The sequence below is a fragment of the Spermophilus citellus genome (genome assembly GCF_964194105.1).
Source record: "Spermophilus citellus genome assembly, chromosome: 4".
NCBI lineage: Eukaryota > Metazoa > Chordata > Mammalia > Rodentia > Sciuridae > Spermophilus > Spermophilus citellus.
This window is the reverse complement of record NC_138185.1, coordinates 104,269,034-104,756,620: the sequence shown is the minus strand read 5'-3', so window position 1 is coordinate 104,756,620 and position 487,587 is coordinate 104,269,034. Positions and strand designations below refer to the sequence as shown.

Below are 487,587 nucleotides of genomic sequence, written 5' to 3'. Positions count from 1 at the left end.
AGACGCTCCCAATAGAATATACTTCTTATCTGGCGGGAAATTTGCCAAAAAGCCATAAATAATTGAGACAGCTCTGATTAACCTCCCAGAAACCATACCAGAATTCACAATTCAACATTTAATTGAATGCTCTCCTTGCCCCTCATCCCGGAGCGGGCGAGGGTTTGAGAGAGAAACCCCGGCCCCACCCCGCGGGGACCCTGCGTGGGCTCCTTGGTGCCTCCCGTCTCCGAGTTTCAGGAGGTCTCCAATTCCTTCTTTAATGTGCGCGGGGACGAGCCAGCGGGATGTAAGCTCCAACTCCCCCGGGGTTTATGACTTCTAAACTCTCCCGAGATGGAAGAGCGCGACGCCCAGGTGAATGCGGGCACATCTTGTTCCAATTTGCCGGTGCCACCACAGGATTTCTCCTGGGACAGGGACCGCCTCCGGGATTTCCCGAGGCTCGGGGGTCACAAGCGAACAACACTGGGCCAAGGCGAAAGATCTCTGCTGGATCCACCCAGCCTGGAAAGTTGGTCGAACTGGATACAACTGAGGCAAAAGCAACAACTTTTGGGGGGCTTTAGAGCCCAGAATTTGAGTCAAATCGGAAAAAGCTGCCCAAGGCTCTGGGAAGCAGCAACATTTGAACGCTCAACGCAGTGGCCCAACCGTATTTCCTGCTCCTCGTATTTCCTGCAACTCGCTTCTCCCGGAGCTTAGCACGGCTTGTCCTCCCCCCCCCCCACCCCCACCCCCACACACACACACACAAACAGGCGCACACGTGTATACACACACACACACACCAGGATGTTAGAGCTGCCGCTTCCTGCCTGGTTCCGGAGCCTCTCCCGCCCTGCAGTTACTGGCAGTAGCGAGAGCTGTGACCTCGAATCCCGAACCGGCCCTCGTTGACCTAGGTCCTCACCTTCTCCTCCCCTAGACACCTTCTACCTTCCCCAGAGCAGCTGGGAAAACCACCTGGGTCATGTCTTCCAAGTCTCCTTGCCATGCTCTTGGGAAGTCTCAAGTCTCAATATGGGAAATCACTCCTCACTCTCCCTATTCTTTCCCTTCCCTTTCTGCTTCTCCTCTCTCGCCACCCAGCCCTGGGGTCTCCAATCTTCAAACCGCACCTTCACTCAAATATCCTGCTTCAAGGAAACTCTCAACCTTCCTGCTCCTCTCTGTGTTCACTCCCTGACCCACTCTCCCTGTGCCCCAAAGCTGCACTCACCAAGCACTCCTGCCTTCTGGAAACTTTGATGCTGGGGCCCCAAGTGCTTTATAATTTGAGCTGCTTCCCACTCCCCACATCTGGATCTCAATGGAGTTATTTTCTTATGCCCTTTCCTGCTGCCATTACTATACTCAATCTAGCTCTATTTATCTGCATCTTCTTCTATGCACAGTCTCCATCAACAAGGTGCTACTCTATAATTGGTCAAACAATCCTCATTATTGCACTTCATCTCAGTATTTTCAACAAAGTTTACCTTTACATCAATCAGACCCACATTTAAAAGCCTCTAATCTTCCCTCCATCAGCTTAATAAACTCTGAATTTCCTGCTTTTATCACAACTCCATTGGGAATTTACTTCTCTGCAAATAATTATTCATCCATTGTTTTCTCTTTCTAGCATGGTGCTATTCAACTAATTCTCTTGCTGTCTTTTGGTGAACACTCACATGGGAAAACAGGCTTACTAAATATGTGGCAGTTTAAACCCTTCCCTAGGCAGCAGAGGCAGAATCTCAAATTTTCTAATGACCAATCTTAAACAATGCCTTATTTAAACCGTCTTTGCAGTTCTGACAAAATTGAGATTTACAATATTCTATATTCAAAACTGAAAGGCTGATTTCTGTTCCACACCCATTAAATATTAAAGTTCATTGGGAATACTGCCACAGGGACTGAATTTCCCAGAATTATGCAGTCTTTCAATATGTATTAAATTGTGTGCCATAAACTTTTCCATCTCTGGGAATCCCTTTTCTGCCTCAATTTCTTTTTTTTTTAAAGAGAGAGTGAGAGAGGAGAGAGAGAGAGAGAGAGAGAATTTTTAATATTTATTTTTCAGTTCTGGGGGACACAACATCTTTGTTGGTACGTGGTGCTGAGGATCGAACCCGGGCCGCACGCATGCGAGGCGAGCGCGCTACCGCTTGAGCCACATCCCTAGCCCCTGCCTCAATTTCATAGAGCTACTCAAATTATTAGATAAATCTTCTGAGAAAATCTTATTCTGAAATATATCTAACTAAATAACTCACTCCAATTCTCCATCTATGGTGTCTCTTCTTGAATTGAGTTTTTACTACTCAAGTGGGTATCTCATGTTAAAAGTTCAGTTAGCATAAAATACAACACTTGTAATTGTTACAGGTAATTTAATTTACCGGGAAATCCCTACTGTATTACAGAGGATGTTTAAAGATGATCTGGGAACCAGTAAAACTGATATTTATTGAGGTAACTAACCAACCATAGATCTCAGACACCTCACCAGGAAACCATTGTAAGAAGGCTATAGAATGAACCCTTTTCTTGGAAACCAGCAAGGAAAACAATGCACCCTTTGGGTGGCTAGTAACAAGAGAAAAAGTTTATGATGTTTGACACAGTAATATAGAGAGATACAGGCATCCTAATATGCAGTAACCACTTTAACTGCGTAATTTCCCAATATTTGAAAAAAATGCTCATATAAATATTGTAAAGAGGAATTAGGTTTATGATCTATGGATGATGAGAGAAAAGATAATTGAAATTAAATAGGTAGATATTTCAATTCACAGCATTAAAATACTGCAGCCTGTCAAAAGCAAAAATTCAGAGCTAATTAACAATGACTAATGAAATTCTTTATTCAATAACCTGTTGTTTCCTTTTTAACAAAAAAAGAAAACCCAATAAATCAAAAGTTTTCAAAAGTAAGATTTATTGGAAGTTTAGTCCCAGTCAGGAGGTTAAAGAAGAAATCTGTATTTCTGCATGGGATGGAATGGTCTAAGTTAAGGGAATGAAGCCTCAAAGAACCTAACCCTGATTATTAAAACCGTTTCTGAGCACTTGAGAGGTAAAGCTGTTCCTCATTAACCCTGCATATCTCTTCCCTTATCTCTAAGTTTGCAGCACTATTTCCTAAATCCCAAAGAAGGGGAATGTTCTTTTTAATATTTGTGCTAGCATCACCTTGGCTTTCAGGAAATAAGATATAAACGTGGCTCAATTTTCCCACCTCTTCCCATTTTCTTTCAATAATTGCCAGCAAGCCTTCCATCTCCATTTGGGCTGGGAGTGGGGAGTGGATGAGTATGTGTGAAGGCATCCTGCCAAAAGTTCTGCTGAAAAACCCACAGTGGCCTCTGGCCAGGTACACTTAAATTTAAGGTTCTCTAACACAAGGCACCTATTCCTCTCTATCCAGCGACTGCAGCTGCCTCTTAGGCACATTTTTCCTTACTAAGCTTTTACCTGAGCTAGGATGGCAACTGTCCACCATTTAGTTAGGGCGTGGCCCTCTTTCACAACAACCCCTGTACAAAGAAGGAGGCACTGTGCGTCATTCAACTCTATGGACAAGGAAATGGAAACTCAACGCCAGAGATACTGGCTGGTAGGTAGTCTGGCAACTGCCTGAGTCCATCAAGTGAGGGCTGGTCTCCGGAAAGAACTGTCCTAGGCTGCCAAAGGGTTAAATACTTGTAAAGGGTAAAACCTGAGCCTACCGTTTTGTGTGTGTGTGCTTGCCCGGGGGCCTGCTGGAGATTCAGTATCTCTAGGTTATTTCCTGCGATCACGAAAGTCAGTTTTCAAGAAAACAAGTCGCAAGGGTTTGAAATGTCACACCAAGTGACCTGGGCACCGCATATCCAGGGGCCATTCCCAGCCCCCTTCCACCCGGGCCATCTCCTACCCCCTCCATTTCGGATCTGGAAAGAAAATAAACCAAGGACACGCCAGACTGGTTCTGGGTGGACTTATTTTCCCCGGCAGCAGCCATCCTAGAGGGGGCTTGTTGTGGCTCCTTCAGTGTATCGCTTGCAGGTGATGCCAAATGCAGATAAGGAGCCGCCGCCCGGCCTTCTCCTCTGTCTAGACTGGGGAATTAATAAATGCAGCGAGATTGATCATGTCGCGCATCCACTTCGGGACAGCACGGAGGACCGGGCATCGTGACCGCCGGATCTGGCCGGGGTCGGGCCCCCTGGTCACCCCGGGCCGGCCTCGATGCTTGGCGGCAGGGCCAGAGCTGCTGGGCAACGCGTCCGGGGCTTCCAGCCTTCCCTGGGAAAATAAGTGGCAAGAGGACCCGACTGCTGCAGGCCTAGAGTGCAGCGAGAACCCGAAGCCCCAGCCTCGGAGGGCGCCCAGGCGCAGTCAGCTTTAGGGCTGGGGAGGCACGAAATTGAGATGTGGCTGAGAGGGAATGAGACTCGCCCTCGAAAGCCTGAGCTTGCTTAGAAAGGAGTAGGTCGCGAAGCCGCCAGGGGCGTGCGGAGGGGGCCAAACAAGGCGGCCTCACGTGCCCGCGTACCTCCTCCGCGAGGCCCCCAGAGGCCGCAGGCAGCGAGCCCACGCCGGCTTCCGGAAGGGCCTCGGTGCTCGCACGCAGCTCCAGACGCACGGCCCCGCCCCCGCGTGACGTCCAATCCCCGCCAGGCCCGGCCAGCTGGGAGCCGGAGCTCGTTGGCCAGCGACTTGCGAAGCCAGGGAGTGAGCCCTGGAGCCCGGTGTGGAACGCAGAGGAACCCTAGAACCTGCATTGGTCCAGCCTCCCGCTGCTGCGCCAACAGCACACAGGAGCGTCTAGGCATTGGATTATTTTTTATTAAGATCAAAATATTCGTCCCACTATGAACTGGATGTTCTTACAATAAATAACAATAACTTACGTTTGTTTGTTCGGCAAAGGCTCACACAACTCTGTCCTCCGTCGACTGATAATTTAAACATTTTAAAGGAAAGTCTTGTTTCTACTTTTTCCCAGCAATCATGCGCTTTGGGGATTGAGTGTCTGTTCCTTTGGGTTATCCCTGTCCTCTTCCCCGCAAAACCCCAGGCGAAGCCGCCGGGCAGCGCTTGGGCAGATTTGGGGCAGGAGCCTGCCTGGCCCGGGAAGAGCCCTGCATGTTCTCCACGCCGAGGTGGTTATGTGGGTGGTGGAGTGGAGCGCGGGAAACGAGAGGGCAGAGCTAACCCTAGTAAATCCCAAATTCCGGTTTGGAAAAAAATAAAAGTCCTCGGAGCAGGGGTCTCCAGTCTTGGTGAAAGCAGGTTGCGTCCTGGCGCTTTTGGCTGTCCTGACCGTTTTTTTCTCGGTCTTCTCTCTTTAAATAATAATAATTACAAAGGCGAGAGAATTTTCGGAGCTGGAATGGCCTGAGCATGGGTGATTCTCATGCAGGGAGCATGCGAGGTCCACGGGCTGGCAGGGAGGGGTCCCCCCTCACGTCTCCACGGGACTCGGCACCATACTGTTGGGGGTGTCCGGGAGCTGGGAGGACAGGGAGGTCACGTCGCTGCCAGAGGAGTTGCCTAGGGAACCGGACTCGGAGAAGGAAACCTGGGGTGGGGTGGAGACATCAGGATGAAGCAGGTGAACCACACCGGAGCTGGCTCTCCGAGCCTTGCTCTCAGTGTCACGGAATGCCCCTAGGGGATAGCCGCCGGCTGAGAGCAAGCCCTGCGGAGGGAAAAGCAGGTCCGCTGCAGCACGCAGAGGAACCAGGACAGGGATGCGGGGTGCTGCCATCTGTCCTGTGTACGCTTAAATCCAGGGAGTCCTGGGTGAGAGCGTGTTGTGGGCTAGGTGAGACTGCAAGACCCGCTGCACTCTCCCCATTGCCAGCCCCACGTCCCATTGGTAGCCCCCTTCCCACTACAGCTAAAAGGCTAAATTCCCACCCCGAGAGTCCGGAGGTCGGGGCGGTAGGGCAGAGCCTCACCAGCTGCTGGAAGGCTGGTTGGTCCAGGTCACTCTGGAGTGCGAACTCGCTGAGTGCTTTCCATGGAGGCTGGTAGGTCTGCACCTCAACTGCGCTGCCCTGCACCGCGCTCTCGTGGCGAATGGGGCTGCCCGCCACCAGGGGCGTCCCGGTAAGTCCCTGCAGGCTCTGCGGACAAGCAAAAGACACTGGGCACTCAAGCTAGGACTTGCCTTTTACACCACCTTTGGAAACGGAGCTTCAGAATTTTAGGCCTGCACTGGTTTGGGGAGAAGCGCACACCCTACTGAAGGCGGAAGAGCCCTACTTTCCACAGAAATAACCAGAGGCCCGAAATGTGCAACCAGTCAGTGCTGGGAGCCAGACACTAGCAAGGGAAGAAGCCTGTGCTACCATCCCTCCCTGGGTATGCAGAGGATGTGTTCAAACCGAGCCATGCTGAAAGACACAACACGCCAGACCAAATTCCAGGCGCTGCACACACCCATGACGCCAGGGTTCCTCACTGTACCTCGGACCCCAAACTCTGGGCTGCTACTGGGACAAGACTACCCCACCTTAGACAAATTAATGAGGAAGCCTTAAACCCCAAGGCAAGTCTTGCTCTGATGGTACAAACACCTGCTATTGGAGAGTCCGGTTCCCCTTTGATCTCCCCAGAGCCCGCCCATAAAAGGGCACAGATACTGTGGTGGGAACCGAGGCCCACCCGACCCGTTCCTCTGGCGGCGCAGCCCCTCACCGTCTTGTCATTGTGCTGCTGTTGTTGCAGCTGCTTCATTAGAATGGATTTCTTCTTGTCCTTGCACCGCTTGTTCTGGAACCATACGCGGATGACCCGCGGGCTCAGGCCGGTCATCTCCACAAGTTGTTCCTTCATAAGCGCATCTGGCCGCGGGTTGGCGGCGTAGCACGTCCTCAGAGTGTGCAGCTGCTTCTCGTTGAGCACAGTCCGCACTCGGGTCGTCTTCTCCGTCTGCTTGTGCACGTGTGGACGCAGCGAGGGCTGTCGGCCCGACCCAGGGTCTGCGAGGACAGGGTGGGGCGACAGGTGAACGAAGGGCAGCCACCTACTCGCCCAAAGACTAACCTCCGGGCGGCAGAGCCCTCCAGGGCCCGATTTCGTTTCCCTTTTATTTCGTTTATTGTTCCTCTCTCAAAGGAACTTTGCGTTTTCCCCTTTTCCCTTGCTCCCAGGTGGAGTTGCCCTGCTGCGATCTCCCGGGGCTGGGGACCACAGTGACTATCCAGGTTATGCCTCCTCCACTCACCCGACCCTAGGAGAGCCGCTAGGGCCCCTTAGGGACTAGCAAAGTCCTCGGAAAGAAGTCGGAGTTTCCGAGGAAGAGACCGGAGGCGCGCCCGGGACTCTGGCGGGAGAAGGGAAACTAGCGTACCCGGGGTGAGGCGCGACTTTGGGATCGAGGGATGATCTCCCACTCCTGGGGTCCTGTGAGGGCCCTACCTCCTCGTTCAGAGCCCATTCCGTCAGGCCTACGCCACGCGTCTCAAAAACCAGGCCTGGGGCAAGGACCAGCCTCTAGGGCCCGACACAGTTCCTTCCTGCCTGCCTTGGGGCCTTTGAGCCCTAGGACCCTTCTCCCAAGGCTCCAGACTCCCCTGGCCCAGCGGGCGGAAAACGCTGGCACTCTCAATTAACCTCGGGTTCTCCCAATTCCTGGGAAATAGCCCGATTCCTGCAGCCTGCAGCAGACAGCCCGCCACAAACAAAGGGGAGCCCCTTCCAGATCCCAGACAGGGTTGCACTCAATATCTGCTTCATTTTGTACCACAGTCCTATCCAAACCTGGTCTACACACTCAAGGATACATGCTGTATTGATTAATGTTCCCCTAGGCATTTCTAGGTCCAGATAAATATTTACAAATAACCCATCCAGCCCAATTTCCTCTTTCTATAGGGAGGAAATCGAGATCCAGAGAGGGGAGGAGTGTTGCAAAGCCACACAGCACCCAGAGGCTCAACCTGATCTAAATATCTGTGCTATAATGCCACTGGCTAGCTGAGGCTGGGGTCCCAAGCTTTCTCACTTTCTCGGCCTGCCTATGGTTACATTAATATCCCGTTTGTAGGCAGCTCCTGATTAGCACACAGAATATCCTAGTGAGGGCTTTCTTTGATACAGGAATCTGCTGTGCCCTTATACTCTCTCCCCAAGAAGCATTTGACTAAGTTGTGTATCAAATTGGGCCTCAAAATACAAATTACAGAAACCTCTTTGTTGGATGGTTGGCCTTCGGTGGGCTCCTGACTGGCTGAGTGCCTTCCCAGCTCCCAGTTGGGAGCTGTATTACTTACATATACACCCCCAGGCAAACCTATCTTTCCTTTCCGACAATAACACATATTCCTGGAAGAAATTCCAAATACAAGTCCCTCCGACAGGCACCATTTAAAATCCCCTGTTGGCATTCACTTTCTGCTTCTCCTAGCAGTGTGTCCCACATATTCCCAGTCACGGAGAACACAATTCACAATTCCCCAAATTCATACATGCAATGTCTGCCTGACACAGACGAACACACAGCCTGGCTCTCAGCACACAGTTCCGCATTCATACTGAAAAACAGACACAGCAGACGGAACCTCACGGAACTGATCACCTCGGGTCAGGAGCATAGCACCCCAAACACACACGCACACCACTGACACCGACGCAGGCGGGAGGCGCAGCCCGAGCGCACGGCTTACCTGGCAGATGCAGGCCGCGGGCTCCGGGGAGAGGACCGGGGCTGCGCGGGCTGCCGGCTGCAGCGCGCTCAAGCAGGAGGCCGTGATCTGCGCGGCAGAGCAGTTCGTGCTCCCTCAGCGAGAACTCATCTCCTGGCAGCAGCTGGCGGCTGCACACGGAGCAGCGGAAGCACTCTATGTGGTACACGCTGTCCCGCGCCCGCATCACCAGGTCGCTGCTGCTGAAGCCCACCTGGCACTTGGCGCACTTGATGCCGAACAGCCTGGGGGCCCAAGGCACCAGCTGCGTCAGCGTGGAGCCTGCAGCCGGCCTCACCTCCCACGCCGCTATGGGGTCCGGGAGACTCTCGCCCCAGATGCTCTGTGGCTCACTGGGGGCTGCGGGGGACTTGCCCGCAGGGGTCCTGGGCCCGGAGTTGCGCCGACGCACCAGGGTTGGGACAGCCGTCTCCCGGGCCTGGTGGGAGCAGGAGGGCGGGTTGCCATCCCAGACCTGGGCCCGGCCCTAGCAGGCGGTACCGGAATCCCGAACTCCCTCCAGCCTCACCTTACGTAGTCCCGCTTGCAGTAGGTCTTCCCGTCTCTCACGAAGCACGTGCACGTCTCATCTAGGTACTGGCTGCACTCGGCGCACTTGAGGCAGGCGGCATGCCACTCGAGGTCGGGCGACACCCGAAGGATAAACTGGTCGTGGATCTGACTCCCGCAGCCCACGCACATGGCGGTCCCGGGCTTCTCTGCCGGGGAAGGGCGCAGGGCCCGCGTCAGGCCTGGCTGCCCGGACCCCGGCCGTCCTCGGCCACTCCAGCCCCAACCCAATCCGCTCGTTCTTTCACTCTTTCAAGAATTGTGAGCGCAAGGAAAAGATGAGCTTTCTAATGGTCCAGAAAATTGGAAACGAAAAAACAAAATATTCTGATTTTGTGAAGGCTTTTCGTCTCCCTCTCCAAATACTTTCGCTATCACATTCATTGAACACGGTCGTTGAATCAGTATATCTTGTAACTAAGCTCTGGGGTGAGACGAGAGTGACTACATAGTTCAGCACCAAAGACGCGACATCAATACTGAACGGTGATGTCCCGGCATTTCCGCCAGCACATTCCCACTCACTGCTACTCCCTCCTATCCCAACAGAGACACCTCAGCTTTCAGTGGAGTCCCTGCTCATTCTTCTGACATGTCTTAATTTAAATATCTCAGATCAAGCGAGATAAATCTTTCCAGCTTTGAGAGACCCAAAGACAAGGAAACAAACAAACAAAACCCCCACATCCCTAAATCAAATCGGATTGCCTTAGCGCAAAACAGAAGCAGAATTCACACCCTGAGGTCAGCCTATCTGGCTCGAGAAACAGTATTTAATTATAAAGCAAAACAACAGATTTCAAAGGATGAGCAGTCCTATAGGAGAAATGCACTCGTTTTATTTTTTTCCCCTCAAGCACCCTGTCAAATAGAATCCACTTGTAGAATCCACTAAACATTCTTCTGCATTAGAAATATTGCATATTAAGCACACTCATACACACCCACACAGAGAGAAAGACTTACTCTTGGAATGATCCCCCATAGCACCCAGAAAAGGATAATGAAAAATAATATCCACCATGCAGAAAGAGATGTGCGCAAAGTGTGCGACCAGGGGCAGAAGGATGAGGGTCGTGCGCCCAGCCTCGGTTCTTTGCTAACTAACTCCTCCTGCCCCGCGGAGTTGATGGAACGACTCCGCACCGGCCCGCACGCAGCATGACGTCAGCACGCACTCGCCCCGGGCCGGAGCTGAGGGCGGGACCTGTGGCGTCACCAAGCTTCCCCAGAATCGCTAGGGATGAGGGGGAGGTGATGGGGACCAGGGGGTTGATGGGCGGAGTGGGTTAGGGTAGAAGGAGGGGGTGAAGGGAGATTGGCTGGGAAGAAGAGGCCAAACCTGATTGGCTCCTAGTGAACAATGGAGCGCAGCCCCCTCCCCTCAAATCTACCGGGATCTGGTCTCCCGCCCCCGTCCGGCAATCCCAGCTGGACCCTGAGTCGCGCCAAGCTGGCTCTGCGGTAGCTGCAGCTCTGAGCTTCCTCTCGGGCTTGCTGGGCGGTTTCCCCAATCGGCCCCAGCAAGGTGATGGATACCTGGTGATAGATGGGTCCGACTCTCCTTTAGAAGCTTCTTTCTTTTATAAATTAAAAAAGAAGAAGAAAAATCCCCTGTAGAAACGAGTGACCTGGGGAAAAGGGGAACCGTTTGGAGGTGAACATCATCGTCCAATTGGTCACCTTTCTTTTCTCGTGTGCTTTTGTTCTCAGGATCCAAACTAGAGAGAGAGGTTAGGGAACGACCACTTGTGTCAACTCTTTTGAGACTTCACCACTCGAGTTGCCTGTAGAAAAACAAGTTGGAGGTGGGTAGCGCTAGAATGAAGAATCCAAAAACTCTGGGGACGGATCCTAATTTGATCCTTGCATCATTCGTGGCTTCTCCTATTTCTTCTCGTTCTTTTTCTCCTCCTTTTCCTCCTGGCTTTCTTTCTTCTTCTTTTTTCTTGTCTTTTTGCTTTTTGTTTGTTTGTTTTCAATTTGACATCAAACCTCCCCTATTCTTTCCCCACTCAAATTGCATAGCTCCTTCTAGGAAAACTGCTGGGATCTAATGTGTGTCCTACTTCCAGAATACAGTGATTTTTACAAACTCTGATTTTTCATAAACCAACTGCAACATCAATAAGCAGAGGAAAAAATATTGCTCGCGGGGTAATTTACTATCTACACAGTGGTTTGTCAGTCCTTAGAAAATCCCTGAATTCTAAGAAGAATCCAGGCATATTTTTTTCTTTTAAAAAAAATCTCTGTAGGTTTTGTTTGAAAGGGTTCATAAACCGGTTCATGAATTATAAATAACATTTGTCCGACCATGGTGTCTGTTGTTTTCCCATTAAAAGGCATATGGAGAACCTGTACGTGCCTGGGTGGGGCGCGGGTGAGCGCCTAGAGATAGAGTGTCCACCGGAATCCCAGACCCAAGCCCTGATCTCCGCGGGTGTGTCAGCCCAAAAACGGAGTCAAGCGCGCGCGGCTGCCAATCTATTAAGAACCAGAGGCTGGTGGGTTTAAGATCCCGGCTGCTCCCCGGAAATGGGTGCAGCCCAGAGCGCAGGGAGAGGCTTTGTAGAAAGCCGGGCTAGGCCCTGAGGGCTCACTAGGACCACCACTCAGTGAAGCTCCACCTCACCGTGAACGTTCGTTCTTGGATCTCCCGGGCAGGTTTGCGACCACCGCTTCCACCTTTGGAACGTCTTAGTCCTACTGGTCTGTTTCTTTGTCACTGCCTACCAAAGGCTCTGTCAACAGTTTCTGGCATCTCTGGCCACTAGATCCCCGAACAGCGTTCACGATGAATATGTGCAGAGTGCGTCAGGGGTAGAGAGAATGCTACATTTGCATTCCACAAATAAATGGGGAAAGAGGATAAGAGAGTATCTCTGCACGCGGAGCTGCCTCAGGCCACTTGTGTAACGTCAGGCATCTCATTTTAATTCTCCTGCCCTCAGTTTCCTCATCTACAATATGGGATATAAGAGTAGCAATGTCTCCTGTGTAAAAATTTAACTACTGGAAAAACCTTGGAACACTACCTGGCACATAGTAAGTGCTTGAAACAAGTTCACTCTAATGGTTATCATTATGGCTGTGGGGTGTGTGTGTGTGTGTGTGTGTGTGTGTGTGTGTGTGTGTGTTGGGATCCTCTTTCCAGTGCATGGTGCCTGTGTAGGTCTGGGCTTGTTGGAGAAGTCTTTATAAGTGAGTGAACTTATAAAGTCAGCTGAGATTCCTTTGTGTATTTGATGTGTGCTTTCCCTGAGGATGGGGGATGCCGTGTGTGCTCTGAGTATGAGCTTGATTCATAGGTAATGTCTGTGTATGTGAACATAGTCTCTACAGTGTGTGTTGGGTATAGAAAAAGGAAGTACACCCCATCAGGTGGCTTCCCCGTGGGGGCCCCTGGCCCAGGTCAGGCTCCCACCACAGGTCTTGCTCACCCTGCCAGGAGCAAGTAAATCAATCAGGGGTGCCAGTGGCCAGGAGGAGGCAGCTCCAAGCAAAATCCTAGACTCAACCTTTAACCCTCTCTTGCCCAGAGAAAGATCCCCTTCCTGACCAGGAAACCCAGTCCTCTGAGACTCTACCCAGAAGGAGCCTTTGGCAGAAGTTGGCCTCTTCCATGCCAGGAAGTCAAGTGAAGGACAATATTTGTTCTGCACCCACCAGTGCAAAGCCTGTGTTGTTAACTGCTTAGGCTTTCCAGCAGTGTCACCAGGTAGGTTGTGTTAAAACCATTTGTTCCAGGGGGAACTGAGTTACAGGGCCACAGCCACAGGGCAAGTCAGAGCTGGCAGTGAACTCAGGTCTGTCTGGATGCCCCTTCTCTCTCTCTCTCTCTCTCTCTCTCTCTCTCTCTCTCTCTCTCTCTTTCTTTCTTTTTCTTTTTTTTTCTTTCTTTCTTTTTTTTTATACTTGGGATTGAACCCAGGGGCACTTAACCACTGAGCCACATCCCCAGCCCCCACCTTTTTAATATTTTATTTAGAGACAGAGTCTCCCTGAGTTGCTTGGGGCCTCACTAAGTTGCTGAGGCTGGCTTTGAACTCACAACCCTCCTGCCTCAGCTTCCTGAGCTGCTGGGATTACAGGTGTGTGTACCACCGTGCTGGCTTCCTTGGTTTTTTATCACTGGGCCACTAATGACCCACTTGAGTGTGGCTTTATCACTCACACCTTCACTTCTCTACGGCTGTAAAACCAGTTTCATGGTCCCTCCATGTGGGTCTCCTGGGTCACAACCACCCCCAGAAGTCTAGCGCTAGGGTGGGAGAAAATCATACCTGCCATGCACGGCCACAGGGCACCTTCAATCTGGCCCTGCCCTGGTTCTTTGCCTCCTAGCTTCAGAGTACCCTATCCTTATTGGGATCGCTGCACAAGCTCCAAAACTAACACCAGCTATGACCCTCCTCCTAGAAAGGTTTCAGGAGCACAGAGACGTCTCCCTGGATTCTTTCTTCCCTAATCTCCCTCACTCCACCACTACTGCCTAAAACTGTTCACAAGGGCTGGGGGTGTGGCTCAATGGTGGAGCACTTGCCTAGCATGTGTGAGACACTGGGTTTGATGTTCAGCGCCACATAAAAATAAATAAATAAACACAACTAAAAAGAAAAAAATGAACTGTTCACAATTCCTCCCAAAGAAGATTTAGTGTACAAAGATCCCAGCAGGTGGGGGTGGGGGGCCTGGTGGAAAGCAGGTGGTCATTCACAGGCCACTAATGGCAGCTCCTAGCCTCAAAACAAGACCCATAGGGGAAAAGAAGACAGGAAAGTTCTCAGCCAGGGAATCAGGGGCTGGAAGAAAATTTCCAAAACAGGACAGATGACCCAAAACATACCAACTTTTATTATTTTATCTGTTTGCTGAGTCAGTCTTCCCATCCTTTCCCCCTCCCTTCTCCTTATTCTTATTTCCTTCTAGAATTCTGGAACCAGGAAACTGAGAGACACTTTGGAGATTCTTTCAGCCCCAATACAGCAATGGCAATGTTAAACCAACAAGGAGGTCTTTCTAAAGCACAGGGCCCATGTGACTGCACAGGTTACATTTCTGTGAAAGAAGTATTGAGGAAGGTTCTAAATCTTAGCAGCTCCTAAGTCAATAAACCAATAACTCATACCAATACAATTAGTAAGAGGATGGAGACCCAAACCCACACCCCACATCAGTTCACGAGATGAGTTATGAACTGGTGGTCCTTGCATCTGTCCAAATGGACATGATTTTGTCTGTCGTTTTTTTCATAGTGGGCAGACACAGGCCAAGGTTGCCCAGGTTATTCTATATTAAAACGAATAAGCCCATAAGCCACAGTGCTCTTGTCCTTGGGCAAGTCAGTGGTGAGGGGACCGATGTGAGAGGCAGATAAAAGTACCACATGGAGTCTTACAGAAAGAAGAAACAAATGAACCCTTTAAAAAAAAATACACGGAGAGTCTTTGTTTCCTCCCAAATCACACCCTGAAGGTAGCTGCAGGAACTGCCTCCCCAGTCCTAGATCCTGGGAGAGGAGTGGGCTGTGGGGAGGAGGGGTGCCTGTTGGCTTTGGGGAAAGTTGCATTTCCCCCCTCTTTCCAGAAGGGGGAACACAGCCAGCTCTGCTTGCCCAGGGCTCTGGAGTTTTTTGTCTCTTTTTAGCCAGCCTGCAGCCTCTAGGCCTGCCTGCCTTTTAGTGTTCTGTTTTCTTCTAGAAGCACCTCTCCCCTAGCCAAGATCCAGGTACTGGGTAAAATGAGAAGGAAGTGGAGGGAAGAAAGAAGAGAGAGATTGAGATCCAAAAGGAATGGATGCACTAAACCAGGATTGGATGGTGATTGTGCAGAGTGGCCAGCATCTTGCCAAATGATCCAGGTTTAGTGTTAGGGTCCTGTTTGTCCCTTTAACAGTATCTACATCCAAACTAGAGGAGCTGTACACTGTCAGAGCTCAGTCTGACTTGGTGCTAATGATGCTTATTTTTCAATTAATTTCCCCAGCAGGAAAACGGAATATTGTTCTAAGCTCCTTCATCCTGCATAAATGTATGTGGATTTAGGTTTTGCAGACTTTGGGGGCTTGTTTGAGTCTCTTTGCCCACCATGGATGCTTGCCCATATGATGCTAAAATAAATGAAGATTGATTGATCATATCATCTTCAACATGAGACTATCTCATAATAAAGTTATTGTCCTTTTAAAGGTTTAAAAAGATGTCTTCTATTCTTTCCAACATACATTTGTAAGAAATTAAATATGTGTGGGTTTTTTTCTCATAACAAGGACCGTAGATTCTTGTCTCATTTGCTTATTCATTATCTTGTAACGAAACAGGAGATGTAAATTTCATAACGTTTGGCACTAGCCGAAGCAGCAATTTTTCAAAAGAACTACGATGGATTCTCTTTCACTGAAAAACATCTTGTGGAGGTTTGATTTATCAGTAAATTCCAAAAATAGATAATAACATGAGATAATAGAATCTAGGTTGTCACCTCCTGTCCGATGGGATTATCCCAGGTCTGATCATGGGCAGATTGTGATTAATGTGATTGGGGATGGGGCATTAGTCCTCTGCAGGAGAGAATCCAGTCAGATTGTCATCTGCTCTGAATGTGTAATCGGTTTGGAGGCAGTAGAAAAGCAGCTTGTACCAGATTTTGCCACATCACTGCAATGAGGTCTATTTTGATCAGCTTGAGTTATGGACAATATAAATTATTTATGGCTGCTTTGGACATGCCTCACACTTGTAAAGACCTTCAGAACAAAGTAATAATGCTCCTCTGGTTGTTGTAGGAATCTCATTCTGCTAAATGTCGGCACCCACATCTTGTAAAGTGCAAGAAGGAGAAGAGATTGATGGCCGGGAGGTTCATCACCCACTGAACATCACAAGAGTCAAAGGGTTGCAGGAGGCTGGGTAGGCGAGGCCAAGCGGTGTGTGAAGAATGGGAAGGAGACCCAGACTCAGCACAGGCAATGAATGGTGAGGCTCAGACAGCTGGGTGTGGGGAAGACCTCCTCACACTAGACAGGCTTCTTGAGGGAGGTGGGATTTGATCTGTGCCTTTAAGGCTGAAAAAGCATCAGATGTGGCTTGCAAGTGTAGAGGGAGAGGGTTGGTAGCCAAGGGCAAATGTACAAATGTCCTGGTCAGCAGGGAGGGAAAAGGAAAGTGCTGTTATGTTCCTTCCGTGCAACCCCACTTCGTGCTGGGCACTGGCTAGGACTGCGTGCATCTCATTCAGTCTGCACATGTCAGATGAGTGCTTTGGGGTAAAAGAAAGCCCAGCTAAAACTGGCATAAGCAGAAAATGAGCTTGCTCAAACAAGCACAGAGCTAGGAGCAGCCCTGGAGTTGGGGGGACAACCATGTGATCAATTCTTAGTTCCTCTGCTTTACCGTCCACAGTCTCAGCTTCATTCTAAGGACTGTTCTTATTTGTGCTTGCAAAATGACTACCAAAATATCTAGGTGCATATGTCTCTTTGTCTGTGAGAGAAGCTGGTATCTTTGCAGAACCCTCTCCTCATCAAAAAACCCTTTTCTGTTCCCTTGGCCCAAATTAGCTTACTTCTGCCCATTCTGGAACCAAACACTGTCAAGGAATTTGGGATTCCCAATTGAGTTAGACTAATGAGCAAAGGCACAAACCAGTGAATACTGATAAATATTTAAGAACTTAGCCGGACATAGTGATGCCTGCCTGTAATGTCAGTGGCTCAGGGAGGCTGAGGCAGGAAGATTTCGAATTTAAAGCTAACCTCAGCAAAAGCAAGGCCCTAAGCAACTTAGTGAGACCCTGTCTCAAAATAAAATATGGAAAAGGGCTGGGGAGCTGGGGCTGTATTTCAGTGGCAGAGAACTTGCCTAGCATGTGTGAGGCACTGGGTTCGATCCTTAGCACCACATACAAATAAATAAAATAAAGCCATTCTGTCCATCTACAACTACAAAATTTAAGACTGGTTCTCTAGGAAAAAACTTGTCATGGATGTTTTCCAAACTTGGCCCACTTATGGTTGCATAAGTGTATAAAAAGTAAATATATTTCCTATAGCTTAGCATAAACAATTATAAAAAATAAACTAGAATTAGTATATTCCAAATAAAAATATTTAAAATTCTGTTATCAATTCAACAAGAAAGGTGTAAGTCTTCATGAAGAAAACAGTCTTGACTAAAGCTACATAAAGGAAAGCAAATACACAATCGTGCCACATTCTTTAGAAGGGTGGGGTTGCTTCTGCCCCAAATAACCTATAAAAGCATAAATCTATAAGTATAAATCAGTGTAGCACAAATATAATTAAATTGCCAATGGAATTTTACAAAATAATTCCAAAGACAAGGTGAAAGAAAAAATGTGTGAAAATAGTAAGGGATGTTTATAAAAGAAGAGAAATGAAAGGTGATTTTCCCCTTGAGATATTCAAATTCATTGTGAAGTTCTAATAATGAAAATAGTTTGACAGCAAAGCAGACCTGATAGATTTAAGGTAGCAGATTGAAATGGCAAAAATAGGCTTTTGATTTCCTAGTAATTAACTGGAAAAGTAGATGATTTTTTGGTGTGTGTTTGTTTCTTTTTCCAGTCTGGGGATGGAATCCAGGGCCTCTCACATGCCAGGCAAGTGCTCTGCCCCTGATCTAGCTACATCTCCAGCCTGGCAGATACTGTTGATACATTTGAAGAAAATTAAAGTTGGACTTCCCTGCACCCACCATTGACCAACATCTGCTTCACATGAATTGAAGATTCAAAGTAATGATAAAGCCACAGAGGTACTAGGTACAAATGCACGTAATTCTCCCTATAACCTCAGGATGAAAATGGGTCTTCCAAGTGGTACTACAAAAGGCAGCTCTGGTTGGAGAGACACAGGGGCTTGACCACAGTGCAATAGCTGTTTGTTGTTGATGATAGACTAAGGGAATGAGACCCTTAAAAAAAAACTCACTATGTTAAAAATTCAAATACCAATAAGAAAATTATGAACATTAACAATAACAACAACAACAACAACAAAACAGGAGCTGAGGTTGTGGCTCAGTGGTAGAGCACTTGCCTGGCATGGGTGAGGCCCTGGGTTTGATCCTCAGCACCACATAAAAATAAATAAATAAATAAACAAATAAATAATAAAATAAAAATTAAATCCTTAAAAAAAGGGGGTGTGTGTGGCATGTAGCTCAGTGGTAGAGCACTTGCCTGGCATGTGCAAGGCTCCAGGTTCAATCTCCAGCACCCCTCTTAACAAAAAATGGGCTGGAAAGAAGAAAAAAAAATCTGATCAATAACACATGGAAAACTGTAGTCTTGTAAGTGGTATTAGATATTTATTCTGCATTACAAATCTCTGCAAATTGTGACTTAAAACTACATGCATTCACTATCTCATAGACTCTGTAAGTCAGAAGGCTGAGCCTGGCTGCTGGGTGTGCTCAGATCCAGCCTGAGGTCCAGGGCAGCCAAGTTCATTCTCATATGGAGCCTTGATGGGAAGAATCCCAAGCCCCAAGCTCCTTCAGATTGGTGACAGAATCTTTTTTTTTTTTTTCAGCTTCATTTCATGATAGTTTGCTTCTTCAAAGGTAGGGAGAGGGAGAAGGGGGAAGGAGTGAGGAAGGCAGGAAGGGAGGGAGGGTTGGGGTGGGGGAGAGAGATTCTACTGCTTGAGTGTCTGAGTTCTTTGGAAGAGCTTGCCTGAGGCCCACCTAGGAAAATCTCCCTTTTGATTAATTCAATGTTAACTGATTAGGGACCTTAATTATATTTGCAAATTCCTTTCACTTCACTTTTGCCATATTCTACTCATTAGAAACAAGTCACAGGCATTCAAGGGGAGGTATTATACAAGGGCATGACTCATTGGAGGGCCACTTTATGTGTGTCTACTACATTAATAATCAATGAAAAGCCAATTAAAGCCCCATGAATTGCCATGTTTGGTTTCTCACATTAGCAAAAGTTTAGGAAAAAAAAAAAAAAGAAAATCTGAAAATTCCCAGTGTTGGCGCAGTATAGGAAAACTGGTCCTCTGATAGCCTATTGGAGGGAGTGTCAAACTGTCTAGCATCCTGAAAGCAGTTTGACCAAATTTGCCAAAGTCTTCACATGAATCTCTTTGACCCAACAAAACTTCTGCTAAAAATTATCCCAAGGAAGTACTTATGGATAATCGATGTAAAGATTTAACCACACAGCTATACACTGAAATTTTACTTATAATATCTAAAACAAAAAGGGAAATAAAAATAAACAGAAGAGGGGTTGGGGCTGGGGCTGGGGCTCAGTGGTAGAGTGCTCGCCTAGCATGTGTGAGACACTGGGTTTGATCCTCAGCACCACATAAAAATAAATAAATAAATGTTCACCTACAACTAAAAAAAAAAAATTAAAAATGAACCCTAAATCGTTAAAAAAAAATGTGGTACTCTCATACAATAGAAGTGCACTGACTCACACTATTTTAGAATTCAGGCTCTCCTGAAGGCTTCATCTGGGCTGAATTTGGGAACCACTGGGGTAGACTCCTAAGGAGAGTCCTTGAAATCCCTTTTCTGAACACTGAGAACGGAGCTATGAATAAGACAGATATGATTCCTGCCCTTTCTCAGGGAGGAAAAGACTCTGGGACAAGTGTCTTTCATGAAATCCATGAGAAAAGAGATGACATCTCCCCTTCACCCTCCACAGCACTAGAAGAGGAGAGCAAACTCAGCAAAGACCTACCAAACCACGAAGTCTCTAGGTGCCCTCAAAAGGCCAGCCAAGGGCATTAGCGGGAAAGCAGCCATCCAGTGGAACTTCGGCTGATATCTCTTGGGCACTTGCAAGGCTCTTCAGGATCAGAGAAAGTTCTGGTATCCATTTCTGTCCATGGGTATATTGGAAAGATATGCATGTTTTATTAAGCCCAGAATAAGACTTCAATATTTATATATAAATCTCAAACTTCCCTTCAGCATTAGGAAGGCTAGCAAGAAGCAAGGTTAATTTGATAATGTAGGCAAATCCCTTTGCCATTAATCCCATGAATCATATATGTCTCCTCTAAGAGTCTGAAATATTAATATTTTAGCACAAGCAAAGTATCAGGAAAGTAAAATCTCACTAATTGGAACAAACTGGGAAAAGTCAAAGTACATTCTAGAAGATTTTAAATTCAAGGTCACCTTTTTATATAGTACGTGCATGTTTATATGAACTTTACGTTGAAAGTAAAGTTAACAAAGTGAACAGGTCCTTTTCAGATAGAGGTCTTACCTTAGCTGTGTTCACATTGAACTTAGGAGCTCAGGAGTTTCAAAGCTTATTTGTTAGTATGCTTCTAGGTGCAACCAGTGTCTGAAAGAACTGTTTTGGAAAAACCACCCTTGCACAACTGTGGACTACAACAGCCTACTTAGTACATCTTTTTCTCCCAGACAATTATAATGGTTGTTGTCACTTCACTGGGATCCTTAGTACACATTCTCAGCTTCTAAGCCCAAAATTTCAGAGTGCTCTAACTTTAATGATCACATCTGGGGTTGGCGGGGGTTTCCTACTTTCCCAAGCACTTGGATCATGGCTGTGCCTTTAATTACCAAGAACTCCCTTTAGGAAGATTTTTTTTTCTTTCTCTTGGGGAGAAAATTTCTCTTTCTGGAATACCTACGATGGACCTCTAGAGTGAAAGCCCTTGAGGGCAAGTACTATATCTATATTCCTGGACCTAGAAGAGGCCTTACACACAATAAGTGCCCGGTAAATGGTTGTTGAATTAATGCTATCCAGCTATCCCTGAAGTGGGCCTTAAAAATGGGTGGTAGCCAGGTTCCAAAGTGGCCCCTAGTGATCCCTGATTCCTGCCATTTCCCCCGAGGGTAGTTATCTTCTACACTGTGCCAACACTGAATAATGTGATTGATCAACAGAATATGGCAACGGTGTTGGCATCTCATTACTGAGTTTAGGTGAGAGAAGGCTGAAGCCCCCTCCTCCACTACTTCGGAGAGAAGCCCTATATAGAGGTTCTTGGTGAGCAACAGCAGCCTCCTGCCCATAGCCACAAGTGAACCTGGAAGCAAATCTTACAGTCCCATTTCAGTCTCCAGAGACCACAGCCCTGGCCACTGCTTTGAATGCAGCTTCATGAGGCCACTGCTTTGAATGCAGCTTCATGAGAGACCCTGAGCCCCAGAACCACCCAGCTCAGCTACTCAATGATTCCTGAACCCCAGAAATGACATAAGGTAGTGAATGTTGTTTCAAGCTGCTAATTTTGCCTTCCTCATAGAATCCCACATGTTTCTTCCTCATGAGGAAGGCACTGGCCTCCCTCATCTACCAAGGAGGACTCAGGATCAGTGCAACAAAGATGCTTGTGTGAAACATCTCAGTTAAACCCCAAAATAAAAGAAAATGGATACAAACCCAGATCCCACACCTGTTGTCTCTCAGAGAACAAAATCATCACATTTCTCTTGCTCAAATAATCTTTCCCTTAAGTCTGTCACTCTGTTATCGTCTGGAATTTCAACATCTGGTAATAATAAGAGTAGTGATTATTAAAAATATACCAAGGGAAGCTGTTTGCATAACCCAGAAATGTTCGAGGTTTCATGGTCATGATTTTCAAGTAGAGAAATGACAACACATGGGAAGGAACAGATATGTTGAAAAGAGAATCTGAAAGCAGCACGGTTAGAATCATCTGTGAGTGTTTTTAGCACAAAGAAAGAAATCCTGTTGGCAGACATTGCTAAGAAGGTAGGTCCATTTTCATGTGCTGTACATAGAAAGGCAAAATGTCTTGCAAGATAATTGCTTGTTTGAGAACACAAAGGAGCATGGAAAATCTGAAGCAGGTTTCAGGAATATGGGCCTGTTTCTCCCCAGCCCACACTGAAATGGTGCAGGGGGACCACCCAGATGCAGTACTCTGGGGTCTCATCTCCACCAGCTTCCAAACATTCAGTAAAGACACTGGCTCTGCTGTGCAAACAGAGCTTCCAGACAAATCCCTGAGCCTCCTTCCTATCCAGAACTTCTGCAGCAGCCACAGGAAGTGGAACTGGAGCCATCCGGATGGATGGCACCAAGAACTGAAGGAGGCTGAGTGTGTCCCAGTGGCCCTTGTTCACGGAGCCCTGAAGCACTGGTGAGTGGAGATCAGCATGTGAGATGGCTACAAGATCTTTGTCAGATGACTACTTAAATTACTGGCTTTTCAAATAATTTTAATTTTTTTTAAGGATGGAAAATAAATGAGAGGACTTAAAACCTTTCTTCATTCTCACAGTGTTTGCCTGTGTTTCATAATATAAAATTCACAAGGATGCAATATATATATATACTTTTTTTAAACTTACTTATTTGGTACTGGGAATTGAAGCCAAAGGCACTCTACCGCTGAGCTATATCTCCACCCCTTTTTATTTTTTATTTTGAGACAGGGTCTCACTAAGTCGTCCAAGCAGGGCTCAAACTTGTAATCCTCCTGCCTCAGCCTTTCTATTAGCTGGGATTACAGATGTGCACCACCGGAACTGAAATTTACCCATTTAAAGTGCATGATTCAAGGGGTTTTTGTTTGCTTGTTTTGCATATTCTCAGAGCTGTGCCACTATAACCACAATTAATTTGGGGACATTTTCATGGTCTCTGAAAGAAAGCCCATACCTGTAAGCAGTCGTTTTCCATTCCTCTCTCCCTGGTCTCAGCCCCAAGCAACACTGTTGTACTTTCCACCTCATGGATTTGCCTATTCTGGACAATTCACATGAATGGATCATGCAACACAGTATGTGGTCTCTTGTGACTACTTTCTTTCATCTACCATAATGTTTTCAGGGTTCATCTTAGCTGTACCATGTGCCAGTACCTGAATTTATTAATGAATGATATTACATGGTATGGACGTACCACATTTTCTTTTTCAGTTTATCAATTGATGGACATTTGGGTTATCTTACTTTTCTGGCTATTATGAATAATGCTGTATGAACATTCATGTACACATTTTTTTTACATGTGGGGCTCAAACCTAGGGCCTTACAAATGTTAAGGAAGGGCTCTGACACTGAGTTATGGTCCCAGCCCCCATGTACAAGTTTTTAATGGGTCATACATTTTCATTTCTCTTAGGCGAATACTTAGGGATGGAATTGCTGAGTCATATGACAACTCAGTGTTCAGCATTTTGAGGAACTGCTGGACTATTTACCAAGCCAGCTGTACCATTTATGAGGGTTCCTACCAGCAATGTGATGGGTACCAGTTTCTCTAGATCCACATCAGTACTCTGTTGGGAAGGGGATGGGGCTACGGCGACGGGGTGTGATAGCTAGAAGGTATGAGGCTTCTTTTTAGTTGATGCAAGTGCTCAAAAGCTGTGATGGATTATACAATGGATTGTACAATATATGAATAAACATTGATTTGCATATATTAAATTAGTGAATTGTAGGGTATGTGAATTATATCTCAAGACAGCTATTGATGAAAACAATCAAACAAACAAAAACAGCAAATGCCAGAGGAATGAGGAAGAAGGAGAAATAAGTGCAGGCCAGGCAGTCAGAGAAGGCTTCTCAGGTAAAATGCCCCTCAGTTTACCCATGCATTCATTTGCTCATTCACAAGGACACATTGAGTACTTACCTGTGCCATGTGCCACATAGTATTTTAGGAGCCACGTCTACAACAGTGAGCAGAACAAAGTCCTTGCCTTGAAAAATAAAGCATAATAAAGAAATGGACAAAATAGGGAAGAGGTTAGATAAAGTGGTAAAGCCTCCTCTCCTAGGAGGTAGTAGCTAAGCTGAGACCTGAAGGAAGAGTGGGAGCCAGCCACAGAGAAGACCAGAAGGAAACGCATTCCAAACAGAAGGAATAGCAAATGCCAAGGCCCCAAGGCAGAACCATGCTTATGCATTGGAGGATGAGTGAGAGAAGGAGATCGGTTGGAAAGCCAGGGGCCAGATCAAGCTGGGATTTGAAGCCCTGGCAGGAGCTTGGGATCCTGCCCCCCGCCGCTGCCCCCAGCACAATGGGAGGGTTTTGAGAGGAGATGGTGTAAGGTGATTTATGTTTTAAGAGGATAATTATTTGTTTTGAAGCATATAGCCTGAGAAGGTAAGACTGAGGCTCAGTGCCCAGTTAAGAGGCTACTGTCGTCGTCCTAGTGACAGGGGATGGTGGCTTGGTCTTGGTAGAAGCAGAAAGCTAGAGCTAACAGGATTTGCCAGTGGAGTGAATGTAGGATCTGGGTCAGACTTAAAAATAAAATACTTACATTTATACTTCTCTCTACATTCTGGTTGTAAGTCATATAAGCAGAGGTTTCAAACTGGTGACCTGATATGTGTGTTCGAGTGACTGTGTTTTAGTCGGTTTTATTGAAACGAAACTTAATTACATCTAATAACATTCATTAATTTTTAAATCAGCAGTCTGGAGTTTTGATAAAGGTACACAGCTGTTGATGTACCAAAATCATGACGTAGAACATTTTTATCTCTCTAGAAAGTTCCCTTATGCCCATTTGCCATCAACCCCTTCCTTTCACGCCAGCTCGTGGCAACCACTGGTCTGCTTTCTGTCCCTCCAGTTTTAAGAATGTCATAGAAATGGAGTCGTATGTCTTTGTAGTCTGGCTTGTTACCATAGTGCTTCTGAGATCCATCCATATTGTTGCATGGATCAGGAGCATGGGCTTTTTTATGTTATACAGTGTAATACAACAGACCATAGATTTATTGATCAGTTAACAGGTATTTAGATTTTTTCCAATTTTCAGGTATGATAAAGTCAGCTGCTATAAACATCTGAGTATAATTTCAATCTAGGGCTACTGCTAAGCCATCCAACCCATGTGTGTTAGGACAGTCAGAATATTCAACTTCTATTTCTGACCAAAATTCAGAGAACTGACAATTGTCCATGAGAGTGAATGAAGTGTCCACCATTGACCCCGTGACACAATAACACACAATAGATTCAAAATATTTTCAGCATAGTACCTGGTGATGAACATGATGAATAACTGTAGGCTTTACATACATTATGTTTTCACAGCTTTCAAAGTTGTCCTTTTCTACTGCATACATATTATTGGCACCATCTGTTGATAGTATATCTTAGACGATTCCCCTCTTCAGGTTACACTGACTCAGTGTTGTCTCAACTTCTTTGAAAATATCCCATCGTTCCATTCAGACTCCTCACAAAGGCCAAGCATACAATCACTTTAAGCCTGGCCTTAGAATCTTTGAATAAACAGTATTCAAATAATAACAGTTATATCAGACAGTAATTCTACTCAACTAATATTGAGTAGAATTGGTAATATCTGTGAACTCATCCAAAGCCAAGGAAAACTGCTTGAAATAATTTGCTTGCTTTACAATTGATGATAGATGTTGTTCCCATGTCCTCCCCTCTTCTCACATAAAACCTCCTAGTATTAAAAAAGTTAATTTTCTCAGGACACATTTTTTTTCAGCTGCTATATTCAAACAGTTTTATCAGCTCACTATTAGTAAAATGACTCTCCTTGTTGAACAGATGAGGTGCTTGGAAACCTACTTTGGTTGCATTTTCTTTTCTTTTTTCTTTTTTTGGTACTGGGGATTGAACCCAGGGGCACTATATTACTGAGCCATATCCCCAGACCTTTTTTAAAAAATTATTTATTTTTTTAGTTGTAGATGGACACAGTATCTTTATTTATTTATTTTTATGTGGTTCTGAGTATCCCAGTGCCTCACATGTGCCAGGCAGGTATTCTACCACTAAGCTACAGCCCTAGCCCCCACCCCAGACCATTTTATTTTTTATTTTGAGATGGTGTCTTGCTAAGTTGCTTAGAGCCTTGCTAAATTGCTGAGGCTGGCCTTGAACTTGTGATGCTCCTATCTCAGTCTCCAGAGTCACTAGAATTACAGGCATGTGCCACCATGCCCAGCCATCTTCATCTTTATTCTTTACATTTATGAAGAAATTCTGATATAATGAGATAATCTATTTTAAATGTCTCACATAAGATAACATGTTCTACTTAAAATTTTCCAATTTTTCTGAAGGCTGCTCTCCTGAAAGTTGGGAATGTGTGGTAAGAGGTTAGTTTGTTAATGTACACATATATTCTTTCGGCATCACTGCACAATAATTTGTGCCACTCAATAACAGAATAATTCATGTTCCATTGGATTATTGTTCAGGCCTGTGTATGGGCCCAGCTTCTCCCTCTGCCCAGTTCTGCTTTCATCACATTTCTCACACAAGGGTGGATCCTAAGGGCATACCTTAATAATTATCTTGTATCTAAATTTGTCTCAAAGTCTGCTTCCAAAAGAAGCAAGAGTACATGAGCAGTCTGGAAGGGCAAGTGATAAGATGGGTTTGGGAACTATATTACTCTTTGCCAGATGAGCACCAAGGACTCCATCACGGCTGGTATCTGGACCACAGCTTCTAGCATAAGGTGGTGGTCCAATTGTTACAATTAATTGGTGGTGGTTTGAGATGGAATGCTCATGAAAGGGAATATACTGGACATTTGAGAAATATGGGTGAGATAGTAACTACAAGGACAATGGCATTGGGTGGCAACTGCTAACCTCCACAAGGATGCCCTAGGAAAATAATACAAAAGACTAGGAATGATTAACAGGTAAATGAGAGCCATGTATAAAAGCTGGAGGACCTCCTTGGCAGCAAACAATGAGGTGAACTTCAAGTATTTGAACTTTAAGGATCATTTCCCATTTAATTCACCAGTGTTGTTCCTGCAGAAATCGGACTGAAGCTGGAACATGATAGTAGACCTGTAAAGTACACAATCTCACACAAGTGGTAGCTGTGTGGCAGCCACCACACCAATTCTGGTATCTTTACTATCCTTACTATAGCAGGTGAACATGGTCTCAAGTACATTTTATGTGGGCAATGATTTGGCAAATGGGTTCTTTTCTATCCCTGTGAGAAAAGTGGATCCAAACCAATGTGCATTCACATGGAACAAAAACAGTATACATTTACAGTTTTGCCCCAGGGCCATTATCAACTTTCAGCATCTGTCATAACATGGCCTAAAGAGATCTGGACCATCTGGACACAGTGCAGAACATCACAATGATCCATTACATGGCTGACATCACACTCCGTCTGATGGACAAAAAATGGCTCGCACACCAGAGGTCTTGAACTGTCACATGTATTTCATAGGGTGGGAGATAAATCCTATAAATGTTATGGACCTGTTATATAAATAAGATGCTTAGGGGTCCAGAGTCGGGGCATGCCAGAATATCCCATCCAAAGAAAAAGACAAATTAAATTGGGCATGGTGGTATATGACTGGAATCCCAGTGACTGGGGAGGCTGAGGCAGAAGGATCACAAGTTTGAGGCAAGCCTCAGAAACTTAAGAGAAGCCCTAAGCAACTTAGTGAGACCCTGTCTCAAAATTAAAAAATAAAAAGGACTGGTGATGTGACTTAGTGTAAAGCACCTCTGAGTTCAATCCCATTATGCTCCCCTACAAAAGAGTACCTATTTAGGGTGGGTATTTCCCACAATAAAGAAGAAGCATATCACGGAAGATAGCTGAAAAGACCTTAAAGAAACACAAGGAAAGGATAGGGCACAGGTACTTTTCAGAATAACAAAGTTGAAGTCAAACCCACTATGATACCCCTTGAGAGCTCATGGCTATGCAGCTTCTAGGTCCTTATGATAGGCTAGGAGCTGGCAGAGGGTATAATAGCATTGGTGAGGAGCTGGTTTTGAGACGATGAGGCAATATGCCTGTGGTGGAGGGTAGGGAGGCTATGATGACTATGGTGGCTATAATATGGGGTCTGATAGATTTGGAAGAGACATCAGTTACTGCTTCTCAGGAATGTCTGATCATTTTTCCAGAGCACCACAGGGCATTCTGTATATATGAGGGGTTTGCCTTACAGAGCCACTGAGAATGATATTTACAATTTTTGTCTCACCTCTTAACCCCATGAGGGTACACATTGAAATTGGACCAGATGGCAGAGTAACTGGTGAGGCAGATGTTGAATTTGCTACTCATTAAGATGCTGTGGCAGTTATGGCAAAAGATAAAGCTAATATGCAACACAGATATGTGGAGCTCTTTTTGAATTCTACTGCAGAACAAGTGGAGGGGCTTATGATCACAGCTATGTGGAAGTCGTTTTGAATTCTAGAGCAGGGGTAAGTGGTGGTGCTTATGGTAGCCAAATGATGGGAGGAATGGTCTTACCCAATCAGTCTAGTTATGGGGGTCCTGCTAGCCAGCAGGTGAATGGTGTTTATAAGGTGGCTATGGTGGTCAGAGTAGTATGAGTGGCCATGACCAAGTTCTGCAGAAAACTCCAGTGACTATCAGTCGAACCTTGCGTAGGGAGAGAAAGAGCACTGAACAGCTACTACAGAAATAAAAGCTGTGCATTTATGGGAGCTGAAGAGAAGGGGAGGGATGTCTAGAATATCCAGTATGATTGGTAAGTGGGAAATAAAATGATTCTGATCACTCTTGGTCAACTTTCTTTCTCCTCTTTAAAGAAAACAAACAAAGTTAAGGTTTAACAGTTTCGTATTACACACTTGTGATTCATGCTTACTGTAAAGTGGAAGTCAAGATTGTTTTAAAACTTTTAAGTTTTCATTAGTTTTGAACACTGAAACATTCATCTAGGATGTAATAGCAAAGTTCATAACTGTTAGAACAACTTCCAGCTTTCCTCAAGTTAGTGATGTTGTAGGAGTATATCTAAGCAGCAAGCATATTTAGGTTAAAGCAGTTTCACTTATGTTGAAACTGCTTTAAATGAAACTGCTTTAACCTAAATATGCTTAGGGCGGGTTTTGTAGCTCAGTGGTAGAGTGCTTGCCTAGTATGTGTGAGGCCCTGGGTTCGATTCTCAGCTCCACATATAAATAAAATAAAGGTCCATTGACAACTAAAAAAATATTTTAAAAAAATGTTGGCCTTATACCACAATACATTGAAAACTTTAGCTGCGTGTTGAGAAACATGGTCTTCTGTAAAACTCAAATATAGGAGCTGTGTCTGTGACTCAAAGTGAAAATATTTGACATGTTTATTAATTCTAGCTTTTGATTTAATATCCTGGAAGGCATGTGAGTGTACACTTTCATTTTATTTTAAGATCTAAGACAATTTTGATCTGTAATACCAATACTTAGGAGTTTGGTCATGTCGTTTGTATGATATTCTGAGGCTTTCATTTAAATCTTTCCTTGTATTACAAGTTCCATTTAGATGTATTGTACCAAGTGAAACTTGTTAAATAAATCCTCCTTTTAAAAACTGGGGAAAAAAGAAGGAAGCATAATGCCCGATAAGTTTCTTTGGGTTTTGGACACAGTATATGCCACCTACAAATACTGCCCCAGACCATATGCCAGGTGACATGAAAGGCCACTAGCTGTAAGTGGAGCTCAGAGCAGAAGAGGTTTACAGCAGGTCCAGACTACAGTGCAGGCAGTCCTGCTACTTGGCCATTTGTGTTTGCATAGTGTTATCAGTGGCATAAAAAGGTGTTGTGTAGACTTTATGGCAAGCTCTGCCTGGTAAACTACAACACAGGCCCCCATGGGATTAGAGCTAGGTCATGCCATCTGCAGCAGAGATTTATGTTCTTTTGAAGAAAAAAATGTTGTGCTTGTGTGCTATTGGGTCTGCTTATGGGAAATCAAGTGACCACATGTCAGGTATTATCTGTAATAATCTGGGTTCCATTAAACCCAGATCATAATATCAGACAGGCAGCAACAATCCAGGGTAGGATGGAACTGGTACATCTGCGACTGAGCACAACCAGGACCAGAGGGCACACACATGTTCATGAGCTGGCATCCTAGACCCCATGACCGCTGCTATACCAGCCCCTCTCCCCAAGTTCCCACTTATGGCTATATGCAGGATACATTACAACCAGCTGACAAGAGAAGGAAAAATCCCATATGTGGCTTATGGGGGTTCTGCTCAGAATGGGATTTCAAATTGAAAATGGAGGGCAAGTGCTCTGTAGCCTCACATAAAGGCAGGGTTGAAAGAGAATGGTGAAGGAAAAATTTGAACGGGCAGGGCTTCAGGAGGGGCACTTGATCATCCACTTTGTGTGGACAGAGAGGTGCCCCAAGTTTACAATGCATATGAGCTCAGGGACAGTGATGAAAGGCCTCCTTGGCTAGCTAGGGGCCTAGAAGCAGAAAGATTTGAAGACTGAGGACAAGGAGACCTGGGATAGAAGCATGAGGTTGAATGTTAACACCCACCATAAAGCCGCCATGGAAGAGGTACCAAGAAGTCAAGAAGACAAAAATGTCCTGGCCACTTGATCTTGGCTAGCCTTTGTTATCAGCCACCTAGTGCAGACACTAAGGGCACATACATAAAATGACCACGGTGGCAGAAACAGTCTCCCTAACAGCATGGGCTGCCACTTATAGAGGCTAATCTAACTACTGCTGCTGATTGAACCCCACTGTAGACCAACTGGCCCTATGGGGGGCAAGTTGAGTATACTGAACCCCTTCCACCTTGGAAGAGCCATGATTCATCCTGTGGGGATTGACATATATTCTAGGTACTGTTTAATTTTCCTGCTCACAGAACCTTAGTATCACTGAGAAAGAATCAAGTATATATTTACCAGCACTGGATCTCACATAACAATTTACTGCAATGGTGGTGCAGAAATGAGTCTAGGATTCCCTAAGCATTCTACCATTTAGATATTCCTGGCACCTAAGTAGATATTCTGAGGTAGGTATTGGAATGGCCTGCTGAGAACCCAATTGTGGCAGTGGCTTGGTGACAGTACTTTACAAGGATGAGGATGCCATGTACATTTTTTTTTGTGGGGGGGTACTGGGGATTGAACTTGGGGGCACTCGGCCACTGAGACATATCCCCAGGCCTATTTTGTATTTTATTTAGGAACAGAGTTGTTTAGCACCTCACTTTTGCTGAGACTGGCTTTGAAATCTCGATCCTCTTGCCTCACCCTTCCAAGCTGCTGGGATTACAGACATGAGCCGGCACCTGGTGCCATGTACATCTTGAATCAAAGATGATGCTCTGACTTTGGGACCTGCTGGGCTAAAGGTCTTTGTATCCAAAGGAGGGATCGTCCACCAGATGACTCAGCAAGAGTCCTCTTGAGCTACAAGCTATAGATGACACCTGGGCACTTTGTGAACCCTATTTGCAGGAACCAGAAGTCAAGAAGAGTCATCAACATCTTGGCCAAGATGGATTCACTTTTAGCACTCTCTTGCCCAATCATGACAACAGAGAGGCAAGTGAAGTATAGCAATCCTAGTTTGAGAAGTGCCTGGTGGTCATCAAGGGACCACAAATCTCCAGAGTACAAGGCATCAGGTAAACCAGAACCCGGTGGAGATACTAGCAGAGAGAAGGGCATTCAGAATGGATGACAAGGAAGGAGACAATGAGCACCAGTGGTGGTGATCCCCAAATAACTGCAGCAGCTGGGGCTATAGTTTGTCCCAATAACCTTCCTCTTCAATTTCCAGCAAGAGTCCTAGAGGAGCTGCTCCTAAAATTGCCTGGGTGAAGCCAGTCTTCAAAGGCTGGCTGTGGCGACTCTTCCAGCTCTTTTTCTTCTTTTCTGTCTGGACAAACATTTCTACAAATGCTCGCTGAACAGCCACAAATAAGAGGCAGCTAATGGAAACTATGCATCCTGCCACCAAGACAGCACATAACTGAGTGAGAAAACACACACGTAAACATCTATGGGGAAAATCCTCTAACATCAATATTTTCATACACACATTTCTCTGGTACTTGACCTGCACGCACATTCCATACCCTTCCAAGGTCCCTGGGGAGCATCTCATGTGTGCCCAGAGCAAGTTTGGTCAGTTGTTACAGACTTTAGCTATTTTCTGTCTCTTCCTTTGCTCTGTCCTGCTCTGCCCGGAACCATCAAGTCCCATGGGCATTGTGCCTCTGCTGGGCAAGGCTGCTGCTGCTGATTCACTGGAGCCTGGGAAGTGCCAAAGCTGCCCGGTGGGGTAGGGGTGGGGAAGCTTCTCTCCCCTTTTGTGTTTTGCTTTGTCATGGGTGGGGAGACAGAGAAGAAGGTTAATTCATATCTCAATTTTTAAAAACATAGTTTTAAATAAAATCTTTCTTTCTTTCTCCACCCCTCCCCCCAAACCAGGGCTTTCTCTTTCTTTCAACTTAAAGTATCCTTCTCTTTTTCTTCCACTTCCATAAGACTTGGATTTGAGTCCAGAAACTGGGTTGGAAGGCAAATGCAGTGATAAATGGAATATTAAAAGGCTCCTCCCACAGCTATTTGTGGGGGGAAGTGGGGTCCACGGCCCTACTCCATTGCTCCTGTACAGATTTATGTTTAAGATGGGTTCTCGCTTTGTTCCTAGAACCAGGAGAGTGAAGAATAAAAGATTAATTCATGCAGGAGGATCAAGGATGCTCTTACACAAGAAATGTTACTTGAGCTGGGTTTTAAAGACGAAATAAAGATAAGTTTGTGAGGTTGGGAAAGGTTTAGAGGTGTAGAGGGACATCTGAGGAGACATCCCAGAAGGCGGATGGATATGGAGATTTGGTAGTCACTGGTATTGAAGTCAAGATGTGGGAGGCACTGCCCAGCAACAGCAGAGTGGAGAAAAGAGGGCCAGGGCGGGCTTCGAGTTCAAAGCCTTTCTCTGCCTGGGCAGCTCCAGCCGCCTCACCAGCCGCCTCACCAGCCGCCTCACCAGCCGCTATGCCTCCTGCAGGCGTGCACAGGGCATTCCGCCTTGTCCTTGCACCATCTCCCTTCCCTGTTGTGTCTAAGTGCATCTCCTAGAATCCAGCTCATATATAACCAGTTCGGTGAACCCCTCTTCCCATAATAGTAATATGCTTATGTTTTCTCCAGAATTCCTAAGGCCCCCAGGACAGGACAATACCTTAAGAATCCTTTTATTATGTTCCCCTCGCCTGGGAAAGTGTTTGGCACAAGTGCAGCACCGATACTGTGAATAAATGAGTGGGCAAAAGAATGAGTGGCGCAAGGGTGGCCTTCATCCGGAGAGCAGGGAAGCCAGGAAGGAACTGCGAAGTTGGCCGGTTCATCCTAAAAACTTTGCCCATTTTAGGGCTGGGAGACCGTCTGAGCCTCGGTCCCAAGCACCTCCTAGGCTCCGCCTGGGCAGCTCGGCGCCGGAACTCCCCCGCACCCTCCCAGCCAACTACCTCACCTTTGCCCCACTCCGAGCCCAGCCCCTAACTTTCCTCCGCCTCCATTGGCTGCGCGACCGCCCAATGGGCAGGCGGGAGCCTCAAGCTCGATTTCCTAGCAGAGGGCGTCCGTTCTCGTTCGCGGGTCTCGCGAGTGTTAGGGTGATTGGCGGAGGCGGTGCAGCTTCGCGGGGCTTGAGGTTGCTGAGGCCGAGGTGACAGCTTGGCCCACTAGAGCAGAGACTATGTTTCGGGTGGCGGCTCCAGGGCAGCTCCGGCGGGCGGTGAGTCCGGTCGGGGAGGGCCGAGCTGATGACTGTTCGATCTTAATCTGCCGTCCCTGTGAGGGTCTTGGCGAAGGTCACCGGCTCCTACAGCTCCGACAGGCCCAGGCCAGGCCCAGGGACTGCCCTTGACTTCTCCCGGGCCTCAGGCTTGGAGCAAAGATCGGGCGTCAGGCTGATCAAATAGTGAGCCTGCACTGCTCTGCTGCTGCTGCTGCTGTTCCTGCTGTTCCCCGGCCTACCTCCCCTTGCTCACTTCCTCACCTTTCTGGCCCGGACTTGGCTTTCTTGGCCACCCACGTTCTCCACACCTGCAGCTACCTCCCCGGTGAATCTTGATCCAAGGGAGCAAGATGTCGCTCTGGGGAATGCCCTCTGGAGAAAGTTTAAAACTCGGGTCCGCCCGGAACCCGACATTTCTGGAAGCATACTCACTTGGCGCTTACTGGCTGCTCTGACCCACTCGTGGTCAAGGGCTTGGGGGGGGGGGCGGGGTGTGGGAATGCCACGTTGCTCTGCTTTCTGCCTAATGGGCCAGCGCTGAGTTGAAGTGATCGTGTGTGCAAAGCCCGTGGATCAGTTTGAGGGCTTTGACTAATTTGAAGAAGCAGGTGTCTTTTAAACCAGGTTGTAGAAATAGCTAGGGAACTGTCAACGATAGTGGTACGTTTTTGATGTTTTCGGTAGTGACAAATCATGAGTTTGCATCATTTCTTTTTTTGTTGTTGTTGTGGATGGACACAATATTTTTATGTGGCGCGGAGGTTCGAACCCAGGGCCTCACGCATGCTAGGCAAGCGCTCTACCACTGAGCTACAACCCTAGCTGCATCATGTCTTTTTGTTGTTGTTGTGTCAGGGACTGACAGGAAATATATTTTTGCCCTAATGCTGTGGGAGAACAGTAATTGGAGACTGACAAACTACAAGTCAATTTATATTGTGGATTCTGTGGGTTTTCTAATTTACATTTAGGTTAAATGAGAAGCTAGGTTGCTAAACTCGCTAGGACGCTTGTCATCCTACCTACTTGGGAGACTGGGGCAGAAAGACCCCCAAGTTCCATGCCAGCCTAGGCAATTTAAAGAAACCTAGTCTCAAAATATAAAGCGCCTGTGTCTCCTTGGTAGAGCACTTGTCTAACATGTCCATGGCCTTGGGTTCAATCACCAATAAAAGAGATTGCTAACCTTGGGTTAAAAAATGTCCTGATGTTGTGCAACTTTCATACACGCACACACACCTTTTTTTTTTTTTTAGTGTATATGTAGTTTCCCATGCACCACTGAGATTTTTCCATAGCTGGTGGTCTTTTTGGGGTGTCTATAGACAGTTTTTTTCCTTGTACTTATTCCTTTCATAAAGTCCTGACCTCTTCCAAAAAGTTCAAGCAACTCACATCTTTCACCTCAGAGTCCTGTTTTTCCCTCAGGAGTCTTTTTTTTTTTTTTTTTTTTAACCCCCTTAAAGATCTGGACAGAAGTAAATGTCATGTTTTGGGGAAAATTCCAAGAACCAGAGCCAGAGTTGTAAAATACCTCTCTGTAGGAGTTGGAAGGCAGTTTTGTGGGCAGATTGCGCTTGTGGCATAATTGTGAGGGGATTTAGGACTCAGTAATTTTGGAGAGCTAATAAAAAGTGGAATGATTAGTTTAAGTAATTCTTAATATCCTACACAGTTGGCCAATATACATAGACAGTATTTCCAAACCTTTTTTGTGGCTTGCCAAGGACTTTGACCTTGACTTATTTTTAAAATTTGAAGTCAAATAGTAGAATAGTTGCTCTAAACTGATTAAGAATATTTTAGATTAGAATTTCAAGCATATAAAAAATGGTGGAAACTCTTCTAATACAGACATCTAGATACACATAACACATTTAGCTTTTTAAATTTTTAAGTAATTTCAAAATTGGAGAAAACTTGCAAGAATAGTACAAAGAATTCTCAGAATTCCCTTTCTAGGTTCACTAGTGGTTAACAGTTTGGCACATTTGCTTTCTCTTGCTACATATATATACAGGAAATATATTGACAGGAATTATTAATAATTATTAAATAATATAACTTATTATTTTTCCAAAGTACTTGAAATTATAATGCAGATATACCGTTTCCTCCTAAGTGATTCAGAGGGTATATCAAAAGAACAAAGGTTTCAGTTTCATAACCATAGTATAATTGGAAAAATCAGAAAGGTAACAGTGATACAGTGTTCTCATCTACATTCATATTTTGCCAACCTTGTTTATATTGTTTAGCAATTTTTGTTTTTATGGTCTAAGGTATGGTCCAGATGTCTTGCATGTGGTTTTCTTGTCCCTTTAGTCTTTGTTAGAAAATTTCTCCAGCCTTTCTTTGACTTTGATGACATTGACATTTTTGAAGAGTGCAGGTCTTCTATTTTGTAGACTGTTACCCAACTTAGTTTTTTTAAAAATATATATTTTTAGTTGTAGATGGACACAGTACCTTTATTTTGTTTATTTATTTTTATGTGGTCCTGAGGATCGAACTCAGTGCTTCACAAGTGTTAGGCAAGTGCTCTACCACTGAGCTACAACCCCAGCCCCCAACTTCATTTTGTTTGGTATTTCCCTCATGATTAGACTCTGGCCATGTACTCTTGGCAGGGATGTCACTAACGTAACATTCTGTCTCAGTGCATCATATTAAGAGGCACTTGGCGTTAGTTTGTCCCATTACTGGTGATGTTAACTTTAGTCACTTAGGTAGCAAGTTGTTTGCCAAGTTTCTCCACTGTCAAGTAATAACTCCTTCTCTGTAATTTTACTAGGTGGGGAGATACATTGAAACTATGTAACCTTCATGAATATCACCTACTAGTCTTAGGATTTGTTGATGAATCTTGCCTGAGAAATTATTGCTGTGATGCAAAATGGTGATTTTTCTAATTCCACTGTTTACATTTATTAGTTAGTATTCTATTCTGAGTAACAGTCCCTTCTTGCTTATTTATGTATTTAGGGATTCAGGAATTCTTATTTAGTAAGTTTTCATCTCTTTTTACCTGTATTTATTTTGATCCTCAAAGTGGGATTATTATGTTGTGAAAATAATATAAGTTCAATTTGATTTATTTTTTAAGCTCTTTTTTTTAGTTATAGATGGACACAATACCTTTATTTTATTCATTTATTTTTTTTTATGTGGTGCTGAGGATTGAACCTATTGCCTCATACATGCTAGGTGAACACTCTACCACCAAGCCACAACCTCAGCCCTGTGATTTTTAAAAAAATATTTTTAGTTGTAGATGAATACAATACCTTTATTTTATTTATTTATTTTTATCTGATGCTGAGGATTAAACATAGGGGTTAAATTTCATTCTGCCACATATGGATTTTTCAGTTTTCTCAGCACCATTTGTTGAGAGGCTATCTTTTCTCCAAAGTATGTTTATGACACCTTTGTCTAGTATGAGATAACTGTATGTACATGAGTTTGTCTCTGTGTCCTCTGTTTTATACCGTTGGTCTTTATATCTGTTTTGGTGCCAATACCATGCTGTTTTTGTTACTGGAACTCTATAGTATAATTGAAGGTCTGGTATTGTGATGCTCCTGCTTCACTTATCTTGCTGAGGATTGCTTTGATTATTCTGGGCCTCTTATTTTTCCAAATGAATTTCATGACTGCTTTTTCTATTTTTATGAGGAACATCATTGGAACTTTAATAGAATTGCATTCAGGGCTGGGGATGTGACTCAAGCTGTAACGCGCTCACCTGGCATGCTTGGGGCACTGGGTTCGATCCTTAGCACCACATAAAGATGTTGTGTCCACCGAAAAACTGAAAAATAAATATTAAAAAATTCTCTCTCTCTCTTCTCTCTCTCTTAAAAAAAGAAAAAGAAAAGAAAGGAAATTGCATTCAATCTGTATAGTGAGCGCTTTTGGTGGTATGGCCATTTTTACAATATTAATTCTGCCTATTCAAGAACATGGGAGATCTTGCCATCTTTTAAGTTCTTCTTGAATTTCTTTCTTTAGTATTCTGTAGCTTTCATTATAAAGGTTTTTCACCTCTTTTGTTAGATTTATTTCCAAGTATTATATTTTTTTGAGGGTATCGTGAATGGGAGAGTTTTCCTAACTTCTCTTTCAGCTGATTCATTATTGGTGTGTAGGAATGCAGTTGATTTATGGGTGTTAATTTTATATCCTGCTACTTTGCTGAATTCTTTTATGAGTTCTAGAAGCTTGGTTTTTTAAAACTATAATTTTTCAATAAATTAAAAAAGAAAAATTATTAAACTTTTACAATGTAAGTTAAATGACTCTTGTTTAGTATCTATATTCTGTTTCCAGTTTTGATTGATTTGTGCTACCAAGCAATGTCCTTCGTCTTGGGGAGGGATCCCCAAAGTCAGTTGTTAACAAAGGTGGTTATTACATCTATAATATAGAGCTGGAGAACACACTAAGGAGAAAATGGAGAGGCAGACAATTGAAATTGCAATTAGTTAACTTCTTTTTTTTTGGTAGTACTAGGGATTGAATCCAGGGTCTCTGCCACTGAGCTACATTCCCAGACCTTTTTATTTTTTATGTTGAGGCAGGACCTTGCTAAGTTGTCCAGGTTGGTCTCAAACTTGTGAATGAGATTTAACTCTAATTCACATGCAAATTTTAATTTCTTTTGAAAGAAGAAAGAGAGCCAATTTTGGTGTGGCTCTAAAAGAAAATTTATTGCATAAGGTGAATTTAGTAAAATTATGCTGCCTGCCAATGTATCTAAGAGTCTTGTCTGATTTTAAAATGAAGTAAATTGACTATGTTTTTAATATTGTAATCAATGTCATATGATGTTTCTAGTTATGATTAAAGGTGCTATATTTTATTACTAAGGAGGTTAAAGTATTTAGTTTAAGTATAGAAATGCAATATACATTTTATTATTATGAAATATTAAAATAGGGATAGGTGACTTTAATTATATGATTTATTCTTTTGAGAAGAACTTTGAAAGATTTTATAGCTTATAACTGTTTTTTTTTTAAATTAAGAAGCAAAAAACCCTTCCTCCACCTCCCCCATCCTAGTCCCTCATCCCACTTAGTTTTCAAAGAAAGTTGCTGGGAAGTAAGCTAAAATTATTCTAGCTGCTTAGGTTATGAATGGGTTTGTCAGGGTGAAGTAGGGAATTGGACTCCAGCTGTTTTTTCTTCTTCCAGCATCTGTGGTAGTTAATTGCATGAGCATGCGGTTAAAGTCACAGGAAGAACTCTAAAGAACTGTAGAAGTAAAAACTGTGTCAAGAACTATTGAGGTTAAATAAGAGAATGGCCAAATATATTCATTAGACTTGACTTTAGTATGGTTCTTGGTGACTTTGAAGAGGTCAGATTCAGTGTTGTGTTACAACTGAAAGCCAGGGTGCTGTTAGTAAAACAGAAGAAGGGAGGTGAGGCAATAGAATTGGTGTCTATGGTGTTATTTTTAAGTGGTTTGTCTCTGAAAGGGTGCAGAGAGAATTATGACCTCTTTAAACCCTAACCTCAAGAAGTATGCTATCACGTAAAGGCCCATCAATTTTAAAAAGGTATGCAGCTGGTAAACAGAAGAAAAATTTTCACATTTTGCTATTTGGAACCAAGTCTATTTAGTAGTCTAAATAATTCTCTAAAAGCAAATGGGGTGTCTGTTTTAGTGATTTAACAAGTTTATGTACTGCTGAGGTGCCCTTAAGTGTGTGTAGATGGTTATCAATGATATAGGAATAATTGCTTTTTAGTTTTTGATTATTTAGGAAAACTTTTTATGTAGTCTCTAAGCATTCATTGAATGCCAGCTATGGGCCAGGCTCAAAGGTAGGTACTGAGATCACAGTGCAGAACAAGTCACTTGTCCCTGCCCTTGTGCTGCAAATAGATTGAAGACAGATAATAAACATATTGAGTGTGGTTAGTATTGAGTAAGAATGAATATGGCATTTGGGGAGCATAAGATAGGGAGAGGGTCAATTTTGTTAGGAAGCTGGAAAAAGTAAAGCATCTCTGTGAAAGTACTTTGTAGGCCATGGGAGGAATGGAGGAACCTTTGGATTGGGCAGAGGGAAGGAGGGGGAGGGCTTATGAGAGTAGGAAAGATGGTGGAATGAGATGGACATCATTACCCTAGGTACACATATGATTGCATGAATGGTGTGACTCTACTTCATGTACAACCAGAGAAGTGAAAAATTGTCCTCCATTTGTGTACAATGAATCCAAGAGCTTTCTGCTGTCATGTATAACTGATTAGAACTAATAAAAATAAATTTAAATAAAAGAAAGTACTTTGTAAATTAAGGTCCTTCAAACTGTTTATTGTAGGATAAAGTAATAGTAAGGGTGAAGGATTTTCTTTAGATTAAAAATGTCATTTTGTTTTTTGAATTTTGTCTATCTTAAATCACTTTATCATTGTTTTGGTTCTGTTCATATCATATGTATTTTTTTAAGTTGTAGATGGACACAATATCTTTATTTATTTTTTATGTGGTACTGTGGATTGAGCCCAGTGCCTCACATATGCTAGGCAAACACTGTACCACTGAGCCACAACCCCAGCTCCTCATATGTGTTCTTATTAGATATGTATTTTACTTTTTTAAATACGGTATCATTTCTACTTCTGTTGAAGTAGAAAAAAATGAAAGCCTATTAGTTTGGTTATTCAAAATTAAAAACAAAAACTTATACCCATGTGGATTCTATCTAAAGTAATATGAAACACATTGAAGCAACCCTGGAAATTAGGAAAAAATAGTTCTAGAATAACTAGACATAATATGAAAAGGAAAATATCCGACCTCTCCTGTTTCAATTACCATCTCTGAGGGCTCATCCCAGCTTCAACAATCCCTAGGGATCAGCTGCAGTCTTTGTTTTGACAGTAGTGCAGTTCAGCTTCTCCCACTGCCCAGTGGTATTCCTTGATCGTTGTAGGTCTCAAGAATTTGCTCTAAGCACCTACCCTGCTACATACAAAAGGAAGATAACTGAAAGTTAAACATTTATAAGCATCCACAGTATATAATGAATCAATTTCTTACTTCTGTGTATACGGTTGTACTAACTATAATCATTTTTCAAAAAATTAAGAAATTTTAGTTATTCTCTGTGGTTCAAAGGAGTAGTGTTGAAGTATGGCTGAGTTAAAGTCTTAAAATTGCTTTTTACAGCTCAATTTATAGAGTAAAATTATAAAAATAATGTTCTTAAAACAATAAAGTTGTTTTTTTTTTAATTTTTGTACTGGGGATTGAATTCAGGGGCACTTTACCACTAAGCTACACGGAAGAACCTTAAATGCATTCTGCTTAGTGAAAAAAGCTAATCTCAAAAGAACTTTTTATTTTTTATTTTGAGACAAAGTCTTGCTAAGATGCTGGGGGTCTTGGTAAGTTGCAGAGGTTGACCTCTAAGTTGTGATTATCTTGCCTCAGCCTACTGAGTTTTTGAATTTCAGGCATGTGCCACCATGCTCAGCTATCACCAATGTGTTTTTAAAAGTAGATTATTTCTTAAAGAATTTTCAGGTTGACAGCAAAATCTGATCAAAGTTCAGAGAATTCTCATATATTCTTGACCCACACACCCACTACCACCCCCACTGTCAATATATAGCATCAGAGTTGTACATTTGTCATAGCTATAACCTACATTGACATTATTGTTATGCAAAGCCTGTAGTTTACATTAGGGTTCATTCTTGGTGTTGTACCTTCCGTGGGTTTGAACAAAAGTATAATGACATGTTATCTACCTCAATAGTATCAGATAAAATAGTTTCACTGTAAAAAATCTTCTGTGTTCTGCCTATTTATCCCTCTGTCCCTGTAAACCCTGGCAATCACTGATCCTATCGCTGTTCCCATAGCTTTACTTTTTCCAAAATGTCATATAGTTGGAATAATGCAGCATGTAGTCTTTTGAGACTGGCTTCTTTCACTAAGCAGTATGCATTTAAGGTTCTTCCATGTCTTTTCATAACTTGATAGCACATTTCTTTTTACTTTTGAATAATATTCTGTAGTATAAATGTACCATAGTTTTTTTCCCCTATTAAAATCATCTCGGTTGCTTTCAATTTTTGGTAGTTATAAATGAATGTGTGCAGATTTTTGTGTGGACATAAATTTTCAACTCATTTGGGATAAGTCCCAAGGTGTGTAATTGTTAGATTGTACGTCAAGAGTATGTTTAGTTGTATAAGAAAGTACCAAACTATCTTCCAAAGTGGCTATACCATTTTTCATTCCTATAGAAATTTATGAGAGTTGCTTCCGTTCCACATACTTGACAGCATTTGGTGTTCAGTGTTTTGGATTTTTGCCATTTAAAAAAATTTTTTTTTCATTATAGTTGGGTACAATATCTTTATTTTTTTTTTAAAGAGAGAGAGAGAGAGAGAGAGAGAGAGAGAGGGAGAGAGAGAGAGAATTTTTTAATATTTATTTTTCAGTTTTCAGTGGACACAACATATGTATTTTATTTTATGTGGTGCTCAGGCTCGAACCCAGAGCCCTGCGCATGCCAGGTGAGTGCGTTACCGCTTGAGCCACATCCCCAGCCCCAATACCTTTATTTTTTTATTTGTTTTTATTTTTTTATATGGTGCTGAGGATGGAACCCAGTGTCTTGCATGTGCTAGGGCGAGTGCTCCACTGCTGAGCCACAACCCCAGCCCCGATTTCTGCCATTTTAATAGGTGTATAGTAGTCTCATTGTTTTAATCTTCAATTCTGTAATGGCATATGATGTTGAGCATCTTTCATATGCTTACCAGCCATCTGTATATCTTTGGTGAGGTGTCTTTTCAATTCCTTTGCCCCTTTTTTTGGCGATTGAAACCAGGGCCTTGTGCATGCAAAACAGTTGCTTTATTATGAGCTACATCTCTAGCCCTACTTTGCCCATTTTAAAATCAAGTTGTTTCTTACTGTTGAGTTTTAAGAGTTCTTTGTATATTTTAGTTAGATAGCAGTCCTCTGTTGAATGTCTTTTGCAAATATCTCCCCTCAATCACTGGCTTTTCTTCCCATTATTTTAGTGAAGAAAATTTTAGAAAGATGTTCTGTTCATTCATTAGACATCTGCTCTGTACTGGATACTTAAGTAGAGGCTTGTGTTAATATTAGAAAAATCAAACATGACCCTATAGTCAATATCAGATGGGGAAGATAAGTTCATCAAATGAGTATAGTGCAATAATGAAGGCAAATACGGGTACCATTCGGTGCTAGCACAGCTAACTAGTTGTAGGAGATCCAAAAAAAGCTTTATATGTAGCTAATGTTTAATAAGCATTTAATATTTCCTGGCATTATTCTAAAATCTTTACATTTACTAATTTAATCCTCACAACAATTATGTGAGATCATCATATTCCCATTTTATAGGAAACTGAGGTAAAGAGAAGCGATGGTAGCGATGAGATTGAGACCTGGGCAGGATAACAGAGTCTGTGCTCTTTACCACTGCAGTCGTATGAAGGCTTTTAGGAGGAATTGTACTTTAAGCAGAAAACTTAAGAATAACTAATTAAAGGCTAATCAGGTAACAAGGTAAGAGGCCCTCTAGGCAGAGGGAATAATATGTTGGAAGACTTGAAGTCAGAGAGAGCAGGGTTGAGTTTAGGTAGCTAAAAATAAGGTGTAAACGAGTGAAGTATGTATGGTTAGGGAGGTAGATCAGGCCACAAAATCAATGTCTAGTAAATCAACCTGAGGAGTCTAGTTTACCATATGCTCAGGGGACAGGAAACAACTGAAGTGTTTTCAGCAGGGGAATAACATATTATATTTGTATTACGAATAGAGAAATGGATTGGAGGGGGGCAAAATTGGGTTGGGAAACTTTCAGAATAATAGAGGAATAATGGCATATTGGTATTGATGATGGAAAGGACTAATGAATATGGAAGATGCTCCATTTAGCAGGAAGAATTATTATGATTTCAGAGGCTGATCATATGTGAGGGTTGAGATCATGGTTTGGACAGCTTGGTAGAGAGTGGTGCATCCCTTGAAGAAGTTGGAAGAGAGGAATTATGGGGAGGGACTGGAGGAACATGGGGGAAAGATGAGGTAAGGTTGGGATTTGCTGAGTTGGAAAATGTTTTGATGAGACGGGCAGAGTGAGCACTTAGATATGCAGATGTAACCAATTATAGGTCTGTAGCACTTAGGAAAGAGATTTGAACTGGAGATATACACAGATGTGCAAAATATGGAAGTCATTCTCATATAGGTGGTAAATTAAGCCATGGATTGCAGAAGGAAATAGTCAATAATTTAAAACATTAGTGAGAACAAGTAAGGTAAAGCTTGAAAAGTGTTGGTATTTTTGGTGAGGGGCGGGAACCAGATGCAAGTAATTGAGGCATGATGAAACATGAGGGATTAGAGAAGGTAGTGGCTAGAGTGGAATGTGGGGCAGTGGCTTTAATACAGGAGTTCTTTAAAATTGGGAGAGCCTCAAACATGTTTCAAAGTTGATGAGAAGGAAGGAGAGGTAAGGGCAAGATTGGAAACACTACAGTGCTGAGTGGGAATTGCAGAAAGACATCTGAGTAGATTTGTAAGAATGGTATCTAGAGCCCAGGTGAAGGGATTAAGACCCAGGAGGAAGGGAGGACCTTCCTGTTTCCATTGTAATAGGGCAGGGTCAGGAATCTCTGTGTTCTGTCAGGAGGAGAAGCAAGTTCTGATGCTGGCTTTAGGTTCATTGAGAAGGAGGAGGTGAGGCCCTCTTAAAGTAGGTGCATAATGGTTGGCAGCTTGAGAAACATCAGGATATTTGAAATAGTTGACATGGAGGGTGAGAATGCTGACAAAGAAGGCATAGTAATATTGCTAAGGCAAGTTTTGTGGATTCCAGTAAGGCCAGTGACCAAAAATTTATGGATGTCACTGACCTGCATTAATGTATTTTAATATAATAAGCACTGTTTTGAAGAGATTGGGATTCCTTTTCTGGGCAGTCACATTGTTAAGTATTTCAGTAGTTATCTTTGAAGTTTAAGAATTTGGTTGTCTTTCCTCCTATAACCATTGTTTGTTTGTTTGTTTTGGTACTAGGAATTGAACCAGGGTGCTTTACCACTGAGCCACATCCACAGCCCTTTTTATTTCTTATTTTGAGACAGGGTCTCACTAAGTTACCTACAGCCTTGCTAAGTTGCTGAGGCTGGCTTTGAATTTGCGATCCTCCTGTGTCAGTCTACCGTGTCACTAGGATTACAGGCATGTGCCACTGCCCCTGGCCTCCCATAACTAAGAGGGTCCTAAAGTATAGAGAGGCAGTGGGTCATAAAATAATAAAATGAAAAATAATTTTGCTTTACAGCTTTTTCAGTAATGAATTGTTCTTGTTGACTCTTTATTCTGTACTACTCTCGTACTTAAAATAGGATTTTGGAGTGACAGAAGATTATTTGATAGAAATATTACCTGATATTTTCCTTTCTTCTTATTATTGTTATTTTTATTTTCTTTTTTCTTTTTGGTAGTAGAAATTGAACCCAGGGGCACTTTACCACTGAGCTACATTCACAGCCCTTTTTATTTTGAGACAGGGTCTTGCTAAATTGCAAGGCTGGCCTCAAACTTGTGATCATCCTGCCTCAGCCTCCAGAGTTGCTGGGATTACAGGCTTACGCCACGGTGCCTGGCCAGTGCTATTTTTTTTGTTGTTAAAGCAGGAACAGGGGTGGGGTTGTGACTCAGCAGTAGAGTGCTCACCTTGCACGTGTGAGACCCTGGGTTCGATCCTCAGCACCACATAAATAAAAAGCAAATAAACAAAATAAAGATATTGTGTCTGTGTATAACTAAAAAATATTTTTTAAAAAAGCAGGAACATATTTGCCAAGTGAAATCTTATAGGTCTCATATTTAAAACAGCTATAAATGGTGGTACTTTGATGTGAGCTAATAATTAAGAACCCAAACACTGGAGTCAAACTACCTGGAGTTAGAATATGCTTCCTAGATATGTAACCACACAAAAGTTCAGTTTCCTCCTCTGTAAAGTCAGGGTATAGTACTTGCATCATAAAGTTTTTATGTGTTTTAAATAAGATACTACCTTAAAGTAAAACTACTTTGTACAGTGCTCTATAATTGTTAATTTAATACATCTGGTTAAAACAAAGCTCAGGGGTGTGTTCTAGCAGCCCTGATTGCCTGGTCCCAACTTAACCTGTGTGGTGGTTCCTGAGGTGCCTTCCAGGAACTCTTCTATGAAGGGTAGTATGAAAACTTATGATCTAGTTCATCCTCCACCATTTCATATGAGGAAATTAGGCTTCAGATTGAGTACTAACATTTTAAAGATCACTAGGCTCCATACAACAGCTAACTGCTGAATTTAGCCACATAATTAAGATCTGAGGACAGAAAGGTAAAACACTGACTTAGAAGGAAGCTTAATATTTTTTAAATTATAAAGAAGTCAACTGAGGGGTTTATTCTGAGACCTATGGAGAGCTCAGCTGAAGTTCTGGATTTCAGATTTTTGTTCTGGATTTGAGATACTGCTTCCCCTACATTTAACAATCTCAGGACTCATGAAGAGAATGAGTTAAAAGCCAGCATCGTCAAATTAATGAGACCCTAAGAAACTCAAAGGGACCCTGTCTCTAAATAAAAATATAAAAAAAGGGGTGGGGATGGGAATCAGTGGATGAATGCCTTTGGGTTGAATTTCTGGTACCAAAAAGAAAACAACACAGACTCTCTCTCTCTCCCTCTCTCTCTCTCTCTCTCTCTCTCTCTCTCTCTCTCTCTCACACACACACACACACACACACACACACACACACACACACACACACACTAAATAAATAAATAAGTCAACTGATTATATAGCATGCCCTTTTGATGTATGTAGGTTTTTTAGTAAAAATCTGATCTGCTAGATGAACTGAGGGTTGGCTTTTTGTTTTGTTTTGTTTTGTTACTGGGGATTGAACCCAGGGATGCTTTACCACCAAGCTACATCCCCAGTCCTTTTTTATTTTTTGTTTGAGACAGAGTCTTGCTAAGTTGCTGAAGCTGGCCTCAAACTTGTGATCCTCCTGACTCAGCCTCTTGAATCACTGAGATTATAGGCATATGCCACTGTGCCTGATGTGAAAGGGTTCTCAACTATATTATTTTGTTGTTTACTTAGAAATTGAATTTTGAACAATCTTTTAAAAAGCATATGCAACTCTCACTGGAAGTTTAAAAAAGTCTCACACTTCCTTATGAGAACTACCCAACTTATTTTATGATAGAACTATAATTTTCAGCAAATATGGGCCTTCTGCCACCAAATCTTGGATTTATTCTTCAAATGGTGATGGAAATCTCATAATTTTTATGGTAAATGATGTGTGATACATAATAAAAAATATGATGTCTGATATATATTGGTAATAGTTACTAGCAATTCTTATGAAATAGTCAAATCATAAATTATGTTATTGGTTCTTAATTAGAAAGTCTTTTATATTGTGCTCTTCTGATTAAAAGAGAAAAAATATATAATTAATTCTTCAGATGTAAATTTTAAGAGTAACATTGTATTAGATGTTGAGCCTAGAAAAATGAACAGGTATGGTATTTGCTTTCCAAGAACTTCTTTCCATTCTAGAAATTGTGAATTCTTATGAATTGGCAAACACCCCCTAATCCCTACACTGGGTCACTTTACCATTGAGCTCCACTGTTGACATTTTTAATTAATTAATTAACTAATTTTAATTTTTTAGTTGTAGTTGGACACAATACCTTTATTTTACTTACTATTTTTATATGGTGCTGAGGATTGAACCCAAAGTCTTGCACATGCTCAGCAAGCACTCTACCGCCGAGCCATAACCCCAGCCCAGTTTTTAATTTATTTTTGAGGTAGGGTGTCACTAAGTTGCCCAGGCTGGCCTCAAACTTATGATCCTCTTGCCTCAGCCTTCTGTGTGCTGGGATTACAGGCCTGGCTAATACAAGAGTTTTGACAAACCATTTGTATCAGTCTTTATAAAAAGCCTTGAAAGCTTGCCTATTCTTCTTAATCAGCTATTTCTGGGAATTTGTCTTAAGAAAGGAATTGTGGGGGGGCCAGGTACTAGGAATTGAACCCAGGGGCACTTTACTACTGAGACACCGCCCCAGTCCTTTTTATTTTTTATTTTGAGACAGGGCCTTGCTAAGTTGCTGAGGCTGACCTGGAACTTGTGATCCTCCTGCCTCAGCCTCTTGAGTTGCTGGGATTACAGGTGTGTCCCACTGCACCCAGCAAGAAAGGAATCTTGAGATGTGCATAAAGATTTCTAATTTATTAAAAAAAATACTTATTTTTTAGTTTTAGGTGGACACAACATCTTTATTTTATTTTTATGTGGTGCTGAGGATCGAACCCAGCGCCCCGCGCATGCCAGGCAAGCGTGCTACCGCTTGAGCCACATCCCCAGCCCCGTAGATTTCTAATTTTTAATTTGAGCTGCCTCCTTTCTTACTAGAAATTTTTTATTTGTAAAAAAAGAAAAAAGTTCTATAAACAGGAACTTGATTTGGCAGTAAGCAATTCTCATTTTCTGTCGTTTCCTTGCTACCTTTGAGTAAACAATAAGGTGAGAAAAAGATAAGAAAAGACATCTACTGGTACCACAATGTAGTGACTGCATCCTGCTATGATGTCTTCTTTCTTCTTCCATCCTCAGGGTAGTGTGACCCTGAAGCATTTCTACCTCTTGTTGCATGTCCTAGGGTCTCGGGCCCTAGCCGTGATCTTGGTTCTTTGGGGGTAAAGCAAGTGTAGAAGGCTGGGGATGAAGTGGTAGGGATAAGTAGTTTAGGGAAATGAGGTATCCATCTTGCTGCAGGTTGGATAGAATCTGGCTTAGGAAATCAAAGTTTCCAGAATAAGTAAACGGGCCAAGTTCCAGTCAGAGGAAGGGCTGTTCTACACCAGAAGGAAATTTCATCTGTTGAGGTTGAGTACAAACATTTAATTAAGAGGATTGTCTTCTCTGCATTGCTTATAATAATAAAATATTGTGAATAATCCAGATCTTACAATGGTAAGCCTATATACTATGATAACAAAAAGGTGAAGAATATGATAACATAGCAATTGATATTTATAATATAATAAATGAAAAAAGCATAATTTTATGAAAACTGCGTATTAGTTGTGTAACCAGTATTATCCATTGTCTTATTCTGGCTTGCCTTCAGACCCTCCTTGTAAGTTTCTAGCTTTGAGTAAATTTCATACTATGCTTTTTTTTTAAATTTTTTAGTTGGAGATGGACACAATACCTTTATTTAGTATTTTTTATGTGGTGCTGGGGATTGATTGAACCCTTCGTCTCACCCACATGCTAGGCAAGCCCTCCACCATTGAGCCACAACCCCAGCCCTTACTATGCTTTCTTTATTCCAACTCCAGAGCTGAAAATTTTTGCTGAATTAAACTACACAACCATGCCATTTGATTCTCAGTTCCATTTTCTCATTTCATAGTGCCATTTTCCACAAGGGTAGTTCTAAAGCTTGTAGTGCTGACCTTCCTCATCTTTTCACATGACAGAAACACCTAAACTTCTTTCCTTTCCTTCCCTTGACTGTATTTCATGATCAGCAGACTTCATTTTGTTTCTCTTCATTATTTGAAAAATTCTTCTATTGTATAATGTACATGCATAAGTCTTATTTCTTGTGAAATCTTTGAGCATGGGGGTTACTATCTACAAGTATTTTTTTTTAATTCAGAGGCATATTTGAGCAGTTAAAATTCCAGTAAAATTGCTGTTTATTGTCATTTTTTTTTCTTTTCTCTTTTTCTTTTTTTTTTTTTTTTTTGGTATCGGGGATTGAGCTCAGAGGCACATAACCACTGAACCACACCCCAACCCTTTTTTGTATTTTTAATTTAGAGACAGGGTCTCACTGAGTTGCTTAGTGCCTCACTAAGTTGCTGAGGCTGGCTTTGAATTCTCGATCCTCCTACCTTAGTTTCCTGAGCTGCTGGGATTATAGTGTGCACCACCATGCCTGGCTATTGTCATATTTTAAAAATAGATTTCCTTTATAATTTTAGTATTGAATGTTTTTTGCTAAAAGCAATAGGAATCAACTTTAGTGCAAAATGTGGTAGCACGTACCTACAATCCCAGCAATTTGGGAGTCTGAGGCAGGAAGATCACAAGTTCAAAACAATTTTCAACAACTTAAAGAGGCCCTAAGCAACTTAGTGAGACCCTGTCTCTAAATAATAAATAAACAAATAAACAAACAAATAAGTAAATAAATAGATAGGGCTGGAGATGTAACTCAGTGGCTAAGTGCCCCTGGGTTCAATCCTTGGTACAAAAAAAAAAAAAAAAAGTATCAACTTTAGTAGTTGTTTTCAAACCCTTTATTTCTGAACTTATTATACTCTTTAGTATAGTGCTCCTTAGTGTGTAATTGGTGGTAGAATTTGACCAGTTCCTACTCTCATGATTAACATTTTCCATCTAAGGATTTTAAATTTAGGTATATATAACAGTTACACATTGGACATAGGCTAGTGGCAAAATTGTTTGAAATAATTTTTTTTTTAACATTTATTTATTCTTAGTTCTAGGCGGACACAACATCTTCGTTTGTATGTGGTGCTGAGGATCGAACCCGGGCCGCACGCACGCTAGGCGAGCGCGCTACCGCTTGAGCCACATCGCCAGCCCCTGAAATAATTTTTAAACATTTTCTAGCAATAGAAAACTCATCTGGGGGGCTGGAGTTGTAGCTTAGTGCTGGAGTGCTTGACTTGCATGTGTGGTTTGATCCTCAGACCATACAATCAATCAATCAATAAAAAATATTGTGTTCATCTACAACTAAAAATAAAAAAGAACTTATCTGCATTTCAGTTTTTATTAGGTGAGAATATTATTACAATGATAGACACAACCCAGTTTTTACTATTGATATAAATGTATTTCAGAAATACATTTACAGAGTATTAAGTACAGAATAGTTTTATTTAAAGCACAGAAACTTAACAATTAGAGTAAAAAAAAAAAACCCTATGAATAACTTTTTTTCTTTTCCCCCCTTTTTAGGCTTCATTGCTCCGATTTCAGAGTACCCTGGTAATAGCTGAGCATGCAGATGACTCTCTAGCACCTATTACCTTAAATACCATCACTGCAGCCAAACATCTTGGAGGTGAAGTGTCTTGCTTAGTAGCTGGAACCAAATGTGACAAGGTGAGAAATTTTTAAGGTCAGCCATAGCAAATATAATCTCCATCAAGAGACAGGAAAAGATGGCAACAGAGAATTATGCTGAGGACTATAACCCAAACTGGGCTCTAATCCCCATTAAATGGCCAGTGTCACAACCATTACTATGTGTGAAAAAGGAACTAAAAGGTTTGCTCACTAAGCATTTTATCTTTTGGAATGAGGTAGAATACTTGATTTAGTTCCACTGGCATCATCATATGCCATCAGGTACCAAGTAGAATGATAATATTTGAGTCCCCTTAAAGGTTAATAGCCAATCCCTTTTTGTGTTGATGAATATACTTACTAATTGCTTCTAATTCCTGAAAGTGGTAAATCTCGACAAAGTATCATGGGTGTTAATTTTTAATTGGTAGGAGAATTCAAATTTATTATTCTTACCAAATTATAGCTGGTACTAAAAAATGTTATTGTCATTGTTATAAATAAGATAATGAAAACTTTGAAAACCAACCCTCAGGAAAGATGCTGTAATGTGGGTTGCAGGGTCTGTGCACTGAGCTGCTGTGAAAATGAGTACTTCAGTATGTTCATGCCATTTGAGTCCTCTCATATTCTAAAGGAGTAGCCAAGTAGATGATTGAGAGTTTGAACCTCTTAGAAGAGTAAATCTGGACAGGGTATGTTTTTTCTTAGGCGATTTTATTTTATTTTTTTACTAAACTATCAATGCAGGGCATGTGATAATTCAGGTTCTGAATGCTAGTGTAATTCCTTATATGAAATTGGTATTTTCAAAGAACGTATCCTAGCAGGTTTAGGGTTAATGTGGACTCATTACCTAATAACTATTAACATTTATTGAATCTTATATAGTTGATATTAACCACAACATCTGACAATATGGCTGAACTATCTTTTTTGTTTACTCAATTTTCAGATACATACAAATTTTGGATTTGTCTTGCTATAATTTTAAATATTATTCTAATATTGTCTTAACAATATTTGAAATGATATCTACTTAGTTACAGTGTTATGTCATGTTCTAATCTTAAAGAAAACAACAAATGCCTATGAATAATGTAGGCAAATTTCAACTTTGTATTTTTTTTTTTTTTTGCTAGTTATCATAAATAGAAAGTGATTCTTTTGTGAGGTGCCAGAAGATAAAAGATAGGACAGATGTGTAATCCCAATGACTTGGAAGGCTGAGGTAGGAGGATCTCAAGTTTGAGATCCTCAGCAACTTAGCAAGACCCTGTTTCAAAATAAAAATAAAAAGGACTGGGGATGCAGTTCAGTGATAGAGAGCCCCTGGGTTCAATTCCCAGTACCTGCCCCCACCACCCAAAGAAAGAAAGATTTGAGCCAGGCATGGTGGTGCAGCAGCTTGGGAGGCCGAGGCAGGAGGATTGCAAGTTCAAAGCCAGCCTCAGCAATTTAGTAAGGCACTAAGCAACTCAGTGTGACCCTGTCTCTAAATAAAAATTTTTTAAAAAGGGCTGGAGATGTGGCTCAGTGGGAAAACATTCTGGGTGAAAGGAAGGAAGGAAGGAAGGAAGGAAGGGAGGGAGGGAGGGAGGGAGAAGATTTGATAGGAAAACTCTGTCCCCATTTTATTTCTAGGGAGCTATAGCTACTTTGGAATTAACTTGGTTTTGTAATTAGAAATTCTCTTAAAATTAGAGAAGCTAAATACAGATGCATCCATAATAATGGGCCTCCTGTACAAGATAGTGTACTTTCAGAAGGTGGACTTTTGTGTTGCATTCTTTCTTCATTGAATATTGTTGGACCATTGAGAGTGGGAAGGGGGCACAGCCTTTTATGCCCACTCATCAGTGGATCCCTGAATCATCTTGGAGGTATACAAGCAGATAGTAATATGTCTGGTATGACTCTGATAAACAGAAACTGATCCTGCTGTATTAAAGATACTAAAAGGGAGAATTCTGATTGCCTTCTATATATAGAAAATCTGAGTGCCAAAAAGCTTCCTTAGAAACCTATCTTGATTCCAAAGAGGAAAAATGAAAAATTAAAAAAGAAAATATGACAAATGTTTTATTATAGATAAATATATGTATGTGGGCAGAACTCAGCAGTTGACAGTAGGCTGTATTATAAGATTTTATTTGTTGCTCAGCATTATTAATTTTAATATCCAGTAAGATGCAGTGAATTTTAAAGTAAGATGTTTAAGACTTGTTTTTCACCTTTAGGAAACCCTAATTCTAAAATGTATTGACTGCATTATTAATATGAGAGAGAGCAATGTTGATTTTGGTTTATCAATTAGTACTTTTGTTTTTCAAGGTAGAATTTTTGTTGAAATTCTTTGTTGATAGAAGTTGGGGCTGGGATTGTGACTCAGTGTTAGAACACTTGCCTAACATGTGTGAGGCACTGGGTTTGATCCTCAGCATCACATAAAAATAAATAAATAAAATAAAGGTATCATGTCCATTTACAACTAAAAATATTTTAAAAGAAAAGTCTATGTAAGGTGAATACTTAGATCAGTTGGCAGAAGATTTTCTTTGTTTAAGGATTAAAAAAAAATAAAACAGGGCTGGGGATGTGGCTCAAGCGGTAGCGCGCTCGCCTGGCACGCGTGCAGCCTGGGTTCGATCCTCAGCACCACATACCAACAAAGATGTTGTGTCCGCCGAGAACTAAAAAATAAATATTAAAAATTCTCTCTCTCTCTCTCTCTCTCTCTCTCTCTCTCTCCTCTCTCTCTCTCCTCTCTCTCTCTCTCTCTCTCCTCTCTCACTCTCTCTTTAAAAAAAAAAATAAAAAAAATAAAACAACAACATTTGTTTTATTCCTAAGTGTCCCTTTTAATAGGAATGATTTTTGTAGTTAACTGTTAAAATTTTATGCTGTTGATGGTGCCTCTATTTGGATATTTCTGATAGATGGATGATTAGAAACTTATCTTTTAATCACAGGTGGCACAAGATCTCTGTAAAGTAGCAGGTGTAGCAAAAGTTCTGGTGGCTCAGCATGATGCTTACAAAGGCCTCCTTCCAGGTGAGGTTTTGCATTGGAAAAGTGTGAGTTATGCTTGATTATATGAATGTGAAAATATTATGAGATGCTTTTTTATCAAATGTGTTTAATTCTCAGAGGAACTAACACCATTGATTTTGGCAACTCAGAAGCAATTCAATTACACACATATCTGTGCTGGAGCATCTGCCTTTGGAAAGGTGAGAAGACTGGGAATGTGGAGTCTCATGTCACCTACTTGAAAGAGTTAGATTTCATTGTGTTAAAAATGTATAACAGGGGCTGGGGTTTTGGCTTAGTGGTATAGTGCTTGCCTAGCATGTGTGAGGCACTGGGTTCTATTCTCAGCACCGCATATAAATAAATAATTTAAAGGTCCATTGACAACTAAAAAACATTTTAAAAAAATGTACAACAGACTTTGTTTAGACAGGTGATCTAGATTTATCCACATTAATGGGGTACTTTTGCTACACTTTATTCTTTCAAAATTTTTGTCAAATTTTCTGTTAAAATGCCATTTACATATTTTCAAATTTTGTTACAGAGATCTCTTTTGTTCTCTCAAGATTTTGTCATATGAGAATGCTACTCTACGATTTTAAATTTTGCCTTGGAGAAAACTCTATTAAGGCCATTGTTAAATTATTTTTGTTTTAAAATATTTGAAAAACAGTTCATTTCTGTGTGTGTGTGTGTGTGTATGTGTGTGTGTGAATGTGTGTGTTGTTTCTATTAGTGACCCATCTTTTTTTCAACATATATTTTGGTACCAGGGATTGAACTCAGGAGTGCTCAGTCACGGAACTACAGTCTCAGCCCTTTTTATTTTTTATTTTGAGACAGGGTCTCACTAAGTTGCTTAGTCTTGCTAATTGGCTGAGATTGTCTTCGAATTTGTAATCCTCCTTTCTCAGCCTCCAGAGTTGCTGGGATTAAAGGAATGTGCCACCATGCCAAGTTCCTTATTTAGTTTTGGTGCATTACAGTTGTACATAATGGTGGGATTTGTTGTTATATATGCATACATGCACACAATATTTCCCCTTTCCTTTCCCTTCTCCCTCCCCCTGGTCCCTTTCCTCTACTTTATTGATCTTCCTTCGCTTTTCATAAGACACCCCCACTTCTTTTCTTTTTTCCTCTCTAGCATCTACATATGAGAGAAAATAAGACACTTGACTCCTGAATTTTGCTTATTTTGCTGAACATAATGCTTTTAAGTTGTTTCCATTTTCCTACAAATGACACTTTTATTTTTCTTTAAAGTTGAATAAAACTCCATGTGTATATGTATATATCAAATTTTCTTTATCCATTCATCTGTTAATGGGCACTAGGCAGATTCCTGTTAGTAACCTATCTTAAAAAGTGGTTTACTTGTGTGACTGATGGATATTTAGAGCAGAGCATGGTGGTGTGTGTCTGTAATCCCATCTACTTGGGAGGCCTAAGCAGAAGGATTAAACTTTCAGGCCAGTCTGGGCAACGTAGCAAGACTTCATCTTTACGAGGGGGAAAAAAAAAAACAGGAGGAGGAGGAAGGGAGGGAGGGAGGAGCAGAAGAACAAGAATTTGTTCATGGATTTTTGTTGTTCTCTCTGGCCACGTATCATCTTAGCTCCCTTTTCTTTTATTCTATCTTCATTAAACTATAGTTTATAATCTTAAAAAAATAGTAAGTTATACACAAATACATTCATAGAAAGGGTGCACATAGGATAGCAGTATGGAAAGGAAGGTATGAAGTCCCACCTTCCTTTTTTTTTTGATACCAGGATTGAACCATCCAGGGGTACTTTACCATGAGCTATATCCCCAACCTTTTTTTGTTTTGAGACAGAGTCTCTCTAAATTGCTTAGGGCCTTGTTAAATTGTTGAGGCTGGCCTCAAACTTGTGATGTTCATGCCTTAGCCTCCTGAGTAATTGGGATTACAGTTGTGGTGCTGCAGCACCAAGCTTGAGAGTCCCATCTTCTTATTCCCAATTCATCCTTCCCTCTTTAGAAGTATAACTGTTAGCAATTATGCATTGTTTTAGGTCTCTTTCTATAGATTTAAAAATTGTACATGTTCAGATATAGTTCTGCTTCTAAAATGGATAATAAAGCACCAAGTATTTTGTGACTAGTAGTTTTAACTTAAGAGTATGTCTTGAAAATATAAGCTCATAATGTGTATGGGTTTTTGTTTTTTTAAGTGGCTGTATCAATATTCCATATTTAACCAAGAATACTTAGATTTTTGGGGGTCCTTCGCATTTACAGACTTTGCTGCAAGGAAACATCTCTGTGCAATCATCTTTGAATACGTGCACTGGTATTTATTTAGAATAGAGTTCTAGAAGTGAAATAGGTGGGTTAAGAACTCTGTATTTTAGTGTGTGTGTGTGTGTGTGTGTGTGTGTGTGTGTGTATACACATACATACACATACACATATATACATATGTGTGTATATATATGTATATATATATATGTAGTTAAGTTGCCAAAACTTGCTATTACACATTTTAACACTTCCCCTGCCCCTACCTGATGGGTGAAAAGATCTCTGTGGACCATTCTATCTCTGAGAGTATTGTTTCTATGTTGGATGATTTAAAGAACTTTATAAATCTTGAGTTTCTGTGATGACAGTTTACCTACAAAATAGACCAAGCAAGGGTGTTTTTTTGTGTCTTGGTAGCTAGTTTTTAATCCTCTGGCTTTGACTAGTGTGTTGTGACAGGTGGGAGTTTTGAGAATAAGGATCACATAATAGAAGCTGATACCACAGACTGTAAATGGGCTTGGAAGGATAAAAGAGTCCATTAGAAGAAGCTAAATAAATCTGTTATGTTCCTTTACCAACTGTTAATTTTCTGTTGCTGTGACAAAATACTTGAGAAAATCAACTTAAAAGGAAGAATGATTTTTTTGGCTTATGGTTTCAGAGATTTCAGTCTCTGATTGTTGACCCAGTCCCTTTGGGCCTGTCATAGTGCTGAACATTTTGGTGGGGAGCACACTGTGGGACAGAACTGCCAGCTAGGATTTAAAAAGATAAAGAAGGACAAGTAGGGGTTCCAATATGTTTTTCAAGGGCACAACCCCAACAATTTTCCTCTTAAAGGTTCTCCCACCTCACAATACTGCCACAGGCTGATGACTAAGCCTTCAGCAGATGTCTTTGTGGGACATTTAAGATCAAAATTATAACACCAACTATGGCTTTAAGGTGATACACTTTTATATTGGTATGCTAGAATTTTGGGGATCTCATTTTTTTGTTTAAGGAAAGAACACTTTTTTCTTTTTCTTCTCAGGAGCCATGTGGTCAAACCTACACTATCAAAAGTCAGTGTACTTTTAAAAAAGACATAGTTTTATCCATATTCCATCCACTCTCAGGTATTTAGATAGAAGACAGACCCAGAAAAACATGATTTTAAGCACCAGGATGATTTTTTTTAAACAAAGAACATTTAAAGTACAAAAGATATTGCATTTCAAGCAATTAAGAAAGTTCTAAAACTTTAAAAGATGTATAGTCTAGCTAGGCACAGTGGTGCATTCCTGTCATCCTAGCTGCTCAGGAGGCTGAGGCAGGAGGATCATGAGTTCAAAGCCAGCCCTAGCAACTTAGTGAGGCATGCATGAGGCACTGGGTTCGATCCTCAGCACCACATAAAAATAAAATAAAAATATTGTGTCCACCTATAACTAAAAAATAAATATTAAAAAATGAAAAAAAATAAAGTAGATGTCTTCTAAAACCTTTCATTTAACTAAATTAGAACTATATTTAATGGCACTCTAATTGTTTTCCCAAACTCTTTTTTTTTTTCTGTGAGATCTTAATTTTTTTCTCATTGAGGTTTTACAAATTAAGATACTTCTCAGTAGCTCTTTTTTTTTTTTTTTTTTACAGTTGTAAGAAAGTTACTGTGTAATATAGGTAATGATAAAATGGAAATTAGAAAACCTCTCATATTGGAAAAATAGCAGGAGGGAAATTAACTCATTCTGTCAACCCTTGTTATCATCAGTTTATAGAGAACCACTTGTTAGATATGGGAGAGGAACATGAGAAATAGAAGGCACAGCCCCAAAAATCTATTTGAGGATAATATAAACCATATATTAAAATTATTCTAAAATAAAATGCATGTTAGGGCCACTTAATATAGTGTAATTTTACATGCATGTGAAAGGAGGCAGAGTAAAGTAGTAATTACAGGACAGTACTGGGAGATTTGTTAGAGAACAGAGAGGAACTTGAATGATGATATTGAGATTGTGCCCACTCGGTGCAGTATTGTACTAAGTTCAGGAGTAAGAACTAAGGTATTTGGGGGAAATCAGTGTATGGTTCAGCTTTTCTATTTGTATAATCAAATCATAGCATCTCACTTTAAAAAAATTACATACACAAAAGAACTTGAATCCAGAAAGTACTGGATTCATTCTTCATTAACTAACTTTTGTTTTAGAGCTTTAGGTCCTAGAGCTTTAAAGTAGAAGTGTAGAGATTATCTTCATTATGAGATGAAGATACTGAGGCCTGGAGAGATCATGACTTTCACAAAGATCCTGACCAGGATCTTTCTTTTTTCTTTGAGAGAAAAATTAGCACATATATTAATTCCAGAGATGTTAATTAATTCCAGATATATACTTGTGTTTTGTTGTTCTTTTTTTATATATAATACATAGGCTACTTGGTTCAGGTTCGTTTTGATCTTTTTATGAAATCATAACTTCAAAAACAAGTGAAATGTCTGCTGAAATATTTTCTCTCATATCCATTAGTAAATAAATCCAAGAATAGTCTTTTAAAGTATTTGAAAATTTGATTCTTCTAAATTTTTCTAAATTCAGTGATCCATAACTGTCACACTTCGATATTTATTAAAGCAAATAGTCATAATTTAACATACTGAATTTAGTTGACTTACTGCTGTAAAATGCGTACAACTCCAGTTAGAGTAATGGTAGGCAGTCACTTGCTTTCAAAGTCTATCCAAAAAGCTGTGCTTGACAATGTAGTATATGCAAATATGCATGTAAAATATGAAATATTTGATTTAAAATTTCTACTGAATATATATTTGGAAGATGTCATTGCTCATAATTTATAGCCATCCACCAGTATGTATGTGTGTAACTCACAGCTCATTTTCCTTTTAGAACCTTCTGCCCAGAATAGCAGCAAAACTTGATGTTGCCCCAATTTCTGACATCATTGCAATCAAGTCACCTGACACATTTGTGAGAACTATTTATGCAGGTGAGTTCCCAAGAAAGATAATTAATCAACGTGTTAAATTTCAGTTAGAAAGTATAAACAAGTCTTGAAGATGTGTTCTAAAGCCATACTATGCTTTAAATGGATCGTCTTACTCTAGCATTGCTGCTGGCTCATGACATGGCATTTTCTCTGAGATCCCAGTGCTTTCCTGCCTGCCCATTCAGTTTGCAGAATGAGATTTTTTTCCCAGTAGTCAATAAGAATTAGATTCAATTTATTTTATAAGTGACATCTGAGAAAGCAAAACTTTTTTTTTAATAGCATTCTCAATCTTCTTTGCTTTTCCTACTCCATTTCCATGTACATTAAGAAATTCATTTCAGTGCCTGTTTAGTTGATTGATTTTTTACTGAGCACACTGGTCTCTGGTGGGGTTGGAGAAGATGGAGAACTCTTTGTTCCATCTGATCAAACTTGTATGTTTCTGTGTAAATGGTCAGTTTTCAAATCAGACCTTTCATCTTTAGTAACATTTGAGGGCAAATATTTGATCATTGTTTAGGTAATTCTAAATGTGATTGCTAATCCATAAGAAATGTCTTAAATCCTTTTAAAATCTTGGTCCATCTGAACTTGTTTTTTATGTCCTAAAGTGTTTATATATATATATATATATATATATATATATATATCCTCCTTCAGCCTGCATAGCAGCTACAATCTCATTAAGTTGTTTCAGCTCATATTTTTAAGTTACTGAATGTGTGTTTTTAAGAGAAAGAAGCTTTGTTCAATATTTCTTTTTGTTCATATTCTTTTTAAAAATTATATTTATTTTTTAGTTGTAGTTGGACACAAAGGTATTATACCTTTATTTTTAAATTTATTTTAATGTGGTGCTGAGGATCAAACTCAGGGCCTCACACGTGTTAAGCGAGCACTCTTCTGCTGAGCCACAACCCCAGCCCCTCCTGTTTGTTTATATTCTTAGTGTGACTATTCCAGTGTTTCAATTTCTTGCTTCCAGGCTGTCAGCACCTGTCCTGTTTTTAAAGACAATAGGAGTTGTACTGATATCCACTGATACATTTTTTCACTCTTTTTTGAGATAAAGTATCTCTAAGTAGCTGAGGGCCTCAGTAAGTTGCTGAGGCTGGTCTTGAATTTGCAATCCTTGTGCCTCAGCCTCCCAAGTCACTGGGATTACAGGCATGTGCCACCATGCCCAGCTATTTCTTCAGTCCTTTTTTTTTTTTTAGGTGTAGTTGGACACAATGCCTTTATTTATTTATTTATTTTTATGTGGTGCTGAGGATCGAACCCAGGGCCTTGCACGTGCTAGGAGAGCGCTCTTCTGCTGAACTACAACCCCAGCCCTCTTCAGACTTATAGTCCTCTTTTTCCTCTACTTATTAGAGATAGAAAACAACTGGTCCATATATATTTATCGCCTTTTCTTTCTGAAGTAAATTCTGAGCCTGGAAGGAATATTTGTGTTTTACCTTTTGTGGTTGCTTTCAAAAAAATAATTTGTATGTTTCAGGAAATGCTTTATGTACAGTGAAGTGTGATGAGAAAGTGAAGGTGTTTTCTGTCCGAGGAACATCTTTTGAAGCTGCAGCAACAAGTGGAGGTAGTGCCAGTTCAGAAAAGGGTGAGTGATTCCCCCCAATCCCAATTCAATCCAGGGCCTCATGGCCTACATTCTATCACTGAGCTACATTTCCAACCCCATAGGAAACTATTTTTTTCCTTGTTTTTTAGTTCATAGATTCCATTAGATAAGAGATGACTTCTGGTTAAATTGCTAATGCAGAGTTCTTAAAAGTTATATCTAAATGATATTCCCAAGGTTATTCAAAAATAAGAAACAATTATGTCTTTTTCACATCATGTTTGGTACTAAAATAGTGCTTTGGTAGATCAAGAGAGTGAAAGAGGAGGTCTATCAAGATTAATCTGTTACATTGATGTTAGGACTTTTTACTCTTTCTTTCTTCCTTTCTTTCTTTCTTCTGAAGATTGAACCCAGCAGTCGCACATGCTAGGCAAGTGCTCCACTGATGAGCCACAACCCCAGCCCCATGACTTTTTACTTTCTTCTCACTATTTCTAATTATAATATTTGAATGATTCAATATAATAGAATAATGTAATAATGGCAAATACATGGGGGTGCATTTTATCATAGATAGCGTCTTATTTGAACCCCATAGAGAGATTTTTTGATTTTTATAGATTGACTCAGAGAATTAAATGATTTTTCTTATAGCTAATGAGGCAAAGCCTAGAGTCTTGTCCTCTTAAGACTTTTCATAATCAAATAAAATGAAATTTAAGAACACAGAAAATTCAGAGTAATTAATAAACTTAAATTTCATGGAATTATATATTTGTGTTTCTCTTAAAAATAATTATTTTAGGACTTGAAATTATTATCAGTTTTTTTATCATATGTATCAATGTATGTAGCATCAAGTACTTCACCAGTGGGAATGTCAGAGTGGCTTGACCAGAAGTTAACGAAAAGTGATCGACCAGAGCTAACTGGTGCCAAAGTAGTGGTGTCTGGTGGTAAGTACAATATTAATCTTAGAAGATGACTAAACTTCGCAATATTTTAATTTTTTAAAGTAGTTATTTTAAAGCAGAGCAGGTTTTTTTCCCCTCTAAATGTAAGAAGCTGATATTGCAAGTATTGTTCCCATTTTACCAATTAAGGAAAATAAAACTATGAGCTTAATACACAATTTGGATTTTCTGTTGCACATCTATGTCATTGGCACCAGGGGGAGCATGGTACAAATCTCATCTCTAACTTTGCCACTTAATAATTTGTCTTACTGATAGACTTCCATGTTATTCTGCAGTGCATGATTAGCTTCTGAATCATAGAAAAACTGTTGGACCCTCATTGCCATTTTGCATATAATGCTGCTCCTTCATTCTGCTTTCAAAGGACTTCCGGGGTTGTTTAGGTCTTTGTTATAACACTTTGAAAGGTTCTTAATGTTTAATATCAAAACTTAATATTGCACAAGACTTGCTTCTTTTTGTGTATTATGCTCCTTTTTTTAAAAAAAAACATAGCCTGACATTTTGAAAAAAATAAGGACTTTTTAAAAATATTTTTTAGTTCGTTGATGTACCTTAATTTTTTATTTATTTATATGTGGTGTTGAGGATCGAACCCAGTGCCTCACACATGCTAGGAAAGTGCTCTACCACTGAGTCATAACCCCAGCCATAACTACTGTGATTTTAAAATCTTTACAAATTAAACATCAAACAAAATAATTAGTCTCCCAGATACCTTTCTATTGCAAGTGACATTGAGAAGAAAAATTTAATTTTTTGAAAAAGATATATTTGACCTATTTATTCACTTACATATTCAGGAAATGTTTATGAAGTATTTGTTCTATGCCAGGCTTGTAGAAAATGCCTGGAGAAATAAAAATGACATGGAAAAGTGTTCTTACTCTCAAAGAGTTTAAAGTTTAGTGGGTGACTTCCATCCAAATAACCTCATTCAGTCACTCAGAATATATTTATTGAATACTACATACTGAATTTTACCAAATACTGCAAATATAGTAGTAACCTAGACAGATATGGAACCTGAAGTTGAAGAGTTTTCTTTCTAGTGGGAAGAATAGATATTGGAGATTACTCTGTTGCTTAAGTAGCTAATTAGTTGTAGCAGCATTGAATACTTTGTAGGAGAAATATATCGGTTTCATAGAAGTCAGAAAAGGTTTTACTGAGGACATGGTTTGCATAATATAGCAATTATATAATTTGAAAATTTATTCAGGTATGCAAAAATATCGAAATTTTTATGGAACAGAGTTTATATTTACTGGTTTTTTTTATTCTTTTTTAAAATGAGGTCGGGGTTTGAAGAGTGGAGAAAATTTTAAGCTATTGTATGACTTGGCAGATCAACTTCATGCTGCAGGTAAAGTTATTTTCAGTAGAATGATATTGCCTTTTTGTTGGAAACATTTTTCTTTATTACTCATTTACGTATAAGTGACTCACAGCTGCAAGCTATTTTATTTTCTGTGGTTTTCAGGTTTTTTCCTCTGAAATAATTTTTCTTAGGCCTTCCAATAAATGATCTAGAATTCAGTGAGAAGAGGATGTCCTAGTACTTTTATTCTTACATTTGCCAAATCTTACTAGTTCATTTATTTGTTTTTCACTTTTAAAATACTGAAAGGTCACTTTCAGTGCCTGATACAGATTCAGGAATTTTTTGTTATTTCATCTTTTGGGTAGTCTAATACACAAATAGAAGAACATTTAAAGTTGTTTCAGAATTATCATTAATTATTTACAGAAAAGAAAGACTTATTAAAAGTACATCAATGAGATGGAATTTTTTTCGAAAAATCTAAAATATTTCATTAGTTTTAAATTATACAATTACCATATTTTTATTTTATTAAAAAATCTGTCTTTCTCACATTTTAAGGATTTCATGGATAATTTACAGTTTTTCTATGCTTTCCTTATGTAATATACATACCCATCAAAATAATAATTACTTTAATCCTGATTCTTTATAACCAGTTTGGTGTTTGAGGATGTTTATTTCATTCATTGTTGCATTGAACAAATATTTATTAAATGTTTGCCATAAGGCTGGCACTATTTTAGGACCTAAGAAAATAGCAGTGAACAAAATAAATAAAAGTATCTGCCCTTGTGGAAATTAGGTCTCTATTTGGATAAGACATACCCTGTATTAGTTTCTTTTGGCTACTGTAACAAATTACTGCAAACTTGATGGCTTAAAATAACAAAGTTGTTCTCTCATTGTTCTGGAGGCCAGGAGTATGTTGAAATCAAGGTGTTGTCAAGGCCATACTCCCCCATAGAGACTCTCTTTTTTCTGGGGTAGATAATTTCTTATTTTCCAGCTTCTGGTCATTGCCCCAGTGTTCCTGGGCTTCTGGCAACATCACTCCAATCTCTGCTTCTGTCTTCATATCACTTTCTCTATGCATCTGGGTCTTTATCTACATCCCTGTTATTAGTGTACATGTACATCTTGGGCCCACCTAGATAATCCAGGATAAGCTCCTTGTCCCAAGATCCTGAACTTTATATCTTACCTGCTGCCACCTACTTAAGATTGACAAATTCTGGGGATTAAGAAGTGAATATGTGGGCTGGGGTTGTAGCTATGAGCACCTCTGAGGGAGATAGTTTAGGTAGAGGACCAGTAACATGTAAAAAGCCTGTTAAAGGTAGGAAAAATCTGACCTTTTTGGTGAGTAGCAAGGAGTCCAGAGTTGGAATTTAAAATGCAAAAGAGAAAGTAATAGGACATAAGATTGGGAGGTGATAGTGGGGCTAGATCACTCAGGGCCATCATAGGCCATTGTAAGGAAGTTGCTTTTCTCTGAATAAAATGGGGAACTATTGGAAGGTTTGAGTAGAAGAGTGTCATGAGCAAATGTATTTAAAAATTTTTTTTCTTTAAAAATTTTATCTTTATTTATTTATTTATTTTTAATGTGATGCTGAGTATCAAACCCAGTGCCTTACACGTGCGAGGCAGGCATTCTACCACTGAGCTACAGCCCCAGCCCCAGCCCCAGCCCCAAATACATTTTGAAAGGATCACTTCAGCTGCAATTTTGAGAATAAGGTGTAGAGGGATGAATGTAGTAACAGAGAGATCAAATTAGGAGGTGAGAGATACTGATAGGCTCCTGGACCAGAATAATGGCAGTAGATATGAGGAGAAATAGCTAGTTTGGATATATATACTTGAAGGTAGAGCCATCAGGGTTTCCCAACAGATCAGATTTGGATTATGAGAGAAAGTATCCTAGATGTTGATAGGCTGTAGTTAGTTGCGATTAGCTGAGATGGGGAAACCACAAGTGGAAGAGTTTCCAGAAAGAAAGATCATGAGTTCAGTTTTGGGCATATCAAATTTTGAGATGTCTAAGACAGACATGTAGAGATGTCAGTTAATCATTTGGTATAGGAATGTGAAGTTCATTGGAGAAATTTGGGCTGGTGTTATAAATTTGGGAATTGGTGACATTTTGATGGTATTTAAAGCCACCAGATTGGATAAAATCAGGGAGTGGATGTCAATTAAAAAAAAAAAAAAGGCATTACCAAAACTAAGCCATAGACACTGTAAGATTAAGAGCTAAGAAAGGGGGCTGGGGCTGTGGCGTCTACGGTAGAGCACTTGCCTAGCACACGTGGGGTGCTGGATTAGATCCTCAGCACCACATAAAAATAAAATAAAGGTCTTGTATCCAACTGCAACTAAAAAATAAATATTTTTTAAAAATGCATTTAAGCTGGGCCTGGTGTTGCATACATGTAACCCCTGCTAATTTGGAGGCCGAGGCAAGAAAATCTCAAGTTTGAAGCCAGTCTGGGCAACTTAGCAAATGAAATTCTGTCTCAAAATAAAATTTTAAAAAAGGCCTGGGGATGTAGCTCAGTAGTAGAGTGCTTGGCAGCATGCTTGCTTAAGCATATATGAGGACCTGGGTTCAATCCTTAGAACCAAAAAAAAAAAAAAAAAATCAAAAGGACAAACCCCCTCAACTGATAGAATTTAAGGAGAAATAGATGTTGGAGACTTCAATCTTCAGCCTGTTTTCAGAAATGGACAAAGCTAGTTGGCAAGAAAATCAGTTAAGGGCACAGTTGAATTCAATTCCATCTATCATCTGGATATAATTGTTATCTGTAGATTCATCCAACAACACACTCTTCTCAAGTTCATATAGATCATTCACCAAGGTAAACCACATTCTGAGCTGTAAATCACACCTTAACAAATTTAAGAATAGAGACCACACCATGTCTTTTCTCAAACTACCGTGAATTTTAACTAAAAATTAATAACAGAAGGGTAGTTGGGAAATCCTCAATACCTGAAGGTGGAAGAACACACTTTTAAGTAACACAGGAATAAATGAAGAAATATCCAGAGATATTTTAAAATATTTTGAACTAAGTAAAAATGAAGACATCAAAATGTGACTAAGTAGTCCTGAGAGGGTCTTTTATAGTACTGAATGCAAATATTAGAAGCTAAAAAAACCACTCATCAGAGCTTCTACCTTTGGAAACAAGAAAAAGAAGAGCAAATCAAATCCAAAGTAGGCAGAAATAAATAATAAATAAAAATTAGAGTATAAATGGGTGAAATTGAAAACAGGAAACCAATACAGAAAATCAGTGAAATCGAGATGGTTGCAGAGGATAATAATTACCCAGAATAGTCATTGTAAAATGAAGGGGATTGACCTACGGGTTGATAGACAATGACACAGTAGTAAAGGGTGGCATAATCTGATGACATGAGCTTCATAGCTGAAGGCTTTTATGGTGGAAAGAGGAAGAATTTTCTAAGTCCCACCTCCAGGCCCAGTGTTATGAAGGTGGTGGCAGACAAAGCTACCTCAGCTGGAGAGGATTGCAGGGAAGTTGGTGTCCTCAGGGAATATGTATGTTTTAGTTAGAACAGGAAAAAAAAAAAAGAATTTTGGCTTGCTGATGTCGGGATGAATTTCAGAAATCACAGTTCTGGGTTCCTAGAATTGAGGAGGAATAAAAGATGCCTGCAGATTAGGGAGCTTGAAAAGTGCTACAAGGAGCAGTGTAGGAATTATGAAGGTCTTGGGCTAGTCTGGGGCTTCTTGCAGGATGTCTTAAGGGTAGGATGTGATTAGTCCTGGCTGACTCTAGAGAGAGAGAGTGGTGGTGAGCCTGAGAGTGATGGGGGTAGTGAGTTATATTGTCTATTGCTCCCTCTTGTCCTCTCTAGCCAGTGATGAAGAGGCCTGAGGTTCATCCTTGATTCTTGCAGAGGGAAGGAGTGGTTTTACTCTAAGGATAAGTTTCCTTATTGACTCCTATTGAATAAGGATAGAAAACCAGTTAAATTTTTATTTGCTTATTTGAGAGCAAGCATTGGTTAAACTTTTATCTTGTGTTATATAGAATTCTTCATCTGGTCATAAGAGATATTAATATTTTAGTACCTTTATTCAAAAGTTGTGAAGTTATTACTTATTAAAGTTATTACTTTTTAAAGGAGCATTATATAGTGACATCCTATAGGATTATAATGTAGGTTTTATGAATGCCTTTTTGATAAAGCAAGCAAAAGAAGTCAAATTCAAAATCTGAAATTTGTGTGTATTAAGTAGAAGGTATTTTCTTGGAAAATGTACTATTAGTATTTAGAATTCTCATGACAGGGATTTTCTCAAAAGTAAGTCCTTTATAATAGATGTTTCTAACTTATTAATGTCTTTGTTTGCAATTGTTGAATATATCACTAGGTAAATAATAAAGCTTGAAAAAAAATTACCCTTTTTCCCTCCTTAGTTGGTGCTTCCCGTGCTGCTGTTGATGCTGGCTTTGTTCCCAATGACATGCAAGTTGGTCAGACAGGAAAAATAGTAGCACCAGTAAGTATTGCCATAAAATATGGCATGCAGAATTCTGTGGGGATAAGCACTGTATGTATTTGTTGAACAATAATCTCAGTGATTTATACCTTACTAAATGTTTCAGAGCAGTTTGCCATGCCCAGTGTGGATGTCTCCTTCCTACAAGGTCTGCAGATTTCTTGATCTCAATAAAATGTTTAGTAGTTTTTAAACCAGAATTATTTTTCAAATTTTTCAGACCAGCAGAACATTTCATTAAATGAAATCATATCATAACATTAACTATGAAACTTACAAAAGTAGCATTTTATTATTGTTATTGTTGTTACTTTTTGTGTGTATATATACAGTGCTGAGAATTCAACTTAAGGCTTTGCACATGCTAGGCAAGAGCTATATTCCCATCATTATTTTATTATTAACTTGACTTTGTAAATTCATATTGTTTGCCAGAAAGCCTTTAGAGTATAAAATCAATCAGTAAAAATTATAACCTCTTTTAATGAAGCCAGGGATTTTGCAGTTGGGAGCTGTGAATGACAATTTTTGTCTTATATCTTATATAAGACAATTTTTGTCTTATATCTTATATCTTCTTGAACACCTAGTTTATTTCTACATTTGTAGTAAAATTCTGATTCATGTAGATAAGTGATACTAGAATGTTACTTCCTGAGTTAAATCTTCCCAAAACTTGCACAGTAGGAAATTTTGATTTCAAAATTCACAAATAATATCTAATGACTGCTCACATTTATTAGGTAATAACAGTTTTTAGTGAACCTTATTTTCAGCCAGTTTAAACCTTTATTGCATGAGAAAATGTGTTTTATGTAATTAAAAGCAAAGTGTGTATGTTTTTTAAAAACATTTTTAGACCTTTATCTTTGTTTACTTTTTTTTTTATGTAGTGCTAGGGACCAAACCCTGTACCTCACACGTGCTAGGCAAGCATTCTGCTGCTCAGCCCCAGCCCCAGCCCGCAAAATGTGTTTTTTATTACTTCAAAACAAGATATTAAATCATATCCATTTAAAAAATATATCTCAGTGCCCTATTCACTGAAAATTTCAAAATAGCATAGTTTTTAAAGGCTTATCTTTGAAGTTTGTTTTGAACTATCTGCTTAAGTCTTTTGCCCTTTAAAATTGGGCTATTTGTTTCTTATTGTTTCTTTTTAAGAGTTCTTTACATAAAGTGTACAAATTATTTGGCAGATATGTATCCTGAGTTTATTTTAATTTCGATAAAGTCCAGTGAAGCGTCTTTCTTCTTTTGGCTTCTTTTTGTTATTCAGCTCATTTGAAGTCAGGTAAGATCTCAAAACTTAATACAGGCACTAAAACTATTCATAAATTAAGTCAAAACACCATGTGACCTGCTTGCTTGTCACACTACATTAGTCTGGCTGTGAGAGTGGATTTATTGAGCAGATGAGCTTGAGCCTTCCATGGCATTTAATTAGGTGTGGCACACATATATTTTTTGTGGAAATCTTGCTTGTCCAGTCTTACATGAGTAGACATCTTCAGGCCTGAATAAAGGATCATCAGCTCTCCTAATAAAAAATACTTCTACAAGAAATTCAGAGTTGAGGTGACAGACTTTTACTTATTTTGTCAGAAAACGAGCTTTTGTGGTTGTTTAATAACAGAGGGCAGGGAGTAACTGGTAGCATCCTTTTTTGTATGGAATTAATTCATAGAATCAGCTTTATCCAACATTGCTCTTATGAATATAGAATTATTAAATTTTTTGATAAGGAAAATATATATATTAAATACATTGAAGACTTTAATGTAAGTCATACACTCCCCAGAGAATTCTGATTTATTAACTCTGGAGTTAGGTATGGATATTTTGTGTGTATCTTTTTTTTTTTAATTCTAATTTTTTTTTAATAATCTCAAATTTCCAGAAGACTTTCAAGAACAGAACAAACCTTTTTTTAAAAAAAATATTTGGGGCTGGGGATGTGGCTCAAGCGGTAGCGCACTTACCTGGCATGCGCGGGGCACTGGGTTCAATCCTCAGCACCACATAAAGATAAAATAAAGATGTTGTGTCCACCAAAAACTAAAAAATAAATATAAAAAAATAATACCTTTATTGAAATGTAATTCACATATTATACAGTTCACCCATATAAAGTGTTTAAATTTAGTGTTTTGTTTTGTTTTTTTTTGTATTCGTGGAGTGGTATACTCAGTTTCAGATCATTTTCATTACTTCAAAAAGAAACTCCAGGCGCTGGGGTTGTAGCTCAGTGGTAGAGTACATGCCTAGCAAGTGTGAGGCACTGGGTTTGATCCTCAGCACCACATAAAAATAAATAAATAAAGATATTGTAACAATTTACAACAACAACAACAACAAAAAGAAACTCCATACATATTTTCTTTCCAACTCCCCTACTCTGGGCAATTTGCTAATCTACTTTCTGTGCATGCAGATTTGCTTTTTATATATGAAGTCAGAATATTTTATTTATTTGAAGTTTTTTATTTTATTTATATGAAATCAGAATATTTGGTTTTTTTGCATTTTCTTCCTATTTAGTATGATGTTTTGAAGATTCATCTATGTAGCATTCCTTTTTATTGACAAATAGTATTTCTTTGTATCATTTTATTTATCCATTCATCACTTGGTGGACATCTGTGTTGTTTATACTTCTTAACTATTATAAATAATGTTACTGTGAACATTCATGTACACATTTGTGTGCACATGTTTTCATTTCTCTTATTTATATACCTAGGAATGAAATTGATGAATCATATGGTAACTTAATGTTTAACCTTCTGAGGAATTGCCAGTTTTTCCAGAACAGTTATACCAACAATGAACCAACTTCCATGCTTGTTAATTGTTTTCCATTCTTTACCCATTTTCCATTTTATTAATTTATATTTTTTATTTCTTCCTTATAATTTGGGTTTACTATGCTTCTATTAATTTTGTATTTTTCTTGCTTTTAAATGTAAATAATAAAGCTGCCTACTTTTCTCTAAGCACCCATTTAGCTGCATTTCCCAAATTTTGCTGTGTTGTTCATCTCAAAGTATTTTTTTTAATATTTATTTTTTAGGTTTTAGTGGACATAATATCTTTATTTCACATTTATGTGGTTCTGAGGATCGAACCCAGTTGTCTCATGCATGCTAGGCGAGCACTCAACCACTGAGCCACAACCCCAGCCCCTCAAAGTATTTTCTAATTTAGAAAAATTTGCTTTCTAGATATTTGTAGTTTTTTCCTAGATATCTTTCTGTTATGGATTTCAAATTTAATTTCATAGTATTCAGAGAATAGCTCTTACTATGTTTTAGTCTTAAAATTTATTTAGATTTATTTTATGTCCCAACATAGGCACTATTTTGGTGAACATAATGTGTGCTCTGAGAAAGAATGTGTATTTTGCGCTTGTCAGGTGTGATGTTCTGTGAATATTAGTCAACAGGCCAAATCTGGACTGCTACCTGTTTTTGTACATGAAGTTTGTTGAAGTATACAGCCATGATCATTCATGTCCTTATTTTTCTGTGGCTGCCTTAGCTGTACAACAGAAAAGTTGGGTAGTTATGACAGAGATTCTAGAACTACACAGAACCCAAAGTATTTACTATCTAACCCTTTCCAGAAAATGTTTCCTGATGACTACTATATATCTTACATGTCCTATTGAATTATTTTTGTCTAGTTATACCATAGATGACTGGGAGAAGGTATTAAAATCTCCAACCATGATTGTGAAATTTTTGTTTCTTACTTTAATTCTACCAGTTCTTGCTTGATGTATTTTGAAACTCTTATCATTGGGCATTTGTATATTAATGATTATTGTCCTCCTGATAATATGGATCCATTTGTCATTATGTATTCCTCTCTTTATCTCTTTATCTTTGTCTTAAAGTCGACTTTATTTGAAACATCAAAATTAATATATACATTATATATATTACTATATATATTAATCTCAGACATTATAGTTTTTAATCTCTAGAAGTTTGATTTGGTCTTTTTATCTCTGCCTAACATTTTCAATCTTTACTTTCTTGAACATTCAGAATCTTGTTATAATTTTCATATACCACTTTGCCAGTTCTCTCATCTTTTTCATTTTGGGATAGATGTCAGTTGAATTTTTATTATGAGTCATATTTTACTGCACCTTTTCATGCCTGTAAATTTTTTCTTGGATGCCAGACATTGTGCATTCTACTTTGGAGAATGCTGGACATTTGTGTATTTCTGTATGCATTCTTGAGCTGAGATGCAGTTGAAGTTACTTGAAGCAGTTTGATCCTTTTAAATTTTGCCTTTGAGCTTCATTATGTTCGAGCAGAGCAACTGCCTTTAATCTATGACTAACTTTTCCTTTCTGCTGAGCCAGTCCCTTAGAGTACTCTGCATAATGTCCCATTAATTATGAGGCGTTCCACTGTTTCCACTAGGAATGTGAACTACTTCTGGGTCTTCATGAGCCTTTCTTTTCTGACAGTTCTTTCCCCAAACTAGTTTTTTTTTTCTTTTTACTTTCTTTAAAATAAATTTTTAGTTATAGATAGACACAATACCTTTATTTATTTTTATGTCATGCTGAGGATTGAACACAGTGCCTCATATGTGCTATGTAAATGCTCTGCCACTGAGCCATAACCCTAGCCCTTTAATTTTTTTTTTTTTAGTTGTTGTTGCACCTTGTATTTATTTATATATGGTGCTAAGAATCGAACCCAGTGCCTCATGCATGCTAGTCAGGTGCTCTACCACCGAGCCATAACTCTAGCCCACTAATACTAGTTTTTTTTTAAAGAGAGAGAGAGAGAGAGAGAGAGAGAGATAATGAATTTCAATATTTATTTTTCAGTTTTCGGTGGACACAACATCTCTGTTTGTATGTGGTGCTGAGGATCGAACCTCGGCCACACGCATGCCAGGCGAGAGCACTACCGCTTGAGCCACATCCCCAGCCCAATACTAGTTTTTATATTAAACATTCTGTATATTTTCAAGAAATTAAGATAGGAGAAGATACTTTTTATATTTATTACCACATATTTACCATTCTGGTAGTCCTAATTCCATCTGAAAATGAGTTTCCTTCTTATATCATTTCCTTCCAGTCTGAGGAACTTCCCCATTTCTTGTAGTACCGGTATGACAGTAATAAACTGTTTTCATTAATCTGAATATATCTTTATTACAACTTCCTACTTCAAAGACATTTTCCTAGACATAGACTTTCAGGTGGATTTTTCCCTAGTATTTGGAACACATTGTTCCATTATCTTCTGGTGTCTTATTTTTTTCCTAATGAGAATTCATTCATCATGTGTATTATTCTTCTCTATGTATTTCTTTGTTGCTTTCAAGATTTTCTTTTATCTTTCACTTTTAGAAGTTTGATTATGATGTACGTGGGGTATGTTTCTCTTTAAGTTCTAGGTTTTTTATTGGTTGTTTTTAAATTTTTTATTTCTCTGCTGATATTTCTTTTGTGCAATCATTATAAATATCTTTTCCCTTAGATGCTTGACCATAGATAGCTGCTTTAAAACCCACATATGCTAATTCTAAATCTCAGTAATTTGAGGACTGGTTTCTTTTGTGATTATATTTCACAACTTTTCCTGTTTCATCATATGTATAGGACCTCTTATTTTTGGGTTGTGTATGGCATTTGTTGATGTGTATCATATCTATCAATATTTATTGTATTAAATTAAAACAGAAAAATTTAAATATTTTCTAACTTATTTGAAAATAATAAAAGTGTTTGTTACATAAATAACATCTTTAATGAGAATAGTACTACCATTTTATATTTTTGGCTTGATTTCTGGCTTAATTCTCATTTCTGCTTCCGGTGGTATTATATATTGGTTTGAAAAGTATGAGGAAAATCTAGCATCACACAGATAGATCTTTACAAAAAGAAGAAGTATTTTGATACCATTTTTAGATAATCATGAATATTCTTTACTTATTGTATCCAAACTTGACATATATTAGTTTCCTAAAGTTTATTTGTAGTATAGAATCTGACACCACATCAGTGTACTTTTCATACTCTTAAATTGAAATCCACTGGTGTGTCTTACACTTTGAATGAGTCTTTTACTATTTTGTGACTTTATACATTGTTCATTTAGAAAATGATGATTTACTGAATTATTCATATCTTCCAAATGTTAACACATTTATTATTATATAAAAAAAAAAAAAAAACAGGTCTGGGATTGTGGCTCAGTGGTAGAGCACTTGCCTAGCATGTGTGAGGCACTGAGTTCAATTCTCAGCACAGCATATAAATAAATGAATAAAATAAAAGTCCATCAACACCTAAAAAAAATATTTAAAAAACCCCCACATTAGCTGGGCACAGTGGCACCTGCCCATAGCCTTAGTGGCTCAGGAGGCTGAGGCAGAATGATGGCGAGTTCAAAGCCAGCCTCAGCAAAAGCGAGGTTCTAAGCCAACTCAGTGAGACCCTGTCTCTAAATAAAATATAAGAAAGGGCTGGGGATGTGGCTCAGTGATTGAGTGCCCTGAGTTCAATTCCTGGTACCCCAACCCCACCCCCACCCTCCAAAGCCCCCACATTCATTAATATCACTACTCATCAGATGAGTCTTTGAGGCTCATAATCATGGATACAAGCTTTTTTTTTTTTTTTAAATTCTGATTCTTACTTAAAAGCTCAAATTTTGTTCTTGAGAAGAAATACTTTCAGTTGTTTTCTCAGAATTGACGTTTATTTTATTTTCAATAAAATGCCTGCCAAAAGCACAAATGTGTACCAGTTGTTCTTTGAAGTAAAAATGGTGTTTCATGACAAAGTGGCTAGTTTTGCTTACAACTCAAGCCATCACGAGTGTTGTTCCTCAAGACTGTCATTATGCTTTGGTATGCAGCACAAGTGCCCTCTGCATATTTCACTACTTGTCACCCAGAATATTAAAGATATGAGTAATCAGAGATCAAGACTTAGTGAAATTAATAATTCTTACTGCTTCATTTATCAAGGACATTCTTAAGTGAAATGGCTTCTTTTTTTTTTTTTTTTTTTTAACAACGGAATAAGTGGCCATGAAGAATATAATGAGGATGACTAGTCCAGTTGGTGCCACTGCCTTTGTTCATGCTGAGGCTGCAGCAGTTTGTCCCACCATTGTTTTCACATCATCAGCACAAATATCAGTGTAGTTTTTTCCAGTATATACCATGAGAGTAAAAAAAGTTGTTTAATATGTTAAGTATTTCAGCATCACTTGTGTTTGTTACCAAGCATTCACATCATTCACATAAAATAATTCCTCAGGACTGTGGATGTAGCACAGCAGTAGAACACTTGCCTAGCATGTGTGAAGTCCTGGTTCCATTCCCAACACTGAAAAAAAATATCTATTCTTCAGTGATTAGTTGGTGGTAGTGCTGGATAAATGCACGTAGAGCAGCAAACCCAATCACGTCTGTAGATTTGTCTGTTAGGCATCAGTACAATCTATAGATGATGTTGACTTAGTATTGATGTTTATAGCTAACTCTCTTACTGAGCAAGTTACTATACATTGGAATGTGTCAGAGCCATAGTTTCTTTTGCTAATTTTTATCAAACAGATATACAGCAAAGTCCCTTTTCTTAATCTTTACTTATATTGATAGTTACCTTTATTAATCTTCTTTGGACAATGAAAAATTGATAACTTAAGATGCTTCAGTGACTTTTTCAAGTTTGGAAAGTTAAATAAACTGCTTTTCAATGTCACATCTATGTTCAAATAAAATCTAGTTTATTTTACTTTAAATTCTGAATGATTGTTAAAATGGCTGTTGCTTTCCTTATCTAAGATACAGTAAATTATTAACATCTATAAAGCTAAGAGAAATATAACTTATTTTTGTTTCTTTATAATTTTATATAGTCATTTTTAGGGTAGATTCCTCTTTTCCATAAGTTAGAGAACTCTTTTCAGTTTCATCTTTTTCAGCATTTTTAGACATGGATATTGCAGCTGAGGGTTGAAAAAGTGAGTTGTGTTTATTTTAGTGTAAATATTATCAAAATCTAAAATAATAGTTTTAGAGGAAAATTTTAAATATCTTGAAGTTTTAAAAATTGTAAGCATTATTTCCATTTAAGACAACAAAGCGTGCGCTTCTTGCATTTCTTTGCAGGTGCAAGGAAATCATTGGGATTTTAAATACTGACATTGAATAATAATGAAATAGTAGAACTTATATAAGTTATAACTCTTAAGTGAACAAATTGCTGGATTATACTGACAACAAACTGAGTTAATCTCTAAGCACACATATATTTATACCTAAAGTGTCCTACCTTAAAAATTTTTAGGAAACATAAAAATATAGATGGATGCATTCTATTAGCCATCAGAATGGTGAATTCCTCAAAAGTCAGGTAGCCTCTGAAAAACTCCATTATATACTTGTGGGAGAATGAGAGAAAAAAGGGCATATATGTGTTATTGTGAAACTAATTGCAGACCCTCCGTAAGATCTTGGGCTCACAGGGCTATCTAGACCATCTTTTTAGAATTATTATCTAATATTGAAGGGTTAAATTGTAGAGATATTGAATAATGTGTTGTAGAATTTATGGACTATAATTTTATTGAGGATATTAATTTTTTGTTTTAGTGGACAGTTAATGGGCCTGAACTCTAACTCCAACCTCTGTCTTCTTTGTTCAGTTCTTTTAGTCCTAACTGGTGGCTTAGAGTCCACATCATATATGCCTAATGCAGGGGGCAGCCAGAGTTTTGAGTGACATAGATATCGAAAATTTGTCCTCTCCTTTTTGGAACTTTTTCCTCATTTTCAGCTTAAATAGCTCCTACAAATACTGTCTTCTCTGTGTTTTTCTCAATTAATAAGATTATAGATTTTTATCTGAATACCTGCTTTCTGATTGGGCTTTTATCCCTTTGGAGGATCTGCAAATGCCCCAACTGAAAAGAGGAGCAATCTAGACTCATTTCAATATGTCTCCCTCTCATATAGAGTTCTGGCTTCTCAGATGCTACCTATCTGGGTTGATCTCCAATGTATCTAAGCAGTTGCTATCTATCTAATTTTAAACAGGTTTTATATTGTTTTAGCAGAAGGGTAAGTCCAGTATGAGCTGTTCCCTCAGGTCGATAAGCAGGAGTCCTGAGTCCTAGAATTGAATGCATTACTTCCCCATGTGCTCTGACTAATACAGATTGTATTATTATCCCCTTAATAATATCTTAATTAATGCTCTTTAATGTTACATTAGGGGTTTGGCAGCCATATTCCATATTGGCAAGAATTACACTGGTAAACATCCAGAAATCTCTTCCCATTTGAATTGCCTACTAATAAACCACATCTCTCTCATCTAGTACTAATGCCGTGTTTCTTTGTAGGTAAAGCTGAATACAGTGTTTTCATTTATCCATATTTAATTTGGATCCGTTTTCCCTATCACGAAGCCTTTTGAATCTCCCCTTCCCCCTGTATTTGGGATTGAACCTGGATTGTTACTACTGAGCAACATTCTCAGCTCCCTGCCTCTTTTGTTTGAGACAGCAGCTCACTAAGTTGCTTAGGATGGCCTTGAATTTGTCATTCTCCTGTATCAGTCTCCCAAGTCCCTGGTATTAGAGGTGTGCACCTCCATGCCTGGCTGCCTTTTGAATCTTGTAAAACTTGATTTCTTTTCTACTCACTTTCAACTTTATTTTGAGGATAACTTTTATTTTGTGTTTTGTTGCTGTTTTGTAATGGCTTTGGAAAAACATAAACACTGTTCTGATGGTAAGTAGTAAATAGTTCTCTACTTCAAGTAAGGGAGCACATAAAGTCAGAGTTATTACCCTCACAAAAATAATAATTTTACTTTCATTTTTATTTATGTGAGAAAATATGTAATATTCAAAATATATTATGATTTTAGACTTTTAAATGCTTTGTCATTCACAAAAATTTACACATATGAAAGATTATTTGGCACATATATATGAAACAGTTTTTTAGTATCTTATGGATACTATTCTTATGGAGTCATGCTTCCTCTAATAATTCAGATCTAGTAATTGGAATCTACTAGTTCAGATCTTATTATTATGAAAAGATTCTTCTTTTTTTTTAAGAGAGAGAGAGAGAGAGAGAGAGAGAGAGAGAGAGAGAGAGAGAATTTTTAATATTTATTTCTTAGTTCTCGGCGGACACAACATCTTTGTTGGTATGTGGTGCTGAGGATCGAACCCGGGCCGCACGCATGCCAGACGAGCGCGCTACCGCTTGAGCCACATTCCCAGCCCTCTTCTTGTTTTTTAATTTAACTTTTTATTCAGAAGTAACTTCAAGCCAGGTATGGTGGCTCATACCTGTAATCTCAGTGGCTTGGGAGGCTGAGGTAGGAGGATCTCGAGTTCAAATCCAACCTCAGCAACTTAGCAAGGCCCTAAGCAACTTAACAAGACCCTGTCTCAAAAATGAAAAAAATAAAAAGGACTAGGGATGTGATTCAATGGCTAAGTGCCCTAGGTTCAATCCCCTGGTACGAAGGAGAAGGAGAAGGGAGAAGTGGGAAGGGAGAAGGAAGAAGAAGAAGAAAGAAATATCTTCAAACAAAAAAAATGAAATTACAAAATATTACAGTGGTGTGTGTGTGTGTGTGTGTGTGTGTGTGTACGTATGTGCACATATATGCATATACATATATTTTTCCTGAACTTTGACAATAGTAATAAAGTGGCACTTTGCCCGTGAATACCTCAGTGTATATTTCCTAAGAATAAAAATATTCTCTTATACATCCACAGTAATTATATTTTATGTGCCAGTTTTGTCAGTTCATTTTCAAATTACTGTTTTCTATATTTTATATTTCAATTTTATCTATTAGCCTAATAATATTAGTTACAGCCCCCCCACCCCCAATATAGATCTACTTTAGAGTCAAGTTTTGAATGTTGTCATATCCCTTTGTGGTTTAGTTCTTATGAGGGGATGATCTCAGTTCCTATTTAGCCTTACTTTTTAGCAGATCCTCTGTACCTAGACTTCAAGAGTTTCTCAGTGTTCTTGTCTTATTCCCCACATCTCTACTTATGGCAGCCAGACTCTGCCTTTATTTCTTGGTGGTGGGTGACAGTTTGAATGGTCTTGAGAAAAGATGTATTGAAACTAGGCAAGAGGTTTTTTTTCTTGTTGTTTGTTTGTTTGTTTTTTATACCAGGAACTGAACCCAGGGGCACTTAACCATTGAGTCATATCCCCATCCCTTTTTTAATTTTTATTTTGAGACTGGGTCTTCCTAAATTGCATATGGACGCACTAAGTTGCTGAGGCTGGTTTGAACTTGCGATCCCCCTGCCTCAGCCTCCCAAGCTGTTGGGATTACAGGCATGCACCACCATGCCTGGCTTAGAGGAGATATTTTAAATAAATTATATGTGGTCCTGTCCATTTGCTATATGTGGGCTGCAAATTTGGCATTAGGTTTTCTAGAAGCCAATTTCTATTGAGAAACAAGATCAGTGCCCTGATTAACAGTGTCCCAAAGGTAAAAACAAACTGTTACACATGGGAAGTATCATTTGGATTAGTATCAAGATCAAAGAGCTATGTATCCCTTGAGTCCTCATAAAGAGGACACTATTGATTGACATCCTCAACAATACCTTTACTATAAATAGGACAGTAGTTTCGTAGGACTGTTTTATAATGTCTCTGAATGTGGGCCGGTTGCCTAATATTAAGTGCATTTTCATGAAGGGCAGAAATTTGTGCATTTGTGTATGTGTGTCTTCTGTTTAGACTCGTGCTAGGGCAAAATTACAGACTGTCAATTTAATTGTAGGGCCCTTCTTCAAATGAAATTTTATCAGGAAGAGGTGAGATTGGGTGGTATATGTATTATGCTACTGGCACAGCTCTTTCTCCCTTTCTCATTTTTCTGAGGGAGTGAGTCTCTGCAGAATGACTAGCATGTAGAACACTTGTCCAGAAAAAAAATTGGTGAATTGCATAACCTCAGGTAGTTCTGCATAAATATGTCTACTTGAACTGAATTTTGGTTTTGTTCTTTAATATACTGCATTATCTTAAATATACTACATTATACTTTAATATACTATATTATCTTAAGATGTCACCAACTTTTAAAACACTTTTTTTATCATCATTCACTTTTTGTCAGACATTGACTTTTTCTTCTACTTCACAAATAAACTTACTATACTCTCTACAAAAGCAGAAATGACACAAAACAAAAACCCATGCTATCCATATGTGTTAAAGAACCACATGATCCTTTCTTTGTTTGATGCTAATCTCTCCCCCTGTCTTCTGGAGCCATCATTTTCTGCCTTCTTTGGGACAGTGTCCCATTTGTTACCCATTCCCTCTGGGTTCAGTGTCTCCCCTCCTCTACTGGCTCCTCTTTTGTAACCTCAGAAAGAGAACCCCCTGTTTAGCCAGCAGTCTCTTTTCCTTTCAAAGTACCCTTGAAAAAGTAGTTTACATTTACTAAATTCCTTTTCATTAAAATTTTTACATATGAATTTATATAAATACGTAAAATCATGTAGAAATACAACAGTGAATATTATGTTTCTACCACCAAACTTAAAAGCAATATTATAATCCAGTTGAAAGTCAGATCTTCTTCCTTAAATGCGTATCCTTCCCTACCCTTAATAGTAACAAGTATCTTACACTTGATGATGATTATTCCACTACATTTAGTTTTTGCTTTTACTATGTTTCTACAGACCCTTAAACAGTATGTAACTGAGCTTTCCAACTTGAATACTGGGGATGATAGAGGGCCAGATGTTGATTCTCTTGGCCTTCAGAACAGTAGACCAGCCTTATTCCTCTGCCGCAGTGTACCATACAGATGCTGTTTTCTGTGTGCTATGATGAAAAAAGTTGGGGAGCATTAAAACTTTATGTTGGTAGTAGCGTGTGTTGTTTTCTCTTATTTTAGTCAATTTTTGTATGAGATTCATCTGTTAATGCAGGTGGCATTTTTTCCCTTGTATTTCATTGACATCTGGTATTCCATCATATGAATATATCACATTTTACCCATTTTCTTATTAGTTGGTATTTATTTAGGTAGTTTATAATTTCTTGCTTCCAAATAATGTTGCCATGAAGACTCTTACATGTGTCTTCTTGTATGTATTTAACTAGAGAAATTCCAATGAAGGAAATTGTGCAGTTTTAGGGAATCTTCTGGAATCTTTACCAGAATCTGACACATTGTTTCTGAAGTGGTTATACCAATTTACATTTATCAACAGTTTTAAGTCACCTTTGTTTTCATCCTGTTCTGGAGATGGATGGTGGTGATAATTATGTAAGGTGAATATAAATTAATGATCTAGAATTGTAGACTTTAAAATGATCAGAATGGTAAATTTTGTCATATTTTACCACATTTTAAAGATGTCTTGTTAGTCTGATAACCATTAAATCTCACTATGCTTTTTATGTGTTCTTTCCTAATTGCTAGTGAGGTGTCTTCATATGCTAAATGTTCATTTATGGTCCTATCCCTGGGATATTTCATATGCATATCTTCTGCCATTTTTCTAGTGAATTGTTTGTACTTTTCTTATCAATTCTTGGAAGTTTGTTTTTTTAAATTTTAATTTGTTATATATGACAACATAATGTATTACAATTCATACTACATATATAGAGCACAATTTTTCATATCTCTGGTTGTACACAAAGTAGAGTCACATCCTTCGTGTCTTTACATATGTACTTAGGGTAATGAAGACCATTTCATTCCACTGTCTTTCCTACCCTTATTCCCTTTCCCTTCCCCTCCTTTCCCTTTTCCCCTTTGTTCTATCTAGAGTTCATTTAATCTCCGCCCCTGCAGCATATTATGAATCAGCATCCTTAAATCAGAGAAATCATTTGTTTTTTGGGATTGGCTAATTTCACTTAGCATTATATTCTCCAGATCCATCCATTTACCTGCAAATGCCATGATTTTATTCTCTTTTATTGCTGAATAATATTCCATTGTGTATAATGTACCACATTTTCTTTATCCATTCATCTACTGAAGGGCATCTAGGTTGGTTCCACAGTTTAGCTATTGTGATTGTGCTGCTATAAACACTGATGTGGTTGTGTCTCTGTAGTATGCTGTTTTAAAGGCCTTTGGTTATAGACTGAGGAGTGGGATAGCTGGGTCAAATGGTGGTTCCATTCCCAGTTTTCCAAGGATTCTCCATATTGCTTTCCATATTGGCTGCACCAATTTGCAGTCCCACCAGCAATGTATGAGTGTGCCTTTTCTCCCACATCCTAGCCAACACTTATTGTTGTTTGTATTCTTAATAGCTGCCATTCTGACTGGAGTGAGATGAAATCTTAGAGTAGTTTTGATTTTCATTTCTCTAATTATGTCTAGCTAAAAATATTTTGTTGATTGTATGTATTGTACACATTTTCTTTTAGTTCATGTCCCTATAGAATGTAGAAGGGCTTTTACCCCCACTAGATGTAAGATAAGAATTAATTGAAAATTTAAGCAAACTTAGGATCAAAGTAAAACCTTTTATTTTACCTCAAAGATGAAACTAAAGTTAAAAGAAGTAAATTGACTTAATGTATCACATTAGCAATGGACACAGCTCCTAAACTCACACCTTTCATTCAATTGCTGTTAGGTAGTAGACTTAGTAATGAGCTGTGAAACGTGAACCAACAACATAGCAGGATCATAGGGTTTCTCTGAATTGTCTTTAATGAACAATGAAGTAACTTGCAGAACAACAGGTGTACAAACCCTGAGAATAAATAGGTTGAAGCCAAGGGAGCCAATTAAGAAATATGTCAAGAAGAAAAGATCAATGGAGCTTACTCCTGACAGGATCTACTGAGGTCATTGTAAAATTAGGATATATGGTCATGTTTCTCAATGTATTTCAGAAGGAAATTTTCTTTAGTAGCACAGGTAAACTAAAGTTGGTCCAGTCACTGACCCCAATACCCATGTTAACATAGGATTGGCTTGTGGATAAAGTTTCCCTGAACAGGATGGTCACCATGACAATTCTGGAGAGGACCAACTATGGTTAAAAACTCCCCAGTCCAACATGAGGGAGGAGATGAGAATCTGATTGGTAAAGATTGCATAAAATGGACCCCAACTTTCAAGGAAAATATAAAACAACAATAAATTTGGAAGCAGCACTATTTCCTTTGCTGTTTTCTGCTCAGAGACGACCCACTCATTCTCTTGAGAGTGTACTTTGCTTGAGTCTTAATTTTCTCTTATTCATAATAAAATTATCTTGCTTGGATTTTCAAAAAAAAGGAAACATAGATATAACTTATTACCCAAATTTAGTCTATTCCAGAAATTTTGTAAACAATAAAGCTTCAAAGTATCCAGATCTATATTTTATTACCTTAAAAAACGAGTATTAATAACTAATTCCTAGTCCAAGCAAAACCTTAAATAATTTTCCCTAAGTTTCAAAATCTTCTTAAATACCTGATATAAAAATCTCAAGATTTTCTGCATAATATAAAGCATTTAAAATATCAGATGCTTAGTTATTTAACACTTACTAAATTCATTGGTTTGTGTGTTTTGGACAGATTACCATACATTATCAGATATTTCTTGTACACTGCTCCAACGTGCACTAGAGTGTAAATAATGAGAAAATGTTAAAGAGAGATGGTAAATGCAAATAACTACTAGCTAATATCCATATATTTTGTAACAAATATTCAGATAGCAAAATGTTAAATGAGGAACATTGGACGTAAAGGTTAATTTTGAGAGAGTTGTATCTTTGTAACGTTTGGTCTTCTACCTGTGACCATAATTTACTTATAAAGCCATTTTTAAGATGAAAGCATACTGATAGAAGAGTTGCCCATATGAGATTTGATGATGAGAGGTGAGACAGGGGTCTGTAATCCCATTTGTTGTTCAGTAGTTTCAAGGTGTATGGGAGTAAGCTAGAAGAGGGGCTCTCATCAGATTCAAAGGAAAGATAGATAGTTTCCTCCTCTGAGCTCCTGAAACTGCAGAGATAAATGACTGTGAAGCATTGTTAGACCAAGTGATGAGATGAAAAAAAAAATCTCAAAATGGATGTTTCTTTGTGTTGCTTTTGCTTGTAGTTACATTGGAGCATAAGATATGATCTTACCTCGAAAGTAGCTGAGATACAGCTGCTGAATAGACTGGATAGTCTCACTCAGATTCATAAGCAGCTTAAATATGCACTCAGGCTGATTCCTACTTTTGTTATATAGATATATAGATATGTAGGAATATAATTGATAGTTACTGTCTCTTTTTGGTAGATACCCTGTATCAGATTAGAAAAATTCCCACAACAAGGCAGTGTCACATAAATGGTTAAAGATGGTTAAGAGTCCAGATTTTCTTGCCAGGTTGCCTGGATTCTGCTCTTTTGCGTTACAATTTGTATACTGTTTGACCTTGGACAAATCACTTAACCTCTCTATACCAGTTTTCACAGCTGTACAATGGTGATGATAATAGTCCCCTTTTCATACAGTAAAGATTAAATTGGTACATATGTACACATATATACACACTTACATACATATATACATATACATACACACACATACATACGTATATACATACACTTAAAACTGTGCCTGGTATGTTGTATATGTTATACGTTGTCGATTTTTAGTTACTATTACAAATTCTCTTTTGTTAATAAGAGATTATTTTTTTCTTTTGAAATTGTGAACAAGCGTTGAATTATTTCTGTAACTGATGTTTGACATTTTCACTGGATTTTGTTAGCATATTAATATTCGTTGAGCTTAAGAATTTCAGATTTATTTTATGACTAGAATTTAATTAGTATAGCTTTTTAAAGGCTCAGCATTTTTGGTGGTAGTTCCTGTTTTATATTTATTTCTGGATTGCTTTCTTTTAGCTTTGTTGACGATGCTAACATTACCTTCTAACTATCAAAACATATAAGCATATTGCAATCATTAAAGAACCTGTTATCTGATGCCAGGGAAATGCGTTCTTACACTTGGTGCAACTTCTTAGTGGGGATAGATTACTTTGCCTGTATTTTGGTGTTTTACCAACAGACCAGCTGTTCATTTATAATTCTGAGATTAAGTGAATGGAGTCAGTTTATAGTTACCAGATGAATAAATAGTTTTGGGAGAATTTACCAAAACAATAAATTTTGTTGTTTTCTTTTGAAAGTTTTCTTTTGAAAGCTCGATAGTGTTGAGAAGTCTTCATAGAAACAAACTTTATAGAGTTATTTGTATACAACTGGGACTGAATTTATGAGCTGTCCTCTAACTTGCTAAAAAGCTGAAGATTGACAACCTCTTTCATACTGCATTATCTAGCTTGGCTTTTAACTCCAAGAGAACTGTGTTCACAAATTGATGCTCTGTTCCTTTGGGGTTGGTATAGAAGCATTAAATTGTACTAAAATATTCATATGTGAGTGCATTTAGCTGAAAGCAATTGATGTTCTATTCCCAAGAGGACAAAGAGAAATGCTGTAAGGACCTGCTGTCCAGAAAACACCTTAAGCATGCTTCTTAAAGGTAATTACATGGCCTGGATGATCAAAGCCCTTACGGTGAAGCTTAAAATGACAAAGGAGAAGTTGTAGAATTTATAAACTGTGGCTAGGATGTGTAAGTTATTTGGTTGTGCAATTTAATTGCCAAAAATTAGAAGTTCTAACTATGTCTTTGGTTTGTTTTCTCAGCTAATTTTTATTAGATTGCTTTTGCTAAAAATTTATTCCAGGGGACTAATATCATTGAAGTTTTTTTAAAATCCATTACCATTTCATTATATAAAGTTAAAAGTTTTAGAAGTTTCAGAGATTCTATTCTTTTTTTAAACATATATACTGTTAACTGCTAAAAGCATGCCACTGATATGATAAATTGACTTGTCTTATAGATAGTCAATCTAATTTAACAACTGGCATGGAAATCGATAAGAGTAGAGAGCAAGTCTATGTTGTAGCTATCTCGGTGTGGTAACTTAAAAGGAATAAAACTATTCTAAATTTCTGTTCTGAGAAACCAACACCATGTAATTTTGGTTCTTTTATACAAAAACTAATTTATTTTCTCATGTATAGCTTCAAGGTATGATAGAAATGCCTATGAATGTCAAAGAACCTAAGATGCTGTACCAAATGGAAATGTTTATTCAATAGATAATTCGTCATTTGGCATATGTGATTCAATACTTGTATTCACTTCAGAGCCAAAAAGAAGAGTACTAAGATTATTAAAGAGTATATTAATAAATTATGTTAACTCTATGTTAATGTTAACCAAACTTAGTGTGAAAGAGAATTTGGAAAATGATATTTGGGGTAGGGGAATGTATTCCATTTCCTTACAGTGAGATTGCTTTAGAGGATTTTCAGTTAGGTTGGATGCAGAGTAAATTTATTATTTTTCTACTGGCATTACCTTTTTCTATACTATCAGCTCTATTCCAATTCTTAAAACTTCAGAAGGTGCTTAAAGGAAGTTTTGTATAACTTGGGCTGAACTTCACAACTCAAGTTGCTTTAAAAAATAACTATTTTTAGAACAATTTTAGATTTATAGGCAAATTATGAAGATAGTACAGAGGATTCCCATAAATAGCATATCTGTTATAATTCCCTGTTAATATATGTGAACTTTTTATTTTTGATGATTATCAAAAAAATCTCAAGATTCTAGAATTTTCTTAAAGTAGAAAATTTTGTGATGGTTTCTGTCAAAGTGATCATTTTCTAATGGCTTTTCATTGTGGGAAAGCATAATATAAAATTTGCCATTTTAACCATTTTAAATGTCCAGTTCAGTAACACTAATTATCTTCCCAGTGTTATGCAACTATCATCACTGTCTGTTTCCAAAAATTTTCATCACCCCAACAAAAACTCTCTATCCATTTACCAATAAATAATTCTTTATTACTGTCTAACTCAACCTCTTTTAATTGCTAATCTACTTTCTGTCTCTGTGAAGTTGCCTACTCTAGTTATTTCATATAAGTAGAATCATAATTTTTTAAAAAAATTATTTACTGGGGCTGGAGTTTTGGCTCAGTGGTAGAGCACTTGCCTAGTATGTGTGAGGCACTGGGTTAGATCCCTGGCACCAAATAAAGGAATAAACAAATAAAATAGAGGTATAGGGGCTGGAGTTGTAGCTCAGCTATAGAGCACTTACCTCGTATGTGTGAGGCACTGCATTCAATTCCCAGAACCACATATAAATAAGCAAATAATATAAAGGTCCATTAATAATTTTAAAATATTTTAAAAATAAAGGCATAAAAAATATTTATTTATTTTTATGTGGTACTAAGGATCGAACCCAGTGCCTCATATATGCTAGGCAAATGCTCTGCTACTGAGCTATAGCCCCAGCCCCAATATTTGTCCTTTTGTGACTGACATTTAATTTAACTTATTTTCAGATTTCAACTATGTTGTACCATGTATCAGAATTTCATATCTTTTTATGGCTGAAGAATAGTCTAATAATTCATGAACATTTTGTTTAGTCATTCATCTGATGATGGATACTTGGGTTGTTTTATTTTTACCTCTTGGCCATCATAAATAATGCTGCTATGAACACTCATACAAATGTCTAATTATTTGAGTCTCTGTTGCCAGTTTTTTCGGGGATAGACCTAGAAGTAGAATTGCTGGGTCAAATGATAATTCTGTGTATAAGCTTTTGATATTTTTCTCTGGTTTGTTTATGACTCTCATGAGCTTCTTCCCACTTACCAAGTGGTGAAGGTTGGGAAACCTGGGTTCTAATGCTAGCTGTTTCCTGTGGCCTCAATTTTTTATTGATAAAGAGATAATATGTAGATACTCACAAAGGTTCCTCACAGTTCTAAAACCCTATATAAATATGTACAATTTAACATATTTTGACTTTGATCAGTTAAGAATCTTAATGATTAAAATTTGATATCAAAGTGAACTTTGTATATAATTTGTTAAAATGCAACTTTTGTAATAGACTTGTTTATATATCAAAGTATTTTGATGTCATATACCCAAGTTTTTCAGTATGAATTATCTATCTGAATATATTTGACCAAGTATACTTTCAGATATATTTGAAGTATATTTTCATATAATGAAAAATTTGAGAATTATTGTAGAAGCTAATTAGGTAAATGCAAATCAATTAAATATTAAAATTACATTTTAATGAGAAAATATTCACTTAAGAAAAACTTGTTTCAGATCCAGAACATTCTGTGTAACTGAAATCTGCAATTAAAAAACAGTATGAAAAGATTAAGGGCTGAAATTTCAGTTTTTCTGGTTTACATTTAAGTTTTGAATTGCATTTCACATTATAGTCAATGTTCATGTTTTAAAAAATTTGAACTTTGGGGCTGGGGTTGTAGCTCAGTGGTAGAGTCCTCACCACTGAGGAAGGCACTGGGTTCCATCCTCAGCACCACTTAAAATAAAGGTATTGTGTCCATCTACAACTAAAATAATTAACTTTGTATTTGAACAAATGGGTTATTAAATTAACATTTTGAACAAAAAATAGGTACATGATAAAATACGTGGTAGTGGTACAATAGTGGTATAAACTGCCGTCTGCTTTTGGCATATTTATAATTAGGCTAGTTGTGAAAAAGATATTAACTTGATTTCCTCTACTTAGGAAAAAAGATGGGCTGGTAAAAAGAATATGGAGGAATTTATATCTACGGATGAATTTACGGTTTCAGAAAACCTTAGACCAAAAAGTCCAAGCTACATATTCTCCGAGTAATAAGCACCAGTCCATCCGCTGTGCCATGAAATGTCCACTTATGTAAAAAATCTTCAGGGGCTAGGTGAGGACTACCATTTCTTCTCCCAACTAAATCTTCTGGCTTTGCTTCCTGACATTTCTTTTTTAAAAAAAAATCTTTATTTTGTTTGTTTATTTTTATGTGGTGCTGAGGATCGAACTCAGGGCCTCATATGCATGAGGCAAGCCCTCTGCCATGAGCCACAACCCCAGCCCCAACATTTCTTTTTAACAGTTATTTGAAACCAGTTATTGACTTCATTGAAAGCCAGATCCAAAATTTTAACCAAAAAGTATAAGCTAGTTTTCAGTACAGGCCTCATAAATTAAAACTAACAAGCATTATCAACTATAAAATCAAGAAATAGGGGCTGGGTTATAGCTAGCAGTAGAGCGCTCGCCTAGCACATGTGAGGCCCTGGGTTTGATCCTCAGCACCACATAAAAATAAATTAATAAAAAATACATATTGTGTCCAACTACAACAACAAAAAAATATATATATTTTTTAAATCAAGAAATAATTTCAGGGCTGGGGATGTGGCTCAAGTGGTAGCGCGCTCGCCTGGCATGCGTGCGGCCCGGGTTCGATCCTCAGCACCACATACCAACAAAGATGTTGTGTCCGCCGAGAACTAAAAAATAAATATTAAAAATTCTCTCTCTCTCTCTCTCTCTCTCTCTCTCTCTCTCTCTCCCACACACACACACACTCTCTCTCTTTAAAAAAAAAAAAAGAAATAATTTCACTTTTGCCCCTTCTGTGAGTCAGTCTCCTTGGTATCCTTGGAGCTGGTGCACATCTGTACTAGAGGCCTTCTCACTGACATGTGATCATTGTTAGAAAATAAAGCTAAAGGGTGTTGCTCAAGTCAATATTTCTGGTAAGGAGCCTAGAGATGATGTACAGACTAGTACTTCTAGTAGCACAGGGTTAAAGCTAAAATTAGCTAAAATTGACAGTACTGTTTTTTTAACATATGCAAATGTGTAATTTGGCTATTTATCTGATCTCATCTTCTTTTAGAGTTTTTCCCATCTAATATAGATATATTTGTTGGAGTTTTAATAGACTGGTGACATCAGTGAAGGCAGAGCTGTCCACATTGTGTGGTATAGTAGAAAAAATACTGAACATAGAATCAAAGGACTGAAGTTAACAAGTGCCTTTTAAGAGAGGAGCGTGGTGGGGGCTGGGGCTGTAGCTCAGTGGCAGAATGCTTGCCTAGCACAGGTGAGTCACTGGGTTCAATCCTCAGTACCACATAAAAACAAATAAATAAAGTTATAAAAAGAATATGTTAAAAAAAGCATGGTGGTTGCCAAGGGGTGAGGGAAATGGGAAATGTTGGTAAAAGTTTCAGTTGTTCAGGATGAATAAATTCTGGGGATTGAATGTACAGAATGGTGACCATAGCAAATAATGCTGGATCAAATCCTTGAAATTTGCGAAGAGAGTAAATCTTTGTGTGTGTGTGTGGTGCTGAGGATAGAACCCAGGGCCTTATGCATGCTTGACTATCCCTGAGCCTTGCCCTGGGCACTAAGAGATTAAATCTTATGTTCTTACTGCCAAAAAAGAAAAACAATAGGTAACTGTGAGGTGATGAGTATGTTAATTAGCTTTTTTGTGGTAATCTTTCACAACATATACATATATTAAATTGTACATTGTATGCTTTCCATTTTTTTTTCAAAAATACCTTAATAAAGGCTGGAGTAAAAGCCTGCCTTTCACTACATATATACCCTTGGAACACTTAGCAAGCCTGCCTGAGCCACTGCTGTCTTCTAGTAAATGCATATAATTTCTGCCCTATAAAGATGTTGTAGTTAAGTGAGATAATATATCTAAAATACAGTGTGGTTACTGGCAAATCATGGGCAGTGTATGCAGTTGTGGTGATTGGTAAGCTGTTTTGAATTCTGATAAAACATGAGCCCATCTCTGCAGGAACATTTTGTCTGATGGTTGGGACATAATTTCAGCTTCAAATCAAGAATGTGATTTAGCCAGAATCATGCCTGAGAGTCTCATAACACGGCAGAGGGCTGTTCTGAGAACAGAGCCATGGAGAATTGTACTCTCTTTTGGGGCCTCTTCCAAAAAGAAGAGTCTTAAACACAATTTGGCAAACAGAGGAAATAGTTTGGTCTTTTAAATGAGCAGCAGGATGAAATATGGCAAGATTAATGCACAGGAGGCTCTCAGTAATTAGAAAATAGAGTTCAGTCAATCTACTGCTCAAAGGCATTCATTATTTGCTATGATAAATTCATTTAACTCCTAACCTGGCATTTATCCTGTGTTATATGTATTATGTTTAGCTGTAACAGTTGCTATTTAAGGTTATGCCTAGAGTCTATTGAGTAAAGAAGGCTGAGAAAGTGTTTTGTTCTTTAGAACTCTTGTTCTATCTGAAACAGTTTAGGGATATTGTTTTTAATCATATAACAATCAACCTCCCTCCCTCCCTCCCTTCCTTCCTCCCTTCCTTCCTCCCTCCCTCCCACCTCCAGTACTGGGGATTGAACCCAGGAGTGTTCTACCATTGAGTTACATCCCCAGTTCTTTTTAACTTTTATTTTGAGATAGGTCTAGCTAAATTACTGAGGCTGGCCTTTAACTTATTATCCTCCTGCCTCAGCCTCCTGAGTTACTGAGACTACAAACATGCCACTGCACCCAGCAACATTGGACCTCTTAACTTCAGTAAGAAGTTTTAAAATTTTTTATTTAAAGAGATGCAGTTTTTCATATTTCTTGCCCAACTCTATCTAGAAAGGGAGACTGTTGGTAGAAAAGAAATTAAAAACCTTAGTTTTTAAAGAGGAAGCAATATTAACTTGGTTTTCCTGCTCCGAATGCTCCAGATTTAACCACTCCAAGCATCCCCATGTTTCATATAAACAAAAAGTTAATGTTTAATTCTTTCCATTAGTAAAGAGGATCTGAAGTTGCTGCAGGCAGAATACTGTTCCAGTTCTAGAGAAGTGAATTTATGAGTTTGTCTGTCATAAACTCATGATTTCAACTTTATTTATTTTTATTTTTTTTTACTATGTGATGTGTCTTGGTATCTGAATCTGGAGTGTGTATTTCTGCATGGATATTATTAAGAGATTTATTAAGAAATTTACTCCAACATCTTATGCCAGTTCTGCCTGGGAATTTGAATAGAGGTTCCAATGTAGCCCACCAAGTTTTTGCCCTCCTGTTTTTTCATGTGCATCTATGGTTATATAAATGTGTTTCTAAGTATCATGTGAGCTGCATCCCATAGGTTGTGACACACTCTGACATGTTTGGTGCTTTGTTCCAACTATTTTTTAATTTCTGTTTTAATTTTTCAACTCAAATACTTTAGGTGCTTATTTTGAGAGTTGTGGGGTTTTGAGGATAAAATTTTCAAGTCCTTATAGAGTTTTAAGAAAAAAATGTACAACTTACCAGAGAGAAGAATTTGGTCCTTGGAGTGTTGCTTTTCAAAATATAAAACTTCCTGTACCCTAGTTTTCAGCCACTATTGGTTTCCCTACAGGGGTGAGGGATTTGCATTATCTGTTGGTGACTCTGTCCCCTGGCTGCTCTTTGGCTCGGGCCTCCTGTCTCTGATCCTCATCTGCAGCTCTGCCACACATTGATTTTCCTCTCAGTCCACCCTCGCTGAGTTGAAAACAATCTATAGATGGATTTCTGAGCCAGTGCAAGCCATTCTGTCTCTAGATCTGCTGTTAGGCCATTGCACCCTAGTAGAGCTTATGTTCTATGATTATTTTAGATTAGTGCTCTTCAACTTGGTAACCACTAAGCCATATATGGTTTGAGGGCACTTGAGATGTGGTTAAGTCTGAACTGAGATTACATTAGAATTAGTTTTATTTTAATGTGACTACTAAAATTTTAAATTAAATATGTGTCTTATGAGATACTTATGTTGAATAGATCTGTTTGGGGCTTAACAGTAAATTGGACTAAAATTACAATGTGCAGCTAAGGGATGTCTTTCCCCATGGTTTCAGCACTGAACTGAAGCAGGGCTCAGGTAATACCCCTTAGAATCCAGGTTTCCTGCCCAAGGTTGGGTAAAGCAGGAGTGGAGCCAAAACCTAATCATCTACCATCGTTCTCTGACAGTGTTGAATCAGCCATTGTTAGATTTCTGTAAAAGTATTAAGATTTCAATCTGGTCGCCTTTTTGATTCTCAGGCATGAAGTTTTGTCATACAAGTAGGACCTTTAAAAAGCCTTTTGAAAAGCCCGAGGGAGCAGAGAGTAGATGGCAAGAGCAGGGTCCTGTTTGGCAAAGGGTACATATTTCACCCCCTGATCTGCTTCTTGCTCTTCAAACCCTTCCCACTCCCCAGAGGCAGGTGCAAGTGAGGGATTGCACAAGAGACCAGAGCCCTGTCACCCTTCTTTGCTATTTTCCTTTATTATGACCATGCTTGGCCTGTGTTGTTCGACTGTAAGCTTCTTGAGGACAGGGGACTGAAAATTTGTTATCCTTTATTAACTGTTAAGTACAAAAGAATGTTAATTAACAATAAAATCAGCTCACCAGCACCACTGACTATTCCCCTTTCATAGCACACTTAGAAAATTACAATATTTGTACCTCAAGGGGATTCTGGCTGCCTAGCATTTTTAGTAGTCCATTCAGTAACTCCTTTGTTTAAGTGTACAGCATACCCCATTCTGAAATCATTGTACTGCCATCTGTTGGAAAGTTATTGTAATAAAAATGCAGGTCAGTAAGTGTTTAGAATGGTGCCTCCCTCTAGAGTTGTTCAGTGTACAACCTGCTCAACTGTTTGTGGTCATCCTGGGACTACCCTAGGACCCCTCTCCACCACCCAGTGGGCTGAGGGAATTAATAATATTTGAATAAACCTTAATCCATGAGAGGCACACCAATATTTTAGGAAACTAGATAATTCTGTGAGCACTGAAGCCTTAATAGTAACCCCAAAAGTAGGAATTATTATAATCCCAGTTTTTCAGATGGGCAAGGGGGGATGAGATGTTAAATGACTGATTATTAGTTGGCAGAGCTGGAATTTGAACTTAAGCCATGAGACTGCAGAGCCTGGTTTTTAACCACAGCAATATATTCCTCTGGCAAACCTGTTAAAAACCACATCAGACGTAGCAGTTTCTAAGTCCTGTGGCTCAGTCCATTGTAAGACCTCAGCCCCGAGTTCTTTGGAAGAGTCCATGGTATTTTTCAGGTTTTGGCAAAGGAAGGGGGATCTGTGCTCTCTTTTGCCAGTGCTCGTCTGTGTTGGGTGAGTGCTGTTTCTTCTCTGCATTTCATGGTGCCCTGCGGTCCTCTTCCCATCAGGTGGCTTGGCTTCTTCCAAGGGTCCCCATTCTGGTACTACACAATGACCAGCCAGCACTGCTCCCAGCCATGTGGGTGGATCTGTCCTGCTCTCCTGGATTTCCTTCCTGCCTTTGCTAAAGCTTCGAGGACTATCTCCAAGACTACCCCTTCTTTTGGTGTCTGTTCTTTTCTTTAATCCCTCCTCTTTTTGAACCTTTAATTGCTGTTCTTCTTTGGAACATCTTTGCTCATTTTCTCTCCTGATTATTTTACTGATTTAGAAGGAAGGTGCCTCAGGGCAGGGATTGCCTTGTTATGTTGTGAAGCAGAATCTGAAGTGCTCCATAAATTAGCATCTGTAGAGAATTTTGTACATACTAATTATTATTATTGAAATACAGAAATGCTTTCTGAACCATGAGGAAGCATCTAGGATATTAGGCTAATTGCCTGTACGTGTTTTTAAAGAGGAAGAAGAAAGACTCCCTTCCTGCCTGAGAGAGCTGTCAGAGCCCCAGTGCAGCGGCCCAAATCCCTGCTGGCTTCTTGTTTCAGTGCTTTTGTTTTCATTCCCAGAACCATGTTTGCCAGACAGTGAAATGAAGTCCTGTTGGGCTATTTGTGCTGGTCAAAAAAAAAAAAAAAAAAAAAGGTAGATATGGCCCCAGGCACCTGTCTTTACTTGGCTTTGGTCTGGAATCTGTTATTTCTTTAGCACATTTATAGTTAAAGTCAATGGAATTCATTTTTGTGGGAGGGGGGGGACAGGAAGTTTAAAGCAGACATTTATACTATGTTTGTGTTTACTGCCAGAGTGAATCAACATTTTTATTAGCATTTCATGATGGAATTGGAGCTTTTAAGACTTGCTGCATTTTAATGCCGACATATATGTCAGAAGATTCATTTATAGGGCTATTTATAGGACTATTGATCTTCTCCAGTGCTTGCTTTAAGAGCATACCTAGACGAGTGGTTAGTGAGGCCCTTTCTATCTGTCTAAATAACTTGCTTTAAAAATCATTATGCTAAAATCTGTCGACTTGATTTTCTTGGACATGAACTTTATTAAATGTATTTTGATTAACAATTTAATGAGTGTCCCTTTATGAATGAAATCCTGGTCAGAATAAATTGAAATGACCTTAAAATCATCAATTGAAGTTACCTGTACATCTGAAATAGAAAATAGTGGTGCATATTCAAAGAAACTTGTTTATCATTCATTCGACTGCCCTGAGTCTGAGGAGACAGTATAGTGACAGGGCCTTATTGCGTTGTCCAGTTGCTCAGGGCATGATTGACACACCGGGTAGGTTCAAGATAGAGACAAGAAACCTATGTTAGCTTTTTACCCCTACATTTTACTTTCTGCAGGGACCTCCCCACCCTGAGACAGCCTCTTTAAACCACATTGCTTCAGGCTTTTGAGGGTAACTGTAGAACAAGTTGAATCAGAAAACAAGCTCAGCTCATTTTTTAGATGAATAACTTACTTTGGGGACTGTATTAATTTTTTTCTATGTTATATAGAGGTATCTAGCTGCTCTGGAAGCATTTGGGCATTTTATGCCTTTAAAGAGAAGGCCCAGGATTATACTACCAATATGCTGGACTGAGTCACAGGATTCAAGCTGCTGGAGAGCTGAGGGGTCTTGTCTCCTAGCGTTCCTCAGCTTTGGATGCTCTGTAGAGTATCTTGGGGAGCTTTTGGAAGAGCACCAATGCCAGGACCATTCCTCCTCTGTTCACAGTTAGGACAACTAAGACTCAGCATGGGGAATTGGCCATACACACTCGGGTGCTATAAAAATCATGACGTTAGGAGTCTTTAGCATTATTCCCAGAGCCTAATTGAGATGCTCTCTTGTTTTGGAGTGAGAAGTTGTTAAATTAGATCACAAGGGGTGCAGAACACAAGCTGGGACCACATGACACTGTCATTGGCTTGGAATTATCTGCCCTGTAATAAAACTAAGTAGGACAGAGCCACCTCAGGACTTTCTCCATGTTGTCCATCTTGATGAAAGCCTTAATGTCAGTTGTGACAAAACTATAGTGTCAGTCTGGCTATGTGGTAGGTGCATCTCCTACCCAAGCTGGGGCTTGTTAGTTCAGTTTATGTATGGGAAATGTTTTCAGCAAGACCTTTAATCATACCTAGTAGGTGGAATGCAACAGCTAAGTTCTTTAATTAAGCACTTGTTAAATCAGTTTTCCGTGATGGTAGTGAGTTTAATTTTCAAACATACATACTTTAAAAGTTTTAAATAAGGGGATAGAACAGTAGTCAGTCATCTTTCTCTTCTAATTATTAGGGGAAGAAGCTCAGGGAGAGGTGTAAATATCATCAACATTTACTGAGAAACTATGATGTGGGGTCCCTTTAGTTAGGTGCTGAAAATTTTCAGCCCATGTCTTTGAGAAATGTTATTTTTTTTTTGTTCTGGGAAATTGTGTGTGTGTGTGTGTGTGTGTGTGTGTGTGTGTGTAACCTCTTGACACTGATTTGTATTTCTACTCTTCCTAAATATGAAGTTTAATAAATATTTCCTAATTACCATTTTCTTCTTTTTACTTATTTATTTATAAATGGCAGCAGAATGTATTACAATTCTTATTACACATATAGAGCACAATTTTTCATATCTCTGGTTATATACAAAGCATATTCACATCAATTCGTGTCTTCATCCATGTACTTTGGATAATAATGTCCATCACATTCCACCATCATTTCTAACCCCATGCCCCCTCCCTTCCTGCCCTATCTAGAGTTCTTCTGTTCCTCCCATGCTCCCCCTCCCTACCCCACTATGAATCAGCCTCCTTAAATCAAAGGAAACATTCAGCATTTGGTTTTTTGGGATAGGCTAACCTAATTACCATTTTCACAAATACTCTCAGAGAAGGCAGACAGCTAAATCAAAACCTATTTTAATATATTTGAATATAGCATGCATATGTTAATATACAATGTGTACATATTGTGGATGGGACGATTCAGCACCTATGCTGCGCTGTAATATCTAAATGAGTGCCACAGGTAACAAGAAGATTTTTGTGAGATTAAGACAGTTGCTGTAAGATGCTTAGCACAGTGTTTGGTACATAGTAAATACTTAACAATTCTTATTATTCATGAACCTATTATTATACCACCACTGCTATAGGAATTCATTGGAAAAAAATAACTGGGTTAAGATTAGGGAAAAGGGAAAGCATAATTTAAGTAATGCATATTGCATCTATTTTACTTAACATATCTTTTGCCTAAAAATTTCTCATGACAAACACTTTGGGAGGTATGGTATAATATAAATATGCATTAATAATATGGTCTCTTGCTTCAGGAGCTGTATATTGCTGTCGGAATATCTGGAGCTATCCAACATTTAGCTGGGATGAAAGACAGCAAGGTAATTGTAAATAATAACTATGGTGCTTTGAGAAAAAATTTTCACTTTTTTTTTCCTTGTGGGTCTGGGGATTAAACCCACAGCCTACTGCACGCCAGGCAAGCGCTCTGCCACTGAGCCACATCCTCAGTCCCATGTTTAGGTTTCACTGCATTTCCGTGTAGTTTCAGTGTGTGTAGTTATCACTTAAGCTGGGACTGAACAAAATAGAAGCCACTGTTTACCGCCTGAAGATGTTCTGCTGGCAGGACGGTCAGTGCTTTGTCATGGGGGTGCCTGGCCCCAGTGGGGGCTCCACCACTAGCTTCCTACATGGCATGTCCTGTCTGGGCCTCAGAACACAAGTGTCAGGTGATGGCCATGAGCATCCTCTTCAGCTCTGACATTCTTTTTTTGGTGCTGAGGATCGAACCCAGGGCCTTGTGCATGCAAGGCAAGCACTCTGCCAACTGAGCTATATTCCCAGCCCTCAGCTCTGAGGTTCTATGTGTAGAAAACATTAGGCTTCAATAGCCTGATGAGGTTCTGGCCATCTCAGTGGTTTGTGAAGTCATCATCCCTGAATCTCTCTTTGTCCCTTCAGTCTGTCCCCTAATTGTTCTACTCTCATATGTCAGGAGAGTCCCTCTTCTGGGTTATTACCAAACAATGTGACTGGCACATTTTGGGTTGGAGTGTCTGGCTATTTTAATACCTCAGTAATTACCAAAAGTGTGCTGTGAGACAGAACACTTGATTTTAACTCACTGCATGGACTACTTCTGAAAGTCCTGTGTAATGACTCTGTGAACATATATTTCAGAATATGACACATTAATTCATGCATAACAATGTACAGTTTGAATTATGAACTTATCTTTCATGAAGTCGGAGATGCCTCTGACACTACTGCATTTATCCATTCAGATGGAAGCTTGATATAAAAGATAATAAAACTTTTAACAGGCTTAACTTCTGACTTGAAGAAATGCATGCACTACCTCTTTGTAGCTTCTAAATGAATTGGTCCAAAACCAGTCAGATTTCACAGTTGGATGGCAGGTTTCTTTACTAAGCTCTGAAAACATCAGTGCCAATAGGGAAAAATGTGATTTATGCATTTAAAAAAAAACTTGTATACCAGCAGCTTTAAAATATATCTTCAGGTAGACCAGTTCAGACAGATCTAGAATTCTGTTTCCCTAAAATAAAAATTCTACATGCCAAGAAGATCCTGGTAAAAATTCTCTTCCCATGCCAACAGGGCTAGATTGTGAAATAAACAAACAATAGTATATGCAAAACAAATAGAGAACAGTTGAAGTAAGGAGACCCATGTTGGGGGACAATCCATGAGAATAAAGTTCAGCTAAGACTTTGTTTCCATCCAGTCAACAAATATTTATTAACTATATCCCTTGTAATAGATGCTAGGGATAGTTAAATGACAAAGACAGTCCCTGTTGTCACTTTCTTTTGTGGGAGACAGATGATTTCTAGTTGTTATTTTGGTTAGGTTCTAAAATGGGGTATTAGAATGGCTTAAATCTAGCAGTCGCATTGCCTAATATAAGCTGCAATTTTAATTATCATCATGGTTTATTGAAAGAATTCGAGATTTGACTGTTACATCAAATGGGTCAATGTAATAAAAGCACTTTTTAACTATATACATAATAATATGGTTGAATATGATATGTGCATTTAAAAACTGTTTGGAAGAAGAGCTTGAATTTATAAGGAACTGTTGAAAGCTCTTAGACACAAGCAAGACTTTATCATAGTTGTTTACAGTTGATAATTCAGCAATATCATTTTAGTAATCTGAAAAATGATAAGCAATCCACATCTTTTTCCTTAAGTCACCATAGTGATTCTTTTCCACAATTAAGTGCTCTTTTAGAATAACTTTTGTTTAGTGGGATTAAAAAGCTTTCAGATGATTAAACTGTGGAGTTTTTTGAGTAGGTGACTTCCAGGAGAATCGTTAGCCATTACTAATTAAATAAATCTCTGCTTATAGCTGTGAAGCTGGCTATACATTCCCAGAAGAGAAACACTTAAGTGAAAATCAGTGCCTGTGATTTTAAGTATTTGTCCTTATGACTTTGAATTTGAGATTTATCTGAAACACCATTATCTCTTGATTAGCCATTGCCTGGACTATCCTGTGCTTCAGTCTCAGATATTCTGGCATATTCTGCCCATCCCTTTGAGGAGCCCTGCTTAGGGAATTACATGTAGCCTGTATTTTAGGTCAGACTATATCAAAATACTTAATATATTGATACTAGTGGTTTTCAAGGTGCACTAATAGGTTAAAGCTTTACTTCTAGAGATTTGAATTATTCTGATATCTATTAAAATAATACCATATTTGAGTCAGAACTCTAATTTTAAAAACTTGCAGTGGTCTTAGAAGGATCCATGGGGAATACCAAATTACTACTACTTTTTTTGTTTGTTTGTTTACAGTGCTGGGGATTGAACCCAGGGCCTTGTACATGCAAGGCAAGCACCCTACCAACTGAGTTATATCCCCAGCTGTTGAATTACTTCCTCTTACTTCACTGTTAATAATCTCACATCACCTTTCATTTTTTTTTTTTTTAATATTTATTTTTTTAGTTTTCGGCGGACACAACATCTTTGTTTGTATGTGGTGCTGAGGATCAAACCCGGGCCGCACGCATGCCAGGCGAGCGCGCTACCGCTTGAGCCACATCTCCAGCCCCCACCTTTCATTTTTAAGAATACATTTATAAGAAGTGTGAGAAGTGTTTGACAAGTTTGTAAGAGATACAGCAATTTGCTTGTTTTATGACATTTATTTTTTGCATACATAAGGACTTAATTTTTTAAAATTCTTTTTTTTTTTTTTTAAAGAGAGAGTGAGAGAGAGAGGGGGACAGAGAGAGAGAATTTTAATATTTATTTATTTTTTTCTTAGTTCTCGGCGGACACAACATCTTCGTTGGTATGTGGTGCTGAGGATCGAACCCGGGCCGCACGCATGCCAGGCGAGCGCGCTACCGCCTGAGCCACATCCCCAGCCCCTAAAATTCTTCTTTAATAACAGGTTGACAAGATAGTTAGCTTTTTTTTTCTTAATATTTTTACATTTATGTGATGCTGAGGATCGGATCCAGTACCTCATGCATGCAAGGCAAACACTCTACCATTGAGCCACAACCCCAGCCCCAAGAGTAGCTTTTTATTCTCATAACAGACCAATGATAATAATTTAAAGTAATAAATGGGACAGACTATATGGAGGACAAAATAGTTTGAACTACAATGGCTGTGAATTTGGGTGTACACTTGCTACCCTTTTTTAACCCAAAACCAAACACTATTTTTCACACAAAAAGAACTTTGTAAATAAATATTGATTTTAGGCCTGGGATTGTGGCTCAGTAGAGCGCTTTCCTTGCATGTGTCAGGCACTGGGTTCAATTCTCAGCATCACATATGAATAAATGAATAAAATAAAGGTCCATCAACAACTTAAAACTTTTTTTAAAAACAGTTACTTTTAAACTCTTTATATTGAGACAAACTAGTGGTGAGTATGAGATAATTTTACTATCATGCAACCCAGAAACTTCTAATACATTTATAATATTGGCATAGAAGCATCAAATTCATATTATTTGATAGACATTTTAAGAATGTTAGTATGTTGTAAGAGGGAAGTGAAAAATAGAACCACCAATCTGTGTGGTATGTTTTCTTGATAAAAACCAAATGCTTTGTTTTTATTTCATAGACAATTGTGGCTATCAACAAAGACCCAGAAGCTCCAATTTTCCAAGTTGCAGATTATGGAATAGTTGCAGATTTATTTAAGGTAAGATGGACTTGAGAGAAATTACTGTTGTCCAGATTGTCATCTAAGAATCTCTTAGAGTTGGTGAGGGATGAAGCTATTAAACAAAGACTCTGTGTTTGTGTACATACTATTAATATATCACACAGTTTTTTCCTCTACTTAAAGTTAAGTTGCCCAAATAAATATGTGTTGTTAATATAGGGCACTATAACTGTCCCCTTAAGGAGTCCAAATTGTCTTTAGAATATCCACATGGCTCTCGGCATCTCACTTAGCACACAACTCAAAGTGACTGGAGTCGCCATCACCTCGAATTGTATTTGGCAGCCACCCTGAAGAAAGACCATCAAGGCCACTCACTCAGGGTTGCTGAGAGTGGTGGAGCCTTTCAGGGGAAGAGCAGGCGCTTGAGGCCAGCATATCAGGAGAGCTTTGCTTGCTGTGTTTGAGGGTAAAACCTTCCACATGTAACAAGCTTAGGGAGAGCACTTCCTTCCCGCTCCTCACTCTCTTCACTTCTGAGCTTTCCTCTTACCCTGTCATCACCTCTGTATTTGCTTTCCCACAAGAAAAAGATACTTTAATCATTAAGCTATTTGTTCAAGTAGCAAGAATTTAGTTCTTACTATGGTGTGAATAGAGGGGTAAATATTTCTATTATTTAAAAGTGAAATGAAATTTTCTAAACCCTGACCATGTACCATATTGACATGTTTGCAAATAGGCATCTGCTATGGTTGCCTTTTGTTTTCTACAAGAGGATATTTCAATACATTTGTAAGTGATTTTGCTTATTTAAAGGTGTTTTTCTGTCTGCCAGTGCACTATGTATTGCAGCTCTCGTGGGGGGCTTACATGATAAATAGATGAAGTGTCTAACAGTTGGAAATTATCAGTGTTCATCCAGTGGATGGATATCTGCCTTGGGGCAGGAGCGTATTTTTAGCAGTTGTTGAGGGAATGGCACTGGACCCTGCCTCCTGCATTAAAAGCAGCCCTCAGTTTTAGCAGGAGAGAGAGAAAAAGGAAAGAGAAAGTCTGTGAACTCAGATATCTCAAATGAAAGAAAGTCCTAAGACAGCAAAGTGAACAGGGACCTTGAAACTTTCCACAACTGGATTTCCATCCTCAGGTTCTCAAGCTCTTTTCAAGCTCTTTTTGGTGTTGTAAGAGACCCACATTTGACTAGAGAGAGACTGTTGGGACCAAGACAGCACCTTACTTGGGTTTGGCTAGCATTGTATGAAGGCAGCAACCACCCCATGCTGCTCAGAAGTTCTTTCTATTTTTGTTTTGTGGTACTGGGGATTGAACCCAGGGCCTCATGCTAAGCAAGATCTACCTACCACTGAGCCACATCCCTGACCCTCAGAAGTTCTGAAATGCAGTTAAGATGTTTTGGATTAATACAAAGGTAGAGAAGTTACCCAGCCCTTACAATGAAGGTTGGAAAAAAAAAAAACAAGTTAATGACTATGAACATATTAAAATACTGCTTTAAGTACAGAGTCTCATTTACTACTACACAAATAAAACCAGCCAGGTATGTGCTTCTTTTTCTTGGCGGTATTGGGAATTGAACCCAAGCATACTCTACTACTCTTCCCTTTTAAACTTTGTTTTGAAACTGTCTGTCTAAATTACTAACATTGGTGCAAAATTATGATCCTCCTGCCTCAACCTCCCAAGTCACTGGGATTAGAGGCACACACAACCAAGCCCAGCCAAAGAGGATCTAGAGTTAATTTTGTGTAAAAATTTTAAATTGCAGACTATCATATGTAACAAGTATTAGACTAATAATTAATAATTAACAGTTATTAGACTAATAATTTCTGAGGTGATATTTAGCTCACCAAATGTAACCATATAAAGAATAAAAATTAGTATGCATAATATTTTATTCTTTTGTATTTACTGTTTTACTTCACCCTTCAATAATCAGGAATTAGAAAGGACAGGTTTCATACCCCTTCATAAAATATGAGAAGTATATGATACGGAGATTAAGAGCTTCAATTCAAATTCTCTGTTGGTCTCATACTAGATAAATTATCTTGGCCAGGTTAGTTAATCTCACTAAATGTCAGTTTCCTCCTTTGTAACACAGATACTACACTGCCCACCTTAAAGATTGTAAGAAAGATTAAATGAGATTATATAGTACCCAATACAGTCTGTGATAAATATTAGCCTACCTGATTATATTCTCTTCCATCCAGGTACATAGTAGGTGCTCAATAAAAATAATATAAAAGGAGTTAGAGTGAGGGGGCATAGTGTACTACCTGACTTTGCTTTTAATATAACAGCTTTACTGAGATATAATTCACATGTGATAAGATTCACTTTTTAAAAATGAATGAGTGGTTTTTAGTATATTCACAGAGTTATGCAAACTACTATCTAATTCCAGTACATTTTTTTATCACACTGAAAAGAAATCCCAAACTACTATCTAATTCCAGTACATTTTTTTATCACACTGAAAAGAAATCCCATACCCACAATACCTATTCCCATAATCTCTCCAATTCTGGGCAACCATTAATTTACTTTCTGTCTCTGTAGATTTGCCAGTCCTAGACATTTCATATAAATGGCATCATATACTATGTGGCCTTTTTTGGCTGACTTCTTTCACTTCACATAAGTTTTCAAGGTTCGTCTGTGTGCTAGCATGTGTCAGTAATTTCTTTTTTTTGCCAAATAATATCCATCATATGGATATGCCACATTTTGTCCATTCATCATTTGGTGGATATTTCAGTTGTTTCTACTTTTGGCTATTATGGATAATGCTGCTATAAACATTTGTGTATAAGATTTTGTGCATGCATTTTTTCCTTTGGGGTATATGTATAGAAGAAATAGAATTGCTGGGTCACACATGGTAACTGTATATTAACTGCCAAACTCTTTTCAGAATAGTTCTACCATTTTACATTCCAATAAAATATATATAAAGACTCCATTTTTTCCCATATACTTGCCAACACTTATTATTGTCTGTCTTTTTGATTGTAGCTGTGTATGTGTGTGTATGTGTATGTGTGTGAATGAGAGAGAGAGAGAGGGAGAGAGAGACAGAAGTGGTATCTCACTGTAGTTTTGAGCTCCTTTTCTCTCGTGGCTAGTGATGTTGAACTTCTTTTCCTGTGCTTATAGGCCACTTGGTTTGTTTTCTTTGTAGAAATGTCTATTCAGATTCTTTGCCCATTTTTAAATTGCATTGTCCTTTTGTTCTTGAGTTGTAAGGGTTCTTTACATATGCTGGAAACAAGTTTCTTATCAGCTAAATGATTTCTAAACATAAGCATTTCTCCCATTTGTTGAGTTGTCCTCACATTCTTTATGACATAAACATTTTAAACTTTGATGAAGTCCAACTCATCTTTTTTTTTTTTTTTTGGTCACCTGCACTCCAACAATTATATCTAAGAAACTTTTTCCTGATCTGATGTAGTGAAAAGTTTCTGTTCAAGTGCCTGTTTTCAGTTCCCTTGGGTGTATCTCTAGGAGTAGAATTGCTGGATCATAGGGTAATTCTATGTTTAGGGTTTTGGTGGGGTTTTTGTTTTTTTGTGGATTTTTTTTTTTTTTTTCGAGAGAGGATCTTACTAAGTTGCCCAGGCTGGCCTCAAACTTGCCATCCTCCTATCTCAGCCTTCCAAGTTGCTGGAATTATACGTGTATGTCACCATGCTCCCAACTATGTTTAACTTTTTGAAGGACCTCTGATTTGCCTACCATAGAGATTACACCATTTCACATTACTTTACTACTAGCAGTGTACAGCTGTTCCAGTTTTGCCACATCTTTACCAACACTTGTTATTTTCTATTTTTAGATTATAGCCATCCTAGTAGGTATGAAGTAATATCTCAAGTTGTAGTTTTGATTTACATTTCCCAAATGTCTAATGATGTTACGCTTATTGGCCATTTATATGTCTTTGAAGAAATGTCTAAGGTCCCCACCTCCCTGCCCCCCCAGTACTAAGGATCAAACCCAGGGCCTTGCACTTGAGCTACATCCCTGAGTCCTTTATCCATTATTTAGTTGGGTATATCTTTTTATTTGTTGACTTGAAGGAGCTCTTTATATTTTCTGAATACTAAATCATTACCAGATATGTGATTTTCAAATATTTTCTCTCGTTTAATAGATTTTTTCAGTTGTTGAATGTATAGTTGTCATTTTGACAATGTTCAAGTTAGCTATTTTTTCTTTTGTTGCTTGTACTTTTACAGTTACATTTAAGGATCCATTGCCAAATCAAAAGTAATGACTATTTACCCTGTACTTTCTTCAAAGAGATTTAAAGCTTTAGCTCAAATATTTAGATTATTGGTCCATTTTAACTGTTTTTTTATATGATGTGAGGTTGGGGCCCAGTTTTATTCTTTTTGCTTATGGATATCCATTTGTCCTCTGTTGAAGGGTCTATTCAGTCCCCATTGAATAAACTTAAATTAAGTTGCCTCTTTGATTTTAGTGAGTAGTGACCTGCCTCTGTAATATTAAAAAATAAAAATAAAAGAGGAAAAAGAATCTAGACTTTCAGATGCCCAGTGCATTAGACACTCAGTGAACCTAAGTTAAAATATTTCTTTTCCCTAAATAAGGCATTGTTTGGTGTCCTTGGAAAATTTGAGGTTGGTATAATTTAAAAAGTGTAATGATGGAAAGAGAAAGTCCCCTCAACCCTTTTGTGGGGAATGTGGTGGTGGGACATTCTATAAGGTCTTTTTCTTTTTTTTTAAATTTATTTTTTAGTTATAGGTGGACACAATACCTTTATTTTATTTTTATGTGGTGCTGAGGATTGAACCCAGTGCCTCACGCATACTCTTCCTCTGAGCCACAACCCCAGCCCCTCTATAAGGTCTTTAAAAATTGTGTATTCTACCTATGTTCAGTGGCACACATCTGTAATTCTATCGACTTAGGAGGCTGAGGCAGGAGGATCATGAATTCAAAACCAGCCTCAGTAATAGCAAGGCACTAAGCAACTCAGTCAGACCCTGTTTCTAAATAAATGAAAAATAGGGCTGGGGATATGGCTCAGTGGTCAAATGCCCCTGAGTTCAATCCCCAGAACAACAACAAAAAAAAATGTGTATTCTAATCCAAATTAATGTTTCACCTCCTGGGGAAATAAGTTGGGCTCTAGCCTATTTTTTTGCGAAAAACATTGATCCCACATGAGGCTCAGTTAGCATGTCATCTGTGTGACTGGCATGAGCTCATGGTCCCTCCACTGAGGAAAGCCAGGAGAAGCGGTGCCAGCACTTAATGCCACCCCTGAGCAAATGCCTGCTGGCTCCATGGTAAACATGGGCCTTTTAATAGGCTGGAGACAAAGTGACATTCGGAAGAAACAACATGTCGACAATTTCCTTAATAAATTTTGTACGAACACATTATTTCCACCTAATGGAAATGTAGCTCTCTTAAATAATTGAGAGGCTATATTCATCAGTGGCAAGTTCAACTGGGATCTTTGTGAGCTAGGGCAGCCGACAGCCCCTTGCAAGACTGGGTAATTGATATTTTACACAAGTGGCTGGGCTGGTGTTCAGAATGTCTGTGTGGCATTCCCCTGCAGTTCCCACGTACAGTTCGCTCTGTTGTCCAAGCCATTACAAAGCAGCTCCAGACTGGGAGTGCTAGTAGTTACTGAACTGCCAAGACTAAGGATTAGTAATTAATAATTTTAAAAATAGGAATCAACTCAGTCAGTTTCCCTTTGCTGTAATTTCTATTAACCCAGGGGCATTTTACCATTGAGCCACACCCCCAGCCCATTTTTATTTTTTATCTTGAGACAGGGTCTTGCTAGGTTGCCCAGAGCCTTGCTAAGTTGCTGAGGCTGGCATTGATTTTACGATCCTCTGCCTCAGCCTCCTGAGTTGCTGGGATTACAGGTGTGCATTTATTTATGTGCCACATGATAGTAATGTGCTCAGAAAGCAACTGAAATGTTTAGGAAATAAGTATGAATGAATAAATGAACAATGAGCGAGTAAGTGCTAGAGGATATTGGCAGGAGTCCTGACTAAGACGGTGACTTTGGTGTGGACTTTGAAGGGAAGTGGTGAATGAAGTAAGGGTAGGAAGAATGTGGGGAAAAACAAGAAGGTAAAAAATACACCAGATACAGAGGTTCCCCTATAATCTCAGCTATTCAGGAGGCTGAGGCAGGAGAATTGTAAGTTTGACACCAACCTCAGCAACAAAGCAAAAATAATAATAATAATAATAAAAGGGCTGGAGATGTAGTTCAGTGGTAGAGTGCCCCTGGGTTCAATTCCCAGCCAAAAAATTTTTTTAAATTAGAACAGCACTGTGGTTGTGGTTGTGTCAGAAAGGCTCCTAGGCATGAGTGTGTGGGCCCTGGGCGTTGCCAGCTCAGGGGTTTGTACTCTCCCGCGGTGAGTGGGGAGTGGCACTTGATACTCAGTGTTGTACTCTTTTAAAATTTTTTAAAATTAATTTTTTAATTTGTTCTAATTTGTTATATATGACAGCAGAATGCATTTCAGTTCATAGTACACAAATGAAGCACAATTTTTCTGTCTCTGATTGTACACAAAGTAGTCACACCATTCATGTCATCATACATGTACCTAGGGTAATGAGTGTTGGACCTTTTCTGGTGGCCTCCACGAGCTGCCAAGAGCTGGGGCTCTGTCACAGTGAAGGCTCTAATTGCTTATTACTGCTTTTTTTGTTTATTTGTTTTTGCAGGTGGTTCCTGAAATGACTGAACTATTGAAGAAAAAATGAATCATGCTCATGTGTCAAGAAGGAACACTATGTCAGAGTATTCAACTGAAATCACAGAAATTTACAATTTGATGAAAAAATTTAACAGCAGCCAGATGCTTTTTATGGGACTATTATTATATTTCTTTTTAATTATGTGTAGTTCCAAATAATTATTTTTTGAAATTTTCTAATTCTGTAATAAAATCTGTAATAAAGCCTTAACTACAGCTTTAAAGCTACTATCAGAGACATGCGCAACTTCTTAAAGAAAGAGAAGAAAGGGAGTGAAAGTCCACTTACCATTTTTCCTTCACCTGTCTTGTTCATGGAGTGCTTTGTTTCAGGCAGATTCTAAACATGAAAGTTCCCACCAGCCTGATCAATATAATGTAATTATGGAAGGACGTATCTCATAGGAGAAAGGAATGAGGTTGGTAAACCCAGAGTTTAAAAGCTGGCTACAAAGCAGGAGTATTACCCTAAACATACCCCAGTCTTCAGAAACCATTGCTAATGTGACAAAAGCAGACCTGACTTAAATCTGACCTTGTTGAATGTATTTAGTCGGCTTAAGATAAATATAATTTTCCAATTCATTTTAAGATTTTTTCAGTTTTTATGACTTATGTCTGTAAAGGAGGACAAGTGGAGGAGGGGCTGCTTTGAAAGCATGACCTCTTATGCAAACAGATAGTTTGATATTATTATAAATGTTTAAAATCCTGCTCAGAGAATGCTTTGCTCTTTCCTCTGCGCTCCTGGTGGCCTCCTTCGCGCTCTTGAGAAAGCAGCCAGGCCCGGGAACCAGCCTGTGTGGTCACCTCTGGCACTCTCTGCTGCCCTGGGGCACAGCCCAAACCTGGTGTGGCAGGGGCTACAAGCTAGTGGAGTGCAGGTATAAGGACAGGGGCAGGTGAGCCTTTGGCCAGGTCTGCAGAAAAATGTGGACAGCTATATGAAGTCGTAGAAAGACCAGGAGTTGACTGGCAAATAGAATAAAGAGAACTGTCATCAGGGAGCAGGAGAGATGGGAAACATGGCAGTTAAGAAGCAGCCCCAGTAGAAGTTGTGCTGGCTCAGGGAGGAGCATCCTGGGCGGTGCCTTCGGCTGGTTCCATGCCTGCAAGTTGAGCTGGTCGGTCCCTCTCCCTGTTGCTCACTGTTGTCATGGCTGCCCTGTCCATCCCAGCCCCAAGCAGCTGTTCAGTGAACCAGCATTTACTACATACAGTTCATTATCATCATCAGAGCATTAAGAACAGTCGTGTCACCTAATGAAGGGGTAAGTTCTGAGAAAGGTGGTGTTGATTCATCTTTGTGTGACTCTGCTAGCGTGCACTCACACACCTAGATGCCCTAGCCTAGCACACACCTAGTGTATGTCACCACATGTGTAGCTTTTATACGGTGCAGCACAATAGATTTCTTTCCACCAGCATCACCCAAACACATGAGTAGCATGTTGTACTGTGGTATCCCATGTGATAGGGATTTTTCGGCTCTGTTGTAATCTTATGATACCCCTGTCATACATGCCATCTGTCACTAACTGAAACATCACCATGCACTACAAAGCTTTGTAGTGGTTGCCATGTGCCAGGTGCTGTTCTGGCTCTTCACACATGTGCTGCCCCTTCATCCTCAGTAGCACTGTATAAGTTAGATGCTATGACTACCCTGTTTTACAGATGAGGAAGCTGGGGCTCAGAGAGATTATATAACTCACCCAAATTCAGACAGCCTAAAAATGACCCAGAATGTGAACCAGGAAGTCTGGCTCCATTGTGGTGACTTTGTTAGGGTGTGATTCTCCCTCACCTCCTCTCAAGAGACAGGGAGACTTGCTGCATGGTAACCTCAGGTAAAGAGCACCAGTGCTTTCTGCCAAGTGTGTGGAGTATATTTGGGACCCTGGTAGAAAAGGAGAGACAGTGTTCTGGGATGGTCTCACCAGCAGGATTTCACGCAACTTGAAAGTTCTCTCAGTGCCCAGTTAGATTGTACCTTCAAAAGTCAGTCATGGGGGGCTGGGCTTGTGGCTCAGTGGTAGAGTGCTTGCCTGGCATGTGTGAAGCCCTGAGTTCAATCCTCAGCACCACATATAAATAAGTAAATAAAATTAAAGATCAATTGACAATTAAGAAAAATTTAAAAAGTCAGTCATGGGGGGCTGTGGTTGTAGCTCAGTGGTAAGTGCTTGCCTAGCATGTTTCTAGCATGTTTGAGGCACTGGGTTAGATCCTCAGCACCACATAAAAATAGATAATCAAAATAAAGTTGCTTTTTTTTAAAGTCAGTCATGGGGGGGGCAAATTGTTGAAATTCATATATCCCAGAAGGTGCAATTTGAGGCACTTTTTCTCTGTTTTATTGGAAATCAAACTGTCTGTTCCTGCAGGTCCTCGGTGTGAACAGTACATACAGAGAGCGCTCCCTTTGTGGGTGGGCATGGCCCTTCCTCATGTATGGAAGAATGCGGGGGAGTGGGTAGAAGTGGAAACTTAACTGAGAGCTCACATGGTACTCAAGGCAGTGAAGGGCAGAAACGTGGCAATCGGGTGTTGGTTGGGAGTGATGGTTGAGACCAGTTTGTAGAGGACATTGACTGACAGGCTGAGGAGGCATTTTTCCTCATAGATCAGTGTTTCTCAGATGTTGTCCTCAAGGTACACTGCATTTCAGAAGCAGGACCAGTGATGGTAAAATGAAAGTCATACCACAGACATCTTTCCCTGATTTTTAAGAAAAGTTCATCAAAATGTACCCATCTTAAGTCTTGCATAATTTTAAACTCTGCTACCCCTTGTCTCCTTTGGAGTGTGAGCAGATCCCAAAGTGAATGGACAAAGGGCAGCTGATATTAACAAAGGTCAGCAGCCCCTGGCCCTTCACAGCTCTTGTTTTGTCTTATGGACATATGGGTGACTTTGTGGAATACTTAAAAATACCTTCTGCTAGATCCTTGTTTGCATGGCAGAGTTAAATATGTCAGTATAGTGAGTGTTCCACAAAGAGCTGCAAGCTTTCTGAGGCCCTGCCACCTGAGCAAGTCTTAAGAAGCACTCCCTGGCAATAGGGAGCCATTGACAGTTTTTGAGAAGGCCCTTAACCTCATCTGTGGGAAGCCATTCTCGCACGTGATTGGGCACCTCCCGGATTGGGTGTGAGGCACTCTGGCCAAACTGTGTTGGAGCTTTCCCCACCCTCTCCAGGTGCGAGAGCCTGTCCGTGTGGGGGTGTGATGACCACTGACCCTGAGGCCAATCACTGACCCTGACCTTGGAATGCTGCCCCCCTCGACCTTCATTGGATGGAATTTTCCCCTGAATTTCTTGTTCCCCAATAAAAGGCCACTCCCTGGCGTGCTCTCTCTCTCTCTCTCTCCTGCTAGCCCTGAGTAAGCTTTGCTGCCCTACTGGGTGGTTCGAGGTGTGAGCCAGAGAGGTGAGAGCTGTCTCGGACCTGGTCATAGAAAAAGGTAATTGAGTCTGTGTGTTTTATTTTGATCTCACTAGTTAACTTTTATGCCACAAACCTCTTTAATGAAACCAGTGTGCTGGTCGCCTGGTGGACTCATCTAGAGGAGTACCTACCCTGGTGGTATACTCAGGACAATGGTGAAGGAGGAGAAGGTGGAGGCACACCTAGGAGGCTCTTGCAGGAATCCTTTAGCTTATGTCCTGAATGGGTTTGACTAAAACCTCTTGGGCTACAGATGGGCCTCTGGAACCCGTGGAAGTGGGTCCAGCGTTGTGGGTGAGGTTTGCAGAGAGCAGAGCTCTCCCTCTAGAGCATGGGTGTGTCTGGGCTGGGCTGGAGGCTGGAAGCCCAGCCATAAATGCACTTTATGTTCTCCCTCTGAAAGGGATGGTCGGCTTGGCTGCTTTTCACGCTGACTCTGACTAGAGGTTTTGTTGTGGTCTATGGAAAGGTGGGTTGAAGAACCTGGGGAACCTAGAGAACCCTATTGATGGTCACAGATGGATTTGGTAGCCAGAGGCTTGGCTGATAACCTTGTGAAAAGTCCACAGAGGATGATACACTGCTTCAATTTCACGTGGCCCTCGGGTTCTTTAATTTTTGCAGGGAGCCCAAATGAAGAAGACTTCCAGATAATCCTTAGTGTACAAAGCACTTTTATGAATGGAATCCCAGTGGTGGGTGGAGAAGAGGAAATATTCAGATCAGGTACTGAGGCAAGGAAGCAGTTTTCTTCAGGGCACAGAGCAGGTAGTAGAATTGGAACAAACCAAAATTTTTAGCAAATGTTACTTACTAGGAATTCCCTATGTGTTGGGTATATTATGTGCCTTTATTAAAAAAAAAAAAAAGATCTCCAAAGTGAGTGTCACCACCCCTACTCTGTAGATGAAGAAGTGGGCCTAAGGGGTAATGACCAGAGGTGCTGGAGGAGCTGTGGGCCCCCACTGGTCTCCAGCTCTGGGGGATTTGGCCTTTTCCCCATCCCTGGCTGTCTCTCCACACCCCAGCTTCTCCAGGGCTCCGTTGTTTGGTGTGCATTGCCTCAAAGCAGCAAGCTTGTCACTAGAAGCAAGGAGCAATGGTGGACTTAGGATTTACTGGCACGCACTTGTGTGGCATCTGCAGTGTGAGAAGGAGGTCCTTGGAGGCTGCCCGGCCCCGGCTTCACCACCCATAACGGGTCATGTGGATCAAGGCAGGTTGCTGCTCCCTTCTGAGGGCTCTCTGTGAGCTCATGATCCTTTCCCAGTGTGGGGCTTCATGGGAGCCTTGAGCTGGTCACCAGAACACTTGGGTTCTCATCCTGCCTCTTGTACTGCCTCAGAGGCATCCTGGCCTCCTTCCGTCTCTTTTCAGGTTTCATTCTCTTCATGTGTGAAATGGTGACTTGAACTAGGTAATCTTTAAGCCTTAACTTGTGAATGTGCAGGCAGATCTCATACAGCCTGGGTGGATGGAGGGAATAATAGTCATTTTTTAGAGCTTTTTATGCCCAAGATGCTGTGCTCAGCCCTTTATATACAGGCTCTCATTTAATATAATGGCTTTAACAATGTGTAGTGTTGATTCCCACCTGGCAGACAGGAAACTAAAGCCTGTATAGTTTAAAGCATCTGCTAAATCTGCTGCCAACCACATGCCACATCCTGAGTCCTCTATGGAAGCACAGAGGACTTCCTATTCCAGCTGAGCTGGGGTGGGCTGAAGTTTAGGGACCAAGGTGTAGCAGCATAGCCACGGCCAGAACGGCTGTCAAAATCAACCAGATGAAAATGCATCCCAGGCAGAAGGCCCAGCATGGCAAAGCACAGAAGTTCCTAAAAGCATGACCAACTCAAGTTCTTTCTCTGGGAAGTGTAGGTGTTGGACCCTCGTTCCTGAGTCCCCTTCTACTTTGACCCTCTCCATTCTGAGCCACTCCTTACTCAGGAAGTAGCTGTCTTTGCACTGCATTGTGGGTCCAGGCCTGATGTTGGCTCCCTCTTGGGGCACTGAGTATGGCCCATACTGGGGATTGAACTCGGGGCCTTCTCGATGATAGACAAGTGCTCTTCTACTAGCTACACCCCCAGTATGTAACTGGGGTATACAGGGAGGGACCTGCTAAGTTGCCCAGGCTGGCCTCAGACTTGGAATCCTCCTGTCTCAGCCTCCAGAGCAGCTAGGATTATGGGTGTGGGCCACCTCACATGGCCCCCGCCCCTTCTTTAAGCAGTGAAGGTGGAAGTGAGTCCTCCTAGTTATGGGGTCTAAATTGATGTTGAGGAGGCTCCTAGAGTGCTCCGTGAAAGGTGCCCTGTAAATCTCAGGCACTGAAGAATTCTGCCACATTCATCACAGTGTTTAATGACTTGATTGATCTCCGGGGTAGTCAATTTCATTTGCTTGTTTCAGGATGAATAGGCAGCCTGCTCCCCTGTGCTGCAGCCTGGGGCTCTGCATAAAATTATGTCAGCGCTGTCTCTTTGGTAGCTTGCCGTAAATTAGCAGCGAATGTTCCATCATTTTCTTTTGATAATTAAATTAAATATTCACCAGGAGACAATACCAAACTTTTTAGCAGTAGAGAAAAAACTTCAGAATAGTTATGATTTCCTACACGTTGGTTAATATGGGGGATTTGTAGGTTTGGGCCAGTCCTAGAAAAGGGAGATGAAGGCAGGTAATGGGCCTCCTGTGTGGGGAACAATCGTGCTCTCTTGCCTGGCTCTGGTGACTTCAAGGTACTGTTTACAGGGGAACAAATGGGGGTGTATGGTGGGATGAGCTCAGGGCCTGCCGTTCTGGAAGGGGCAGGGCACACATCCCTCCCACTACCGTCCTCCCCATACCAAACTATCAGTGGCAACAAATGAAATAACCGCACATCTCCTGGGCATCTGCCCCAGAAGTGCTGAATGTGCACTGGCAGGAAAGCACCCCGGGCATCTATTATTTATAAGGATGCCTTCGGTTCGTGTCTCCCTTGAAACGTTCTCAGAGGGCTTTCCCTTCCATTATGTCATTAGTCATCCCAGCCACCCTCTCAGGGGCGGGTGCACAGGAGTTATTATTCTTGTTGTGCAGAGGGAAGAAGCAGCTCCACGGACTTGCTTGGAGCCACAGAGCAAGGCAGAAAGGGGGCTGGGCTAAGAATGCAGGTGCCAGGCTGTGGCACACCCTGGGTAAGCACCTGATTGGGTGGGAGGCAGGGGACCAGACTTCTCTCCAACCCTGAGATGTCCATTCAAAATTCGGGTTTGACTTGTTCAGCCCCCAGAATTTTGGGGTGTCTTTGTTAAGCAAACCTACACAAGTGTTGGGTGGGTACAACGTATTGAGGGTTTGGATCTCTCTCATTGGGGTTCTCAACAGTTCCGGGAACGGAGGGCCTTAACTCTTTAGAGATCAGCAAATGGCAACAGGACAGGAGCCTTGGTCTGCTGACTGTGGCTGCAGTCAGACGCTGCCCTGGGGGAGCTTGAGAAGGAGTTCCTGACGCAGGTCGGGTGGATGGAACCAGCACCCTCCAAAACGAATAGAATTCCAGGCCACTAGCTTCAAACCACACAGGGTCTGTAAGCAGCTTCTTTCAATCCCCTGGTCTGTATGACTTGACCTGAAAAACCAAGCTTTGGGTTGGAGGCCTGGCTCACAGCCGGGGAGGGCTAAGTTGTTCCCTTTAACAAAGGCCTACAGCTCCCCATCCTGGGTGGACTTTGGGCCAAGGCTGTGTGCCTCCAGCCAGCTCCCTGGGGCTGCCACCTGAACTATGGCTCTGAGTCTTGCTGTCCTTGCTCCCAGGTTTAGCATGTCAGGGTGTCCCCCTGGTCATGGGTCTAGCTCTTGGGGTGCCAGTGGCAAGGCTGAGCCTGGGGGCTGGTTCTGGAGGTGGCTGCAGGGTTACAGAGCTGGAGTCCTGATTTTTATCTCTGGCTTTCCAGATGGCACCAGGTTTGATTGACCATATCCAGCATGGCCCCTCACCCAGAGAGACCTGGGTTTAATTCCTACAACCATTAGTTAGCTGTGTGTACATGGGCAAATTGCTTAATCATTTGGTGGTGCCTCAGTTTACTTCCTTGCAAAGCAGGGAAAATAGCACCCGTCACCATGGGAATGAGTTAATGGGAGCCATTATTGTTACCAGCCTTCTGTTTCCTGCAATTGGTACCCAGGCCCTCTTCCCTTCTGGGAGAGCCCCAGACAGCTCCCTGGGGTTCCCAGCCTGGGCTCTCTGAAAGGGTGGATGAGCAGAGAAGCCATTTCCAGGGCAGCAAGCCTCCCAGGGAGTGCTCGGGCCCCATCTCCTCCAGCCCCCAGCTGCCACCGGCTGTAACTCTGGGCTACAGCCCTCGGGGGAGCTGTGAAAGCCTCAGCTTTTACCTTCATCTGGTGCACTCCAGGCCCTCAGGACCCACCCCAGGACCTGCAGAGGGATGGGATAAGATAGGCCTGGCCCCCACCCTCCACCAGGAAGGAAGGTAGGCAAGTTTGCAGAAAGAACTGCCTTGGAGGCTGGGGCTGGAGCTGCAGCTCAGCATTAGAGCATTGCCTAGCAAGAAGGAGACTCTGGGTCTATTCCCAGTGCCACCAAAACAAAAACAAAAACAAAAACAAAACCAACACAGCAGAGGAAAGAGTGGCATGCTTTCCGTCTGAGGCATCCTCCTCTGAGCCCTCAGGGTAATCCCAACAGCCCAGTCTGAGACACTGCAGACTGGCCTTGGTGGCTTCTCCTCCCTTGGCCACTTCCCTTCCCCTCACTCCGCATCCAGAGGGTGCCAAGACTAGTCCCGTCTCTCTGATGTCCCAGCTGCCCGTGGCCTTCATCCTCCTGCCCCTGTGAAGCTCCTGTGAACCCTGTGATCCCTCTAGACTCTGCCCTGCTTTGGCCCCTCCCTGGTCCCCCTGGTCACTCCTCTGCTGGCAGTCCTTTCTCTAAGGATGAAGGTCAACCCAGCCTGACCTTGAGGCTTTCCTCACTGTTCCACCGGTCTCCCCAGGGTGTCCCTCACAGGGCTCCTTCCCTCCCTGCTCACATCATCCTCTTCCTGCACAGACTTCTCTGGAGCCCAAGCAGCCCTCCCGACACCCCGCTGCTCCCCTGCCCGCAGTGCTGTCCTGCCCCATCCCCCTGCCATTCCCATTTGTTTTCAATGGTTTGACGCCTGACTCTAAGTCAGGGAGGCAATTCAAAATTCCCTGTTCACATTTTCTGGAAGTGGTCAATTTTACATCTCAGTGTTTAAACTACTGCATAAAAATCACTTTCATAAATCACAAAAATAAAAAAGCTAATTCTGGTATTCTTATTCTTTTAAAATCCCCCTTTAAAAGTTTCTGTCACTATGAGGTTTTCAGACATCCACAGGAAGGTGAGCAGCTTCTTCTGCCTGCACCTCTTGTGCTGTGACTTGTGGATGTCGGGGAGGCAGGGGCCACCTGTCCCTGGTCTGTATATTCCTGTGGCAGCTCTAACACCATGTGAAGGCCACAGCTGATTTCTTTCCAGGCACAGTGGCACACTCCTGTAATCCCAGTGACTTGGGAGGACAAAGGAGGAGGATCTCAATTTTGAGGCCACCCTCAGCAACTTAGTGAAGCTGTAAACAATGTAGTGACACAGTGTCTCAAAATAAAAAAATAAAAAGGGCTGGGGGTGTAACTTAGTAGTTAAAGCATCCCTGGGTTCAATCCCCAGAGCACAAGTGTGCGCATACACCACACACACACACACACACACACACACACACACGCTGATTTCTTGGGGCCTTCACAAGTTGCTGTGAGGCAAAACCCTGCCAGAGCATTCCCTGTTGACTTTACATGGCCCTAGAGCTGCCATGGGAGTACACAAAGACCAGGGACAGAGATGACGCTGCTTTCTGCCTTTCCTGTGGTTCTTCCCTGGAGTAGAGGTCCACAGCAGAGGTGAGTGCTGGCCAGTGGCTGGGGCTTGCCGTGCCCCTCTGGCCTGGACTCAGCTTACTGTGACATGTTGGAGTAGCTCTGGCTCAAGAGCTGAAGCAAAGGGAATTTGGCAAAGAAGGTGTCACAGCTCAGCAAGCTGGGCCTGGCTAGGAGGGCGGCTGTCGATCAACAGGCCCCTGCTCCTGTCCTGCAGATTATAAATCATGTGATGCCCTCTGGTTCATCACGTGGCAAAAGACAAGAATGACTTCTGAGCTTCTAAAAGCTCTAAACTCTGGGAGCCCCAGTGTCTTGCACAGTTCCAGGCAGATTTGGGCTCCCATTTCAGTGCATCTTGACTACTGTTTGACCCTCAGGAAGTTTCTTCAACCTCTCTGAGCCTCGGGTTCTTCATCTGTAAAATGGGGCTGTAATACCTGCCTCACAGGGTTGTAGACATGGGCACGGGCCTGAGGTTCCTTCCACTCTGTAACTAGCTGCTGGTGACCCAAGCTGCTCACGACAGCTGCTCTTGTCCTTTGCTTTGAAATCCTCCCCGTGGCAGGTCTTCTGGTGACATCCTGAGAGTGGGTTGGTTGAATGCTGCCACATTAATACCTTTTTTAGTTTGCAGTTGCTGGAGATAGGGCCCACAGCCTCACACGGGCTAAGCAAGCACTGTAACACTGAGCTGCAAGCCCAGCTCTTTTGACCAGGCGCGGTGGCGTATGCCTATAATCCCAGTGACTCAGGAGACTGAGGCAGGAGGATCACAAGTTCAAAGCCAGCCTCAGCAACTTATTGAGGCTCTAAGCAACCCAGCAATATCCTGTCTCTAAATAAAATATAAAAAAGAAAGAGCTGGGAATATAGATCAGTGGTTTAGCATCCCTGGGTTCAATCCCTGGTACTAAATAAATAAATTTATTTTGAGACAAGATCTCACTAAGTTAACCAGACTGGCCTCAAACTTGTTCTCCTTCAGCCTTAGCCTCCCAAGAACAGAATTACTGTGCCACCACCCTACTTTAACACTTTTTTTTGACAACTACTGATCTCCCCAAGAATCAGGAGGATGCTCTTTTCCAGCACATGGTAATTTCCCTTGCTTTTAATTCTGTCATTTTCTTTTTTTTGGGGGGGGGTACCGGTGATTGAACTCAGGGGAACTTGACCACTGAGCCACATCCCCAGCCTTATTTTGTATTCTATTAGAGACAGGATCCCACTGAGTTGCTTAGTTACTTTTGCTGAGGCTGGCTTTGAACTCAGAATCCTCCTGCCTTGGCCTCCTGGCTATGGGATTACAGGCCTGCACCACCGTGCCCAGCAATTCTACCATCTTCCTGAAAGACTCTGTGTCCTTTTTCAGGGTCCTGGACTGCCAACAGGACTCAGGCCTGAGCCAGGCTCTTGAGGCCTGGGAGGGAGGCAGGGCTGACGCTGACCACGCCATGGGATTACTGTAGTGTCAGGGTGAGTCCCAGGGGCCGCGGAATCCAGGAGGACACCTGACCCCCAAAGTGCAGGGGAGAAGGAATGGATTGGAGAGGAGGCCTGGGCCAGCTCACAAACAGCTGTGAGCCACACTCGAGCTCTCTGGCCGAAATAGGAGTCCTTAAAAAATAAGTTCCTACCTGCTGCACATAAAGAAAACATGATGATCATAAACACAAAACCAATGTGGGCCTTTACGCAGGGAAGATGAGGCTGAGCCTCCTGGAAGGATGATATGGGGGAGGGTCAATGGGAAGCCTACACCACCCAGCCCCGTGCAGATCTGAGCCGCAGTGAGGCTATGATGGGGCTGAGGACACATAATTTGGAAAGTAGAATGGCCAGGATTCAAGACTGCTCATAGGGGATGAGGAGGGAGCCAATGGACGCCATGTACATTTGTGACCAGCCAGATGACCGTACCTGGCTGGGAACCCTGTGGGTAAGTTTGGACCCGCTGAGTTTGAGGTCTCTATAGGGTCCCTGAGTCAGGGACTTGGTATGGGAGTCACGAGTGAGGAAGGCAGAATGTTGAGGTCCATTGTGGCAGGTGGAGGGGAGGGGACTAGCCTGAGGTCACATAACCAACAGGGCTTCCAGAGAGGAGCTGGCACTACCAGGGTGGGCTTGCACCAGACCAACCTGGCCCCGGGGGCCTCTCCGCATGCTCCACCTGGGCTAACAGCGGAAGGAAAACCTCGCCAACTGGGAGTCTCAGTGCAGCTGGTTTTTATTATTAAAGCCAAGGTCGGAAAATGGCTGTGCCCCTTCCCCGCCCCCCACCCTCCAGATCTGTCCGTCACATTGTGTGAAGGTGAAAACTAGATTTGTCTTGAAGAACTCAGAAATGCTCATGCCGGAATGAGAAATGAGGACAAATGAAATAGGCTCAGATGGTGGTCTGTGTCGGCTCCACCCAGGATTCCTGGAAAAGACGGCTTGGGGTGGGGCTGCAGCCCCTGCTCACAGTGCTGTTCCCGAGGGTCCAGGGTGGGCATCAGGAACGAAGGCAACGGAAGAGGCTGAGCTGGCCCCCGTACTCTACCCTGCTGAAACTGGGCCACAGGCTGGTTTTTGTAAAAATGGTTAAAAAAAAAAAACCATAAACAAAAACAAAACCCCAGCCATGAGCACCACCCTCCCCTGAGCAGGGCAAGAGGAGGCGCCAGCTTTGGGCTTTGAGGTCTGAGGCACGTGGCCTCCTGGTCTGGCATCACCTCCCTGGAGGCAGGCAGCACCCTGAGGGAGGCCAGGCAGGATCCTGGGCCCCTGTGTGGCCTTCGGTGGCCTCCGGGGTCCCGAGAGAGCTTCAAGATGGCTGTCTCCCCTCCTCCCCCAGTGAACTTGCAGGCTCTAGGCCTCAGGGACCCTGTGCAACTTTTGCTCTTTGGATTCCAAAGATCTGAACTTCTCCTCCAGCATGGCGGCGGCGGGCTGGAAGTGGATGACAGGCTTGATCTGAAAGACAGTGAAGCCCTCCTGGTTCTTCTGGTTGAACAGACTTACCCTGTGCTCCAGCTCAGGGCTGGCGTGGGCCGAGCCGGCTGGGCTGGGCCGGGCCAGGGGGGCTGGGTCCAAGGCCCTCTGGGACGGGCAGGGGTCCTCTGACAGGGAGGACAGCAGGTCCCGCACCGTGGCCTCTGCCATCTGCGGCTGGGGTGGGGGCGGCAGTGGCAGGGAAGAGGGGCCGGGCTCAGAGGATGGCTCTTCTCGGGCGGTGCTGCAGTCTGTGGAGGAGCCCAGGGTCTGGCTGCTGTCGCTCTGGGCCCAGGTGACTGAGCTGTGGGTGGCACCCTCCGAGGTGGCACTGGCGCAGGTGCCGTTGCCACCGAGCTTCAGGGGCACATCAACTGAGAAGAGGTCTGAGGAGATGTTGGGCTGGTGGATGTCGATGGCCGCCGTGGTGACCACACACACAGCCGGTTCTGGGACCCCGCTGTCTGCAAGGAAGGAGGCAATGTCGGTCACACCTCGCCTTTGGCCGTGCCTCGCCCAGCCCTGGTGTGAGCGGGGCTAGCAGTGGGGTTGGTGGGGTGGGCAGTGAGTGTGGGCAGCCTATGGGAGGCAGCCTGCAAGGAGGGAGGCCTCAGGGGAGCCCCAGTTCCTGGTCATTCTTCACTGCCGCTCATCTTGTCGAATTCAGGTGCAGATATGTGATATATTTTGATGTCATCTATGAGAAGTGACTTGTGGCACTTCTGAGTGAAAGTTTTATGAGCCAGTATCCTAGAGTCAATGGTGGCTGCTCTGTCTGTTGGGTACTGGGCAAAATGACCTGGGAGCAGAGCCCGAGGCTACTTGCCTTGGGCCACTGGTGCTTTATTTAAGCCACCCAGGGGCAGGGGCATTTGTTACACTAACCTAACCCAGTCCATCTTAACTCAGAGGGCACCATGTGCCCAGACAAGGGGCATGGACTTCTCAGTCTGCAGAGTCACTGGATGTTTTTGAGACCAGCGTGGGGAGTGGGGAGTGCCCGATCAGCACTGGTCTGCAGAAGATTGATTGGCCTGTCAGGAAGCATGACAGGGGCAGGGGACACTCCTCAGTTCTGCTCTGGGTGACACATATCAGGGGCTGACTGCATTGGGGGTAGGGAGGGAAGATGGGGAGAGGGGTCTGGACTAGAGACTGATGGTCTTTGAAACCAGCAGTTTGGATGAGGTTTGGAGAAGAGGAAAGAGGTCTTTAGGAGCCAAATGATAGAAAAGAAAAAATTCAAATACATCATACATTGTGCAACTTTAATATTCTGTCTCTACAATGGACATGCAAGGATTTAGGGGCTATGAATTCCAAACTTGGGGTTTAAGGTGTTGGCAAAAAGGAAACAAGATGCCAAAGGACAAGGCATTGTTTTAATACCTTGTCCAATCTTTCCTGTAAGTAAAACCCACTAGGCTTCCCTGAGACTTTATGGTAAGAAGGAAACAATCTGTTGCCCCTCGGCCCAGGCACGTGGCCTGAGCTCCCCTCCACCTGGCTCACCTGAGGGGGTTTCAGGATGAGGGGAGCCCATCTGGATCTCACCCCCCTTTCATTGCAAGGCTCCACTGCAGCTTTCATGGGTCAGTGATCACAAAACACCCCACTCCAGCACCCCCAGGCTCAGCCCGTGGCCACCCCAGCTCTGGCCCTGGAGTCTGCTGCCATCTCTGAAGCAGGACTGAGTTGTGCCGGCCCTCAGGTGTGGGGGTGAGGGGGTCGCAGGGACCTGGGGCTGCACAGTGGTTCATGCAGAACAGCTCTATCCCAGACTCACCGCTGCTGGGCCCGTTGTAGTACTGACTGATGTAGCTGTTCATGTCGTCCTTCACAGTGGCTTCTGTGGAGTGGGAACAGAGAAGAGTGCGTGGGGTGGCTTTCAGAGTCCAAGAGACAAGGACTGTGGCAAGTTCATGCTTCACCCCGACCTCCTGTCTGTACACCCATGGCCACGAGAAGAGGCACCTGTCTCTCAGAAGCCCTGCCTATGTGGGATGGAAGCCTCCTTGTTCTGCACAGAGCAATGTCTCAGAGTCCCAGGGTTGGGCTGTACCAGGAACCAGGGGACCCAGGTTCTGATGCATTATGTACCTTGATACCTGACCTGGACAGACCCTTTCCCTTCCTGTCCCCCAACTCTGAAATGAGTGGTATGGAAATAATTCCTCAGGACTTTTCCTGTCTAGATGCCCTCAGTGTCTAAATCTGCCTGAAGTTTTCAGGGTCACCAGAACTGCTGGTCTCAATGCAGGAGACCCAAGATGCTGTTAGCAGGAACACACAGCCAGCCACAGGACTGAGTATCCCTGACGACAGTCCCCCTGGGCTCAGTCCATCTGAGGCCTCTAGTCTTCCATGCCATTAACCCTGGGGGACAGTGCTGGGGATCCCTACTCAGTTCCTACTCTGTGTATTATTGTTGAGAAGGCTATTTAGTGGTTGAAGGCTGAATGGGTCAAGGGAGATGACATGAAACAGGGTCTTTAAAAAACATCAGTTCATTGTCCTGAGAGGAGTGAGGAGAGAAGGTAGGTGATTCCCAGAGTGGCCTGAGAGCAGGAGGAAACAATGGGTCATGGGAGACCCCCAACGCCATCCTGAGGAGCTTGGTCTGACCCAGTGAGGAGCCCCAGGAAGGTTTGAACATGGCCAGGTGGGATTTGGAGGGGTCACTCCTAAGGTTGCAGGGACAGTGTCTGGAAGGGGACAGTCTTCAGGCAGGGAACAAGAGGTGCAACGCCCCAGGGGGGGTGACAGGCTCTGAGGGTGGGCAGTGCCTCATGGGACAGGCAGGGATGGAGTCGAGTGATAACAAGAGAATCCTGGCAGGGGTTAGAGAGTGATGGGATAGGACCTCAGCTCAGACAGGCAACCTGTCAGGCTGGGATTGCTCACTCCACACCCCAGCTCCACTGTGAGTCTCTGAGCCTTGGTCTCGTGCCTATAAAATGGGGATGGCGACACCTAGTTTCCTGAGTTGTTATGGAGATAAAAGGAGCTAACCCTGAGTCAGATTTCTAGAGTGGGGCCAAGCCTTGCTCCTCCAGGCAACCCAGAGCCCGAGACCACACCCGCGGGGCTTCTCGGAGGAATGGAGCTCTGCAGACGTGATGCTCCTGAGGCCACCCTCCCGGCCACACCTGAGTTAGCTGCAGAAACCCATCTGCCCTCACACAAGGAGGCCAAGTGACAGCACAAGCAGAGGCCTGGCTCTTAAAAGCTTTTTTGGCCTCTTTTTATCTTTCAGTGCCTGCGGTCAGAGGTGTGTCTACAATAATGCAGGAGCTGAGGGTGTGGCCGGGGCTGGCTCCAGGCCCCCTCCAGCATTAGCCAGCAATAACGTTTGCTGTAAATGCTGTCTGGCCCTGCTGGCCACCCCGGGAAGCTGGAGGTGGCAGGCATGGCTGCTGTCATTCAAGCAGTAGAGGTAAAGGACCACCAGGCCCGCGGGCCAGGCAGGAGGACTTCACTCTAGCTGTGTCCTGGTGCTGCCAGGTCACATTCCCTCTCCAGGCCTTAGTTTCTTCATCTGCATCTCGGCTGGGGAGGCGCCTACAGATTATGATGTGGCAGTGTCGGATGGCTCTGAAGCTCTAAGAGGTGACACAGCAGAGGGGGAAGGGGCCGGAGGCATCTGGGCCATCCCCTTGACCCCCAGTGCAGGATCACCTCAGAGCCCTCTGCCAGGTGTTATGGAGGCCAGGAGTCCTGCCTCCAGGGAACATAGTTGGAGCCCCCTGGGCATCCACTCCAATCTCCATTTCATCAGGAAGTGCCTACTATGTGCAAAGCTTGAAGAGCCTGCTTCTGCCTTCCCCACTGGTACCAAGGAGAAGCCTGAGGCTACTCACAGTCTAGACAAAACACCTTCCAGCTCTTACAGGCCCCTCAGGCCCATCCTGAGCAGTGTCCTCTGCGGGTAGCCCCTGCCCAGCTCTGGCCCTCCCTACTTTCCAGCCTTTCCACATTGAATGCTTCACTGTGGGTTCCAGATGGGTACCGAGGCGGGGAGGAGGCAGGAAGGGAGCCCCAGTCCTAATCAGTGCCGCACACACTCATTTTGACCCTTAGCAGGGCCCTGCGTGATGGGGACTATTGAACAGACTGGTCTGGCGCCGTCATCCCCCCCCAACATCCTCTGTGTGTTGAGCAACCGCCCTCTCTACTGACTCACACGGAGCTTGGCTAGCATGGACGCCCAGGTCTCCTCTGAGGAGTGGGAGCCAGGCCAGGCCTCACGGCCCCACCAGGGCTTTGCATCCACTATCCCAGGTAAAGGTGGGCAAAGGTGGGCGTGTCCGTCTCAGCACTGAGGTGCAGCTTGCTGGAAGCATTCTGAGTGTGGGTTCAGCCTGCTGAGGTCTCTGGCCCCTCTCCCATACATATTTGAGGATGCTCACATCTTAATCCAAGTAAAGATAACCTGAGCCTGGTGACCTCCAGACCAGATCTCTTTTTTTAAAAAAATTTTTTTTAAAAATTGTAGGTGGGCACAATACCTTTATTTATTTATTTATTTGGTGCTAAGGATCAAACCCAGTGCCTCACACGCGCTAGGCAAGCGCTCAACCACTGAGCCCCAGCCCCCAGACCTCTCTTTTGAGCTTAGACTGGTCTGCCTGGTCCCTGGGCAACTTCTCCTGAATGGCCTCCAGCTACCTCTAACTCAACAAGTCCAAAATTGAACACAGCTTCTCCCTCCCCTCCAGCATCCTTCGCCTTGGTGACTTAGTTCCTCTGCCCACCTGTGGTGGGACCCTGGTCACTTCTCTGTGCCTCCTTTCTTTCTTTACCAACGACCCTGACTCCCACTAAGTTGTGGCCAGTCAAGGGACCCCTGAACCCTCTGCTGCAGCCCTGTGTCCAGCCTTAAGTGAGACCTCACATTTTCCCCTTTGGGCTCTTGCCCTACATGGGTTTGATGAATGGGATCACTCACTCGTTACAGGTGTCTGACAAAGAGCCTGGGCCCCAGGTAGCCACAGAAACTCTGACCAGTATGCACTTTCTCTCCCGCCCTCACTCTCTCTGATCCAGACCTGAGTCACAGTCTGGGAGGGGGCCTGTCCAGACATCCCTGGGAGTGCTGATGCGGGCTTCATCTGCCCTATGCTTCACACTGGCCCCCAGATTCTCACCTCCCAGAACTGACTCCTTGGGCTGGGGTTCTGTCTGCGCCCCCACAGGGGTCTCAGGAGTCACACTTTACTCAGATTCCCTGTCACTCAGTCTGGGGTTTGGCATATGACAGGTGCTGATGGTGGCCTGGACAGAAGGCTGTGGCTGAGTCAGAGGCCTGTAAGACTCCCTAGCCTCCCTGGCCCCACTCCAAGATGCCACAGGGCCACTGTGGGATGCTGTCTGCACTGGTCAGCCTGCAGCCTCACCCTTCCCACACTTTCTACTGAGAGACCCACAGGTGCTGGGTGTCTGGCAGCCAGGGAGACAGAACGGGAGGGGAGGCAGGTGCAGCCAGCCTCACAGAGCTGCCCTCTTCCACCTAAGCCCCTGCCGCAGGGTTTGTTTGGATTCAACGAAATAGACTGGGCACCAGCTCCAGCTCTGCAGGCACTTGCTCTGTGGCCTTAGGCAAATTCCTAGGACCAGCTTCCTCACTCATAAAATGGGAATAGCAAATACTTAGCTGCAGGTGCCCTGTAAAGATCCCAAGATGACAGTGGATCCAGAAGCTGAGGCAGGAGGATAACCAGTTCAAAGCCAGCCTCAGCAACTCATTGAGACCCTAAGCAACTTAGCGAGACCCTGTCTCAAAATAAAATACTGAAAAAGGGGCTGGGGATATGGCTCAGTGGTTAAGTGCCCTGAGTTAAAAAAACCCAAACAAAAACCGGAGATGATGCATGTCTAGCGGCCACAGTGCTTATCGCTGGCCCAAAGTCTCTGGTGGCTTCTGTGGCCGCTGCTCTCTGCCGCCTGGCGCCTTTCTTCTGGGGTGTGAGCACTTTCAAACCCACCTGACTAATCCTCCGAAAGCCCTTGGAGTGTGAGGTGCCAACACTCATTACGTGGGTTTTACTCCTTCAGCAGCCCCAACCTACTATTGAGGCAGAGAGGGCTGGTGAGTCAGCTGGACCAGGTTTCTGGAGGCGACAGAACCAGCCGTGCCTCACGTGCTCTGTGTGACAGAGTGGCAGGAGGTACCTGAGCTCACATCCTCTGAACACCCATGCCCCCAAGACCCAGGGGAAGCCCTGATTCCTGGTTTGGGGTTCTGAGTTTGCTGGCTTGGCAGCCCTCACTCAAGGGGACACTACACACTGAACACCTACTGTATACCAAGCATGAAAGCTAAGCACAGGATGGAATGCCCAACCCTCCTCAGCGAAAAGACACTGCTGCTGTCCTCATTCTGGGAAGGTTGGGGCTCAGAGGCAGGACCAGCCACATAATTTATAGGCCTCTCATTCAAAAAGTATTAAGAATTTCAAGAGGGCGACAGTAGAGCATCAAACCAAGCTCAGGTCCCTGTGGGATCATGCAGATCACGACCATGAAGCCGACCCAGCTCAGAGGTCAAAGAACTTGTTCAAGGCCAAGTTGAGACTCAGCTTGGACCTGAGTCCTGAACCATGTCCATAATTGCTTCAAATGCTACTCTGTGAGGCTCTCTCAGCTCCAGTGCTACAGATCTGGGGCTCCCTGGGACCCCAGTGCCCCCATCAGGCATACACACTTGGGGGCCAACAGAGGCACTTAGGAGTACACAGGTCCTGTCCTCTCCACAGGTAAACCCTGGAGCCAGCTCAGCTCCCTGCCCACTGCTCTTGTGGGGGGGGAGGTGCAGCCAGGGCTGGCCCGAGGCAACTCTGTGGCCATTTCCCTGGACGCTGGCGCAGTGTGGGGGGAGACGCCAAGGTCCGCTCGCTGTGATATACGGTGAAATCTGTGGCACTCCTACCAGGGGCTGTAATTCATAAGTTATGGGCGAGCTTCAAGACTAATAAATTTGGGAAAGAAGTATTAATGACTACACAGGGGCACTGTGAACTTGGCAGGCCCCAAAGCCTGGAACTTTGCAGCCCAGGTTTTAAAAATGATTTGTGCTACAGCAAGTCTAAACAGAAGCCCGTCCGCGTTGTCTAACTGTGACCTGCTTGCAATTGTTGAGACTGCAGAAGCCACTTTCTCTTCTCCAGGCTGAAACTGCTGCTGGGGCCGGCACCCCCACCCTCCCGGGGAGCAACAGCCTCACAGGGGAGGCGCTGGCCCCCTCCCAAGGTTCCTGTGACTCATCTCTCATGTCTGCAGGTTAATGTCCAGATCCTGTGTCCTATTGTGAATGCAGCAGGTCTCAGAGCCCTACTGGCCTGAAGGTCATGGAAGGCAACAAACGCTGCCCTTTCTTAATCTCCAGAGTGGCCCAGAATGCCCCCAGTTTGTCCGACCATAATTTCTAATGACCTGAAAATCCCTCCCTGAACACAGCTCCTGGTCAGAGAGAGCTCAGCTAGGGGATGCCCTGGGCCACTCAAGGCTGTGAATCCTTCATGCCTCCCATCCACCCCCACGTTCTGTCCTCAGCCTTAGAGGCACTGGCTGTGCTATTGAGGGCTCTGGGAATTGGCTGTGAAGTGGTAGATGGGGAATGTGTTACGTGGCTGCATAGATGGGCATGCGCAGGGCAGGTGAGCACCTGTGGAGCAGGAGGTGCCCAGGTGATGTTGCATAGGAGGTACTAGGCAGCCGAAGTGGGGTTCCAGGCCTGGGCAGGAGGGACATTTGCAATTGTTCCCAGGGGTCCAGGTTGGGTCCCTGTACAGGAAGCCTGAGCCTGCCTTATTTGGAATTCTCCCCCAGTGCTTAGGAGGGTGAGAGGTGAGTGCAGACCCCATGAAACCTGGCTAATGACATGCACCCAAAAAAGTTGACCCTTGAGCCTGCCTCTGCCTCCCTCTTCCTCCTGGAAGTTGCCACTATGTGGGCTGCTGACAGGAGGAGCAGGATGGACAGTGACTCAGAGCTTTGTTGCACTGCTAGAATGTGTGATGGGATTTGAAAGACTTGGTGTGTTTGGACCCAACTGTGGTTTCCAGTGTCCAGCATCTGCAGGCCACTGGCTAAGGGACAACAATCCCACTCTCATCTTCAGAGCCAAGAGCTCTGATGAGAGAGATGATAAGAGGCACTGGGGAGGGCAGAAGTGTTCAGACCTGCCTCAGGGAACTGGGCAGGCCCAAGCCCCATGAGCCTCAGCAGTGAGGCTTCAGCAGGGACAGAAGCACAGCAGCCTCTCACTCACTTTGCTCCACCAGGGAGGAAAATCCAGGATGGGTCTCATGACTGCAGATCAGCCCCTCCTTTTCTGTGGAAGCCAGACCAAGGGGTCAAAAGTTGTTGCTCTTTTCCAGAAGAACTTTCAGAAAGTTCTTCCCTTTCTTAGGAAGAGAGCAGGGGAAGTGGCACATGGCTGAGGAAGGGGGATGGCAAGTTTGAGGCTACCTCTGCAGCTTAGCAAGGCCCTAAGCAACTTAGTGAGATACTGGCTCAAAAAATCAAAAGGACTGGGGACGTAACTCAGTGGTAGAGTGCCCCTGGGTTCAATGCCCAGTACCGAAAAGAAAAAGATGGTTCCACAAGCCTCAGCTTGGGGAGTCAAGAGTTAGGAATTTGGGGTCTCTGGGTGTGGACTGTGTGGCAGCCACTGAACACCAAGAAAGCTGAGCTGCAGGGACCCAGAGGGGATGAAACCAGAGCCCTGCTTGGTTCAGTTATAGACTGGTAGACTCCATTCAGTCTATTTGAAGAGCTGCTGAGGCTCAGGCCTGGAGGAGCCCTGGAGACACAGGAGCCAGACAGATAGACAAACAGGGCAGTCCTGCATGGGGCCTAGTAGGAGTTGATGTGAGATCCCGAGGGCTGGGTGTGGTGATCCAGGAAGCACACAGAGTTGGGTTCCAAGGATGAGAAGTTTGGCACGGTCCAGTGCTGAGGGCCATTGCCAAGTAGGAATGACGCATCGAAATTTCCTTGCCAGCGTACCCCATGTTAAATGGACTTGCCTTGGAAATTCGCTGTGACATTGCATGTGTGTTTGAGAAAGGTGACCCTGCTCAAGGACCAGGGTGGATCCAGGATTAGGGTGTATCCTGCAGGTTTGAGGAAGTATCCGCTCCTTGGGTTTAGGGCGTTCCCGGTTTAAGACAAGTTTAAGGAGTTCCCAGTTTAAGACAATATGGGTTTTAGGCAAGTTGGATGTTGAAGATTATTGCTGCTGGGAATAGGGTGTTCCTGCTGCCTGAGCTCCCGTTGAGTTCTCGTGAGATTCAGAAAAAAAGTTTGGGAAAAAAGCCTCGTGGAGTAGGTGAATTGGGCGACGGCAGAACTTGGATTTCCCCAGAACGTGCCGGTGTGAGTTCCGGAATAAAGAATTGCTGTTTGAATCTACAAGGTGTGTGGTGGCTCGTGATTCAGTGCCCAGCCAAGTCTGCGGCAGTCCAGGCCATCCACTGAACAGTGTGTGGAAAGGCTCAGAACACTGACAGAGGCTCCTGGGTGAAAGCCAAGATGGGGCGAAGGAGGTGAGGTTGGGGATCAGCAGGGGTCTCCTGCCACCTATTAGGGGATGAACTACTGTGTTCCTCCCAAATTCATGATGTTGAAGTCTTCAACTCTAGTGCTGGAAGGTGATCTTATTTGAAATCAAGGTGGCTGCATGTGTAATTAGTCAATAGGAGATCATACTGGAGTAGGTAGCCCCGATCCAACATGAATGGGGCCTTTATAAAAAGAGGAAATTTGGACACAGACACAAGGGAGAACGCCATGTGCAGACAGAGATTGGGTGATGCTCCTACAAGCCAAGAAGGGCCAAGGAGTGCCAGCCACCACCAGAAGCTCAGGAATCACCTAGGAACCGGCTCTCTGTTGCAGCACTGAGAGGAACCAACCCTGCCAACCCCGTTCTCAGACTCCTAGTTTCCAGGACCATGAAACAACTTTCTGCTATTAAGACACCTAGTTGATGGCATTTTGTTATAGGGGTTCCAGAAAACCAATATACCACCCTAAAGGACTTGGGTGTTTTCCTGAGGGACCCAGGGAACCAGTCAAGGGTGTTAAGGCATGAAGTATTTTGGGAAGATGGCTGTACAGTGAGGAGAAGGGACTGCAGAAGGCACCTAGGGGACAAAGCTGAGATTAGGAAGCCTTGCAAGGTCCAGAAATGGTGAGGACTGAGTAGTGAAGATGAAGAAGGGAACATTTCAAGGTATATGTAGGAAGTAAACCCAGCAGGTACTGGTGATGGGCTGTGAATCCCATCTACTGGGCCCTGGAGTGAAGGCAGGACTTGACAAGCTATGGTGGAACACAGATTAGTGTCCAGTTCAGCATGGGAATATGAACAGCCAGTTGCTCGCAGGTGGGCTGCAGGGACAGGGGCTCCACAGAGCTATGTGTGGAGAGCGTGAAGCCTGGGTCTGCTGGGAGCTCAGGCCAGGGAGTCAGCACAAGGCTCAGGAGCCTTTGGACTTCATCTGGGAGTCTGGGGTCCAGAACAAAAAAGCAGGAATGGCCCCTCATTACTGTTCAGGCCTTGGAACTCCCAACAACTGCCTCAGTTCTGGATGTTACTCTGGAGAGCCCAGGGCAGGGAGAGTGAGCAAGAACCTGGAGAGTCTGTGCCCTGAGGACTGGCTGTGAGGATGCAGGTGACCATCCCCGGAGGGGAAAATAGTCTGTGAAAGGATGTCGCACCTGGGAGGGCACCTCTCTGTGCATAAAAACCACATCCACGAGGGGAAGGCAGGTGGGGGGCAGGCCTCAGCTCTGTCTCAGGAAGCATGTCTTAGAGCCATTTAAAGGAGGGTGGGCTGCTCAGGGAGGTGCTAAGTACCTCTTAGAGAAGGGTGAGCTGGGGCCTCATGGCCTCTTGGGGGAGTTAGAGATGGGCTTCTCTAACTAGTTTCAGCAGTCCCTTCTGGCCCCCAAATTCTGTGGTTCTAAGATCTGAAAATTTATCAGAACATCACAAAGCAAGCTCATTCCCCACACCCGTTCTCAGCAGCATCAGCCCGCAGAGCTTCCTCCCAGCCACCAGTTCCTCATACTTTCTGTGAGGCGGACAGAGCTAGAGCTGAGTCCACTTCATGGAAGGAGCACTGAAGCCTCAAGTCATGGGACTGGGGAGTGGCAGAGCCCATCCACAACCTGCTCATTGCTCCAGCAAGGGGACATGGCATGCCAAGGTGAAGTCACCACCAGACACTGCATCAAACTGGGGTTTTGGGTTCTGCAATCCAAGTTCCAAACCCAGTTCTACCATTTCCTGGATACAAGGCCCTGAGTACATCTTTCAACCACCCCATGAGGAAGGCTCACTTTGTTCCCATTCGACAGCTGGCCAAACCAAGGTGCATAAAGGTTAAATCCCTGCCCAATGCCACAGCTGGCTGACAGAAAACCTGGGATTTGGATCTAGAAACATCTCATTTCTCTACAATGCCCTGCCCTGGATTGTGGCCCCGGTTCCCATTTCCACCCACATTGTGGCCATAAATTTGCTACTATCTGCAAAGCTTAGGTGCTGGGCTGTTCTGGCCCCAAGACTGGACTTCTTAGCTGGGCCCTGGTAGGTGGCAGTACAATAGGAAAGTCCCAGGCATCGTCGCTCCACCTTCTTCGTGAGGTGTCTTTGGATGGCTTTCTTGTGTCTCCATCTCTTCCTCCATAAAACAGGGAAGTCATGCCTCCCCTGTCACTTGCAGTGTGAGCCCCCAAAAGCCTCAAAGAGTGGCCTGCACTGCTGGAGCACGCATCCAGTACAAGTCTCTAAGATCATGTTCTAGTTTGGATCAGGGTCACTTGACTAAATGCTCTGTCCTAGACTTGGAAAGGTACTCTTGAGGGCACTGACCTGGCGGTGCCTCCCAACCATAGGCAGAGGAGGGGGCGGAGTCCTGCAAGGAGCTCCACTGAGCCCCAGCATCTATGCGCAGAATGGGAGGCGGGGCCGGGTGGGAGCGAGGCAGGAAATGCCCTGAGACTCTGGGGACCCGGAACTCACCTTGCGAGGGCCGCAGCTCCTCCACGACGCTCTCCGCGGCTGTCTCCTCGTCCCACGTGCCGGCCTCCACCACCTTGTAACGACTCCTGGGCTGGCTGAGCACGTGCGGAGCCTGCAGCGCAGCCTCCCGCTCCGCCGCCAGATCCAGGTCCTGCTGCGCCAGGTGTGCCCGCAGTTGCCGAATCTCAAACTGCAAGAGGCAGAAGGGCTGGGCTGGGTGTGCCTGCAGAGGCAGGGGAGGAACAGGGACCTGTACCCTGACACTTTACTCCTGAATGGGGGACATAGGCGGGAGGAGAGGGCTGAGCATCCAAAGGCCGAATGCTGTGTGCTCCGAAGAAATATCCCAACAACGAGAGTTTCTTATGTTTATGGAGCCTTTTCCAAGTAGTAAGGTGTGATCCTGTGTCTCAGATACAGCATCGCGGGACCCCACTGTGAGGCCATGAGAAGAAACACAACCGTGGTTTGTGGGAAGACCCCTCGATGGGGAGTCAGGAAACTTGGGTTTCAATCTGGTGCTAGCTGCTTGCCCAGATGTACCACTCCCAGGGGTGCTTGACAAAATGAGAACCTTTGCCAGGTGCCTTGTACTGACAGGAGACCCAGGGAGACCCAGGGCCCATGCAACCAGCCCATCTTGGTATTACATGCCTGCTTGTCCATCCACTGGCTTCCCTTCCAGAAACATCATTTCCCTCTCCCATGAGGTGTTGGGGAGGATCCTCAGGCAGACAGGATTGGGCAGTGGTCCCTAGCCCTGTGGATGTGGCCTTAGGAATTTCCTTCACCTTCCCCAGTCTAGGTTTCCTTGTGTGTAAATGGAGTCTTCACCTGAGGACTTTAGCTGCTTCCTAAGGGTTTTGTAAAAAAAACAAAACAAAAAAACAAACAAACAAAAAAAACAAAACAAAAAAAAAAACTACACATTTTAATTTTGATTTCTTTCTTTATTTTTTGCTGGGGAGAGCTTCTTAGAAAGGCTTCCAGATGCCTCTTGGGTTTGTGGCTGGGATGGCTGTTCACACTCCCAGCCTTCCCAGGACTTCTGGGTGGAGGTGGGCTGACACTGAAGAGCCTTCACTGCCACCTAGTGTCCTGGGCTCCCATTGCGTTGCCTCTGTGCAGTGAGAATGGGCAGGAGGGAGGGGACTAGCAGAGTCCAGGGTGAGGTTCCTTCCCTAGAAGGTTCTCTAATTGCCACTCATGCCCAAAAGCATATCTCAAGCTCTGAACCACCACCCACAACCCCACCGGACTCTGGAATATCAGATTCACACCTTCAGCTACCTAGTGGCAGCACCATGTAGCAGTTCACAGGAGTTGCAAACTCAACCTGGCCAAAATAGGACTCCACTTTCCCCCAAACCTGCTCCTTGGGTGTTTTAATCTCATGTTAGTTGGAGTCAGTGTCCGGTCTGCTCCCCAGACCCAGCTCCACCTCCAAATGCTATGCCAAGCTGCCCACTTCCCACCTCTCCTGCCAGCTGTCACCTGGCCAGCTACAGCTTCTGCATCCCTCAACTGCCATCTGCAACAGGAGCCACAGGGATTCTGGCAGACCTAAACCACCTCATGACACCTGTCCATAGGCGTCGATGGTTTACCACCTCACTCAGGAGAAAACCCAATCTCCTCACCCTTGGTTCACAAATCGGGTGCATCATCTGGCTCTCCCCACCTGACCAACCGTATCTCAACTGATCTTCCCTTTCTCCGCCCCCACCACACAACCTTCTCATTGTTCCATGTGGACACCAAGCACAGGTGGTCTCAGGCCTCTTCCCCAGATGCTCCCCTAACCCAGATCACCTGGCCAACTCAGAAAGTCCTCAGAGGACTTTCCCTGACTCTCATACCACATCCACCCAGGCACTCAGTCACATCAACCTATGTGATTCTCTACATTTCACTTACCACATTCTGATGATTTTGTATGTTTACTTATTTATTTTAATATCTTTATTCCATTCATTCATTTTTTTGTGGTGCTGAGGATCAAACCCAGGGCCCCACACGTGCTAGGTGAGTGCTCTATGGCTTGAGCCACAACCCCAGCTTAATTACTTTTATTTTTATGAAAGTAGAATATACACATAACTAAGCATTTACTAACCCTATGGTGGCCAGGCAACAAACCAGCATTGGACAACTTCCCAGTGTCAGTGTCTGTGTGTTTTGGTCTTTGGGACCACTCAGGCTTTCCAGAATTCTCCAGCCTCCTGCCTGGGGATATTCTTCTGTTTGCCTCTGGGCTGGGAGCAGGGCAGGGAAGCAGGCTGAAGGTCACTACTCTAGGGGAAGGAGGCTCAGCCCTGCACCTCTCCCCAGACCCCCGCCTCACCCACTGCCTGTGTGTAGAGCCTCCTGGTTCAGTTTCTCCAGAGGGCAGACCTCCTGACTCTTGCAGGGTGGGGCATAGTCTCCTGGTCCTTTAGGATGTGGAAGGGGTTCTTAGGGATTTTTAAAACTGTGTGTGAAGAGTTTTAGCCAACCCCCTGCCTGGTGTCAATTCACACCACATCGCCCTCCTCCTAGAGCCTCAGGGTTTTACGGGGAGAATTATTCCTTTCCCCTCACCACCCTTCTTTGTAGGCACATTAATTATAAATTCTCCATTTTGCTAGATCAGTTACACTTTCTCATCTATTCTCCACCTTCCTAAATCCCCTGAAATCTCTCTCTTTTTTCTCCTGGTGGACAAAACTTAAAGAGACAGTTTACTTCTTATGCCTTTTCCACTTTCACTATCATTTTAGTGAAATGATAATGCAAAAAGAAAAACAGAAAGAAAAAAAACCAGATAACTATGTGTGGCTCCTCCACATTTTCTGTAAGATCTGTTTACCTCTCTTTCACTTTCAGTGGTGTGCTGATAAGAAAAAGAAGAAGAAAGCCTGATTCGCTGTGTATGATAATTTTATAATGTAAATACTCTTGCCATGACAAATTTCAAGTCACTGACATGATGCCATAGGGAATTTGGAAGAAATGTACACAAGCAAGGGACAACTCCCCCACCGCTGACACCCTTCACCACCACCACCCCCATAGAGTATAATCTCCAAAACAGCAGTGACCTTGCCTGTGTTGTTGCTTGGTACACAGGAAGCACTGGTAGATTGGCAAATGAAAGAAAGAATGAATGAATAAAACTAATTAGTTCTGTTCTGTGGTTTCAGATTGAGCCTAACCCCAGTCACAGCCAATGCTAGCCCAAAGCAGAGACAAAGACTGTGCCCTGACCCTGGCCATGCACTGAGCCCTGATCATAGTCCCATTCTGAGTCTTTACTTGGATCAGAAACAAAGGCAAATCCTGGTCATAGATTGAGCTCTAACTTTGGTCTCAGACAAGGCTCAGACTCTAGACCTCAACACCCAGCATGCAAATGGAGCTGAAAGTCTCAGAGAGAGTTGGTCTTGGAGTGGTCTTTTGTGCAGGGGGCAAGGGTGTGAGCCACCTCTCTGGCAGCAAGATCTTTTAGAGGTCATGGAAGGTCCATGAGGTAACCCTGCTGAGCTCTGCTGGGGCCGGGAGCCCCTCCTTCTCAGACTGATCTGAACTTCCCATGGGCACACCCAGCCTGCTTTCTCCAAGGCCACACAACTGGGCCTACAGGCCCTGCTAATGGCTTCCTAGGCCACTCTGAAGGGATGCATTATTGATGGCTTGTAATTGATATGGAGCTGCCCTAGAGAGTCCCCCTGGAATTCAGGCCAGACAGCTGGAGGCCAGGGCTTGCCCAGCCCCAAGCCCATATGTGCACGCACTGGCACACACAGAGAAACAAGTTTTAAACAAAAGATGTGAACTCCAAGTGTGCAGTAGTTCTCCCATTCATTCATTCACTAAGAGGTCAGGGGAAACCTTGTGCACACCATGTTAGAATTGTTATATATTTTGCAATGAAAATTCCCGTCCCAGCCCTTGAAGATGGATGGCTCCAGCAAGATGGGGTGCATGTGAAATCTGCTATACAACAGGGAACAAGTCCCCTATGAGAGTCACAAGAGCTGACCCTGGGGTGGTACTTATGACAGAGGAAACATGATATGTACAAGAGACAGATGATCAGCTGATGGCAGTGGGGGTGGGGATTGGCAGGTGCCACTGGGCAGAGTGTGTAGCCTTGGAGAGATGATTTAAGGATGTCCATCTTTATTTAAAGAGCAAGAAACCACTGGAATCTTTCACACAGAAGGGTGGAGCAGGGGCAGTGTTGGTGCAGTGACTCAAAGGAGCAGTTTGAAAGGAATACACAGAGGGGGATGGGTCGGATGAGACCTGGGGGATATGGGGAAACACACTGGGGTTACTGCAGTGTCCAGGTCAGAGAGGACCAGATTTGGACTAGGTGGAAACAGTGGAGATGGAGAGAGGAGGAAGACAAGAGAACTATTTAGGAGGTAAGAAAGTCAGCACAGGGCATGAACTGGGGTGGGGATGAGGGAGAGGGTACCTACTTATGGTACAGATTTTTATAAGCTTCATATCCAGAGGGAGAGGGGTGACAGCTGGATGCTCTCACCCTGAGAAAGAATGATTGCCTCCTGAGAGGGAAACTGCAGATGACCAAATGGCTCTCAACCCTGAGATAGGCCAGTGGTCTCAGGATGTTCTAGGGAGACCCTCAGAACCTGACTCCTCCCATACTTAATGTGGCTGCAGGTGCTTCCCCAGCCAACCAAAGGGCGATCAAAAGGTCCTAGGATGTCAGAACCTCTTCAGTCAGATGGGTAAATTGAGATCTGAAAGTGGGAAGGAGTCCCACGTGCTGGGGGAGAGGCTGAGGGAAAGGCTAGGACTACCTGGCACCTCAGCAGCAAGCAGGAAGCAGAGCCCGGGCCTCTGGCTTCCAGGCCCTATGTCCTTGGGTCACAGGTCTTGTAGCCTCATCAGTGAGATGGAAGGGACTCAGCCAGGGTATAGGGCAGCTTGATGGAATCAGGCTCCAGGAAAGAGCAAAGACAAAGCCAGGGCTGGAGGCAAGAGCCTGAGCTCTTGGCCTATTAGCCCTCCCTCATTCTGACTTTGACTAAGTTCCTTTTCCTCTCTGGGCCTCAATTCACTGTGTGTCCAATAAGAGGAAAGACTCGCGGAGTTCTGAGTCTCCAGGGAGCTCTGTACTAGCTCTGGGACCTGGGCTGGGAGGGATGAAGTGCAGGTGTTAGTTAATCCTGGCTGTCGCCTTTAGGGCCACCCTGTTCCCTGCTGAGATGTCCTACTCCTAGAGGACCTCCTCTTTAGAGAAAGATACATAATCCAGAACCTTTAAAATGCATCATCCATAATGCAGAGCATACAGTAAAAATTGCTGATCAGGCAAATCATCAGGGAAAAATGATCAGCTACCAAGACAAAGAGACCCATGTAAATACTTGAGTTAATAGTTAAAGACTTCAAAGTAACTATGCTTAACATGTTAAAGAAAATAGCAGAATAGAGGGACAAAGTGAATCCAGCATTCCAGCAGAGAAATAGAATCTAAAAAGCAATAGAGTAAAACTTTGAGAACATTAATATATAGTAACTCGGGGCTGGGGTTGTGGCTCAGTGGTAGAGTGCTTTTCTAGCGTGCACGAGGCACTGGGTTCGATCCTCAGCACCACTTAAATGCAAAATAAAGATATTGTGTTCACTTAAAACTAAAAAAAAATTTTAAAAAATATATAGTAACTGAAATTAAGCACCTAGTTGGATGGGGTGACAGCAGTCTGGACATAGGAGAAGACAGGGTTTTTGAATTTGAAGGTAGGCTTATAAGAATGCCAAAACTTATAACCCAGAAGGAGAGGGGCAGGAGAGGGAATGAATGCAGGATGGATGGAGAAAGATGTGAGATGTGCTCAGTCGACCTAACTTACAAAGTTAGAGTCCCAGAAGGAGAAGAAGGAAATAATGGGAGGCACAAAATAAAAAAAAATCACTGGGGCTAGGAGTGTAGCTCAGTGGTAGAGCATGTGCTTAGCATATGTGAGACCCTGGGTTGAATCCCCAGCACCAACAAAATCAAAACAAAAAAGAAATCATGGCCAAAAAGTTTAATGAAAAACAACAACCACAAATATCCTAAGCAGGATAAAAACCCTCACACCCAGACGCCTTGCAGTCAACATGCTGAAAACAAAAAGGGAGAAACACCACAGCCCTCCAGCTCCCCAGGGCTCAAATGGGCCTAGCCTCTGGGAGAAAAGGTGCACAGTGGCTTTGATGACGGAATGAAGCCAATCTTCCATTGGTAAACTGGACTGGCAGGAAAAAAAGACTATCCCCAGTCTTGGACAGAATTAAAGTGCAGTCACAGCCCCACTTAATGCACATCATTAGCAAAGCATTTCTAATCAGATAACCTGACCAGATCAGCTGAGATGCACAGGGAAGCCCGAAGCGTGCATTACTGGAGTGGATGGGCCCCTTCCGTGGGCTGGGTTTTTAATGCATGCCCTGGCAGGTCCAGACCCACTGGGGCCCAGGGTGGCCACACCCAGCTCTTCTCTGCCTTTAATGCTGTGGTTGTGGAGTCCAATTGACACGGGCCTTGGCCTGATCAATGCACACTTTGGCCAGAAGCTCGACGGTATCTAATGCAATGTAATAATTTTGCTCCATCCTATTAGTGCTGTCTGCACAGGCTGTCCTGCCTTCAAACCCATCTGCTATTGGGATGGCATCCAATGTTTATTTCCATTAGTTTTGCCATTGTTGGTAACAATAAAAATCAGGAGACAGTTGCAAACTAATGATTTAGGAGCAGGGTGAAGCTGAAATTGACCTTGGCCCCTTTCCATCCACTGTGAAGATGACGGGTAGTTGGCCATAAATTTAAATTATGGCAAAAGGATAACATAAGTTATTCCTCTGATGGCTAATTTTATCAGCTAAATAGGCTTGTCATTAAAGCTATCGGCTGTTTTACAAATCACTTCCCATGTTTAAAAAAAAAAAATTCACTTTCCACAGTAGAGATCTTGAATAATCCAGGTAACAAAGGCTATTGTATTAAGCTGGGGGCTTTTGGCCTTTGCAGGAAAAGAAGGAACTCTCTGGAACAAGCCATTGTCAAGCCCCCTCCTCACAGTCAGGGTTCTACCCCTTGCCTGTTGTTTTCCTGCTATTTCTGTCCTGCAAAGCTCCTTCCCCCAATTATGGAACCCTCTTCAAAGGTGAGTGGTTTGTGCAGATCTGTGGACATTCTCTCAGAGATGATGAGCACCAGGGTCCAGGGCAAGGCCAGAAAGGGAGGTGGGCCCCAGTTTCTATTCTAACCCCCCTGCACCTACCATGTCTGCCCTGCATGTGAGTATGGAAGGGAGTGGCCTGATATCACCTCCTTTCCCCGGCCTACCTCTAGCAGAAAGAGTCAAGATTACCACCATGGGTGCAGCTTAGTGATAGAGCATTTCCTGGGTTCAATACTCGGTGCTGAAAAAACATTGTCTTTTGTTTCTTCAAGAAACAGGCCAGGGAGCTGAGCTGTCCACCAGGCACCTGCTGTATGGGAATAAGGAAAGGGGAGGGAGTCCTTGAGCCTGTTTCTTTGGTTTATGGGTTAGGTGACTTCTATAGGTGACTGTTTTCTCTTCTTGGGCACACAGACCATTTCTGTCAGCATCTGGTACTTTAGGTGGGGGACCATGTAACTGAGTCTTGCCAATGAAATAGGGGCAGAAGCAACATCACCACTTCCAGGCCTGGCCAATAAAAGCCTGTGGTGCCCAATTCTCCAGTCTCCTTGCTCACGCACTGGCTGGCTTTGGAAGACCCAGTGGCCTTAGGGGAGCAAGCAGCCACAAGATGGAAGGAGCCTGGGGGCCAGAATGATTGTAGAACAGAGGATCCTCCATGCCCTACACATTGCAACCAGCCCATGCCATGCTGTTAGTGACAAATGCACTCTTGTATTAGGCTGCTGAAATTTCTGGATTTGTTTAATGTGGCAGCTAGTGGCACTCACCCTGACTAAAATGCCCCACATGGATGCCCTACTTCCACTTAGGGAGATGAGGCTTCAAGGTCTGTTCCCAGCCCTTCCTTGACAAAGTGTACCTGGGCAACCTCTGAGCCTCAGTCTTTCCACCTGTACAGGGGTTTAGTAGGACCTGGCTTCCCAACCTCAACCATCAACATCAATGTGAACACAAGTATATGACAGCACATTTGTAAATGTTAATCATTATGCAAATCAAATCAGTATTACCTGTACTCTTTCACACTTACCAAGAGCCTCTATATCTAGTACTAGATTTAGTGTAACACTCACAGCATCCACATGATACAGCCTTGTTGCCTATATTTATCCAATGAAAAGCCTGAGTCTTGGGGACAGAGGGTTGAACTGAGCCCACCAGCTCCCTGTGTAAGTGAATTTTCTCCACCCTCCAGCTACCTACAGGCAACTCCTCTTTTAGGAACTGAGGTTTATATAAGTTATAGACCTGTCCTAAGGGGCTTGCAGGTTCCATTGGTCTCATTGGAGGCTGGGTTCTAAGTCACCCTACATTGAAACCTCTGTTCCTCCCTCAGTATTTTGCTAACAGTCTCAGGCTGCCCAGGAAGGAAAAAGCAGAGAAGAGGGACTAATTCCCATAGTGAATCAGATTGGATCATATGATGTTGGACCAAAGGCTGTTGTAAGACCTAAAGGGCAGCCAGGCATGGTGGCACATGCCTGTAATCCCAGCAGCTTGGGAGGCTGAGGCAGGAGGATCATGAGTTCAAAGCCAGCCTCAGCAAAAGCTAGGTACTAAGCAACTCAGTGAGACCCTGTCTCTAAATAAAATACAAAACAGGACTGGGGATGTAATTCAGTGGCTGAGCGCCCCTGAGTTCAATCTTTGGCACCAAAAAAAAAAAAAAAATCCTTAAAGGGCAAAGGGCAGGTAGAAGAGGGGTTACAGAATGTGCTTCAGTATTAGAGCAAGATCCTGGGCATGGATGTACATAATATTTCAGAAGTGGGTTTGTAAGACGAGCCAGAAGAATTTAATGTTGCATTGATTTAACTGCTGCATCTAAGTTAACTTTGATTTCTGAAGCAGCCAGGACAAAGACAAAAAGTTCACACTGTCTCCCTGAGGGACAGCCACGAGAATCCCTCTATGTACCAGTGACACTAGAAACTTCTGGCTTCAATTGAGACAGAGAGCCAAGTAAAAGTGAGTACAAGAGCTTTCAGCTGAGCGGGTGTTGGATTTGGGGGTCTAAGGTGATTTGCCTCTGTCTTAGCAATGGACAGTCTGGATGCAGACTGTGAGGGTTGGCTAGAGCTCAAGAAGTGCCTTCCTCCCCTCCCTGGGTAGGTATCTTTTAGAGATGAAGTGCACACAGTGGGAATCATGGGAATGAGGGAAGCAGTGAATCCCTGTCACAACTGGAGGGACCCTGTGGTCCAGCATGGATGATACTGGAAAGAGCCACAGAGACCTCTGTTTCCATCCCACTCCCCAAACTGTGGTGCAACGTTGACTAGACCTTTCTCTTCTCTGGGCCTCGGGTTCCCCATCTGCAAATCTTGGTTTGGCCTCTTGTCTTTAATACAAGGTGTTCTGGGGCACTTTGGGCAGGGCCTGTGGCAAGAAACGAGCTGCTGTGTGGTACAGATGAAATGTAGAAGGTCTCATGCAAACTGGAAAGCCATGTCACCTGAGAGTCTCCACAGGGTCACAGTAAGAAACAATTTAATTTTTCTAAAAAGCTAAGATTAAAAAAAAAAGTAATTTTACAGTGGAGAAACATGACAGACTCTGCCTTGGCCAGGTGATGAAGGTCAACATTGACGGTGACAAATCACATTGACAGATATGTCCTTGATGTGATGTGATGAGAATGGCATTTTAACCTCTATGGTCTTCCTTCCCCAAACCCAAAACCTACGTTATCATGAGAAAAAATCTCACACGAACCCCAGTGAGATGTTCTGCAAGAATACTCTTGAGTGCACCTCAAAACCATTAATATCTTCAAAAACAAAGAAAAAACTGAGAAACAGGCAAGAGGAGCCCAAGGAGGTGTGACAACTAAATGCAATATGGGATTTAGAGAGGTTGGGAACTGTTCTGTTACAGAAGCTCTGGGAACTCTGGCAGGGAGAGAGAGAACAAGTTTGTGACAAAGGTGACTAAAATGTCAGGGGATGGGAACAGGCTGAGTGGGCAGCAGGCAGGAGACTGGAAACACCACGGAGACAACCCAGCAGGCGGGCTGGGAGGGAGAGCTGCTCTGAGCTGCTGACCGAGCTGCCCGGTCTGATCTGGGCAGTGTTTTCACGGAGCACTGAAAGGTGACTTGGGTAAATTGCCCCTCAGCAAGGTGGGCTGCGGGGGACAGTGTTCAGGACACTTGGATCTTTTCTGGCTGTCAGAGCCCTGAATGAGCTGAGTGCTCCTGGGCAAGTCACCACTCTTTGGATTTTTAATTTCTAAAACAGTGAGTGGGACAGCCAGGGCTTGGGTGGGTGTGGCGGGCCATTTGTGTTACTGTCACTATTTAAAATATCACAACCATCCTTCAAGGATTTTATCACTATCCCCATTTATCACATTAGCAAAACCAAGGTCTGAAGCCGTTTCCAAAATCACAAGATCAGTAAGTGGCAGGGCTGGTTTTGAACTTGGGTCTGTCCCTGAAGTCCATTTTTTTAAAAAAAATAATTTTTTTATAGTTGTAGACGGACAGAATGCCTTTATTTTATTTATTTTATTTTTATGTGGTACTAAGGATTGAACCCAGTGCCTCACCCCTGCTATGCAAGCGCTCTGCCACTGAGCTACAGCCCTGAACCCTGAAGTCCATTTTTAACTATTCCATGGGCTGCTCTCCTAGAGCAGATCCCCACATTCCACTGGCAATTTGTTCATCTCTTTAAGGGTACTTGTTGCCCAGTCAAGTCCCAAATCTGGTCTCAAAATACTGCTGAAAAGTCAGGGTCTCCCCATCCTTCCCCCTGGGGAGTGGGCACTGGAGCTTTGGAGAGTGGCCATCCTGGTTTCTCTGCAGAAGCTGGATAGCCCTGCTCACCCAGGCCTCCCCATGTCCCCCGGGATTCCAGCCCGTCTGGCCCCTTTAGCTGTCTTAACTGAGATGACAGCCTTCGGGTGTTTTTTAAATTAAAATAGCTTGTTTCTGTTCATCTCTTTTCCAGATGTCACTACCTAGAGGGAATCTGTCTTTATTTATTGGCTCTTTCCTGTGCAGAAGCCAAGGGAGCCTCCCTCTGGCTAAGACCCCCCGGGAAGGAGGCCACATGTGGGGAGCGATTTGAACTACAGAAACCTGGGGTCCCCAGGGGGCTCAGGACGGGGATCATGCTGGAGACTTGGGAGGTGAGTTTGCCATTAGGATTTTCCTCTGGGCATGTGGCACATGGCACATGTGCTGTGGATGTGAGGCGTATGGCAGGTTGGCATGTTCTCTGCTGAGTGCTATAAATTTACCAGGGGCGGATACAGCCCTGGGCCAGGGTCTTTCCCCTTGCCATCTGCAGCAGTGGATAGCACTCATCTGCCTATTACACAGTGGACTGAGAGCTACCTGATCACTTTCTAGTTGGTTTCATGTTGACACCCAGAATTGTCCTTTACCCCCATGGCCTACACTTCCCTTTGCCCAAACCCAGACCTGCTCTCACTTGGCTGGTTGCAATGGCCTCTCAACCTTGTCTTCCTGTCCCCCTTCTATCCTTTCCTGCCCATCCCCAGCTGCAGCCAGAAAATTCCACCAAAAACTCAAATTGGAGAAGACAGCTCTCACCCCTGCTTCCAGCCCTCTGGGATTCCTCTTCCCTGAGATGAAGCCCAAATGCCCTGGTCAGCCCAGAGCCCTTCCCAGGCCAACCCCAAGCCCTCTGGCTGTCCCCGCTTGCTCACACTGAGAACAGCCTCGTGCTCCCACCACAACACCCACGTCTGGGCTCGCACAGGCCCTTCCACTTGGCTCCCTTCCCAGGTGACCCTGCTCAAGGTCAGCTCCTCTGCAAACCCTTCCCCATCCTGGCCTACAGAGCCCCAGACAATTCCCCAAAGAAGCATGAAGGGCACCGTACTGCTGCTGTTGGTACATGGGCTGCCAAACTCCCTGAGTCACCGAATCCCATGAGGTCAGGGACCATGACCTGGCCGGCAGGAGGCACTGCTGAGAGAATGAATGAAGCCACTGTGTGGGGGCTGTGATGTTCCTTCTCAGTCTAGGACCCCCTATAGATTTCCCTGCTCCCAGGGTCCCTTGGACAATGTGCTCCTGTGGGTGGAGTCCCTGATGGCCCCTCTTGTCACTCAGAGGCACCCTATACTAAAATGAAAGGTTTTGTGTCCCCAAAGTAGATAAAAAGATTTGGTTTGTGACAGACATTCCAGGGGGATGATTTTGAAGATGCTACATGTGTGTTCCTGTGGGGACTTTTCCTGGGGTCACATTCCACAGACTTTCCACCCCCATCTGCTATGAGAGGTTGGGGAGGAGGACCAAGAGAATCACAGAATCTGCATTTAACCAGCCCCATCTCAAACAGAGCTGGGCTGGGCTGGGCTGGGGCACACATGTGAGCTAGCCAGGCCTACCCTGAGGGGCACCCAGTGCAGGGGACACGCTGCCCCTGTGTGCATGCCCACTCATGGTGGCGAGCACCCACCATATGAGAGCCACACTGGGAGCTGCCGGGCTAAGTGAGGACCCACTCTGCAGCCTTACTGCAGATCCCAGCTGGTACCCACCCCCTGAACACCCCAATCCCCCTCCTCTGAATTCCTGTAGAAGGGGCTGTCTTCCCCTCACATGAAAGCTACCCCTTCACTTTACAAATGAGGGCAGAGGTGGCATCATGTGGCTAAGTCCCCATGAGAGGGAGCTGTGGAGCTGCACCTTGTGCAGGTACTAGATTCTGGGGCAGTGTCCCACCTGGCCCAGCTGCCTGTTCCCCTTGGCTCCACTGGGCACGTCCTTGGTACACAGTGGTACCCAGCCACCCTTCACACACAGATTAGTGCCCGCCTGAGGGACTGTTCCTCTGAGAATACTCTGTGAATTGAGTTGGTAACTTGGCAGCTCAGGTTGGGGAGCTGAAGGGTCACCATGGTGTAATGACAAGGACCCTGGCATGGGAGTCAGGGCTGAGTCCAGGCCTGGTTGGGCTGAACACCAGTGACCATGGGGATGTGTTTTCCTTCCTGGGCCTTAGGTTCCCCATGAGCCCAGCCATGGGCCCCTGAGTTCTGACATGGGCTCAGGCACAGCAGTGTCCCCAGCAAGGCCTAGACATAAAAACAGAACTGAGAGTGGCAGTGCATTACCCCTTGCTCCTGACAGATCTGCGTCAGTCTCTCCAGCTGCTCGTCTTGGGTGACCTTGGCCTTCTCGTACTGCTGGATGACCATCTCCATCTCCACCTTCACTGGCAGGACATATGCTGGAAGAAAGAGACAGCCCGTGAAGAACTGGGTAGGGGCAGGGCTCAAGCTGGGGAGGAGTCGGCCCTCCATTTGGCCAGCATCAGCTCTGAGACCCTGGCTCAGTTCCCTGAAGATGGGAGGGGGGACATCTAGGTACCCCAGAAAGTACAACATGAACTTCTGGTGTCCAAGAGATCTGTGTTCCTCCTTTCCCATGGTGATAAAACCCTTCATTTTTGGAGATGTGCACAGCTGCTGGAATAATGAGTAATCCCCAGCCTGTGCAGCTACCAGTGGCCAAGACACATTCTGGACAATGGGGTGTCACTGGAGGAGGCATGCTGTGGCATCCAGAAGCCTTCCTTAAAAGGCAGCTGGGGTTGGTGGGGTGCAGTGGTGTTGGAACCCTCGTACATTGCTGTGGGTGCGACCACTTTGGAAAACAGTTTGGCAGTTCTCCAAAATATTAAGCAGAGAGTGGCCATAAGACCCAGCAATTCTATGCCTACATACCTAAGAGAAGTGGAAACATACAGCCACACAAACACTTGGACATGAGCCTTCCTGACAGCATCATTCATAATAGGCCTAAAGTGGCAACAATCCAAATGTTCATCAAGGGATGAAGGGATAGACACAATGTGTCCTGTCTCTACAAGGAGACACTCTGGGAAGAATGATGTACTGTTAAATGTGACAACACAGATGAGCCTTGAAAACAGTATGGTAAGCAAAAGCCACCAGACACAAAAGACTACATATCATATATCTGAAATGCCCAGAGTAGGCAACTTCACAGCAATGGACAGATGCATGTCCAGGGCTGAAGGGGCATGGAGGCGACTGCTCAAGAGTATCAGGCTTCTTTGTGGAGGAAGGAAAATGCTCTAACCTTAGGTTTTGGTGTTAGTTGCAAAACTCTATTTGTATACTAAAAATCGTTCAGCTGCTTACTTTAAATGGGTAGATTTTATGGCATGAGAATTACATCTCAATTTAGTTGTTTAAAAAGAAAAGATAGCTCTTGTACCCTGGCTCAAGATGGCAGACAAGGACACGTGTCCTGTGATGTTGTGTCTGGGATCCCAGAGCTGAAGGGTACCTGGACCCCAAAATTGTGAGTTATGGGTGTAGTGACTGAAGGAGAAATAGCAGTCCCTTCTCCACTATGTGGAGGACAACAAGAATGGACTATGATTGATTCTGACTGGAGTCCAACAAGGAAGGGGACCTTGTGGTTTGGAAATTGCTGGTACACCCATGACTCTTCAAATAGAAGTGTGACATCGAGTATGGGATTCCTATCACACATTCCACTACTGCTCTAGAAATTGCACTCCCTGCTGGATGGAAAGACAGTAAAGGTGTACAGGGGTGGAGAAATACACCTCAACAATCACTTCAAAGCTTCACGGGCTGGGAAGGCATCCAAGTTTGGACTGCCACATCTCGTGGCTGGTAGTAGAAATCCCTGATCTGATTCAGAAAGGCATGATCTCACACAGGGCACTGCAGCCAGTGAAAGATCACAGTGCTGAGGGCTACAAATGGGCTACCTTCCTGTTTCTCCACCATATCACTCTTTATATGCATCTAACTCCCCCCCCCTCCCCTCCCCTCTTCTTTTTCTGTGTGTGACACTGAGGATTGAATTCAAGGGTGCTCTATTCCTGAGCTATACCCCCAGCCCTTTTTATTTTTTATTTTGAGACAGAGTCGGGCTAAGTTTCCTGGCCTTAACCTTGTAATCCTCCTGCCTCCGCCTCCTGAGTTGCTGGGATTTCAAGTCTGCGTCGTCCACGTTAGTTCTTACTAATAGCTGCAGCAAGCATTGCTGGGGGGAAATAGTACCGGGTTGCTATGCTAGGCTGCACAGGAAGGGGAACGGCCTGGGCCTTGGAAAACCAACTGGCAATTTAAATCACCTTCCCAGGTGGAGCAAGGTGAGGTCCTGGAGGTGGGTAATGTGGGTAATGAGGACATAGTCTTTTTGGTTTCTGGAGACAACCCATCAACCAAAGCTGCTTTCTCAGATAAACACATAGCAGTCGGCCTTCCTTTTACTTATCTTCTTTCTCCTTTCTCCTGCCTACTGGCTATAATGAGGATGTGATGTCCAACATTGGAACAGTCATCTTAGGCCATGAGGTGACTTTGAAAAGTAGGCTATGTGCAGCAGAGTGACAAAATAGGAGCCTGGGGTCTTGACTGCAGAGAATGAGTGCCATGTCAATACCTGTCGGTAGTGATGGCTGCCATCTACTTGCAGACTTCCATGTGAGAGAAATAAGCTTCTGTTTTGTTTAGGTCATTGTTATTCTGGGCCCTTTATAGATGATCCTACTCATAACTCATACACACAGAAGACCCGGAGGAGAAAGCTAGATTCTGAGCATGAGGCCCCATGCTAGAAGCAGCCCCTGCATCCCTCCCTTGGCAGTTCTCTGAGTTTAGCAGCCATGGGCTCCTTGGAAGTGTCAGGATCAACTTAACCTGACCTCTGCCTGACCTTTACACCCTTCTCACCCCTCTCAGAACCCAGCCCTTCCTGATTCTTCGGAAACTTTGCTCAGATGTGTTTGGTCTTGCCACTGCATTCTAGAACTCTGCAGGTCCACACTCTGCAAGACCCCATTCCACCCACGGTGTCCCCACCTCCAGATGTTCTCTGGATATTTGAGGCATCATGCAAAGAAGAAAATCAGGACTTTTCTGTTTGCTTCTAGACTTAAGAATAGGGCACGTGTCCCTGAGACCTTTCTCCAGGTCCAGAAGCTGCCCGAACTATCACCTCCCAGCTCCTGATGAAGCCAGTTTACTCCAGGGTGAGAGTCGCAAATTAACACCCATTGCATTCACCAGTGAGTCTCCATTGTGAGGCTCCCAGTGCCTGAGGTGTCAGGGAAAAGGGGGAACAGCTGGGAAGGGTGTTCACAGTGGGGCTGTCAAAATCCATTAGTATGAGGGTGTGCAGCTGTCCACAGCTTGCAGAAGGAGCCAGAAGGCGCCGTTCCTGCACTGAAGGGAGCGGATGTTCTCATGGATGGAGCCAAGAGCAGAGCCCTGAGCAGATGGGGTGAAGTGAACCGCCAGAAGAACACCGGAGGGTGTCACAGGTCCTGGGCTCCACTTGTAAGCTCTGAGCCTGATTCACCGTGTGACCCCATTCCCTCTGGCCTCCATTTCCCCATCTGTCAAATGAGGGGAAGGGACCAGATGATCTCCAGAGCCTTCCCTGCCTTCCAAAGCTGGACCACGGCTCATTGGAGTTTGATGAAGATTCTGTGTTGGAGATGAGCTGACAGTGAGGAAACCCAGGATCAATGTGTGTTCACAGGGTGGGATGGAGGGTGGGGACCAGGGAGAGGCTGCCCTCCTGGGGAGGGGAAACCCTGAAGGCCATCCCTGCTGCCTTCAAGTGCTGGGCAAATGCTATTGGCCAATCTCATAGCCACAGTTCCTATCATTAGCAGTCAAAATTCAGGGCTGGAAAAGACCTTGACATCTATCCCAGTGGTTCTAAACTGTGCCCCAACTGCTCCTTAGAGGTGCCTTGGGACAAGGAGAGGGCATGGAGGTGGGCTCTGGGCTGTCTATTCTGAGTCGCTAAAGCTCCACTTTACACACCAGTGACTTTGGCACTGAAAAAAATAAAAGTTTGGGAATCACTGTGACAGAATTTCCTTGTCCCTCTAGGAGGGGACCTTGCTGGGAAAGGCAGACAACACCTCTGTGGTTGACGGAAAGTGACCTCTGCATCCAAGGAGCACCCTCTGAAATCCAGAGACCTGGGTCTTCCCTCCTCCCTGAGATGATGTCAGCCCCCCTTCCTGTGTCTTTGTCCTCTGTGTCCCCATCCCAACACCCCACACCATTTTTCGGGGTTGAGGTTTCTAGTTCCGTCCCCACCAAGGCTTCTCTCCTCTGGGTTGTCACCAATTCTAGAATATTAGAGCTGCCCAGATTTGGGCACAGCTCTCTAGGGATGAGTGGCTGAATGGGAAGGGCAGCCTCTGCCTTGACAGGAACAAAGGCAGCGACAAAGCCGGAGCAGATCAGACTCTTTCTGGGAATGAAAACCCAGAGATAGGAAGATGCCGAAAATGAGTGAAGCAAGGGCCCTAACCCAGCCTGAGCCAGCCGTTCCCATGGGGATGTTTTCTGCTTGTTGGCAGGTTGACAGGCTCGGGGCACCCACCTTGTCACTGAGGGACACAGACCTGGCAGGGGCAAGCCTCGACTTAATGACCTGGACAGACTCACCACTGACTCTGTGGGCCATGGGGTGTGGGGACAGCAGCAGGTGTGCGTCAAAACACCTGGGTTATAAAAAGTTGCTCTTCCCAGCATAGCAGGCCCTGCTGGAAGCTCTTATGTGAGGGGCTGGCCATGCGGGCACACAATACATGGTTGGGTCAGAATGAACGAGTGCCCTCTCAAGGGGTGTTTGGAAACTCAGGTGTGCACATGCAACACCTGAGCAGTGTGTGAGTGGATCCCAAATACACAATGCTGAATGGCAGGGGAAGGCTTAGCTCTCTCCCTGCTAACATGCCCCCCAACAAGGATGGGGACACCCCTGCCTCCCAGGGCTCTCTCCTCTTTCAGTTGATTGATCTGGTTTCTGTCAGTCTCATTGGCCCCTCTCAGGCCACTCACCATCAATGACCCTCTTGACACGCCAGATCCGGAGCATGATGATGAGGCTGATGGCATCCCAGGGGCTCCTGGGCCCATTGGCCACGGTAGACGCCACCATCGGGGCCAAGGACAGGATGATCACAGCCCCGTCAAACACCTGCAAAAGGAAGCATATTTCAGTGCTTTGGGCCATGCCACGTGTCCAGGACCAGAGAGCAGCCTGGCAGGCAGTTGGTGCTGGTCATCTTCTCCAGGGGTCCTGAGCCTGTCAGAAGGTCAACAGTCTCCAGCTGCCTCTCTTGACCCTCCTCAGTCCTAAGGAACCTCCTCACTGAACTGCTCCCAGGCATTTGGTCCTCCAAGTGACTGCAACCCATCTCCAGCTCTTGGTTCAGGTGGCCTTGGTTGGTCTTTGTCCCTTCTCAGGATGGGGCCTGCATTCTGTGCTCTGGACCCTGGGCAGAAGCTGAACTGAATCCCTGGCAGGGTGGAGGCTGATGTAGATGTGGGGGGTTCTCCTTTCTGCATGGGTAGCTGGAGTCCAGGGCCCACATGTCATCTCTAACAGGTTCAGAGTTCCTAACCCCGTGGAGAATGGGGGCAGGGCTAAGAAAGGAGGGGGCCCAGCTGGCACCACTGGGCCCTGACCCTCCCTTGCCTGCCCCAGCCTGGCCCTGGCCAGAGCTGTTCACAGGCTGGCTCTTCAAGTCAGCTTCCTGCACTGGGCCTGAGGGGAGGAAGGAGAGGGCAGCAGACCCTGGATACCTTGCATTTGCCTGAGTGCACAAAACTGCCTGCGACAGCCAGGGTTCCCTGCACCTCATCTCTACCCTGCCCCCCACCCAGCCCCTTTTACCTGAAGCAGAGCAGAAACCTAGGTGAGAGGGACTTTTAGTTTCCCTGTGCAGCTCCTGACCACTGTGTCATTTTGGAATGGAGTTATTTGTTTTAAAACACATTTCAAAAAATTTTCAAGTTGATTCAAAAATAATTTTGTTGTTGTTATTGTGCTAGGGATGGATCCCACCCCCTCAAGCATGCTGAGAAGATGCTCTACCACCAAGCTACACCCCCAGCCCAAGAATAAATTTTAAATGCTTATAGAACTTCAAGGAGAATGTTTTAGAATGTTCTTTTGCTTGAAACCATCTCAGCTCACTCCTTCCCAGCCTCCACCTCCTCCTCACCCCATCCCACGTGCACAGCTGAGGAGACTCTTGTAGTCAAGGGCAGAGAGGAGTTGAGCCTTTTGATGGTTCCCACACTAGAATGAATGGGACAGTGACACTTTCCAGCAGCCAGGATGTCTAGATTGGGGGTTGGGGAAGCCACTGATCTTTACCTCTATTTTGTTTTCAATGTAATCCCAGATCCCCAGGACCACGATCCGTAGAACAGTCTGAGGAGACGAAGTGAGAAAAATGGTTATTGTTCTGCAATGCCTCCCTGCAGCAGAGAAGATTCCAGAGCTCAGAATCCAGAGCAGCGTTTCCGCATTCAGCGATATGCCTTCCCCACTCCCATGCCCTCCCCATCCTCAATGCAAGTGGAGTGCCCACCTCCAGTTCTCATGGTGGCCCCTCTGCTCACAGGCTTGGCCCCTCCTATACATATTCGTGCCACTCCTGGCCACCATTCATGTCAGCCCTCACTCAAAACCCTTCAGAGCTCACAGTACATACAGAACACACTCCGATTCCCTCAGAATGAATCTCAGGACCTTGTCTCCCTCCCTCTCCAACGTCATCTCCTGCCACTCCCATTATAACACAAAACTCCTTACAAATCTTTGATCATGAAAACTCTCTTTCTTATTGCCTTGTTTTTGCATGTGGTAGAGGCTGAGGGTTGACTCCCCCCATATCTTGTCCATCTTAGGATGATTGCAGGTGAGGCTTGGCTGCCCAGCTAACAACTACATTTCCCAGCTGTCCTTGCATCAGGAGTGGGCATGTGACTAGATTCTGACCAATAGCCATTGAGCAGAAGCACTGTGCATAGCTTCTGGATTGTGCCCTTCAATAGACCAGGCTCTGCTTTTCTTCCTCTTTCCTTCTTCCCAAAGACTAGAATATGAGTGTCTGGGTGTGGTGGGGAGCCATCTTCAACCAGGAGGGGCCAGGTAATAAGATGGAAGACTTCTGGGTCTCCCAAAGCCCCCAGCCACCACCAGCCTTAAATGCCTACCCCGAAAATTGTCCTTCCATGAAAGATATGAACCTTGCCTTGTTGAAGCCCATGCTTTTGGTTTTCTTGTTAGAGCATCTTGGTCTGTGTCCTCTCCCCCCTTGTCCTTCTAGCCTCAAGTCACTTCTGTGAAGCTCTTTCCCATCCTCCTGGCTCCCTGGGTACCTCTTTCCTGTGGCTTTGTACACCATGCTCCCATAGCTCTGTGTCATGTCTTGTCATCACCCACCCCATCCCTTAGTGAAGGCTTGAGAGACCATGTGACCTCTCCCTCCCGTTTCTCCTCCCTGGCACGGTGCAGCCCTGCGTGGTGTGCATTGTGAGTGAACCAGTGCACGCCTGAGTGGATACTTCCTAATGTCGCTGCCTTTGGGAGTGGTTTTTCCACCACAGGGCACCTTCCCCCAGAGAAGGTTCTTAAAAGCTATCTTAGTGCATTTGTTGCAGGCTCTCCCTTGAGTCATGATGACTTTAATTCACACTGGATGGTGTCCTCCTTCCATGTGCCTTGGCACCAGGCCAGTCATCTGAACCCAGGGAAGCTGTGTGAGTCCACGGGTCACCAGCTTCATATGCTGAAAAAAGACTTGGCTGGTAAAATCTGCTTTTCCCCTTAAGGGACTATCCTGGTTTCCATGAAAGGATGAGAAGGGGGACCCTGGTGGCAGCCAGTTATGTCACCTTCTTTGAATGTAGAAGGGAACATGTGGCAGCCTGATAGCCATTCCTCTATACTTCCCAGTATCTGGGTTTGTTCAGCCAGGCTTAGCTTCAAGATAGCTCCTAAGGGCTGAAGAGATCTGGGTGGGGGCCCAAGATATCTTGAGGTTACAGTTCAGGAATGGGAATTGAATCCCCTCTCTGGGCCTCAGTTTCCCCTTCTGATAGAGAGGTGGTTAGATGATACAATTCTTTCAGTTATTGATGAGAATAACACCTGCCATGTGTGTATGCCAATAAGAGCCAGACCCCTGGGCCAGCCCTCCTTGCATGTGATTCTCAGTTTACAGAGAGGTTAAGGAAGCCACCCAAGGTCACACAGGCAGTTAGTAAAGAGGTCAGCATTTGGGTCCAGAGGCTTTCCACTCTGCATGGTGGACTCCAGCTGGGTAAGATCACCACATATTGTCTTGGTTATTTTGTTGTAATCTAATCCCTCTAATTGGCTGAACTTGAAACATGGTGCTTGTTTCCTCTGAAATGCTACATTGACCACATCCACCCCCAAATCCTAATTCTGGGGTTCCCAAAGCAAAAAGACCAGGCTAATCGAAACCAAAACATGTCCATCCAGATATGATTGCTGATGTTGTTTCTCCTCTTCCTTCTTTTTTTAGAATTGGGGTAAAACACACCACAGGGAGCTTATCCACTTTCTCCACTCTTAGTGCACAGTTCTGCCATATCCTGCTCACGTGGTTGTGCAATCATCCCCACCACCCATCTCCAGAACTTCCTCATCATTCCAAACTGAAATTCTGTACCCATTCTCCCCTCCCCAGCTCCTAGCAGTCTCCACTCTACTTTCATCTCTAGGAGGCTTATGTTGGAAACAGCAGTAAAAGGCAGCTGTAGAGAGGGCTGGGGACACACCTCAGAAGTGTGGCCTGGAGTCAGCTGCTCCGGTCAGGCTCAGAGCCAGAGTGGGAGCCCAACTCTGCAACAGCCACCCACTGGCTTATTCCCTGTAGCAACCGTCCTATCCCCAAACACCGTTTCTGAGAAGTCCCCTCTCCACAGAGACAGGGACTTGCTCCACCCTCTCTACCTGCCTGAGAATATAGGCTGACTTAGCCAATGTGCAGGTCTGACTCCTGCATCAGCAACACCAGGAGCTTTTGTTTTAAATTCCGGGTTTTTCTCTTGGAGACCCCAGATATCAGAATCTCTGAATTCAAGGCTTGGGATCTGCTTTTACAACAAAGTCCCATGGAACACCCAACAGAAACACTGGCCTGTGTAAGGTGACACTGGTCCGAGTTGTAACAGGAGAGACCACATGCCCAGCTACAACTAGAAAGAGCATTAGATGTGGTCAAAAGTCTGGTCCTTTTTCTGGCTCTCACTGTCCTCACTAACCACATGACATTGGCCAAACCCCCTCAGCCCAACTGGACTGGGAGTAGAACTACTGCCCCTGGTGCTGCCTGCCTCACTGGGGCTGCTGCAGAGCTCTCGTGGGAAGCTTCCGTGCAGGGCAGAGCAGGGATGGCTTTATCACCCACCCTACTTCAGTCTTATGTCCTGCCCACCCCTGAGAGTTGCAAGGGCCTTTAAGGGAGGACCTGAAGGAACTGGGCTCCTCAGCTCTAGTTGACCTTTTCCCACCTGGGGCCAGAGGTTTTTGGCTTCCTTCATTCCAATCCTGCCTCTGGAGGCTGCTCTGATAAGCGAGACAGGTCAGACCCAGCAAAACCTCAGGGATGCACCATTTTTTGAATTCTTACTCTGAGCCAAAATTTTCTGTCATTGACAGATGCAGAAATGGAGGCTTTGGTGGCAGGTAAATCTTTTGTCTCCTGGGTACCTCTCTCCTTCCACCTTGCTCTTCCAGGGAGAGACTCCCTTCATCTCTTCCAAGGAAGGAAAAGGTGACTTTCTCAAGGGAAAGGGTTCAGTCTTTGGGCAGCAGGAGAGGAGGGTGGGAATTTTGGCCCTTGTGTCTGGTCCAGGTCCTGCCTAAGTCAAGTGGCAGTGAGGATCTCCTGCCCTCCACCTATAGCCCTAATCCTTCCCCTCAATCAGCCTCTTTCCCTGGGAGGGGCCTGATGAGGCTCCTATAGTTTGGGAAACTTGGGGGATGCAGGCAGAAGCACCTGATAGTCTAGAAATTGGTTTTGTTCAAATTAAAAAAGAAAGCCTTGTCTTGGCAGAAGGAGATCCTTTGGCTCACTGCTTCATGAGCAGAATGGGGACTGGACACCTTTGTGCCCTGCAAAGCCACCCCAAAGTGGGGTCCCCAGCTGGGGAGAAGGGACCCCTGCAGGGCTAGCCCCTGAGCCTGTGACAGCATCCCTGGGGTCAGGGGACTGGTGGTGCATGAATCAGGGAGGTGGGGCTGACTCCTGGTGCTTCCTCTAGAAGCAGTCAGCTCTTGGGAAGGTTAAACTAAAATTGCAAGAGGAAGACATGGATCCCAGGATCGAGTTACAAAACAACAGTAAGAAATGTGGGCAACCAGTCTTGAACTGGTAAGTACTTGAGTTTTGCCAGGTGACTAGTGCTGTTTGACAGAATTGCGGGGCAGCCCAGGAGCACCCCCTGGGGATAGGAGTGGATAAAACAGGGGCTCGCAGAAGGGACCAAAGTCTCCAAACCCCTGAGAATTCAGGGCTGGTGACCCAGGACTGCCTCTTCCCAGGGTGCTGCTTTCTCTAGGATTGTGAAGGTGAACCCTCTGAGCAGACACAGTGGCTGATCCCTCCCAGGGGCCAGATTACTGTTTGTCTCTCCTTGTGCTGGGGTGGCAAATGACCAAATGTCTGTCAATTAAGGGACTGAGGTCAACTGAGGGCTCACAGTGCGTGGAGCACTGCCCTTGACCTTGAGTGAGGAGGAGAAAGACTGAAATACACAGGGTGTGTGAGCTTTAATTCCACAATTTCCTTGCGGAATAGGGTCATTCTCAAGTCTCCTGAATGCACCCACGACTCCCACTGACCCCAAGGCTCTCTCCCTTAAGACGCTGTCCTTCCTTTCTCGATCTCTCTCTCCTCCCCAGGCAGAGTCTTGAACAAAGCCTCTCCACATAACTGTTGTAACCTGACGTTAGCCCCTGCTGCTCAGGTAACCCGCTCACCCCTGGGCTACTGCACCCCTCATTGCTTCACCAGTCAGAGTGAAGAAGAGACTTATGTTCAAAGCACGTGGCTCTGCTGACTGCCTGGCTGGGAAAGGACACCTCCTTTTTTCCCCCAGAACATTCCCTACTCTGGTTTTTCCTCCTGTCTCCCTGGCTACACCTTCCTAGTCACCGCTATGGGTTTCTTGTCCTCTGCCCACAGCAAAATTGTTCCCCAGGGATCACTGTCTTCTCTCCTCAGTTTCCCTCTTCTATGGACAATCTTGACTTCAACTCACTCAATGGTCTGAAGCTCCCAAATCCATGTCTCTAGCCTGCTGCTCAGGAGAGAAGGGGGCATCACGGTACCCTTGTTGACTAAGCCAGACCCCTGGGAATCGAGCTGTCCTGCTCCTTGTCCCTCACACACTCCCCACCCCTCTTGGATCAGTCCTCCAACCCTGCCTGGTTTAGCTCCTTACTCTCTCTTCATCTCCACTGCCAGTTTTCTGGTTCAAACCTCTAATCCCTCTCAGCTGAACTGGACCTCCTCTGTCTCTAAATCACAGTCCACTCCCACCTCTAAGCCCTGCTCTACCCTGGCTGCCAGGGTGGTTACTCAGAAATGCCAACTTCATCATGCCCCACTCCTGCCTTGACCTCCCCTGTCTCTGGTCGCCAGGGACCCCACTTGCTATGAGGCTTGTCATCGGCTCCAGCCTCAGCAGTCTTTCTCCGCAGTTATGCAAAGTTACCATCCTAAACACCCTGCCCGGGACCTGTCCATTTGTCTGCTGTCAGTGCAGCCTGGTGTGTCCCCTATGTGGATCTGCGCTCTGTGGTTGGAATAAGAGCACACCAACAGCAGGAAAATAATCTGTCTCCCGACAGCCTGACAAATACCCATTAAATCATAATAGTTTAAGATAAACAAGTTTCATAGTGAGTTCATAAAATATTCCTCGACTCTGTTGCTACTCTCTACTTTAACGCTCACGGTCTTGTTTTCCTTACTAGTCAGTCCTAAAATTCATTAACAGAATGTTTCGATTTATTAAAAACAGCGTCAAATCCAGCTGTTCTATAAGCCAGCAGGACAGGAAGAGAGCAAGGCTTTGGACCTCAGTGGGTTCCCTCTGACAGAGTGACTTCACTGTTCACTTGTGGACAAACAAACACGGCACCTCACTGAACAAAACGAACACACCAAACTGTGCTTCACCTTTTGGAATAAAAAGTGGTAGTATTTCTCAAAGAATAAAAAGGTTTTAAAATGTCCACAGAATAGGCTAAGTGTAGAGTGTGTAAAAACAGTACTTGCTCGGCATTCGCAAAGCCGTATCTATTTGCGTTTTGTTCTATAGAATAATCGATACTCCGAGAATCAAATTTTGAAAATTTCTTTTAACAAATCAACTAGCAAGGCAATGAAATGAAAACTACCTCTTTCTCTTCTTGAAAATTGCTCCAAAGCACTAAAAAAAAGTGTAAACTCTCTGCATAAAGCCACCAGGCATCTATGCCTAAACCTCAAAATGTGAGGACAGAAAGCAGACGTAGAAATAGTGAATGATATGTCAGGGCGAAAGAAGGTACAGCCTAGGTGTTGGGGAAAGGAAAACCACTGGGAAGATAGTCCATCTGTCCAGCACAGTCCTGGTGAGCACAGGGGTTGTGGGGGAGGGCAAGACAAGGGACTGATACCTGGAGGCTGTTTTCAAATTTGTAATGAGTGAAGTCATCTCCTGAGACTTCTCAGCCCCAATAACTTTGTCAATTCCATGATGAATATATATTCATATTATTTATTGGTTTTGTTTCCCTGGAGAACTTTACATGCATTATTTCATTCATCACAAAAATTCCTCTAAGAGGGGCTTTTTAACTTTATCTCCGATGAGGGAAATTGAAGCTCAGAGCAGGGAAGTGACTTCCCCAGTATACACGCTGGTGAGAGGCTGCCCAGGGCCCTGCCTGTCCCTCCTGCCATACCACTGTTCCACATGAATGAACTGGTCCCTTGGGTGAGAAGTCATGACAATGGGTGACACCGGAAATGGTGCCAGCTGAGGGCAGGGGCTGAGAGAAATTTGGTACAGAGGAGCAGGCAAGGATGGAGTCACCCACACCTCACCTGAGGAGGTGCCAGGACGGAAGGATCACTGTGAGTCACTGTAAGTTTGGCTGAGAATCTAATTTCCTTTCTGCTTCTAAGAAGCTACTTTTAAATCAATGTTGGAGGTTGTCGAGATTGGGGTGAGCTTTCGGAGCTGGTGCCGTTTATGATAGCAGAAATATGGAGACATCCAAAAGTTGAGGTGAGAGTCAAAAAGGGACATGCTCATGATGGAGTTGTTAGAAATAGGGGAACAGTAATGTATGAAGTATGATATGTCAAGAGCTTTGTAATGTTGTGAACAACCAATAAAAAAAAAAAGAAATGGGGGAACAGACAGGGGAGATGTTAGGGCTTGACAGGGTGGGTGATGGGAACACAGGCGTGCATTAAATGACTCGCTGATTTTTGGTGTGCTCAAAATACTTCCTAATACTAGGTAGAATGCTCCTAAATATGTTGTCGAAAAGAAATGTAAAACAACATGGAAGGACATTTACAAAATACAACTGGACAAAAGGGAAAGTGAGGGAAACGTGTAGATACACAGGAGTGGGAAAGGCCTGGTGTTCTAAGATGAAATCAGTGGTGGTTATCTGCAGGTGATGAGACTATGAGGGGTTTTGGTTTTCTTATTTTGGCTTTGTGCATGTTTAATTTTATACAGCGGGAAGAATTATTATGGTAAACATCAAGACTTGTTTTTTTCCTACATCACAGTAATCACATAGAGTCTTGAGTCTCCCCTTGATGAGACGTCATCAAGATTGTGGCTTGGTGGGCTCCCAGCCCCTTCTGAATGTAACCCTGAGGGCTGAGGATCAGGCTCAGTCTGCTTCTGAGGCTGAGGGTTGGCAAGCATGTGCTTTTTCAAGAGAATGTTGTGGTAGGTAGAACATTCTGGATCTGGGTCTATTTCTAGAATCTCAGAGCTAGAAGGAGGATCTTAAGTATCATGTTGCATGGCCCAATCCCCTTCTAATGTTTTAAATCCTGTTCTAGCAGCTCAGCAAGTCGCCATCTAGCCTGAGCTTGTAGAGTTTGGCTAACCATGAGCGTGGTACTGTCTGAAGCAGTGCATTCCAATTTGCTTAGAGAAGTCATCTTTAGGAGCTGGGATTGTGGCTCAGCGGTAGAGCGTTTGCCTTGTACGGGCGGGACCTGGGTTTGATCCTCAGCACCACATAAAAATAAAGGCATTGTGTTGTGTCCATCTACACCTAAAAAATAAATATTAAAAAAAGAGAAGTCATCTTTATATTTGACCTGAAAGCCCGCCAAGATCATTGTCAAGGTGAAGGCAAAGAAAAAAGTGGGAGTGACATCCTAAAGAATTTCTCACAAACATACTGAATTTATGTGCTTCTTTGGTGGTGTGAGCCATATGCCCAGCCCCGTGCCAGGTGATAAAGGAAGACAGAAGACTATAATAAGGCCCAGTGGAGCTGGGGACAAAAACCTCTGCCCAAGGAGGAAACAACAATGGGTTACACCAACAAACTAAGAGCAGCGCTGGTCCATGTGAGGGACGGAGGAGCAGAGCTGAGCCTGAGAGGAGGGAAGGACTCAGAGACAGCACCAGTGGGAAGGTCTCTCCAGACAGAGAGCATAAGCCTGGGTACTTCCAAAACAAGAACATGGAGTCTGACAAGGCTGGTGCCAGCTCTTGTCTATTTACTGGAAAACTGTTAAAATATACTGACTTTTGAAAACTATGCATTTGACTGCCAGCTTCCAGGAAACTGTCATAATAAATAAACAAAGCTACAGCATGATCTGAACCATCTTTGCCATCTACGTGACTTTACACAGTGGGGCTGTTTTAAACTCTCTAACCAAGCTGGGCACGGTGACACAAACCTGTAATCCCAGTGGCTCAGGAGGCTAAGGCAGGAGGATCATGAGTTCAAAGCCAGCCGCATCAATGGCGAGGTGCTAAGCAACTCAATGAGACCCTGTCTCTAAATAAAATACAAAATAGGGCTGGGGATGTGGCTCAGTGGTTGAGTGTCCCTGAGTTTAATCCCCAGTACCAAAAAAAAAAAAAAAAAAAAAAAAATCTCCAACCAAGCATCACACAGGCCCTGTGGAGAAATTCCGAAGGTTTGCTCCAGTGCCCTCCCATTCAGGGCAGGGCAGAGTCTGGGGTCTGGGGAGGAGGAGTGAATCTTCTAGAATGAGGTCTGACTCTAAGAGAACAAATGTCGGCTGCTTGAGGTCCCGACCCACGTCCTCCTCTGGCAGAGCCATTTCAGGCATTATCAATCCTGCTGGGCTTGTCCTAACAGGTGGCAGCTACTGTTTATTTTGTGGATGGCAAAGTGAGGCTAGAAGTCCTTTCCAATGTTTTAACCTCTGGTCCAGTACCCCACAGACAGGGCTGGAGGGTCTGTGCAGGGGCTCTCACAGCTAGAGGGCAGCAGGCTTGGAACCCTGACTTCCCTGCACCATTCTCAACATTGGAGAGGGTGAGACAGAAAAGAAAACCTCTTCCCTGAAGCCTGACCACTGGCCCCACCTTCCAGAGGGTCAAGAAAACATGAGATTGGGTTTTCTCACTTCGATGCTGGGGAAGCGAGGAACAGGCCAGGACAGTGACTTATTCAAGGTCACAGGGTGACTGGCTCCTTCAGTTGGATACTGAAGGGAATGAATTCATCCTTCATCTCTCAGAGCTTGGAGCACAGCATCCCCCTCTCCCCTCTCAGCCAGGGATGGAAGCTCACCAGAGCCCTTCTAGAGAATGCATAGGCAGGAGAAAGACCCCTAGTATCCAGAATCTTGGGGTGGCTGCTGATGCCAAAAGATAAGGACCTTGCTATTTGGTTTGGCAATGGATGTCTCTTGGCAAATGGTACAGGTAGCCCAAAGGCCAAGCTCCTGTGTGACCCCAGTGCAGCCCTGGGACAACCCTAAGAGGCTGCTGTCGGGAGAAGGAGGTGGCTCAAATAGCTGATGTGAAGAGAAGATTTGATGGGTTGATGACCAGATAAACAAATGTGGTCTGTTCATACAGTGGAATATCATTCAGACATCACCAAAGTACTAACCCCTGCTAGGGTGGGAACAAACCACGTTATGTTAAAGTGACTGAAGCCAGACACAAAAGGCCACATAGTATATGGTTCCAGAAGAGTTAAGTTTCCAGAGACAGAAAGCAGATGAGTGGTTGACGGCGGCTGGGGTAGAGAGGGCACAGGGAGTGGCTACCTAGTGACTAAGAATCTCCTTTGGTGGTGGTGAAGATGCTTTGGAACTAGACAGAGATGATGGTTGCAGGACAGCTGTATGCACTGAATGTAGAAAGGGTTATGCTGTGGGAATCCCACCTGCGAAGGAGGCAGAGGCAGGAGCAGGGTGAGGGAAGCAGGTATGGGAAGGGGAAGAGAAGTAGCAGCAGCAGCAGCCACCCCACTGCCACTGCTACCACCACTGCCACCACCTTGAGGCTCCTATCTAGAAGGTCAGCCATGAGTCAGCTTTGTCCTCTCCCAGGGGAAAAAGCTGGGGCTGCTCAGGCCTTTCCATACCCTAAGATGGGGCCAACACCCCATGGCCTGCACTGCTGTGGGGTGGCCTGGCCTTGGTCAGGAGGTCCTAAGAATGTGTGCAATCTCAGGAAGAGTGAGGCCTCCTGGTTCCAAGTGGCCAGCTGGGCCAGGTCATGGCCAAGGGCGGGGCTGTGCTTTGGAAAAATCTTTTGCACAATTCTCCATTGGATTTCAAAGGCTCTGCTTGTTCTTGGTGCTGCAGGGATACATGGAAGGGCAGTGACCCCATCTGACCTAGCTGAGCAGGGCCCAGAAAGCCTGTGGGTACCTACTCTCACTGTGGGCCCCTACTAAGACTACCCCCACCCCTGGCCTTCCTGATTGAGCACCATTTCACTCCCTTGAGAAGTACCTGTCTTACTGTTCAACAGTGTGGACTGTTTGAACAGGTGTCCTCCAACTGAGCCCAAACCAGCCTCTCACCTCCATTCTGGGGCTAGCTCTGTCCTCTGGCAGGGCAGTGGACAGCTTGCCCAACACAGGTCTGCATCTGGCTCTCCACGGCATTCCTGCATGCCCTTGGCAGGTTTGCACTCCTCTCCAGCCCTCAGCTTCCCAATCTGTAACATGCTCTGCCCTTCTTTACAGGGCTGTCCGAGGCTCGGCTGAGGCAAGAGGACAGGCAAAGGGCTCCATGGAACAGGAGTCTTAGAGTGCAGACTTCTGGGAATTTGCATGTGCAGTACAGCCCACTCACTAGGCCCAGAAGGCCTGGAGTGACCCTTCACCCTTGGCTCTCAGCTGTACCCCTGGGTCCTGCCAGAGAAAGAAGGGGCCAGATCTGAAGGGTGACATTCATTTCTCCCAGAGGAAGAAGGAGGGCTGGTTGTTCTTGGGTTTTGGTCAGAGGTCTTGCTAGGTCAGACTTTTTCTTTCTTAATTCCTGGTCCTGGACTTTACCCCAGATTCCTAGTCCCCTCCCAACCTGCTGGCACCAAGGCCCACAGAGGAAGTCAGTGGTGTGAGACCAGGTGAAGTACCAGAGTCTTGGGTCCAGTTTTGGCCATAACTGGCCATGAAACTCAAGGCTGCTTTCCTGATGTGTGTGGGGTTTTTGTAAGGACCCTACTGGCATTTTTGACAGGAAAAAAGGCAGGTCTGATGGGCTGCTGAGGGACATTGGGCTCCCCCAGCCCTTCCTATTCCAGGACCCCAGTCATTGTGAGCACAAACAGCCTCATGCATTTCCAAACCCGGGGCAGGGACCCCTCTGACCATACCAGCACCAAAGTTCTGAAACTTGGTTCCCTGCAGTGCTCTGTGAGGCTGTATTGGTTAGATAGGCTGTTCCCATGTGAGGTCACCTTGCACCAGCCTCTTCATCCGCACTGGGCAGGGTGCTCTGGGGGAGGCAGGCAGCCCTGCTGCTGTGTTGCTGGCTTCAGTCCACCTTTACCAACTTCGACAAAGACCAAGGCAGGGACCAGCCTCTGTTGGCCTGTCTCCCCCTGCAGAGCCTGTGGGAAGCCCCAGCCCTGTCCACACTCTGGGAGGTGCTTGCTAGGGGGCTCTGAGGCTGCGATTCCTGCACATAGGCCCCTGTCTGTTTCAGGTGGCTCGTCTCCGACAGTGACAGGAAGGGAATGCCAAATTAACGCTGGGTAATAAATTCTGCAAAAGCCAACAAAACCAAAGCAGAGGGATAGAGGGGAAGAACCACAGCAACTGATTAAACATTTTTGTTGGCAGTGACAGACACATGGCACATTTTCCAAGGTTTGCATCAAGGAACCATCTGGCCCTGGCCCAGGTGTTTGTGGGAGGGAATCCCAGAGAGAAGAGACGAGGGCCAGGGAGGCCAGAACCCCCATAGGGGCACTAAGCCGGGGAGCAGCACCCCCAGGGCTGTGGTCTCAGGGAGCTCGTTGGGAAACTTCCCAGGAGGACAGGGTTGGGATCTGCTCCCGCAGTCTGAGCCTCAGGCCTAGGCTCACCGGCCAAGTCCACGAGCTGCAGGAGCTGAAGCCTGGGGAAGAGAATGTTCTGCTGTGCAGCCAGCACAACCCACACCCAGACTCGGGATTTTGTACTCAAGACCCAAGGCCCAGCTCTCCCCTCTTTTCTAGGGAGAGAGTTATCAGGGCCACTGGACCTCCAGAGCTGGCCCACAGGAGGCCCTTGGACTCCTGACTCCCTGGGTTCCCTGATCGTACCACAAAATGCTCTCTTCCTCTGTCCCCCAGCCCATGCTCTCCTACAGCATCCCTGCACCCTCCTCCCTCTGAGGCTGCATTATACTGTGAGGCCCAGAGCCCTGTGCCTTCAGGGTAGAAGAGCTGTATGTGTTTGTGTGTGTGTGTGTGTGTGTGTGTGTGTGTGTGTGTATGAGAGAGAGAGAGAGAGAGAGAGAGAGAGAGAGAGAGAGAGAGAGAGAAGGCTCTGAGCCTTACTTGTGTCTGCTTTTCTCTAAAAGGCCCCCCTGGGGCTCTGTGGGCTGATGTGTACCAGTGGTGAGAGGTGGGGACACATGAGTGGAGTGGGACAGTGGCCAGCTGACGTGGCCAGCCCTCGGCTCTATTAGAAGGAACTATTTTTCCACAGGATGCTCTCCTGACCCTCAAGGACCCCCCTCCCCCGGCTTTCAAACTTTCAGCCCCTCCAGGAGGTCCTGCCTGTAGCAGCTCCAAGCCAGTGTCCCCCAAATGCAAGCCAGAGTACCACTGTGATGGCCTGACAACTGCTCAAAAGAGAAGTCACTCACCCCACGTAAAAATAGAAGAATGTGCTAGAATTCCAGTTTCTTAAGCGTTTCAGTACCCACACGGGGGCTACTCCTGGACCCAGAGGCCCAGGAGCCTCCAGGTAGCTTTTCAGACATGGTTTTTATCCACTAACTCCAGAAACTCCAAGGAGACCTGATTCAACACTTCAGAAACATAACCCTTGGCCTAGTCACACCCTTTGCCCCTGGCAGGGCCTGCTCCAGTCCACTGTCCAGCCTTGTGACCGCATCCTCTGTCCTCTGCATGCCTCAGCCTTAGGGTCAGCCTGACTGTGGCCTTCCTAGCTGCTTCCCATCTCTAGCTTCAGTCGCGACCTGCCTGCTCCTTACCAGCCACACCAACCAATGCTATTCTTCAGCTCTGCCTACTCAGCCTCACCTTCACAAGGCCCACCCCTCACCTGGACAACCCCTGCTCATGCTCTGAGATTCCACTCAGAGGTCACCTGCTTAGGCCAAAGCTCCCTGGCTGGGTTGGCGGATGCTCCTGTGCGTCTCTGGCTCCTCCCTGAGCCATCACCTACTGTAGAACTCAGGTGCTTGGATTGTGTCCCTCTTTGAAGCCTCAAGCGCTAACAGAGGGCCTGACATATAAGAAATATGTGGAAAAGCAAAGCTTGGTTTCCCAGAAAGGAGTTGCTCTAAGGAAGAGGCATCAGGGCCCAAGTTTTTACCTACCTCTGAGAAGAACACAGACAGAATGACCAGACTGATCCAGTGGATGATGCTGGCAAACTGGAATGCACTGGAAACTGCAAGGAACATTGTAAGAGCCAATTTTAGGAGCAAGGAATTAGGTGCATTGGTAGGGGGCTTCACAGCATTGAGGGGGACCTCTGGGACTCTAGGGCCCACTCTGGTTGAAATTGGGTCAGAGAAGAAGGGCAGCTTTAGGAGTGCCTGTGGTGGAGGTCTGGGAGCCTGGTGGCCAATGGTGCTGTGGGCTGCTCTCCCTCCAGTCCCCGGGGCTCTTTGCTCCCCACAGGCCACCTCTCTGAGTTCCTGCTCAATCCTTGTGGGTTTCTTGCCATAGCCTGACTTCAGGAAAGGAGCCTCCAAGGGGGTTCTCAAAGACACCTGTGGCTATGGGACCTGTGCGGGCAGCTCAGTTAAGCCTGGATGGGCTTCAGAAGCTCACAGCACAGTGCACCCCCAAAGCACTGTGCACTGTTAGCGGGACTCAAGGCGGCTTCCCCTGACCATCACCCTGAAACTCTAAGTGGCAGAGATGGTCGCATCAGCAGCATGTTTTGGAGAGGTAGCTGGAGGGAGGCCTGAAAGAGGGGCTAGACATGGGACGAAACTAGCAGAACCTGCGGGCTGGGAGCTGCCAGAGTGCCATTCACCTTCCAGGCTCTGGAGTGAGAGTGGGGAGCTGTTGGCCACTGACGGCTTCAACTCCACCATCTGCTAACAGTCCTAGAAGTGAAGGCGCTGTCTCTGGGGGAGTCTTCTAAAGTCCAGGAAGCCAGGACCAGCCTCCGAGCCCTAGCAGGGTCTAGTTTACCAGTTAGTGAGTCCACAAGTGGGTGCTGTGGCAAGGGTCAGGTGAGTTTTGATGGAGACAGGGTGGGAGAGATTCCTCCCAGAGGCAGGCCTCAAAGAGATATGTAGACATCTTAGGGCAGTGGACAGAGCAGAGAGAGGGTCTGCACTGCCAACAGGTCTGCACTGCCTCCCTAGCGGGCCTGCTTGGTGTGCTGCTCAGAATCCCCTAGAGCTGACTGTAGAGGCCCAGTACCTTCAGTGGGGAAGGCTGGCCTCAAAGAGGAACCTTCGCCTTTCCTTATGTTCTGCGACTCCTGGGGGTCTGTAAAAACCAGGTCATGGAGTGAATCTAAGAGGGAGAAGGCTGCAGGTTCCAGGTGGGAGACCCTGGAGTCCCCTGGCTTTGGGCCTAGGTGACCCTCGAAGCTGAGCCCTGGAGATGCTGTGGATTCCTTCCCCTCCCCAGCCACAGGAATGCCAGTGGGAACCAAGAGGCTGAGGCCCGTTTGACTCTGAAAAGACCTCCAGATGATTCTGAAAACATAAAATCTCTCCCCATTATTTCTCAAATGAATTCCTGTGCCTTTTTTTACGGTTTGCTTTAGAAGAGCAATAAATCTCTGATTGTGCATTTTATGGAATTTAAGATGCCTTTTATGAGCTGCTATTGGATCTCCCACCAAAATCAATCTCCTGGATACTTAATTTTAAGCAAAATTCCAGTGTCGGCTGAGTTCTCAGTTCTATTCAATGCCTCGCAGCCGAGGGCCCCAACGACAATCCACCACAGGGAAAGAAAGACCCCGTTATGGTCAGATCTCATAAAAAGCAGACAGTATGGATGAGTGGGAGGGAAAGTCTACAACATGGTTTAATTGAAGACAGGTTGAGTGTAAACCCAGTGCTGGTCACTTTACGCTGGAAGATCCTTTAATTGGAACCAAGGGGCCACCAGCTGCATAAAACCCAACTAGGCTTATCAGACAAAAGCAATTCTGTGCTCGCCGTCATTCTCACTTAGAGAGCAGAGGAGGCTAATGTGACTTGGAGGGAGATTTGACAGACCCTGACGATGGATGATCCAGTAGAGGAATTGAGGGCACTGGAGAAAACAAAGCCCGTAACAACCAAATGGGTTTCGGGGTGACTGAATCTGCAGTCCTAGATTTTGTCAATGACGGGGAAGGAAATTTCTCTGGGGCCAATAATTTCACCTCTTTTTTATTTTCACTTCAATGACTCACTTTCTGAATCAGGAAAACAGGGAACCGAGATCCCAACCAGAAACCACTTACTCATTCAAGGCCAAGGGAGTCAAGACCCTTGGTCCCTGGCCCTCTGGTGTACCAAATGGCAGAGAGCAAGGGTCTGGGCAGGAAGTGGGCCTTCCACCCTGACAGCCAGGAGCCACAGCCAGGACAAGAGGAAGCGGCCAAGCCTCCTGCTGCCCTGTACATCAGGCTCCAGCAAATGTGAAGCTAGGACAAATCCCAAGAGGACCTACGCAGGAGGACGGGCCAAGCAGTAAAGTGATCCGGTGACTGGAAGACCCATTTCTGCTACCTCTGACCTAGGGCAAGTCTCTTAACTCATCCAAATCTTAATGTACTCTGCCATAAAATGGAATCATGTCAGTCTTGCCCATCTCACAGGGGGTCCTAGGATCAAATGTGTGTAAAAGTTCTTTCAAAACTATCACACTACATATAAGTAACACTGCCAACTTACAACTGCATAAAAACCCCGGGAATCTTAGCCTCATTGTAGCTGCTGTCATTATTAGTTACCACATGGTGATATGCCTCCACAGATGAGGACTCTCTTTACACTACAAAAAAACTCCAACCTGGAAAATTCTAAATGGGAACGATAAAAAAATAAAATGCACACAGGGGTCCCCAACATTTTTATCTCATCAGTTTTTGATCATGGAATGCTGGGGAAGGGGGCTGAAGAGGACACATTGGGCAGAGAGGAGCAAATGCTGCTGACCAAGAGAGAAGCTGCCAGACACATTTCCTCCCCAGCGGCAATCCCCATGAGCCCCCCGGGCCAGCGCCTTGGCAGTGGCATGCTGGTTGGGGACCCCTGATGGATGCAGATGCACAGTGAATATTGACATCATACGTATTTGCATATGTATCTCTCTGGCTACTCACACTGGAGAAGCTTTATATCTATTAGAAGTTCCAGAGTCAGGAGAATCACCACCAATATTACACAGGCTACCAGGAAACTGTTGAGACTTGCACTGAGCAAAAATACCTGCCATACGGCTGCTCTCTTCCCACAGCATGGCTTCAGCCAGTTAGACCTGTGGGGACAAAAGCAGGGAGAGGAGGGGCTGAGAATGGGAGGGGACAAGGGTAGATCCCGGCCACAGCCCTGCCTCAAACCCCAAGCCATACCCCTCCTGGGCTCTGCTTGGCTTCACCATGAACATGATCTTACTTCAGAGGCCACTGGATAGGGTCATAAAGAGATGGAGCTGGATTTGCATGCTAACTGTGGCAGCTCACAGCACCATCCTATGCTTCAGTCTCCTCATCTTTAAAATGGGTAGGAAACCCACACCCCATGGGTTAAATGTACAGTCTGCCTATGTGGCAACCGCTACACAAAAACGAGTTGTTATTCTATTTCTGTGTATCTTAGAACGTAGCTCGTCATTTAGGAGAAACTCAGTTTGCATTTAGTGCATGCTCAAGGAATTAGTGAATTGGTTTTCCGTTTTTCAGCTATATACAGAAAGACTTGAACTAGCATCCTGTTTTTCAAAGCAGGTTGTCTTCAGAACACTAGTTCCATAGAACGTTACAAGTTGTTACTTGATCTTAAAAAAAAGAATTCCATGGTTGGGAAAGTTTGGGAGAATTTGGGTCAAATAAAGTTCCATGGATATTTTTCTTTTCTTTTTTTTTAATTTTTTTTTAATTTTTTTATTTTTTAAATTTTTTTATTGGTTGTTCACAACATTACAAAGCTCTTGACATATCATATTTCATACATTAGATTGAAGTGGGTTATGAACCCCCAATTTTACCCCAAACCATGGATATTTTTCTAAGTGGGACATTTCGGTGCTTATTAGGCCAGGGTATCCTTTTGTCACAGAGTGCCTGGTGGGACTCATGTTCTGTGGACCATCTTTTGGGGAACCCTTGACTAGGTGATGGTGAACAGTCCCAGGAAAGATGAAGCCACAGACTATTTTCCAAGTAGGTTTGAAGTAGGGAGGGACCCACAGAAAAAAAAAAGCTGCCTGGGTCCCTTAGGGTATTTGATCTTCTTTCCTCAGGAACACAAGAGGGGCAGCTCTAAGGTGGGCAAGGAGCACCAGGCTGACTGTGCCGAGGTCAACTGTCATAGTTTGATTACAGGCTGGACCTGACTGCCCTTCCTTGCTAAGGAAGAACCAGGCATCCTGTAGAGGCACAGTGCCAGCCGGGGAGTCCTTACTTCTGGCTCTGCCTTTGGCCACTTGGGGGCCATATGCGAAGGTACTGGGCCACTCTGAGACTCTGCTTTTGGTTTGCAAAATAGGAATAATACTCCTTAACTCATAGGGTTATTGAAAGCTAAATGAGAGAATGTATCTGACCTGTTAAACACAATGTAGCTGAAATGGCGTGGTGGTGGTGGTGATGATGATGATGATGGTGGTAAAGTATCTGATGGCCCGTCACCCCCTGTCCTTCCCATCCAGAGAGAGCAAATCTGCTGCAGCCTGCCGCAAGGGGGCCAATGCCCACTTCCTGAAGATCCCGAGGGTATCACTGGGCTGGGAAGGCAGCTTGCTTTGAGGTTCTCCCTTCTCTCTGAAGGAACGTTGCGAATGCTTCCAGGTGGAGAGTTCTTCCTCACAATCCATCCAGGAAAAGCTTGAAGGACAGAGCCCAGCGCTCTTCAAGAAACTGGGCTCACTCAAGCCTTCCTAGATATTTTCTAATGCTTTGGTAATGGCAGGCTGGTCCTCGGCTCTGTGGGGGATAGAGAGTCTGGGGTTTGGTCCCCAGTGTTGGGAAGCTAATCCCAGAAAGAGAGAGAGGAGGATTTCGACAGGTAATGGAGGAAGGCAAGGAGGTTGTTTTGGACAGGCGGGAGGTTGATGTGGACCTCCATATGGCCCAAGAGCATGGGGCAAGGGATGAGGAGACTAGCCAGGTCAGAAGAGATGGCTTCTCTTGAGGAATAAGTGGAAAATGGGGAGAAAGTTCAGTGGGGGCAGACCGTGAAGACCATGGATGCCACAAGTGCCCCTTCATGGATTTCAGAGCACCACAGAGGCACCTTTCCATTTTTTTGTAGGCACCCAGGGCCAACCCACAAGCTAGAGGCTACCAGGCAGGCCCCACACAATGAAACCTCAGGGAGATCAGCAGGGTTGCCAGATCAAACACAGGCCATCCAGTGAAATTCAAATTTCAGATAAATAATGAGCAATATCCTAGTATGTCCCAAACATTACAGAGGATACATTATACTAAAAAATTATCTGCTGTCTATCTCAAATTCAAAATTTAACTAGGCATCCTGTATCCTTACTTGTGAGATCTTGCAGGTCTAAACTCGGAGCCAAGCATCTCAAGGGGGCCCGGTGAGGATGGCTGTGATGTGGTCAGAGAAATGCAGGAGCAGCCTTGGACACAAGAAGGAGCCAGGTGAGAAGGCCGCCTGACCCAGATGGGCAGGAGGGCGGGACTCAGACAGGGAAACCTCCACTGTGCATTCAGAGGGACATCCGCGCGCCCGCCTGCTGGAGGCCCCCAGAAGCCGAAGGCTGCTGCCCACAGGAGCAATTGCCACACAAAGATCCCTTGAAGGTTAAGGTCTCTGGGACTCTCATCACTGCCCTCCTCACCTCCGGATCCATCCCACCTGTCTCACTCCCCTGCTTCTTTTCCCACCATGTGACATTCCTGCCACCCCCTCGTCCCTATTTTCATCTTTCACACCTCTCACCTGCCCAGCCTCCCAGCTGCCTCAGCACCCCTGCAACTTTCTTTCCTCCCAGCCCCAGTCTATGAATCCTCTCCATGGCCACCGGCGCCGTCTTTTCCAGGGCCTGAAGAGACCTAGCTCCAACCCCACATCCTCCCTGAGACCCACCACAATGTTGGTGGCCCCTAAGACTGATGCCATTTCATTGTCATTTGAAACTGGAGCCAATCTGTAAATAGAAAGGGCAGTTATGAAGGCTGTGTGCCCAGGGGTGTCCCCTCTGGGCAGGGAGCCTCCTCACGGTCAACAGGTACAGTCAAATGTCTGCCCACCCTGTACCGTGTGCATCCAATGAGTGTGGGGTGCTCCCCGGAGAGACAGCCCCTTCTACCCTGAGAGGGGAGGCCCACAGGGAGAAGGGAATGAAGGGAACCCCAGCAACGTGACTTGAATCTTCACCCACTGCTGTGGGAGGGAAAGGCTGCTTTGTGCTGCTGTTTAAAATGTGTAAAGGTTGATTCTCTTCTTTTTAGGGTGTTTGAACTCAGGGGCACTTGACCATTGAGCCACATCCCCAGCCCTATTTTATATTTTATTTAGAGATAGGGTCTTACTGAATTGCTAAGCACCTTGCTTTTGAAGAGGCTGGCTTTGAACTCACCATACTCCTGCCTCAGCCTCCCAAGCCGCTGAGAAATACAGGTATGCGCCACTGTGCCCGGCAACTTGCCTCTTCTTTTGACAGATCTTTCTTTTTCTGAGCTGGAGTCTCTCTGTGTTGCCCAGGCTGATGATCTCCAATTCCTGGGTTTAAACTACTGTCCTGCCTCAGCCTTCCTTGTAGCTGGGACTGCAAGAGGCCCAACCCCCAACTTGAGATGCAGACAGGTATCTATTGTCACCTGTGGCCTAAAGTTAGCCAATGGCTGGCCTGGCTCTGAAATCTAAGCCAGGTAGAAGACCAGGCAGATAGCATGATTTACAGGCATGCTGGACACCCACCTGGTGCTAGGTGGCACTGTGAGCAAAACAGGGAACCCCCCACTCCCCGACTTTGGGCAGTTTGCACACTAGTGGAAGAGAGTCCAACAGTAAATGGAACAAGTTACAGCATGCTACAAGGAGATAGACACTGTAGGGAAAAGGCCAGAGATGGATTAGGAGGGATTAGGATGGTGAAGGGTGAGCTGACATTTTAAATAAGGTGGTCAGGGTAGGCCTCATTGAGAAAGTGACATTTGAGGAAGTTGAAGGGAGTGAGGCCTGCAAACAATTGGGGGGCAATCCAGGCATGGTCGGATTGTACATTTAATAAAAACTGTAATTGGTCAAATTCTACTCAGCCCCCCAAATACCTTCAGCACCAGAAGGACAGGAGACAGGAGTTGGGATGTGGGAAAGGACAGCAGTGGGTGTAGCTTACCAACCATTTACCCCTCAGGGCAGATGTGCTGGTGTTGCCAATGCTCTTGGCACAACCAACACAGCACCCCAGGAATCGCAAGGCAGCTACAAAATTGAGACTTACTGCTCTGGTCCTGCTCTTTCACTCCTATGCCATCTCAATTGGGCACCCACCATGAGCTTGGCCTTCAGCTACCAGTCGCTACCGAGCCAGTGTGATGGTCAGTTTACAGAGGCCCCTTTGCTACTCAACTTCTAGGGGATGCCATTTACATCACTTCTGTGTGGCCCTCCTTCTTCCCAGTGACAGCAGTGGACTCCACTGAAGCAGATGAGAGAGGTCTGCCTGGCAAGGAAGCCATAGTAATGGTATCAAGGGATCAGTATCTGGTGAGGATGGCTGCCTTGGGCAGGGAGGCAGGGAGGTATAGGGGTGGGTGGGAGCATGGATCTGCATCCAGGTCAGTGATTCTCAGCCTGGGATGCAATTAGAACCACCAAGAGAGCTATAAAAATCCCAGTGTCCAGGCTGCACACCACACCCCTTCAACCACCACCTCCAGGCTAGGACCCAGGCTTCAGTGGTATGTAACCTCCTCAGGTGATTCCAATGTGCAGTTGAGATGGAGAACCACTGTCCTGGGTCGTGACACTCTTGGGAACCATGGACCAGAGCCATCAGCATCACCTGGGATCTCATTGGAACTCCAGAAACTCAGCCCTCCCCTATGCCCACTGAATTAGGGAGTGCATTTTAGTGAGATCCCTGGTGGTATAGGTGAGAAACACTGCTTTATGGGGCAAGAGGTGATAGGTATCTTAGAAGGTGAACAATGTATGGCAAAGGGGGTTTAGGAGCAGGAGAGATGAAATGGCAGGGATCCAGTGAGCTCAAGGGTTGGGAAGCATCGACCTTGCACTGGGGGCCAGGCGAAGCAGGCAGGCTATGTGGATAGCTGTGAAGGGGTTGGGATGGGGACAAAATAGGCTCAGGGCTTTGAGCTTCTTTTTGAATAGCAGAGATGGGGGCAGAGCTACACTACTGCTATAGGGACATGGACCCCAAGGCCCTAGGACAGAGCCCCTAGTATAGATGGAGTTTTGCTTGAGTGGTGGGGCTGAAGCTGCGCATTTTCTGGCTGACTCCATATTTGGAAATCCCAAGCTGCTAATAAAATTTCCTCTAAAACTCAAATGACTCAGACATTCCTAGGAGACTGTGTTTTAGTAGCAAAACAAAATGTGTCCAGTTCCCAAAGATCCCTGAGTGGCTTACTAATGACTCAAGGGCCTTAATGGGCCACAGGGGTAATCAGCATCGACTGTTTAATTAGAGAAGGTGCTTGCCTCTATCTGAGGCATGTAGCACATGGAGGGCTGGCTCTCAGGGTCGTGTCATTCCTGAAATCACCACCAGAGGGCGGGTGTCTCCCTCTTTTCCATCTTGGTGCTGCAACAGCGAGGGGACCGCTTTGGGGACGGCTGGGGCTGCCAAACTCTGCAAATACCAACAACCAGATGGCTTTGCCTGGCAGGAGGACACATATTCTACCTTGAGGTTCTGCCAGTAACTCCTGAGTCCTCAGGGGAATCCTGGGGCGGAAGGGGAGGTAAGCATCTTTGCTGTTCCTGCTTTATATTCTTAGGCATTTGGATAAAAGTTTAAGAGAACAAACTCTAGAATATGAAAATGGACTTTGGCAAATTTCTGATGGTGTTTTTAGGGGCGATAAAGCCACAGGAGCAGCCTGAGAGGAGGTGGCTCAGGTCACTGCTACATTGGGCAGTGTTCCCAAGCCTGGCACTAAAAAAGGCCCATCCTGAAAGGTGAAGGAGAACCATGTGGCATGGGATGGCAAGGGCTTGGCTTGCTCCTGCAGCGCCCAGTCTCCCCCACCCCACAGTCCACTGTGCACTCAGGCTGCTATGGCTATCAGACTGGCTGGGGATAGAAGAATGCACGATGGGGCAGGGGTGGCTGCACTAATTCTCCTGGCCTGGAATTTGGGGAGGGGCTGGAGTATACTGTGTATAATTATAACAGGTGCACAGACTCCTTGAATCTCACAGATAGGTCATCTAAGGAGACCTGGGCTCCTGATTAAAATCCCATGGTTGGGTGGTCTGAGGCTCCTCCTGCTCTATGTGCTCCAACTCTATGATGCTCAGCACCTGTGTGCTGGGTGCCTTGCCAGACTTGGTGTTGGTTTTGATCATCAACAGCACATCCTGCCCCCCCCTTTACTTTACTGTGTATACTCCAGCTGAGTAAAATAATGTCAGAAAATCTAATTTTTTTCATTGACATGGGCTTCATTTTTATTGATTTAATTGGCACTTACATGGTACATCCTATGCACCAGGAGCTGTTCTGCACACTTACAAATGTTATTTCAGTTGTTCAAGAAGCAAGTCCTTCAACTTTCTTCTCTGGTGGGGAAGAGCTAGGCTTTTTCTCGCTTGGTTTCTGGGGGCAACTAGTGTCTACAAATCACAGCCTCACATTGACTGAACGCTGAGTGCAGTCTTTTTTTTTTAAACTAATGTATTAGTTGTTGATGGACCTTTATTTTATTCATTTATTTATATGCAGTGCTGAGAATCAAACCCAGTGCCTCACATATGCCAGGCAAGTGCTCTACCACTGAGCCACAACTTCATCCCCTGAGTGTGATCTTTGAGTCTTAGTTTCCTAATCTCCAAGGTGGAGATCTCTGCCTTTTCAGGGGTGTAGTGAAAGTTTAAAATATTAAAAAGAGCATATGTAAAGCATACACATTGCTTACCATGCACATCTATAACAATGATGGTTCAAATACAGGTACATTAAAAACGAATCTAATTATCTAACCCTGGGTAGTTTCAACAACCATTCTATTCCACATCTAGTTATTACGTGCCCACTGAATGCTAGGCACTGCGCTGGGCACATGAGGCAGAGAGGGCCTTTGTCTCCATGGAGGCTACAGCCTTGTAAGTGAACTCAGCCTGTGCAAGGAGCTCCTAGCCTTAGACCATGTGAGAAAGCAAAAACAACAAGCAAAAACATCCATAAAACCACCAAGGGAGAGAAAAGCAGGTGAAGGATGACCTATTACAACCACCTACCTAATACTTACAGGGACACCCTTTTACTGAATATGTGAAATGATTACTGGAACTTCTTCCTCCCTTTCTCAGGGAGACTAAAAAGAAAAGCACCACTGAGCTTTTCCTTTGTCCCTGTACCCATTTCTAAGATATCTAGAATTAGATTAGCTACCCAGAGTTAGATAATCAGTCCCCTTTCCTGTACCTGACTCATCATTGTTGGAGATATGTGCGGTAAGCAACATGTTATGCATTAATACATGCAAGCCACAGCAGCGCACATAGACCCAGGAACATGAGCACACAGCATTCTTCACGAAAGTACTCTCGGGGTGGAGGTGAGAGGTGACTCTCCCTGCCCTCTGGGGAACTAAATAAATTGCAGTTCTCAGGCAGACAGCTTCTGTTCCACAGTCGGAGCTAAAGGTTAGCCCCAATGCCATGGGGAGGAGGGAAAGGGACGGTGTGCAGCTGGGGTCGCCAGAGCCTGGCATTTGCTTGTCCCAGAATCTCACATGTTTTGCATCCTCAGAAATGTCAATTCTGGGAAAGACAGCAGGGTGTGGTGGCAAGAGCTCAGGGTTAGGAGGCAGGAACTATCACTCCACTTGGCAAGCTATTAACCTTCCAGCCCTCCTGGGAGGGAGTACAATGGCCAACATACACCATGAACTGGCTGTTCCTACCCAAGGGACCACAGGCGTCATCCACACATTTCTGAAGGGCTGCCATCTAGGTAGGATGTGGTCAAGAAATGGTTTCCCAGTTACTTGGCAAGGGGTTCAAGCTTGACTCAGGGGAGTGAGTGGGGTACTGCTGGACCAAGGGCCCATGAGGCCTCCTTTAACCCCTGGAATCCTCAATTCTGGGAACTGACCACAAGAATCTCCTTTGGGCTGTGCTTTGCAGGCAGGGCTGCCTGGTGAGGCTGCTTCCTAACTTAGTAGAGGTGACTTAGAAGTTGGCTGGAGCTTTCCAGCACACCCCTCTTCTCCACTGTGGAGCTCTCTGGGTTGGCTGTGGTTCTGCAAATCCTGGGTTGGCCATGTTCTCCCTCCTTCTCTTTGAAATCTGGATCCCAAGCACCTTCCAGGATGATTGGGGGGTGGGTGTCATTTTATCTCAGGTGCCATTAACTCTAGTGCCATTAACTCTGCTCATTTTCCTTGGGGAACCTGGCCTTACAATAAACTTTAAACTTTTCTCCCCTCCCTGTGGGCACCATGCACCACCCCCAGGTATCTGAGGCACTCTGCCGCCATCTAGTGGTCTCCCATGGCTGTCATGCATATGCGTAGGTGGCCATGGGTGGATATTTTGCTGAGAAATCAGGTATCTGAACTTATCGCCCTTTTCATGGGTCTTTAGGGTTCCTGGACTACAGGAAAATGAAATAGCATGCATTCACCAGGAAAATATTCTGATCTGAATTAAGCCTGTATTCACTGGTTGGGGTTTTGAGAGCTCTGGTGAAAGCCTGAGTCTTCTAAAATTATAAAGAGGGTCATGGATTTGCAAGGTCAGCTTGGGGACGGGGCAGCTGGTACACTAGAAGGGTGGTGTTTTCTTATAGACAAGTCTCACTGCATTAATAAAGTGGATTAATGAAGCTCTAACAGTCTTCACAAACCACGTGATGCAGAACTTCTGGACTTCCCATTCCCATGATCGTGGCTGGGTGAACTGTTAACCCTGAACCCCCAAAGGATTTTCCTTCTTCTAACAGGATGCTACTCTTACTAAGTGAAGCTGGCATGTTCTGTGGCAAATACTATTTCTTTTAGATTTTGTGGAGGGGGTGTGGAGTTAGCAAGGATGCTCAGAGTGAGTGCGGCCATCATGTCCTTCTTGACATCTGGGCATGAGAAGCCTGGTCCCTCCCATGTGGCTCTTCCTCTTACCAGCAGTCACCTCTCTCTGAGGGCACCTGACTCCCCCTTCTGTCTTCTGATCCTTATCTTTACCCAGCCCCACCCACTCACTCACTCATTCATAACAGGCTCAGTGTTCCAGCCCCTGGCCCAGTACTGGAGACAGACTTGGAAAGAGAGGAGGGGCTCAGGGTTGTTTCTGGGCATGGTGAAAATGAAGGCGAAGGACTGTGGGAGCACTGAGGTGGGGGCCCCCCGAGGCTGCGGGGGTGGGGGATGGGAGACTTTCTGGGAGGACCTGGTCCTTAAGCAAGACACTCTGGGAAGAGAGGGAGATATTTTGGGCCATGGCTTCACAGGCTGCTCCCCCTCCCTTTTCTTTGCCCCCAGCCTTTGCTTGCTGGCATATCTAAAATTACTTCAGTCCTTATTTAGAGATGTTTGCTATATTGGATCGTCTTATTTTTCTAACCTGACATCTCAAAAATATTCCTGTGCCCCCCTTATGTTGTCTTCCTCTTACTGTGAAATTTTGGCAGACATGTGCTGTTGGCATCATCTCTAAGTAACAGCACCCCTTTTGGCCTACCCAAGACCTGTACTTCCTCCAGCCTTCTGCTGTCTGGGAGTCCAGCCCTTACCTCTTTTAGGACCCAGTCCTGAACACTAGGAGAGAAATAATCACTTCACTAAATGTGGAAGAGCCTTCATTTCTTACTTTAATTTTGGACAAAGACTACTCCACAAACTCTTCCTTCACCCTCTCCACTCCCTTGTTTCACCAAAAAGAGCCCTGTCCCTCTACGTGACCAGGGCCTCATTTGTAGAAGGGGATGATGACTCTGCCTTGCACCACCTTCCTCTACACATGCGCAGTCACAGTGTCTCTCCTGTTGGGCTGCAGGCCTCTCTAGGGTAGAACTCTAGGCTTCTCTGAATTTTCTCTTTTGTGGCTTCTCGTCTTGCCCAGACCCAGCAAACCAACCATGCCTTCAGTGTCTTGTAGTTGGTTAAGAGAACATGGAAGTTCCAGTGTATGCCATGAGTTAGCTTCTTAGAAACTCAGTATCCCTCTTCCAAAGGTAGACAGTGTTTGCTGAGAATGGTTCTGTACCTCACTTTCCCACCACTGAATGGAGTGGTGTTCAATGCCAAAGAATGAGACCAAGGAATAAGGGGCTCTGGTTATGTGCAAACAGAAAGCTTCAGGATTGTCCACCAGGACAAGGACAGGTCAAATTGCACTGGGGTGAAAGAATCAAGATGACCGTTATTGAAGTCTAAGAGGGAGATTTTTCCCAAACTAAAAAAAATGACATGAAATTAAGGTTGAATTCTGAACTGAAAGCTAATAATGGAGAGTTGGCTCTCTTAAAGGATGTGATGCATGATGGGTGATTCCACACTAGTGCTGTCCCACTGGGGTAACTGCAATATATACTGGGAAATGGCACTGTTCAAAGGGTAGGCCTGATTGGCCTGTGGACTTCCCCATATCCCTTGTCATGAGACTCAGTTCTAGCCAATGAGACGTGAGGTGAAAGTGGCCAGAGGCTTCTGGGAAAGTTCTTTGTACTCTTAAAAAAATGATGGGCATCTGTCTTGCCGGATGTGAATGAGGAAAGATGTGGCCTAATTACGACAGGCAGCCCTCTAACAAACCTCAAGGGCACCTTACAGTGTCAAGAAGCCAGTGCTGTTGAGTGAGGAAAGGAATCCCACCCTTGTTGACACTGGCAAGTTGTTGGACCAACCTCAGAGCTGCTCAGAGCTGGCTCTAGACTCCATGTTACATGGTCTAGTGAATTTGTTACGCACAGTCCAAGACAACTGCATGATAGAGTTACTTATCTTTTGTGGAAGAATCTTTGGTTCAGTGAAGTGATATTATGGCAGTAAGGTAACAGAATGTGGGGCATGAGGGAGAAGAAACTGAGCTGGTCTCATGTTATGGATGCAGCCGGGCTTCATGACAGCCTCAGCTGGGGTCAGACACCCCCTCTGCTCCCCGTCTCCCCCTCTGCTGAGTGTCTCTTTACCCCTGTGGACATGCATGGAGGTTTTGTTATCACTATTGAGGGAGGGAGGCACTTGGTTGGGGGGACACAAATAGGAAGGGAAAGGAAGATGGCGGAGCCGGCCTGATGCGCCAGCACAGTGGATTGAACTGGACTGAATTAGAGTCCTGGATCTAGAGAGGTAATGGCCAGAAGCATAAAGGACCAGAGCCAAGGCCATAAGCAGCACATCAACAGCACTGTGTAGAGCTGGGCTGGGGAAAAACTTTTCTGGCTCACCCCGCATGCAGCCCATATTGCACTGGCTTTTGGTTCCCAAAGCTGCTGGACTTGGCACTAGCATTTCTATAATGGATGCCATCGGCAGTTATAGCTTCATGGGTACTAGAATGAGGATGAAAGGAGCCAGAGCAGAGGAGGAAAACAAAATCCAGGGCTGGCTGTAAGTGGCAGGCTTCACACAGCTCTGGTGTGTCTTGGAGGACACTGGTTCCTGTCAAGGCAAGAAGGAGGGTTTGGGTCTTTGTAAGTGACCATTGTATTTGCACGTGTGGCTCGCTTTGGTGATAATGGGTTGGTGAGGCCAGGCAATATCTAGGTTCCACTGGCTGGAGCCGTACATTCTGGGGATAAAACAGTCCCATTTGGGGCACACTGGGTTTGAGATGGCCAGAACAGGTGAGTTGTGGCTCCTTGGGCTGGATTTGAGGGCTGCCACAGAAAAGGCTATTTTTAGCAATGACTTAGGTGGAGACAAGAACAGTTCTCCTCTCACACATGCAGGCAACTTGGAGGCACCAGGGCAGATAATTGTGTGGAAGCTTGTCAGGAGTCTAAGGTGTTGTTAGGATCCCCATGAAGATGTTCAGGAGCCTAGGTGGATATATGTCAGGCGTTTGAGCGAGAGATTCAGGCTAGAGGTACGGCTTTGAACATCACCAGCTGAAGGATTTAATTTAAGTTATGGGAATGGATGAAATTACCCAGTGTGCAGAGTAAGTAGAGTGGAAATGGCCAAAGGCAGAAAATGGAGAACCCCAACATTTACAGAACATGCAGAGGAAAAACAATTTTAAAAAGGCCTAAAAGGAACAGTCAGGGGAGGAGGAAGAAAGTCCGGAGGGTTTATATGTGATGGCAGACAAGGAAGACTGCTTCAAGAGGGAGGCAGGGGCTGCCAGTTTCAAACGCTAGACAGAGGACAGTATCAGGATCCTAGCAGCAAAGAGGCAGTTGCTGTCCTTGAGGGGGACAGTTTCCAGGGCATGGATAAGGCTGAAGCTGGACTGCAGCAGACTGATAGATGGGAGGAGAGAGAGGGTTCTTGGCAGGTGCCAATAAGGCTTCTAAGAAGTTTGACTGCAAAGACAAGGAGGGGTGGTGGTGGACAATGGGGACGTGGGGTCAAGGGAGGACATGAGGGCCTTGAATGTGTGGTGAGACAGGGAGAGGCTATAGCTGATGGAACAAGGTTCCCCAGAAGGCGGAGGGGTGAAATCAGAGCTCAGCAGCTGAGACTGGGCCTGGAAGGGAGAGCCTGGGGGCTGCGGTGCAGCCCACGTGAGAGAGGAAGGAGGAGAGGGGGTCATCTGCTGGAGAAAAGATAGGATTGAGGAAAATGGAAGCAATGAGCTGCTGGGGACTGTCCAGGACCAGGGAGGAGGACTGTCAGGCATGACTGAAAAATCAAGCGGAGGCTGGAGACCCTGAGTCTGGGAGGAGCCAATTAGTACTGTTGTCTGACTCTCCTCCCTGGGCCCGGAGCAGCCTGACAGCACAGGTGACCAGGTGGACGGCAGACAGTGCTACAGTGTAGTGCTGCTAGGTGGACATGTCAGAAAGACAGAGGGTTCCTGGGCAGGTCAAGGAGCTGGACCCAGGCGGCTCTCCACCTGTGCCTCGGGGCTTAGCCTGAGTCAGGAGGACTGTTCCTTCCACTCACCTCCCAGGCTCTCAGGGAAATGCTCTTACAAGCACACCAAAGCAACTCATATGCATTAGGGTGGCTGCTACCATCCCCCCAAAACAGAGAATAACAGGTGTTAGTGAAGCTATAGGAAAATGGAATGCTTGTGCACAGTTGGTGCAAAGGTAGAATGGTACAGTCACATGGTGGACAGCCTGGCAGACTCTCAGACATTAAAAGCACAATCACCACATGATCCAGCAATCCACTTCTGGGTATGTATCCCAAAGAATCAAAAGCAAGGTTGCAAAGATGCTTGCTCATTTGTTCATAGCAGCATTGTTCACAATAGCCAAAATCTAGACGCAACCCACATGTCCACTGGCAGATGAACTGATAAGCAGACTGTGATATAGACAGACAATAGAATATTATTTGGCCCTAAAAAGGAAAGACATTCTTATATGTGCCTATAACTCAGATGAATTCTGAGGGCTTTATTCTCAGTGACATAAGCCACTCACAAATAGGCGTATATTATATGATTTCACTTATGTGAGGTACCTGGAGTAGTCAAAATCAAAGACAGAAGGAAGAATGGTGGGGGGAAGGGAATTGTTTAATGGGTACAGAGTTCTGGAGACAGATGGCAGTGATCATCATGTGGCACTGTGAAGACACTGAATCATACACTGAAGATGGTTAAGATCATAAATGGTATGTTATGTGTATTTAACCACAGTTTGAAAAAAATGCTTTTTTGGGAAAAAAACAACAACAAACACACTAAGAAGTTCAAGGTATTCATTCAACAGAGCAGCCTGGCAGTGGTATCTCATGGTCAGTGGAGGGTGCCCACAGCCATAGGAGTGACAGGTAAAGGGACAAGTGATAAATGGAAAAGCCCAGTGTGTTGGCCTAGATCAGGAGCCAGGAGATGGGGCTGTCCCTGTCTCTGTGTGATCTTGAGCAGGCTCCTTGCACTCTGGCCCAGTATCCTGTTAGGATGCTTAGAACATTCACCTTGCGAAGGTCTCCCCCAGCTCTAACTGTCTAAAACTTCAAAGCACTGACTGTCACTGAGCCCAAGAGACGTGAGTGCAGAGCAGCTGAGTCCCTGGGCACCTTCTCCGTGGTGTCCCTGAGAGCTTTTCATTTAAAATAGAAAAGATACATTCCTATCTAGAGCACTCCCCTTAGCAGGAAGAAGGGTTACGGAGGAGGAAGAGGCTTAACGGAGCTCAGCACTGTCAATACAGACCCTTCGTTTTGGTTTACATTGCTTTGGAAAGGGCCAAGCTGGAAATTTGGGAAAACCCCAGGAAACGTGGCACCAGCCAAGATTGTGAGGAGAGGCACTGTCCCTGCACAGTGTGCTCTTGTGCCTCTGTCCTGTGCCAGCTCTTCCTTCCTCCAGGAGGCCCTGTGGCTGCCAGTTGAGCCCCTCCATAGGCTGCTTCCTATTGACCCAACAGGAGCAGCTTCCTGGGCACACCTGGAGACCCAAATCAAACCAGGGCCTCTCTGCCTGCAGGCACTTCATTTGTATTCTCCCGCTGATTGGAAGAAAGACTTGCAGGCCCCATTTAAAAGCAAACTGAATGATAGAGCAAGGCCTTTCTGACAGCCTTTTCTTTGAGTTCAGGTGGGGGAGTGGCACACCTCAGTGTGGCATACCTGGGAGGGAGGGGTACACCTACGTGCAGTGACACACACGAGGGGAAGATGTGAACATTGCTCTGAAATACTCATCGGCAGTATTCCTGCCTCTCTCCACGCCCTTTCACTGTTGACTTGGAAAGAGTCTAAGGTACCCTCAAGCCAGGGCCGGGAATGAGTTTTAAGAACATCCATGGCATTCTAGGTGGCTGCACTACCCTGTTTGACCACCAGGGTGCAGTCACACAGAGACTTGCTGGGGGCTCAGAGAAAGACCCAGTGAATTTCAAAAGGAGAGACGGGCCTGGCTGTTGACAAGTGCTGAGCCTACTTCACAAAAGACAGCGCTGCCACCACCAAGCATCCCTCAGCTATCTCCTGCCTGCTTGCCTGTCTTTTTATTCCAAGGTCCTGCTGACTGTATGCACAATACTTGGAAAAATTATATTTTCAGTGAATGCCACTGGGGTATCATTTCTGCAAAAGAAAGTGTACGGTTTCACGATTGTTAGGCAGTTTATCTTGGGACCAGGAGAGCCCCTTCAGGAACGAAGCACAGGGAATCCAAGCTCTTCAAATCTAGCTATAGCTAAGACTTCTTGTTTGCTTCTAAAATACCCACAAACCTTAATTTTGTAATCAAAGCAGCCAGCATGTTCTAAGTTATTTACAGGTATCTGGGAGAGTCGCCCAGAATTGGCTCCTGAGGTCCTCACTGGTGTTTACAATTCTATGTCTAAGAGCTGCAGGGTTGGGCTGGGGAAAGCAATGTTGTGAGCTGCTGTGTGACCCTAGGACTTGTTCCTGCCCTTCTTGGGCCTTCAATTCTTCAACCTGCTACTGCTACCAAACAGGGCATCAAACATCCAGCTGGAACACTCTATCATTGCCCTGCAGAGAGTACATTGGTGAAGACAGATCAGGCTAATGAGAAGTTAATTGGGAAACAACTGATTGACAAGTTAGTATAGGATGATAAGGGCAAACTGTTCTGAATTAGGGACTAACATTTCCTGTTGTTCCTTTCTGGAAAAGGGGGCAGATACTGTCTGCAAGGTCCTAGTTGCATTCTGTTAAATTCCCTTACATGATGAGCATGTTCCTTCATGCAGAGGGCTTTGCTTGATAAAGAGAAGTGCAGTCCAAGTCCATCCTTATGGGCTCTGTGACTTGGGCAAATCCCTCATCCCTGTGGTTCTCCTGTTTCCCAAGTGTACAGAGGGGGAGTTGGATGGGCCATTTAAGGTCCTTCCAGACCTAAGATAGATTTTATTCTCTGAGTTCCAAGCAAAAGACACATAAGACATAAGAGGCTTTCTAGCAACAACAGGTATTTTCTGTGTCCAAAATCTTTTCCTGAGTAAATAATGTCTGAGGAGAAAAAGGGCCAGAGAGGCCTGGTGTGACCCTCTGCTCTCTCACTGTTCAGTATCTCTAATCTCTGTCCCTGGCTCTTGGGAGGGAGCCAAGGACACTCAGGGAGTCACACAGGAGACTCCTCAGCAGGCTCAGCGGCAGCACCTACCCTTCTCTTTGGTACTCTTCATCCAGATTTGACAGGAGCTGCGAGCCGGCCGTGGAGAGGTCGACGGCAGCCAGGGGCAAGTCCCGATAGGCAAATGTCACCAGCTGTGTGGGGGCCATGCTCTTGGTTTCTTCATCTACTTGTTGGGAGATGACCTCAACTTCAGAAATCCCTCCTTCGACAGCAGGCCTGAGTTGGAGAAGAGGAATGACAGGAAAGGTTAGCTTCTAGGACCAAAATACTTTGTCCATTCCAAGAGAGGAGAGCAGGGGTTCCAGAATCTACGCAGTGCTGTTGGAAGGCTGGGGAAGTGCAAGGTTGCCATTCTTCCCACGGGCCACCCAAAGACAGGACAAAGCCCTGACTAGTCCATTTTCTTCACCAGCTGTGAAGAAAGGGAGACGAGAAGAGGAATTGTTCATGTCTGGACACAGGCAGATCTTCTATCATGGGGTGGTAAAGACCTAGATGATAACTCTGCCAACCAGCAAAACCACGGCTCAGACTTCAGGACTCTGAGTCATTACCCTTTATATTGGAATAGTATGTTCTTTTTTTTTTTTAATTATTTTATTGTTGGTTGTTCAAAACATTACATAGTTCTTATTATACCATATTTCACAGATTGATTCAAGTGGGTTATGAACTCTTAAACTATCTTATGGGTTTTTGTGAAGGTCCTTTGAAATGTTTCTATCATCTGTGCCACAACTGGACATACTGCTGGTGGTTGGGACTCTCCTGGAGACCTGGAGGGCCCTTGTAGGCTTTGGGGTGGTGAGGGTGGGAGGGCGTCGGATGACTGGGGGTGCCTGCTGCCTTCCTACCTGAATTGGTCCTACCTTTTAAAGGTTGGGAGTAGGAAGTAGAAGTCGACTGATCAAACGTCTGAGAAACTCTGGGGCTCTGTGGGCACCTCAAAGAACCCACAACTCTGGCATTGCAGGATACCCCAGCCAGGGGCAGCACCACCTCCCAACCCACCAGCAGGTGTCTGGCAATTTGTGAGGCATTTTTTGGCAGTCACTGTTGACATCTGAACAGGGCAGGGATGTTATTAATTCTGCAGTATATTTAACAACTCTGCACCACCCTGACAAACTCTGTTGAGAGATGCTGGACAATTTTGCTTTTACTGCCTGGGTTGCCATTTTGGGTTCCTCCAACACATTCTTGACCCACTTTCATCCTGTAGAATCTGAGGCGTTGGGTCTTGTGCCTCTGGTCAAACAAGAAAGGTTAAAAAGTTAAAAAGTACAGATGAAGAAGTATAAAGATTAAATATTTGAGCCAAGTGCAGTGGTGCATGCCTGTAATCCCAGCAGCTCAGAAGGCTGAGGCAGGAGGATTCAAAGCCACCCTCAGCAACTTAACGAAACCCTGTTGTCTCTAACAAAAAAAAAAAAGCTGGGGGTTAAGCACCACTGGGTTCAATCCCTGGTACCAAAAAAAAAAAAAAAAAAAGAAAGAAAGAAAGAAAGAAAAAGATTAACTATTTGAAGGAACACTAGGGTCAGTGTCCAGGGAAAGGAGGCCAGTTTCAACACTGAGGTGAACAACCCAGGCCGCCCTGCAATATTTCTGGGCTCTGGGGCCAGCCCAAATATCTCCTTCAGTGGGGCTCTTCCTGGGCCTCAGTTTCTCCAACTGAAACATAAGGAGTTGAAATAGAGGCTTCCTAAGAGCCATTCCTCCTTAGTCTGGGATCTGATATGGATAAGAGGAACACACAGCAGGCTGGAGAGCTCTGAGTGACAAGCCCTGTCGCTTGGATGGGGAACTCTAAATTCCAAACTTTTCTAGCAACTGTTGAAACCTAACCAGTGACACCCAGAGGCAGTGATCCAGGAAGTTCAGAGATGAATCTGCCTACTTCTCCTTTTCTTGGATCACCCAGATTAATGGAGGGAAAAATAGGTTTTTTTTTTTTTTTTTATTTGAGTGCCACAGGTAGGCTGCCTACACTACCTGAATTCGCCAAGTAATTCCCAGAGCCCCAATTCTCTTTTGTAAGCCTTATTTAAACCTTTGCTTTTTGCTACCTGTCAAGTGCAGATAATAGTATTCATCACTGTGTGACATTTACAGAATGACTCGAGATCTTTAGGTGGAACAGTCATAGGATGTGCTGCTTCTATGTTTCTCAACAACTGATCTAAAAGCGTGGGTGTTTTATGGGGGGAATCCCACCTCCTCCAGATATTTCCAAAAATGTAGCTGCTGAATTGAAATTGTTCTCTTTTCTTTGAGACTATTGAAGGAAACTATGGATTTTTCAACTGTACAAATAGAACTTTCTGACCAACGAGGTGTTCAAGGAAGGCTAGAGAATTTCTAAGACCAGCAAATTATGGCTCCAAGAAGCATGGAACAAAATTACTTCTGCCTCTTAACTCTCCCACCCTCTGTTCCCAATCTGCCAATAGTCATACTGGACCAGCACCATCTATAGCCCAATGGTCATCTAAGCAGAGAGTATTGAAAGTCCCACAGTTCATGGCCTGAGTATTAAAACTACACCCTGGCCTTGGGTATGAAGTATAGTATGGTGAACAAAATGTGTTAATTCTTTATCCCTCCTTGATTACAGCCCTTTGCCGCATGACTTTACAGTCTGTCTCATCAAAAGGAAGAATAAATTTCCCCAACGTCTTATTCAGTCTTCTATTATGTGACTTGTTTTGACCAATAGTATATTAGCAGACATGATGCCAGTGAGGCATGATAAGGCATTTGTGAATTTCTGCCTGTGCTCTCGCCCCTCCAACATCACTATCAGAGGGTGACCAACCCAGGCTACTGAAAGATGAGTCACCTTGAAGAGTCCAGTCTCACCTAGATCAGCTGACAGCCAGGCCAGCCCCATATCCAAGGGTGAGTCCAAGCAAGATCAGAGCAATTACCCCAGACATGTGCACAATAAGCACCTATTGTTGATTCTACTGAGGTTGGCTGTCCTTCAGATAACAGGTTCATGCTGCAGATGACTGAGTAGCCAGGCCCATAGCTAGAGAGGCCAGGAGAGCGTGGTGTAATAGAAGGAGTGTTATTCTCATCTTAGCATTTTTACCAGTGAGTTGCAAAACACAAAATAAATCACCACCTGGTCACTTACCAAGCTGGTGCTTGGCAAGATAAAGTGGTTGGTCCACATGGTGCCTTAAGTCTGGGGAACTGAAAGCAATTCTCCCTGAAGAGTTCTGAGGCTGGTTTTAAAAACCCTTTCATGATTTCTAAATTTCCTTGAATTCCCATATTGTTAATTCCTTCAATTGCTTCCTAACCTTGTGTTGAGCTGGCTTTTGAAAGGTTTCCCCCATATTTTGTGGCCTCCCATTAAAGCAAATGTATACAGTGGTTGCCTGAGTAGAAGATCCTGGTCTTATGGAGATTTATAGCAACATTTTGGATGCAGAGAGCGGTTCCCAACAGTACTTACTGTGGATCTGTCATGTTGAAAGATGCAGCCAGAGCCATGGGTTTTCTTGGTGTCTAGTGGGGCTCAGCTGTCCTGAAGCCTGCTGTCAGCATTTCCAAGTGTGGGTTCTACAAGACACATACAAATATAGTGCCCTGAAAACAAAAATAGGAACTTATTACCTTCAGATGCCAAATCAAAGTCCTCCTAAGCTCATCTAAAAATGGGAATCCTTAGCACTTTCTCCCATGTAGCACTTTTCTTCATAGTAATGTTGAATAGATTTTTCCAATAACCCTATAGAGGGATAACAATAGCATAATTTTCATTTTTTTTAAGAGATGAGGAAATAGGACCAGACTGACAGAGTGACTTTTCTGTGTTACACAGAGATACAGGAAGAGCCAGGTTAGACCCAGGTTTTCTGGATTCTCATTCTTAGCGCTTTCACTAAGCTGCTATGCTCCCTGCCCCCCAAACCCAGCCTGAGCTGTAGTTCTCTCTATTCTTCTAGATTTTTCTTTCATCTTTTTAGTTGGAACTGCAATGACAAAAGATGCAGAGCAAAGTAGCTAAGAGGACAGACCCTGGAGGCAGACTGCCTAGGGCCAGACCTCACTCCCACTTACCTCTCTGTCCTCAGCTTCCCCAGCTACAAAATGAGGATAATAATAGAACTAACTAAATGAGGCAATGTATGTAAGATACTTAGAACAGTGCCTGGCACATAGTAAGTGCTATATAAGTGCTAGCTTTTAATTATCATAATTCTAACTTTTTATAAATTAAAATTGCAGTCTGTTGAACCTGAGCACATTCCAAAGCATTTGGAGGGCTGAATATAAGATTTCCTCCTAAAAATTTGGCCTAGGTAAACAGAATATTACTTTTCTATCAATGTGACAATGTGACAGTGCTACCCAAAAGTCTTCTGGGAGACAGTACAATTCAGCAGAAAGTACACAGACGCAGACGCACCCTGCTCCTGGGTGATCTTGAACAAGTTATTGGGGGAGGGGGCCAACTCCAATGGGGCCATTCTTTTACAAGTTGCACTCATCTGCAAAGTGAGGCTTCTACAAGAAATCAAGGCAGGATATAACCCACTCTCCCAATCCTGAAGCTCAGTGGGGCGGGGGAGGGAGGGTTCAACTAGGGAGCCCAACGGGGAGGATGGGTATGTCACGTGGGAGGGAAACTGCTCCCACCTTGAGACTTACTGGGGGATGGTGGTTCATGAGCAAAGAGAGGAAGCTCTCTTAAGTTCTGTGTAACTAGGAGAATACGGAGTTCAAGCTAAAAATGCTTCAAAAAATCCTGGAGAAGTTTGACTATAGAGTAAGTGGAAATAGAAGATGGGGAGCTTTTCTATTTGGGAAGAGTACCACCCAGTCCTGGAAACCATCAAATATTGGAGGGAGAAAGCTGGGACAAAGGGTCCAGGACAACACTAGGGAGCATCTGAGCAGATGTTTTGTAGTCACACCTTACAAGGATTTCACTTTGCCTTAGTTACCTTGGTAAGGAGGGTCTAAACAGGAAACAGAATTTCCTCTACAGTATTTAGAATTTTATATTAATTTATAAGTAATTATATAAAGTTCTCCATTCAATAATGAAGATTTAATTAGTCTCAACTTTTTTCCTGTTCTTTTCATAAGTTCTCAAGTTAACAGTCTTGAGCTAGGCATGTTGGCATCTCCCTGTAATCCCAGTGATCACAACCTCCAGGGGTAATCTTACAACCTCCAGTGTAATCTGGAGGTTGCAGCAGGAGGATTACAAGTTCGAGGCCAGCCTTAGCAACTTAGCAAGACCCTAAGCAACTTCGTGAGGCCCTGTCTCCAAGTTAAAAATAAAAAGGTTTGAGGATGTAGCTTGGTGGTTAATCACCTAAACAACAACAACAAAAAAAACCTCCAAATCTTCCTGGTCTAGAGTGATCATGTGATCTGTGTAAACTCTCCTGACAATAAAGTTAGGATGGAGATACTGCAACTGGAAGGTCAGGTGGGCAGTACCTGCTTCCAGAATGGTGTCTTAATAACTTGTATTTTCAAACTAGTGTTGAGATGCTAAAATAAAGTATTAGTGCTATGAAGGATACAGTAGGAGGGTCCTTATGTTCATGGATCATCCAGTATGGCTGGGTAGGCAAGTTTTAAAATACACAAAAATCTAAACTTTTTGCATATACTAACTAGTGAAGACAGGTAAAAATTGATAAATCTATGCATGCAAATAATAAGCATGAGCTACTACACTAACACATTATGGCCAATATAAAATGCATACATAAAGTAGAAATTAATATGATGCAAACCATTTTAATTTTAAGAAGGAAAATGTCAAACATACTATTGTAGAGAGCTGTATAAAGGGCCTTCATTTCCCTCCCTTCTGACTTCAGTTATCAGCTTATGATTGTCTTATTTTCTCTATATCCCCACTTACTCCCTACCACTATTGATTATTTTGAAAGAAATCCTAGATATCATATCATTCATCTGTGTCTGACTATGTAGCTCTAAGGAGAGGGACAAGGGCTATTTTTGAAAGACATACCACAAAATTATCATTGCCCCCAAGTCAACAATATTTTCTCAGTATCATTAAATATCCTTGTTTACATTTCCCTATTTTTTTAAAAAAATTTTTTTAGTTGTAGATGGACACCTTTTTTTTTTTTTTTTTAAATGTGGTGCTGAGGATCAAACCCAGCGCCTCTCACATGCTAGGCAAGCACTCTACCACTGAGCCAAACCCAGCCCACATTTCCCTGGTTTTGCCTATAATTTTTTAGAAGTATGTTAGATCTTTCAGACAGAGTCCACACATTTTGATTGGCTAATGTGACGTAAATCTTATTTAATCTGCAGTTTTCCCCTTCTATCTCATTTCCCCCATGCAGTATATTGGAAAAATGGATCATTTGTGTCACAAAGTTCCCACAGTCTGGGATTGGGGTGATGGTATCCCTTCAGTGGTGTTTGGCATATCCCTCTGTCCCCTACCTATATTTCCTGGAAATGTTGATCAGTCTGTAGACTTTTTAAAAAATATTTATTTTTTTAGTTGTAGCTGGACACAATACCTTTATTTTATTTATTTTTATGTGGTGCTGAGGATCGAACCCAGGGCCTTGAATGTGTTAGGTGAGCACTCTACCACTGAGCCACAACCCCAGCCTAATCTGTAGAATTTAACTAGATTCAAGTTTAAATTTTCTCATAAGGGTGTGTCATAACTTCCAGTAGGTGACATGCCATATCTTCTTGTCTCTATGATATGAACAGCCATTGATGATCTTTTCCTAGATAATTCATTCAAGTTTGCAGAATTGTGCTTTTAAAAATATATTCCCTTTTTCCTTTTTCTTCTCTCTCTCTACCCCATGCAAAATGGTGATATTCTAATTGGATCCCTCTTCATTAATTAGCTTCTATGAAGACAAACTTTGCCTGCTCAACAATTAGATTAGCCTTAGGTACAGTACATATAGGGAAAGGATAAATGCTTAACTTTCCTCTTTCATAATTTGATGCCATCTTATTTAATATTTATTTATTTAGTACCAGGGATTGAACCTGGGGTGCTTAATCACCGAGCTGCATCCCCAGCCTTTTTTATGTTTTATTGTGAAACAGGGTCTCACTAAGTTGCTTAGGGCCTCGATGAGTTGCTGAAATTGGCTTTGAACTTGCGCCCTCCTACCTCAACCTCCTGAGCAGCTAGGAGTATAGAGGGGCTGGCTATACTTTCCTCTTTTTATCTTTTGATTTTAAAAACAATGACTTGGTATCTCGTCATCTTTTGAAGTGATCAGTGAGGTGCTGGTTATTGTCTGGCAGCACCTGGATCCCCTCCCCAACTCTATAGCAGCTGTGGTGGGGGACAGAGGCCCTGAAGGGGAAGCAGTTTCCTGGAAGGGAGAGAGGGGTGTGGGGAAGAGACCCTACACCTCCTTCTTCCCCTTGTTTCCAGGAGAAGGGAAAAGATACGGAGGAGAGAGGGCAAAATTACATTACCAGAGAGTAAGTGCTTCAGCTGGGAGCTTCGATCCTTAACAAGCAGTGCATTTCTAGAAGGCAGAATGCCTGAAGATGGTGGGAATACTTAGCCTGTATGTTATTTTAAAATAATATTTTCCAAACAAAACCACCCCCAAAGCACAAGCCCAGCACAAAGCAGGTGTCGTCTAGCACTCTATAAATGAACATCTGAAGTGCAAACCTGCTGCCTCATAAACCTGGTAAAGGAAGAAGACAAAACCTGCTTTGGATCGACTGCTCTGGCTCTGACGGGTGATAAGGTTGCTTTATCGACTTTAGTAAAGTGACAGCCTCTTCCTCCTGTTGCTCACACGTCTGAGAAGTTTGTTAGTCTTAACCTTCACTAGCACCGTGTTTGCTTGTTGCAGCCAGGTCTGCAAAGTCTCCCCTTCCTGAGCTGGCGTCTCTGGAATTTTAGGGCTAAACAGGGCTGCTGAGACCAAATACTCAATTTCCTCATCTACAGGTGAAAAAAACCTTATGGCAGCTCCTCTGCCTCTGGAGACCCCCATGTCTATTTCTTATCCCTTACTTGAGTGACAGCCCCTTGGTGCATGTGACCTGTTTTCATACTCATTTTGTTGGTTCCCATGTCCGGTTTTACAGACCTTTCGGGAAATATAAATTTATAGGCCACATTGCAGAAATGCTGCAGGTAGAGTCTGAGAAGTCGGTTAGATGCCCCATGTGTTTCTGATGTGCAGCCACTCCACCTTGACCCTCAGATCAGTGGTTCACTGGGGTCCTATCAAAACCTGCTTTGCTCAGTCCACCCATGAAATATCTAATTTAGCATGGCTGGAGTGGGAACCTGGAAGTTTACGTTTCCAACAGATTTCTAGAGGACACTCAGCTGCTGATGCACACACCACACTCATCTCCTGAATCAGTTTGCTCGAGATCAAGTAGGCATTTTTATCTCTCCTTTGCAGATGGACATAACTGATTGCAAAGCTACTCTGGTGAAGTGACCAGCAGAACCTACTCTAGCCAGATGGTAGAACCAGGGAGGCACTGTATCAGCCAGAAAGGCTTTTGTTTATAAGTCATGGAATACCTCCTGTGGCCGAGGCAGTGAAGGCTGTCCTCATTTCTAACAGGGGGGCTGGAGGAAGGTGATTTCAGGACCAGAGCAGTGGATCAACAATACCATGGACCACACTCTTCCCCTCCCCCCCCAACCTTATTGAGGTATGACTGACAAAGAAAAATTGTATAAATTAGGGTGTAAAACATGCAGTTCTGGCAGTGGTGCCAGCCTATAGTCTCAACTACTCAGGAGCTGAGGTGGGAGGATCCCCTGAGCCCAGAAGCTCAAGTTCAATTTGAGTAGCACCCCATCTCAAGAAGACAACAAACCCCCCATATTTTGACATATGTATATATTGTGAAATGAGTATCACTATCTAGCTAGCTATCATCTCTATTACCTCAAAAATTTACTTTTTTTTTAAATGGTGATGAGGACACTTGAGATCTACTCTAATCAAATTTCAAGTACATGACACATTATCATTAGTCATTATTGGTCACCATGATATATACTTCAGGTCTCCAGGACTTATTCATCTTATAACTGAAAATTTGTACCCTTTTATCAACATCTTTTCTTTGGCCTCATCACCAGTCCCTGGTAACCAACATGCACATCTTTGTTCAACATTATTTTTAGATTTCACATGCAAGGGAGATCATGTAGTATTTGGCTTCCTATGCCAGGCATATTTCACTCAGCGTAATGTCTTCAAGTTTCACCTGTCTTGTTGCAAATGGAAAGATTTCCTTCCTTTTTAAGCCTGAATAATATTCCATTTGTGTATACGTGTATGCATCACATTTTCTTATCCATTCATCTGTTGGTGAAGGCTGGATATATATTTGGTTTGGATCTTAAGTGTCCCCCTAAGGCTCATGTGTTGAAGGCTTGATCCTCAGGGTGGTGCTACTGTGAGACTGTGGAGCCTTTAAGAGGTGGGGGCCTAGTGGGAGGGCCCTCAAACGGGGACAGTATGATCCTGGCCTCTTCCTTTTCCTTTTACTGCCTGGCCATGAGGAAAGCCATTTTGCTCCATGATGTGCTCTCGCCACTGCCATTCAGCACCCTATCCAAATGCCTAAAAGCAATGGGTCTGCTTGATCCTGTATTGCAACCTATAAAACAATGAGCCAAAATAAACCTTTTCTCTTTATAAGTTGATTAAAACTAACTCACACAGAGCCTCTCCTTATTTCCATGCCTTGGCTATTGTGAATAACGTTGCAATGAACGTGGGAGTGCAGGTATTGCTTCAAGATCGTGATTTTATTTCCTTTGGAGATGTGTGTGTGTGTGTGTGTGTATGTGCAAAAGTGGAATTGCTGGACAGATGGCAGTTTTATTTTTAATTTCCCTTATTGGTTTTTTCATTCTAGTTGTACTAATATACATATCTATCAACAGTGGACAAAGGTTCCCTTTTTTTCTATATCCTTGCCAACACATATTAATGTTTAAGCTTTTAATTCATTTTGAATAGATTTTTGTGTACAGGATAAGGGTTCAGCTTCATTTTAAAAATTTTTGCATGTGAGTATCCAGTATTCTGAGCACCAGTTATTGAGAATCTATTGTTTGCTTGGCACACTTTATTGAAAATCAGTTGACTATGTATGCACGGATTCATTGCTGCTGGCTATTGTGTCCCACTGATCTCTGTGTTTATTTTTGTACTAGTATCATACTATTTTGATTACAGTAGCTTTGTAATATGATTTGAAATCAGAAAGTATGATGCCTCCAACTTTTATTTTTCCCCACAAAATTGCTTTGGCTATTTGGAGTTTTTTGTGATTCCATGTGTATTTTAGTTTTTTTTTTCTCTCTCTGTTTGTGAAAAAAGCCCCTGGAATTTTGATATGGATTAGGTTGAATGTGTAGATATGACTTTGGGTACTACAGACATTTTAATAATATTCTTCTAATCCATGAACACAAGATACCTTTCCATTTATTTGTGAGTTCTATAATTTCTTTCCATTGATATTTTATAGGTTTCAGTGTACAGAGAACCCAAACTCTTTTTATCCTTCTCTTCTTCTATCTTGTATGTGATGCATTTCTCATGCTTGGTACCCCGTGTTTGCAGAATGGCTACTGTAGCCCCAGCTTTGCACATTCTCATACCAGTTTCCCAAACACAAAGATAATAGGCATTCTCTTTCTAAACTCTCCAGCCAACATCTCCTGATGTTTTCCTGGGCAGAGCTGTGTCACATGGTCACACGGCTGCAAAGGAGACTAGGACACAGGTAGTTGGCCAAAGGGATTAGTAATTCTATGAGAGCCTAAACCAGTCATGACTCATTTTGGGGGGGATGGATATGTTGTTTCCATAAGCATAATCTCAGTTCCCTTAGCAAGGAAAAAGTAGGAAGGAGTTGTTGCATAGGTAATTAGTGTCCATCAGACCCCATTCAGACACTTCCAATATGTTCTGAGACTCAGCTGAATAAGCTTCATATGAGATTGGACAAATGTTGGTGAGTGGCTGGTAGAAAATTTGAAGGATGTGCTCTTAAAAAAAAAAAAAAAACCCTGGGCCATTTTATTTGGAGATTGCATTGCTTGTATGTGAGGTTTAATCTGATACTCAGTTTGATGTTCATGCCCCTGGGAGAAGAAGGCTGGGTTTTTGTGCTAGATGAGAAGGTGTCTGTACAACAGCACAAGGTCATCCTTGTTGTTGCCTTGACCCATTAATACCTTGCTCAATGAACAAGAAGCTAAAATGAAGAAAATCAATCATGAACCAAAGTGTCCTCCTGCTCCAATCTCCAGTCTATTGCAAAATTCTTAACTGCAGACCTGCTAAACAAGTGACCAGAGAGCCCACAGTGGCTCTTTTTAGGTGCAGCAGGGTCTCCTGTGGACCCCTCTAACTTTCTAGTGTTAGCTCTTTTTCACTCACACAGTCTGTCTGTTACTACCAGTCTCACAAAGCAGGGGAAGCACAAAACAAGACCACACAAAACTGCTGGACTTGGTGCACGCCTGTAATCCCAGCAGCTCTGGTGGCTGAGGCAGGAGGATTGTGAGTTTAAAGCCAGCCTCAGCAACTTAGTGAGGCCTGTAAGTAAATCAGTGAGACCCTATCTCTAAATAAACTACAAAAAAAAAAAAAAGGGCTGGGGATGTGTCTCAGTTGTTGAGTGCCCCTGAGTTCAATCCCCGGTACCAAAAAATAAAATAATAATAATAATAATAATAATAAATCACATAAAACTAGATCAAACCATCCAAAGGTGCTCAGGTATTCTGAGGTGAAAAGTATGAGAACCATTATCATAATTCTTTTCTTCCCGTTAGTTCCTTTTTTCCAAGGTTGAGTTTCTCAACAAGCATTTCCTAAGCTGAACATACCATGTGACCCTGCTGGGACAAAAGATTCATTGGCTCCTTGCCCCTGGCTGGCTTACGCATAAGATAATGCCATCCAGCAAGCAGGCATTTCTCAATTCCAACCTGATGTCCTTTTCCTTCCAGAAACCTGCGGGGCTTCTGTGGAGCTCAAATAGCTATGACTTTGGGAACCACCATCAGTGAGTGGGGCTGCAGTGGCTAACTCTAACCCCTTTTTATCCCTGATGAAGCAAACCTTAAGTGTAAATGCCATATTTAAAGTACTCTCCAATTCTTCAAGGCAATGTTCTGCTGTATATGATGTTCAATAAAATATGTTAGAAACCCAGATAAAATTAACTTTTCCCTTGAATTCGACCTAGCACTATGCAAGTGACTATTTTTTAGTAAAAGTTCTCTTTCTTCTTCTTTTTTTTTTTTTTTGGTACCAGGGATTGAATGGGGACCCAGGGGCACTTAACCACTGAGCCACATCCCCAGCCGATTTTCTATTTTATTTAGAGACAGGGTCCGAGTTGCTTAGGGCCTCGCTAAATTGCTGAGGTTGGTTTTGAACTCATGATCCTCCTGCCTCAGCCTCTGAAGCCACTGGGATTACAGGAGTGGGCCACCGTGCCTGGCTCTTCAATATTTCTAATACAAAAGCATGGTAAGATTGTAAAAATGACTCCATTTCTTACCTGCATGTTTCAATGCCTTCTATCATGATACACTTTTCATTGCCCTTTTACCCTATCCCTGGACTTCACCAGGCGACTTGCTTTGCTTCAAGTAGATTGTCAACAAACATGAAAGCGCTCTGTGACCAGGCTTGCCCTTTCTCTTTGCACCTCTTCCATCACTACAACTACAACCTGGCGGCTGCCTGCTGGAGAAAGATGGTTGCCCCTGGTCACCCCAGCCAAGGCCAGTCAACAGTCAGTGGTCCCTCAGGCACGTGAGTGAGCTTAGCCAACACCAGAAGAGCTGTCCACTGTGTCCTGCTGAGATCATGAACCACAGTCTCATGAGCTAAATAAAGGGGTTTTGGAGTTTGTTTCTTGCCCTTTTAAAAAATCATTATTCCCCAGTCATTTATTAGCAACTTCTATATTCTAGGGACTATATTAAACATTGAAGTTATCAAGATAAATGAGACACATGGTCCCAGCACTCAAGAAACTCATGGGATAGTGGTGGAGAGAGAGTCAGAGATAGAAATGCAAAACAAACAATCAAACAAACAAAAAACAAAGTGAGAATAATGAAACAAAGGTTTTGAAAGCTGAAAAGTTCTCTACAAATATTAACCCATTGAGTTTTCAATTCTGTGAATATTTCAACAGAGTTGACACAAGTGTATTAAAATGGGTTGGGAATCACAATCTAGAGCTTATATGAATTAATATATATTATTATATAATTACATATTATATACTACATACTATATTTAAGGTTTTATACGTGTTCCACATATAGGATGATAGGACAGAACTGATTAAGCTCTGAATGCTTCCTACACTGGGAGACACACCTCCTTCTTCCTCCAGCTATCTGTTAGGGAAAGATTTGGGCTGAGCTCTGTGGCACACACCTGTAATCCCAGCAATTTGGGAGGCTGAGGCATGAGGATCACAAGTTCAAGGCCAGCCTCAGCAACTTAGTGGGACTGCCTCAAAATAAAAATTAAAAAAAATTTAAAAATGTCTGGGTATGTAGCTCAAGGGTAAAAGCACCATTGGTTCAGTCACCAGTACCAAAAAGTAAAATAATAAAGGAAAAAGATTTTTTTGAGCCCACTGTGTTTTTCATGGAGTTTGTTAAGGACATGTATTTTTAACTGAACCTCTTCCCACCCTCCATTGGAACCCTCTCCCTTCTGCGCTCCAACTCTTTAGGACCCTGTGTCAATCTCATGTATAGAAATCCTTGCTTGGGATTATGCCAGCATGTGCTATTATAAACAGGCTAGTTTTTGTGAGTTTGTGTTTTACAAAATAAAATTAGCTCTATACTTTGCTTTCATCACTTATCAACAAAAAGCTGGGCATCATTTTCCATCAGTATACAATAATTCACATTTTTTTTCTAATTTCTTAATTCGTACACACACACACACACACACACACACACACACATGAAAATCTATAACTTTGTGATAAAGTGGTGATAAACTCATGTTTTTAGTGGGGTCTTTTCCCTTTTGTGCTTGTTCCCCATCATGGCCCTACTGCTGGTCTCCTCCAACATGCATGTGAACTTGTACATACCAATGTTAACAACCTGTGTGTATATTTCTTTTTCTTTATGCTCATAAAACTGCATATTAAATATTTCATTGTTGGGGCTGGGGCTGGGGCTCAGCAGTAGAGCGCTCGCCTAGCATGTGTGAGGCACTGGGTTCGATCCTCAGCACCACATAAAAAATAAATAAATAAAATAAAGGTATAAAAAAATCTCATCAATCTTTAAAAAAAGTATTTCATTGTTTATTTTATATTTAAAATGTATGTTGTTCATTCTTACCTGCTTTTGATTTTCCCATTCAACAATATCTTGTAGAAATCTACCCTCCTAAGTAGGAACATTCTAATTCATTCTTTTATTAATAACTGCATTATATCCCATGGTATGAATGCTGCATAATTTAGTTAATAATTCCCCTTCTCATACCCAGTTTATTCTTAGTTTTTTTCTTTTTTCTTTTCTTTTTTCTTGCCACTGTGAAAAATGCTTGTATACATTTTGTTACATTCTGGTATTTTTACTTATATGAGATAAATTCCCAGTAGTGGCATTACTGGGCTAAAGAGTATGTACTTTAAATTTTAATAGTTAAAACAAAATTGCTTTCCAAGTTTTCACAGTCCACAGCACAGTGTGAAAGTTCCTCTTTGAGGGAGACTCTCTTAATCCATCACAAGCTGTTATGGAGCAGACAAGCCTGGCTACTTTCTTAGTTGTCTCCTCTTATCATGGAGCACTGGAGTTAAAACCAGAAAAATGGAGGGTAGTGGTAACACCAAACCTAGTAACAGATATCCTTACACCAAAAGAGAACACTTTGTCGGCTTAGGAATTACTCTCATCACAAAATTTCCATAACTTGTTTCAACAACAGCCAATTCCCTGAAGAACCTGTTTTCTTCCTTGTGCCATAAACCCTAACCCCCCAAACTAAACCAATCCCATAACCAGTTCTTGCCCTTGCTCTCCGCACACCCCAGGATGTACATGTTGGTAATGCGAGTGTATGCAATATAGCAGGCTTAAGTGTGATAGAGTGCTGGTCAACCAGATCAAAATCATCACCAAAGGAGGGGCACCTTAGGGAGAGTCATTCTCTTTCAACAACTAGCCTATCAGTATGGAGGGCAGTGCCTATTACTAGAAACTCTAAAGTGACACCAGAATTTCCTGGATTTGCCCCCTCCACTGTAGGGCATGCCTCTCCTCATTCCCAGGAAGTCAATCTATTATAGATCGCAGGTCCTGTGTGAGCACAAGGGTCAGGCAGTGGACACTGTTTTATTTGAACACTAGTGACGCAATGCCCCTTGGCATCAGGCAGAGCCTGGTTTAACTGAGGACCTGGGGAAGTGCCACTCACCAGCACCTCTCTTTAAAGAACAAGGTCTTTGTGGGAGCCCCCAAATCACAGCTGTCCTCTGCATGATGTTCTGATGTGATAATTCTCTATAAAAATCTCAGGGGATGCTGGAAGGATCTCAGTTCCTTGTAAACAATGTCATTCCCCAAAGAGTAGTGACTAGACAGCAAGATGTATTCTCAACAGGGTTTGCATTCAGATCCCCAAAACACAATAAAACTACTCTAAGATGCAAACTGGTCAAAACACCCACCTGGCCTCTCTTAATTAGCAACACAGACTACATGGGAGGTGGGTGTGAAAATGGGCTAGACAAAGTAGATGTGAAGCTGGCAAATTCCTGAGTCAGAACTCAGTTTTGTTACAAGTGAATGAAGATGTCTGACTGATCGACCTCAGGCACTCTGTCATATTTCACTTGATCCTGGTTCATGACAGAATAGTACAACATGTGAAGAATTTTTACTGTTACCACCACACTCCCTGTCTCTAAGAAGCCATCAATGTAAGGCACACAGTAAATTTAATAACAGCTTGTCAATGAAAAAGATTTATACACTGTCATATTAAATTTGTGCATCAAGACTCTGATCAGGATCCGGTGCAGTGGCTCATGCCCGTAATCCCAGCGACTCAGGAGGCTGAGGTAGGAGGTTTGTGAGTTCAAAACCAGTCTCAGCAACTTAGTGAAGCCCTGAGCAACTTAGTAAGACTCTGTCTCTAAATAAAATATAAAAAGAACTGGGGATGTGGCTCAGTGTTTAAATGCCTCTGGGTTCAATCCCCAGTACTGCTCCACTGCCCCCAAAAAAGACCCTGATCAATTCAACAAGGGGGAAATATGGAAAAGGGCTCTTGAATTCAACTTTCTCTAACTCAGGTCATTGCTTCCTTCTGGGGTCAGTGGGAGGAGCCATCTTTCCTTTCTCTTCTGCCCACTGCAATTGTCCCTCTCTCAAGGGTATGAATCACTTTTCTGCCTTACACTCATGTACCATCCACTCTAGGTTACACATCCCTTCAGGTCAGGGTTCACAATCAGCAAATTAAAAAAACATTCTCTCAGGCATATTTCTATCTGCCAGATTTTTAGTTCAATGGCTTTCTAAAGGCTGGAAAATAATGCAAGGCCCTTGGATAGCCTCATGCATGTGCTTTGTAAGTATTCCACAATAATACATCAAACTTGAAGGTCGGTTCTCAACAAGGTGATGCAATGCTGGGGACAGCTGGGTTGGAGGAGCCGTCAGCAGCAAATGTACAAGGCCATCTTTGCTCCAAGGAGAAATATAGTGGAGCATCTTCCCTTGGAAGTCAGTCACATGTTTAAAAAAAATTAGTGAAAAAAATTTTATAGAAGCTTTAGGTTTGCAAAAAAAAATTGATTAGAAAGTACAGAGCATTCTTACATGCTGCACTCTTGGCCTTCTACATTTTCCCCAATTATTAATATGTTGCATTAGTGTACTAAAGTTTATAGTTTATATTAGGGTTCACTCACTGTATTCAGCTAAATGGGTTTTGACAAGCCCATAATGTCAAGTATTCACCATCACAGTTATCATTCAGAAGAGTAAAACTATTAGCCCTAAAAATCCCCCCTTTTTCATGTCTTCTCCCTCTGTCCTCCCAAAATGTTTGGTAACCCCTGATCTTTTTTACGGTCTTGATACCTTTTCCAGAACATCATATAAGTGGAATTATATAATATGTAGCCTTCTCAGATTGTCTTCTTTCACTTAATAATATGGTGGCTCGATAACTGGCTGTCTCATTTCTGCTGAATAATATTGCATCAAATTCATCAATTGAAGGACATTTTGGTCACTTCCAGTTTTGGGCAATTATAACTATAAACATCCATGTGCAGGTTTTTGTGTGGACATAGTTTTCAACTCATTTGAGTAAATGCCAAGGAATGCAGTTGCTGGATCATACAGTAAGACTGTTTAGCTTTGCAACAAAATGCCAAACTGTCTTCCGAAGTGGCTGTACCATTTTGAATTCCCGCCAGCAATGAAATGAGAGTTCCTGTTGTTCCACATCCTTGCCAGCATCTGATGTTAGTAGCGTTCCAGATTTTAACTATTTTAATAAGTGTGTAGTAGTATCTCGTTTTAATTTACATTTCCCCGATGACAAATGATATTGAGCCTCTTTTTTCCGTGCTTATTTAACATCTGCATATCAATTTAGTGGTGTCTTTCAGATCTATTTAATTAGACTGATTTTTTTGTAGCCACAAGTTCTTTATCAGATCTGTTTGGCAAGTATTTTCTCCCAAGTTATGGCTTGTCTTTTCATCATATTTTTTTCATCATATTTGGGAAAATAACTACCACTGCAGACAGTCAGACTTGGGATATGTCTGACCTCCAGCATTTATGGGCAATCCTCTTTGGTGGTCTGTCTGTGGGTTTGTGCCTGGCTATATATGTGCCTTGAACAGAACTTAATTCACTAGCATCAAAAGAGAAACTAATTTTTAACTCAAAGATCTGCCATTACCACTTTTGGAGCATGCCAAGTGTGTAATCATTGCGAGCATGTGGAATCTTTTAATATGCTTGGTTATTACTGCTGTGTCTTTTTTGACCTTTGCGCGTTTATTCAACAAATGTTAGGGCCCTTGGAGACACTCAGAGCTGGGCCTGGCTCCTTGCTTGAAAAGCAATCACACTGCCCTTGTCACATGCCCTGGGCATAAGGTGATGAGGTGAGCCAGCATCTTTCTCCCTCAGGCCATGGACTGAGTTCAGAATGACTCAATACACCCCTCTGGGGGCCTCGCTAACTCTTGCACCATGGGTATTTCACTTCTATCCTCACCTTGCTATTCAGGTCTGGTATCTGCTGAGCCTTTCTGGTCCCAAACTGGGGTTCAGCCCACTATGCTTCTGATCCCAGCAGCACCTGCCACAAAGACAGCCCCAATTGTCCTAACCCGAGCTGAACTTGCTTTACACAGCTCATGTGGCTTCCTGCATGGGAACAAGAGAGATCCACAGGAGAAAAAGATACATCCTTGCTTCCCACAGTGTGGTTGGAAGACCAAGGTGTTGATGCAAGTGGTCTCTGATAAATGCCAGAGAACTCTACAGGTGGTAGATAAAGTTAGTACTATAGGGCATTGTACTGTGAGTTTAATTACACCCCCCCCCCAACACACACACCCCTCAGTCTTCTCACCTACAACAAAAGGCTGACAGGGATGGATTAGTCCCTTGCTTTCCAAGATGTGGTCTCTGCATCAGTAGGCACATTGGCATCACCTGGGAGCTTGTTAGAAATGCAGATTTTCAGACCCCATCCCACACTAGGTGAACCAGAAATCTATTTTATCAAGATCCCCAGGAGATTTGTAGGACATTATAGTTTGGAAAGTGCTGGGATGCATGATCTTTAAATTCTCTTTCAATTCTAAGCTTTGATAATCTGTGACATTTCTTATGACCCTGTCAGGAGGAGGCTGACTGGCTGGGCCCTGAGCAAGCCTGAGGGTGCCTCAGCAACCAGGCTCTGGTGCCAGGCATCCAGGCATGGCAGGCAGCCACTGGATGCTGGTCAACGTGACCCTCCTAGAGAGTCATGCTGCCCTCCTGCCAGGGAAACAGCTCGAGTTGTCACGATGGAACACGACCCTGAGATGGAAGCTGGGGGTGGTGCACTTTGCTCATCTGTGTGTGCTTTACTTGGAGACCTGGGCTCCTCATCGCACAGTCAGGCTCAGCTGCTCTGCTCGTCCTTTAGGTTGCTGGGCAGCCAGAGTAAGGAGAGGGGAAGGGAATTAACAAGGAAGACTTATGGCATGTCCTGAGGTCATGGACACAAGGGAAAGGGTACCTGTGAAACAGTCTCCTCTTGATACAAAGAAAGCTTCAGGTGTCAAAACTCCTGTGGTTTCTTGGGGCTCATCAATTGTTGGACAAAAGGGCAAGCAATAACAACAGCACACTGGGAACCAGCAAGGAGGGTTCTAGGCCCAGACTTTGCTCTCTTGAGTGATCTAGACCATTTTCCTTCCCTTTCTGGATCTGAATGTGCACATCTATAAAGTGAGACTTGATCTATCCATTCAATTATTTGAGCCCCTCGGACATGTGTGATATGTGAGTAGGTGCTGGGAAAAGGTGATGTCTATGGAGCTGAAGTTTGGGTAATTTTCTAAAGAACCTTTCAGCTCAAATATTATATTTTAAGGATAGGCTTTGAACTCAGATGTGGGTTACATATTTGAGCTTTGTGACTTACCAGTTGGGCACAAGCAACTCATTACTCAGTTTTCTCATACAGAAAATTGGGACAACAGTTCCTTTTTAGTAAGGATGCTGAGGATCAGAGGTAAATGGAAAGCACCCACAAGATAGCTCAGTGCAATCACTTATTGGACATTTACCTTGTGCCCTGCATGAGCTATATATTCCAGTATGGAAGCCATAAGCCATGTGTCTACTGAGCACTTGAAATGTAGCTTTTCCAGCTGAAATGTGCTATTCGTGTAAGAAACACACTTGATATAGAAGACCTAGCACAAGTAAAAGCAAAACATCTCCTTAATAATTTTATGTTGATAACATATTGAAATAATATTCTGAATATACTGATGAAATAAATGCATTAAAATTAATTTTTTTCTGTTTTTAGTTTTTAAAATGCTATTAAATATTTTAAAATTGTACACATGGCTTATGTTTTATCTGAATTAGATACCACTGGCCTGGATTAAGTGAAAGCAGAGTATGCTTCTTGTCCAGAGACATAACAGAGTATTCTGTTAGTGTATGATATGTTGGGAAGATAATGTGCACACCCGAACTCTTATCCAAGAGAATCCGCTGGAGGACAGGACTGGGGAGAAGGAGAAATGAGGACAAATTGGTGACTATAGGTAATATTAATTGAAAATTGCTAAGAAAGTAGATTTTACATGTTCTCACCCCCAAAGAATAAACATGTGAAATAATGTTTATGTTAATTAGTGTGACTTAGCCAATGTACAATGTATGCATGTTTTAAAACATCATGTTGTATACCATAAATATGTATAATTTTTGTGTCAATTAAAAAATAAACCATGCTGGAAAGGTAGCTCAGTACTTGCCTAGTATTTGTGAGGCCCTGGGTTCCATCTCCAGCACAACAAACAAACAAAGAAACAAAAACAAAGAAGTAGGAAGAAAGGGTGAAATCAGGTGGATTGGGAATCACAGAAAGGCTTAAGGAGGAGGTCATAGGTAGGCAAAGGGCACTCCCCGTGGGATGGACCAGACGGAGCTCCTTAAGGACGGCCATCTATGATTCTGTATCTTTCCTAACTTTTTTAGGGATAGTTGTCCTCTTAATATTCCCAGTGCTCTGCCGAAAACCTTTTTTTCTTTTTTTTCTCTTCAGTACTGGGGATTAAAACCAGGGGCAATCTACCACTGAGCTGCATCCCTACCCCTTTTTATTTTTTATTTTGAGGCAGGGTCTTGCTAAATTGCCCAGGCTGGCCTTGAACTTACGATCCTCCTGCCTCAGCCTTTGGAATCACAGGATGACAGGCAGGCCCCACTGTACCAGGCTTCACTGTGGCCATACTGCATTGTTGCCATGTGTTTTCATCTTTCTCTATGATACTCTGTCAACTCCTGGTGAGCCAGCTCTATGTTTTACTTATTGGCAACCTCAGCACCTGACACAGGTGTCACCACTAGAAGACACACCAATGGATGCAGAAGGAAAAAAAGGGGACAGAACCTGGGGGAATGATTATGTTCAGGGAGCAGGAAGAGGAACCCTGGTGGGGTGGTGTGAGTGTAACAGGGAACTTTTAGAGTCCCAAATGTCTATGGAAGAAAATTTCAGGGATCTGGTCAAATACTGCAGGGAGGTTGCAGGAGATGAGGCTGTCACTAATTAGGAAAGGCCTAATAGGTCACTAATTTGGAAAGGTCTCTGGCCACCTGTAGGACAAACATTCTAGTAGCATGAGAAGGGGTCATTGGAGGGGGTTGGGAGAAGGAGTGGGAGGAAGCAGCTCTTTCTGATCTGACCTCGGCAACACCTGAATCACTTTCCCCTTTTTTGGCTTCTATGACATGACATTTTAACATCTCCTCAGATTCCTTCAAGGGCTTCTTGTTCCCTCCTGCCCTTTAAATGTCAAGGTTTCCAGGATTCTGTTTTTAGCTCCTATTTCTGCTTCATCCATACACTTCCATTGATGATGATTTTAACGAGCCTCTTTCCTCATGACCCCATGTCCTTATTCCCAGTCCAGGACCTTCCTGGAGCCTCAGATCCATTGTTAGTTCTGCTCCTGACATGTAGCTGTCCCAAAAGAAAAACAACCCCAGCCTTTCTGAAATTCATTTCCAATTGCCAAAAATCCCCCCCCCCATAAATATCAAATATACCCACACCACCAAAGTTTTTTTGATGCTTCCCTCTAATCGCTTTTTATGTCTTGTCAATTCTGTCATCTCAATAATCCAGAAATTTATCCCCTGCTTTTCTAACCTCACTTGCTGTTGCTTAAGTTCTGGACCTAAAATTTCTCAGTTGCATTTCTACAGTCTTCCCGAGTCTACTCTCAATCTCCTCTACCATTCTTCATGTCACTTCCAAAGAAGTCTTTTTAACCTAGAACTTTTTTAAAAATCGGATGTATAATTTGCATACAGTGACACACATATTATAAGCCTACAGCTTGATAGGTGTGAACACAGCCAGCAATGCAATCAAAATTTAAAGCATTTCCATCACCCAGAAAATTTCCTGTGACTCTTTGCAGTCAGCTTCCATACCCAGAGGCAACAGCTGTCCTGATTTCTATCACCATAGATTAGTTTTGCCTGTTCTTGAACAGTATATAAATAGGATCATATGGTATGGGTTATTTTGTATCTGGATTCTTTAGCTCAACACAGTGTTGGTGAGATTCAGGTAGGTTATTGCATTTATCAGCAGTCTGCTCCTATACATCGCTGAGTAGTAGCCAAATGTATGGGTGTACAGGCCACACTTTATTTCTCCATTTACCTATTGATGGAAAATTCAATTATTTCCAGTTTTGACTCTTCTAAAAAAGTCATGAGTGTTTTTGCATAAATATTTGTATAGTAGAGATATTTTCATTTCTTTTAGGTAAATGTCTGGGTAGATTTGCCAGTTTGTTAGATCTAAGTTTAACTTTATAGGAAAATTACAAACATTATAGGAAAATCACAAACAGCTTTCCAGAGTGGTTACACCATTTTAGTACTGGAAATCAAATCCAGGACCTCCCACACACTAGCCAAGTCAAGTGCTTTACCACTGAGTTATTATCCCCAACCCTAAAGAAATCTTTTTAAAAATGAAATCTTACTGTGGTATTTCTTTACTTAAAACTCATCCCTTTCCAAATAGGCTTTAGTTCCACAGGAGATAGGCCAATTCTCCGTTATCTGGTCCTAATTCTCTGAACTCAGCTTTTCTGTGTCTCCATAAGCTCCATTTACTCCCAATCATAACCACCTCGCTCAGCTCACATCTTTGTTTAAGGCCCTTCCCTTTGCCATTCTCTCCCTTATCTGCATAGCTGGTGCCTATTCATCATATCAGAGGTGTTTGTGATTACTTTACACCGGCACCTCCATCCCCACCCCTATGAGTTTATTGCCACTATTCCATGTTCCCAAAACATACAGGGACTCCACCATAATGCTCTGCTCAAAGCATTGCAATATATTAGTTTCTCCTCTCTCCCTGACCTGCTCTTGTAAGATACCTTCTTTCCTTCCCTTTCTTCTGTCCCTGTTTGATGACAGCCCACAACCAGTCAGACACCATGCTAGGAAACATACATGTTTATTTACATACATAGGGATTTTACTTTACCAGTTATGTAAAGTAAAACAGCTATGATCCCTGCTCCCACAGAACTTAGGGTAGACTGGAAAAGACAGTCAAATGATTGCACTCCTAAGTGGAGAGTTAGAAACTAAATTAAGTATTCTGAACCAAGTGGGAAATGAGCCCACCAGTCTGCAAAAGAAATCCTACCTAAATGGGGTGGTAGTGTGGGGGTGGCAGGTTCTCTTGAGAAGAGAGTGCTTGAACTGGGAATTAGAGACAGAGGAGTTAAGTGGGTGATGTGTGCTCCCTCCCCATTGTGGGAATGAACATGAGACTTTTCGTGATATTGACTTTTCATGATATTGAAATTTCAAGACATTGAAATTCAGCTGAGATGGCTGGAGGAGAGAGACTGAGGGATCTTGAGCAAGAAAGGAGAGCTGGGCCAGGGCCAGGGCCAGATCAGAAGTTGCTAAAGATTTGTTCTTTATCTTGCACAAGAACAAAGAGCAGTTGGTATTATCCTCTGTCTACAACCTTGAGGGCTCCCTAGGCCTGTCACTGTACCTGTTAGTGGTCACATGTAATACATTTTTGTTAAATTCAAAAAGTCTGAAGTGATCAAGAAGTTTGACAGCTGAAGGAGTGAAAGGTACATGTAGCAAATTGAGTGGGCTGCAGGTTGAGGGAAGAGTGATCTTCTCCCTTTATCGGTGGGGCACCTGTTCCATAGACAGTACTAAATCCTATATCTACTACATTTTTCCTATCTATACATACCTATAATTAACTCACACTGAATTGTGCTTTGGGACCATTGTTCTGTAAAGTAGGGGTTACTTGAACACAACACTGTGACACTTGGACAGTTAATCTGATAACCCAGATAGATACTAAGTGACTAATGATGTGTACAGCATGGGTACAATGGATAGAGGGATGACTCACACCCAGGATGGGACGGGGTAGGACCCACTTCCTGTGAACTTTTGAGCTCAAAGCACAAATGTCAAGATAGTAACCAGAGCAATCACAGGTGGGGCTGCCCTTAAAAGAGAAATCTATCCCAACAGGAGAAAAGAGAAGCCTTTGGAATAATTTTCAGAATGTCCATGTAAAGCTACAAAGCTCTGAAGGTCCTGGGCCAGGAGACAGGTGGCCACACCAGCAAAGAACAGCAGGTGATGTGGGAACTGGCTCCACCCGTAGAGAGCAATACTGCTTCAGTAATCTCAGCTAGAGGAGGGCAGGGGAGCCCCGTGGGTAGGCAGTTGTTCCCAGTGTGGAATGAGGCTTTTAGGGACCTTAAGAGAAGGCACTTTGTGTCTCACTGCTGACACTTAATAGGGTGGCTTCTAATTCCTTCCATGCTTCCTTATGTTGTCTTATAGTTTCTACCACGCGGCCTGCGCAGTGGTTTCATTAATGAGGTTCTAGGCATTAAGTTAGTTAGAAGAGATCAAAATAAAACACACAGACAGTACCTTATTTTACATTGCTAGGTCCGAGACGGCTCGCCTCCCTGGTTCCCGCCTCCAGCTGCCCAGCAGGGCAGCGAGGATTACTCTGGGCTAGCAGGAGAGAGAGAGAGCAAACACGCTGGGGAGTAGCCTTTTATTTGGGGGACAAGAGATTCAGGGGAGAATTCCATCCAATGAAGGTTGAGGGGGGGCTGCACTCCAAGGTCAGGGTCAGTGATTGGGTCTCCGGGGTCAGTGGTCACGCACACCCCCACACGGATGGGCTCTCTCATCAGGAAAGGGTCGGGATAGCTCCGACACAGCCAGAGCGCCTCAGGCCCTTAACGGGAGTCACCCAATCACGTGTCAGAATGGCTCCCCACAATAGTTCTTGCACTTATAAGTTAAGAACTATTTAGTCTGTGCAGCACACTATTTATTTTGCCTGATCCAAGATGCACTCTGGCAGTGTTATCTTTTCCAATCGTCAGACCTGTAGTGGGTTGCATTTCCTGCCACCCCACCCCCCATGATATATGTCCATTCAGAACCTATGAATATGATCTTATTTAGAAATAGTGTCTTTGCATAGTTAGTTGAAATGAGGTCCTCCTGGATCAGGATGGGTCCTAAACCCAATGACAAATGCCCTTATAAGAAACAGAAGAGAAGCCATGGAGAAGCCATGTGAAGACTGAGGCAGACATTGGATGTATGTGTCCAAAAATCAAGGAATGCCTGGCTTTACTGAAAAAGACAAGGAAGGATTCTCCCCCAGAGGAGGTGGCAGACAAGAAGCTCAGCCCTGCTGACACCTGGATTTTGTACTTGTATTTCTCAGAACTGTGAGAGAATAAGATTCTGTTGTTTTAAGCAACTAGGTTTTTACTACCCAGTTTGTGACACAGTGTACTTTGTCACACCATCCATAGGAAACTCATGGAGGAGCTAAAGGGGCACATTAAGGAGCTCTCTCCAGCCCTTAGCAGTTCCTCTGTTTTCCACATGTGAGCACTAAGAAAAAAAAAATTCCTCAATACATATCCCAGATACTGATTTGAGGGAGAAGGGTGATATTCCCTGAGGTTGCAGAAGGATCAACAGTGACATTTGATAGTATCCGGAAGACCCAAAGGCTGCACATCAAAATCCCTGTGTGTCTTGAGCCTGGCAACTTTACTGCGTGTCAGGGTGGGACCTTTAATTTTGTCCATCTCAAGGTCACGTCAACCTTGATATTACTAGCTAAGGCATGCTAATCAAATTCACAAGCAAGAAAAATCAGGCTGAAAACTTTATCATCTCTATGTATGTGAGAAAGAGAGCAAACTTCTGGCATACAAAACCCTCGTGTTCTCTACCAAGGGCCCAGGGTCAGGCACCTGCAAGCTCATTGGCTAGTCATGTGGAATCAAAAGCAAAGAGGCAGGACCTTGAGGGGACTCCAGGCCATAGAAAAGCCCTCCCCGCTACCACAGCAAAGAATTTGTCTCCAACCACGACCAAGTTCAGGCCTGATAGTCTGAGACATTCACAGGAATGTGTAATTTTCTGGCTTTTCTTCTTTATATCCTGGGGCCACATGCCCTGCTTTCACCTACATAGCTTTCTCTAAACAGAGTGTTAAATAACTATTACTGGGTTACAATTATGTTTTGAACTTGCCTCCCTAATAGCACAAGGCAGGTCACCTTGAGTAAGGTATTGAGTTCTTCCAGTTCCACATTTACAATGTTTATTCCCAGAAGAACTAATACCACTCCTATCAGTTTCCTGTGGCTGCTATAAAAATTACCAGGAACTCAGTGGCTTAAAACAACAGAAATTTATTCTCTCAGAGTTCTGGGGGCCAGAAGTCCAAAATCAAGGTATCAGTCCAGTTGGGCTCCCTCTGAAGGCTCTGGGAAGAATCTGTTCCTTCTTCCATCTTCTGGTGGCTCTGGATATTCTTTGGCTTGTGGCTGCATCACTCTACTCTCTGTCTCCATAGTCATATTGGAATGTCTTCTTCTGTGTGGATCAAATCATTCTCTACCTCTTTCCTATAAGGACACTTGTCATGATATTTATGGCCCATCTGATAATCTAGGATTATTTCCTCAATATCCTTAGTTTAACAAATGGCCAAAACGTATATGAAAAAATGTTCACTATCTCTAGCAATCAGGGAAATGCAAATCAAAACTACACTAAGGCTGGGTGCAGTGGTGCACGCCTGTAATCCCAGTGGCTTGGCAGGCTGAGGCAGGACAATTGGAAGTTCAAAGCCAGCCTCAGCAACTCAGTGAGGCCTTAAAAAACTCAGCAAGATCCTGTCTCTAAATAAAATATAAAAAGGGCTGGGAATATGGCAATGATCAGTCAGAATGGCAATGATCAAGAATACAACAACAGCAGCTGAGTGCGGTGGCACACTCCTGAAATCCCAGTGGCTTGGGAGGCTGAGGCAGGAGGATTGCCGAGTTCAAAGCCAGCCTCAGCAAAAGCGAGGAGCTAAGCAACTCAGTGAAACCCTGTCTCTAAATAAAGTATAAAATAGGGCTGGGGATGTGCCTCAGTGGTTGAGGGCCCATGAATTCAATCCTCTGTCCCCCCTCAAAAAACAAACAAACAACAATAAATGCTGGTGAGGATGAGGGGAAAAGGGTACACTCATACATTGTTGTTGGGACTGCAGAGTAATATAACCACTTTGGAAAGCAGTGTGGAGATTCCTCAAAAATTTAGGATTGGAAATACCATAGAACCCAGCAATCCCGCTTCTTGGTATTTATTAAAAAAAAAAAAACCTAAAATCAGCTACCTCAATATTTATAGCAGCTCAATGCACAATAGCCAACATATGGAATCAACCCAGATGCCTGTCGACATATGCATGGGTCAAGAAAATGTGGTATATATACACAATGGAGTTTTACTCGTCCATAAAGAAGAATGAAATAATGGCATTTTCCTGTAAATGGATGGACATGGAGAACACCATGCTAAGTGAAATCAGGGGTTAAAAGTTTTCTCTTGTATGTGGAAGCTAAAGAAAAATGAGGGAAAGAAGGCAGTGGGAGAGAGGACTGGATATACAAAGATATAGGGAAGGTCAGTGGAGTAGAAGAAGAGTGAGAGGGAGGGAGGGGAGGAGGAAGAGAAAGGGAAAGAAATACAGAGTGAATTTAACAGAATCATGTTATATACATAGATAAATGTACCAAAGGTTATATCTGTTTTATGTATATGTAGAGAGTACCAGTCAAAAATAAATAAATAAAGGGGTGAAAGGAAGATCAGTAGAGGGAAGAGGGAGGAAAAGGCAGCATGAATGGGGATTGAAACCAAATTCCTTGTATGCATAATTATGTCAAAAGGAACCCAATACTATGTATAATTATAATGCTCTAATAAAAAAAATTCCTTACTTTAATTACATGAACAAAGACTCTTTTTCCAAATAAGGTAACATTCATAGAGTCCTGGATAACTTTTGGATGGGGCGAGGTCCATCTTTTGGCTGACCATCTCACTGTTTGTGGAAATTGAAGACAGGAGCCTTATCTGTTTTGATATACATCCTCAGTGTCTCACACATGAGTGAGAATAAATAGATAAATTAAGGAAATATTTCCCCCAAATTCTAAGGTACCTTACCATCGCTGTGCACTGCTAACATTCCTCTAAAAGACAATCTAGAACTTTTACACCATAGGTCCCTCAAGTACATGGATGGTTTCCTGGGTGTACAGGTTCAGTGTGAACTACCTCTGATGATGACTCTCTTCTGGCCAACCTGTCATATCAACTGTACTCTCACTGAGCATTACCTTAAAATTTGGTAACCAATAATCTCACATGGTTATCTTTTGCCACACCTGTTCAAATGCTAGCCCGCCTAGTGCGCCACCTTCCCAGGAATCCTTCATGACATTTTTTTGACCCCTTCTCATGATCTTGCTTCATCTGAGGTCTTGTTGCACTGCCTGTGTGTATCATGGCTACTTGAGACCTGGCAAACTCTTCCTGAATGGAATTTTCTTTCTTAAATAAGACTCAATGTATACTCAATTTTGGTAAAAAAAAAATCATTGCCTGATACATGAAAGGGAAACTAGTGACTGATAAAGCAGCCCAGAGTCTATACCAAAATAAGACCTTCTGTTATTCTGAGACAGCACAAAATCACCCATTTTCTTGAAGGGCCCAGGGAAGAGAGCATTTTGGACCAACTAACTTAGAAAATTCAATCATCTCCTGGAGGGTCATCCACCTCCTAGAGGTGTCTAGCATTTAGTGAGAAGAGGAAATACTCTTATGTACCTGGTAACTGGTGAGACAGGAAATGAGAGATGTGGGGTTTTTTTATGTTTTTAGTTGTAGATGAACACAATATTTTAATTTTATTTAATTAATTAGTTAATTTATGTGGTGCTGAGGATCAAACTCAGTACCTCACATGTTCTAAGTAAGCACTCTACCACTGAGCCAAAACCCCAGTCCGAGATGTGGTTTTCTTTCTTTCTTTTTTTAAAAAAATATTTATTTAGTTGTAGATGAATACCCAGTATCTATTTATTTTTATGTGGCTGAGAATTGAACCCATTGCCTCACATATGTGAGGCAAGCACTTTACCACTGAGCCCCAGCCCCAGCCCCAAGATGTGGTTTTCTATTGAGAAGTAAGACATTGATTTTCTAATAAATGGGGTTGTATAAAACTAAAAATCTTCTTTGTAGCAAAGGAAACAATCAAGAACATGAAGAGAGAGCCTACACTTGCACCTCAGATAGAGCACTAATCTTCAGTATATATAAAGAACTCAAAAAACTTACACACACACACACACACACACACACACACAAAATAAATGGCACAAGAACTGACACTTCACAGTATAAAAAAATACAAAGGTCAACAAACATAAGAAAAAGTGTTCAACATTTCTAGCAATTAGAGAAATGCAAATTAAAACTGCACTGAGATTCCATTAACTCCAGTCAGAATGGCAATTATCAAGAACACAAGTAACATTAAATGTTGGCAAGGATGTAGGGAAAAAGGCACACTCATATATGGTTGGTGGGACTGCAAATTGGTGCAACCACTCTGGAAAGCAAAATGGAGACCCCTCAGAAAACTTGGAATGGAACCACCATTTGACCCAGTTAACCCACTCCTTGGCACATGCCCAAAGGACTTAAAGTCAGCACAATTCACAATAGCCAAGCTATAGAACCAATCCAGGTGCCTTTCAACAGATGAATGGATAAAGAAAATGTGGTAATATACATAATGGAATATTACTCAGCCATAAAGAGGAATTAAATTATAGCATTTGCCAGTAAATGGATGGAACTGGAGGCTATCATGCTAAGTGAAAATAGCCAGTCCCCTCAAACCAAAGGCCAAATGTTCTCTGACATGAGGATGCTAACTCACAATAAGCAGGGGTAGGTAAAACAGAAGTTCACTAGAGGGCTGGGGTTGTGGCTCAGAGGTAGAGTGCTTGCCTAGCATGCGTGAGACACTGGGTTCAATCCTCAGCACCACATAAAATAAAAAATAAATAAATATTGTGTCCAACTATAACTCAAAAATAAGCATTTTTAAAAAAACGTTCACTGGATTAGACAAAGGGGAATGAAGGGAAGGCAGGGGGGATGGGAATAGGAAAGACAGTAGAATGAATCAGACATAACTTTCCTAAGTTCATATATGACTACATGACCAGTGTAATTCTACATCACATACAACCTCAAAAATGGGAAGTTATACTCCACATATGTTTCATATGTCAAAATACATTCTATTGTCATGTATAACTAAAAAGAACAAATAAAACTTTTTTAAAAAGATACTGATTTTCAGGAAGGAAAGTTGGCTCAAAGAGCTATCTTCTCCTCACTGACAGGTCTTGGAAAGGAATCTACATAGGCAGAATATAGTCCCAGTTTCAACGTGCATGTGAATAGAAGAATAGAACCCTAGAAAATGAAAAGACTTGGATCAGGCTCCCTATACAGCTCAGCCTTAGAATCCTAACCCGCTATGAGGCCAAGGGCTGTGGTGTGATTCATTTTAGTCACTCTCAATTCTTAAAAGAGTGTAAGGCACATAGGAAATCTTTGATAGGTGTCAGACCCATAACTGGAGCAATAAAGTGTAGGGGGATTGCTTGATTCAAGAGCCTCCAGTTAGTCATTCCACTTGGTTGTCACAGACTCTGATGTCTTACGTCTCATCTCAAGCCTAAACCATGACCTTCATTTCAATCTCTCAGACATACCATGCCACTTCAGACTCACTCACTCGTCTCCCTTGAAATACTTTATTTGCTTGGCTTTCAGGAGACCACACGGTCTGGGTTTTCTCTCTTCTCACTGGATGCTCCGTCCCAGTTTGCTTCACTGGGTCTTCCTCTCCCTTTTGGGCTCTCAATGTTGACATCCTTCATGCCTCATCCCTCTGACCTCTCTTCTTCATCTACCCCTTCTCCAGGGTTGAGGGGAGCTCATGAAGTCTCATGGCTTGAAATGTCACCCATATTGGCTATCTCTACAACTTCTATCTCGAGCCCCCATCTTCTCCCTTGAACTCTGGGCATCTCCTACTGCCTACTTGACATCTTCAATTAGATCTCTGATAGGCTGTAAAATGTGACATAATGGAAACAGAACTCTTCATTTCTCCCACTTAAAATGTGCTCCCCCTCCATCTCCACCTCAGCAACTGGCAATTCCATCCTTCCAGTTGTTCAGACCAAAGACCCTGAAGTCAATCTTGACTCCTCTCTTTCTTTTCCACTCCACATCCAATCCATCAGCAAATTCCACTGGTTCCACCTTCAAAATAGATCCAGAAACCAACCACTTGCCCCCTCTTCCGCTGATAGCACATATTCCAAGCCACCTTTTACCTGGGTTACTGAATCTCCTCTCTCCTATTTCCTCCTGATCCTCTGCAGTCCGTGTGTACATAGCAGCCATGTGACCTTCATGCCAAACGCAATCATGCCCCTCCACTGCCCCCACACTACAGAAGTGTCCCAGTACACTGTATGAAATCCAAATCCTTGCTATGGTCAATGGAGTCCGATAAGCTCCCTCTCCAGTTTTATTTCCTATCCCTTTAATTTTGGCATTCTCATTACATAGGCCTTCTTGCTATCCTCAGCAAGTTATTCAGTTGAATATATATTATAAAATACAATATAAAGAGGTAATCAGAGATATCAAAACATAAAGAGTGGGGGGTAGAAAGCTTGTGTTTAATGGATACGGAATTTCAGTTTTGAAAGATGAAAAAAGAGTTCTGGGCGTGGCAATGGTTGCATGACAGTGTTGATGTACTTAATACCACTTCAAAGAACTAAAAGGGCAAATTTTAGGTTGTGTGCATTTTACCACAATTAAAAATAATTTAAGGGGCTGGGGATGTGGCTCAAGCAGTAGCGCGCTCGCCTGGCATGCGTGCAGCCCGGGTTCGATCCTCAGCACCACATACACACAAAGATGTTGTGTCTGCCGAAAACTAAAAAATAAATATTAAAAAAATTAATAATTTAAGAACCATTCATTTAGGTATATATGTAAAATAAATTTGAAAGGACAGGCACAAAAATGGATCATAATTATCTATAGGCGGTAGGATTATAGGCAATCTTGTCTTATTACCAAAAAGGGTTTCTAATTTATCTACTCCTTATGTGTAATTTTTATACATTACTTATATAATAAAAATACATAATAAGCCATGCATAAAACTGATACCTAGTATGGCAATAGTGTTTGACTACAAACAAAATCTAGCAGCAAACCACATGTGTCACCAGCTATGGGCCTGAACCTTCCCATGGAGTATGGTCACTTTCAATGGCCTCATCTCTAGAGCAAGTGGAGAGGCCTTGAATCTAAATACAGGAGGGTTCAGGTTTTCAATGCAGACTTGGTCAAAAATCTGGAAGCACTGTGTCAGACACAGGCCAATCATGCCACAGATGAACAAGCTGTTGCAAAATTTTGACTCTCTCTCCGATGTGTCATTTGATAATGTGGCATCTTTTGACACAGACCAAGTTACAAAGCAGCCTACGGTGTATAATTAAGGGTTTCAGATAGACTAAGGTTTTCTCCTGCCAAATGCCATTCATCTATGCTTGACTCTTCCAACAAATATAACTGAAGTACAATTTGTAAAGCCAGCTCACTGTGTGAATTATTTTTTCCTGCTGTTTTAAGGCATGGCATGGTTTAGAAGAGTAGAGAAATTATTCTGGGATACCTAAACCTCAAAGCCCAATCCCATCAGTGGGCAGGAGAAGATGCCAGGGCCTGGAAAAGTTAAGCCACTTGTCTGAAGTTACACTCCTAGTTTGTGGAAGAGATAAGACTAGACTCCAGAAATCCTGATGCCTTAGTCTGGTGCTCCTTTTCAAAATTTGGAATAAGGCAGACCCTAGAGACATTGCAAATTCAGTTCCAGACCAACAAAGGGAGTAGCACAATAAAGACAGGCACATGAATTTTTTGGTTTCCCAAAAACATTATGTAAAAGTTATGTTTACACTGTAGTATTATTCTGTAGTCTATTACAAGTGTAATGATTTTACTTTTTTAAAAAAAACAATGTGTAAACCTTAATTTAAAATATTTTACAGCTAAAAAAATGCTAATAATCACCTGAGCTATAAGAAAATGGTGCCAGTAGACAAAAAGCCCCACAATATCTGTGAGGCTCAATAAAGTAAAGTGCAATAAAACATTTTTGGGAAAGATACAACCAGTAATAGTCAGAATATGATTGCAAGTTGACATGGCTTTATTTTTTCCCAACCTTTGTCTAGGAACTGGCTCCACTGGTTCTCTCTTCTACCCCCTGATAACAACTTTGACAGCCTCCATAGCTTTCGGGTTACTCACAATTTCAAGAACCACCTCATTTAAGGCTAATTTTCATATGTTAAAAAAAAATCTCACCAGGCATAGTGGCACACGACTGTAATCCCAGCGGCTCTGGAGGCTGAGGCAGGAGGATCAAGAGTTCAAAGCCAGCCTCAGCAACTCAGAGAGGCCCTAAGTAAATCAGTGAGACCCTGTCTCTAAATAAAATACAAAAAAGGGCTGGAGATGTGGCTCAGTGGTTGAGCATCCCTGGATTCACACCCCAGTACCAAAAAAAAAATTTAAAATCTCATCTAGTTTAAATCAAATCATCTTCAATCTCACATCCAAACTCCTCCCGCATCCTGGGACTGAGCCACAGCCTAAGACTTGAAGGGGACCAAGTCTGCTCCCTCTGTCCTTTTCCCCTTCCTCCACTGTTTCTGGCTTTCCAAGGTCAGCAGTGAGCCTGGGTGGGAATGGGAACTGAGTAAAGGAGAAAGTCTTCACTTTGCTTGTTTGTAGATATCCCCAGCTAAGGACATCCTCTGGATTGCAGATGTCCAAATGCTGAAAGGTCCAGAGGATGCAGCTATGGGTTCTCAAGAGGCCTGTGGGCATCTCTGGAGGGTCTGAGTCAGGAACACCACAAATGAGGGTGTCCCTCTTGAAACCTTCTCCCATGGTCAGGAGGAAAGAGCCTTCTCCCTGTACCTACTGGGAGAAGTAGAGACAGACCTTGGAAGTCTCCTCCACATTCTCCCAGGAAATCGACTCTCCCTGAATGTCTAGACTTTATTCACATAAGGCTACTGGTGGACAGTGGGGGCGATGAGCTCAACCCTCGTTTTACAAATCTGGAGGGATTCTGCCCAGCTGTTCCTCTATAGAAGGTGGGGATACTTGTCTCTTAACATCTTCACAAGATACTCCCTTCAAGATGCTGTCACAGGAACACTGAACCCTGGCTTTGGGGGAGTTGTACCTCTTTAGGGGAAGCCCTAAAACAATACCAGGAGGAAGCAACTACAGGGAAGACCCTGGGGGAGGATGGAATCTTTCCAGGGGCTGCTGGGGAAAGGAAGGATGCTTTGAAAGACAAACCCCTCACCCCACGGAAGGTCAAGGAGCCCAAGGAAAAGACTGAAGGCCTCTACTTCCAGGGACCAACCAGATTCCAAGGGTCTGCATGAGAAAAAATTCTGGCTCTGCCCCTCACCTACTGTGTGGCACTGACTGAGCCCTTTCTTCTCTATGGGCCTCAGTTTCCCCAGCTGAAAAACAGGAGATGATGCCTTTTTGTCACTTTTGGATGTCTAGCAATGGAAAGCCCCTTCTATTTGGAGGGATCCTAAAATAAAGTGATAGACAAACTCCCCTTTGCCCCACTGTGGAAGCCCCATGGGGAAGGGACATGTAGTCTTTCCCCTGGCTCTGCCATGTAGCTGCATTGGGTCACCAGGTCAGCATGTGCCCTGAGCTCACCCAAGGAAGGCCTGTGAATGCTTAACAAGAATGCAGAAGTCTAGCTGCGGTGGAATGAGAACTGGAGGGACCTGGGAGCAAGTGGTGCCTGGAAGCAGTCATCCCAGACTGGTGAGTAGTTCCCCATGCCCAGGGCTCACTAGCTGTGCCTGGCCACCCTGCTTATTTTCTGACTGGCTCTCCAACATCTTATGATTCTGTAGAAATGCCACGTTCTTCTATTATAAATATGCTGGTGTGGCTCACAACCCCTACTTCAGTCCATTTCTTCCTTATCTCCCTCTAATCTAGTGGCCAAAAAGCGAAATACTTGAATTATGAAACTCATTAGCATGAAGAAGTGATCATGTGATAATGTTCTGTCTAATGAATCAAGGAATAAGTTTCTTAATATGAAGGAAAGACCTGGAGAGGAAACGACTTTAACACTTCATTTTCATTCTTCCTCTTTCTTCCTAACTGGTATACTGATGAAAAGCCTGGAGGTGAAGCAGCCATCCATGACTATGAGGAATAACAAAAAAGCTAAAGAATATCAGCCTCTGATGACATCCTTAAGCAGCAGGACCAGCCAAGGACTGCTGTCTCCAGAATTATTACACAATGAAACAAGTTCCCTATTAAAGCCACAACTTCTCAGATTTTTTTCTATTTATTTCTATTGCTCTCAGATAACATATTCCTTCCTGATATACTTTCCAATAAACTTGATAAAAGTTGAGAATGGTATATAACATTTGTAAAATACTTTGTAGTTTATTTACTGTTGTATACTGCTTAAACCCATCAGGGTTTCTGTTGTTTACCACCAGAGACTGACTGGTACCACAAGCTTTCCAGGTCTCATCCAGCTCTGATATTCTGTCCTTATAAGAGGGACATATGTTCCTCTGACTATGCAAACTCACATCACTCACAGTTTTTATAACACAACAAAAAAGAAGAGCAATCATCTTCATCTTGCTCTCAGTGTCACCTGAGATGGTCCATCACTGATCCTGGGCCCCTACCTCCTCCTGCCTCTGTCTGATTCATTCCCTAAGGCTAAGGGCCAACCCCTAACCTAGTACTCTTACAGACCTACCTACTTGACAACATGACTGACTTACAATTTTCAGAGGCAGATTCCTGCTAACCATGCACAATCTGAGTTAAGTGTGGTATCGAGGATTGAACCCAGGGGAGATCAACCACTGAGCCACATCCCAGCCCTTTTTAAAAATATTTTATTTAGAGACAGGGTATTGCTGGATTGCTTAGGGCCTTGATAAGTGAGTATGACACATTTAAAAAGCATTTTGTAGTTTGGAAACTTAAACCTTTTTTGTACTTTGTCACTGACCCTCACAGCAATCCTAGATAAGGTAGGTATAAGAGTCTAGATGCAAGTATAAGATCCCTGATGCTCACAGAAATGATGCGCCATGGGTTGTAAAGACAATAAGAGCTCTGTGTGACCTCAGAAACTGTGCAGAGGGAAATGTGTGTTGCACTGGGAATCAGAAAGCACAGTTTCTAAGTGCTGGTCCCATCACTACTGGTATCTTGACCTCAGGCAAATCGGGTACCTCTCTAGGTCTCAGTCCCTCATCTGTACGATGAAGATGCTAGATATATTAGTTAGCTTGGGCTGCCATATCAAAACATCATAAACTGGGTGGAATAAACAATAGAAATTTATTTTCTCACACTTCTGGAAGCTGGAAGCCCAAGTAACAGCAAGGTTGAGTTCTGGTGAGGGCTATCTTCCTGGCTTGCAGATGGCCACCTTCTCCATGTCTTCACTTAGAGGAGGTAGAAACACAAGAATCATTCTTCCTCTTCTTATAAGGCCACAGTACTATATGATTAGGTCCCCACCCTATGAGCTCATTTGACCTTACTTACCTCCTAAAGAGCCTGTGCCCAGGTATAGTCACATTTGGGGATAGGGCTTGAACACATGTATTGTAGAAGGACACAATTCAGACCACAGCACTGGACATGATCTTTGGAGTTCTTTCCACCTGTTAGCTCAAGTCTAGAACATTGAAGGTGTTCCCAATCATTTGTGAAATGAGTAATGAATGCTTCCTTGCCTCATTGATTCAAGAAACTACCCAAGGGGCTACTGGGGTTGTGACTCAGCAGTAGAGTTCTTGCCTAGTATGTGTAAGGCACTGGGTTCGTCCTCAGTACCACATAAAAATAAATAAATAAAATAAAGGTATTCTGTCTTTCTACAACTAAAACTCTAAAGAAAAGAAAAAAAGAAATTACCCAAGACTATTTCTAGACTCTTGGGTAGGGAACATTTTGAAGGGCTTCTATGAATACTTTTCCTTCCCAAAGGCAATGAACAGTTCAGAGGTTCTTTGGTCAAAACAGGTCTCTCCCAAGGTTGGAGCTTTAAAGTTTTTCAGGAAGCATGTATTTATCTGTCACCCTCAGTCTTTGGGTGTGGCATGCAATTTCTGCAAGCACATTTCGAAAGAACATAATGGTGGCTGTCAATTTGAGTTAGGTTTTAAATCACAAGGCTATAGCTAAATTTTGTAACAGCCATGAAGATTACTGAGCAATTGTGGCTTTTCACCAAAGCACAAAATACCTTGTCACTCTGACTTCACCCTTGAAGCAGCTGAAGGTGCTGTCTTAGAGTGCGGCTATGTGGCCAGGAGCAAACTCCATGGGGAGAGCTGGCACACCTTAGGTGAAACATAATTCTTCCAATCGTAACCAACTATGATCTCTCTAGAAATGTTATTTTTGGTTTAAATACACTTATTGTCAAAATACCTAAAAGTATTTTGAGCATTTAAATACATGCCAAAAATACCCAAGAATGATTCTAATAGTCTCTGCATGTGCAGTTGCATCCAACCCCTGACCCACTGAGACCTTTAGGAGCAAGATAGTCTGAACTTGTATAACTACTTTGTTTACATCTTGTTATTTGTGCCATAATCTGTAACTGCTTTGAAACATGAAACTTTCCTTTTTTTTTTAGAGAGAGAGAGAGAGAGAGAGAGAGAGAGAGAGAGAGAGAGAGAGATTCAATATTTATTTTTCAGTTTTTGGCGGACACAACATCTTTGTTTGTATGTGGTGCTGAGGATCGAACCCGGGCCGCATGCATGCCAGGCGAGCGTGCTACCACTTGAGCCACATCCACAGCCCAAACTTTCCTTATTAGTAATTTCAAACTCAAATTTACCTTAATTTTATTATAATATTCATCTTCATTTGACCCAAACTATTCGAGTTCTATATTTTACAAACTGGGAAGATGTTGAGTTTTCTGTACTGATCCTTTAGGGCAGTGGTTCTCAACTGGGGGACAAATTTTGCACCCAAGGAACATTAGGCAAATTCTGGAGACATTTTTGGTTGTCACAGTGGGGAGGGGATTAGTGATAGTACTACTGGCATCTAGTGGAGAAGGGCCAGGGATGCTGTTAAGTACCCTACAGTGCTCAGAACAGCTCACAACAGTTATCTCAAGATGCAAAGAGCATGGTCCATAATGGCTTCCAGGGTGACAGAGAGAAAATTGTTTCATTAGCTGTTTAAGAAATTGTGACACTTCATGACCTCAGGGATATGGCAGATACTGATGTAAATGTAGGTTTTGCAAGGTTTTTCTTTGTTTTTTCCTTTCTTCCTCCTTCTCTCTGCCCACCCCCTTTCCTTCCAAGGTGGCCTGTCCTTTAATTTCCACCGAACTTCAGTGCTTTCTTCCCCTGGTACTGGGTAAAAAGAAAGCAGGACCAGAACGCAGAGGCTCAGCAGAAGGCCTGTGATATGGTCTGAAGGGTTTATATATTTACAGCTCTACGTCTGAGGGTAGAGGATGAGGATGGGGGAAAACAAAAACAACAACAACACACAAACACACACAACTCCAAATCTTAAGTAAATCAATAAATAAAAATTCTAACTGCTTTCACTTGGTGGGAGTTCAAGCTACTTTAAAAAAGCATTCAGGGCTGGGGTTGTGGGTCAGGGGTAGAGCGCTTGCCCAGTACGTGTGAGGCCCTGGGTTCAATCCTCAGCCCCACATATAAATAAATAAAATAAAGGTATTGTATCTACCCACAACTAGAAAAAAATGTTTAAAAAAGCGCATTCAATTAATTCCCTGTATTCCCATTATTTTAATTATTTCTAGATATTCTTTCTCACTCCAAAAGGGTTCACTGTTCCAATGATGTTGACTCAATTTTTCTCATAGAAAACTTAAATGGGCTCTGGAATGGAACTGACCAAGTCAGGTTTCAATTTAGGAGGGAAAAAAAGGATGGGGGAGGATCAAAGAAACTATTATACTTTGGCAGATAAAAGATGCGGATGCGAGGTAAATTCCTACTATGTGTAAACTAGAGCGCTAAATGCCAACGAAGGGTATTTTTTGTTGTTGTTGTTTTGTTTTTTGTTTTTTTAAGGCATTCATCACAACTGCTGTCCTTCCGTGATCTGCAGTCTGCCAAGGGGGGGCAGGATACCGGGCACTCTGTGCTCCTTCCTCCCCATAGGCGCATCCCTTAGACCCTCCCTCCTCTGGCTGTGAAGCGGGGGCAGAGAAGTAGGCGGTGAAGACCCTGCAGTGGGGACAGCACCGACTCAGAAGTCTCAGAAGTGGCAGAGCCTGGGAGAGGGCAGGGACTAAACTAGAAGGGAGCTAGGTCCAGGGAGTTAGTGTTTTATTCCAAGATACAAGGGCATCTAAAGTTATCTAAATAGAAAATCAGGTTGATCAAGGGTGATGTTTTGTGAGCACTTACTCTTTACTTGGAACACTTCATTTAATCGTTCTCCTGAGAATGCCATGATGTGGCTCCTCTTCTCCCTTTTTTACCGATAAGCATAAAGGAGCCAGCGGTGGCGGCAGGGATGGGAGGTGTTAAATGTCTTATTTAAAGTTACGGAGTTAGTAAGTGCTAGGGCCAGGATTCAGATCATGGGCAGAACCTATGCTTTTAACATGTCACCAGATGGCCTCTCTCTCTGGATAGAACAGGCAGGATGAGAGAGCAAAGGGGAGACCAGAGAGACAGAGGCACGGCCAGGAAGGAGCTGCCAACAGAGAGCATTTCAAGGAGTAGAAGAAGTCGATGGGGTCAGATGCTGCTGAGCCATCAGGAACGAAATCTGAGAAACGGCCATTGGATTTGTGATTAGGCAATCACCGGTGACCTTTAGGAGTTGTGTTTCAGTAGAGGGGCAGGGACAGGGGTTCCTTGTAGGGCATCAAGCAAGGAGTAATAGCAGACAGAGCTCTGGGTAAAAACTGGCAGTGTAAAGGCTGGGAGAGACAGAGAGAAATTGCCAAGACTTTCTTTTGAGATTCTGTCCTTAAACACTGGAACCTTTTCATTATTTGAGGTATTGCAATATGTTTCACCCTCTTTTGTTTTGATGGACAAACAGAACAAATTTTAGCAATTGTGGTAAAGGAGAATTAGGAAGTATCATAGAAGTTTTGTTGTTGTGTGGTGGTGTTTTTTTAATGCTGCATCATTCAAGTAAAATGCAAAGATTTAACTATTTTGAAGGAAACTGTTGCAGGGAAGGTTAATAGACCTTACACATTGCATGGGCTGGACAGAGCAGCAGTTTTATCGCTAAGGCAGGGTGGTGTGAGGGGATCCAGGATGTGATAACTTTCTTTGGACTTGTTTTGTGCCAAGCATCTCAGGCAATATGGTTTGATACTGAATCTGGAAAATAGTTGCCTGAACCCAGTTTTGGACTTCTAAAACCTGGGCTGCAAAACACAAAAATTCTCATAAAAAGTATTTGTTTTAATGAGAGTTGGGAACTGGGGTTATCAGCCTCTGCCTAGCTACTGGGCAGTTCCTATTACAAATCAAAAGCAGTTTTAGGGAAGCTGTGTTTTGAAGGGGAATTCTACTTATGAAAGATAATTCAGACCACAGACAGCAGCAATTAGAACCACCAGGAGGAAGAGGTGGTGGCAGCAGTAGCTACTCAGAGGCTGAAATACAGTTTCACCAGGACTTCTTCCCAGGATCACTAACTCCCTTCAGCATCCCAGTCTGGTCCATTCTAAAGTGTTTCAAAGTTGAATTAGTTCTTAAAATTTTGCTCAGCCCAAATGAACTCCTGAGAACTATAGATGTATGAAGGATATATGGATAAGAGTCTGGGGCTTCTTGGGCTGAAAGACCCTCAGATTACAATGCTCTTGGGATATGCTTCCTGCCAAAACATCTCAGACATACCAAGTAAGTGCTTTGGTAGTGAACTTCCACACCCTGGCTTAAACAGGCATTTATAATGCTTAAAAAACGGCAACAGGCTACTGTAGATAGTGCAGTGATCAACCTGCCTGGGTACAAAGCCGGTGTGTGTGACCAGAGATTCCTTCTTTTTATTTCTAGTGACTCAGGCCACTGGAAAAGTTGGTGGTTGGCAAAGAAGTCCAGTTGCCTTCTTTGGAAGTCTTCAAAAACCTTACGCACCTCCAGCAGAGGGAAACCCACACAGGTCTCTTCTCTATCATAGGCCTTCTCCCCACAAGCTTTTGCTACCTCGTCACACCTCCAATTTTCAGGTGACTTTCTTTCTGTCTTCACAGGACCTGACTCTACCTGGGAGGTTCCTCTCTCCCCAACACTGGCCCAAAGGAAGACAAATCTTCCCTGATTCTTTTCCACTTTCCCCAAACAACACATAAAGTCTTTGCATCTTAGAGGTTTCAATGCTCACTAGAGGGTACAGTAAGGCTAAAAAAAAAAAAAAAAACCAAAAAAACAAAAACAAAAACAAAAACCAAGAAGTATGAGAAACTGCAAAGATTCAAGAATGCAAAAGTGGCTTGTCAGTTCTTTTACAACAGAACCAAAGTCAGGGAGTGAACAAAACAAAAAAAACCTGTCTTCCAGAGTATTCACTCTATGGGGGAGATGGGCCATAAGCCTAAGAATGATTTAAAGCAGTATGCTAGGGCGTGCTATGAATACAAGACAGCGAGAAGGGCTAGGAATGCCTGTGGGGAGGTAGATTTAAAGGAGTGGTTAGACTTAAAGCCATGCCTAGAAGAAGTGAGATATCTTTCATGCAAATATCTTCAGGAAGAGAATTCCAGAAGAGGGGTACACTAATACTAAAACCCTGAGGTGGGGGAGCAGCAAGAAGGCAAGTGTGGCTGGGGCAGAACAGGATGGAGGCCAGAGAACTATGAGGCACAGAACAGTTTCTTCTTGCAATCAGAGCAGTAAAAGGGAAAGAACCTGGAGTCTGAGCTATGCTGACCTGGTCTTGAACCCCAGTTCTGTTCCTGTATCATCTCTCCTGTGCTCCATATCTCCTACTCTATAAACAGTTGAACACAAAACGTCACTGCAAAGGGATATGGAATGTGAAACTGCTTATCACAAGACACAGCCATGCAAGGTTCCCACTCATCAGTCACCAGTTCCCTCCTTCTTTCCTGGTTATAGGACTCTCCAACCCCACTTAGCTCCAACTCTGGCTGAATGGATGGTGTCTAGAAGAAGGCCATTCAAGGTCCTCCAAGAGGTCCCAGCTGTGTTACCAAGTACAAGAAAACAAACCACCAAACAACATTCATCTATGTATGTAGTATAGCATTGTTGGCAAACATTTTAATTTCCACATTCAAAAACCTGGAGGAATTTAGACTACACTATTAATAGTTGTCATTGTTGAAGGTGAAGATTACCAAAGATTTGGGACACTGACCTTCAACCATCTGTATTTCTGAAGTTTGAACATTCTACAAGCACGCGTTGCACTGGCAAAAAGAAATCACAACACAAGTGAGTGTTGACGCAAGGGAACATGTCTCTTGGACCTGCCTAGTATCAGCACTATGTAGTCCCTATCCCATCCCACACCCAAGGGAGCCTGGTATGGTCTGACTTCAGGAACTCTTAGAGCTTCTTTATGGAGAGACTGAACACAGAAGGAACCAAAGGGAGCTCTAGGGTTCTCAGGTGAGACCTGGACCACAAAAGATCTTGGGATGTATGAAACTGAGATGGACCTTGGCTGGTGTCTATGAATTCCAACTGGTTCCATTTGAATAGGGGTGGAAAGTGAAGCACTTTCTAAATTAAATCAAACACCCTTGTTACAGCTGCCACCAAGGAGAGAAATAGAGACTGATGAAAATCCAAGTATTTCAAAGTACAAAGCTGATTGTGAACATCTTTTGTGATTCAAGATTGCTGATGTTGAAAAAAAATTCACTTTAAAGAATACTAAATTAAGGGATACTAAGAGAAAAACTATATTTCACAACTAAGTGAAGCCTGCAAGGTCATCCAAGGAAAGACAAATATCCCTGTTGCCAGTGTCTTACTCAACAGTGTATCACAATGTGCATTATAACCAGTCACAGCAAGACATGTGAGTTACATCACTTGGAAAACTTTTAGTCCTCTCCCCCTCTCCAAAATATACATTCCTGGTGAGGGGAATAAAAAACAATGTCTAAGCATCTGTAATTGCCCATATGGCTTTCCCCAGTTTAAATATATGTTGCAAGAGAAAATGTAGTTCAGAAACATTTTTACATTCCCTGAATTGGCCTTTGCACCAAAAAAAAAAAAAAAAAAAAGTGCTCAACTCTGCATTAAATGAAATTCTGCTTGAATGGAAGATGATTGACTAGTACACCTCTCGTTTTGCAATTATAAGATTCCCGATTGGAGAAGACAGTGACACTTCCCACAGAAAAATCAATTCCCCCTCCCTCCCCAAAATTAAGCAATACCTCTCTTCTCTGCTTCTTCCCAGGTACCATCAGGACTCATCTTGAGTTTATCTTATCACAGACTGGAAATTCCCAGGGCAGAAAAATTCCAGTTCAGCATTTCCATAAGCACTCTTCCCAAACTGAGTGTTTTCCGTGAAACAAGATCACTATACAAATTGCTTTACTGACAACAGAACACAGAGCTGTATGATGAAAAAGGTAAAATATTGGTGCTCTAAAACCAGTCATATTGCCCGAGGAAGAAAATGAACTTATACAATTTACAAGAGGCAACCTTATATTTCCTGTTTAATATTATTCATCATTGGTCATTAAAAGCTTTAATGTCCATAGAATATACTTTTTAGATAATTCCTTATAGTCACCTATACCTTGCTAACTACATTCTCAATTTGTATGACCTGATTACAAAAGCTAGTAGCTCCATTGAGTGAAAGTTCCACTGATGCAACTATAGTATTTTTTTAATAAATTTATTTTTTGTAGTTGTATATACACAGAATGCCTTTGTTTTTTTATTTTTATTTTTTATGTGATGCTGAGGATCAAACCCAGTGCCTCATGCATGCTAGGCAAACACTCTGCCACTGAGTTACAGCCCCAGCCTAACTACAGTAATTTTTAAGTCCATGAGAACTGCTAGGAATGTGTAACAAAATCCAGTACCTGCATTATAATAATGCACTTGCAAAAAAAGATTAAATAATTGTCCATGAGTAAATATACAAATTCCAAGAACTTTAAATGAATAATTGCTATAGTCACAGACTATATGATCTGTGATTATGGTCCATGGTCCATGGCTAGTATGGATTCTTTCCCATTAAGGCACTCATACCAAAGTGTGATAGGCAGTGTTGTGAAGACCAGCAGTTAGATGAGAAGAGAGTGTGGGGGGCAGTAAGAAGGGTAAGAGTGGGACGAGATAATGAAAAATGATTCATTCTACTGGATTCATATACACTTAATAGGTTAATATTGGGAGTGAAACAACTTTTTGAACATAGCTGCTTGTGTGGGAAAGTTCAACAGAAGCATGTCTTAGACCCCAATTCTTAAAATAGGCTCAGGGCCACTGCAAAAAGTTCCACACAGACCCTTTCTGAAACAATGGTTTCTCTTATTGGAAAACCACAAAGTGTGTGAAATCTGTGAAGTGGAAAGTCAGATCTGGGCTAATGGTCTTGTGAATAAGTTTGATCTTAATGAAAAGGTAGAGGAACAGCAGCATTGGGGTTAAAGCTACCCTCTCTTCATTAATCAGATATTGTTGAGTTTGCATCCTTACCCTGTGCTGGACTGTGTGACCTTGGACAAGTCTGTTAACCTTTCTAAGTCTTAGCTTCAACTTCAACATGGAAATAACAGGTTTGGGAAGGGGCCGCCAGGAGATCATGCACAAATGGATTTCAGCTCAGTATCTGGTGCATATGAGCGTCCTTTTCATGATCAGATGTGGCACGACAGTCCAGCTGTCATATCCCAATATCTTGTGATAACCATTTTCATCTTATGCCACTAGCTCTTACTGTTCTTTTCACCACATTATTTGTGGGGGAGGAAAAGGGGTAAGCAGTTACATTCATCCCACTTTTCCCACTATTGCTCAAAACAAGATGAAAAGCCAGGGAAATAGGTAACGTACACTGAAAAGAAATTTAGTCCTTAGTATATGATGCTGTAGGAATATGGAATATAGACAAATCATATAATTTCAATCTATAACATAAGGCATCAAATCATTGGTAGGTTTTATTCTAAAAGAAACAAAAGCCAAGCATCATGAAAGAGGATAGAAGGCACACATATGGGCCTATGACTATCTCAATATTGGTGACTATGAAACAGGGATTGGGGGGATATAGTATGGGGGGACTCTTATGGGGTCTGACTTCCAACAGGTGGCTAGTTTTAGTCATCTTCAGATGCAAAGCCTTAATGAGTTTGAGTATTCAAGTCGTGGGGATTCTGTTCAAGGCCTCCTCTTAGCTATCAAGCAAGATAATTTCCTGGGTTAAAACCTCATTGGCAAGTTAGTAAGCAGGGAACTGTCTGCTGTACCTTACACCTGTCCCCTGAAAGGAATTCTGGCCTGATGGTGAAAACCCACCATTCTTTCCAAACAACCATCCGGCCGCTGGGGCGCCTCGCGACAGACGGGGGAAGCCCACTAGGAAGTGGTCACGATCAACCAAGCCACAAATCCCCAGGGTGTGGGATTTCCACCTCTATACCACGTCTAAAATCCGAAAATAGACACCCGCTTGCCATACTGCAATGGGATTCCCCCAGCAGCAACTCCCCCCCCCCCCCAGTTACATGTTTTATTAATAAATGCAAGATGGCACACGGAGGCAAAGAATGGGAGGTAAGGCATCTGCAGCTGGACCCGAACCAGGGCAGTTTGCAAAAATAAATAAGAAGCATGTGACAAGAAGCAGGTCCCCAGGCTGGAACTGAAGACCTGGGCTGCCCCACGCACCTTCGCCTGGCTTTCCCCACCAGGGGGATGAAGGTCAGCGGCAAGATCCCAGTCCTCCCGGGCACGCACCCTGCAAACCTTGACCGGTCCCTACCCCTTCCCCAGCCCCAGGACCCAGGCAGTGAGGCAGGGGAAACCCCGGCCGCAGCCGGCTGCGAGGACACATACCTGCTGCCCGGGCTCGGGATTCGCTCGGCTCTGCAGCGGCCCGGGCCCCGGCTCTCGCTCCCTGGGCTCCCCTCTCCGCCCCCCCGCCCCCTCGCGGCCCCGCGGCTCCCTCCGCCCCTCCGCCCACCGCGCTCAGGGGCGCGCGCGCGGCCTCGCGCCGGTGGCTCGCCCGGACCCGCGCCTGCGCCCTCGCCGCTCGCCGGTCGCGCGCGCGCCCCGGAGGCTGCGGAGCGGCGGCGCGGCTGTCTAGGAAACCGTGGCCTCGGCGGGCCCGGGCTGACTGCGGGATCCCCGCAGGGGGCGGGGGCCGGGTCTCAGCCGCCACAGGGGCCGAACACAGCGCGCGGGCTTCGTGGCGTGGGTGAGGCGGTCGCGGGGCAGGGCCGGGCGCCCGCGTGTGTGCATGTGGACAGAGGAGAGGGTCACGAAGGGGAGGTCTGAAGGTGGAGGCGCGCGGGGCGGAGAAGCAACAAGTGCCGAGGCCGAGGGGGCGCTCGGGGAAGCTGGGGGCCCAGCCGGGGCTTTCGTACAGCCGAGACTAGAGACTAGGAACCTCTTGTCGCTTTGGTGCAGCGCTTTGCGGCTTCCACAGCTCATTCCCAGTTGTGCGGTTTTATCCGCGCCCTGTGAAGAAGCGAACGGTATGCAGTGTCCTCTGAGTTTGAAGGCCACAGAGAGGACAGCACCTGTTTGTGGTTGAGGTCGTAGCAGAATGAAAGGGAGACCCCTGACTCTCAGTCTACTGTCTGGGAGAAAAACAACTGTCATTATTCTCATTTGATGGTCTCAACTCAGGACCTCTGTAAGGCAACGTTTCTCGCTCCATCTTCATTATCCGTAAGGCTTTGAAGACATTTCCCCCTCTCATTCCCACCCCCCGCGGTGAAATTCAACTATCACAGATGCAATGTGCACCTCTGCATGTACTGTATGTATATCAGTGCTTTATACACAAAAAAGTAAGATTTTGCCCTGAGCAGGTATCCTGCCCGGATTGAGAATGCTCGTTCTAGAGCCATGATCACTAGTTAACTGGTTGGGTAAGTGGAGTCACTGAGCAATCTGGATGCAACGACAAATAGTCTCTGTAGATTAAAAAAAGAAAAGTCCTCACGCATAAATGTACAACTCTTTCTAATGTCTGCAGGTACTGCTGTGAGCACAGTTATTTAAGCAGCTTCTGAGTTTATTGTAGCTTTAATTATTTGTTGTCTTTGTCAATTCACGTTAAAAAATATAGCCATTTTTCTTATGGAGACCTGGCCTTTTACGTTAAAATACTTGAACAGATTGGAAACACTCATCTCTAGGACATAAAGTTCTAGATGGCCTTTGTTCTCATAGCTCTTCTAAAGATTTTATTTAGTTAGGCCCATTTGGCCTCCCAGGAATGCCCTTTATCATTCTTGCTTCCTTTCCCGTCTCAGCTGTTCTAGTGAGATGATGGAAACTAGAAGACTTCCAACACCCAAGTCAGATTTGCCCCAGGAGCTTGCATCAAAATTTTCTTAGATATAGGAATATCTAGGTAGGGAGTGAGTATCTAATTTTGGCAAACTTGGAGTATCAAATTCCTCTTCAGTTCTCCTTCACCTGTCAGCATTTCTTACCCAACTGGAGTAAATTGTAGAATTTCAGGGGCAGGGGAACCTTGAAGGAGATATCAGTAGAAGCTGCCTCATTTGGTAAGGATTTTCCTTCACATGTTGAGAGGGAAGAAATATGGATTGGAAAGGAAAAAATGGGAGTGGGTTAAGAATACTTAATGGAGGATTCAATGGATGGGAGATATAGTTTTCTGGCAGGTGGTGGCAACATTTCAACTGCACTTGATCTTGAAAGAGCTTTGGCATAGCTCACCCAAGTTATTACCCACTCCATGTTTTCCCCACTTAGTAGAATTCTACTTAAGATTTGAATGCTTTTGATTTGAAAAGCATTCAGTTACAATGCTAATTAATTAAAGTAGAACAAGTATTTTTGAATCCTGTAGAGAGAAATTGGAAGACCACTTCAGCTTAACTGGCATCTTTGTATTCTAATACAATTAAAAAAATTTCAAATGAACATTTTTTTCCCTACAATGACTATCTATAAAGACCTAGAGAGATCTGCATAAAAATTACATGCTAACATATTTTACCCATGTGTTTTAAGGATGCTGTTTCTATCTCTGTTTCTCTCTGGTAATCTAAGTTCATGGAAATTGTAGGTGCAACCATTTTATGTTGTAGTGTGAAGTCAAAAATCCCCAAACATTTATAATTTGTCAGCTCTATGTTTCCCCCTGGTGGTGTGCTACTTCCATAGCACCTATCCAAAGTAAAATCTTCCTCTCTTTTGATAAATTCTTCAGGATGTTGAAAACCTAAATCAGAGGTGTAGAAGAGATGCCATTTGCTTTTCTCCATACTTGATCTTCTTTGTTTTCAAATATCCTAGGATCTAACATCTGGAGGAGGATTAGCCCTTGAGGTTGATCCGTGTAGAGGAACTATGAAGATCTACAGCTGGTTCCCCTTTTGCTTAGGGCACTATTTTTAAACTCACCTAGTTTTTAAGAATCAATGGGGAACACTTGTTTACAAATGATTCTGGAACCTCACCTCAAACCTAAAGCTATAAATAGTATAGGTGCTGCTTCAGTAGACTACAGGTGACTAATGAAAGGAATTTTGTTGGTTGAGCTAACCAACCAGGGTTTAGGAGATATAGAGCAGGAATGGAAGAAATGGTTTAAGCTTTGAATGTCACTTTCTTGCCAGATAGACCTGTTCCTAAGGTGGCTGTAATTGGCATGATCTCCTATACCAAGATAACATTTGAGGTAAGCTAGATTTTCCTTTTGTCAAAAATACTGACTTTTCAGAAATGCCAAGATCACATAAGCATAAAATTTATGTGTGTGTGCAGCTGCAAGGTTATGGGAGGGCAGATTGGAGATTATGTTGATCCTGTGAATGTCTGAAAAAGATTGATGTCAGAATTAAATTTTTTATTCTCTTGAAGTGGCTACTTGAAAAAATAGAACAAATGAATCTGATGCCACATGATTTTTTAAAGTTTGAATAATACCCAAAGTCAAATTGTTAATGTTTATGCAAATGTTAATATTTTGAAAGCTCTTCTAAATGTTGTTTTAGAAAGCTTCAATTATTTGGAATGTAGAGGGAGAAAGCCAATTTGAGTCAATGGAAAGCTTGCCGTGCAGAATATATGTAACTGTTATTTATTTTGAAATTTAAGTATGCACAGTTAACCAGAAGGGGTTTTAATTGAAATCCTTAATTAAAGTTTTTTAAGATAACTTAAATAAATGAAATTGACCTGTAATTAGCAACATCCTTGTATAAACAGTATATGTGGATACAACACAATACAATCCACTCAGTAGGCATTCAATAAACATTAATTGTGAAGAGGTTTTCTTACAACTAGGTTAAATATACTAACACAGCATTCTCATCTTTTTTTTAAAATCTTTATTTTGTTTGTTTGTTTATTTATTTATTTTTATGTGGTGCTGAGGATTGAACCCAGTACCTCACACATGTGAGGCAAGTGCTCTATTACTGAGCCACAACCCCAGCCCCATCAGCATGCTCATCTTAAAAACAATACCATACGGATAGATTTCACCTTGATAACTGGCATACCAACCTTGGGACACTTAAAAGCAGTCACCTTGGACAAAGGTGGTAATTCTTATTATGTGTAGATTAAAACTATAATAAGACCACTATCTGCATTTTATTGCCAGTAATTTTTATATATCAATAATTCTCTATGATGTTGGTGACAAAATACTCCTCCTTGAAAAATCTCATGTGGGGTCTAGGTTCTAAACAATTTAGACGATTCTGTTAAATTTTAGTAATATATGTAAGTTTCAAATTATCACATTTTGCTTGTGTAAGGCCCATTTTGCTTGTCCCCAGCCCCTTGCAAATAATTTATCAGATTGTAATGATTTATCCTTTAATAAACATTATATTTCATAAGGAAATTAATTTAGAGAACTACCTCTGATACAGTTGACTTTCACTAAACATAGACTCAAATACTGAATATGTTTCCAAGTAAATTCGTAAAAGTGTAAGGTAATTCAGTACTTCAGGCATAGTTCATGTAACAATCCCTTTGGTCCTACATAGCCTACATAGCCATGATAGTAAGAGTAAAGGAACAATTTGGTTATTTCAGTGTTGTCATCCTGTGTGACCACTTAAGTTTTTATTTCTATGTCAAATACAAGAGTTAGAAAAATGCAAACTGAGGTGTAATATTTTTGGTTATCAAGTGCAAATTTTATTTCATATGTGAAATTATTTTTTAAATTACCAAACTAGAGTATCTTTAACTTTGAAATTTATTCTTTTTTAATTGTTCATATTTGCTTTAAAACTGACTGAGTAAAAAAAATAAAATAAAACTGACTGAGTCTCAAGAAAATAGGAGATGTAATGTTTCTTACTACTGGAAAAGACCAATATGTAGGTATAAGTTTTTTTCCTTTTTTCAAAAACAATAAGTTATACATTTGGAACTACAATGTTTTATTTCAGATTGTCATGTAAGTGGAGCTAAATAAAAGAATTTTCAAGGGACTAGGGCTGTGGCTCAGAGGTAGCTCACTTGCCTGGCATGTGTGAGGCACTGGGTTTGATTCTCAGCACCACATATAAATACATAAATAAAATAAAGGTCTATGAACAACTTTTTTCCCCTGGCTACTGTTATTTCATGATCATTAAAGGAAATAGTCTCATCATATCAAAGAGGGGATATTAAAAAAAGATATTAAAAACGATCTGGATGTCAAATATTCTGAGTATACCACACTAGGCCCAAAGCATCACCAAATGAATGCTATTTAATTTTTAAGTGAGTTTTATTATGTGTTTAACATAGTGTTTTATTATGTGTTTGAAATTTACATGTACTTCATGATGAAATTGTTCCTTTGACTACATAATTCATGGGCCAAAATGAAATATCAACAAATATATATTTGGGAGCACAAAAAATGATCTAATGTTCCAATTAATGTAATTAGGTTACATTAAAACCTGGCAAAAACATGTCCATGTGTTTGTTATAGATCTTAATAATTGTAGACATTTATTGAATACTTACAATATGTTTGATATTATTTTATGTGTTTTAAATCTATATTTCATAATGATCCTTTTGGGAAGGTATATTTATTATCAGTTTCATTTTATCAAATGAGAAAACTAAGGCACAGATAGATGGATTTAGTAACTTGCCCAAGATCACACAGATAAGCAAATGAAGGAACCAAGATTCCAACGTGGGCAGTCTGGTTCAGAGACCCGAAGTTCAACCCAGGGTGTCTCACTGCCTCATATGTATATATAGAGTTATACCTACATAAGTTTAAGGAATCATTATATAGTGGGGAAGCCATTCTGGATTTAACTCATTTTGTAACCTACAGTAAGGCAATCAAGTGAATGTCTCTGATTTAGAGAAGTTCTAACTTAACTCCATGTAGAAATTCTTTTTGTTTTTTCTTCCCCAGAGTTATAGGCATGAATTTTATTGAAGGGAAAGGAAAAGGGGACACTCTCAAGGGAGACAGTAGGTCTCTCAGAAAAGAGAGGGACCCATATTTTTCTAGCTTTAAATTTTTATGATTATATGATTATTTTATGTAAAGAGTAAAATTTGACTTTTCACTTACTAACAGACTAAAAGTGAACCAGACAAAACCCAGCATGATTGAACTTGAAAGCAGATCAACTCTGATGTTTTGTGGTTGAAAAATACACTATTATTAAACCTATTATGTTCATTATATTACTGCATTCCAACAATTGGCTTGATATAAACATTTTTAATACTCATATACACCATTTTATATAATGAAGGTATTTGGAGCCACTGCCTTGATCTTCTTAGTGTCATACAGAATAAATGTTTTTTGGGAAAATGAGCTTTTTAAATTTTTATTTATTATTTTATTATTTTATTTATTATTATTTTTTTGCAGTATTAGAGATCAAACCCAAAGCCTTACATGTGCTAGGCAAATGCTCTATACTGATCTATATCCCCTACCTTTTCTAAAATTTTAATTTTTTTTGAGATGGCGTCTTGCTAAATTGCTGAGGCTGGCTTCAAACTCTCATCCTCTTGCTAGTCTCTCTAGTAGCTGGGCTTACAAGCATGCACCACTGTGCTGAACTGGGAAATGAACTTTTAAGTGGAGGACAGATTATAATATATACCAAGTTCCCCCATTTTTTTCTCATGAATTTTACTACTTTATTGAAATAATAATCCATATTAAGCCTTTATGAAAATGCATGTAAAATTATTTCTCAGGGGACACAACACAAAGACTAGCATTCATAGTAAAAAAATATATAATTCCTTGCCCTTTCCAAAAATCCCTACTTGTATGTTTGAAAGGACATCCCTCCCCTCCAATAATCTTTTTAATAAAATTCTTTTTCCTTTTTAACCCAACTTCTAGCCTTGTGTTTGGAAATAATAACAATAAATAGTTTTCTTGGGACCTTAAAAGATAGTAAAGAGGGCTGGTGTTGTGGCTCAGAGGTAGAGCACTCGCCCAGCATGAGTGAGGAACTGGGTTCAATCCTCGGCACCACATAAAGACATTGTGTCCACCTATAACTAAAAAAAAAATAAATAAATAAATAAATATTTTTTTAAAAAGATAGTAAAGAAGCAGGTAAAATTAAAATATTAACAAAGTGAAGCTTCTACTTATAAAGTCCTTTTAGGTATCACTAAGTAAAAGAAAAATTCATATGAAATTTATAAACATAGCCTACTGTCTTGTTTTTAAGCATTATTAAAATTGTTATATTTTGTATTAATTTTTTCCTTTATGGTGTCTACATTTCTTATTAAAGCAGAAGAAGTAGAGGTGAACCATAAAGAGAAAGTCAGTTTCCTTTTACTTTGCAATTTAGAAAAAATCTTTCATCCAAGAACAGAACAGGTAAGTAATTATTTATTCCTTCTTTTTAACACCTTAGGGCTGTATACGTCACCATAATTTGTTAATTATACTCCTAGATCATTGGTTTTCATTTAACTAAGAGACAATAAAGGTAGTCTCTGCAGAGTAAAAAATCTTGCAATTTGTAGTTTTACAAGCCTCAATTCTAATATTTGAGAACTCTATACGTATAGAACTATGTTCAATTGTATGTTAACTATTTATTTAAAAAAAAACAGGAACAACAAAATGCTGTAAGCTTGTTAAGTCTAAGCCCAGTCTTTGTGATTTAAAAATAATATGAATAGAATTGGAGAAAGTTTCAGAGAGTAAGAGTCTGGAGAAAGCCCAAGTTGTCTGCTTAGAAAATTGAAGGCTCAGGGTGACTATAGTGCTTTTCAAGTAGATAAGATGCTATTATTCTGAGAATGGTGCTGCCCTTTTTCAATATCCATAGCAGAAAAGTAGCAGGACAAACTTAGGTTAGAAAAGTCAGATTTTGAAATTAAGAATGCTCTAAGATTGGAATTATTTATCTTGGGAAGTTGAAGAATTCCCTTTCTAGAAGATCTTCTAAGTAGTGATTGGCTGCCAAGAATAGCTTATATATCTGCTTAAGTACCCACCATCAGACCTCCTAACCTTGTAATGCTATGGTTATTTTGAAAATCAGAGGGTGATTCAGGGCAACAGAACCTGACTTTAAGAATGTTATGGGGTGGGCACAGTGATGCACGCCTGTAATCCCAGCTGCTTTGGAGGTGAAACAGGAGGATTGCAAGTTCAAAGTCAGCCTCAGCAATTTAGCAAGTCTAAACAACTCAGTGAGACCCTGTCTCTAATTAAAATATAAAACAGGGTTAGGGATGTGGCTTGGTGGCTGAGTGCCCTGTATTCAATCCCCCAAAAAAGAATGTTATGGAAAAGTACAAAGTTATTTTGTGAGTAGAGATACAGTCATGTATTTTATTCCATTATTGACCTTATGACTATCATTAACACATTCCATTTTTCTGGTTTGTGTCATGTTCAAGTACATATATGTTAACATTGATAGAAATTGAATTGTGGACGCTTAATGAATCACCTCTACCAAGAGTAGAGAGGAAGGTAGGATAAATTTCAAGAAGAGTATGTAGGATTGTTGAGGCCTGTTCTCAAAAATGTGGGATAAGGTGGATATTTCAGACAGTGAGAAGTAGATCAGAATGTGTTAATCTGAGAATAGCATTTGGGAGCAAGGAAAAAGCTGTTCCTCATGTTTTACCATTGGGTCAGAGGAAAAGGACAAAATAAGGAGAAAATAGTTATATTGGAAAAGGCTCCTTGTGATATAAGGGAGAACAGATTGTCACTAGAGTGAAGTATCAAGAAATTAAAAATAAATTTATGACAGAGTTTGTCCTCAAAGAATTGACTTTCTAGTAGATATGATTGAAGGGTAGGATTGAGGGAGGAGGAGGAGGACCAAGAAGTTGAATTGTGTGTAGAGAAAGTGTGGCTGGGAGTGTTTAAATATGAAGATGTGAAGGTCAAAGGCAAAAGAGGCATGTGCTCAGAGGTCAAATAAAACAGAAACAAAAGAAAAAGAAGTCTTTGTGTAGGTGAGGAAGTAGAAAATTGTTAGAGGAACAGTAGTAGGACCATTATGATCTTTCTCATAAACAAGGAAATATGTGGATGATCATTTATGTATCTAAGGACAAAGTGGAGCAGGTGGAGAAATGGTAATTCAGGCCTGAGAAGGGCACACACATGTGAAAAGTCTCAAGGTGATTAGCTCCCTTATTTCATAGGGCAGTATTCAGAGATACATCCTATTGGTCTTTTTATTGATTGTAGTCAGAGTTTCTAGGCTTTGAGGACATAGGAAACCTCTAGGAAGATCAGGGTAAGGGACAAGTGCTGTAAGGGGATAATGGGGCTGGGAAGAAATATAATATCCCCCTTTTTGCCATTGTTGTACAGAGCTGCAGCATTTTGTAGGAAACATGCATAATTCAAGACTATTCCTGGCAGTAAAGAGTGGAAAGTTTCCTATTGTCAAGTGGTAGTAGTTTAAATGAGTTTATGAATCACTTACCAAATAACTTTGGTACTGTGACTTTTGATGAATTATTAATTTGGGGAAATTTTTATTTCATAGTTTTCATAAAAAGTTAATCTTTATTATCAAGTCATTTTTATATTACATAAAATATAGCCATTCGCAATTTAGGTTTTCTAATTAGGAGTAATGATGATGGTTGACACTCATTGAGCCCTTCTTAAGTTCCAGGCATTTGCATACACAAATTCTTTTTATACTCATATATCCTTTTGAAATAGGTGTAGGTTGAGCATCCCTTATCAGGAAAGCTTTTCAGATTTTGGAGTTTTTCAGACTTTGGAATATTTATCTAGATTTACTGGTTGAGCATCCATAATTTGAAAATTCAAAACCTGAAATGCTCCAAGATCCAATATCCAAAATTTGAGTGCTGACATGACACCCAAGAAATTTCAACTTTTGAGAATTATGGATTTTCAAATAAATAAAACTATTAATTTTACTATTACTCTGTTCCTCTTTCTGCCTTCATATATAGATGAGGAAACTAGGCCCAGAGTCACACCTGTTATGGAGTGGGATTTGCACTCTTATCAATCCTTCTGTCTTTAGATCCCAGATGTTGGATCCTGTATACTACATACCTTTAAAAAAATTATATATATTTAGTTGTTGATGTAACTTAATTTATTTATTTATATATGGTGCTGAGAATCAAATCCAGTGCCTTATACATGCTAGGCAAGTGCTCTACCACTGAGCCACAATGCTAACCCCATACCTTTTTTAACAGGTAAAAAGATGAGTTGAGGATAGGGTTACTTGCCAAGAATTATACTTTGAATGCTTGGTAACTTGAGCATATTTATGTTGGAACAATTTACACAAAAGTGGCTTTCGTGAGTTGCTACATAGAACGAGATTTATTGCTTCTATAAACATTCTACAAAAATTCAGTGATACTCAGTGATATGAAGGGCTGTTGTCTAGGGTAGGCCAGCTGCTATTATTCAAAAGAGCACATCAAGTGGTACAACCATAGTAAACTTACAAAGATCTTATCCTCAGTCTTGTGGTCCTGAAAACTCAAACTGGTAAGTAGGGTCCCAGAAAGGATAAAATTACTCCTACAACATGATGCACCTAATGCATAATGCCAGAGTACAAATTAATTAATTTACAATGAGATAAAACAGTTACATAAACCATGTACCAGGATGATCAGTATATTTTCTTCTGGGTGACCTAGATGAGAAACCAAATCAAAATCAAGATGTTTCTTAGTAAACAACAGGCACTTTGAATATGTTTTGTTTTTCTACAATCTTTATCTATTTGAGAAATTCTTCAAGGATTTCATCAATAATAGCTGCTATTGGCATGTGCTGTCAGTCTTTAACTTATAAAAATAGCCTCCACCTCTGGGCCCCACCACCAGGGGCTCTGCTGCCATAGAAACAGTTGTTAATAAACATGGGTATTTTAGAGAATATGTGGGTTCAGAATTGAAGGAAGGGAAGAATCTGTGCAAAGCAGAAGTCCCAAAGGGCACTCATTTCAGCAATAGATTCTAAATAGGATTAGTTTACTTAATTGGGGATCTCTTTACCTAAAACGTATTTCTGTAACACCACCTGAATCCTTTCCCCTCCACTTTTGTTATAGTGTCTAAAATTTCACCAAATAGCCGTTATTTGCTTAAAACTATAAATATCTATGTGTGCCGGATAATCTTGGTAGTTTCTCTAATACCCATTCTCCATTGCTTACCTTTATTTTCAGAGGGCAGCAGTGTGCCCAGAAAAAAAGCCCATACTAGTTGAAACCAGTCACGAGAATCCCATTTCCCTTTGCCAGTAATTGTGAAGGGAGAGTCTGCAGAGTTCTGGGAGGTCTTTGGCTTTCCTGACAAAAGGGGCCTTTAGTGGCTAGTATTATCCAATTTTCCCTTTCTTCATGTCTTAAATGCAAATGTGAAGCCTGGAACTGTAGCAGCCATCATGCAACCATGAAATGACAAGCATGAGGCTGCAAATGTGATTTCCACAAGGTGAGGGCTTTGAAGGAGAAAAATTGAAAGAGTCAGGGACATTGTTGAACTTCTGGACTTATAGGAAAAGGTAAGAAGAAGAAAGCTGTAGCCCTTGTTATTTGATAGCAAAACATTTGGTTAACCTGTGCCTGCTATTCCATGGATGGCTGACTTTGTGCAAATTGAGACTAATAGCATTAGGAGAAATGAGAGGAAAAATTTGGAATATTGTCAGGTGTTGGTTATCTCTTATGACTTTGGTAGAATCCTGCAGGAGGGTGTAACTCAAATGAGTGCTCAGCATGAAAGAGAGGGTGTGGGTAAAACATAGTTTTGCTTTAGAGGCACTCTGATTTTAGCTCCTACTCTAAATTGACAATGAGCCCCATAATTTGGAATTTTGGCTATTGTTGGAATTGCCTCAAGTCTATTATAAAAGTTCAGAGTCAACAGCTAAGAGATAACGTCTAGGCCCAAAGATTATTTGGAATATTTGAGTAGGGGGCGGGTTGCGGTATTCATACAAGGAATTGATCTGAAGCAAATAAAACAGAAGTTGGATATGTTTTTAAGAGAACTGTGAAACAAAGCTAGCAATTAGTTTGATCTTTTCCTTCCTTCCTTCCCTCCTTTCTTCCTTCCTTTCTTCCTTTTTTCCGTGGTGCTGGAGATCAAACCCAGGACCTCACACATGCTAGACTAACACTCTACCACTGAACTACACCCCCAGCCCTTACGAGGTTTTATTTTAACCTTCAAGCAATTTTCATCCTTACCTCCTTAATGAAACCAATGTAAGTAGCCTACAGAAGCTGTGGAGCTGTAGGAAGGGTATCCATTTTAAAATCTATCTTAGATAAGGTTGCAGAGCTTAATGACAAGATTCTCAGACTCAGATTAGAAACTACTATATTGTGTAATCAAAGAATTTGCTTTATTGCCTTCCAGGAAGTCTGTGATTTCTGTCTAGTGAGATATGATATGGATTGTGGACCATTGACCATTGTGTGCTTCCTATTATCCCCTTTTTCTGAATGGGAATTTTTATTGAGGTATCTCTGTTCTTTCTTTTTCATCATTATTTATATGGGAAAGGAGAAATTAAGAAACAGATGACTTTTAGCTGTATAGATAGGCAGATAAATGATGTCATAGTTGGGCTTGATAGACAAGAAAGAAAATCACCAAAGCTAGATATAGTAACTGGATGACATAGAGTTGTCTTTCTTCAAGAGACAATGGATATATTCTGTTTCATGCACAATATTTGCTGAGATTCCAGTAAACTCAAAGTTCTGTGGAAGCTTGGCAAACGCTTTCAAATGAACATACAGGAAGAAGTATGTGTGTATATAGGTTTGAGGACTATAGCAGATAATTTTTGTTGGCCAATCTAATGCCTGTTCCTTACCTCTACCATAAAAATTTAGAAAAGTATTTGATTTTCTAACATTTCTTACTCCTACAATGGCCATATTATGCAATTCTAGCCCATAAGTCTTCTGGAGGACCTCACAGAAGGCTTTCCTTTCTTTGTGGAAAAAAGGGTCAGATAGCAAAATCATAGAATTTGCAGGGAAATGGATGGCACTAGAGCAGATTATGCTTAGTGAAGCTAGCCAATCCCTAAAAAACAAATACCAAATGTCTTCTTTGATATAATGAGAGCAACTATGAACAGAGCAGGGAGGAAGAGCAGGAAGAAAAGATTAACATTAAACAGAGACATGAGATGGGAGGGAAAGGGTGAGAAAAGGGAAATTGCATGGAAATGAAGGGAGACCCTCATTGCTATACAAAATTACATACAAGAGGTTGTGAGGGGAATGGGAAAATAAACAAGGAGAGAAATGAATTACAGTAGATGGGGTAGAGAGAGAAGTTGGGAGGGGAGGGGAGGGGGGATAGTAGGGGATAGGAAAGGTAGCAGAATACAACAATTACCAATAGGGCATTATGTAAAATTGTGGATGTGTAACCGATGTGACTCTGCAATCTGCATTTGGGGTAAAATTGGGGGTTCATAACCCACTTCAGTCTAATGTATGAAGTATGATATGTCAAGAGCTTTGTAATGTTGTGAACAACCAATAAAAAAAAAAAAAAAGAAAAAAAAAAGTTTAGATGCCAGCAAATTATAGTAAAATAATTAGGAAGTAATACATTTGAGTATTTTAATACTGTAATTTTAAGTTTTTTATAATTTATTAATGATTGTGTTTAACACCTGGCTTGCAAATTTTCTGAAAATATAGCCGTTTTCATAAAAAAAAAAAAAGGGTCAGATAGGGCTGAGGTAACCCCTTTTGCTTGCTTTGACCTTAGATGTTGTGTTAGTTTTGCTTTACTGTGACCAAAATACCTGATGAGAACAACATAGAGAAGGGAAAGTTTATTTTGGCTGATGGTTCCAGAGATTTAGTCCATGGTCGATCAAGTTCCTTGCTCTGGTGAGGCACTACATCATGGTGGAAGGGCTTGCCAGAGGGAAGCTCTTTAGTTCATGGCAGCCAGGAAGCAGAGCAGGGAGGAAGGGGCTGCAGGGAAGATGAACCCTTCCAGGGCATGCCCCCAGTGGCCTGCCTCCTTCAGTCACACCTGCCTGCCTACAGTTACCATCTCAATAGTCCATTCAAACTAGGATGAACTGATTAGGTTATAGCTCTCACAAACCAATCATTTTGCCTCCAAATATTCCTGCATTAACACAGGAGCTTTTGGGGGTATAACTCACATACAAACCATAACATTCCATCCCTGGACCCCCCAAAGTCATGTCCATCTTACAATGCAAAATGCATTTAGTTCATCTCCAAGAGTTCCATAGTCTAATCAGTTCCAACATTGCTCCAAAGTCCAAGTTCAGAGTCTCTGAGACTCAAGGCAAACTCCTGGCTATGAACCCCTATAAAATCAAAATCAAGTTACACACACACACACACACACACACACACACATGCATAAAATCTCTCTCTCTCTCTCTCTCTCTCTCTCTCTCTCTCTCTCCAATATACAGTGGCACAGAGTAAACATTCCCATTCCTAAAGGGAGGAATAGGGGCATAGAAAGAGGGATGGGACCAAAACAAGACTGAAATCAAGTCAGCAAATAAACAAGTCTTATATAATGTCAAATAAAAGTATTATAATGTCTAGGACACATGGTAGTGAGACATTCTCTCCAGAGCCTTGAGCAGCTCCAACCCTTTGGCCTTGCTGGTTGCAGCATGTATGGGTTCTGTCCCTAGCTGGCAGCTTTGCTTGGCAGACAGTCCACATTACTGGCATCTCTTAATTCCTGAGGTCTCCATTCCAGCTTTGGCTTCATCATTACAGCTTCATGCATCATCCTCTTGGGCAGCACAGGAATTACCACCCTGATACACTTTGCTTAGCCTCCCAGACCTTTGAAATATAGAAGCCTCCCTGACCCCTTAACTCCAGCATCCTGCATTCCTGCAAAACCAGCATCACATAGATAATGCCAAGGTCTGAAGACTACTCGTATAATATCTGGTCCCCTTGAAGTTGCAGCAGCTTCTGAGTGCCTGTGTAACTGAACATTGTAAAACAACTTCCTAGGTCACCTGTGTGAGCAGGGTGACCCCATGATCTTTTCTCAAAGGAATTTTCCCTTCTACATCCTTGAACCTGCAATGGGTATGGTCTTTCAAATTCCTGAGATGCTCCAAAGTCATCTTTCCTATTGTCTCCACACAAAGAATTTACCATCTCTTTAGCAGCTATAATTTCTTTAACCACCACAACTTCCTTGGCCCCAGTTTTACTTGCAGTTTTCTGGTCAAACTGCAAGTATTTAATATCCTCTGGCTCTGTTACCATCCCCCCCCCCATTCTTAAGTAAACCTAGCTAAAAATCTGTCAGCAAAATTCATGCCACTAACTGCTGTGCTGTCTTGAAATTTCCTCCACCAGATTAAAGTCAGCCTCACACAAAGTCATGGGCAAAATGTAGGCAAGTTCTTTGCTAGAATGTAACATGAGTAGCCTCTACTCCAATTCCCAACTGAACACCCATTTTCTTCTGAAACTTTATGTACACAGTCTGCATTCCTATTGTCATTCTGGTCTTCTGAATTCCTACCAAAATAGCTGATTAACTCCATTTACAACATTCGAAGACTTCTCCAGCCTGCATCCCCAGACTTTTTCAGATTTCTCCCCCAAACTAGTTCCAAAGACTTCTGAACCACATGGTCAGGTTTCTCACAGCAACAACCCCACTCTTGGTACCAATTTTTTGTGTTACTTTACTTTGCATCCCGTGACCAAAACACCGGATAAGAACAAATTAGAGGAAGGAAAGTTTATTTTGGCTCACGATTTAGTCTGTGGCCAACCAAGTTCCTTGCTCTGGGCCAAAGGTGAGTCAGCACATCATGGTGGAAGGTCTTGACAGAGGGAAACTCTTATGTTCATGATAATAGCCAGGAAGCAGAGGAGGGGGTAAGGAACTGTAGGGAAGATGAACTTTTCCAGGGCGTGCCCCCAGTGGCCCATCTCCTTCAGTCACCCCACCTGCCTAGTTACCACATCTGTTATTCCATTCAAACTAGAATGGATTGATTTAGCTACAGCTCTCACAATCCAATCATTTTGCCTCCAAATATTTCTGCATTAACACAGGAGCTTTTGGGGGACCTCTCATATCCAAACCATAACAGACATGGTTCTTGAAGCTTCTGTGACTATTTTGGAACCATTAAGCAATAATCATGAGTGCAAAAAGTTAATAGGAGGATGGAGAAAAAATATTGGCAATATTGTTGACCTCAATGATTAGTAATGTTATGCTCGAATTCGGGACCCCCAAAAGACCACCAGAGACCAAGATCAATGTAAGCAGCAAAGAAGTGTTTATTTCGAGCTAGCTCAGTCCTCCGCGCACACACAGCAACTGGCAATGCTGAGAGGCCCCGAGCCCAGGGTTTGCAGCAGTTTTATGCACTCTTTGGGGAAGGCAGGGACTTCACAGAGCATCTCTTAGTAAATCATCACACACTGCGGAAAAAATCATAAAACAACTCTAAAACATGATTAGCACATTCACTGGCGGGAACAAGTTGGGTAGGGGTGACTGGTTACTACAAGAGGGGGATTCGTTTGAACTGATTGGTTTAAGCCAAGAGGGGTATACATTATCAACCACCATAAACTACTGGGAGGGGGGCTGGGTATGTGGCTCAAGTGGTAGAGCGCTCCCCTGGCATGTGTGCGGCCCGGGTTCGATCCTTAGCACCACATATAAACAAAGATGTTGTGTCTGCCAATAACTAAAAAATAAATATTAAAAAATTCTCGGGCTGGGGATGTGGCTCAAGCAGTAGCGCGCTCGCCTGGCATGCGTGCGGCCCAGGTTCGATCCTCAGCACCACATACAAACAAAGATGTTGTGTCCGCTGAAAACTAAAATAAATAAATATTAAAATTAAAAAAAAAATTCTTTCTTTTTCTCTCTAAATAAATAAATAAATAAACTACTGGGAGGATCATCTGGCATCCCAAGTATTTCCCTGTCTCATGCTGATTGGTGGCTGCTAGGGGGTTGCTATGGATCCCCACCTAGCCTGACTAAGTCAGGGACACCTGGTGCAGCAGATCTCTCCTGTTATTTGTAGATAAACAACTTAGCTGTATGGGAATGTGCCTAGGAGTGCTTTGTGGGTGTTTCCAAGGACAAGGGTCACACCCACTTCCTTGGACAGGCTTTGCTCTGAGGTACAGGCTGTTTCTCAGTAAACCAACCTTAGCAATTGCTCAAGTTTTCTTGCCTTATGAGAGAAATTAGTTCATATTTGCTTAAGGTATTGTGAACTGTGTACCTAATAGCTGATGGCATCCTAAGGGCCAGAGATGTGTGGGACAAAAATCATGTTTTAAAACAGGAAGCCAGAGGTTCATTCAGGGGCTGGGTTTGCTCTTGTAACAACATACTCTTAGGACAGCTTAGAGTTCCCATTAGAGCTATTTTAATTCCTTCTGAGGACAGCTCCCACCATGACCTAAGGACCTTGCACTCAGCTTCACCTTTTTTTTTTTTTTTAAATGAAGATTAACACACAAAGCAAATATTAAAACTCAGTGTAAATACCTGGACTGATATAATGTCCATTTTTGGATGATTTTTTCTTCTATTTAAATGTTTTTTTTTTCATCTCTAAAGAAATCTTAAAGTGCTAACTTTATATAAAACAGACAAATTGTTCAAGTAATTAAGCCAATTCTTATATAACTAAACAAGGAACTAAAAGTAAACGTTAAGTGAAACAGAAGATATACCTGGAGGAAAAAACTGACAAGTTGTATCTGGACAGAGCAATAGAATGCTATTATATCATTGATACTTAACTGGTCATTCCCCCAGTGTTAAAGATTAAACACTCAAGAAATGCCAAGGCAAGCATAGAAAGCAAGTTTTATTTAAGAGAGGGACGGAGATGCAGACTTTCCCAGAGAGAAGTGGGGCCCAAAGCTGAGTACTTATGGGAGGGGGTGGTCTTGTCTCTTATAGATCCAAGAATTCCCCTCTCACCTTCTCTTCTCCATGTACTTGTCTAAGGGCAAGAAGGAGCAGCACTGGGGGTAGTGGCTTGCATTGGAAGTATGAACCCTGGAGGTTGAACAGGGAAGTGAGATGGATTTGGAGGTTAGCTGTTAGTTACCCATTGTCTTTTCTTTGATAACCAGCCCTCATCTTCTCAACCCCTATCATTCATTCATTACCTACAGGGCCAGGCCTTCTGTCACTGCCTCAGTTTGTTGAGGAATGTGACATTTCCTGTTCCCTCAGGCCAGACAGGTCTGTGGGCACATTGCTTTTTGGCTAAGAAAGCATGTGGGGAGTCAGAACTGGGGGCTCATTTTATAGAATGATTCTCTTAACTTCACATTCTCATCTATTTGTCCCCTTACAACATTGTGGCCTTCTCATTTTGATTGAACACATAAGCTACAGTTAGGTATCTGCTAGTTTTAGTACACAAATTCCCTTGGATTTGCTAAAATGTGTACTACAATCAATAGGTACACATGAAATCCTAAGGAAAAGCATGTCTCTTAAAAAATCAACATTGCACACTAATTAAAGCAATCTTAAAAGATTGTTCTACTACTATAAACGAATCTAAAAAGTAATAGATCTTAACAAACTAAGAACTGCACTCTTGTCCAAAAGTTAATTACTCCTGCCCTTTCACTGCTTTTTCAAGGAAGTACATAGTAACAAATGGCAATTGAGGTATTTGCTATAATGTTTTTCCTTGCTAAAAGAAGGATCCCAAAAGATACAAACAAAATCTTCCTCAGTCACTTTGACTGCCAAGTCTTCCTTTGCATCTTTTGTACCAGCTTCTTGTGGAACTGGATGAGCCCCATGCTGAAACATTGTCATGTAGGTCTCTTCCATCATGACTGTGGATGCCTTTATCTTTATCAGTTTCCTGAGATTCTTTTACTGCCACAGTAACAGGAGGTAGGCTTTACCTTTTAAAGGTTTCACACCATTTCCCTACACTGCCACCCAGGACCAGGCTTCCCACACATGGATAACAAACCACAATCAAACCATAGCAACAGGCATCTTCTTAATATGTGGCCCAGTCTACATTTTTACTTTTTGGAATAGATTGTTGGCATAGCTCAGCCTTGCACTTTTAATATAATTAGGGAACACCATCTGAAATTTGGTTTCCCATATTGAATTGTATGAAATGCTGAAAATGTTTACAGCCACATAAAAATCTTCAGAAAGAAATTGCCAAGTCTAGTAGAATAGGTTTAATATAAAGTCATGGTTTTTGTATAGAGTAATCTTTTAGTTCTGCATTATCAACTGCTGGTAAATGTTTATTACTTCCAAAGTGATATTTTACTCTAAATGTTTTATATCAGAATATGTACTTTTCCTTCCAGTTGGTCCTTTAAAATGTTTTCATTGTTTCAGAAAATAATTTTTTCCAGTTGTTGACCTAACTCTATGGGGGTTCAAGATTTTGCTTTTCTATTTTTGCCCTTCTAAAAATTATTTAGTGGTAATAGTCATGTGGCCTGTGTTTTATACCTTAAAAAGATGCTTGAACATCAACCAGAGGGAAATCTGAGGTTAAGGAAAACAGACATCTTTCTTTGGATGCAATTTATAGAAAAACCATATTTTTTTAAAGAGAGAGTGAGAGAGGAGAGAGTGAGAGAGAGAGAATTTTTAATATTTATTTTTTAGTTCTCGGTGGACACAACATCTTTGTTGGTATGTGGTGCTGAGGATCGAACCCGGGCCGCACGCATGCCAGGCGAGCGTGCTACCGCTTGAGCCACCTCCCCAGCCCGAAAAATCATATTTGACCTTCAAGGAAAGGTAGTTTGTTGTTGTTGTTGTTGTTGCTGCTGCTTATTCACACATAGACAAGTTGGGATCTAAATTTTCCTAGAAAAATATTTTACTCCAAAGATTTTGTTCATTTAGATTGAAGCCTAAAATTGAAAGCTTTAAAAAATAATCTGAAGGGACATGGTACTGCAAATTATTACTAGATCTAAATGCATAAGAAATATTTGAGTGTTGAGATGTGTGGTCTTTACTGTGATTTTCTTGCTGCCTTCATACATAATAGCTTTGTTTTCCTTTCCTTACACACCTGAGTCAAGGTGGCAAAAACTACTAATGTTTTAATATTATCAATGTTAACATCTGACTGAGAGATTGAATGGATGTTATAACTGCCCCATCCTCTGCCCCTGGGGTACAAACTGTCAAATCTCAACCACTGTATAAAGGACTTAGAGTGAACTTTAACTTATTGCATTGCTCTGCCAAAAATAATAGCTTGTTATTTTAAAATCCAAATATTAGTGGTTTTTAATCATTCCTTTTTGAAAGCAATTCAAAGAAAAAAAGAGGCATTCTTAAAATTATAAAGCAAAATCCAATCAAATGTATTAAGCTGCAGTGTACACAAGGCAAAAAATTCTAGAGTGCATTAAAATTTAATTCTTCTCTTCTGTGTGACTATGTATTGTACCACAGTAGTTTCATAAAACAATAATATAAGAAAAGTAGGTATGGTAATGAGCTTTGAAGGAGAAAATTTAAGACCCATTACCTCTTTTTAGATATTTTGTAAGATCTCTTCCTCTGACTCAACAAGAAAATTTTAAGACCTTGATGAAATGACTTATTAATGTTTTATCTTTATGGAAATAGTATGTGACCCTTCTGCTGCTCCTCATTCCATTTTTTCTTTTCTATAATAATATAGTTAAAATCCTTGAAGTATAAAAATTATCTGAGAACCTTATAACTTAGATCATATAAAATATTTAGTTGCTAGATCCTGTGGACATGGAGTTAACAATAAACCATACCATCTTCTGCTCTGATAAGATTAGTTTATGTATATAACTTGGAAATCTTTTCTGTATTTTATATCATAGATGAGTCTTGTTTTTAGAAAACTCTTAGGAAGTGAAAAATAGAAAGGTCCACATGATATGATAAGCAACCATTGAAAAAAAAGCTTTTGTATCTGGCTTCCCTTTTGATGAAGAGAGGCTAGAGTGGCTCATTCCCATTCACTAGGTCCCTTTTAGTTACAGAGATGGGATAGAGTCATGAGGGGTTCTCATGATACTTTGGGCTCTGTTGCTACTATAGGGGAGGTCGTACCTAGTTGCTTCTTTATAATATATTGTATTTTAAACTCATCAATTGGAAATTTCTTGATGAATCTGCTCCTTTCTTAATGTTAACAGTATTTTGGTTAAAGAATAATTTATATACTGCAAAGTACACAGATCTTAAGAGTAGAGCTCAATCAATTTTGACATGTGTAGTGAAAGAATAAAATGTATTCTGTACACCCACAATGTATCTAGGACTTAGAGGCTGCTTTTGCTAAGAGTACTGGCTCTTCACCTGGACCCACAGATGCCCAGTGAATAACTAAAAGCAAGATAGTAGCTTAGTATCACTGCCTCCATTTTGCATCTGTCTCCTTTGCTCTGAGTCCTTCTTCTCTGAAGTAAATTGGATTAAAAAATGTCTGATGGATAATGAAAGCACAAATAACCAAGATGGGAGCAGACCTCAACAGATCCAGTGATTCCTTTTGTTAAGCCGCGAAGTCAATCAGTCAAGCATTGGAGGGGCTCATTTTCAGGGTAGAAAATGGCCACTAGTTACAAGAAGGGTCTGTATTTTATAGTAAATTACAGTGAGGGTTACTTACTCATTGGAGACTTCAGCATAACATGCCAGTCAGGAAATTATAAAAGTCTGAAACCCATTTTTGCTGGGAAAGGATGAAGTCTCAAGCCCAGAATTCACTACTTATCTTCTTCCTCCAGGGTCCATTGTCACTGAAAAAGGATTAATGTTTCCCTTCTTCCCAGGGATTTTCCATATCCTTCATATAAATATCATATGACAAGATTATGTACCAGATCCCATCTGACTAATTTGACCACAGTTTGACCAAGACTGCTTGATTATGCATGCTTTTTGCCCCATTCCTGCCCTGTTTTGTTCTGTGCACTATTTAAACTTGTAACTCATGTTAGTCCCCAGACAGGCTGAGGATGGTTGGTCCCCCTTGTCTTCCTCCCATAACTATATTGAATAAATTCACTTTCTGCCTTTCATCATTACTGTTTCCATTTGGTTTCTGGGGCAATTGGCTGGATCTGATTTGTTCGGAGTCCCTAAATTCAGGTCTAGACCTTCTGGCCTAGGGCTTCAGTTGCATTAATACTTCTGACATTAAATATGTGGATTTTCTACACCAAACAGTTTTCCAGTTTCCTATAGATACCATCTGAGTGGACTACAATTCAATTCTCTGACACTAATTACCCAGAGTTAGCACAGATCCCATGGATTAAGGTTTTGGCACCACAGTACTGTCCCTTAGGTGCCAATTGAAAGTCAGACCTCTACTGCACTTAATGATTGCTTGACTATAAATTGGGAGTTGCTATGACTTTCCCTTTGGGTTTGATAATTTGTTAGAATAGCTCATAGAACTTAGGAAAATAGTTTACTTATGATTACTGGTTTATTATAAAAATGTGTAATTCAAGAATAGCCAAATGGAAGATATGCATGGTGTAAGATACCACGGAAGGAGCACAGAGCTTCCATGAATTTCCTGGGCATTCCATTCTCTCCTAGCACTTATAGGTGTTCACCAACTTGGAAATTCTCCAAACTCTGTTATTTAGATTTTTTTTTTAGGTTCCATTACATAGACATTATTAAAATTAAATCATGAGTGTTTGTGATTTGAACTAAATATCTAGTTCTTTTCCCCTCCCTGAAAGTCTGGGAGTAGAGATTAAAGTACCAACTCCCTAATCACATGGTTGGACCAGCCTCATCCTGAAACTATCTAGAGGCCTCCAACCACTAGTTATATCATTAGCATACAAAAAGACACTTGTAACTCCAGAGAAATTGCAAATGTGGTTGTACCACTTAACATCCCCACCAGTAATAAATAAGAGCTCCATTTGTTCTGCATTCTCACTAACATTTGATGTTGTCAATCTTTTTGATTTTGGCCATTCTGGGGATGTGCCAGTGGTATCTTATTGTGGTTTTCATTTGCATTTCTCTGACATTGAGTATCTTTTCTTATGTTTATTGGCTTTTTGTGACACTTCTTTTGTGAAGTGTCAAAATCTTTCTATAAGAAGTCTATATATTTTCTTTATTTACCCATAATGTTTATTTATGTACACATATAAATGTATATATGTTATAAATTACTAAAGCAATATACAGGTATTGTAAGGGTCCGGCAAAGCGAAGGAGGAAGAGACCACAAGAGACTGGCTTCATGCAATAAGCAGGAGGGAGTTTATTGAACCAGCATGCTGGGGCTCCGTGCCCACTCAAGAAAGGAGAGCAGCCCAGAGCCCAGAGCAGAGGTCAAGCGGAGCTTAAGTACACTTTTTGGAGAGGGCGGGGGGCTTTGCATACATCAGAACAAATTATCATGAGGCGCGGGAAAATTGAACAACAACTCTGAGACATGATTAGTACATTCATTGGCTGGATCAGGCTGGGCAGGGGTGATTGGTCACTTCTAAGCGGGGTACACATTCAAACTGATTGGTTTTAGGGCCTAAAGGACTACGTGACAAACTACACAGAGTCCCAGGTTATTAGACAACCAGGGAGTCAGTGGGAATATTTACTGGGCAGTTCGGGTATTGTCCTAACAGAGGATTTTAACAATACCTGGTCCTTCACTTTTTAACTCAGGCCCTGCAGCTTGGAAACTTTACAATGCCCGGTCTTTTACACTTTAACTCAGGCTTTGCGGCTTAGAATCAGCTTAGAAATTTTACCCTTACAGTATTATATATAGGAAAGTTTTAAAATACAGGTAAACAACTTGGCATTTTTACAAAATGTTTTATATAATGCTTACAATTTTATAAATTAAATGTATCACTTAACATTTTGACACATTTATGAAATGACTTTTTTTAATTAAAAAAAACCCAGCCTCACTTTTATTTTTTTCTTCCTTTTTTTCTTTTTTATTGATTTTTTATTATATATGACAGTGAAATGCATTACAATTCATATTACACATATAGAGCACAATTTTTCATATTTCTGGTTGTATATAAAATATATTCACACCAATTCATATCTTCATACATGTACATTGGATAATGATGTTCATCACAATCCACCATCATTTAGAAATGATTTTGATGATGTCCCCCTGCCCCCTCTCTTCCCCTCCTGCCCCTCTACCCTATCTAGAGTTCATCTATTCCTCCTTGGCTCCCCTTCCCTACCCCACTATGGATCAATCTCCTTATATCAGAGAAAACATTCGGCATTTTTTTGGGGGGGGATTGGCTAAAGGAGTCTTTATATATATTTTCTATGTGAGTTCTTTGTTAGATATATGTGCTATGAATATTTTTGTTCATATTTGTGGCTAGCCTTTACTTTTTAAATCACATCTTTGAGGAGAAATTTAATTTCTTTTTTTTTCTTTTTTTTTCTTTTTTTTTTTTTTTGTAATGCTAGAGATTGAACGCAGGGCCTTGTGCAAGTAAGGCAAGCACTCTACCAACTGAGCTATATTCCCAGCCCAAATTTAAAATTTTGATGATGTCTTGATATAATTTTTCTTTAATGGTTAATGCTGTTTGGGTCCTAAGAAATCTTTATCCAAAATTGTGAAGATATTTCCTAAAGTTTTCTTTCAGAAGCTTTATAAATTTAACTTTCACATTTAGGTCTGTGCTGCATCATAAATTAATTTTTGTATAAGATGTGAGGTAGGAGGTTAAGTCAAAGTAAAGGTCTCCAGCTGGCATAGGTTTAACTTCTGTATTTGTTGGTCAGAAATTTCAAAAGGCTCCTCAGTTACAAGGAAGGGAGAGAAATTCCATATGTTGATGGAGTAAGACAGAAGGAGTTGATGTTGGCCATCTTTGGGACAGGCTACTGTGTTCCTACCTAGAGTGCAATTGATTTTTGATTATTGACCATGTATCCTGTGGTCTTATTCAATCCACTCATTAGTTTGAGTAGTTTGTTTGTAGGTTCTTTTGGATATTCCATACATAATTCTTCTATCTGTGACTATAATTTTACTTTCTTTCCAATTTTTAATGTTTTATTTTATGCTCCTAATGTGCTGGTTAAGACCTCTAGTATGTTGGTGACTAGAACTAGTGAAATTGAACATCTTTGCCTTGTTTATAATCTTAGGGAAAATACTGTCAACATTTCAACATTAAATGTGTTAACTGGAGATTTTCAGTAAATATTGAAGTAATTTCTTTTCTTTTTTTCTTTTTTTCAGTGTGGATCTATTAGTCAAAAATTTTCTCAGGTTTTGTTTTAAAGTAACATTATTTTTACCTTCATTTCCTAAAGAATGTTTTTTTATAGCATTCTAAGAGGAGGAATTTTTATTCTATGGACACTTGGAAGATATAATCTTGTTATTCTGAATTGAATGTTCAGTTATTTGTAAGACTTTAACCTATCCCTGTACATACTTCTAAGTCTGTAAATATCCCTCTAAATGCTGCGTTTTTTAAATCATAAGTTTTTTAAACATATTTTCACAATTAAAGTGTTCTAATATCTATTTTTAAATTTCTTTATCGACCCTTTCTTTCTAGTTTAATGTCATTGTGGTCAGAGAAATAATTCTGTATAATTTCATTCCTTTGAAATTGTTCAATATTTATTTCCTTTGATGTACACCTGGGAGTGGTATAGCTGGATCATGTGGTAGTTCTATTTTATTGTTTGGGGGAATTCTCATACTGTTTTCCATAATGACTAAAGTAATTTAAAGTCCTACCAACAGTGTATAAGGGTTCACTTTCCCCCACATCCTTGCCAGGATTTATTTTTCTTTGTTTTCTATAATAGTTATTCTGACTGGGGTGAGATGGAATTTCATTGTAGTTTTAGTCTGCATTTCCCTGCTAACTAAACATTTTTTCATATGCTTATTGGTCATTTGTACTTTTTTTTTTTTACACCAGGGATTGAAACCTGGGCGCTTATCCACTGAACCTCATTTCTAATCCTTTTTACTTTTTAGATTTTTTCCCACTTTTTTTTTACTGGTACATTATAGTTGTAAATATGATGGCATTTGTTGTTAGGTATTCATACATGCATACAATATAAAATATAACAAAGCAATTTGACCAAAATAACTCCTACCACTTCCCTCCTCATTCCCCATCTTCCACTCCTTGGACCTCATTTCCAGTCCTTTTTACTTTTTAGATTTTTTTCCCACATTTTTTTTTACTGTTACATTACAGTTTTACAAATGATGGCATTTATTATTAGATATTCATACATACATACAATATAACAAAGCAATTTGACCAAGATAACTCCCCAGCACTTCCCTCCTCATTCCCCATCTCCCATTCCTTGGACCCTTTCTTCCACTAATCTGCCTTTGATTTTCATGAGATTTGCTCTTATCTCTCTTTTCCTTTTCTTCTGTAGCTTCTGCATAGTAGAGAGAAATTCAACCCTTAACCTTCTGAGTTTGACTTATTTCTCTTAACATAGTATTTCCTAGTTCCATTCATTTTCTTGCAAATGACATAATTTAATTTTTCTTTATGGATGAATAGAACTCCCTTGTAAATATACCACATTTTCTTCATTCATTCATCTGTTGATGGACACCTAGGCTGGTTCCATAGTTTGACTATTGGGGATTGTGCTCCTATAAACATGGATATACAGGTACCACTGTAGTGTGGATCATGTGGTAGTTCTATTTTATTGTTTTGGGGAATTCTCATACTGTTTTCCATAATGACTAAAGTAATTTAAAGTCCTACCAACAGTGTATAAGGGTTCACTTTCCCCCCACATCCTTGCCAGGATTTATTTTTCTTTAAGATAAATATCAAGGAGTTCTGTAGCTGGCTCATATGGTGGTTCCATACCTAGCTTTCTGAGGAACCTCCATACTGATTTCCATTATGGTTGTACTAATGTACAATCTCATCAACAGTGTAAAAGTGTTCCTTTTTCTCCATATCCTCTCCAGCATTTATTATTATTTGTATTCTTGATGACTGCCACTCTGACTGGTATGACATGAAATCTTTGTATAGTTTTGATTTGCATTTCCCTAATTGCTAATGATGTTTAATATTTTTTCATACATGTGTTGGCATTTGTATTTATTCTTTTGAGAAGTGTCTGTTTAGTTAATTTGCCCATTTCTTAAAAAAAATTTTTAATATCTTTATTTATTTATTTGTGGTGCTGAGGATCAAACGTGTTAGGGGAGTGCTAGGCAAGTGCTAGGTGAGTGCTCTCCCACTGAGCCACAACCCCAGCCCCATCAGTTGCCCATTTCTTACTTGATCCTTTTTGATATAGAATTTTTTTGAGTTCTTTATATATTCTGGATATTAATCCTCTGTCAGGAGTAGCTAGCAAAGATTTTTTTCCCCTTCTGTATGTTCTCTCTTCACATTCCTAATCATTTTCTGTGCTCTGCAGAAGCTTTTTAATTTGATGCTATCCCATTTATGAACTCTTGGCATTATTTTCTGAGCTTTAGGGGTCCTATTGAGAAAGTTGTTGCCTGTGCATATATGCTAGACTATTGACCCTACATTTTCTTTTTAGGAGTTGCATAGTTTTTGGTTTAATTCCTAGGTCTTAGATGCATTTTGAGTTAATTTTTGTGCAGGTAAGAGATAAATATCTACTCCTATTCTTCTACATATGGAGAACCAATTTTCCCAGAACCATTTGTTAAAAAGGCTGTCTTTTCTCTGGTGTATGTTTTAGGCATCTTTGTTAAGGATCAGATGACTCTGTGTGAGTTTGTCTTTGTGTCTTCTATTCTGTGTCATTGCTCTGTGTATCTGTTTTTATTCTACTACCATGCTGTTTTTGTTACTATAGCTCTGAAGTATAATTTGAAATCAGGTATTGTGGTGTCTCCACCATTGCTTCTTTGGCTTAGAATTGCTTTGGCTATTCTGGGTCTTTGCTCTTCCAAATGAATTTTGGAATTATTTTTTCTAGTTCTATGAAGAACATCATTAGTATTTTAATGGGGATTGCATTGAATCTGCTGTTGGTACTATGGCCATGTTAATAATATTAGTTCTGCCTTTATAGTGTTCATTGTAAAGATAGTTCACCTCCTTGGTTAGGTTTATTCCTAATGTAGCTTTTTTTTTTTTTTTGAGGCTATGGTAAATTGAATTCCTGATTCCTTTTTCAACAGATTTGTTGTTGGTATATAGGAAAGCTAGAGATTTTTGTATGTTGATTTGTACCCTGCTGCTTTGCCAAATTTGTTTATTAACTCTAGCAGTCTTTTGGTGGAGTTCTTTGCATCTTCTAGGTATAGGATTATATCACCTGTAAACAGTGTTAAATTCTTCCTTTCCTATTTTTATCTGTCTTCTTTATTCTCTTGCCTAACTTATCTGGCTGAGATTTCTAGCACTCTATTAAACAGGATTGGTGAGAATGGACATCCTTATCTTGTCCCAGATTTTGAAAAAAAAAATGCTTTCAATTTGATCCCATTTACTAGGAAGTTGGCTTTGGGTTTTTCATATATAGCCTTTATGATCTTGATTTAGGTTTCTTCTAATCCTAGTTTCTTCAGTGTTTGTTTGTTTGTTTTATCATGAATGGGTGCTGCATTTTGTCAAAGGCCTTCTCTACATCTATTGAGATGACTAAGTGATTTTTGTCCTTCTGTTTATGTGATGAATTACATTTATTGACTATCCTTGCATCTCTGGAATAAAATCAACTTGGTCATGGTATCCAATCTTCTTAATATATTTTGAACATGATTTGCTAATATTTTATTAGGTATTTTTGCATCTAAGTTCATCAGGGATATTGGTCTATAGTTTTCTTTCCTTCATGTGTCCTTATCTGGTTTTGGTATGAATGTGATGCTGGCTTCATAGAATGAATTTGGAAGTATTCCATCTCTTTCTATTTTATGGAAAAATTTGAGGCACATTGGCATTAGTTCTTCTTTAAAGGTTTGGTAAAATTCAGCTGAGAATTCATCTGGTGTTGGCCTCTTCTTTGTTGGAAGGGTTTTATTACTACTTCTGTTTCAATGCTAGTTATTGGTCTGTTTAGGTTTTCTATGTCCTCCTGATTCAATTTTGGCAGATGTATTTGTCTAGAAATGTATCCATTTCTTCTAGGTTTTCCAATTTATTGGAGTATAAATTTTCAAAATAGTCCCTAATGATACATTGGATTTCTGTGAAGTCTTTGGTGATTTTCCCTTTTTCATCTCTAATTTTATTAACTTGGGTTTTCTTTTTATTTTGGTTAATTTAGCTAAGGGCTTATCAATTTTGTTTATCTTTTCAAAAAACAACTCTATTTCAGGGCTGGGTTTGTGGCTCAGCAGTAGAATGCTCGCCTAGCATGTGCAAGGCCCTGGGTTCGATCCTCAGCACCACATAAAAATAAATAAATAAATAAATAAATAAATAAATAAATAAATAAAAGCATTAAAAAACCTCTATCTCATTGATCCTCTATATTTTTTATTCTCAATTTGATTGATTTTGGCTCTGATCTTATTATTTCCTTCCTTCTATTGGTTTTGGAATTGGTTTGTTCTTTTTCAAGGGCCTTGAGTTGCATCATTAGGTTGTTTACTTGGGATCTTTTTTTGATTTTTTTCTTTGTAGGCAGTCCAAGTTATAAACTCTTCCTCTTTGAAATGCCTTTATAGTTTCCCAAAGGTTCTGATATATTATATCACTATTCTCATTTGAGTCTAAGAATTTAAAAAATGTTCACTTGATATCTTTTGTCACCAGTTCATGATTTTAAAGTATATTCTTTAGGCTAGGGATATTTTTTGATAGAGTGCTTGACTAGCATGCACAAGGCTCTGGGTTCAATCTCTAGTACCACACAAAAAAGTATATTCTTTAATCTCCATGGGTTTGTATAGTTTTTTTAGGGTTTACTGTGTTGACATCTAATTTCATATCATTATAACTTAATAAGAAGCAAGGAGTTTTATTAGTTTTTCTAAATTTGCTAGGAGTTACTTTGTGATCTAAAATAGTGTCTATTTTGGAGAAGGTTCCATGAGCTGCTGAGAAGAAAGTATATTCAGCTTTCATGGATGAAATATTCTATAGACATCTTTTAAGTCCATTTGATTTATAATATTATTCAGGTCCAAAAAGCCTTTGCCAAGTTTATGTTTGTTTTTTATAAGTCCTTAGCTAAATTAACCAAAATAAAAAGAAAACTCATTTAGTAGTGAGAGAGGTGTGTTGAAATCACCCAGTAATGTTGTACCAGGGTTTATCTGAGGCTTCAATTTGAGTAGTGTCTCTTTTTATATAATTAGTTTCACCCACATTTGGGGCAAAAATATTTATTATTTTGTTGGATTGTTCCCTTTACCAGTATGAAGTGATCTTTTTTTTTTTGTCTCTTCTGATTAATCTTGGTTTGAAGTCTGCTTTGTCAGATATGAAAGTAGCTACTCCTGCTTGTTTTGGTATTCCATTTGCATTGTATATCAATTTCCATCCTTTTATGTTCACCCTATGGCTATCTTTCCTGTAAGGCACATCTCTTGCAAACAACATTTAGTTGGATCTTATTTTTAAATCTATTCTGCCAGCCTATGTCTTATAATTGGAGAAGTGAAACCATTTGCATTCAATGTTATTATAGTGAGATGTTTACTAATTCTTGCTACTTTGATTTATTTATAATGTTTAATTTAGCTCTGTCTCTCATTTGCTTAGTTACTCTTCAAAAGAGATCTGTTCATTGTGAGTTCTGGGGTTTGTTTTTTATTTCTTCTGTGTGGAGTATTTCATTAAGTAAGGTCTAGAGTGCCCATTTAGTTATCACAATTTCTTTTAGTTTCTGATTATCTTGGAAGGTTTTTATTTCCTTTTCAATTTTGAAGGCTAGCTTTGCTGGATATTGCAATCTTGGTTGACAATTATTTTCTTTCAGGACTTGGAACACATCATTCCAAGCCCTTCTGGATTTTGGAGTTTGTGTTAAGAAATTAAAAGTGATTCTGATGCTTTTAACATTCTATTCTTGTCCTGCATGTTACATACTTTAATTATAATTTGTTGTGGAGAGGTTCATTTTTGATCTTGTCTATTTGGGGTTCTGAATGCCTCCCATACCTGAATGTCCATCTCATTCTCAAAGTTTGGAAATTTTTCTGATTATTTCCCTGAAGAGGTTATCAATTCCCTTAGATTGCGTATCACAAACTTCTTGAATTTGAATGATTCTTAAATTTTGTCTCCATGTTGTCCCAGAATTCTTGTATATTCTGATCATGGTTACTTATTTTCCTTAATGTTGTCTGAATGCTCAAAGCTGGCATTTTGTCTTCTAGCTCTGAGTTTCTATATTTAGCATGGGTTCCTTTGTTAAAGAGACTTTTAACATTTTATTTGATTTATTATGTCTTTCATTTCCAAGATTTCTATTTGTTTTTTTTTTCAATATTTCTGTCTCTTTATTATTGAATTTCTCATTCATGTCCTGTACTAACTTTTCTCTTAGAATTCATAGGTCATTTTTATAATGATTCTTTTGAATTAATTATTTGATATCTCATCCACTTCAATATCTTTGGGATTAGTTGCTGGTGAATTACAACCATAGGAGGTGTCATGTTACCTTGTTTTTTCATATTTCTTGTATTTATATGTTGGTTTTATGCATCTATTGAGATGGATTTCTTTTCTGCTCTTATTTGTGGGCCTTTTTAGGGCACAGTCTTCACTTATCAAAGTGTGATTTGGATTGAGACCCCCTCATGGGGGGGTCTGCAGACTTTGTGTTAATTCTCTTGTTTTGCTGTACCTGTGAATGTCCATAGGACTTGGGTGTGGGGGGTGGTCCACCCCTATCTGTTTCTGTTTGGGGCCTGGTTCCTAGTTTGGTTTTTGTCTCTTCTATTGTTTGTATTAAAGTATAGCTGATGATCGAGTGTCATTAATTTGTGTGTAGAGCAAGGCATGCTATCTTTGGTTGAGTTTAGTTCAACAACAGATTCTCAACTTCGTGAACTTGTAGTGTTGTAGTGTCCCTGTAGGTTCTAAGCACCTCACAGAATAGGGCAATCAAACAATAGCAACAACTGATTAAAACAATATGTAGCATTAAAATAAATACCCAATTCCTACTGTGACATCTACAACATTAATTACCACACATACACACACACACACACACTCACAAAATTTTTTTTAAAATAAAACAACAAAAACAAAAACAGGAATGGTGGATTCCGCAATTGTCAACAGTAAAAATAATAACCATGAACTAGATCTGGCTTTAAAGCAAACAGCAGGTGTCAACTGTGTTATCAACAGCACTAATCATTACATCAGCATTCATTGTGGGAGCAGGAATTATATAATCCAGTTCTAAAAGATGTTAAAAAATACAGTTAAGAGAAAATAAAATGTTCTAGGAAGGCATAAAAGAGTTTATAATTTCAAAAGCTGAACAGAGAGAATGCAGAAGATATGTAGAAGTATATGAGGTAGGATGGAGTAGGATGTATAGTTAGTTGACGTTTGTCTACACAGACAAGATCAGTGCAGTCCCAGGGTGAAGCTGCTGTAGAGTTCTATGAACAGAGTTCTAGTAGGTTGGACTAAGATCTATTGAGGCCTCAGGAGCTTCATTGGGGGCTGTCTGCTCTGGAGAGATTAGATCAACACACCACTAGGGCCTGGTAGTTGACAATCTTTGTTGGGAGTTTAGATCTCAGAAGCATCTCAAGAATTCTATTAGTGGGGCTAAAGAGCCAGTCTTCCACATGCTCTGCTGCATAGGAATACAATCTGCACTTAGTCTCTGAGTGTATTCATACTTGCCTGTTTAGATTCCCCACCCAATTCATTTGTTCACATAAGTTTCCAGACTCAAAGAAGAAGCCAGTTGGCCTCCCCTTTGCTTTTCTGCTTTGAATCTGCCTAGGTACAATCTTCATTGTGCCTATTTCACTACCTTCTTCGAGGTAAATCCTAGGCCACATGGCAGACACTTGCCAGGACAATGTGACTGTGATCTCCTAGCTCCCACAGTAGCTGCTGCAGTGTGACTACCTTGTGATGGCTCTGCCTTAGCTCTCTGTAGCCAGCTGGGAAATGCAGAGTACTTTTCAAGCATCAGTACACAGTGCAACTAAATTGGATCAGTTAAGTTATGGCCTCTTTTCTGATTTCTGTTTTTTCTGTGCCAAATCTGTGTTTTTCCTTATGTTTTCCCTCCCTCTATGGTGAACCAGTGCTGCCTCAGCCACTGCTGCTATAACCAGTTTGACTCTAAAATACTCTTTCTCCTTTGTTTAATATACCCAAATTTGCAAGTCTCTCAGACACTCTGACTAGACAATATTGAATTTTAGTGAAATCCCTCTATCACCCACCTTAACGAGGATCAATATTTCCGCCGCTTGAATTTTTTTAAAAAATTATTTATTTATTCTAATTTGTTATACATGACAGCAGAATGCATTTCAAATCATAGTATACAATATATAGCACAATTTTTTGTGTCTCTGGTTTTACACAAAGTAGTGTCACACCATTCGTGTCTTCATACATATACTTAGTATATTGATATCTTTTTCATTCCACCATCTTTCCTACCCCCATGCCCGCTCCCTACCCCTCCCTCACCTTTGCCTTATGTAAAGTTCCTCCCTTACTCCCATGCTCCCCTCTACATCCCCATTATGGATCAGCATTCACATATCAGAGAAAACATTCGCACACTTGAAAAAATGTTTTTTTGGGATTGGCGTACTTCACTTAGCATGATAGTCTCCAACTCCATTTATTTACCTGAAAATGCCATGATTTTATTCTCTTTTAATGCTGAGTAATATTCCATTGTGTATATATATACACCACATTTTTTTATCCACTTGTCTACTGAAGTGCATCTAGGTTGGTTCCACAATTTAGCTATTGTGAATTGTGCTGCTATAAACATTGATGTGGCTGTGTCCCTGTAGTATGCTGTTTTTAAGTCCTTTGGGTATAGACCGAGGAGAGGGATAGCTGGGTCAAATGGTGGTTCCAAGTTTTCCAAGGAATCTCCATACTGCTTTCCATATTGGCTGCACCAATTTGCAATCCCACCAGCAATGTATAAATGTGCCTTTCCCCCCACATTCTCGCCAACACTTATTGTTGTTTATGTTCTTAATAGTTGCCATTCTGACTGGAGTGAGATGAAATCTTAAGAGTAGTTTTGATTTGCATTTCTCTAATTGATAGAGATGTTGAACATTTTTTCATATATTTATTGATTGATTATATATCATCTTCTGAGAGGTATCTGTTCCGTTCTATAGCCCATTTATTGATTGGGTTTTTTTTTGGTGTTAAGATATTTGAGTTCTTGGGCTGGGGATGTGGCTCAAGCGATAGTGCGCTCGCCTGGCAAGTGTGGGGTGCTGGGTTCGATCCTCAGTACCACATAAAGATGTTGTGTCCACCGAAACTAAAAAATAAATATTAAAAAGTTTCTCTCTCTCTCTCTCTCTCTCTCTCTCTCTCTCTCTCTCTCTCTCTAAAAAAAAAGACATTTGAGTTCTTTATATATCCTAGAGACTAGAGATTAGTGCTCTATCTGATATGTGTGTGGTAAAAATTTGCTCCCATTCTGTAGGCTCTATATTCACCTCACTGGGATTGTTTCTTTTGTTGAGAAGAAGCTTTTTAGTTTGAATTTATTCATTCTTGATTTTATTTCTTGCGCTATAGGAGTCTTATTAAGGAAGTTAGTGCCTAATCCAACATGATGAAGATTTGGGCCTCCATTTTCTTCTATTAGGAGCAAGGTCTCTGGTTTAATTCTTAGGTCCTTGATCCACTTTGAGTTAAGTTTTGTGCATAGTAAGAGATAGGCAATTAATTTCATTTTTCTGCATCTGGATTTCCAGTTTTCCCAGCATTGTTTGTGGAAGAGGCTATCTTTTCTCTAAGATATGTTTTTGGCACCTTTGTCTAATATGAGATAACTGTATTTATGTGATTTTGTCTTTGTGTCCTCTATTCTGTACCATTGGTTTAACCAGTCTGTTTTGTTGCCATTAACATGCTGTTTTTTGTTACTATTGCTCTGTAGTATAGTTTAAGATCTGGTATAGTGATGCCACCTGCTTCACTCTTCTTGCTAAGGATTGCTTTAACTATTCTGGGTCTCTTATTTTTCCAGATGAATTTTATGGCTGCTTTTTCTATTTCTATGAGGAATGTCATTGGATTTTGATTGGAATTGCATTAAATCTGTATAGTGCTTTTGGTAGTATAGTCATTTTGACAATATTAATTATACCTATTCAAGAACAAGGGAAATTTTTCCATCTTCTTAGGTCTTCTTTAATTTTTTTCTTTCACGTTCTGTAGTTTTCATTGTAGAGGTCTTGCATTTCTTTCATTAAGTTGATTCCCAGGTATTTTATTTATTTTTTTGAGGATATTGTAAATGAGGTAGTTGTCCTAGTTTCTTTTTCAGAGGATTTGTCACTGATGTACAGAAATGCCTTTAATTTATGGGTGTTGATTTTTATATCTTGCTACTTTGCTGAATTCATTTGTTAGTTCTAGAAGTTTTCTGGTGGAATTTTTTGGATCCTCTAGGTGTAGAATCATGTCATTGGCAAATAGTGATAGTTTGAGTTCTTCTTTTCCTATTCTCGTCCCTTTAATTTCTTTCATCTCTTTAATTGCTCTGGATAGAGTTTCAAGAACTATGTTAAATAGAAATGGTAAAAAAGGGCATCCCTGTCTTGTTCCAGTTTTTAGAGGGAATGCTTTGAATTTTTCTCCAGTTAGAATGTTAGCCTGGAGCTTAGATAGTTTTTACAGTGTTAAGATAAGTTCCTGCTATTCCTAGTTTTTCTAGTATTTTGAACATGAAGCGGAGCTGTATTTTGTCAAACACTTTTTCTGCATCTATTGAGATAATCATCTGATTCTTTTCTTTAAGTCTATTGATGTGATGAATTACATTTATTGATTTCTGAGTGTTGAACCAACTTTGCATCCCTGGGATGAACACCACTTGATTGTGGTGCACTATCTTTTTAATATTTTTTTTGTATTTGATTTGCCAGAATTTTTGCACATTAGAGATATTGGTCTAATGTTTTCTTTCCTTGTTGTGTCTTTGTCTGGTTTTGGAATCAAGATGATATTGACCTCATATAATGAGTTTGGAAGTGTTCCCTCTTTTTATATTTCATGTAATAATTGAGGAGTATTAGTAATTAGTTCTTCTTTGAAGGTCTTATATAACTCAGCTGTGTATCCATCTGGCCCTGTGCTTTTCTTGGTTGGTAGGCTTCTAATAGTGTCTTCTATTTCATTGCTTGAAATAGATCTGTTAATCTTGTGTATATCATCCTGATTCCATTGATATTTTCTATTTTATTGGAGTACAAATTTTCAAAATAATTTCTGGTTATCTTCTGTATTTCTGTAGCATCTGTTATGATATTGATATTTCCTTTTTCATCATGGATGTTAGTAATTTGAGTTTTCTCTCTCCTTCTGTTTGTTAGCATGGCTAAGGGTCTGTCAATTTTATTTTTTTAAAGAACCAACTTTTTGTTTTGTAATTTTTTCCTATTTTTTCTATTTCATTGATTTCAGCTTTGATTTTAATTATTTCCTGTCTTCTACTGATTTTGGTGTCGGTTTGTTCTTCTTTTTCTAGGGTTTTGAGATGTAGTGTTAGGTCATTTATTTGTTGACTTTTTCTTTTTTTAAGGAATGAACTCTATGCAATGAACTTCCTTTTACTACTGCCTTCATAGTGTCCCAGAGATTTTTATATGTTGTATCAGTGTTCTCATTTATCTCTAAGAATTTTTAAATCTTATCTTTGATGTCTTTTGCAACCCATTGTTTATTCAGTAGCATATTATTTAGTCTCCAGGTGTTGGAGTAGCTTCTTTTTTTTTTATTTTATCATTGATTTCTAATTTTATTCCATTATGATCTGATAAAATGCAGGGTAGTATCTCTACTTTTTTGTGTTTACTAAGAGTTGCTTTATGGCTTTGTGTATTTTAGAGAAGGTTCCATGTGCTGCTGAGAAGAAAGTGTATTCATTTGTTGATGGATGAAATATCCTATATATGTCTGTTAAGACTAAGCTAGTGATTGTATTATTGAGTTCTATAGTTTCTTTGTTTAGCTCTTGTTTGGACGATCTATCCAGTGGTGAAAGAGATGTGTTAAAGTCACCCAGAATTATTATTTTGTGGTTTATTTGACTTTTGAACTTGAGAAGAGTTTGTTTGATGAATGTAGATGCTCCATGGTTTGCGGCATATATATTTATAATTGTTACATCTTGTTGATATGTGGTTCCCTTAAGCAGTATGAAATGTCCTTTTTTATCCCTTTTGATTAACTTCAGCTTGAAGTCTACTTTATTTGATATGAGGATGGAAACCCTGCTTATTTATACAGTCCATGTCAGTCTGTGCATGTCTTTTCCTATGAGATAAGTCTCTTGAAGGCAGTTTATTGTTGGGTCTTTTTTGAAATCCAATCTGGCAGTCTATGTCTTTTGATTGGTGAGTTTAGGCCATTAACATTCAGGTTATTATTGAGACATGGTTTGTACATCTGGTCATTTTTGTTTATTTTTGGTATTTAACTTGACTTGGTTTCTCCTTTGATTGGTTTTTCCTTTAGTGTAATACCTCCCTTTGCTGATTTTCATTATTGTTTTTCATTTCTTCCTCATGGACTATTTTGCTGCGGATGTTCTTTAGTGCAGGCTTTCTAGTTGTAAATTCTTTTAACTTTTGTTTATCATGGAAGGTTTTTATTTAATCATCAAATCTAAAGCTTAATTTTGCTGGATATAAGATTCTTGGTTGGCATCCATTTTTTTTTCAGAGCTCAGTATGTTGTTCCAGGATCTTCTTGCTTTCAGGGTCTGGGTTAAAAAATCTGCAGATATTCTAATCGGTTTCCTCCTATATGTAATCTGATTCCTTTCTCTTATGGCTTTAAAAATTCTCTCCTTATTCTGTATGCACATTATAATAAAAATTTGCATTATAATGTGCCTTTGTGTGGTTCTGTCATGACTTTGTACATTTTATGTCCTGTAAGCCTCTTATATTTGATTTTCCAATTCATTCTTCATGTTTGCAAAATTTTGATATTATTTCATTGAATAGATTGTTCACTCCTTTGGTTTGGAACTCTATGCTTTCCTCTATCCCAATAATTCTTTTTTTTTTAAAGAGAGAGTGAGAGAGGAGAGTGAGAGAGAGAGAGAGAGTGAGAGAGAATTTTTTAATATTTATTTTTTAATTCTCGGCGGACACAACATCTTTGTTGGTATGTGGTGCTGAGGATCGAACCCGGGCCGCACGCATGCCAGGCGAGCATGCTACCGCTTGAGCCACATCCCCAGCCCCCAATAATTCTTAAATTTTGTCTTTTTTATGTTATTCCATAATTCTTGAATATTCTGCTCATGGTTTCTTACTGTCTTCACTGTGTGGTCAACATTCTTTTCAAGATTATATATTTTGTCTTCATTGTCTGAGGTCCTGTCTTCCAAGTGATCTAATTTGTTGGTAGTGCTTTCCATTGAGTTTTTAATTTGGTTTATTATTTCTTTCATTTCAAGGATTTCTGGTTTTTTTCCCCCAGAACCTTTATTTTCTTATTGAAGTAATCTTTTGCTTCCTGTATTTGCTTATGTAGCTCTTTTTTGAAATGATCTTTCGTTGCTTGTATTTGCTCTCTTATATCATCCTTTAATTCACAGAACACTTTAATTATGTACATCCTGAATTCCTTTTCTGTCACTTCTTCTGTTGTACAGGCCGTGGATTCTAATAATGTGGTATCTTGGTTTGTTTGGGGGCCCTTTCTTCCCTTATTTTTTCATGTTGTTCATGTGTCTTCCCTTCTAGCAGTGTGGTTCCAAAGCATTACAGTTTTTACCCTAAAGGCTTATAGTGTCCCTGCAGGGTTCCAATACCTCTCCTTTAAGGGGGAGAACAATGTTAACAGATCCTAATACAAATAATATACAGCCTTAAACCAAGTAGCTGCTTTTAAGAAGTTTACAGTTTTGTCACAATATACAGAAATGGTGAGTTCAATTATTATCTACAATATAAACAGCAGGTCTGCAAAAGGGTCTGCAGTTTCTGATGATGGACAAAGAGCCAGGGGTGAGGTATAGGATGAGATGTTAAGGATGTAGGAGGTGAAGATATAGTTATTGGATCTTAGAAAGCTTGAAAGAGGAATCTAAAGAAGTTGGTTAGTAGGAGGAGAAGACAGAGAAAGTTATTTGGGGGAGATAAGTAAGTGAAAAAACAATAGAGAGAGTACAAAAAACAAACATAAATATAAGAAAAATAGGAAATAAAAGAATATACAACACAACTATAATATACTATTCAGACATCCTAGTCCTCAGTAGCCTAATTCATGAAAAGTACTTGGTTTCACAAATGTTAGGAATGTGAGGGCACGAGAAGACAGAGAGAGAGAAAAGAGGAAAAAAAAATTTCGAAGGAAGATACAAGGATTGTTTTTGTTGGAGATCAGTGTCTTTCCTGCTTTCCTTCTCATCCATCAGGTGGGGTTGTCTATTGTTTGCTGGTATCTCCACCCTCAGGATGGTGAAGGTTATTAGGGAGGGAGGGTTGGTCTTGGGGGCGGAGCTCCTGCAGGTGGGGTATAGCGTGTGCTCCCTGATGGAGGAACGCACCCCAAGGATTTCCTTTGGGCCCTGCTTGTGTGATGTGGGTGCCTGGTCTTATTTTTCTCCTTATATCACCTGTAGACCTCACAATTCCTGGTCTCTAATTTAGTTTCTAAACTGTATCTCACTCACCCCCTCCCTTTCTACTTCCCAGTCGAGAAGGTTTGAGAGCTGCCCACCTGTGGCAGAGAGCTGGTTTTGTATTGGGCAGTTCAGGACCCACATTTGTGAGGTACAGACTAGCTGCATAGAAGCAAGCACTGTGCCAGGTTAGCGGCTGCCAGGGAGAAGAGGGAGTTGGGGACTATAGGTACCTTGATTTTGCTTCTAAGCCCCAGCCAATGTCCCCAGCTGGGAGTTGCCCCAACTAAAGATGGCAACAAAGGTATCCCAAGAGGGAGGTGGCTGCTTTCAGTAGTGGGGTGTCGGGTAGGGCGGGGCCAGGTGGTGGCATTGGGTGGTGTGATCAGAGATGCAGCTCTTTGGTGTGCAGTGTTGTGGCTGGCGACTATCTCCAGACCCTGTGCATTGTCCCCATGGCAGGCTACCACGTGTAGGGGACTATGGCAATGGTTACAGTGTCCCAAGATGGAGGCCACCAGGGAAGCCCCATGTTGGTAGATGGGGGTTCACTCGGGAGTGGCAGAAGAGGTCATGATCGTGGGCAGCGACTGGGTGTCCTGTGGGGGTGCTGATGCTGGGGGTGCTGATGCTGGTGGTCCTGCTTGGGCACCCAGAGGTCCTGCGTGGGCGAATGGCCCGGAGTTTGCCCTGACGCTGAGGCCTGAAGACCTGCACAAGCACAGAAGCTGTGATTCCTGTGCAGAAGCAGCTGTTGGGGGTCTTCTAATAACTCACAGAGAAATAGTATTCACACTACTTGAATCCCAGCTATTCTCCCAACCCCCACCCTCCACCCCACTTGAATTTTGAGCCCTGGAGCAACTAGCAATGCAGTCTTCCTCTAAACTGCCATCTTGAGTCCTTTTTTTTTTTTTTCCCTTGAGTCAGGATCTTGCTAAATTGCTGAGCCTTACTTTGAACTTGGAATCCTCCTGCCTTAGCTTCCTGAGCTGCTAGGATTACAGGCATGTGTCACCATGCCAGGCACATTTTTACTTCTTCTTTTGAGAAGTGTCTGTTCAGCTCATTTGCCATCTGTTGATTAGATTACCTGTCCTTTTGGTGTACCATTTTTTGGATTCTTTATATATTCTGGATTTTAATCCTCTGTGAGATGAGTAGCTGGCAAAGATTTTCTCCCATTCAGGAGGCCATCTCTTCACTCTTGATTTTTTTCTTTTGCTCTGTACAAGGTTATTAATTTGATGTAATCCCATTTGCTGATTCTTGCTTTTGTTTCCTGAGCTACTTGAGGCCTGTTCAGGAAATCATTGCCTATACTTATATCTCAAAGTGTTTCCCCTATATTTTTCTCTAGTGGTTTCAAGGTTTCAGATATTACGTTAAGGTCTTTGATTTATTTTTACTTGACTTTTGTATAGGGTGAGAGATAGTGATCTAATTCCAGTCTTCTACAGGTAGAAGTCCTATTTTTCCAACACCATTTGCTGAAGAGGCTATCATTTCTCCAATTTTTGTTTTTGTCTCTTTTATCAAAAATCATATGGCTATAGAATGCATAGGTTTATTCCTGGGTTCTCTATTCTGTTCCATTGGTCTACATGTCTGTTTTTTTATGCCAATACCATACTGGTTTTGTTACCATTATTCTATAGTATATTTTGAAATCAGGTATTGTGATATCTCCAGAATTGTTCTGTTTGCTAGAATTGCTTTGGTAATTCAGTGTCTTTTGTGTTTCCAAGTGAATTTCAGAGTTTTTTTTCTAGCTAGTTCTATTAAGGATGTCATTGGAAATAAAAAAAGGATGTCATTGGCATTTTGATGGGAATTGCAATGAATCTGTATATCACTTTTGGTAGTATGGCCATTTTAACAATATTAATTCTCCCAATCCATGAATATGAGATATCTTTCCATCATCTAGTGTTTTCTTCAACTTCTTTTTACTGTGTTTATAATTTTCATTGTGGATGTCTTTCACCTTTTTAGTTGTTTATTCATAGATGTGTGTGTGCATGCTCATGTGAATGTGTGTGTGTGCACACATGCTCGCACACACACACATATGAGTCTATTATGAATGGGATTGTTTTCCTTCTTATTTTTTAATATTTTTTTGGTATATATATATATATATGTGTGTGTGTGTGTGTGTGTGTGTGTGTGTGTTTATGGTGCTGGGGATTGAGCCCAGGGCCTTATTCCTTATACATACTAGGCAAGTGCTCTACTACTGAGCTAAACCTCCAGCCCTGTTTTCCTGATTTCTTTCTCAGCAAAATAATTGTTGGTATATAGGAAAGCTACCTATATGTTTTCATATGTTGATTTTTGTATCATGCTACTTCGCTGAATTTATTAATTCTAAGAGATTATTGTGGACTCTTTGGGTTTTCTGAGTGTAGAATAATATCATCTGCAAACAGGGATGCTGTATCTTCCTTGTCTCCTGTTTGTATTACTTTTATTTCTTTCTTTTGCTTGATTGCTGTGGCCAAAGTTTCCAACACTATATAGGAATAGACAAATGGTAAGAATGGACACCCTTGTCTTATTCCTGATTTTAGAGGAAATACTTTACTTTCTCCCACCCCCCCCCCACATTCAGTATGATGTTGGCAATGGATTTGTTGTGGGCAGCCTTATTATGTTGAGGTATCATCCTAGTTTATTCAGGATTTTTATCATGAAGGGATGTGGAATTATTGAAGGTTCTTCCAGCATCTATTGAGATGATGCAGTTTATGTGGTATATTACATTATTGATTTGTGCTTCTTGAATCAACTTTACATTCCTGGAATGAAGCCATTTTCATCATGGTGTATGATCTTTTTCATTGATGTTGAATTCAATTTATAAATAACTTATTGAGGATTTTTGCATCTGTGCTCCTCAAGATTATTGGTCTATGTTATTGTAATTTGGGATTACAGGTGTGCACTATGTGTCTGACAGTCTGTGTCTTTTAATTGAGGAATGCAGACCATTTACACTCTTGGTTGTTGTTGTTGTTGTTGTTGTTATTTAAACATCAGGCCCAGTTCTTATTTTTTAAAATATTTTTTTAGTTGTCAATAGACTTTTATTTTATTTGCTTTTATGTGGTGCTGAGAATTGAACCCAGTGCCTCACACATATAGGCAAGCACTCTACCACTGAGTTACAACCCCAGTCCTGATTATTATTGAAATGTTCCAGTTCCTTACATTTTGTTGTTTTTCTTTTGGTTGTTTTGAGAATTTTATATTTTTTTCCCTTTCCCTCATTCATCTTAGGGGTTTGATGATTTACTGAAATAATCAGTAAAGAGAAGAGGCTGTTAAGTCTTAGAGATTTAAAAATGTAGGGTCCCTTCCTATTTTTGATTTGCATAAGTACTCTTCTAGTGCAATTTATTCTTTCCTATGCTTTTGTGGTTGTATTTATCTTGCTTCCTCCTCTAGGCATAGGATTCCTTTGAATATCTTTTGTAATGCTGATTTAGGGGTCATGAATTCTTTTAGTTTATGCCTATCTTGGAAGGTCTTTATTTCTTTTTTCAATTCTGAAAGATAACTTTGCTGGACATTGTCATCTAGGTTGGCACTTACAGCTTTTTAGGCCTTGAAATGTATCATTCCATTCCTTCTGGCCTTTAGAAGTTCTCAGAAATGTGCTGCTGTTCTTGTGGGTTCGTCTTCATAAGTGAATTGATGCTTCTCTCTTGTAACTTTTATTACTCTGTACTTTTGGTATTTTAACTATGATATGTTATGGAGAGGTTCTTTTCTGGTCATGTCTGTTTGAAGTTCTAAGTGTGTCAAGGTTTAGATATGAGGTTTAGATATGAACTCATGTGTGAGACAATGCAAGAAGATTCAGAGGTGAAGTGATTAGATGATGATAGTTATAATCCAGTCAGTGGATTAATCTTCTTATATGGATTAACTGAGTAATAACTGAAGGTAGATAGGCTGTGGCTGGAAGAGATGAGTTATAAGATGGGTATAAGCTTTTGGGGCTTATGCTTTGTCCCCAGTGAGTGGAGCTGTATTATTGCTTTCTGATTTCCATGTCCTGCGGTGCTTTCCTGCTCTACACTCTTCCACCATGATGTTCTGCCTCACCTCAGACCCATAGCAATGGAGTTGGCCATCTGTGAACTGACCTCTGAAACCATGAGTGCCAAATGAATTTTTCCTCTTATAAATTGTTCTTGTCAGGTTTTGGTCACAGTGGTGAAAAAGCTGAATAAAACAAAAGTGGTTCTACTCTCTGGGTCTCCATATCATTCTCATGATTTGGAACATTTTCTGTCATTATTTCACTGACAAGGGAGAACAAAACAATACAGAACCAAAAAAAGACAAACACAAGAACAAGAAAAGTCAAATGTTCCTTCTTGATATGATATTTGAAATTGAGATGCTTCTTTCCCAGACCTCTACTTTTGGAATCTGCCAGGTATGGGGTGGTCATGGGTCTCAACTGCAGTCCAGTGTGTTTCTTCTTACTTCCGAACAAACCAGTTATAGCAGTATTTAGGCTGAGTCCCCACTGCATATTTGCCCACTGGCTCAAGCTAAACCAAAGTTGTCTATAGCTGGGACAACTTTAAGAGGACAACTTTAAGAGAGAGCCTACATAATGGGAAAAAAATCTTTGTCACTTGCACCTCAGATAGAGCACTAATCTCCAGGATATATAAAGAACTCAAAAAACTTAACACAAAAAACAAAACAAATAATCCCATCAATAAATGGGCAAAGGAACTGATCAGACACTTTACAGAAGAAGAAATACAAATGGTCAACAAATATATGAAAAAATGTTCAACATCACTAGAAATTAGAGAAATGCAAATTAAGGCTACACTGAGATTTCATTTCATTCCAATCAGAAAGGCAATTATCAAGAATACAAGTTACAATAAGGGTTGGTGAGGAAGTGGGGGAAAAGGCACACTCATCCATTACTGGTGGGACTGCAAATTGGTGAAACCACTCTGAAAAGCAGAATGGAGATTCCTCAGAAAACTTGGAATGGAACCAAAATTTATCCGACTCCTCAGCACATACCTAGAGGACTTAAAATCAACATACTATAGTGACATGGCCACATCAATGTTCATAGCAACTCCATTCACAATAGCCAAGCTTTGGAACCAACCTGGGTGCCTTTCAACAGATGAATGGATAAAGAAAAGGTGGTATATAAACACAATTGAATATTACTCAGCCATAAAACGGAATGAAATTATGGCATTTGACAGGAAATGGATGGAACTGGAGGATATCATGCTAAGTGAAATTTTCCAGTCCCACCAAACCAAAGGCCAAATGTTTTCTCTGATATGTGGATGCTGACTCTCAATAGGTGGTGGTATAGGGGGTAGACAAGGAGAGAAGAGTGGAGGTTCACTGGATTGAACCGGGACAATATGGGGAAGAAATGGGGGATGAGAATGGGAAAGGCAATAGAATGAACTGGACACAACTCTCCTATGTTCATGTATGAATACATGACTAGTGTAACTCCACATTATGTACAACCACATGAATGGGAAGTTATACTCCATGTGTATATGATATGTCAAAATACATTCTTCTGTCCTGTATAATGAAAGGAAAAAGAAAAAATAACTAACCCTTTTCCCCATATTTTTATATTTTTTCCTTCTGTGACTTCCATAATGCAATCATTTGTTCACTTGATGTTGTCTCATGAGTCCCTTGATGGCTGTCTTGACTCCTTTTAATTTATTTTCTTTTTCCTCTGACTGAGTGATTTCAAAAAGACCTATCTTCAAGTTCACATATTCTTTTATTTTGCTTGCCCTATTCTTCTATTAAAGCTTTTGATTGTATTTTTAATTTTGTTTTTTTTTTTCAGCTCCAGGATTTCTGTTTGCTGCTTCTTTTATGGCATTTATCTCCATTGAATTCCTCATTCAGGTAATGAATTTTTTCCCTAACATCACTGAATTGTCTATTTGTATATAGCTAAGTTTTCTTAAGATCATAATTTTGAATAATTTTACAGGTGATTAATACATTTCCATTTCTTGGGGGTTAGTTTTTTTTGGAAAATTATTATGTTCCAATAATGTGCTGTTATGTTTCCTTGCTTTTTCATGTTCTTGTGGCCCTGCATTGATCTTAATGAATTTTTTGCTACTGTCACCTCTTCAAACTTAAGACTGGTTTTCAAGATTTTTACCTGGGGATGGGCCTGAGGATGCTGTTTGGGCAGTGTACAGTGGTTCTGGTTCCATGTGGGTACAGTGGTATGACCTCCATGCAGCTTCTTCAGTTGTCATCAATTTAGCTGTGACTGGTTGCCTCAGCAGTGTGGGTGCTAGATGTTTGTGGCACTGATAGTGGCTGAAAAGTTGTTTAGGGAAAGAGCTTTAGGAATCTTCCTGTTCTTGTCTTCTTCATAGTGGAGAGTCTTTGATGAGGTGATCTCTCTTAGTTTAGGGTCTGACATATCTCACAGGCACCCACAAACAGCACTGGGATTCAGGGCACAGGTGCATATGGTGACTGTGGAGCCAGATTCCTAGGATCATGGCCTTGCAAAACTACCATATCACCTGAATTGTAGGGTCATTCTCCAAGACATGAGTGAATGCAGTTCTACTATGCGAGGATTTGTTGTTTTGAAGCATACTATGGCAGCTCAGGCTCAGGGGGCTGGGATATAGTTATGGTTCTGATTCTGGGTGGTAAGAGGATGAACTGGCATGGGTCCAAAGAAGTGTTTTGGAGGCCCAGGCCTTAGGGACCAGGGCACAGCTATAATTTGAACCAGTAGACCACAGTGGCAGCTCCCACTTCAGGATGAGGTACTCTGCAGTTGAGACTCTGGATCCTGGGATAGTGAGATACAGCAGTAGCCCAGCTCTGTGAGGCTTGGTGCAGCAGTAGCAAGGACCAAGGAATGGCAATATGTCTGGGGGTGCAGGAAAATAGCACAGCAATGACTTCACTTCCCACAGAGGGAAGTATCTCAGCAGCTTGGTCTGTTAGGGGCTAGTCTAGTTCTGACTAGTATGAAAGAACATCATACTAGTTCAGCCAAGATTCTGATTCCCTGGCATGTGAGGCACCATATCTCCTTGGCCTCAGAAACTGTGACTACATGGGTCTATGGAGCCTCTGGATACTTGCGGTTGAGACCCTGCATTAGCTATTATGCTGAAAGATGCAGCTGCTTCTGTGCCAGAGGCTTGGAGTTCATAGGGGATGGCTGCTGCCTCACTTGTGACACAAGGGAGTATGTTTGCTCCACATGCAGGTGGCTTGAGATTCCTGGCTAGTGGTGTGCTGCCTCAGCTTTGGCACTAGGGGTATGACTACTCTAGTAGTCTGAGACTCTGGCTCTTTAGGGATGGGTACCACTTCAGCTCAGCCATAGGGGCACAGTGCATCAGTGAACTGGGAGAGGAGGATGGAGCAATTCTGGTGTAGCTTGCCCTAGGGGCAATAGCTCTGTTTAGGGATCATGTGCTAACTGGTGGGAGTGGTTTGGTGGAACCTCAGGATGAAGAGGTGCAATGGCTATTTTCACTTGGAGCAGGACACAGTCTAGGAGTATCTCTGTTTCCCAGATGGTGAAGCTCAGAAGCAGCACAGGAAGTTGAGCATAGTATCAGTGCCTTCTCTGGAAGCAGCTCAGAATGTGGCCTCAGGGGAACTCCCACAGTAGTGAAGACACTTGATGTCTGTGGTGGTGATGGGGCTGTTGGGGTCCTTTGCCTTGCCTTTTCTGCTGCAGGTTGAAATCCCACCTAGTTTGTGGCTGACTCTGACTGGGGGAATGGGTTGGTAGAGGCAAAGTGTGTTTCTTCCCTTCTATATATGGCTATCCTGGGTTTCTGTGCTCTGCAAGATTTCTGCTACATCTTTGCTATTCTCCACTGCTCTCCTTTAGTTATTTTGGTTGAAATGTAGTTTATTGATTGCTTTGGGGGTTTTGTTGGAGGCAAGAATTGTAGGAGTGTCTGGTCCCCCATCTTGCTGACGTGCGCCCCAATGTGAATTCTTCACTTACCAAAGTTTAATGTTAATCAGTACTTTTCCTCTCCTCCCAGAAAACAAAAGGACCTTTGGACTCATTTCATCTATCCCTTCCAGCTTTTGTATTTTTGTTTTCAGATATTTAATGCTATGTGTATGTTAATTAAACCCAAAGGATAGTATCATTTTTATATAGTGCTCAGTTAAATATACCACGACATTTACTGTTGGTTTTTATTTTTGTTTTGTTTTGTTTTGTTTTTTGCCTTCACTTCTTTTTACATCTTAAACTTTTTAGCTAGGATCATTTTCCTTTATTCTAGTTATCATTTAGAGTTTACTTTAATAAAGCAATTTTAGCTCAACCTCTTTTTTTTCAGTTTCAGTTTATCCCCAAAGTTAAAATTTTGAAAAGTAAATCTGCTATGAACATTTGTGTGTTAATCTTTGAACATATATTTTCATTTCTTCTAGGTAGTTTGCTAGGAGGAGAATTGCTGCATTGTATGACAAATATATGTTTAAATTTTTAAGAAACTGCCACACTTTTCCAAAGTGGCTGTATCAGCTTACATTTCTGTTAGTAGTAGCAAGCTCTCAACACTGTATGATCAGTATTTTTTATTATATCTGTTCTAATAGGTATGTAGTGGTGTGTTATTAATGTTTTAATTTCAGTTCCCCTAATAATGAATGATTTTGAACATCTTTTCATGGGTTTATTAGTCATTTATTTATCTTCTTTGGTGGAAGAGATTACAGGTGTGCACCACTGTGCCCAGCTAGATATAAACCTAGTGCTTTTAAGTGTAAACTAAACGTTGACTCTAGGAGCTCTTCATCATCTCTAGGTGCTTCATCCGTGAGTTTTTATTGGTATAATTTAGGGTCCCCAAGAAAGAATATAGAAATTGCCCTTTAAAGTTGCAAATATCTCTAACCATCTTATAAGTTGAGGATTAGTCATGCCTTGAAAAAGAGGGGAAAAAAAGAGAATGTCTTATAAAGGATAACTCTCTTCTTCAAATTCGCCTGCTTTTCAATTTTTTTCCTTTTTTTCAAAAATATGCTTTATTTTTTTAAGAGAGAGAGAATTTTTTAATATTTATTTTTTAGTTTTCAGTGGACACAACATCTTTAGTTTATTTTTATGTGGTGTGGAGGATCGAACCCAGTGCCCTGTGTATGCCAGGCGAGTGCGCTACCGCTTGAGCCACATCCCCAGCCCCCAAAAATATGCTTTATTTTTAAGAGCAGTTTTAGGTTCACAGGAAAATTGGCTGGAAAGTACAGAGTTCCTATAAATCTCCTGCCTCTGCGTATTCACTTTCCTCCCCACAGCTACCAACATCCCATTGACACATGATTATCCAAGTCCATAATTTACATTAGTGTTCACCTTTGGCATTGTATATTCTATGGGTTTTTTGTATAATGACATTTGCCTCCCATTATAGTATCATAAAAAGACTTTTACTCTCCTAAATATCCTTTGTTCCACTTATTCATCCCTCCCTTCCCTTTAACCTATGGCAACCATTGATTATTTACTGTCTTTTTTTCTCACTAATTTGTCTTTTCTGATTGTAATCATACAGCCTATAGACTTTTCAGATTTCTTTTTTCATTTAGTAAAATGTATTTAAGGGTCTTCCCTGTCTTTTCATGGTTTAATAGTTTATTTCTTTTTACTGCTGAATAATATTCCATTGTCTGATGTTCCACATTACTTACTGAAGGACATCTTGATTGCTTCCATGTTTTGACAATTATAAATAAAGGTGCTATAAATATTTGGGTGCAGATTTTTCTGTGGGAATAATTTTCCAACTCCTTTGGGTAAATACCAAGGAGTGGCAATTACTGGGTTGTATGGGTGGGTATGTTTAGTTTTGTAAGAAACTGACAGACTTGCATTCCCACTCTCAAGTGGAAATTCCTTTGGTCCTCCATCTTCCCCAGAATTGGCTGTTGCCAGGGTTTTGGATTTTGTCTATTCTAATAGGTCTATAGTGCAATCTCATTGTTTAAATTTTCCCTGATGACATATGCTGTGGAGCATCTTTTAAGGCACTTATTTTTCATTTGTCTATCTTTTTTGATGATGTGTCTATTTGAATAAAGTCTTTTACTCATTTAAAAAAAATTGGCTTGTTTCCTTATTATTAAGTTTTAAGAATTCTTTACACATTTTAGATAAATAGTTCTTTATCAGATGTGTCTGTGGCAAATATTTTCTCCTGGTCTTGCCCTTTAAATGTTTTGCCTTTTCATTCTCTTGACAGTGTCTTTCTTAGAGCATAAATTTTAATGAAGTCCTGCTCATCATTATTATTCATGGGTTATGCTTTTGGTGTTACATCTAAAAATTCATCACCAAACTCAAGGTCATCTTGATTTTATCTTATGCTGTACTATAGAATTATTATTGTTTTGCATTTTACATTACGTCTGTGATGAATTTTTAGTGAATTTTTATGAAGAATGTAAGGTCTGTGTCTAGGTTTTATTTTTTCTTGTCTTTTTGCATACGGAGGTCTAGTCATTCCTGCACTAGTTGTTGAAAGGACTGTCCTTGTCTTGTCTTTATTACTTTCTTGTAAGTTTTGAAGTTGGGAAGTTTCAATTCAATGATTTTATTTTTCTCTTTCACTATTGAGTTGTCTATTCTGGGTCTTTTGCCTCCATATAAAATTTAGAATCAGTTTGGTGATATCCGAAAAATAACTGGCTGGGAATTTTGATTGAGCTTGTATTGAGTCTTTAGATCAAGTTTGGAAGAACTGAGATCTTGATAATATTGAATCTTCCTTTGCATGTACATGGAATATCTCTGCATTAGTTCTTCCTTGATTTCTTTCATCATTTTTTAAACTTTTCATTACACACACACACAAACACACACACACACACTCTTTTTATATTTTTACTTACATATTTTGTTAGATTAATACCTGAGTATTTCATATTCTGGGGTGCTAATGTAAATGGTACTTTGTTTTTAATTTAAAATTCCATTTTTTCATTTTCTAGCAAATAGGAAATTGACTTTTGTATATTAAATTTGTATTCTGCAAACTTGCTGTAGTTGCTTATTAGTTAAAAGGAGTTTTTTTGTTTATTCCTTTGGAATATCTACATAGATAATCTTGCCATCTGTCAACAAAGGTCATTTTATTTCTTCCTTCTCAATTTCTTATTATTTGCTAGCACTTCCAGTACGATGTTGAAAAGGAGTGGTGATAGGGGATACCTTACCTGATTCCTGATCTTAGTGGGAAAGCTTCTAATTTCTCACCATTGAATATTATGGTAGCTATGGAGGTTTTTGTAGATGTTCTTTATAAGGTTGAGAAACTTTCCCTTTATTCTTAGTTTGCTGAATCTTTTTTGTGAATCTATGTTGGATTTTTATCAAATGCTTTTTCTGTATATATTGATATTATGGTGTGATTTTTTTTTTAACAGTAGCCTGTTGATATCATGGATTACATTAGTTGATTTTAGAATGTTGAACCAGCCTTGTGTAGGAGAGATAAATCCCACGGGTTGTGATGTATAATTCACTATGTACATTATTTGTTTTGATTTGATAATATTTTATGGAGGGTTTTTGCATCTGTGCTCATGAGAGATATTGGTCTATTCCTTTTCTTGTCCGGTTTTTATATTATGGTAATCCTGTCTTCAAAGAATGAATTAGAAACTACTCCCTCTGCTTCTGTGTCCTGGAAGAGGTAATAGAGAATTGGTATCAATTCTTCCTTAAATGTTTGGTAGAAATCACCAGTGAATGCATCTGGGCCTGGTGTTTTCTGTTTGGGAAGAATATTAATTATTGGTACAATTTTTTTAATACATAGCCCTATTCAGATGGTTTCTTATGTGAGTATTGATAAATTATGTCTTTTAAGAAATTGGTCCATTTTACCTTGGTTGTGAAATTTGTGGGCATGGAGTTTTGAAAATACTCTTTTATAATCCCTTTATTATATTAAAAGTATAATGATGTTCCCTCTTTCATTCTTAATATTGGTTAGTTTGTGTTTTTTGTTTTGTTCTTCACCTGATTAGAGACATGAGTTATATTAATCTAAAAACCCCACTTTTTTCAAAGAATTAGCTTTTGTTGATTTTCTCTGTTGATTTCCTATTTTAGATGTCATGGATATATATATATATATATATATATATATATATATATATATATATATATATAAAATTATATAGCTTACTTTGGATGTAGTTTTTTTCCAGTTTCCTAAGGTGGAATACTAGAAGATATTTCTTCTTTTCCTAATATGTTCACTTAATGCTATAAATTTCCCACTAAGCACTGATTTTACTGTATCCCACAAATTTTGATAAGTTGCATTTTTTAAATGTAGCCCCCAATTTTTATAAATTTCACTTTAAATTTCTTCTTTAACTCATGTTTTATGTAGAAGTATATTGTTTAAAAGAAACCTTCATAAACTATATAAACACAAGGATATCGAATAATACACTTTTGAATGATGAATGAGTGATAGAAGACTCAGGGAAGAAATTTAAAAATTCCTGGAATCGAACAAGATTGTGATACAACATACCAGAACCTCTGTGACATTATGAAGGCAATTCTAAGAGGAAAGTATAGCTACGAATGCCTACATAAGAAAATCAGAAAGATCCCAAATAAATAGCCATGAGGCATCTGAATGTCCTTGAAAAACAAGAACAAACCAATTCTAAAACTGGAAAGAAGGAAATAATTAAGATCAGAGTTGAAATCAATGAAATTGAGAATTTTTTAAAACCCCATAAAGGATCAATGAAACAAAGAGTTGGTTCTTTGAAAAAATAAACAAGACTGATAAACCCTTAGCCAAACTAACCAAAAGAATAAGAGAGATGACCCAAATGAGTAAATTAGAGATAAATCTCTAATTTAGAGAAACAGACACCATGAAAATTCAAAGGATCATTAAGAAGTAATTTGAAAACTTATACTCCAATAAATTGGAAAACCTAGAAGAAATGGATATATTTCTAGACACATATGACCTGCCAAAATCAAATCAAGAGGCCATAACCTAAACAAACCAGTAACTAGCAGTGAGAAGCAGTAAAGAAAAGCCTTCCTACAAATAAAAGACCAGAGCCAAATGGATTCTCAGCTAAATTCTCAGTCTTTCAAAGAAAAACTAATGTCACTGCTCCTCAGATTATTACATGAAACAGAAAGGGATGGAGCACTCCAAATTCATTCTATGAAGCCAGTATCACTCTTGTACCAAGCCAGATAAGGATACATCAAGGAAAGAAAACCAGACCAATATTTCTGATGAACTTACATGCAAAAATCCTTTAATAAAATGTTAGCAATCCATATCCAACAACATATTAAGAAGATTGTATATCATGACCAAGTTGATTTTATCCCAGGGAGGCAAGAATGGTTTAATAATACACACAAATCAATAAATGTAATTCACTGCATAAATTGAATTAAGGGTAAAAATCACAGTCATTTTATTTGATACAGAGAAAACCTTTGACAAAATTCAGCACCCTTCATAATTAAAAAAATAAAAACACTGAAGAAACTAGGGATAGGAACCTACCTCAATATCATAAAGCTAAATATGACAAAACCAAAGCTAGCATCATAGTTAATGGAGAAAAACTAAAGCATTTTCTTTAAAATCTGGAACAAGACAAGGATGTCCACTTTCATCACTCCTATTCAGTATAGTTTTTGAAACTCTACCTGAGCAATTAGGCAAGAGAAGTGATGAAAGTAAAAGGGATAAAAATAGGAAAGGAAGAAGTCAAATTTTCATTGTTTGCAAATAATAGCAACTAAGAAGATTCAAAGAACTTCAATAGAAGACTTCTAGAGCTAATAAATTTAGCAAAATAGCAGCCTAAAAAATTAACATACAAAAATCAATAGCTTTTCTTCATACCAGTAATGAATCTGCTGAGAAATAAATCAGGAAAACAATCTCATTCATGGTAGACTCAAAATAGAATATTTAGGAATAAATCTAATCATGGAGGTGAGAGACCTTTACAATGAAAATTATAGACCATTAAAGAAATTGAAGATACAAGAAAAAGGAAAGACCACCCATAACTGTGGATAGGCAGAATTAATATTAAGATGACCAGACTACTAAAAGCAGTATACAGATTCAATGCAATCCCCATATAAAAATAAATAAATAAATAACATTCTTCAGAAAACTAGAAAAAAGTAGTCCAAAATTTCATTTGGAAAAATAAAATACCCAAAATAGCCAAAGCAATTCTAAGTAAAAAAAAAAAAAAAAAAAAAAAAACAGTGCTGGAGACATTATAATACCTGACTTCAAATTATACTGCAGAGCTATTATAACAAAAACTAAATGGTATTAGAATAAAAGCAGACACATAGACCATTAGTACAAAATAGAAGACACAAAGATGAATCTACATGTTTACAGTCCTCTGATCCTTGACAAAGGTGCCCAAACCATACAGTGGAGAAAAGACTGCCTTTTAAGCAAATGATGCTAGGAAAATTGGTCATCGATATGTTATGGTTTCAATGTGAGGTATCCCCTGAAAGCTAATGTGTGAGACAATGCAAGAAGGTTTAGAGGTGAAATGATTGTATTTTGAGATCCTTAACCCAATCACTGAATTAATCCCCAAATGGGGATTGGCTGAATGGTAACAGTAGGAAGGTAAAGTGTGGCTGGATGAGGTGGATCCCTGGGGGCATGACTTTGGGATTTATATATTGTCCCTGTTGAGCAGAGTGTTATCTCTGCTTCCTGGCACCACATTTCCAGCTGCTTCCCTCTGCCACACCCTTCTGCCATGATTTCCTGTCTCACTTCAAGCCCCTGAGGAATGGAGCCAGCCATCTATAGACTGAGACCTTTGAAACCATGAGCCCCAAAGTAAATCTTTCCTCCTCTAGAATTATTCTTGTCAGGTTTTTTGATCACAGCAGCAAAAAAGCTAAATAATACACCATAAGTAGAAAAATTAGATTAGATCCTCCTTTCTCACCCTGTACATTTTAAGTAAACTTAAAATGATCAAAGACCTAGGAATTAGGCCAGAAACTATGCAACTCCTAGAAGAAAACATATAGTCAACACTCCTCATAGTCACAAGCAATGACTTTCTCAATAGGACCCCTAAAGCTCAGGAAATAATGCCAAGAATTAAAAAAGGGGATGGCATCAAATTAAAAAGCTTCTGCAGAGCAAAAGAAACAATTAGGAATGTGAAGAGAGAACCTGCAGAATGGGAGAAAATCTTTGCTAGCTGCTCTTCTGATAGAGAATTAACACCCAGAATATTTAAAGAACTCAAAAAACTTTACATAAAAAACCTAATAACCCAATTAACAAATGGGCAGATGAACTGACCACACTTCTCAAAAGAAGAAATACAAATAGCCAACAAATATATAAAAAAATGTTCAACATCTCTAGCAATTAGAGAAATGCAAATCAAAACTACTCTAAGATCTCATCTCACTCCAGTCAGAATTGCAGCTATTAAGAACAAAAACAACAATAAGTGTTGGCAAAGATGTGGGGGGAAAGGCACACTCGTACATTGCTGGTGGGACTGCAAATTGGTGCAGCCAATATGGAAAGCAGTATGGAGATTCCTTGGAAAGCTGGGAATGGAACCACAATTTGACCCAGCTATTCCACTCCTCGGTCTATACCCAAAGGACTTAAAAACAGCATACTACAGGGACACAGCCACATCAATGTTTATAGCAGCATAAATCACAATAGTTAATCTGTGGAACCAACCTAGATGCCCTTCAGTAGACGAATGGATAAAGAAAATGTGGTATATATACACAATGGTATATTATTCAGCAATAAAAGAGAATGAAATCATGGCATTTGCAGGCAAGTGGATGGAGTTGGAGAATATAATGCTAAGTGAAGTTAGCCAATCCCCAAAAAAACAAATGCCGAATGTTTTTCTCTGATTCATAGTGGGCTTGGGAGGGGGAACATGGGAGTATTAGATGAACTCTAAATAGGGCATAGGGGTGGGAGGGAAAAGGAGGGCACAAGAGGGTAAAAAGATGGCGGAATGAGATGGATATCATTACCCTAAGTACATGTATGAAGACACGAATGGTGTGAATATACTTTATATACAACCAGAGATATGAAAAATTGGGCTCTATCTGTGTAATATGAATTGTAATGCATTCTGCTGTCATATTCTGTTTGTGATATGACAGCAGAATGCATTATAATTCATGTGTTGGCTGTTGTGAAGTCCTTCAATAGCTTTTAACACTTTCTCCTCACCAGTTGAGCAACTTGCAAGGGGTTAATTCATACAAATTTAATTGAAGAAAGTACTGAATACACATGCAATTTAATTTTAATTGTACTTGCAATGAGAATAGATGAAAATATCACATGAGGAAATAAGAAATCAGCATACATAAAAATCCAGAAATAAGTTGATTCTCTTAATTATCTCAGTTTAAATTCTCAAAATTATAGATTTAGGTTTTCACACTGTACTTAGGATACAATACAAATAGCCATCCAATAGATCAATTTGAATTGTGTACATTATGAAGCCTTTAGCCATGTCTCCCCCACCCACCGTTTTTAATCTTGCTCAACTTCAGCCCATGGAACTCTGAAGGCATTCATGTTGAGATGACCTGAGAGATCACGTCTATTGAATGGTGCTGTGATCATCTGACAAAACCAGTTTTCTATAATCCAGCTGTCTTGCATCTCTGTAAACTGACCATCTAGATATGTTTATTCTAAGTATAGCATAACCTAGTTGAAACTAATAAGAGATTATATTCATAGCTAATATTTAGTAATTACTCATGATAAGCCAGGAACTATCCTAAGGGCTTTACAAAATTAGATTTTCCTTTTGAAGATTAATAGAGATAAGGAGTCAGTGGTATTACCATCTATTTTACAGATGTAAAAAACTGAGGCTTAGAAGGTTAAGTTTTTGCTCAAGGTAGTTTAAGTGGCAGAGCCAGTTTCCCAGCATTGGTCTACCTCACTCCAAAGTCCACTTTCTTGATTATGTTACCATGCCTCTCAATCAGCAGGACGTTCTAAGTTAGTTTTAAAAATCAATTGAAAGTAATAGAACATCATGAAACTAGTGCTCTCTTTTGACAACAAAACACAGGTTTTTTTTTTTTTGTTGTTGTTGTTATTTTTTCTAGTTTTGTAATTCTTAGCCACAGAGATTATTCTCATAAATACAGCTTTAGCACTCTTTACTTCCAACTAGTGATACATTATAATTTATATCAAATTGAGAATATAAGATATAGCCAAAGCACTTAGATGGCATTCCTTTGAAGCTATTGCTTTCAAGGGAGAAAAACAATATATTGATGAATGTTTAAGTGATTGTATTATTGTCAGTCAAAATTCTTCTTTCATTTTTTTTTCATTGATTGTGGCACCTTGAGGAAATGACCTTAGCATTTGATATTTTAGTGTCTAATTTTGTAAAATGTGCCTTATATGTTCCCTTAATTGAGATTTAGGATGAAATTAATTTTATGTTAATGGTGCTAAATGATTTCATCTGTCACTTTAACTTATGTGTTTAATAAAACCTCTCTTGTAAAGCTTCAACAAAAATATAGTTACACATGTTTTCTTTCATAGACAGTGGCTTTGTATAAAAATTACTTCTTTTTGTTTTCTATTTATTAAAAATATGATGCAAGTCATCTCTATTCTTCTCCACCAACAAACAGAATATTTTTATATGATGGTTGGTATTTATTTTTCTAAAAAGTACTGATTTTGTGTTTTTATATCAATTTGTAGTGAAAGCTTTGGTATTTAACATTCTACCAATCTATAAAAATGTTAGTCTTTTTCCCATGTAAAGTTAAGAGTGGCCTCATCATTCTATAAAAATGCAAAAGCTTCCTTTTATGGAATTAACAGCTTTTAATGAACAGTACCATGTCTTGCTTACATTTATGTTTCTTGAGGATTTTCGAGATGGCTAACTGAAATACTTGAAGACCAAATGTGGAATTATAGCTTGAATTGTCTGCCTTCCACAAAATTGTCCAGACAGTCTGAAGTGTCAAAATGGAAGAAAAACTGGTTTTAATGTAGTCTCTAGTTATAAAACTGAAATGATCTATTAGCTGGAAGTTTTTATAGTTTCTGAAGTGTGTTTGAAAAAGTATGTTATGTTTGAGTACAAAGATCTATGATATTTGTCAGATCAAGCTTGTTAATTATGTTACTATTTTTCCTTACTCTATCACTTCTGTTTGCTTCCAAACAAAGCATGTTAACATCCTCCGGTGTGTCTATGGATCTACCCATTTTTTCTTGTATTTCTATCTATTTTTATTTTATATATCCATCTCAAAATAGTGTAGCTAGATACATAACAACATTATTTTCTCTTGATGAATTGTATATTTTAAAAGCATAAGGTATTCCTGTTTGTTCCATTTCATCGTTTTTGCCTTAAAAACTGTTGTCTGATATTGTTATTATTAAGTATGCCAGGTTAGCATTTGGCTGTGGTATCTTTTTTCTGTTCTCTTTTTTAACTTTGTCAGTTTGTTTAGATATGTCTCTTGAAAATAAAGCTGCATGTTAAATGTGTCTTATTGTACTCAATTTAAAATCTTGTCTTTTAATCTGAGAATTTTGATTACTGATTTTATGGAATGGTTACTGTCAACTTATTTTATGCTCTTTAAATTTTCTGTTTTCTTTTTTGCCTTTTATTCCCTTAAGTTGGTCAGATTTTCACCACCACCATCCCCCACATCTTCCCGTCTCCCTCCCTCATTTTCATCTAATGGTTTGAGAATTTTCATGTTTTTATTTCTCATTGACTTATGTTTGCAGGCAGAAATATCTTAACTCTTGGAGACTTGATCAGATTGTGACATTTTTGATAAAATCATGTTTCATAACATTATTTTGCTGGGCAAGCAGGTGTACTTTCTGTTTTTAGAGTTAGAGGCAGGGATTTAGAGTTATATGGTCATGTTCATGTTTTGATACTATACTCTTCAGACTTAAGCTATGTACACACGAGAAAGTTACCTAATTTCTCTGAGCTGGGGTGGGCAATTTTTTTTCCTGAAAAGTACCAGACAGTAAATATGCAGGTTTTGTGGGCCAATATCTAATGCAGTTACTTAATTCTGTGTTGTAGTGAAAAAACAGCCATAAATGCTATGTAAATAAATATGTGATCATATTCCAGTAAAACTTTATTTATAAACAGTGATATTTTAATTCTACATAATTTTTATATATCACAAAATATCCTTTCTCCCCACCTATTTAAAACTGTAAACAGCTATTCTTGGCTCAAAGGCCATGAAAAAATAGGTGAAGGGCTGGGTTTGATCCATAGGGCATAGTTTGCTGACATTTGCTCTAAACTATAAATTTCTCACAAAAATATGATTTTGAAGTAGCAGATTTTTTTGATCATTCACAGTTTGACAGTTTTTCATCTAGGAAGCAATGGATTTGATGAATTGGATTTTTAGGGCATAATACTTCATGGTGTTGATTGTTTTATTCCAAAAGCAACTTTTTGTAAAAAAAAATTGAAGGAAATGGAAGCATAAATGTCCTTCAGAATTATTAAAGCTTGATCTCTGAAGATATTAAATCAACTTGCTACTTTGTATTATTTCTTTTAAAGAATAGGGCTTGGGCTGGGATTGCAGCTCATTGGTAGAATTCCTTCCCTAACATTTATGGGGCCCTGGGTTCGATTCTCAGCACCATATATAAAATAAAGGTCCATTGACAACTAAAAAAAATTTTTTTAAAAAAAGAATAGGGCTTGTGGGCTGGGGATGTGGCTCAAGCGGGTATTGCTCTCCCCTGGCATGCGTGCGGCCCGGGTTCGATCCTCAGCACCACGTACAAAGATGTTGTGTCCGCCGGAAAAAAAAAAACTAAAAAATAAATATTAAAATTTTCTCTCTCTCTCTCTCTCTCTCTCTCTCTCTTAAAAAAAGAATAGGGCTTGTATCTCAAATGAGAAAAGTTTTAATTGCAGATTATAACTAAAACTCTGTTGTAGAATAGGAGTTCATGTCATTTGTCCCTTTAGGAAACAGTTTTCAGGTCATACCTACAGAGTTTAACTGTGGATGAACATTTTCCCCCCATCCCTTCTAATACTGACTGACGGAAAGTGGGGAGTTTAACTGCCCAGGCATTGCAAAGAGAATCTTACTAGTCAAATGTTTACAAACCATAAAGGCAATATCTGAAAATAGCATAATATTAACCTGCATAGAAATAAAGGAATCTGTAGTGAAATGTATTTTGACTGATTTCTGCCCCTTAGATTTTTGAATTTTTAATCTTGATTTTTTGTTTGTGAAATAGAGCTATTAATTAAGGCCTGGAAAAAGATAGTGAATTTCTTTTTGATCTTGGTCAAGGATTCCTTAGAATACTAACTTGGAATTCTTGTAGAGTAAAGGAAATAAAAAATAGGGGGGATCCAACATGGCGGCCGGCAAGGAAGCAGCGATTCCAATGTCTCCACATTAACGGGATCAGAAAGACCCATTGGAACAGCTGCAGTCTACCTACTGAGGAACTTCTAGCAAAATTCCGTTAAGAAGAGACCTGCCGGGAATTGGTAGGTTTATTAGAAGTGACAGTTTGTCCCAGACAAGTGGATCTTGGCCGGCCACGCAGGCGCAGAGGTCCAGTCTCGCAGCCACCAGCCGCTTCTGCGGGCGGCCGGAGGCCCAGAGCAGCGCGGCCCGCCCGAACCGGCAGACAGGGCTCTCCCGGGAGGCTCCATTCTCGCTCTGCAAGCGACCGCCCGGCCCGCCCGGCTCTTAGCCAGGCGGCCACAGCTGCCCGGCTCTACAGGCGGGCCCCCGGCGGGCGCAGAGGTCCAATTCCGCGGCCACCAGCCGCTTCTGCAGGTGACCGGCGGCCCGGAGCAGCAGACGACCCCCGCCATCCCGGCTCTCCCAGGAGGCTCCGTTCTCGCTCTGCGAACGGCCACCCCGCCTGCCTGGATCTTAGCCACGCGGCCACAGCTGCCCGGCTCTACAGGCGCCCCCCGGCGCCCAGCTCGGCGAGAGGGGTCCCCGGCCGGCCGGCGGACAGCCCCCCGCCATCCCGGCTCCCCTAGCAGCCCGGCTCTCGCTCTGCAAGCGGCCACCCCACCCGCCCAGCTCTTGGCCACTCGGCCTCAGCTGCCCGGCTCTACAGACGGTCCCCGGTGGCCCGGCGCAGCGAGAAGTGTCCCCGCCTGGCCCAACAGACGGCCGTGCCCTCCCGGCTCTGCTAACAGCCCCGCCCACCCGGCCTGCCCACCCGGCAAATGGCTCCCCACCCCTGAGACCACGTGAAGGGAATCTAACCAAGCCTTTACGAGATAGCAACTGGGAACTAAAACCAGAGATTGTGTCAGACCAGAGACAAGCCAGTTCCACCCCTCCCTTCGGACACTCAGCAAGGAGCCAGGGGCCTGCCATAGCAGAGAGGGGAAGTCACCAAAGTTCGGCCAAAGAGATTCCTTCCCAGTGGAATCTACTTTAGCAGGTGTGTGACTCCCACCCACACCAGAAACAAACAACCGGGAAACTTCAAAATCTTTCCGTGGGCGTGACCGTAAGGGCCAAAGGACTCTTGACCCCCAACTCCCCCTACTGCCAGTGACGTGGGCGTGACTGTAGGGGCAGAGGGAAGCAGAGAAGACTCCCCACCCCCAACTCCCCTAACTGTGAACTGAGAGGGTGTGACGGTAGGGGCGGAGGGAAACAGACGACACTCCAGACCCCCAACTCCTCCTACCGCCAGCAGAGTGGTTGTGATTGTAGGGGCTGAGGGAAGCAGAGGGGATCCTCGACCCCCAACTCCTATTACCACCAGCAGCGACACCAATGGTCTTAGCCGCCAGATTCCGAAGGTGTGCCCACCAAAGGGGTCCGGAAAAATTAAACAATTGACTCCCAGACCACAGCTCCACAGCACTGGGGCTTAGATGAATGACAGAGAGAGTGCTCAGTAGTTAGGGAAATAGAGCACTCGGTGGGGCTGAAAGTGTAACCAAATCCTTGGGGAACTGCCTCCGGTGAGCAGGACCTGGCTGGCTGGCAGGAGGAAGGGGAGGAGGGCCCGTAGAAGTGAAACGGCTCTGGACCAACAGGATTGAGAGACTCCCAGGAACCGCCTTACAGGGATTGCTGTTGACACATTGAGGGCAAAACTCAGCCCGGAGGGCACAGCTTTGCCTATGGGAAGAGAAGAAAATGGATCTCTAAGACCTAATTTTGTTTCCTATTTCATTTTATTTTTTTCTCTCCCTTTTCCCTCTCTCTCTCACCTTCCAAGTTTTATTGCTCTTTCCATTCTCCTCTATGCTATCTATCTCCCTCTCCTTCTTTCTTTTCAAGAGCACCTACCTTCCCCTTCCCCCCAACTTTCATCCCAAGCATTACGTCCTCCATTTCGTGTAACTGTCTAAATGCAAATAGGTGAATGTTTCGAGGCTGTCTATAGTGCTCCTAAATACCTAGCTCCTACCAACACCCTGATCCAATCGACAGTATCCCCCTTCAGTAGAGCAATCTTCGAAAGTAGCCAAGACATGCTAACCCTTATACCTGCATAGCACCTAACCTAAAGTCCTAAGAATAAAAAACAAACGACTATATGCATACAAAATCCGGAAGCCCTTTATAAATTGAATGAATCAGCTCTAAAGTATAATAAAGCCCAACATCTATAGGCATAATCTCCCACCACAAAGGAGAGACAACAGAGATAAACAAAGCCAAAACAAATGTATAGGAGAAAGCAGTTTCAAAGCAGTCAAACAGAGCTGGAAAATAAAGTGAACAACATGAAAAAACAAGGGAAAAAAGGATTACAGATAACGCAGGACAACTTAAGTCTACAGGAGGACCTAGAAGCATCAGAAACATGGACAGGGAAAGAAATCAAGGCATACCTAACTCAGATGGAACGGAATTTTAGAGAAGACATGAGACAGCAAGTCCAAGGATTGAAAGTATATTTTGAAAACAAACTAAACAAACAAATTCAAACTGCAAAGAACGAGCTTTACCAGGAGATAGAGATCTTAAAAAAAAAAACCAAACAGTAATTTTAGAAATGCAAGAAACCATAAACCAGATTAAAAACGCTAACGAGAGTATTACAAATAGGCTAGATCAAGTAGAAGTCAGAACATCAGATAATGAAGACAAAGTTTATCAACTTGAAAAGAGTATAGTCAACACTGAAAAGATGCTTAAATCTCATGAGCAATCTATCCAAGAGTTATGGGATCTCATCAAAAAAACAAATTTGAGAGTCATTGGGATAGAAGAAGGCACAGAGGTTCAAACCAAAGGAATGTGCAACCTATTAAATGAAATAATCCTAGAAAACTTCCCAGAGATGAAAGATGGAATGGATTGCCAAATCCTGGAAGCCTACAGGACCCAAAACATCCCAAACTGTAATAGACCAACTCCAAGACATATAATTATGAAGAAAGCCAACATACAGAACAAGGAGAGAATATTAAAGGCTACAAGGGAAAGGAGGCAGATTACATTCAGGGGTAAACCAATTAGGTTAACGGCTGATTTTTCATCACAGACTTTGAAAGCGAGAAGATCCTGGAACAATGTATTCCAAACGCTGAAAAATAATGGTCTCCAACCAAGAATACTGTATCCAGCAAAATTAAGCTTCAGATTTGACAATGAAATTAAAATCTTTCACTATAAACAAAAGCTAAAAGAATTCGCAGCCAGAAAACCAGCACTGCAAAGCATTTTGGGCAAAATTCTACAAGAAGAGGAATGGAAAAATAGTGCCCAAAACCAACAGTGGGAGGTTTCTCAGTAAAGGGGGAGGAAAAAAATCAAAGAGTAAAAACTAGCCAAACTAAAATAAATAAATAAATAAACATGACTGGAAGTACAAATCATATTTCAATTGTAACCTTAAATGTTAATGGACTAAACTCACCAATCAAGAGACACAGGCTGGTAACCTGGATCAAAAAAACAAACCCAACAATATGCTGCCTTCAGGAGACTCATATGATAGGAAAAGACATACACAGGCTGAAGGTGAAAGGTTGGGAAAAATCATACCACTCACATGGCCCTTGGAAGCAAGCAGGAGTGGCCATACTCATATCGAATAAAATCAACTTCAAACCTAAGTTAATCAAAAGGGATAAAGAAGGACACTATATCCTGTTAAAAGGAACTATCCACCAACAAGACATAACAATTATCAATTTATATGCACCAAATAATGGTGCAGCAACGTTCGTAAAACAAACTCTCCTCAAGTTCAAGAGTCAAATTGACCACAACACAATAATTATGGGTGACTTCAACACACCACTCTCACCATTAGACAGATCCTCCAGACAAAAGCTGAATAAAGAAACTATAGAACTCAATAAAACAATCAATAACCTAGACTTAACCGACATATATAGAATATATCAACCATCATCAAGTGGATACACATTCTTCTCAACAGCACATGGATCTTACTCAAAGATAGATCATATATTATGTCATAGGGCAACTCTCAGTAAATATAAAGGTGTGGAGATAATACCATGCACCATATCTGATCATAATGGAATGAAACTGGAAATCAATGATAAAAGAAGGAAGGAAAAATCCTGCATCACCTGGAAAATGAACAATATGTTACTGAATGATCAATGGGTTACAGAAGACATAAAGGAGGAAATAAAAAAATTCTTAGAGATAAACGACAATACAGACACAACATACCGGACTCTATGGGACACAATGAAAGCAGTTTTAAGAGGGAAATTCATTTCCTGGAGTTCATTCCTCAAAAAAAGAAAAAAACCAACAAATAAATGAACTCACACTACATCTCAAAATCCTAGAAAAGGAAGAGCAAAACAACAGCAAATGTAGTAGAAGACAAGAAATAATTAAAACCAGAGCGGAAATCAACGAAATCGAAACCAAAAAAAACATTGAAAAAATTGATAAAACTAAAAGTTGGTTCTTTGAAAGAATAAATAAGATTGACAGACCCTTAGCCATGCTAACGAAGAGAAGAAGAGAGAAAACTCAAATTACTAACATACGGGATGAAAAAGGCAATATCACAATACAGAAATACAGAAGACAATTAGAAAGTATTTCAAAACCCTATATTCTAATAAAATAGAAGACAGTGAAGACATCGATAAATTTCTTAAGTCATATGAGCTGCCCAGATTGAGTCAGGAAGACACACACAATTTAAACAGACCAATAACAAAGGAAGAAATAGAAGAAGCCATTAAAAGACTACCAACCAAGAAAAGCCCTGGACCGGATGGGTATACAGCGGAGTTTTACAAAACCTTCAAAGGAGAATTAATACCAATACTTTTCAAGCTATTTCAAGAAATAGAAAAAGAAGGAGCTCTTCCAAATTCATTCTATGAGGCCAACATCACCTTGATCTCAAAACCAGACAAAGATACTTCAAAGAAAGAAAACTACAGACCAATATCTCTAATGAACATAGATGCAAAAATCCTCAATAAAAAGTAGTTAGCTTTATGAGAACTCAAAAGTTAGCTATCATTTTATTTATTTTTTTATTATCTTCTGTATCCTTATTTTATGACAACTAGAAATGTTGATAAATCATCATTAGTTTAGTATTTTTGTTCATTTCTCTTCATATCTAAGTTTGGTTTAAAGATTTTAATTTATCTGATATGTAATTTTATTAAATTATTTAATTCACTTAATTTTTATTAAATTCTAATTTTAATGTTATGTAGTACAAGATGGTTTTATGATATTTTCATTAAAATTATACCTTCTATTAATGTAAAATGAACTTTCATCATGATTCTATTTATTTACTTTTGCCTTAAACTAATTGGTCTAACATATCACAACCTAGGTTCTGTTGTCCATCTTCTGTAATCCTTGTTGTTATTGTTGTTGTCGTTTGAGATGAAGTCTCACCATGTTGCCCAGAATTCAAATATCACTGAATTCTATTCATAGAATTCAAATGTCATTGTCTGTCATGGTCTCAAACTCCTGGGATCAAGTGATCCTCCCAGTTCAGCCTTTCAAGAGCTGGGCCTACAGACAGATAACACCCCATCTGGCTCATGCTCTGTAATCTTGATATTTAATTTTGGGTGTTTTTCTTGGAGAAACACATAATTGATTTTTCCTTTTATCTCCAATTATTGACAATAAATGTAAATCAATAAATGATGTATCTTTTATATTCCTTAGTCATCTTCATGTAATTTTTAAATTCTTTCTTATTAATAATTAATAGCATTTACTACATATTTTATTTCTTTAAATCTTTACTAGTATTTTGAAATTTGCATATTCTGTTTTTAATTTTAACAGTAGTTACTTTTACCAGTTTATAAACACCCCTTTCTAATCTGTAGCTATTTGTCAGAGGTGGGAGTGGAATAGTGAGAACTGATTTTCTGGATCAAGTTGATAGACTGCACATATTAGTTATGCTCTTGTCTCAACCTAACCTCCATTAAAATAGGTTAGGGACATATGAAAATGACAAGAAAAGGGAAAGGGGAGTTAAAGATTACCAACAGACATGTGATTTCTTTAATTTTTTCGAAGATGTAAATTAATATTGGAAGGCTGAAACCACAGCCCAAAATGTGCTATAAAGAGGCCATAGTGACTTGGAGAGTTTTCTCCATGGTAGAACCCCACAGAGACTTAATCTTAGACTTACTATGCAATACTAAGAGCAAAAGTAATAAGACTGAATGCACTTGGTGGGGCAGTAATGAAGGTCGATATACAGAACAGCCTTGATATAGACCCCACCCACATATCCTCCCTTTCAGAATAAACTGGGAGGAGGGCACTCTGGTATATCTGCCCCAGGGTGGCGGGAATCTCTTTCCTAAAGAAATTTAATGAAATCGGGACTTCAACGTAATTGTTGGCTCTGGAACAGGGACTAGAACTCTTTATGTAAAGTATCAGATGGTAAATATCTGAAGATTTGCAGGCATAATTTGTCTTCATGCTGTTATAAAAAGTACCATCAATTAGATAATTTATATATAACAGAAATTTATAATCACTCTCCACATAGTGACATTTCAGTGAACATAGTACCACAGATATAGCAGTGGCTATGCTGTGTAGTCAAGGTGTGTAGTAGGCTCTATCTTTTAGGTTTGTGTAAGTACACTCTATGATATTTTCTCAAGGACAAATTTCCTAACACATTTCTCAGAATGTATTCCCCATTGATAAGCAATGCATGGCTCTATTTTCTCACAGTTCTAGAGAGACAGGGAAGTCTATGATCAAGGGGCCAGTAGGTTCAGTGTCTGATGAGAGCTGCTCATCTTCCAAGATGACCCCTTGTTGCTGCGTTCTCTGGAGGGAGGAGCACAGTGTCCTCTCATGACAATAAGAGTAGAAGGGCAAAAACTCTGAACGTTGTATGTACCCTCTTTTTTAAAGGCCTTAGTCCCTGTGATCTTCTAAAGGTCCCAGTTTAATATAGTTGATAAATTTCAAGATTTTTGGAAGAAGTACAAACATTCAAGTCATAGCTGTTTTTGTGCTATATCCCCATGTGGGTTTTTTTTAAATTTTGGGTTTTTTTTTTAGTTGTCAATAGACCTTTATTTATTTAGATGTGGTGCTGAGAATCAAACCCAATGCCTCACACATGCTAGGCAAGGGCTCCACCACTGAGCCACAACCCCAGCACCCCCATGTATTTTTTAATGTTTGTTTGGCTTTTATGGCTCTTTAAAATGTATTTAAAAATATTCTCAGCTCAAAGGTCATACAAAAACAATCTGGCTTGTGGTCTGTACTTTGCTGTAGAAGAAGCTCCTTCTCATTCTGTCATCTGATAGTTCTGCAGTCTGCTAGCTGGCTCCTTATAGCTTTTCCTGAAAATAAACCTGCCAATCAAATGTTCTACCAGGTACACAGAGTACCTAAGCCTACATCCCACTCAGAATTTGAGGTATACTGGGAAACAGATGTACTTACATAACATCAGAGGAATGCACACCTCTTGCTGGGAATGAATAGTCAACCAAGAATAAACAACCAAGACATCTGAGCACACAACCAAGGCTTAACAGATATTTGAAGAAAATCAACTTATTGGAGAAGACCAAGATAACAATTACTGATCCTGGAAGTAATGTAATGCAGGGAGCTAAAGAGATCCTGGTTATATTGTGAGAGATATAACCAGTATGTTGTGAAAGATTTGAGATGCTGTTGCCTGCCTTAAACAAGAAAAGCTGTAGAAAATGAATAAGATATCAAAGAACTCTTTATAGATGAAAAATATTACTAGCATCTTAAAAAAGGTCAATAACAGGAATACAAAGTACAGTTGAAAAACCCTTCTGGAGGCTAGGGCTGTAGCTCAGTGGTAGAGCATTTGTCTGGCCACTGAGTTCTATCCTTAGCACCACATAAAAATAAATAAATAAAATAAAGGCATGCTGTCTGTTTACAGCTACCAAAAAAGTAAAGATAAATAAATTAAAAAGAAACCCCTCTGGAACATTGTTTAAAAAAATAGAAAGAAATTATGATAAAATACAGAAGTGAAGGTGATAAACCTAGAAATTATAGAAGTTCTATAATGGAAGGAAATAAACTATTAAAACAAACAATAGATGAATTTTCCAAGATGTAAGGAACATAAGCCTTCAAATAGGAAGGGCCCAAATCGCTGTCTAGCACTATTTGAGAAAAAATTTTTGAGGATAAGGCTAGGTAACATTTTCATAAAATTTTAGAACCCTGAGAAAAAAATAGATCTTAAATACTTCAGGGGAGGGGACAAACTGGTAACTTAAAAAGTTTTAATGATTAGATTGGCATCAGACAGACTTCTCTGGATACTGAAAAAAGATAGTGTGCATATCTAAATTATTTTCAGTGTAAATCAACATGACTAGCCCAATACTCTCATTTAGCTGTGAAGACAAAAGAAAAATGTCTGTAGTCATGCAGGAACTTAATGTTTTTGCTGCACCCTGTTTTAGAGAGTTGGTTGATGACCGACTCTAGCAAAAAAAAACCAGAAAACAGAGGATGTAGGAAACTAGAATCAATCCAGAAAATCACTGAAGGGAAATTTTTGGAAAGATAGTTCCATTCAGATACAGTTTTAGAGAATATTCAATTCAAATTTAAGCTTTGGAAGGGATGTTTCAGAAAACAAGAGGACTACATGAAATAAATAGCATGATTAAGAAACTAATATTTGTTATACTATGATAAAGCACATTATTCTTTAGCCTCCTCTTCAAAAAGAAAGACAATATAAGAAAAAGTTGTATAAGAAAAACATAGTACAAATATATGCGAATTAAAATGTGATATGATTTTAATCATCTTACCAAGTTTGAGAAAGGAGAATCTATTTTATTTTGCTGCTTGGAATATTATAAGTGGTATCATGATATGAAATAAAAGGATACATTATTCTTATGTACTTCTTGGATCTGTCGTGAATGATAATTATATAATAATAATAATATAACTACTTCTATTGCTTTTCAACTTTTAGAGTAAATTTAGAGACAAGGTACAAAAGACTTTATTAGGGTTATGGACCAAAATGTAAATGTTAAATTTATGTTTAATGTTAATATTCATGATATAAGAGTCAAGATATAGCTAACGAAGAAGGGAGTGGGAGGAGAAAGATAGAAGGAAGGCTAATGGCACAATTGATTGTTTCACATGATAAAGAATCAGTCTGTGAACTGATCTGGCCTGTATTAAGACATGGTACATTGGTGGACTTAACCAACTGGGGATCTAAAATAGTTTAAAACATTGTTGCATCTATACTGAACCTGGACACATCTTTTTCTTGTTATTGTTTCCTAAACAATGTAGTATTATAACTGTTGTATAGCATTTACATTGTATTAGGGAATGTCTACCACTAAGCCACATCTCTAGCCCTTTTATTTTTTATTTTGAGACAGGGTCTCACTAGGCTTCAAACTTGTGATCCTCCTGCTTTAGACTCCAGAGTTGCTGGATTACAGGTAGGCACCACTTTTCCCATATAGAAATGATTTAAAATATATCAAATATATGATTATTTGCATTTACTTTAAGTTTCCAGCCCAAGTCAACCATCAATCTACCCTCTAGCCATATAGATTTGATTTTCCTAGACATTTCATATAAATAGAAATGGCTTCTTTCACTTAGCTTTTTTAAATATTAATTCACGCTTTAACATGCACTAATACAAAATTCCTTATTATTGCTAAGTAGTATTCTATTGACTGGCCATGGAACATTTTAGTTATTCATTCATCAGTTACAGACATTTAGATGATTTCCAGTTTGGGACCTTTATGAATACAGCTGTTCTAAACATCTATATATAGGTCTTTGTGGGATATACATTTGCATTTCTCTTGGATGCATTTATATGATAAACTTATGTTTAACTTTTTAAGGAATTCTCAAACTATTTTCCTAAATAGTAGTCCCACCAGCAATGTATGAGTGCACTAGTTCCTCCATGTCCTTGTCAGAACTTGTTATTGTCTATCATTTTTGTTTAATCATTCTTGTGGGTATGAAATTGTATCTTATGGTTTTTAATATTAATTTTTCTAGGGGCTGGGGTTGTGGCTCAGCGGTAGAACGCTCACCTAGCACATGCGAGGCCCTGGGTTCGATCCTCAGCACCACATAAAAATAAATAAATAAAGATATTGTGTCCGACTAAAAAATAAATATTTAAATTTTTTTTTCTAATAGCTATTCTTTACTTGTTTAATTTCAACAATACTTGAAAATCATCCTTGATTTTTCTTTATTTCTTACCATACTCATCTATTTTGTGGTTGTACACCTTAGTATTTTTTAAATTACCCTTCTCCGTTATCTTAATTCCTATTGCTTTGTTTGTTCACTATTCTTGATGATTAAAATAGCTTCTAAACTGCTTTCTCTGATACCATTTCCTCTGCAGGTTCCAATCTATTTTCCATACTTCTATCAAAATGAATTTCATAAAACGTAGATACAACCATGTCACTCCTTTGCCAAGAACCTTTCAAAGGCTTCTCAATGCCTGCAGATATGGACTCTGTTTGCCTCATAAATACTACCTATTCTTGCCACTTTTATCCCCACTATCCCACTTTCTTATAAACCTGTATACTCTCCATATACACATACCTTATACATATCTTGGCCCATGATCTATCTATAATTATCTGACTACCTTGGAACTTTTTTCTTCTTTTATCTAACTACCTTGGAACTGTTTCCTCTATCTGGAATGCTTATCCATCTCTGTTTACAAACTCTCACTCATTTTTTTAAGGTTAAACACAAATAATTGTACATCTTGGAATCTTTTCCTGATTTTCCAACAGTTAAACTGTGTGTGTGTGTGTGTGTGTGTGTGTGTGTATGTATGTGTTAATGTCGTGGTAAACATATATTTGTGATAAGATTACATTGAATCATATAAAATTTTTCTTATTCTAAGTAAAAATAAGGTATATATGAATTTCTGTGTGAGTTAGCTTTCTGTCTTGGTGAAAAATACCTGAGAAAATCAAATTAAAAGAGGAAAGGCTTATTGTGGCTCATGGTTTCAGTCCATGGTTGGTGGCTCCATTGCTTTTGGGCCTGTGGAAAGGCAGAACATAATGGCAGGGAGCACATAGTGGAGCAAAGCTGCCATTTCGTGGTAGCTGGAGAGCAAAGAGAAAGAGAATGGGATGGAGTCCCACATCCCCTTCAAAGGCATTCCTCCATGACCTAACTTCCTTCAATAGGCCCTACATCGCAAAGGTTCCACCACCTCTCAATGGCACCATCAGCTGTAGACCATGCCTTCAGCACATGAGCCTTGGGCAAACAGTTAAGATCCAAACCTTAACAAGGAGTCAGCCTAAAACATTTTTGCAGTTACTTGTTTTTGTATCTGTTATTCTCCAATCTAGCAAGAGACTGTCATTTGTTTAAGGGCAATGGGCCACCTAGTGCTGTTTGTTGACAGGTTAACAGAGAAATTATTCTTAAATACCAAGGCTTGCATTTAGAGTGAAATGTTGCTCTTTAAAGTCATTATATTTTCTACTTTGGAGTCACTTGGCTCCATAGGCTGTTTATATGCATTGTGTCAAAAATAACTTAGTATAAAACTGTCATGCTATATCTCTTAATAAGTACATCTTCAAATGTCATGGATAAAGTCACAGATTCACAGATTATTTCTCATGTGCAATTCAGTAGTCATTTCTGTGTTAGTAGACAACATAATGGTTTCATGGTTCAAGTAAAATAACAAAGGATACTGATTTTTCATAAACAAAACAAAACAGCATTTTGCTGGACATGGTGGTATATGCCTGTAATCCCCGTGACTGGAAGTCTAAGGCACGAAGATGGCAAGTTCAAGGCCAGCCTGAGCAACTAAGCAAGGCCCTGAGCAACTTAGTGAGACCCTGTCTAAAAAAAAAAAAAAAATAGGGCTGGGGATGTGCCTTAGTAATTAGGCCCCTGAGTTCAATCTAATATCAAAAACAAAACAAAACAAAATAAAAATATCATTTTGGAATTCTCACACCATAAGCTAAAATGACTTAAGTATGTGTGTATATATACATATATAATGATTGCCTTAGTAATTAGGCCCCTGAGTTCAATCTAATATCAAAAACAAAACAAAACAAAATAAAAATATCATTTTGGAATTCTCACACCATAAGCTAAAATGACTTAAGTATGTGTGTATATATACATATATAATGATTATAGCTATATAAAATTTGCCATTGAATGTGGGAGATAATATATGGTAATGAAAAGAAATGTTTTCAGAGTATGTAATTATGAGTTTATTTTGATACTTTTTAAAAGAACAAATATATTAGTTTTTGTGTTTTACATCAGTCAAGTAATGATATTGTCTGAATTGTGGCTTTAGAAAAGATAACCATCTAAATACTTGACATAATTTAGATAGCTATATCTAAGAACCCTGTACTTCATTTAAACAAAATTATAGTTTTAGTCAATATTTTAAAATATTTTTAAAATTTAACTTTCCTTAAGGGATATATAATAGCTTTGCTATAGTTTTAAAGTCATTATATTGTTATCAGTAGTAGGTAAGTTCAATAATTATATTTTAAATCAGACATGGGGTTATAAGTTCTATTAGAGCTATTATCATCTTTCAGTTCTATAAATTCTTCAAGTCATCATAAATAAATTTTATGTGGTATATAAGGAAACTATTTTAAAAAAAAGCCTTGTGGAACAATTGTCCATTAGCTCCACATAAAAATTCCTTTTCTTCACAAACTTAGATAGTACTCTTGAATTATCCAGACATGCAAAGGTAAGTAAGGAGTCTAAATAATGTGATTTAATTCATAACTTTAAAACACGAACAGTGATTTGGAAGTACAGCTTAGTACAACTCCTTTTCTAAGTAAAATTCTGCCCCATTTGTGACTCTGAGCATGTAGACTGAAGGGTAGCTTTCTTAGTGGTGCCTGACCTCTGGGTACACCTTGGTCTATCTGCCTCGCTCTGGTTCACACTGCAGCCATATAAATCAATTTTTTGACATGTTATAAAATGTAAGTCACAGCTGCTATAGTCTACAGTATTCAAAAACTTTTGCAAAACTGCATGTCTAAATTTATTTTTTAATGAATATAAGTTTTTATTGAGGTAAGCCCTGTTTGTTTGGAAAAAAGAAACTCCAAATGAGAATTTCAAATTAAATAGTTTTAATGTGTATATACACTCTTTCTCTCTCCCTCTTTCTACCCCCTACCCCCTCTCTTTCTCTCTGCTTGTGTAAAAAAGAAAGAAAGGGAGTGATTGGGTTTGGGAGAAGACCTTGGAATTACACCTGTGTAAAAGGAAGTTGTAGATTAAGATTTCTGTTACAAAATCTTTATGCTTAAGTCAGAAGTAAATAGATTTTATAAAAAAGAATTAAGAAATTGTAATCATTATGTAAGTATAAATGCTTCATCTCTTCAAATTTATCTTAATTCCTTGTTTCTGTTATAGCAGAAAACTTCAAACATTAGTTACTTGGCTTTACCAGATGCCCAACATTTTTTAAAGAAAGGCATGTGTAGATTGATAAATGTAATGTGCAAGGTATGGTAAACTCAAAAGTGCTTTTAATGGTTCTAAAGAAATTTAAAAATTTTTAATGCTGTTGGAGATTTTTATATTCCCTGTTTGACCATTTTCAATAAATTGAAACATTGGAAGCTACTGATTCTACTTAAAAGTTAGATTATTAATAAATAGGCTTTATGAAAAAGCAAAAAGTTCAGGTCATTCAGTTTCATTACTACCATATATGTTTCATATTCTCATATAGTACATTACTACATCAAAATGTTTATTAAAAACCAGCAATAGAACAAAAAGTTTTAAGATTAAATTATATTTATTTTAGGAAATGATTTGTATTTAGTGCACTTATACTTTATAATGTTGATCCTTTGGTTTTATCTGCACATATTTTTTAACTGATATATTCAAAACATAGATATCTAACTAATTTTGTCACTCTCAAATAAATGACTTACTTTCAACATTTAAAGAGTATCACTATTAGAATATTTGATGTAACTCCCTCAAAAGAATATTTTTTCTTAAATTATTAATTTTAAACTATTTTAGGTGCTGTTTTTCAACCCTAATCTTCTGACCAAGGATGAAACTATTTAAAAATTAAGATGCCAACAGGTAATTTCTTCTGTTTATACTTTTGTCAATGTGTGTTATTTTGAAATAGAACAACAGATGTACATTAACACAAGATAATATTGTTAAAATCCTCCCAAAAATATGAAATATTTTAGTTTTGAAATACTTTCCTGTATAACATAAAACTTTTATTTTGGGTTTATGTGTTTTATTGTTCTTTACAAACTGACCAATTCTAGCTTACTCTATATCTAATATCAACTTCCCAAATAATAAGTAAATTTGAAACCAGAGCAAAGAATGAAAATAGATTCAGAGATAGTGATTCAGGTTAGATGAGTTTTTTTATTGATATAATATGTGATATTATTTCAGTAAATATATGTCTGGATATAATTAGTTAAAAAGGACATTACTTTCAGCTGTGATAAAGTTAATAGAAAATCATATGGGATGATTTCCATGATTCTGATGTAATGTAGTTTTAACTGGGATTTTGTCAACCAAATTATTCCTGAAAAATTGTATAGATTATTAAAAGTTGTTTAATTTTAAAGAAGCATGCATTGTGTAAAAAAGAAAAAACCTTAAAGTATTAGTTTTAGCTGGTTTACTTTCTTTTTCTTCAGTTCTTTGTAGTTCTATTTCTGTATTTACATTTTTGTACTTTTATGGTTATAATATGCTGAAATAGGTTTTTCTCAATTCTGAAGTAAAAGGAAAGTTTCAAACTTTCAAATTCTGATTGTGAAGACATCTGGATCATAGTAGTTATCATTCATGTGTGTGTGTGTGTGTGTGTGTGTGTGTGTGTGTGTGTGTGTATATATATATATGGTATAGATGGACACAATACCTTTATTTTATTTATTTATCTTTATGAGGTGCTGAGGATTGAACTCAGTGCCTCATACATACTAGATAGGTGCTCTATCACTGAGCTACAGTCCCAGCCCCAACAATTATATCTTAACAGGTATCAATATCTTAGTGGCAACCATGTTAGAGAAAGTTTTTTTTTTAACTAGTAAACTATCTTTAAATGCCAAACTAAATGCTAAATGAGAGAATTGTCATTGTCTGCTTCACATTAGATGATTCTAAGTAATTTTTAGACAATCAGGAACTACCAAGGTAAAATTTTAAAAGCAGTATCATTCTCCTTTTAAAGCCAAAAGATAAAGTTTTCAGCAATTTCCTAATCACAAATAGTAGTATAATGACCCAATAAATTTGACTATGGTTACTTCTGATTTTTTCTATACTGGCTGTGGTTAGAAAAGAAACTTTTTGTAAAGAGATGGTGGGGTGGGGGTGGGGTATGAGGCTGAGTCTAGAAGGAAAGAGAAATACCAATGAGAGAGGGAAGGCAGAGAGAGGAAGAAAGATAAAGGAAAGATCAAAGATAAAGAGTGAGGAAAAGAAAGAGGAAAGAAAGAAGGAAGTGACATGGAGAAAGAGAAGGGAGAGAAAGGAAGCAAGAGGAGTGGAGGGTTATTTTCTTATTATTCTGAAAGTTTTGGCTATATGTTAAGCACAAACTTAGATTTTTAGTTTTACTTTAGGATTTTAGTCTTGTCAGTTATTAGCTTTTACCTAAAGTTCCCTTGTAAATAAAAACCTTATGAGATTATATTTTATTTTTCATGTTTGACTTTGGTTGTCATAGAAGAGGAATATTTTAAGATAAATTTGGAAGCAAAATTTATTTCAATTATCTAAATTTTTTTCCTATCACAATTTCAGATTTTAAATATTTGAAACATCAAAAGAAAAAGAAGAATTTAAATGCAACCTTAGGACAGGAAAGCACTAAGTAATACTGTAAAATCTTGGTGCTAAATGAGAAGGACCTAGTTATTCTATGATACTAATCACTGCCTTTTAATCTAACTAATGCAGAGATTTCTTATTTCTGTTATGTAGCTTCTAAATCCATTATAATTAACAACCATATCTGTAAGATGGATTCGTTTTTCTCTCAAAGTGATAGATTTTTCTTTCAAAGTGACTATGAAATAAGAAATAAGATTCTTTCATTTTGAGGAAAAATTTCTCATTCTAATTTTTAGTATTGCTGCTTCATTCTAAGACTGGTTATTCCTGTTTCTGATTGCATCAGAAGTATTTTAATATGCTTTTCTCTGTTCCATATGCATGTGTGTTTTAGATCACGAGGAGCCCTGTGGTCCCAGTTACAGGTCATTTTGCCTGAATGGGGGGATTTGTTATGTGATACCTACTATTCCCAGCCCATTTTGTAGGTGAGTGAAATGGACTGGGGGAGAGGGTAATTTTATTTCCTACAAACTTATTTGAGAAGTGAGAAAAAGTAAACAAAAAGTGTAAGAAATATATATATATATATATATATATATACATACACATATTTACATATATATATATGTAAATGTAAGAAAATATGAGAAATATTCTTCGTGTTTTTATTATTTTTAAAATAGGCATTGGTAGTTTCTAGCCATATAGAGTATTGAAAATAATCCATTTTAATGAACTCTGAGTTTTAGCAATTTAGGGAAGGCAGTTTATGTTTAATATTAATAACAAAACAACTAGAGAATTCATTAATTAAAATACCCAATATAAGACACATTGTTTTGAATTTAGACTGACTGAGTTGGCACTAAAACTTATACTTGGTATATTAAAAAGAAAGTGAAAAGTTAAGTTTTTCTAATGTTGGTACCAAATCTTAACCACTATTGTTTTAAAATATCATATTATTTTGGGAGTACAGACAGCAGAAAATCAGTAAAATGATTCAAAATAGAATTTGTATAGTACTTCCTGTGAGTTTAATTGACTAGTATTTTTTTTTTGAGAGAGAGAGAGAGAAGAGAGAGAGAATTTTTTAATATTTATTTTTCAGTTTTTCAGTGGACACAACATCTTTATTTTATTTTTATGTGGTGCTGAGGATCGAACCCAGTGCCCCGTGCATGCCAGGCGAGTGCGTTACTGCTTGAGCCACATCCCCAGCCCCTTAATTGACTAGTATTTAAGGGTATTAAAAAAAAAAACAAAAAAAACCTTTTTTAGTGCATGAGCTAGGAACAAAGAACTATCACTGAGGCCCATAGATTTTGTGGAGTAACTCCCTACAACCTCAAGATATTTTATAACCTGTGTGAATTACTTGTTTGCTCTTTAACTGAAATGAGAAGTATAGAATATAAATTTAAGATTTAAGTTCTTATTGAATATAAGGATAGAAAAGTCAAATTTATGGGAAAAGTTAAAGATATTGGGATCTGGTTTAGAGGAGAGGAGAGAGGTAAGTAATGTCATTCTTATCTGGAAGTTTTTAGTGAACTCTGACTTTTAGCAATTTAGGGAAGGCAATTTATGTTTAATATTAATAACAAAACAAAAAGTTTTTAGGGGTTTTTCATATTGGGAACAGTATTCATATTGGGAATAATGCCTAGAGTTTTTTTTTCCTCAAATGACCATATAAAGGGAATGGGAAGGAGGAACAGACCAACAATTACTCAACATCCACCATGTGCCTCAACAGTATGTTTTTAAAAAATCTATCTTACCAAGATATAATGTATGTATGATAAACTACACTTGTTTAAACCACACATTGAATTTTAGCAAATGTCAAACCCATGAAACTGCCACAACCTCCACGTCAAGATATAGAACATCTCCAATGCCCCCCCCCCAAAATTTTTTTGTTGACCCTGTTCTTTATTTATATTTTAACACTTTATTCTCAGCAACCTTAGAGGAAGGAGGCAGGGGAAACTTAAGAAATAGAAAAGTATGTAGAAAATGAGAATTTAAGTGAATTGCTAAAGGTCATACTTTTTTTGACCCCAAAGGCTGAATCCTTTTTCCTTCTCAGAATGGTGGAACCAATTATAAGACCAGGCACCAATTGAGTAGCAAAGAAGACTTTTATTCTTGACCAAAAATATGAGAAGTGCAAGATACACTTGCAAATCAACTTTTCTCAGGGGTCAGAAGGTTGTAGATACAGGGCACAAGAAATGAGGGAGAAGGGTAAGGTAATGCTGGGGAGGAATGTTCAGGTATTCTATTATAATGAAGTTCCAACCTACTTTATCTAGCCTAGCAGAGGAGGAACTTCTAGTCTTCGGGTGTCTTGTCATCAAAGATGTTTAGGAAGGATAAAAACTAGGCCACCTAGGCAGTCATCACTAGAGCAGGGAAGTAATACAGCTAGGAAGAAGAAAGGAATGACCTTTAGATTCAACTTTCAAGGTGTGTTTAATCTTTTAATACATTTATGCTGCATCCTTTCTAAGGGGACATGGCACATGGCATTTATACAATGAAATTATAATGCTTATCAGAAGATATATATTTAATAATTAAAATATACTATAGTTTTTTTTTTTTTTGTCTTGATCTTGGTGGTGACAACATGGGTGAAAAGACTGTTCTTCTTTATTGAATTGCCTTTGTACCTTTGTCAAAACTCAATTAACCAAATATGTGTGGGTCTATTTATGGATTATTCTGTTCTGTTGATTTTTTTCTGTCTTTTCAGCAACACCGAATAGTTTTGATAATTATAACTTTATGATGAGTGAATTGTGTTCTGTGATTTTAAACCCTATTTGGGGGGTTAGGGAAAGGGATGTTCATTGGTCTTTGGCCTTCTTTTCTAATAGATAGTGTGTATTGCTTAAAAAAATTCAAAATAGTTTAGTGTCATCTTTAAAGAGACTATAGTTGTTGAGTTTTAAGTTTAAAAATTTTGTTCTGTTATGATTTTTTTATTAGCCAATGGGTTTTTTTTTTTTTTTTAAGTTTATTTAGCTCACAGTTTTTGAGGTTGAAAGTCCAGGATCCTGTGGCCCCATTGGTTTGGCCTCTGGGTTCCTTCATTTACATCACAACATGGTGGAGGAGCAGAAAGGGAACCCAGAACATGCAGAAGGGGACCAAGCATGTGGCCTGACTTTATAACAACCCACTCTCATGAGAACTCACTCTGTGAGGCTAGCCTTAATCCCCTCAGAGGGTTTGCTCCCATGATGTGATCACCTGTGAGGTCCTATGGGGGATTCTGATTATCCTTTATAGTTATATCTAATTTAATTGCATTGTGATCAGAGTACTTGATACATCAAGCTGTCTGCACTGAATAAATTGAAAGAATTAGGAGCACTGGGATTTGGAAATTCATTAAATTGGGAAGTTTGTCACCCTGCCTTTGTACCTTGGATAGATGCATTCCTAGTGTACTTTTAAAAAGGTCTATGAAAGACAATGGGCAACTTGACTGGTAACCCACACCAAATTTAAAAGTCTAATTCTTTCCTAATTTTGTATTTTAAGAGGAGTAATTAGGGAGTGGTTGAAAGCATGCCCACAGGTTTTGATGGATAGAGATTGAAGCCAGGTTTCCATGTGGCACAGCCTCAGTAGGTGAGTGAATTGGCATCCTCTGTGTGATCATTAGTGCATCCAAAGAACTGCGTGGCACCCTGGGAGGAAGTGAGGGGCTGGGATTGGGGAACATGAGGAGGACAAAAAGAACACTGAGAGAAGGAAGGAATTCAGTGGTTGAGGGTTCAGGAAAGTTGAATGGCAGGTTTATTTTAAGTCACATTTTATAAAATGTAATTGCAGCCAGGTGCGGCAGCGCACACCTGTAATCCCAGCTGCCCAGAATTACAAATTTGAGGCCAGCCTCAGCAATTTAGTGAGAAGAGTTTCCCCGCAAAAAGAAAAGTAATTGCTTTCCAGTGATCTTAGGACCATATTTTTAATATAGCTGTATAGACTGTTATAATAATATCTAAGAGTAATAAACTCATTTTCAATGCCAACTCATACATTCATGCACAGGGGAGTTTCTATCAGTGACATCCCAGCCATCTTGTCACTGAGAAATGCAGATTCACCTTTGACTGTATTATTGGCTCCTCATCTGGTTGTCAAATTATAGTTTTTTGTCTTTGATCTCTCCAGTCCATTCTGTTCTGATTATAATTATACTAACTCAAACCTTCTTAACACCTTGCTGTTGTCCATATAAATAGTCCCCAGATGAGTTTCTCTTGAGCCTAATTCTCATCACTACTCCCACTAAAAAAAACAGTAAAACTTCAGTGACAGTGTTCACACCTACGTATCTACCACCTATGAAATAATATCTCACCTTTTAGTTTAGCTTTTAGAGCCTTTAACAGTTGGGCTCCAAACTGCCTTTTGGCCTTCTCTTCTTTGGTCTGTGTTCTATTCAAAATCATTTACTATTTTTGTTAGATATGTTTTGCATTATGTTGCTTGCCTTGAATTTGTTCTCCTGCCCTTTCTCTATAACTATGCATTTTCAAATCCTTCTTATTTTTCAAGCCACCCTCCTCCCTAATTCATTACCCTATCATAATTCAGAATTAATCTGTCCCTCCTCTGAACTGCCACAGAAATATGAGAAATTTATTAATTTTTATTTTGTATCATTTATATACATGGACAAGTCATTCTTATTAGAATATTAACTTTCCTCACTGCATCCCACCACCTAGAATAGTGCCTTTCCCACAGTCAACAACCATATAAGTACTGTTGACTGAATAGATAGTGAGTTTTTAGAAATAATTTCTTTTTTTCTTTTTTTGGTACCAGGAATTGAACTCAGGAGCACTTGAACTCAGGAGCACTCGACCTCTGAGTCACATCCCCAGCCCTATTTTGTATTTTATTTAGAGACAGGGTCTCACTGAGTTGGCCTTGCTTTTGCTGAGGCTGGTTTTGAACTTGCAATCCACCTGCCTCAGCCTTCCAAGCTGCTGGGATAACAGGCATGTGCCACCACACGTAGCTAGAAATAATTTCATCTCTGAGTCAGTGGTTAGTGTATTTTCTTGAGTGAAATGGGTAAGTAAATTTATAAAATTAGAAATGCTAAAATGGAAATGTACAAGTATGCTTTACAAATTTGATTAATCTCAACATATATAGAAAGTAATCTTTCCTCTTCATTTTTTTATTTATTGTACTTTCTTTGAACATATTCTGGTTTTCTTATCTAATTTCATTTATTTTATTAATTAATTTAAGGTAATATTTTAAAATTACTTGATATTAATTCTTTAGTGTCTGTTGAGATTTGTTTTGAAGACTGGTTATTGACAGTGTTTTAAATGGTCTATGTGTACTAGAGAAGAATCTAGATTCTTTAGTGATAAGTCCAAAGTTGTATATTTGTGTATTAGGTCAAGCTTGTTATAACATGCTATTTGAATCTTTTATATCCTTACTGTTTATTTGTCTGTTAGTTTGTCAGTTACTAAAGAGGTATGTCGAAGTTTCTTGCTGTGACTTTGCATTCTCAACACAATTTCTGTTAATTTTTGCTTAACATTTTTTGAAGCAGTGTTATTAAGCCCAGGTAAATTTAAATGGTTGTATCTTCTGATAAAAATTTCCTTTATATTTTATTTTCTGGCAAAATTTCCTGCTATATAATGACCTTTTTTTCCTAATAGTGCTTTTTTATTAATTATTTTTATTAGGTATATATGACAGCAGAATGCATTTTGATTCTTTGTACACAATTGCAGTACAACTTTTCATTTCTCTGGTCGAACCCGAAGTAGTGTCACACCATATGTGCAGTCAAACATGTACCTAGGGTAATGATGTCTATCTTATTATACCATCTTTCCTGCCCCCATGCACCCTTCCTACCCCTAATACTGCGTTTTGTCTTCAAGTCTATTTTAGTGACATTAATACAGCCAAACCACTTTTTTGTTGTTGTTACCAGGATTGAACCAAGAGGTGCTTAAGCACTGAGCCACATCCCTAGCCCTTTTATTTTTTATTTTGAGACAGGGTCTCACTAAGTTGCTTAAGGCCTTGCTAAGTTGCTGAGGCTGGTTTTGAACTTATGATCCTCCTGCCTCAGCCTTCTGAGCCACTGGGATTATAGGCATGCATCACCACACCTGACCAAACAACTTTCATTTGTTTAATGTTTAACTAGTCTAGTTTTTTTTTCCCTTTCAACTTTTTATTGTGTCTACAAAGTGGATTTTCAAAAATTCAGTCTAAAATTTTTTCTTTTAATCAGAGTTAATTTATGGTTTTTGTAGTTATTACTGAATTTTAAAATCAAATTTTACCATCTTGTTTTATGATTTCGATTTATCATTCTTTTTAAATTTCCTTCCTTTTTGTCTTCTGTTCATTAATTTTTCTTTATTTTTCTATCCTACATTCCATTATTTTTATTTTTGTTTACATGTCTTGAAATCAATGGTATTTATTTTTTAATAAAAGAAAAATATTAAATAGTGCATAGTAAGTGTAAGTAAGCGATAGGGAGGGGTCCAAACTGTTACAGTTTGAATCTGGAATATCCCTCCTCCTTGTATTGAAGGCTTGGTCCTTAGTGAAGCAATGTTCAGAGGTAGGGGAGTACTTGAGCCATGAGGGCTCTAATCTCATCAGTAGAATAATCCACTGAGGGATTCATAACTGAATGGACTATTGGGAGGTAGGGAAAACTGTAGGAGGTGGGACCTAGTTGAAGGGAGTGGGACCCTTAGGAACTCTGTCTTTTCCCCAGTCTCTTCCTCTCTCCCTGCTTCTTGGCTGCCATGAAGTAAGCTGTTCTTCTCCATACTTCTCTACCAAGATGTTTCTGCCTCACAACAGGCCCAGAAACATTGGAGCTAGCCAACCACAGACTGAAATCTCTGAAACCATGAACCAAAATAAACCTTTCTTCCTTTAAGTTGTTATTCTCAGCTTTTTCTTACAGCTATAGAAAACTGACTAATACAGTCACATTTCATTATTCACTAAGTCTTGCCTCGATTATCTCTGGAATTCCTTCTTCTATTCTCTTTGAACCTTCCTTAGTGTCGTTGCCCTGCTAAAGTAGTTTTAGTACCCTTCTTTCTTCTATCTTAATCTCATTTGCAACATTGCTTATAGTGATCTTCTAAAGTGTAGATCTGACTTCCTTCTGTATTTACAGACTCTTTCAAGGGGTTCCTATGTCCACAGTATAACTACAAATTTCTTAGCCTAGCACTCAAGGTTCTTCATCGTATCTGTGTATTCTATTTGACATCCTCTCCAGTAACTGCTTCATACATATCTTGAGTCCTAACATTATGAACTATGTGCAGTTTGGCACACATGTTAGCCTGACAGTAAACTTTGTCTGATGCTAGTCCCCTGCCTGAAATGCCTGTCATCCTTTGTCCATGAAGTAAGGTAACTAATCCCATCTTTTGTGAAGCCTGATTTGTCCTAACTAAGCAAATTTAGGAATTCATTCCTTTGTGCTCCTTTCAAAGGAATGCGATATTGGCATAGGGGGCTGACATAGGCTGGTTGTATACAAAAAGTATTAATTTTTATAAAATTCAGTTTGTCTGTTTTTTCTTCTTTGTCATATCTTTAAGAAATCATTGCCAAATCCAATGTCATAAAGCTTTTCTGTTGTGTTTTCTTCTCTGAGTTTTATTTCTTATATTTAGGTTTTTACTCTATTTTGATTTTTTTTCTTTTGTGATATAAGGTTTTTTGAATGTGACTTTCCAATTTTCCCAGTACCATTTATTGAAAAACTGTCCTTTCCTCATTGAATGGTCTTGGCCACTTGACCATGAATGTGAGGGTGTGTTTCTAGACTGAATTCTACTCCACTGTTCTACATGTTTGTCCTCATGACAGTATCACAGTGTTTTAATACTGTATCTTTATAATTTATGAATGCAAGACAAGTAAGTCCTCCAATTTTCATTTTTAAGAATGTTTTAGCTATTTGGCATACCTTGAAATTCAGTATGAATTTTAGAATGGGTGCAACTGAATATAAAGAAATGCAACTAATTTTTTTCTTTGTTGACTTTATATCCTACTACTTTGCTAAATTCATTTATTAGCTCTAACAATCTTTTTATGGAATATTTAGGGTTTTCTACATATAAGATCATATAATCCATAAACAAAGACAGTTTTACTTCTTTCTCTCCAAGTTGGATGCCTTTTATGTTTATTACCTAATTGCTCAGGACACAATAAAGGAATTTAAATATTTAGCTATAAAAAATAGACCTTCTACTACTATGTTGAGTTCTATTTCTTATTGAATTACTACTTCTACTAGTAAAAGTGAGCACACTTGTCCTGTTTCTGATCATGAAGGAAAGTTTTTCATCTTTCACCATTGTGTATGATATTCACCGTGGAGTTGTATGTATGGTTTTTATTATGTTACAGTAGTGTCTTTCTAGTTGAGAGTCCCTCATTTTCTGCACGTGTGACACCTTTTGCATTTTTATAGCTAAATATTTAAATTTCTTTATTGTGTCCTGTTGTATGTATTATGTAGTTTTTTTTTTTGTGTGTGTGTGTGTGTGTGGTTACCATGAGGATTACAGTTAGCTTCTTAAAGTTATAACACTCTTATGCCAGCTTCAATTGAATTTATTCCAGCATAATTTCAATATCACACAATAACTCTGCTCCTTTATAACTTCATCCCCACTCCTTTCAGTTACTGATGTCACAAAATGTTTTTATATATTGTGTACCCCTAAACATAAACTAATAATTCTTCTAAATACATTAGTATCTTAAATTATATAGAAAACAATGTAGAACTATAAACCATTGTTATAATCATATTGGGTTTTTGTTTTGTACTACTGGGGATTAAAACCAGGGGCCCTAGACTACTGACAACATCTTCAACCCCCTTTAATTTTTTATTTGATACAGATCTTATTAAGTTGCCCAGTCTGGCCTCAAACTTGTGATCCTCTTACCTCAGCCTCCTGAGTAGCTGGAATTATAGGCATGTGCCATTATACCTAGTCACACTAGCTTTTTAAATTACCTGTGTATTTACCTTTATGGAGGTATTTGTTTCTTCATGTGGATTTTAATTACTGTCTAGTATCCTTTTATTTCATCCTGCAGGACCGTAGGACTTCCTTGAATATTTCTTGAAGGATGGGTCTAATGGTCATGTACTCCTTTGCTTTTATTTATCTAAAATTGCCTTAATTTCTGTAAAAAGTGTGTGTGTGGGGGGGGTTGCTGGGCGATCAAACCCAGGGCTTTACACATGTTAGGAAATCACTGTAAGCACTGAGCTACAATCTCAGCCTCCTAAATTTTCTGTTTTGAAGGGTAGTTTGTTAAATACAGGATTCTTGGTTTGCAGCTTTTTTCCTTGAGCCCTTTGTGTATATTGGCCTTTTGATCACCATGTTTTTTTAATGAGAAATCTGCTGGTGAACTCTTTTTAGAGTTCCCTCTTGGAAGGAGTCACTTCTCTCCTGCTGCTTTCAGAATTTTCTTTTTGTCTTCTGAGAGTTTGATTATAATGTGTGATTGTCTTTGAGTTCATATTACTTGGAGTTCATTGAGCTGTTTCTTGGATGTTAAGAGATGATGGGATCTTTAAGAGGTGGGGCTCATTGTTAATTTTTATAGGTCACTGTGGTGTTTCCTCAGAAAGGATTCAAGTTGTTCTTCTCAGACCACAGTGTGTTCTGACTTCCTATTTCACTAGGTAAATACTCACCCCTACATGTTTCTTGTTATTATAAAGTAGGATAGAAGAGGCTGAACACCTGAGGAATTTTCAGGAAGCAGATTTATTGACTGCAGGGTTCAGAGGTGGCTCTTGCTTAAGAATTCTTCCTTGGAACAAAGATTCTGGAAATTTTTTAAACTTTATTTCTAGTTGTGGGGGTTGGCCTGGAGGTTTATATGACAAGTGTTCTGTTTTATCCCCTAGACCAGACATAGGTTTTATAAGTTTTATTTTGTTTTACCAAGAAAATATATAATATCCTTTTGTACAACAAACTTGCAGACTAACTCTGTCACACTTTTTGTGTGCAAACCTAGCATTTACAAGGAAAAGGAAGCCACTAACTAGGCATCCTACTGATCTGACAGGAGGAGAAGCTTAATTATGGCCAGAGTCTTTTGGCTGGGGGAGCTGATCTGCTTAATTTATGCCATTTATTATAATATGGTGCACTCAGGGAAGCCCTCACAAGAGTCAGTGCCATATGTTTGGACATTCAGCTTCCAAAACAATGAGCTAAACAAACCTCTTTTCTTTATAAAGTACCCTAACTCAAAGATTTCACTATAATAATAGGAAATATATTAATGTCATAACTCAGACTCAGTGATTTCCATTTCTTTAAGTTGACTGATTCTTCTACATGCTCAATTTCTTTGAATTCTTTTAGGCAATTTTTCATTCAGTTATTATAGTGTAGAGCTCCAAAATTTCTTTTTGTTTTCTTTTCAAGTTTTCTGACTTTATTAATACTTATTTCCATTTTGTTCATTTTTTTCCTTGACTTTCTCCATATCTTCCTTTATTCTTTTTTAAGATATTTATTTTTTAGTTGTACATAATATTTTTATTTTGTTTATTTATTTTTGTATGGTACTGAGGATCGAACCCAGAGCCTCACATGTGCTAGGCGAGCACTCTACTGCTGAGCCACAGCCCCAGCCCTTCCTTTATTCTTGAGCACATTTAGGACAGCTGTTTTGAAATTTTTGTCTAGCACATCTTCCAATGGGTCTTTTTCAGGGATACTTCTGTTGACTTGTTCTGTATGTCATACTCTCTCCTTTCTTTATATGCCTTGTGATTTTGTGTGTGTGTGTAAGAAAACTGGGCATTTAAGTCTAATAATATGGTAACTCTTAAAATAAGATTCTCTTCCTTCTCAAGGGTTTACTGGTTTTTGTTATTGTTTGTATATTATTGTTTGTATTTCTTTTTAATGTCATAGGCTCTCTTTGTAATGAGGATCAGCCCAAAATGTAATCTTAAGGTCTTCACAGGTCTTTTCTGATCTTCTTAATAAATATACACAGGGGCTGGGAATGTGGCTCAAGCGGTAGCGCGCTTGCCTGGCATGCGTGCGGCCCGGGTTCGATCCTCAGCACCACATACAAACAAAGATGTTGCGTCCGACGAAAAACTAAATAATAAATATTAAAAATAAATAAATAAATAAATATACACAGTCACACTCTAATTTTCCCCATGTGTGCAAATTTTAAAAAATGTTTTGGTTTTCAATAACTGGCTCCTAGGAGAGGGAAAAAAGAAAAATGAAAAGGGTGTGTCCTGGCTCTTTCATTTCCCTGAACATCGCATCAGCCTGAGGGGAAAGTACCTGCAACTGTGAAGGAAGTGGTACTTCTGTCTGTCAGCACACCTGTGTGCACCCCCACACACACACACAGGGCTGTCCACGTGAGCAAGCATGGGGCCACGTCAATCCCCAGGGCCACCCACTTCCATAGAAGCCTGGTGCAGAGGGATGTAGTAGCTGGACCAGGCCACTGCAAGAAGCACGGCTCGTGATCTTGGGGTGCTGTCCGTCCTTTTATGACCTGAAGCAGCACCTAGTGACCAGGATACACATGCCTGATATTTGGTGGGCAAGGTCCTTTTTGTCTATCCAGACTCCTGCAAACTGTGTGTGAGCTGCTCCAAAAATATGACAACTAAAAAAAATATTTTAAAAAAATATGTGCATAACCATTTGCCATAGGGATCAGGGTGAGGGTAAATAGCTGTTACTATGCTCAGAACTGAAATTGACCAAAATTAACCAGGATTTACCGTCTGTGGCTTTTCCTTGAAATTGTAAGCCTCCTGTAGACTCGCAGAGTTCCAATAGCATTACATCAGGCAGATTCTGCTAGTACATTTTTCTAGGTGAGATTTCTGGGGCTGCTTATTCTATCATGTTCCTAGAATTCTCATAATCAACTTTTTTTTTTTAAGAGAGGAGAGAGAGAGAGAGAGAGAGAGAGAGAGAGAGAGAGAGAGAGAGAGAGAGAGAGAGAATCTTTAATATTTATTTTTTAGTTCTCGGCGGACACAACATCTTTGTTGGTATGTGGTGCTGAGGATTGAACCCGGGCCGCACGCATGCCAGGCGAGCGCGCTACCGCTTGAGCCACATCCCCAGCCCTCATAATCAACTTTTTACGTGGAATATAAGGTGTGGTCAACTTTTTTGTTTAGCATTACCTCATAGATGCTTTTTTACATTATCATATTCTTCACATTTCTAATTTTAATTCCTGCAATTATATCTTATAGGTTGCTTAACTGTATTTCCTGGCACATAATGAGCAGTGACCAGATATTTGTAGAATAAGTAAACTTCTCTATACATATGGAGTTCAGTATATTTGTTTTTATGGCGGAGTAATATTCCATCATGTATATTTACCACATTTTCTTTATCCATTCATCTGTTTAAGGTCATCTAGGTTGGTTCCATAGCTTTGCTACTGTGAATTGTGTTGCTGTAAACATTGATGTGGCTGTGTCACTTCAGTATACTGATTTTAACTCCTTTGAATATATGCAAGGAGTGGTATAACCAGGTCAAATGATAGTTCCATTACTATTTTTTTGAGGAATCTCCATACTGCTTTCCAGAGTGATTGCACTAATTTGCAGTCCCACCAACAATAGATGAGTACTTTCTTCCCTACATCCTCACCAACATTATTGTTACTTGTATTTTTGATAGTTGCCATTCTGACTAGAGTGAGATGAAATCTCAGTGTAGTTTAAATTTCCATTTCTCTAATCATTAGAGATGTTGAACATTTTTTCATATATTTGTTGACCATTTATATTTCTTCTGTGAAGTGCTTGTTCAGTTCCATTTCCCATTTATTGATGGGTTATTTGAGGTTTTTTGGTGTTAAGTTGTTTTAGTTCTTTATATACCTCTTGGTATAGCCTATAAGCCTTCTTTTGACTGGTATTTTACATGGCTTATCTCTTCCTATCCTCTTTCAACCCATCTATATCTTTATATTTGAAGTGTAGCATCTCCTGTAAACAAAATATAGATAGGTGTTTTTAATTAAACCTGATAGTCTGTGTTTCAATTGGAGAATTCAGTCTATCTGCCTTTAATACAGTTACTAACACAGCTAAGTCTGAACCTACCATATTGCTGCTGTTTTCTCATTGTCCAATCTGTTTTTTTCCCTAGCATTTCTTTTTTCCTTTTCTTTTATTGGTTAATCAAGTATTTTTTATTTCATTTCATTTTGTTAGCTTTTTAGTTATATCTTTCTATGTTATTCTTTGATCATCCTAGATATTGCAGTATACACCTTAATTTGATACAGTTTACACTCAATTAGTATATTTATTCATTCTGAACAAGGCTAGGCTCTTATAACAGTTTGAATTCATGTAACATTTTCCCCCTTTGTACTATTATTGTGCTGTAAATTATATTTGTATTTGTATTCCATGCAGTTTTTGAAATAGCTGGGTTAACATTACCCTTTTCCTGTTTTCTGTTTGTCCTGTGTGTTCTTTTTTTTTTTTTTTTTTTTTTTGGTTTTCATTATAGTTTTATTATCCAAAGCATCACTGTAATTATTGAGTACAGTTGGTGTTTTAGCTTCACAGTGACTAGGAATTGGGCCAACTCTATCAGCAGGGGTTACACCAAAGCATCTAAAGAGGAGTTATCTGAGCTGAATCTGTTAGGTGACATGTGGTTTTCAACTGAGTTCAACAAGTTTGGTCCCAACCTTCTAATCTGATATAAAAGATGCAGCTTTTCAAAATCTCTTCATGTAAAACAACTATCCAACAACTCAAACCAGACAGTGACTAGCACTGTTAAAAACAGGTGCCAGCCGGGGCTGGGGCTGGTGGTATTCCTGTTTTTCTTTGGGAGATTTCACTTAGCCTTTTTGGATTGACCCAATTTTTTGGTTGTGTGGCTTTCTAGTCTGTGTACTCTAAAAGTTAGTCCCTTTAGAGTTTTGAATTTAACTTTATAGCTCTTTTTTTTATTTTTGGGGTACTGGAGATTGAACCTAGGGGTGCTTAAGCACAAAGCCACATCCACAGCCCTTTTTATATTTAAAGACAGGGTCTCATTAAGTTGCTTTGGGCCTTGCTAAGTTGCTGAGGCTGGCTTTGAAGTGGTCCTCCTGCCTCAGCCCCATGAGCTTCTGGGATTACAAGCATGCACACTTTATAGCTTCTTGTTTCATACAAGTGCTAGATATGGCTGCAGTGTAGCTGGGAAAAGGAAACCTGTCATGTGTTTATTGTAGCCCCCTCCCTCTAGCATAAGATTGTCTCCCAAATGTCATGAGACTAAAAGAAATCGATTCTTCCTTTATGGGTTGATCCCTGTCCTCCTGTGCCACTCCACAATTCTATATGTTTCAGAGGGAGAGTTGATTGTGTGTTTGGGAATTTTATAAGCCCACTTGGCAGTCTGTCATCAAGAATTCTGCTGGCCCCTCTTTCTCCTACTAAAGTCCCCTTGCCAGTGGCAAACCAAGTCCTCAACCTATGCTTAGACTCTGTAAATGCTCGCAGGGGAGAAAATGGTGATCAATCTGAATTCACCAATGAAAAACATTTTTCTGTCTGGGATTTTAGTTCATTTAGTCTTCTTTGTTTCTACATACTTCTGATATTTTTTAAAATACGAATTTTCTGATTTATTTTTTATTGTGTAGTTATTGTAGTGGAAGTAATGGCTTATTGTATCTTTCTTGCCTTGTCCTTAAAAAAAAATTGAATTAAAGTTTAAAATAGGTAATATGTTCACATCTTCCAAAGATCCAAAGTGAAATCAAAAAGTATATTGAGACATATTTTCACTTCTCTCTTTATTGATGTTTTTCCTCCCTGTGTGCTATGAAAGCAATAAGCTTTTACCTAGGCTTCTAGGTAACTTACTATCCTATCAGCCTTAATTAGGCCCTCTCAAACTATTTCTTAAAAACTAAAACTCCTTATTTCTTCTATTTCCATTCTTTGTTCCTCCAAATTTCTCCCCATCTACTAACATACTACAAAATCTATAATAAATAAATAAAAATCTACTTATTTATTTATTGTTTCTAAAGTAGAATATAAACTATGGGTAAAGATATTTTTGTCTTTTTTGTTCTTTGATGCTTTTACATGCATCTAGACAGGTGTAGAATTGGCATAAAATGATTATCTGTTTAATCAATGAATACCCCCACTACTTTGAATTCTTTTATTGTTTGAAAAATATTGTTTGAAATAATATTGTTAATTATCTTGGGTTTCTTGTCATGTAGAGTGGAAATTGGTAAAGTACAGTGCTCTGAAACTCAACCAAAGCTTTCTATTCTCTATGAAGCTTTTCAAAGTAGAATTAACCATTCTCCATTTTATGCCCTGTGGCAGAGACTTCTAGTGTCATATAAACCCACGTGGTCCTCTTTACTTCCCAGACTCACTTATAGTTAGATGGGGTCCATTTGATGGAGTTCTGGACAATGGGATATCAGCATAAGGTGTGCAAGCCACCTTCAAGTCTGGTCCTGATAAAGCATCTCCTGAAAAATTCTAGCCCATGTGTTTTCCTGCCCAGGTGACCTTTAGGCCATGTTTTCCTGGAAGCAGAGCTAAGAGGTGGAGAAGGCTACCTTTGGGCATTGAACTGTACGGTGAGCAGGAAATAAATTTATTGTATTAATCCACCAGTATATGTATGAGATTTTTCCTTTAGAGGCAGGTAGCATTAATTTTGTTGATTATTATATGCCTAAGTTGTAACCAGACATATTTCTATCTTTCATGTCTTTACTGCACTAGTGACTTATAGGCTGCTCCCTAATAGAGTCTAAGTTCCTTGGACAGAATTATTCTCTTATTTGTCTTTGAATTTTTTCTATCTAGCATAAAGCATGGACTTTAATATGTATTTATAAAGATTATTGAGTAAATTATTGAGAAAATAGGATAGACAAGAATTTTGTAACTCTTACCATTAAAAACAATAGAGAAGGCCTAGTAATGTAGCTCAATGGAAGAGCACATGCTTTGTATGCTGGAGATCCTCAGTTTAATCCCCAGCACCAGAAAATAAAAGAAAGAAAAAGAAAGGGGTATTTAAGAAAACAAGACTGAGAGAATATAATAAAGAAGAAATTCTGTAAAGATTATCTTTTAATATAGTAGATTTTAAAAACAGTTGTTGAATTAGTACAAAAAATTAAAAATTTCTTATTAGGAGAAGTCAGGGAATGAATTCCCTCATGAAATGTTATTTATATTTTTTTTTTCTCACTTAATACATCTTTTTTTTTTAAATTATTTTATTGTTGGTTGTTCAAAACATTACATAGTTCTTATTATACCATATTTCACAGATTGATTCAAGTGGGTTATGAACTCCCATTTTATACACAATTACATATTTATAATTTTTACAAGGATGTTAATGAATGTTTTTTTTTTGCTCTTCTTATTTAGCTCATGTATTTTTCCTTCTCTCATATCAAGTTGTTATCAAGTTGATAACAAGTCAGCTCTCCTAAAAATCTCAAAAATGTTTTAGCCTGATAGAGACTTAAGTGAAAACAGACTCAAATGAGGGGAAGGTCGTGAAAAGTCCTTAAAAATACCATTGAAATTATTTTCTCTGTTTTGCACCTACCTCATCCTTTTTACAAAATATCTCAACCAATATGTGTTAACTGAAAATTCCAAATATAGAGATGATCCTGACCATCAGATAGCAATGTGTAATACAGATATTTATGGATCCTTATTTTGCAATTCCCATAATACATTTCACAAGAAATTTCTGAGGTTTGATTTTCACATTCTGATACAACCATTTCATTTTATCCTCACCAAAAGTACAAGCAGATACAGTAATGATAAATATAATATTGAGATAAATGCTCTAAGCAAGTTAATAGCCAATATAAAAATAAGTGATTAGAAAGGAATTTGGCACTTTTTCTGGTTTTGTGAACAAATTTCTTTGCTACATCTAAGGGAGTTTTTATAGAAGGACTTTTTATTGGTGCCTTTTAGTTATACATAACATTAGGATTCATTTGACATAATTATAAAAGGATGGAATATAATTTGCTCTAGTTCAGCCCCCAAATCTGCTCTTCCCTTCCCCTCCTTTCTCTCGCTCTTCCCTTTCCTCTACTCTACCAATATTTCTGCTGTTTACTTATAGTTTTTATTTTGTTTTGATTTTTAATTAGTGTCTTGTGGACATACATGATGATGAGATTCACTGTGGTTTATTCATATATGTACCATAGAAAAGTTAGGTCAGATTCATTTGCTTTTCTTCCCTTACCACATCCTTTCCCTCTTCCCTCCCCTCCCCCTCAATCCCTTTTGTCCATGCCACTGATTATTATTCTCTTTTGATGGAATCCCTTCTCTTTTCCCCTTTTTTCTGCCCCTTCCCCATTTTGGACTAGATTCTGCATATCAGAGAAAACATTCATTCTTTGACTTTGGGGGTCTAGATTATTTTACTTAGCATGATAGTCCATCCATTTTCCTGGCAAATGCCATAATTTGATTCTTCTTTATGACTATGTGTTATGTATATGTACCACATTTTCTTTATCCATTCATCGGTTGAAGGGCACTAAGTTGGTTCTATAACTTGGTTATTGTGAATTGTGCTAGTTTTTTGAGGAATTTCCATACTGCCTTCCAGAATGGTTGCACTAATTTTCAGTCTTGCCAACAATGTATGAATGCGCCTTTCTCCCCATATCCTTGCCAACCCTTATAATTATTTGTATTCTTGATAATTACCATTCTGACAGGAGTGAGATGAAATCTCAGTGTAGTTTTGATTTGCATTTCCCTAATTGCTAGAGATGCTGAACATTTTTCACATATTTGTTGACCATTTGTATTTCTTCTTTTGGGAAAGTTCTGTTTATTTATTATCATTTATTAATTGGGTTGTTTTGTTGTTTTGGGAGTTAAGATTTTTGAGTTCTTTATATATTCTGGATACTAATGGCCTATCTAAGAAGCCAGTGGCAAAGGTCTTCTCCCATTCTGTAGGCTCTTTCTTCATGATCTTGTTTCCCTTGCTGTGTAGAAGCTTTAATTTGATGCCATCCCGTTTATAGGTTTTTAAATTTTATTTTTGTGCTTTAGGAGCCTTGTTAAGGAAGTCAGTTCCTCTGCTGATGTGTTGGAGTGTTGGGCCTACATTTTCTTCTAATAGTTGCAGAGTTTCTAGTCTAATTCCTAAGTCTTTGGTCCACTTTGAGTTGACTTTTGAGCAGGGGGAGAGGTAGGGTTTCAATTTTATTCTGTCTTTTCTCCAATGTATGTTTTTGGCACCTTTATCTAGTATGAGATAACTCTATTAATGTTGGTTTGTCTCTGTGTCTTCTCTTCTGTGGGTCTTAAGTTCTGTTCTATGTCTGTTTTGTTGCCAATACCATGCTGTTTTTTTTAACTATAACTCTGTATTAAAATTTGAGGTCCAGGATTGTGGACCTCAAATCCCTCAAGTGCCTCCAGCACTTCTCTTTTGGCTCAGTCTTGCTTTGGCTATTCTATTATTTTTCCAAACAAATTTTAGAACTACTTTTTCTTGTTCTGTGAAGAATGTCATTGTTATTTTGATGGGGATTACATTGAATCTGTGTAACACTTTGGGTAGTGTGACCATTTTGACAATATTAATTCTGACTGCCCAATAACATGAGAGATCTTTCCATTTTCTAAGATCTTCAATTTCTTTCTTGAGTCTTCTGTAGTTTTTGTTGTAGAGTTCCATTACCTCCTTCACTAGATTAATCCCCAAATTGTTTTTTTTAAGATTATTGTGAATGGTATGGTTTTCTAATTTGTTTTTCAGGAGATTTATTATTGGAATATAGGAAAGCAATTGATTTATATATGTTGGTCTTATGTCCTGCTATTCTTTAAATTTGTTTATCAGCTCTAGAAATCCTCCAGTGGAGTTTTTTGGAGTCTTCTAAAGATAGGATCTTATTGTCAGCAAAGATAATTTGAATCTTTCTTTTCCCATTTGTATACCTTTAATTTCCTTCTCTTGCATGATTGCTCTGGCTAGACTTTCAAGTACTATATTGAATAGGAGTAATGAGAGTAGGAATCTTTGTCTTGTCCCTTGTGTCTTCATTCTACTTAGTCTTATGTAGTTAAACATACATAAATTTTTTTTGAAAAACCAATTTGTTTAATAATCTGAAGAATTGGACTTCAAGCTCTTGTAGTTAAAGCAAAAAAAATTGCAATACTCAATGAAGTTAGCATATCTAGAGAATAAATGGCTTTGCCAAATATTGTGTGATCATGGTATTATCACAATCTGAAATCTCCTGTGAGCTTATGTGGTTCAGAATCTAATTAAGTACATTGTGAAGGGCTCTTATCTCTCATAAACATATACATATGGACTAGGCTTATAAAGATTAATATCTAAGCATTATAATTTATTAATTTACAATGAGGTATAACTGACACAGAAAGGAAGCCAGATTTGTAGTCAGAACATTGTTTAGTGGATATGGAAAAACCAAGAAAAACTATACATTTGAACGTATATCTCTAACTAGCCTGATGTATTGATTTCCATGACAGGTATAATTTTGCATAGAATTATAGTAATGGGAAGTGTTATGGCTACATCTGCCTCTCTACTTGATAATGCTTAAATAGATGGACATTGCTGGCATCTGCCTCTGTGCCCTTTATATGCCTGGATTTCCCTTACTGACCAACAACTTCTCAGATTAATGGGCTCTTTCTTTACATCTATTAATTCATATTCAGCCTGTCTCTGTTATTTAAAGTTACTTTGCTGTGTTTCGCTCTAATTCACTAACTTTATAATTCAATTTGAATTTGATAATTCTTTCTTTTAGTTCAGGTATTGGAGATTACATCCATTTCCCACTTACACTTAAATATACAATCTAAACATAGTTGGGGTGTATTAAAAGTATATTCTTATGTTGCTTATTTTTTCTTTTCTTTTTTTTTAAAGAGAGAGTGAGAGAGGAGAGAGAGAGAGAGAGAGAGAGAGAGAGAATTTTTAATATTTATTTTTTAGTTCTCGGCAGACCAACATCTTTGTTGGTATGTGGTGCTAAGGATCGAACCCGGGCCGCACGCATGCCAGGCGAGCGCGCTACCACTTGAGCCACATCCCCAGCCCTTATTTTTTCTTTTAGTGTCTAGGTTCTGACTTCAGGAATATTATTCTTATTGCCGATACATCATTATTCTTTAATCTGAGAGAAAGTACATATATTTAAAATCCTGTGGGTCCTTTTTTGATTGAACAATCATCAGTATAAGTTCTGATTAAAACCATTTGCTTTATGTAAAACTGGAGAAGCTCATATCAGACATAACTCCTCACCTTTTTGAATGAAAATGATAAACTCTGTACAATTAGAAACTATACTATCTGAAAGCATCAGAGAGTAACTAAAAGTAGGAAGAAACAGAAAAGGAGTTGTCTTTGGAAAAAAAGGAATATCACTAGAAGCTGAGTGCTGTGGCATATATTTGTGATCCTAGCTACTTTATGGGCTGAGGTAGGAGGATTGCAAATTCTAGGCCAGCCTGTGAAACTTTGAAAGATCATGTCTGAAAATAAAATATAAAAGGGCTCAGATACTTTCTACTGATTCCGAATGAAAAATATAATTAAATCAGTGACATATCAAAGCAATGATAAAAGATCAATATACTTGTAATAGGAAACTCAGTAGAAAAGAGAATACAACAGCAAAAACAATAAATTGAACCCAGAGACACATTACTATTTACAAACTCAGTGAAAGACAAATTTTCAAGTTTAAGATTAGCAAAAACCAAGCAGACTTAGGTTCATTATAATCAAATGGCAGGGGAAAAAGAAAAGATAGGACATATGGAAAGCAGTCAGAGGAAGTAACACATTACAGGGAAACAGCAATATGGGGGACAGCAGATTTCTTTTCAGAAACCAGGAAGACCAAAACATAGTGGAAGGACATAATTATAATTATAAAAGAATAGATGGCTGCGAATAGAGTGCATCACACCCCGTGTACCGCATCACTGCGCAGGTGAATAACGAGTTAGAGTGACAAAAAGCTATCTTGTTAGGAATTTACACCAAAATTGGGGTGCATCGAAACCTAGAGGAAGGATTTCCAGCACCGAGGACCGGTTTTTGAATCTCTAACACAAGCCAACTGTGTGACCGGAGTTCCAGGCTGACTGATCCGCCGCCCGTTGCGCGGCCCGCCCCGCAGCTACAGACGGCGGGGCGCCGCGGAGAAGCGACCAGCAAGCAGAGAGAAACAGTGCTACGGATTCTGTGGAATCCTGCCGGCTGTGCCCTCACTGAACTTTGGGCTGAGTTCGGGGTTTGAGACGGGGAAGGAAGCGGTCCAGTTCTATCTCCCACAATGGAAAGTCCACCAAGGAAGCCAGCGGCCACCATCTTAGAGAGCTGACGTCACCACCGCCACTCTCCAACAAATTGCAACAATAAAACAGGTGTGTGTTACTCAGCCCATCTCCTATACAGCGGGGAATTCACATAAAATCTCTCGCAGGCTTTCCAGGGGAGGGATTATCAGAATGAGCCTGCATAGAGACGCGGGGAAAGGTAGAGACACCTGACCTTCAACTCCCCCTCCCATCAGCAGCAAAAATGAAACCTGTCTAGCCAGCGCTGGGGCAGGGGCAAGCAGAAAAAATCAAAACAATAGGGTGCCAGGGTTCCCAATAGCCACCCGCCACACCCAGCAAACTGCAGGCCCAGAGGACAGTTTGAACTGCCGAGAGGCATCACACAGGGGAAGGCCAGGCTAGCAGGAGAAGCTAGGGGACAAGAGGCCAAGCCCTCGTGACTGGGCGGCTAAAGATCGCCTGCCCACCCGCGACCGACCGCCCGCCCGCCCGATGCCCGCGCGACTGGGCGGCTGGAGTCCGCCCACCTGCAAGCGACCAATTGCCCGCCCGCTGCCCGCGTGACTGGGCGGCTGGAGACCACCCGCCCACCGGCGACCGCCCCTGTGACTGGGCGGCTAGAGATTGCCCGCCCGCCGGCGACAGCCCGCCTGCTACCCGCGCGAATGGGCGGCTGGAGACTGCCCGCCGGCCGGCGACCACCCACACAACTAGACGGCTAGAGACCGCCCGCCCGCCGGCGACCACACGCCCGCTGCCTGCGCAACTGGGCGGCTAGAGACCGCCCGCCTGCCGGCGACCGCCCGCCCGCTACCCGTGCGACTGGGCGGCTAGAGACCGCCCGCCTGCCAGCGACTGACCACCCACCCACTGCCCGCGGGACTGGGCGGCTAGAGATGGCCCACCCGCAGGCGACCGCCCACGGCCCCCGCGACTGGGCGGCTGGAGACCGCCCGCATGCTGGAAACCGCGCGGCTAGACTCTGAGGTGCGGCCCAGCAGGTACGGCGCAGAGACTCTAGGAAGAGGTCTATAGCCAGGCCTTCATGAAGTAGCTAACCGGGAGCTGAAACCAACCAGAGACAGACCAGTCCCACCCCTCCCTTCGGACACCCCGGCAAGGAGCCTGGGGCCCGCCATAGCAGAGAGGTGATGTCACCGGAGTTCGGCCATCAGAACTCCTTCCCAGCGGAATCCACTTTAGCAGGCATAGTCTACCACCAGAAAGGAGAGACAACAGAGATATACAAAACCAAAACAAATTTATAGGAGAGAGCAGAAACACAGCAATCAAACAGAGCTGGAAAGTTACGTGAACAACATGAAAAAACAAGGGAAAAAAGGATTACAAACAATGCAGGACAACTTAAATCTACAGGAGGACCTAGAAGCATCAGAAACATGGATAGGGAAAGAACTCAAGGCATACCTAACTCAGATGGAACGGAATATTAGAGAAGATATGAGACAGCAAGTCCAAGCAATGAAAGTATATTTTGAAAATGAATTAAACAAACAAATTCAAATGGCAAAGAACGAGCTTTACCAGGAGATAGAGATCTTTTAAAAAATCAAACAGTAATCCTAGAAATGCAGGAAACTATAAACCAAATTAAAAACTCAAACGAGAATGTTACAAATAGACTAGATCAAGTAGAAGTCAGAACATCAGATAATGAAGACAAAGTTTATCAACTTGAAAAGAATATAGTCAACACAGAAAAGCTGCTTAAATCTCACAAGCAATCTATTCAAGAGATATGGGATGTCATAAAAAAACCAAATTTGAGAGTCATTGGGATAGAAGAAGGCATAGAGGTTCAAACCAAAGGAATGGACAACCTATTAAATGAAATAATTCTAGAAAACTTCCCAGAGATGAAAGATGGAATGGATTGCCAAATCCTGGAAGCCTACAGGACCCAAAACATCCCAAACTGTAATAGACCAACTCCAAGACATATAATTATGAAGATAGCCAACATACAGAACAAGGAGAGAATATTAAAAGCTACAAGAGAAAGGAGGCAGATTACATTCAGGTGTAAACCAATTAGGTTAATGACTGATTTTTCATCACAGACCTTGAAAGCGAGAAGATCCTGGAACAATGTATTTCAAATGCTGAAAAATGATTCCAACCAAGAATATTGTATCCAGCAAAATTAAGCTTCAGATTTGACAATGAAATTAAAATATTTCACGATAAACAAAAGCTAAAAGAATTCGCAGCCAGAAAACCAGCACTGCAAAACATTTTGAGCAAAATACTACAAGAAGAGGAATTGAAAAATAGTGCCCAAAATTAACAGCGGGAGGTATCTCAGTAAAGGGGGAGGAAACTAATCAAAGAGTAAAAACTAGCCAAACTAAAATAAATAAATAAATAAACATGACTGGAAGTACAAATCATATTTCAATTGTAACTTTAAATGTTAATGGCCTAAATTCACCAATCAAGAGACATAGGCTAGTAACCTGGATCAAAAAAACAAACCCAACAATATGCTGCCTTCAGGAGACTCGTATGATAGTAAAAGACATACACAGGGTGTAGGTGAAAGGTTGGGAAAAATCATACCACTTACATGGCCCTTGGAAGCAAGCAGGAGTGGCCATACTCATATCAAATAAAATCAACTTCAAACCTAAGTTAATCAAAAGGGATAAAGAAGGACACTATATACTGTTAAAAGGAAACATCCACCAACAAGACATAACAATTATCAATTTGTATGCACCAAACAATGGTGCTGCAATGTTCATAAAACAAACTCTCCTCAAGTTCAAGAGTCAAACTGACCACAACACAATAATTATAGGTGACTTCAACACACCACTCTCGCCATTAGACAGAGCCTCTAGACAAAAGCTAAATAAAGAAACTATAGAGCTCAATAGCACAATCAATAACCTAGACTTAACCGACATATATAGAATATATCAACCATCATCAAGTGGATACACGTTCTTCTCAGCAGAACATGGATCCTACTCAAAGATAGACCATATATTATGCCATAGGGCAACTCTTAGTAAATATAAAGGTGTGGAGAGAATACCATGCACCATATCTGATCATAATGGAATAAAACTGGAAATCAATGATAAAAGAAGGAAGGAAAAATCCTACATCACATGGAAAATGAACAATATGTTACTGAATGATCAAGGGGTTACAGAAGACATAAAGGAGGAGATAAAAAAATTCCTAGAGATAAATGACAATACAGACACAATATACCGGAATCTATGGGACACAATGAAAGCAGTTTTAAGAGGGAAATTCATTTCCTGGAGTTCTTTCCTCAAAAAAATAAAAACCCAACAAATAAATGAACTCACACTACACCTCAAAACCCTAGAAAAGGAAGAGCAAAACAACAGCAAATGTAGTAGAAGACAAGAAATAATTAAAATCAGAGCAGAAATCAATGAAATTGAAACAAAAAAAATTGAAAAAATTGATAAAACTAAAAGTTGGTTCTTTGAAAAAATAAATAAGATCGACAGGCCCTTAGCCATGCTAATGAAGAGAAGAAGAGAGAGAGAACTCAAATTACTAACGTACGGGATGAAAAAGGCAATATCACAACAGACACTACAGAAATACAGAAGATAATTAGAAAGTATTTTGAAACCCTATATTCCAATAAAATAGAAGATAGTGAAGATATCGATAAATTTCTTAAGTCATACAATCTGCCCAGATTGAGTCAGGAAGACACACACAATTTAAACAGACCAATAACAAAGGAAGAAATAGAAGAAGCCATCAAAAGACTACCAACCAAAAAAAGCCCTGGACCAGATGGGTATACAGCGGAGTTTTACAAAACCTTCAAAGAAGAACTAATACCAATACTTTTCAAGCTATTTCAAGAAATAGAAAAAGAAGGAGCCCTTCCAAATTCATTCTATGAGGCCAACATCACCCTGATCCCGAAACCAGACAAAGACACTTCAAAGAAAGAAAACTACAGACCAATATCTCTAATGAACTTGGATGCAAAAATTCTCAATAAAATCCTGTCGAATCGAATACAAAAGCATATCAAAAAAAAATTGTGCACCATGATCAAGTAGGATTCATCCCTGGGATGCAAGGCTGGTTCAATATACAGAAATCAATAAATGCTATTCACCACATCAATAGACTTAAAGATAAGAACCATATGATCATCTCGATAGATGCAGAAAAAGCATTCGACAAAGTACAGCATCCCTTTATGTTCAAAACACTAGGAAAACTAGGAATAACAGGAACTTACCTCAACATTGTAAAAGCTATATATGCTAAACCTCAGGCTAGCATCATCCTAAATGGAGAAAAACTGAAGGCATTCCCTCTAAAATCTGGAACAAGACAGGGATGCCCTCTCTCACCACTTCTATTCAATTTAGTTCTTGAAATACTAGCCAGAGCAATTAGACAAAAGAAATTAAAGGCATAAAAATAGGAAGAGAAGAACTTAAATTATCACTATTTGTGGATGACATGATAATAAATTTAACAGACCCAAAAGGGTCTACAAAGAAACGGCTAGAGTTAATAAATGAATTCAGCAAAGTGGCAGGATATAAAATCAACACGCATAAATCAAAGGCATTCCTGTATATCAGCAACAAAACTTCTGAAATGGAAATGAGGAAAACCACTCCATTCACAATATCCTCAAAAAAAAATTAAAAACTTAGGAATCAACGTAAGAAAAGAGGTGAAAGATTTATACAATGAAAACTACAGAACCCTAAAGAGAGAGATAGAAGATCTTAGAAGATGGAAAAATGTACCCTGTTCATGGATAGGCAGAACTAACATCATCAAAATGGCGATATTACCCAAAGTTCTCTACAGGTTTAATGTGATGCCAATCAAAATCCCAACGGCATTTCTTGTAGAAATAGATAAAGCAATCATGAAATTCATATGGAAAAACAAAAGACCCAGAATAGCAAAAGCAATTCTAAGCAGGAAGTGTGAATCTGGAGGTATAGCGATACCAGATTTCAAACTGTACTACAGAGCAATAGTAACAAAAACAGCATGGTACTGGTACCAAAACAGGCAGGTGGACCAATGGTACAGAATAGAGGACACAGAGACCAATCCACAAAATTACAACTTTCTTATATTTGATAAAGGGGCTAAAAGCATGCAATGGAGGAAGGATAGCATCTTCAACAAATGGTGCTGGGAAAACTGGAAATCCATATGCAACAAAATGAAACCGAATCCCTTTCTCTCGCCATGCACAAAAGTTAACTCAAAATGGATCAAGGAGCTAGATATCAAATCAGAGACACTGCGTCTGATAGAAGAAAAAGTTGGCTACGATCTACATACTGTGGGGTCGGGCTCCAAATTCCTTAATAGGATGCCCATAGCCCAAGAGTTAATAACAAGAATAAACAAATGGGACTTACTTAAACTAAAAAGTTTTTTCTCAGCAAGAGAAACAATAAGAGAGAGAAATAGAGAGCCTACATCCTGGGAACAAATTTTTACCCCTCACACTTCAGATAGAGCCCTAATATCCAGAATATACAAAGAACTCAAAAATTAAACAATAAGATAACAAATAACCCAATCAATAAATGGGCCAAGGACCTGAACAGAAACTTCTCAGAGGAGGATATACAATCAATCAACAAGTACATGAAAAAATGCTCACCATCTCTAGCAGTCAGAGAAATGCAAATCAAAACCACCCTAAGATACCATCTCACTCCAGTAAGATTGGCAGCCATTATGAAGTCCAACAACAATAAGTGCTGGCGAGGATGTGGGGAAAGGGGTACACTTGTACATTGCTGGTGGGACTGCAAATTGGTGAGGCCAATTTGAAAAACAGCATGGAGATTCCTGGGAAATCTGGGAATGGATCCACCATTTGACCCAGCTATTGCCCTCCTCGGACTATTCCCTGAGGATCTTAAAAGAGCGTACTATAGGGATACTGCCACATCAATGATCATAGCAGCACAATTCACAATAGCTAGACTGTGGAACCAACCTAGATGCCCTTCAATAGATGAATGGATAAAAAAAAATGTGGCATCTATACACAATGGAGTATTATGCAGCACTAAAAATGACAAAATCATGGAATTTGCAGGTAAATGGATGGCATTAGAGCAGATTATGCTAAGCAAAGCTAGCCAATCCTTAAAAAACAAATGCCAATGTCTTCCTTGACATAAAGAGAGCAACTAAGAACAGAACAGGGAGGAAGAGCATGAGGAAAAAATTGACATTAAACAGAGACGAGTTGGGGGAGAGAAAGGGAGAGAGAAGGGAAATCATATGGAAATGGTAGGAGACCCTCAGTGTTACACAAAATTACATATAAGAGGTTGTGAGGGGAAAGGGGGGGAAACAAGGGAGAGAATTGAACAGCAGCAGATGAGGTAGAGAGGGAAGATGGGAGGGGAGGGGAGGGGGGATAGTAGGGGATAGGAAAGGTAGCAGAATACAACAGTCACTAATATGCCATTATGTAAAAATGTGAATGTGTAACCGATGTGATTCTGCAATTTGTATTTGGGGTAAAAATGGGAGTTCATAACCCACTTGAGTCAAATGTATGAAAGATGATATGTCATGAGTTATGTAATGTTTTGAACAACCAATAAAAAAATTAAAAAAATAAAGAGAATAAACAATTCTTGAGTCCAGAAACCCTGTTTTATTAAAAAATATACTTCAAGGATAAAATCAATAATAGTCACATTATTCATAACAGCTTAGTAGAAAAAAGCCAAATGATCAACTGATAAATGTATAGATGAAATGTAGTATATCTACACAATGGAATATTATTTGGCCATAAAAAAGTGAAGTACTATTAAATGCTGCAATGTAGATTATTTCTTGAAAACAGTATGCTAGTTTAGAGAAACTATTTAAATTAAATTTAATATAAACACAATCATACAATATGGGTTTTCCATATTGTATGTTTGTGTTTATATTAAATTCCAAAATGGGCAAAGTTATAGAGACAGGAATCAGATTAATACTGGGGTACAAAATAGGAATTATTGTTCATGGGCAGAGTGTTACTTTTAGGGGGGTTGAAAATACTCTTAAATTAGATTGTGGAGATAACTACCTTGTCAGTATACTAAAATCATTGAATTATATACCTTGAATGGGTAAATTATTTGATATGTGAATTATATATCTCAATAAAGTTGTTTAAAATGGAGGCAATGTAAGGATATTTTTTAGATAAGAGAAAACAAAGACAACTCATTACCAGCAAACTGTACTAGAAGACATGCAAAAGGAAAATCTCCAGGATGAGGGGAAACCTAAGACTACAGAAAGAAATAAAGAACACTTGGAAATAGTAAAAATGTCAAATAAAAGACTACTTACTAAGTCTTAACTTAGATAAAATACATAGACTGTTTAAACCAAAAATCACAACATTGTATTGTGGAGAATTATATTGTGTATAGATGCACTGCCCATGAACACTATGGAATAAAGGGAAATAAATGAAATAATGTGGTTGCAAGATTTCTGCATTGTATGTGAAGGGACACAACAGTAACCCTAAGTATACTGTAAAGTTAAGAATGTGTATTGTTTTGTTGGTTTTGTTTAGGGGCAGTGAGGTTTATTTTGTTTTTGTTGTTGTTCTTTATGGGGGTTTTTGGTGGGTAGGTTTCTGGAAATTGAACCCAGAGACACATTACTATTCAGTTATATCCTCAGGCCTTTTCATTTCTTATTCCAAGACAGGGTCTTTCTAAGTTTCTGAGGGTTTCATTAAGTTGTGGAGGCTGGGCTCAAACTTGCAATCCTCCTGACTCAGCTTCCTGAGTCACTTGGCTTATAGATGTGCACCACTGTGCCCATCAAGATTATATCTATTGTAAGCCCTTGAATAATCACTAAACATGTAATACAGAATTAGCTAAATGGTTCATAAATAAATTAGAATGAAATTCTAAAAAAAATATATCAAAGTTAACCTAATAAAAGGGGAAAAGGGGAACCTAGATACAGAAAAAGTGATGGCACAAGGTAGAGCAATATGCAGTCATGTCAGTTTTAATTGTTAAGTGTAAATGGACTAAACATGCCAACTGAAAGACTTTGATAGATGCGCACACACGCACACACATAGAAGGAAGAATGGGGAGAGAGGGAGTAGAGAGATCAGAAGGGAAAAGGCTTTAATAAGACACAGTAAAAGATGCCAGTAAAAGGACAGGAAAAAATGTCACACTAGCAGCATAAGAAAGTGGGAGTGACTATATTAATATCAAATGAAGTAAATGGGTTTCAAGGCAAAGCATTTGCCTAAGGTAAAGAGGGATATTTCATGATAATAAAAGCCATTCATCAGGAAGATACAACAATCATAAATGTGTATGTGCCTAATAAGAATTTTGAAATACATGAAATATTTGACAGGATTAAAGGTAGAAACATAAATTCACTAATGGAGATCATAATAGAATATCTGGAGAACCATTATTAACTACCTTGATCTAACTGATATTGATAGAACAGCTTATACTCCAAAACCATGGAATGCATATCTTATTAAATATACACGTTACCTTCATCAAGATAGAGTTTATGCTGGGCCATAAAAGCCTCAGATTTCATGATTGAAATTTTATACAGCAAAGATAAATGAACCCAAACTAACCTCTCACCTGTTTCTGTAGGACATCAGTTAATAACGAGTTTTACATATGTAAATGTTTTGCATTTGTAAATGGTTTTTAAAAGGATATTTTATGACATGAAAGATTTTATGTAAAATTCAAATTTCAATGTTTACAAATAAAGTTTTCTATGTTCATTTACATATTGTCTATACCTGCCTTCACTATAAGTTTAGTAGTTGGAAGAGAGACCAGGTGACCCAGAAACCCTGAAATACTTACTCTTTGGCCCTTCTCTTTTATAGAAAACATTTCCTGACCCCTGCCATAGAATGTTCTCTTGCCACAGTAAAATTGTATAAGAAATGAGTGAAAATATGCTTAGGAAAATATTTAGAAATGAATATATTGAAAAGATTAACAGAATTTATAAAACCCCAGTAAGATTAAAAGAATATATTAGCCAGCATCTGGAATTAGAGTATAGATATCACTACAGATCCTACAGACATTAACAGGATTGTAATGGCAGTTTTCACTTCCTGCCTCAGTAGTGTAGTTGGACTAGACTTGCTCTGCTGCTTTAAACATCTGTAAAAATGGGCAAATACATGAAACATCCTTTGGTAAATAACAGGTTTTTACCAGAATGGTAAACTCCCAGGATGTTCAGTTGAGAAGATTGATTCTTAAGTAGTAAAAGTAAAGTAGACCTAAAAGCTACTTCCATCTATCCTAGCAAAACTTAAAAACAAGCTTAAAAGAATCAAATTGATTTACAAGTAACAACTGCATCCCAAAGTCAAGTCCAACACTCTTTAAAAGTAGACAAAAATATCCAGCACTCAAAAATATAAGACTTACAATGCTCAGCAATTAATAAAATATTACTAGATACACAAATCATACGGAAAATATGAATGGGAGAAAAAATTAATAAGAACGGACCCAGAAATGTCAGCGATGATGGGATAAGCAAACGGGATTTAAAGAAATTACTGCAATAATTTAAAGGAAACCTGAACTTAGTAGAAGCTTTCTTGAAGCTGAAAGATACGATATCTGACATGAAAAATTAACTCAGCTTAACAGAAAGTGCAAAATAAGTGAATTGAAGATATAGCAACAGAAACTTTCCAAAATAAAATACAGATGCTCTTCAACTGATGATGGAGTTACATCCTGATCAATCCATCATAAGTTGAAAATATTGGGGGCTGGGGATGTGGCTCAGCAGTAGTGTGCTTGCCTGGCATGCGTGCTGCCCGGGTTTGATCCTCAGAACCACATTCAAAGATGTTGTGTCTGCCAAAAACTAAAAAAAATAGATAAATATTTTAAAAATTCATTCTCTCTCTCTCTCTCTCTCAAAAAAAGAAAATATTGTAAGTTGAAATACACTTAATATACCTAATCTTCTGACCATCATTGATAGAATATATCTGTTGTTTACCTTTGTGATCATATGGCTAACTTAGAGTTGGCACACTGCTGCTGCCAGCATCATGAGAAGTGTCACATATCACTAGCCTGAGAAAATATCAAAATTGAAAGTATAGTTGCTGGGGCTGGGGCTGGGGCTGGGGCTGGGGCTCAGGCTCAGTGGTAGAGTGCTCACCTGGCACGCGTGAGGCACTGGGTTCAATTTTCAGCACCACATACAAATAAAAAGTATTGTGTCTGCCCACAACTAAAAAAAATACATAAAAAAGAAAATACAGTTTCTATAAAGTGCATATTGCTTTCATGCCATCATGAAGTTGAAAATGTGTAAGTCAAACCATTGTAAATTGGGGACATTCTGCTCAGATAGGAAAAAAAAAACAAGAACAGAGCTCTTAGGGACCCATAAAATGATATCAGGAGGTCTGACATATATGTGATAAGGTAAAGAAAGTATATTTGAAGAAGTAATGGTCAAAAGTCAATAGATGGGCCAGCAGCAGTGGCGCATGCCTGTAATCCCAACGGCTCAGGAGACTGAGACAGGAGCATAGCTAGTTCAAAGTCAGCCTCAGCAAAAGTGAGGTGCTAAAAACAACTCAGTGAGACCCTGTCTTTTTTATGTATGTGTGTGTGTGTGTGTGTGTGTGTGTGTGTGTGTGTGTATATATATATATATATATGGCTGGAGATATGGCTCAGTGGTCAAGTGCCCTTGAGTAGTTCAATCCCTGGTACCCAAACAAACAAAAAAAGTTGATAGGATATTTTACATCCTCTGACTTTTACAGACAAGCAATGGCTGAGAGCATTCATCATTATGCTATAAGAAATGATAAAGGAAGTTCATTAGTAAAGGTAAACTGAGATCAGGTGAAAATTTACATCTCCACAAAGGAATGAATGTTCAAAATTTTGAGAGCATCACAAATGGTGTTCTTCTACCTTAAGAAATTAGTGCACTCAAGGAATCTATGCTCTCATCTGTAATCTGATTCCTGATATATTTTTCCACCTGACTACTTCTGTTAAAAGGATACAGATTTGTTGATTCACATGAGAGCTAATATCACTAGTTGTCTCCTTGACATCTTATATATTGTACCATTTACGATCAATGTCTAGTGTGTGATACAGAACATAAGCAGTTCTCCATTCAACTAAGACCTACTTTTGTTGTCAAGAGATCAGGATATTTTGCATCCTGAGGAACTTTTGTTACCTCTGAACTCTGTGAAATGTTTCAACATAAAAGTGAGAAAGTTAGGAGTTGTAAGAGTCACCTTTGAGGCTGGCACCATCTTTGACACATGCTGTATTTGTAGAACTTCTTTCATCTAGCTGTTGAATCTTCACAAACTGTGAAAAAGTTTGATCACATCTTGAACTGCCTTTAGTATTAAGGTAATGTCAAGATAAATGTTCTATGTCTGAAACTACTCAGTAGTGGAAACACTCTTTGGGAACTTCAGAACACTTGTCTATATGACTGTGGCCATTCAGGCCTGCTTTCTATATGGAAGTCACAGTTATATCAAATTCACATGCCTTCCTGCTTTGATTGTTGAAGATCCTCGATGTTTGAATGTCATAGATGTCAGTGCCTTGATAGCATTACCAGGATTATTGGGAGCCTGAATAATATGCACCTCAAGGCTCCTTGCTGGAAACAGATCTTAGAGCTCTTTCTCTGAACAATTGGCAAGAGTTGCTCTTTGCATCGGATTCTGCAGTGTGGTATTCATCTGGCATGATTATCTGTATTCTGGAACAGCCATTTTCAGTGGGTTCTATTGCTTCATGGAAGTAAAAATGGATTTTGGAAAAATCCATCTATAGACCATCTATAGACCATCTAAAAATATGTATCTAGACCCTCTTTTGACTTGAACTTCTATCCAATTTGAAGTCCAGAATTTGTGGGTAATTGATAGTTTTATCCAGCAGGTTCACATTTGGGTCCTCATGGCACAACAACCAATATGCTATCATACTAGTTATATTAGCCACCACCACTATCCTTTGTGTCTTATTCTGTATAAGCTGAAGTATGAGAACACTATAGACTGGGTGATTTAAACATCGAAAATTTATTTCTAACAGTTCTGAAGCCTGGGAATTCCATGGTCAAGGTACTAGCTGATTTGGTTCCTGGGAAAGTTTGCGGATGAACTGTTACCTGCTGTATACTTATATGGCAGAGAGAAAGACAGAGTGCACTCTAGAGTCTCTTGTGAGGACACTGATCCCATCCTGAGGGATCTACTCTGGTGATCTAATGACCTCCCAAAGACCAAACTTTCTAATACCATAATAGTGAAGGTAAGGATGTCAGCATATGAATTTTGAAGGGTCACAAACAGTTGATCCATAACACTCCCAGTATACAGTAGTAGAACAGGAATTGGATAATAAAGTCAGGGAAAATAATAAACATAAAATAATCACTGGTCTATAACAGTGATCATATTACCTTTAACAATAATTGTGAAACCTCCTTACTCCAAAGCAAAGAAAATTCCTTGGTTAGCCACTCTGGCAGCTTTTCTGGGAGGAGCTTTCAGTCCACTGACCTTCATAGGCCCTGGCTCTGTCCTCTTATGGTCTTCCTTGGTTATTTTCTTCCAAAGCCAAAGCTGAGGTAGTCATTGAAAAGTACAACCTCCTTGGGGACTCAGAGCATTTGTAGTTCACTTCCTGCTGTTGCTTTTGGATTTGAGCAGACTTTGCAGGCCACAGTTATGGTTTCTTTGGCTGTGCAATTTGCTCAAAAACCAGTAGACTAGATATCTCCCTATTTCCACTCAGTTTCATATGCAAGCAGCCACAGCTAAAGTTCTAATATAAAAAGTTTTTAAACTTAAAGACTTAGCTCTTTCACCTTAATGTCTCTAGTCTCATCCATCCCTTCCCTTCCAACTTCATGGAAGTTAAGTTAAGGCCATCTGAAACTATGGGTTTGGTTTAGAAAGGCCATGTCCTTAATCTGATTTTTGCCTCTAAGCTAGCCACCATTGTCTGGCAAAGATATGACTAGAACAAGGCTTGGGACAGTTTTATGTCACGTTATGATTATCCCTTAGCAACTATCTCTTACCACTGCTTCAGTGTTGGTTACAGAAGCTGCTGATATTTTAAAAGTTGATAATAGGTTCACGTGGTTTGAAACTTAAGCAATAGTGAAAGGATACAATGAAAATGATTTCTACCCTTCACTGAGAGTGTCTGTTTTCTACTCAAACCTTTTTCACTTTGTAATATGTTTTAGAGATCTTTCAATGTCAATACATAGAGTATTTTGTTATATCTGCATAATTAAGGGTCTGCAATTTTATTTATTTTTTCAAAGAACTAACTTTTAGTTTTGTCAATTTTTTCAATTGTTTCTTTTGTTTCGATTTCATTGATTTCAGCTCTAATTTAAATTATTTCTTGCTTTCTACTGCTTTTGCTGCTGATTTTTCCTTCTTTTTCTAGGGCTTTGAGATGTAGTATAAGGTCATTTATTTGTTGACTTTTTCTTCTTTTAAGGAATGAACTCTGTGCAATGAATTTCCCTCTTAGTACTGCTTTCATAGTGTCCCAGAGATTTCGATATGTTGTGTCTATGTTCTCATTTACCTCTAGGAATTTTTTAATCTCCTCCTGATGTCTTCTGTAAACCATTGTTCATTCAGTAGCATATTGTTTAGTCTCCAGGTAATGGAGAATTTTTTATTTTTTATTTTGTCGTTGATTTCCAATGTCATTCCATTATGATCTGATAAAATGAGTGGTAGTATCTCTACTTTTTTGTATTTGCTAAGAGTTGCTTTGTGGCATATTATACGGTCTATTTTAGAGAAGGATCCATGTGCTGCTGAGAAGAAAGTGTATCCACTTGATGCAGGTTGAAATCTTCTACATATGTCAGTTAAGTCTGTTATTGATTGTATTATTGAGTTCTATAGTTTCTTTATTCAACTTTTGTTTGGAAGAGCTATCCAGTGGTGAGAGAGGTGTGTTAAAGTCACCTCAGATTATTGTGTTGTGTTCAATTTGACTCTTGAACTTGAGAAGAATTTGTTTGATGAACATAGCTGCACCATTGTTTGGGGCATATATGACTGTTATGTCTTGTTGGTGTATGGTTTCCTTTAGCAGTATGTAATATCCATCTTTAACCCTTTTGATTAACTTTGGCTTGAAAGTCTACTTTATTTGATATGAGGATGGAAACCCCTGCTTGCTTCCACAGTCCATGTGAGTGGTATGATTTTTCCTAACCTTTCACCTTCAATCTGTGTATATCTTTTCCTATCAGATGAGTCTCCAGTAGGCAGCAGATTGTTGGGTCTTTTTTTTTTAATCCAGTCTGCTAGCCTATGTTTTTTTGATTGGTGAGTTTAAGTCATTAACATTCAGGGTTATTATTGAGACATGGTTTGGATTTCCAGCCATATTTGTTTATTTTTATTATTTAACTTGACTTGATTTTCTTCTTTGATTAGTTTTTTCTTTAGGGTACTACCTCCCTCTGCTGATTTTCATTGTTGTTTTTCGTTTCCTCTTCATGGAATATTTTGCCAAGGATGTTTTGTAGTGCAGGTTTTCTAGCTATAAATTCTTTTAACTTTTGTTATTGTTAATGTTTTTTATTTCATCTTCAAATCTAAAGCTTAATTATGCTGGATACAAGATTCTTGGTTGGCACCCATTTTCTTTCAGAGCTTGGTATATGTTGTTCCAGGATCTTCTAGCTTTCAGGGTATGGGTTGAAAAATCTGCTGTTATCCTAATTGGTTTTCCCCTATATGTAATCTGATTCCTTTCTCTCGTGGCTTTTGAAATTCTCTCCTTATTCTGTTTGTTGGGCATTTTTATTATAATATGTCTTGGTGTTGGTGTGGAAGTGTTGTGATTTTGTACATTTGGCATCCTGTAGGCTTCTTGAATTTGGATTTCCAATTCATTCTTCATGTTTGGAAAATTTTCTGATTTATTTTGTTGAATAGATTGTTCACTCCTTTGGTTTGGACCTCTATGCCTTCCTCTATCCCAAAAACTCTTAAATTTGGTCTTTTTATGCTGTCCCATATTTCTTGAATGTTCTGTTCATAGTTTCTTACTATTATTGCTGTGTGGTTTATGTTCTTTTCAAGATTGTATATTTTTATCTTCATTGTCTGATTCCTGTCTTCCAAATGGTCTACTCTGTTTGTGATGCTTTCATTTGAGCTTTTAATTTGGTTTATTGTTTCTTTCATATCAAGGATTTCTGTTTGGTTTTTTTTAGAACCTCTATGCCCTGTTGAGGTGATCTTTTGCTTCTTGAATTTTTTTTATGTAGCTCCTTGTTGAAGTGATCTTTCACTGCTTGTATTTGCTCTCTTATATCTTCCTTGAGTTCACAGAACATTTCAACCATGTATATCCTGAATTATTTCTCTGTCATTTTTTCTTCTGTGGCTGCCAATGATTCTAATGATGTGGTGTCTTGATTTGTTTGTAGTACTTTCTTCCTTTGTTTTTTCATGTTGCTCCTGTGTCTTCCTTTCCAGCTCTGTGGGTCTGGGGTGTTATTGTTTTTACCCTATAGGTTTGTAGTGCTCTTGTAAGGTTCCAAGATCCCTCTTTTGTGGGGAAAGACAATGTTAACAGATCCCAGTATCCACAATATTTCACCTATGAACAATTTGTTGTTATTAAGACATTTACAGTTTAGTCTCAATGTACAGAAATGTTGGATTCAATTATTATATAAAATATAATCAGTAGTTTCATAAAAAGGTTTACGGTAGACATTGATCTGGGGGTGGAGCGTAGGATGATATGCTGAGGGGGAATGATATAAGGGTATGGGGTTAATATATCTTAGGAAATGTGAAAGAGAAATCTAATGAAGAGAGTTGGTAGCAAGAAAATAGACAGGAAGTAATTTAGGGTAGACAAGTACGTGGGAAGACAGTAGAGTATATGAAACAAACACATATATGTATTTAGAAAAATACAGGATGTTAAAATTGTAAAATTTGGAGGGGGGAAGAAAAATCAAAGAAGAAAAAAAGAGAAAAGGGGCATATACAACACCTCTATATTATATTATTCAGATGACTCAGTCCTCAAAATTCTATTTCATGCAAAGTTCTTGGTTTCACATATGTTGGGGATATGAGGGCTGGAGTATAGAGGGGTAGAAGAGAAAGAGAGAAAAAAATACTTGAACGAAGAAACCAGGATTGTTGCTAGTTTTAGAGATCCGTATCTTTTCTGTTTCTCTTCTCGTCCAATAGGTAGGGTTTTCTATTTTAAGCTGGTGTCTCTGCCCTCAAGATGGTGTAGGTAACCAGGGTGGGAAGACTGGTCCTGTTGTAGGGTGTCTGGAAGTAAGGAGTGCCACCCGCCAGTCCCTGCAAGGAGACTGCACCGCTTGTCTGACTTGAGTGCCCGGATTGTCTCCCTCTCTTGCCTGGATATTTCCCAGCTCCTGGTGTCTCTGTTAGGCTCCAAACCTTAGTCCCATCCCCTTTCACTTAGCAGTTCCCCCTGCAGGACCTCTCACACCAAGGCTCATACCAGGTGGGCGGCACCATCGTCGTACTGTACACCTGCCCAACTGGGAGCTGTTTTAGTGTTGAGTGGTCACTGTGCCTAGTTATCGCCGCTGGGGATGGTGGGTGAGTTGGATACCTGGTACCTGGACAGATGGGGATCCGATCTGAGAGCTGCCCCCACCAGATATAGTGAGAAAGGTTATCCAAGATGGAGGCAGACTGCTTCCAGTGCCAGAGTATCTTGTGAGGTGGGGGGAGCCGTGTGGTGGTGTTGTGCTGTGGGAAGGTAGTAACCAGGGGACCTGTGTGGGATCGGAGCGCAGTCTGGAGTTCTGCAGAGGTGTTGATAGGTGAATCTGCTAAGGTGCTTGAGAGCTGTGCGTGGGCTAGAACTGCAGGCTTTAGGTTTTGGGAGCCAGGGGTCCGGAGTCCTGCTCGAAAGCTGAGGCTCTGTGCCCTGCATGGGGGTCACAACGCTGGTGATTTCTGTGGAAATCAGCTGTATAGGAGTCCTCTTACACTCTCTGAGATGCAATATTCCGACTAGGTAAGATCTAGGTCACAAAGGCAGGTAGTAGGTTAATGATCTACATGACTTAACATTTCAAGATAGGAAATAAATTTATATCCCAACATCAGAAAGTATGAGGCGCCACTGAGGTTTTAGAGAGGGTTGTTATCTGGTCAGGGAAAGCCAGCCGTTCAAGGCATGGGCAGGAATTCCAAACAAGTTTAGAAATCTCACTAATTTATAGTAAAACAGAAATTAACTTTTCATGACTTTGTGATGAGATGGCTCCCAATCTTAAAATGGAATTAGGCTGTGTTCATCAGTCTAACATTTAGTATTTTTTTTTTACTATTTTTTGGCATTGATATAGAAGGACTACCCTCTTTAGGACAGAGTGTTGAATATATCAGTCAGATCTTTCTTAATAATGTTTTTTGGTTTCATATTCTTGTATATTTTTCTATTTTGTTTATTATGGACTATGAGAAGTAAAGTTTTCTATTACTACTGTGTTTCTCTTTTCCTTTACCTATTCTAACTTCTACTTCATGGTTATTTCTGCTATATTATTTGCTGTAAAAATATTAATAACTGTTACATCTTCATTGTGAGTCAGCTCTTTTTGCATTATAAAATAATGCTTTGTCTACTTTAATACTTTTTATCTTGAATTTTATCTTTTCTAATATTAAGAGCATGATTTCTGATCTTCATTTTCCCCCAATCTTTCATTTTCTATCTTTCTGATAGAAAGTCACTTCATTTTAAATATGTGTCACAATAAAATTGAACTTTACTTTGTGGCCTTGGTGTGAGAGGTCCTGCAGGGGGAACTGCTAAGTGAAAGGGGATGGGACTTCTTCTTTGAAACCCCTTTAATATTTGTTGTTATGGTGTATGTTTGGTCTTAGTCAATGCTGTGGTATTTTTTTGTTTGTAACCTTTCTCAAAAGTTCTCCCCCATTTCTTTAGATAACCTCCATTGGTTCCAAGGAACAGTAATGGGAAAAAAAAACCATGTATCTTCTTTTCCCCTTCTCTCTTTCACCCTTCAGTTTTAAGTAAAATTTTTTCCAAAGTGTTAAAAAAATAACTTTAATATGATTATCCTTCTACTATCTAATCTTTTTTTGCTAAATTATATTATGACTACCAGCCAATATATGCTTTACCTATGTCTTCACTCCACCCTCCATTTTATTTTCCCCTTCTCTTCACAGTTTTTTATAAGTTGTATAGTTTCTATTTTGTTGATATGTAATCATCCTGTTTTATCAGTTCATTCTCTGTTTTTTTAGTCTAACTGTAGTTAAACATATTCTTGCTGCCTACCTTCCAATGCTTCTTCAGTTGTGTAATGATGAGCTAAAGTTCATCTTCCAACTGCCATCCACAGTAAGCCTTTCAGGTCAACATTTCCTCCGTGTTTCAGCATACTCAAACATTTATGCTATTTTCTTTCTCTGATCTTCTTTTCTTTGGTTTCATCACAGGCCATTGTAAATAAGAAACCTAGTTCCTGTGAGTCAAAATGAGTCCTTCACTTTCTCAAAGCATTTTTAATGGTGCACACTGACATCTACCACCACCGGGCTCCTTCGATAATCCCTACAGCTGTTACTTTGTGGCTTCTGCCCAATCTCAGATTCTTTTGATTTTACCATTCATATTTTAGTAATCCTTGGTTTACACCTTTTTAAAAAGTGTGAAGGAGGAAAAGAAGACGCTTCTCTTTAAGACCTTTTCTGAAGTTGGAAGTTACACCATCACCTTCTGATACCCTTTTGGTTAAACTTTGTTACATGACTCTACCTCCCACAGAGGGGCTGAGAAGTGCAGTCTTTATTTCACAAAGCCCTATGCCTACCTAGGGATTCTAAAATTGGACAAAAGTGATAATATAATGGTCTAGAGAGGACATCTAACATTCTTGGCCACATTCCCACTGTTTTATCAAACATACAGAGCATTATTGTCTAAAATACACATTTAAATGATGAAAAATAGCATGTATAGCCTTGATAAGGATCAAAGAATAAATATGAACTTTCAGTCCAGAATATAAACTATTTCTTCTAACAATGTGACTTGATTATTATCTATAAATTGTGAAGTTCTATGTTACATGCAGATGATCCTGAGGGATTAATGCTTTAGTTATGAATAAGTATTACTTGATAGGTATCAATTTATTAGAACCAAATAAAACCTCTGAGGGGTATAGGAAGCACAGAGTAATTTGGAACTTGGAAGCTTCCCTAATTTTGCTGTGTTAGGATGTCCTAAGTACCTTTGATCCATGTAGCAACAGAAAACTGTGAAAAGTGAGGTGAAAGGATGCCCAAGAAAAGAGAAGACCTTAAAACACTTTACCTCTTGCTTGGAAATACCCTAGATTATGCCTGACATTCATACTGAGTGTGCCTGTCCTTATACTTTATGTTGGTTTGTTATATTTGATTATACCAAATAGCATCAGTTTAAAAAAATCCCCAAAGGAAAAAAATTATCCATTTTGAATTTTTTGTTCAGTGTTTTTCAATCCATTCCCACTATTTCTGCTTTTACTAGTCTCCTTTTTCCTTTTACTATCCCCTGGAGACTACTACAGTTTGGAAAAGCTAGCAGGTTTTTGTGTGCTTTGTAAAAGTTGTTTGAGATGTGTTCTTTTCAGTTTATTTTTCTTCTGAAACTACTTGTTTTATTATCAAACATTTGGTTCTTGTCCAGTTCTAGACTGTAGACCCTTGTGAAGCAAAATTTTTTCTCATACATGTATTTTGAACATATTCTAAGATTATCAGATGAGAAATAATAAAAGAGTCAATAAAAGATAATGTTTTAGGTACTTTACATATGTACACAAATGTTTTTCAGGAAAAAAATCATAAATGTCCTGGTTTTGCTGCACTTAATAAAATAATTCTAAAAGTCTTTCACATGATAGCTATAAGATTTATAAACTAAAACTAAGAAAAAAGCCCAAAACACTTGCAGTGTAATCTCAACTCAACTCTTTATTGTTTGTCTTTTTTTTTTTAATAAGAATTCATTTAAATTATTGAGAATGGGCATATGAAGGCGACATGAAGATTAATAAGTTAATTATATTAATATAATTAACTTATTATTTATATTAATAATTAATAATAGATTAATTAAGTTAATTTGACATGCAAAAAATTAAATACTAAAACACCAATATATTCCATTTTATAACCTCTTACATAAGTTGTTCTAAACATGATACTCAGAATATGGAATATATCAGAGTTGGGTGCACAGTGAATGATCATTATTGTTGACATTGGGACTTAGTATGTTTTTGTGGTTTTTTGGTCAGAACTTTACTGATCTAAAATAGTCAGAATTGAAGGAAATGTAACATTTTAATAAAATGTAAACTTTTAAACCAAATTTTAATTTCAGCTATTTTGATCTTTATAGATAATATTTCAAAGTGACAGCAAAATTGTGTTTCCCCTCTATACCCATATGTTCAAATAAGTGTCATTTAAAACAGCCCAACTGAAAAAAAGGGGGGTACAAAATCCACTCTATTGGGAGATAAGGAAAGAACAGTATGAAAGAGTTTTGCTGACATAAACACAGGCTAATGCTATTACTGCCTAACTATGGTTATGCTGAGCCGTTCTGCTATATTCAGGTATCAGCATTTCTATTATGTACTTACATTGTACTCGTAAGAATTTACTGTAATTTATAGTCTGGAATAAAGCACACTATTGTTTCTGAAATTCCAGATGAGTGCATTAACACAATAGGAAGAAAATATAGCACAAGTTAGCTGTCCAGTCAAATTAATTAGCTTTATACTCACTTTACAAAATTACATGCAACTATCAAAAACTTTTTGAAGAAATTTTAGAAAACTGATTATCCTGTCTTCATTGATTTATGTAGATAGTGTTAGTTTATAATCAAATACTCTATACATATAAAATTTATTTTTTTTAATAAATAAATTCCAGAAGTTTACAATCAAACCTTTTGTGTGTGTCATATTCACACCATTGGGCTGAGGGTATGGCTCAGTGGCAGCAGTATCCCTTTCTCCACTTATATACATTTCCTTCCAGACTTTTCCTACTTATCACCATTCATAAATAAGAAAGCAGCAAGCAATCAGTTGCTCCCAACTATGATATATTCCATTTTCTGAATATCATGTTTAAAACAACCTATGTAAGAGGTTATAAAATGGAATATATTGGCATTTTAGTATTTACTTTTTTGCATGTCAAATGCAGCTCATTTTCAAGAGCTTAGAGGATAATTTATTTGCTCATAAACATTATTGAGCACCTCCATATGTCAAAAATTTTGAAATACATTATTTCACTGAATCATCCCAAGATCCTTATCAGGTAGGAATGAGATTCCAGATAAAAAGTAACTTATTTCAGGTTATTGGCCCTTTTTGCTACCACACAGCTGCTTGCTTTTGTGTCCCCAAGGCTTAACTTGGAAACAGAATCTAATGACTGCCCAAGAAAAAGGTGGTTGTTATCAGGGACCAACTGTGAAGTAGCAGGAATTTTTTTTGTTGCTTTTTAATTCATGATTATTTTCCTTATACTATGCATTCTTTCTGAAAATCTGCATTCACAGTGAGGAATCAATGTCAATGTAGCTTAATGTCTTATTTTCCAGAGATATTGATATTTTAACTTTCTGTAGGAAGAGAGAAGAAGCAAAATCTTATGCCTCCAATTTGTCAAGACTTTTACTTATTTTTCATCAAAGCTGTCGTTAAATTTGTTGGACCTAGCCAGGTGTGGTGGTCACACTTGTAATTCTAGCTACTGAGGAGCCTGAGGCAGGAGGATTACAAGTTCGAAGGCAACCTCAGCAAGACTTTGTCTCAAAAATAAAAAGGGCTGGGGATGTAGCTTAGTTTGAGAGCCCTTACCAAGCATGTGCAAAGCCCTGGGTTCAGTCTCTAGGACTGGAAGAAGAAATGGTTCATTTCAAATTCTTTTGTAACTCTCTATGTCAGTCTTTCTCATTATGAATATAAAAATCTCAAAGATTATTTTTTATCATAAGAAGTGCTGGTGCTGCCTTAGGTGGGTGCATGAAGAATGTTAAATATATAGGTCTTGAGTGCTTTTGCAAATTTCATTCATTCAATGTTGAATATCCATGAAAGTTACAAAATTAACTTCTGCTTTTATCTTCTATCCCAAGGCCAAGAAGCCAAGCCTAAGAAACTCACCAGATTTCACCTGTAGTACCTAAATTTATGTGAGTTCCTTTTGTCTTGAAGGCCCCCAAATTTACTAAGGTTCCTAGACTGACAATAAGTGACTTCCTTACCATCTGGAGCCTATAACTTAGGTATGAGTCCAGTCTTACTAGGTGGACTTTGTAGTTATTGGATCTGTAAGCACAAAATGATGGTGCAGACCTCAACAGATTCAGGGAAGCTGTTTATTGTTCTTTGTGGACTTGGGCACCTAGGGTACAATTAGGGTGGTTTCGTCATTGGAAATTGTGGATTTGCCGTTCATATAGTCAGGGGCTGGTTATGTAGATTAAAACTTTTAACTCAGGAGGGCAGCTATAAAAGGTTGAAACTCATTATTACTTGGAGAGATAGGAGTTCAGATTGTGAGGGATGGATATTTCTTTTTCTGGAGTTTATTGTTTCCCAGAGTTTCAATATTTGCCTCCTTTCTTCAGGGCTCATTGTTCAGTATATACTGTGTGTCCTTTTAGGAATAATTTGCAATGGAGGGAGGTTAAAGTCCGGAGCCTAACATTCAGTATTCCCCTCCTTCCTTTGGGGCCCATTGTTATCAGGGAAGGATTTACTGGAAGGTTAATACTTGGCTAGTTTCCTCTCCCCGCTCCCGAGCTTGCAGTACTTTGCATGGTCCTTTTCCTTGCAACTCTGGAACATTGTCTCTGCTTTTCTTTTGGGGTTGTTTTGTAGGATTATTATTTTCCATAACTCTTCAGGAGCCACAATTAATTCAGCATAGTTCTGTAAAAATGGCTCACCGTACCTAATGGAGAATCATTCTCAAATATGACAGTTCACCTTAGGCTTTGATAGTCCTATGATTTTTCTAGTTTTATCTTAATACAAAGGAAAACAGATTCTTGATGAATATACGCAAATAACTACATTGCCATGAAAAGTGAAGAGTCAGAGTTTCAGAACTTGGGGGTCAACAGAAATCAGATCATTCAAAAATATTAAAAACAGTGTATACTAAATTTTTGTGGGATATTGATAGCTTTAAATTAAAGAGAAAGGATTTTTTAATATCAAACGTATAGAGCACTAAAATATCAACAGAAATATGAACAATTGCCAATAACAAATGCCCCTCATTAGTTCATTAAGTCCTGTGCTGTTTTTATTTTGGGTTACTAGTCTGCTTTCCTAAACTGTCTGCTTCTGAATCATAAAGAATCCTGGAAATTTTGACTCAGCTTGTTGGTTTTGTTTAAAAGTAGTGTAAACCATTTCATATCACACTTGATCATAGCCAAAAGCCTGAGAAGCAATAATAATATCATATCAGAACCTGTACCCAAGACTATATTTTGTAAAGAAAAGATTGCAGTACTTTGCATAGTCCTTTTTCTTGCAGCTCTGGAACTGATCTTTTTGGTTGAAAATAGAAACTCTGGCCAGTATCCTAGAGCAGAGCCTCTGCCAAATGTCAGATTAAATTAAAAAAATATGTGGATGACAAGTAATGCCTGTGGTTAATTTATGTTTGCAACCCATAATATTAGAATGGAGAGGGGTAATATTCTCTATTGGAATACATTGTATACTGTTCCATGAGTTTTTAATCTGTATTTGCTCTGATATTAAAATCATTGGAGCTGGACAAAGTGATATGGGTCTATTGTCCCAGCCAATGGAGAGGCCCAGGGTCAGAAGGATCACTTGAACCCAGGAAGTAGGTAGGGATCAGCCTGGGCAACATAGTGAGAACTGTCTCAGAAAAGAAAAAACAAAACATACTGTGAAAGTAAGGACATGGAGAACTCTCCAGGAACTTCTCAGGATTGTTTATTGTTGTTGTGACTATTGGGTTACTATTCTATCATCTTTTAATTTTTTAATGTAAAAAAAAATGGGCTGGGGCTATAGCTCAGTGGAAGAGCACTTGCCTAGCATGTGTGAGGCACTGGGTTCCATCCTTAGCACCGCATGAAAAACTGAACAAATAAAGGCATGCTGTAATTTGTAATTTTTTTCCAGCAATCTTCTTTAGGTATATAGTATCTGGAAAATGTAAGGTCAGGCAGTGGGGACCAAAAGGAGGCAGATTGAAAAGGCTGCTGAAGGAGGCTTTATTGAGATTCGCTAGGGGTGAGACCCTCCAGACCAACAGGGTGGGTCTGGGGAGAAGGGGGGCTCAACCGACTAGAAGTTTTATTGGGCTTAGGGCAGAAAGGGAGGGCTTGGGACAGGAAAGGAGGTTTTTAGAGTCCCTTGTCCTACTGGGGTTGGTCGGGGGAGCTTGCTGAGATCCAGGATTGGTCAGGAGACCCCACTAATTGACAGGTAGTTCTATCAGTGCCTGATTGGTGGTTCTTCAGCAGGTGCTAGTTGCTTGGTGCTTTGTTCCTCAGCCAACCTCAAATCGACCAAACAGAAAATTATATTTTATTTTCCCTATATTCAAGATACAATTGAGGGAAAGCCAAATCAAAAAATGACCAGAGATTTGGACACTTGGTTAAGATACTATCATAGGCGCCTGAGGAATAATACTTTTTTACTTCTTTACTCAGAGGGACAACAAACGTTTAAAATAACATAAAAAGTAACATGTTTATAAGGAATCTTGGTTTCCTTCCTCTTCCTCCCCACATTTGCTTTACTTGCTTTTTTTCATAAATAATGAAAGAATTAAAAAGTCAATATTGAGTGCAGAAAAAAATTTCTGATAAGACACCGAATCACTGCTTTCTGAGCAGATCACACAGAAGATAAGTCTTTGATATTGTACCTTAAAGCATTAACCAGTAAACCAAGAAAGCAAGTCCATTATAACTGAGAAAACCTTACTAAAATTTTAACATATCACCTAGATTCTTTTCAGATTCATAAGACAAAATGAAATATACATAGCAAGTTCTGTTTTTTATTATGCCTTTTCATTTTCTGAAGCAAACTAACCCTTTAGTTATCCTTCTTCTTTCCTAGGGGTTCTACTAGGTCAAAATCATTTTCATAACAATTCTAAGATGTTATTTTTCATATGCTATGTATTTATTATTCTTATTTCAAATGAATCAGTAAATATTTTTTAACAATTGTTTCAATTTCCAGTTTGGCATAAATACTAATACTTTAACTCCCATAAACCAAAATATTCTGGAATCGTCAGTAAGTCCTAGGGTCCTTTGGTTTCAAGGCTAAAAAGCTTGAAAACTACTACTTTTGAAGAAAACTACCAGTTTTCCTTGAAAAACAGGAGTAGTGTACACTCAGGTGTATCTCTCTGTCATGATTTCTCTCTCATTACTATCAATTACAACTTTCAGCCAAGGAACTAATTTCTGTTTCTCACAGAGAAAACTAGGTGGGGCGGGATGGATAATTTAGAGCTGTTGAGTATACAAAAGCAACTTACTAGAAATGCATTCTAATTATACATGATAATGGAATTCATTGTTACATATTCATACATGTACACAATATAACAACACACTTTGGTCAATCAATTCATTCTCCAGTACTTCCCCTTTTTTTTCCCTCCCCCCACCAGAGTCCTTTTCCTTTACTGTACTGGTTTGTCTTCTATTTTCATGAGATTTCCCCTCCCCACGCACACACCCCTTTCTATTCCTTTTTCCTCTCTAGCTTCCATATATGAGAGAAAACATAACCCTTGACTTGACCCCTGACATCTCACTTAACATAAACTTCTCAAGTTCCCATTCATTTTCCTGCAGATCACACAAATTTCATTCTTCCTTATGGTGGAGTAAAACTCCAATGCGTGTGTGTGTGTGTGTGTGTGTGTGTGTGTGTGTGTGTATGTATACATGTATATATATAACATTTTCTTTATTCATTTATTCACTGACAGACACCTTGGCTATTGTGACTGTCAACATGGGTATGCATGTAATGTTGTAGTATGCTGGTTTTAATTCTATCAAATAAATACTGAAGAGTGGTATAGCTGGGTTATATGGTGTTCCATTCCTAGACTTTGGAGGACCCTCCATACTGATTTTCATAGTAGTTGTACTGACGTACAGTCACACTAACAATGTAAAAGTTCCTTTTCCCCACATTCTCCCTAGCATTTATTGTATTCTTGATGGCTGCCCATTCTAACTGGAATGAGATAAAATCTCAGTGTAGTTTCAATTTGCATTTCCCTAATTGCTAGAGATGTTGAACATTTTTTTCAGATATTTGCTAGCCATTTGTATTTCTTCTTTTGAGAAATATCTGCTTAGTTCATTTTCCCATTTATTGTATGGTTTTTTGTTTGTTTGTTTGTTTTTGTTTTTGTTTGGTGGTAAGTTTTTTGAGTTCTCCATATACTCTGAGTATTAATTCTCTGTCAGAAAAGTAGCTAGGAAGTTTCCCTCCCATTCTGTAGGCTCTCTCTTCATACTCTTAATAGCTTCCTTTCCTCTGCACAGCTTTTTAATTTGATGCCATCCCACTTATTAATTCTTGGTATTAATGGTGCTTGGGATTGAACCCAGGGCCTCCTGTATGCTAAGCACATGCTATACCACTGAGTCACACCCCCAGCCAAACATATATCCTTTATACAACCTTTTAAAGTGTCAAAAATGAATATCTTCATTAACGTGACACAAGCCATAACCTTTATATTATAAACAAAGGAAGAAACATAAAATTAACTTGACTATTAATGTTTAAATATTCGTACTTAAAAGGTAGCTATCTAATGATATCCATTAATTAATTCAATTCAATATCAGTCCAAAGATTTACCTTGGAAATTATCTACTATAAAATATAATTATGGCTTAAACAAAATATCAGAACTAATGATTTAGTTGAACACAGTTTTACATTTTTCTTAATTTTTAATAATATATGTAAAGTAATATTAATTTATTGATCAATAAACCTGTATAAGTTTAGGAAAAACAGACCTCAATAGAATAAAATATATGTTTGTGTTATACTTTTTTCCCATGAATGTACATAATGGTGGGATTTATCATTACATATTCATATGTGCACATAATAGAACAATATAATTTGATCATTAGCACTCTCCAGTATTTCCCCGGGTCCCTTTCCTCACTCTACTTTTATCCCTTTGATTTTCATGAGACCCTGTCACCAACCTTCTTTTCCTTTTTCCTCTCTAGTTTCCACTTTGAGAGAAAACAAAAACCTTGAATTTCCAAATTTAGCTTATTTTGCTGAACAGTGTCCTCGAGTTCCATCCATTCTCCTGCAAATCACATAATGCCATTCTTCTTTATGGCTGAATACAACTTCATTGTGTACATGTGTATATACACATATTTTCTCTATCCATTTATCCATTGACAGACACATAATTTGGTTCAATAGTTTAGCTATTATGAATTGTACTGCTATAAACATGGGTATGCATGTATTCCTATACTATGCTGAATTTTAATTCTTTAGGATAAATACTGAGGAGTGGTATAGCTGGGGCATATATTGGAGCCATTCCTAGCCTTTGGAGGAATCTCCATATTCATTTCCATAGTGGTTGTTCTAATTTATAGTCCCACCAACAGTATAAAAGTATTCCTTTCTCCCACATCCTTTTTAGCATTTATTGTTATTTATTTATTTTTTAAGTTTTTTTAAATTGTAGATGGACACAATACCTTTATTTTATTTATTTTATTTTTATGTGGTGCTGAGAATCAAATCTAGTGCCTCACATGAGCTAGGCTAGTGCTCTACCACTGAGCTACAACCTCAGCCCAGTTATTTGTATTCTTGATAACTGCCTTTCTAAATGGAATAAGATAAAATCTCAGTGTATTTTCAATTTGCATTTCCCTAATTGCTAAAGATGTTGAAGAATTTTTTCATATATTTGTTGGCCATTTGTATTTATTCTTTTGAGAAGTGTCTGTTTAGTTCATTTGCCCATTTCTTACTTGATCTTTTTTTTATTTTTTAGTTGTAGTTGGACACAACACCTTTATTTCACTTGTTTATTTTTGTATGTGGTGCTGAGGATCAAACCCAGGGTCTTGCACGTGCAAGGCAAGCGCTCTACTGCTGAGCCACAACCCCAGCCCCTTTACTTGATCTTTTTTGATGTAGAGATTTTTTAGTTCTTTATATATTCTGGATATTAATCCTCTGTCAGAAGTGTAGCTAGCAAAGATATTCTCCTATTCTGTAAGCTCTCTCTTCACATTCCTAATAACTTCCTGTGCTCTGCAGAAGCTTTTTAATTTGATGCTGTCTCATTTATGAGCTCTTGGCATTATTTCCTAAGTTTTGGGGTACTATTGAGAAAGTTGTTGCCTGTGCATGTATACTGGACTGTTGACCCTACATTTTCTTTTAGGAGTTGCATAGTTTCTGGTTTAATTCCCAGGCCTTAGATCTATTTTGAGTTAATTTTTCTGCAGGTAAGAGATAAATATCTAGTCCCATTCTCTCTCTCTCTCTCTCTCTCTCTCTCTCTCTCTATATATATATATATATATATATATATATATATATATATATATATATATAACCAATTTTCCCAGAACTATTTGTTAAAAAGACTGTCTTTTCTCCAGTGTATGTTTTGGGCACCTTTGACAAGGATCAGATGACTCTGTCTGTGTGAGTTTGTCTGTGTGAGTTTGTCTGTGTGTCTTCTATTCTGTACCATTGTTCTGTGTAACTGTTTTTATGCTAGTACCATGCTGTTTTTGTTACTATAGCTCTGTAGTATCATTTGAAATCAGGTATTGTGATGCCTCCAGCATTGCTTCTTTGGGTTAGAATTGCTTTGGCTATTCTGAGTCTTTCATTCTTCCAAATGAATTTTAGAACTTTTTTTTTTAGTTCTTTAAAGAATGTCATTGGTATTTCAATGGGGATTGCACTGAATCTGTCTATTGCTTTTTGGTAGTGTAACCATTTTAACAATATTATTTCTGCCTTTCCATGAATACAGGAGTCTTTCCATCTTCTTGTGTCTTCTTCAGTTTCTTTCATCAGTGGTCTAAAGTTTTTATTACAGAGGTTATTCACCCCCTTGGTTAGATTTATTCTTGGGGTTTTTGTTTGTCATTTTGGTGTTGAGGCTACTCTGAATGGGTTTGTTTTCCTGATTTCTTTCTTGGCAGATTAATCATTGGTGTATAGGAAAGCTATTTATTTTTGAATGTTAATTCTGAAACCTGCTATTGGCCAAATTTATTTATCAGCTACATAAATCTTCTAGTGAAGTTCTTTTGGGTCTCCTAGATATAGGATCATGTCATCACAAACAAAGATAATTTGACTTCAGCTTTTCCTATCTGTATCCCTTAAATTTTCTTCTTTTGCCTGATTGCTCAGGCTAGAGTTTCAAGAACAATATTGAATAGGCACTCTGCGAATGACCATTCTGACAGTGGACATCCTTGTCTTGTTACACATTTTAAAGAAAATGATTTCAGTTTTTTCTCTACTCACCAAAGTGTTGACATTGGATTTGTCATATATAGTCTTTATGATGTGAGATAAGTCCTTTCTCTCCCTAGTTTCTTCATTTTTTTATCATGAATGGGTGTTAAATTTTGTCAAAGACTTTCTCTGTATCTATTGAGATGACTGTGATTTTTGTCCTTAATTCTATTTATGTGGTAAATTGCATTTATTTATTTGTATGTGTTAAACTACTCTTGCAACCCTGGGATAAAACCAACCTGGTCATGATGTATAATCTTCTTAATATGTTGTTGAATATGGTTTGCTAATATTAAGGATTTTTGCATCTAAGTTCATCAGGGATAATGGTCTGTTTTCATTCCTTGCTTTGTCCTTATCTGGTTTTAGCCCCAGGGAAATACTAGTTTTATAGAATGAATTTGGAAATATTCCATCTCTTTCTGTTTCACAAACTAATTTGCAATGGCATTAGTTTTTCCTTAAAGGTTGTTTGGAACCTTTCTGATTTTCTTATACAGGCATTTATAGTTATAAACTTTCCTCTTAGAACTACCTTCATGGTCTCCCAGAGGGTCTCATATTTTGTATCACTATTCTTGCTGGATTCTAAGAATTTTAAAATTTCATTCCTTGTTTCTTCAGTCACCCATTCATCATTCAAAAGTTTATTGTTCAATCTCCATGTGTTTAGTTTCTGTAGGTTCTTTTGGTGTTTATTTTTAACTTCATACCATTATGATAAGATATAAGGAATTTTTTGTATTTGCTAAGAGTTTCTTTGTGACCTAAAATATAATATATTTTGGTGAAAATTCCAGGAGCAACTGAGAAGGCAGTGTATTTGGCTATTGTTGGATGAAATAATTTATAGGCATCTGTTAAGTCCATTTGATTTGTAATATTTTTAGGTCTAAAGAGTCTTCACTGAGTTTATGTCTTGATGACCTATTTATTAGTGAGAGAGGTATATTGAAATCACACAATTATTTTTGTTCTGAGGTCTATCTGAGTCTTTAATTTAAGTGGTATCTATTTTATGTATTTAAGTACATAAGCTTTTAAGGCATAAATTTACTATCATTATTTTTTTGTGATTGCTGCTTTACTAGTATGAAGTGACTCTCTTTATCTCTTGATGAATTTTGGCTTGAGGTCTGCTTTGTCAGATGTGAGATAGCTACTTCTGCTTTTTGGGGGGCTCCATTTGCTTGGTGTATCAATTTCCATTCTTTCACTTTCAGCCTATGGTTCTCTTTTCCTGAAAGGTGAGTCTCTTGCAAACAATATACAGTTGTATCCTGTTTTTAAATCCATTCTGCCAGCATATATCTTCTAATTGGAGAGTTGAGACCATTTACATTCAATGTGTTTATAGAAAGATTTTTATTAATTTCTACCATTTTGATTTAATTCTAATATTTAATTTGGTCCTATTTCTCATTTGTTTAGCTACTCTTCAAGTGAGATTTGTCCATTTGTGAGCTCAAGGCTTGTTTTTTTTTTTTTTTAATTTCTTCAGTGTTTAGTATTATCCTAAGTATTTTCTGTAAATGCCAGCTTAGTAGTCATGAATTCTTTTAAGTTTCTGCTTGTCTTGGTAGGTTTCATTTCCTGTTCCATCATGAAGGATAACTTTGTTGGTTGTAGCAATCTTATTTGACAGTCATTTTCTTTCAGGACTTAAAATCCCCTCCTGCATTTTAGAGTTTGTGCTAAGAAAATAGAAAAAAAAAATGGCTTACTTCTAAATGTGACCTGATGTTTTCTCTTGAGGCTTATAAAATTCTATCCTTGTTCAGTATGTTAGACATTTTAATGTGTCATGAAGAGGTTCTTTTTGATTTTGTCTATTTGAGTTCTGAATACATCCTGCATCTGGATGTCCATTTCATTCTCAAGGTTTGGAAATTTTTCTCTTATTATTTTCCTAAAGAGGTTACCCATTTATTAGCCTACATCTTACAACCCTCTTCAATTTCATAGTTTCTTACATTTGGTCACTTAAGTTTCAAAGCTCTTATATATTCTGGTCATCGTTACTTCTTTTCTTTAATATTTTCTGAATGTTTGGGACTTGCCACTTTGTCTTCCAGCTCTTAGATTCTCTCTTCAGCATAGTCTACTCTATTTTGGAGACACTCATCTGAACATTTTATTTGATTTTTGTGTGTGTGTCTTTCATTTCCACATTCTTTTGTTCTTTTTCAGTATCTCTATCTCCTTATTGTTTTTTCTCATTCATGTCCTGTACTGACTTCTTTAATTTATTCAGTTGTTTTGGTGTGTTCTCTTGGAATCCATTGGTAATTTTTATATTAATTCCTTTGAATTCTTTTTCTGGTATTTCATCTACTTCAATATTTTCGGAGTCAGTTGCTGATGAATTTGAACTTCAAGAGGTGTCATAATACCTTGTGTTTTCATACTTCTTAGGTTCCTATGTTGGGTTTTATACATATGTTGGGATGGATTTCTCTTCCAATCTTAAGTGTGGGCCTTTTTAGGGCACAAAGTGTTCTAGAGTGGTTAGATTGAGATCCCCTTGTAGATACACATGTTGTCTATCACCTTTGTGTTCATTCTGTTTTTGCTGTAGGAGTAGATGTCTATCAGTGGGACCTGAGCCCCCTCCCCTAATAGCTATTTCTCCTTGGGGCCTGGTTATCTCTTCTTTGTATTCAAATATCACTGAAATTTGAGTGTGGTCAATTTGTGTATGGACCAAGGCATAGTATCTGTTGGCTAGGTTTAGTTGATCAGCAGAGTCTCTACCCTCTGCTGATCAGTAGTGTCCTCATAGATTCCAAGCATCTCATAGAAAAGGAAGAAACAAACAATAGCAATAACAGAAGCAAACAACGTATAGCATTAAAATAAATACCTGTTGCCTACTATGACATCTTCAGCACTAATTACCCCCCAAACACGAATGGTGGAGTCATCCATTGCTGAAAGCAAAAACAATAAATAGCCGTGAACTAGATCTGTCGTTAAACAATATGTGTCAACAATGCCATCCATAGTATTAATCACTGCAGCAACATGAATGGTGGTATGGGTAGGAGTTATATAAACTAAATAGTTCTAAAAGATGGTAAAAATACAGTTCATTAAGAGAAAAGAAAATGTGAAGGTAAGTCTGAATGAAAGAAGTCTAGAATGTTCAAAATGTGAAAAGAGAGAAAGCAGAAGAGATGTAGCAATTGATAGCTATAAAGGAGGAGAAAATAATTTTAAAAAACAAAATAATGAAAGAGAAAGAATGATAGAATTTTGGTTGTTAGAGGGAGAGGAAAAGAAAGAAAGAGAAACAAACAAAAACAAAACAAAAATGAACAAAAAATCCTAACCTGCAAAAGACAAGGAAAAATAGCAATCATTTAAAATGCCAAAATGAGAAAGAAACAAATATGTATGTGTGTGTGTGTGTGTGTGTATATATATATCCAAATATGTACAGGTATATATGCACATATATATATATCCATAAACCAATCAGCACAGCAAGAACACTTTAGGGGGGATGATTCTTAATGAAAAATGAAAGAATTGTCTCTACTAAGTTGGTCAAAACTGTCGATGAGGTTGGATGGTCACTATCTACATCTGACTGTCCTCCTTTCCATTTCTTCTTGGGCTATGGAGAGAGAAAGAGAGAGAGAGAGAAAGAGAGAGAGAGAGCGCATATATGCATGAGAGAGAACAAATAAGTGAGGACTAGGGTTTTTTTTTTTAAGTTGTAGTTGGACACAATATCTTTATTTATTTATTTTTATGTGGTGCTGAGGATCGAACCCAGGCCTCGCACATGCCTGCTGAGTGCTCTACTGCTGAGCCTCAACCCCAGCCTTTGGGTTTTTTTTAACACCTTCCTCTTTTGTGTTGCTCACCAAGCTGGTAGCTGAAGTGGTCTAAAGCTGAAACTGCTTAAAATAACTTACATCTTCCCTTCTGACCAGCAAAAGGTAGGATGGAATGGGAAGTACTGTAGACAGATCAGATCACTAGACTCCCAGGGTGGGGCGGCTACAGAGTTCTAATGAGGAGTTCTAATGGCAAGGGCTTAGTTCTGATCAGGCCTTAAGGACATTTTTAGTTGGTATCTGCTCTGGAGAGATTTGCCAGCCTACCTATAAGGCCAGACAGATACCAGTCTCTGCTGGGAATCTCAATTTCAGAAACCTCCTGAGAATTCTACTTGTGAGGCAGGGAAGCCAACCCTTCAGAGGTCTTACACATTACAGTGCCCATGAACACAGCTTTCCCAGGCTTAATCCCTGAAGTTAATCACACCTGCCTTTTCAGTTTCCTGACCCTCCTCAGCTAATTGTTTGGGTCACCAGACTCAAAGGGAAAGCACACCCCTCCATATCTCTGAATTCAATTCCCCTGGGTACAATCTTCTTTGTGCCTGTTTCACTCATGTTCTACTACGTACACCCTAGGCCACATGGTAGGAACTTGCCAGGGCAATATGGCAATATTTGCTATAATTTCTCGGACTCCTGTAGAAGCAAGTTGTGTCATGACCTCCTCAAGATAGCTCCCCACTTCAGCCCTCTGCTTGCCAGTTGAGAAATACACAGTTCTTTTCAAATAAGTTTTCTATACAGCCTCTTGATCAGCTAAGCTCAGGCTGCTTTTCTGATCTTCAGTATTTTTCTGTGCCAAGTTTGTCTATTGTCTTTCTCTCTGCTTGTTTATCCCTTTCTCTGTGGTGACCCAGTACCACTGCTCCTACTGTAACCAGGTTGGCTCAAGTGTACTCTTTCTTGTTTTTTTTTTTTATTTTTATTGTTCTTGTTCTTTGTTTAATGCACCCACATGTCTGGTCTCTAAGAGACTCTGACTGTCTAATATTGAATTTCAGTGAAAACTCTTTCACCCACTTTGCTTGACTCCCAAGCCATGGAACACCTGGAAATACAGCCTTCACTAATCTGCCATTTTGAATCTGTAATACATAAATGTACTGTTGTTAACCCAGGAAAAAGATATAGCTATTTTTATTAAACCAAAACTATTAAGTTAGTCTTGTTTGTGAAAGATTTGCTCTTATTAATATGAACTGGATTCTCAAAATATGTCTTAGTTTTAGTGAGAAGGATTTTATTTAAGCTCAGCATATTTCAAGCATTAGAATTTCAGTTTCCTTATTCTGGGAATTTTTGGAATATTCAGTTATATAAGAGCTTATTTATCCCTATGTCAGTCAGAATAGTACTCCTTTAATTTGAGAGGCTCCATACTGTCATTTATTAATATTCCCTGTAGATACTTCATCCTCACATAATGAGAGGTAAGAGCCTTTCTGAATTTTAGTCATACAGAGACAGAGCCTATCATTTCAGCTGTACATATTTGGCACAAGTCAAGAGTAAGCACAGAGACACAAAACTCACTGGTCCACATGTCAAAGAGATGTTCTCCTTTCCAGTGAGCATAACATTTTTAATCAATTTGAACTAAAAAAAAAGAAAGAAAGAAAAGAAAAAAAGACAAATAGAGAAATAATTCTTTTCCAAGCCCGAAAAATCAGATTCTCTTATCCAACATATATATATCATCATCTACCTACTATAATCTTTAGATAATCATACTATGAAACCAAAGCCCTTTCATTGCTCTTACTAATGGGAAATAATCTATGTGCCATAAATGAACAACAACAACAAAAAGACATAAAATTAGTAGAGAGGGAAAAAATCTAATGAAACAGAGAACCAACAAATTTAAAGTTCTGCTTTGGATTCACCTCTGAGAACCACAAAAAGACAGGCTAGAGTATAAACTGCTCAGGAGGAAGACTTCTCTTGGAATTCCATTCATCTGGCTCTGCCAGGTGAATCCATGGGCATCCCAATGGATTTAAAACTGATTAAAAAAAAATTTTTTTAAATCATGATTTTCATACACATTGTAATGAGTGGGCTATTCCATTTACATAGATAAACAAGTTTGCATCTTTCCACAATGCCAGGATTTATTGAACATCAATAAATTCACAAGCTACATCAGTTTCATCAGCTTTAGTTCACTAAGTACTCCTGATTTTACTTGGTAGTCATGACTGTGGCAATTCAAGTTCTTTACTCCATTCCAATCTTAATTACTGAAATCTATAACATGCAAATCACTCATCACAATTCATGCAGTGGTAAAAGGCTACAAAGAGGCTGAAAAAGAGTTAAGGTGGCCACAGAATACAAAGAGGTAATACAAAGAACAAATACAAATACAAAGAACAAATACAAAGACAATGAAAAGTGCAGCCATATAGTATCAGATAACCCCAAAAGATACATTTGACAAAAAACCTGGTAGTCTTTTTGCTGTTGTTGTTGTCTACTTCAAACAGAACAACCCAGGTAGCAGCCCTTTCAGTCCTTGGCTTTTTGGCAAAGTTAGACATAAATCAAACAGCCTTCCGTCTACAACTTAGTAGTCTCTTAGAGTAAAAGTGGGGGGAGGGTTTGTGTTCACCTATGTCTGCACTACTAGCTGGTGAGGCCTTGACTTGTGGCCTCACTTTCCTCCGGGCATCTTATGACCTATCCTGGGATCACCTAGAAATAAGTATTGCAGGGTGGAGGTAGGACTTTGTGATGAGTTTAAATCAGCAAAGCATGATCTGTGGAAGAGTTACCCAGAGTGACTATTAGTAAGCTCTGGTTTCACCAGAACCCTCCCAAGTGGTATTTGCTCACATGGCCAGAAGTTCAGATCAGAGAGGGGCTTTGCTGCCTTGGCAGAGATTAAAGTCTGTGCTATCTACGACAGTAGCAGTCTCATTGTTGACAAGTCTCATCACTTGTCAGGTGGTAAAATAAAGACAGATCTATTTAAGAGATGCAATATAGAAGTAAAAACATATCATCTCTGAAAGGCTAGTTACAGGAAGCTAAAATGATTACAGCTAAGAATCACTTATAATTGGAAAATGCAAGAAATCCATTGTGCTTAAATACTACTGCATTTGATATGTTGCCTCATTGAATTATATGTTGTATTTTTGGCTATCAGCAGTGTCTATCGCTATATGTTTTATTAAACTTGGTTTCCAAAAGGAATATTAGTATTTTGAATCATTTTATTAACCATAAAAAAATTTATATTTTTCTTAAGGTTAGTTGGTTAAGATAGGCTGGTTCTTGGCATTTTTTTTCCAAGATAAGACTTTAGCTTTTGCATCTCTAAATTTAATAGAAGGTTATAGTTCAAAGAAAAAGTTCAAAATGCCTCTGTGATTAATTGGAGCAAAATCCTTTTTACTTTGACTTTTAGCATTGTGCCATGTGCTTTATCAAACATCAGGAATTATCTTGATCTTTAGAACACCTTTATGGAATGGAAATATAACAGCCTCAAAGCTGATAATAGAAGAACAGATGCAAATGCATAAAACAGCTGTTCTATTTAGCTATGCATTATAATGCTTTTCATTTTAGCAACCCTCTGATTAAAGTTCTCAGTAGAAACAACTGATATCTTTCTTGACCTCACCATATTTAGAACAAAACTTAATAGGATGAATCTCCTTGACACCTCATATTTTGCAACATCATTGTACTTCTCACACAGGGCAGGATATGGTTATACAACAATGGAAACGTATCTGCTCTCTCAGGACGACTTCTCTTCTACTTGAGTTTTTCTCACTGATTTGTGTCACTTGTTCAAGAGTTAAAAATTACCCTTCAGAACCAACTTGGCTTATCTCATGCTGTTGAAGCTGAGGGCCAATGAAAAGCAAGGTATATCTTGCTTTAAATTTCTTCATTTTCTTCTTATTGTTGCATAATGAAGTTATATCAAATTATGTGTTTTTTCCTGAGGTTTTTATGTTTTGTTCACTCTCTTTATCATCCACTATCTCATTTGGAAGACAGCTAAAAATATTCCTTTATCTTATCAATAAGATTTCATTTGCTACACAGGAATACCATGCAGAGTGACAACTGTGACTTCTGCCCAGCTCTAATACTTAACTTCTTTTGTCAGGAAGTGAACTGATGCTGGCTTCTCTTTGTCTTATTCCAAGTTGGGGCATGACATTTCCCCTGCATTAGAAGGTTGTTGAGTCCTGAAGCCTGGGAAGGTAAGATGCCAGCACGAATACATTTAGCACTGTGGTTTAATTGTGTAAGACTTTCCAGCTGTTCCTGGTTTACAGTCTTGAGCCCTCAAGTTTTACCAAACATGAATGGGGAAAATCTCTACAGTTGGAAGGCCCACTTACATATTATTCATAATATTTAAGTATGACTTTATATTTATTGAAAATACTACTTAAAGGGAAAACTAGTACATACCAATTTTATGTATAAATACTTTGTATATGTATAAATACTTTGTAAATGTATATTTTTACCAAGAATCATAATAGGTTATTTAAAAACATATATATGTGATTTGATAGTTTTAATTTTTTCTTCTTATCATTTTTTTAAATTTTTTTAAAGAGAGAGAGAGAATTTTAATATTTATTTTTTAGTTATCAGCGGACACAACATCTTTGTATGTGGTGCTGAGGATCGAACCCGGGCTGCACGCATGCCAGGCGAGCGTGCTACCCGCTTGAGCCACATCCCCAGCCCCCTTATCATTTTTTAAATAAAATTTTTTAAAGAATAGTTTTAGATTTTTCTCCCTGATCATTTTTTTGAGGTAGACAAAATAGGAAGAACAGAGACTTGATCAATTGTTTTGTTAATATGGAGAAACAAGACCACATTAAGAAACTAACAAATCACAAAATTTTATCTCATTGCTCTGGTTAACCCAGCCAGTAGTATTCCAGGGTGTTTCTCTAAGAAAGTATTCATTGGAGAAGACTGGCCAATGCAAACTCCATAATGAAAATCTTATTTTTATCCTGCTGTAGTTGACTCTCATCATTTTCTTGACATGCTTCCTTTACTTCCTGTTCTTTAGCTAGTTTCAGTAAATAAAATACTTCACATTTTCACAGTAATTTACTTAATCTAAAAACTTACAGTCCTTCACATTAAAACTATAAATAATACCCTGACTAATGACAAATATGGATTATTCTCTATGCAGTCTATTTCATCATTTATATTCAGACATAATCTATAATCTATTTCAGCATATGAATTAGCTGGGTAATAGTCAATCTTGAAGGAGTCTAGGATTTTGCTTTTTAATCAGGCTTATATTAGACTCATAATTATCTAGAGATACAACAAAATTTTTGCAAGATTGAATATTAGTCAAGTTATCTATAGACATTATTAAGAATATAATAAATGCTTAATAAGGTTACATTTAGGGAACTAGTTAATAAAAAAGGCAAAGGTTGTGATCCAGTCTTCCCTGAGTTTTTGGCATGTCAAATCTGGTAGGAGTTTCATAGGATTTTGGCTATATATGTTATCATATGGCCTTGAATGAACTATTAAAGGGATCCACGCCCATGTTGCCAGTTTATTTTCTTAAACACTTCTGGTAGTTTTCTTTTTCTTTTTGTTTTGGTTTTTCATTTTTCACATGTTACAGATTGAACTTTGATTGCCACACAGAGTATTGGTTAACTAGAAGTCACCTTTTGCATATGCCAGTATTTGAATTTTTCTTTCTAGGATAGCTGGAAGTGAGGTGGCACTGACATTGAATCTTTCTTTGGCTTGTGAATTCTTTTATTATTATTTTATAATTCTGTTTCTTGTTTCTGAGAAATACTTAATACTACTAACAGAACATTTATTGATCACCATGCTCTTACCCTTTTCTAGCTGTAATTTTTCTTAGGCATTTTATTCCCTACAGATCAATATTAAGTAAACACGGCCTTTGCAAAGTGACTACTTTCATTTCAATTTCACTTGTATGATTCAGTATTCACAACAATTTTTGACATTGTCTTATTTGATTCTGACAATAGCCCTATGAAATAGTTAAGGCAGGTATTGCTCCTTTGATTTTGACTTTTGAGTAGCCCAAGATCATATATCCAACAAGCACCATAGTGGGGTCAGGAAACTAGTTTCCAGCTTATAGTCCAGTGTTTGTTCTTGAAACTAAATGGCACTCTGTTCACATGATTCAAAACCTGGTTCTTTTTACTCATGCTAAATGTCTCTAATGTGTTAACAACGTACCTTGAACACAGCAGAATCTGAAATACTTTGCAGTATACTCAACATAGCTACAATATTTAGGGTCAGATTGTTGGTGGTATAAGCTGAATTCTGAGTTTTGGAGCTGCTCATCCTACTGAGCATTTGTATACATTCCAGCATTAATCTTAGGATGCCAGGAAATGGGCATGATCCCTTAGTCCTTGGTATTTACCTCATTAGGTAGCACAACTATTTACTACTTGGAAATCTATGCAGTAATGAGGCATATAAGTAATTTAACAAGAGAGTTATTCACATAAAGAAAAAAGCTACTTAGTTTCGCGTAAATGTGGGTACAAAACTCAACCTTTCTGTGTTTTTCTCGGCTGGTACAAGAAGTTCTCTGTCTGTACTTCATTAAACCTGTTTACCTATAAAAGAGTTGTTTGAAATTCTACATTTGTATTGTAACTGGGTCATAACATTTTCATAAAAAGAGCTAGAAGTTTAAAAGTGTACTCCTTGTGCACAATCATTGGTAGGCAGTATTTACTTTTTTATATAATAAATACCTAAAATTGTAAAATTCATTTTTAGGTTAGCCAATTCTACTTCTTAGATAAGAGTATAATATTTAAATGTGACTTTGCTTTTCTCTAAATTCTGATGACTCATTAAACTATAACAAAACTTTTTTCTTGAATTTAAGTTAACCATCAGGATTTCTTTTCCTGCAAGTGCATGTGTTTGCTTTGCCCCTGCAGTGAGACAGAGAAACCCCTCTTGTTGACTGGTTTCCCTCCTATGCCTTTTCCTATTTGCTTACACCCTGATCTGACCTCTAGGCTTATGTGTACACCATTCTCCTGACTCCTTCCAACTCAGAGCATGGTCCAGATGAAAGATTTATGTTAGTTACATCAGCTAGTTTGTCTTTTTTTTTCCCCCCTTAAAGTCTAATCTTATCTGAATTTGAACAGCCTTAAGAAATCCAAGTAATAAGTTTATATTTTTTTAAATAAATATTTCTTATCAAAAGAAATTATACTGCTTCATTTCAGGATTTATTTATTTAAGGCTTAAGTTAATTTTTCTAGAATATAAATTGAACGCCATTTAAAACATTATTTCAAAAATTGAGAACTTTTTTAAAAATTATTACAGGATTTTCTTTCAGTGGTTAAAACTTAAAAGAAAAAAAATTAGAAGGCATGAATAATTGGTACTTGCTCAATTCTTTGTTTTGTTTTTGTGGTACTAGGAGTTGAGCCCAGGGCACGCTACCACTGATATACATCCCCATACCTTTTTATTTCTTATTTTGAGACAGGGTCTCACTGTTGCTGAGGCTGGTCTCAAACTTGAAATTCTCCCTCCTCAGCCTCCTGAGTCACTGGGATTATACTACCATGCCCAGACTACTAAATTGTGGAAGAGTTTTTATTTTATGTTTTGGTTACTCGGGGGAGACACTTTCCTCTGCTTATCTGTGACAGGGTGTGTGCTGACTGTGACTGTGTGTGTGTGTGTGTGTGTGTGTGTGTGTGTGTTCCCCTTTTGGGAAATGGGAGGTGGAGAAAGGAGAAAGAAATTTTTTCACTTTATCTTTTTTTCTCCTAGTGCTTGTTTAACTGACCTTACCTGTGGAAAAATTAGCATATATAGACTTTAAGTATTTGTGATTTTACCCCAGAATATTTCCACTTAAAAAGCATATCAGTCTGCCCCCCAGGTCTCATCCTTACTTTTCCTTGTTTACCTCCTCAACCTGATCTTCATAGTAGTTTGAGAGAATATGGATGCTGCTTTACCTAACCCAACTCCGGCAGTGGGAGCTCCCACAGTAACACTGCTGCCTCACACGGCCCGGCTGGAGGCTCATGTGGAACCTTTCCTCTGCTCAGCTGGCTAAAGTCGATCCTGTGTGCTATACCTCAACATCCTTTCCTTTTATTTATATGTAGACTACTTTATTAGCCTATCACATTAGTTGTCAAAGCTACTGATTAGTTTGTGTGTAACTTTTAAGACCTGTGTCTTTATTAGTCTAGAGAAATGACAGTAAATTTCTAAATATCTACCTAAGCTGGAAAGAGGTAAGGAGGAGAATTAACTTAATACTTTCTGTTTTTGGTAAAACCAGCTTAAAATATATCACCTTTTTTTTTTTAAACACAGAATTAGTGCTAAATTTAGTTTACTGCAGATTTACTCCATGACTTCTTGGGTTGCTTTATAAATAAAAATTAGTTATATTAAGATACTATATCTTAAATGCAACTGCAAAATAATAAAATTAATCTAATGTTATGTCATTCTTGTTAATTTATATCAATCTTTGTGTTTTATAATCCTTTGAACACATTGACAGGGAGAAAGGAACTTGTTAATACCAAAGATTATCATTCTTTGTCATATAGTATTATTTCTTTTGTTTTTGTGATGCTGGAGATCAAACCCAGGGCCTTGCACATGCCAAGCAAGTACTCCACTACTGAGCTACACCTCCAGTCTTGTCATAGGCCTAGAGAGCTAAGGGTAATTTGCTTTAAAATATTATAGTTGGCTCATGATAATATTAAAAAGTATTCTAACAAAGACAACTAGTAATGTAGGGAGTAGAGCTACACTATAAAGTCACAATATTGAAGCAATGTGATAGAAGTCAAGATTAGATGTACAGATAATTGAAGAATAGAAATACTATTATTTACACAAATTTGACGTGTTCAAGTAGGCATTGTTAAACAGTGGGTAAGGTATTGAATATTTAATAATGAGGTTGAAATAACAAGTTAGTAATTTTGAGGAAAAAATGCATTTAGAGCTAAACCTGTACCCAAATGCAACAAAATTAATTTTAGATGAATTTGAGTTATGTTCAAACAATCACATCATTGAAAATCTAGAGGATAAGTCAGGTGTCATGTTGCTGGCATCACGACTCCCAGCTTCTTGGGAGGCTGAGACAGGAGGATCACGTGAGCCTGGAAGTTTGAGACCAGCCTGGGTAACCTAGCGAGACCCTATCTCAAAAGAAAATCTAGGGGCTGGAATTATGGCTCAGTGGTAGAGCACTTGCCTAGCATGTGTGAGGCACTGGATTTGGTTCTCAGCACCATATATAAATAAATAAAGGCTAATCGACAACTAAAAAAAATTAAATAGAAGTCTGAATATAATTCCTTTATAGTTTCTTAGCCATTAGAAAAATGGAAAAAGAAGACAGCAAACATTGGTCTAGAAGCCCTTCCGCTTCTTACCACCCTTAAGTGGGATGCACCCTTATAGAATCTGCCCCTATCTTGTAAGAAATCTAATTTGTTTCATTGTAACTGTATCCCTTGAGCATCATAGGGCATGTCTCTTCCACAGTTATAATCTGAAGATTAGTCTCCTTCCTTCATACAAGCTACCTTTTGCTGTCCAGATTAGCTAATGGAGCAGAGATGCATTCTTTATCTGATATTTTATCCCTATAGGTGCGTTGAAAATTACACAGGAGCTCGTTGTGAAGAAGTTTTTCTTCCAAGTTCAAGCATTCAAAGCAAAAGCAACCTGTTTGCAGCTTTCCTGGCATTGACCGTTCTTCTAGTAACACTTACCATTGCAGCCCTCTACTTCCTTTGCAGGTAACCAAAATAGAAACATGCTCTTGAAAATAAAAGTAGCACATAAAGTAGTGATTCCACTAAATAATTAATATGCTTTCACTCTGGGAGGTTTTATGTTTAGAATTATTCCTCTAATGCAGCTTTTGTAATTAATTTAAAAGTAAATTTTAAAGCATCTTATTACTAAGTAGTCTCAATTTGTCCTTTTTTACTACCATCATAATTTGGACTTTTTGGACTTTCTTAAACAACTAAGGTTTAAACTTACTAAGGTAAAATGTCACCTAAATATTTAGGTGTTTGGGGCATGATGACTATAGTGAGGGTGGGTCTACCTTCTCCTAAATATTTAAGTGAGGTCTGTTTTAAGTTAAGTCTTGAATATGAAAGAAAAAAACAACTTATGCAATACTGGAAATAAAAGTTTAAGACATGTGGTTAATATGTAGAATTTAGAGCCTACTGTACTGTAGGCACTGTGCTTCACATAATTAATCCCATACTGAATAAGGAAGACTTGTTCCCTAACTTCATAGGAGATTTAAATCTATGTAGAGAGAGACAAATAAGCAGGCAATTAATTTGGGAAGACTGGTAACTCATAAGAGACAAAAGGAAAAATTACTTTCATGGAGAATGCTGTACACTGAAGATTACTTTCATTCAGCAGTTTTAATCTTCAGTGTTTTTTGAAATTGTGTGAAAATGTGAAATTTATTAAATTTAGGAGTTATCCAATATCATTACTCATCATTAACATTTACTAAATGCATACTGTATGCTATTCATACTTGTGAAAAAGAGCTGAGGATAATCATAAAAGAGATGCAAGTTGGCTTAAGAAGTTTATATTCTTAAAAAAATGTAGGTAAAATAGTATTTCATAAAATATTGATTTCTCTCTCAATTGTTTTATGTCAAGGAGTAATTAAGATTTGGAGGGAGTTCTTTTTTAAATATGTGGTATCATGTATTTTATTTCAAAATACATCATGAAGGCAATCCAGTAGGTTTTGTCTCTCATAATTTTAACATCTGACTACTTCAGATACAAAAAGTTACATACAAGCCCATTGGATCAGGTTGTGTTTCCCAAATATAGCCATACAATAGCTTTCATTTCCACATACTCTTCTGCAATGTGATCTTGCCACTCTCCCATCAAGAGGTAGTTTATTTCTCTAAATCTTTGAATATGGGCAGGCACTATTATTCCTTGGGCCATAGAATTCTGTTCATTTCAGTTTTGAAGTGGCCTAAAAGCTTCCACTTCTTGCCACCCATACACAGGATGCTCCCATATAGAATCCATCCTTATCTTGTAAGAAATCTAAACAGCACAAAGAACCAGCCCCACAGCCAGTGACAACTATCAGCCATTTAAATGAGCCATCTCAGACGTCCAGTTCATTTGAACCTTTGGTTGACTCCTGACTTAGCTGCTGATTGCCTATAATCACAGAGACTCCAAGCTAAAAATGCTCAGCTATCAATCCACAGAACCATGAGCAATAATTTTTTTTATTCCACTAAATTTAGGGTAGGCTAGGTGCAGTGTAATGCCTGTAATCCCAAGTGACTCGGGAGGCTGAGGCAGGAGGATCGCGAGTTCAAAGCCAACCTCAGCAATTTAGTGAGGCACTTAGCAACTCAGTGAGACCCTGTCTCTAAATAAAATATGAAAAAGTGCTGGAGATGTGGCTCATTGGTTAAACACCCCTGGGTTCAATTCTCAGTACAAAAATAAATAGGATGGTATGTTATACAGTATTAGATAATAAGAACAGACATTGGGATTTGATTTACCCTTGACTTTAAATGTGTAAATGTCTGGAATAGTGAATGATCTATTCTTATTCTAGTCTTCTAAACATTTGTCAGTCAGTATGCTAAGGGGAAAACTAGCTGATTAACTGCTCTAGTGCTGGCTTCGGATAGAGTTTTAAACTTTTAATTGGATAATGAATTACTCTTTGTACCACCAGTTATGATAGTCTAGGTTTGGCTATAGTAACTATCAGCGTACTATGATTTGAATTTAGTGAGCTCCAAATTTTATGCATTGGAAACTTAATTCCCCAAGTACTGAGGGTTCTACCAGCATGAATGAATGAGTAATCACTAGAGTGGCTTTGTTATAAAATAAGTGCTCTCTGGCTTGCTGGCTCTGTCTCCTCATGTGATGCCCTCTGCCATGACAAGACCCAGATCAAAGGCCCTCATCAGTTACTGAGCAAAATACCAGTGCTTGTAAATTTCCCAGTCTGTGGTATTCAGTTTTAGCAACAGAAAAAAAGAAAGACTAAGACACAACCTTAATAGTGACTCAAAATGTTAAAAGACTATTCCTCATATTTAATATGTAATTATTATGAGCTAGTACACATGGTTTTGTTATCATATTCACTTAAGGACTCAAATTATGGAGTAATCACTAATTTCAGTGCTGTCAGTTGTTAAGCCAGAGGAAAAAAAGAGCTGGAGGGTCTCACACTTGAAATGGTCTGCCTATGTGACACACATCACTGCCTACTTAATTAACTGGCCAGAACAAGTTTCATGATCCTACTCAATTACAAAGAGTGTCAGAAAATGCAGTTCAATCATTTGCTTATAAGTTAGAGAACCAGAAGTACATGTCTAACAGTTACCAAAAAGTCTTAATAAGGAAATTCGATATTCTACTGGGATTTGTTGCCAGTGATTTGTATGGTTTTTAAATCCATAGAATTTAATATTGCTATAATTATCCAAAAATTAAATTATTTTGTCAATCCATAGAGTTTGTGAAGAGCATGATATGTTGTACCCCACAGTGCTCAATGCCACTGAGCATCAAAGTCTCAGATATGATACCTTTCTATTCATAGTTGCTCCCCAGACTGCCAGAATTTAGAAATATTTTTAATATGAAGAGCACTAAAGTAGACAAAATAATGTCTTTGGGGTAGAAAGCATAGTCATAATAGAAGAAAAAGATTATATAAGAACAATTGGTTCTAAATAAAAGAAGGGGGAAAAAATTCTTTAATTACAAATGCTATGTGGGTTTGCATTCTTCCTGAATTTAGACACTCTGAAGTGGGAGGTGGGTGGTAAGAATATAAACTAGTCCAGGCTGGAAATGTTCCCAGGCTGTTGACAGAAACAAATACAAATCAATGCTGGAAGAACCTACTTTCATTCTTTACCTTAAAAAGCATCTTAACATCATAAAAAAATACCAAACAGAAGAGAAAAGGTACCATTAGTTAGAACTACCAGAAATAACTGATAGTAGATATTCAAAATTTTTACTTTTCAAAAGAATCAGATGTGATATAAATTACTTATGTTTTATACCTATCAAAAAATAAATGAGAGACTTAAAAATAAGCAGATTTTACAAAGACCAAAACAGAACTCCAACAAATAATTATAATTTTTAAAAACTCAGTATATGTCTTAGTTCAAGAGAATTTATTTAAAGATTAGCTAAGGGCTGCCAGCTATGGGTCAACTCATTAGCATATGAAAAGAAACCTATCATTTCAGAGATTCCAAGGATTATATGAATTGTGTGCCAGGAAACAGGGACTAAGACTCCATTCTCATGACCTGATTATCTCCCAGAAAATCCTATCTCCAGATACTATCACATTGGGGAAGACTTCAACATATGAATTTCTTTTAGCCTTCGGGGACACAAGGCAGTATATAAAATTAGCAAAGTCTCAAAATACAAATCAAAATTTGAAATATAAAGGAAAATTAAACAAAACTACTATAATAGTTAAATTGTAATGTATGACTCAGAAATTTATAGGGAGATAAAAACCAGTAACATAAGATTTAAACAATATAATTAACAAGGTTAATCTACTACTTATAGTAGCCAATAGCTACAAAATTCTTTACAAGCTCATACAGAATATTTTTGAAATTCTTCTGTCAATAAAGAAGTTTTTATCACAAGAGGCAAGAGGATCATAAGTTTGAGGCCAGCTTTAACTACTTAGCAATATCCTGTCTCAAAATAAAAATAAGAAGGTCTGGGGCTATAATTCAGTATACATGAGGGCCTGGGTTCCAGGCCCAAACAAACAACAACAACAACAACAAAAAAAAAACCCAGGCCCAGTTTTACTAGTGAGTTTCTTAAAACAAACCACATGCTATCATTGAATATAGATAAACAGGAATATTCACTTATTCTTTTTTTAGACTAGCATCATTTTGATACATCTACAAAGTGTACTAGTCTGCTAAGGCTGATATGACAATATGCCACAGACTAGGTACCTTAAATAACAGAAGTTTATTTTCTCCCAGTTACAAAGATTAAAAGCCCAAGATCAAGATGCCACTGTAGTTGATTTCTGGTAAGGCCCTCTTCCTGGCTTGTAGATGGCCGTTTCTCTGGGTGTGCATGAAGAGGAAAAAAACCTCTCTGGTGTCTCTTCCTATTATAAGGACACCCATCATTTCGGATTAGGGCCCTACCCTTAGCCTAAAATTACCTTCCCTAAATACCACCTTCAAATACAGTCACGTTGGGAGTTTAGGGCTTCAACATATGAATTTTGTGGGGACACGATTTAGTTCATAACAGATAACATTATGTATTAGAACTCTCAGATGAAAGAGAACCAGTAGGATGTAAATGCGTGTGTGTGATACACACACACACACTTTTTAAGAAACTGACTCAAGCAATTATGGAGGCTGCCAAGTCCAAAATCTGCAGGGGCCAGCAGGCTACAGATCCAGGGAAAGACTGCTATTGCATTTCAAGTTCATAGGCAATCAGGTTGGGAACCTAGAGAAGAGTCAGTATTCATTTCAATTCTATAGGACACAGAATTCCTTATAACTCCAGGGAGGTCAGTCTTTAGTTATTAAAGCCTTCAGCTGATCAGATAAGGCCCATCCACATCAGGAAAGCCACTCTGTTTTACTCAAAATCCAGATTTAAGCATTCATCTCATCCAAAAAACATCTATCTGATGATCTTGGATTTATTCCAGGAAATGCAAAGTTGATGGAACATTAAAAATTAAGCTAGATATGGTGGAATGCACCTGTAACTCCATCAACTCAGGAGGCTGAAACAAGATTGCAAGATCAAGACCAGCCTGAGCAACTTAGTAAAACCCTGTTGTTGTTGTTGTTGTTTTGTTTTGTTTTGTTTAATAGAGTTGGGGATGCAGTTCGGTAATAGAGCACTTGCCTAGAATGCAGAAGGCCCTGGCTGAATTCAATCCCCAATACTGAAAAAATAAATATTTCATTTTACTTATAGATTGAAGGAGAAAAATCTTTTAGCCTTCTCAATAAAAACTTATACCAAACTAAGAAGAAGAAAAAAAGTATGACTATAAAAAGCCTAGAGCTTTTCCATTTTCCATTTGTGCAGCATATGTAGATATTTGACATACAGAAGAGATGGTATTGCAGAGCAGTGGAGAAATAATGGGCTTTCAATAAAAGTTGTTGGCATTATTGCTTATCCATACAGAAGAAAGTAAAATTGAGGTTTTGCCTTACAGCATACGTCAAAATCAGCTCAGAGAGATTAAAGGCTTATATTTGAAAAGCTAAATGAAAACTATTAGAAGAACATTTAAAGAATATCTTTGTATCTTTAGAGGATAGGGACAGATTTTGGAAATAAGAATCATAAAGCAAAAGATGACAAAAGAAATGGCTAATAAATTTGATTTTATCAAAATTGAAAACTCCTAGTTTCCAAGATACCACTAAAAAAAGACCAACCAAGCTACAAACTAGAAGAAGATATATGCAACACAAGAAATATAGTCATGGATATTTATTTCTTGAATATATCAGATCACTAAGAAAAAGGTAAACATGTAGACAAATGGGAAAAAAATAATTGAATTTATAAAAGATGAAAGATCCAGAAAATAAACATGCAAGCCTTGCAACCTTTTTATAGAAATGCAAGTCATACCCACAATGAAAAACCATTATTTCACCTGTGAGCCTGGCAAAATAAGTTTTTTAAATCACAGCCAGACAATATAAAATGGTTTTATATTAAAATTTGAAAAGTTTTAACACTTTTGAATCAGTTTGCAAATACCTTGTAAAGCTGAACAAGTGTGTGCCCATTCTTCTTCTGGCTACAGATATCTGAAATTCTTACAGATGTTTACCAGGAGTTTATAGTAGAACCGGTTATAATAATAAAAATATTGAAAAGTACCCAAGTTCTCATGAACATGAAATGGACAAAAAGTTACATCATTCAAAAGAACAATATGTAAGAGAAGAAATGAACTACAGTTACATATATCAACCTGGATAAATCTTACAAACATAATTTTGGGTGAAGAAGCAAGTTACAAAAGAAAACATGACAACAAAATTCCATTCATATAAAGTCTAAAATGAAGCAAACCCAAATATATATATACATACATACACACATATTTATGTACACACACATGTGTATATGATACATGCATATACACACACGCACACAGTAGGTATAAAGAAAGGAGAGACACTGGTTACCACAAAATACAGGCAGGTGGTTACTACTGGTGTGGACAGGAAGGATTCAGTTAGAGAAAGTACACATAGGGCTTTTGAGATATGTTCATAGTGTATTTCTCATCTCATGCTGGGTATATGTATATTTATTGTTCATTGTCTAACTTTATGCATTTTATTCACCCTTTTTGTTTGAATGCTTTATTTCACAACAAAGCAACAATTTGCTCATAAAAGTTAAACACATTCATTTTAGAACATTTGGAAAATGGGCATAACTTTAATCAATGAGAAAAAATAGCATTTTTACAAAAATGACTAATTTTCAGGGTTGTAATGTTCTTGAAATCATGTACTTTCCATTTTCAAATGACAACATAAGCAGAAGTAATTTTTATGTAATTATGTAAGTAAAGATGTGCCAAGAGCAGAATTAATTTGAAAAATAACATGAGTAGCTATTGCTCATGAAATCTAGAGATTAGATTTGGATCTGTTGTATACCGACCATGTGAAATGTATTTGTCTTTTGGAAATGTGGTTTTAAGAATGAAACCAAGGGCTGGGGTTATGGCTCAGTGATACAGCGCTTTGCCTAGCATGTGTGATGCACTGGGTTCAATTCTCAGCAGCACATATAAATGAATAAAATAAAAGTTCATCAACATCTAAAAAAATATTTTAAAAAAGAATGAAACCAAGTCATTGTTTACTATAACAGTTTTTGGGTCCCTTAGTGGTTTAGTAACTACTTAGGGTCATCTTTGAATGAGGTCCAAATGATACCTCACCAATGCTAACCTCTGGGCTAGAATCAGTAGCTTTCAGAAGTAGGAGCCATTCTACATTGAGAAAATATATGCCATTTTGCTAAGGTAAGATGGTTTTGAATTCATTTTCATTAATGTAAGTAAATACTCTGAGTATTGACATATTGAAAAAATTAAAGCAACTTTACATTCCAAATCTTTATTTAATATTTCAAGTAGTTTTTTATAAAAATCTGTCATGATCACATAAATTCTAACCTATATTCATTGGTCAGATGACCAAAAAAAAAAAAACAAAACAAAACAAAAAAAAACCCTGATAAGCTATAACCTTAAAGAAGGTCCAAAATGGGGGCTGGAGCTGGGGCTCAGTGGCAGAGCACTTGTCTTGCATGTGTGAGGCACTGGGTCCAATTCTCAACACTGCATATAAATAAATAAAATAAAGACCCATTGACAACTAAAAAAAAAAAATGTTAAAAAAACAAGGTCCAAAATGAATTTTTTAAATGCCATTAATAGAATAGTTCACTAAAGCCACCCTATGTCAGATGAGGGTCTAACTAATAGTGGAAACTAACCTCTTGAAAAGGCACAAAAATATTCCTGTTACCCTAAAATGTAGTAGCTATGCTGCCATAAAGGAAGAAGGCTAAATGGCATCACCACCCCTGACTGCCCTTCAGATGACCTTCCACGCTGGTGCATTTGTTAAATATGGCAGCACTATTTTAGGGCAGTCCTGATGGTTTCAGGTAGTTGTGGAGTTAAAATAAACCTCCAAATATTCAAGTTTAAACTTCCTTTCTAGTTCTTCTGACATGCTTTTCAGTTACCCATTTTTCATTTGTGTTTCTCTCCTCTCTGCTGTAAGGAAGGGCCACCTTCAAAGAACCAGTTCAGCCCAGTGTGATATCAACCTGGTAGAGAGGAGCAGTACCAGAGCACACCACAGTGAGTAAATTCATGCTTAAAGTCCTGGATGAGACTTCTATTATTACATGTAAAGATTTGAATCCATTAAAAAAAAAGAAAGAAAAAAAGTTGACCTTAAGAATTTTCAATGGATTTTGTGCTAGGCACCACTTTTCATGTGAAGATAAGTTTCTTATTAGCAGTATGACACAGGTCATATTTCCCCCAACACCCCTAAAAAAAAAAAACAATATAAGTGATACATGAAATTACAATGTTAGCTATAATGTGCTACAAGGATATGAGGAACTAGTTTCCAGAAGTATTCTGAAGTGGACTGGCCTATGAGGAGAAGGAGTTTTACCTGTGTGGGTAAACAAATCACTGAGAAAGTTACAGACAAATTAACAGTTTAAAACTATCTGGAATAGCAGGCACTGAATTTGCTTCCTTTCACTTGAAATAAACAAAAATACATGAACAATGGTTTTCAAGACATTGACATTAGGCAACAAAGTACTGTGAGGGATGGGAATCAGACAAGATGAGCCAGTGATTGCCTTAGATTCCTGCCTTGAAAGCTTCCAGGTTGCAGTGCAGTATCCGGGAATCCAGGCTGAGCTTGGTGAATTCCCTGAGTTAAGAAGATGGAGCTGAGAGTCCTTGAAAAGATGAGTGGTGCCCCATATTCACACAGGGCCTCACATTCATGGGTCTTCGGAAGGTTACACAAAATGTGTTTCCCTAGGAGCAGGGAATGATTTGCCCTAGCTTAAGAGCTGCTTCAGTCCTGTCTAACAAACCTTAAAAACATGAACTGACAGAATCAAATTGTTTCTAATAATTGCATTATAATAATATAAAAAGTATACAGTATTCAACAAGTAATTTCATAGTGTTTCACATTCAATAAAAAATTACCAATCTGCAAAGAAGCTGGAAATGCATTTAAAAATGAGAAATACCTAATACATTGAAATTCCCATAGATATTAGAAATAGCAAGCAAGCATATTAAGTGTTTATTGTAAATATAGCTCATGTAGTCACAAGGTGAGACATGGAAGATTTTTTTTTTTTGCAACCCAAAGTGAATTTCCAAAGAAATGAAATTGAAAACAAGTGTGTGAAATAAAAAATGTTGGATAGTAATAATGTCAGATGACAAAACTGTAAAAAAGATTCGTGAATTTGAAAATACAACATTATACACTATTAAAAAAGAAACAAAAAAAGTTAAGTGAAAAAAATCAATAGTGAATTATGTGACAAATTCAGGCAGCATAATATTGTGTTAACTCGAGTTCTAGGAGGAGATAAGAAGGGAGATAGAAAAAAATATTTAAAGAAATAGCCCATTTGTTCAGATTTTATAAAAACTATCAAAGTACAGATATAAATTGTTCAATAAACACTACACTTAAGAACCATAAAGAACTGGCTGCAGTGGCACACGCCTGTAATTCCCGCAGCTTGGGAGGCTGAGGCAGGTGGATTTCGAGTTCAAAACCAGCCTCAGCAAAACCAAGGCAGCCTCAGCAAAACCAAGGCACTTAGCAACTCAGTGAGACCCTGTCTCTAAATAAAATACAAAATAGGGCTGGGGATGTGGCTCAGTGGTTGAGTGCCCCTGAGTTCAATCCTAGTAGTAGTAGAAGAAGAAGGAGGGGGGTGGGGGGGGAGCACATCATAATCTCTCAAGACTAATGATTGATTTTATAGGCAGCCAGATAAAGACACATTACATATAGAGAAGCTAAGACAAGGATGACAAAGGATGACAGCAGGCTTCTTTTAAGGAACAGTGTAACCCAGAAAGGAGCAGAGCAACTATAATGATTTTTTTTTTCTAATTAAAAGGCTGGGGATGTAGCTCAGTAGTAAAGCCATGAGGCTCTGGGTTTGATCCATGACACTGCAAAAAATTAAAAAGATAAATCTGGAATTTTATATCTTGGAAAAATATCTTTCAAAAACAGGGCAAAATAGAAAATCAATCTTGAAAAAGAAGAACAAAGTTGGAGAATTCAGTTTCTGATCTCTAAATTTACAATGAAGACCCCAGTAACCAAGACAGGGTAGTGCTGGTATGAGGATGGACAGAGACCCGTGGAATAGAATTGGGAGTTCAGCAATAAGTGCTTGTTTATTTCTTTAAATGTGTCAAGGCGATTAATGGGAAAAATAATGGTCTTTTCAATAGAAGGTACTAGAAAACTGTATAACCACTTACTAAAGAATGGATTTAAACCCCTACCTCAATATATAAAAACTAACTCAAAATGGATCAAAGTCAAAACCATATATAACTCTTATTAAAATAGATAGGTGTAAATCTTTCTGACCTTAAGCAATAGATTCTTAGAAACGATTCCAAAACTATCAGTAACAAAGGTATAAATAAATAGTATTCATCAAATTCTTTTTTTTAAACCATTTGTGCCTTAATGATTCCTTCAAGAAGGTGAAAATTACAGAATGGAAGAAAATTTTTCGAATCATGAGATAAGGAACTTGTATCCAAAAATCATAAAGAAACTTACAAGTCAGTAATAAAAAAAACAGCTAGCCCAATTTAAAAATGGATGAACGATCTGAAAAGATAGTTTTCCAAAGAATGTACAAATGACCAATAAGCACACAAAAAATTCTTATCATTAGCCATCAGGAAATGAAAATCAAAACTATAATGAAGCTGGACATGGGGAAGCTGGACATGGTGGTACACACCTATAATGACGGTGACTCAAGAGGCTGAGGCAGGAGGATCACAAATTCAAGGCTAGCCTCAGCAACTTAGTGAGACACTGTCTCAAAAATTTAAAAAGGGCTGGGGATGTAGCTCAGTGGTTAAGCGCCCCTGGGTTCAATCCCTGGTACAAAAACAACAACAACAAAACTCTATAACAGATTATCACTTCTTGCCCATATGGATGACTGTATTAAGAAAGAACAATAACAAGAATGTGAAGAAACTGGAGCTGTTGCACATTGCCAGTAGGAATATAAAATGGAGCAGCCACTTTGGAAAACATTCTGGCAGTTTCTCCAAAGTTTGTGTGTAAAGTTACCTTATGACCCTGTGATTCTACTCCTAGGTATACACCAAAGAGCAATGAAATGTATCCACACAAAACCTAAAACATTACATTTCATGAATGTTCGTGGCAGTATTATTTATAATAAAAATTTCTATCTATGGGGCTGGGATTGTGGCCCGGAGATAGAGCGCTCGCCTCGCATGAGTGAGGCACTGGGTTGGATCCTCAGCACCACATAAAATAAAATAAAGATATTGTGTCCACCTATATCTAAAAAATAAATATATTTTTTTAAATTTCTAACTAAATGACCATTTTTACTACATTAATTACATTTTTACTACAGAAAATTATTAGGCAGGAGACAGAAAGGAAGTAGTTAGTAATACATGCTGCATGTAATAGGGATGAACTTTGAATACAGTATTTGAAAGTGAAAGAAGCAAGTTACAAAGAAAACATATTTTGTGATTGCATTTATATGAAATGCCCAGAATAGGCAAATTAACTACAGAGACAGAAGCAGATTAATTGTTGCCTTGCATTGAGTAAAATTAGAGAATTAGAGAAGTGATGGCTAAGGAATGGAAGTTTGCTCTAGGGGAATAAAAATATCCTAAATTTCATTACAGTGATGGTTACACCATTCTGAGTACTAAAAGCCACTGAATTGTACGATTTAAATGGATGAATTATATGGTATATGAATTGTATTCAATAAAGCTATGAATCAATTAAATAATAAAAAAGTGAAGGCAAATAGAGTTTTTTTCAGACATACAGAAATTGAAAGTTGAATGAATGTGTCATCACCAGATCCATACTAAATAAATGCAGAAGAAAGTCTTCCAGGCAAAACAACAATGATATCAGATGTGTAATATGAACTTATTTAAAGGAATTAAGAACACTGGAAATGGCAGTTACATGGATAAATAATATGGGGTTTTTTTTTTTTTTTGACTGTGTTGGCAATTGAACTTAGGCCTTTGCACATGCCAGGGAAGTGCTGTACCACTGAGCTATATCATCTGACCTAATGTCTTTTTCTTACTCTTTGAATCTACATAAGAGATAACTGACCATTTCATTAGAAATTATAAAGTGTGGGGTTTACAACACATATAAAAGTAAAATGTATAATGACAAAATACATAGGTTGGGAGTGGAGCAATGGAAATATCCTATTGTAAGTCTCCCATGCTACATGTCAAACAGGGTAATATCACCTGAAGGGAAACCACAGCAGGTCAAAGATGCATGTTGCACACCCCAGTGCAACCTCTCAATGTCTAATTTCCCCAATTAGAAGGTACAGATTATAAAACTGGATTAAAACTATTTATTATATGCTACCTATAAGAAATGTACTTTAATTATAAAGATGCAAATATAAATCTACATGCTAACATTAATCACAAGAAAGCTTGAATGGCTATACCAATATTAGACAAAATAGATTTCACAGCTAAGAATATTATGAAGGATAAAGATTGTCATTTCATAAAGGGGGCAATTTGTTAATAAGTCTAATAATACTAAATGTTTATGCACTATGATAGTTAATTTTATGTGTCAACTTGGCTGGGGCTATGGTTTGGTTAAACATTATTCTGGATGTTTCTGTGAGAGTGTCTTTGGATGAGATTTGCATTTAAATTGATGGACTCTGAGGAAAATATCAGATTAGCCTCCATAATGTGTGTGTGCCTCATTCAGTCAGTTAAAGTCCATAGAACAAAAGGGCTGGCTGCACCAGAGAAAGAAATCCTGCAAGCAGATTGCTTCAGATTTTATCTGCAACATGGGCTCTTCCTTGTTCACCAGCAGGCTGCCTCTGGACTTCAACTGCAGCTTTCTCCCGAGTCTCCAGCCTGCCAGACTCCCCATCTGATTTTGGACTTCCCAAGTCTCCACAATTATATAAGTCAATTCCATAACATAAATCTCTTTCTGTATATACACATATCCTATTGGTTCTGTTTCTCTGAAGAACCCTCTCTAACATGCACCTAAATGCAGAACTTTTAAAATACATGAAGCAAAACTGATGAAACTCCAAGAAGAAAATAGACAAATCCATAATTATGACCAGAGATTGTAATAGTGTTATCCTAATAATTGGCAGAACAGATAGATTAAAAATTAGTGAAGATATAACAGATTTCAACAGTATCAACCTTTTGGACCTGATTAATATGCAGAATACTCCATCTAACCAACAGAACCATATTCTTTTCAAGTGCCCCAAATATTCACTGTGAATATAACAAGTTCATAATATAATAAACTGGTTCATATAACAAGTCTCAACACATTAAAAAGGATACAAGTCATGCGAAATATGTTTCTCTGACCACAATGAAATAAGAAAGTAATAACAGAAATATCTCTGGGAAAAAAACTTAAATATTTGGAAACTCAATAACATGCTTCTAAATAACCCAAGAGTCAAAAAGAGGGAAATTAACCTTTTCCACTGAATGAAAATGAAAGCATACCTTCTCAAAATTTATAGCAGTAAATATCTAAATTAGAAAAGAACATTCTCAAAGCAATGATCTCATCTTCTCTCTGAAAAGCCTATTTAAAAAAAAAAATCCAAAGTAAGAAGAAGAAAAGACATTAAAGGGGGCTGGGTTTGTGGCTCAGTGGTAGAACACTAGCCTGGCAGGTGTGAGGCACTGTGTTCACTCCTCAGCACCACATAAAAATAAATTTTAAAAATAAAGGTATTGTGTCCATCTACAACACACACACACACATATGAAAAGACATAAAGGCTAGTGTAGGAATCAATGAAATATGAAACAAAAGAGCAATAGAGAAAAATCCATAAATCATTGTAACTAAAAGCTGGTTCTTTAAGATCAATAAAATTAGTAAATTTGTAGGCATTTTGGTTAGGAAAAAAACATGACATAAATTAACAATATGGAGAATAAGCTAAGTGGCATTCCTACCAATAATATAAATATTGAAAGGATAAATAAATAAGGGGAGATTTGAAACAACTTAAGACAAATATTTTGAACATCAAAAACTAAGAAAGCACTCTCAGAGATAACTTGAATAGCCCCATATGTATTCAAGTAGTTGAATTTGCATATAGAAACTTTCCCACAATGACAATTCAGGCCCAAATGGCTTACCTAGTGACTTCTGCCAAACTTCCAAGGAAGATACAATTATTCTACAGAAACTCTTCCTAAAAATATTGTAAAAGAGAGGATACATTTTATGTGATCAATTAATTAGTAGTTTAGCAAAGTTGGAAGACAGGATCCATATTACAAGGTCAGTTGTGTTTCTATGTATCAGTAACAACTGGATATGCAAATTTTAAAAATAATACCATTTACAGTGATGTGAAAAGATGTGGAATACCATTTCAGTAAAATCTGTAAGAGAAGTGAAATTAAGACCACCTAGATAGAGGGATGTACTGTGTTCACAGGTTAGGAAGATCCAATATCGTTAAGATGTCAGTAATCCTCAAATTGACTGATAGAGGCAATGCCATTCCAATAAAAATTCCAGCAGATATTTTTATGGCAGTTGATAAGATAATTCTAAAATTCTTCCAGAAATGCAAAGGACCTGTAACAGAGAAAACAGTTTTGAAACAGAACAAAGTTGAGGCCTCAAGCTATCTGATTTCCCGACTTGCTATAGAGCCACAGTATCATGCTGACATAAAAACGGATACAGAGGTCTATAAATAGGACATATTTGCAAATCATGTTTGATAACGGACTCTTTCAACCCAATTATTGTATACATTTAATGTATTAAGAACTCGTTCAATTATTTTCAACTCAAGAATTAAAGAAAACCAAAATTTGGGCAAAATATTTTATTAGACATTTTATCAAAGAAAATACACAAATGGCTAATAAATGGCTAATAAAAATATAATAAATAATAAATATATGACATTTTAGGGAAATGAACAAGAATTTAAACCCAGGGAAGTCTGGCTACCGGACCCATGTCTTTCTCATGGACTTAGGCTTCCACGGTGTGGGCGGGAGCCTCAGGGTTCCTTGGCTAGAAAAGCTTTTGTCTGCACATCATAGCCCCAGTTAACCATGGGATATTTTGGTCCTTGTATTTGATATTTTCTTCCATTTTATTGCCATATGTTACTTTCTTTGTTGTTAGAGTGACTCAAGTTACTCACTGTAGCACTTTTTTCCCCCTCAACCAACCTTCTAGATTGATTATCTTCAAAAGATCACCAGGCTTTTTAGAATTTTGGGTAACAGAGTACTGAACTTGTGTGAGTCTAGAATACAGATGCTGAAAAAACTGTTTTCTGAGAAACACTGCAGGGCAGGCTGCTGGGAATTTGGGGTGTTCTAGGTTAGTTCACCTACACTCTAGCAGAAGCTATGAGTTTAAGCATGTGAATATGAGGCCAAAGCAGGTAGGTATATATACGAAGGAAAACTGAAATGGAGAAAACATCTCAATCTTAATTGTTTTCCAAAGGTCATGGAGACCACTGAAGAAACATCAAGCAGACTATATCTTTGTTTTTATTTTACAAAAGCAGAAAATGAAACACCATAAGGTAAAATGAAGCAAAAATGTAATCTCTTCTTCCTTAAACATGAGACAGTAACTGTCACTCCATGAAACAGCCTGTTGTGCTGACAGGCGCATGTGCTTCTGTATGTGTATCAGCTCATATGCAACAGGCCAGTGGTGGCATTAGTAGTATGCAAGTCACAGTGGTCCAGCATGATTCCCCAGCAAGCTAAGGTGGCAAGGCAAAGGAAGCAAACTTCCTCACAACCAGAGAGAAACCCTCAGGAATATATGGAGATAGCAAGAAAAAAATGATGAAAAAATGACTGGTTTAGGGTTTCAAAACACATCTCACTCTTTGCTCTATCCAGGAAGCTACAACTACACAGAGATGAAACATCCAAGATGACATGTTACCTAGTGAGTAGACAGAAGCATTGACCGATAAAGACATCACTATGTCATATTTTTAATATTGATGAAAATGGTTTCTGTTAAAAGTGATTTAGTTCAAGGATTTTTATCTCAAAGAAACATAAACTTGAAAGTTTAAGGCTGAAAAAGATGGAATAATTCTTAAAGCATATGCCAATGCAAATTTAGGATTGTTAATCTTACTACACAGGTTACTAAGTCCCAAACCTGTTTTCCTCAAAAGGCCTGTAGTTTTTAGTGCATGATTTTGCAGAACACCAAATTTTCATCTTTTTAGGGGCAACATGGAGAATTAGCTAGGTCAAGTGCTCCATTTTTTTTTCCACCTGTTTAAATTACATTGAAACATAATAGAAAAAAAAAAAGCTATAGTGACTGTTAGTATAGAAAGTCTTGCAGCAGATTGGAGGGTGGGTTTTCTGACCACCAAAGGTCTAGGGTTGGCAAAGAATTGAGGCAGAGGAGCAAGCACCGGCGACGCGCAATCCCATTCCCAAGCCACGTCTTTTTCAAAACTGGTTCTACACAGTCTGGCCCAGTGTAGGCCCCGTATATTAAATTTGTCACTAGTGTTTAATTTATTCATCCATTCACCATAAATCACTATTTAACAGATGAGTCTGAGGTACTAAGAAAGTAGAAAGAAATGATGTGATTCTTTAAATTTAAGACTTTTAGAAAAAATTTAGATTACAGTCCCCAACTTATGATTTGACTTAACAATCGTTCGAGTCATTATTTTTCTATTTTATGGTAGTGTGAAAGTGATACACATTCAGTAGAAACTGCACTTTGAATTATGATCTTTCCTGAAATAGCACATGTGCTCATCCCCTTCTGATGCTGACCAGTAGCAGCAAAGCCCTGCTTGTCAGCCACATGATCAGAAGGGGAACAACCGGCGGCCCACAGCACTATAGCTAAGCTGTGATGTTTGGTAGGTTAAGTGTACCAGATATATTTTTGACTTTTGGGTATTTGACTTACAATAGGTTGGGAAAATGTAACCCCATGGTAAGGAGCACCTGTATGGGAAAGCTGAGCGACAGTACAGAGTCCCCCCATACTCCTCTCCCTCATCCTGTTCCTCTGTTAGGAAACACCCTACACCAGTGCAGCACATTAGTTTAAATTAATACACCAACATCGATACAGTCTTATCAACTAAAGTTCATAGTTTACATTAAAGTTGCTCTTTTTGTAGTAGTTTTACAGATTTTGATGAATGTATAATGCCATATATCCACTATCACAGCATCCTATACTATAGATAGTAATTTCCATGCCCTAACAATCTCCTGTGCTCCATGTGTTCACTCCTCCCTCTCTCCCACTGAACTTCTGGCAACCGCTAATGTCTTTTCTTTCTCCAGAATGTCCTACACTGGACATCATACAGTATGTGGTCTTTCAAACTGGCTTCTTTCACTGAGCAATATGCATTTATGTTTTCTTTCCTTGTAGCTGGAGTTATTTTTCTAACAACTAACCCATATTTATTTTCTTTTTTGTAGTTTTTAATGTATTTTTATTATTTTATTTTTTAATATTTATTTTTTAGTTGTAGATGGACACAATACCTTTATTTTATTTGTATTTGATGCTGAGGATCAAACCCATTGCCTTACGCATGCTAGGTGAGTGCTCAACCTCTGAGCCACAACCCCAGCCCCTGGTGCATTTTGATAAAATATGAAGTTTACTGTTTTAACTACTTTGAAGTATATAGTTCAAGGACATGAAGTATTCACATTATGTACAGCCATCACCACTATCAATCTCTATATGATCCCATATTCAATCTTTGTACTCCTTTCCACCATGCGACCAGCGCATTGGTTTCATTAATGAGGTTCTTGGCATAAAAGTTAACTAGCGAGATCGAAATAAAACACACAGACTCAGTTACCTTTTTCTATGACCAGGTCCAAGACGGCTCCCCTCTCTGGCTCCCACCTCGAACCACCCGTAGGGCAGCAAGGATTACTCAGGGCTAGCAGGAGAGAGAGAGAGTGAGCACGCCAGAGAGTAGCCTTTTATTGGGGAACAAGAAATTCAGGGGAGAATTCCATCCAATGAAGGTTGAGGAGGGGCCGCACTCCAAGGTCAGGGTCAGTGATTGGGCCCTGGGGTCAGTGGTCAGTTACACCCCCACACGGACGGGTTCTCTCATCAGGAGAGGGCCGGGAAAGCTCCGACACAGATTAGCCAGAGCGCCTCAGACCCAAACCGGGAGTGGCCCAGTCACGTGTGAGAATGGCTCTCCACATATCCCCCCCTTTCTTTTCTTAAAAATGAGGCAGTGGTTCACTCTCTGGAGTTTCTGTATTCTTGTTCCAAAGACTCACCATCCTATAATTACAACACAAAAGAGAATTAACAGCAAAGAGAATAATCCAATAATGTACCAGGCTGAGTGTTTAAGAAGATTTCCAGGGTTGAATCCATTCAACTCCTTCAATATTTGGTTAGCCAAAGAAGAAGGATCTGAAAAATCAGCTCTATTATTTTGAATGTCTTGGATATGGTGATGAAGTTCCAGAATATCCAAGCTATTATTACTATTTTGCCAAATACCTAACAAATGGTTTTTAACCTTCTCCCAATCCCAGAGAGAAGCATTGTACTTGGCAGCGGTAACACATACATACTTATAATTAGCATGGCATTTAAGCCTTTCTTTAAATTTTAAGGCTGAAAGTTCATTACCTATGTCTATAATAGTCCCCTCTAAGGCGTTCAATTTAGTCTCAATCCTTTCATCAATATTTACTTGATTACGCAGAGCCTTAGAAGTATTTTGAGCTAAATTATTAAGAAATTTTGCATGCTGAATATTCTGAGACAATGTCAGAGATGCAGAGACAGTTGAGGCAATAAAGGAGACTAGTGCCAAAACACCAACAATTATAACTCCAATAGCACGTTTAGGTCTTTCTAGCTGGGCATGAATTTGCTGCAAGACTTGTAAACCAGTATCAGCATACCATGGCTCTGAAATATTTGCAGGCAATAAAACGAAAGAGGGCTGATGAAGTATCAGCACTCCTTTTCCTCCATTATACCTAGTAATACAATTGGTTAGGTTACATTTATTACAAGTAACAATATATCTATCATCTATCCATTTAACTTTTACATTTCCAATAATTAAAACATAAGGAGATTGGACACAGGCTCGTAAGCCATAGTAAGATCCCTCTTTACAGTTCTTGCCAACAAATTTTGGTAAAGGCTTATCTGTAAAATGTAAGAATTCTGAGGCAGCAATTAAACGCCAAACATCCTTTTGAACACCACCTTCACTATAAGTCAAAATATTACTAACAAATCCTGCAGGTGTCATAGAAGAATTTCTTCGTAATTGTCTCTTATCAATTTTTGGAGACCAGTCTAAAATATACCCACTATCTTTAGACACCTTATGTTGTACAGGAAAGGTATTTACACAATCCATCCATCTAGGAAAGGTGCCAATCTCAATTGTAGAACTATTTGGACAGTGGGGCATCCGTGGAGGTTTTGCAGAAATGACTGGCTTGTTATGGGAAAGTCCCATCTTAATTACTGATCTAGTATAAGGTTTTAAGTCCCCATAAATAGAATTATTTGTCAGTCTAGGTCTACCAATCACTGCCTTTTCTTCGAATGATACTTTCAGACAGCCAGCATGTTTATCATGTGACCAACACAAAGGTAATTGGGCACTGTAGCCAGAATAATTAAATCTAGTCACATGATTGGGAGTAATATGAGTATCTGTAAATCCTCCCATCATGAATGAGTCATTAGTAAATACTGGAATAGATTCTCCAGTCCACACAGCTGGGTGTACCAGGGGTGGATCTGGGAAATATGTCCAGTAAGTGTCTACTTGATTCCCCTTTACCTGACAGCCCAGCAGGGCAATTACTGTTGCTACCATCATCACTGGGTTCCTGTTCTCTCCTAGGTGTCGAAGTATTCAGGAAGCCTGGGTTGTTAGCTTCTTCACATCTTCCCATGAAATCAGCTTTTCGGCTGGGTCAATCTGGTCTTTCTTCATCCTTTTCCAATATCTCCTCCTTTTGGATAGGGGCTCCTCCAGGTCGATCCTCAGTCGCTTGAATCTGGGTTCTATCTCTTCCATGTCTGATAGCACATTCAGGCACCCAAATAGGACGAAAAGCACCTTCTGGAAATATACAAGCATGACCTCTGCCCCACATAATCACTGGGTCTGGGCCTTTCCACTGACTGGTCTGTAAATCTTTCCACAAAACTCTGCCTAAAGGGCCTGTTACTGAGGGAGACATTTGCCTCTCAGCAGCAGTGTGACCTTCTGCGTCAAAGTTTAAAAAATTTAAAACAAACAAAGCATGATTAAGGCTATTTTGGGGAGTCATAACCCTATTCCCCCCCTTTAATTTTTGTAATTGAAGCTAGATAAATGAGCTCGTTCCACAATGGCTTGACCTTGGGGGTTATAAGGAATTCCTGTTTAATGATTAATTTTAAACTCTTGGCAAAATTGTTGAAAAGAAGAGCTTACGTAAGCTGGTGCATTATCTGTTTTAATCTGCATAGGGCACCCTAAAACAGAAAAAGCTGCTAGGCAATGAGAAATTACATGTTGAGTATTTTCCTTAGTACGTGCTGTGGCAAAAATAAATCTAGAATAAGTGTCCACTATGACATGTATATAACATTGCTTACAAAATTGAGGAATATGAGTTACATCCATTTGCCATATTTGATTTGATTTTAATCCACGGGGATTTACCCCTGATGGCAGAGATGGAGTGTGAATAACACACTTAGGGCATTGGCTTACAATCTGACAAGCTTGTTCTCTAGTAATATTAAATTTTTTACGTAAGCTAGAAGCATTTTGATGATGCAAGGAATGGGAAGCTAGTGCACAGTCATATGAAGACATCTGTTGACAAAAAGTTACTAATTTATCAATTTTGTCACAAAGCAATAAAATCAATTGGGCAAATGTATCCTTTGGAGTGAGCCTTAGGGCATAATTGGACCTTACAGTAACATTTAATTGTCCTTTAAAATTTGAATCTATCACACCAGGTATCACCTCAATGGCTCCCTTTAAATTATTACGTCCCAAAATTAAACCTATAGTATTATCAGGAAGCGGCCCGAAAATCCCAGTAGGGATTTGTTCTGGCCCTGATTCAGGATTCAATTCAACTGTCCTTGAAGGTCCTAAACAACTGTCTGCGATCTATGTTCCGGTAAAAATCGCGGGCTGTCCTGATCGGCGCCAGTGACGTCACACTGTGCGACCAATCCTCGAATTCCCCGTATTGTTGCTCGGCCTGGGGAGGGGCCGACCGGAAGTTTTTTGTCCTCCCACTAGGAGGAAATGACGGCGAGAAGGCGGGCTGATCCACGCCATCTTGATCTGCTGCATGGGGTTGAGTCCTGCAATATCTATTATCACCAGTAGATGGAGCCCTGAACTTAAAATTGTGCATGTGACACTCCTGCGCAAAATGATTACTTTTCCCGCAAACGTAGCATCTCCCGTGGGGCTTTCGTTCTAAATCTTGTGGCCTTAAGGTTTCTTTTAGTGCTGCAGCTAGGGCTACTGTCTGCAAATGGGTAGAGTCTATGTCAGAACATAAGCGGATAAACTTAAAAACTGTCCCTTTTTTACGGTGCGGCCTAAGAACGTCTTGACAATACTTATTTGCATTTTCAAATGCCAATTGTTTAACAATAAATTCATTCGCCCCTGGTTCCCCGGTTGACCTGTTTGCTGCCTGGTACAATCGGGCTACGAAATCTTGAGTACGGTTCACTGGCACCAGGCCTGATTTTGGTAAGAACTAAATTGGATTGGTCTTTAGAGTTAATCTGCCTCCAGGCACGTTTCGCACAATCAGTTATTTGATTGTATACTACAAATTCATAATTTAACTGTCTTTCTAAATCAGCAAATTCACATGTTCCTAAAAACATTTCTACCGGCGTCTCTAAATTCTGTCTTCTATTCTTTTCTGCCTGTTCAGTACAAAAATCAGTCCAATAAGTACGCCAGAGCAAGAAATCTCCCCTGCTCAAAGAAGATCTAGCTAAAGAAATCCAATCACTAGGAGGAAGGGGCTGCAAGCAAATATTTTCTATCAGGCTCTGTACAAAAGGCGAATTCGGACCATACGTCTCACATGCACTTTTTAGTTCCTTAATGGTTTTAAATGGGATTATAGTATGAACTTTAACTCTCTGATCTTGCTCATTAACTTGCTCAAAAACTGGAAAAAGTTGAAAACCGCTAGTATCCTCCTTTGCTTCCTGTGCTTTCCTAATACCTTGCTGGAATGGGGTAAGAAAAGTCATTGTTAATCCAGCGTACCTGTTAAATTTTGTCCTTTTAGCAGGTGATGGCCGAATTCAAATAGCCTGGGCAGGTGGTGTTAAACGCAGCCTGTTAAAATTTCTCTGTAAGTCCTGAATTTCAACGTCTGATTTTTCTCCCTTGGACTGCGCGAGTCATGGGTAGACTCTGCGCTGTCGCCATTTTGAAATTGGGTTTCTAAGCCACGTGGCGGAGAAGAACTCTGTGCCCCTCTAAGAATCTCTTCCGGATTTTCCTCCCCAGGAGGATCCTCTACCTCTTCCGGAGGACTTTCTAGGACTGTGGAGGTTTCTTGTCTATGTTGTTCCTCTCTATAATCTCCCTGAGGGCTAGCCTGATCCTGCAAGTTTAAAGTCACATTTTTAACCTTTGGTTTAGCCCCTAGCGCCTTTGTTTTTAAACGACTCAAGGGAAAGGGAATTAACTTAGCCTCAGGTGGATTTTCCATTTGAATAGACCTAATAGCTCTCTGAATGCCTTTTAATAGGTCTTCAGGGGGCCACGAACTCTGGCCCATATATTCAAAAAGACAAACTTCTAGAGCCATCCAAGTTTTCTGAATATTATCTATGCCTCCAGGTAATTCATTAGAAAGACAAACTTTTTGTAACTTCCTTCCTAATTTCTCCCAAGTAAGTAAATTTGGAGACTCTTGTTCACAAAACCAAGGACAATATTTGCCTACAATCTTTAAGAATTGTAATAACTGAGCTTTCTTTATCTGTTTTCCTTTCTGATTAATTATACTGTCTAAAATAGATACATTTCCTTATCCGTAGAAGTTGAATTTCCCATTTTAATTAATTTAATGTCTCTTTCCTTCAATATCTCCAGGTACTTTTGTGACCCAAATTGTCACCATTTCCTTTATCTTTATCTTTATAGCGCGCACTCAATCTAGCTAAACTAAAATGTGCCCCATGTTGGGCGCCAATTCCACCATGCGACCAGCGCATTGGTTTCATTAATGAGGTTCTTGACATAAAAGTTAACTAGCGAGATCGAAATAAAACACACAGACTCAGTTACCTTTTTCTATGACCAGGTCCGAGACGGCTCCCCTCTCTGGCTACCACCTCGAACCACCCGTAGGGCAGCAAGGATTACTCAGGGCTAGCAGGAGAGAGAGAGAGTGAGCACGCCAGGGAGTAGCCTTTTATTGGGGAACAAGAAATTCAGGGGAGAATTCCATCCAATGAAGGTTGAGGGGGGCCACACTCTAAGGTTAGGGTCAGTGATTGGGCCCCGGGGTCAATGATCAGTTACACCCCCACATGGACGGGTTCTCTCATCAGGAGAGGACCGGGAAAGCTTCGACACAGATTAGCCAGAGCGTTGCCCAGTCACGTGTGAGAATGGCTCTCCACACTCCTTAAATAATCCCCCTTTTACTCCTCCCCCCAAATCCCTTGATGGACAGTAACCACTGCTCTACTTTGTCTTTGTGAATTTCACTATTCTACATACCTCACATAAGTGGAATCGAATGGTATTTGTCCTTTTGTGACTAGCTTATTTCATTTGACATTTTTTTAAAGACTCATGAAAATTTAATTCCTTTTAATGGCTGAATATTCCATTGTATAGATAATATATTTTGTCCTTTAACCTACTAGTTATTTCCAACTTTTGACTACTATGAATAGTGCAGCAATGAACACTGGGTGTATAAATATACCCTCAGGCCCATACTTTCAATTATTTTGATATATTGTAATAGGAAATACAATGGATTAAAACTGTTTTCTATAACTGTACTTCTTTATAGTTCCATCAGTAATGCATAAGAATTGCAATTTATCTGCATCCTTGCCTGTGTGTGTCTGTGTGTGTGTGTGTGTGTGTGTGTGAGAGAGAGAGAGAGAGAGAGAGAGAGTCAGAGAGAGAGAGAGAGAGAGAGAGACATCCTACTGTATCTCATTATAATTTTCATTCTTGTGCTCACTAGACATCTTTATATCTTCTTTGGAGATTTAAGTCCTTTGCCATTTTTAAATCAGGTTTTTTGTGTTATCATCCCATTTTAGTTCTGTATGTATGTATTCTTTTTTTAAGAGAGAAAAAGAGAGAGAGAGAGAGAGAGAGAGAGAGAATGAGAATTTCTTTGATATTCATTTTCTAATTCTCAGCGGAAACAATATCTTTGTATGTGGTGCTGAGGATCAAACCCTGGCCGCACGCATGCCAGGCAAGCGCGCTAACCGCCTGAGCCACATCCCCAGCCCTGTATTCTTTTGTTAATATTTATTTTTTAGTTTTAGGTGGACACAATATCTTTATTTTACTATTATGTGGTTCTGAGGATCAAACCCAGTACCTTATACATACTAGGCAAGCACTCTACCATTGAACTACAACTCTAGCCCCAAATTCTGCATGTATTCTTGATGTTAAATCCATACATTGTGCAAATTGCAAATATTTTCTCCCAATCTGAGGATTGCCTTCTTACTCTCTTGAAATAGTACCCTTTTCATGCATAAAATGTTTAAGTTTTGATGAATAGTTTGGTCTATTTTTCTGTTATTGCCTGCAATTTTGTTGTCAAATACAGCAACCTTAAAGTTCCTTATTTTCTTCTAAGAGTTTTAGTGTTAGCTCCTGTGTTGAGGTCTTTGGACCATTTTGAGTTCAGTTTTATATATGGTGTTAGGTAGGATCCTACTTTATTTATTAGCACATGCCTGTCAAACTTACACACCACCACTTGTTGAAAATAGCCTTGGTACTTTTCTCAAAAAACATTTCATTATACAGAGGTTTCTTTCCTAGGCTTTTCTATTCCATTGGTCTTTACATATCTTTTTATACCAGAATCAGAGCATTCTGAAATCCAGGAGCGTGAGTCCTCTCACTTTGATTGGCTGTTCAGGGTCTTTTGAGATTATATCTGAACTTCAGTGAGCATTTCCCCATTTTTCAAAAAAAAAAAAAGTTTTTGATAGAGATTGCATTCAATCTGTAGCTCACTTTGAGGAGTACTGTTATGTTTCCAATTATTTGTCTAATTTCTTTTAGCAGTATTTTGTAATTTTCATTGTACATCTGCTTTAGTCAGTTTGTATTGCTATGACCAAAAGATCCATCAAGAAAACACAGAAAGTTTATTTGGGGCTCATAATTTCATAGGTCTCAGTCCATAGATGACCAACTCCATAGCTCTGGGCCCAAGTGATGCAGAACATCATGGTGGAAGGAAAGCAGCTCAGAACATGGCAACAGGAAGCACAAAGCTCTGCTCACCAGAGACAGAATATAAAGCCAAAGGCACACCCTGTGACCTACTTCTTCCAGCCACACATTACCTGCCTACAGGTACCAGTTAATCCATGTCAATGGATTAATATGCTAATTAAAGCTCTCATAACATAACCATTTCACCTCTGAACATTCTTGCGTTGTCTAACACACGAGCTTCAGGGGGATACCTCATATCTAAACCATAACAAAGTCTTTCACCTCCTTGGTTAATTCCTAAGTGTTCTTCTTGATGCTATTATAAATAGAATTGTTCACATGATTCCTTTTCAGACTGTTCACTATAAATATATAGAAGTGCAAGTGATTTTTGTGTTGATTTTGTATTCTGCCCCATGGCTGAATTCATTTAGCTCTAACAGTCTTTTTGTAGATTCATTAGGGTTTTCTACATATTAAGATCCTACAATTACAAGTTATAATTTAAAACGATAATTTATAATTTTTTTCTTGCTAATTTGGAGGCCTTTATTTCTTTTACTTGCCTGATTGCTCTGGCTAAGACTCCAGTAGACATTGAGTAGAAGTGGTGAAGGTGAGCATCCTCATCTTGCTACTAAACTTAGAAGGAAACACTTTTATCTTTCCACTGAGTATGATGAGCACTGTGGGATTTTCATATATGGATTTTATTGTATTGAGGTAGCTTCCTTCTACTAGTTTGTTGAGTGTATTTTCACTCATAAAAGGGAGTTAAGTTTTATCAAATGCCTTTTCTCACTGAGATGATCAAGTAATGTCCCCCCATTAATATAAAGTATTATATTTATTTTTATATGTTGTCATCCCTGCATTCTAGGAATCAGTCCCACTTGGTCATGGTGTATAATCCTTTTCAATCTGTTGCATTCAGTTTCAAGTATTTGAAGTGAGGAATTTGCATCAATATTCATAAGGGATGCTGGCCTAAACAATAATCCCCCTGTATCCACAAGCATGACATTCTAAGACCCCCCAGTGGATGCCTGAGACAACAGTCCCAAACCATATATATATGCAGTTATGTACTAAATAATAGATGGTTTGGTCAATAACAGTAGTCCATAAGGTTATATTCCTAGTGATGTTGTAACTTAGTTTGAGAATATCTTATGATGTTTGTACAGTGAAGGACACATTTCTCAGTGTATTCTTGTCTCTAACCAACACATGACTGTACATACATACTTAGGATAATTTATAGGATTAGGCACAATAAGAGATTAACAACAGAGCTGGAGGGATAGCTTAGTGGTAGAATGCTTGCCTTGGATGTGTCAGGACCTGGGTTTGGTCACCAGTGCGTGTGTGTGTGTGTGTATAAAAGTGCACATATATATTTATAATATATATTTGTAATAGTACAAATATAATAATATACTGCAATAAAACTGCCAGCATCACTATTCTTGTGTATTCTTGTGCTTCAGGGCTATTACTAAGTAAAGGGTGGATGAACACAAGCACTGATGTGCCCCTGAAAAGAATGGATATTTTGTAGCTGGAACTAGGTTTGTATGTCTGTCGCACATAGCTGGTGTCCCACGAGTCTGTTATGCTGTTTGCTTGTCTTCATTCTTTTTTGTTGTTTATGCTGTGTTCACATATTTTAATTTCTTGTTTTCAATTGTCTCTAAAAAGTTTGCTCATCTTTTCTTCCCCCATTCAAATCTGCTGTATCCGTCTAGTAAAAATTGTTTCTTATATTTTTCTCCTCCAGAATTTTCTGATTTTTTATAATTCCTTTTCCTTGAAACTGATTTTGTTCATTTATCATCATCTAATTCCTTGACTATATTTTAGAATTTTTTTTCTTTTTCTTTTTGGTACTAGGGATTGAACTCAGGGGCACTTGACCACTGAACCACATCCCCAGCCCTTTTTTTTTTTGTATTTTATTTAGAGACAGGGTCTCACTGAGTTGCTTAGCATCTTGCTTTCGCGGATGCTGGCTTTGAACTCATGATCCTCCTGTCTCAGCTTCCCGAGCCGCTACATCTTTTATCTAGTAAGTTTAATGTCTGGACTTCATAAGGGACAGCGTGTTATCTTGATTCTTTGAATGGGCCTTATTTCCCTATTCTTTTGTATCCCTTGTAATTCTGAGTTGAAAAAAGCATTTCACCATTATGATAACTCTAGACATCAGATTCTCTCCTTTTCTCAAAATTTGCTGGCTGATTTATTTTTAAGGGCTTTTATCCAGTTGTTTTGATAGCAATTTTTACAAAAACTGTTCTTTGTGTGATCATTCAAGTCTCTGGTTTCTTTCTTCTCATTCAGCTACTTTGACAAAAATTCCCTTAAATGTTCTAGTTTTTACAGACTGACTCTGTGCTAGGGCGATTCTCCAACATGGACCACACGTGAAAGCTTAGGGTCTTCGCAAGTGTCTTCCTAGGCATGTGTGACATTCTAAATTGTTCTTGTGCACGACTGCTTCTCAATGTCCTAATTCTCAAAGCCTCATTCCAGCTTCTCCTCTGGCCCTAGCTGGTCTATTTTACATCTCTACCCACAATATCTTGACCCAGGCATCAGTAGATCCTTATAGTTCTTAAAGCAGTGCCTACCTTCCAAGTAAGGTAAAATAAAGACCTTGGGTCAATCCTTCAGATGTTGAACAGACAAGTTAAAAAATGTTTCCAATAATTTGTAAATAAGATCTATTCCACATCTTCAATTTTATGGATGGAAACTGGATTTTTACTGCTTCAAGAATGAGACTGTCAATCACTGTGCCTGGGGTAGGGGAAAAAAGTAAAAGTCACAAAATTTTCCTACCATTTTGAAGATGGTTTTTTAGTTGGGCATTCTCTTGATTGCGATGAACCTCTTGACTATTTTCCAGAGCTCTAACAAAGTTGGTTCAGACAGTTGCGTGTTTTTGTTGTTTCTTTTGGGGAATGAGTTGGGAGCTTCCTAATCCATGATTTTGCTGGTGTAACTCAAGTGAACTGTGTGTTAATCCCATCTGTAATTCTAGTATCATGACATGACTTTGAACAGAGTATATTTATTAAGAACCAAATGTATGGTGATTGAACTTTGTTTAGTCAGAATTAGAAAAAGGTTAAGACTGTCTCAGAATTTTCCACAATCTGAGCATTTGCATTTAAAACCAATATTAACCAATCTCACTGGCTGTGATAAGTCATTAAAGATTAAAAACTTTGATAAAAAAGTTAAAAAATGAAAAACTCCATATAACTCTTAGCACCAAAACATTAAAAGACATTTATTGGCTTCTGCCAGTGTTTACAGTTGCATACATTCTAGTAACTAGTCTTCAGTTGTGGCACAGGGCAGAAGTGAAATATATACAATAAAAATAACGTAAATACTTGACTACTTATCCTAACCTATACAGGGCCCATGTTAAAATAGCCTTCTAGTACACTCTACATATATATTAATTTTGTTCATCAAACAAAGATGTTATTACAGATTTCATTTAACATTTTCATTAAGCCAACTCATACTCAGTTTTTACAATTGAAAAATCAAATCAATCATGGAATCTCATGATTTACCATCAGGGGAATTTGGGGTCTTCTGTTTCCCTTAAAACTGATTTTATGGCAATGCTAATTTGGACCAGACCGTATGGGTATGACAAAAGCAATTATATTTTTACTTGAAAGGTTCTTCAGATTACATAGAAAGTTCTAGATTTGTAAATTTATTCTTGCAATATAATTCTTGGCACGTTTATTTTTTGTTAAATGTGCAGTGTAAATCATGGCAAATCTTTTGCTCTCTGGCTTCATGGGTTGAGATGATCCTTTAATTTTAAGCAAAATTGAAAAAATAGTAGTGAAACAACCTACTGTTACATCATTCCACAGGGTATACCCCAGATCCACCTTCCCTCCTCCTCCTATTTCTATTTGGCTGTTAAACAGTTTTCATTCTACTTGGACCAGAGGGAATGGAAATATGTTCCTTGATGCAGCCTTTTATAAAGCAAACTACAGCCCCACAAATGATTTTGTTTTCAAAGTATAAGAAATCTGTGTTTTTAAATGTCTTGATTAAATAAACCATCATATCATCTGATCTTAAGACAGCTCAGCATGTGAAGACAGTAAGGATTCACCTTTATGTCTGTCTGTCTTTTTTTTTTTATGTGATCATTTTTGCAGTTTCACAAGTGGCTACAATGGTTTGCCATCTCAAGGAATTTCAGTAATTACTTTTTAATGCTTGCTTGTAGGACAGATCTTTAAAAACTGTAATATAGCTCTGACTTTAGTTAACTTACTTGCATACAACCTCACAGCCTCTGAGATGCAGAAAGGATAGCTTTTGTTATCGAGATATACTATTACTTCTATTGGGTCAAGTTCTCCCCTTTTTACTTTGTACTAAGATTACAACCATGTGATTGAATGATTTTATTGTCTCTGACAAGTGCCAAAAGGCTAACCTATTAAAAGAAACCCCAAAACAATGTCAGATGTTTAGCAAGTTATCCTGTGGTAGATTCTCCTTTGAGAAGTAGCAAAACATTTTATGAGTATTAATTTTTTTAAAAAATCCATGTAATTCTCATGCCTATTTTATTCATAATTTCAGTTTTTAAAATCCTCCTTCCTCTATTATTCAACCAATTCTGATTCATATCAGGAACAAGATTTCTAAAATATTTGTCTATGTTTCTACTTAAGCATATTCAAGGACTAGGATTTTGGAGTTACTAGCTAACTTATCAGTGTCAAATAACGGAAAAGTTAATACATAGAAAAGTTAACAAATGGCTAAAGAGAAATACAGATTAAAAACTTTTCTTTGGACTTTTCTGGAACTCCAAAAGGAACTAACTCTTCAGGAATATTTAAAATACTCATAAAATAAAGGAACCTTTTAAGTATTATACACATGAATAGCAAGAGAAAAATCTACGAGGTTAAAAAGTTGGGAGAAAAGTGACAGAAAATCAGGAACAATGTTAATACATTTGATTTTACTTATATTGCAAGTTTTCTACTGTCCTGTTAAAACCCCTAATCATTACAAAAATGCCACGTCATTTATCTCACTTTATAAGATCATATACAATAAAGCCCTAGGGATGGAAGAGGAAGGCTGCTTAAGCAAGCTGATTTCTATTTTGTAAAACAATCAGTCTGGAGTCAGGCAGGTCAGGTCTGCTATGGAGGTACTTCAACAAAGATATACAGGGACCCAGAATCTCTGTCTGGTTTTCTTCCACAATGGGTATTGCCTCCTTGGCAGCATCCAAGATGGTTCATGACCAGATGTACATTTCAAACAAGATAGAGAAAGAGGCAGAAAAAGTGAATCATTTCCCATCATGTTCATCAGCCAAAAAACAATTATACCTGCAAGAGACACTGAGAAATGTAGTCTTTGTTCTGGGAGGGACATGCCCAAAATGTTTGTTTCTATCACTGTGATAGAATAAAAGGTAAGAATGGATACTAAGGGGATACTGGTATTCTCTGCCCCTCTCAAATATTTGTGTGTCAGAAATTCAAACTTGAATGATAGGACTGACCAGCTAACAAATACCTACATTCCAGTTTTTCATTTACAAAGGATTAGTTTGTTTTTGAAATACAGAAAAGTATCTGAATGAGTTTATAAGGTATGTTTTATTGGTATAAAATAAAAATAAGGTGATAGAATTTTCTGGTCTGCCAATTAGCTATACGAAACTATGAGAAAAAATTTCTTCTCTTGGAATTTCTTTATTAAGGAAAATAGTTTTATTTATAAAAGTCTCTCAACAATTTTATCTGACTGAGCAACTTTTAGAGTATCAAAACAAAGTTAAATTTTTATCATAAGTAAAAAAGTAATTATATTATTACAGTATTGGGGGGGGACTGGTAAAATTGGAAAGCAGAAAGATTTCTCAACCCATTTCATTTTTCTCTGATATTAAGGGAGGAAAAAAATATCTTCCAGATTCTGCTAAAAGGTCATTTCCAATACAAAGAGGTAGATGCAGAATGCCTTAAATCTTTATCTCACTGGTGAATCACCCTTTGATCATTCCTTGCAGGAAGACTATATTGAAAGTCACCTTATACAGCAGCTTCGACAGGTGAACACAGCCACAACTTCTTTGCTTGTGCCCAACGCAAAGCTTTCAACTCGTGGTGTGTGTTGTGTACAAAGTTGTCCTTCATCTAATATATATTAAAAATTACCCAAATGTGATCTCAGAACATCTATCAAAGCTACAGAACAGACAGAGCTACAGTTATCTTTTTTTGAAATATACATATCCCAAATTTCCATTTTGTGGAAAAGGCAGAAGTTGAAAGTCAATACTTTGAATACTGCAAAAGCCACTTTAAAGATGGCTTTATTTAGATGACCCCAGGTGAATCAGTGCCATTATTGTTGTATAGCTGTGAAACAGATCATCATCCTTTACCTCGTTACATTTTCTCAATATAAAGTTCCCAGTGACTATCCGGTCACATCCAATTTCTCCATTTCCAAAGAAGCCAAACAAGGGAACATTAGGAAAAAACTTCCTAAATGCATCAGCCTCGACATTCCCTTTGGCTCTATAATACTGAAAGCCCCTGCCAACGCATGCAAACATGAAGCCAATGGTATTCTGTTCTGGAATGTTGGCTGCTTTGAGGCGCTGCATGGCCGCCTCAGCAGTCTTCTCATCATTGACATCCTCATTAAGAAGCACTGTGGCACTCTGGATTCGGTGCCCACTAAATGACAGTCCAGCCACGCCTGTGGCATCAATATCCAGAGGGTTCCTGAAAAAATAGAAGAGTGGCAATGTATCATGAAATACCTAAATAAAGTATAGAAGAAAACCCCTATGATGCACTGAGGGAGAGACACTGCTACCTTTAGCAGCCTCTGCTTGGTCAAAGACCACATCCCAGATATAAGTGGTATGTTACATTGTTGAAGGCAGATCAAGAAGTAAGCAGCTGTCCTTTTCAGCCACAAATACAAAGATATGTCATGCACATTCACCAATATCTTCTCATTTAGAAACCTAGTTAGTGAAGCTTCTTGGTATGATTTACACTGTGGTATTCTTCCCTACCACCTGTCAAATTCTGAAAGAGATGTATTTAAAAATAATCATGGAATTTTAAAACTTAATTTTAAATAATTAAATATAATTAAATTTTAAATAATTAAAAATAATCATGGAATTTTAAAAGTTAATACTCCAGAAGTCTTAGCTTTATATTTGTTGTGTAAACAAATACTTACTTTGAGCCTAGAATTTGGCTTAATCTAATCATAAGGACTTCTGCATTGTCTTTATTTACCTGGCACTTTTTTTTTTCATTAGAGTTATAAAGTATAGATAGTGTCAGAGTTATAAAGTATAGATAGTGAACACCCACCGGAGGAAAACAAAGTAAATGCCTTACATTTCTAATTTCTATCATTGTATCAACATATGAATCTACAAAATGGTTAAGATTCACTGGGCTAGCAGGAAACCAGACTCAAAGATTAAGAAGATATTAAGAATAGCCTGTGCAAAACCAGTTTGAAAGAGGCAGAGTCCATCTTTTTTTTTTTTTAATTGTTTTTAGTTGTAGATGGACACAATATCTTTGTTTTATTTATTTATTTATTTATTTTATGTGGTGCTGAGTATCGAACCCAATTCCTCACGCATGCAAGGCAATCGTTCAACCACTGAGCTACAACCCCAGCCCCTCCATCTTCTTTTTAGGTTCCCTTTTGTCACATTTCCTCTTTGGCATACAATTGTAATACATGTTATCACTCTCTTGCCTCAATTATTTATCTTTTGGGGGGCTGAGGCAGGTTGGGTTATCCGCTCGCTGTTAAGATGGAGCATTTATGGACTCTCTTAGCCACTGACAGAGAACAAAGAGTACGTTAAAATTAATGTGTGAGGTGTAATTATTTTAGGGGGCTTATTTCCCATATTGGTATAAAAAATAGATGATAAATAGCCACACCAATAGATTTATAAGTCTGAAATAGATGTTAAATCACCATTGGTTATTTACAGTTTAAAGGTAATAGCAAAGAAGAAAATCTAGGGAAGAGGGAAAATAGATAGTGCCACTGAGATTCAGATGTATGTAAAGTCTAGTATTTGTTATCCTACTGTCTAAAATTTAACGTACTTTCTTTCTCACTTGCAGTCCAGGGACATTGGACTTAGCTGTTTACTTTCCCTGGTACATCAATGGAGGCTACCAGGAGAGACCCTGTAACTGGGATGATGTATATTGGGATGATGTATATTACTCTTTGTCCCATGTCACCATTCCAGGATCCAAATACTAAACACAAATACAGTGAGGAATAAATACTAGTGTTTAGAGATGGCATTGGGGGTGGAGTAGGAGCTCATGTTACTGCTTTCAGAAACATGTCCATAGCTCAAACTCAAATTTGAAATAGAGACCCTGTGCAGCAACAAAATGAAACAAGATTGGGAAGGAAATAATGGATCCAAAGATAGGATATTTCTATCTCTGAAAGCAAAAGTTTTAGTAATAAAATCAATTTTCAAACTTGAAACCTTTCAAAATGGTACAGAATTTCTAAAATTATATGTTGAAAACCAATAAAATACCTGCAAGATGTTCCATGGAGAAAAGGTTTTGTGACCAAATAGATTTGAGAACTGCCACAGATGTTATTCCACCCCACATCCCTAACACCAGAAGATTTCTAAAACACTGAACATATTAGAGGCTCTGTCTGAGAAGTTCTGCCCTGAAAATACACTTTAACCATATGTGTCCTTTTAAAGAAGGAAAAACAGAAAGTGTGGAAATAAAATGGCTATAGGTTGCTCAAGAGAATTCCTCTGTGAGCCTTGGAACACACTGAAAGGCTGTAGTTTGCCTCAATCTTTAACCTCCAAACAATGCTGTCTGAAAAGAATATAAGACCCTAGACTAGTATTTGTTATCCTACTGCCTACAACATTTTCCAGTCATGGAGCTTAGACTAACTAGCTGTCTGTTTCGAAAGACTGCTTACTGATGACATTCTTGCAACAGCCCCCTATACTATACAGCTTAACATGTGGACAGACCCCAACATCAATCTAAAGTCACTGAAAACAACTTGAGTAGCAGAGTCAATTAAAAATTGTTTAAAACAAGTTACTTGGCCTCACCCCATTCCTCCCCCTTTCCCTTTAAAAACCTAGTCCTCTTTCCCCTTAACAACAAAACATTTGTCTGGTTTCTAATTGAACCTGTGTCCCTGATTAGCAAATCTATTCTGTACTTGGGGGAAAAATGCCTTTGCTTTTATTTTATTTTAACTTAATTTATGATTTCTTGTTATGCAGAAATGGCATATACTGAGGTCACAGAGTGCCAGAGCTGATCAACAGGCAATGCTGAAAATCAATTTTAAGAAGAATGTGAGTCCAACTAAGAAGACATTCTTAAAGGACAATACAAGTTATGTTTAATTCTTCAACTATCAGCAGAATTATGTTGAGTAAGCCCCTTAACCTAAGTCTACAGTAATGAAAACCTGAGACCATTTCCCTTCGTTCACAGAAGAATTCAGAAGCACAGAAAGCTTATTACTTTTCAGAAGTAAATGATGACAGGTTGTCCACCTGGCCTCCAGCCAAGATGATATTCATATCACTGAAAGTGCTGACTACTCGCTGCAGGTAATTACTGGCTCCCACCTTGCAGCAATTATAGCCAAAGACGAGGACCACTCGAAGTTCAGGGTTATCTAGAAGACCTGCAGAGAAATGAAAAGCAATAATTAAAAACAGCCTTAGAAGAGGAATTATCTTATACATCTTGCAAAATGAAATGCTACTGCTAATTACTGGCACTCCTAATGAAGTGCAATTTAGTGCCTCAGCTGTCAAGTTTCCCAAAGTTTCCCATTTTTTACAAACTTTTAAATACTAACTCGAATTCTTAGCTGCAATTATTTTTTTTTTTCATTAGAAAACCTATTTGGAAATAATACAATCAATACCCAACAAGTAAGAAAGCACTTATGTACTGAGCAGCAGCTCTCTATGGACACAGCTGGTTCCAAACAGACCACCACCTGAAATGAAAGGGACACTGGTTTGCAGAGAACAGTAGGATTATCAGCTGAGGAATTTAAAGAGCCAAAGAAATTGCAGACAAAACACACCAACTACATGTAGTGGAGTAAATGGTACCCCCTACAGTGTATATCCACCTTAAACCCAATCTATCAATGTGAGCCTCTTTTTGGAAAAATAATCTTTTCAGACCTCACTAAGGATCTTGAAATGAGATCACCTGAATTATCCAGGTGGACACTTAAGTCCAATGACAAGTGCCCTTAAAATAAAAGACAGACAAAGGAGAGAGACAGAGGAGGAGGCAATGTGACCACAGAAGTAGAAACTGCAGTGACGCAACCATAAGAAATGTCAGCGGCTATAAAAGCAGAAAGAGACATCAGATTTGCCCCTAGAGCCTCCAGGAAGGAGTGGGGCGCTACTGATACCTTGATTTCAGACTTCTGACTGCTTAAATGTGACAGAATAAATCTGTGGTGTTTTAAGTCATCAAGGTACTTTGTTACAGCAGCCTTGGGAAACTACTATACCACAGAAATATAGGTTCTATCCACCTACTGCAGGGAATAGGTGGGAGTGAAGGTGGATTAGCCTTTGGAAAACAGGAACAGGTTTGACCTGTGGCATATGGACTAAAAGCAGCTAGCAACAGGGGGCGGCAGAGTCCTAGGGATCTGTGTCTGGGCTCCCAAAGCTCCCTCCCAGGGTTTCACTTGAGCCTCTGTCACCTTGTTTATAGAACATCAATTCGAAATTCAACAGCTTTATCAAAAAGAGTGGCTTCTGGGACAGGAAAGAAATCCAAAACCTAACCACACTCGCGTTTCCATTTGATTTGGCCACATGACTTCCATCTTGATAGACCAAAGGTGAGGTTACTAGAAATAAGGCTCGTTCAACAAAATATGGGGGTAGGAAAATGACTAATTACCAAAATCAAATTATGATTCTGGGAAACTGCCTCTGGGTCATTTCTAATTCTCTACACAATAAATCACTGATTTGGATAATGAAAGGATGTTGTTATTTCTTAATACCGGGTCTCACAGATCACTACTAAAGGGTCTTTTTTTTTCTATTATAGACCAGCCTAGCAAATTCTGAGAGAAAAAAAAAATTATAAAACAGATTTTCAGTTAGAAAATGCCTCTGGATCAAGGGTCTAATCTTATTTTACAAACAAAATTGATAACCCCAGAGAAGTGACTAGCCCAAGATAATGTCATGGCTAGTCAAAGAAAAGTTAGGAAATTACTCAATCTACTTACTGAGTAGTCTCAATAAAGTCTTCAGTGCAAAAGGGAGGGATATGACAGAAATATTACCTCAGTAAGCCCAGGGGCGTCAACACACTGATGAGTGCCTTCCCTCCCAGCTTCACATCACTGAAGCCGGTCAGTCCCCTTTGCTTCAGTTACCATTCATCACCTGATGGTTCTCAAATTTGCATCCTGTATCCAGACCACTCTCCTGCGCTTTGACAGTCAACTGTCTACTTACTATCTCCATCTCAAATTCAACATGTTCAAAACAACTTTTTTTTTTTTTAAAGAGAGAGAGAGAAGTTGCTTTTTTTTTAATATTTATTCTTTAGTTTTTCGGCGGACACAACATCTTTATTTATATGTGGTGCTGAGGATTGAACCCAGCGCTGCGCATGCCAGGCAAACATACTACAGCTTGAGCCACATCCCCAGCCCCTCAAAACAACTTTTAATAACTCGATTCCTCCAAACTGCACCGTCTAGTCCGTTCTTTACTGTGAAACTGTATCCAGCCAAAAACCTAGGTGAGATCAATGCCACTTCTCTTATTCTCAACGTCAAATATTGAATCAGTCACCACATGCCATCCATTCACCTCTGAACCTTCTCTGGACAATTCTAGATCAATTCTACTTCTCTTCAACTCCACCCACTACTACCCTTGCCCAAAATGCCACTTCTTCTTGCCTTAACCAATACAACAGCATCCTGTTTTTCCTGCATCTGATTTTTTAAAAATTTAATGTGAATATATAGCTATTATGTACAAGATAATGTTTTGAAATACATACACTACAAAGCAAATTAAACTCATCCTGCATCCACTCCTGTGCTCCTCTACAACGACCAGCACCCTGCAGCCACAGCGGCATTTTCCAGAGACATTTCTGATCATGCCATTCCTGTGTTGAGACTCCTAGCTTCCCAACAGTCCTCCTTTGGCCTTCCTGACTGGCCTCTGCCTGGAGGTTCAGTTTCCATCACAGACCCCTCCTCTCATGCCTCCCAGGCAGGATATTCTTTAGATTTCCCAACTGAGCTGTGGGAACTCACTTCTACACCCTCACGGTAATTACCAGGTTTTTCTAATTCCTTCTTTGATCTCTTGGCTATCTTGCTGGTTTTTTTTGTCAGCAACCAGCAAAGAATATAAAAACCACCCACAATACTCCTTCCTACCCAAGCCTCCTTTCCATCTTCCCAAGGTTCTATTAAGTCTATTAAGCCTCCTGGTTGTATGTTTTCTAGCACATCTGTGCTTCTACCTGGCAGTATGGTTTTTCATTCAGTCAGCCTGCCCTGCTGACTGGGAGGTCCAGAAGGCCGGGACAATGTCATCACAAACAGAGGCTTACACGCAGCATATACCCAGACAGTTTTTCTTTTTTCAAATTTTCCAAAAATATTTTGTAGTTAATGCACCTTTATTTTTTATTTATTTATATGTGCTCCTGAGAATTAAACCCAGTGCCTCACACTTGCTAAGCAAGCGCTCTACCACTGAGCCATAACTCTAGCTCCACAAACTGGTTTTTATGAAATTTTACTGATATAGTTTTTGCATCCTGAAGAATCAATTGTGGGTTTTGCCCCCCCCCTTCTCATTCCAGAGACTAATTTTAACACAGAATATTATACAGACCTTACAACAATCTACACCTACTCTCTTAATGCACATTCTGGTAAGATTCCTCCAAAAAGAATATAACAGTATGTGTATAAAATTGTGTGTACTATGACACTAGGTCAGATTATGTCATCTCCTATATGCAGGGTCTAGCTAGTAGAACTATAATTAAATCAAACACAAGATCCCTTGTCTTCAGGGCCATTGCAAGTTTTATAAGAGAATTTAGTCCCTTTGCTTATTGTGAGACTTTCACAGGACATCTTATAGTCGCTGCAGTTATGTACAATAAAGTGAAGACAAACTAAGTCCATAGGCCAAATCCAGCCCACATCCCCTATCTCTCTATAAACAGAACTTCATCTGAGCACAGCCATTCTTCTACGCACTGCCAACTGCATTTGCACTCCCACAGCAGAGCTGAATGGATGCACCTAAGACTATCTGGCTGGCAAAACCTAAAACATTTACTATCTGGCCCCTTACAGAAAAACTTTGAGGGACACTGATATGAACAGAATGCTTCCAGTGTCATAAAAGACAGAAAAGGATCTGGCCCCAGGTATCTGGTTCAGCAACCCAGGCCCCACATCACAGCCTCCAGCCACTCACTCATTCCTTGTCTAATTGAGATGGTCCAAATTTAGAAACACATAAAAGTGGGACATAAGACAGCATGAGAGAACAGAAATTACCATCCCAATCTAGGCAACGCTTCAGTTTCCCAAAGGATGAAAATGATGCCTTGGCTCAAACTGATCACAGCAAGTAGCTCAGAAAAGAACAGTATATGAAAGCATCACCAAGCAGGATAAACCTGGGGCTGTGTCCCCACTCCTATATTTGGTCCACAAAGCAAACATGGTCTAACAAAAATTACAATTTTATCATAAAATGGATGCTTTCTTCTGCTCAAGATTTTGGCTTTCTTGTGAACTGACAAAATGAGGATTCTAGCTTCAACCAGGGCTACGTATAAGAACTCCACTGAAGACTCCCAAGATACCCAGGACAACAGAGGAGAAAGAACTGCCCAGGGAGGCATACCACTCCTCCAGACAAAGGAAGCAAAAAGATTTGGCCAGAAAGCCTTTAGCAAAAACATTAAATCAAAAGCCAAAACAAGTGTCTCAGAGGGGGTCTGATTTTCCTAATTGTTTCTCCCACATCTTGCTGCTTCTGTCCCAGAGTTCCCTACATCTGCTCTCTGAATCACCACTGTCCCTATCTCCTAGATACAAAATTCAGAAGTTATCACTAAGTCCCCCAGTCTCTCTACTACCTTAGATCTAATCATTTGCTAATTTCCTCCAACTGATTCCCTTCTCTTCAGGCCCTCGTGCTTTAAATAAGTCATTCATTTAATCCCCATAACTCTGTAGTTATTTTCACTTTATAGAAAAGTAAACAGGTTTAGAAAAGTTAAGAAACTCATCCTAAAAACCTGGACAGTAGCAGAACTAGGGCAGATAAAAAACTGAATTCTCAATAGCTACACTACCTTGCCTCACAGAGCTGGCTGTTTAAACTTTCCATACTCTTCCTATATATGTTTGCCATCTCCAATTAAATGGCCTGCTGCTCATAGCTACTAGTCTTAGTTGCTGATGCCCAAATTTTGTGTTTTGGCCTTTTTACATTGTCAAGGGTAGTTGTAAAAACTAGTCTTAATGTGGCTAGTCCTCCCCCCCCCCCCATTACTAAACCAACCAAATCTTCTCTTTGTTGCTACACATTTTTTTTTTTTAATTCCTGCTGGGATAAGCACCACTTCAAATAATGGAGACTTATCTGTACCTTAACTTTAATGAGTTAAAGTCCAATCAGTTCATTTGCAGATGTAGATAAAAGGCCTTCACAATGTTTTGCTTAAGTAGCTAGTTTGTTGCTTACTGCATTAAGTTTTTTTCATCAAAACTTGGACCCACAGCCAGCCCTCTACCTCTTCACATTCACCTCTCATGGTTCACCTCTTCCAGCCACACTTCCTGTCTTTTGGTCCCAGTACAACCCTGACTGGATAGACTGTGCCTTCCCAGACCTTTCCTAACACTTCCCAATTTCACTATGCCAGTTCCTGTCTTATTAGTCCACTTAGAGACAACTTGTTTCTTTAAAACCTTTTTAATAAATGTTTATTTATAAGTGTAAAATACTTTTCAGCTTACAAAAACAAAACTAGGCAAAATTATAAGACACTATTCAAAGAGCAAGAATTCCTTCAAAATCCATAATTAAATACAAATAAATGTATTATCCACAGAGTACTAATGTAATTGTTTTCATTCTGTCCTCTTGGGCTGTAAGACAAACAATTTAAAAAGCAAACCAATTCTAACAAAATGTACAGTACTGCTTTTCAGCGGAGGCAAGGTCTGGCCCTGCAGCGGACGTCAGATTTAATCGTTAGTTTCAGCGCTTCCACACTCCTTAATCTCCAACCTTCTCAATAAAATGATTTGACACCAAAAAAAAAAAAAAAAAAAAAAACCCCACAAAATGTACAGTACTAGCTTCTGTGAATCACTGGCTTGAATTAGCCATGTTGCCAATAACAGGTGTACTTCATTTGGATTCTCTTAAGGGAAACTAATATCCACCAACAAGCCAAAATTAAAACAAAGTTAACCAACAAAACAATTAACAATAAATAACAGTAACTTACCTACTTCAGTAAGTTGATGTCTTTCAAGTGTTAAGTTCTTTGGATCTTTAGTAAAATGAAAGGGCTGTATTTTTATTCCTTCAATTTGAGGAAATAATAGAGCAAAACCTGATTCTCCAATTTCGATTTCCTGAGGTCGATTGCTACCTGTTCCCATTGGAGTTACTAGGGAAAAAAATTGCAGTTTTGAGAACAGATTCAATTAAAACAGAAATTGATTTGGTAACAATGTAAATTGACCAACCCCACCTAGATAACTGTAGTTTAAGTCACTAATACAAATGCCAAGCTAAATAACCACTATTGGGGGTAAATTATGCTCAGCTTTGGTGTTTTTAGGGTGTAATGTCATGATGTCTATAACTTACTCTCAAATGGCTCAGAAATAAATGGTTTTTATAAACAAAGAAAAAACAAATGTTGCAAAAATTTTTTCAATGGAGGATACAAGGGTGATTACTATGTATTCATTCTATCATGCTACTTTTCCACAGGCTTTAAGTTTTTCAAAACAAAAAGTTGAGTAGCAAATACATTTTCATAGTAAATCCACTTTTTTTTTAAATTTACCTTTTTTTAAATTGGTTGTTCAAAACATTACGAAGCTCTTAACATATCATACTTCATACATTTGATTCAATTGATTCAAGTGGGTTATGAACTCCCATTTTTACCCCGTATACAGATTGCACTTTTAAAAATTTATCCCAAAGAAATTTGCTAATTATGTAAAGTATATGTATGCACAACTATTTTTATCATAGAATTAACAGAAAGTAAAAGGGAAAAAACCTAAATGCCCTACCTTAGTATTTAGATTAAAAGTTTCATATATACAACAGAATGTAGCCATTAAGACTGATGCCAGATATGTTATCTGCTGACCTGAAAATATGTTTGTAATGTGCTGTGCATTTTAAAGGCAGATGCAATAGACTACCCCTCCCCAAATTCATATAAGGCCTAACTTCTCCTTTGTGATTGTACTTACAGATAAGGTCTTTAAAGAGGTAAAAGTTAAATGAGATCATAAGAGTAGGCACTATTCCATCAGGATTAAAGTTCTCATAAGAGGGGAAGAGACACCAGGCTCACTCTGTACAAAGACAAGGTATACAAAAGGAACAGAGAGAAGAAGGCTGTCTGCAAGCTTCAGGAAAAACTAATGTTGAACTTGGACCTCCAGCCTCCAAACTATGAGAAAATAAATTTGTTGTTTAAGCCATCCAGACAGTGGTATTTTGTCCAACCCTAGCAGACTAATACATAATACAGTAAGTTACAAATCACAGAAAATTATATTCTGGTTTTACCTACACCACAAATATAAACACAAACCTCATAAAGTTAATAGAGTGGTTAAGTCCGTGGTGCTTTTTTTTTTTTTTCTTTTGTGTAATACTAAATTATTATTACTAGTGTAAAAAAGAAAAAAAAAAACTGGCTGGGGTTGTAGCTCAGTGGTAGAGCACTTGCCTAGCTTGCATGAGACATTAGGTTCGATCCTCAGCACCACATAAACATAAACAAATAAAATAAAGGCATTCTGTCCATCTTTAACTACAAAAAAAAAAAAGTGTTAAGCATATCACAAACCAAATTGACCAAATTTAGGGCAAAATGAAAAAATATATATACTCAAAGAGAAAATTTCCAAATCAAACCAAACCCACAAAATATATTCTGAATTAAATACATGAAAACAAAAATTCAGAATTTATGATAAGGCCCTTTGTTGCACGGAAAATATCAAAACGTAAGAGCAATTTTTTATATGTGTTTAGAAGACTGCAAAACAATCTGAATTAAAATAACAAGACTCTTTTGTAGAAATTGATACACTGAAAATGTATGTGAAAATGCAAAGGACCCAGAGAGCCAAATAATCCTTAACAAGAACACTGATGTCGGGCTGGGGATGTGGCTCAAGCGGTAGCGCGCTTGCCTGGCATGTGTGTGGCCCGGGTTCGATCCTCAGCACCACATACAAACAAAGATGATGTATCCGCCAAGAACTAAAAAATAAATATTAAAGAAAAAAAAAAAAAAAGAACACTGATGTCTACAAGAATCCAGATGATATTATTTGGTTTAAGGATAGAAAATAGATTGAGGGAAGAGAATAAAACCCCAAATCAGGCTCAATTATTATTTTTTAAAATTTTACTTATAGATAAAAATAAATACAGGTATTGTGTTTATGTGGTGCTGAGGATCAAACCCAGTGCCTCACACGTGCTAGGCAAGTGCTCTACCACGGAGCCACAACTCCAGCCCGGCTCAATTATTTCTAACAAATTATTTTTGACAAAGTTGCCAAGACAACATAATAAGGAAAGAAAACTCTCAAAGACATGGTGACAGAATAACTACACAAACATGGGGAAAAAACTAACTTTAAACACCTACGTTACAAACAAATATAAAATTAACTCAAGTTAGGCCACAGAACTAAATATTAAAGCTAAAACTATACGGTTTATAGAATAAAACATGAGATTAAACACCTTTGTAAATCTGAGATAGACAAAGATTTCTTATAAAGGACATTTAAAAAATTAACCATGAAAGAAAAATATTGATAAACTGAACTTAAGTTTTCTGCTCATCAAAAGAAACTGTTAAGACAATAAAAAGCCACAGACCAGGAGAAAACATTTATAATACCTACACCTGTTAGAGGATTCAAACTATATAAAGAGCTTCTATAACTCAATAAGACAAACATTCCAATAAAAAAAATCAGTAAAAGACATTTCACAAAAACTGACATAGAAATAGCCCATAAACTCATGAAAAAGTTCTCAGCATAATTAGTCATTAGAAAAATTTAAATTATAACTATCATAAACTATCATAAGCCTCTTCATACCCACTATAATGGCTAAAATTAACAAGAATCATGACTATTGGGATATGGAGCAAATGGAACTCTCATACATCACTGGTTTGGAAAACTGGTGTTTCCTTTTAAGTTAAATTTACATCAACACTAAGATCCTCCTATTCCACTTCTTGGTGACTGCCTAAGAAGAATTTTAAGACCTATACACAAAGGCAAATGTTCTTAACTTCATTCATAATACTTAGGAACTGGAAATTATAACAATGTTCATCAAAAAGAGAATGAGAAAACAAATCATGATCTACTTATATAATGGAATGCTACTTGAGAAATTTTTTTAAAAGAATTACTGATTAACATAACAAACAAATCTCAAAAACACATTGTTAAAAATATTTATACTGAGTGAAAGATAAAACACAAAAAGAGATCACGTCCATTTATGTGACATTCACAACAGGCAAAACTAACCTACAGTCACAAAAATCAAAATAGGTTTTCAAAGGCAGGAATTAACAGGAAACGAGAAGAAACTCTCCCAGGTGGTGGAAGTATTTCCTATCTTGACTAGTGGGTTGATTACAGAAGGGCATAAATTTGTCAAAACTCAATAAATTTTAAACTAAAGATTTTACATTTGACTGTAGGTAAAGTTTATCTGTGGAAAAGTAACATATGCACCTGTAAAAAATGAACAGATTTTTCTCAAACTTGAAAATTTTCCAACCATAAGAAAGGAAGATGGGACTAGTAACTATCATGGCTGTTTTAGAAACAATTACTGTACAGTGGCCTAAGAAAAATTATCTTGGTGGAAACTTTGTTCAGGCACATGAGGAACTGACTCAAAGAAAGTACCAGCTGTAGAGGAATCAGAAACAGTAAAAAGGGTAATAGGGAACCAAGAAGATACAAGAGACCAAGCCCTGACTAAAGGAGCTGGAATGGCACTGTCCTGACATCAAGATCACAACAGAACTTAGGGGAATGAGAAACACAAATCAAAACTAATGCCAAGTAAGGCCAAGGCTCACAAGGGAGAGTGTCACCCAGGTCTGGCCCTACCCTCTCTCTCCTCCCCTATCCCCCTCAGCAGAAATTTTAAAAAGGAAAAACCTGTATGTTTAGAGAAGCCACAGTAGATACAGAGGGGAGACCAAGAAAATGATGATGCAAGGAAAAAGAGCTATGATTCTGTATTTATTAGTAACCAGTAATGGTAAAGAAATGATCAGTCATTTAAGGACAATTCAAAGGTTTGAAGAAAACCAGGGTCACTGCTATCGTTTCCTTAATCCAATCAGAAATGACATGCCTGAGTGGGTGGACAGAATAATAGTACAGTAGTGGGGAGCTGATGAAACAGTCCCTATCAACTATGTATTTACCCTATTCATTTCTCTTGAAATTCTTTGTTTCATTATACAAGATTCCCAAATTTATAGCAAAAATCTTTTGGAGCTGCAGATATAGCTCAGTGGTGGAGTGCTTGCCAAACACAGGAAGCCCTGGGTTCAATCCCAGGCCCACAAAGAAAAAAAGTTTTCAGTGAAGATTAAAAATGCCAGATTAAGGAGAGCTGGGGCTGAGGCTCAGTTGGTAGCACACCTGCCTGGCATGTGTGAGGAAGCACTGGGTTCAATTCTCAGCACCGCATGTAAAAAAATAAAGGTCGGTCAACAACTAGAAAAAGAGGCCAGTTAAAGAGTACTAGGTACTATCAAGTCAGAACAAAGAAAACAATAATAGCTAACATTTGCTTACTGCACATCTCTTTTTAAATGCACTACAGGTATTAATTCACTTAATCTTCACAATACTCCAGGGATGGTTCTATCACCACCATCATCATCCCATTTCATTGATGGGGTAACTAAAGCCCTACAGAAGTCAGATAACTTGCTCAAAGTGCCACAGATACTAAGCAGTACTGCTGGAATCCAAGTAGGTATGTATCTTAACCACTATACCTGTACTGCCTCAACAGACTCTCTTTCCCCCATTACCTACAGAAAAGAACAAAATAATAATAATAACAATAAAAACAGCAAAAATTCAGTGATCAAACATTCCCTCTAATGAATGGCTATTGAAAAGAGATGCATTATATTTGTTTTATACAGGTAGCAGCACTGAGACTTGAATTACTAACTACAACAAACTTAAGTCAAATGTAAAATCATGGCAAACATGACCAACTTTATTGTATTTTAAATGACCAGAAAGAATAATGTGCTTTTCACCTACAAATAATTCACCACTCTATAGGACCCCACTTAAAGCAAGGAAGAAATCATCAAGTTGACAATTTCTCTCACCTACAATTCCTGGGGCCACAATCCCAAGGACTTGGCATCGTTTTGGGAATAGCTTGTCAAGTGCCAATGCAGTTTCCATAGTAGTTCTTTTCCTTGCTATAATAATATAGTAGCAAAATTATTAGATATCATCCATTTACATTTAAATCTGACAATGTTAAAAAAAAAAAAGGCAAATATTTGACAAGAGAATGATTTAAAAGAAAGCCTAAAAGCTTCAATTAATACAAAAGGTTTCTCCACTTTGGCTCCTGCTTTATATTTTAAACTCTAAATCTGACCTTTAGCATTACTAGTTTGTTTTTGACATTTGTTTATGTACTGCTCTTGGCCCAGTGACATCAAATTTAACAGCTGCAGCTAAATTTGAAGCCTGCTGTTTACTGTACCTCTTCATTTAGCTGATGTTACAGAAGAACTACCATGACTACAGAGTCAAATTAGACAATGATAAACCATTGTCTAAGTCAAACTCTGGGCCTCAATGTGCCCATCATGGATGCTTCATCTGCTTTTTCTCTTAGCAAGCCAAGAACACACAACTACCTACAGGATCTGTAGGTAAAAGGGACCTGATAAGCCAGCACACTAAAAGCCTTGCTTAGGCAAAGTCATAAGTAACTCCATAAAGAAGGTACAGAGTGAAATGGGGGTGGGGGGCTTTTTCTTTTGATACTTACCTCTCTTATGGCCACGACACTCTTCTAGACTAATAAAAGTTTCTGAATCAGCCATGTAGAGAACTGTCTGTGGTAAGATACGAACATTCTGCAAAGAAAACAAAAAATCAAATTGAATCCCATAATCTGTGACCACTTTCATGGTATCTCCCTGGTCCAAACTACTGATGCCCCCCACCTTCCCTTCCTTTAGGGCAATGTTTGGTTCCGAGTTCATCTACTTCTCATTCTTCACTCTAGCCCTTGCATTTTAAGATCATTTTACTGAGCACCTAATTACTTCTTGAAGTCAAATCCATCCCAGCCCTCAAGTTCATTTTTATAATGGTAATTTAAGCTCTTAAGTACCAGCAAAAGATGCCACCTGCTTTAACAGAAACCTTTCACCAGACAGAAGGTGCGATGCTGCTCTATTACTCCTCTCCTTGCTGCCTAGCATGTCAAATAGTCCAGGCTTTCCTCATATCTAGCCCCACCTTCAAGCTTCCTTGAAGGACCCTTAGTTTCCTATTATCAGACATGCCCATTTCCCCAGGTCCCCTGCAGCTCTCTTCCTGTCTTAGTCTGTTCCTAGACTCCCTCAGTACTTGGGATCCTTATTTGTGTCCTATCTCCTCTACAAGCAGGGCTTGCTTATTCATATTCATTGATTTTTCACTAAACTTCACATTACAGACATGTGGCTGAATTAAAAGAAAGGATGAAGATATTTTTTTTTGGTGTGTGAAAACCATCAGAATAAAATACTCAGTTTATAATAAAGTTTCATTATTGGTCAGATGGGGAAAAAAAGATGATTCATTGTAATTTGGTAAGTTCAGAGTAGATTCCAGATAGATAAACTTATAAGATCTGATGACCTGTGGTAGCCTCCAGGCTGGATATAACCTATAAATATACATTCCTTGGTCCCCGTGGCATTTTTTAAAAACTGCAAAATGGTTGCCAAAATTTAAAATTCCACAAAATTTCTGGATAAAATGAGGATTTCCACATTCTTTTGAAAATCAGAGCATTCTAACAACACAGACTGCATGCCTCCTGACAGAAAGACCTGCTATGGCCTTACTACTCCTCTGAGCCACTATTCCACTTTAACTGCCTTTCTGGCAGTCAGGGCATTTCAGTCTGTGAAACCTAGGAAAGGGGCCAAGAGGGTTAGGGCTTAGTACCGCCTCTGCCATATGCCAGCAGAATAACCCTCACAGAGTTTTTAGGCTTCAAGTTTTCTATTCTTAGACAAATATTTGAAGTCTAGTCCTGAGATGTTATGATTCTGTCTTTTTTAGTCCCCCTGAAAAGCAACTGCTGAATTTCCCTAATTCTCATATAAAAATAATGCCTGCCATGGTAAAAAGTTGAAAACCACACAAAGTTTAAAAAAGCATGGAAAAAAATCTCAATTCTAATCCCAAAGGAAACTTATGTGAACATTTTGGAGCTTATTACTCTTCCTTTTTGTTTTAAATAATACAGATTAACTAAACATAATTTAGTAACCTGTGTTTTCACTTTCATTAACATTTTGTTTTATCATTAAATGAACCTTGAAGTTCATCACATAGGGCTGGGGATGTGGCTCAAGCGGTAGCGTGCTCGCCTGGCATGCGTGCGGCCCGGGTTCGATCCTCAGCACCACATACCAACAAAGATGTTGTGTCCGCCGAGAACTAAAAAATAAATATTAAAAATTCTCTCTCTCTCTCTCTCTCTCTCTCTCTCTCTCTCTCTCACTCTCTCTCTTAAAAAAAAAAAAAAGTTCATCACATAATGACTTCATTTATTAGATTAACATTAGGTTGTTTTTAATTTCCTGCATTATAAATGAAGCTCCAAAGAACATTTCTGTGGAAAAGTTTTTGCTTGAACTTCCAAGTTTTTCCAAACAACAAACCTGGAAAGAGCAGGATTTGGACCAAAGTGTCAGAAAAGAAAGTTTTCCAACAAGTCTGCCTTTATACACTGACCAGCTCCCTGGGTCTGGGTCCCAGAGCCCAAAAAGTTAAGGTGAAAACTGACACAAAGAAACAAGAAACAGGGGCTGGGGTTGTGGCTTAGCAGTAGAGCACTCGCCTCTTAGGTGTGAGACCCTGGGTTCGATCCTCAGCACAACATAAAAATAAACAAACACTGTGCCCATGTATAACTAAAAAAATATTTAAAAAAAAGAAAGAAAGAAACCGGAAACCGACCATCAGTCACATATGGGGCACTCATCTGCTATCTAAATATAAGAAAGATGAGAGCCAAGTTTTTCATTGTCCAAAAGGGAGGTACAAATATGAGCAGAAAGAAAGAATCCTATGCTGGATTATGTGCCAGGTGCAGTGGTGCATGCCTGTAATCCCAGCAATTCAGGAGGCTGAGGCAGGACTATCACAACTTGGAGACCAGCCCCAGCAACTCAGAAACCCTCAGCAACTGAGTGAGACCCTGCCTCAAAGTAAAAAATAAAAAGGACTTGGGATATAGGTCAGTGGCAACACACCCCTAGGTTCAATCCCCAGTTCCACCCTCCAAAAAAAGAGAAACTCATGAGTTTCCAGATATAGATGGATAGAAATATGGTTGTAAATGGGCAAGAGATGTATATACATACATAGGCATGTTACATTCGGCACCCACATCTGTGGGTTCTGAGTTCAGAGACACCAATCATGGTTGAAAAATACTCAAAAGAGAAAAAAGTTAATCTGTACTGCACATGCACAAAATTTTCATTATTCTCTAACATTATTTTCATTATTCTCTAACAATACAGTATAAACTATGTGGCATTTCCATTGTATTGGGTATTAAGTAATCTGAAGATTACTGAAAATATAGACGGATATACATAGGTTATCTGCAAATACTATATCCTTTACATAACGAACTTGAGTATCCAAGGATTTCCAAATGTGGATGGTGGGGAGTATGGATGGGGTTGTCCTAGAACCAATACACAGTAGATCCAAAGGGATGACTATAAATACATATATGCACTCCTTGGTTCTGTCCACTGACTGGGCTTTAAAGCAGTAAATCTCTCAAGAGCTAAGAGTACACTTAAAGTCCAGATTTTAGCTTCTAAATACCATTCTCCACTTAAAGGAACCAGGGCTTCTTGGAGAAATCATCAATTTTAGGACTGAAGCAGGTAGCACTTGACAAGTTTAAACCACATTGTGCCAGAAACCAGGCAAGTGTTCAAAGATGATGGAGTCATCTCTGGAAGACAATGAAGACAGCCTGAAGGGGCTCCCACTCATCAAACTGGGGATAATTTGAACACCAATATAAATACTGATAGTAACAGATGTACCTTTGAATAACAGACCAAGAGTATTTACAAATATAAGTGATTAAACTGAAAGAGGACTCAAACAGTTTCAAAGTATTTCTCCACAAAACACTCATTACAGCAGGAAACTAATTTTACAGTAAAGACACCTGACAGATACCAAGCAAATCAAGTAATTTAAGATAATCTCCTCAGTAATGAGACAAATGAAAGCCACATGCTACCTGAAAGAAGGCCATGAGAAGAGCAAACACCACTTCTGTGCAATTCTTGCCAAAGAAACATAATCTGAATTGAATAAACCTCAGACATAACCAGTTTATGTATGCTCTACAAAACAACTAGCTTCTAATATTCCTAAGTATCAAGATTGGGAAAGTCAAGAAAAGCTTGAGAAACTGTTCCAGACCAAAGAATCTGAACTTTATTTAAAGTGACTGATTGGTAAAAGAATTCCTCACTGAATCCTTTTGTTATGAAGAACATTACTGGGGCAACTGACAAATTGAATGGAGTCTGAGACTATCTGATGGAAAAAAATAGATCAACTACAGTTTCCTGATTTTGATGGCTGCATTGTGATTATGTAGAATTTTCTTGTTTGTACATTATACATACTCAAGTACAGAGAGTGATTAGAGTATCAGGTTGACAATTTACTCTCAAAGGGCTCTCTTTCACACCCTAGTGAGATATCAATCTCACTGTCTAACTTCACAGTCCACGTTTTTACCTCCCACTTACTGGCGCACCTTTTGAAAAGGGGGCCCAGAGATAGTAAGTAGTACAGGGCAGGCGTTGAAATACTTGGGAATAAGTTATGTTTCTTGGCTTTCCAGTGTGTAGCATTGAGCAAGAGACACTCAATTGCATTACCTGCAAAACAGACACGAAAACCACTTGCTTCAAGGGAAAGGGTCTGTGAAGCTTTATTAGAATAGCTAACATCTGATGAATAGTCAAATAAATTACCCCATGCCCTTACCATACAGTCACTAAAGCTATCGTTTATTACAAAAGGCTTTTCACTGGCACAAGAAAATGTTCTTCAACAAAAACAAGGACACATACAATACTGGGATTTTTAAATTTCAATTCCCAAAGGCTGACCCACCAACCCTGCAAATGACTGCAGACACCCCTTCTTACTTGCCTCAAGCTCCTCTGCTACCACGCGGACCAAGCAATGCCCCTCCAGGTGGCCGGCCTCCGCCAGGCCCGCGGAGATCCAGGTCACACTTCGATGGGTCCGCAACACTCTGCGAACACACTCCCTCCACAAGCGGCACACACTGGGGATGCAAATGCACAAAAGGTCGTTGGCATTCACCTCTTCCGTGGCTCAAAGACCGCCGCCCACCCACCCGCTAGCGTAGCAGCTGGAGATCCCTGCAGGATCCAACGTCCGCAGGTGAGGTAGGTGTGTGGGTGCTGGTTCGGCCGAAGAGCCGAACGTGGAAAAAAACCTCAGGGGGAACTTCGCACTCAGAAAAGTTCCCGGAACACTACAGCAAGGGCACTTCGTAGGTCGGGGTTGCCTCAGGACGGACGTGGGAGCTCTTAAGTCCAGAAGGTGTCTTCCCACCACGCCAGCCCGGGGAATGCCCACAGGTCAGCTTCCCGCCTCCCCTCTCCTCACCCAGCCACCCGCAGCAACGCCTTGGCGGGCAGGAAGGTGAGCACACGCTCCACCACCTCCGCTAGGTTACTCAACACAAAGGTGCTCCGAGGGTCTGCGGAGGAGGAGCCGCAGCGGTCGCCGCCACCGCCCACCGGCTCCATTCCTCGCCAACCCGCTCACACTAGCACTACGGCGGCTCGGAGGCACCCGGCTAGGCCAGCGTAAGATTCCACAGTAAGCGCACACTGCGCAGGCGCAGGCGCCACTTCCGGTCGGCCGGGCAATGGAGGGGACGCTGCGGAGGCTTCTGCGTGACCTTTGGCCGCTGGGTTTCCGGCGCAGGAGTTAAGAACGCTCGTCTGTTTTGGAATGTTGTGGGTGCGCGTCTTCTGGTGCTCCGAACTTCCTCCCTCCTGCAGTAGAAACGAGTTCTCTTCTGAACCTCTCACTGTACTTGGAGCCGCTGTATTTTGCCAGTTCACGTCTTCGTCTAATTCGTGAGTTCCTTTAGTGTAGGAACTAGGCAGTATTTATTGGTCTTTATAAAATCCTTGTTTAGCATGATCCCCAACTTTTGGCAAGATCCATTTTTTAAAAATTAATGTGAAAAATCGCCGCCTTTACTCAGCGCCTATGAAAGTAGTTAGTTTGTAGTCTTTTTAGTTTTGCGTAAGCCGGCATTAGTAGCACCTCCTTTTGTAAGGTGGCCAATAATTACAGGGGAATCTCGCCCTAAACCATGCACCGTTTCTCCGCCTGTAGCATCATTCACCTGGGAACTATTGTTTTAGCATGTTCTCTTTACCTCAGGTTACTAAATCGCCACAGCATTATGTGTTTCAACAAACTTTGTGTCAATTCTAATGGATGCTGAGGAAGAGAAGCACAACAGAAGGAATGGAAGTAGACCTGTTAATATCAATTCCAACAGCGCTCTTTCTAGCCAAGGCATCCTTGATTTGACTCCCAGCTAGAGTGTGAAATTGGATGATCTAAACTAGTGGTTCTCATTTTGGCCTCCAGGACCTTTACACACTTAAATATTGACACCAAATAAAACATTTTAAAATAATTCTATGTATTAAGATAATTTAAGTGAAAACTGACTTCCAAATCTCCCTCCCCCCAGTAGTAAATAGTGTGACATCATTTTACACTTTGAAAATCTGATTACTGGCTTAACAGGAAATGTGGATTGTAGACTCTGGGAAACTCCACCGTCCTTTCAGAATGAATGAAAATGGCAAAATGTTTTTATTTTTATGTTAGGAAAGTAGTTTTGACCTTAAAAGCCTCCTAATAAAAGGTCTCCAGGATCTCTGAAATTTGAAAACCATTGGTCCAAACTAATCAGGATGGTTTTATTCTTTCCACCATCCACTGGTTTAGGGGTGGGCACTAGGAAAATTAAGAGGCAGTGTTCTTGGTGGAGTGGGACTTCTAAAGATTTCCTCATCTCCTAAGGAGACACTCAGAAAGGAGCGTTACCTAACCCAATACCAAGTAAGGCGTGACTGCAAGTCCAGACATGACATTCAATCCAAAGATGAAACTGGCACAGAAAAATCTCAAGCAGAGTATTGCCCAGATATACTGAGCCTACAGTTGTCCTACCTCTGAACGTCTTATGAGATAACCTGACAATTGTGTAAAAGGAGGCCATAGGTATATAAAAGGAGGAACAGATTATTTAAACTAGGGAAATTAAAGACAGCCATGAAGAAAATGACAGCTGAGTGTGGATAAGGGAAAAGATTGAAGGAAAGCTGAGTATACCAGGCATGTACTCAGTTTCTAAGTTCTCTAGCTTTCTAGTTTTAAAGTCAATCTGCCTCTTCCTCTCAAGCCTCCCCACATCCCATCCCTCTTTAAATACCCTATTCCAGAAATTCAATAGAGGCTACCTGAAACATACCTAAAGCACTGTATCTCTTATGAGGGAAAGGTGACAAAGTAATTTTTAAATGGTTCTTTATTCATAAACTTGATGCAAGTTTACAAAATTTACTGTACATTGCCAAATAAATCTGCAATGAAAAATAAAATCCAAAAAAGAAAGCATGCCAAATGTGCAGCTGTTAATCTGCTAGCCATCAGGATATTAAAGAATTCAATAATGTATTCAAGATTTAGCCTTAGGCTTAAGGAACTTTAATGCTTTAAAGAATTCTGCCTTGTCACTTGTTATCTGAGCAGCTGGCAATCAGAGCTTTATATAAATTTAAAGTGAGCAAGAATGCCAGAAGATCTTAATCTACTGTCCTAACCAAAATAAAATCAAAAGAAACACAATAATGCATAAGTGTCACATCTCTCAGATATGGTTTACAAAGTTAAAAACAATCTTAAAGCAAATGCATAAGAAATGTGTTTCAACTTTGTAACTGGTTTGTGCAGAAAAATGTGCTTCTGGGTTTCTTTTAAAAAGTGCTTAATAACTAGAATTTATTTTTAAATCAAACTTGGGTTTATTTAAAAAAAAAAATCTCTCACCAACCAAACAGGACTGATTCGTGTAAGGCAGTAAAATGGAGAGTACATTGATTTGAGTCAGGTTGTACAAAAGAATTATGAGTTCCTGTTAGTCTTTTGGTTGTAAAAGCCATTGTCATGACAACAAAGTCTCCAAATCAGGTATCTTTTTGTACTTAACTATATAGCTTTTTGCTCAAGGAAGTCTGTTTTCATGCCAATCACTTTATAAGTTTATTAGTTTACAAATCATTGCAACATCCCGTTAATAAAATGGAAAGGTAAAATGACTTAGTATTTTAAATAACTTCAAGCTCTATATTGTGGCTCTTCTTTGTAAGAAATATTGAACCAAAAGAAACCGATTCGATTCAGCCCAGCAAGACTCTGCTGCCCCAGTGGAAATTACTACTCAACAAGCCTTAAGTGGCATTGCCTTACTTTGCTTTGCCTAAAACGTACAATTCAAGTAAGAGCATATCTTCAGGAAACAGTTCATATCTTCACACAGCCATAAAAAAGTTTAACAATTTAATGAGTAAATTTCCTGTCATTAAGTTGGCAATATCATAAAATGGTTTTAGACCTTAAAAGGCCGTGGTTTAGAAGGCTTAAAATTTTCTAAACCAATTGAACATTGATTAAACTTTTATTGGCTCTGAATGGAACAGTATATTGCAAATCCTCAAAACCCATGAACTCAGTATAGGAAAGCTACTGCCAAGTCGCAACCACAGTAACCTGATGCTGACTTGCCTGCTTAAAAGATTTCACTTTTCAAGAAAGAGATAAGGAGTGGCCAGTAAGTGTATTTATCAGGAAAATACAGTAAAGGCCCCACTGCTCAGTCCAAGATAACTGAAGTGAGCAAAATGAAAAGGCTGTAACTTATACTCGATGTCAGTTGACAGATTATCCACTAAAATATCTATTAGCTAACATCTTCGGTACTGCTGTTATAGGGGCACTCAAAGCTTGTATCTGCATGTTGGAAAGATTTTCTTTAAAGCAACATTGGTCCAAACATATGAGAGTCAACATATTTAGCCATCTTCCTTTGGAGGAGTGTACCAGCCTGAAATAGAATGGAAAAAAAAGTTAAAACACTTTAATCCTTAAGCCAACTAGGAGAGCTGGCATTTAAGGTTAGGCAGAGTCTCTACTTCAAAAATTTGGTGTTTAAACCTACTGTAAAAATTACACTGAATTAACACAGCATTTTGTATTCACAATATCAAGTTATTTTCTATGCATAAATTGTACTTGAGTTTACAGCATAAGATCTCTGTTATTAATGGTATCCCTAGCTAAAGACAACAGTGTGTAATAGTAGATCTCATGTTAGGTTTTCATTTCACCTTTGTATTTGAAAGTAAACCTAACTGATATTACTATCCAAAAGCAAATTTCAAATCAGAGGAAATTGAAAATCATCAGTGTAATGATACTATTTTACAAATGAAGAAGCCTCAAAGAAGATGTGGTAACCAAGTGAATAGTAACAGAACCAAAACAGAATTCATCTCTATGTACTGCATTACATGGTGACTATGTTAATACATGTATTCTTGAAAAATACTAAAAGTGCAGGTAAGCATTCTCACCATAAAAATTATAGGTAATGTGTTAATTAGCCAGATTTAGTTATTCAATGTGTGTATGTAAATATATACATATTTATGTCAAAACACATACAAAACAAATAATAGTATCTGTCAAATAAATAAAAAATATGTACATATTTAAAAACAAAACTAGAATCCATCTCTCCTAATTCTGAATCTCTTGCTCTTTCATCATAGCGTGCGCGCACACACGCACACACACGCACACACAGCAAGTTCTGTAAATGTATTTAAATGCCACTTGTAATGTTTAAGATAAAATGAAAGATAAAAAAAAAATGTGATCATTCCCAGACTCCACAAAAATCTAAGCTCCCTATAGAAAGGCAAATTAGACCAAGTACTATTTGGTATAAAACTGTCATTGAAACAACCAAGATTTGTGGGGCAGCTACAAGATTCTGAAGTAGTAGTGTTTTTGGATCTACTCATTGCGGGGCACTAGAAATGATCATTAGGAAAACCTGGTCTTGTCCTGAAGGTCATCATCATCTTACTCATAAGCTTGAAAATTATTCTGAATATTACTTCCAGAAGCAAGCAATCACTAAAAAAGTGACAAGTTTGTCATTAAAATAAAAGTGAGTGTAAAACACAAATCCTTACAAACTACCCTATCTCTAGCAAAGTAAAGAATATTTACTACAAACTCTCCTCTTTAAGGAAAACTACTTCCTGTTATTTATTTGGCACAAAAGGGTCACCGTGCAGTGTGTCACTACTACGATGAAGTGTGTTTATTAGCACTTGCTTACAAAATATTATACATGCACACTACTCTTCCTTCACAAGGGTGGCAAGACATACATGCCAAATTTAAAAGATTGGAAATTGAGGCTTACTCAGGGTCACCAGTGCCTGGTGGGTGACAAAAAACGGTACTTGAAAATAGGTCTTCCAATTAGTTCATTGTTTTTTTCCTCTCATTGTTAAGAGACAAAATCCTCAAAATATGTGCATTGTGAATACAAGCAAAATTTAAAGGCCATTAAAGTTAATGAAAGATATTTTAAGAAAGATATTGCTCAGAAGTATATGCTGAATTTAGAATTGTTCTTACTTGAATAGAAAATTGTATAAAATTGTCAAAAGCACTAGTACTCTGAAGATGTTTCAGAAAGAGCTGATTATGATCCTTATTGAATTTACCCAATTATAACAAGAACTGTGCCTATAAGGAGTTGCCTTTAACTCACTCTCTATTCTAAAGAATACATTTCAAGTAAGTGCTATGATTCGCTCATTAATCTACTTGAAAAGATACTGAAAGAAGCAGAGTGTTAAAAGATTCATTCAAAGATTTTGGATGCAGCACAAGTTAAATTTTTTCACTGTGATAACTGTACTTGATTAAAAAATTAAACAGAATATCAATACATTTTTTACAAAACTTCATAAATGACAATAAATACTTATTGAATTAAACTTACCATTTTTCTCATGTATCTGTACAATGGAATTATAGGACTGTTGGGCTCTTGCTAGATTATATTGATTCTGAAAGAGAATTACACATTTTAAATCAAAACTGTAACTAGGTGAAAATTGTTACAGTAAATGTATGGATGCATCATGGCTGTGCTTAAAATAATATAGGAAACACAATATTTATTTCTGAAACAATTTTAACTTAATGTCACATCTCATTTCATTATTCTCTACAATTTTTAATAACAACAAAACCAAAATTTTATGCCAATAAAAGCCTAAAAGTTTCAGGGTTCATTTTTATAAGTCTTCCTACCATTGATCAAATACAGAGCTTTCTAGTGTCCCCCTCCGTTCTAATGGATCAAGTTAAACAATACTCATTTGGACATGAATAAAATCCATGCTCTCTTACTCATTAACATATCCAAAAAGACAAAACTACAAAATATTACTTTCAAACAAGAAAATCAAAACAAGATTCAAGTACTATACAAGTGATTGATATTTTTAAATTAGAAATCTAAAAAAATGCCCATAGTTGGCACCAAACTATTACTAAGGGAGTCCTCTTTTGACAAAAATATAGAATCTTCTTTAAGGAGCCAAGTAAGTATATGATAGGTTTTTGTCCCCAGGAGTACAACTGACATACATCTTAATTTCAAACTATATATCATGTGCATTCTCCAAAGTGGTATATACCTATCTACTATATTATGTCATAGAATTTTTTCTGAGTAATAAATTTGCTTAGAAGAATGGAAAAAAAAAAAAGTGCAAGGACATTCCAAGGGAAAACTTTTTCTTCTTTGCTACTTCCAACCACCCAGTTCCCTTCTCCATCCAAGTTAACAACTAATATCCTTGAGGATTTTACAAGAATATGCACAAGCAGTCGGTTGTTGCAAGAGCAACGTATACACAGATGTGCAAAGTACTGGTAAAATGGCTAATGTAGATCTGAGTCAAGACGTGTGCCTTCATAATTTTGAAGTGCCCACTCCAAGACTGCCCCAAGCCATCTATGAATGCCTCCATACAACCTCATTAATAGTACTTCACCAAATCTTTGCTATTTCTGACAATTGGTGAAGCAGAATTCAGTTGTGTTTTGTTTTTCCAATATTTTTCATTGTCAATGATATTTATTTTTATATATGCGGTGCCGAGAATCAAACCTAGTTCCTCACATGTGCTAGGCCCTAAGGGCTGTTGTACCACTGAGCCACAACCCCAGCCCTCAGCTGTGGTTTTTGATTTGCATTTCTATTACTGGGTGAGGTTGAGTGTGTTTTCATATATTCAAACTGTAAATAGACTCATTAAAAAAAAAAAAAAACGGGAAAAGGATATAAACAGGGTAGTAATTTTCAATTTCTAAATAGTAAAACCCTGTCATAAGGCATATCATCTAAAAACTAAAATATATAAAGTATGCAGTAGTGTCATCTCAAAAATAATTTTAAAAGTGTTTTTTTTTCCACCCAGTCTATATTTTCACAAAAAGGACAAAAATAAAAGATACTCAAGGCAAAACTGTACTGCTATCTGTCCCAACTCCTGCTACCTCTCCTACACAGATCTGCTGAGTTCTCAGCTCCATCCTCTGACCCTATCTCTATCAGGGAAACTTCAGTTTTTCAGTACTTATACTTACATCATTTTAGTAACATTTTCAGAAGGCAAATTCATTCATTTAGAACAACAGCTGACAGTATCTTTTTTTTAAATATTTTGAAGTAAGAGTTAAATGGCAAATAGAAATTCAAAGACCACAAAACAATTTAAAGTCCCTCTCATCTCTAACTTACCCCGACCAATATTTTTTAAAATCCTCATCAGAAACAATTAGCACTTGTTACATACTCTTCCAAAGATACTCTATGCTTACACAAGCACATCTATATGTTCTTGTCCGTTTCTCTTATGTGCCCATGCTCTGTCTTTCCCACACACACACACACACACACACACACACACACCCTCTCTCTCTGTCACTCACACACACACACACACACACACACACAAATAGAATTTTTAACACCATTTAGCTTACTATTTTTAATTTTTTTTTTAGTTGTGGATGGACACAATACCTTTATTATATACTTATTTTAATGTGGTGCTGAGGATTGAACCCAGTGTCTCACTTGTGATAGGCAAGCACTATACCACTGAGCCACAACCCCAGCCCCTAGTAGTGTCTTACTTTGACACCTCTTCCCCCCCCCCAGGTTTATTATCCCAGGTATCATCATCATCATTGTTATTATTTTGTGTGTATGTGGTACTGGGAATCAAACTCAGAACCTCATGCATGCCAGGCAAGCGCTCTGTCACTTACCTGCTCCACCAGCCCTACCACAGGTTTTTTGTTTGTTTGTTTTTGTTTAATTTTAAGACAGTATCTTGCTAAGTTGCTGCAGCTAGACTCAAATTTGCAATCTTCTAGCCTTATCCTCCTGAGTTGCTATGATTGCAGGTATACTCCACTGAGTGCAGCTTCACAGGCTTTTATTTAGTTTCAGGTTTTATTATTTTTTTTAATAGCATTTCAAAGTTAACATTTAGACCATTCCCTGCAGACTTTTTAGAACTGAGGAAGAAGGTGAAACTCATTATGCAAAGTTTCCAACTTCTTAACTGACAAATATTTCTTAATAAGAAAGAATGAATTTTCATAGCAATTCACTAAACAAATTCAACTTCTAAGACATACACAGTTAATGCATGGCACAACACTTCAATCAACCAACAATGGAGGCCGGCATGTAGAATGATGGTCCCAAAAGATTATATCACCTAGTGACATCATAGCCATCTTAGTTTATGTAATAAACACACTCTATGATGTTCACATAACAAAACTGCCTAACTACACATTCCTCACAAAGCACAATTGTCTTTAAGCAATGTCACTGTATTTTATTGATTGATTCGAAGAGATCTTCAACATACAATAAAGATAGAATTTTAAAACTGGAGGAGACTTTACCTATCCAATTGTATTCCAGATACAGATCAGAGGCCCAGAAGAAAGTTTGCATAGTGAGGTACTGACAAAATCTTTCAATTACAAAATAAGATCATTAGTTTGAGCCCTTCAAATTTTCTCTTTTAAAAAGAAAATGAGCTAGATTTTTTTTTAAATGAATCCAATTTAACATTATGTTCTACATATAAACAGATGCCAGGAAGAAAATATTGAAAAGACCAGAAACACTATTAACTTTTTGGCATATTTCTAATAGTCAAGTTACAAGTGACATTTTTAGTTTTTTATACTTTTATCTACTTTACAAACTCTACATTTAGGAAGAATATATTTCATCATTAAAAAAAAAATTTAACCTGTAATCCCAGCTAATGTGCAGCCTGAGGCAAGAGTATCTTAAGTGCCAGGCCAGACTGGGCAGCAAAGCAAGACCCAACCTTCAAGTAAACAAAATATATCACATTTTAGTACATAATCATTTGACTGCCACATTTAAGCCTTAAAACAGTATATATATTTACACTATTAGGTTAGATGTAATTAACTAAACACTAGAAAATTGTTCAACTTCTGGATTTTATATAAAATGATATTTTGTTCCAGTGTAAAGAAACACCTGCTAAAAAATAAATCATTGTTTAAAATGACCTTTTCAACATTTTGCTTTTTCTGTGAATTAAGATTCTAGTGGGGGCTGGTGTTGTAGCTCAGTGGTGGAGCACTTGCCTTGCATGTGTTAAGGCACTGGGTTCAATCCTCAGCACCACATAAAAAATAAAACAAAGGTATTTTTGTCCATCTACAACTAAAAAAGAAAAATTTTAAAAAAAAGACTCTAGTAGACTCACGATTTAAGGTGCAATATGGTTACAAGTATATAATGCAACATTTGCAAAGAACACTGGGGGAAAACATTCAAATAATAAAAAATTAAATCAGGATTATTTCCATCACACATATATTTTTCAAAAACACACTACCCTCAGTGTATATCCTTAGCTCATTTACATATTATTGATAACTACAATTCTACCTGGAAAGATGTTTCTGATAAAGTACGGAATTCAATAACAGCAAAGACTACAGTCAGACTCTCTAGTTCCAATGTTTGTTCTGTCACTATGACCTTAGGTAAGTTACCTAACTTCTGTGTCTTTCAGTTTCCTCATCTGGGGCAATAACATACCTTTTTAGGTTATTAAGGGAGTTCAAAGAGTTAACATAAATTTAGATTGGAGTCAAGCACATTAAAGTTGACTAAGAATTAACTCTTATAGTGCAATCTCAGTGTGAAGAAACCACAAAGTACTTTTAATTTTTTTCTTTTTAGGGTATACATACCAAAAATAATAAGTTTAAAACTCTAGGTATGTTTGCTTATGTGACTATTAAAAAGACTAAAAGAACAGATATTAAATAATTATCAATGAATATCTTAATTTTCTTACACTTCTTTTCTACAGTTCACTTTTATTAACAAAACAAATCAAATGACAATAAAATAAATTGTCTCAAAAAGAATGAAAGCAAGACAGGAAGAAGCTTCATAAGGTAACATAAGATGAATCTTACACGTTATGTGAAATTCCTAATAAAAGTACCTTATTTGCTCCAAACTGCACTCTGGCCTTGCCTTTGACTAAAGTGGCATTTATTTGCATGATGACTGATTCTATTGAATAGGCACTGCTCCAGCCCTACAGGAAAAAGAAAACATGTCTCTCAAACAAAGCCATGCAGTATTCCCTAACAAAATGGCATGTAAAAACTCAACAATAGCAAATCAGCATTAGAAAGAAACTGGGCCAGATGCAATGAAGTATGCGTGCCTGTAATCCCAGCAGTTTAGGAGGCTGAGGCAGGAGAATCAGGAGTTCAAAGCCAGCCTCAGCAACAGGGAGGCACTAAGTAACTCAGTGAGACCCCGTCTCTAAATACAAAAAAGTGCTGGGGATGTGGCTCAGTGATTGAGTGCCCCCGAGTTCAATCACGAGTAACCCCCATCAAAAAAGAAGTTGGTATTAAAGGGTTTCCCCTTTAAGAGTAAGAGTTGGTAAGAGCTGGACCACTTTCAGAACCTTACAGATAACAAAAGAATCCTACATTATAAGTGTGCACATAAGCAAATTATAAACTTAAATGAATAGCATTCTCAATGCTTATTCTAGCATGGATTCAGCACAAAGTACAATGTCATTTTCCTAGCTTACTTTAAATAACTTTTTCATTATTAAAAAGTAGGTGCCATTAAAACAAAAAATTTTTTTAAAGTAGATGCTGTTCAGCTCAATTCACAATAGCTAACCTATGGAACTAGCCTCAGTGCCCTTTGACAAATGAATGGATAAAGAAAATGTGATATACATACAGAGCAGAATATTATTCAACTATAAAGAAGAAATTATGAAATTATGGCATTTGCTGCTAAATGGATAGAATTGGAGACTATCATGCTAGATGAAATAAGCCAATCCCCCAAAACCAAAGGCCAAATGTTCTCTCTGATATGCAGGTACTAGATAAAATAAGGAGGGGTGGGGCAAGTAACAGAAGTTTACTGGATTAGACAAAGGGAAATAAAGGGAAGGGAGGGGAGATGGGAATAAGAAAAGCAGTAGAATGAATCAGACATAACTTTCCTATATTTATATATCAATACACAACCAGTGTAATTCCACATCATGTACAACCACAAGAATGGGAGGTTATACTCCATGTATATATGTCAAAATACATCCTACTGTCATGTATAACTAAAAAGAAACAATAAGATTTTTTAAAAAGTAGATGCTATTACATAAGAACTTTCTCCTTAATATCTAATCTACATAATCAAAACACTCTATTGAGACTGAAAATTAAGGACCATAAAAAAAAAATCACCTGTTTTGTGAGAAGTTCCATACATAATGCTCCTCCACCCAAGACGTACCTTAAAAAACAAAAAAGAATGCCAATTTCTCTAGATCTCAATATTTCTTCTTAATCCATTTTTAAGTACCATTACTAAGAAAATACAGATTAGAAGATAAATACAAAAATGAAAACAAATTGTTAGGGATATAGGACTATGGGTAATTCAAAAAATTTAATGTCATTGCTCTAATACTATCAATTTAAAAAAATAATGACTCTTAATAACAGAATATATTCAGATTTCTAAGATTTAACTAAGAACTTAACCCTCAGCACTCCAGGGAATGGGAGCAGAAGACTGTTTCCTTAACTAGCATTCAAGTGGTTCTCTGCATCTCAAACTTTATCTACACCATGTTTCACGCCCAACAGTTTTGACTCTGACAAAAGCACTGACTTTTCTCTATCCATAATAATGAACAGCTTCATAGTACTTAATGGAGTAAGTTATTTTTATCCATTCTATTGTGAAACTTCAAATGGTTCTGACCATGGAATCTCTCTCTAGGACTCCTCAATTTCTTTCTAGGTCTGGAACTATTCTCTAAAACCAAAGAATTTGTGGAAATATCTCTTTAGCAAATCATTGTTTAGATCAAGAATCTTCAACCTTTTTATCCTTTCTCGAATTAATTTCATTCCTCCTTTTAAATTTCAAAATACATTAAATATCAAACCTAAGGACAAAAAGTCAAGGGAATGGCAAGTTTTTACAATTACCACAGTTTTTCTTCTAAACAAGCAAAAGCCACCAACTAGGTCTTTGTGAACACTGCATCAACTACAAACCATTCAGTCCTCTACTGAAGCTTTGGCTGTGTGTCCTTCCCAGAGCCACACTTGCCCCAATTTGCCAAAGACTATTCTAGCCAACAAATCTATCCCAGCAAACCATACATTCTTGTGCTGACCAAACCAAATGACTTTGCAGAGAATCTAAAAACATCTATGTAGACCACTCACTTGAACAATAGTTGTTACAGCTTGATGCAGTGGCACACTGTAATTCCCACAAGCTTGGGAGGCCGAGGCAGGAGAATTGCGAAGTTCAAAGCCAGCCTCAGCAAAAGTGAGGCACTAAGCAACTCAATGAGACCCTGTCTCTAAATAAAATACAAAATGGAGCTGGGGATGTAGCTCAGTGGCCCTGAGTTAAATCCCCGGGACCCCCCAAAAAATAAAATAATAGTTGTTATAGTGAAAGTATTTAATAAGAAGATGAGGAGGGTAAGTACTCTTAACTATCCCATCCTGAAGTGGCAGGAGATTCTCCTAAACAGAACTGAGGACTTTCAGAGTATAAGTTTAATGGAAGAGAAAGAAAACCTAAAAGAAAAATATTAAAAAATTGTGTGGAGAATCACAGGATTTAAAAAAAAAAGTACATACTTTTGTATTCCTGAAACACAAGAGTCTAATTCTTTTAGAATGCCTTGGAATAAAAATAATGTAACAAACACTTGTATTTAATAAAAACTGAGTTGACAGAATTAGAAAAATCTAAGTTCTCTTTTAAATTTTGGTTTTCCCATGATTTCTCAAAGTCTAGCAATCTGTGATTTAACATCATATTTGATCTATATATTTTCAAAATGCTCAAGGAACAGGAGGAATTGCTTTAGACAAGAAGGTATGCAGTAGATATTAAAATACTCATTATCTAACCACTAACTTTTCTTTTAGCACCAGACTCTTCTGCTGAAGGGTGCAGAGTCACATTAGGTGGGAAGATAGGAAAAGTATATTTCTACAAATACATAACAGTTATACTAATGACTGTCTAAACATAAGACACAAGTAGTTCTAGTTCCTCCACAAAAAGTGAGATAATATAGTCATTTCCTATACCCTTCTCTTCCTGGCAATCACTAATCTACTTTCTGTTGCTACAGATTGCCTATTGTGGCTATTTCATATAAATAGAATCATATGCACCATTAATAGCATTAATACCTAAAAGAAGTGGTCATTTCTATATTGAATTACATTCATTTTATCAATATATGTTCCAAACTCTTATTGCTCTTTGCCTCCAAACAAAGGGTTCCTGCTTAATATTAAGACAGTTAAAGGACACAAGGAAAAAAATTAATCCAAGAGTCATCTAAGGATAACATATCACATACATGAGCAGAGTAGGAGTCTCAACTTTTTATTTTATTTTTTTTGAAAAGTTAAAAATTCCTTAATTTTTTATTCCTGGTACCACTACCACAATTTACAGGGCAATATATCTAAGTAATGAAAAAGAAAAAACTACAACAGATAAAAGACCTCAGGAATGTATATCTAATTGACCCTACATTGCATTAATCAATAGCTGCACTTTTTGCAAACTGTCGCTATGACAGTCCTGAATAAGAAGGGGTTCCTGTTTAAACTCAGTAACTTTTCTGACTATGGATCATCGTTCCTTCTGTGGCAGATTTTTACAGTTCCTCTAATGCATTTGGGACAACTGCAGCTTTCCTGACAACTCGTCACTCTCTCTCCTGCTAAGAACTGTAGCCCTTTTCTGCTGTTTTTAAAACCTTCTGCTACCATATCCACCACTTCCACCACCAGATCCATAACCACCACCATAGGGACTGCCAGAGCTTCTTCCACCAAAACTGCCCCGCTTCATGGGTCCATAATTTGATTACTGTTGACCACTGTAATTTCCAAAATCATTATAGTTCCTACCACCATAGTTACCACCACCAAAATTTCCTCCTTCATTGTAATCATCATATCCTCGTCCACCACCATATCTAACACCTTGGTTTCCATATCCTGGTCCACCACCACCATAACCTCCTCTACTACTATAACCAGGACCACCACCATAGTTGCCACCATCACCTCCAAATCCATTTTATCCACCATCACCTCCCCCATAACTACCTCGCTGCCACCACCTCCATCACCATAGCCTCCTCTTCCACCAAAGTTTCCACCATGGCCAAAGTTACCTCCACCACCTCCAAAGTTTCCTCCACAACCCATAAAGTTGCCAGATCCACCTCCACGACCTCTTTGTGATCCAGCAAACTGCATCTCTTGTTTAGAAAGGGCCTTTTTCATTTCACAATTATGCCCATCAATAGTGTGGTATTTCTGAACAACAATTTTGTCAACTATATCATGATCATCAAAAGTTACAAAATCAAATCCTCTCTTTTTCCCACTCTGCCTGTATTCCATAACTTCTATGTTTTTTTTTTTTTTCCTGGTACCACTACCACAATCTTGCCATACTTTTCAAAGTAATCTCTCAAATTATCTTCTTCTATATCTTCTTTAATACCACAAACAAAAATTTTCTTCACTGGTAGATGGGCACCAGGCTTTACAGAATCCTCTCTAGAAACAGCTCTCTTTGGTTCCACTACACACCCATCAACCTTGTGAGCACACATTGCTGCATTCACCTCTTCAACACAAATCACAAAACCAAAGCCCCTGGAACGTTTTGTTTGGGGGTCTCTCATTACCACACAATCTGTGAGTGTGTCCCATTTCTCAAACTGTTCTCTTAAACTATCATCTGTAGTTTCAAAGCTCAGACCACCAATAAACAGCTTCCTCAATTGCTCTGGTTCCTTTGGATCATGGGAGATACGGCAAAGGATTAGGCTACAGGTGATTAGTTAAGTAAACTCCTACAAAGTAATATTATTTGTGTTGCAGAAATCAGAATGGGCTCAGCACATCCATATACACTGAATAAAGCCATACTTTTACTTGAGCTTTAGACAGAAACCATGCCCAGTAACTATTCTGTAGTATCAATACCACAGTCAACACATATTCTGAGTATACTGAGAAATAATTTTCACATGATTTGATTCCCTGCAAAACAGAAATAAGTGTATAAATAATGGATAAATTAGAAGCAGACCATTTCTGAGAAAGGTATGAAGTCTATTTCAGTAGTCATCCATATTTTTTACCTTAATGTTAAACTATTACTATCTCAATCACAGAAATGATCGACTTAAGGACTGGATATTTTTAGAATTTATCACTGCAAAATGTATTATCTCACAAAGTGAAATTAAATGTCCATCTGAAAATGCTCAAAATTAGTTTAGCAGCTCCTACTCTGGGGTTCTATAGGACACTTCATAAGTAACCTAGCTACAAATTCTTACGTTTTCCCCTCTCTCCATAAGACTATCTATGGAAAAGCACAATATAAACTTCAATAAAACTCTGACAATAACCATCTGATTCTACTAAACTGCAGCTATTTCCTCTAGAAGGAACAGCCAGCCACCCAGCTTCACAGGACCATGAAATGTCTTGTGATTACTCCTACAAGTACCATTTAGGAGTGATCATCAGCATGTAGGAATCACTCTCCAATCATAACTCACATCCTCAATCACAATTTATATTTGTAAAAAACTTATTTTATGGTAAATATATAAAAATAGGAACCATTAAAAACTCTACCTATAAACAACTTAACAATTTATACTACTGGTTCTGAATGTGGGCTCCAAATCAGCAGTATCAACTTCCTAGAAATGTAAATTCTCAGGTCCCACCCCAGACCTGCTGTATCAAACCATGCAATAGAAGCCTAGCAATCAAGGTCCCTAGAATTTAATTAGTTCTCCAAATGATTGTGATACTATCAAAAACAAGCAATCACTTAAACTTACCCTCCTGAGAGAACAGGTAATACCACTCGAACAAATGGAGGATCAAAGGGAAAGTTATCCTAAAGAGCAAATGAGCAAGTTTAATTAATTTCAAGAACATCTTTAATATTATACATTTAAAAGATTTAAAAATAATCTATAAAGAATGCACACATTTGGTGTCTGATATGAGGATCACAATAGTAAAATCAGTACCAAGAAATAAGATGAAACAAAAATCAAAGTAAATAAGAATGAAGTTAAGATCAGGACCAAAATAGTGTTTTGGTAAATATCTACTTACAATAGACCTCTGTAAATAAAGAATCATTCCAATCACTGACTAATAACTAGAAAGGGTGGACAAAATGTGACAATTACAGGGCTAAATGTTAAAGAAAAAGCAAATTGGGTGGGGGGGGAGGCAACTATTTTTACCTTAGTTTATACACACATACACACACATACACACTACAGGAGAGAAAGATAAGAGGTTCACAAACTGGGTAGCCCTCACAGATTCAGGGATAGGGAGATCAAAGTCTAAGCTCAGAATCCCCCAAGAAGAGGCACTGATAAGGCTTCTACACTTGAGTTTGGGATCCTAAAGGACAAACTGCCCTGGACAGGAATCAAGTCCAACTTTAAATCATCTCAATCCCCAATTATTCTGGCTTGCTTCAGTCCAAGTCCCTGACAGGGGAAAATGTAAATCCTCTCACGAGAAAAACACTGCCCAAGGTTTAAAATCGGCTCCAATTTTTTTTCATATGTAACAAATATCACTGAAAATAACTAATTTTGCAGGCATGTTAGCATATGCCTATAATCCTAGGGTTTCCAGAGGCTGAAAGGCAGGAGGATCACAAGTTCAAAGCCAGCCTCAGCAACTTAGTGAAGCTCTCAGCAACTAAGAGAGACCTTGTCTCAAGATAAAAAGGGTTGGGAATGTGGCTCAGTGGTTAAACACCCCAGGTTCAATCCCTGGTACCAAAAACAAATACATAAATAAAAATTAACTAGTCATATAGGACTTAAAGATAACAGTATCAGAAAACAAGAGAAGTAAACAAACACAAAACCACAAGAGAGTTAAGAGTTAGCAGACATGCTTTCAAATAACTGTTGAATATTTTCAAGAAAAGACAAGATTGAAAACCTTGGCAGAGAACTGCAAATTATAAATTTGAATCATGGAAATTCTGAAAATTAGAGATACAATAACTACAATTAGTAACTTAATGGATGAGTTTAAGTAAGTACAGAAGAGATTCCGTGATCAAAAAAAAGGTAGAAAAATAACAAGACAATATAATGAAAAGTTTATCACATATATTGAGTCCTAGGAGAAGGGAGAATGGAACAGAGAACTAGATGAGAATTTTCTAAAACCAAAGGCTTCACAAGATTTAACCACTGTAAGTACTTCAAGAGAAAGAATAGTCTACATATAATAAAATGGTATCATCAAGGTACCGAAATAAAGAATTGCCAACCTAGAAATCTAAACCTAATAAAGACTCTTCAAAATGAAAAAAAAAAAAATACTTATTTTCCCATCCACAGACCCACAATGAAAGAAATACTAAAGGATATATTCAGGTAGGAGAAAATATGCCAGATGAGAACCTGGGAGAAGAACGAACATGAAAGTAGCAAATATGCAGACAAATTCTCCTGAATATTAGTTATTTTAAAAATGTAGGGGGCTGGGGCTGGGGCTGTAGCTCAGTGGTAGGGAGCTTGCTTGGCATGTGTGAGGCACTGGGTTCAATCCTCAGAACCACATAATAAATAAATAAAATAAAGCTCCACTGACAACCAAAAAAATTTTTTTTTTAAAGTGTAGGATTTTAGATAAATATAGAACTAAAATGCATGACAATAACAGAATGTTAGGCAGGGAGTATATGAACTCACAGTGTTCCAAGGTTGTTCTACTGACAAGGAAGAAATAGAAATTAATAAATTTATATCAGACAAGGCAAGGATATGTACTGTAATTTTAGGGTAAGAAGGAAGAGTAAGAGCTGGAGTTGTGGCTCAGTAGTAGTGCACTTGCCTGGCATGTAAGAGGCACTAAGTTTGATTCTCAGCACCACATATAAATAAATGAATTAAATAAAAGATCCATCAACAACTAGGAAAAAAAAAAGAAGGAAGAGTAAAAGAACATACAACTACCAAGTAGGAGTAATGGGAAACTGGAATTTTAAAAAAAAGAGAGAGAGAAACATGAAGCATGAAATACAAATAAAAAATAATCATCCATAAAATGATAAATTTAAACCCAAATATCAGCAGTAACACTAAATGTCAAAGACTGCTAGGCACAGCAGCACATGCCTGCAATCCCAGTGACTTGGAAGGCTGAGACAGGAGGATTCCAAGTTCAAGGCCAGCTTTAGCAATTTAGCAAGATCTTGGCCCAAAATAAAAAATAAAAAGAACTGCGAATGTAGCTTGATGGTTAGAGCAACCCTGGGTTCAATGCTTAATATTGAAAAAAAGAAAAAAGTCAAAGAATATCATACTTGATAAAAATATAGATGGCCTCGAAGATGAGGAAAAAGATAACTTGGAAACTTCTCAGGCTAACAAGCACACAACTGGAAACTACTTTCAGAATAAGAGCTTTTCTCCTCCATGAACTGAAGCAAAGACAGCAGACTGCTAGAGGTCAGTTCCTTGATGGCCAAAAGACCAAGGCTGCCCCTCACTCCCTTAGAGCAGTCAGACAAGGAGATGGCACACTGCCTTAATGAAGACATGACAGGAAGTCTATGAGAAATCATTTCCAATGCCTACATTAAAACAAAACGGAATTAAAGGGAACTAATGCATTTTTTTAAAAACCAATTTGAGGACAAGAGATCCAAACAAACATTTTTCTCATTTAGTTATTTCCAAGAAATAAAACCCACACAAATTTATTTAACTGAGAGGAAGCAGCAGCATAATTTCAGTAACTTACTTTACCTCACACCTTCTGCCTACTCTCAAGTAAGACTGATTCTGAGGAACATAAAAATTATGAAAATTCAATCCTGCTAACAGAAGAAGGTAAAGCACACTTCTGATGGCTAAGCTGATAATCATGAAATTTCTATTGCAAGTTGGAAAGAAAATCTACCTACAAGATACTACCTTAATAACAGTTATAATCTACTTTCAAATAAGGGCTCAACATTTACTCATTTTTTAACAGCATAATGAAAGGCATGGATGCAAAGCATGGTAAAGTGGAACCTCATTTAAACTTCTATTTTTCTAGATCTTTAAATATGTGATCCCATTCTTTTGAGAACTATCTTCACTTTAAATAGTTCTTCAGAATCATTTTCTGTATCAAAACCTGCTCCAAAAATGCTGTACCCTGGAACTTAACTAAATCAAAATTTTTCAGAAATAAAATGGAGTTCAGTGAATAAAAAAATTTGAGGTTGACTGTTAAATAGAAGCTTGAGTTACCATAGAACACTAAGTCAGAAACAGACTCTCAGGCTTGCAAGTTATCTGATTTCCAATATAACATTTTGGCCTTGTAAGCTATTCTTAAGGATGAATAACATTCTATTTTTGAAAGACTATATCATCAGATGGTTCTAAATAGTTACAAATCACTGCCTTATATGAGTTGAAAATTGCCTCTTTATAATTTGACATATTAGTTCTAGTTTTATATCCTGTGTACATCAAAACAAATAAAACTAATGCTTCCAAATATACAGTCCTACAAATAGCTGAAGACAAGTTATCATGAACTCTAATGTTCTACTATCCAATTCTACAAATTTAATAATCTTAGGACATGGAATAGAATCTTTTTTCCAATCCTGGCTACTATTCTCTAAATGAACCAAAATTTGTCTGTCTAAACCATTCTTTACTAACTCAGAATTCAGTGCAATGATTCAGATGTGACCTGGAAAAAAAATCACTTCCTTAAAAGCAGTGTTGAGTCAAGCACTATGGTGCACACCTATAGTGCCAGGCTCAGGCAGAATGATGGCAAGTTTGAGGCCAACCTCTGCACCTTAACAAGACCTTGTCTTAAAATAAAAAATAAAAAGGGCTGCAGATATAGCTCAGTGGTAGAGTGCCCTGGGTTCAATCTCCAGTACTAAAGGGGGAGGAAAAAAAAAACTCGTGGAACAGATTTACAAAGTTGCTGACCAAGTACCATTCCCATTCTTATGTTATACTTCATGTTCTATTTTTCTTATTATCCATGACTCTCAAGTTGTGACTATGGATATCCGAGACCATAAATATATTTAATTCTGGCTCCTTCCTGTGAGTCTTTCTTTCTGAGTCATACCTGCTATCCTCCAAAGTCTGTGAATCCCGATACTAATAACTTGGCAATTCAGTTTAAGGTCCTCTTCATAAGGTCAGTTAGCTCAGGACAATCACATTCTTCCCAGGTCTCTTAAGAAACACTCCAACCCTAGAAAAGGCCCTTCTTTCTGCTGTCAGAAGACATGGTCCAGTAACACAAATCCAATAGAATTTCAGCCATTTACCTCCCAGATCGTTCCCTCCCTGAAGTTCTACCTAGGGCAGGAAAAAATAATGAAAACACTACCTGCAGTCACAAATCCTCCTGACCAAGATTTCATATTCCTCTTAAAAGACCTCCCATACCTGTATTCCCAGCTACTCAGGATGCTAAGGCAAGAGGATCACAAATTCAAGGTCAGCTTGGGCAATTTAGTGAAACCCTGTCTCAAACTAAAATAAAAAGGACTGGGAATATAGCTCATTGGAAGAGTGCTTGCCTGGCATGCAGGGGGTGCTGTGGGTTCAAATCTTCAGCAGCACAATCAATAAAATAAAAATAGCTTCCAAGGAGGAAGTGAAAGGGAGGGGCACAAAGTAGGTAGCTTCAAGGTACTGATAAGTTTCTATTTCTTAAGCTTGGTGTTGGGCATCTGAGTATATGATTTAACAATGATTTTCTCAGGACAAAATATTTTGCAAGAGGTTCTTTTTTGTTTGTTTGTTTTGTTTTGTTTTAAATACCTTCCTGGTTTTCAGTAATTTTGTTTGCTGGTTTGTTTTGCTTAGGTATTTAATTCACTGCCCCATTTAAATTCAGTAAAAGTGAAGATTATTAACTTCAGTAAATACATGCCAAACTCACATTCTAGGAAAACAACCCTAGGTAATAACTGAAATAGTTCCTGCATTAACAAAACTGAGAAAAAAAGTACTAAAAGTTTAGGCTATTTCAAGAAGTACAGTCATAAGATATCCCAAATCAGAATATACACAAACGAAACCAAAGTAAGAAGCTTTCAAAAAATTATTGCCATTCTTTCTATAAGTATTCTTTTCAAGTCTTTGTTTTCTTCTTTCAAAACACCCGATATCCATCTACTCTCACCTACTCCTACTACCACCTATGCCAGGCTGTCAGCATTTCTTGTCAAGATTAAATTATAAACCCCAATTTATCCTCCAGAAATGTACTCTAGCCCAAACTCTGCTCTGCCACTGAAGGCACAATGACTATTTAATAAAAAAGAAAAATCCTCAAAGATCAACTATGCCTTTTTGTAAAAACCTCTAATGGCTCTTTACTACATAAAGGTGAGAGCCCAGACTTTTCACTATAACCTTCAAAAATGGCCTACAGCCTTCATCACACTGATTTTTCCCCAGAAAGACTATAGGCTCTTGAAGATTAGGGATATTTACATGATGCCAGATCTAAAGCCCTCCATCACCTAATGCATAAAAGCTACCTAACTGAAATGGGGGAAAAAAAAATATCTGGTAGGCATTGTTGAGTAAATTTTTCCTCACAATTTAAAAGAGCCAATCAAAAAGAAGTTACATATAATTCAAATGTAACTACTTAGGGATACTTCCTAGTGTTTTTAATCAAAAGATTCAATATATTTTTTAAAATTTAAGCCACTACATTTTATCAAAACATTTTAATCTAGATTCCATTGCTATTCTTTTTAAATATTTGTAGCATCTTAAGAATAACTACTAAATATAATAAATTCAGAAAAGTGTATAAAATATAGAGGTACACCTTAACAGGCTATTGTAAGGCATGTGCCCACATAACCAACACCCTGCTCAAGAAAGACTACAGTCAGTATCCAAGGAGCACACAAATGCCCTTTTAGCTCTCAACTCCTACATGGACTCCTTATCCTAACCTGTATGGTAATCACATCTTTGCTCTTGATAAGTTTTACTGGCCCAGGTATGAATCCATGTCAGCATTTCTTAGCCTTCTTTTAATTTTTATCATCCTCAGAAATCCTTTTAGAAAAATTTTTTCCTAATTTCAACCCACCCAACCCCTCTATATTTTGACACCACAGAACTGCATATTTGTTTGTTCTGTGGCCCTCTGGGGAGCCATGGACCATATAATGGATTTTTTTTTCACACCAAGGATCAATTTTCACCTCACTGGGATGATAGTGCCTCCAGTGAGAATGCCCAACACAATGCTAGTTTTATTTATTTTTGAACTCTACTTAAATGGAACCGTTTAAAATAGGTTAGAGATCTGCTTTCTCTTGCTCAATACTGTATTTAAAATTCACCCATCTTGTCGCATATAGCTGTGTTACTTCTTATGAATACCATAATTCTCCATTTAATTGAAATCTGGGTTATTTACTGTTTGGGCCTATTATAAACAATGCTGCTTTCAACATTCTTATGTACGTCTCCTGACATGCCCAAGTACTCATTTCTTGTGAAGTATATGCTTAGACAATTCCTGAACTAGAGGGTACAAATGTCTTCTATACCAAATAGTTTTCCAAAGCAGTTATACAAATATACACTCCCATTTGAAACCTATGAAGTCCCATCACTATATTCTTACCTTAAAAGAGAAGTTAAGCAAAATATATTCTATGCCTTCTTTTTCTTTTAAGATCTGAAGATCACTGTGCAACGGACTATCAGGGTCAACCCTAAGAATAACAAAACAAGAGCCAATTCAAACAGAAAATTAGAGAATTTTTCTTACTAAACTCAAATATGAACCAGTCCAAGAGCCAAAGCATAGCTTCAGAGTAAGTTTCACACAAAGAAATTCTAATGCTACTCTAGAGCCCCAGAAAAAATAGACCAATATGGTCTGTAGTTCCTTGAGAATAAATGCCAAAAATAAATAGTAGTACTCTTAGTTTTGGTTTTTTTTTTTTTTGTTGTAGTTGGGCACAATACCTTTATTTATTTATTTACTTGTTATGTGGTGCTAAGGATCGAACCCAGGGCCTCACACATGCTAGGCCAGTGCTCTACCACTAAGCCACAACCCCAGCTCCTCTAAATGTATCCTAATAAGGGAATTCAAAGTTAACAGTCATATGTACATAATTTTCTCAAGAACTCAAAAACATTTTAACAAGCCTTCCTAAAATTACATTATTAGCCAAGGGGTTCAGGAGAGAAATCTGTCACTGACAAAACCATGAAAAGTCAATCACTATAATAAAAATCTAAATTTGTCTCCTGGCATGCCCAAGTACTCATTTCTTGTGAAGTATATGCTTCCTGAACTAGAGGGTACAAATATCTCCTGTACCAAATAGTTTTCCAAAGCAGTTATACAAATATACACAAGTCATATATTTAATAGTCATATAAATATACCCAAATCCCCTATTTCAAACATAAATGGGTTATATTATAGCCTCATCAGGTTATTTTTTTTTAAAGCTATCCTCAATGTGGCCTCATATTTATGTAATTTTTGTAGCAGAACACATTTTTTTTATACCTTTTAGTTATTTTTATGTGATGCTGAGGATTAAACCCAGTGTCTCTCACATGCTATGCAAGGACTCTACCACTCAGCTATAACCGCAGCCCTCATTAGGTTATTGAATACACTTTTGTTTCTAAGTTGCCATTGTCACAAAGTCCGTGAACCACTATTTCACAGTTGGTACCTCTTTCTCAGACATTTACTAAGCCTCAGTAACCACTCAATTTAACAACCTTATTTCCATAGAAATAAGGTCTAAAGTTCTAAATAAAAGCTGTATTATAAAGGTGTCAAAACAGAAGCAAAAAACCCACTTTATTGTGATAGTCTAACATTGCAAAGAGTGGTTTAGCACCAAAAAGCCACTTACTTCTGCAGTTTAACATGCCAGTCATATAAACTGTCATTTATGAGTTCCACTGAATAAATCCCTGAAAAGATAAAAGGTATGCTGGTTATTCTTCATTTGATTGCATAACTATTACTCTGGTGTAAACATAAATACTAAATAGTCAACAAATCTATAAATTTTGCTATTAAAAAATGAAACACCTCCACTATACTGTAAATATTTGACCACTGGGACTAAGTCTCTTATACCTTTAACAGATAATTAAAGCTATAAATTAAGAAGATTCTTTAATGAATTCAGAAACTGTTTACCATTACCTACAAAAAAATAGATTACACAAAATCATATGTACTTAAGACTTTTCTTCTAAGTATATGAAGAAACATTTCTAAAACAAGGGAATCCTACATATATTGTTTTATGCTTTCTGGGACATCTCTCCAAGTCAGTATATATAAATTATACTGTCAATCTTTTCAAAAATTGTAATAATTCTGGGGCTGGGTTTGTGGCTCAGTGGTAGAGCGCTTGCCTAGCATGTGTGAGGCACTGGGTTTGATCCTCAGCACCACATAAAAATAAGTAAATAAAATAAAGGTATTGTGTCCATCTACAACTACAAAAAAAAAAAAAAAAGTGGTAATTCAACTAATTCTACCTACTATCTGATTTTCTTTTTTTGCTGGTATAAACAATGCTAAAACAAATTAAGTTATTTATTAACATTTGAAGATAAAACTAGTATCCAAACATTTAACTCTCTAGGTTTCTACAGCTAGAACTTTTCTTCTTTGTAAGAAAAACTATTGGGGTACTCAAAGTTCTGATAACTCAAATTCGGCTTATCATGCACTCTAAGTGGAGGGGTTGTTTTGAGTTTCTAAGCAATTCTAATGATTTTCAAATAATCACTGAGGATTCTTGAATAGATCATAATGCTAACTTTCTGCCCAAAGATCAGTTCTCTCCCTAATAATACTCTAACAAGTAGTTTACTTCTAGTTAAAGAGGTTCCACAATATTCAAATCTTACTGGGTAAGAAAGAGTCAAACTATGAAATGGCAAAAAAAAAGAAAAAGAAAGAAAAAAAAAATCCATCTATTTTTAAAATAGTACCATAACTACCCCTGTAGCAAGAGTTTATTATTTTTAATAAAAATGAACTTGGCAAAATTCTCTTTGCATAATGAAATATACAAAATTTAATCTTAAAAACATTTTACAAGGGGCTGGGGTTGCGGCTCAGCAAGCGTAGAGCACTTGCTTCACTTGTGAGGCACTGGGTTTGATCCTCAGCACCACATAAAAATAAAACAAAAAAATAAAGATAATGTGTCCAAGTATAACTAAAAAAATTTAAAAAAAAAACATTTTACAAAGCAATATTACACTTTTTCAAAAAGATCAGGAAGAAGGTGAAAACATGATGTATCTATAAAAAACGTTTTCTGTGATCCAAAAACTTAACTCATCCTATCTTATCTCCTACATCTTTTGGAACTCCTACATCTTTTGGAATTTTGCATCTATAAAAGTTAATAAACATTTCTATTTCTATCCAGTTATGTGAAATGACATAAGCTGAAAATAGAAATGAGCAAAAGGACACAGACAGTAGAAATCCAGGAGTCCTTACCTGTTTTATAACTCTGTGATCTGTATATGTCCCTGAGCTCTTTCATAAGTCTATCTGAAGCTTGCACTGACCCAGACACCGCACCCTGAAACATAAAACTTGCTGTTTACAAGGTCTATTGAGGCAAGTAATTAGATTTAAGGTATTTGATTTTAACATAAAAGTTTACAATGAGTTTGTAAAAATGAATTACCCTTCTATACTTCAAGAAGTCGAAAAAAGCTCAATTAAATGAAGGATTATCAAGTTTCAAAGGATTATAAAACTGGGGGGATAAGTCTGGTTCATTTAGCGTTTCTTATAATCTGGGGGGGGTAAAGGTGAGTCTACCCAACATAACCAGACCATCATGGACTCTGTAACAGTGTAGAATTACACTGGGACTTCTTTAAAGATGAAAATGTGCGGATATCTTATCCTAAGACTGAATATGAATTGAACTATTCTTTTATCATGTGAAATTTCAATCATGTAAATTTTAAAGATTTTAAAGGTTATACTACATTTAAAGGGAAAAAACAGTACAAAGATATTATTTTCTAACTAGGTGATCTTAAACTGATTTAAGTCCTAGTTTTCACATCTATAAAATATAAAGAAAGATTATCTATTTCATACGGTGGCTATAAAAATTTAATGAGAAGGCATAGAAAATAAAAAGTACTTAACATTGTGTTTATCAAGTGGAAAGTGTTCAATAATTTGTAATTGTTCTGACTATAATGCATCTTAACCGGAGTCAATCAAAAGATATATAAGTATAATGATCATTAATTCAATTACCACAAACTTATTTTAATAATCAAGATATGTAGTTAGCTAAATTTCCTTATTATATTAAAAAGATGTGCCATATTAAATTAACATTAAATAAGACTGAAGAAGGAAGCGTTTTCTAACTATTTACAAATCTTGGCACTTACCTGCATAACAATGCATTCCCTGTGTTTGCCTAAGACAAAGTCCTCAGATTTCATGGAATTAAGAAATAACTCTATTACTCAGCAATAAAAGAGAATAAAATCATGGCATTTGCAGGTAAATGGATGGAACTGGAGAAGATAATGTTAAGTGAAGTTAGCCAATCCCAGTAAAACAAATGTCAAATGTTTTCTCTGATATAAGGAGGCTGACTCATAGTTGGGTAGGGAGGGGGAACATGGGAGGAATAGATGAATTCTAGATAGGGAAGAGGGGAGGGAGGGAAAGAGAGGAGGCAAAGGATTAGCAAGGATGGTGGAATGTGATGGACATCATTATCCAAAGTACATGCATGAAGACACGAATTGGGTGTCAACCTACTCTATATACAGAGATATGAAAAATTGTGGTATATGTGTATTAAGAATTGTAATGCAAAAAAAAGACTACATGTATAATGGCATAAGTTGGCATGAATATACTTTATATACAGAGATATAGAAAACTGCTCTATATGTGCAATAAGGATTGTAATGCATTCTGCTGTCGTGTATTTAAAAAAATAAAATCAATTAAAAAGAAATAATACAAGGCAGGTGGTAATGAGTGATTAGAGAGCCAGACTATTATTTTGATGTCTCCTTCTCTTGGGAATTATTTACATATGTCTATAAATATACACACACACATTTATATATACGCATATACATGTACACATTCTTATTTCTCCCAACAGGCATCCAAAAGGTATGTGTTATTTGCCCACACTTTACAGTTGAGGAAACAGAAGTCACACAGGCATGTTTGTCTCCAAACGGTGTTCATTTCATACCCCCATATGCTTCTTCAGATAAAGAGGTGTGAAACAGTCAGGGCAGGACAGACCAAAAGTCAGATTCATGGAGGAAAAAGAAACCGAATAGTAAGAGACTGAATCTGATTATACAGATCCCACAAGGAAGAAGGTAAGCAAAGAAAACAATGAACAGCTGGAAAAGGGGGTCACACAACAAGATCACAGATGGTTCCAGGATGGAAAGAGTAGATGACCAGGGTAGAAAGTGGCTCATCAAAAAAATATGATTGAACACACACTATTAAAGCAGGGTTAGAAGAGACCATCTAAGATTGGTCTCCGAATGAATTGCCTGATATTATCTATAATTACTTAACCACAAAAGTCCAGGTTCTAGATATTTATACACACTTACATTTAAATGGTCTTGCCTTTGAGTCTTCCTAATTTTTTCTAATATTGCCAAATTTTCTTTTTCAATTCCTTCATCCTCTGACTTTTTCCCATTAATAGGCTCTTCTTCCTTCATCTCATAATGATCCAAGTCTTCTATATCCTACAAAAAGAAGAAAAATAATAGCTTATTCAAGTTATTTTTCTTCAGTAGTTTCTTATCCCTAAAGTTAAGTTAATCTTGACTAGAATAAAAAGGAACAGGAAAGAGAGGTTGCATCCATTCAACATCGAGGCGGAGAGGAAATGAATATTCAAAAGGTTCCCTTCTATGATATTCTATGTTTTGTTTAAAAGCCAGACTATGAGTAAGGCAGAACTAAGTTTTATAAAAATCATGACTCTTACCAAGTATGCCATCTTATAAATCAATTAAGAATTTTTTTTTTAATTCGAGTTTTCCTTATGTTGCCCAGCTGGTCTGAAACTCTTGGACTCAAGCAATCCTCCTGCCTCAGCTTCCCAAGTAGCTGGGACTACAGGTACATACCATCTGCATGAAACAAACTTCTGAAACAGTTTAGCAGCAGACATTAAAAATGTTAACTATTCATACTTTGTTCCAGAAACTTGACTTTTAGAATTCTAACTTTGACCAGTCTAAAATGTGAACACACATTTAGACATAACTATGCCTTTTCATCTTAACCACAAAAGCAAACACAAAATCTGCACGTTATAAACACAGTAAAACCATTAATTCAATGGAGTACTATAAGGAAATTAAAATACCAACACAGCATAATTATTTCTTCTGTATCAAAAAAAAACCCTTTCAAATGAAAAATACTAAATACAAAATGGAAATCACGGAATTTCAATTATACCAAAAGAAGTACTAAAAAAGAACAACTAGAAAGACATACTGAAATGTTAACAACAGTTGTTACCTCCAAATGAATATTTATTGCTTTTCCAAGTTTTCTATGTAAGCATCTACTAACTTTTATTAGAAAAAGAATTTGAATACCACCCCTAGAACAACATCTTTACCACATCATTTTGCTCCCTTTTTTCCTGTATTATCTGCTCTTACACATATACAAATCTATGCCGGATTTTTTAAATCCTAATTCTTTCAAGTATCTAGCTTTTCTCTACTTCAACTGCAAAAATTTCTAATTACAATCTTCATTTTTCCAAGCAGACTAATTCACTGTGATTTCTAGACCAGGCTAATGACCACCTTGTGTCCAGACTCTGTGGGTCTCTTTCTTAGAATGCTGTACCTTCAGGCCTTAAGACATTCTGTTCTTATTCAGACCCAGCCCATGACTCCATTTCATGAAACTCTCTTATGATGAGCACTTTTGAACCATAATCTTCCTTCCTATCCTTGTTTCCTGCAGAGTTCTCATAAATGCCCTTAGCCTTTCTCTTCTTCCTACCTCTTCACCCTCAATCACATTCTTATCCATAAAACGCCACTTGAATCCTCATCAGCACATCCCAGAGAGAATTAATCATTTTCTAAAACAATATCTTGTCATACTACTCCCTGCTAATGACATTCTTATCAATAAGCATACCAAATATAAATGTCTGTCACTAATTTAAAATTTTTAACCCTCTGCCTTTCCTAACCAATCTTGCTTACCATGACTCCAACACATCAACTTCCTCTCCCAAAAGGATAGCATCCATACACCTGTGTCCAAGGTTGTTCTGAGCCTTTGCCATCCCCACATTATTTTAGTAGCCTGGAATATCTTCTTTTTACCTGTCCTACATCTCCAAAGTCTAGACTCCTACCTTTCTTGATTTTCCTAAGCATTACTGTCTACTGTTTTACCTTGTGAGGAAATAAATGAAAAATATCTGAACTCTGAGTACAATGTTACTTCACTATATACTAAACCCATTGAAAAGGTTTAACCCATTAAGTCCCAACTTTTAAACTCTGAATATTTAGGTACAATAAAATAAACTGGAAATCACAATCTAGAGCTTTTATACATTATATAATAATTATATACTTATTATTATACTATATGTAATTATATACTGTAAGTTTTTACAGGTTATTCCACATCTGCGATGATGGAACAAAATGGGTTAATGTTTTCATAAAGTTTATTTCACCTAAAATGAACTGCAAGAAAACATTAAACAGTTTACTCCAAAAAGTCATTCCAACAGGACAATTTTGATAATTATTTACTTCCAGAAGCCCACTACTACTTCTTTAGGTTTGAGGCATTCTGAAAGTGTATTTTAGATTAAAATTTTTCAAATAAGGTAAAAGCCTGAATTAATAAGTTCAAAAAAAAAGTTTTTAAAGTCAAGACCATGGAATCCGTATATTTTTTTATCTGGTCTATTCAGAGACATAGAATTGCCTTCCAAAATTTCAGTTTAAATGCAAAGTCTCAGAGCCTAAAAAACCTCTAAAATTATATATCTAACAACTACTTAGTTTGTCTTTGAAAATTTGCTCCACTAAATTTGCTAGGGTTTAAATGTGTCCCCTCCAAAATTCACCACCAATATGACGATATCAGAGGTGGAGCCTTAAAGAGATAACTAGACCTCAAGGGCTCCTTCCTCACTAATGAAATTAAGGCCCTTATAAAAGTGGCTTCACATCATTGGCTAACCCACTGTCACGTCCTTCTGCCTTCTACCATGTGAGAACACGGCAAGGTGACCCTCAACAGACACCAAATACTAGCACCTTATATTGGACTTCTCAGCCTTTTGGAGTCGCAAGAAAATCAATTTCTTTTCTTGATACACATTACCTAGTCTCTAGTATTCTAAGTACAGGACCACAAAACAGACTGAAATAAAGTTCTTAGATGGTTTTTCTACAAAAGAGTATATCATTTGTTCCTAATGAGTAGTCCCTAAAATGTTCTCAAATTCCTTTTTTCAAATGTAAAACTTCCTCAGAAAACTTGGAATGAAACCACCATTTTACCCAGCTATCCCACTCTTCTTCCTTTGGACTTAAAATCAACATACTACAGTGACACAGCCACATCATTGTTTATAGCAACTCAATTCACAATAGCCAAACTATGGAACCAATCTGGATCCCCTTCAGCAGATGAATGAGTAAAGAAAACACGGTGTGTGTGTGTGTGTGTGTGTATTATATAAAATACACACACACACAATAGAATATTACTCAATCATAAAGAAGAATGAAATCATGGCATTTGTAGGTGAATGGATGGAGCTGAAAAATATCATGGTAAGCAAAATAAAACTGAATCCCCAAAAAACAAAGGCCAAATGTTTTCTCTAATATGCAGATGCTAATTCACGATTTGGGTTATAGAAATAGAAAACAGAGATACTTTGGATTAGGCAGAGGGGCCTGAGGGAGGGAAAAGGGGTATGGGAGTAGGAAGAATAGTAGAATGAGTCGGACATTATTACCCCATGTACATATATGACTACACGACCAGTTTGCTTTACAACAAGAATGAGAAGTTATACTGCATTTATGTATGGTGTGTCAAAATGCATTCTATTGTCACGTGTAACTAATTAGAAGAAAAAAATAAAAAACTTCTTAAACCAAGTAGTTTTCACTAAAAATAACCAAATATGAGTTAAATATTGATTACCATTAAATGTAAATATATTTTTAGTGCAAATTCTTATAATCTGAAAAATCAAATTCAAGGAAGTCAGAATAATTTGCTCAAAGCCCTATCATTTTTGTTACTAATATATTTTACAATGGAATTCATTTTAACATATTGTACACAAATGGAGCACAACTTCTTATTCCTCTGGCTGTACATGGTGCAGTCACTCCACTAGTGTAATTATACATGTATATAGGGTAACTGATGAGGGCCACAACCAAGTTAAGATGGCGCCTGGCAGTATGCTAGAAGGAGTGGTTTCTGGGCCAACGCCAGGGAGCCATTAAGATAAGGATTTCTTAATGACTGACTGCTGTATCTAGTTTATTTTAATTAAGTTAAGCTGTGTGTAATTAGTTGGGTATATGTACCTCTGCAGTCCAGCAGAGAAGCGGTGCCTGCTACCTAGGGTACCCGCTACTTTGAGTTCCCACTGAGTTCACTCGAAATAAAGTAGTTCCCGCCTCAACCTTCAAGTTGGTTGTCATCTCCCGGTTATTTCGCCCAGCCAGACAATGGCAGGTAATGTCTGTCTCATTCTACCATCCTTCCCAGGCCCACCTCTCCCCTTACTCCCTTCTACACAAACTGAAGTTCCTTCATTCTTCCCTATTCCCCCCGCCCCCCCGCCCCACTATGGATCAGAACCCACGTATCACAGAAAATATTTGGCTTTCGTTTTTTGGGGATAGCTTATTTTACTAGCATGATTATTCTCTAGTTCCATCCATTTACCCGTAAATGCCATAATTTCATTTTTCTTTAAAAACGCCTATCATTAATTAGAGGTAAAGCCAGAGTTTAGAAACTATATTCCATTCCAAATATAACATGTGTTTCATTATTCCACATTAACATTAGTTTTAAAAAGAGAGTAAAGAATAACTGAAGGAGCTGGGGTTGTGGCTCAGCAGTGGAGTGCTCACCTAGCAAGTGGGAGGCCCTGGGTTTGATCCTCAGCACCACATAAAAAAATAAATAAATAAAGGTATTGTGTCCAACTACAACTAAAAAACATCTTTAAAAAATTAAAAATTCAAAAAAGATAACTGAAATATTCACAAATGGAAGATATTTATGAAATGATTTTCTTACATAAAATACCTACTTCAGCCATCTCTTCTTCCTCCTCCTCTTCTGAAGTCACTTCTTCTGTTGTTCCATTCTGAAATACAGAAATAATTTACCAGTTCTACACAGAACAAATAGACACATGCTGAGTATATTAGTTTGACCTTAAAGCTGTGGTACTGGTGTTTTATCAATCATTCATCACTGCAGTCCACTAACAGAGGGTTTACTAACATTAAAACAATTTATTAAAAATTTTATTTTAAAATCTAGCTTTGATTTAAAAAATACATTTGTTGGCCTTCTAACAATAATTTTAAACAATTTAACCGCTGCCTTAGGAATAAAAAAAGCAATAAGTCAAATATAAAACTGAAAAAAAAATTTAAACATAACCAAATAAATAAAATATTTTATTTTAAATTAGCTTATGTGTAGAAGGTCAATACCAAACCACTGATTCCTTAAATAGCCTTTTTTTTTTTAACTTGAAAAGCCTGAATCTTTATATAAATTCAACTGCTTCACATTTAAAAAGGCCAGATGTGTTATAAAGGAGTAGATACTTCACAAAACTAAAAACTATAAAATAATCACTTCACTAAAGAGCCAATTTCTTTCTAAAAACATTCTTAACTAGAAAATACCTAAAACACAATTTACTGTTCATACTCAAATTAATCTGAGTGTTTTTTAGGAAAGGCCTTTATATACAGTTTTGGCAAAGTTTTTCAAAAGGACAAATTTCCTAGGCCACAGCACAGGTGTAGACATACATCTTTAACTATGAAGGTGAGCTTAGGTTAGTACTCAAAATGTCTGAGATCAAGAAAATAGGATCTAGAGACCAAACCAAACCAGCAAAAATCTCAGCAGTATCTAAACATCCGCTCTTAGCTATTCTGATAGTGTAATTCTTACGAAAGTCATTATCTCAGAAGATAATTCTGCTGGAAAATTTTATGTGGGCGTACACACACACCCACAATGCAGAAGAAACATATTTGTATTAAATCTGCATCTCTTTAGACATTTATTATTCATCTCTTAGAAACTGAATGAAAAAAGGAAGCAAGCAGCAGCTCCCAAAATAATGTGATTCATCCTTTCTTCATTTCCCTAAATTATATATTCCAAACCAGACTATTTTTGGTATGTAAAGAACATACCTAAACTAAAAGTCCCACATACAAATTGGAATACATCAGTTACTGAGAGAGCATTTTAAAAATGCTACTTTCAGAACTTGCTCTCAGAGAACCTATTTTCAAAAAGTTCTTAGAGGATTCTGACATGTAGCCTCACCTATAACCATCACCTAGTCCCTGAGCAATGACACTTTCCAGAAAAAGACAAGTAATTAAACCAAAACAAAGCTAGTTAGAGTTGTGAACCCGAAGAGGAATTTTATTTCAAGATGTGGCCTGACCTTCAAAACCCCACTGAAATTACAGAAGAATTTTATAAAAGTAAGCTCATTGCTACACTAAGAAAACAAACAAGAGGAATACCATCGGTGAACCAAAACTACAAGAACACTTTTGAAAATAGAATGCAGACGGAATCAGACTGCTGGTTTGAGAAAGCCATACTCAATCTAGATAATTTGGGGAAAAAATGAAAAAGTTAAAGGAAACTTTAAGATGAACCACACATTTGTTTTTGTACTTGTCCCAAGTACAGTTGGTAAGGATGGCTCTTCTATAGGAAGCCTAGCTTGATGGCCTCTTACCATACATGTCAGACCCAGTAAGAGTAGACAAAATGTTTGCAATACAATGATGCAGCAGCAAAATCTCTTAACAGATTATCTCTTTCTTTTACTTGGGAGTTGGAAAATCCCACCTGCCAGTACCTCCCTATCCTTATGCCACAGGAAGAGCAAATGTCTGAATACCAGGAATAGGAGACCACAGCAGAGAAAAAGGAAAATTCTGCAGATACCCATATCAACAATTGCTACTAACCAATGGTATACCTCATCTATAAATGAGCAGAAAACCAAGTATCACCAGATGGCTGAAGAAAATGACAACCTTGAAAAGTCCCTTGTCAAACAAGCAAAACAAGTGACCTGAAGCATTACTAGTAAAGGAAATAAAACAATTTAAAAAAAAACAACTAACTGGAATCTTTAGCAGTAACTGGGAAGCTACTGCATTTACTAAATAAAACAGATTAAAGGACAAAACAGTTCTGGGAAATAAAACACAAGATTTTAAGGAGAGGAGAGGAAATTATATTGAATGGGCCAGAGAGCACAATGGATTTGACTGAATAAAGTATTTATGATTAAAAAGACCAAACTGCGGGGGCTGGAGGTGTAGAATACTTGCCTAGCATGCCATCTGGCCCTGGGTTTGATTCCCAGCACTGCAAAAACAAAACAAATGAAGACGACCAAATTGTGTCATTCACTTAGAATATGGAGAAAAAAGATAAGGGGGAAAAAACAGAAGAACTGGAAATAAGAGAATAGTTAAGGGACACAGAAGGTAGAAGTACAGAAATCCAATATTTTTCCAAAGAATTCAGGGAAAGAAGAAATAAAAGAGATAATTGTTGCTGAACTAAAGAAAGATTGTAGAATATTAAGAGTTCTGAATGCCCCAAAGAAAAACTGACAACTTAAAAAAATCCAGACTTCACAGTTAAAGAGAAAACCAAACCAGTTTCCAGAAAAGGGGGAAGCGGGCAGAAAGACGACTCAGACAAGCATCAGACTTTTCGTCTGTAAAAATAAAAACCAACAATGAAAGTGTAAAGAACTGGGAAGAGGGCATGGTGGTGCACACCTTTAATCCCAGCAGCTTGGCAGGAGGATTAAGAGTTCAAAGCCAATCTCAGCAACTCAGCAAGACCCTGTATCAAAATAAAATTTTAAAAAGGGTGGGAATGTGGTTCAGTGGTTAAGCACCCACTTAACCAGGGTTCAATCCCTGGTTCAAAAAAACTGGGAAAAGACTCAAATATTAATATACCCAGGGGACAGTGTGGCAGAGAGTATAACACAAGAAACAGCAAATAAAAAGACAACAAAAACACCAACAGTTAAGTCTAAGAAATTGCTAATAATATAGCTGAAAGTCACAGGCCCATATTCTCTAACCACAATGACAAACTAGAAGTAGCCCCAAAAAAATCAGCTGAAAATGTTTAAAGTTCTCCAGATAACTCTTTAGGCTCAAGATGAAATTGACCCTCATACCCTAGTAAACCAAGATAAATACTAGTACAAAGATACCAAGAAATACAGACAAGGGGCTGGGGATGTGGCTCAAGAGGTAGCGCGCTCGCCTGGCATGCGTGCGGCCCGGGTTCGATCCTCAGCGCCACATGCCAACGGGGATGTTGTGTCCGCCGAGAACTAAAAAATAAATATTAAAAAAATTCTCTCTCTCTCTCTCTCCTCTCACTCTTTAAAAAAAAAAAGAAAAGAAATACAGACAAGAAGATTCCTAACAGCACTTTCCTGAAAGCAAAAACTGAAAAACAATCTTTCAAATGTTTATGAAGAGTCACATAAAAAAATGTTGATACGAATACAACAATAAAAAGAATTGTAGCTATACACAATATGAATGAATTTCACACACAATGCTGAGAAAAAGATATAAACACATATAGTATGACTCAATATGAAGCTCAAAACAGGTATCACTAAACTATATTGTACAACGATGCATATATGAGTGATGAAACTAAAGATAAGGAAAGGATTGCTAATTGGAAAATGAAGATCTGGTAGGAAGCTGCAGAAGGTCCTAACAATGTTCTGTTTTTTCCCCTGGGTGATGACTAAGTGGTAGTTCCTAAGAATTAATTGCAACCATGTGTTACACTATGTATTTCCAATACATGTTTATTTCACAAAAATTTTGGTAGTAAGAGTAATGTGAACAAGGATGGGAATATAAACTACTCAGAAATACGCTAAAATTTTAAATTTGTGCAATGAAGTGAAACATCACTTAAAAGGTATACTCTTATATATTTGTTTAAAGAGCCAATAGTATCCTTCTGACACAGCCAGCTATGACAGCCCCAAATGGCTCCAGATAGTTTCAATTGTTCTACTGGAGGCCAAATTGCCTCTGGTTGAAAATTATTGGTTTAAACTTTTCTACATCATAGAAGAAAAGATGTAACGCTTCCCAAGTCATAACCCTGACACAAAAATGAAATAGGAGCCTGAAAGGAAACAAAGAACTTTACCATGAGCTTACTTAAAAATAAAGTATTACAATATTCATTCCAACAATGTTTATCGTGTGGAATGCAAGGATAATTCAAAATAGAACATTCTGTCATGTAATTCACAAATTATGTTAATGCCTATATACTACTCTATGTACAATAAGGTAGACTCTACATGCCTTATGTCCATGACATACTATTAACTGAAAAACACAAGTTGCAGATATCCCAGAGAAAGAAGCTCAATATAGAACACGTATTTCTCCCATCTACTCTCTTTCCTGAGGCTTCAATAAAATTACAGTGAGACTAGACCCTGTATAAATTTAAATTAAAAAAAAAAAAAGGAAGAGGACAAACATGGTGGCACACACCTATAATCTCGAGTTGGAGGCTGAGGGAGGAGGATTGTAAGTTTGTGACCAGCCTCAAGAACTTAAGGCCCTAAACAACTTAGGGAGACCCTGGGAATGTGGCTCAGAGGTTAAGCACCTGTGGGTCCAACTCCCAGGACAAAAAAAAAAAAAAAGAGGGAATGATCTTACCATCACAAAAGAAAATTCAACTACATTAGAAGATTACAGTAAACAGAATAAGATTAATTAATGTAATGAAGTCAAGTAAAGGCACAGGTTAAGGGAATAATGAGAAGGTTCCTTCTATAGCATATATGGAGAGGTTCAAGACTCTGAGATACCAAGTACACTGGAAAGTAGGAGTATCAGGCAGAACTAAAAAACAGAGACTAACCAAAAGTCTGTCCAGTCCTGAAACATGCTGTTCTCCCATTTCCTTAAGCAGAACCCAGGCAGAATCTACGTAGGCAAAAGAGCAAAGATTTCATTACCAGAGAAAGTGAATAGTTCCAGCCATCATTTATTCCTACACCAGGAAATAGAAGAGTGGAAGAGAGCAATTGCCAGTTAGCATAAATTCCCCCTAAAAGCTATCAGTTCACAAATCTTGGTCACAAAGAACTCCAAACCAGTTATTCAAAACCTAAGAATGAGTGAAAAGAGAAGGGTATATTAAAAGGACAACATGAATGAGCAACACAGAATACAAAGATATGTTAGCAAAATTCTTAAAAACAAAAACAAGATAAACTACAGTATATATTACATATACATTATATATATTAATAATTATATATTTATATATTTTATATATAAGTGTATATATATATATATATATATATATATATATATATATATATATATATTATATATTAAGAGTTAGGAAGAACACATAAGAGTACCAAAATAACTTCTTAAAAGACAATTATGAAATACATCACATTTATAAGACCAAAATAGAATGCCAGGAATAAGGAATGATCAGAAGAAAAAGTTCTCAGAGCATATGGTTCCACATTTGGAGATAGATAGTCCCAAATGAGCCACACTTCCCAGCATTCAGTCACCTATGGTCCCATCCCACAGTTGGCCCTGTGACTTGCTTTAACTTACGAATGCAGCTGAACTAACACTGAAACTGTTCTAGGTCTAATAAGCTTTATGAACATCTGGCAGTTTCTATTTTCATGCTCTTGGAAGCCAAAATTTTGAGTTCTGACTAGCCTCCTAAAGAAAGAGAAGCCTCATAAAGAAGCCCTAGAGGATGAGCTATAAGGTAAGGAGAAAAGCTGTGTGAAGAAACGCCAAGATGACAGACATATGGGTGGTAAAGGAGCCATCTTGGATATCCCAGTGCAGTCAAGTGTCCATATCACACCAGTGTTGGTCACCATGTAACTACACAATGAGAACCTCCAAATGAGGCCAGCAAAAAAACATCTAGATCAGCCTTTTTAATTCACGCAATAGTGAGAAATGGAAGAAATTGTTGTTTTATGCCATTACATTTTGAGGTCACTGAGTGAGCAGCAATAAGTAAAAAACTTAAGACTGTCCAAGTAAAATTTCCAAAAGTTGAAAGAAAATATTCCAGAATTTAAAATTAAAAAGAGTATAGAGATAATAAGAGACAAGAGATTCAAACCAAGAATCTTAAAAATCCAATTAGTAGGCATTCTAAAATAAACTGGAAAAGAGAAAGTTAATGCAAAACATAGTAAGATTCAAGATTCCAAATTTGAAAAGACATATACCTTCTGAGTACCCAGCACAATGAATTTCATAGACCCACAACTAAGTATACTGTTGTGGTATTTCAGAACACTAATAAGAAAAGCACAAACTCTTAAAAACTTCCAAACAGAGTGTCATGAGTAAGACTTACCAGGCTTCAACACCACTATTGGCTAGAAGATAATAGCTCAGTCTTTGAAAACCTGGGGTAATCAACCTCAGTTAAAAATTCAAAAAATAAATTAATTTTAAAAATTCAATCAAAGTATCAATCATGTAAAAGGGTGAAATATAATGTAGTTACAATTTATTAGGGAACAAGTGCACCAGGCAATGTTCTACATGATTGACATGTACCAACTCATTTAATGCTCATGGTTTCCTGCAAAAAATAGGTACTAGTGCTATTATTTCCCCCATTTTGCAAATGGAAAATAATGCACAGTGATTAAATGATCAGCCCAAGATATAAGCTAATAAGCAACAGAACCAAGATTCAAACCTACTGTGGTCTGGCTCCGAAACCTGAACTCAAGGCTGTTTTTTTTTCAGAAGCTAGAACTCAGGAAAAGACCACTATTTCATGCTTTCTCAGGCTTTTACTTGAGGTTGTACTCAGACAAAATGAAAAAAGGTTGAAAAAGACAATGTGAGATCCGGAAAATGATGAATCTACCCTAGGAAAGCATACAAGAAATACCTTAAGATGAGAGCTGTACAGGCAGCCCAGAGAACAACCTGCCAAGGTCACTGAAGAAAACTTAAAGGAACAGAAGATAGGAGGATCACAGAAAGAGGTTAAGAACAATATTTTCTTTTTTCTTTTTGGCAGTACTGGGGATTGAACACCGGGGCACTCTACCACTGAGCTATATCCCAGGCCCCTCCCCCCGACTTTTGAGACAGGGTCTCGCTAAATTGCAGTCCTCCTGTCTCAAGATTCAGAATTTGCAATCCTGCCTCAGGTTCCTGAATAGCTGGGATTACAAGCAAGCATGGCAGCACCCAGTGTGAACACAACTAAAATTATAACACAGATGTTGCAAAACAAAAGATGGAATAACAAGAAAGGAAATATCATAATAGAAAACTTGGCTCTATACTACAAAGTTCTAATCATAAACAAGTGATTATTCATATGACTGAATATGTGTTAGGAGAGATAGGTGGGGAAGTAATGGTTTAAGAGCTAAATCTTTATTTATTATAGTAAAAGTCAGTAAATGATGCCTAAATAGGTAATTCTATTCCAAAATAAACTAGAAAAGAGACAGTTTACTTAAGGGTGGTGTTGAGCTAGATCTTTTTTTTGGGGGGAGGTGGGTACTAGGGATTGAACCCAGAGGCTCTTTACCACTGAATTATATCCCAGCCCTTTATTTTTTATTATTTTTTTATTTTTATTTTTTAATTTTCAGACAGAGTCTCACTAATTTGCTGAGGCTGGCCTTGAATTATAATTCTCATATGCATTACTATGTCTGGCTGAGCTACTAGAAATTCCTGTTGCTTAAAGAAAATAACATTTGGGTTGGGCCTTAAGAAATACAGATAGATAAAAAAATTAAAAGGGGTGGGTATGTAGTTCAGTGGTAGAGCATCCCTGGGTTCAAGTGCCAGTACCACCAAAAGAGAAAAGCACAGATGGACTTAATGAGATGACATTCTAGTGAAGGTATTAAAATAAGCAAAGGCAAACAAGCAAGAAAGAAATACTTATAGAAACCAGAAATATTAACAACAAAACAGTGGGGTAGGAGGGCAGTTGCTTGCCTATGAGTTAAATTCAAGCAGCTCCAAGCAATGAAAAGTATATTTTTAGTACCTTAAAAAAAAAAGGCAATTTAATAGGAACATAAAAAATTCTAAATAAGCTGTTCAATAATAAAAAGATAAACCATCCTAGTTTACTTCTGATTGAGACAATTTATTTCAGCTCTTGAACACTAGAGAATTTTTACTTTACCTGACCCGTGGGTAGTGGTTGATCTAGCATCTCAACATCCAGGTGCTTAGGAAGGTTATATAATCTGCAGAGTTCACATATCAACCACTTCAATTGCTGACGAAGCTACAAAACACATTTCAGTAAATAAGCATTGTGTTAAAGAGCCCTTAGAAGACATGAATAATGCTATAACTACTGTAATCAATCCAGAATGAAAAGGTTGTTACTGCCCAACTGCAGCCTATGGACAGAATATAGTCTTTAAAATATTTTTAAGGGCTGCTCATGTAAAAATGTTAGCATAAATACAAAAACAAAAAAAGCAGATATGGCTTAGGTACAATAACTGATCCCTAATAGAATGACATCAACAAAAAGGCAGAAGAAGGGAGTTCCAGACATTGCTCATTTTCTAACTGCTAACTTTTCTCAGAAATTTACAACTTTAGACAATAAAACATTAATGCATGAATAAGGCCACAAAAAATAAAGGGAGTGTTTATATATGAATTTTAAAATTATACATACCAGAGTCATATTCATTTAAAAGTACAGAAGCAAATGTAATCTAGTAGACAGAGCCTTAGAATATAGATGACTTTGAATATGGTATCTAACTCCCTGGGTTTGAATCTCCCATGTATAAAACAAAGCAATCAAAATGTTCTCAGAATGGAAAAGATTAAATGAAATTTTCTCTGAAAACACTTGATGTTTAGTAGGCTCTTAAGTGCCTGTCAGGGGGAAAAAAAAAAAAATCACTAGGAAAACTGCCAAGAATACCTCCTTAAATTTCCATTTTTAAATCCAGATTATTTGGTAAGCACATTAACTTTAATCAAGCAAGTTAAAGTATGTGCACAACATGTTTTTCATTGTTTAAATTTTTTTCAATATTTAAGTTAAACAACTGAAATTGAAGAATGGTCAATACCTGGTAGGCTCAGAGGGGAGCTAAAAGACAACTTACTTCACTTGTTCAGAACTAGTTCCCTGGGTGTGTCTGACCAAGAAAAGATGAAGAGGAAGAAACAGGTTTATGAAAGACTAAGAAAGCAGGTCTGGGATTGTAGCTCAGTGGTAGAGCGCTTGTCTTGCACACATGAGGCCCTGGGTTTGATCCTCGGCACCATGTAAAAATAAATACATAAATAAAAATAAAGATTTTTGTGTCCATCCACAACTGAAAAAAAAATATTTTTAAAAAAATGACTAAGACAGCAGACAGAATTAGAATGGGTTAAACCAAGTAAAAAAACCCTTTCCATAGTGGACAGAGAAGCAAGTGGAAATGAAGAAGGCTAAATACTAAATTAGGATCAAACAAAAATCCTCATGCTTAAAAGGAAGCAAAAGCCCCACTATGGGTTTGTTATCTAGCCAATAAGTTCTATTTTATATTAAGTACACAAATGAAGATGAAGCAGGGTGAACAGGAATGTAGCCCTGGACGCTCAGACCCACAGCACAGAAGCAGGTATGGGAGCATATGGGAGAGACAGCAGGATAGTGGAGTCTGACCAAGCAATAAGAAAAACAGGGTAGTACCTCTTTAAGGAATTTCTCTACCCAACCTGAAACCCTAACCCCCACAAAATGTTTGAGGGATAGGGGAAGAAACTAAAATCATAGGGAAGGATTTAAGAAATTCAGAAGCCTGACTGACAGGTCTTCAAAACTTATTTTGGGTCTTTAGAGAACAGAGGTACAGGTTCAGGTACAGGTGTCCAGTTTTATTACTTCATTTTGTCCCAATCACAATCAAAATGAGAATTAAGAAAAAATATGACAGGGTGGTAGAGTACTAGGCAATAGATGAGTATAAACTGAGATGTGATCATTTCTTGTGGCACTTCTGAGATTCCCTGGACATATATGATATATACATATGGATTTAAAACTCTGGAGATAATTTTTAGCTAGAGATAGAAATTTAGAAATCCCTAGACTATATATAGGTCATGACTTAAATAATGAGAGTAGAAGAGATTACTCACAAAAATCACAGAATGAAAACAGAAGAGGCATACCAAGAAGAACAGCTCAGAGAAGATCAAAGGAAGAAAATAAAAACAGGAGACAGTGATCTGTCAAAAGTCCCCATTAGATTATCAATTCTCAGAGGACAGAGTCAGCCTTGTCTTTTTATAACCACGACTTATCACAAAGTCTTGCATAGAAGCTAATCAATATTTTTTAAAAATATTTTTCTATGTTCAATTAACAGCTTCCTGTATTTATCCAGAAAAAAAAAAGATATATGAATAAACCAGCATACAGACCTTTTACAACACTGTATATAAAAGGGAGAGGATACATAGACTGTTCCTTGCATTTTCACTTAATATATCTTGGAACTTTCATATGTCTAACAGAAAGACTGGCTGCATTCTTTTTTAACTACAACAGAATATTCTATTATACACCTATACACAAGTTTTTTTTTTATTTTACGAACTATTGGTGACACTATGTAATAAATGTTTATTGAATGGAAGAATATTTCAACAAAGGAAAAATCAACAATATCAATATGCTACAGAGGGGGCAATATGGAAACTAAAAATGGAGCCATGAAATCAGACAACTGGAAGATAAATTTTAGTCCCACAATGAAAGCAGAATCCAGATTTGAGTTTGGTGACTTAAAAGTGAAAATATAAAGCTTATTCTCACTAGAAATTAGGCAAAAGCCATAAAATGAGTGAAAGGGTTTTTTTTCCCCTTCATGTAAATGTTTGATTTTTAAAATAAAAATTAGCCCAATTTTATATCCATTTCATTTAACTGTATGAGCATTTTTTTGGGGGGGAGGGGGGCCCTACCAGGGATTGAACTCAGGGGCACTCAACCACTGAGCCACATCCCCAACCTTATTTGGTATTTTATCTAGAGACAGGGTCTCACTGAGTGCTTAGCACCTTGCCATTGCTGAGGCTGACTTTGAACTTGTGATTCTCCGGCCTCAGCCTCCCGAGCTGCCGGGATTACAGGCGTGCACCACCACGCCTGGCTGTATGAGCATTTTTGATATAACATTTTAGACAATGAAAAATAACTGCAGTCATTCCTGCTATTATAGAAGTAGTATCCTCATTTTCAGAGGCAACCTCCTAAAAGGTGGTGCTAACAACAGGGTTATTATCTAGCACTCTGTCCATTATCATAACCCTGTGCCAGAGATGTGAACATGCATCTATCTTTTAATTTTTACCCCTTATCTTTCATGGCTCTCCAAATCAACCTTAATTTTTAAAATATTTTCAAACTGATGTCCTTTTGTTCTTAAAAACAGATGTGTTTAAGCCACCTATAGCTTATTTTGACAAAAATCTAAGTTAAAGACACTAATATTCCAAATAATCAGGTCTCTCAAAACTATAATCTATTCTTTATTGATTTAAAATACCACGGGGGGCTGAGGCTATAGCTCAGTGGTAGAGTGCTTGCCTCACAAGTGTGAGGCCCCGGGTTTGATCCTCAGCACCACATAAAAAAATAAATAATAAATAATGATATTAAAAAATAAAATAAATAAAATACCACGGGCTGGGGTTGTGGCTCAGAGGCAGATCACTTGTCTAGTATGTGTGAGGTACTGAGTTCGATTCTCAGCCCCACATATAAATTAAATAAAGGTCCACTGACAACTAGAAAAAAATATTTTAATAAAATACCACATTTACCTTAAATTCTCATCTGCATGACTATTTCTAAATTTCTTCTGACACTTCCACTGCCAGTACACAATATTTTATTTTATTTAATATTTGAATGCGCAGGTTATCTTACTACCTGTTTAAAATTTTTATTTTTTATTATTTGCTCTTCATAACAAACTTCAGAGCCATTCTGTGAAGTTCCAAAAATAAATCTGTTGGGAGTTTTACTGGTGATGCATTAAGATTTATAAATTAATATGAAGACATGGGGGTAAGTGACATATTTATGACATAGGAGACTGCCCTTCCAGGAACATAGTGCCCAGTCTTTATTTCACTCAGCAAAATTTTGTAGCTTTATTGATACAGCCCTGAACATCTGAGTTTATTCCTAGATGTTTTAATTGTTGTTGTAATTATCAGTAAAATAGTATTATATTTGCTATCTGATAATTGGGGATGCTATTTTTATAAAATAGATTTTAATCAATCATCTTAAAAATTTTCAGTTGATTCCTTTAGATTTTTTTGGTAAACGATCATATCACACACAATGATGGGTACTTTTCTATAGGACTTTATGACATCATGGGAAAACATGATAATGTCTAAAAAAGAAAACCAAAGAATATGACCTCAATTATTTAAACATATGTATAAGGGTATATATATTTTACTAGCAAAGAAAAAAAATTGGTAGAAAATAGTCATATCATTAATGGTCATATTAGGTAAAGAAATTAAGGGAGATTTTAATCTTCCTGGATTTGCTTGACTGTATTTTACCAGTTTTCTCACAATGGACACTTATGAATTTATAATCAAAGAATAAAAATGTTTTTAAATTTTTATAAAATGAAGATACATTTCTTCACACGGTAGTCCTCCCTTGTCCCCAGTTTTTCTTTCTGCAGTTCAAGCGACTTGGATCAAAACAATCTGAAAATGCTTAATGGAAAATTTCAGAAGTAAACAACTCATAAGCTTTAAATAACTTTTATTACAGTGTATTGTTATATTGTTCCATTTAATTATTTTTATTAATCTTACTGTACCTAACTTATAAATTAAACTTTATCTAGGTATATTTATATATGTGTGTGTGTGTGTATTAAAAAAAACACAGCATATTAGGGTTAAATACTATCCATAGATTTATGCATCTACTGATAAGGGGGTACTGCTATTAAAAAAAAAAAAAAAAAAAAAAAAAACCTTCTTTTTGAATATCTTTGGCTTTTGTTGCAGGCTATTGACCCTTGACAGAAAAAGCAATTCCTTAACAGTAGTATTTGCCTCATTCTATCATTATTCCTTCACATCTGCATTAGCATTTTTCCCTTTTCTACTCCCCACCTTAGCTAGTAGTCTTTACCAAAAATGCTTGTTTGATTTAATATGAGGATGCTGGGAAAAGAAATTTCTAATTCCTAACCTAAAGCAAGGCTATTCTTGGGGCAAATTTAAGAAGAAATAAACCAGCCAACCAACCAAGCAGGTAGTAAATACATCCTGAAGAACTTAAAAACTTAAAAAACACACACACCCACACCTTGGTATTTGACCCCTGTATTATGATTATCAATCATTAATCATTATGATTACCTCTTAACACATAAATTCATGAGAAAAAAAAAAATAAAGTAGGTTCTGACTTATTTTCTCACCGTGTTGTTGTTCTTAGTATCTTCTAGACGTTCCAGAACCGATGTCAGAGTTGGGTCATCAGAGTCCACAAACCATATTGGTGAAGAAGATGGGTAAGATTCCTGTTATAGAAATACCTATGTAAAACACATTTACATACAGACTAATCCAGATATGCATTAAATCATATCACTGAATGGCAAAATGTCAAGTGAAATGTATACGGGGAAGAAAAGTAACATTTAAATCCATGGGGGATAATCAAATTTCCTTTTATGGAATTTAAAAAGCAAATAAAGTTTTATAGTTCAATCTTGCCTATCCCATGCCACACAATTCGTTAAGTTTAAAAATAAGACAGAAGTACTTTCCCCAGCAACCAACATGAACAAGTGAATGCAATGTAAAACTTAAAATTTTTCAAAAGCAAATACAAAAGATATTCAAGCAAGGAAACAGGCTTCCCTCCTTTACAAAGAAAGGTCTATCCTTGCTTGGATTCTCCAGCTTTCACCTTTTTCCAGAGCTTTAAAATCTGGAATCATAATAAAGCACTCAAAGAACAAAAAATGTTTCTTAAAAGTACAGTTTATAGGGCTGGGGTTGTGGCTCAGTGGTAGAACACTTGCCTCCCATGCGTGAGGCACTGGGTTCAAACCTCAGTACCACATAAAAATGAAAGATATTGTGTCTAACTACAACTAAAAAATAAATATTAAAAAAGTACAGTTTATAGATTTAAACTGTACTACTTTTACCTTTTATCTAAAAGAGATCTAATTCTGAATTCTTAAAATAAAACCAGGGAATACATGTCTCTAAATCCTTGAGAAATACTTTTGTTTTTCAGGATCTTTTACTCACTCTTGACTTCTGAGTTGTGTTAATTACAGAAGTTACTTTGAGATTTCCCCCCACTTAAAAAAAAAAAATCTAAAGTTTATCCCATTTAATTTTGCCATTTTCCAAATAATTTTCCATTCCTTTTTAAACTAACACAGAATGTTACTTCTTAAGAAACAGATTTATTAAATGAAGTTAAGATTACTTCTTAAATATAGCAGGTGTTACAAGGCAGAATGAACAGCAACACAGAGCTTTCACAGTGGATATTAAACTTTCAATTGCCTCAGGAGTTCAATTGCCTTTTGGGACAGTCATTCTCTTTGTATAGCCACAGTTATGTTCACAATGATGCTCTTGAGCTCTATAGAAGGCAACTTTTAAGATGACCCAAATAATCCTCACCTCTTGTAAAATTCCCTCCCCTGGACTTAGTGGTTCACTTCTATCAAACAGAATACAGCAAAAGTAATGAGATGTCACTTCTGAAATTGGGTTACAAAAAGATACCGTATATCTTGCGCATCTCTCTTGTTCTTCCACTGACTGCTCTGATGAAAACCAACTGCCATGTGGTGAGCTATCCTAAGGAGAAGCCCACATTGGCAAGAAAATGAAACACAAACATTTCTGACCAATAATAGCAGTTAAACCAAGGCACTTAAATTAGTCCAACACCCTCTGAGAAGATGGATCCTGCCATGAACTCCAAGAATAAGCCTGGAGGTGAATCCTCTTACCTGTCCAGCCTTAGATGCCTATGGCCTCTGCCAACAACTTCATTGCCCCATGAAAGACATTAAGCCAGTGAGCCCAAGGTAAGCTGTGCAGATTCTTAACTCACAGAAAACTGTGAGAGAACATTTGTTGTTTTAAACTGCTGGGGTTTTTTGTTACAAACCAATGTATCTATTGTTAATTCAAATACCATAAATTTCTAATATTTCATTCTATCACACAAACCAACTAAAATTTAAAGAATTTTGCACAAAGAACCACTGCTTTGAGAACTATAAGCTCAATTATAACATAGCTGAAACCACACAAACTGAATATTTTTAAAAGCATTTTACCAAATATTCTTAAAAAAAAAAAAAACTACTGAAACAGGACATGATTAATGGTACCTAGTATACCTGTTTGTTAACAGTTTATTTTTGTGTTCCCATTCCTTTCTTACTGTGTCCCAAATATCTTTACAGGAAAAGGTAAACTATCTTTATAATTAATCCTGTTTTAAGGAAAACCACTTGAGTATTGCCTCTTGGGAACATGCTGTGTAGACACAAATTTTTACTGTTTTAGTTTTGTATTTACTTTAGCCTTTGAAAAACAAGACTAGACTTAGAACTTCAAAGTATAAGCGGGAGCTGGAGCTCAGTGGTAGAGCACTTGCTAAGCACGTGTGAGACACTGGTTCAATCCTCAAACCACAAAAATAAAGGTGTTGTGTCCATCTACAACTAAAAAAAAATTTTTTTTTAAAAACAAAATTCAATGTATAGATTAGTGTTTGTCTAAAAAACTTCTGCATGAGAAAAAAAGTACTGAGATTCCTCACAACCATATTAAAAAAGAACTGGAAAAATCTTAACAGATCAGTTACTAAAACCTTTCTTTAACCCTGCACATAACAGACCTGTGCAATGGTTCTCAAAGTGGGGCGCTCAAAATATTGCCATTTTTTTTAAAGAGACGAGAATTTTTTAAATATTTATTTTTTAGTTTTCGGTGGACACAACATCTTTATTTTTATGTGGTGCTAAGGATTAAACCCAGTGCCCCACACATGCCAGTTGAGCGCGCTACCGCTTGAGCCACATCCCCAGCCCTTAATTGCCATTTTTATGGTAAAGATATTTGCATAAAAGTGCAAATACAGTGGTGGGTAAACCTACTGGTACCTTATCACAAATATAGGCAATGACACCATACTACTAATAGTCATATACTTAAGGTGTTTGAAAGGGAGGAAGGTCAGTTTTGCGTAAGAATGTCTATGATGATGGGCTGGGCTATAGCTCAGAAGTAGAGCGCTTGCCTTGCAGGTGTGAGACCCTGGATTCGATCCTCAGCACCACATATAAAATAAATTAATAAATATATATTTATATATATATATAAATATATATATATATATATATATATATATGCACACACATATATAGGGGTATTTATCTTTTAAAAAAGTCTGATGAAAGGCAAAAAATATTTTTATTAAATCTTGATCCTTAAATATGTTGTTTTAGTACGCAGTAATCAAACAGGAAGTATACATGAGCACTCCTACAGAACACTTGAGAAAAAGCACTTGTGTGATGTGAGGTGAACTAACCATGTTAATGAAATACTATTTTTACTTGAAAGGACAGGTGACTAACAAACAATTATTATGCTGACTTGGGGCTTTTTTTGGTTTTTGTGGGGTTTGGAGGTATGAAGGATTGAACTCAGGAGCACTTGACCACTAAGCTATATGCCCAGCCCCATTTTGTATTTTATTTAGAGACAGGGTCTCATGGAGTTGCTTTTTCTGAGGCTAGCTTTGAACTCACCATCCTCCTGCCTCAGCCTCCCAAGCAACTAGGATTATAGGCCAACTTGGGGTTTTAGAAGACATTTTTCTCAAAAATGAATACAGATCTTGTCATTTTGAGGAAAACAAAGGACGGTATATATTGCCAAAAATAAAATCCAAGTTTTCAGGCAAAAACTCAGAATTCTGACTTTTATGAACTACTACAAGCCTGTAGCTTCCCAGGAGTACTGCAGTAAGACTGATGGTGATATCATACCAATGAACATAACCTTTTTTTTTTCCTCTCCCTCTGGGTTTTTTTTTTCTTTTTTTTATTAGTTGTTCAAAACATTACATAGCTCTTGACATATCATATTTCATACATTTGATTCAAATGGGTTATGAACTCCCATTTTTCCCCCATATACAGATTGCAGAATCACATGGGTTACACATCCACGTTTTTACATACTAGTGTCTGTTGTATTCTGCTGTCTTTCCTATTCTCTACTATCCCCCATCCCCTTCCCTCCCCTCCCATCTTCTCTCTCTACCCCATCTACTGTACTTCATTTCTCTCCCTTGTTTTTTCCCCCCTTTCCCTTCAGCTCCTCTTATATGTAATTTTGTATAAGGATGAGGGTCTCCTTCCATTTCCGTGCAATTTCCCTTCTCTCTTTCCCTCCCCCTTCTCGTCCCTGTTTAATGTTAATCTTCTTCTCATGCTCTTCCTCTCTGCTCTGTTCTTAGTTGCTCTCCTTATATCAAAGATGACATTTGGCATTTGTTTTTTAGGGATTGGCTAGCTTCACTTAGCATAATCTGCTCTAGTGCCATCCATTTCCCTGAAAATGCCATGATTGTCATTTTTTAGTGCTGAGTAGTACCCCATCGTGTATAAATGCCACATTTTTTTTTATCCGTTCATCTATCGAAGGGCATATAGGTTGGTTCCACAGTCTAGCTAGTGTGAATTGTGCTGCTATGAACATTGATGTAGCAGTATCCCTATAGTACGCTCTTTTAAGGTCTTTAGGGAATAGTCCAAGAAGGGGAATAGCTGGGTCAAATGGTGGTTCCATTCCCAGCTTTCCAAGGAATCTCCATACTGCTTTCCAAATTGGCCGCACCAATTTGCAGTCCCATGAACATAACCTTTTGATATTGTATAATGAAATGTCTCAACATATAGAAGATCTCAATGAACCAATAATTTCTTTTTTTTAAATATTTATTTATTCATTTATTTTTAGTTTTCGGAGGACACAACATCTTTGTATGTGGTGCTGAGGATCGAACCCGGGCCGCACGCGTGCCAGGCCAGCGCGCTACCGCTTGAGCCACGTCTCCAGCCCCCATTAATTTCTAATAGGGCTGGGGTTGTGGCTCAAGCGGTAGCGCACTCGCCTGGCACGCGTGCGGCCTGGGTTCGAACCTCAGCACCACAAAGATGTTGCATCCGCCAAAAACTAAAAAATAAATATTAAAAAATTCTCTCTCAAAAAAAAAAAGAAGAATTTCTAATAGCCAATGCAATAATATCATGAAAGAATAAAAGATCCATTCAAAATTCAAGAAGGACCAAATTTTGCAGAGTATCAAAAAATAATATTCACAATTATCTAAAATGACTATTAAAATATTTCTTTTTCCAACCAGGTATCTATGTGAGCTGGACTCCATTACAACCAAAACAAGATATCACACCACAATCTGAATATGAAAGTAAATGACAGAGTAGACAAAGAAATTAGGAGGGGAAATTAAAAAAAAAAAAGTCTTTGCTATTTTTCTCACTAAAATTTTTTGGTTTAGAAAAATGTTTTTTTCTACAAAAAAAAAAAATTAAACAATATGTATTAAGTTTAACGTTTTAAATATGTCTGTTTAAATTTCTAATGATAAATATCAAGATATAACTGATACAAAAAGTTCCTAAGGCCAGGCACAGTTTTTCAAGCCTGTCACCCCAGCAACTTGAGGCTGAAGGGCCAGTTTCAAAATAAAAAAATAAACAGAGGACCAGGCAAGTAGCTTAGTAGTAGGTTCAATCCCCAATATAGGAAGAGAAAAAGAAAACTCCTTGGGCCATCAATACATTTTTTAAAGTATGAAGGAGTTCTTACCCCAAAACTTTTGAGAACTGCTGCCTTCCCCTCATTTCACTTCTACCTATCCCCACAGAACTTCTTCCTTGGAAGAAACCACCTTTCTTCACCAATCTGGTTCCACTGGAGCTGCTTTTTTGCTACCACCTCCCTTGACACAAAACCTCAATTAAAAAAAACTCTCCCATTCTCAGTGATAAACTGTCAGGTAGGTGAAGCCAGAAAAATCTGAGACTTTGCTGAGACTAAACTTCTCTCCAGAATAGACTACACTTCTCTCTTTCTAGGAGACCTGGAGTCACTGGAACAATTTGGCCAGTCAGGGTAGCCAGCATTCATCTTGCCAAAACTTGGAGAATACATGGAGTCATACTGCTTCCTGGAGGGCTGTATGTAGGTAGGTAACTATACTTTTGCCGTGACTGAGAAATTCATTTCATTGAACACTTGATATCATTTTTACCCATCCAATACACAAATGCTAGTACCTGGAAAGACGAAAAAAATAAAAGCTTCTATATGGTACAAAGTACAATATAATTTGTTCCATCTCCAGAAACCAATTCAGCAATATGAACTGAAAGCCACCATTTTTAGGAACATTTCAAACACATTTCCTATATGCACAAGGATTCAGCTCTAGCTGTTGATGTTCAGAGCAGCAGCCACCTATATATCCAGTATTAGGAGATACAGCTGACTAGAGAGTTTAGTCATAAAACACACAATAATTAAAAGCACACAATAATTAAAGACATTGTAGAGGCCTAAGCTATGACATACCTACAATACTGCTAAATGAAAAAGATTACAAAACAACCTGACATTTTTCAAAAGGGAGAGGGAACATATATAAACATAGCAGAAAAAAAGATGATCACAAGATATTATATCAAAATTCTGATCATGGGGCTGGGGATGTGGCTCAAGCGGTAACACGCTCGCCTGGCATGCGCGGGGCACTGGGTTCAATTCTCAGCACCACATAAAATAAAGATATTGTGTCCACCGAAAACTGAAAAATATTAAAAAATTATCTCTCTCTCAAAAAAAAATCTGTTCATGTCTTCATCTATCAGGCAATTTTTTTCTAGTTTTGTTTATCTGGTTTCTAAATTTCTTACAATACAAATGTCTTGTTCCCCATATTATAAAATATCCACCACCACTCTTGTACTCAATGTTCAGCATAAACTCATCAAGTTCAAGGCTTGTTCAGTATAATATTTAAAAGACAATTTACTTTGAAAGGTATGTAAAATGGTGACAAATACTTAAACCTATAAATTAATATTTTCAATCTCTCATATATATAAACTTTGCAATTTTTACAAGGTTTATCATTTTTCTTGCAAAGATAGTTTTCTAGTTATTCCTCTTTAAAAGGACCTGTGATATGTCAGTTTTTAAACATTATATGGTACTCAAAAATCCCAGGCAGTTTTTCCTGCTGCGAATATTTAAGCGCTTTCATCAGTAATGAAAATCTGAAAGACAAATACAAGTATCTAATTATTCAAGACCTTTATCTCTCCTCCATTCTACTATTAGTTTTATAGTGATGTTAAGGCTTGTAGAATGAAACTGTCTCTGTCCCCATAAAGTTTACCCATAGCGGACAAACTTTACACAAGTTCACTACTACCATCACCACTATAAAACTGTCCTATTCTGGGCTAACACAACTCAAGGTTAATCATAAAGATCTCTTTACCTGTCCTTGTTTTAGCAGTCTTTTTGTCTTGTCCAGAAATGCCATTTTTCTACATAAACCAACCACAGACCAACAACATGTCTACCTCAAGAACCAGCAAAGCTGGCCACCAGAATGCTCAGATTGGGGCATCCTTCCAAATGGAAAGATACAGCTATCTCTAAGGATTTTGTAATTTTTTGAAAACCAATGAGCATACTTCTTGTAGGTTCAGAGACAGCAGTGTTATGGAACACATTACCTTCACATTTTGCTGTTCAATAAATGTGGAATGGAGCATAAAGTAAACTGACAGGATTGACTATACAGTACCTTAATAAAAGCTTAAATGCTTTGACAACATAAGATACCAAATGTGTGTATGTAGTTGTTTATTAATGAAGTAATAACTGTGAGCCCACAAAAGCAGAGTAAAAAATGCTAACAAAGAAAAGTGCATACATACCTTAGTGATTTTTAAATATTCAAAGACAGGAAGCAAATTACAGTTACTCAGAACATCATTCTTAAGTGAAATGAGGCAGAGAAAACAATGGTGCTGAAAAGGATTTGAACCACCTAAGCTACAGAAACCCAGTGAAAGGCTTCCATGGTTCTTCTGACTAGCCATCATCTTTCAGAATGATCTTTGGAAGATAATCCAAACCGCTGTTACAAAAACCTTGGTGGAAAGCCCTGTTTTATTACTCTCCAGTAATGCTTTGCATTTAGTAATGAGTATTTCAATTCAATTTTCCACCCCTCAACTAGCTAACATTTACCTAATACTATAATCCTCCAGGTCTAAGTTTAGCCAAAACAACCACAACAAAAACACAAGTTACTAAAAGACACACCATTCATGAAAGGGAAACCCAAGTTTCTTCTTCATATATCCCTTTCTTTCAAGGAAAAAAAAAAATAGGGAAGGGGGAGGATAGACGAATTTGGCCCTATATTATAAACTGATCAGATAAATGAGAAAACAATGATTCTGGATTGAAAGTACCATGTAAGAGCTTAAGACAGTCCTGATAACTGTAAATGTTTCTCTCAGAGTTTAATTTGGAAAGGTAACCTGTCCCAGGAGGAAAAACCAAAGAAAGGTCTTAGACTCCTTAGTCAAGATTAGTTCATTATTTCCTTTGTACAACTTGGGTGGGACTACTTTTTAATCAGTGTAAAAACCAGAAAAACAGGGGCCGGGGTTGTGGCTCAGCAGTAGAGCGATCCTCTAGCACATGCGAGTAGCTGGGGGTTCAATCCTCAGCACCACATAAAAATAAATAAAATAAAGGCATTGTGTCCAACTACAACTAAAAAAAAATTTAAAAAAAAACAAAGTCAAAAATGAAGGTTAACAGCATTGCCTTACTTCCCATAAAAAAGCTGTCATAATAAAGCAATTTCAAAATAAAGTGTTATTCAGACACAAATGACACCATCACTTTCATATTTGTACAGTATAACTGTCAAAGAGGTTCCCTATATATCTCTTCTAGGGCAAAAAGTATTACCTACTTTATGAAGAAACACAGTAAAAAAAGTGATTTGCTTTTTTAGGTCCTAACTACTAAATAAAAACTGGTATGAGTGTGAGTGCGCACACACACCCTACGCTTACATATTCCAATTTAGTGTCTTGCTGTTGGAGGAAGGGCTTTTTGGCAAATAGAAATGTAAGTAGCTAAACAAAGAAATATTCCACCAAAATACTGTGGTAAATAGCCACTCGTGCAGAAAAGATAATGCTATGCAAATAATATAAAAATGAAGTTTCATTTGTTTATCACCTAATTTAACTTCTGGGGTTTTTTTTGGGGGGGCGGGGGGGGGGGTTAACTCTAAAACAACAAATCCCTACCAAGAGTTCCCAGATGCTAAGTCCATAAAAGGAGTTGTCAGCTTATGTTAAATACTTCAAAAGGACTAAAAGAAAGTTATACACAAATTCCCAATAAGGCTGCACAGGTTATTAAAACAAGCTGCTTTGCTTTTTAGAAGTGATCATAGCAACTGGATATTAGCACTGACTGGTAATTTGCCTTATTTTCTGAAAATGCAAAAATAATATTTAAGTATGTATAGCAGAGAATCTTTCATGAGTTCACAGAAAACAATAAGAAAGACTCCTTGTGGTTGTAAAGAGCACTCTTTTCCCTTGATATTCAAATCAGGACAAATTTATAAAACAAGAAAAAAAAGAATAGGTCAATTCCCTTGGCCTACAGAGTAGAACATCATATATATATATATTTTTTTTTTTTTTTTTTACTTCCCACAGTCTTTCATATGTAGTCAAATTACAGATTTCCTATCAAGCCCTTAGCAACCTTTAAAATATTTAAGACATTATCCATGATACCTTCTTGATTTTATCTCTACACTTTTGACAAACTCTTGGCAGTTAACTTTTATTCAAACAGAATATAGCTTGAATGGTGGCCATACAGTCAATAAAACAAATATTTACACAGAAGATAAAAAGCACAATTATAGAATATGCTCCTGCCAAATTTAAAAAAAAAAAAGATTTTTAAGGACTTAAAACAATATAAACTACTTAAGAATATTTTTTAAAAAATAACCAAAACAGAAATAGTAAGAAATAAAGAAGGGAGAAAGGGGAAAATATCACCATACACTGAACATGACCCAAAAGAGTGACATGGAAGAACAGATTGGGGTTGGGTAAGAGGTAGGAGTCAGGGACACATTTCACATGGAAAAAAAGTTACACAGAAGCTTTAGGGGAAAAGAGTACAGTATCTTTAGAAAATAACAGGAACCTATAGATATCATGTTTGTAAATAAACAACTAGTGAGATACCATTCACAAATATTACAAAAACTGCATAAGGATATGTCTTGGGGGTTCGGGGATATAGCTCAGTTGGTAGAGTGCTTGCCTCCCATGGACAAAGCCCTGGGTTCAATCCCCAGCACCAAAAAAAAAAAGGATATGTCTTGCTAAGGGTAGAGAAGATAGTGCCTGGCATATAGAAGAGCTCAATAAATATTAGAGCTGTGTAAAAAAGGGAAATATTGGAGAAGGGGTCAAATACTTTAAACAAACAAAACAGCTACAATTTTTCACAGAATAACAAATCACAAACCCAGTAGAGAGGCCTCCAGCACTTGAAATTCATCACCATTTTTTCTTTGCTCTTTTCCTTCTAAGCAAATGGCATCAACAATTTTATCAAAAACACCCATGTTTAAAGAATTTTTATCTTTTAGAGATACACATGGAAAGACAAGAGGAAGTGATATGTCTGAAATCTGCTTCAAAATAATACAAGATGAAATACAGATGAAATATGACTGGGTAAAAGTTTACCAATGTTGAGACTGGGTACATAGTTTCTCTACAATGTTCAAGAATTGTATGTTTGTCCCACTCACATTGAGCATCTATAATAATTATTTTCTAATAATGTCGTAATTTACTAGCAGCTCAATCTTAATAGTTTCTAACAGTAGTACCTAATCCTCACCAAACTGTCCTTTCTCTGAATGTGTCTAATTCACTTCTGACTTTACTCCCAACGCCACTGCCTAGTCTAGGTCATCATTCATTATCTGTCTATAGCAGATTTCTATCAGCCTCCAGTAGGGTTCTCAACCGGACACTGCTGGCATTTTAGGAGGGATAATTCTTCCATGTGGCAGACCACTTGAACATTACAAAACATTTGGCATCCCTGTACACCTGGCATTAAATGCCAGCACAGCACAGCAACCCCATCCACATAGGGATAGTCAAAACCACACATATATGTTCTGCAGTGCCACCCATCCTGGATGGCAGATACATTTCCAATTTACCTGATTAACTTAGTGGCTCTCCACTGCATACAGAGTTCAGTTTCCAATTATTTAAATCAGCTGTACCTTTCCCTGGCCACACCCAACTTCTACCAAAAAAATCACCCTCCAAGTCATCCAGGCCAATCTCCTTACTAATATGGACTCTATGCTCACACTACTTCTTGTTCCCCAGATTTGGAAAATTTCCCTCACCAGCCTAAATTCTGGACTTCAAGTCAGAGCATAAATTGTCCCTTACTAAGCAAACCACATTTTCTCAAGCTTTGGTGTCCTGTTTGGGTGGAGTTTCCTCTGTCTGGAATGCCCTTCCCTTAGCCTTCCAAAATTGTACTCACCTGTGGAAGATCAACTCCTCAAAAGTTTTCTCAGAGGCTACCTCCCCCAATTCAAAAGTAGTTGCTCCCTTTAACTTTAGTTACCACATTGGGTCATAAAAAACTCTCCCTAGAAGTCTTGAGTGCTCAAAGCAGGAACCGCTCTGTCCAGTTTTGAAACCCCAGTACCCACAACAGAACACTGGGACATGAATCCTCTCCTCACTACAACACTAGATTGTAGTTTTGTTTTGTTTGGGGGAAGGGGGGGTGTAAATACAGTACCCACCTTCTCCCCAGAGTCTGGTAACTTCAAGGCGTTTGCAAACTCCCAACAAGCTGTAGCCACTGGAGTAAACCCACGGACTCAACCAAAGGGCGTCAAAGACAACGGACTAGGTTTTAGCCATCCTGACTCCTATTTTAAGAAAGAGTATATTCTGCATTTGGACCAATACCCTAAAATCCATTCCAAAACGAAAAGCTTCAGAATATACTTTTATGAAGTTATTTAATACTTCAATATTTTTCCAAGTTTTGAGCTTTCCGATTAAATGAAAGGAGTGAGCTCTTTTTAAAGTGTCTTTTCAGCGTTATAATAGAACGTGACCTTACGTGCCCAGGTTTACTGCTCAGAATCTCCGGTCCCCATCAATGATTTTCGGGCTGAGGCACAGGAGAGGCTACGTAAACACAGCCGTCGCACCACCTGCCGCATCCAGGGCACAATGCGCGTTAGCGCGGAGTAAGGTCGGGAAAAGGAATACTTCCAAACAGTACCAGAGGCTGCGTCCTAAACTTTTTTTTTCCCTTCAATGAATCCGTTTTCAGTTCACCCTTACACACCAACTTAATTTTTTTGTTGTTGTTGAGCAAGCAGGCACGAGGGAAACCTGACGGAAGAATGAGTCGCTAAAACTTAAGGGCCGTTCTCCTTCCCCACCTGAGCTCAAACAACAGCCGGAGCTGACCCGCCGCGCCGCAGTTCCAGGAGCAGGCCGGCTGCAGGCGGCCATGGCGACCCGGCGAGGGCAGGGGCCGCCGCGGTCTTCGCTTCGGGTCGTGGCGACGGGGGCCGTGAGTGGCCAACAGCCCCGAAGGCATCCCCGCGCCCTCCGCCTCCTTCTAGCCAAACCCGGAGCCGTCCCAGCGAGGCCTGGGCCAGGCCACTCGCCGGGGAAAGGGGCGGACCCGCCCCGCCCGGGGAGCCGGGGCCTCTCGGGGCAGACTCCCCTTTGTCCGAGGACTCCGGGCGCCCCCAGTTCGCCCTCGCCCGGCCCCGAGGGGCTGCGGCCGAGCGCCTCACCGTGATGTTGCAGTGGAGTGTGAGCGGCGGCTGCGGTGAGTGCGGGCTGCCCGGCGGCGCCGGCGGCGGCACCAGGAACTGGCAGTGCAGTTCGTCCAGCTTCCAGCTGACGATGCGGAATCGCTCGTGGTTCTTGTCGAAGATGGACGCCAAGAACTTCAGCTCGGTCTTGAGCCCTGACACGGACATCTTCCCCACATCTCCGGCGGGAGGGGTGCGGAAGGGGAGCTGGGCCCGGAGCCGCCGTCACGGCCGCGACCGCCCCGCGGGGCCGGCCCGGGCCGCGCTCTTGCGGCTCCGCCTCTCCCCGCCGCCGCGACCCGCGTCGGAGCGCGGCTGGAAAATGGCGAGGGGCGCGAGGCCTCAGCAGGCAGCTGTGCGGCGCCCGAGCCGCTGCTCCCTTTGTAACCGACTCCACCGGCAGGAGGCGGCGGCCCCGCGGCTTAAAAGGGTAACAGCGTCGCCGCCCCCGCTACCGCCTGGGAAAGGGCTGCCCCCGCCCCGCCCCGCCCCCATAGCCCCGCGCGCCCCCGTTCCGGCGCGTGCTCGTGGCCAGTGCGCGCGCGCCCGGCCGCCCCCTCCTCGCCGTGACCCAGCCCGCTTCCGCCTACCCCATCTGCTCCGCGACTCGCACCCGCGGACCAGAAGATTGGGGCCAGGTGGCTCCAGGGCTCCGCACAAGAGGAGGAGCCGGAGACCCCCGCGCGTCCCCGGCCTGGGGCCAGACACGTGCGCGGCCTTTTGCACCGGCCACGTTGGCGCTGCAGCGGAAGCACGCTGGCCGCTGGGGGCTGCTTACAGGCTTGGCCCTCGGTGAACCACTCACTCACCTGACTTTGGTGATAGACCAAGGTGCACGCCGTTTAGTTTCATCTCAGCTACTCAAAATTTGATCAGCACCACAACTTCTATAGGCTCAGGTCTAAGGACCTTCTCACTGAATGTGCTGCTCTCTCCTTTGCTCTCAGTCCATTTGCCGAAGACGATGATTTGGCCACGGCCAGCAGCTCCCTCCCATTTCCCATGATTTCCTCCTTTCCCTTAATCACCACCTTGAGCTCACTCTGACATTGTATCTTCTTCCCCTTCCCCCATCCCATCTCAAGTCTCTGTCTCTCCAGGAGTTCTTTGCCGTTTCCCAGCTAACTCTCCTGCCCGCCAGAGGGTCCGAACCACCCAATCTAAAATATCCACCCAGACACTCTATATCACATCACTCTATCCTAATTTATTGCTCTGCACCAATCACTATCTGGTATTTTCCTTTTTTTTTTTTTTTCTTTGTCTCTGCTCAACACAAGTGTCTTATTCAGAGCTGTATTCCCAGGATCTAGAAAAAAGACCTGTTACATAGCAAAGGCCATCTGAAATCCCCAGTAGTGAGCACAATCCTTGGCACATTCTAGGTGCTCCAAAAATAGATGAAGGACTGCAATTCAAAGGAATACAAGATAATTGGGGAGGAATAGTGTGTGCAGTAATGTGTACTAGAGGCAGGACCAGCTTCGGAGGTGTGTGACCCATGTATTTGCACAGGACTTCTAACTTAGAAGGATCCAGTGCTTAATTTAAAGCTCTGCTGCCACCATCTTGAAATTCTTAAATTTCAACAAAGAGCCCTACATTTTTCTTTTACACAGGTCTCAGTCAGAGGTACCTAGTCCTCCATTGCCCACATGTCTCCTGCTTCATGATCTTCAAGAGGTCTTTGGTCTACTGATCCCCTTAGGTGACAAAATACGGAACACAGGGAGGTGCTAAGTCCACTGAATAAGAAACATTTTTAAAATTTTTTATTTTCATTTACTCCTGAGTGTTATAACATGTTACATTTGCTTCTCAGTCTTCAAAGGGTCGCAAACAACCTTTGAGAATCTAATTAAAGCTATAATCCATCTTACCAGGAAAATACTTCTGCATATAAAATTTGCAGTGACTCCAGTATAGACACTGGGATGGGAGAAAAGGTTTCAATCCTGAGCTTTAAGCAAGAAATAATTCAATTCACATGCTGTATCGGCATTAATGCTGGGTTAAACACAGTTGTGACTTGTCATTTTCATTTTCCTTCAGTCCCCAGTTATTTAGGACCCTGACAGATATGGCAGTCATAAACAAGGATCTGAAGTAAAGGGGAACAACCTAGTCACAAATATGACTGAGAAATAAAATGTCCTAAACAAGTTATTTAACCTATCTAAACTTTATTTCACCTCTAAATTGATGGAAGACAATAAAGAGATCCCTAAATTGCAATTTATTTGTATTAGTTATATCTCAGAAATATGTACAAGTATTAATTTAACAATCCATTTTGAGAATCTACAATGTGCTTATGCCCTAATAGAGCTAAAAAGATGTTCCAAATTCAAGAAATTTAATATATAGCATCAAAAAACTTTAGACTGCAAGTAACAGAAAACTATGATTGAAAATTGCTTGAAAAATAAGGAAATGTATTGCTTCACATGATAGGAAGTTCAAGAAGCAGAGCAGGCTCCAGGATTGGTTGATTTGAGCCTTTAAAATATCATCAAGAGCCCAGATTCAATTCCTTTGTCAAGCCGAAAGCAAGCTGGCTGAAACTTTTTTTTTTTTTTTTGCAGGTCATATCCAGACTTAATATGCAGTGGCAGAAAGGACATATTCTTCCATATGTCCTTCCAAGACATGGGAACCTTTCCAAGAATCCTCCCAGTAGATTTCCCTCGTATATCATTGGTCAGAAATGACAAAGCAAACAAGCAAATAGATGGGGTCACTCGTTCGATTTCCAATCATATAGTATACAGTGGATGCTGAGGACTTACCACAGTATCTGATACAGACACATAAATAAAGACAGAACAGATGTGATGAGAGATTCAAACTACTGAACTACTAACTATCATGGGAGAAAGAAATTAATTCCAGATATTACTTGCATAGAAGTATAGCCATGTTCAGAGAATATTCAAGAACCCACTTGATTATACAGTACAGGAAGGGGCAAAGAGAAAGAGAAAGCTGAGAATTTTTTGACCAGATTTTTGGAGCCCTAACGTACCATGCCAGGGACCATAGTTTCATTTGGTGAGAGTCATCACTTTTCTTTAAATTAATCTATTTATTTGTTCTAATCAAAATGGGGCATGATTTTTCACTTCTCTGGTTCTACACAAAGTAGGGTCACACCATTTGTGCAATCATACATGTACCTAGGGTAATCATGTCCATTTCATTCCACTATCTTTCCTATACCATGCTCCCTCCCTTCACTTCCCTCCCCTTTGACCCATCCAAAGTTCCTCCACTCATCCCATGCTCCCCCCTGCCCCATTATGGATTAGCACCCACTTATCAGAGAAAACATTCAGCCTTTGGGTTTTTGGGATTGGCTTACTTTGCTTAACATAATATATTCTGTAAATCCGTCCATTTACCTGCAAATGCCATAAATTTTATTCACTTTTAATACTGAGTAATATTCTATTGTGTATATATATATATATATATATATATACCACAGTTTCTTTATCCATTCATCCATTGAAGGGCATCTAGGTTGGTTCCATAGTTTAGCTATTGTGAATTGTGCTGCTATAAACATTGATGTGGCTGTGTCACTACAGTAAGCTGTTTTTGAGTGCTTTGGGTACAGACCAAGGAATGGGATAGCTGGGTCAAATGGTGGTTCCATTCCAAGTTGTCTAAGGAATCTCCATACTGCTTTCCAGATTGGCTGCACCAATTGCAGTCCCACCAGCAAAAAATGTATGAGTGTGCCTTTTCCCTACATCCTCACCAACAGTTATTGTTGCTTGTATTCTTGATAACTGCCATTCTGACTGGAGTGAGATGAAATCTTAGAGTAGTTTTGATTTGCATTTCTCTAATTACTAGAGATGTTGAACATTTTTTCATATATTTGTTGATCAGTTTTACTTCTTCTAAGAAGTGTTTGTTCAGCTCCTTAGCCCATTTATTGACTGGGTTGTGTTTTTTTTATGTTAAATTTTTTGAGTTCTTTATATATCCTGGAGATTAGTACTCTATCTAATATGTGTGTGGCAAAAATTTGCTCCCAAAATGTGGGCTCTCTCTTCACCTCATTGATTGTTTCTTTTGAGAGTCATCACTTTTAACATCAATCTGGCATTGGTGTACAAAAAGGATTACAGTAGGTTTAAAGGAGTGAAGTAGCCACCAAGAAGAGGCAGGAAATCCAGATTCTAGATGGCCTGACATGAATTCAATGGGATCGTTTATACCCAGCTGTGAGGTTCTCCAGTGCCAAACAATAAAGAGCCTTTGGATTTGTCCAAATCAATAGTGAGAGAAACTGAAGTAGGGCAAGTGACTGTGGAAATAGAAAGGACCACCCTGATTCAAGGAATATTTCTAAGGTAGAACTGCTGGCTCCTTAAAGATGATGAGGGAATAGAAGGGGAGAAAGTTTTGTTTAATTTCTAGAACAGGTAGCTGGAAGAGAGTGATTTCACTGACACAGCCAAGAAAAGATGTTGAGTTTAGTTAGCTAATGGTACTGCAGGTAGAGAATTTGTATCTTAGGCCTAAAGTTTATAAGGAAGCAGAGGATGGGA

The 487,587-nt window shown here is 39.7% G+C and overlaps 6 protein-coding genes, 1 long non-coding RNA gene and 2 pseudogenes across 44 annotated transcripts; 4 read left to right on the top strand and 5 right to left on the bottom strand.

Moving 5' to 3' along the window:
* Positions 1-5,443: 5,443 nt before the first annotated feature.
* On the bottom strand, positions 5,444-10,334 carry ISL2 (ISL LIM homeobox 2; the record flags this gene model as incomplete). Its single annotated transcript, XM_081290262.1, has 6 exons — positions 10,209-10,334; positions 9,202-9,391; positions 8,655-8,917; positions 6,685-6,968; positions 5,943-6,110; positions 5,444-5,560 (listed from the first exon to the last, which is right to left on the bottom strand). The coding sequence occupies exons 1-6, from the start codon at positions 10,264-10,266 to the stop codon at positions 5,444-5,446; spliced, it is 1,080 nt and encodes a 359-aa protein (XP_081146388.1). The 5' UTR covers positions 10,267-10,334.
* A 17,499-nt stretch (positions 10,335-27,833) lies between these two features.
* Positions 27,834-28,642, top strand: LOC308646921 (heterogeneous nuclear ribonucleoprotein H2-like; annotated as a pseudogene). Its single transcript has one exon. The product of its transcript is annotated as a heterogeneous nuclear ribonucleoprotein H2-like (transcript).
* Positions 28,643-33,614: 4,972 nt separating this feature from the next.
* On the top strand, positions 33,615-108,118 carry ETFA (electron transfer flavoprotein subunit alpha). Its single transcript, XM_081290129.1, has 12 exons — positions 33,615-33,771; positions 50,878-51,024; positions 53,961-54,042; positions 54,139-54,221; positions 59,193-59,292; positions 60,797-60,907; positions 61,726-61,827; positions 63,146-63,214; positions 67,636-67,718; positions 97,246-97,311; positions 101,060-101,140; positions 107,876-108,118. Exons 1-12 carry the CDS (start codon positions 33,733-33,735, stop codon positions 107,912-107,914), a joined length of 1,002 nt encoding a protein of 333 aa, XP_081146255.1. The 5' UTR covers positions 33,615-33,732; the 3' UTR covers positions 107,915-108,118.
* Positions 108,119-119,528: 11,410 nt separating this feature from the next.
* TMEM266 (transmembrane protein 266) lies at positions 119,529-231,183 on the bottom strand. Of its 7 annotated transcripts, none has more exons than XM_081293040.1 (11): positions 231,049-231,183; positions 188,003-188,136; positions 184,564-184,752; positions 168,309-168,463; positions 165,340-165,413; positions 151,647-151,703; positions 150,323-150,461; positions 145,565-145,680; positions 132,279-132,501; positions 122,031-122,093; positions 119,529-120,708 (listed from the first exon to the last, which is right to left on the bottom strand). In XM_081293040.1, exons 2-11 carry the CDS (start codon positions 188,038-188,040, stop codon positions 120,122-120,124), a joined length of 1,641 nt encoding a protein of 546 aa, XP_081149166.1. In that variant the 5' UTR covers positions 188,041-188,136; positions 231,049-231,183; the 3' UTR covers positions 119,529-120,121. The 7 variants fall into 7 exon arrangements, with proteins under 7 accessions (XP_081149166.1, XP_081149167.1, XP_081149172.1 ...); XM_081293041.1 differs by having other exon boundaries at positions 188,003-188,109; positions 231,049-231,171; XM_081293042.1 differs by having other exon boundaries at positions 119,531-120,708; positions 132,279-132,468.
* LOC308648394 lies at positions 170,696-226,347 on the top strand. The gene is made up of 3 exons (XR_014021813.1): positions 170,696-174,104; positions 226,036-226,141; positions 226,233-226,347. It is a non-coding gene; the product is annotated as an uncharacterized lncRNA (long non-coding RNA).
* NRG4 (neuregulin 4) lies at positions 230,776-407,512 on the top strand. 25 transcript variants are annotated; one of them, XR_014021811.1, is made up of 11 exons: positions 231,331-231,409; positions 233,818-233,875; positions 237,954-238,042; positions 250,363-250,497; positions 276,401-276,462; positions 305,291-305,356; positions 307,488-307,581; positions 371,923-372,072; positions 380,197-380,276; positions 407,154-407,268; positions 407,374-407,512. XR_014021811.1 is itself a non-coding variant. In XM_081293075.1 (11 exons), the coding sequence occupies exons 7-11, from the start codon at positions 305,347-305,349 to the stop codon at positions 407,189-407,191; spliced, it is 372 nt and encodes a 123-aa protein (XP_081149201.1). In that variant the 5' UTR covers positions 231,331-231,409; positions 233,818-233,875; positions 237,954-238,042; positions 250,363-250,497; positions 276,401-276,462; positions 300,583-300,645; positions 305,291-305,346; the 3' UTR covers positions 407,192-407,390. The 25 variants fall into 25 exon arrangements, 23 of the variants coding, with proteins under 23 accessions (XP_081149194.1, XP_081149180.1, XP_081149196.1 ...); XR_014021812.1 differs by adding an exon at positions 397,736-397,921 and having other exon boundaries at positions 407,154-407,390; XM_081293075.1 differs by adding an exon at positions 300,583-300,645 and having other exon boundaries at positions 407,154-407,390.
* On the bottom strand, positions 401,062-424,489 carry FBXO22 (F-box protein 22). Of its 2 annotated transcripts, XM_081293047.1 has the most exons (7): positions 424,214-424,489; positions 423,728-423,866; positions 419,292-419,379; positions 418,612-418,707; positions 413,449-413,613; positions 407,401-407,566; positions 401,062-404,598 (listed from the first exon to the last, which is right to left on the bottom strand). In XM_081293047.1, exons 1-7 carry the CDS (start codon positions 424,354-424,356, stop codon positions 404,181-404,183), a joined length of 1,215 nt encoding a protein of 404 aa, XP_081149173.1. In that variant the 5' UTR covers positions 424,357-424,489; the 3' UTR covers positions 401,062-404,180. The 2 variants fall into 2 exon arrangements, with proteins under 2 accessions (XP_081149173.1, XP_081149174.1); XM_081293048.1 differs by lacking the exon at positions 413,449-413,613.
* Positions 424,490-426,149: 1,660 nt separating this feature from the next.
* Positions 426,150-483,334, bottom strand: UBE2Q2 (ubiquitin conjugating enzyme E2 Q2). Of its 5 annotated transcripts, none has more exons than XM_081293049.1 (13): positions 483,005-483,334; positions 470,412-470,513; positions 465,101-465,205; positions 456,885-456,941; positions 452,140-452,280; positions 450,008-450,092; positions 448,389-448,449; positions 447,128-447,218; positions 440,287-440,345; positions 435,602-435,650; positions 434,320-434,415; positions 429,723-429,789; positions 426,150-427,742 (listed from the first exon to the last, which is right to left on the bottom strand). In XM_081293049.1, the coding sequence occupies exons 1-13, from the start codon at positions 483,191-483,193 to the stop codon at positions 427,711-427,713; spliced, it is 1,134 nt and encodes a 377-aa protein (XP_081149175.1). In that variant the 5' UTR covers positions 483,194-483,334; the 3' UTR covers positions 426,150-427,710. The 5 variants fall into 5 exon arrangements, 4 of the variants coding, with proteins under 4 accessions (XP_081149175.1, XP_081149178.1, XP_081149176.1 ...); XM_081293052.1 differs by lacking the exon at positions 483,005-483,334 and adding an exon at positions 482,642-482,908; XM_081293050.1 differs by lacking the exon at positions 465,101-465,205.
* Positions 437,891-439,788, bottom strand: LOC308647338 (heterogeneous nuclear ribonucleoprotein A3-like; annotated as a pseudogene). The gene is made up of 2 exons: positions 439,771-439,788; positions 437,891-439,218 (listed from the first exon to the last, which is right to left on the bottom strand). The product of its transcript is annotated as a heterogeneous nuclear ribonucleoprotein A3-like (transcript).
* Positions 483,335-487,587: the final 4,253 nt, after the last annotated feature.

Bases quoted from the DNA above. Each gene is read 5' to 3' on its own strand.
- ETFA (XM_081290129.1), top strand. From the start codon at position 33,733: ATGTTTCGGGTGGCGGCTCCAGGGCAGCTCCGGCGGGCG. The intron at 33,772-50,877 runs GTGAGTCCGGTC...CCCCCTTTTTAG, and splicing joins CAGGGCAGCTCCGGCGGGCG to GCTTCATTGCTCCGATTTCA. The intron at 61,828-63,145 runs GTAAGTACAATA...TTTTAAAATGAG, and splicing joins CAAAGTAGTGGTGTCTGGTG to GTCGGGGTTTGAAGAGTGGA.
- NRG4 (XM_081293063.1), top strand. The intron at 307,582-371,922 runs GTGAGTGAAATG...TTATCCCTATAG, and splicing joins ATTCCCAGCCCATTTTGTAG to GTGCGTTGAAAATTACACAG. The intron at 372,073-380,196 runs GTAACCAAAATA...CTCTGCTGTAAG, and splicing joins GCCCTCTACTTCCTTTGCAG to GAAGGGCCACCTTCAAAGAA.
- FBXO22 (XM_081293047.1), bottom strand. From the start codon at position 424,356: ATGGAGCCGGTGGGCGGTGGCGGCGACCGCTGCGGCTCCTCCTCCGCA. The intron at 407,567-413,448 runs GTAAGTTACTGT...ATTTCTCTGCAG, and splicing joins ACATCAACTTACTGAAGTAG to GTCTTCTAGATAACCCTGAA. The intron at 404,599-407,400 runs GTAATAAGCTTT...CTATTTTTTCAG, and splicing joins TCATCATTTACTTCTGAAAA to GAACCCTCTGGATATTGATG.
- UBE2Q2 (XM_081293049.1), bottom strand. From the start codon at position 483,193: ATGTCCGTGTCAGGGCTCAAGACCGAGCTGAAGTTCTTGGCGTCCATC. The intron at 440,346-447,127 runs GTAAGAATATAG...TTTGCTCTTTAG, and splicing joins TGCTTAACTTCTCTTTTAAG to GATAACTTTCCCTTTGATCC. The intron at 429,790-434,319 runs GTACTTTTATTA...ATTCTCTTTCAG, and splicing joins TGCAGTTTGGAGCAAATAAG to AATCAATATAATCTAGCAAG.
- TMEM266 (XM_081293040.1), bottom strand. From the start codon at position 188,040: ATGGCTCTGGCTGCATCTTTCAACATGACAGATCCACA. The intron at 168,464-184,563 runs GTAGGTGCTGCC...TTGTCCCCACAG, and splicing joins GAAGAGTACCAAAGAGAAGG to GTCTAACTGGCTGAAGCCAT. The intron at 132,502-145,564 runs GTAATGCACTGC...CTGCCTCTGCAG, and splicing joins AGATCTGTCAGGAGCAAGGG to GCACACCCAGCCCAGCCCTT.